We start from the raw sequence: 417,663 nt of genomic DNA, 5'->3' as shown, positions 1-417,663 counted from the left end.
CCTGGCATCCAGCCAGGGTCAACCCACCACAACAAATTAGAAATTTTTTTATTGACATTTGCATTGAGTGATTCATAAATAGCATATAGTATGTTGATACTGGCAACTCTGACAGCTATCAGAAATGAATAACTCAAGTCAGAGGATAGACTATAGTCTTTCTAGGGCTTGTGTGTATCTGCAATGGAAGAAACTGGCATTTGGAAAGACCAGTATGCTCTCCAGGCTCTTTCCTGAGAATTTGACAGGCACAAAGCCACAGGTGCCTTGGTACAGCTAGCTGTGGAAATAATTGTGGAATCTGAGAAAATAGTTCTGCTCACCATTAATACCTGTTGTTTACTTTCCATCTGCTGCAACAAAAGCACAAAGTAAAGGACATGACATGGGATTTCTGCTTTTCCTCTGAAGTAAGAAGTAGGAGGACTCCTAGCATCTGTGATGTGCTTTGAATATCTAACATATAACTGCACAGATAGAAAAAGTTCTAAACGTTTGTTACAGAATCTTGTGTAACACGATCAGTTTACGCATATAAATAATGTGTAGTTTTGTCTTTGAATATCAGTCATCTACGAAGCTATTACTTCAACAGTATCCATACCAGTTCTTTCTTTCTCTTTAACACAAGCAGGTAAGATTGGCAGTGAAATTGGCTGTGATAATTAGTTGATAAATTTTTTTTGTCATCTAGAGGATAGGATGATGGAATTTAAGTGCAATGTGTTACAGTATGTGGGTCTTATTCACCTCTTAGCAGACAGTGACACCATTGTCAGGTCTCATGGAAAATTCTCAAGCTACTTAAATTTTCTAGAAACTTTTGTCAGGAGTCTGAACTTTTTTATAAAGGAAAAGAAAAAGGTATAAGGGTCAAGCAAGAATATGCAAGATGGTTGAGGACTGAAATTAAAGTTGAATATGATTATGCCTACTGAGTTTTCTTATTTCTTGCACTGTGTAAGGAGCATCTGTGTCACCTGAAATGTTCATATTTGTCTTACTGGCAAATCATCTGCTATGGAGGAGTAGTTACGGTCTGCTGCTGCTGTGATCAGAAATAAGTGGAGATGCTTAGGTGCCTGTCCACTTACATTATCAATTTTATTTTGGTTACTTATGACAAGTGATTTTGAAGATAGAAGACAAACCAGTCAATTTTCTTCAAAGCTTCTACAGAAGTGATCCCATGTACTGTCAGTTTATTAATTGTTTCATATATTCTAATGATTGCTGTATATCCCTGTATATATGTGCCAGAGCTGTCTTTTTAGATTGCATGCCTAGTCTGTGCCATACATTTTCATCAGGTGCTACACCTCCCCTCCCCTGAAAAATTAGAAATGCCACAGATCTAGTTGCCATTCCTATCTTCAGGGGGCATGAGAAGGAGGATCTAGGAAATTACAGGCTGCTGAGTCTCACCTTGATCTCTGGCAAAGTGATGGATAAACCACTTCCCATCCTGGAAGCCATTTCCAAACATGTAAAGGACAAGAAGGTCATTGGGAGCCGTCAGCATGGATTTGTGAAGGAGAAATCATGCTTAACTAACCTGATAGCCTGCTACAATCAGATGACTGGCTTAGTGGATGAAGGGAAAGCAGCTGATATTGCTTATCTTGACTTCAGCAAGGCTTTTTTCAATGTCTCTCCTAACATCCTCTTTTGCAAACTGATGAAATACAGACTACTTAAGTGGACAGTGAGGTGGACTGAAAACAGGTTGAACTACTGGTCTCAAAGGACAGCTGTAGGGAAGTCACAAGTGAAGGGTCAGTACTGGGGCCAATACTGTTTAACCTCTTTGCTAATGACCTGGATGATGGGGAAGAGCGTACCCTCACCCAGTTTGCAGACAATACAAAATTGGACAGAGTGGATGATACAACAGGTAGTTGTGCAGCCATTCAGAAGAACAGGCTGACCTTGACAGGCTGGAGAAATAGGCTGACAAGAACCTCGCAGAGTTCAACAGAGGGAGTCCTGATGCACGACAAGTTGCAACTGAGCCAGCAAAGTGCCCTTGTGAGAAAGAAGGTCAATCCTGGGCTGTGTTAGTGAGAGCATGGCCAGCAGGTCAAAAGAAGTGATCCTTCTCCTCTATTCAGCAGTGGAGTACTGTGTCCAGTTGTGGGTTCCCCAGTACAAGAGACATGGACATACTGGAGTGAATCTGGAGAAGATTAACTAATGACTTGAAGCATCTGACATACAAGGAGAGGCAGAGAGAGATAAGATTGTTTAGCCTTGAGAAGGGGAGGTTCTGGGAGCATTTTGTCAATGTGTATAAAATACCCGATGGGAGGCAGTAACAAAGGCAAAGTCAAACTTTTCTCAGCGGTGCTTAGTAAAAGGACAAGAAGCCATGTATACAAATGGCAATGCAAGAAATTCCATTTAAACATAAGAAAACCCGTTTTTACCGGGAGCGTGATCAAGCACCGGAACAGGTTACCTAGAGAGCTTTTGGATTCTTGACTGGACACAGCCCTAAAAAACCTGTTGTGGTTGACCCTGCTCTGTGTAGGGTCCTTCCCACCTTAAAGATTCAGTCATTCTGTGATTGATTTACCTTCAACAAAACCTTTGCCTGTCTGAATCTTGAGCAAATATTTCTTCAGCAAATATTCAGTTTCTTTTTTTTTAGATTAGATAAATAATTAGTTGTTTCACAACAATTCTCATGTTCTTGCTCAAAAATTACTTATTTTGAGCGGCTTTATTGTCATCCTCTTTTGTTTCCATATATCATCTTCCTTCCCAGCCATCAAACTAATCCCTACAGTAAATGTTCCATTAGTTCTGTATAACTGTATCCTGTTTGTTTATTATTTTGTAGTTGATGAATTTTGACCATCTTTCATCCCAAATGACAAAATTGTTTCCTACATGCAGTTTTTCATTAAGAAGCATATTATATATTTAATTTCATAGTCATGAAAGAGATTCCATTGCAGTATGATATAATGCCAGTTTATATGTTGAAGTTCTACTTTACCTTGCAACTTCAGGTACACTGCCCACCTAATCCCAGAATTTTTTCGAAGTGAATCACACTTAGCTAGTCTTCTGGAAGTTCTTGGACATCTGGAAGTCGTTTAATATTTAAAATAAACATTCAAGCAACATTGGATATAGACTGCTTTGGTGTGTTGCAGTTTCAGCAACTGTGACTTTATTAGCATTAGCCATACATGTGTAATACCGTGAGGTTGGTTTGTGCAATTACTGTAAAATCCCAGAAGAGAGGATTCTCCCGTATGTATTTTGGTAGTATTTTTCTCATCTAACTCTGGCAAGAATTAGGCATCTCCATAGTACAGTTCAGCCTGCTTGTATTAGCTACTTAGGAGGTGTGTCTTGAGGAGCTGTCGTGGTTTAACCCCAGCCAGCAACTAAGCACCATGCAGCCACTCACTAACTTCCCCCCCCACCCAGTGGGATGGGGGAGAAAATCGGGAAAAGAAGTAAAACTCGTGGGTTGAGATAAGAATGGTTTAATAGAACAGAAAAGAAGAAGCTAATAATGATAATGATAACACTAATAAAATTACAACAGTAATAATAAAAGGATTGGAATGTACAAATGATGCGCAGGGCAATTGCTCACCACCTGCCAATTGATGCCCAGTTAGTCCCCGAGTGGCAATCCCCTGCCCCCACTCCCCCCAGTTCCTATACTAGATGTGACGTCACATGGTATGGAATACCCCGTTGGCCAGTTTGGGTCAGCTGCCCTGGCTGTGTCCCCTCCCAACTTCTTGTGCCCCTCCAGCTTTCTCGCTGGCTGGGCTTGAGAAGCTGAAAAATCCTTGACTTTAGACTAAACACTACTTAGCAACAACTGAAAACATCAGTGTATTATCAACATTCTTCGCATACTCAACTCATAGCACTGTACCAGCTACTAGGAAGACAATTAACTCTATCCCAGCTGAAACCAGGACAGAAGCATAATTTAATTCTGCCTCTTGATGGAGCTTAACCAAAAAATACCAAATGTTTGTACAGATAAAGCTACCTCTTTGTCTTCTTCCTTGCAAATTTAGTTTTGAAAAGTTGATTTATGCACAAAACGAATGAAAATTTGAAAACTGTGTCCTCTTAGATCACTCTCCATCTGGAGACAGGATATTTTAATTAGATTTAATTGGACACAGATCACTTGAAAAATGGATATCTATCTATGATAATTATGCTAGAGCTGAGTAATATAAAAATATTTATATACTTTGCTTTTTGAATGTTTGGGAAGGTCCCTTCTGTGTTACTTTTTCAGTTGCACAACTGTTTTTGTGTCTTGGAAAGTATCCATAGCTTGCATATTGTTCTGTAGGGTATATCCAAAATTACACTGATTGACAAGTAGTATTTGGGGCTGTTGGAATACTGAAACAGTTGTAAGGTAAATATATATTTGATTATGTGGTTCTTAAAGAATCTTCTGCACATGAGAAAATGAGCAGAAAAATAAATAAACCATTGTTAATAGTTAATTGAAGAAAGTTAGAATGCACTGTTGACTTTGTCTTATAAAAAAATGGGATTAACAAATGAAGCTCCCTCGGAGGAGGAGGTGGTTTGGATATGGCAAACGATGACATTCTTGCAGTTGAGTGGCCAGGTCTGCTGCTGCATCCGCCAAGGAAATGGACAGCGAGACAAGGTAGATTCTATCAGTTGGAGAGATTGGTTTCTAGTCTCCTTGGACAATGCCTTTCATCAAAATAATGCTAGAGCTTTAAGGAAAAAAAAAAAAGTGAAAATTTGTGTGGGTTATTAGTTTGTTTAGATTTACATATTTATAGTGCAGTCTTGACTGACTGGTTTCTGGGTCCCCACAGAGTCCAAGACTGACAAGCTGAACAATAAAGTCTGTTTGCTAACAAGGTTGAAGGCCTTTGAGAGAATGCCTAGCTACGAGGCTGTTTAACATCCCTTAATGACTCTGACCACATAACGTATTGTAAATTAGCAGTACAAATTTTGGTCATTCCATGAAAATCTTTAGGATTTTAGAAAAGGTTTTCTATTATTCGTAATATTTTATTGTCAGGAATATAACAATTGCTATTTTAATGTGTTTTATTTGCAAGATCAAAGCACCAGTTAAATAAATTAAGAGTTGCATGCTTCTGACTTCAGTTTCAGGAGAATACGTAACTTTAAGAAATCAATTTTTTTCTCTCTTCTTTTATGGAGATTACATATACCAGGTACCGTAACAGGGTTCAACTCTAGGTTTCCACATAAGCCGAAAGGTAGGTTCCTTTATGAAAGCACTTTTTATTAATAGTGCTACAGCTCACGCTGGGTACTTCCAAATAGGGACCCTGAACAAAGAAATCTCTGGGTAATTACACCCTTACAATCTAAGTTCCCCACCCCTCACATGGTAATTCGGACCAATATTAATATTAAGGTTTGGGGTCTTCTTGCTTTTTCTTGGTTTGATTTGTTTGCTGTTCTGTTGGTAAGCGGTTGCTAAGTGGTCATCTTCTTATACAATACCACATCCTCCCAGGTTTGTTTTGGCTGATTCTGTAGTTAGCTATTCGTCATGTTGCAATATGGTTGTTACAGTTCATATACCATGATCTATAGGCTTTGTCTACTCTCACTATTAACGTTTAAGCTGCTAGCTTTGGCTACTCTAGCTCTTATTAATGTTTAAACTGCTGCTCCAAGTTTTGACTACGTTTTTCTGCAACACTTCTTACTGAGTTAGAATAACTAGAACAATTTTAAAGTGAAGTTCAGCAAAGATAAGTTTAACTACATCAGTCTTGCATTATTAGATATTTAGTATTGTGAACAATGGTTTTGTTAGACACAGAATCATTGCTTACATGGACTTTCATTTCTCAGTGTCTGTCATTGCGGTTCAAGGAAAGCCTTGAAGCACAAAGAGTTAACTTAGGAAAAAGTAATTTTGATCGTAAGATAAAACTCATTTGTAGCTGGCTTCAGATTGCAAGAGAACATGCTCTAGAACTTAATGAAACTCAAGACACCATTTTCAAGAACATTTTGTATGTTTTGTGTTCATCTCGCAGCCTATCAGTTGTATTCAGCCTTCAGCGGAAGACATTTGCTGTAGCTTCCCTACAAATCTCATAAAATGTGTAGCTCTAGCAACTGTAATTATGGTAGGAAGTGCTTTCTTGATTATACAGCAAGGATTTGTCTCCCATCTATGTTTCTGCAGGATATTAAAAGTAATATTAAAAATGCTGCAGTTGTTTTGCTTTCTGATTGTAATGGTGAAGGAGACAAAATTGATTCCAGTTTGTGGCACTGTGTTTCAGTGTTACTCAGCAGCACCTGTTGGCTGACAACTGTTCAGGATTATTACAGGTTTATTAGTCATGAACAGGATAGCAACAGCAGTAAATAAGATTTAAACTAGCTACTGAGGAAGTTTGTCTAAAAGATATGTCTCTTTATAGCTGGATAATTTTTAATGTTAAATTAGAAACAGCATACACCCATGGACTAAGCTATCTAGGTAAATACATGCAGTCTTCATACGTATATCAAAATCCGTAAAATTCTTCTAGGCTGTATTACATGGGCGTGAGGAAAAATGAGAATTCACCAAGGCCAACTAACACAAGAAGTATTTTTTTGACCTTTAAGTTCTCAGCTCAGATTAAGTGAAAACGTTTTGCTTTATGTAATTCCTTACCATATGTTTGCCTTGAATATGTAAGGATTTTATGTAATCAAATAATTTCTCTATCAGAGTTACTCTTTCTGATGAAATTGCAGAGATTTTTCAGAATCTTGGAGAGTAACTAAGGACCATATCTGTCTTTTCTATCTTGAATTTGAGGGTTATTGCTAGAAGGTCACAAACGAAGTCGAAACATTAATGGAGTCTTTGTATGTTTGCAGGAACTGAGAAAGAAATGTTGTTGAGTAAGAGCTTGTTATGCTACTTTGTTTAAAGAAACAAAACCAAACCCCTTTGGCTTGAGGAAACCTCCAAAGACCGATCTCATGTTGTGCTTTTTGGAGAAGCTAATAGTCATATGTTCATAAAGTGTAGAAAAAGTCCCACATCTCATGACTCCAGATAAAATTGTACGAGGTTTTCTTTTTTATTAATTTTGTTTGGTAGGGAGGTGATACTTTGTACTAATATAGGTTCAGAAGTGCCGTATTTAGTTTTCTGTGAGACCACTTCTGTTCTTGCTAATGTTACATCCTTCTTGAATAGCTATTGTTCTGCCACTTAATTGTTTTCTTATTAGCCAAGCCTATAAATCCTAAGGCATAAAAAGACTCTTCCTTAAGAATAACTAACTAATTACATTCATCATTTTGGTGACAAGCTACTCACTAAATCTCTGTTACTTATTTAAAGGTCTTCACCCTTACCACTTGCCTGTGGAAATGTTTGAAAAGACCTCTGATGTGGAAAATAATCTTCGAATTTTTATATTTCAGTTGCCTTCCATTCCCACGCCCCTTTCGTATGTCTCCAAAGTAATTTTATCTTTTTAGTCCCATGACTTAACCAGCTCTTATACGATTAGTCTTTATCTGGTAGCTATTCTATATGTAAATGAGCAGAAATTCTTTTGTGCTATGTCCAGTTCACTATTCAGTCTCTTAAAGCATTTTGCTTTATCGTCTTCGAGCAAGCAAAAAGTCTCACTAGGAATCAAGATAATGTTCTTCAGCTTTTAGAGCTCCAGTTTTAAGTGAATTCCTATTTATGTGGTTGGATATTAAGATTACCAGAGAACTGGGGAAGCTAGAGATGGAGGTATTCGGGTAGAGGTGTTACGGACAATCTGTAGAGAGTACACTCTGTTTGGAACCAGCAACTCTGTGTCAAACTGAAATTGCATCTTAATTTTAAGGCTGGTCTTTTCTTTCTCAATTTTTTTTTTTCAAGCCTTCATAGATTAAATACTGAGGGCCATAGTCAGAGCAAGGAAAAGGGAAGAGTGCAAGCCTACACTACTTAGGTGGTAGTGTCAACCACCCACCTGAGGTAAATGAGATGCCATTCCTGCTGCTAGAAGTGTTCATCTGTAAACTATAAGCCTTCTGGCATGGATGAATTTCTGAAAAGAGTGTGCTTAAGCATAGATGAGAGTGTGCCAGTGCTGAATCGGCAGACAGGCAGTTGAACTGTTGTCCTGGTGGAACTGTGCCTGAGTATAGCCTAACTGAATTCAGTAGTTTTTCAAGTTTTGGGCTCAAACCATCTAGAGATCTGGTGGTTGCATTTTTTGACAGAAATTTGGTGAGTGACCAACAGTGGGTCTGTGACTAGATGTATTCACAACTATATAAATAAATAAATAGGGGGGAAAACACGTGTGGCTCCACAGTTGGCCTAACTTGGCCTATAACAGTGTGCAGTTATAGAAAGGGGAGAACCTGCCCATTCCCATGGCCTTCCCACAAGAGTTTGTCCCCATCTCTTTTGTGTGGTTGTTTCAAGTTATATGGTCGTATCGTGAGTTAGGTCACTGTCCTATCAGATACTCATTTTTTCCTCAGGTGCACGTGTAATTCCAACTTACTGTGCAGCCAAACAATTTCCACAGTTGACAAAAACATGATAAAAAATGTGTGGAAGTGGGCAGAAGGGGAATCTGGTGTTTTCAGTGGCAGGACATGCTCAAGATTGATTTAAGGCAGCTGGGAAACTATGTGCTAACTTGAGTAGAAACATGAAGCATGCAAAGTAAAAGATCGCTAAGAAAGAAGGCTCCCACTTTGCTTTTCCTCAGTTAAGTAAAACATAACTGATCTTGACATAAAGCTGAACATTTTGTTCATGATGGATATAGCTGCATAATGAGGGAGAATCTTGGAAACCACAGAATAAAACAGTAATCCTAAAATAAAGTCTTGCCAAGCAAGGAAATACATTATTTGAAACAAGATATTTTGAAAAATCACTTCAACTTCAGTCAGTAATTACTCAAGCTGAATTTTGAAACATTCCGAGAAGAAAGAGAAAGAAAAGTTTGCCTTCTTATTCTGTATCCTTTCTGATGACAACAGAAGAACATCTGCTTAGGAGATACACTGGTGATTTCTCAAAAACACAAAAAAACAAAAAAAAAAAAAAAAGGGGGGGATTGTAATTCCAAATGTATGATCTGGATAAAAGAGGTATGAATTGACAGTTCCTCATGCAATCAGTCATTTGTTTTATATCATGTTTATAAAAAGTATGCCATTAAAATTTGCCATAAGCTAAAAAATTGTAGGTGAATCTGGAAGGGGTTTTTTGTTGTTTCGGTGTTTTGTTTTTTTTTTTTTAAAATCTATGCCTTTTTGAATATTTCCTCGTTGTATTCTTTATTTTTCTGTGTTCTCTCCCAATTGTTAATCATAAAAATATTGGTGGGAAGGGACCACTGGAATCTAACCTTCTGAGGTTCAAAGCCTTAATATGACCTTTACAGAATTAGTTTATTAGAATAGAATATTATTAGAATATTACAGTTTTAGCTGTGGCTTTGTCTAGCCAAGTCTTAAAAACAGCCTAGGACAGAGATTTCACAGCCTCTCTAGAAAGTTGTTCCAGTGCTATACTACTCCTCAAGAGGAATTTTTCTTGGTGTCCAATTTGAACATCTGAAGCTGAATTCTCTAAGATCCCTTCTAATCCAAACCATTCTATTATTCTATGATCTGTGGCCACTGCCCCTTCCTATGTTCTTGCAACTTAGCATATTCACGACTCCTTGTTTACCTCAGACTCTTGTTTTCCAGATGTGCTCTGCTAAAGACTTCTTTCTTTTTTCTTACCAAGGAAGGATCCAACTCTTCCAGCTTTAATGCAAATGTCTGTCTTTCACATCATTCAAATTGTAAGGAGTTCACATTTGCTACAAGTAAATACCACAGATGCTAATAATCTGTCATTTTAGGCTGGGTTTGCATCTGGAGTGTTTACCAGATATGCTGGTCTGCGCTGTTATTAACAACCCTGTTTTCAAATGAATACTATCATTTATAATTAACTATATTTTAATATATCTAAATTAACTACTGTCTATATAACTATATTAACTATATAAGTATTAACTGTATTTTTTATATAACTAATTTATAATAGAAATACTATGTTGTTATCCATAAATGGACATGACGTAGTATTCTGATTACATATTGTGAAGCCTTTGTAATTCTCACTTAGCTTGTCTGAAGTTCATTTTGAGGGGCTTCTGTGTAGGTTCTGAAACCATTTACATCACAGTTGGTTTTCGGTGCCTTTCTGTAACTCATTATCTAATATCAATTTAATATATCATCCATGATTTGGCATTGTTTTGGATTTTATTTCCATTCTTTATGTGTCCATATACAGGACATAAAGCAGCATCAGAGAATGTCTTTAAGTTAGAAGATGGTGGGATTTACCACTTTGCTGAAAAAAATTACCTCATTAGGAGGAAAAAAATTACTTCTTTAGTCAGATAACATCCCAGCATTTTTCTACCTCAGCTGCACAAATGCTTATGTCAGCAAAATATACAGAGCCATATAATAAGAGTATAAATTACTTATACTAGCCAAGGCCATTACAAGAAGGTTGACTAATTATGCCCTCAGTGTGTGTATTGCATAAGCAGAGAAAACTTGCAGAAGTAAACTGTAACAAGAATGAGGGTAGTAGTTAGACTAGGTAGTTCTGATCAAATGAAGAAACATTTGTCTCTCACATGAGTCTCTGACTTTGGCTGACGTTGGCTGACTTCTGGTAGCTGGCACCATAAGATTTTTGACACCAAGATGCAAAGAATTCAGACCCTGCCTTGGAATGTTACCAATTTTAAACAAGGCCCAGTTAAGACATAGCACCTAAAATCTGACTCATAGCACCTAAATTTTGACCCATTCTTCCAATTTAAACATACCCTTCATGAGACTGTATCAAAATGAAAAATTGTCAAAATGCATTACTTTCTCCACATTTCTGGTTTAGCTGAATTCTGTTTCAGTTGCATGTGTTTCAGGTTCCTGGAGCAACTGCATGTCCATATATACACAATTTGAATTCCATGTGGTACTCGTGATTAAAGTGATTTACACAAAGGTGTTTACATATTTTAAGGTAGCTCCTCACAGAGCTCATTGTTTCTCTGTCATGTAAGAGATGTTTAGGAATGGACACCAGCACCTACACATTCTTAATGGATTTAAGTTAGAATGTAGAATTAAATAAAAATCTGATACACAGTATTGCTCCTTAACTGTGATGAGTAAATGTGGAGTCATCAGCATTGTGTTGTGTTGGTCTATCAGTACTTTGCTTCTGTTATCTGCTACTTGGAGTTACTAAATTTATTTGACTGACTGTTGTAAGTAGCTGATGCTTTCCCCAGCGCACACAGAGCATAAATTATATCAAAATATATTGTGGAATTATGTATATAGATTTAACTTGGTTCTGTGCTGGGTGGTGAAAAGAGACATTATGTCCCTGGTACTTAACAGAGAAGAGGTGTGAAAGATTGCAGAACTATGTAAGAGCCTCCTATTGGTTTTCTTGCTGTCTTAAATTTAGCACAGTTTTTACTGAAATTTTCTAGTCATTTTTTCTGCACTCAGCACCAAGATACCTAAGTGTCTATTAAATATTAACAGCTGGTGTGGCAATATCCCTACAAAGAGAATTCAAGGAAATTGTAAAATACCTAGTGAATCAATCTGTAGATCTCAAAGTTCTTTTACAGAGGGAATTGGAGTCAGTATTATTTTTTTCCAGTGATAATGCTGGGGACACAGAGAGAGGATTTCCTATGCTTAAAAAGAAAATGAAGGACCTTGTCAGATTGCCATCATTAGGTTTAAAAGAATGCTGCATGAGAAATGTCTTGGGGTGGTCTACCCTCATTTACTTATGTGTGTATGTACATGTGTGCTTGCTCTCCTCTAACCAGATATGTAGTGTTTTTCCAGAATAAAACATGCCCTTTGACCTACCTATATCTCCTGCATCAAAAAAAGAAAGGTACATTTTTGCTCTGTTTATTGGAAGTAGTAAGAGATACATTTAGATATTGCCACATCAGGGAAAAAGTACATATGTAAATATATTTAATTTTTTTTACCTCTAGACTTTTTCTTCCAACATAATTTCCATATTTTTTATAAAGCAGGTATTATCTCCATTTTACAGATGTGGAAATAGAGGTTTAATGTGGGTCTTGCAATAAACCAGTGATAGAGTTAGAAGTGGAACTTTGATATTTTGCCTTCCAGACATTAATGTGATTGATTCATATGTGTATACTTTGTGGCAGAGGAATTTTTAAAAGCTATTTCCATTTCTTTTAACTTAAACCCCACAAAAGTGACAGAAACTGAGGGAAGCAAACCCCATTCTTTATGGAACACCACATGAAAGTAATTCATGGGTTTTGTTTTGTTTTTGATTAGAAGTACAATGTTCTAATGGAAAGAAATGTTATGCTCTTAAAAGCAGGCTTATAGTAAAAATGAAAATGAAAAAAACAGTAACATGGAAATTGTGTAAGAAAAATGTATATAAAGTTTCTGCAGTTACATTGCCAGCACCTTGTGTTATCTATATAATGTAGATGTGAGTTCCTCCAATTAAAACCAATGGATCTTTTTAATTTGCAGGAACACCCATCAGATTCCCTACCCTCAAAGCCTTTTTGTCCAGGTATTGGCAATTCAAAGGTTTATCTTACAGATTTTTGGTTCACATATATATATTTTGTATCTCTTCATAATTGCATATTCCCATTTTCATAAATTGTTCCGCTTACAAAACTTTCCTTTCTCTTCCTATATGTAAGGACTTTGGTAAATGGATATTTTATTTTACACTTTTATGCCTGTGTTATTTCAGTGCCTTGTCCATGGGAAAGCCTTCTGGTCATTCAGACGTGTTAGTTTTTAGAACCAAGAAGACTGAGAGGATAGTAATTTGTAGCACTAAAAAAAAGAAAAGAGAGAGTGAAATTACAATGTTGAAAAGAATTTCCATATTGGTATATAGTCTGGTAAGAACTGAACAAAAACTTATGGAAATGGTTCTTGAGACCTAGATGGCAGAGGAAATTGTTCTTAAACCAGACTGTTCCAGTTTTACTTCCCATTCTATTGCAGAGTGGTTTTATCACGAGAAGCTGCCCTTGGCCACTGGGAGCCCAGTAGGAATGGCAGCTGCAGGGAGCAGGGAAGAGGGCTTCTATGGCCAGGACCTGAGCCTCATGTGCAGAGCATAGGATGTAGGTACAGTCAGGGACAGATTATAATTCTTGTGTTAAGATTTTCAAAACATACTGCTAAGAACTTGTTGCACAGTTGCCGACTTCTTCAGTAACGCTGTTTTGGATTTTACTCTACCCATAGTCTCATCAATTTAACAATCATCTAAAATCAGAACATTTAAGAGAAATTGTGTGTGTGTACACAATCAATATCATGAATGCGTGTGTATAACATGCGAACTTCAATGCCCTTCCTTGTGTACTCCAAGGAGAATGTAGATAGAAGTAACATGAGAAAACTTACTGGGCCTTTGTCTTATGAGCAAGGAATCTTTTATCTGACAATAATTGCCTGAAACAGCAAACACCTGTTTTGTTTTTTTTTCTTTTGGTTTGGTTTGGTTTCGATTTTGAAGATCTGCCTTTCAGTTGTCTTTGATTGCAGATTTTGTCAGCTGTGAGTTACTACAGGTTTGACTCCAGTGTAGTGAGCTCAGGAGATGGGGAGATATCCAAGTCAGAGACATGAACAGCATGTACCTGTACCTCCATGACAGCAGTTTCCACATGAACCAGTCTGTCTTGAACATACTTGCTTGCTGCCTGCATTACCCAGATCTCTCCTTAAAGTTGATAATGCCAGTGACAAAATAATACTGCCTCCATTCAGGAGGGAGTGCATCCAGCAGGAGCACTTGCCTCTTCAATCCTATGAAGATGGAAGCATTCACAAAACCACCAACTGAGCAGGTTCAAGGGTGGTACCGAGTGTATGATCCAGGAGAGGCAGTGTGAAAGTTGCAGTCTTTTGAAAGTGAGGACAAATAATTTTTCATGGAATAGTTACAACGTACATTACTTCTCTTGCAATTAAAAGCAAATATTTTTACAAATATTTAGTGTTCCCTTCCCCCACACCTAAAAAACCAGAACCAATATACTGGTGTAATAGCATGTGATCACCTTGTGCTTGAACAAAGTGAACTTCTGTTTGTATAGCATCAGGAAATGGTCAACTGTGATGCTTGAATGCAAAACTGGCTAGAGGAAAAAGGAGGGGAATGAGAACAAGATTAAAGCTAAACATTTAAGTGTTCTAATAAAAGCTTGCAGGAGTGCCTGAGGAGATGGAGCCATGCTTTTAGCATTGGCTTTTTAATACCAAGTCACCCTGAAATGAGAGCTTCAGGTTCTTGTAGGACTGTCTTGGGAGTTTTGTCACTCTGTGGGAGCTACACTATTTATCCTGCAGATTACTCTCTTAGCTTTCTTTCAGATGAGAGCATAAGAACTCAAATCTAGTCTGTATATAGAGATTATAATCCCATGCGGGACAGTAAAAGATTGCTCTCTCTCTCCCACTCACTTGAGATCAACTGTGTGATAAAAATAGGCGGTAGAATCCAATTAAAGTAGGGAAGAAGGGTTAAAACACAGATAGACTAAAAGAACAGAAAACTCTAAGATGATGAAATATTAATATATTACATGTTTTAGTCAAGCTGTGGAGCAAGATGGATCAAGTATGAGCACCCTGTGAAAATGGGGTGAACAGAACATGAAATTCTGCTACATGACAGCAGGGGTACTTTTCTTTGATCTCAACCGCATTGACAGCACAATTGAACCATTATTTAAGAAAGGATAAAGCCCAGCAATATCATTTGACAGAGAGCAACTACTACCACAGAAACCCTGTCTACCAACCCATGTACACTATATCACTCAAATATTGAATATGTGACAAGTGGGCATGCAGGTGAGCAGAAATCTGTGAGGAATATTTGCAAGTAGTTCTAATTTGAGTTGAGTAGTTGGCTGAAGATGACCCAAGGGGTTCTTTTATAATATGAAGAATTAATTGAAATGTGTATTTCTGTTATCTTTCCAATAACTGGATAGCTTCTCTGTTTCTAATGAAAGGAAATTTCCTGTTACAGGATATTAAACTGATCTCCACTGTCTTACGAATTTAATAATTGTCTGGCATATAACTTTAATTTTTTTCAATGAATGGATAAAAACTCATAATATAAGGACACTTTCAGGCAGGGCTGTAAGATTCATAGGGTAGACAATATGGTGCTGCTCCCTACTGTGATACAAAGTCCCCATGGTCCCTGCTGGTGTGCTGATAGCTGCCTGAGAATTGTAGCAAATTTCAAGTGGCTTTGCCTTGGTCCTAGTCTAGGAACAGCTGAATGCAGTGCCAAGATGCCAAATTAACTGTTAATACATACAGAGTAGAAAACCAGTTATATTCTATGTTAGTTAACGCTGAGAGGAATTGTCTGCAGCACTGAAGTAATCATAGTTATATGAAAAAGACACTAGGCAGATTTAAGGATCGGCATTTGAAGTTTACAAACAAAGTTAAGACATAGACTACATTAAAATGGCTACTTTATACCCAACTTTTAACAGGTTCCCTAGGAAACCCATATTTAAGTATAGATTAAAGTAAGTATATACTTACAGTATTCTCCCCTTTAACAACACCTTCTAATAGTAATGTCATTGTTAAAAAGGTCCCATATTGAAAAGATTTTCAGACATGAATCTTTCAGAGAGAATTAATTTGTATATTCTTTGCAGAATCTTCTTTCAACTCCTCTGTGTAACACCTCAAAGAAAGCAAAGACTAATTAATAATTATGTTTAGTGGTAGATTGCATGAAAGTTCAAAGACAGTATTTGTATTATTAGGTTATCCTAGAAGAAGGAAGAGACTTGGTACTGATCGCTAACTTTTTTTAGGAATTTCAATCTGGGGATTTATGATAGCAATGTCAAAGAAGTTCTCTTAGACTCAGAACTAGGTGCGGGAATTTAAGGAGAGGATACACTGTATTCGTGCATAATAAAAGCGAGATGTGTTTGTAGATACAATTCTGCACCTTACCTTCAAAATGATAGTTTTGAGGAAAATAGTTAGGGAAGTAACTAGGGAAGGATGGATGTTTCTTTCTCTAATAGAATATACAAACAAAATTTTAAAATTAAAACTTTCCAGTGGAGAGATGTGGCTTCAGGCTTTTTGTTCATTGCTGATTCTACAAGGGCCATTGCACAATTGGAAGCCTTTTCCCGTACCCTGAAGAAAATTCTGTCTATCCCACTGTCCCTGTAGAAATTACACTAGGTCTGCCTTGCAGTTTGTTTTTTGGCATTAGAGTGATGGCTTCTGTCGTTCTTCATAGAAGGAGACTTTTTTTTTTCCCTGGATGTAAGGAGAAGATTACAGTGTTTGTAATTCTTAGTAACCAGAGCTTATTATGTGTTCCCCCCAAATTTATTGTGTAAAACTTTCCCCTCATCTTTCCTCACTTTGGGAACAGTCTGTGACTTGTTTCTTAGGGGTGTTCTTTGTTACCCAACTTTTTGCCTCTTGTTGCTAAATGTGCATACCACTATTCTGTTTTCAGCCCCTGAGATCCCTCTGTGCTCTACTGCTACCGCTTCACCTATTGCCTTTCTTACCCTGTGCCCTGATGCGAGCAATAACAGTGCATCTCCAGGTGTCACCGCCCCACACACTTGGATTGTCTTGTGCTCTCCTTACCTTTCTGCTTTCCCACATCAGGTGTTTTGGGTTTCAAAAGCAGAAGGGCCACCATGACTGGTGTTCTCTTTATCACCCTTTCTGCTGCATTTAGGCTTCACCAAACCTCTAAATGTGATACATCTGCTGAGTATTTTTTTTATCCTTTTCCCTTATAAAAGGGTCTCTCTTTTCTTCCTTGCAGGAATTTCCTGTTTTTACCCTTTCTCTCTTGACAAAGACTGTGTCTACTCCCTTGTTCTCTTTATCCTTAAAAGGAGCTCCTCCTGCCCCACCACCTGCCCCATCTCATGTATCAAAATCCCCCCAATTCTGCATAAAAAGAGTGCTGCATTTCATTGCTGCCTATTCTAAATTCCTCTCTTCTTCCAATTTTTCACTGATCAAGAAATCAGTCTCTTCAGTTCTATGTCTCTTAGTAACTAGACTCCATGGAATGGATAATCAAGTGTATCACTGTTACCTGGAAAGCATTAATAGGTGTCTTTATCAGCCAGCTCTGTTGGGTGTTATAGTTACAGGCAGTTAAACCTGTCACTCTTCTAACCCATCTAGCTGTGGGGGTTTTTTTGTGCCCCTCCTTCCCTTCCTCTTTCCTGGGCCAGTAAATGATTCAGAGAACACTAAAGAATTAGAATTAGTTTTAAGTATTACAGCCAATTGTTATAGTACTTACAGGTATGCCCGTAAGTGTTATCAACTTGGTAAGTCTACAAAGACCTTATATTTAAAATATTTTTTTGTATGGATGCCAATCAGCTATGTCTTGTCAATACTGTTGCTGAAAGTCTCATTGTATAATGTGGAATTGCGTGCTTCAGTGGACAGTTCATGTAGAATTAAAAAGTATAAAAGTTAAGGTCTCCGTGAACTGAGCAGTCTGTCACCTAGAATGACTGCAAGCAACTTCTGTTAATCAAAAAAAGCTGCATAAAAAGCTGTTGCTATACACCCATGTGGGGGACCCGAAAACCTTTCTTTTTTGGCATTTTCCTAACTTTCAGAACAGTGAGGCCAGCCAAAGGAAAACCCAAGAGATGTATATTTGCTTCAGATTTCTGAGAAACAAACCATTTGTTCTCCAGCTGAGAGTCCATTGCTAAAACCTTTAATCATGCGAATAAATGTCATACTAGTGACAGTAGTACCACTGAAGCTCATTAAAATGCTATTGGAAGACCTGAAGGATTCCTTTCCTTGATGTGTCATCCCATGCATTTTTAAAGCAACATGCAGGGATTCATCTGTATGCAGTTCTGACTGATTTTAATGGAATGTAAAGATGTGACATCTGTGACAGCTCTGAGTCCACTTTTATAAAGAAGAAAATGAGGGTTTCCACTAATACAGATAGGCACAGCTTTACCAGAGAAGTATTAAGAGATACTGATATAATTTAATTTTCATGAATGATAAAGTAAATATGTGTAGGGATGTTCAAGCTGGCTTATATTGTAAGCCAGATGTCTCTGGCAGTTACAAGCACAAACTGTATACCAGGTTGCACATTTTGTCTCTAATTCTAAACCATGGTACGTTGTCACTGGTTTGCTGACAGCCATCTGCTCAGACCTCGTTTGATCTTCCCATTCAGTCACAGTTCAAGATAGGGGACAAAATGTATGTAAGGGAGGGAAATTATTGAGCTGTTTTTCTCATGGAGAAAATAAATATTATTAAATATTATTTAAATATTCTTTCTCACAAGATATATCTTAAAAAGATACTGAAATCATGCACTTGTTCTATTCTCTTTATGAAATAGGAAGAATTTTAGACACTCATACTACTGTGACTACAGATACAGATGCACTACTATATTTGTGTATCTGTATATCTTACTATATATATGATTTATAAATATATAAATACACTATTACAGCACTTATAAATATATGTATTTAGTAGCCCTTTTGTAGCAAAGTCTATGGTGAACATGCATGTAACATACAACAACTGTTTCAATGTACCAGAACATAAGGGTACATTAAAATTGATGCAGAATGTTCAAAATATTCTTCCATGGTCTTATAAGTCACTGAAGAGTTTCTTGACTCAATGTATAGCAAACAGCAATCTGCAATTTTTGCAGTTTATTAAGCACTTGTTTTGCAACATTTCTCAGTTTTTCAGCTAATTTGTGCCTCACAATACTGACTGTATGGAAGTGAAATAGAGATAACCTGTTCTGTTCTATGGAAAGCTAGGAGTCTGTTTGAGTTGTGAAAAAATATGTTTTGCATTCTGCCTTCAATGCTGTAATCAGAGAGGGCCTTGATCTTGTTAATTGTGCTTTACATGCATTGAAACTGAACAGATTAAAGGTGTAAGGCCTTACAGTATTATCCAAGGAGAGCAACTTAGCTCTCATTTTAATAGGGTGTTATATAGCTTGGGTTTAAGTAACACATACACGTAAAATGGTAAGTGTAAATGGTGTGCGTAGCTAAAATGTTGGTTTTAAGACCAGCATGGATTTGTGGAGGGGAAATTGTGCTTAGCCAACCTGATGGCCTTCTACGATGAGGTGGCTTGGTGGATGAGGGGAGAAGAGTGGATGCTATTTATCTTAGCTTTGTTAAGGCTTTTGATGCTGTCTCCATGACATCCTCATAGAAAAGCCGATGAAATATGGGTTAGATAAATGGACAGCAAGGTAGATTGAAAACTGAATGGATAGGCCCAGATGGTTGTGATCAGTGGCACAAAGTCCATCTGGAGGCAGGTCACTAGTGATGTACCCCAGGCGTCAATACTGGGGCCAACACTATATAACATCTTTGTTAATGACCTGGATGATGGGGCAGAGTGCACCCTCGACAAGTTTGCAGGCAATACAAAATTGGACAGAGTGGCTGATGTGCCAGAGGGCTGTGCTGCCATCCAGAGGGACCTTGGCAGGCTGGAGAAGTGGAATAACAAGAACCTCATGAAGGTCAACAAAGGGAAGTGCAAAGTCCCGCACCTGGGGAGGAACAGCCCCATGCACCAATACAGACCAGAGGCAAATGACTGGAAAGCAGGTTTGCAGAGAAGGATCTGGGTGTCCTGGTGGACAACAAGTTGAGCATGAGCCAGCGATGTGGCAAAAAAGGCAAATGGGCTGCATTAGTTAGAGTGTCACCAGCAGGCTGAGGGAGGCGATCATTCCCTGTCTATTCAGCAGTGATGAGAGCACACCTGGAGAGCTGTGTCCCGTTCTGGGTTCCTCAGTACAAGAGAGATGTGGACATGTCGGAGCAAATCCAGGAAATGGCTGGCAAGATGATTAAGGACTTGGAGCATCTGCCCTACAAGTAGAGGCTGAGAGGGTTGGGATTGCTTAGCCTTGAGAAGTCTCAGGGAGATTTTATCAATGCGAAGAAATGTGTGTGTGTTGGGGGGGTAATACAGAAGATACAGCCAAACTTTTCTCAGTAGTATCCAGCGACAGGACAAGAGGTAATGGGCACAAATCGCTATACAGAAAATTCCATTTAAAGATAAGAAAACACTTTTTTTACTGTGAGGGTGGTAAAAGAGCGGAATATGTTGCCCAGAGAGGCTGTGGAGTCTGCATCCTTAGAGATATTGAAAATTCAGCTGCACAGTCCTAGGCAACCTGCTCTAGTGATTCTACTTGAGCAGGGGTTTGGGCTAGGTAAGAGGTCCCTTCCAGCCTCAATGATTCTTTAATTCTCTGAAGACAATGTTAAGAACTCCGCATTGAAATTGCTAATTGGTGGTCTCACATTTTACCACAATATGTTAAAACTTTTAGAATCCTTACCAGTATGTGTTTGTGAAGCATTATAGCAGAATAGCAAGAAATAAATAAGTTCAAAGAATGAGAATTGAACTTAATGTTTATTCAAGCTCATCAGTTGAGAGAAACGTACTTTAAACTATTTTCATCTGAATCCTCAGGGTAAAAGTAAGTGCACTGAATCTCTTCCATACCGTAAGATCAGTTTTTCCATTTGCTCTTTAGTTTCATAATGTCAAACTCAGTTTGAATTTTTTTTGTCAGTGTAGATGGTGATGAATAGGTGGATGACTTTTATTAGCCTCCGTAACATGTCTTTTGTTGCCTCTTGTAAAAGAACACAGCAAACATCTCAGTCTTTCTGTTTAAGTTGACAGTGTTGAAGACTCAAGGGCACAGTAACTAATTCTGATTCTGCAGTGTGGTTTCAATGGACATTCATTCGGAAGTTATTGCAAAAATAGTAATAAGCTTCATATTCTTTAGTGTCCAAGACAATGTATAACAGGGTTTTTCTGCATAAAACAATAGCTTTGTCAAGACCAAAATCAGCAGTAAATTGCATCTGGAGGCTCCAGTTTTCCCAGGCTTTTTTCTAACTTTGAGAAATTCTGATTTCATTTGTTTACACTTTTATTCAGTGTCATAATCCTTTTTTTTTTTTCCCCTCCTTCAGTGGGATGGAACTGGGATAGACAAATACAGGTGTCTCTCTCACCCTCTCTTTGCAACTGAGGGAAGTGCATTAGTGTGGGGAACCAAACCTACAGTGTCTTCTGAGTATGGAGACACGGATATTCAGACGTGGGAACTGCACAAAAATGGACCTTTTTAGCTATATCATGCAATTTGGGAAAGTTGTAAATTGATGTGTGCTATTGAAGAACAGAAGATACACGATTTGGGAGAATTCCTGTTTGCAGTAGATCAGTGTTGTCTCCCAGAGGTCCTTTTACTTTTTCTTGTTAGGCCTGCTTGGCTGACCAGGACCATACTACTGCATTGCAAAGGTTTTAATGAAGGTCATGTGGCTAATAAATACAAGGAAATAACTGTAAAGAGTGCTGCTTGCTTCTTCATGCATAGTGCACTCTTTCTATGGATAAGGTATTTGTACAACTAGGATTTTGCACTTTAAAATTGGTGCCAGAATACAGATGTATATTTGAAAATCAGTGGGTGCCTGACTCATGTCAGAGGCATGTAAATACCTCTGAAAATGAGATGTCCATTAAATCTTTGTGCTTTGCATTTTTAATTCAGTGGGAGTTCTGCCATGGGTGTTAAGGAGACAGGATTTCATCTTCACCTATATTTTTCCTCTTCTGCTTTGCAAAACAACCTTCTGTGACAGCTCTAGAAAAAGGAAATTGATTACAAAGCTAGGCAAATGCTTATATATTTTATACAATATAATATTGGGGTAAGCCAATAGCAATTTTTTCACTCAGTCTCCCAATCTGTAAAACCGATCATGTTTTGCTATTAAAATCAGCAAATTCCCTATAGATTTTGTGTGCTGTAAGCTGTGGAGACGCAAGGTAATATTACTAGATAATCAATACACCCTTTTTCAGATGCATCTGTTACTTGGTAAGGATTATAGTTCGCTTTGCTATCAAGGTTCTTCAGGTTAGGTTTTTATACTATGTCTTTTGTGTTGAAGTTAAATATGCAGGAGGATGTATGTATCGTTACTCAGTACGAAGAGAGAAAACTACCTGAAGGTAAAAGTAAGCTACCTTTACCACCAAACATTGAAAACCACCTTCCCACTTCCTTTGGAAGGAAAAAAGGATGACTACCGAACAGTACTATAATGCACAGTGGTTTAGGGCAACTGACATAAAAAGGGACTGAAATACTTGTTTTCCGATTTTGTTTTCCTCTTGACAAATGGGCTTAGTGTCAATTTTTTTTCAGTCTGCAAGCTCTGTTGTGTCTGGACGGCTATTTCTTCAAATTGGGCTTATTTTCTAGTTGTATAAAACTCTTCATCTACATTGTGGATAGAGTGCATTAAGTTATTCCCTGTGGTGCACAGCTGGAAGCTATTCTGTGCTGCAACATTTTGTTTTGTTTTGTCCCAGTTTTTTCTCCCCACTGTGTTCCCACAGCCTAGCATAGCTCTGTGCTGCAGCAGACAAGTCTCTCTTTTTCCAGTGACACTTCTTAGAACATCTGAAATTGACATATTCTCTTTTGTCTTTTTAGTACGAATTCAGTGGCAAACAGCTCTGCTTGACTGCACGAACATTTCAAAGTACTCTGTAGACTAGGAAGATTGGCTTGAAAAGTTAGACATATTTAGGCAGGCTGTTTTATTTGCTTCTTTGAAGAGACTAGGGGTATTTAAGAAGATTGAAGGAAATATACCATGTCAAATACTGGTCTGTTTAGAAGAGAGAAAGGGAATATGCAGGTCTTAACAGAGCTCTCTTTGAAGGAGGAAAACATCTTCTTAGTTCTAATGCTTTAGTAAGACACAAAGAATCCCAGAGTTGGTAACCCAAAGTTTATCTTCTATCTTAGAAGTATTTTAAAAATACTATTAAAAAACAATAATGATTTTTTTTTTTTTTAGTTAAAATTTTGCTTATATGTGCAGGGACTGCAATTATTTATATTAATTTTACCCTCAGTAAAATGGGGCGCTGATCTTATTCCTCTGTAATGACAATCTAGATATTAAATAATAGCAAATGCAAAATTTCATCTGCCAACCATTATCTGTCAAGAAGAAAGGTCACAGAGCCTTCTGTTAGTATCTTTGCAGTGGTCTTTCTCCTTCCAATTTTCTTCTCTATTTCCCAGTCTCCCCCACTCAGTTAGACAGTTCCTTCCTTCATTTCCATGCAAAGATCTCTGCTGCTGTCTTCCATCTCCTATCGCTAATTGGTGGTTCCTTGTTTCTCACTCTAGGTGGCTGCTGCTTCCTCCATGCTGTATCAGAAGCCTAACAGAGGTTATAATCTTGGTCTTTGTTCTTTGCTTGTGATTCCTGCTTCCATTATAATGCTGGAGTGCCCTTCTAGCGAGACGTATCCCACCAGTTGCTTTGTAGATGCAGGATGCTGATGTGGTTGAAACAGTATTTGCAGTTCTCCATGGGTTATGTGAAGGGAAGGAAAGAAAAAGACCTGGTAAATGGTAGGAAGACTAATGTACAAGGTAATTATCTTGTTTACATTCATATCTATTTTCAGCACCCCTCCTTTGCTGTAGCTGCTCCTTGACATACTTCCAAAATAGGTTATCCCAGTGACTATCCCCACTTCATAATGAACCTGTAATCACCATTTGACAGCTGGAAATATAGTTAATATATTTGATTTCTAACTAGAATCCCTCCATCCTCTCTCAGCTAGGGAAATCAACTAGGTCTTGCAGTGTGCTCTGAAGGTCAATCAAATAGCGCTATTTGGGAGGAGAGTGAGAGTGAGAATGAGATTGAATTCAACAGCTGGCAGGCTTTATGAAAATATCTTGTACCTGCTACTTGTGTAGCTCGTGCTTCTGCTGATCTCAACTATTGCAATAAAGCATGTGGAAAATCTGTCAGTTTGGCAGAGAAGTAAGTAATAGGGCATGACAAAATAGGGCAGGGTGCCAGGCATCAGATTGGTGGGTTTTATTCCACTGATACTTACTGAGCTTATATGAGCTGGAGGTTGGTGAGGAAATGTGAAAAGTACATAACAGAAAACATGTGAAGCTGGCTGTTATTTTCTTTATGCCATGAGATGAGAAAAACATAAAATGAATTAGGTAATACTGCTTTGGAGAAAACTGCAAGGAAATCACCAATCTCAGAGGACGTTCTGAGGATCTACAGAATAAGTAGCCATTAATGAGACCTCTATGGATGCAAGGTAATGATGGGAAGTAGTACAGAGGACAATGGTTGGTGGAAAAAATGAATGTTGGCAAAAATATTATGGTTTCATTAGTAACACCCACACAAAATTAAGGTTACAGTTTCTATTCTATTTTGGCTGGATCTTGTTGTTGGGTTATATGTGCTACTAGCCTTACTAAGAAACAACTACAGGTATGTATTAGAGGCAATAACAAGGAAAAATGTGAAAGAAGAGAAAGAGTACAGTGATGCCTCCCTGGACAAAACCCTGCAACAGCCAGTGATTTAGGGATATTCTGAACTGACAATTGAACACCAAGCCTTTCATGTTTAACAGCTCCAGATGAACCCTTGTTCTATGTATTAATCTAGTTGGTTTTTAATCTATTCCTGCTTTTGGAATGAAAACATTTTATTATAGAATTTATTAATGTATTCTAGAATTTAATTTCTATCATACTGAAAAGCAGTTCCATTTATAAACAGACAAAAAATCCCAATCAGTGAAGAAAACTTGTGTGGTAAGTTGACTCAGCACCCCCCAATTTGTGGTAGAAGGGTAACTAAACTTACCACGTTCATTTCCAAATGTTCACTTACTAAACCCAGTTATGACTTCATATACAGTTATTTTATTTTATACATCTCCCAATCAGTTCTTTTCCCAGTAGCCTGTTAATGTCCACATTCAGAAGTTGTTCCACAGCTGTGATCTGGTCACACTTTTCTTTATCTTTTTTAGTTCTACCATGTCTTTTTAGAGATGAGGGATAAGGAATATTGTACAGTATTTGAGTTGTCATTATGGATGGATTTATGTGATAATGACATTTTGTTTCTATTCCTTGAGCTAATATTTTCATTGAAATATCCATAATAACTCTTTCAGCGGTGATAATAGTTCATGCAGAGCCTATCGTATTTTTCCCCTGTGTATTAATTTCCATTCCTCAATTTCATCTGCCATTCTATTGCCTAGACACACCATACTGTAAAATTTTTCAACCACTCTTTGTGGTCTTATTCTGATTATCCTGAATAATTTATATCATCAATAAACTGTCACCTTACTTTTTATCCTCTTTTCTAAGTTACTTATGTAACTGTTGAACAAAACAGCAAAGATTGCTGTCGTTTTCCTGGGTTATTCCCCATTTTTGGGTTTTTTTGTTGTTATCTCATAAGAGGTCATTCCCTCATATGTCATGATAGTGTAGTTCCTTTAATGGCCTTTGTGGAATCTTGTCAAAATCTCTTTGTTAATCTAAATATGTTGAACTCAGTGAATCACTTATACCTATATGCTTGCCAATGTCTGCAAAGAACGTTAGTATTGATAAGGGATGACTTGTAAGGCCTCTGTAAAAAAACACTGATCCCAAGCATCCACTATTTTTGTCTTTAAGATATTCAGATCTGCTTTGATGCAGGAACCATTTAAAAAAAAATGATAATTTAGTTAGGACTTTGGTACAACACCCTACTTTTAACTAGAACAGTGGCAGTGTAAAACTTGAGTACCTTGGCGTTTGTAGGCAAAAATCAGCTATTCCTGCTGATTCTCTGCTTTTCATTTTTACCAATTTTTTTCTAAAACTTTTTTTGTTGACAATATGTGCTAAACTTTCATCACTAATTCTGTAGAGGGTTGAGCATCTTGCTTGATTACCCTTGCATGGTACACCGCTTTAAAGAATTTGATTAGTTTCTGTGTTACTTTCCTTTCATAGTTTAATCGCCTGTCAACAGTAAACTGTCTATCGGCCTTCCATACTCTAAAAGCTCCATGGAATATGTTCCATGCTTAAAAAGCAAAATGGAAAGCAGAAAGATGACCATGCCCATTTCATAGGTGAGAATCTGAGACTGTTTTTTTTTCACGCAACAGAAATCTGTTGAAAACCAGAAATTGAACTCAAGCTGCTAAAACCACTGCCTAATTATAAGCCAATCTTTTCTATCTATTTCCTCCAGGCAATTGCTAGAATTTTGGTGGTTTTTACAGGTAGAAATGAATGCTAATCTGTTTTTTGCTAGTGACACAAAGGAGGGAAAAGATTGATGTAGCTGGCAGTTGAAGGGAGTAGAATTTCTCTGCTTGCACTTGAGCTACACAAAATAGAGATAATGCGTTTCTGACTCAGAGGCATTTTACCAATTCTTTGCACTGGAGCAAATGATTACTAAAGGTATTTGGCAATAATGAGAGAAGAACTCTCTGTAATTATAGCAGATTATGTTTTTGGAAGTATTTGATAGGAGGATGCCCATAGAATTCAAGGTGGGATTGATAACTAAATAAACTATACAATTTAGTGAGAAATTGAATTTTAAGATGCACAAAACTAGTACACCAATTTTTAAATATTCCTTCTGTATGATTATCATAATGAAAAATAAGGCAAAATTCTCTAAAAAAATGAATTGTGGTGTATTGAGCTTTCTTGTCTTTTTCCTGGGGATTTATGATTGGATAGATGTGAATGTTAGAAAGGATAAACAGTGTACACTAGCATCATGAACATTGACATTTTTATTTCATATTCAAAGGGCCTAACTAAAGGATTCAAGACAATGGTTTCATCTTCTGTATTGCTAGAATCTTGTGCCTATGTTGTGAAAGTATTATATATATATTAATTGCTAGAAAGCAGTATGAATAGTACTGCTTCCTCTGTTCCATGGAGCTTGCATGTCAAATGTTCTTAAAAAGCAAAGCCTTATTTTGGGCTGTACAAAGCAGTAGCATAGAATTGTAGAGTATCTCAAGTTGGAACTTGGACCCGTAAGGACCATTAAGCCCAACTGCCTGCTCCTCGCAAACAAAGGTTATTCAAAAGAAGTTCAAATATGTTGTTAATTGTAATTTTTAACTTGTTAAAATACCAGGACTGGGAAGTTCATCAATACCAAACTTGAAGTGCTGGGTGCAGTGTAGGAGCAGTTTGTGCGTCTTTTGCTCTCTGCCTGTCAGAACCACTCCTGTGAGCCTGCAGGGAGTGCAGTGTGATGCACTTCTCTGTGAGGTGCTGGGATCTTGACATGGTCTCTTGACAGTGGAACACCCAATACTTGTTTTGGTGCCTGTGTTTGTACTGATTATGGGCAAGGCTGTTTTGGTAGTTTAGTCCTAAGCTGCTCTGTACATAAAAGAGGTTACCTGAGAGTGAAATTGTGTTCTAATTGATGAGTTCCTTAAATACTCTTCATTTACTTATGTCTCTTACATTTAAAATTTGAGTTAAAACTTAGAACAATGGTATGATTTGTGTATAGACATGTAACGTGTTATTTTTATAGCTATGTGAATCTGGGGGCTTTTGGGCTATTCTTTTTCAGCTGTTCCACTGTTTTTTAAAGGATTTATTCTCCTGATGCCATGTGCTGCAATTGCTTGCATGTAGGATTATTCAGTCCTTTCTATGAGGTTCACTTTTGAGGGAATAAAATACTTAACTCCAAACCAAATGCCAGACTATGTGTTAAGACTAAATGATTACTGGCTTTTACACTATTAACTTCATACAGCTTAAAAAGAGAATAATGAGGCTATAAGTCAACCTAGGAAGTTCCAGAACTATTAATTCATCTACTCTGCTAATGCTTACACAGATTTTTACCATGTGCCCCCATTGTAGAAGGCAGCAAATATCATTGAATAAAAATACAAGAACAACTGTTATCGATTTTAAGACGTGATGAAAATGAGTTGTAATCTATACAGAAGAAGCAAGCTACACGATCAATAAAATCTCAACTATTTATTGACTATACAAATGGGACAGGTTAGTAACTAATTGGTTCCCTTGCTCAAGCAGTATGTTTAACATGGTTTTAAAGTGAGCATGAGAGTCACTAACCCACAATGTCAGAGGACAGCTGTACCATGTCCAGCCAAGCTTGGTAATTAAATGGCATACAGGTTAATTGCAGAGACAAGCAGGAGACTGGAGTTAAAGGACTGAAAGGAGTCAGTTGAATAGTGTTGTCCATCTGTGGAGGAGGAAAAGGAATGTCATTATAAAGGCAGCTTTACGAGTCTACAATCATCGCAAATTCAGTTTTGATTAAAGCCTTATTTTAAGGCTATAATAGTACAATAGGGTTAGAAGCTGAATGAATTGCAGAAGAGTGGGTTTTAGGCCCAGTAGAAATTGGCGTCAAATAAATCTGAAGATGATCCCAATCCATACTGCAGATTTTTTTGGTGTTGTTTTGTTTTAATCTGCAGCCATGGCAAATTACGCGTTTGAAGATGTAGAAGTGATTGATTTAATGTGAGGGGGTAATGTATACATTCAGCATGCCATATCAGTTTGTCTCCGTGGATCAATTTTATCACGGCTCAAAGGTTTTGATCAGTATTTAGTGGGAAGGAGCGTAACCCACCTTAATGATTGTTCTTCATATGGTTTATAATCTTTATAGTTTACTGCTACATAGAACTCAGTTCAGCAGAGCACTCAGACATGTGCTTAAGTGCTGTGCTGAATGAGAATTATAATACATCACTCAGCATGTGCACCTGAAAAAAACAACGATACTGCCATAAAAGATATAATGTTGTATATATTATCCTCTTCTTGAGGAAAGGGAAACCACACCTGGCAGATGCTGTTCGTGTTGCTGCATGAATTACTCAGCTTCTCTGATGACAAGGGTGACTATGAGGTCCTAAGCAGAACAGTAATATAGTATAATACAAGTCATGCAGTCTGTGAAGGAAAAGTTTTCCCATGGAGATGTAAGCAGAAAAGAAGAATAAGAGAATTTTCATAGGTAATTTGTGTACAGTGTTTCAATGTCCAATTGGGTAGGAACACAAGGTTTGATGATGAAAAAAAAATATTTTACGGTGCTTTGTATGTTTCTATACTATACTTTCTCCTTTGGTGTCCTGCTGTTGTTCAAGATACAACCAGAAGGTACCAAATTGAGTTTTAGAAGGGAATGAGGAGGAAACCATCAGTATAATGGCTTTATTCTGATGTCTAAATTCTGGATTCAAAACCAAAGTTGTTGGTGCTTTTCTGTGCTTCATTACTTCCATAGTTGTTGAAAACTAAGCCTTTTGCTTTAATGCTGTAGCAGGTGTTATGTTCATTTATGATTGTCCTGCTAAATTCACCTTGCTTTTGCCTCTGTTGCTTTTGTTTATGATTTGATTTTATTTTGTTTGCAGGGTTGTTTCCCGCAGTCTTGAACCTGGCTACTAATGCTCTCATCACAACCAATGCTACCTGTGGAGAAAAGGGTCGGGAAATGTACTGCAAACTTGTTGAACATGTACCTGGACAGCCTGCAAGGAACCCTCAGTGCCGTATTTGTGATCAAAGGAGCAGGGTTCCGCATCGTACGTATGCCATTTTCATTTTGTTCCTTTAAAAATATTTTTTTCTAAAGGTTGTAGACACTCAGCAAACAAAACTGTAGGTCACTGGCCTGATTACTGTGAAATGTCTGTCTCTTTCTTCTTAAATGAGGTTACCCATCTCTTGCATTGGTATTTCAAAATCTGTATCTGTTATGTATACTCCTCAGACTGAACTTTCTAATTCAGATACTTAAAAGCAGAGCACCTAAATTCAGATTTAGGAAAATTAAGTATCTACAGCTGTTGTTGAATTCTCTTAATATATACTAAATGTGAATGAAAACCAGATGACTTTTACCTGCATACTTACCTGTGGAATTGGAAAATTTTGGCCAATCTAAGCAACATCTGAAATTTCAGGTTAGGGCCAACTCCGGTTTTATTTTATTGTGTTCTGGGATATTTTTCTTCTTTGTTTGATGTTAATTCAGTTTCATTGAGCCAGCAAAAAGAAGATAAGATAATGGAGCATTGCTTGGTTTAATTGCTTAGTTTTTCATATTAACATTGATCTTTGCTAACACCGCTTTCTTAAAGACTACCCGGAAGCAAAATCAGTTTTCCAGTATAAATTTGTTATCATCTGCTTCAGAGATGCATATTTCTAATAGTTGGGAGGATTAGGACTAAGAAAATTTCTTAGTCAAGTCATACAAGTTCAATTTCATGTGACCTTGCAGTGAAAGTCATAAATAGCTTTAATGTTATATTTCTGTGAGTATATTGGCACTGTAGATGGTAGAGGGTGTAGGGTGTAGAAACACTTAAGACAGCTTTTAATGGAATAGATAAAATGTTTGAAGAAGCACAGCCACAGAAGCATGGAGACAATTTTTCTTTTTTTCCAGTTGTTTCCTTCTGAAAACTAGCTCTGATATATTTTCACCTCATGACAAAGCACATACTTAAAACCACAGGAAAAAAAAAATAAATAGATGACATTTAATCTGTCTGCTAGTTCTAGACAGGATGAGCTATCTATAGCTTGTTTAGCTTCTCCTTAGAAACTTCCTTCCAGGGCCACCCTTCCTAGAGTTATTTTACTCATTGCAAAGTCTTTTCCTAATAGCTAATCTGCATCTTCTTGCAGAAATTCGTGTCACCTTTTTGCTAACTTCAGTCAATACAAGGAATGGATTATTCCCTTTTACTTTACAGAAATATTTTAATTGAGAGTTGATGGTATTGCTCTATCTAGTTTCTACACTAAGCTATGTCTTTTATTTAATTCTCCTCATAGGTTGTATTTTCTAGGACTCTAACTGTGCAAATTGCAGTTCTCTGAATTCTCTCTAGAGGTTTTCATCTTTATTAAAATTCACCTGAGCTCTTACCAGCATTGCATAGAGATGCAGGTTTGCTTCAGAATGAACAGAACGTTTACATGTTTTACTTAGATATTTCCCCATTTTAATGGTGTGACACCACTGAGAGATATATAGCTAGTTGTCCATTGTAATCCTCAGATGCTTTACTGCTAAATAGCTACCTCTCCATTTGCTCCCCATCTTGCATTTGCGAAGCTAATTATAATTGCCCCAGTATAGACTACTTCATTTGTCTGAACACAGTTACAACCTTTTTCTTTCCCCATGGTAGTTTTCCAAGTTTCGACATCTTCTTTAATTGTAGTAAATGCTGCCTTCTGAGGAAAGGTCATATGATTTTGTAGCAATATAGCATTCAAATATGTTATACTATAGTAGTAGTGTGTCTCACTCACAGAAGATTTCAGGGGGTTTTGGAACCATTCCAACAGGCAGAAACACTGTGCAATAAATTCTTTCCCTTCTTTATAGATGGATATTTAGAGATGCATGCATATCATAAAAGTTTTTTTCCTATATAATTTGTTTAATTAAAAAACCAAACCTAAACCAAAGCTGGACTGCTTTGTTCCCATGTCCCGCCTGATATCAGACAGTGTACACTAATATACATGTATATACACAGACATACATATGTGTGTATATACATATAAACCCCATCTGAATGATTTATATCAGTGTTTCCCCTCACTCCTACCCTCTTGAAAACTTGAATCTGCCCAGCTTCATAATGTCTGGTCTTTTGTTGCCAACCAGAACTCATTTTAAGGTTTTTAAATGTTCATTTGGCAGAAGGAAGTGCCTTATTTAAACAGAGATGGCTCATTAATAGGAGAACCATGTAATGTAACCAGACTTTAAATGATCCCCCTGGAATGTGTGAGTCTGGAGTGCCTCCCCTTAATTACTGTAGTAGGAAATGAACACAAATTCCCTGGTTAATCACATGTAAGCCCAAATTAAAGAGCACAGTTTGATGGGCTCACTCTGTAAGTTGTCCCCCTTGACATCCATCAGGGAGCTTGGTCCTTGAACTACATTTGCAATCCAGTCCTTTTTACAAATATTATATTATTGTCCCTTACCTTTTAAATAGGAAAACATGCCAGCAATTAATCAGTGTTTTCAAATTAATTGTGATTAAACTTTCATAATGGTGATTACACTTAATTGTTGATTCATCTCCCAACCCTCCTTCTCATGATTTACCTTTATGTCAATTTCACCTGAAGAGACTTACATCAAAATTTCCAATTAGACAGCTTCTGTCACAATCACTGAGGAGCTCTGAGTTTGATGTACGGGTGATTTTTGCTAGCACTCATTTAAAGCCAAAGTTTGTGCAAATGATCAGAGCTGTGGGAACTGACAACATGTAAATATAGGTGTGTTTTGCTTTTCTCTTTAATATAAAGCTACTAATAACATCACTTGTAGCACTGCTATTCTAACTTGCAAATGCTGGTGCCCATTAATGCCACTGAATAATGTGATATTTAAATAAAATTTTTGGCATTTTCAATTTTGCGGGCTTATGCCTTCCTTCACTCCCACAAAGCACTTTAATTGTATCTTTAAATATGTTCAGACATTCTGGCTTTCCTTAATGAGCTAGGACTCCTGTCCTCCACAGGTGGTTGACGTAGCAAAAAAACAGAGACACAAAGACAATCAATCTGGCTGCTTGATTTAAGTAATAATTAAAATAACAGTAAATTAATCAGTTCCTGAATTAATTATTTGCAATTCTAGGACTAGCTAGTAATGAAGCATATTCCAGTTTTATATCAAGAAAACCTGTCAGTTTAGAAAGCCATCCTTAATCAGCGGGGTAGGATTTCTCCTGTCTTGTTATGTTCTTGCAGACAGAACTTGCATAGAGGAAAACCGCTGTATTTGAATTTCCTTTGGGCTATTTTCCCCATAATGTACAGACTTGCTGTAGGCAATCAGGGACTTCAAAATAGAGATCTTTGTACCTTTTTAAAATTGAGTTTTTGTTATTCTCCATTTTGCACAGGAGAGAAACACAAATTGAGTGCAAAAAGTAACCTGGAAATGTTGAGTGCAATTTTTCTCAGTCTAAATAACATTAAAATACTGTGTAAGCAAATTTCAATAACTTAGAATATCTTGAAATCTAGGAAGAATGCAATTCTGTAAATAAATTCTTATCCCTATTATTTGGGATTCATTTGGGACACTGCAGCAGAGTAAATGTAGACGTGGAAAGTAATGCATCCTGGACTTTGATATGTATTATAACCAAGCAAACCATCTTTATATGCATGTATGTGAGTCAGACAATCTTCCAGTTGAGAAATAAATTCTGTAATGATTTCTGAATTATTTCCATGTGTGCTTAGAAATGTCTTAGAAATGCAAATACCAGTATTACTTTAATTCTGCTTTCCTTGCACAGGATATCTCAGGTTCCTGATTTGTTGTTTCTGTTGCAACATTTAGTGATTTTATAGTACTTGAAACTTTGGAAGACTGCAAGAAGTGTTCACTTGATTTAGATGTCTACATTTTCTGTAGAATCAGGAGAGCCTCTAAGTGCATTTAAGTGTTCTGAATCATCTTGTGATTCTAACCAAAATTAAACAACTAATATTAGATGAGCATTCCAGTAATAATAAGCATGACTGTGCCCCAAGAGTAAAAGAAAAATTAATTTCCTGTTTTTAAGTGCTGCCTCATTAGTTCTGTAATTGTATTAAAATCTAGATTTTAGATCTAAAAACATTTAAATCTCCTAATAATTTTGATATATATTTATGTATTTCTGCTGTTCTAACAGAACGACATCCGATAACAAATGCAATTGATGGCAAGAACACTTGGTGGCAAAGCCCTAGTATCCAGAATGGAATTGAATATCATTATGTGACCATTACATTGGACCTTCAGCAGGTAGACTTCTGCTTGTTTGTTTCTGCAAAGGCTTTCTTTCTTGCACAATAGATCACCTGGATTATTTTCCTCTTTGCTCTGTATTGCTTTTATATTATGAAGACACATTCAGCTTCTCCTATAGCTTTGTTATTTATACAGATAATTCTGACTGACCATTCATTGTAACATAATGTACCAAATTAAAAATAATTATTTCATATATATTTTTATGAAGTCATGTTTAAAATTATTTTAGATATAACATTTTCAGTATTTTTTTCATAATAACTTCTGGTTTGGCTCTTTAAAGAAAATTAAAAGATAGCTTCAGGGAAAATTAATATGAATAAAAGTTTATGTTCAGAATACTGTTCTTTCTTGTTTCAGTAACATAGTACTATACACTTAAATACACAAAAAATACTAAAAATACTTAAATGCACTAAAAATAGTTAATCTGTGCTAGGCATTAATGTGCATTTGATGGGTTATTTCGACGGACAGCCTGCGTAAAGAGAGGAGTTTGGCTAACAATGTCCTTAAATAAATTGCTTCTTGTTAGTGGAATCTTGCTTGACAGATGTAGCTATACAGAATGCAGTTATTTGATGCTTACGAAAATGCTACATAAATTCCAGGTATGTAAGCAAGAGGATTTGAGGGTAGATGGAAAATAATTTTATTTTTATTATGCCAAGATAAATACAGAACGATTATCTGCTACCAAATTTATTCATCATTTTATTAAACTTGACCATTTTGGTATTCAATTAAGTAGGTTACAAATTATTCCTCTCCCCCCACCCCCCTCCCCTTAAAATTTTCTCTGGTCTGTGGCTGGCCTGTATTTGTCTGCAACTTGAATCAGACCAGAAATCATAGAATCAGAATCATTTAGGTTGGAAAAGACCTTTAAGATCATCAAGTCCAACCATAAACCTGACGCTGCCAAGTCCACCGCTAAACCATGTCCGTAGTGCCACATCTACATGTATTTTAAATACCTCCAGGGATGGTGACTCAACCACTTCCCTGGGCAGCCTGTTCCAATGCCTGACAACCCCTTCAGTAAAGAAATTTTTTCCAATATCCAATCTAAACTTCCCCTGGTGCAACTTGAGGCCATTTCCCCTTGTCCTGTCACTTGTTACTTGGGAGAAGAGACTGACCCCCACCTCACTACAACCTCCTTTCAGGTAGTTGTAGAGAGCGATAATGTCTCCCCTCAGCCTCCTTTTCTCCAGACTAAACAGCCCCAGTTCCCTCAGCCGCTCCTCATAAGACTTGTGCTCTAGACCCTTCACCAGCTTGGTTGCCCTTCTCTGGACACGCTCCAGCACCTCAATGTCTTTCCTGTAGTGAGGGGCCCAAAACTGAACACAGTACTCGAGGTGCGGCCTCACCATTGCTGAGTACAGGGGGACAATCACTTCCCTAGTCCTGCTGGCCACACTATTTCTGATGCAGGCCAGGATGCTGTTGGCCTTCTTGGCCACCTGGGCACACTGCTGGATCATATTCAGCCGGCTGTCAACCAGCACCCGCAGGTCCTTTTCCATCAGACAACTTTCCAGCCACTCTTCCCCAAGCCTGTAGCGCTGCATGGGGTTGTTGTGACCCAAGTGCAGGAGCCAACACTTAACCTTGTTGAACTTCATACAATTGGCCTCGGCCCAGCCATCGAGCCAGCCTGTCCAGATCTCTTTGTAGAGCCTTCCTACCCTCAAGCAGATCAACACTCCTGTCCAACTTCGTGTCATCCGCAAACTTACTGAGGGTGCACTGGATTCCCTCGTCCAGATCCTTGATAAAGATATTAAACAGAACTGGCCCCAATATTGAGCCCTGGGTAACACCACTTGTGACTGGCCGCCAGCTGGATTTAACTCCATTCACCACAACTCTTTGGGCCCGGTCATCCAGCCAGTTTTTTTGCCCAGTGAAGAATATACCTGTCCAAGCCATGAGCAGCAAGTTTCTCTAGGAGAATGCTGGGGGAAATGGTGTCATAATGTGTCTTCCAGGTGTTAAGAAAAAAGAGAAGGCCCTTTCTCTGGCTCACTGGAGAGATATTCCCCTTCCCAGCTCCCCTTTCCTCTGTGATCTCTTCACTGAGATCAGTTTTCTATTTCAGTTTATTATTATTGGTTTATCAGTTTCACTTGGAACCTGCCTGTCCTTATTTCCTTTCTTTCTCATTTAGCTGTACTTAAAGAGGACAATAGCTAATTATCAACTAAAGAGGCTTCAATAAAGCATAGTTTGTCAGAAAATAAAATTAAATGAAAGGCAGGGCATTGACACATCTGTGTGCATTCATACATACAATTTTGTTTTAAGAGATCAAACTTAGTCTTAACTTAGTCTAGAACTCAGAACTTCAGTAACGTTTAATGAAGAGTAATACTTGGATTTCTAGGCTTTTATCCTTTATTTCTTGTAAAAAACCTGTCATCCAAATGATCTGATGGTAAAAATTCTTGTAAGTACCTTGTATCTGTGACACTGAAGTACTTGGAGAGCAGTAGTCTTTATACCTGGAAGAGCCCTTGAATCCTGGAAGAATTATTAGCATTCTGGCTTTAGAGCCCTCATTGTTACTGGCAGAAACAATCCTACATCTGTGTCTTTCTCCTTACATATGCAAAAGTATTCAGTGTGCATTTCTTTTTCAATTGGCAAACCTTTTTACTGAAGTTTGAGTTTAAGCTCCTGTGCGTTAAAAAGTTTTGGGTTTTTTTAAATGTCTTTTAAACTTTCAGAGTTATTAACTGGTTTGCCTTTACAGCAAGGAATTGTGCCTCTTGTTGGCTATGATCTGTTAATATGTGAGTAGCTCTCAGGCATTAGAACTAAATTACCATCCTTGTTTTTCATCCCCCAAGTGATTTTACTGGTGTAACTGTTTAGGTCAGTTCTGCTAAACTACGGGTTTACAACTTCTGTTTTCTTCTGCTATGTCAGTATCTAGATTGTCATAAGAAATAAGCAAATTTGTGCACTTCTGACAGTTTTTGGTTTTCTAATGTACTAAAAGCTAGCAACTACGGGGTCAGTGATTATATTGAAGAAAAAGTATGGGTTATTCTAATGTATATAAAAGGCTTCTTTGTGTGCCAGTTGACAGTGGTCTGAGAATACTGCACTGTGTGTTGTGTGGGTTTGGGGTATTTTTTTGTCCTTTTTTTAAAAATGAGACAAGGCTCAAGTATGAGCCTGTTTCTTTCCCATGTTCTCTGGCATATTGTTCAAAGAAAACTTGGCAGTCCTTTTGCAGTACTAAAGCTGATACCTTCTTTTAAGCCTATTCAGTTGTATTGGCTGGAATAGGAGCAGTGCTGAGGTTTCCGTGGATGTCAGAGAGGTGGGATAAGACCCTGTGTCACTAATGCTGTCTGGCACACTCTTTATGATTTGAGTAACTCATGTAGTTAGGAATGCATGCTGTTTACTCACCACCTTACATGAAGAGAACAACAGTTTTGTTCTTCAAAATGCAGTAAGAAGTCTGTTGCCATTTGCACGGCTTTTAGAGTGCTCAGTAAGAAATACAAGTTGTTTGGATTTTGAGGAGTATTAGGAGTTTGTGTTTGCTTATTCAGTAGACACAGCATTGTAAGCTTTATTAAAGCAGTTGGTAAAACATGAAATTTCTCTTCCAGATAGTGTCATGTGTAGTAGTCACTATGAATGATGAAGGTCACCAGATAATCTTTGAGAGGTCACTTAAAAGAAATACCATTCTTTAACTTTGGCTTATAGGAGATTCAGTAATTGCTATATTTGCGTTGATAAATTCTTGCTTTAACTGTAAAAATGCTCAACTTCTTTTTGTGAGATAGAAATAACAAGTGACAAATCTACAAGTAATGGACTGAAAATTGCAGGAATGCATTAGTTTGTATGTTATTACTGGCAATTATGATAGTACATGGAAAGCTTTTAGCAATCCTAATTTCATGAAAAAATCAGGAAAATAATTACAATTTCTTCATTTATATAATGCTTGGCCTTTTTGGGCAGCTACATTTTTTATTTTACTTTAGAGTGCAGTGTAGCCATATAAAAATGGGGTGCACTAGTTAGCAATAACTAATAAACTGAAGAAGTAAAATTTATTTAACTTTAGAAGGATCCAAAATATTATCAGTCAGGTTGGGAAAAATCCAGTATTTTTTTTCTTTTCTCCCAACAGTTGAGGTTTACCATAATGCTTATAAAGAGCTTTTATCTATAATGCAGGCTAGGTTTCTAATTCATTAAAGTATGTTTGAAATTTGTACCCCACCTATTATACAAATATGAGTTGAAAACAGGAATTATTTTGTTCTGAGCGTCTTTGCTAATTTGCTCTTAACTCATTACTTCTCTAGACTTTTTAGCCATTTTGACAATCACCATCTTTTCTAATTCATAAGAATATTATGGAACACCATTTGTAGCTGTACATGTGAACTTATTTTTTATAGTTCTTTTCATCCAGTAAGTGCATAGAAGGTCAAAATATGAATGTAGATTTATTTAGGAGTTGCTCACATGAATTTAAATGGAGGTTAAAATGAGAGGTTGAGCTACCCTACCTGGTTACTGAAAGTGAAACTGCAGATCCGAGTTTGGCAGGGTAGGTTCATTGGTGTGCTAGGTTGTTGCATCTTTGAAGCACTCGCAAATTACTAAGAGAAGCTGTCTGCAGTTCCGCATCTCTTACTCCTGCTGGTTGTGTAGGGTCTGTGGTTTTTGCCTTAAGAGTGATGGGCAGTTCAAGTGCAACAAAAGTCATTCAAGTCCAGTGAGTGCAATGTTTAGCAGGACAGAAAATAAGCCTTCTCTTCAAGAAGTACAGAGAAGGGAGTTGGCAAAACAGAAATGCTTAGAAATGTTCCAGGCAGAACATATTCCCTGTACTCATGCTATCCCAAATCCTCAATTGGTTTAATTTCACAGTGATGTGGAAGACTAGTAGGGTATCTTTAAAGAAAATTGGCAAATACACACGAAAACCAGTTGGCAGTTTGAGGTGAGGTGGTCAGCCCATCTGTTTCCGATTTCTGCACACATCAGGACACTTTTATTAACAAATTCCCTGCTGTTGTGCGGAACAAGGACATACCCTTGATATTGCTAAGATACTTGTGCCAGGAGCATATTTATGTGGGTTTGGATTTTTTTACTATACACTTCATATTTTTGTTTAAATGGTGCTGGAATATTTTACATGACTTGTAGATGTGTGGAACTCGCATGGACCCAGAGTTAAAGTTCTAGAAGAAAATTCTGGACTTAATAAGTATATCTTAATTGACTGAGACTGTGGAGGATCAGTTCAGTGTCCAGGTAATCCTTTCCAGGCATATATTTCTGAAGAAAAAGAAAGTAGTTGACACTCCTCAGAGCCTTGTAAGATCTCATAAGGTGCACAAGCAAGACTAACTGATTAAGCTATGTAGCTGATTTCTCTATAAAGCAATTGCAGTTCATCAGTTTTAAGTTTCTTAAGCTCTGATGGTGTCCAACTCTTTCACATTGTCTTTTCATCCTCTCCTCTGCCCTCCTTCTGTAGGAAGGGAGGAAGGAGTCTAAAAAATCGTGTTCTGACTCCATGTAGGAATCACTGCAGTCCCACTTCTCCTGAAGTGTATTTCAGTACTTTTTAGAAGGTAAGTTTTTGGACTCATGGACTTTACTATTTGAGTGGCACATATTCTACTTTAGGAAGTGGCATTTCTGAAACTATATATAGAACTGAATAACTGGAAGTAGGAGAAGAATGCTTGACTTGCTCAGAAACATTTTGAAAAGCATTTACGAAAAGCAGACAGCAATATTCTGCTAATGGTAAATTCATTATTTTGTAATTTTGTGTTGTCCAAATATAATTTTAATGGAGGATTTTGATCTGGTTTTGAATGATTCCTTTGTTATTTGATTCACTTTAATACCCATGAGCAGAAATACACACACAAGTGTGCGTGTTCACAGTCACAAACATATATCACGTATCCTCAATAGGGATAGTGCTAGGAAGAGGAAGAGAATTGCAAAACTGAGTGATTGCTTTTGCTTTCTCTATACAAGACTGTACAACTAAGTGGCTCTGTGGCAAAAGACAGACACGAGAGAACTAAGAAACTGTGACAAGATGAATGGGAGAGATTCAGGCTGGGACAGGAAAATAGCAAGATAGGACTCAGACTCATCTTATAAAAGCTCAGCGTGGTAGTCTGTGGGAAGAGCTTAAAAGGGAGGGGAAAAAATCCTCGTATCAATGAAGGAAAACAAAATCTGTGCACAGTTGCCACCAAATTGAAAAAAAGATCATTAGGAAGGAAGAGTCCCATGGAAAGTACATCTTCACTCTTTGCTATTATAGGTAAGACAGCTACAGCCATCAGAAATAGCATATAATAAATTTCTGTGTAATATTTCACAGCTGAGTCATGGATACCACATGCACAATATGGACTGTGATTGATTATTTCATTACTGTGCTTTATAATTCATGATTTTTTTTAATTATTATTTTTAAAGCTTGAATTTTGGGTTGCACAATGTGTTTATATATCTGCTGCTGTACTGAGGACTACTATACATAATGTGAAATGTGACCTATAATTTGAAGACTTGGGTAAACTTTGAAAACAACTGACTAAAAAATCTGGATATTGATACTTCAATTTTGCCTGCATTAGCAAAGAGCGTGTCACAGAGAGAGAGGGGGGACAGACTTGCAAGAGGACTTGTGTTTATTTGGTGCTGAGGACCCAGTTCACTTGTCAGGAAATTTACTTCAGACTAGCTCTATTCTGGACCATGGGCTGAATGTCCATTAACAGCTAAAATGAATCACATATGTCTAAACATGTTCTCCTGGCTTAGTTCTTATCTGAAGGGAATCCAGTCTGTGAACTCCATGATCTATTCGTGATGTGAACCAAAGCAAGCTAAATTGGGACATTTGGGAGATTCATGTCAAAAGCATGCTCCTTACCTGAGCTAAAAAGCTGATGTGGATGTCAGGCAAAAACACCAGGAGGCCTGTGTGGATGAACAAGAGGCTTCTGGACAAACTCAAACACAAAAAGGAAGCCTACAGATGGTGGAAGCAAGGACAGGTGGGCTGGGAGGAGTACAGAGAAATTGTCTGAGCAGCCAGGGATCAGCTTAGGAGAGCTAAAGTTAAATTTGGTTTTCATGTTATATTTTCTCTGCTCTGGAATATCAAATACATTTTCCAGTGGAAAAAAAAAAATACAACTAGCTTTCTATTGAATAACTTCTGATATCAAATTGTCAGAATAGCTAAAGGAATAAAGAGAAGGTTAATGACACTGTTTAGTCTTGGGATACAAGAACTAGATTAGTAAATTTAAGTGCCAGTTGGTCCTCATATGTTAAATTTGTGTATATGTGAAAACATTTAGCTTAGGTATTCAGTTAATATTTTCTTTTTCTCCTTTACTAACAATTATGTGCTTCAAATGTCTAAGAGACTTTCAAAACAGTTTCTGTAAAGCTAAAGCGTAAAGCTTCTCTTCATCCCCAAACCAAAAAGTAATTTAACAGAAATGAAAATTAATCCAAACTGAGACTTTTCACCAACAAATGCCAGTCTGTTTTGTCCATCTTCAAAAATGTTTGTCTAAAGAGAGAAATGTGAACAGAAGCAAAGTCTGTTTAGACTGAAATGCTGCAGTTCCATGATTGTTGTTCCCCCCCGTCACATGCCCTCCCCAGACTGGCTGAAGGGAGACATTCCTGTCTCCCTTGTTCTAGCACTAGCACTTGTGCTGCCATGCAGCGAACCAGATCAGTACCTTGATACTGAAAACTATATGTGTCTTGTTTTGGGGGCTTAGGTTTCTGCTGGATCAATTTTCTAATTTGGCTTGCTGTGTGAGGTTTTAATGCCAGCATGGGGGAGGTGGCAGGAACATGTTTCTGGAGGTGGTGGGGAAAGCAGTTCCCCCCTCTCCAGAGCCCCCGGCACTCTGTGTTGGCTTTAACTGATTGTGAAACTTTGAAATATAAAATACTGATCTATGATTGTAAAACTTTAAAGTATAATATACTAATTATGAGCATGCCTGCAACATAGAGCTGTCATCCTGGATATTTGTTTTTAGTGTTTCTTGCACATGAATCATTCTGTTTTGAAGTAATGTAAACATCTCAGAATTCAAAGCATTAAATGCCTCTCTTTCTCAAAAAAAAAAAAATAAAATCCTAAGTCCAGTTCACTGGCTCAGTGATGCCTAAGTGGTAACGAACTGTTAAAAAAGATGCAACTAAAACCATGAAAATGAGACTGTGGAATTAATATAAATAAAGAATGAGATCTGTTCTCTTTTATTAAAGGCCCAAGCCAATTTTTACACATGTAACTGGATGTTAGTTATAATACTGTTTTTTTTTTTTTTAATTTCTTTTTTTTGTTCTCTTCATAGACTTGAATCTGAACATTTTCATAATTCCTTTCATTTCTTTAGTTTCACAATTTGCTGGTAATGCAATAATCAGATATCTATAGAATGAAACAAAGCGTACTTTGTCCTTCTGGTATTCTTTTTAACCAAAGCAATACTATTGGATTTGAAGTTAGTTTATAAAGAAATGATTTAAAAACAGCAGAAAGAAAAACCAGAAAACAAACAACACATAAACATACCAGTGAGGATTTATAGCAAACATACCTAGAAAACATAATTATTAATAATAGTGAAAACAAACAAACAGAACTGTAGTAAATATTTTGACATCACAGTGAACATTTTTAAGAACCACTTTGTTTATATAGTATTGGCAAGTATACTGAATATTATGTAGCTTTCCACCTGGCTTTCTCCTTGCTGGTAGGAGTGACTATACGCGCACTGGTAACATGTCATCCAGGGCTCAGTTCTTGTCTTAGAATAAAGTTTTCCACATTGATGTCACTCAGACAAAAGCCTAAAGACAAATGAATGACCTTTTTCCTTAGCTAAGGGTTGAGAGTGCACATCTATGCCAGGCATAACTCCCGTAGAGCTTGCTGCATTAAGCTTTTAGATGTTCTAACAAACAAGTGTTAGTGAAGTTACTCAAGCTGACTTTCCCACAGCATTAAAAAAGAAAGTTTTTCATGAGTGGTGCAATAGTACATGGAGGGAGCACTCTTCAATGCATTCTGAAATGCTAAGAGGCCATTATTGTCCTGAAAGGTCAGTTATAATACCTACCATATAAAGTGCTGCTAGCTAGGTTGAGTAGTTGTATTAATAATAAATGTCCACAGGATTATTTTGCCCAATTTTTTTTATGCTCCCCACTAAATCAAACCATAACTTTATTGCTTTGTAGTTAGTCAGAAAGATTTCTAAGTAAGCAAATCCTTTCAGCTTTAGTTCATAATACACACTGACAGAGATTAAAATAAGATTTGAGAATTTATAGTTTTTCTTTCTGAGGTTATTTGCCTTACATTTTCCATGGATGACTACAATAAATACACATAGCACTTTTCCTTTTCAAATTTTGGCTTTAACCAAAAGAACTATTCACCTTTCCATCCATCAGGCAAATAGTTTCAATATATAGGTCCTAAATACTCTATTATAACCTTTGAATCCAAAGTGACACATACATTCTGACAAGAATATGAGGTTTTCTACTGATTTTGTACTACTGGTAATTCTGGTTCTAAAGAAAGTCACAGAGCCTGGGAGAATGGTGGCATGACAAATAATGGGACCATAGGATTCTCAGTCTTGAACAGATTTTGCTCCCCTTGCTGAGGAAATATGTTGTCATTGAGTAGTTTATGATGAATAAAAAGCTAAATTGAAAAAATGAGTTTTGCAGCTGACAGTGATGGTCATAAAATAGTGCTTGTGTTGTGCTAGCTGTTTATCACAAAATTATTATTGAAATGTAGGATCTATGCTACAAGATGGGCAACAAGATTCTGTAGTACACATGATGAAAACTGTTGTAACAGAAGGACAGCTGAATTTGTGTTAAGAGGTAGGTTATTAATTGACTAATTTGTGTTTTGTAAGGTTTTGTGTGTAAGTTAAGATTTATGGGAGTAGGAGCAACTCCTAATAGCAAGACAGTACCTTGTCATACGAATGTCATGTAGTGCTTCCCAGCATTATGCCATTATTTATACAATGATTTGATGAAATATGCTTAAGGTTGTTTTTAATTGCCTTTTGTTTAAGCTAGCAGGATGTAAAAGTGTTCAAATGGCAGTATTTGGCACAGGGTTAAATGCTGCTACTCTTATTAATGTGCGCATTAGGTCAGAGCTTGGTCAAGAGCATTGAATTTGACTTGCCAAGGGTTTTTCCTCATCTGTACAATGGTCTTGATTTGTTGGTGGATCTAAAACCACTCTAGGAAAAAGTACTAATGGGAATAAAGTAAATGTTTAAATAGGCCTTGGGGCTGCATAAAATCATCCCTTGTTCTGAACAATGGAGAATGAATATATATGTATACACTCCTTTCAGCAAATGTATTGATGACAAATTATTCTCTCTCTCTCTCTGTGCTCCATGAAGTCCATGAGCAGCTGGTCACGTGCTCTGTGGAAGCACTTAGAGACTCATTTATCAATGATGCAGTTTAGACAGCCAGTAAAAACAGTCATTAATGTAGCTCTTTTTGTTTGATTGGGACTAATGTGGACTAAGTGACTGAATAAGCTTTGAGAAGGGAGTGTATTGGATCTCTCCAGCTACAAAACATGGAAAAACAGACTTGGTCTGTTCTTAAACAGAACATACAACTTCCTGGTGAAGATAAACCTTTCCTTTGTTTGTGAGTCCTAGTGTGTTATGTCTTCTAATTATTCATAAGTAAATTCTGATTATAAAAGGGGGCTGTGAGATGGAAATATATAAAATTATTCATCTCATAATTCGCTTTTTATATTCCATATATCCCCTGCTATGCCATACAGCAACATATCCACATCTAAAGCAGTTCTCACAATAATTTAAAAAGTATTAAGAACTAAAAGCAAAAGTGAAAACCGAACATGCATACACTTTTTTGACCTGGAAATCAGATTTAGAATCTCATTTCTTTCCCATTTTCTTCTTTCCTTGTGTATGTTTTTGAAATTTCCAAAGTTTAGTGACATGAGACATCTTAGAAGCACTGCCAGAATATATTTTTAAGCCTTTTTAACCACTGTCATGTTTAGCTAAAGAAATGAACCATGGTGTATATGAAGAGAAAGTGAAGAAAAGAAAGAAGCAAACAAGAGGCTAAAAATATTTTGGATTAAAGTCTCTAATTTTTTTATTTGAAGGCTCAAATTACTACTTTATTCATGTTTTCATTGTTTAAGTTGTTCATATTGCACAGTATTTCCAGACTGAGATGGAGAGAATATTGTGTCATGTTCAGGGAATGGGTATAAATTAGTACATGCCTATTTCATATTCAGATCAATGATCTTAACCTCAAAGAGTTTACAATCAAAATCAAATAAAAATCCCAGTTCCTCAAGATGATGTCTCTTATCATACATTATATGTGGTGAATAACATGTCCTTTTCTAAAGAGCTGAAAGTAAAAGCTTGTGAAGGTTTCAGCAGGGAAATGTTAAAGGTTTAAATGTTGATAGTGCAGAAGATGCTCTATGCTAACAGTACAACAGTTTCAGATGTTTGTTTGTATCCCTCTCTACAAGGTGGGTGACAGATAGATGATGCTTTGCTAAATAACAAGTATTTATGTATATACTTTTTAGCACTCTGCAGAAAAGTCAGAAACCATAACATTGAAAGAGATCTTTAATTTCACATAGATAAAATTAGCAAGAACTTGCTCTCTGTTGTACAAAAAGGAAATCTGAATAACTCTGACGAGATACATTGCAAGGTCCTGAGGGAATTGGTTGATGTAGTTGCTAAGCTACTCTCCATCATATTTGAAAAGCTATGGCAGTCAGGTGAAGTCCCCAGTGACTTGAGAAAAGGGAATATAATACCTATTTTTAAAAAGGGTAATAAAGAGGACCCTGGGAAGTACCAAGCAGTCAGCCTCTAGTGCAAGATGCCCCTGCTTAAGGCAGGAAGGTTTGACTAGGCCTTCAAAGGTCCCTTCCAACCCAAACCATTCTATGATTCTATAAGAAAAGTAAGCGTTCTCTAGGAAAAGCAGATTTTTATGTGCTATTCCCGTGTCTGACCAAATAGTTTTATCTATGTTAAAATTAATATTCTCGTTATGGAATTAAAATGTAAAGACTTGGTATGAGGCTGTAACAGGTGAGGAGATTGCGAATAGTTTTTAAATGTTTAGGTTTCAAGGTGTGTGCATTGTAGAACTTTTAAATGGAGCCTAAAAAAATGGCTGTGATAGTTCTTGGTTCCTCAAGCTAGAGGAACAGACTGATCACTCTGAAATGCAGCTGATGAGAGGATACTGCATGAAAACCTCACTGAAGGAAATGAGAACACTTTACCCTGGGTACTTTCAACTACTGGACCCAGGCTGAGCATCAGTTCTTGGATCAAGCAAAAAAAAAAATTAATTTTTATTGGTGTTTTAGCACCAAAACAGAAGAACCACCTTTTCTGGTCTTCTCTTCTATTGTCTAGGTTTGGAGAAGAAAGATTTGAATATTGTCATTTCCATCAATTTTCCTTTCCTCACCATCTTCTCTCTCCATGGAAAGAAGTGATTAGCCTTAGGAAACAAAGAGAAAAGAAATTGCTTTCTGCTATTATTTGAAAGCACTGGGAGAAGAAATTACTAACTTCAGCCCTTAAATGTGGCCAATGATGAGCAGCAAAAATGGTCAACAGAAAGCAGCTATTCTTTTGAGGCCTTCACAAACAACTGAACAGTAGGTAATGGAGAAAACCAACAGAGAAAATTACAAAGAACAAAGTTGATATTACCAGAAACTTTACAGGTACTGACTCCCTCCATTTGCTTAATGTATCTTAGATATTCAACAGCTGGACAACTTGAGAGCTTTGCAGTTTGACATTTTATAAAGAAGTGCACTGTTTTAATAGACTTTGCTTTTAATTTCTTTTTTAAATGACACAAGTTATAATCATCTTTTACTTATAACATGAGCAAAAGTTGAGAGGTATTAATAAAGGATCTATTTTTCTCAAGGAGAAGAAAATGTTCTTAAAGGAACCTGAGCCTCTGTAGCTGTTACATACAGGGGAGGGAGAAAGCTGAGCTTGTTATAAGTTGAAGTATATTTAAATTGGTTTGTTTTTTTTTTTTTAAATGCACATTCTGCAGGTATTAACTGAATGGGACTGAGCGTTGCACATGAATCAATTTTTTGTCTAATTAGAAAAGATGGAAGATTTCTAACTGAAACTTAGCTTGATTTGAAGACACCCATCTTAGAGCTTTTGAAGGTTTGCTATGGTAAAATCTTTCTCAGTTTTTCCCACAAAGTGCTGTGGACATCTTATTTTGCATGACTTTCGTAGCTACAATTTTTCTGAGGCAGATGATGCCCTGCTAGCTAGTACTCAGAATTGTTTGCAACACTATGGAAAAAAAAAACCTGTGTTGGAATCAAGTGTGTGCATCTTTCAGCCCAAATTGCCCATCTGGTAACAGTATTTCAGTTGGAAGCAGCTCACATGAACAGGAGAGGCATTGTCATTAGAAGGCAAACTGCAGCATGGTGGGGAGCTGTTCAGCTCTCTAAACTGGTATTAGCTGAATCCTGCTAAGCATGTTTTTTTTTTTCTTTTTTTTTTTTTTCCCATGCCAACATTTTCAATTACAGAATTTCTAACTGTGAACAGAATATTTGAAACCATGGCCACTGTCTCTCAGGACAGCAATAGAAAAAGATACGTGCTAGATGGTGGTTTGAGGAATCTGGAGAGCCACTCACTCCATTTCTACATTAGGGTTTTTCTCTGAGTTGGGTGTGAGACTAAAATGAGAAGGTTAGTTGTTCTTAAATTAGCAATTATTTGAAAATTCTTGCATCAAAACTGTCTACTCTCTTTCATACATAATAGACACAAACAATAATCCGTAACAGCATATGTGAATTGAAATGTGACTGACCACATAGAATCATAAGGAATTAATATCAGCCTCTGAGGACATGAGGAGCTGTTTCTCAAACTCACAAAACCTCTGCTTCAGCTCATTAGCAGAAGTAGTTGGATTTGGTCTGTTTCATGTCTTAAGCCTGTAGGAGAGCCTTGTCCAAAATGAAAAATAGTGCAAATGTAATATTTAATTTGAGATGCATGATGTCCTGCATATATAACAGTCGTTTTTATCCATGAGTGTAAAGACAGAAGTTAATGATCAAGGAACACTGTTTTGCATTGAGAATTTGTTTAGATCTGGGATTCTTGATTGTTGGTCATCCTAGGTACTAGAAGTTACTGAATCCAGTAGCCTGGTAGGTGCAAGGCTGCTGTGGCTCTCGTCTTCATGCAGCAAGTCCGTAGCAAGGCAGAGGTCCTGTTTCGGAGACAGTGAAAGACACACTCACATGGGTTCACAGAGCAACATAAATAGACCACAGTGCCCTATCAGTGCCCACATGAACACAAACACAGCACAAGCTGCCTCACCCTGTTCTTCCTCTCCAGCTGATTAGGATTAAATTCTGCTAAGGGCACATGTGTTTGTGTACATCTGTGGATGCATACACAACATGCAACGCTGCATTAGCTGGCCTTAGATAACCTGTCCACTAGCTGGCCCCAGATCTCACTGGTGTCCCCGGTTGCTGGCGCCCAAACATAAGAGCCTTGGAGATTTGCAGCCCTACTCTAATTGCTGGTACTCAGGCCTGTTCTACTTGCTGGCTAGTCGAGTTTGAAGTTAACTCTTGTTCACACATACCCACTCAGAAGAGGGAGCACACCTAAACGGAAGATACTTAGAATGAGAAAATAGGACAGACTTCAGTGATAGAGGTCAGGACAAGCATGATGACCAGCTAGCTATTTACAAGTCAACTGGTTCCTTTTATCTCCGTTTTCCTCTATCTTACACTTGTTGCTCCCTGATCCACCTTGAACCCTCCCTTTCCCTGCCTTTATTCCCTCCCCTAAATGTTCCATAGTAAACCTCATCCATTTGCACAGTCCCCTTAACACATCCCATAATGAATTTTATACCATCAAAAATGTTCTTTCCCCTGCTTCTCTTAATGAGTTGTACCCCCCTGTAGGCAATAACCCCTGTTAGCCTGCAGGGCGTTCTGAGGTAGCTTTCTCAGCTGACTCATCCAGATGGATTTCGCACTGGGACAAGGGGTATCTGCATTGCTTTGCTGTCCTGTCCCTAACAGCACTTTTAAATGACTGGTTAAATAAATCTATGGGATGTTTAAGGCCAGAAGTTTTAACAGTATTTATGCCAGCCTGTAAGGAAACAAACCCTTGCCCAAAATGTGCACTCTTCTCAATAAAAGAATACAATGTTTACTTGACTACTGAACTGGAATAATAATCAACAACATAATATAATTATGGTAAATAAATAGACACACAGTTTACACCAGATTGCTGATGGAAGCCTCCATTAGAGCTATTACATTCTTCTGTTGAGAAAATGAAATGGAAATACTTCTATAGAATTGTGTGGTACTGTATTTTTTCTCTGATGATATTCTGACTTACATGAACGGTTTCTAACTGAAGGATTTATTTTTTAAATAGAAGTGCAGGTGGGAGTCAGGCACAATGAGATTTCCTGCTTCACTAGCTAACCCTATGCAGATTAACGATTCACTTCAGCTCTATCTGAATAATATTAGTGTAGCAAATTATCCTGTGTAGTAGGATGCACTTTTCTATGTCTTATGAGGCATTCATAAGAAGATACAGTGCTATAACTTATGGAACCGTTCCTCACGGTATGTGCTTTGCAGATCTCACCGCTGAGACAATTACCAGTGAAAATGAGACCCAAGACTCATTTTGTTTCTCATCTTGAGGATTATGTTGTCTATAATTTGGGAAAGGCTTAAAGGACTATTTAGACTATTTCCCTCCCACTCCCATAATTACACCTTGGTCACATGAGCCGAGCAAGTAGAAAAAAGCACCAGCTGCACTTTGGCAGCTGTGTTAATGGTCTGTTACATGCTACTAGGCAGCTTGGTCTTGCTCCGTTGCCACATTTATATCAGCAAACTTTGGTCTCCAGGTTACTTTCTATCGGACTTGTACAAAACCAGACGTGCTCTAAGATTCTACAATTATTACATCAATTGACATGTGTCAGCCTATTGATGCTATTTGAAAAGTCAACCAGGCATGCTCCATCAATCACCCTGTAGGAACAGAAGCTCAGTGTTAAAATTTACTGGGAAACTTGGCTCCAGAAGGCTGAGCAGGTTCCCTTTTTTTGATTGTGGAAACAAATACAGCAAAACTCAGTGATACATTAGACTTCATTAGTATTAGTATTCTTACGCCACGAAGCTCTAGCTGGTTGTATTATAGTAACCAGAACGCCATTTGCTAAGCAACTCCACAATAAAAGAAGGGTTACTCTTGTACCTGGAGAAGGACAGATTTCTAATTGGTTTGAAAGTCAGTGTTGCTTCCATGACATTGACTTGCTTTGAGAATCATCATACAAGTGCCATTAATTTTAGTCCATTTTGTCTGCACTTGTTGTTATTGTCAACTTGTTTAGAAAGTGCATCAAAGCGTGGAATACACTATGTTCGTTGTCTGTGTCATAGCACTGTGATGAGCTGGTGGTGAGTAGTGTAGCTTTCTAAGCTGGGACAACCGTCTTCTTGATTCATGCTAAAGCTCTACAAGTCTAGTTGTTCCCCAAAGAAAAGGTGTTTCTAAGAAGCATGGTTTAGCATACCATACTCTCTTCAGCCTAGCCTTAGTGAGAAAGATCAGGGATAATATTAACCAGAGCACGTTTTTGATGTATGTGCTCACTCATCTTCCTTTGACTGCCATTAGCATTAACAGCCTATCAACATTTAAAAATTCTGGTCTTTAGTTCCAGCTTTATTTCTCTGCCCAGGAAATAATTTTGTTTTATACAAAACAGTATTTCAGTTCCGCTCCTGAATAGAGATGTGAAGGAGAAAAGACAAATGTTTCACATGTCAGTGGGTTGCAGATAGCTTGGTGCTGTTGCAGAAGCCACTACAGGAACTCTCAGAGGCTGGGACAGCAGTAATAGACTGGATCAGGCCAAAACCTGTAATTGAGTAATAGTTAAAAACAACCCTTCATGTGTACTTTTTTATTTATGTTAACAAACTTTTTTCATTGTCAAGTTTAGATTAAGAGAAATAATGTTCACCCCACTATGACCTGCAATATGCTGTTTCCTCTCCACTGCCTTTTTTTATAAAATTTTGTTGCAGTTTCATCTACAAAGTATGCTAAAAATAATCAAAGCCAAAGGTATGTAATAAATTGCAGTCAAACTGTACGCTATCCCAGAAGGTAAGAAACGAGACTTCAAACAAATCTTCAGCAGAATGTGCAGGAAATGTTATTGAAATAGGGCTTTAATTTGAAAAGTAACTGTAGATTTCACTCTCCCACACAGCCTAGTGTTTCAAAGCAAGCAGACAAAAAAAAGACTTCCTGTTGATTACAGTCTTGGCCCCACAAAGCCAATGCATCCAAGATGTTTGCAGAGCTAAATGTTTTTTTGGCTAAAGGCAGTATTCAACATTGAATCTTCTGTGACGTTTTGCAAATTTTAGGACTTCCACAGAGGAAACTATATATGCACACCTAAGATTATGAATTTATTGTCAGCTATGTCCTAAACCACAGATCTTCCATGGTAGAAGCCCTAGCAATGTGTTTAACCTTAGTTGTTATCCATTCAACATATAAAGAATAGTCTTATGAGAACTTGGGGTAAAACACTTATTTAAAAACTTTTTAAAAGGTATTTAGAAGTACTCTAGAATGAAACCTCTATTCTGAATGGCTGGAGCTGAAAGAGTTTATGTAGTTTGACTAGATCATGCTGGTGTAAAAACAATTTACAGTGTATGTTGGATTCTTTACTCATGCAAAGGACAATGTACAAAATAACTCTTGATAAACTAGTTCCTTAAAATATAGCTGTTGCTTATTACCTCCCTTAGGAAATAGTAAATAATTAAACACTCCAGCTATTTTCTTTCTTTTCAAAGAGCTTAACTTGGGGGGGAACAGTTTGGAGAGGTATGTTAATATTGCCGTTTTCTCTGTTTATTGTAAACAGTATTGGTGACACTGATCCAGTATAGTTACAGTTATAGTTACTCATGGCCACAATGGAATGTATCTATTAGGGAGTTTAAGAGAGGAAAGGGCATTTGTGAAACAGGGGCAAGTGGTTGTATGATACCCTTTGGAACAATGGAATGAAACACAGGTTTCTCCTTGTCTCTGGAGATTTTCTTTTATGCTGTTGAAGAAAAATGTTGATAACTTGAGATAATCCTCCACGAATGCACAGTTATACATATGTTTTTCAGGTCAAAATAAATACAGCCTCACCCGCTTTTCTGAAAAACTTTGGTTGTTAGTGATTTGACTTCCTGACTGAAGCTATTCTAGATCTTACCATGTTCTCAGCATCTACACAGAAGGTGGGAATGATAACTGGAGATAAACATTTGCTTTGTCTCCATCATCAAATGTACTGTAGTATTTGCAGTACTCTGCTACTTAACATAATTTCTATTTTATAATCATACTAGTGGTTATTAAAGAAACTAATTTGAGACCTCTTACTTTTTCTTTCATCAATTACTGTAGGATCTGCTTTCACCAACGTTACTGATTGTCTAAGTATTCACAACAGATTTTATGTGGACTAAGTCTGAATCATACAGCTACTTTACAATGGCTATCTGATATAGAAAACATTAAGTATTAAATCAACACTCTTCTCTCCATGATACCCTCTGGCACCCTCGTGTTCAGACCCACAGCACTGCATCTTAAAAATATTAACTTGCTATGTGTTCTGCTTTTCTAATGGAAATAGCTGTTTCTTTTCCTTAGCTTCAGTTCTACCTCTGTAGCATCTAGATGTTACTAGGTTAAAAAAACCAAACCAAACCCAAACTGCGTCACTAAGGTATGTCATTCTGCAGTTGCAAATGTATTGTTTGTGGCTTGCATTCCAGCAAGCCTGCAAACAGAAATAAAAGTTTATAAATCAATTGAATAGGCAGTTGAAATGGACCATAATGAGCATTGATTACATGCTTACATTCTGTTTATAGTGATATTTGACGTGTCTCTGTCCTATAAAGCTTATTTACGGCCGCAGTGCTGAGTCATGTGATTGAAACAAGAGTGTTTTATAGAATGATTTCAAAATGATTACCTTTCAGTAGCTTAAACCTGTGTTTTTTCTTAACAGCGATAAAAGTGTAACAGAGTTTGGCAAGTCTTAAACATTGCAGAAAGTGTATGTCTATAAATGTATATCTACACATACAGAAACAAACCCACTCCTGCAAATTGAAAATACTTGAAAACAAACTTTGCAAACATTTGGCTGAAACTGCAGCTTAGCAATGTGGAATTTGGAGTGCTTTTCAATTCTGTTTTCAAAGTCTCTATTGGCCTAATGCAACTAATCTCTTTTCAGAAATGTTAATGGAGAATTTATTTCTGTAGTTAGAGTTTCAATGGAATCTGAGGCCATATTGCATTTTTAGGGGAAACAAAATCAAACATTATCATATTTACTGTTCTTAGTTTGGTAGCTATTAAGAAATCAGAATAAATTTATAATTAGGTATTTGCAGATATTTTAACATTTCATCTGTTTTTCAGATTTTCCAGATCGCGTATGTTATTGTGAAAGCAGCTAATTCGCCTCGACCTGGGAATTGGATATTAGAGCGTTCGCTGGATGGTGTAGACTATCAACCATGGCAGTATTATGCTATCACAGACAGCGAGTGCCTGACACGCTACAACATTCATCCCCGTCCTGGAACTCCATCCTATATAAAAGATGATGAAGTCATATGCACTTCTTATTATTCCAAAATCCATCCTCTGGAGAATGGAGAGGTAAGATCAGATGTTGTTCCATGCACCATAACCTGGCAGCAAAAAATACCCTTTGCTTAACTGGCAAATATCTGCCTTGAGTAGGCAGAGTGTTTTGGTATGCTTGAAAAATGGGGAGGTAGTCTATTTGCAATTTTAAAAAACTCATCTTACATGGTCCTATATAAATGCATACAAGGTACACTCTAATAATCATATTCTACAAAGTAAACCAAGAGGTAGAAGAATTATTAGGTAGAAGTAGGGACTAGTACTTTCAGACGACTTTAGGTGCTTGAAATATGTTCCCGTGTCACTTGTGAACAAAGGTGAGAATACTGGGAAAAATGATAGACCTAGTGAAGTTGTTAAAAGACTTTTCAAGTCGCATTTTCAGTCCCTGTGTATAAGCTGGGATGCTAAATGGTAATGATTTTACTCAGGGTTTAATTTATTGCATTTAAGAGCTTGTAACTGACCCTTTGCCCCTGCATATACCTATTCATTCTCCTTCTGTCAGAGGCCTCTGCTATTTCATCGTGAGTCCAGGCACATGAATCATGGACCAGTCATTTGTTTTAACTGAGGGCGTAGAAAAGATGTGATGGAGATGAGAATGAGGATCTGTGGTTGAAAGAACAAGGGAAACGTAACAACTGTAGCTGAAAATACAGTATTTTCAGCCACTTAAGAGAGGGAAAGCCATGTGTACCAAATTCCAATAATTGTATATTTTTTTCAATTTTTTTTCCAACAATTGCTTTGCACACAACTTGGTAATTCAAGGAAATAATGTGACTTGAATGTGCGTGACATCTGAAGTATTTATTTATTTACAGATTCTTTGATGTCTAATGATGTTCTGTGAAATTTTAGCTTCAGTATTCATCCTTCTGTTAATTTTTTCTGTTCCACTTTTTGAATGGCTTATCTCCATAGAAAGAGGTACAAACTTATTCTCTTTTGTTCTTCTACGTGCAAAGCAACATTCACATACAAAATTGTTAATACAATTATTTTTGAGTACTGGATATAGATATGTGTAGTCTGTTTATGTTCACAGGAAATATCCAATGCCAGCTGCAAAAATAGAAAAGAATATCTTTTAATGAAAATACCCTGCTGATACACTTTAAAAAGATGCAAGCTTGCAGTCTCAAATGAGTTACCAGATATGAAATCAGTTGCACATCTAGGAAAAATCATCGCAAATACTTTGTGTTTGTAGTTGTATCATTTGAATGCGTATTTTTCTTGTAAAATCTAGTGGGAGCAGGTAAAGTGATATTAAAAGAAATAGTGCATACCTATGTGCTGTGTTTTCAAAATGTTTCCAACTGGGTGCTTTTTGAGGGGCGAATGGAACATGAGTTAGCAGTTTATCACTAGCAAAGAAATTTTATACAGTTTCTTTGGGAGAACATGCCTGCACTGAAAATATAATGCCAAGTAATTATTCTAATAATTAATTTAATTTACATTGTTCAATTTCTTTGATTATCTAATTCTCTTGCAGACAGATATTGATTCCAGCAGTCTGCTGTCCTCTTGGTTAAATCAGTGTCTCCTTGTGCTCTTCATTGGCTGAGTTAAACAGCAAAAGGCTTTTATTTAGCATGCCAGTATATATCCACGACCGAAACATTGGGTTAAGGCCTGCTGAATTGAGTGGAACTTAATTCCAATCTTACGTGTGCAATTAATAATTTGTAACTTGGCCTGATGTGCTGTAATTGGTGTTCTGTCCTGAGCCTAGTAAATGGCCAGCATCTGATAAACCATTTCTTTAAACGGGAAGAAGACTTTGAAGGGATGAATGCATCTGTTCCATTCCACTTGGAAAAGGGGAATTATTAGATACAGGCATACTATACAAAAGGCATATGAGTTAAGCCACCCTAAGTTAATGTTACCTCACACAGGTAGTTATTAATCTGAGATATGGCCCTGAGAGAGAACATCTTGAAATGAAAAGCCTAAAGCTTAACTTTTATAGTGACTGGAAGACTATCATTCCACATAAATTAATCAGCTTACATTTTTAACAACATTCTTTCCATAAATTAAACACTAGTTTCATCTGTCTGAGTAGCTATAGACTGCATTATGAAATATTTAGCATTAACACAGAGTTAACACAGGTTGATTCTTTTTCATAGTTCATCAAACATGTAACATGAAAAATAATACAATTCATACCAATATCAGATTTACTTGCAATTTTGTTGTAGGTGGTATTTGCCTGGCTCCTGGTCTTTCATGGAACTATATCTGCATGTCATTTATTTTTGTTCCAGGGCAGGACTTCTGTTGTATGTATCAGATATTACAGACATTTTGTAAGACTGACAGAGTTAGGAAATGTACATTAAGTACCTTTGCTTTGCTTCAAAATCCATGAGGTATTTAGACACACCATTCTGGTGTACACTCAGGAAACCTGATGAAGTGAGGAAGGAGCATAGGTTGGCAAGCCAGTTCCAAAGCCAAATCTACATCTACAGTAGCATCTTAAGTTAAAACTTGTCACCTTAGAAAAAGCAAAATATGTTCTTTTCATGTATACTGTCAACAAAGATTTTAGTTAGTGACTTGATTGAATAGAGTATTTCCAGAAATGTTAATGCTAAGCAAAATATTTTGGGCATTTAATAGTGTCACTATCTGCATGAGTAATATTCTCTTGGCCAATCACAGAATTAAAACCAACAACAACTAGAACAACAGCAACAAAAAGACAACAAATAAACAAATACCCCATGTGATTTATCTTCAGGTCAATGTAACTAGCACAAATTTAAGTTCACTCAGTCAAATGTGAATAAACTGTAGACCGAGAATTATTTGCATAAAATAATTTTACTGAGTATTTTCATGAATTAATGGAAACTGCATAAAGACAGCTTCTGAATGAACAAAACTGATAAATTCTCAAATAAGGAAATTTCTCTAAAAGTGTAGACTTGAATGCAGAAAGATTGTTAGCACTCCAGTTTCTGTACTGTCTAAGATCAGTGATACCTGAAAAAATCATAGGGAGACCAGAGTGTCTCTATATCACACTGGCAAAGGTAGACTTTTAGTATTTATGTTTCTGATATGCCATCAAAAAATGTAAATACTAAAGTTTCCCAGAACAGTGTTTCAAAATTCAAAAGCAAGTTCCACTGTCTCAGTGTACGCAAGCCAGAGAAAGAACTGAAAGAGATCAGTTATATTAATGAGTTACTCATTAACTTTTACTTAATTGATGTTTTTTGCTTACATGGTAATTTTTTTTGGCACTATCTGAGAAAGAGTTGTTTACGTAAGGGTTAATAACTGGCGGGATGAGGCTGCTATTTTCGGGTAAAGAAGAATGTCCATTTTGTTACATTTTCATCTTTACTTAAACACCATATCAGAATGGTATTTCTTTTTTTCTTTATTTCCTCAGATGATCATTAGGTTGAGAACTAAAAATTAGTGGGTTACCATAGTGATTTTTGCTTCCTTTCCCTGACACAGGAGCCTCTGTACCTTTTTTATCGAAATCGTTCTTCTACTAGACTACAATGTGTGTCACAGCTTATTTACCTTGATGACTAGGTGGATGTAAGGCTCTGAAGATAAACTTTCAATGTCATAATTTTTTTTTTTTTTGAGATGTACGAAGATTTCTTTTAGTAAATGCTTGTTTGAACTAGCACGTATAGTATTTGTACTTTGATACATGGGAATCTTCCCTCTTGCTTGCAATTGTTTCAAAGCTGGACCCTCTGAAGACTTCAGGTGCATCAGTTGATCACTATAACATGTTAGGAAAATGTATATCTTTTCACAGAAAATTACATGTTTTACCTGACCTGTAGTTTGATAGGAAATAAAATAGGAGGTTACACTTAGAAAAAACATTCTTCAAACATACATAGGTTTAGAGTATTTTGTATAGGCTAGAAAAAAATACTTAGGTCAAAAATAATTGTTTTGTTGTTTCTTTAATATAAACTAATTCTCTGTGCAACCAAAGATTGAAAGTCAAATCCAGTGAAGACAGTGGGAGAAAGGTTTAATTAATCTGATAGGTAAGCACTTGCTTTTTCTAAGAAGTCAAGAATTAAAAAAACTCCTATTCTGGGAAACATTGAGTTTCTCTACAGTGAGGCTTTCTGAAAGTATAAAAACTAAGAGGAAGGGTATGAATTTAATTCCCACCTTGTTAAATCTTAATTGGAATAGCCAGTTGATTCTCTGGTCCATATTAGTGTCACCACACAGAGGAGTTCTGACAGAAAGTTGTTTTTCAAAAATCATAATCATTATTGTTGTGCAGAAGGTATGTAAACAGGAGAAGAAATCCCTCCCTCTTTGTGGGCAGAATCTGTCTCAGAAGATGCTGCCTTGAAGAATATTTCTAAAGTTGAGCAGAGTTTAGGTTACATAGAAATTACAAATGCTGAGCATTATTTGTCAGTTTGGTAGGCATTTTTAATATGAAAAGAATGGATTAAGAGAGCAGAAGCTGAAGCGGCTGTAGATGAGGAATACTTTTCCTTCAAAAGTGTCTGTCTGTGTTAAGTGTGTGGGTGTAGCCAATGGAAAAATCTCTTAGCGGGACACAGAGATAACACTGGTCTCTTTTTCAATCCCAGTTGCCCTTTGCCAGAATTATCAGGTGCAAGGTGTTCTCCTCAAGTTCTTGCTCAGGGTAGTATCGCTATCCAATTTCTACTCCCTGGTTATGTAGTCTGCACTTGCCCTTAACCTTGTTGTAGAGACTAGATGAACAGGCCAACAACATTGAAACCCTTCCTAGATGTTTTTGACTTCTACTCAAGACAGAGATAGGTTAGAGATCTGTCTTATACTGTCTGGCTCTTTCTTCAAGAACACATTCAGCCTACCTTTTTTGTATTCAAGGAAGAAGTGAGTTGAAAATATTAACAATGTCAGTACTAATGTAGAGTTAGGGGTGGGGGGGGTGTGGGAAAGATGAGTTAGACATTCATTTATCCCAATCCTTAATGGAAGTTTTTAAATTTATAATTATTTTTGTTGTATCTCGTACCTCCCGATCACCAAATACATTTGTGCAATTGTGAGCTTTTTGGCTTTCCATCACATTGTTAGTTGTTTTGTTCTATGTCATATTTCATGGAAGAATGAAACTGAGATGTAGATTAGCTGTATCAGGATGCTGTGAACATCACTCCCTGCTAATTGCTGCAATACTAATTTGGTATCATGAGAAGAAATTCGTGAATGTATCTTTGCCACAAATTGTAACTGATGAAGAAAGCCATGTATTTGTAATCATCCTAACGAGGCAATGGAGAGGTGAAATTTCAGGATTCAGTAAATATTCAGGACGTGGTTTAGTGGGCATGGTTAATGGTTGGACTCGATGATCTTGAAGGTCTTTTCCAACCTAAATGATTCTATGATTCTACTGAATCAGAGAAACAATCTCTGATCCTCCTGTGTTGAGATCCTTTTCATATGTTATTTTCAGTTGCTGAGAATGATCTACCTTGACATTTAAAGATCAAAAAATTGAAAGGTATTAGCCTGATATTTGAAGGAAAGTAATCTGATTCTAGAAATGAGAATGCCACCTAATTGCAATATGCCAAGTGTACCAAATTGCCCAAATGGTTGTCTAGACACTTCAGCTCAAACACAGCCCTGGGTGTTGCTTGTTTCTTTCCAGCAAGTGGCATTTGTGAAGCAATCAATGTGACTATCAGATAGTTGATATAACTATATTGATAATGAATATCAGACTGTTATTAAGGAGGTAATATTCTTGCACATTTGTTACTTACACGTTTTTGACTAGCACAGCCCAAATGCACCTTTTAAATGACTAATCAGTGCTAAAGCACTGGGTCATTTACTTCAACAATGTCAACCTACTTTTCAGGATTACATTTACTATGTAGCCTTAACCAAGTTAAAAAAAAAGTTATACCAACAGAGGAATATGCAGTATTTTTGTAATATTGTTTTTTAATAAGTAACGCAGTGCATGAAAATGGATTTAAAAATAACTTAGATATTAGAGCTGTATTATATATCCAACACTTTTTCAGCTCATGCTTTTTCCTCATTCTGATGTGTTTTGCACTTTTCATACTGTTGATGAATCCATATTCCAAATACTTTCCCAGCCTTACCTCAGACCCCTCTGGAGTTCTTGCATTCCTGACATCCTTTGGCAATCAGTTCCATATATCTGGTACCTGTTTTACAAAGAATCACCTCCTTTTGTTTCATTTTACTTGGCTACCACTGGTTTCATTTGATGAACCACAATTCTTGTACTGGAAGTTTTGGTGAGCAGTCAATCTGTAACCACTTTCCTCATGTCACTTATCATTTTATAGATTTCCGTCATATTTTTACTGCAGTCATCTATTTTCCAGGCTGAAGAGTCCTACCCTATTCTGTTGGGTTTTTTATACGGAAGATACTCATTCATTTCATCATCTTCTTGACCTTCTCTGAACTTTTTCCAGTATGTATATGCTCATTTTAAGATGAGGTGACAGTGGTATTCAATGTGTGGGTGAACCATGGATTTATAGTGGTCTAATTATGTTTTCTACTTGTCATTCCCTAAAAGTTTGCTTCCAACTTGCTATTTTGGATTGCTGCTGAGCATTGTTGCTCGTTGAAGTCTAATGTTTTCTCTAGGAAAAAAAAATAACAGTATCACTTAAAAATATGAATAGCTTACCCCTAAGTTCTGTACCACTTCTGCCTTACTGGCTTCCTTTGCAACTTCAGGTGTTAAAATTCCCACTTAGTTTCTTTTTCTTACTGATCTTTTAATCCTTTTTCACCTCTTAATGATGTCTACCTACCAGATTGTATGTACTTCGTCTCTAATTTTTTTAAGATAATTTTTGCTTCAAATTTACTTATTCACCTTGTATAATTCTTCAAAGTTCACTTTTCTCACCTATCCTACATGCCAAAGCAGTGAATGAAGTGCAGGTATTTGAATAGAGGGACAGATAGGAGTATTTTGTGCTGGCTAAACCATTGGAATGGACCGTGTCATACCTCACATGTCTGTATAAATATCATTAGTGTGATTCTACTGCCAGAGTGATGCCAGGTATTAAATTGAACTTCTATATGTCTTCTCTATTTCTTCTGAAAGCATATGGTGCTCATGTAGTATTTGTGCAGGCCTTTACGAGAGTTTGTTAAGACTTCCTCACCATGAAAGCTTAACCATGTTCTGTCTAAGAATTCAGCACAGAGAAAGGTCTTGTCTTTACAGTGGGAGGGGTAGTACTAACAGATCATCTTAGCAAATTTCCTGAGGGGCAATTTCAGACATTGATTCCTGAGCAAGAGAGAATACTAGGCAGTAGATTCAATTGGTGCGGCCTCACCTTGAAAACTGCGTGCAGTTCTGGGCCCCACAATTTAGGAAGGATGTGAAGGTCCTTGAATGTGTCCAGAGGAGGGCAACAAAGCTGGTGAAAGGGCTGGAAGGAATGTCCTATGAGGAGTGGCTGAGGTCTCCGGGTTTGTCTAGTTTGGAGAAAAGAGGCTGAGGGGTGACCTCATTGCTCTCTACAGCTTCCTGAGGAGGGGACGTGGAGGGGGAGTGCTGATCTCTTCTCCTTGGGATCCCCAGATAGGACATGTGGGAATGGTTCACAGCTGCACCAGGGGAAGTTCCGACTGGACATTAGGAAGCATTTCTTTACAGAGAGGGTGGTCAAACACTGGAACAGGCTTCCTAGAGAGGTGGTCGATGCCCCAGGCCTGTCAGTGTTTAAGAGGCATTTGGACAATGCCCTTAATAACATGCTCTAACTTTTGGCCAGCCCTGAATTGGTCAGGCAGTTGGACTAGATGATCATTGTAGGTCCCTTCCAACTGAAAAATAGTCTGTTCTAGTCTATTCTAGTCTAATTCAGCTTCCTCATTTCTTTCCTTTTTTTTTTTTTAAACCATATCTAGTGTTGAATGAATAGTACTTGGCAATATTTCCAGAAAGACATTAACACTAATACACCGTGCTTTGAAGGATTTCTGAGATGACTAAGTGTTTATCAGTAAACTGCATAGTATTATTTCCATGTTCTCAAAGGTAAAAATTAAAGACCAAAAGATTTTGGCAAGAGCTGTCTGTGTGAACAACAGAGCCTAGGGTTCTCTGAGTCCCCATGCTAGCCTTTAACGAGAAAATTCTTCCTGCCTACAGTATGGCCGTAGCCAGCACTAAGGCTGAAGCACAGGGAGGGGAGTTATGGTGGGAATTAAGTAACCTGTCTCCTTCTCCTTCCTTTTCTGCAAATGAGTTTTCCTGTCACTGTTATAGTGGTGAGAATGATACTGCAATGAAGGTGATACTTCAGTGCTGCTCCTTCAAACGTTTAACCTCTTACTCCTCCTGTGATGGTAGCAATGTAAGTGTGAGGTCAAAAAAATAAAATATTGTTTCTGTGGTAATAAAGGCTAGTCTGTATGAGCACATTCATTAGTTTTTATTTTTGTCAGTCAAGTGGAAGTCCAAAGTGTGTACTAAACATGTAAAGAAGAAAAATAAACAGAAACAAGTTCCTTGATAGTAATGTTTCGTTATTTTGTTCATTTGCCCTACTACTTGAATGCTAGTACTCTGCCCCTTTTTAAAAATGTCTCTGTGCTACATATCTCAGCTCATTTTGAACCTCCCCCAACTCCCAGTAATTTGCTGTTTGCTGAGCTAGTCTCAGACCAGTGATGCCAGAAACATTGAACTTGGCTATTTCCCAATGTTTTCTTGCTAGTTTTCTCCCCTTCATGCCATAGTGCTCGTCCTGTTCACTGTAGTCTCATTGGTTCACAGAGAAGAAAGGGAAGAAAAAGAGACTTACAAATAGACTCTTAAGTCCGTTCTCCCCATAGCCAGATTTAATCCTTTTTCACTAGAAGTCTGAGACTGTCACTAGTAAGAGGACAGAGGGTCAGAATTTTCAAAAGTACTCAAAAATGAAATGTATTCAGTTGCAGACTGAAAACTTTGTGATGGCTTTTTTCCTAATAATAAATGATACAGATGCTACAGTGTTTCTAAAAAAATTGCCTAAGAGTTTGCGGATTGCGGTACTGATACTGTCTTTACAATTCCTATTTTTAGATAGATCCTCTCAGCTCCTCACATGCAGTCAGTATCTTGTCTTTGTTGTGAAATCATTTTCTAGAGTCTGAACTGTCAGTTCCCCTTGAGTAACAATGATAAGTTTCTTTTCAATAGCATAAGATGTAGAAAAGGCATCTGTACAGTAAAAAGTAATGCCAATAACATCTCTCTCCATGCCCTTAGCTGCAATCACCCTAGGCATTTCTCATGAGTATGCTATATTTCCATATATTTGATGTGTGTATCTGTGCATTTCTTAGAGTATTTGTGGTTATGGCATATGTTGTCTTGTACCAGTGTTTTGTTGATAAATTGTCATTGCAAAATATGGATGATACAAAAAACTAGGTAACAATCTATTCTTAATGGATGAAACCGTTCAGAAATTTAAGCTGGTTCTACTTCCAGCATCACAGTTTAGACAAAGACTTTACACAGAGACTAATGAATGCAGTCTGAGTCAGAAATTCCAAAATAGGGTTCTGTGAACAACTTTTTTCAGCTTGATGTCTGATCAGGGAGAGTAACAATTTTAAATTATTCCGATTTTTTTTCAAAACCATGAAGGGGAAATTTTTATTTTGACTGACATGAGTTGTTCAATGTGATGTAAAATGAAAATATTTTATTTGGTCATTTTAATTTTTTTAAAAAATGCAAAGACAATGAAAACAAATTTCACAAAACTGTGAATGGAGGACATGTGCCAGTCTTCTGCCTAGAAAGCAAAAGAAAGCTTCAGCTGGTAGAGATATTATCAGATACAGTCCTTGCATCCAAGAACATGTCCTGCTTCCCGGGTTTTTAGCGTACTCTTAGTCAGGCTATCTAGGCAGGTGGCATAGCTTCGTTTTGTAAAAAATAATGAATCAGCTTTTCTCTGGACTGAAATCCAACTGTCCCATCAGCTTAGGATGATTCTAATCTTCTTGCTTTTCTGTCAGATGCACAGTTAGTACTTTGTAGTGATTAGTAATGGGGACAGCCAACAGGATTGTTAGATAAATGGTGCCTCTTACTGAAGATCTTTCCACTGAAGTCAATAACCTTTGGATCAGGTCTTCTGTGAAGACTGTTTATCTCATTTAATTCAGTGTTCCACCACTTCAGTGGTTAAACAGTCACTGCTTACCACCCCGGATTACATCATACTTTGTTCTCCCTATTGGTCTTGGTTTATATTTTGTTTGCTTCCCCTCCCGCTCCCACCTTCTGGCTATAGCAGCTTCAGGAAGTCTTATGCTCAAACCATGGTTTTGGATATCATCTTTTTGTGTATGATTGGTCTCTGTGAAATGACTGTGATAACTTCTACTTAGGAGTCTCCTTCTCAGAGTCTTTTGAAAGCATATCGTAGCCTAAGAAGTTACTCGTGTCTACCAAGAAGGGATAGAATATTGATTTTCTTCAAGAATTTTGGTGCATAAGCTTGCAGCTGGTCCAAAATTTCTGGTTAGAACAACCATGAAAGAAGCAGTTTACAAAAATATTTGAGGTTTGGACAAAGATCTAGGTCTAGTTCATTTTGTTGCTTTTTGGTTTTTGGCTTTTTTTAATTTGACTTAGTAAAACTAAACTTGAGTAGCTAATCTGAGGAAAAAAAAAAAGGACATTTAACAAATGACTGCCAAATAAATGGTTAGATATTGTATATATTCCATGTACACAATGCTATATTGCCTCACTAATATAAAATTATTAATATTTCCTGGCTTCCTAATAGACATTCATAGACATGTAAAAGGAAAAAACCTAAAAGTAAGCATTTGACATATGTGCTCAATATCACAGGAGAATTTTGAAAACATCTAGAATTTAATTGAAGGCAACTTTAAACAATTTTATTATGCATGATGAGAATAGTCTTCACAATAAATTATTCAAATCTTGTACAACTAATCTTGCAAGTCAGTAATTTTATAATTGCATTATAGCGATATTCACTGTTAATTTTTGCCTGAGAAAAGGAAAACTTACAGTAATATTTTTAAGTTGATAGTTCATACTGAACTTGAGTTTCTGATGTTTAATATTATAGAAAAAAGAGTGGATATAAAATGTATAATGTACTTCTAAATCATGCACCAAAGAGGAAACAACTGTGGAAAACTATGTATAAGTAGTATAGCAGTCTCCCATTATTGTAAAAACAAGAGGAAGGATATTTACTGGTACATCTGTGTGGGCTAAGTTGGAATGAAGGTTTCTTTTGTGTAGTTAGTCAGACAGTCCACTTTTCTATCTTGGCATGTCTTCTGTCCCTGAGCAGAAACTCATGTTGTAATTTCTACCATTTCTGAAAAAAAAAGAAAAGCTGATTAATCATATGAATCATAAGACTTAAAAAGTCATAAGGTTGCAATATACAAAGTAAGTACTATACAGAGGAGTCTTTCAGTTTGAAATTGAAGAGTCAAATTGATTAATGATCTCCCTTTTTTCTTTAAGCATCCATCTTTTATTGATCACAATGCTTACTGAAAAGAGATGGGTATTGCATATCTTTATATAGATCTGTGGTAGTTTTTCCAAATCGTAATAGGAGGACTCATGCCTGTAAATGTAGTTTATAACTCAACATACTCTTTTAGTGTTGTGAAAGGAAATGGTACGCTTAAGTCTTGGTATTTACTTGTCCCAAGTAAACCTGACCCAAACCTGTCTTCTTGTTGGGTCTGGTAGCTGATTTTTGGACAGTGGTAGATTTCATTCCAGCAGTGCAACAAGAACACCGAGTACTTGGTAACTTGGTGAGGTTTTTTTTTCTCTTATGCTTGATTAGGGGAACTGAAGATCCCCAGTGGGTCATTGTTTTGGGCGTGGGGGAACAGATACTTGAAGACCTTACCCACACAACTGAAATAATACCTAATAGAAAATTTTGCTTAAATGAAATACTACTTGTAAACACTTTCCACTAAGAGGTAAAACCACAAACATTTATTTACTTTCGCTATCTATCTACTGCATTTTGTGTAAGGTTATTGTTCTGAGATGAGAAAATTACAACACAACTTTCTAAGGGTTTTTTTTTGTCTTTTTTTTTTTTGTCTTTTTTTTTTTTTTTTTTTAAGTAGTTGTTAACAGTAATGGATAATTACTGGGAGAAAGAATAGCTTAATTCTTGTTTTTAATGAGTCTGGTGGCCAAAGGCATAGAAGGGTTTACAGACTTGGCAGGGATGATGAGCAGCTGAGAGATGCAGAGATGAGAGAGGAAAAAGCAGTAAAGGTTACAAGGTAATTCAAAACCGGCGGCTGGGAGAAATCTAGTGAGTGCCTAGTTCAAGATGAATCATACTTTCATGTTTAAATAATAAAACTCTGTATTGTCAAAAAATGAATAATTTTTTTAGAGGTAGAATTTGTTAAAATCCAGGTGGGCTACATGGAGGAGTAATTTTGATCCATAAAATCTCACTGAAACAGGGACATACAAATAGGTCAGCCTGAGGCCAAACGTAGTTCTGCTTTCATGTCAGTGCAAAGGAATTTTATGTAAAAGAAAATCAAAACCAAACAGCATAGTTTACCTGGAGTTTTCAGTTTAAATGGTAAGTGTCACAGAAAATCAATAGAAGGAAAGTTAGTCAATGAGACATTGTAATACCAGTGGAGAAATTCTTTGATTGAGGTCTAGACTCTAGAACACATGAATGAAGAAAGCATAGAGCCAAGTTGTGTAAATAAACAAATTGTATCAGCAAATAGCACTGTGTTTGAGAAAATTGATATTTCATGCCTAAGTAAGGGTAGAAAAAGTTAGGACTGATGTACTACTTAATCAAGGTGGTAAAACTAACTAAGGAGGCTGTGAAGGCAAAAATGAAGGCAAAAATAAACACCAGAGTGAAAAAGTAAATTACAGTTAGCTTCCCATAGGCTGTCTGACTGTCATGATGGAGTAGAGGCTGATTTTTGAGTGCCCTTAAATGTTCTTCCAAGAAGCAGTCTAATTGGAGAACTTAGAATAAGGGAAGCAACTCAATGTTGTGAGAAGAGTGCAAGACAGACTAGTTCAAAATACTGTTATTTAAAGACTTTTCTATAAAGTGGCAATAATATTCTCACTATTTGATGTGCTCCTAAGAAAATTTGGAATGACAATCAAAAGGCTAAAGCTATCTCTAAAGGTGGAAATATATTTTTATATGTTTTCTTCTTAAATATGTAGGAGCTTATGCATGCTACTTAGAACAAATTTTGAAGTATCCAAAAAGGTAGCAGGATAAAATACCTGAATCTGTAATAGACGTTAGAAACCAAAAGACATCACATAAAAACATCTTGTCCCAGTAGGGGAAGTAGGAATTTTGCATATTAACATAAAATCACAGTAAGGCAAAAGAAAGAGCAAGAACCAAAATACTGCCCTTCCACACAAAGAACATGACCGCACTGAAGGCCTAAGAAACTTTGAGAAGCTTTTTCAAGCACATCAGAATAATAAAGCTGATAGGCAACGGAGATAAAATAGGAGTGCCAAGGATGGTGAGTCCATAGCAGGTGAATTCTGTGGCTTGAGCTCCCTACGGAGGGACAGAAAGAAGTAGCTACAGTAGAGCTTTTCTTTGTTTCAGAAGTTGGAGGAACTTTTTAAAGAACAGTTTAAAAGCCCTGGCAAACTTGCTCCCCAGCTTCTATTGCTGAGCACTATGTCATATGGTATGGAATATCCCTTTGGTCAGTTGGGGTCAGCTGTCCCAGCTGTGCACCCTCCAAACCCTTTGTGCACCCCCAGCTGACTCGCTGGGGGGAGCAGCGTGAGAAGCAGAAAAGGCCTTGATGCTGTGCAATGCTGCTCAGCAGTAGCTAAAACATCCCTGTGTTATCAACACTGTTATCACCACAGATCCAAAACAATAGCCCCACACAAGATACTATGAAGAAAATTAAATCTATCCCAGCCAAAACCAGTACACTACTTCAGTATACATGTCATATTATTTTATATCATGTATCGTAAGTGAAATCTGAAAATCCCAAACAGTTGAGAGTTTGACAAAACCCTGCCAAATTTAGTTTTTATAGCCAAAGTAAGCACTACTATTTTTATAACTTTACAATTAATGATAGGAGCAAAGAACAAAAACATTGCTTTTATCCACATGATTCTTTAATCTCCTGTGTTTTACAGAAGATTTATTATACCATTCCTGGGCTGTTCATTCTGTGCTACTTAGAAATGGATTTTTTTCCCCTGACTTTTCTTATATTAGCCCCTGTAAATTATCTCCAAGTCTGAAAAGATAAGGTTCAGAGTGGAAGAGGGATCAAAGTTTCTTGTATTCTGCAGCTGAGTGTCCTATTTATTTGTTCTTTTTAAACATTATAAATGGTTTTAAAGGCATTGAATGCTTACCATTCAAAGGGATCCCATCTGGTTTTCAAAAGCATTCATCAGTGTGTGTTCCAAATGATATGACACAGGTTTTGCTAGAACTTAGACTCCAACACTGTACAGTAATTGTAATGGGCTTTTCCACATATGGGTCTGCAATGCAAAAAAACCCAAAAGTTTTGTTGACATTTCCCCAATTCAAAACTCTTCAGAGTTGTAGTTCAAAACAAGAATGCTGCAGTAATGTAAAGCATATTACTGCAGTTTATTTAATGATAACATTCAGGAGCAGATGTACTCGTTTACACATTCTCCCTCTTTTACATCAGCAGTTGTGTTTGGCAGCCCTTTGCAACTGCTTGCAGCTGGACAAGTTCCTGTGCATTTTCTTTCTACTGGTCACCACTCTGTTCTGGCAGTAATTTGTCTGTAATTCCACAATGTGCTCCACAGCGCATCTCATTCAGGAAAAAATCTGGTGGAAAGTGCCATGAGTTTTTAGGACAAACATGTAACAAATAAGGGAAATCATAATATCTTGGTAGGAAAGAGGTGGTGGGTGTTTTGGTTTTTTTTTAATATTGTTTGGTTTGGCATAGAAGCCCTTTAGTTAAATCTGAGGATCAGAATGCTTTTTATTATAATCTGCAAGAAAACATAACTTTTCTGTTTTAGTCATTCATTTGGAATTACTTGTCCCATTCATGATCATTGTCCAAAAAGAAACATACTACTTTCAGAAGTAGTAATGAAAAAATATCCTCTTAAGATAATGTGCTATCTCACTTCAGTGCTTTTTTGAAAACCAGCATAATTTAGATTTTTATTTTGCGCTTTTTGAGTACTTGTGAAGAATGTGTTTGACAGACCACTATATTTCATCCTTTAAGCAGATAAGCAGTAGTGTTTAACTCAGTAATGCCAGCGTGTTTCACCTCTGCTTGATCAGAACCCAGACTAACATAATTTTCAAAATTACCTTGCACCTAGAGTTGCCATTGACATCAGCCATTGAGTTAATGTGGCTTCTTTTCTTATTCTAATCTGCTTGCTTAAGGGCCACTAGGTTAGGCAGCAGCTGTATGACACTGACAAAACATAAACCAGAATGACAGTGGTCATACTCATTTTCAGACATCAGAGGTCAGACCACTGTTGTGTACAGTGAAATTTAAAACAGCTATCATTTGACGATTTAAAATCACAATTCACCTGTGGTATTATTTGTTAGAACCTATAGCACATTACCAATCTACCTGCTTGTAGATAAGTCTTAAAAATACTGGTTCAGTGTGTTTCATCTTTGAGAATGTTCCTGTAAAAGCCAAGCCTTTAACTTTTTCTCCTGCTATCTTGTTAGTTATTACTAAGCACAAAATACCTTTCACTATGTTAAGAGATGGCGTCCCACTTGCAAGTACACTTTGAAGAGCCAGTAGAACACAAACCACCATTGTTATCTTAAAGTGCAGTATTCCAGGCCTTGAATCTTGTCTGAATCCCTTATGGACTGTGGTATGCATAACTGTTGCTGAAACTACAGCATGGTGTAGTGTTTCCACTTAGTTAAGACAGTAACAAAAAGAAAATAAAAACTTGAAATGACAAATATACTTTCAAGATAATAAAATTCCTTATTATTCTGTGATTTATTAATAACTATTGCTCTGATAATGAGCAGTCTGTTTAAAAGTATGCAAGATGATGTCTTTGGCAAATTGTTTCTTGTCCGAAAATGAAAAGCATGAGAATTACAGGAACCATAGAAAAGCAGTGCCTAGAATAAGCAATTTAAGTTTCAAGTGAAATTGGAAAGAGAAAAATGACAAAAGCAAGTTAATCAGAACTGGAGATGAAGCCTTATTTAGCTTAAGCTGTAGGGTATAGTTGTCAATGACACAATAGTATTTGCTAAACAGTTCGTTAAGCTGACATTTGCCTGTATTCTTAGGGGGAATGAGTTAGTTGAGATAGAGTTTGACATGCATAGCCCTTGACTTTTTAATGCAAGTTTAAGCACTGCATTTCAAGCAGCTCTTGTACTCATTAGCAAGGCGCAGAAGGGAGTTGTGCTTTCACTTACTAAACCATTAATTTATTAAGATAGCGAGATATTTATTAGAAATACAGCAAACCTTGCCAAATACACTTTCTTATATACAATTATCATAAATATGTATTTATGCTGAAAAATTGGATGCTGAGTTCTGGCATATGCTTCCATCTACTAATCTAGTTTTGAAACCAAGTCTAACAATAGATTAGGGCTTGCACTAAGAAAACTCAGAGAAGTTTTGTCTTTAGGGATTACATGTAAGATGCCAAGAGATTAATTACTCAACAGTAATTTTACATCTACTGCAAATGAGCTATTTGCAACAGATAATTAAAGCTGGTGTTGGGTAGGAGAATTATGAGACCTACTGAATCACCTGTGGAAAAATTGATGTTCACTATTGTCCATCTTCGTATTGATGTGCTTGCATAACTTGAGAATGTAAATTGTGGAGTAAAATGATTTCTAATTAAATCATTTTAAGACTGACATATCTGTCTTCTCTACTGCTGATTATCAAGTAGCAAGTCTTTTGTGCAGGACAGAAGCTTTTCTCTCCTTTATGCTGCTGTCTGAGATTAAATTTTAGTGAGAAATTGACCTTTCTTGACAATATTTTAGGTTCAGACCACTGCCTTACACAGAGAGTCAGGCTTGAAGCCCACAGTCTTGATATGATGTCCAAAATAAACTACTGACTACTTGAACAACGCGAGTTCTTTACCACTACTAGCCAAAAATTGTAGAGTGATGTTCCTGCTCCATCCTTGTGACATGTGACACTAAGTAACATTCACTTTTTATGAAAGAATTAAGTCTTCCAGTTTATCTAACATGTAGTATATAGATATGCATCAGTGACAAGCATACTGGTTAGCAATGCTGTTTTCCTGAAAGGAAAGTTTTAACATAAAAACTCCATGCCACATAGCCAAACAGCTGGGTTTTTTATATCCTACAAACAGCTTGAGATTGCACTCAAATTGCTTGGCAAAGTAACTAACTTCAAATACCAAAGCTCTAAGCAGAAAAATACACCACTTGGATTCATACATGGATATTTTAAATTTGAATGAGAACATTGTGCATACTTGAAATTCTTAAAAACTTTGTTGAAGTGTGTTAATTTTAAGTAGCTTAGCAGTTGATAATATACTTTCATGCAGAGCAGCAGCATTTTTACTGTTGCATTAAGTAAAACAACAGAGACAGCTAACATGCTGCATGTTTGCACATCAGTTCATGCAGAAACACTCACAGAAGGAGGGGTGGAAAAAGTGGTTTTGTGCTCAAGAATGGTGGTGAAGCACAGTCTGGGCACAGTCCCCAGCACTGACTGGAGCCACTACCCCAGTACAGCAGAGCCCTCAGCTCAGGCTGAGTTACAGAGGGAAGATGCAGCTTTTCACCTCTGAGGCTGCAAGAACTGTCTGCGACTTTGCTGAAGTTGAGGCAGAAAGAGATGATGTCCTTGCCTGCAGAATGTTTGCTGTGGTTGGGGATTTGTGTCACCAAGTAAAGAACTGCAGGAGGATGTTAGCAGACTGCACAACGTCAGAGGTGACAGGAAAGACGTTAACTGACTTTTCTCTGGGACTCTGCAGCCTGTACCAAAATAGAGGCAGGCAGAGTCACTGCCTGTTGGTTAAGAAATAGCAACTCCCATGATGGTGAAGACTGCAAACTGGTGACTTCCTTCAGCAGGAGGAAGGCTCCTTCTCTACCTGCAGATGGGCAGCTACATGATAGTTCAGTGCCTGGTAGCAGATAATGGGCTGGGAGCTCTGTTAAATGAGACATGAGCCAGCTGTGCCTAAATCATCCCCAGGAGCATCAGAAGGAAACAGTGAGTGACAGCAGCGGTGTAGACCAAGTTGAACATAAGCCAGCAATGTGCCCTTGCAGCAAAGAAAGCCAACAGTATCCTGGGCTGCATTAGTTAGAGTGTCACCAGCAGGCTGAGAGAGGTGATCCTTCCCATCTGCTCAGCAGTGATGAGAGCACACCTGGAGAGCTGTGTCCAGTTCCGGGCTCCTCAGTACAAGAGAGATGTGGACATGTTGGAGAAAATCCAGGAAATGGCTGGGAAGATGATTAAGGACTTGGAGCATCTGTCCTACAGGTGGAGGCTGAGAGAGCTGGGATTGCTTAGCCTTGAGAAGTCTCAGGGAGATTTTATCAATGTGTACAAAAATGTGGCGGGGTGCGAGGTGATACTTTTCTCTGTTCTGACAACCCATTACAAGTACAGTCTAAATAAGTCCATATTCATCAGTATATATGAGACTTGTCTAATGCCAAAAACGGTAGAAGGTTTCTTAGGCTACATCTGTTACTTCTCAGTGGCAGAAACCCAATGAAATGCGTTGTGAAATTCTGGTCATATGGCTGGATGGTCTGATGGTCATCTGGCTGGAGCACATTGCAAGACCTCTTGGGTGTCTTTGTTACAGAAGCTAGGATTGGATGCATCCAAGGATTGCCCCAGTATCTGCAAAAGTATCCATACCCAGCAGCTGAGAAAGGTTACTTGGCTAATTAATACCTACCCTTAAAGGGTGTTGGAAGGAAGTGACACAATAGGTATGTCAGAAACAAGAAGTTGTTTAGGAATGACTGAGTGACTAGTGGAAGAAAGGCAGTGTTGATTTAAGAATAACATAAAATAAAATAAGAAAGTCAGCAGAAATAAAATGGTGTGTGAGATCTCTATGAAATGAAATGCAGCACCTAAATGGGGACAGCATAGGTTTAATGTGATATCAGCAACTGCCCAAACAGAAGTGTGGAAGTGAGTGGGTCTTGCCAAGGGAAGGCTGAGAATATAACAACAGCCTTCTGTAACCCTTTGGCAGACTGTGTAGGTGTCAGAATAGAATGTAGTGCAAAAGAGTATTTCTTAAACACCTGAATGTTCTTGGTGCAGCTAGTGAAGGAACCCATGATTTAGTCCAAAACTGCACAGAACCTAGTCAGGAGTATTAACTGTTGAACAATTGTTATGTAAAAATAACCAGAAAATACTCAAAATGCAACATCCCAGGGGAATAAAATCTGCCAAAGTACAATTTAAAAATAGAAAAGATGATCAAACAGCTAAAAAAATTTCAGACAGCCTAGAGTTCATTTAAAGATAGCATGACACATCCATGCTACATTTAAGAATGGTTCCAAAAATCCTACAACATGTTTAAACCATAAACTAAGGAAAGATAATAGATACTAAAAGTAAACTAACATTGTTTATTAATGGAATTCATGTCTTTTCCTCCAAGTGAGGAAAAGAAGTAGGAAAATAAGCTCCAGCAAATGAAATGTTAAACCGCAATAAAGATGTGAAAAAGATTCAGAGTGACTGAGTATGAAGTTGAAATAAACCTTTTTTCAAACACATCAGATTCAAGAAGTCTGCCAGAAAATTGGTGGGCTGAGAGATGATCAAAGAGCATTCAAGAAAGATAAGGTCATTGCTGAAAAACTAAATTAATGATTTGAATCAGTTTTTGCTATAGAGACTGTCAGGAGGGTTTCTGCACTGGAAACATTATTTACAGGAGAGGAGCTGGAGAAGCAGTGACAAACTAGGTTGTTAACTGAAGAGGTGCAGGAATAATTGATAAATTGGATAGTGAAAAGGAACTCAAGGCTAAAATAGGTAAATTACAACAGTTATTATTTAACCCCTCACTTAAAAATATTCTCAGTAACTGGGGAGTGTGGGGTGTCAAATGAAATACCAGTTTTTTAGAAACATTCTTTAGGAATCTAAGGAAACTACAGATATGGAAGCCTGATACCTGTGTCAAGCTAATTAGCAGTAAAGAAATGTAATGCAGAATAGAGCTGGTAGAAAGACATATTTCTTTGTTCCAATTTAAGAACTAGGAAGTATAAGTGAATTTAGTAGGAGGCAGGTTTAAAACAAGCACAAGAAGGTTCTTTTTCCTTACAACATGTAAATGAGGTGAGAAAATCCTTATTACGTGATGGGTGTAGATTTTAAAAGGTGACCTGGATTTAAGGTGAGACCAAGTAAGTTTGTAGAAATCCTCTGAGGCTTACCAAATGTATAAAAACTACCTATAGCTTAGGAAATCCCTGAGGAAGTATTATGTATGCTTGCCTTCATCTTATTGTTAACATGCTGTTTTGGCTACTGTATGAGGCAGGCTACTATCCTAGATAGGTCTTTTGATTCTGACATGGTCCAGACTTTCTAATGCACTGAGATGTCCTTTGTATATCTTTAGTAGTGTCTGTGTTGTTCAACATACTTGTAGGAAATCTGTAAAATCAGAAAACTCTGTAATAGCAGAGTTGGTAATGCAAAATTTAAGATAATTTGTTCTATTAGCAGCTTATGATACTAAATGAAAAATACTATATGAAAATTAATGTTGCTAAAAGCAAAGTAATACATGTAAGAAAAAAAAGAATTATGCATGAATGCTGATGGACTAGTGTTGGACTTAATTCTCTTCAGAGTAGAGAACTTGTAGCATTCTCAACAGTTCTCTGAAAAAAAGTTGATTTAACATCATACTGAAGTTCAAAAATGAAAAGGTGTTGACAACTCACAATTTGCTCAAATAAAAAACTAGAACACTGTCACTGAAATAATTCATGACCTGAGTTCCAGGTTTAGAAGGAAAAAACCCCAACCAACCCCACCAGAACCAGTGGGTTTTATTCTTTTTTTTTAAAAGGAACAAATTTCCTCCCATTAGGACAAGTGTCTGTAGTGATGAAAAACGTAATGGTGGGAAAAGGGAGTAGGCTAATAATAGCAAAAAGGGCAGTTGTTAGACATTAAACACTATGACTAAGATTCACTCTGTAGCTCTGGAAGCATTTAGACTGTTCAGTCAGAGGAAGTGATGATACTGTATCAGAGGGATCACTCTGTAAATGTGCTGTTTCTTGTATTCGTTCCTGATGATTTCCTACTGGGCTCTATTGGAGACAGGACATTGAATTAGGTAGATATTTGGTGTTACAAAATGGCTTTTCTGTTTTCCATCTAACTAGGGTATGCATTTTTTCAATACCTGTTAGAAGTTTTGGTTCCAAACCAAATACAGAAGATAGATAACTTGGTAACTAATCTAACTTGAATATGTACTACTGGGTCCAATCCTGTTTACCATCTTCATTTATGGTTTGGATGTTGGGGCAGAGTTTACCCTCAGCAAGTTTGCTGATGGCACCAAACTGGGAGGAGTGGCTGATAATGCTATAGGATCGTGCCACCATCCAGCGGGACTCTACAGACTGAAGAAATGGGCTGACAGGAACCTCATGAAGTTCAAGGAGAAGTGCAAAATCCTGCACCTGCAAAGGAATAACCCCATGCACCAGCATATGCTGGGGGCCACCCAGCTGGAAAGCAGCTTGGCAGAAAATGAGTCAATGGTCCTGGTGGACTCCAAGTTGAACAGGAGCCAGCAATGTGCCCCTGTGGCAAAGGTTAATGGTACCCTGGGCAGCTTTAGACAAAGTATTGCCAGCAGGTCAAGGGAGGGGATCCTTCCCCTCTATTCAGCACTGATGAGGCCATACTTGGAGTGCTGGGTCCAGTTCTGGGCTCCTCAGTACAAGACAGACATGGACATACTGGAGAGAACCCAATGATGCCACAAAGGTGATGAAGGGACTGGAGCATCTTTTCTATGCAGAAAGGCTGAGAGAGCTGGGACTGGTCAGCCTGGAGAAGAGGAAGCTCAGGGGGGAACTCATCAATATATATAAATTCTTGAAAGGAGGGTGCAAATAAGATTCAGCTAGGCTCTTTTCAGTGGTGTCTAGTGACAGGACAAGAGACAATGGGAACAAACTGAAACACAGGAGGTTTCCATCAGGAAACATTTTTTCACAGGTTGCCCAGGCAGGTTGCAGAGTCTCCATCCTTGAAGATATTCAAAAGCTGTCTGGACATGGTCCAGGGCAACTGGCTCTAGGTGGCCCTGCTTGAGCAGGGGAGTTGGATCAGATGACCTCTGGAGGTCTCTTCCAACCTCAACCTTTCTGTGATTCTGTGATAAAATCTTTTTGAACATACAGCTACTAAGGCAGCTACTGGAAAAGGTCATCATACACTTTTGCTTGAATAGTTCTGACTATTGAACTGGTTGACAAATCAGATACCATTCAAAATTATTTTACAAAATGAGAATTTGGTTTTCTTAATGGTAACATTTAGATGTTTTGTAAGGGAATGCTTATTTCCCCCAAAGATCCCATTTGTTGTAATATAATCCTGGAAAAATTCCTTGTTAAGGAAAAATTTTCTAGGGTTGAAATCTACACAGCTTTCGTTTAGAATCCAAAATGGTGATTACCTCAATCTTGGAATTGGTAAATAAAAGTTGTCCATAAAACCTGAGCAAAATTTGAGATTGCTCCCTCATGGGAACTTGGATTATCCAAACTGTAGCAGCCCAATGGGTGGATTAAAGTATTAATATTTTACTGGTGGACTCAGCTTTGGATCTTAGCTCTGCTGTAGAACTCCAGTGTGGCTCATACTGCAGTACGCGTACAACTAGTGCAGGACATCAGTGCCTTAGTTGCCTGTGTGAAGATGGGCCTAGTCTTTGCAGGACTCAGAGCTATATATGAAGTACTATGATGATCTTGGATGGCATAATGGTAGACAGATATTGAGGAGTGTATTCAGTGGATCAGATTTCAGATTTGATTCAAAAATATTTGGATGGTAGGGCCCATGTTTATGTCTGGACTGAAAACATGCTGTCATGTGAACAGTGTCTTACAAGTAGGTGCAAGATTGTGGAGGAAGACGAAAAGAGAAAGCGTGCTCTGGAAAAACACAGTGATGTCTCATTGTGAGAGTCATATTGAAAATAAACTTCTTTTAAAAAAGTTATTTAAAATTCTTAGTGTTTATTACTGATTAATGACAGATGTTCCCAAAGAACTCTTAGTTTCTCCCTTATTTTCTTTTCAAGGAATAGGAACAACTTACTTGGATGCTCTTCAAGTTGATTCTAAATGTTTCTAAGGAGAAATGAATGATTTCATCACAGATGTTGAGAGGAGGAGAAATAATTTAGAGTAATTAATTTTGCCTGTGTAAAATTTTCCCTTCAGATTCATTTTGATAAAAATACCTAGTGTTAATTTCCTAATCTCAGTGTCATTTTGGTATATGTTTGAACAGGTACCACTTTTCACGCAGGACATAGCTGCATTTCAGTAATTATGGGAAATTATTTGTTTGTTGTTTTAAAATGAAATTGTGAAACATTTAAACAGAAGCAGGAGAGACAATATAAATGGAAGTCATCATATCTACTGGTTTAGCCTTGCCAAAGAGATATGCTGCTGGCAGATAGATCCATGAAACCTTTTAAAAAGGGGGTCTATTCTGAAAAGGATGCCTCTTGTTGTATTTTGTTAATTTACATTTTAATTCTGTAAAACTAGCACTCCAAGGTGGTGGTTTTTTTCCCATTGGTGTCTTAAGACTAAATTTGTTGTGGTTTTTTTTTTTTTAAATATAAATCAAAAGATATGACTGCTATTTGTCAGCTGTGTCATTTGGGGTCAAGCTGTGTCTGTGATTCATGCTTCTAACTCTCTGTGGGCACTTGCTTATTCTGATACATGGGCTTTTACCTGCGTCTTTCTCCCCTCACCCCCAAAAGCTGAAGTTTTTTGTCTTTTTGATGACTTAGAATGCCATGCTGCTTATAGCCATGGTGCTGTTGCTGTTTCAGGGTGAGCTGGGGGATGTTTTCAGCACTACTTTAGATATATTTCTGCTTTATCTCTGGAATACCAAGGTTCAGTCTTTAGTATTCTACTGCTTTAAACCATAACCTATCCATGTTTGATGCCTGTAAGAAAGAAATTTCTTGGATCCTGTTTAAAGGAAGGAGGTGATGACATGAGAAAATACTCAAATTTATTTCCTTGCTCACAGGTAAATATTATGCAAAGAAGTCTTTAGGTGTGCGTTCTTCCTAAAATCTTGATTCTTTTGGAAAGATCTATCAATTTCCATTGGACCTATTACCACCATCTCCAGGCTTTTTTTGAAGTTTACTCTCCACACATGTTCTCCTCTCTCTCTTTTCACCAGGGACTTGAGCAGTTTGCTCTCTCTGGTCATGTGGTTTTGTCCTGCTTGTAGCCAGATGTTTCTCATTCAGGAGCTCCTCCTTGCTTCCTCTGGGGTTTTATCTTATAATCTTTTGTTTGTACCCTGTCTTTTTCATAGCATTTGATTCTGTTCGTTTCCAGCCAGCTGTCTCCTTTAATTTAATTACTTGTAGTCAGGAGCAAAATTGAGTCTGAGATTGAAGTGAGAGTGTTGTTATGATCTCAGGAGGATGTAGCAATATCATCTGTTCCTGGAGATAACATGGCAGAAGCCTAGAGGTGCTGATCCATACTTAGGCAAGATATGACTGATAGTTGCTCCTGGCAGAGTGGCTCCCAGTGATTTTGTGTACCTGTGGATACAGTGGAGCAGGATGCTGGATGTGATGAGGTTTAGGGTTTCCCTGTTGGTAGTGAAAATAAGTAAGTTAATAGTATCACATAGCCAGTGCAAGGCAGCAGTTGTTCAATAAGCCTTATAACCAGCACCTGCAAAAACTCTAGGAAAGGAAGACCTACTGCTTTGCTGGGAGCAGTAGATTTGCTGTCTCTTTCCTCAGTGTGAGGCAGCCACTGCTAAGTGAGTGCCAGCTGGCATTCCAAGTGCAGCTGTTTGCCTAAAACAGTGGTAATATGATCATGTTAGATGACAGAAAATGGCTGCATGGCCAGACCTCTCACTCAGAGCACTGAGGTAAGGTGCACAACGTGTTCATTGCAAAGAACAAATAATTCTCTTATTCGTTCTAATCTTCTGCACATTTAGCTTAGCATCTGAACATTCTTTCAGTGTACCAGCCTGTAATAAAAATGCCCCAATTAAAATTTAACACTTCAGAATACAGGATAATTAATGGTGTCTTTCCTCCCTCCCCCTAGGTGCTCATTAACAATATTTTGCTATACCTGACATTCTTCTTCTTGTAGGCCTTTTCCAAGAACAATTGTGTAGCAACCCATCTGGTTTATTTTGTTGATTCACACCTAATGTATGCTGTGATCAGCTAAAAAGATAGGAGGGGAAGAAGATTCCTTATTTTTGTTGCATTGCCCTTGATGCTGCAATTGGGGTCAGAGTTTCTTTATGAAACAGCCACAGAGCACACTTACCTAGATTTCTAGGCTTTAGAATAGGGCAGGCAGAGAAAGAGGGGCAATCTTTACAGAAACTACAGTGTAAGCTGAGATTGGTAGCATCTCTGGAAAAACAAATGCTGAACAGAGTTCTCAGAAGTGATAAAGACTGTCTTGAGGGACCAGGTGAAAACAGTTGCAACCCAGGAGATTGCTTCAACTTGCTGAGAACAAGATTCAAAGGAAATGATGTATTGTGTAAAGAGACAGTGAGAAAGGGGAGATGCTTATGAATGCTTATTTTGTCTCATCTAGCTGTCGTAGTTTTCAGTATTTCAAAAGTTACCTTATCTTGGCTTTAGAAAACACCTAGTTCAAAAGTCTTTTGATGATGACTGCTCTAAGAGGTACACACTGACCCCTGTTGAATTCTGAGTCCCATTCCAAGTATCCATTCCTTTAAGTGAAAATTTCTGAGCCCTTTGGTTGTTTGTTAACTTGAAAATACCTATCTTAGACTAGAGGAAGAGAAAAGAGTTGCCTGTGGCACAGACACTGTTGTGGGGCCTTGGTACACATATGCAGTTTGTGCTACAGTCTTTGTGTAGCTGATTACTTCCCTTTGCTCAAAACATTTTTACTATAAAGCCTCTCCATAACTGGGGTCTGTGGGTACATAGAGTATTTTGGGGGGAAATCTGCTTTCTAAAGAAACAAGGTATTTTACATTTACAAAGGCATTCACACAGTGCCTGTAATATTTGTTGGCATAATCATGGCAGCATTGCTGTCATCTAATTCCTTATTGCTTTAATAATTCTCTCTTCAGATTCACACTTCTCTCATTAATGGACGGCCTAGTGCTGATGATCCTTCACGCGTATTAATAGAATTCACCTCTGCTCGCTTTATTCGCCTGAGATTTCAGAGGATACGGACACTAAATGCTGATTTAATGATGTTCGCACACAAAGATCCAAATGAAATTGATCCCATTGTTACGAGGAGGGTAAGTTCTGGCAAGACAGTAGAAATATATGTGTAGAAGTTCTCTTACACTTGTAAATGCTGTACCTGCCTTCGTTTGCCATAGGAAATTTTGGGAGATGATGACTACCTGTTGATATCTGCCAAAATCCTGGTGTAGAGAATTCCCTCTTCACAGTATTTTGTTAACTTGTCTGTAGCAGAAGTAACAATTTTATCTTTTCTGCTTAATGATGTTATTAACATACATAGCATGTTTATTTACATAGGCACACAGCTCCTTTGGCTACAAACACTTGGATGCAGTAATTGGCAAGTGGTTGCTGTTAGATAATGTCCTCTTGCCTCTTCTGCTGCTCAGTCCTCTGCTCCTTGAACATTCCTTGAACACTTACTTTGAGTAGAATTTCTACTAGTGGTACTATAAGTAGTAGTAGGGCCTGAATGCAACACTTTTAGCATTATTATATGATTGTTGCTAACAGTAAAAATTTTACATTGTGCTTTAGATTAAAAGAATGGATGCACCACTCAAACTCATACCATACCCTGGTCTTGTCCACTGTTCCTTGTGTGTGCACACTCCTATCTCTTTTTTGTGCAATCTGTACTTTCTTCCCATGCCACATCTCCCTGTTTTCCTGCTGCTCAAATGTTGTGTGTTATTCTATTTTTCCTCTGATTTCTCTACTAAGCATTCTTAAAAGCTGTTTTGGGGGATGTATACCTTTCCACGTTTTTTTCTTTCTGCTGACTTCCTCTTTCTGTTGGTCATCTTATTTTTCTTTTGGAAAGTTTAGGGTACCACTATAGTAAGTCCTGTTATGAAGGGGGAGTATTGTTATTCTTGGCTTTAGTTAATATCATTTGTGGATAACTGCAAAGAAAATTTGGTTCTTCTGTTCCCCATTTCTGTTTTCCATTTGTTCCTCTGAATCCACAGAGTGCTGGCTATTTCTGAAAGTTTGGAATATGCCATCCTGTTTTGTATTAAAAACCCAGAAACCCTTCCAGTTGAGTGCAGTTATTGCAGCTTCACTAATCATGGAAACTGTATGTTTACATAAGAGTGTACATTTAATAATCTGATTCTAGGTGAACAGAAACACAAAATTGAATTAGCACTTTAAAAATCACTGTATACTCATGAAAACCTAGTGCAGGATGATCCACAGATTTCTCAAACCAACAAAGAACAATAGCTTCTGTATGGCATCTCTCCATGAGGCTGTCCTCAAAGGAACAAGGAGCAAATGAAACTTGCCATCCTTGTCTGGCTTTCGCTATAGAAAACATTAGACAAGCCACTATTCCACAAAACAGTGTAGCCACAAATGATACATTTTCTATGTGGTAGAAGGTTTACTGAGTTATATGAGTTCCCGTTTTGTTTGATGTATTTGTTAATGATCTGAAAAAGAGGTTGAACACAGAAACAGCAGAATTTGCAAATAGCATATTTGTTTTGATTAGCCAATTATTAGGATGTTACAGGACCGTTATCAAAACAGATGAAAATGGGCAGGATGGCATGTGAGATTCACTTTTCACAGATGTCATAACATGGTTATAAGTACCTTTCCATCCTTCTTTCTGGTTAGGTCTATTAATCCCCACCATAGAAAAATTAGAAATGGTCAAATGGCAGAGCAACAGGTCAAAAATTATTTACATCCCAGTCATGAAGACTGTTCCATAGTCATTCAAAAAGCCAATAGCGAAAAACAGATCTTTCTACAGTCCAGTGAATGCCCAAGTAAGACCCAACTGAGGCGAACAAAGATTTTTCTTAGTTTTTCTTCTAGACTTTCTCTTCTCTCCATCATCATGCCTTTTTCATGTTTCCTGAAGGGAAAAAGTTCTGTAGCATTTGGCTTTTCACTATCCAGTGTGCATATAGCCTTTTCCTATTCTTGTGTTTGGTGTATGCTGTGTATAAATTGACATGGCTCTTGTGTCTTCAAACAAATGGAACTGTGCCAATGTATACCCATTCTTTCAGTAAACTTGAATCTGTTGATCAAGATGCAGCTTGGATTATACTGTCTGCTATATTTGTAATAGATCAAAAAAGAAGTAAAACAGGACCTGACAGTTTTGTCACCAGAAATGAATTCTGCAGTTTAGCACCTGCATTTTACAATCCACTTAGCAATTCAATTTCTGTTTTGTCTTACAGTATTACTATTCTATAAAAGATATCTCTGTTGGAGGCATGTGTATATGTTCAGGCCATGCAAAGGCTTGTCCACTGGATCCAGCGACCAATGTATGTATTTTTCTTTTTTTTTTATTTTTAATGTGCCTTATTTGTAGGATGGAACATGAGAAAAAAATCTTGATATTCCTCAGAGTTCTGTGAATTTATGTCTGTTCTTAACCTAGAAGAACAGTCAGAAGCAGTGCCAGGATGAAACAGTGCTGGCAACCAGAATAATAAACGTTCTTACAATGTCAGCGGAGGCTTTCTCTGAAATAAAAAAATACGTTTCAGATAATTCAGTCCATACTGAAAGTTTCCTAGGAACAACAGAAATTTGGGTTATGTTATGTAGCTGTAGAGATAAGCACTAAAAGTCAGTCTTTCTTTTCCTTTTTGATATTAATCAAGGTGTTTCCTAAATGACTGTCAAATATTTCATCGATACTTGTAAACAAATGATGGCTCTAGAGTGGCGCATTTACTATGCAGGAAATATTAATTGAGGGATCGGTCAAGCTAGTCTAGAAAATCATGCGCTGTTTATAATGTCTTCCAACTTGTAGCTTTCTTTTGGTGCCATTAATAAATGCGTAAGCAATATAATTGAAATATAGAAATATAAGGTCCATCATCATTGCAATGATGATCCAACATCATTGATCCAACATCAATGATCCAATATCATTGTTACTGATGGTCCAGATCTATGCACATGTTATCACTAATACAGAATTTCCTATCTACTAGTATTAATAATGTGCCACAACGTGGGATCTCTTCATATACTATTCACTTAAGTAGGAGCTTTGTAGGATTTAACAGAAGATCTTGTTTGTGTATGACATCAAGCCATTGTGTAGGAACTGATTAAAAAAAAACAAACTGGAAGAACTCTTACAGAGAATGCATTTACAGATCTAAGCGGTTTCCATGGTTCCTTGTAAAAATTTTACAAATTCCTTGGTTTAATCCTTCTAAGACTTTTCTGTAATGATGTGTATAGCATGTGTTGAACTATTGTTTCAGGCGGCCTTAGTTATCAAACTGCAGCATTGTTGCAGTGCCATCTGTTAGAATTGGGCCTACCTCAGAAAGTAATGATTAATACAAACTTCAGTTCAGATGGTTTGGCTACTAGATAAAATAAAGGCATTTTGACAAGTGTGGTGTCTTGTTTTGCAGGATGACAAATATGTATTTGTTGTCTGGCCAGTATAAAAAATAGCATAAGGGAACCACTCAAGCCAGAAGAGATTTGGAGTATTTGGTTTACTGTCCAGGGATACTCTTTAGACTGAGTCATACCAAAATAAGTGGGCTTTGGCCATGACTGTAGTTGTTAGCACAATGGATCTTTGCCCTAGCATTACAAAGAACAAACTTGCTTGAATTTAATGCCTTGCTTTTCTGAAGCATTCCTTAATTTAACCTTGGTTTGCAAGATTTATGCTTTGTCCTGTGAGCCACAGAATTTCTCCAGGTTAGCTTGCTGCTTTGACCTTGAGTGGCTTCACAAGGACCACAGAGAATCCCCTCCACTGAATAACTATTGGGGAGGCAGTTTTTGCTCCTCATTTCTCTAAACTACAGTTTCTTTTATCTTTGCCAAGCTGCTTCTGTGGCTCAGAGAGTTTGAGTGTTCCCCACAGCAATATTTTCATGCTAGGTCTAAGCTGGCACTAAGGTGGTCTGCTAAGGAACTGAAAAGTGACTGAAAGGCTGGTCCTGCTCTCATCTCTTATTAGTTTAAAAACTCCTGCTATCTCTCACATAGAATTAGTTAGGCAGTTAGAAGTTTACATGATGAGCTGACTCATCCAGTAGAAAAATAATGCTAAAGTTAAATTAAAGGCAGTTTTTATTGGATCTGCCAACAGAATTGATTTCGCTCTGTAGCTGCAGGATTGGTGCATCTAAGTGAAGGGTGGGGAACAGCTCACTCCTTCTATAGCTCACTCCTGTAAGCTAGCTATATCAGATCAGTTTTCCTATAATGTGTTTCATTCTCCCATCCTCCTTTCTTCAGCCAGTTGGAATTATATTCTCCTATGTTCTTAGATTCTCCTTAGACTCTCTGACCAACTATCTTCCTTTGCCTTGTGGCTGTTTTCTTAAAATAGAGCTATAGAAATTAAACACACTCTTTTGTCTCTCACTTGATGAATGCAGGGCACATAAATGAACAAAAATTAATAAACACAGGAATTACAGAGTATAGCCATTCTTAATGTTTTCATAATTTGAACTGGAATGCAGATTATGTACATGGACAGAGTCTTCAAATCATCACGTTGTGTAAATATTTGTTTTTCTTTTAAATTAGAAATCTGTCTGTCAGTGTGAGCACAACACATGTGGAGAGACATGTGATCGGTGTTGTCCTGGTTTCAATCAAAAGCCTTGGCATGCTGGCACTTTCCTGGTTAAGCATGAATGTGAACGTAAGTTGAAAGCAGTACAGAAGATGTTTATTGCAATTGCTGGTGAAAACTGAAATGAGATCCTACATGATTTTGCAATTAAATTTATTTCTAACCACATTTATTTATGAGTCAGTTGTTGTTCACTTACTTAGGCTGCCTCAAAAAAGTTAGCAGAACAATTACATGTAGGTCAGTGGTTTTATTGAACTCAGAATATTTTAGTGTAACATGCTGATATTGGTGGAATACTGTATAAAAAAAATCATTTTGACTTGTTTAATTTTTATAATTGTGGTGGGTTTGTGTTGATAAAATAACAAGACTGTATCCTGATAAGTAAAAAAATCTTTTTTAGAGATTTTACATTATATTAAACTTTAACAGCATGTTTTTTGTATAAATGACACTTTTGTATATTATAATGTTCAGCCTTGCTGAAACAAAATATTTTTACATGATCAAAATGCAGTTTGAGTTTCTGATTTTTTTAGTGGAAAAATCAATGTATCTAGTTTTCCAACATGGAATGAAAACATACCTTGAAATATCATCTTCCCACAGGGTGGGAATTCCATTTTCAGATTTACTATGGTAAGAATAGTTATAATTGAACTTTAACATCTTACCTCCAAAGGTCACATACCACTTATATTTCTGAACATAATAAAATCTAGTGCTCCATTACATGTACGTTTTTATTCAATTGTAGGATTGCAGCCGTAGTTTTAACATGAGTGGTTAAAAATAAATAAAAAGAAACAGATATCCCCATATTAAAAGCAGTAATTGCTTATTTGTGTCCTGTAAACTTTGATCACAGAGGTGTTTGTTTCAGTAGGAACTGTATCTGCACTGGGAATGCATTCTGGAATGAAATCAGGGTACATTTAATTTTTAAGAGACACTTCTTATGCCCTGTTCAACCCTCAGTGAATTGTACTTTCATAGTGGAAACAGTTCCCTGAGATCTGGTTCAGATGTGAGGAGAATGACTCCCTACTATGTTGACGAGCTTTGAATTTCTCTTAATGTGGAAATGAATGTTTTAATACCATACGGGAAGGGAGAGAGAGAGCTACCTCATTTTCACAGCAACAGATTATTAGATTAGCTCTCCTGCATGTGGACCTGAAGCCTAAGAGTTCAAATTTGAACTTCTAAAGAAGTTTTAAGGTTGGGAATCTCTTTCTTCTGACCCAGTTCTTATATACATATGTGCAAATCAAGTGGTTTTAGGATGTCTTTCAGCTTTCATGGAAATTATTTTAATTTACTTGTACTATTCTGCTGCTTTCCTTATAATTCCTCTTGTATTTTAAATTAGCTGACTCTTTCATGAACCATATGTGTGTGCAACCACCAAAAGGTTTCTGGACTATCAATTTAAACAGAAAAAAGACCCTAAAATAGAAAAGGAAGAACATAATTAGGCTATATCTGTCAAATTCCATACTCCCCCAGACAAAACATTGAGAAAAAAATACAATATGCAGAATTCCAGGCTGCATTTGTGATGGGACAACATCACTTTTCACAGCTGAAGTAGTAAATTAATACTTGAATGTGCTGTTGGTTACAATGTACACAGCACCAATGACAAAATGTTAACGACACTTTTTAATACCTTAGTTACAGTGTGGCATCTCCAGCCAGAAAGTGTTTGCTAAAACATTTCCTTCTCTTTTAGCATGCAACTGTCATGGGAAGACTGAGGAGTGTTACTATGATGAGGATGTTGCAGACAGAAATCAGAGTTTGAATGTCCACGGAGAATACATTGGGGGCGGAGTGTGTGTGAATTGTACAAGCCACACCGGTGGCATAAACTGTGAGACCTGTGTTGACGGTTACTTCAGACCTAAAGGGGTAAACGTGTGTTCTGTTGTCACTTCATGGTAAAGCTCGGTGTTCAAACCATCACTTCAGCATGGGGAGTTAAGTTATTAAAAAGAGATGACACAGTTTGGACTGCCATTTTATGAAGGTTAACTTCTAATTCTGACAGTGTAGCAGTTGCTTTTCACAGCTGGAAATCTGTAAAGTTAACGTTCACAGAAATATGAAAGTGAATTGTGTTGATATGAAGGAATGCACTTGAGGTCAGGGCCTCCAGCTAGTATTTCAATTTAATTTAAAGGAGGACGTGGTCCTGTAAACAGAACTTTTGCCTCAGTAATGAATTCCAAGATTTGTTATCAAAGATCAAAGAAATATTGCTATATTTGATATTGGAGAAAGAGATCCTGTAATTTTTATTTTTTAAATGTTATGTAGAATTAATAACCACTGAAATTCTATAGTATCTCATGAATGCCTTTCATTTTCCATGCAGCAGGAATTGGTTTTTGTGTTTAATTGTATAACGCTGTGTTTTCATCTAAGCTGAAGCTGGCAGAAGATGAATCTTACATTAGGTTGTATTGCCAGTATGGGCTATGGCTGTGCTTTAGACAGCTGCACTATTAATGTGTGCTTAAATTCCTGATATTTGGTCTGTATAGTTTCAGTTGAGTAAATCATGGCCTTTAGTCTGATTGGTTTTCAATCCTCAAGCACAGAAAACATCACCAAATAACAATAATTACATTCTCCCTGATACACTGGCTTTAGCCTTAGAGCTTGAGAAAAGGAATACTGATCTCTTCAACAGCAGGGTGCTTGATCTTTTCCTCTGAATCAGGTTATCATCCAGGTAATAGGGATTTTATATATATGTGTGTATAGTGTATCTATAGTATGTGCACATACCTAATTCATGGAGAACTTCTACTTTATATGACCAGTATGATATTAGGCTAAGGTTTAAGTTTGGTTGAGGTAACCTTTTCAAGAACAAAAGGAAATTGTTCCCTTATCTAATGTTCACTTTTCTTCACTTAACTTTTTTGTTCAGTTACTGACTAACTAACTTCAGTTAGTTTTTTGAGTCATGTTGCCCAGAACAACTGGACTATTTGTTAATATTACTTTAGGTAGTGAATGCTTAAAATCTACTTAATTAGATTAATTGGTTTTAATTATACAAGGTTCGGCTATTATCTCTACTCCTGGTTTTTTAGTTGAAAACATGTTTGTATCTAAATCACTTACAAGTTTCTAAATAAAAATCCAAAAGGTAACTTTAATGCCTAGACTGGGCTAAGTTTGGCAACCATCTCATTTTTGGTAAAGTGCAAGCTACCTACACAAAAGTCGTTCTCTCCTACTTTTTGCTTAAGAAGCAAATAAAAGTTTCCAATTATTAAAGGTAAGATTTCTTTTTGTAATTTCTTTGTTTTTATAGGTATTGCCAGATAGCCCAGATCCATGCCAGCCATGTTCCTGTGATCCAAATGGGTCTTTACATGATACCTGTGTCAAAGACGAGAAACATGCAGAAGGAGGTAAGATCCCTAAAAGATAGTGATAAAGGTTAAGTCCAGCAATGGTCAAAGAAAAGCTGAAACACATTTGTGATATCTCTTAAAAAAAAAAAAAATCACCCTTTTTTTAAGTTTATTCATGCAAAAAATAATCCACCTTCATTCTTATGATACTTTTCTTTGGAAACTGCGATTTTATATTCCCAAATTTGCTGCGGCTTCTTTCAGATTCATGGCTTGCAAACTTGGATATGTTTGGAAGAGTATTCCCCATGGAATACATTGGAGACTTTTGGCTTTAAAGAGCTTTTTTCTTTTACAGGGGAGATTTAAACTAGTACAACTGTAATGTTTTAATCTCTTTTCCTCTCTAAGCATATTTCCATTTGAAATCTAGAAAAAAATCTGTTTGAAAGGTGTCGTATTTATGTGCCATCTATATTATTAATGTAGGGCTGCAAGCTGTTTACCATAGCCCTATAAAAGCTGTCTTCAAATAGAGAATAAAGTGCTTCTTTGTGCTTTGGAAACAATGGATTGCCATATTTTTCTGTTTCTTTTGTTGACAAAATTCTGAAAATTCTGCGGGAAGATAACAACAAAACTCAAGGTCAGTTCTTAAGAGATGTTTTAATTGGGCTAATTACAATCTATTGACAAGAGATGTTGTAGCAATCTTTTTTGAAATAGAGATCAATGGAACATAAAAGCAGCATAGCAAAGCTGCAAATATAGGGCCCAATGGTGTAAAATGTACTGTAACAGCCATGTACTGATTACATAGGTTCAATAAAATTATACTGATTACTGTCACAGTGATATATATGGTGGGTTGATCTTGGCCAGCTGCAACCGCCTACCCAGCTGCTCTTTCACTGCCCTTCTCAGCAGGACAGGGGGAGAAAATAAGATGAAGCAGCTCACGGGTCAAGTTAAAGACCAGGAGATTGCTTACCAGTTACCGTCATGGGCAAAACAGACTTGACTTGGGGGAAATTAATTTAACTTATTGCCAGTTTAAATAGATATGGGTAGTGGGCAACAAAGACAAAAATTAAAAAACCACCTTCCCCCCCTTCCTTTTTTTTTCCCCAGGTGCCTTCATTCCCAACTCCTCTACCTCCTGCCCCCCTACCACAAGTGGTACAGGGGGATGAGGAATGGGAGTTGTGGTCATAACAGTTCCTCTCTGACACTCCCTTCTCCTCATACTTTCTCCTGCTCCAGCATGGGTCCTTCCCACTGGCTGCCATCCTTTAGGAAAAAAATCTGCTCCACCATGGGTGCTCTTTCAGGAATACCCACCTGTTCCTTCGTGGGCTCCTCCATGGTGCGCAGCGTAGATATCTGCTCCACCACGGTCTCCTCCAAGCACTGGAGGGGAATCTCTGCTCTGGCACCTGGAGCACCTCCTCCCCTCCTTGTCCTCTGACCTTCTCTGACCCGTCTGGCTGTGGGGCTCAGCTGTGCCCTGCCGTGGGTCCGCTGGAGCCGGCTGGAACCGGCCCGGGGCAGCCCCGTCCTCTTCTCACAGAGGCCGCCCTACAGCCCCCCCGACCGCCAGCGCCTGAGCATGGACACCCGGTACAGCATATCATGTGGATTGATAGGGGAGACGGTAGAAGAAGAATTGAGGATGAATCCAAAAGCTGGAAAAAGCACAGCAAGATTGTGCAGTGCCTGCACCAAACCTGTGGGTGAGAGTGTACAGGTCACAGATGACAGACTTAATACAACAAAGAAACCTCTCATACTGTTAAACAGGACAACTTTTATTCAAACATTTGCCACTACTGACATTCAGTGCTTTTATAAAATACTGAGACTATGATTTTGAGGTGGAAGAATGATTAATTCAAAGAAATGCAATGTCCCACTTGCGTGTTAAGCAGCTGCTTGGTCTCTCAGTGCCTGTCTGTTACTGCTGCCGTCTTTCTTTTCACACCTTCTGTGCTGGCCACTGGTGTGGGTCATTCTCCAGTGGCCTGGCAGCTGAAAGCCAGTATTAATAGGCTGTCAGCTCTTCTGTCATGGGAAGAAGGAAGCAAAAAGATAAAGACATTTTTCCATCTTGTTTGGTTGTCAGTAGTAGTGTCATTAGGAGCTCTCATAATGTCTTATTCTTGCCTGTGAGCATTCAACAGATCTAAACTATCTCATAGTTGCTTTCTAAATCTGCTTACACTTTCTGAATCTGACTGGGTGGTACAGTGCTTTAACACCTTGCTTCCTGTATCTCCTTCTGCCTTTTTAATCCTCTGATCTTTCTTCTGGTAAATTCTTCTCTTGCCTCTTTTCTGGACCTCTCTAGGAAGAGAATAAAGCTCCTGTTTGGACCCCTCCTTTCATTTCTTGCTTTTTCTCTGTTGTCGCCATCCATCTAATCTGAAGGTTATTAACTTTGTCTTTCTAATCAAGAAATGTGTCATGCCACCATCTTGAAGATAACATATCCAAAATTGCATTATCTCTCTCAGTTTTGCCTCCTTTATTTTTATTGGCAAGCGGCCAGTCCTGCTCATCTAGCCCCAGGCATTCAAACAAGTTTCATATCTCAGCAGTTCCTCCACTCCCGAGAACCAGAGAGTTCTTTTGTTCCCTTCACAGAAGTACAACTCTCATCATTTTCTGGCTTGACTGTAACCAGCTTCTCCTGACCTTCCTGAAACTTAACTCATTTGGCTGCAATTGCTTAGAGGCGTATTGCTTTTGAGCACATTAGAGTATTCTTAATCTCTGTTGAATCTGCTGTTTGTAACACATGAAGTAACTTTTTTCCTTTCCTTTCCTTTCCTTTCCTTTCCTTTCCTTTCCTTTCCTTTCCTTTCCTTTCCTTTCCTTTCCTTTCCTTTCCTTTCCTTTCTTTTCCTTTCCTTTCCTTTGCTTTGCTTTCCTTAAACACATTGATGTCTCCTATTTCCAAATTACTTACTGTAGAGGTTATTCTGTGTGTTTAAACTACTTCTTCTCATATACGACAAGCGCAACAATTGTTGTTTAGGTAACAGCCATCATATACGGAATTCCCTCCCCAAAGTAATCAATGCATTTGTTCCTGAAACCAGTTGTCTGTTTCCTGCCCAGTCTTGGGAGTCCAGTGAGAAGTGGACAGTTTGCACTGTCTAGTCAGTGGCCAGAGGACAATTCTGATATTTAGCTTATTTTATTTACCTATTTTAAGACCACAAGAACAAAACTAAGTCAGCTCTACACATAACCAGGCTTTGTAGCCATTCTGCCTACAATGGTCCGGCTGTCCTGTTCTTTGCCTCTTGTTCTTTCTGTTTATTTGCTTTTCTTTACTTCTTGTGGTACAAAATAAGGTTCCAACACATTAGGAAAACTGTTTACTTCTTGCACCCTGTGTTTGATTATAGTGTTTGGACCAGTGGGCCAGATCTGTGACTGTAACATATTACTCAACAGAAAAGACACAATAATGCTAGTTGAAAGAAAAAGCCTTTTAAATATTTCTTTTAAGGAAAGATTTTTGTGGTAATGAAGGAGTTTGGTTAGAATCAAGAGCAGGTCTGGGTAGAAGTTTTAGCATAAAACTATACTGAAAGAAGATCACTTTTAACCTTTTTTTTTCCTCAAATTTATATTCAACACCCTGATAAAATTCTTTTTACTGTACACTGCTCACCCTGGGCAATAGCTGGGTGTGAAGCACTGGGGAGCCTTCATAAAGGAAAGGCTGGAAAGCATGATCTGTCTGAAGAAATCTATCTATTCACCTGTGAACCAGAATTAATACACACTGGGTAGGTTGAAATACATCTCCGAGTTTGCTGGCTGGTTGTTTAAGGATAAATTGTTTCCTTGGTGTATGATGGGAATATGCTTCTTAAATGTGTGGTAAGCAAATGAGTCAGGAGGATTAAAAACATTAAACTAAAATGGAAATATGTTAATAAGGAAAATCACTGGGGGTATAAAGTCACTGTGAACAGTTCTCAAGAAAAATAAACCTGGAGGCTGTACATTCTCTGTGTGCTTGAATACTGTAGGTAAGCAACAATTAAAATGGAAAATTGTGGCAAATACCATAATAACTGGTACATTGATGAAGTGGAACAAGAGGATTCAAAAGACTGCATCCTGTAGTCATCATAAGGTTTCAGTAGATAAGAGAAGGGCATGAAGGAATGGCTTTATAATTGACCAGGAATTGTTTCGGGAGAAGAAGTAGTATTTTTGTATATTAAGTATGTATAGTTTCCATTTTGATCAGCCTAGTATAACTTTGTCCTCACATGTTTTGCTCAGCATTCTGAAATGAAATATTATTATTATAACTTGTATAGTATATTTTTAGTTTTGAATCTTCAAGAATGCTTTTCAAATATTCTTTCATAGCAACCTTATGTAATATGTTCATGAGCAATATAGAAAAGATAGAGCCAGAAACTTACAATAAATAATAGTATATTTGCAAACTGTGGCATTGATAAAATAAACTGATGAAAATGTCTCTAGGTTTTGTAATTGAAAGGCAATAATTTTAAAATTGAACTTGTCCACCTATGTCCAATCCAGCCTAATAATAGGTAAACTTGACCATCACTGATGTTGTGATCACTTGCAATTGTCCATACAGAAGCAAAGGTGGAACCTATACATTAGAACTACTCTGTACTCCAGTAATTAGGCTTTCTTAGTGAGTCAGTACTCTTGTTTCAAGCTGTAGTGGCTAGATGTTAACAAATAGCTCTTTTACTTGGCTTTTAAGCACCTGCAAGAGCTGTGAGGTTTGGGAAACTGGCTGAGTTTTGTGACTCAGTCTTCACTGCATGCTATCATGCCATGAAGTTTTTTCCCTATTGCCTTTTTATGTGCAATATAATCCCAATGTCAGATGTTTATTTTTGTTGAAAAACTTTCTCAGAAATTATAGGATAAATAAGGTCCAGACATCTTGATCTTTATTCAGGCTTCATAATACTTTGCTCAGCAAGCAGTCCACTGGCTTCCATGAAATAATTTTGGGAATTTATGTACTGTTGAACAGGAGTGAAAATGGCAGAAGCCAGTCCTGGGATTGCAGGTTTTTTCAAGGGTCTGGTGCATGCTTTTGCATGCATTTATTTTTGGGCAATTTTGAAAGACTGGTAGGTTGGGAGAAAACTGATGGATAAAACTCATCTCTCGAGATGACTCATCCTCTAGGATGAACTTTCAAAGCCTCTGTACACTCAAAGATAGGACAGAAACTGATAATATTCAGGTAGAAAACAGGGAATAACAGCTTCCACAAATCATCAAACAAGGCCTCAATTCAAACAAGGCCTATGAAGTAACAGACCAAAAGCAAAAGATGTGCTCCTGCTGAAACGTTAGTTCATTACAACAACAACAAAAGACAGACCTGAAACATCTGCCCTAAATCGAAATGTAATTAATTAGGCTGTTGACTTAATATGCACTGCATATGCACTACAGAAGCCCGGTCAAAGATAACCAGTGGGACACTGACAGGGATTTACATACCGTGTAATACAATGAGAGCCTAGATCTTGCAAGTGCTGTAAATGAAAGAAGGCATTGAGCCAAATGAAATATACAGACTAACCATATCAACAAGCGTAGGAGCTGGAAGAATATATGACAGTTAGTAGTCCCTACACCTTCCTCTAGTGGAGGAGAGACTATAGATTTAAATGAGTATTTGAGAGTTGTTCCATACTGAGACGTTTAATTGAATTTGAGTTTGCTGAGACTTGTGAACCTAAGAATGAGTTCTTGAAACTTTCAAGTAAGATTGGCTCACTTCTAAAGAGTTAGACTTGCCTGTGTCTTTTACTGCTGAACCCTGGTGTACAGCAAGGTATTTTCATCTGGAAGGAACAGAAGTTTCTCTCGTAAGACAAGATTGTCAGGCTAGGATACATTGACCCAGATTACAAAAGAGCCTGAGGCCTGCTGTGCTGTGGGGCCTTGCTGGTGGCTAGTTGAGAGGAGGGTAACTCAGAAATTTGAGAATCAGCTGTGCCACAGGCATCAAAATCCATGGAGCACATGGTTGCGTGATAGTAAGTAACACAGAAATTTCATGCACTGAAGTTCCGTATATAATTAGGACAGATCAAGAAAGTGACAGTCAATATGATGTGCTACAGGAGATCAAAGAGGCTGCAAGTTAGAGAAGACAGATTGAATTTCATCTCTGTATAGATTAACAGATAATATCATTTAAAACTCCTGTAGGTGACTGCTTCTTCAAACAGCTAGTTAGAGGAACCCTAAAAAGAGAAACACCTCTGGATTTATGCATGTGGAACTGGTTTAAAACTCTCCTCTTGAAGGGCCGTCAAATTCAACATTCTTGTAGGAATGAGAAGGCCTCCCTAAAAAACAACTTAATCAAAACAAGGAAACCTTTTAAAAAGAAAATCAAAATGAACAATCCAAGATTGCTAATGGCAAGCATAGAGTTTATAGACTGCATATTAGACATTCAGAGAAGATGCATTCCTCTAGTTCAAAATAATTCAAGCAACACAATTAAGCTAGAAAAAAAATATCTATTTGAACAATAAAAAATAAGCTCCCTGAAAAAAGCAGAAGTTATATCCAATTGAGGATAATAGAAAAGGACATAAATTGTGACAGATTCTGGAAAGTTATACTCCTAATAATACATACATGTATTTTAAGGAATAATTTGCTAAATGCTTAAATGTTGCTAAGAAGTACTTCTTCAGATAAGTCAGAATCAAAAGGACCGCTAGAGATTCAAATTCAGTAGGAGTTAAATATGATTAAGGTGTAATGAAGTTATAACTGGAGATATCAAGGAAGAAAAGGACACAGCAGAAAATCTAGATTTATTGTTTGTATCAGTGAACAGAAGAGCTCAGGGAATTTCCCACTTCGGAGTCTTTGTTCATGGGGACAAGTCAGAAGAACTGTCTTAAACAGAAGTGTCAGGTTTAGAACAAACTAATAAATGAAGAATAAAAATTCATCAGGCATGTATCGTATTTATCCATGGCTTCTGGATGTAGTTAAAAATTGAGTTGCATGAAGCATTAAATATAGTTTATAATGCTTTAAAAAACTTATATTAAGTTGACAGAAATAGAAACCGTTTATCCAATTTGTGAACGAAAGGCAGAGGGTTCCAGGAAACTAAAATCAGAAGGTCTGGTTTCTGTACCAAGCAAATCAGTAGAACTACAATAAATGATTTATACCATTTCTGAACTGTGGCAAAAATGGGAAAAACTCAAGATCAGTTTTTTTTGTAGAGGACAGCGTGTCTTATGAATCTGTTTGAAGGATTCAATGAGCATGTGAACAAAGGCTCATTTGATTAATATTGTATTTTGATTTTCAAAAAGTTTTGACAAGATCCTTCACCAAAGATCATGAAAGAAAGTGTAATAGAATAAGGAGGAAAGGTTCTTTCATGGATTAGTACTTGGTTAAAAGAATAAATGGACCATTTTCACAGTAATGATCAATACAAACTGTTGAAAATATTCATATTTAACCTGGAAAAGGGATGAGTAGGAAGGTGACAAAGTTAGCAAGTACAAAATCTTTCAACATAGAAAAATGAAAGAACTGCAGAATGTTCAGAAAGATCTCTAGACAGTCAGTGGCTGGGGAGTAAAATAACTGATGAATTTCTGTAGCAATTAAAGGAAAAGTAGAACACAGGGAAAAGTGTTACAACGATTTCTGAATTAGGGACTACCAGTTAAACAGCTCCTAGAATTACCTTGCACTGTGCCCTGGATGTATCAGCTCAGTGCTGGCTCAGCAGTAGTCAAAAAGGTCAACAGAGCCTTAGGAAATACTACTGATGTTTAAAAAACAAAACTAAAATATCATCAAACCATTTATAGGTCCACACTATGCGCTCCCTTCCTCTTAAATAATTTATTAGAACTGGAAACAATGCAGGGAAGGACAATAGAGATTTTCAGCCATACAAAGCAGTTTCTGTATAAAGAGATATTAAATAGGCCTATGAGGTTTTGGTGGATGAAATAAAAATGTTATGTGGGTTATGGTAGAGGTATGCTGAAATCACAGATGACATGGAGAAAGTGAGTAGGGAATAGTTACTTGCTGTTTTCTATGACATGAGAATTAAAGGGCAGTAAATACAGATTTAATACACACATCTGTTTTCTTTCACACTACACATGGCTAAATGTGGAACTTACTGCTAGGGAGCTTTATGTATTCTGAAAGTAAAACATGTTCAAAGGTGGTTAGGTGAATTAATGGAAGAGAAGTTTTTCAGGGACTGTTAGATGCAAGGAATAGGGATAAGTTTCAGTTTAGAAGATATCTAATATGTGGATTTCTGGAAGCTTAGAATTGAAATCACTACATGCTTGTTTTATTCTTACATGCTTTATTCTAGCCTTTCTCAAGACAGGATACTGAGTTAAATAGACGTATGGTCTGACCCACAGTAAATGCCCTTATGTTACACCTACCAAAGGTGCACTCTCACACATGTATCTGATAATAATAATAATGATAAATCAAATATGTATCATGTTTTCTCCCTCTTCCCATAGATATGTTGCCTGGTTTCTGTCACTGCAAGACTGGCTATGCAGGAGAGAGCTGCAATAGATGTGCCTTGGGTTATATAGGATATCCTGAGTGCCTGCCCTGCAGCTGCTCACTGAAAGGCAGTGTGAATGTTGACCCTTGCGTAGGTCCCTGCATCTGCAAGGTATGGATGTCAAATTCTTCTGAGCCATAGGAAGATACTAATGATATTGAAAGATTGCAGTTAATGAGTTTCTATCATACAATAGCATTCCACTGTCCTACCTATCTGTGACAGTATCTATGTTAGTCATTTCTCATAGAACACTTATTCTTGGTTCTATAAAGTCTTAGATTGTCTTGTGTCATCTCAGTACTCACTGTAATTAATATAGGTACCTAGGAGCCTGCTGCCAGTCATACAAGTTGTCCTGGTTTCAGCTGGAATAAAGTTAATTTTCTTAGTAGCTTGTATAGTGCTGTGTTTTGGATTTAGGATGAGAATAATGTTGATAACACACTAATGTTTTAGTTGTTGCTAAGCAGTGTTTATACTAAGTCAAGGACTTTTCAGCTTCTCCTACTGCCCTGTCAGCAGAGGCTGGGAGTGCACAAGAAACCAGGAGGGGACACAAGGACAGCTGACCCAAATGAACCAAAAGGGGTATTCCATACCATATTGTGTCATGCCCAGTATATAAACTGGGGGAAGTTGGCCAGGGGCCACCGCAGCTCAGGGATTGGCTGGGCATCAGTCAGCGGGTGGTGAGCAATTGTATTGTGCATCACTTGTTTTGTATATTCTACTAGTAGTAGTATTTTCCCTTCCTTTTCTGTCCTATTAAACTGTCTTTATCTCAACCCACGAGTTTTACTTTTTTCTTTCCCGATTCTCTCCCCCATTCCACTGCGGGGGGGAGGGGGTGAGTGAGCAGTTGCCAGCTGGGGTTAAACCACGACACGAGTCCTTAGAAATCTGTAATGAAGGGATACTTACGAAGCATGTGAATAATTTGTTTCAAACTCACTTCCTCATCTACTCAGAAATGATGTTTAAAGTATTGTGGGCCCTAAAACTAACCTGTAATATGACTTCAAGAGAGAAAATGAGGTGAACTTATGATGTATTAAAACAAAAAAGTTGCCTTTTAGGAGTTGTCATTAGGGATATAATCCTCTTTTCTTGCTAAGTTCCAAACCAAGAGCATTCTTTCCTGCCTTGGGATGGTTGTATAGAAATCTCTAACGTATTTTAAAAAATAATAATCCATCCTTATCTTAATTGCTAGGAAGAAAATTTAAGAATCATTTTCTCTGCATGTACCTCTAGCAAATTATACATTGATATTATATTGAAAAAAACCACTTCTAAAACCACATGCATTCACTTCTTATAAATTACCTAGTTACCAGAGATGCTTTAGAAATGGTGGTGCTCTGTAAGTCACAGTTTAGAAGTGACCATGCATAGGCCCAGAGGTCAGTATACTGTACTGCGGGTCAGTTTTTCTGTGTTGTACTTGTGGGAGTTTCCTTCCAGCATTTAATTAACAGAATTAGTCACAAATGTGGATTTAAAACTACTTACAGTATGTCCTTAAATACAAGAATGTACAAAAAATACTTCAATCTATCAGCTCATGCTGCATACACACACAAAGCTCTGGTGTGACAGCTGAATAGCACTGAAATCTACTCAGAGAATTAACCTTATCCTTGCTTTATGTAACAGTCACATGCTCTCTGTCAGAAATAAAATCCATCCATATCACAGTTCTAATTCCTTAGCTATCAAGTCTAGAAGGTCAGAAAAGGGGTGCTTTTGCTATATTCTTTCTTGAAAGGGAGCTTTAATGAAGGTGTCATATGCCAAATACAAGATAACCACTGCTGAATGATTCTTATTATTATGACAGTATTTGTGTAATGCCAAACTGCCCTGTTAGTACAAACACACACAAATATGGAATAGAGTTGACTGTTCCTATCCCAGAGAGTCCACTCTATATACACTTTTCCCTCGCTGTTAATCCTTTGTTTCCTTTCTGCTCCTCTAATCCCTTTTTAAGTGCTTGTGGGAGAAAAATGATACCCTTTGCAGATAGCTGGGATACAGATACATACACATTTATTTTCACTAGCAATCTTCAAATTCAAATCAAAGCAGATTATGGTCAAAGGGACACTGAAATCATCAGATTAGTTATGCTCCATATGAAGAATAAAGTGGTATGTCTGGACAAGTTAATAGCAAGTCTTAGGAAAAATGCTTCCCTTCTTTTAATCACATCTTTCAATTACATATGATGAGCTCTAAATTTACTAAAGATAGTTTTCTTGTAAAGGAAATTGACTGCTGAAAAACAGTTCTAACTGTCAGCAGCAAAATGCAACAAAGTAGGCATTAGATTGTTATCTTTACCACATTAGCCAGAGTAAACTAAAGTACAGAGAGGTGAGGGACAAGTGTAAATGCTGTTTTATCACTAATTATCTCAGAGAGCTTTCTGAAGGTATATGGTCAAATTCTCATTTTTGCATAATTTAAAACTGAACTGAACACAGTATTGAGAAATAAATGAGGCTGTAGAAACATTGCTTCATTGGCTGAAGGATAGGTTAGATCTCCTTTCCAACTTTGAGTTTTATATGTCTATTATCCACTGAATTTGCTGCCTACTCAAACCTACAGGTTTTACTCACTGATGACATGCTTGTGACTGCAGAGTAGGACAACTTTTCATTTAAACACATACTTCTGCTTTTCAGCTCTCTTTTTTTATTTTACCCTTCCCACTCTGCACACACTAAGCATCTTAGCAATGTCTGAAACTTTTGGGACCAGTGTTCATAGGTCTAGTTAGTAGAATGTGTGTGAGAGCATTTGGGTGCCTGTGAGTTCCCACTTGTTACCCACATTATTTTTCACATGAAGCATGAGTAGCTGGGTGATTTCAGCATACCTATGGCAATAATATGCATTGATTAATCCTGAGATTGCTGCTGAAAATGTAAAAATATCATTTTTTAAATTAATGAGATGTTAAAGTTAAAAGTAATTGACTGATAGCCTTGAGTTCTATTAAGGAGATTTTTGGTTTGTTGAACAGAGACTGTATGATGTTGTTGAAGGGGAGCATAGATACAGCACAGCAATAGAGATAGAGCAAAGATATTTTGCTACACCTGTTTTTACTGTATAATTAGTTGTGAAAACCTATTTACATTTTCATTTTAACTCCTTCTTTACCTGTCCTTACCCTTTCCCCCTCATTGTTCCTATTTCCTCTTAATCATGTGCATTATCCTTTCCCCCCATACCTCCACATGCTTTGCCCTGCTTTTTCCATCTTTGCTAGATCCTAACCAGGAGGCCATCAAATGGCTTTTGGTGAACTTAACTTACTTCAGAGCTGTGTATTTCAAGCAATCATAGACTACACAGCATGGGCAGGCTTTTTATAATGTGTTCATTCTCTGCTGATGTGCAGCCAACAATTTGGTCCTGTGTGCATACTATAGAGCACTGTCTCCAGGATTAAAGAGACCATATAGAACATTTTTGAAAGGGAAAGAATTTTCTGGTCTATCTTGGGAAAAATACTGAATTACTAAGCCAGCACCATAGCGTAAACCTTTTGCAACATATTCCTTGCAGAAAAGCTAGCTTTATCTTTACCTGTAGGAGAAATTGATTTATTGTGTAAGGTAGCAGGACTTAATGCACAACATAAGCTTTCCCTGAAAAATTTAATTACCAAATGCTAAGTTTAGAACTCTTTGGGTGTGTTTAGTGCCTGGCTTTCTGCAGGGGAAGAGTTTGCAGAGCTGGCTGCATGGCTGGCAAACACACGTAGTTATGGAGAGAAGAAATGCAGCCCTTTTAATACTTGGATTTAGCCTGAATTCAGCCACTAATGATAGACCACTGAAAAACTGATATGCTGAATGATTGGTACAACTAATACTATGTACCTGTAGTTTGCATCAGTTGGGCATGCACAGATTTTATCAGCTATACCTACAAACCACAGTTCTTGAGGCTGCAACATTGTGTCCTGTACTTCATCCCCCTCTGACACACTTCAGTGTAAAGGAGATAAATTAGATTAAGTCCCTGAAATCAGGTATGTCCACTCATGTAGAAGAAAAATTAAAAATCTTGTAATGTCCAAATTCTGTGCCCTGTTATTTACATGCAGCCATAGTAACTTTTATTGTGTAGAGGATTTACTACTAATATTCACAAATTACAATAGTCTTTCCTACAAATGTCTTTATAGTCCCGCATTTATACTTTCCTGCAGAGCATAAAGCTGGTGATGTTGAGTTTTAATCTATAACTACCAAAGTAATATTCTAATGTGCATTTCCAGGAACACGTTGAAGGAGAAAACTGCGATCGTTGCAAACCAGGTTTCTTCAATCTGCAGCAAAATAATCCCAAAGGCTGCGAGGAATGTTTCTGCTCTGGGAAAACAAATGTCTGCACGCACTCTCACCTTACCTACAGAAGTGTAAGAAAAATCATACCATATCAAGTGCATATCATTGGTTTTCTGTTTCTCTGTGTTGTCACTGTCTATTGTCACCAAAGCGCATCTTATCATAAAATCATGCATGTTCTTTTATGCCCCGTATATTTTTCATTTATCCAGAAGAAAATGCTTATAAGCTTTGTTTTTCTTCATTGTGAGAAAGTTCTGAAAAAGTGCAGTTAAGCGGTGAGAAGTGCAAAAGAAGTTACAACAGTCAAATATGAAGCCATGTGCATAAACACAGTCCTGGAATGTGCATACATAATCAGTCCTGAGTTAAATGCAACATATCCATAGGGCAACCTCTCTTCCAGGTCATTATTAAATTTCTAGACCTGAAATAATTAAGAATTTTGAAACATTAAATGTACAACACACAGCTTGTGTAAGAAAAAGTGATGCCCTATAGGGGGCACTTTGAGTGAATTTCTTTTGCATACTGTATTCCTGGGAAAGGACATGAAAGGGAGATAAACCTACTGTTCTTATTTGTGCTGTAGAAAAATGCCTTTAGCCTGCAAATATACTCTAAACTTTAAATTAGTTCTCAAAGCTCAGACACTGATTCCACTTATGGATGTATGCTACATATTCATGTCTGCAGATTGAGTTTGGGAAATGTAATCCGGGTCTACTAGCTCCTGGTTTTGGCCATATTGGTATGCTGGAAGTTTGCGAGTAAAATCATATATGCTTAGTACGCTCATTTACATGCCAGCATCTGGAAAATTTTCCATCCCAAGGCTGAGTTAATTTATTGTTCTGCTTGTATCCAGGCTCCAGAAGCCATCCTTGTATGAACAGTGTGCTCTTTTCTGATGATTCATTTCTAGTTATGGGATTTCAGAAATTCAAGTTCTGGTGCTTTCCAGCTTTGCTTTGGCTTTCTAAAAAAGTATATTTGAACTTTTAAGGCTTTAGAATGATAAATTATTATAAATTATGCTGTCTACAACAATCAGAAAATGTATATCCATTTGTCAGCTCATCTTCTGTACCCTCTGTGACCGATATTATTTATTGAAAACTTGTATAATATTTGGAAATATTCTTACGCATATGTTTGTACGATAGAATTTCCTCCTCGATCTGGACCATATGAAGAAGAGAAAGCAAATACTTCCAGTTACTTCAAACTACTCAGAAGTTATAACTCCCAGTCACATGCAATAAGAGAAATTTTTGTGGCTATTACTTTGTTCCTAAACAGCTATTAATCATATAAACCTAATCAGTTTTTTAGAAATGGAAGAATGAGAGGCTGTGACTATTGAAATGACTGATGTCCTGATTCTCATTGTAATGTGTTTTGTTCTGTTTTTTTTCTTCTGTCGTTATAGATAGAAGACATGAATGGCTGGTATCTGACTGGCTTACCGGGTCTCATCAGAGTTGCACCCAAGCAAAAGAGATTTGATGGGCATCAGCAGTTTAGCATCAGCAACGTGGCTGCGCGAAAAGTACTGCCACAGACTTATTATTGGAGTGCACCCAGTTCTTATTTGGGCAACAAAGTAAGTGCAGATGGTACTTGCCTAAACGCTAATTTGATTTATTGAGAAAAAAACTTAAGGCTTTGAAGGGGGGTGGAACTGCAGGAAGATTAAGTTGGATAGCTATTTGACCAGCAAAATTGCAAGCAGAAAGAAATCAGGCATATGGAGTATTCTTGTGAAGGCAAAAGGTTAATTAGAGAAAATTAACTAAGTATCTTTAAACTTGAGCCCTTTTTGGGCATCTGCTGTCAGGTATTAGAGAAGTCTGTACAGTTTGCAGCATTGTTTTTTGAACAAATTAGCTGGTGTGTGGTTCAGCTTGTCCTGTTCTCTTCCCACCTTGTCCTCAGCTTTAAAAACCAGTTCCCTCGTCTGCTTTTCAGAGATGCAAGTTGTGTATCAGATGTTGTGGGGGTGTGTTACAAAACTTTAATGTTTGGCAAGAAACTTGTGTGTGGGGAGCTCTCTGCCCTAGAACTCAGAAAATGCTGTTGTGAGCTCTGTGCCAGTTCTAATGCATGTATTTATCCAAGTCTGCATGTGTCCATGTGTGCACATACACACATATTCATGCCCTGCAGGTTAATACCAAATATTTGCTTTCTAAAGTCTTGGATGCTTTAGTGGTCTATCAGGCTTCTCACCACTAGACTTTCTGCTACCTTCATGAAAATCTCTTTTTTTTCCAGAGAGTAGAATTGAGGACTGAATGAGTCCTAAATGTGAGGAAAGCTAAACAGCTTTCCCTTTACCCTAACTCCAATCATGCTAAAACTTACCAGAAATGCTAACACTAATACATTTGAGCACATTTTCCTCTGTAGTCTCTTCAGGCTAGTCAACCTCTTATTTATTTATTTTCTTCCTGCTGGCTGAAAATCAACATGACAGAAGGTAAGTGAGCATGTTGAAACTAAATAGCATCATTGCAAAGAATTGGGCATCCTGTTCATGGCTATAAATTGTTAAAGATAGTCAGGCTCATTTCGCTGGGCAAGGGAGAGTTTCTTCTATAATCTTCCATGTCTGGTGAACTTACCCTGAGATATGACCTGATACTTTTCCAGACAGAATTTCATTCTGCTTCTATTCAGTGAGCAAAATAATGGTAAGAATGTGCACAAATTATTTGAACACGGAAGATATTTTTTCAGTGTAATTTGGAGGTCCTTTGTGGTTACTGTCAGATATCTCTGTATGAATGAAGCAATTTGCCTTAATAACCTAACCATATAAATTTTTGATAGTACAATAATACTGAAAGCACTCACAAATTACCACAGTACATCTTAACTGTCATGTTGCATCATGTAAATTATAGTCATAATGACATGCTTAGGCCATATGATTTATGCTATGGAAAAGGAAATGGAAATAGAACATTGAGAGTCCTTATTTGTAAACTCAATAAAACATTTCTCCAAATAGCTGAAACTGGATAAAACCAAATAGGTGAAACTAGATAAAAACATCCTTTCTTGAGAGTGATTGCTAGCTGTGTTACAGTAGAATAATTGGTGTCTCAGAGCAGGCAAGCTTCTTTAAGAATTTTTGTCTTAGGAAATGATTTAGAGAATGCTTTAGGAAATCTTATATCAAAATGTACACTTCTACTGTAATATATAAACCTTGTGTCACAGAAAACTGCCCTTCCTTTTTATTGTTAAAATTATGCTCTTAAATACTATTCCCCAAAATAAAATTGAGTAACAAAAGGTTGTAACCATCCTGCATTTCCTAGTTTTCAAATATAGCTTGAAAACCTTATTTAAAATAAATCTTTTAATATAAAGTAGGCATGTTGTGCATATGCCTCCACAATGTTGATTGCCATATGTTTGCTATCTGCTTGTTTTACATCCATCTCCAAATGCTTCTTTTGGATGAAAAAAGCATTATAAATAGGATGCTCCTGAGTGTGCAGCCTTCAGCTTTTTCTTTTTCATCTAAATCTGGGTGACACTAGGCTATGTGATACTGGTCTTTGACTGTGTCTCTAAGGAGACATTATAAATAACAAGAGGCTATAGATGGTACAGGATTCTTCTTTATGTCAGAGTGGGACAAGAACATGAGCAAATTACTTTAACAACATCACCATATCCTTTCAGTCTTCTAAATGTATATGCTGCTCTCAAAACCTAAATTTTGTTGTACAAATACAGATAATTTTTTAAAAAGCCAGATATTTTAACTGACTATATAATATGTGTGTGAACCGAAAAATTGAACATTGTTTTTGATGCAGAATAAGTTTGGGAGTAATCTGGAGAAATTTAATTTCTAGAAATAAAATATCTAGTGGATAACTTGGGAGAATAGATTTAAATTGGCTAGTATTAAGGTTTTAGTAGGTATCATAAAATAGTTTATCACCTTGCCTGCCTAGCTTGTCATAGCCTTTTGAACTAAGGAATGCAGCAATCATGAGGACTTGCGGTCTGTTAGAGCTTCTAGTTACTGAAAAATTGTCTTATTCTATCAACTCTAATTGCATTTTAATTTGAAATGTATTTGAAAACCCCATTTGGTTTTTGTTAGCAGTTTCTTAAATTGTTCTGACAATGGATCTATAAGGTTGTTTTAAACTTGTGTCCATGCTAAAATATTTTATAAATTTGCCTGAAAGTGTTATGGGTTACATTCTAATAATGTTTGATCAGAGCACTGAAAGGAAAGTGGAAAATTAATTAAAAATTAGATACCAAACTCAGGATGACATGAAACGCTTGTTTCTTTAAAGTCAGTGTGGAAGGATTAAGGTGTCTGCAGCGTTTCAGAAGTCTGACATGATGTATATACTCTGCCTCTTTTCCTTTGACACCTCAGCAAAAAGCAATTTGATCATTCGTATGCTGAGCAGAAGCCATTTACGATTAGCAAAAAGAAAACATGATATGGAGCATATCTAAATAAACATATGACCCCCCCATGACACACACACACACACACACAAGGGGCAGCTGAGGCCACTTGAGATTCCATGAGGAAACATCCGTCTTTGGTTAGAGGAAGTCTCTCTGCTTTATTTTGTCACTGCTGCTGCAAATTTTGTGTTCTGTTTCTCTGCTAAGGGCCAGCTTTAACCATGAAGGTGGAGATTTACTCGTTCTCTTTCAGATGGTTAGGGCACTGCCCTTGGTCAGCAGACACAGGTTAGTTCAGCCTTTAGGTGGAGGCTGTCCTAGAATCCAAGTCTCTGAACATTCTTAGGTCTCAACATCCAGCAGTCCCACAGAAAACAGATAATATATCCCCTCTAACTCCTCTGTCTGGGTTTTGAGCAGATATTAATGCTGCCATTACTCAGACTGCAAGCAATGTGACAGAAGCCCTAAACCACCTCTGCTCAAAACCACTGTTTGCTTACTGACAGATTTTACTCTGACTGAGAAGTTTCTTGCATCAAATGTTGTTTTACAGGAGTCATTTGAACTAGTTGTACGGCATGATCCCATTCACTGTAAGTAAAGTTAATGTAATTTGGTCCTTCATGAAGTCAGAGTATGGTGAAAATTAAAGCAAAAGATGCTTGAATAAAAGGCTTTGTTACCTCTTGGAAAAATTCTAGTACATCATGTTTGTCAACTCCATAAACTTAAGTAGCCGTATGGTGGATACATTGTTCTTTCCCTGACCTCTAGTTAGAACCAAGACAACAGCTGAAAGTTTTGTGTAGAGTCTGTGCATACAGAACAGAAAGGGGTCTTGTTTGACTTAACGCTGTCACTTCATTTATTTTACCTGTTCTTTTACAATTAGCTGTGTAACCTATTTGCTGACTGACAGAAGTCAATGTTTCTTTGAGTCCAGAAATGAAGACACTATAATAAGCCTGTAGTCAATACGTACAAACTTTAAAAATCTATCAGCCCTTTAAAAGTACTCTACCACGGAAAGCTAAAGATTGGGATGGAGTGAGCAGTTTGTTTTGTGACATATTATCTATTGCACACTGCCCAGAATACCTCATAGGATTAAATATTGAATTATAAAATAATCATAAGCTAGGTCCTTGTGGCTTTTATGTTTATTTCCTTCCATTTGTTTTCATTTCTTAGGCAATTCTGATGCAAAAGGCAGAATAATGCAAAGCAAATTGCAGTCTACAGCTCCCAGAGGGGAGGGAGGGAGTTGAAACCCAAAACATAAAGAAGCGTAAATAATACAATAATCAGCTGGAACAGAACTCGCAGGATCAATTGTCCTAAATTATTAATGCATCTAAACCCAGAAAGCTTCATCTAGTATTGTCATGGTTTCCGATCTTGAGACTTTCTTGTTCATAGGACATGATAGAGTTAGATAGATCTACAGCTCTCTTTGTTGCTTTTACTGCCTGTCTCAAAAAGGAGAACAAGCTAACCTAACACCTTTTAGTATAAATGGATGAGATGCAAAATTGTTGTTGGAAGCTACTTTTTTCTACCATCAGTTTGTTTTGAAATTCATTGGCCTCATGAAAAGCAGTGAGTGACCTAGCCTACCTAATTCCAACACTCAGCTGTGTCTTCAGTTTAGCCAGCAGACTGATTTTTTTGAGCATGTGTCTGTATTGCTTTTATTGTCAGGGAAGCGAAGTAGTGAAACTTAGGTGGGCCGATGCAATCTCCCTTTTTCCGCCTTTATAAGATACTTCTTTCTTTCAGCTGGTTATATGGACAGTTTAGACCCTCATGTAGAATATTTGGTTCCCTTGTGCAGATGGGTTGTCCAAGTCTAAGCAGGCCACCCCACCATTTAGTAACATGATGGCAGTGCTTGAAGTATCTGCTAACTGTTTGAAGGATTTTTCTGCAGTGATGGTAAGTCCGGTACTTCGTGATGAATTTGCCTTTTTTTCATACCCTCTGCACAGAAGTGAGTTTCAGCCCGAGATTTGAATGAAGATTTGATGAACAAAGAACATCTGCAAGCTTGCAAAAGTAAACTGGGGATGGAGTAGGGAATGTGATCCTCAAGTATAAGGCATAACATATCAAAAACAATTTTGTATGGACATTTATTGATTCTTAATGTCTTGTAAATTTGAGTGGGATGAAATAGTTAAGTTATATGAACATTATCCATATTTGTAAAAGAAACAGTAACAGGCATGAGCAGCACATAGTATGCAAGAAATCTCCATTCAGTGTAACACCCCTGAAGTTATTCACAGTTGCTGCAGATCCTCAGATTTTTTTAAGTAGTGTCAACAGCCAACACATAGCAGAAAATTAAAATGATTCATTTGATCCTAAAGAAAAATATCTTTTGTAAAGACAGCTACTTCAGTATCTTTTGCCTTTCATATTTGAATGCATTCTTCTGATAAAAAGCTGGTTTAGTTTATTGATATGTTTTCATTTTTAACAAGTAAACCTTAAACTAATATAAATAATGTAATTGTATTTTAAATCACAATGTAAATTGCCTTGACTGGAATTAAGTCACCATGGTAATCAGACTCAGTCAACATGTATGAAGATGTTTTCAACTTATGCCAAATGTGCTGTTTATTTTATTAGCACTTACTTCACTATAGCTTCTAGAAATTGAGATAATAGGCAAATTCAGATACTGGAAGGATGAGACAAACACAGCAGGAATACAAGTGAAGAGCAAAACATTTTAAAGATCTGAACCACAGCTGACTGATGCTTCCATTGAGTTTACTTGATTTGTATTACATGATTGGCTTTAGATTCTTTGTCTTTGCTGATATATTGTCTCAGCATGACACTGTGAAATGAGGCAGGGGTAGGTCTCTGATTATTCTTTCACAGCTCTGGCTAGCGAAATGTTGCTTGATCCCCAGTACAAATTGAAACAATATCAGGACTCCTATTTGGGGTTCAGCTGTCCATGACTGTAAAGAACTACCGAGACATAAGTAAATTTTGAACACTTTGTTCCTCGTTAATGCTTTTAATGATGTTTGGATAGCCTGTTGGGACAGTTCAAGTACAGCCATTATTGTGATTGCAAGCAAAGCTAACGATGCCCAGTAGATTGTTATGGCCTCTTTGCGCCTTGGAAATGAGTTGAAACAGGGCTCAGAATCTGGCTAGCTGAGTCCACTGACTGCAGTATTTCATGCATCCCATGATACATTTAATTTCTTTATGCTAAAATCATCTTATATAACTGTAGAGAAGAGAGGAAATTTATTGTTGGTGAAATTATTTCATAAATCTCAAGTGTTCTTTGTGTTACCTGCTTACCCAAGTCTGCCTTGAAGGCAAGGGTTTTAATCAATAGTGGCAGTTGACAAATGGAGAAACAGGCAGGAAATAAAGTAGTTTCACAAAAGAAGGGATGTGAATGCTAGAGAGAGAATACCAAGTGGTGTTAGGAAATAATGAAGAAGAAAGTAAATTGGGGAATATGCTTGCTGGTTTGAAAAGTCTTACTCTTCTTATCTCTGATTCCAAATACTAAAATACTGAAGGATCCAATAAAGCAGAAGAAAAAGAAAAAAAGTCTTTGACTTGGAAAGAATTAATATATTTGGTGATCTGTATTGAGGGCTAATCAACATGCAAAGAAGCATGGTGATGGTGATTCCTAAGCTAGAGATAGCTAAATTGAACAGTGGTTACTTAAGACTGCAAAGGAAAACTGAAGTTTATGAAAGGGAGGTTACATGGGGGGTTTGTTCCTCTTGTATGCCTTTGCATACCAAGTACTTCTTCAGCAAATAAGCATTTGCTTTGAAAATTATATTTGGAGTTCCTTGCTGATCACAGGTTACCTGGAAGTAAAGGGTTTAATGGAGCTTTACTCAACTTGTCCACTTACATTAATCAGGCAGCATTTATAGTCCAGACATCTAGTTGATACTGGGTTACACAGGGGTGTGATGAAGGAATCTATGCCCATCACTGAAAGGGTATACATAAGAGCTACTGAAAGGTCATTCTCAAAATATGAGATCCACAAAGAGGTAGTGTTCAGTTCAGTTTCCAGATTTCCCTTTAAGAATAACTGAGTTCCTATTTCAGATTTACCTGCCTCCCCCCCAATTTACTTTAAATTTAAATAGATTTAAATAGATTACAAAAACTTGAAGTAGAATGTAATTGAATTTGTTGAGTTTAGAACTCATTAGTAGAACCACATGATGCCACTGAGCTTTAGGTTTGTAATTATGTGGTATTCAACTTTTGCTTTCCACATCAAAAAGGCAGTATGCAGAAGGGCAAAAGTACTGAGAATTTCTGATGGTGCACAAGGGAAACAGCCTTTTCTGCAAACCATTTGCAGAACTTTCAATCTGTGCTATATTGTTTTTGAAGTCTGGCATGCTCAGTAGCACCTGACAGTCTCAAAATGTTCTTGACAAGCAGCTTCTCTACAAGATGGATATATTCCATTATTTCCATTTTACATATAGGAATTAGCATTGCTTTTCTTCTTGTCTGTCTTCAGAAACTAAGTTTTGGGGCCTAAACTTGATTGACTAACTTTACCTTGTGTCATTAAGAAGTTTTAAGACCAAACCAGTGTAGCACAGGTGCCCAAATCCAAGCGCTAGTCACCTGTGTACAAATGCAATTAAGAGGTATATGCACATGAATTTGTGTGACGCATATTTCACTGTATGGGTGTCATGTGAATTTTTAATTAGTTCATAGGTCTGAGACACCTAATCCAATGAACTTTGTTAGTGGCTTTTTACATCCATTATCAGTAACAGAAAGGTTGAATATTTGTACAACAAAATATTGGCAGGAGTCACTCATTTTTAACACACAAAGCACCATTACTAAGTAGAGTATAGAAGGAGGGAGAGTGGTTTATCAATGGTTGAAAATGGTAAAATTCAATTAAGATGTCATTAGTGAAAGAAGGCTCAAACTGACACTCGAAGTGCACAGAAAGAGCTGCTTTTTATTTTATTTTATTTTATGTTTGTTTATGGGGAGAAGCAACCAGTTTCATGAGTAATGATAATAAAAATTAAATGAGTAATTTTGTGAATTCTATATATTCTTGACTTTTTCATAAATGTTTGGTGAGTGGTAGGGCCATTGTGCTGTGAGCACCTTACAAACTCTGATTTGCAGAGGGTGATATTCCATACTTACTAAATTTCCAGTCAGTCATCCAAAAAGTATCAAAATTATCACTTTTGTATGTTTCAGTTTAGTAAGAAAAAGACAGAGAAAGGCAGACCATCTAATAGTCTGATACGAACATAATATTTTAACATCTATACTGGGTCTGTTTGGGCTGTAGTTAACTTTCTTCATAGTGGTATGTGTGGTGCTGTGCTTTGCATTTGTGGCTAAAACAGTGTTGGTAACACACCAGTCTTTTAGCTCTTGCTGAACAGAGCTTGCACAGCATCAAGGCTTTCTCTCCAACCCTTGCCACTGATCTTTTAAGTCTTTTCACCTTCCTTCTATTTTCTCCCCATCCCATGGGAGACAGGAGTAAGTGAGAAGCAGGTGGGGGTTTGGCTGCTGGCCAGGATCAACACACCACACCACCATTGAAAGTGATAGAAGAAATATAAACTTAAAGCCTTTGACAATGCAGCAGTTGCAAAGGAAGTTTTCAGTATGGCTGCAATATACTGACAAAGAATTGAACAATGAAATGGTAAGTGGAACTGACAAGAAAGTAGCACAATAGTGATCAGAAGCTTGAATTATTGGTTTAGTTTTAACTTGTCTTTTCATAGAGTCATTATTCTAAACACTGTAATATTGTGAGTGACTCACGCTTTGATCTAACATCTGAACAGGATATGAAGCATCCTTTAAATCCTGTAGGTCATGTGTCTCATGTACACTATTGCCTCTGTTTCATCTACCCTATCATTCATTACCTGATGGCTAAAGATTTCTGAATGGACCCATACTGTTTCATTATGTCTCTAGAAGGCAAAAGGAGCTCCATTACTTGACGTTCCTATTAAATTTACATACTGTAAGCTGATCTTTAGCAGGAGAGAATGATGGGGCAAAGATTTTATTTTCCAGAGAGAGGATTTAGCTCATTACAACAAATTTCTTTAGAAAGCAAGCCTCAGTGGAAATTTTAAATATTCAGTAAGTTTCTAGAAGTAAGAGTTACCCTAACTATGGAACGACTTTGCCCTTGCCTTCCTGGACCCAAGAGACAAAAGGGTTAAGACCAGATATTTGGCATATTGAAGGGATAATCATGTGCTAAAACCCCAATCTGAACTGTGATGAATTATTAAACAAGTGGTTTGTTGGGTGATTGAATATTACCTGCAAAGCACTGCTCGTCTCCTTGAGGCACATCCAGAGCTAACTGAATTGAGCCAATTAGACTGACTGTCTCTTCAATGAGTTGTGACCTATCAATGGTAATAGCTTATTATGATGATAAATGAACCCATCTCTCAAACTGAAGCCTGAGTACACACTTCAGCAGTTTCCCTGAATCATAGGGCCATTACCTATCAACTTCAGATTGACAGAAGCGACAGCAATGAGAGCAGATACCATGCATGGGTAGACACAGATGATTGTTTTACCCTAATGAATATATTTGCACTTATTTTTTGTGAGGTTGTTTTGTGGTTTTGTGGGTTTTTTTAATGGGCCTGCCTGAACATTCCATATTTTGTTAGAAGTACCTAACATTTCTCACAATATGTGCAGTACCACCCCTGTCTCCTGAAATGGCTGGATGAATTTCTGATTGGTATCTACATGCCTTTTCAGTCTCAGGGGCACTCTGTATTATGATACAGGTGAATCCTTTTTTCTAACTGAAGAGTTTCTTTTATTTGTTTGGCCCTCTTAGCCCTATCAATTTATTTTCCAGAGGTAATTTCCTCAGAAAAATAAGTAAGATAGAGGAACTGTAACATTACCAATATTTTTCATTATTTTATTACAAGCTTTTGAAACCTTTAAATATCAAATATCATGAAATACTTAGACACTTCTGGACCAGTTCCTTGGCTAGTTTAACACTTTTTGGTGACAGGAAAATTTTTCACAGTGAAGGCAGTGGTTTTAACAACTTTCTGTGTCAGTTTTCTTCTGGGCTTTTCAGGTCATTCCCCCTCTGCCCCCCAGTTAAGGATTTCAAGTGTATTTTATTATTCAAAAATAACAGTGCCAGAGATACATACCTTCAATTTACTGTCCTGAAAGAAGATTTTGGTTATGACTCAATTTTTAAAATAAAATTGCGTAAGCTAAATGGCTTTATCTATTCCTAAACCATATCTCAATTATCCATAAGATAGCTAGAGGCTGCTCTAAAAGTGTGGCCTGGAGTGAGTACTCCCTTGAATGAAAGGCTTTAACCTATGCGACTAGCCAGTCAGTGCAGCAATCCTACCTGTATCCATGCCTCTTTTACATAGTATGCTTTGTTCCAGGTTTCCTGCAGTGTGTCCTGGTGAGCTGTGCCTCACTGCAGTGCATACTTTACTGTGCAGTTAATAAGGCAAAGCTTACAAAATTTTAAGTTTGCTTTGCCGTGAACTGGGTAGCAGGTTTCCAGCAATATTAATGGATATAAATACAGTGAATAGTAATCCATAGTTTTCCATCAATATCGTATCTTCCATGCTCCAGAAAACCGTAGTGCAATATTTCATTTACTTTGAAGTTTAGATGATCAAAGTATGTCATATTATAAAGGAACTCTTTCTTCTTACATATTTTGAATTAAATGCAACAGTACAGAGCTATACATACATCCAGTCATTTAAAATGTTTGCCAAGTTTAAAAAAAGAGATGGAAAAGTAAAAAAAGTAAAATGAAAAAGAAAACTAATGGATTGTATTCTGTTGTCATTAGCTATGGAAACAAAATTTCCTAACTTAATAAACCTAGGCAGTCTAAGCTAATAAAACTGGTGGACTGAAACTTCATTTTTTAACTTATGAAGTAGATTTGTAACAGGAGATGTCTTTAAAGCTAATCAAATAAATTTGACATTGTTTGGTCAGCTGTGTCTTATTACTTAAGTGTGTAAGCTAATTCTGTTTAGTCTGCTGTGATGAAAAGTCCTTTTGAGAAAGAACTTTCTAAATTTTGTTGCTGAGATTCATCTTAAGTGATGTGCAGTCCAGTAAATTACTTCTCTCTTTCATAGATGATGTATTAGTTCAGTTTATGTAGATGCACAAAGCCCCAGTTTTGTCACTGTCCTATGTCTTCTGTTTTATGTCAAATATATGATACATATACATATATGTTTGAATACAAATAGCTTTATACATTTTTCTCATCTGCTGAACAAAAATATGAATGTGTGACACAAAGGATGCAAAAGAATAAAACTAGTCAGATGAGATTAAAAAAACTTAGAAACTTAAATATAGGAATGATCAAGGCAACCTTTCTTAAACAAACCTAGCTTTTATATTAGAGCTAGCTAACAATTCTTCATTAAAATACTGGTTTGGCTTTTTCCACCAAGCATTTTCAAATTTTCTATTAGAAAATTTGTTTCAGATACTTTGTTTCAGATTTTGAACAGTGTCTGAGCCTGTCTGGCATTAATGGAGATTTTCTGAGCTACTGCAGCCTGCCTTTGTGGATCTGTCACTCCTATTTTTTCCTTTGTTACTGAAAGGGGGCTAGCAGTAGTCGAAGAGTTTTAACAATTGGTAACAAATACAGCAACTCAAAATCTCTTATTCCCACCATGAATGTGATGAAGTAGATGACCTTATCAGTAAATCATCAGACTCATTACCAAGCCTTCCCCGAGCTCCATGATACAAAACATCCCTCTGCCTGCAATATTCAAGGAGATAAATGATAGCTGAAAGATTTGGGAGAGTCAAAAGAGCTCTCCAAATCTTGGAGTATCTCCTGACTGTCTCTGCACTGAATCTCAGTTTCAAATTAAGTAGAAATGCATTCACTGTTCAGTGGTGGTCTCATCAAACTGTGAAACCTGTATGAAAATCTGTGCCAAAATATGGTTAATACAATTTACAGAGTTGCAAATCTAATGTTTTTCTGAAAGCTACAGACAAAGGTAAAATGAAATAAGAAAAAAGCTTCCAAATATTCAATGCAAATTTTTGTGAGGAAAAAAAAAAAATTAAAAAAATTGATGAAGCTCATATGCTTTTGAAATAATGAAAGCAGCAGCTTTTCCCTTAAGTTATACTTGTTTATAAATATTTTTACTGATTCTAGTGTACTTTCAGTCCACCATCTATATACTTGGCTCATAGCCATTGAGAGTATTACTCTAGGCAAATATGAAAAACTAAGCCTTAACTACTTTTCCTGTAAATCATTATTTAGTTTCTCTGTCTACTTTCTTTCCGGTATTGTGAAGTGTTTTCTGTATTTGCTTTTGAGAAGTAAGATAATTCTGGGCTATCGTCTGTAGATGCATTGTACAGAGTATTAACTTTGTTTTGATCACGTATTGTATGTTCCAAAAGGTAAGTGCTTTTGCTTCCCTCTCAAGGTTTTTACATGAAAGTTCTTTCAAGCTGTCTTTCAGTATTTTGGATGGCTAAATGCTGCAGGTGCTGTTTAGAAAATGGTTGTTCTATAGATCTATGAAATGTTTAAAACGAGCAAGTCTCATTTTTTAATGGATTCAGCTAACATCCATGTAAAAATTTACAGTAAATCTATAAAAAAGTATTTTTGTGTTTTCTTCCAAAGATTCTTAGTGTTTTTAACACAGGAAAGCTTATTTAAATTGTTATGTAGGTTTCTTGTATGTATTTTGCATGTTTTATTTTTTATTTCCATTTAAAATTCAACATTTTATGTCCGTTCCTGCATAAAAGATATGCAGAATGTGTAGTTATGTTCTGCTCTGTAACAAAGCAAAAGTCTGTATTTTTCAAATACAGAATTTTTGGCTAGTTTGAATATATCCAGGGCTTTTTGAGTTGAAGATGACAAATTATTTACTTAGTAACATTATGAAATTTTTCTTATGTTTAGAGAGAGGGCACTAGTCTAAACAGATTTTGATCTGACCTACTAAAGTCCTTCTGACATTTTTACAACACAAATTTAGTTTCATATTCAAATACCAAAATCATCAGAGAGCTGAAAATCCATCTATCAGTTTCTCTATTTAGGTACCTGAGATTTTTCTGTGATGCTCAGAGGTGTAGAGGAGAACTGCAGCAGAAATAAGTGTAAAGTGACTGTAGTAAACCATGTCTTTGACAATGGTGTTTCAGAGTTTCTTGCCTGTTAGAAGTGTGCTGTTTTCTAGTTTGGGAAGGACCAATATTCATAGATACTACAGCATGTATACTAGTCCTGCAGCATTTCATAAAGCACTGAAAACACTGGTTAGTTATTGAAATATGTTCACTTTGCCTGAAGAATATGGTGAATTTAAACTTCTATTACAAAGCAGGATTTATTTTGCTCTAGGCAGGTAGTGACTACCACTTTAAAATAAGTGGATGTTAATTAATGCTTGAATACAGCAGATATTATATTGGATAATGTGGCTACAAATCCACGTTATTAATGAAAAGATCCATCATAATGAGTATATTACCGTCTATGCTGAATTATGATGGAATTCTTATGGTAGGATAAATGACATCCATTGTAAAACCTAATGGATATCATTATGGTCAGTGTTAAAACAATGAATACCAAATGAATGAGTAATAGGAGGGACACTAAAACTAGATTTTAATTCATTAGTTGTGTTGCTCAAAATGTATAATCTGTATCACAGATTTATGTACACATCTTAGTTAACTGTGTGTGTGCTTTGGACAATCTGGGACCATCAGGAAAATTTGACCATTGCAGCAAAAAGTTCTTAACCATTGCACTCGAAGTACCCATATATGTTTTATGTAAAATATTGAAAGTGCAAAGAAAATCGTCTGAATACTGCCCAAAAGGCCATAACTCTTTTCTTCTTTTCTTTTGTATACAAAGGAACTTAAATAGCAATCCCAGCAGTATGACAATGGCAATTAAGCAAACATTTTGTAATTGGTGTGCTTTATTATCCTGACTCTACAAATAAAATCATGAATACTTAGTGACTTGAGCTGCCCTAATAAATACATCTGCTTGGGATACCATTCAGCATCCCATTAAGAGCAAAGATAAAAGCACCCCGTAAGGTAGCTCCAACTACGAGTACATGGTAGGTTTATTGAGCTCGTCAAACTTCCCAAAGTTCTTACAGTTGTCCATAGGCCTTCTTTGTCATTGTAAGCTCTGTGAGGGCTTCTAAGAGGTTCTCTTTATTAATTAATTAGTTAACTTATTGATTTATTCCTAGTTAGTTTTTGTGCCAGCTCTCCACAGGGAAATGCAAATTGCTACAGCTTTAGAGACAGTTATGTTTTTAACAACTGGTCTAAAAATATCACATGATCCCACTGAGTTCTTCTTTTTAGGGAGGGGAAAGGGAAAAAGTGGAGTTCATAAGGGAATTGTGTCTAGAAAGAGAGTGGATGCATGCTTGCATGTGGCCTAATTCTCATCTGGACGATCAGGAAGAAAATGAAGTATAATTTTACCAGAGAAGTACGGGTCATTTTTATGAGGGATTTTTTGTATCTTAAAATAAGGAAGGCAAAAATTCTCCGATTTGTTCTCAGTCTGTATTGGGTATACAAACATGTATTAGCTATTCTATTACAGAGCTTTGATCTGGATCTATATATTAGGTGTTCTGTTCTGTGGATCTGTATCAGTTATTCTACAGTGGCTCTGAGGAAGAACTTTCACCTGCAATACTGAGAGAAGTGGAAGCACAATGTGTAATAAAGCAGTAAACGGCAAACAAGATTCACACTGCAGATCTGAGAAGAGGAATTTGTCCTGAGAGGGAGATCATAGATTCAGGTTTAGAACTACTCTTGCCAAGTAGTTTTATTTGGCTCTTCAGGGAGAACAGAGAGATGTGGTAATACATTATCTTCTGAGTATGTTGCTATTATTATGATCATAAGGCACTGAAAGAAAGGTTTATACTTCCAGTTCTTGACATAGACTCATAAACCATTAGTGTCTGTCAGAGGAAAAGACAAAGTTTGAGAATATAAAAATATCTAAACTGTACAAGAGGAAAGTCCATCCAGCCCAGTAGTCTATTTAATCACAGTGATCAACAGCAAATGCTAAGGGAAGAGTGTAAGAAGTAGGCAAGGGCATAGTGATACTTCATCGCATACTTCCCTAACCTCAACCAACCTGTAGCCTGAGTACCTCTAAACTGATGGAGGTGTCTTTGTATTTAATGATCTTCATTCATCCTAACTGCACATTAAAACCTTTATCACACGAAGATCTAACAATAAATGAGGGTCTTGTTTGGGACAGCAAGTCTGGTTCTGTGGCAGGCCACTCCATGTCCTGCCTTTTGCCATTGTTATTTGATTTTGAATTGTCCCTGAAAAATGGTTTGTATGGGAAAATCCAGGAGATCAAAATGTTTTCTGTCTAGCCTCAGTTGCAATATTAAATGCTCTTTATTTTTTTTAAGCAAAACCATAATGGTTTTGGAATAGGTCTTAGTGCTGCTTTACTCTGTCCATTTATACTGGCAAGTCAGATAAGTGGTCTGGAGGCAAAATTACCTGTACTTTGTAAAGAAATGCAGGTATTTGCCATGACGTCAAAGCACAAACTAATATATTTTCTTCTTATCCATCTCTTTATGCTGTAAATTGCTCTCTATTACGTTTGACACTGATCAGAAAGAAGGAAAATATTTTGAGATTATATTGTAGGAAAATACTTTTAAATGTCTCTTTTTCAGGGATGAATTATTTCTGTCTTCACATTAAAATCTTCTGCTAATTAGTTAAGAGTTAGGTTAGCAGTGATTAGAATCTGTATGTCCTTGGTGTTAATGCATTAAGAATTTTTAAACCTCTGATCCAGGTTAGTATCAAAATAAATGAAGGAACCACATATTGTTATTACTCTTCTAATCAATGTGATTGTATCACACACTACATTTTTGTACTGGAGTATATAAAAAGCAGTGAGCCCTGCAAAGTGAACTGAGCCAGTACTAAAATAGCTAAATAAGGTCGAAGAAGGGAAAGCAATAAATCAGATCAAGTAGAATCCTAGGAGGATACAGAAAAGAATAATTAGTGTAACTGCTTTTCAAGGCACATTCTGGCTTTTCTTGAGTGGGCCCATGCAAGAGTAGTGGTCAAAACAATATCTTTCCCAGCTTATGTTGTCTCACTTCTATTGCAGAAATGAGGTCAATACTGCATTCTCCAAAACCTGCTTTTTCCTGACCAAGAACTTGAATTTTGTGGGACAGTTAGTTGTATAAAAGTATATGTGATCATGCCATCATCCTTTTTACTTATCAGCTCCTCAGCTGTGGTAGTGCTCTCTGTACTCCTTTAAAGATAAACCAATTCATGATATTTTGCACACTATCAACGTTGGTTATGAGGCAGAGAAGATGTACTTAATTTCCTAATGTGTTGTCTTAAACCTTAAACCTCTTTCTGGGGGCCATAAGAGTGACAGTGTGTGTCCTCAAAATGGAGTTGAGATTTTTGTTCTTAACTGCATACTAGTTCAGTAGCTACTCTGCATTGGTACTGTCTTCTCTATTCCTGTAGGCACCACAAATTGCAGATGGCCGGTTTTCAGTCAATGAACATAGTTCCACTGAGGCTACTGTTGCTGTTTGTTGTATAGCGGTATCCAGGCTAAAGCATATAAATGTCTAACCATTAATGTAATGTTGAAATGTTGTTAGTCATATCTTGTTTCACATGTGTGTTAAGTCATTAATTAAGCCTTTTAGATATTAAAACACCATGAACTTGAAAACAAAACTCCATAGTAGAAATTACTGCTAGAGCACTATGACTAGAAACAAAGTTCTTATAAAAATGTTCAAAGGGAATTGCGGAGTTAAAGCACTTTGTGTTATGACTTTGGGAAGCAAGTAAGCAAATAATGGTGCAAAAATACGTGGCACAGGCACCATAGCAAGTTAATCTCTTCAGAGTTCCTCCTCCTTCCCAAAAGTGAGCTGCATTAGGCAATTAGAGCTATAAAAACAATCTGACCTGAGAGATTCTCGTGCTGTAGGGACTAAGGATTAGGTACTGCTCCAACAGTCAATTCACTTAATAACTTCTCATGACTGAAGTTACATTAGCCACTTTTCTATCTTTTATAGAATCCAGCTAAGCTAGATCAATATCCTGAGGAAATGTGGCTTTCTATTTTAGGATGACATTTTCCGACTTGGCGAGATACTATCTTCATACAACATGTGTACAATATGGTACTAATTTATGTCTGTATGTTAGTCTGGGAAAAGTTGTCTTGTGCTGTGTATTAGGACTTACAACTATTACTTTAGGGATTTCTAAATGCTCTTAAAGTTTCATACACTTCCTCATTTTACTGTAAAATGATACTGTATTGAGCAGAGTCTAGAGTTGTAACTGTACTGAAATGGAGGCCTAATAATTTAATAATAATTTTCATCATTAACTTCTCATTCCAGTAGGCTGAAACTGGGGTAATGAAGTACTGCTTGGGCCAGAACTCAGCGCATAAACTTCTGTATTCAACCATAAGATGGCACTTGGATGGAATGAGTTTTAAATAAATAATTAAATAATCACCAAAAATGAAAACAAAAGTTTGCAAAGTAGTTTTTGAGCTACACTGTCGGAGGTATTGTTCACATGGGTACTTTAAGAACACATCTATATTGATTAACTAAGAATTGCTGGGACCTATTCTGTAGTTTTGAGGCCACTGGTATGGGCATACTGTTGAAACACTATGCTGTTGAAGTAGTAGCAACTATTTTAAAAAGTAACAGTATAGTGTAACTAATAAAATTATTGCATTACTTTACACTGCTTAAATTTCTCATCCTCCAAAAGAGAATCGTCCCATCCAAACTATAATTTGAGAATGGCTCCTAGCCCATACTGCCTCCCAGACTATTCCCAGGAGAATTTAGGAAAGACTCCTAGAGACTCTTTTTGTTATTATTTTCTCTTCCCTCTGTGCTCATATTTTGAACTTCTCCAGAGTTAAGCAGAACTACAGTGTAGTTGAGCGTAGAAAAACTTCAAACCACATTAATTGCCTGGCAAGATGAAAATCACTAGAGAAAACAGTTTTAAGCAGTTTAAACAGTTGTGATTTGCTGACTCACCATGCAGTTTATCAAATGAAATTCCTAAATGGGAAATGCAGAAACCTTGCCAATAATTAGTTCTATTCTGGTGTGTTAAGTTCACAAGCCAGTCTTGATGACTCCCTATGTAACTGGAGGAGAGAGACAAGTTCCCCCAAAAGGCAATTCATAGCATTAACTTATACTCTACATGAATTTAGGGATACCCTCTCCTTCTCCACTGATGGTGGAGAGAGACTAGGAATATAATCTCCAAAACTAAATGAGGTATTAAACTGTAACTGGGGTTAGGGTCCCTGCAGTTCCCACTTAAACTTGAAAGTATTCTGTTTTGAAAAATATTTTAAAATGCTGACAAAAAGTAGGTAAAAGGGACTGAACCCCTGTCCCATTCATAAGAAGTTTGTAATTTCTGTTGAAAATTTCTTTGACGATTGGCACTGGACACTACCTATAAAGTAAGCTTAAATACAGAAAGTCTCATTGTGCCATTAGTATTAGATTTGTGATAGAAACCTGTACAGACAGGTCAGATATCCTGTGTAATAACACCCAGATCTCCCAATCAGGTGAGACATTTCACAAAAATAATTGCTTGTCATTTTTCTCAATTTACATGTGAAACTAAGATACAGCATCCTGTGTGTAGCACAGCTATAAGGAAACCACAGTCAATATAATTTGTAAGTAATGATTTACATTACAGAAATGTTTATATCTACATTAGTGAAGTGTTTATGTGTGGCAGATGATAAAACATTAGCTTTCTAAACTATAATCTTTAATGCAAAACACGAAATGTGTTTACATTGCTAGAATCATCTCATGATTGCAAAGGTCATTTCTCCATCCAGTCATGGCTGCATATTGTCCCAGTGGCAAATATAATTAATGTTTGTATGGAAAAAGTACTATTAATAAATATTTATGTATTTTTGCTTTCTGCGTAAGATGAAGCTACTGGAGACCAGACAACAGCACATGGCCAGTCAGTTGTTTGTAGATTCTCAGTGGTCAAAAGTGGTATTTATTAAATAATTGCCCTGGCTATACTGCTATCAGCAGGGTGGTATAAATGTTCTGAGCTAACTTTAAATGATCTAGGTTAGTTATTACTAATTGAATTCCCAGTCTCTGTAGTCTAGACTGCTTCCAGTCCTCAAGTTACCTCAAGCACCTCTGCATACAATAATCCATTAATTTTTGTACAATTTTGCACCAACTTGATGTCATGCATCAATAAAAAACATTCTGACTAAAGTAATTTATATACTAGACAATATATAGTCAGTGTATATCAATAGGGAGATAACTCAAAAGAGAAAGTGAGCTGAGAAGTAGTTTTAATTGCATGGAGACACATGAGAAGAACCCCGAGTAAAAACAAGGTCATCCTGTGCCTAGATAGATTTCCAGGAAAACACAGTTACTTAACTTCTGTGGGAATGAATTTAAATTACATGTGCTGTAAGCTGCATAAATATTTGTGCCACCCAAGAGAGTGTAAATGTAACAGCAGTTCATGCCCTGATGGATAGTCGGTGCTTTCATACCCTGCTTTGAACTTTAGCAGAAACTCTACGATGACCTGGGGGCCTGCCCTTCTGGAGCAGAAAGTCCTGTTTTCTTAGAAAACAGCAAATAATACTGCACCATGGAGACACCTGTGGTTTATGGTAAGTAGCCAAACTAACAGTCAGTTGTAGACCCACTTAAATTATCTAGCTCAAATATTTGTTCCACATGTTGATGTTTTCACAGTCTCTTCTTCCCTGCAGCAGCTAGATTTTTAACCTGAAAAAAGATAGTCATAATTTGCACTGCAAGTAATTCATGTGCACGCGAATTAGGCAGCATTAATTTTAAGGGTGCAAAGATATAACCATGAAAGAAGACCATGGATTCTAGCAGGATGGGAGTCATTCTCAAGTGTGTCTGAGTGAATAATCCATCTTTCATTGGGCCATGAAATAAAAAAGTTGGGGCAAAGGGTAGTGGGAATTTGCTTGGATCAACTCATGATAAAACCATTTTTTTTGCCCAGCTAAGATGAAAAACTGAAGGATTTCTTTCTTCTCCCAGCTAAAGTGAGAAACTGAAGGATTTCATCACAGGTCAAAGGTTTCATTTGACCTGGAGCAGATTTTTTTGGTTTGCAGGCGTTTATTAAAATGAAGAGAATTAACAGCACAACTGTGGAAGACTGGTAAATTCTGTTTTGTCAGGTTAGCTTCTGAAATATTTTTCAGATGAAATTGTCAGGCAAAATTCCTCACATTTTCTGAATAGTTGCAGGACAAATAAAATAGCTTTTTAAAAGTGAAATTACTTCATTATTAAAATGTAATAAAACCCCTCAGATCAATTTAACTCTTATTCCAAGTAATTTCATGGTATCAATATTACATTCTTTATGCACTCCTTCTCCATCCTTCTTTTGAGGAATAATGGAGACAACAGGGATTTTTTTAAAACCTCCTTTAATCACCTAATGATATTGGCATCTTTTTCTCTTTTCTTTTGCATTCCCACAAAGAGAAGTTAGAAGTTCTTTGCTATTGCAGAGGTTGCTAAACTCTTCAAGAGCGGAGTGGTCAGAATGGTATAATACAACACTGTTTCTAGGCCTTACATACTAGCAGTCTGACTCCTCCTTTCCAGACAAGGCTAAGCCCAATTAAATACATACCTCAATTTAAAAAAATGTTCACATAAAGTTTTGTTTGGATTTAGGAGTTGGACTAGATGATCTCCAGACGTCCCTTCCAACGTCAACCATTTTATAATTCTGTTGTTCTATGATTAGGTACAGACCCACAAGCAGTTAAGTACTAGCAATTACTTAAGATTCAAATTATTAAAATTAAAATTGTAGAAATTAAATGTTTTTACAAGTTACTGTGTATCACAGAGATACAGTTGACTATTTGAAAATCACTTTATTGTAAATTATTGCATTCTGCTGTTGTTTTTGTCAGACACTCCTGTTACTCTCTGGTGAAGTACAGTACCATGACTTGTTCCAGAGATTGAGAATCATACTAGAAATGCTAAATGCCAGTAAGTCTCATCAGTCCCTGAGTTCACAGCAGTTAAATGGCAGTAGAGAGATCCACAGGGACTAAAATACAATGAGAAACAGTATGTGTCACATCTTGCGTAGGGACTTTGGCTAAGTCTAGTTTTTCTTTGAAGGGTTGAGTGGCCGACATGCTAGAAGTTAAGAGCTCTTTTAGTTGCAGCACCTTAAACTTACTGTTCATTTTAATTGATTCAGTCAGTAGGTAAATAAACTGAGATTGATCTAACTGGTTCGATGTAAAGCAATGTGTTAATATGGGCAAACTGATCGTGAGTCTGATCATGCCATACTGAGTTTTACAGTAAAAGCAAAACTTATATTGAAAACAGTTGAACAAATACTGTCAAATAGAATTTACCATTTGCTGTTCACCACATTGAGAGATCAATCCTCCAGAATACTTGCCTATTTGTTCAAGTCTTCATTTCTAATGAATATTTTGTGATGTAATATATTTTGGTCTTTTCTAATTATATTTTTCGTGGTACATCCGTGAAGTGCTAGGCAACCTTAGACACCATAGCTTCAATTCAGATTATTGAAATTCAGCTCCCTGCATTGACTTCAGGGGCACCTTAGATTTCTTGGATTTTAAAAGGTTTGTATTCCTTGCCTTCAGGTACTTCTCAGACACTTCTTATAAAAAGATCTAGTGTTTTCCACAGGCTGTAACCAAAAATATCATTGAGACATTTTCTTCTGCCTCTAGTAAGCATATTTTGATGTTTGCAAACTTTAATGATAATCTCAAATCAACTGTTCCAGAATGAAAACTAGATGGAATGGTGGGTTAACCTTGGCTAAGGGCCATATTCCCACCCAGCCTCTTCCTCACTCCCCCTTCTCAGCAGGACAGGGCGAGAAAATAGGATGAGAAAGTTTGTGGGCTGAGATTAAGACGGGGAGATTGCTTACCAGTTACTGTCATGGGCAAAACAGACTCAACTTGGGGAAAATTAATTTAATTTATTGCCAACTAAAATATATTCGGGTAGTGAGAAACAAAGACAAAAATTTTAAAAATACCTTTCCTTCGTCCTTTCCTAGACTTAACTTCACTCCTTCACTCCTGATTCCTCTACCCCATATGAGTGCTGCAGGGGAAGTTGGAGGGTGTGATCAGTAAATAACAGTTCGTCTCTGCCACTCCTTCCCTCTCACACTTTTTCCCTGCTCTGGCATGTCCTTCAGGAAAAATCCGCTCCAGTGTGGGCTCTCCACGGGCTGTAGTTCTTGTCAGGAAAATCTGCTCCAGCATGGGCTCTTTCACAGGCTGCAGGGATATCTGCTGTGCCATGGAACACCTCCTCCTCCTCCCTTTCTGACCTAGATCTTCCCTCTGATGTTTCTCACTATTTTTTGTTCCCTCCTCCTCTCTCTATCCCATATGTTTTTTTTCCCTTTCTTAAATATGTTTCCACAGAGGCACTATCAACTTGGCTGATGGGCTGGTGGGCCTGTGGTGGGTCCACTGCAGAGCCAGCTGGACCATGCTGTGCCTGGCACAGGGCAGCCCCTGACCACTTCCCAGAGAGATCACTCCTGCAGTCCCCCTGCTACCAAAATCTCACCACTTACACCCAATATGCTAAAATACACTGTATTACAGAAAACATTGAGGAATAAATCATTAAGTCAATAGTCAGGCAGAAATCCCTATGTTAATGTTTTGAGTGCATGAGGATTGAATTAGGCCTTGAGGACTTGACTTCCTCAAAATGCAACTGATGTATTATATGCCTTCCACGCATACCAGTAAAATGCTTTCTTTATGACCCTATTTTATTAAATTCTTAGTTGCAGAAATGTAATAGATTTTGCATCTCAAGTGTTAATGGTTTTGTGTGTTGCTCTTGGTTCCATGACTTCCCACCAGATACCTGGCAGAAATGATTTGGGTGTGAAAGGTATTATGGGATATCACTATTAGTCATCCAATGACCTAGTATTTTGATGGTTTTCAGCACAATAATCCTGAAGTAACTGATATTATACTTAATGCCATTTATCCTGAAGCATCTTTAAAGGGAAGCGTATATATAGTTTGACCTTCAGGTTGAAACACATTTCAAATTCTCTACAGAAAGATCTGAAGTGTGCATAACTGAGACTTATGATGATTCAGGTTGCAGTCCAAGTAAACTAAAAGTTTTATGAAGATCACTTCTTGGTAATTGATTATGAAGATCACTTCTTGGTGGCTAGAATGCTGAAGGAATTAGTGGATCTGAAATTTTTATTACAAGCTAAATGCAGGATTTAAAAAACTTCTTACCATTTTACCATTTACAGTTTTGCCAGTTCACTGAAGACAGAATTAGACCAACCCTGCTCACATTCGAATGTTTCAAAATAGAACTCCTACATATAGCAAATGACAGGCCCCGATACTTCTTTCTGAGCACCATAATTTGTACAGATAGCTATGCACCTGATGTTACACTTCACTATGGAAAAGCATTTTGAAAAAAAAAATTCTTCATCTAAGCTAAAATCTTTTAGAGTCATGTTGAGAATGCACGGGAATTCTACACACATTGTCCAGGACTGTGAAATTTTACCATCTTCCCAAATATGCATAAATATATATATTTTCGTATTAATAACTTTATTAATGGTATACAAGGAGGTGCACAGAGTTTTATGTACAAAGTTTATTACCAGACCATGACAGTGACAAAGACAATGAAGTAGGCAGATGTGTGAGTACACAGGTTGTTATGCATGTCACACAGGGGCTGCATGCTTTTCTAAGTTTGTTGCCCAAGCACAGCACACTTAACATTTTAAAAACAAAACCTGATGGCCTGCTTGTGTGGATTTGTGCAGGTTTAGTATATAGGAATTTACTCCCTGTTGTTTCACTTTCAGCTCTTTCTTTTACCTAATATAAGATGTTTAAATGTTTTGGTTTGAACTTTAGCTACCTGCTTTCTGTTCTACGTTCAGAAATTAATTAATGAAACATAATGACTACAAAATTCTTAACAGACTTAAGTGGATACAACACAGTACACATCTGTGAAATTTAGTGGAAAGAGCCATTTTTTCAAGTGTTAAGCAATAGTAATTCTTTCTAGCTGGCCTTGGACAGTCATTCACTCCCCAGAGTTTGTTAGCATTATCTTTCGCTCTTCAGAAGTGAGATATCAACACCCTAGTTGGCACTTGGTGCTACAGGAAAATACAGATCCCCTGTCTGCAGAAATTTTCAGAAATCAATTAAGTTCATGGAGCTACAGCAGTTTCTATCAGCAGGAGACCAGTTCTGACACATCTATGAGAAAGTAAGAGCAGCTGTAGTTAGTCAGAGGAAAGGTCTGTCTAGCCTAGGAAGTGGTCTCCAGCAGTGACCAACAGTGTATGCATATGGAATAGTATAAGCAAGCAAGCACACATCAATGCTGTCTTGCACACCAACCCAGAATACAGCAATTTGCACGCATTTCCTGAGCTAGAGAATAGCTCTGTTACAGTCTGAGGTAAGAGAATGAAATGCTGAATGGATTAGAAAATACACAGCATTAGATAAAAAGTGATTTACTTAAATTCTTAAACCATAATTAGTAGTTTATGCAAGAGATTATGAAATAATAGCAAATGGGCCAGTACAAGTAGGGGAAGGGTGGGAAGAGACAGAGGAAGAAACAGAATTCATACATTAATAGTGGAGATCATGGCAGCGGAGGACTGAAAGACAGTGTTGGATCTAATCTCTGTCCATTCTAAATTTCGAACAACCGTAGATCTAAGAAATTTTACTGTCAACAGTGGGGAGGGGAATTTGTCCTATGACCAAGTGAAGTGCAGAGGGTCTGGAACACACCGCTGAGTCAAAACAATGACTTCCAACCTGTAGATAGATGCTATAGCAAAAAAACCACAAAACACTCCCTGATATCTGTGATTAACTTAATACATGAGTATCATTTAAATATAGATTAACATTTGTAAAAGAGTTTATGCTGTTTTCTTACTGTGTCTGGAAACTTGTATAACTTTGTGTAGGCCACAGTCCTCATCTAACACATATTTTTAAACAGCACTAAGTTAAGCTCAACATTTTTAATCATTTTTTCTCCTAATGCTATTGTGAAGTAATAGCTCTTTTATCCACATTTTATCTTCCAGCTATAAAAAGTTAATCGTTGCTTCAGACTAGACCATTTGCATTAAATCTAAGGCGGCATGAAACCCTGCTAAATATTAAAGAGTTTGAGATTGAAGCAGAAAATTTACATTGTTAGTCAAAAATTGTTTTATTAGGACTTAGCAGTCTGGCTTACATTAGAACTGAGCAGAAAATATACATTGCTAACAGAAACAAGAAGGAAGGAACACATTCAATTAAAGGAAATTTATGTAGGTATATAAATCACATTAATCACACTCAGAAGACCTTGTATTTATGTATTATATATGAACTACATACAAGGTTGTTGATTCTTTGTGAGTTTTATAGCTATTTGTTACACCAAGAATTCAAAAGATATTGAAGGGAAGTTAAAAGTTGGTATCCTGGCTAAAATATAAAATGAAGCTGAGGTTTTCCAACCTATCTGTTGAAATTGAGGATAACTTTTTGAAAAGCTATTGAAAAAGACTGAGTATAATGAATAATAAAAATTCCCAGATTTTATTAGATTCAAGATTCATATGCTGTTATTTAGCTTCAAAGATCCTGGAGCATGTGATGAAATTCTATACTAAGGCTTTACTATTTCATGTTGCAAAATCAGTTATTCTTCAAACAGTTGTTTATAACATCAAAACTCAGATTGATTTCATCATTCTTTTTCTGGTCTCTGATGCACATAGGTACTGTCGTTCTCCATTCTCCAAGGATAGAAATGAGGAAACATGAATCAATCGGTTGCTAGAAACTGAACTTACGTTGAGAGAAATAGATAGCTAACGTAAACTCTTATTCTCCTCCCTCCTCCTGCTGAGGAGGGGCAGTGAGATAGTGGCTTGGTGGGCACCTGACAGCCAGCCAATTTCAACCCACCACAAAATCTCACAAATTTAGAGAGTACCTTCAGTCTCAATATTCCAATTGGTAGCTTTAACAGCACCGAGCTTTTGAGATCAAACATCATATCCAGACTAATTTTGGTGGGATTACTTCATCCTTCCTTATTAACACCTCATTTGATTGCCTTTAGCTACACTTTTCTAGCTGAACATCATTAAATAAGCTATGGAAAAAGTGTTCTTGCTTTTAGGTAGAGTCAAGAAAAGAACTGCAGTCCATCACTTAACTTTTGGTTTTTGATCAGTGGTCTGTTGAAACATCAGTATCTTCCTCCTTTAACCTGGCTGGTCTTTGAGGATCTCTGTGTATATCTTTTTTCTTTTAATTATGCCAATGGCCTTTTCTGCATCGTAATAATTTTTCAGTCCAAGCAGATCTGAATTTGAGTCAGGAAGTTGTCTGAAAGATGATGGATCTATCCTTCCTTCTTTCATACTCAGAAAGAGTGAAGTTTGAAATATATCTTTTGAAGAAGGCACTGTCCCAGAAGGAAGCTGCCAATCATTGAAGGTGAGAAGTATCCACACCTATATACACAGCAACCAAATATAATATACCCAGTGCCCATGTACTGTAAGGGAAGGAATTTCTTTATAAAAAGTCTCCGTAAAATTGAAAAGTGTCGGCATTCATAGAGAAAGCAAATTGAAGGGATCTCTTTTAGCTAGTAAGGTCAAGTATATCTTCTGGAAAGGTACAAAAGATACAGTGTTGAGTTGGATGACTAATGTCGATGTGCAGAAGATAATTTTTCAGTAGAAATATTTTTTTTGCATTATTTTTTTTCATTGCTGTGTGCGGATACTTACTCTATATTCATCCTATACATTCATTATGATCATATTGGATATAATTTTAGATAACTAGACTTTGTGTATTTATTCTCCTCTAAGCTTGTGAGGGTTGTATTGCTTTTTAGGTGCTTCTGATATTTTCAGAAGATTAAAATAAGGTGTATATAGGACAATACTGTCACATAGTTTTCATGCTCACTTTGTTGTGCAGTATATTCTGTAGCCAAAGGTAAAGGTATTTCTGATATTTTGTGAGGTGAATTTGTGAAGAGAATAGGAGGCTTTCTTTGAAATATGTGACTCTTACTTAAATCCACATAGCACTTCCTGTAAAAAAATTTGCAAAATATCCACATGATTAAGTGTATGAAGTCGACAGGCCTGAGAACATTTAATCTCAGTAGAACTTTTCCCTACCTGTGTGAATTCAAATTCATGTTATATTAATCACACTCTCTATGTTAACATACCTCATGGAACTACAATGTTTTTTGATGATTAATCCTTCAAATGGGACTCAGTATATGACTTTCATAGAGCTTATTATGCCAGTGTAAGATTGAAGTTGATTCTTTCAGCACATTTAACCCTTGGGCAGTATACTTGCCCTTTTTCTGGACAATTATTAATTACTCCAAAGCAAATTTTCTCCATCATTCTGTCTTCAAAGCAGAGGTAACTCATGAATATAAGGGTCCTTTTTTTCCCAATAAAAGATACAGTACGTAAATTAAAATTGATAGAAAGCATTGCGTCAAGTCTGTAAATGGAAGGCACTGCACCTGTAGGAACAAATGGTAGGAAGAAGTGGCAACCTGTATTGTCTTGCTGTAAAATAATGCAATTTTTCTAATCATGATAGTTTATGGAGAACAGATACTTGTTATGTTATTCCTTTAAGGAAAGAAAAAAAATTAACGTTAAAAATAACACGCACAAATGCAGAAACCACAAAGTTCATAGAGTTAGATTATCCTCACAATAACTCAAGGATTATTTTTTTTGTGTCAGCTCCTATTAAGGCAAATTGGAGTTGAAAGAATAAATTATCTTATGGAGGTCTTATAAAGCTATGCTATTTCTCCTTTCTTACACTTGGGCATCAGTTCACTTGTCTTCTCTTTCTTTTTGCTGTCCAATCTCATTAGCTTGATTGCTCACCCTTCCTCCAGCCTTCTAAGAAGAAATGTAGTTTTTTCATAGAATATCATATCTAAGAAAGATAAAGACTTCGAACTTTAAGAAAAAAATAAATTTCACCTGCAAAGATTTTCAGAAAGGACCTTTTCTTTATTTTGAAACAAACTTGTTTATTCTTACCTTTTTAAACAGCAGCAGTTTTGTAAGTTTTGTAGTTTTCAAAGATGAGGGCATATCAAGTTTTGTTTTCACTGTGTGTGCATATGCATATATATATAGTGTGTGTGTATCTGTGCACGTGCAGTGTTTGTATATATGAGTGCGTTGCCTCAAGTAAGAATCATCTGTGGATTACCATGATGGTGATAACAAGTGCAGAATTGCTTTCTTGGGTGCAATAAAGAATGGAATGACAGGTTCTATCTACACTGATATATTTTTTAAATTCTGTCTTAAAGCATATTTATCAGATTTTGCATAATATATACATATATTTAGTTACTATTAACTAGCATGCATTTCAACTAACATCAAACACAATTTTCTTTCTCTAAAAGAAAACATGGGTATTTTTCAAAACTATGTTAGCTTGTCATGAATAAGGTTAGTGGAAGAAAGGCTACAAAACTAACAAACCAGGAAAGTGGCCATGAATTTAATAATGAAAAAGCATTGGCTCCAGAGGCAAAGCAATCAAAACATGGTTTATGCTGACTGAAAATAGAGGAAAAATCACAGGAGTTCTGATTCACTGCTTTGTTTTCCCCTGCCCTGAAAAATAAAATCAAAATGCAAGGAGTTTTGGGGGTGTTTTTTTATGATTAGTGTCAGTGAATTATAGTACACAGACCTATGTTTATACAGATCTATATCTTTGTTTAATACTCAAATGTTTATTTTTACTGTTTTTATTTTGATATGTGATCCTTAGAGGTCTCCATGATATGCAGTAAAATACTAAATAAGAATGTATTATTGTTGTGTTTATTATGTCGAATGATGAGCCACCTCTGAAAAGCAGAGATTTGGGCTTTGCATATCCTTGCATTTTTGTTAGAAAAGAAGGAATTTTCTTCAAAATATTGATGTATTTACATGCTATTTCATTCAAAATCTCCCACTTTAAAAGTTAAAAATGCTGACAGATATTAAAAACAGTATATCCTTTCTGTCAGAATAATTTTGCACAACAGATACTGCCGTTACACAACTCTTTCATGCTTGAAACATTATGATATGTTTCAATTTCCTAAAGGATCCCAAAGTGCTAGTTATGTCATACTTTGCTTTGAATTACTTGTGCAGCCATCATTGTGGTACAATATTGTCCATAGTAATATTGTAAAACAGTTAAGTAGAAGGATGTAGGAAAATCACTTTTGGCTGGATAGAAGTTAAGGGTTTTTTTTCATTTTCAGTTGTGGCAAAGTTTAGAAATAACATTCCTGAGCTATTGTGCTTGGTGCTTTACAAACACAGAAACAAAAGAAAGCCTAAGATCAAGAATACTTACAGTCTAACTTGGTGAACTGTACTAACAAAGAATTAGAATTTTAACTATTTCTTGTGGCTGCTTACACTGTTTAAGCTTTTTCAGTAGCAGGTCAACACTTCAGAAGTATTCATGGATTTTGATTTTAAGATCATTACACAGTGGGATGTCCTCAACATCAGATGCAAATATTGATTACCCCTAAATGCAATAGCAAGGCTGAGGGAAATATTTTTACTAAGAACAGCTTTTAATTTGGACTTGAACAGTTGCTCTTGTTTTATAGTTCTGCTTTTTTGTTTTTAATAATCATTGCATGCTGGGGTTTTGTTGCCATAGAAATATGAGCTTTTTTAGTTTTGCAAAATTATGCAAATTCTTTTTCTTTTTAAAATATTCATGAAGGAGTACAGCCAGAGATGGGAGGGTAAGGGTCGGTTCTTGTGTCTTAATGGAATTGAACATTGACATAAATGTTCTAGTTAGTATTTCATTCTAATATTACAGGAAGGCATTTATTGATATGTCTACAGTAATTATGGTTTGTCCCTTTGGAACCAAAGACCATGGAACTGGGAGATGAACATTTAATCAGGAAAATTAAGAATTACTTTCAAGTATGAGGTGTTGACAGCTCCAAGACCAGCAGTAAACAGTTTTTATTTAGAAACGTTTGATGAGGATATGTTATTTAGAAACATGTCTCAGAGCTGATGCGCAAATAGTGAGTTTGATGTCAATATCTGAAACATGTTCACGGTTAAAGAAAAAGTGGTATTTTTTATCCAGACCTACACCCTTCAGCCACTCTGGTCCTGCTAAATTGATGCTTATAAAGATCAGAGCAGCTGTTGCAAAAAACTAGTCAGCAGCTGGTGAGTTTGTATTAGCTTTTTTTTTTTCTCCTCTGCAGTTTAACTGTATTCAGTCAGGGAAAAATGTCTGCAATTTTGATGACATACAAGCTTAATTTTTTTTAAATAACCCTCTATGATGAGTGCCTGACATATTATGCTACAGTGTCACAGTTTCTGGCATATTTTTGCCAGACTGGGAGACTTGCAAAGACCGAGATTTACTTGCTACCACAGTAATAGGCATGGGCAGTAACTGGTTACCACATCACTACTGGAAGAATATACACCCTACTTTATATTTTTTAATCCTTGATCTAGTTACAGCATCTGGGGGAACAGTGATTGGGAAGGCACAGTCACAGAAGGACTTTGATCATATGGAAAGCAAAGGAGGAGGAAGAAAGTGAGTAACCATGCTAAGGTTATGTGCTATGGTTACTATGGTTAAGTAATTGTAACAAAATAATCATATATTCTAAATTTTGTGAAGGCTTATCCTTAGCAAAGTGGATTTTAGACTTCAGGAGTGGTTGGCCAGACAGTTCTGTTTCTCTTATCCAGTGAGAGGAAATGACAGCTGGGAAAGATGGTAGAGATTTGAGAATTTGTAGAGTAAATGTCTACATTCATAATTACATTTCAAGAAACAGCATATAATCTTATTGTGCAAATTTTTTAGTTAGTCACTGATTCCATTAATTTTTTCAGTGCTAAATTCAGAAAGAGCGACTACTCAACATAAGTACGAGTGGTAGCACAAGGCTCACAGGAGAGCTGAGGTCCTTCAGTTCCCATCTTCCTTAGGAGCTGAGATTTATTCCATTTTTCCTTTTAGAGTTTCATGATATAATTGAATGTTTTGATATTATGTATTAAACACAATGAGTTATTGCATTTTATTTAGACACCTAATTCTTCTTTGCTTCTAAAAAATGCAGTCTAGTTCATCCAAGGAGGAAGAGAACCAGTGTTATGAAATGGTAATGTTAATACAGTATCTCAGTAACAGTGAGACTGAGCTGAGTTTATGGGTATAATTTAGAAGATCCACAAATAAGAAGGTTATTGAATTCTTTAATATTTTCCATTTAAATGTTTCTTATTATAGCTGATACATTGAATTAAAAGAATTGTGTAAGATTTTATTTGGTCTACATTTCATGTGACAAACTATCTTAAATACGAAGGGCCTGGAAATAAGCATCAGATTGTCATGCTTAAGATGGCAAGAGTTATCAATCACTTTACAAACATTATGCCTTGCATCTTCTGGAGCAAGAAGGAAAAGGCAGTAGGACCAAAAATCAAAAAGCTTTAGACTGTCTGATTACACTTGATTTACTGATTTTGTAGCAAAACCAAGGGATACTTGCAAAGGATGATTAAGGAGATACTCACTAGAATATAATGCCTTCCCCTTTTGATGTTCTTCCTTCACTCATGTTTCTATTGTGTTTGAATCTGAATGCATGGTATTTCTCTGATAGGTGCCAGGGTACTCTTTTCTACGGCCTAGTGATCAGGTGCAGTGTACAGAAAGACTTTGCTATCACTGAGACTAATAGGTGTTCTGGAAGGTATCCCATTGCTCAAATATTGTTATAAAATATATGAAAGAGACATGGTCAAGGTACATGTGAAGTACAATTTGGCAGAGTTTTGGTTGCTACTTATCAGTTGTGCTTGCTCTGTGGACAGGTGTTATTTGTCTCTTAATCAGAAAACCTTCACTTAGGGGAAAAAAATTAAAACCACGTATTTGATGGTTCTTTTCATTGCTGGGAAACTTTAAAATTTTCAGAGTTATTGTGAGTGTGTTGTTCCATTATCCAATATATGAAGGAAGAAGGTCTTACACAATGAGTTTTTAAGGATTTTTTTTTCAGTTTTCCATAAAGGTTGTTTGAGGTGGAGCAAATAAATGTTTTCTCACTGGTATGCTTTATATCTTGCCCTTTGATTTCTTAGCATATAGCTTAGACATTGGAGAACATTCTGTGATCAAATGAGTACCTACATTGAATAAAACTCCTTTGTCTTTGACTCAACTCCACTTTTACATAGTATCAGCAGAGGAAATAATACTAAAAATTAAGGAGGCTGTATCCTAACAGTCTCAATAAAATTCCAGAAAAGAATGACTTGGAAATTTTCTTGGTTATCAGAGTGGTCTGTTTCAAGAAACTGGAGGTGACAGTGAATGGTTTGAAATGCTGTTTGCCCTTTGAGTGTTTCAGTACTGTAGAAAAACACTCATGGAAAGCAACTGAACCAAACAATATAGTAGTCAAGCTACTTTATATAAGCTTATTTCCTTCTTGTTCTGTTAACTTCACTAGAAGCGGTGTTCTGAGTAATTTAATTTAAGTACAATGTAGCATCAATTTGTATAATTTATATAGAAGAATTTTGACTGTAATTAAACAGGGAAACTGTAGGATTCTGAACTAGCTGGGATAAAGTTGGTGGAAGTCTAGGTGGTAGAGAGTTGGGGGAAAGAGCCCATTCTTTCAGGGAAAAAAATTAACTTCCCTGTGAAGAAATTGGCATTTTTTTAAAGCTAGCCAGAACTATACTGTCATTCAAATGGAACATGATTATTCTGCTCCCTGCTTTATCTGAAATATTACTATAATGCCTCAGAAGAGTTTTTATACCCTATCTAAATTCAAGTCTGTCTAGGAGAGGAGAGTCTATTTAATCTCTAATTGGATCTTGAGTAGAACTAAAACATGCAGTCTTTACTGAGAGCTATTGCTAAATGAATAAAAGTTTGATGTTTTCTTGGTGATGCTTCTATCAAATTCTTTTCTAGTCCCTGCCTTCCCTCACGCTACAACCAGCATGAAGACTGGATCAGCAAAACCCAATTAAATATCATAAATTTACAGCCAGTACTTTTTCATAAAGAAGATAATAATCCAGATGAGAGCTGGATTAACAATAGAATATTTCCTTAAACGTAAGTAAATTAAGTTAGGAAAAGCAGCCCTTTGTCCATTCCCTTCTGCATTGGGTGGGCTGGCTAGAAGAACACATATACATTTAGCTATCAGTTAAGATGGTACATTGTCTGTTCAGTGCCTTGTCAAATCATATCACAACTGCATAGGTGCCAATCAATTACAGACTAAATTGGTCACCACTAATAAACGAGGAGCAATCTTACTTTTTTAAAAGGATTTCCTTCACATAGTTAGTGCTTATGTTCTGGTGGCAGATATCTCTATATTTGCTGAAATCTGTGTCATAAAATAAATGTGTGCCTAGAGAGTTTCTGAAGGTGAAAGAGTCCAAATAAACTTCAACATTTTATTGCACCTCTATTTCATGGAAATTCAAGAATGCTAGCAGGCAATGTTAAACTGTATATAATATGATTTCATTACCTTCAAACACTGTATCTAGTGGTAGATATTGCCACCAGGAATATGATAGAGCCACTGGAAGACTGAGAGATCATCTGTGTCATTTCTCATAATCATGACAGCAAGCGGAAGAACATTCACAGGTATATCAGGAAACAAATGGGGTTTTTGTTTGCTTTGGGGATGTCTTCTCGAATAAGAGAACGTTATTAACTCTTAGAACGTTGAGTTACTATGAGCAGCTTGCTGTGAGACTCCTCCTTGGTTTTGTATTCAGTGGTATGTGTATTAGCTTTCTCCACTGAAATGTTCTCTCTGTTCATGTTTGTAAGCCTTTTTCTTTTTTTTCTTTTCTTTTTCTCATAGCATTTGTTCACTTGTTATAGTTCTAATTGTATGTCTATGTATACAATAATGTAATAGCAAACAGGGTTCATGCTTCCCAAAGCATGTCACCTTTCTATAGCTGTACTGCAGCTATAGTGGTCTAATAAAAATATGAACTCTTTCCATAATGCTTGTCTCTGTAATACAATGTGTCAGTGACTATATTTCTGCTAGAACCACTAACAGTGAAGAGGGAAAATATTGTCCAACTTCTTTATATTTGTTGATGCCTTTTATTTTGCTCATTTCTAAAGTCTGGTGTTGTATGAGTATTGGTCTAAATCTAGTTTAATGCAGTAATATATTTTTGCTTTTGAAGGTGTCATGTTCTATTGTGTTAGGCCTGAGATCAAAGCCTTTCTGAGCTAAATCCATTCTGATGCAGATTTTACTACTAAATGTATGAGCAAGGTGCATGTGTTTTATTTCAATAATACACTTACTGTGTAACACTTTATTAATTTGTGAAATGTATTTTATGTCTTCCAAGTTGTTTTCTAAATATAAATACAAAGTGAAGTGATTTGAAAGTCATCCATCAGTGGGGAAACCATAGACCAGCCACTTTCTAGATTCCTTTTACTATACAAAGGACTTCTTTCAGTTATCTACACATAGCCACATAGTGACACATCAGATGCCCTGGTATCTTCCATCTAGCTTCCACTCAAGAGGGTCATGGTCATGTAATTCACAAATCGGCAACAATATTAAGATGCTTTAATCACGAACTGAGTGTCTTCCTAGCTGGCAGAAGAGCATTTTACTGTTTAATGAGATAAGGGATTGTAAACAGCACCCTGTTTAGTGGAGGTAGCTCCTGATCTTCTGAACTTATATTTGGCAGATGTTGTTCAGAAGAAATGAGGCAGCCTCTAGTATAGTGCAGTAAGTGCTAAAACTTTACAGGCAGAGTTACAAGAGGCATTGGAGAGGGAAAGTGTGAATCACCAAATGATTCAAGAATAAGATGGGTTATAAAAGCTGTATAAGAAAGAGGTACTCTCCAATGACATTTGCTGGAGAGATCCTGACAGCAGACTGACGAAGTGGAGGAAGAGAAAGACTTCTAGAATTTGATTTCCATATGAAGAGATGCAAGCTTTCCTCATCTATAGCTTTGCAAGTATTTGTAGCAATGCTGTTTGTTTTCAATGCTGTAAATATTTGTGGTTTACTATCACTTGTCTTGATTTAAAAGTGATTTTAGTGTGGCAGGCATAACATCAAAGCATGCTTTACACAAGGTAGTACTAAGTGCTTCCTCCTACCCTCCAGCTTTCTTCCTGTTGAGCTTGGGCATTTGTTCACAAGAAAGGAGCCATATCTCCTGCTTCAAATAGTTTTGGCTGACCCAGAATGCAACTGTCAGGATGTCATAACCAGTCTTTTCTGCTCTCTGGTTATATCCTTTAACAACATGTAACATAATAGTAGAAGTACAGTTAACCATGAACAACCAAAAAAAATTAACTATCATCTGCCAGAAACTTGGTGGATTAGAATTAAGATAGCTGTGATTTCTCTCTCCTATACTTGTATTTCTTGGGGAGTCTGTGACTTTTCTTGAACATGTAGATTCTGCCTCTTGAGCTGGGAAGAAATATTTGATGTATTAATCTAAAAACAGATGGGAGAGACAAAGAAAATTCTGTGGAACTTCCTTGACGTTTTTAGTCAGCTATTCTTATCCCAACAATACATGCCTTTGTCACCAGCAAGGCAAACTTTTATGCTCTGTTCTCTTTGGTGTTGATATGGCCTTGGATGACAATCCTTGAGGCAGAAATCTGAATCTTCGGGTGACACAGAGAACAATGTCAAAATGAAGGGATCTCACAGGTGCCCAACTTCTGTATTGCCCTTGTATTCAAAATTCAGTGAAAAGTATTTTTTGCACTAGATGAGACATAATTGTTCATGCAGCACGTGGATTGACCTCTGAATTCTTTTGCCTGTGAGTGAACTTGTACTTTAATGTACAAAGGAAGGAAATTACCTTTATAAACAATGGCAAAAGGAAGTAGTACTTTCTGTTTTATATAAGTTTGGGGGTTTTTTCTAATCTACATTGGTATTATACAGCACATAAGGTAAATACATATTCTGAACTACCAGGTACTCTCTCCGATAAGTGCCATTTTGGGACCTTGAATTCAATGTGCAATCCTGTTTGTGATATGCAAATCTTGCCAGTTGCAGCTGTGAAACTCAGACTGCTGTGGCTAGCAGAGACCTCAAGAGACTTCTTAGTCATATTCCAACTCTTAGGCATCATACCTCGAGTATTTCTGACATGTTGGAACTTCTGTTAAACATTTAATGAAGGAATTCAGCAGCATTTTCAAGTAGCTTGACACTGTTTTGACCATCCTTACCGTCAGAAAGCTTTCTGTATATTCAAGCTGAATCTTCTCCATGCTTCCCTGCAGTTGCCACAGGAAAATAAAAATGGCCATTTCATTTTTCCAGTCTTTTATGTTTTGGTAAACTGTTTTCCTATTCCTTCTTAGCGTTCTCCTTTCTGGACTAGTCAAACCCACCCCTTTCCTCTAGTGTTTCCTGTTGGTTATGTTTTAGAAGTCCCTAATCCGTTCTGGTTGCTTTCTCTAAACTATTATCTGTTTGTCTACTCCTTTCTAACAGATTTTTGGTCAAAGTTTGCGTTGTTAAGTGCTTTTCTATTTGCATTTATTTTAAATCAGAACCTTTTCTTTTTTTCTTTTTTTTTCCTGTATAACCTATCAATTCCCCATGTTGGATTTTCATTTACTAAGGTAAAAGTTATGTAGTTGGGAAAAACTAAAACCTGTCTTGGTACATATTTTTTATAGGTTGCCTGAAACCACACAATCTTTGTTTTCCCATTATTTTCACTTTCTTGAATACTTGTAGTTTGAACTTGAAACGGAAATGATAAAATTCTGAAAAAGTTACTCTTTTAAAATGTTTGTCTAAAGCTGAAAGCAATTCCTGGTACTTCTTGCAGCATTTCAGGTATCTAAATTTGCTATATTCCTCTTACAGTTATAAACCAGTGTTTAGCCTTGACCACAGGCAAAACAAAAATGCTGTACAAGGTGTGTCTAACGAAAAAAAGTGTTTTCATGTTGTTACGGTCAAGGCTGAATGTAGTTGCATTGGTCCTAACAGGTTTGCATACTATGCAGATAAACATCGGACGCTGATGTTTGCCGATGATACTACACTAGGAGGAGCTATGGACTCCCTCGAGGGTAGAGAGGTCTTACAGAGAGATCTGGATAGACTACAGAGCTGGGCAATCACCAACCCTTTGAAATTTAACAAGAGCATGTGTGGATTCTGCACCTGGGATGGGGTAATCCTGCTTATACATGCAAATTGGGGGATGAGAGGCTGGAGAGCAGCCCTGCAGAAAGACATCTGGAGGTTTGGGTTGATGGCAAGTTGAATATGAGTCAGTAGTGTGGTCTGTCAGCCAAAAGGGCCAACCATGTCCTGGGGTGCATCTATCAGAGCATAGCTAGTCGGTTGAGGGAGGTGATTGTCCCACTCTACAATGCACTGGTGCAGCCCCACTTCGAGTACTGCATGAAGTTTTGGGCGCCTCAATATAAGGACATCAAGCTATTAAGAGTATGTCCAGAGGAGAGTGACCAAGATAGTGAAAGGTCTCAAGGGCACAACTTCCAAGGATCATCTGAGGTCACTTGGTTTGTTTAGCTTGGAGAAGAGAAGGCTAAGGGGTGACCTTATCGCAGTCTACAACTTACTCAAGGGAGGCAGCGGAGGAGGAGGGGCTGATCTCCTCTGTCTGGTGACGAGCCATAGGACACGAGGAAATGGAATGAAGCTGTATCAGGGGAAGTTCAGACTGGACATTAGGAAAAGGTTCTTCACTGAGAGGGTGGTTGGTCACTGGAACAGGCTCCCCAGGGAAGTGGTCATAGCACCAAGCCTGTCAGAGTTCAAGGAGCATCTGGATCACGCTCTTAGTCATATGGTTTAGTTTTAGGTAGTCCTGCAAGGAATGGGGGTGTTGGACTCAATGATCCTTATGGGTCCCGTCCAACTTGAGATATTCTATGATCCTATGATTGTGTGATCCAAGCTTTGGGTTACCAATTGGAGTACATTTTCTGTCTTTGACTTAGCAATTAGCTGTACAGCCTCAGATGCAGTTTATGGATTTTTATACCTTTATGGATAATTCAAAATTAGTTGATTTCCATGCCTTAAATACTGGGACTTTTTTTCTCCCCTTAAATTAGATGCATCATAAAATAATGAAATTGATGATTTTCACTCCTTTCTGTTACTGTGTGAAAAAACATCTAGTATGATGGCCAGAGACAGCACATTATGTCCTTGAGAATAACCAGATTATTCTCTTTGTAGAAGACTCATGAGCTTGCTCTGTGGTCAGCAGTATGCACTGGAAGGGCAAAAGGATCCCTATGACTTCAGTTGTCTCTGAGAGGAGGCTCATGTTGCACTGAAGTATGAGGCAGATGCATTTAAAAACCAAAATGCAGCTCTTGCAACTTCTGATTTACCTATGCTGCTTCCAAACAATTAACAAAAAGCACTGTTTTTATACTGAACTCTGTCATTCAAGTCTGCAGCTTTTGATTTGCATCCTAAAACTGATCTACTTTTTCCGTTTTTTCATGGAAAAGCTAGTGTCAGTGCCATGGTTTTGGTTGCTGAAAGAGCATAGAAAAAAATATATTGGCATGACATGAGAGCCTGGTTATTGACTTCTTACACTGAAGGCTGAGTCAAACTGAGAGAAAGGGCTGGAGCATTCTTTTAAAGTAAATTTGTTTGACTCCATGAGGGAAAATTCTTACTTTATTTTAGGTTAGAGTTCATTCTAAGAAAAACATCACTGGGCTTTTTTCTTTTTTTGGTCATTTGCCCCATCAACAAAACTGAAGTTATTGAATCTTCTAAAGGTTGCTGAGGCTGCTGATGTAGAGGCCCAGCCTAAATGAGGACCACATAACTGAAATACACTGAAAACCTAATGTCAGTATCAAGTGGAAATTTGCATAGATTTCAAATCTGTTTCTGATTACTTTGTTAGTCCTTGTGTTTAAGGAATTTGCAGCCTTCGACAGGCATAGGAGAAAAATGACTGGGCATGATTTCTAGATCGTTGAGCAAGAAGGGAACGGTCCATAGAACTGTAATCCTCAGGTGTCTGCATATGGTTTTGCAACACTAGAAGTCTATTTCTGGGAAATACTGACACTGGAGAAAACTGCCCCCAAATGGTTAAAGCCTGTTTTCTTTCATTTAATTACAAAAAAAATTTGTCTTTTTCTCCACAGGTAGCAGCTGCTGGAGGACATCTGAAATTTACAGTCTCCTATGACTTCACAGAGGAAGAAGAGACAGTTCAAATGATGGTTCAATCTGATGTCATCATAGAGGTAAAGTGATAGTATTTTCAGCCACCAAAAAAAAAAAAAGAAAGAAAATTTCCTACTGCTTCAGATGTGCAGTGTGAAGCCTGGTGGTTGAGGACACAAAACAGCAGGGTACACGTAACTCAGCTAATTTATAGTATCAGAAAATGGACTCACGTTAGAGAACTAAAATGTTCATCATCTCAAGGAACCTCTGGCAATATTGCAGTAGCTTACAAAACTATATTCTTCCTGTTCATCAGGAAGAATGAAGAAATAAAATAATTGGTTGTTTGAGGTAACACTTTCACATTCTTTCAGCAGACCTGTTCTTGTGCATCTTGGCATTGTATGAATTTGCTTTTGCTGAGGCAAAACCATGACACTAGGTTTTAGCTGAATAAGCTAAACTTTCTTTTGCACTGACTTTCAACTTTATCATGCAAGCCCATTTCAGGGTTATGAAAGGTGAACGTTATTCCTGATATTTATTATTCTTGTAAAATATATTATTCAGTAAATCCTGTACCCCAACTGGCTACAGATAGAGCTTTTTTCCCTGACATTTTTCATATTTAAATGTCTCTCTCTCATGGCTCTATCTAGGGAGGTGACTTGAGAATCAGCACTCCAAAAGGGGGGATTCACCTGCAGCCTTCTGAAGAGCACGCTGAAGAAATTGTGCTGAAACCAGAATCTTTCTCTGTGCATGGCACTGACGTTCCAGTCAGCAGGAGGGAGTTCATGACTATCCTTGCAAATGTGAAGAGGATCCTTATAAGAGCCACATACAGCTATGGGATGAATGCCATCTACAGGTGAATGTGGGAAACGTGTCTGTTTGCTACAGGCAGTTTCTCAAAATACTTGTTTTCTCTCTTCAGAGAGCTAATGTGGAGAGCTAAGCTGATGTAATTTAAAACACACTAATTTATTATCATTAAATCCATGGCATTCCTTTACACTTTCAAACAGTTGTTAGTATTTTTTTCATTTTTGGGTAGGCAGGATGAGGAGAGGCAACAGAAAGAAGCAGCCTTGTAAGAAAATGAAATCACATGGACTATTAAGGCATGAATGACAGTTCTATAAATAAGTTTATTTTGTGAACACTGTAATTCCCATGTATATGGTAAATCATGGAGTACAGTAATGACATGTTGAAGTAAGAGATGATATATTGCTTATATATTGTTTTCACCATTTAATGAGCATACAGGGAGGGCCACATTAACAGTGGACCAGAGAATAATATCCTAAGTCTCTAAGCTGGAAAAGTGGCTCGAGGGGAGTTTTCTATGTTTTTAATCAGTACCACACAGACAACTGTCTAATCCCAAAGCCTTTCCCTTGATTTATGTCTGCTGCCTGGACTGCTTAAAACCACTGATTTCATGTGAACTCTTCTGAGTCTTCTGATAAAATGAAAGACATGTTATATGGGACAACACAGTTGTTCTGTCTCAGTGGCTGCAGTGTGGTTGAACCTGTAAAGCTCATCTTGCATTTAAAATTTTCATGAGTGCATGAACAAATACTCCAGGTGGGCTAGAAGACAGCCTCTTTCCTGATACTGTATGACTGCACACTGTCTATACATTAATAGTTAGGTGGCATAAATAATATTATTTAAATTTGCAATGGAATTAATTGCATAGTAGTTTTCTACTCACAAGCCATGAAACCTGAAACATTCTTTAACCTACACATCACTTGATTCAGCAGCATAAGCCAATTTGGAATGGAGGGAGCTGATAGCACATTAGTGATTATTTGCTGAGAGCGTAGATACAGTTTTTGTTACTGTGAAATTTCTTAAGCAATCCAAACATCATTTGAATGCTTAGGTAATTAAAATACATCCTAAATTGAAAGGCAGGTTGTGTCAACAGCATGCAGTTTTCTGATTTGAGCTTTGGCAGTGTACATTTTTTCCCTGCAAAAAGAATTCGTGTTTCTTCAATTTCTTTCTGTGGTTAATTAGTATGTATTACCTCCCTGTAAATCAGTTGGTGAATCACAGCTAGCTTGAGTTTGAGCCAAACTGTTTCCGAATTTGCTCATTTGGCCATCAATCTTGCATCTCCTTGCATCCAGTTTGAAAACCTTTCACGGCCCATCACCTTCCCACCCTGGTGTTAGAGGAGAGTCAAACCACCAGGCCAGAGCTCATCACTTATGCACTATGAGCAGACCATGAGGAGCCGTTAATCCACAGCTTACAGCTGAGACCAGTGGGAGCTCAGTGAGTGCTGTTTCTCCACTCTGTTCTCATTCAAATAAAATAAAATAAAATAAAATGTCAGAATTTTCCAAACTAAGGGGGTGCAGGAGCAGTTTTGGGGTGAACAATAGGGGCTTTTATGCTATGCTGTTTTAAAGGAGATATGTATGATTGTTTGGGGCAAAGATCTTTACTAAGTATTATGGGAAATGTAAACTTCAGCCATCAGTGGTTTACATATATTTGTGTACTGACATTTGCACTAGAATGAGAAGGGGAGCTTTCCTACAAAACCCACTTTGGCTAGGCAGTTAAAATCTGTGAACAAAGTGCATTGCTGGACATGCACTGGCTCCATCTTGCTTCTACTGTGGGACAGTGCGGGTGGGACAGATCAGATCCCCTCTGAGCAACAACATAGAGCTCAGGTCAACACACACATGTAGAACTGGCACAGTCTATAGTTCATGCCTGTAAGTTAAAAGTGGCAGACCTCTCAGTGGCACATTTGGAAGACTAGGCATCACCACCTGCATCCCAGATTACTGCTTTAGCCATTTGGCCGTGTGTGGTGCCTCACTGTTTTGTAGTCTTGTTCATATTCAGCCTTTGGAACATTTTAGTGGTATGTTACAGATAACTTTCCAAAAACATGTCTTGGAAATATTCTTCAAGAAGAGCTCTGGGGCAAACATATAATTTATGGTTTGCAGGTTAGCAGCCACCATCTTCTACACGTAGTGACATTACAGTTAGGAAGGTTAGTCCCTTAAAGGCAATGATTTAAAAGGGGGTTAGGGGAAGGGACTGAAGTAATTTTGAAGAGTACCTTTTCTGCTTGAAATGGTACCTCTCTAGCTGTCCCTGTGGTGTCTCTTACCAGAGGAGAATGCAATGTTTACTGTGTTACTGTGATTACCATCAGCACGTCCAGAAGTCTCTGCAAATAGTTTGCTCTCAAGTAAACTATTTTATTTTATTGAGTGCTGTCAGGGTGCTCATTGCAGTTTAGTGTGACAGAAGAGAGGGTATGAAATTCCAGTCACAATTAAATTAATTTAATTTTTTATCTTTCATTTAACTGGTGGAATCGTAGTTTCACCCATCAGGGTGGGATTTACTGGGTGGAGTTAAGTCTTCTCAGAACAGTGCATGCTCCCAGTCCCAATCACACTAGGACCTCCACATACACATGAGGTAGCAGCAACAGCATCTACTGTCATCCAGCCCAGCTTATGATCTGTTTTAGACATATTGCTGATTTTCAGGGTATGCCTCAGTACTGACTTTTTTATATTCTTTTTGACTTTCACTCATGCTAAAACATACTAGGTGCAAAGCTGTGCTCATAACTCTAAGATCATGCAAAACAACTCTTTTCTCCATATTCTGCCCATTTAGAAATGCAGGAAAAATGTCCAGACCCAATGAAGAGGATATTCTTTGTGAAATCTTGGGCTGATTAAGGACTACTGTTGATGGGCTCCAAAGGAAGACATTTTTGCCAAAGAAGTAGTGTAGAGCTAAGCCTTAGTAGATAAGTAGATCTGAGTTTTTTAAAGTAAAGTTTTTTATTGTGTTTTAAACAGGTATGTGTGGTGGACAGATGGATATTCCTCTGAGAGAGTAAAGAGAGTCTGGCAGAGAGACAGAAATATTACAGGGTTGTTAGATCCTGCCTCAAAGCATCAGGAGAATTATGCAACATACTAATTAGAGATTGCTGTATTAAGCAACCTGTTCATTTAAATACTGAAAGTTTTCAAAATGGCTAATGACTCCGCATGTGTAAGGATTTTCAAGGGTGCTATTATAATCTGTGCTTGAGAAGAGGCCAGAATGGAGACATTGTAAGATTAAGCAACTTTCTTGCAGTCATGTAGAGAGAGGCTTAAAAATTCAATGGAGGTGTCTCCAGGTAGTGAGAGCTTTAACTTAAAGATTCTATTGTTCACCCTTGCTTAGTTTAACCTACTAGAAACATTAGTTAATCAGTAGCACTTGCAAGTAGTTACTAAACAATATTAATGCAGTAATGGTGAATTTCACTCAAGCATGTTTTTGAGAACATCTTTGGGGTCATTTTAAGCTTAGAATGTTGTTATTGCTCTATGGCATAATTAGGAAGCTTCCTCAAATGAGTGGGCTTTCATTTAGATGATCAAGTAGGATAAAAAATGAGAACACAGAAATGCAGCAATCAATTTGAAAGTGATTACAGCTTCTGGGTTTAAACTGAGATCCTGCTCTAACTTGTCAAATCTTCCAAACTGCTGCAGTTAAGTCCATCTGTGCCGGAAGCCACAGGCCAGGAAGAGACGGCTCTCTCTTTTATCATTTTGTTTAATCTAGTATTGTTAGCTTGTGCTTCAAAGAAAGTTCAGTAGCACTGTTTCTTCAGTTTTAATATTCTGAGTGGCCACTGATGGTAAATGTTGTAGACACTCAGACGGGCATTGGAAATTGTGTTACCAAAGATAATGGATTGTTTGCAACCACATATAGAATCAGTGCTAGATGCAAGGAGAGAGAAGGAGGGAAAGGCTGAGGGTTTTCTTCCATATGCAGAATTGGCTTCAAGACAAATGAGCAATGATTGGGTCAGTACTTCATGTGCCTTATGTAGCTGATGTGATTCAGATGCCTGGCATAGCAGACAGTAAACTATGCTGATACTGCCTGAAACGTCCCCTTCCCTTTTAATCTTGTTTGTTTTTAGAAGTCAACAGTTGCCTGCTGACAGTAACAGTCAGCTTAAATATTTGGTCTCGATGTTGAATTTCAAATTGTTCATGCATCTCTAGGATCCAGTACCCCATTACTGCCAGCATTATGTATTTTAATGAATGCAGAATGGCATCAAGGAATCAAAATTGCAACATCAAAATGGGAGAAAAAAAAATCACTGCAGCTTTCTTCACTGAGTAACTGTTAATGCTAAAAACTGTTAAACACATTAAAATCCTATTTAGCAAATAGCAGAACGTAATGAAAATTGGAACAATTCAGTGAATACAAATGTGGGATAATACTGGGTGGATTGTTTCTGTGTGTGTAAGTGCTTCTCTTTGTTCCAAGGTCTGTGCTGAGAGGGAACTAGCTGTAGTTCAAAGGATAAATAAAACTTGGCCTTTTACTAGTAATTTGTTTCTTCATTTACAGATTTTTCTTCTTCAATTGTTAGATTTTTTACTGTTAAAGTCATGACTACTTGATATCTAATATCTTAGAAATTGGTTATTTTATTGTAAGGAAAACTCAAAAGGATGATTGCAAAATAAGCATGCAGCAATGGAGCGAAGGGGAAATACTGAAAAGTGAGAGAGATCTTACTGAAGATCTGGACTGGAACATGCATCCTTCTCTTAAAATAGTTTCAAGAACCTTTTACAGATGTTCTAGGACCACCAAATTAGGTTCAAGTTTGTAACTGCATAATCCACAATGGTAATCCCTCCAAAGTTCAGTCATATCCCTAGTGATGGTAAAATTTCTGCTTTTCTGAAGCTTCCATCCCAATTTCAGAAATCTTCCCTTTTTTCCCCTTACCTTTCATGTCTGTCTTATTGAGAGTAGCCATAAAATTGAGTGGGAAAATGTCCTGTCTTAATCTTTCCTCCACCTGCTGCAGTAACAACAAACTATTTTTCTTGGATGTTTTCTTATCCAAGGTCATCCAAATAATTTTCAGGATTTTTTGGCAGCCAAAAGATAAATGCCTTAGTATGGAGGAAAAAAAAGTTTGGTTTACATTTTCCAAAGAAAACTGATTATTAACAAAATGCATGTCATGATAGAAAGTTATTTTTTGCTGAAAAAGACTTCAGAAGAAGCTTTTCGGGTAGCTCTAGTAATCACTCTGTTAAGATTGCTGGGTGAAAATAGAAGTCATTGAGCCTCTATAATGCCTTAATGTTTCTTCTGAAATCTCATAAGAATTGAATCCCCAAATCCCAATTTCTTTCCCCAAATGGATACTGTTGAGGTAAAATACATCTGTTTCGCATATTACCTGTGAGATTATCAAAAGACTTTTGTTGTCTCTCTCATCGTACTTCCATGCTTTTTTAAATAAAAATCATGTTCAGTGTTTGGCTAAACAATGGCTGTTTAGCCAATGTCTAGCATTTATTTTTAAAGGGCAGTTGTGCATGGAACAGAAAATTCTCTAACTCTGTCTTCTCTGTCATTGGGGACACCAAGGTATGTGGTAGAAGATTTCCATCTTCTTTCATACACATAATACTTAGGTCCTCTTAGACAGAGCTGAAATCTTTTTCGGAGGTCAAATCTCCAGAATAAAAATACCCTATTACCAAAACTTAGTAATGTAATATTTTAGAAAGCTGGAGTAGTGGTTTATCAATTTTGAGGGCACTGCTTAGTGTCAAATTTACTATATATACAGCTTCAATGCAAGTTGGCACATGTGGCTTGCAGGCCAGGAATAGCCTTCCGTCTACTGGTACAGTGCTGTGAGACTTTTAAAATCTATTTTTATCAATGTGTGTCTGACCGTAGTCTCCCTCACATGGTGGACAAAAATAGTAACAAGCCTACAGATGTGTCATTTAGGAAGAAATAGGTGACTATGAAAACCTCCTTATTTTTAAACAGGAAAACATAAACAGGCCACTGAATGTCTCTATATACTATTTGTTGCATCCAGCTGCACATATGCTTCCATCTAATTTGCTATTGTAACTGTTTCATTTCTGTTACGTCCAGACTAAGAAGCGTTAGCATTGAAGCTGCTGACCACACTTCAACTGGGAGAGAGGTGGCATCTGCAGTGGAGTTATGTGACTGTCCCCCGGGGTATGATGGTACCTCGTGTGAGGTAAGTATCACGATGCAGTCTAAATCAATTGTGCTAAGACTGTCATAGTTGTAAGCAACCAGTGGCCCTGTGTTGGTAGAAAATGGTAAGAGACCTGTCCATTCCTGTTAGGAATTTGGTATACCTTGTCTAGTTACCTTTATTTCTAGGTGGTGGTTCATTATATTTGATAATATTTGAAATCTGAAGTTTTACACCTCTGTAGTGATTTCTAAGTTATGAAAAGACATTTCTCTTAACAGAAAGAAGTTGAAAGCAGTATTTGTACTCTTCAGCCAATTGATATTATAAATGCATGAAACTATCACAATTAGAAGGAAAATGGCAGTTATTTGACCTGTGCACAACAAAGCCAGATAAAATTGTCTGAGTTAATGTGGTACAGTTTCCTCTTTTCTTTTCCCAGGGCTTTGCCATTTGCCTTGGAGTCTTTGTGGATTGCATGTGTGTTCTTGTGAGAATTGTTTCACTTCAGTTTGGTCCTGTTACAGATAATAACATACACACATGCTCAGAAAATGCCCACTCTCCTAACAAATTCATTAGTTCACACAGAATGTATTCATTCAAATATACATATGATTAACTAGCTCACGTGGGCATAGCTTGGGGTAAATAGAAGCCAAAAAAAAAATTCTTCAAAAGCTTTGCCTTTAAGGAAATTGTTTCAAACACCAACATGCTCTGCTTCACAAAACTACAAACCATATGCCATTTACACAGGCACTCTAGGCATTTGCTTGTCAACTCCCTTTTTCTTTAAAATCTTCCATGCTTATATGTGATATTTAGGGCTTAGAGTCCAGTTTCATGCCAAATGTGTTGCTTGGGCTAGATAAACTAATGTAGAAAGAAGGCCTGAAGAAATTAATGGGTATTCCTATCACTTCCAAAATGGTACAGACAGAAAAAAAAAAACCAACTGGAGAAGAGTATTGCCTACCTTGGCTGAGAATTAATTTTGAAGTATGACCATTGTCTGTCTGTTCAATTACTTGAAGAAAAAAGCTGGATGAAGTGTCATTATGCTTCACAGGTTTTTTTTTAATTGTCCATTTTTCCTCTCAGTTCAGATTTAGGTGTGATTTCCCAGAAAGCAGTTGGAAAGGCCCTGATTGCAGATGTTAACAACACCTACTTTTGTAGTAGAAGCTGAAGGACTTGGGTAGAATTCCTGCCTTGATGTTGCTGAAATTCTCACTCCAACGTTCTGTCCTTCAATGCTAAACCTTCTCTGCAATTCAAAACAGTCCCTGAAATTTGATATATACTTAAGATCATATTCCACAACAGAGAGTACATATATAGAGAGCTGCAAATTTAAAGTCTCTTTGCACACTAGTGGGCATGGACATGATTTGATTCCTGCCCTGGATGAGTGCTAACCACAGACGTATTGAACTAAACCGTATTGCAGCCCCTACCTGTATGTTGGTTTTCCTCCCAAGACTGAAGCCAAGAAGATATGATAGACTTCTGCATGAGCACACTTTGCCTGTGTCCCCTCACTGAATTTCAGAGCATTTTGGACAGCTCAGAAATGCCATTTGACAAAGCTGGCCTATCTTGCGATAACAATGGTACAGTTAAAAGTTTTAGTTTCCATGCCTTTATAAACTGAATTCATTTCTCGTGAGACTTTTGTAGCAGAGGTTTGACACATGGTATGCATTGAACAGTTGTGCTTGACAGAAAAAAATGGGGAAATATTTTGGTGTTTTGAGTAGATGGTTGTGCTTTTTATAACAAGGACAAGCAAGAAAAAAAAGAACAGTGAAGTTCTAGATTTCCAGGCAAACTAGCAGTTGAGAAAGTATGGAAAGATAAATTGAAAATGTGGATTTTTTTAGAATACCATATCTGGTTTCTTCTGAATACTTTTGGCATTGTCCAACACTTTGCTGCTTCCAGTTTCAACCTGGCAGAGTTTCATTTTTATTGATTTTGTGCAGGTTTTCAGTTTCATTTTCTCTTCTTCATTTATTTTAATGTATGTGTTTGTTTCCTGCATAGTGATGTTATGGTTCCTGGCATAGATGCTGCAGCAATAAAACCAACCCTTATTTACTTCTTTTCTTCTGTAAATGTTTCGGCAGGATCAGTCTTCAGAAGACAACCAATCCCATTTAAAATATGTTGTCTCTTGTGAGATTGTTCCATTACACAAATTTTAAATTAATTTTCTTCAAGATTCTAGTCAAAGAAAATAGTTATGTTTTTGCTAGTATGTCTGAGAAATGAACACAGAATTGCATGAGCATAGGTAAAGCAGATAAAATTTTAAATTTCAAATACCAATTGGGCTCATTTGTGATAGTTACCTTGCTCTACTCATGTGAATCTCCTGGCCTTTATTTGTCAACATCTTCACATCTAATTGCTCTTCTCCAGCAGATTTGTTCCCTTTCTATCCTCTCTTTTACTTCTACTGTGGAAGAAGTTGTGTTTAACTTGCATCACTGTGATGGTCAAGAACTTTCCTGACTTTTTAATGTTACATAATTTCTTTTGTTAAGATCGCAATCTATAATCTTTTATTATAGATCTGTTCTAAGCCTTGCTGTTGGTATTCCATGTCTAAGCCCTTAGAATTAGTGACTTTTGGAGCCTTATCTTGTGCAATATCATGTATATCTGTGCATGAGATCATTCTTTTCAGAATCACCAAGAGAGGAAAAAGATCTGTAGTGTTATACAGAAACAGCCTAGGCATTTGCATCTGATGCCACAGAAAAAAAATAGGGCAATTTCTTTTAACCTATTTTTCTTTTTTTGGATTTTTGTAACTCTGAATTTTAATTTTTAGTATTTATGGATTTTGTTAGGAATGCGTAACCAACAATGAAAAGAAGGAAAAATAAGGATAATGTCTCAGGTTTTGGAATGATATTTTAAAAGCATCATTTCAATTCATCCTCCAATTACTTTCACGTTTTGCAGGAGTAAGACAAAAAGGAGACTCTTCTTGTTACCTTTTTGGAGAGTGTATGTGAAGGGGAAAGGATTTTCTTTATTAAATGATACTTTTAGTAGTCTATCACTACAAAACTTTCTCTTTGTGTTAGCCAGGTGCTTTTGAAGGTCAACACTCTGTCATGCACTTTTTTATATTATGCAAAATCCTTGGATCACATGAGCAGTCTCATTGAAGAAAGATAGTTTGCAAAAACTATAAAGCCATTTGTGAGATATATAGTAAGGAAGACTGCTGCTTGACATCCTATTATGAAGAAATGGAATAGCTGAATTTTCGCTGATGAATCACAGTTGTACGATGTCACCTTTCCTAAGAAAAAACTGGCCATGCATTTAATACTGATCTGAACTTAACATTTAAAAAAATAAAAAATCAGAGCATTTCCTTAAAGGGAAATGAATACTTTATATTTAATAAGTACAATTTGTAAATAAAAGGATGGCTTTGTTTTCAAGCCTGTATTTATTTCAGTGTAGCCTTCTGTTAGACTCCAAACAAGAAAGACTAAATGGTATTTTAATTGCTCTTTGCAGCTGAACTTCTCAGAAAAGATTTTTGTTGTTTTGGGCTTTTCTTCCCTCCTTCTCTCTCCTTCAGTACTTTGCCTTCTGTCTATTTTTCAATCTGTACCTCTTTTTTTGATGCTGTCATATTTCAGTTCTTCATTTTTCTGCTTCATTTTACCATTTCAGAAGAATGATCAAGTTACGGCTTTCTCTAATCTCACCCCTGCCAATAAGGCTAAGGTCAGTGCAAATCCATAGCACCAGGAAGAACAACTTTCTAGAGAAATGTTGGTATTTTTATTAATATGACAAGTATGTTTTTGTGTGTGCAACTATGAAATTCAACAATATTTTAAAAATCCCGTTCCTTTCTCTGTTCAAGCAAGAATTTAACTTTTTATCTAATTCAACTTGCAGTCTTGCTGGCCTCGATACAGGCGTGTGAATGGCACAATTTTTGATGGAGTCTGTGCACCATGTACATGCTTTGGTCATGCAGAATTGTGTGATGATATCACAGGAGAATGCCTGGTAAGTGTCACTGCAGGAAACTTGATGGACATGGCCAACATGAATTCAATATACCTGTGCAATTGAACCAATGACCTGTGAGACCTGAAATACTGAAGGAAAAAAAGCTAACAATTAACAGAACAGGTCTTTATGTTGAACTGTTGCTGAAGTTAAGGATCCTTTCATACCAAGATATGGTAACTTGTGCAGTTAAACAAAAGGAATTTTTTATTCACATAGGATTTATGTTTTGAAATAGAATCTATAGTATAAGGTATGGCATGCAGAAAGCAGCAAATATATCAATATTCTTCCATGCAAGATTTATCTCCCCCTCCCATCTGTCTTCTGCAGTGTATTCAATTTATAGTATGTAGCTGGTAACTTTGTAAATTCTGTGTTAGTATGACAAGAAAATACTGTTAATGGCTTACTTAATCTGAATTCCTACTAAACCTTGAAGAAACACTTAGTAAATTGTACTTTAGAAAAATAATGAAAGCATATGATTTGGGCTAGATAAACTTTTTTTTCTTGTAGGCTATGGAGATTTTATGCAGTTACCTACTAATTCAGCAGTTAAATCTGTGATATTATCCATAGCAAGCCTACCAGCACACCACTATTTCCAGCCCGTTCAGTAGCCTTTTGGAATGGGTGAATTATGCTGAATAGAGTGTTCTGATTAACTCAAGGGCATTTTTAGTTTTATATTGTCTGACATGGCATGAAGCTTGAAACAACATGTCTCATTTCATTAGTCTTGCAGAAACACAATTTGAGCCAGTGCCAGTTTAGTGGGATATCATACTCTCATTTCCCTGCAGAATTTCAAGCAGACTCTCTATTGTGCATGTTTCTAAATGTTCCCTTTTATTTCCTTAAGAAAAAGCTGCTGGGAAAAATCCAAAATGAAAATTCAAGCTTTTTTCAATATAATTTGGCACTTAGAATTATCACTGTTCTTCCTGTTTTGCCCATACAAGATGTTTAATTGCATTGCAGTGCAAAACAAGATATCCTTAATGTGTGGATCAGTGATTTTTCAAATTGCTTTTTCTTGAATAGAAGCTTAAAATGATTCTCAATTTAATTATACTGTAAGCCTTAAAGAAGTACCTAGGATGAAAAATATGTATGACATGACAGTCATGTTTTGAATCCTTCACTTATATGCAATAAAAATGTTTATCACTAGTGTTTCTCGACAAAGATAAAATTTATTGCATTAATGACCATGGCCTCCAGCTATGATGTCTATAACATTAGTGTGGGATAAAATCAATTAACAGAAAAGAAAGGGAAGGGAGAATCCTGTTTAAGGTATATCATAACTATTGACTATTTTGCTTAGGGGTGCATAGCCAGATGCGAGTTCTGAAGTTGCTTCCTTCTGTGTCCAAGTTTTAGCCCTTGCACAAGTTCCCTCTTTATTATTGTCTGTAGCACCAGCCTACATATGAGAGAAGGCCATATAGTTGCATTCTGTAGTGCTTTGGGGCTTTTCAGCTGATGTGAACTATTGACGGAGACAGTAGAGCTCCCCCTTCTGATGTTTCAGGGGTGCTAGTGTAAAGATAACAGCTCTGGCAAGGAAGTGGGAAATAACCAGTTGAAAATGTACTTTAATCTATATATGTTATCAAGCATTCTGTATTCTGTGTTCTGTCTGAGCATATACTAGATCATGCTATAAAGAAGAGGCGCACAGGGAGTTTAAAATCAGTTCTGGATTTTCTTGCAGCTTACTTTGAAAACACTGTAAGTAAAGTTAGATTGGTTAGTATCCATGCAGTCTGTTAAATGCTGCTATTCAATTTGGATCATAAGCCTTTTGAAGTGAAAGAGAGAGAAGTCTGAATGCTGAAAAGAGAAATGTTTCACATCAAAGGCATTCCTTCTATTGAGGTTTACAGAGGCTTTTGGCCTCCTTATTATTATTCATGGTGTTTTTTCAGTAATACAACAGACAATTTAGGCACCTAATTTATTGATATGATACTTCTTTTTGCTCTTCCTTAGCTTTGTAGTTGAAAAGCAGCTGAAATATGTTTTTGACTCATGATAAAAGCTCAAGTCATCTGCTTCAACATAGGCCTGTTATAAAAAGCTCATTTTAACGCCTATCTAGCAGTAACCTGCAAAGCCCTTTGATCCCCACAGCAACCATATAGAAAGCTGCATGATACATCATTCTCATTACCATTGTGATATACATAACTGCCTTGGTACACAGGGCAATTTCTAACATTCAGAAATACTCTTTTGTAGTGTTACATACACACTTTTATGGTAGCTTTAGGAGGTTGGTTAAACCTAAGCATTGTGAAAAGCAAACACATTTCAAGGTGTTTCATTCATTGCAGGGTACTACGTTCCTATTAGTAAGCCCAGAGAAAGCAGATCTTTCTCCCCTAAGATACGCTCAGATTGCTAAGTTGGCAGTCCCCAGTCGCATACATTTTGTATTTTATTCCTTTGTGTGGAAATGGCATATACCATGTAGATTGAGGCCAGTGTCAGAGCTAGTGGACATGTGCTTTAGACAGTGTTCATCACAAGATCGACAAAATGTCTTCACCCATCTTCATATACACAGTGACAAAGTGATACATCCTAAGCTAAATGTAGTATAGGCTATACCACAAGTGAAAATTATGTAAAGACTCTGCAGCACCCTGACTGCATTTTTAACAGCAGGAAAGGGAATTGTCCTTGCAATCTTGATATTACGGTAGATTGAAAATGCCATAAGAGCATATTCATGCTTCTGAAGATATAATATCACTGTCTGGTCTAGATGGCTAGGGAATATACTAAAATAGGCACCCAGGCTTACTCTTTTGCTTTCTTTAACTAGCTTAAACTAGCAGCTTCCCTGGTTGTCTCTGTGACAGATATCATGAGGAAGGGCAGCAGCATGCCAAAGGCACTATCTTGGACTTAGACATACTCCCTGATGAAAGTTTTATTTTCATCGCTAGCCTTCTATTCAGACTGTTTCTTTCCATATTCATATACATTCAGCTGCACATGCAGCTAAGCAGGAGTGGTTTTCAGTGTGAATTTAGGGTTCCCTGATGCTGGGCATAAAGCATTTATGGGTTAATTTGGTTTCTTCTGAGGGGAAGAGAGCTGGTTTGGTAGGAGATGGTGGGAAACACATTCCAGGACATAAGCAATAAAGTCTTTGGGCAACAAGGTCTGAGTTGTTCATAAAATTTTGGACAAAAATAAATTTCACAGTCTTACTTAGTCAGAGGTTGTCTAAGTGAAGTTTAATGGTGTTTAGAGATCAAAGATGTCCAGAAAATTCATGCATTCAAAATAGTTTGAGATCCAGTACCTGGAATTTGGAAGCATAAAGATTTGGGCATAAAATTGTTCCTGGCCACAAAGTTTATGGATCTGTGGAACAAGGCATTGATTTTAACAAAAGCACTAGATCAATGTGTTGGAACAAACTATATTTCCAAGGGAGAAAAAGAAAGTGTATGTAATATACTGAGCAGGTTAGGGACAGTTGATCATGACCTTCTTTATACCCAGTCTTGTGACACAAAAAAAATGATTAAATGTTCCTACGAACATGAAATTAAGACTTCGCAGGCTTAAGCATGTTTTAAGGAAATAATCTCAGTATAACTAGTCATTGCTCAAACTAGATGTTGCTCAAAATCATTGCTGTACATTTGGCAAGTTTCAAACTGAGGTTCAACCAGTTGATATCAAGAAAACACAAATTTTTCATTCATATTGACAATGTCTTTAGAAGGGCTAATAACTCGCATACTTCAGAACCTAAACTGATCTGTAAATTTGGCAAATTACTATGAAGTTTAATGCATCACTCAAGAGAACAGGCAGATTATGTCACATCTACATACTACATAATCCTTTTCATTGTCCTGCAAAATCCGGACTGGCTCAGGGAGAATATTATAGGACCACACAAGATCGTTATTTCTCAGCTAAACTAACGTAAACACAGTGCAGTGTATGCTCAGATTTTGGTACTATATGTGTGGGGTTCTTTTCTTTTTTGTTTTTAAATTTATTGATTCTTGGTGACGAAGTAAGCAGATACAGAGATCTGGATTGAGGAGAATTAGACACAGTAGGTGGAAATGACTGATGTTAGAGTTTCAGAAAGTAATTCATCAAAGAGAAGAAGGTCAGCACTTTGTAACATGAATTGTTTTCCTACAAAATGGAAGGTTTCTGGTCTTTTACTTAAAAGAAGCAGAAGCTGCAAATACCATTCTGTAAGAGATGCATAGCTTTAAAATAGTATGTTAGCTCTTCTCACTTTAATAACATCCTTGACATATAAGCCGTTCATATTCTTCAGAAACATGTCTGAGGATATTTAAAGCTAAACTTAACACAAAAGAAGAATCCATTATTTTTCAGAAAAAATACAAATAATTTGACATGATGCCTTAAAAAAGTTGAATTGCAAAGGATTTTTCTTTTGAAACACTTAAATTATTTTTGTCACATCTTCTTTTAAAAGCATATCTTAATGTTCCCAGCTACTTTTTCGGTATGGCCGGTAGATTCTTTTTAAATGACAGCACTTGAAGTAACAATCAAATGGACTTAAATTACCTAATGAAGTAGAATTTAACCCAGCTGACGGTTCTAAAGCCATAATTTTATTTGACTAAGTGTCTCAATAGTTGGTATTAGCTCACAATCTACAAAATATGTGAAAATATAATATTGTGACTAATGCTTTCATTTCAAAGATATGCTGCTTGTATACACAAGCAATAAGAAAGCACCCATTAAAACAGCAAACAGTATTTCTGGAGACAGATGCTTTTGACTCCAGTGCGCTCTTGACTGAAATGGGTATTGTGCTTTTTCAGCTGCCCAAATGTATGGTACTGGCTATGCAGAGCACAATGCAAACAAACTTTGTTCAAATCATTGCAATCCTGGAAAGTCATGAAGAAGAAATCAGTGTTCCTTAGAATAGTGCCATTTTCTTTATCCTTCATTGAGGATACATTATGTCTTTCAGACAGTAAGGCTGTTAAATATCAGTCAGTGCCATATGCATGCCTTATTAAAATGAGAAAACAATTTTAAAGTGTTCTTAAAAATATTTTTAAATTAAATCATAAGTTTGGAAATACCTGCACCTTTAAAAAAACACCAAACAAACCCTCAAGAGTTCTTAAGCAGCAGCTTGGGTGTAACAGATTCTAGATTTGATCTGGCCCATTATCTAAATCAGATCAGAACACACCCCATTAAATAAAATCTCTCTTATGGCTTTCATTTTGGCCTTTTCAAGTTACTATATGCTTTTTCAGTCTATACCCAAGCATATTAAGATGGCATTTAAGAGCCAAAAACATTTCTGCTGCTTTCTCTGTTTTTAACCCTGTGAAAGGGCTACACTTGAGTATCTCATAGCAAATAGCCGTGAAAGGAAGAGTGTGGTGTGCTAAAAATGTAGCAAAAAAGGGAAAGAGTTTAAGCCAGAAAACTTATTTGCTGAGCCTATCATGGATCCTGCCAAATTACTTAGAATTTCTAAATCCTATATGGTGAGGGGGAAGAAGAGTAGAAGGGGTAATTACTCTTTAAAACTTGGTTCTTACCAGTCATCATGGGAAGCCTGTTCTCGGAGGACCAATTCCCATTCTAACAAAAGATCATTTACTTTGAGATCAGGCCAAAGGTTATATACAAAAATGCAGATCTAGTGCTGCCATTTTTATGTTGGATGTTTCATGTGCTCCGATAAACTGTCTCTTGTATTATGAAAGCCAGTCATATAGAACACAAACTGTTGGTTAGGGCCCTATATACAGTATAGTCATCTTTGTTTCTACTCATAAAATACAGTCTGGATGCTATTCTAGCAAACAAGTATTAATTAAGTAATTCAGGCTTTGCTACTGTTCACAAGTACATTTAGTATACTGCTAGCCATATACCTTGTAAAATGAGGTTATTTAGATGTGAAATGTAATAATTCAGTTTTATAAATTATATGATCTAGGCTGTATTTCTGGGATCAACATCTGAAAACTGTCACAAAATATGGCCTGTTGCAAGACTGCAATACTAAACCTGTTTTGTGGTGCTTTCAAGGTTGGTTTTCTTTAAGCAAGCTGAAACAATAATGCAGCTGTGGCATGGTGGAAAGATAAAGGTCTGCAGTTAAATATCCTTTTTGTTTTACACAGACAAAAATTATCCAAAAGAACACAAATACCTGACACATGTGAAGCACTGATTGTGACAGCTAACCTCTAGAACTGTTTCTCAACCAGCAGCAGAAAACTAGAATATATTTTGCAGACGTCATACAATCCTGTTGAGAGGATGGGCTAGGTGAATGACCTTCAAGGACTTTCCATATATAAGTTCTCTAATTGTGAATTTGTACTTCTCATCTTCTGTTTAGGACTGCAAACACAACACAGGTGGTTCATATTGTGATAAATGTCTTCCTGGCTTCTATGGTGATCCTACTAAAGGAACAGCTGAAGACTGTCAGTTGTGTGCTTGCCCCCTAAATCTACCTTCTAATAAGTAAGATGTGTATTTATTGCATATTATACTTTTCACTTTTGCATAACTTTTTAATTTATACTTTTGCATGTACAGTTGAGATTTTTTGTGTTTTAATCAAATAATATATTCTGCAGTATAAACTTACTCTCTTTTTACAATTGTACAGAGTGTTTAGCTTCACAGAGAGGCAAAGATCAAAACAAAAGCTGGAAGAGACTAGGCTAGAAAGAACAACACAGAATTTGGATGACTGCTCTTTGAATCAGTAACTAGTGTTTGCTTTTCTGTCCTCCTTAAGAGTAGTTGTTTCTAATTTTAAAGCTGAATTTACAAATTTGGCATGTGGGGTTTTTTAATAATTGAATTTAAAATAATTTTATGTTGATCAGATAAAAGAGTGATTTCTTCTGCTTTTAATTTTCCTTTTCTTTCTGTCAACATTCAGTGATAGTGTTGATTTGTTTGGAGTCTAAATTCAGCCTTAGATCTTGCAAGTGAAAATATTTGTCAGCATATCTCAGAACAATCACTATAAGCTTGGTTTAAGTAAAAATAATAGTGAAAAGTTAATCAAAACTCTGATCTAAGAACAACTGTTTCCTTCATTACAAAAGCTTGTCTGTGCTACTTGCTACCTATATTTAATAGACCAAGTGGCTTGAACATTTTTTCATTGGTTCATTGGTCCCAGTCAGTTCCTGGAAAATAACAATACCAAAATCATTTGACATGATGTAGTTGAAGAAAACTGTTCTGAATCTTGTTTGGTTAGCTTTTCTTGTGCATATAAAAAAAATGGAAATTGTGTAGCAGTTTGAATTAGCGCATTTGGTTTATGCTATTCAGTATGGCTTCAGAGAAAAGGAGCCCTGGTGCAAGTAGCACATGTCCACATTACACAGAAGAGCTGCTGTGGTGCAACACATACAGTAATTGTTCAGGAAGATCAGGAACTGTTGAGTATGTGCCTGACGTTTGCAGTGGTAACTAATGCTTGCCCAAATTCCAGCCACAAATTGGATGTGGTTCCCTTCTGAAAAGAATCACTGTTAGTCCATATAAGAATTTCAGAAGGATGGTAGGATTGTACTGAAGATTGTAAACTATGCACAGAGGCTGCCCCATCCCAAGCTCTTCACTTAAAAGTTTTAAGTGGCTATAGGAGCTGATAAATCCACTGGAGTAATTTTTTTTTTCCTCCCTTCAGCCCTGCATCTTCTATTTCACCCCGTTTTTCCCAAAATAGAAGTCAGATTCTGTCAATGAAATGCACTTTACTATTTAAGAGTATAAAGAGTACTTCTTCAGGTTTTACAGGGCCAAATGCACGGCTACCACCCACACAGAGAGGGAGCTCTGCAAGATGCAAGTAAAGAAGAGAACATCATCTGAATGGCAGTGGAGGCTACATAAGGCACAGATGAACCAGATTTTGCTCTTAAGTACTTCAGGCTAATGCTGTTGCCTACAGTGGCATTGTTTCCTATTAAAATTGCACTGATCAGGGCACGAATAATCTAAGCACTTAGCAGAAATTCCAGGGGACTGTAGAATGGGAGCCTGCTTTCCTGTTAGCACAGCTCTTCAGTTGGTTTTATTAGCTATATGTGCATTTATTATGTCTGCTGCTCAGGCATGGTTCCTCTGACGTCCTCATTGCTTTCACATACTTAGTATTTCCATGCATAGTTAATTAATTCTCTTTCTCTTGTTTGAGAACACTGTACTGACAGCAGGAAAAACACTATCACATTTATATCTTGTGCAGATGTGCAACAAACCAAGTCAAATAGATTGAATTTAGGTTTTTATTGGCAAAAAGCCTGGAGACCTCTATTACGTATTCATCAGAATTCTGGCTGCTTAACTTTCCTTTGTTGAAATTGCATAAGAGAGTCCCCTTTTTAATACCTAGTTTTCTTGAAAAATACAGGTACAAAACAAACACAGAATATAAATGTTCTTGGGCTGTGAAACTGTGGGAGTCCTGAACCCTACAAAGTTTAGCCCTGCATTAGAATTGTGCAATACATTCCTATTTCTAAAATGGACAAAAGCAAAACTCTGAAAGCTTTATAGAATTCATTGTAATGTTCAAGCTCTCATGTCTTTACAGTTCTAGACCAATCATTAAATTTGTTTATGAGGAAAAAAAAGAGGTTGTTAGAGATTTAGTGTGTTACCTGAAGGCTGTTAAAATACTCATTTTTCTTTCTTACTTAGTTGGCAATGAGTTTGGTATGCTAGGGATAATATATGTAAACATTTCAGATTCCTTCACACATTCTTCACGTGAAAAATAAAGAAATTACTACCAAGCTCATGTCACTGTACAGATATAGTATATGTCAAGTTATTTCTGAATAACCTAACAAGTGACTAATTTATGTACAAATGATTACAAATAACTGTCTATAGATTTTAATTCCTGTAGTATTTAATTCCTAACGTGGCATGACCTACAGAGCAGAGCATCTGTAGGTCTGTAAGCTTATTACTAAGTTCCTGGTGCATAGAGAATATTGTCCATGCAATGAACCTCTGAGATATATTTCTATTTCGAAATTAGTTTTGTCTTTTATAGCAGCATCTTATTTCTTTATGATGTTTCTAATGGTTCCCATCACCATTTTCACAGCTCCTGAGTCTTTTTCTTTTCAATGCCACATAAGGTGGAGGAGAACTGTTCTATCCATTTTAGAAATGTGGTGATGATGGTGGTGTTCTATAGTTAACTTAAGCTGATTTAACTGCTGCTCATTCCGTCTTCTGTTTCCTAATAGCAGCAGTTTCCATATGCAATCATTGAAGCCAATCATAAAACTGCCATCTGAAGCACAACAGTGGTAAATGACTTGCCATATGTTAGAAAAGAACACTTGGCCAAATCAGGAAACTAAATTTAAGTTGTCTAACCTTGTTTTCTAGATCCTGGGCTATATTTTCCTCTTTTTGCATATATCTCCATATTTGTACTTATATGATGCAAATGAGATCAATACCTGTATTATAAATGGCATATGTAATGCATGCTTGACTTCTTCATCTTATCTCTTCTCATTAATGCATCACTCTTACAAACTGTTTTAACATTCTTAGTCTTTAAGGACCTTCAAATAAACTAATTTTTTTTCCATGGAAATTATCAGACATACTACTACATAGTTTTTTCTAGATAATTACTGCTTTTCTCTTGAAGTAGCAATAAATTTAATATGGGTAATGATGACCCTGACAGGAATATTTTATCACTGGAAATGGGGGATAGAAGGTATCTCACTCAGCCTAGGAAGGTAACAAGTAAACTCATAGCATATGAACTAGGAATTCGGGTTGGTCTCAGAATTTTAAGATTTTCTTGGAGAATTAAATAAACACTTAGTCCCAAGAGGTGTTTTCTATAACATACTTGTAAACTTTTAGGAAGCCCTGTCTCCTGACATAGACCTATCACATATATACCCATATTGTGTATTTGTACTTGTCCCATGTCCTGATTGGTATTAATGTTGTTAACCTTATGTAAAAACTGAAAAGAGTGATGATGAATGAAGAGGGACTAAGAAGCTTGTTTTGACAGATCAATACACACTGTTCATCAGTATTTATCACTAGTGAGTAATAAGATTCTAAATAATCAGGATAATAAACTCCTCTTTTCTCACCCTGCTATCACATATTTCCTTTATGGTATGCAGATGGGAATTTCTGAATATATTATGTTTAATGTGGAGATGGGGACTGACTGTTAAGTCAGAGAAAGAATCAAAGGGTGCTAGGTCTGAGCATAACCCATAAAACATGGGAATTCTACTATTTATTATTATTGCTTAGTAATAATAAGTACTTAATTATTATTATTATCTTTAAAATTTATGCAGTTGAATACAGAGGTCTTGGTGGAACTGTGGTACAGTCAATCTTGTGCAATGCTATAATGAACTGTGATAGCATCTCCACAAAGTTTCCCATATAGCTCTTAGAGTAAGGTTGGGACTGACAAGCAGGATCTTATTTGAAGTAAGTCAGGTGCTGCCGATTAGGTTCAATGATAACGTGTGCCTCCATTGAAAATTGCTTTCATTGCTATTTAAAAATAGAATGCACAATTATTGTTTCTTCAACTGGGTCCTCATGCATTCGTGAATATATTCTTAATTGAATGACATTGCAAAATAACACAAATATAATCCTTATGGGAAAGAGGAAAATCCCAATACCTGTCTATGTTTACTGGACCTGACCTTCCCACATTTTTCTTATTGATCTCTTATGTCTGTGGGATAACTTGCCCTATGACAGACAGGGTATTTATAAATGGAAATAATCTATAACAGAATAAAGAGGTCAGATCATAGGATGGATGACTCCTGAGAAGTGAGGTCCAGTCACCAGCAGGTAGTCATGTCTTCCCTGTGCCTATTATTTTCCAGAAATTTTCATTGTATATCCTGCTTTAATTTATCCAAGGTCAGATTATATCTATTTGTTATTATCGTACCATGAACTTTTACCTTGAATATACCTTCCTTCTGATGTCTTTGTTACAGCAACTGTATTCCTTGTCAACTTCTATTTTCCTAGGTTACAAAAGATAAGTCTAGTGTCTTCTTGTTAGATAGGTGATTTGTTTTCCTGTTGTGAATAGTCACTCCACTATTCACCTGCTGCCATTCTTTTCTTTTTTTTTCCCTTTCTCTATTTTACTATTTGGCTGACCAGAATTGATTATCATTATTTATATAAGGCCCTGTAAAGGTGCTCATATGTCTCTGTCTCTAATAATCATTCCAGAATGATAAAAGTACAGCTTGCCTTTTCTTCTGTGCGGTGTCATTTAGAGTGTCAGGAGGTTTCTTCTCAAAAGTGTGTTAAGGGAGAAAGACTACAGAAAGCAAAATACTAAACAGTGAAGGAGCAGAGTTCAAAGTTAAAGACAGACATTGAAAGGTGGAGCTTGCAAATGCCTACGGTAGCCTTATTTATTTAAAAAAAAAAGAGAGAAGGCTAAAAATAAGTACAGCATAGCAAAGAGGTAAAGCTTTCTACTCTGCAAACTATTAAACTTCAGTGTGCCTCTCTGGCCTGTTGCTTGAAGTCATTGGCACCCGTTTTACTCAAATGTGTTCTCTGGGAAGCTGCACCAGATATTTCCCTTTTTGCCCCTCCCCTTTCTTGTTCACTGGGTTCCTTTCACAGCTGATTTTACACAAAGTTAACTGAGCTTTCAAATCAGTTGTCCTTCAGAAAGATTTATATAGGGGCCACATTATGGCATAGATTGTTTGCCAGGCCCTCAGGGGCACAAACAAACAGCTGTACATTCCTGCCTTTTTAATGGTATCCAGACCACTTGGTGGCAGGCTCAAGTCCCGTAATAACAGGCTATTGGGATGCTGCCATCCACTACTCTATATTCAGTGTCGCAGAAATAGCAGGGTCATTCCAAATTCAATTTGCTGGAGTCAAACTTAAGCCTTATGTCCTAGGCTAGAGTCACTTTTCCTGTGCACTATTTTGCAAATTAACGATCTCTGAAGTGGGAAGAGAGCTATGCTGCTAACCATCTTTTCTTTATGTTTCTTCCTTGTCCCTCTTCTTACCCAATATCAACAACACAGCTTTAGCCCAACATGCCATTTTGACCGAAGTCGTGGATTAATATGCGATGAATGCCCAGCTGGGTACGTGGGACCACGCTGTGAAAGGTAAGCAAGCACCATGCTTTTAACCGTATGTGATCTGAAACAAAAGTACTGATCACATGGAACTGTTCTACCTTTTTATTACTTCCCCTTCTCATCCCCCTTCCTGTGTTCTGAAACTCACTGAAGAAATTCCTGTGCATCTTCCTCTGATATTGTGTCCATGCATTTGTATATTTCTAGTGCTTGTTTTATTACTTTATGGTAAAGTGCAAAGCTTCCAAGAAGCATTTGCTGAGAAGTAAAAGTCTTTTTTTAAAAAGTTTCTTCCAGCTTTTCTGTCTGTCACTCTTCTGAAATTTTTATATTTTCAGTCTTTTGTCATTTGAATGTTTAGAGTATGGTGAATCAAATATGCAATAAATTACTGACGCCTCTTTTAGAGAAGTTAATATGCAGTGAAAATACAGCTCTTCTAATAAGTTGTTTGCTGATTGGAATTATTTTTAAAAAGAATATTTTACATTTTTGTTGCTTCTAGTTTCCTGTTGCAGTCTTTATTTAGTAAGTAGAAGAAGCTAGGTTTTAATGACAAAAAAGATAATTCTTCTTGGTCAAATACATAGAAAAGCTCAATATATATTTCCTACAGTTATTACTACCCATACAAAAGACAAATTAAAAAAATACATCTAGTCTGTCTTTGGCTATGACAGGTCTGAGTGACATGTTAGTACTGAGAGAGAAAGTTCTCTCCCCTTCTTATATGCTGTTACACTGAAAGGATCACATGGAGAATTTAAATGAATCAGAAGGCTAGTGTGAGTGCTGGTGCTAAGCTCCCAGGAACCCCTTTCCACAGGAGACAAGACTGCATAGACGAGGGATATCATCACTGTGTCTGCACGCCTTTGGTCCTGTGGGATTTCATGTGGCTGGAACAGCTTTCAAGAGCAGTTAGTGTACCAGGGGACCTCTGCTAGTTGTTTGGAGGTTGTGATGAATCAGCATTGGCTTTGGTTCCATGATCCCAGCTCCCTGTGACCCTGCAAATGACACCTTTTTAAGAGGGGCTGGGGAAGGCAGATAACTGTCTAACACCTGGCTAGACAGTTACGGGGCATGAAAACATGGCACTTCTGTTTCTTAGTAGGCTTTTACCGTTTGGCACTTCCATGAGCTGCTTGCAGCATTTTCCAACGTAAACCCTAAAAAAACGTAAAGCTTCTGAATGAAGACTTACCACATTCAGGCTGGGATGAGGAAAAGTAGGAATGAACCAAGAGGAAGAGCCAACCAGAAAAGCAGGAACCTGACCATACGCTGTGAATCGCCCTCTAGTCCTGTCTTTTCAATTTACAACTCCTTCCTTTTAAATCCCCTGTTGTGCTATATCTGTCCTGAAGTGAGAGTGCAGGCTGTCACCTGTTTCCACCCATCATCACTGAGTCTGCTCCTACTGCGTGCTATTTCTGCCTGTCTTTTCCTGTCTGTCTTGGAAGTCATCACCTTCTTTCAGCTAGTGGGCTGTGAAGTTAATGACAGCAGGAATAAATCACATCGCGAGCACTTCGGTGGCAGTTTGTCAATGCAGGGTCATTGACAGCTTCCATTAGCAACAAGTGCTATTTCTGAGTGGAGCACAGGCTGTAGATGCAGTAGGACAGAATCTGAATAAGTGGCAAGCTTGGATTTTAGCCTGATTTCCTAAGGAAATGAGGCTAGTGTGATCTTTTTGTGCATTTCTGTCTGGCTGCCTGCAAAGACATTTGAACTTGTAGGTCAATTTCAACCAAATTTGACAGAAGGGTAGGAGGTCTCAATAATTGTTCCTGAAGATTTCGTGAAAAGAAGTGGCTGAATAGAGGTTAATAGATCAGGACATGTCATAGCTAAGGGGGAGAACACTGTGTGAACTCACACCTGATTAAACAGCAGAGAATACATGAGAGAGAGAGAACAAGAGAGACAGAGAGAGATTATTAGATGTTCTGCCCATAAGAAAACTTTCACAGGGCAAGGAAAAAGCACTGCTGTAGCCTGAGGGATTACTCCCTGCTGGATAGCAACATCCTGCAGCAAATAATCAGCCCTTAGCCTTGTACCCATGAGATAAAAATCCATTGGAAATTAGGCCATTAATTCCAATGCTCATAGAACTATTTACTTTTAATTGTAACAAGTTGCTTGGAAATGCCTGCAGCTGTCAATAATAATGAACAGGAGAAAGTGTGTTGCCTTTTGCTATTAATAGTGATTGTATAATTCTAGAAGAGTTTACATGAAATTCTCTTTCATTTTAGCAACTGCAAAGTGACGAGTGTTCTGAGCCACGTGATTTATTAACTGAACAGTCCTAAATTATCATGAAGTACCAAGTATCATGAAGTGAGCATATGCAGTACAGTACTTGGCCTCCAAAATCATCCTCTACCCTCTAGGGAGATAAGATCTTTTATTTATTTATACATACATTTTTAAACCTGAGTTGTAAACTGTCAAAAAAAAAAAATTGCTAATTGTCTCACTTGAACTCTTCAGGAAAATGTTGCCAAAATTGGTCAATGTTCTGAGGGGTCCAGCTCATAACACCATCAAAATAATTGCAGATATTAGCTGTGTTGGAAGCTACCACATATCTATAACTGTAGAGAAAGCCCAGCTTCCCCATTTATTCCTTTTCCCCAGCAAATTAGATTTATGTTCTTCCTTTGCTCACTACTTACTTTCCCAAGGTGTATGAGGTAGGATGGGCACTGTCCTAACTCCATAGAAAGGAATGTCAAAAAGCTGTCCTTTGAGCCCAGCACGTTTACAGGATGATGATATGCATTTTCCAGCTACACAGTCTTGATATAGACAAGAGCACACAGGTTTAGGGAAAAGAAGCAAAATGGGTGAGAGTCTAGCTTCTCCTGTAGCATTCCTTCATTTATGAATATTGTTCCAGTGACCTTTTCTCCCTAGAAAGAGAGATGAGAGGTCAATGTAACTTAAGTGGGAAGAGAAGGATCAGTTGAGTTGTGTCCTTCCTCCCCCCCCAGCCCCCATTCTTCAGGTCTAGCACAGAGTGCCACCAGCCACAGTCCCTTGTGAATCCCTTGGCTTCAATTTGCTGCTCCTTCTAGCTAATATAATTCTTCCACTAGTGCCAGAAGTACAAGTCTGTATTGCAGTGCTGATGGGAAAAGGGTCAAATATTCAGGAGATTTGATACAACAAATGTGTTATGCAAGATTGTTTACAGCTTGCAAAGGTAGGCACTCTGCCATTAGAAAATGTAAGATTTGTAGTTGGTCATACAACAATAACATCTGTGTTGTGCACCTGAATTAAGATTTTTAACTGTGTGCTCACAGGCCATTTTTCCACAGGGCTTTTGCCCGATTTTGTACACAGGTTGAATGCACATAAGTTTCAAAGCAACTGTAAAAACAGTATTTCCAGACTTTAAAGTGTTTGGATTTGCAGCCTAAATTCACTCTGTCTCAAGGGGTTTTTTTCCAGTAAATACAAAGAAATGTATAAAATAGGCCTGTGTTTGTGTGCATGTATTTGTATATACACAGCACCATACAGGCTGCTATGAAGAAAATTAACTCCATCCCAGCCAGACACAGTACACATACATGCACATATATTTATATAGTAGCCCTCTATTTGGCACCAGTTATGCCAAATAAAAAGAAACAGTGTCAGTCACAGACACACCTGCATTTGAGGGTAAAGGTGAGTATAGAGGAAGAAAGAAAAATGTGAAAACAATTGTTCTTCACTGCTTTTACTCCTATTTTTGTTTATTTTTTAATCTCAGAGGTGTTCTGTTGTACTTAGCAGTCATTTATTTAGATATGTATTTTATGTAATGCATAAATGTAATTTTCCATGCCACATACATTATTGGGTTTCTTTAATATGAACCTTACCAAACATGTAATGCCTTGAATCTGAGAAGTGTAGCTGAAGTAGCAATGTCCTTAAGGGAATAAAGATGGAATCAGTGAAAGTGGATTTTTTAATCTTCCCCTGCAACTTCAGAAGAAGTGGGAGAAAAAGTGGAAGAATTTACACATGGATACATGCACACTGTTTTCTTCTAAGCTTAACTGGTTTAGCCCTACTTTCAGGATCATCTTCAGTCTGGATGCAAGATTATGTATGTGTATAAGGAGAACATAGCTATGTGCTGGTAGTGGGTTTTGCTAATTTTAATTAGCAAAGTCTGAACTGATGAGAATAGAAAGAGTTATCAAGGTCTCCTGCTATTAATAGAAGGAAATGATTAGCAGTGCATTTCTCACAAATCCCTGGAGTGTTTTTTCTGTGAACTGCTTGTAAGTTTCTGTGAATGCTATCAGATACAGAACTAGCCCCTAAATGAAAGTGAAAGAGGAAAATGAATACGCATTAAGTGAAGTCAAATAGATTAGTAGTACCAAAAGATACAGATTTATGACAAATACGCCAGTAATAAGTGAGAAAGATCTCAGCAAAGCATGGGTGAACTTCAGACATCATCTGTTTTAGGTAAAATAAGATAACTGCATAAATTATCCAGTTATTCTTTGGCTTCAATAAAACATGGCTATTAATTGTTACACGTATTAAGAGACATTCCTGGCCTTTGTAGCTGAGGTATCATCACTGAAAAAAAGCCAATTTGTTTTGGCAAGAGTAAGCTAAAAATCAGTCTTTTGTGGTTGCTGAGATATCCTCCATCCAAGGAAAAAAATGCCCATTTCTTTGCAGGGAATACAGGGGGGTACAATACATGGCTACATTCATGACAGGCTCTGAAAATAAAATGCCTGAATTATTCTAATGACAAGATTTTGATGTATTGTTGCTATGAGGAGGTAATTGTGAGAGAGGGCTATGCTAAAGGAGGAAAGCACAGTGGGATAGATTGTGAAAATTTTACTCATGTTCTTGAGTGCTTACATGCACTCATACCACTGGACTATTTATACATATTATTCATCTATGGTCTGCATTGTGGGTATTTTTAGAGAATGGAATCCTACTGTTGTGTACTACAAAAAACTGTTCAATTAAATCCAACTATAATTTCCTCCCTAGTCTCAATTATCCGTTTTTATAATCTTTGCTAATGTTATTGAATAATACTTAATAAATGTTTAGATGGCTTTGTTTAGCCAACTTCCTGTTGGAAGTTTCATGAGATATTCTGGATGCAAGGAAAAGGATGAACTTGATGAGCATAAAGGAACAAGAGTGATAGCATACTGGAGCTCTGCATTCCCATATTAGGATGGTACACAAAATCCTTGCTCAACCATACCATCCAGTACTATTACAAAGCAGAGAGGATATCTATGTACATTAGAACTGCATTCAAACTGACTTTAAAATAGTAGGAAACGTTCATTTATGCAATGTGTTTTATGTACTTTCTATTTTCTTTACACTAATTGAAGTTCATCTGAGATGCACATGAATAACTTCATTAGCTGGCACTGGGCAATTTTTCTTCTTTTTCTTCACTATCTGCAAGTTGCTCTTACTGTGAAGTGTGAGCAAATGTAATGGAAAGGGAAAGCAGACCAGAATATAAATAGGAAATAGGCTGTGAGATGAGTAGAAATTTGCTTTAAATACACACTCATGTTAGGTCAGATTCACTAACCTGTTTTAAATGGTACTCACAGGAAATTGCTGGTGGGCAAGGTAGAAAAGAAGGTGATATTTTTAAACATCTCTGTTAAAATATGAAAGGTATAGTACACACCAACATAGTTCCTGTGATAGTGAGCAATCTTTTTGTTACCTGCCTGTACACAGAGATTAGCAATCCATTAATTAAACAAATCTGACCATACAGTAGATCAGGGGAAGGCTAAATCAGGGGAGGATCTTGTTAAGTAAACAAATTTATGTCTGTATTACTTTCTAAACCTGTTTTTCTAAACTAAACAAGTTTTTAAGGTAAAGGGAAAAAATCCTCAAGCTTGCTGGTAAATAAGTACAGAACTTCTAGACATGATGTGCTGAAACACAAAGCCAATCTCACATGGATCTGAATTCCTCTAGTGTGCCAATAGACAGATTTCTTACTATGCTTTGTCTCGTCTTCGGTGCCAGTGACAAGATTTTTCTCCCACTGAAATCTAATTACTAGCAGAACTGGCAGGATTTCAGTGGATACTGTATCTACAGTGTTGTTAAAAAGGAGAAGGAGGGAGAGAGAAAGACTTAGGAAATTCTTGAAAGAAGATCAGATCATTTTTGGTGGTTAGTGAGGCAACAAAATTAAAAGTTTCTAGTAAGAGGTTTATTTAAGGGTCCTAACTGGTGATGTTTTTTACCTTAGGTGTGCAGAAGGCTATTTTGGACAACCTCTAATACCAGGGGGATCGTGCCAGCCATGCCAGTGTAATGACAACCTTGACTTCTCCATTCCTGGCAGCTGTGACAGCTTGTCTGGTGCTTGCCTGATATGTAAGCCAGGTACAACAGGCCAATATTGTGAGAGGTGTGCTGATGGATATTTTGGTGATGCTCTTGATGCAAGGAACTGTCAACGTAAGTCATGAACTTTTACTGCTCCTGGCAGTATTGTTCTAACCTATAACCATGTTCCTGAGAGGAAGACTGTGCCTTTGTATGTGTGAGCAGGAGAGTGATACGGTGTACTTCCACCTCTAATAATAGTAGTGTTTAATTGCATCTGCATCTGGAAAGGGAGGCTTCAAAGTAAATAGAAAGAAGAACCTATTAAAAAGCTTCCTGCTGTAGTTGAAGCAGTAATGAAGCAGACATGGAAAAAACCTGGGAGACCGGAGCATTGCATGGGTGCAAAAAGCTATACTAAATGTCAGGTCTACAGAAATAAATACAAATAAATGAAAACCATGGACTAAAACCACTATAAGCCATCCAGGGAAATCCCATTAACTACTGAGATTAGTGCTGAAAGGAGGGAGTGATATTTCAGTTACTGTAGGGTCCAACTCTGGCAGCACTCGTGACCTCCTTCCCACCTACATGACCTCAGTAAGAGTTGGGAGCTGCTGCCTCTTACAGGGCAAGATTCTCCTGCCTCCTGCAAAGCAGAGACTAAAATCTCCTGACAAATTTTCTAAGGTGCTCTGGAGGAAGATACCTGGCACTGCAGCAAGCTACCACTTCTTAGCTGAGTGGTGGCATGTTGTTTAAGTATTGGCCCCAGCTCATACTTCCCCGTAGTGATTGCAAAAAATTATTGAGAGCAGATGGAAGATTTGGTAGGAACAGGAGCTTTTGCTTCTGTAGGAGGCTGTGGCTCTCTGAGCCATTGCTGGCACAATTCAGAATGCAGCTATTAAGCAGAATAAATGCTTTTAACTTAAAAACATTCTTCACACCCTTCCACGCCATTTTGAAGAATGGAATAAAACAGATTATAAACTGTCCTGAAAGAACAGAGCAGTTTATTTCACTGTCACAAGGATTTAATCCTTTTTGATTCATTGGAATAAACTCGGAGCAACTCCATTGAGTACAAAGGTGTTTTATTAGGATAAAATTATGCAAGTAAAAGAGCTGGGCCATTGTCTTATTGCTCTGTGTGTGTGAACACAGGGACCACTTCTGCAGTATGTGTTGCAAGCACAGAAATCTGAGCCACTGGCATCCATTTCCAGGATTTGCTGTTAGTGGCTTGTAGTTTGACAGGGAGAATACTAAGCTGTGTTGGACCACCTGCATGGTGCTCCTGCATGGCAGCCAGCGAGATGCAGAACATCACCAGGTTTCTGAGCTAAGGCTAATATTAGCTAAGGCTAATAAACTCTGATATATGTAAAGTCACAGATAACCATGAAGACATATACTTGTGTAAATGCTTTCTGTACCTGTTTTATACAATGCTGGATAAAAGTTGGACAATCACATGTATTCTCTGCACGAGTTAACAGTTCATGATGAATGTTGTCATATAAGTTAGGGTGTTAAGTGGGTAACGTGATTTCAGAAGTAGTGTATTTCAAAAACCATAGCTTCCAGTAGCTTGTCACCATTTCTGAGGCATCGGTAGGACTGTTGCTTTGAACATTTCTACAGTAGTGGCAACTGCATGAGAAAGAGATGTAATATGAGGAGAGTTCAGAAAACATACAATTAAAAAAAAAAAGTATTAAAAATAAATACATATTTAATGTAGAATTACAAGCTTTGCTTTTTTTGTTAGTATCACTGACAAGGAGAGCCCCCTACCATATTCATAGACTTGTGCTCGCAGTTACCTTGTACTTGTCTACTCTCGGTCTTTCATGTGGGTTTTCTTTTTTGCATATGATTTTTTATTTCCTTTGCAGACTTCCATGAAGTTGCCCTGCAGCTACAATATCAGAGGGACTGTGCCTTTACTTTGTTGTTTTCAATTTCTTTCCTTATTAAAAAGCCAAATCCAAGAGTATTGCAAAGCATGAATTTTGCTTTCAAATTATTGTTTGAAATGTTTCTTGCTCTTTCTCAGTACAGTGCTGTTGTCATGTGCATTAACCATTTCAGTCGGCAGTACAACTTTATATCACTATAGCACCTCTGAATTTCTTGGTGTTTTTGTATAAAATCATAAATCTAACAACAATGAGCAAATGTCCTAGGTTGATTTGATTTGATTCTAGTAGGTTGGTTTTTGGTGTGAAGCAGCACGGTGTGCTGAAGCAAATACCTGAAGGTTGTGCTGATGGTAATAGAGCTAAGTGACATGAGATGAATTAAAGCAAATATTCAAGTGTGCCTATGTGCCAGTGCATAGGTACTACAGTTGGAGGAGAATAAGTGTGTAGGTTGATTATAAATACACACTCATAAATATTTATACAAATCTAGAGAGAATGTAGGGTCTTGACTGGTGTCATTTTGGGAGAAAGTAAGACAAATTTCTCTGACAGGCTGTCTTGTATTATAGCAACCATTTGGAGGTTTGGACAATAGCTAATTTTCCCAGTAGAGGTGAATGAATGGGAAGGCTTTAGATGAGAAAAATGCAATTTATCAGATTGAGTAACAGTTTATTAGATGAATAGCCCTGACGATATGTTTCTTCTGTATGTACATACTGCCAGAGCCAAGAAAAATAATCAAAGTCTTGAATTCCAAATTCTGCCTTACCACTGCATTGCACTCAGTCATCTGTGGCTGAGTTAAGAATACATGGTATGCTGTTTGTGGTAATATATAATATAAATAGGACAAACTCATCTGTTTATAAAATCAGTGTAAATTTTCTTTTTTATTCTTGTGGTGTCATATGCCTGATAACAAAACAATTCAAATAAGACTGACCGGTTTTTGCGGTACAAAAGGGTTGGTGAAATACTGTTAATTTGAGTTGAGAACTGTGGTTTGTTAAGTCTGAGCTTTTGCATCATCTTTCACTGCTGACCATTTTAATGAGAAAGATACTCAAAACATATATATGTGGTATTCATCACTGTGTACAGTTTGGAGTGTTGGTGGTTTTAAAACATTAATATTATGGTACAGAAGATGGCTGTATACAGGATGAAAGAGGTAAGTTATGGATTCAGTTAGTGTTGAAAAATGAAATTAAAAGGAAAAGACAAGTGATATTAATTACAGCAGAAGTGTTTTTAAATGTTTACATTTTTAAAATATATTGCAAAACAGAAAGAGATCAAAACCTCTGAAGGTGTTACCAGACTGATATAAGAGCCCAACATTTTTTTGTTACTGATTCCAGAATATGAGACTTCTTTGCAAACATTTGAGAAATAATGGCATGAACAGACTGGCAAGGCATAAAGTCAGTTTCATTTGAAAGAAGGAACTTTTGCAGAATACCTCAAGTGTTTTTGGTTTTCTCCCCACATCCTTCCAATTTGCAACTGAAAATTGTAAATTAGCAAGTCCAATAAAGTAATGAGGAAGCTCCTGTTGTAATAGTTTAAATATAGAAAAAATATAACTGCTCTGTCTCAAATAGCACCTTGTGACATGCAAGTATGTGACCAACATGTGTTCACTGTTGGGACTCTGAAGTGTTTCTTAAAATGAAGTTGTCAGGTTGAAAAAAAAACATCACATGTAATCAAGGCACTGCAGGAAGGCAAAACATGGATTGGAGCCCTGGTTTACAGAGTAGATTGATAATCAGTACAGAGAGGTGGATTCATTCCCCTCTGGGGAAAAAAAGGGATGTGCAGGAACCAGCTCCTGCTGATGGAATTGGTGACTGCACGGTTATAGTCCCTTTGACACCAATCACATCCCTCTTCTCTACTGTGAGTGCTAAAGGGATTTTTTTCCTCATCTCTGCATGCCAAAAAAACTGTGGTTGAAGAACATAAAGGGTGATAGAAAGCATGCCCAAAATTTCTCTTCTCCTAAAATATAAGAATTTAGAAGGCAGAAGCATTGTTACTTTCCTCAAGAAACAGCAGCTCCTTTTCATTGCCATTTTAAATCCTTAAAAGAACGTTATGATGAGTTAGGCTGGTCAGTTGGGTTATGTTTCCTCTGGGAACTGTGATGCTGTTGCTGAGACAGAGGTCCCAGAGAGTCACGGTAGCAGATAATCCTTGGTCTCTTTTTCAGCTGTACTCCAGGGTGCTGCCTGTGAGGAGGAGCTCTTGGGGGGCTGAGGAGGTTACTGTCCCTGTAGCGAGGCGCCTGGAGAGGTAGCCTTGTTCTGGGTCCTCAGCCTGCCCACATTTCCTGCCTTCTACATCAACATGGACTGGTCTTTAGGGCAGCAGGACCAGTACGTGGAGCAGTAACACTCCCACCTGCCATAGCTACATCCCATACACACCCTGTGTAAGCGTCTGTACCCCTTTTTTTTATCTCTCAGTGCCGCCCTGCCCACTCCCAGGTTTTGGGACATGTACTCAGTAATGTGACCTAAACATCCTGGTTTGATCTGAAAGGAGCATATAAAACAAGTTGTTTATGAACTTGAGGCAAAATTTCTCACTGCAATAATTTGGAGCAAAATTCCACATTAATGTGAGTAGGTTAATGTGTGTTGTCACCGTATGGGAGCAGGACACCTTCCTGCTTTACTCAGGCCTACCTTCCTGGATTTCTCAGGGTGGCAAAAGCTGCACTGTAAACATTTGGCTATTAAATTTAGCTTCAGGAAACACATTAACAGCTCCTTCTTCTTCTCTGCAGCCTGTCACTGTCACATCAATGGCTCTGTCTCAGAGATCTGTGACTCTCGGACAGGCCAGTGCAAATGTAAAGCCAACGTGATCGGGCGCCGGTGTGACGTCTGCAAGGTGAGTGACAAGAAACTGTGTTTCCTTTCAGCTTTCTTCCCTGTTTGCCATAACTAAGAATCGTTTGGGTTTGGATAGTCTTCCTTTTTTGTTCGTGTTTCACTTAAAGAATATATATGGGTTGTTCTTATGTACAGAAAGGTAAAATGGCTGGTTTTTAAATGTTTTTCCAGAACAAAACACAGAACATTGCATTTGCGTGCAATGAATATATTTTAAACCTTACTGTGCATATAAGTACATTTTTATATATGGCATATACACTTTATATTCTGAATGTTTGATATAAATAAATCAATTAAAAAATATTGCAGCTCTGGGGGATAATCCCTCTATGAAGAAAGTTGCAAAATGTCTGATAGCATCTGATTTTCAAAAAAAGCAGGATGCTAGTTTACTTCTCCTGTGAATGTTCTGCTTTTATGTTTTTTTCTTAGGGTTTCTTCTTACATTGTCCAAATAATGTATTCTTTTTTGGTGAAAGTGTCTTTTGCCTTGACATTGTTTTGCTGTCTCATAAACCACTGCAAAAACCAGTGTTTCATAAACTTTCAGAGAGTTGTCTGCAGGCTGCTAAGGAATATGTTATAGCTGGCTGCACGTTTCTCTATTTCAGCGTGAGGACTTGCGGGTTAGGCCTGTGTCCTCAGAACACCTCCATGTGTGTGTAACTTAAAGCACATAAATAATTCTGCAGAAATCAGAAGGATCATTTTCACCCTTTAAAACTGCATAATTTCTGAAGTGGTTTGCTCGCGCTCTAATTTCAACAGTTATTTAAAGAGTCCGTTCAAAGAAAAATCATTGGTATCAATGGAGTTTGCACAGATTGCATAACATACACAGCAAATATCTCAAGCTTGTTAATACGGTATTGGTGGTTGATTGGAATCTTTGTTTACTACTGTGTTTACTACTATCTTTATTCCTGTACTCTTTTATGTGGTGTAGTTTCATTATCTTTACTTTCTAACAGTGTTTACTTTTCATTCTTAAAGCCCAGCTACTTCTGGGCCCCAGAAAAGCTGTTTTGTATACCCTGTGGCTGCAGTGCTTTAGGATCCATGTCACTGCAATGTGATATGTCAGGAAGATGTATCTGCAAATCAGGATTCATGGGCAGACACTGTGAAATCAGCAGACAGGTGCCTAAATTGAAAGAAAATGCACGAAGCAGTCAGCAGATCCGAGTCCCCCCTCGGAGATGGAGCATCAGCAGCGGCAGTGGGTGCCCACGGGGTGCTTATCGGCCTGCTGCTCCGGTAATCAGAAACTGTGTGCATTGCATGGGCTGAAATCTCATATTCGCTTGTGTTTGGAGCTCCCACAGGCTTGGTTTTTTTAATTGTATTTTAAATACCTGTGCTACAATGTACGAAATTATCAAGAAACAGACAGGCTCAGAAGACAAGCAGCCTTTTAGGATACTTCCCTACTCCTAGTGCTTCTCATAGTGCAAATGAAAACATAGGCCAGAAGTCAAATACCAGAATAAGTCCAAAAGCAGCACCATCAACAGCGGTATGCACAAAATGTATGGGTGGTGTACATATATCATTGGAATCAGTGGGATTGTCATGGCCTTCAGCAGGATAAGACTTCCTCTTCTAACAATTCAAGAACCAAAAGCTTAAGGAGTTTGTGGGAAGGATCAACCCCACAGGCAAAGCGTTAAGATCTAATCTTAAAATATCAAACATAACTGGTGTTAAGAGTTCTCATTAGTGAATATGGCCAGTTATCTGAGCCATTTTTAACCGGGTGAAGTGCCCATTATTTGAATGTAATGCCCAGAATGACAGAAGTGTTTGTTGTTTATCACATACCAACAAAGCAACTTATTTCCTAAAATGAAGTAAGTATGATGCAACTGCTTCTAATAGAGCAGTGTTTTAGGGATGTTGTTTTTTTCCCTGCAACTCAAGACCTCCACACTTATCACACCCTGTTTGAAAAATACCTGGCAGTGTTTTTCCTCCTCAGCTAGCTGCCAGGACTCATGCCATATTTGCTCCTGTGGATTCCCTTGGAGAACATGAGCTTTTACCCATTTAACGTGTATTACATCACTGCGTTGCCCACACAAACACTTGACATACATACACTGATACAGGGACACAATAACATATTCAGAAAATTCATCCTATTTCCTCATTGTCATCCACGATCTTACCTCTTATTCAGTAAATATGGTTCTTAGAATTTCTACGTGTAAACAAGCTTTGCTGAGGGCTTAACTTGGGGGTTCATCTTGGGGGTTTGCATGACTGATCAAAATGTCTTTGTGCAGAGCTCTTCACAAAATACAACCCAGCATGCTAGTGATCTTTTCTTCCTTCATGCAGTGTGGAGTGCTAGCATATCAGACTTTTTCTGGCTTTCACCCTTATAAACAGAATTTATTAGATCCTATCAAACTTTCTACTGAGAACTGAGATGCATGCTGCGCAATGGTTACTTCACTGCATTAATCTGAATGTCTGTCCTGAGATTTTTCCATATGCACATTTCTGTGTGTTTCTTCCTGTGGAAAAGAAACCTTTAGAGATAGCTGGTATATTTAATTGAACCTTGGAGTTTAGTTATATGAGTTTGAGTATTTCTTTCTTTCTGATATACCATGTTTTGTCATACAGAAGTATGTAATTGGCAAAACATTTCAATATAGAACTTGTAAATGAAAATCAGGGTAATTCTTTATTATATGTATAATCAAGCTTTTGCTTAGGTACATATGATTCTTCAGGCCAAATTCTGACTGTCGATGTAGTCCTGTATTCTGACACCTATCAGCAGATTCTCTGTGGAAATGTGGAACTTCAATATTAACCTCAGAGATCAGATTTCAGGACTTTTACATGGAAACCTGTTGAAGTCTCTGGGAATTCACCTACACAGGACGTTAGAGGTTCCACTGTGGAACAAATCCATGTAAAATGTAAGTCAGTGCAGCTCCACTGACTTGAAAAATCTGTACTGATGTATACTAGGTAAAAATCTAACACCACATGCTTGGGTCACACAGTAGTACATTGTAAAAGTAAATACTTTCCCCTTTGTTCCATTTATATTCATTAGCAGTGATCTTTTTAATATCTCATTTTTAACATTTTGCTTTCCTAGTGAAGTCTTTGATAGATTTTTACTATTAAATGTTGTAATATCAATTTCAAGTGAAGTTAGTAGTATGTTTTGGATTTCAATATTCTCTGAAAATCATCATACGTGATAAAAGGTAGAAGAGGACTCCCATTTTAAATCACTCTAGCTCGAGATTGAGTTCAGAATTTGATTATCAAGTATAGTTTGCTCCTAGTTTGCTCCTCTGTTAGCTGGTGCAGTGAAACCCATGCAGAACTCCCTATTACAGTATACAAATGAGCATGTCTTCCCCTCTTTACAAATATACTTTTTGCTCTCCACTAGTGGAGTTAAGGAGGAAATTTATTACTATGGTTGATAACATCTATTCTGGTTCTGTAGGAACTTTACAGTACTCAGTGCAAAAAAGAAAGTGAAAACAAGAGAAACAGAGGCTTATTGATTACTTCTATCTTAGTCTTAGACCTAACCCAAAGAGAGAGTTTTTATCTTAAAAATAGGTAATTCCCATTATTTGCTTGTAATGTACACAAATACATTATATCTATGTTCTTCTAAAGTTATTCTTAAATATCATTCAAAAGAAATGCCCTTGAGTTACAGAACACTGTATACAGACATTGCCTCTGGTCAGAGGAGGTGAAATCTAGTTGTTCAGAGACTTTCTGGTTGAATCGAACTCCATTCGTATCTAAGAATTTGAATTCACTCTCTTAGCATCAAAGTCTGCCTGACATAATCTTACATCCCAGACATGGGATATGTATATGGCGCTGACATACATTCAATTTCTTGTGGGAATTGTGCTTATGGAAACAACCTCATAGGAAATGTGTTACATTGGAGAACATTAATTATAACATCAGGTAACATTCTGAAATCTTTACTCCTTTTTGGCTGTGTAGGGTAATTCTTGCCCTTGCCCCAGTGTTTTACCACTACAGTTCAAAGTGTTAAGAGTAGTATTTCAGTGATGAAGAGTTAAGAACCACCCTGATCTCCCTACACTTTCAGCTTTTCCTCTTTTCTCCTGGTAATCATTCCATGTACTAACTGCTCTTCCTCTCTCTGTGGCAGCCTGAAACATTTGGCTTACAGTCTTCAAGAGGGTGTGTTCCCTGCAACTGCAACTCTTTTGGTTCCAAGTCCTTCGACTGCAATGGAGATGGACAGTGTTATTGCCAGCCTGGAGTGACAGGAAAGAAGTGTGACCGCTGTGCTCATGGATTTTACAACTTTGAAGAAGGAGGCTGTACACGTATGTGAATTCTTAGCAGCCAATTGCAGATTTATTTATTTGTTTGTTTATTTATTTATTACTAAGATTCTAGTTTGGCTGGTTTTGGATTGCCTAACAAATTTTCCTGACAGGTAGCTGTTTTCATAGACAGCCCTGTAAATCAGTCAATTGGCAAGGCTGGTGATTGGCAAGAACAAAAGACCCAAGCAATTCCTGCTATTTTAAGGTCAGTTTATGGCTAATCTCCCAAGTTTAGAAGGAATGGGAATGTCCTTTTCTCCAAGTACTTTCTGCCAAAAAAGTTTCTATGAAGTTCCTATAATTTGGTTATGGTAAGAGTATCATAGAAGGCTGATTAAGGTCCTTGCCAAAGCACATCAGCTTGAAGGGATGTGAATGGAGAAAAAAAAAAAAAAAATCCATTTGCTTCTAGTTTTATCCCAAACCTTTTCACTGTCCTTACATGGTTGGTCCTTTTTTATTAAATTTCTATACAGTAATTTTTAGGGTCTTGCTTGTATACTTTTTGTGTACAACAAGGTCTTCAGATAAAATTCTCGACTATGTCCCTTGTGTAAACACATGAAGAGTATGCTTTTCCAGATGCTGAAACTCTAGCATCAGACATAAATATATCCAGCCACTTCTTTACATTTATATTTGTCCTTTTGGACATTAGGTCAGACACTGAAATGAATGTTTCCTGTCTTTAAAGCAGTACAGACTGCTACATGGAAGAGAAACTAACCGATAGGTCTCTTCACAAGGAAATATCCATCTTTGCTAATAGAACTGTATTTTTAAAGTCTCATAGACTCATTTAGATGTGATCACACGAGACATAGTTGTCTAGTGTGGCTGGCTGCTGGGACACCAGAACGGCAATGGCTCTGCAGCATTCTTTACTGATGGCAGAGTGCTATAAAGCCAAGGGTATTGCTGCTATTATTCTTCAGGCATAAACTGTATTCTTTCCAGAAGCAGAAATCACCATGCCCAGTATCCTATACTTCCTCCTTTTCATCCGGAATGGCAGCAGAATCAGCAAACCTAGCTCTCTGCCTTTTTTTGCTCCCTTTTTTAATGGAAGGAGCATCAAGGCCTCAAGACCCACATCTGTGCAGCAAAATTCAATTTCACCTGTAGTGTTGATAAACCTTGAGCCAAGCTGGATTATAGATATATTTGAAAACATTACTCTATGCTATTGTCTCCCATGGGAAGGAAGGGCTCAGAAAACGTTTACTGCCTTGAAAAGTGCAAACACGTTGGTACTTTGGAAAAGGGAAAGATTGGTTCACAGGCTCACTGATGAGAGAGCTTGAAATAAACCATAGTCCTAAAGCCCTTAACACGTATATGGAGGGGAAAAAAACACTGTAGTTTATCTTCATGATTAGTCTCTTATTCTAACATTTCACAGTTTAAAAGCACATCATTATTGTGAAATACTACAAAATGTTGTTAATTTCATACAGTTGGGGAAGGAAAATAAGAGGGTTAACTGCTGTCTTGGCAAACTCAAAATGACAGTTTAAGGAACAGTGTTGAAATGGGAAAGTAGTGCAAATCTAAACAATATTTTAAATAGAAATTCATCTGCCTGTGGTCATCAAATATTTTATATAACTGCAACAGCTAAAGATGTTCAGAAAATTCAGATTTTTAGAAGTTCCAAAGTTAATACAACAGATGGCGAGGAATGCTGTTTTCAAAATGCTGGGTTTTCCCCCTTTACTTTTAGTACGCTTTTCATGTATTCCTTCAAATGACAAAAAAGGGGAATTGAATTATGAATCACAGAGAAAATGAGAAATTTAATAAAAGTGTATTAAATTGTGCTACGAAGAAAGTGCACAAAAATGAATTCCATAGTGACAGTTAAGTATCAAATAAAATATTGGATCTCTTTTATCTAGCATTTATCCAAAAGGAATATAATTTGATATTTTTTTCTTGTGCAATAAAAACCATAAAGCCTAAAAAAAAAAAGCCCTAAAGCACTATCAGTTAGCGTTGACATTCTAGCAGCAAAGATAGAAAAGAGATTTCTATTTCACTACTGCTTGCAACAAATGTGTTATATTTTTTCGATACTCTTTTTTATGATGGTAAAAGTAAAAATGCAAAAAATATTGGTGTATCACTTTCTTCCTTTCCATGCCTTTGAACCAATTTTGTGTAAGAACTGGAAGCCCACAGAAGAGCCATCACATCCGAAAGCCTCAGTCTCCCAATGAGAGATGTATTCTGAAACATCTTCAAGCCACAGTGTGTCAAAAGATTTTGTCACATGCAAAAAGTCTTGTTCCTGGCATGGTGGAGGCAAAACTTACTATCTTCTTTGCATCAGTAACCTTATTTTGAAAGCATTGACAGGGAAAAATAAAGGTCACTTCTTATTTGAACTATATATATATATATAAAAGAGTTCTATCCTTTCACATCTCTTATTTTCTAGTTGTACTCTGCATTGAAGTATTTCCTACAGTAATGAACATAAATACAGCCCTCGGTAATGAACATTATGTTACACTGCCCTATAAACACTCCAAGGAACAGATTATCACTCAGAGGGTCGTAGTTTGCTTAGGATGCTTTTGCTCTGACCTCAGGGGTGATGTTGACGGTGGGTATGAAAATAACTATGCACCAGTTCTGCTTCTCCAAGCAATTAGGTGTCTTGTGCCCCATAACTACTTACCACTTACATACCTTGAATCTGCATTTGCCACCAATGAGTTGTTCACTTAATAATTCTTTAAGGATAAAGACCACTTTTAGAACCACTTCCAAAACCAAAGTATTTTTAGTTGAATAAAGTCTGCAAAGAATCCCGGTTTCCTGTGAAGAGGCACATTATTGATGTCCTCCCAAGGCAGAATACACGTAATCTGGAAAAAAAAAGGAGTAGAATGGGAAAAAGAAACTGAAACACCCTTTTTTGTGCTTTAAGAAAAGTCTGTTTACAGCAGCAGAAATTCAAGGATGTTGGCTCAGATTGGTAGAAGAGGTTAAATGCACTGCAGGTTCCCTGCATAGAGGGCTCAGAGGCAGTCAGGTGGCTTCTTGCAGGAGACAGCATGGGCCCAGAAATTGTACAGCGATACTCCCACACCTATGTCACGTGAGTGCACCATCTCAGAAATCTCTGCGCTTCTGCAGTCGGTGCCTTTATTTTTCCCATTCTGTCCTCATTGCAGTTACTTCAACCTCAGTTAACCTGTGTTGCATTCGCTTTGGTTTCTCTGTGTTTACCCTACCTTTCCTGCTCTACTGTGTCCGCAGATAACTGAGAGTTCACTGTGCGGTAAAGGTTTTGGTGGAATGATCTTAAAACCCTGTTAGGGTCTGCTCTCCAAGTGTCACATATAGGGGTAACTTTTCCTCTGCTTTATTTTTTTCTGTCTCCCATGAAGCCTGTGAGTGTTCACATTTTGGTGATAACTGCGATCCCATCAGTGGCCACTGTATCTGCCCTCCCAATACTGTTGGAGAGATGTGTGACAAATGTGCACCCAACTACTGGGGCCATGACATTGTCAGTGGCTGCAAGGTGAGTGGATCTCTGTTTTCTCTCTGTGTGTTGCCTCTTTCCCATGGGGTAAATACAGGAATTTGTAGCTGGAACACAATTTTAGGTTTGTAAATCATGGTTTGTCTCTGCATTGTGAGTTTTGGTGTCACTGTGGTCTAAGTGTTGGCAATCTGTTACTGAGCACTACAGACCCTCTGTCTCAGGTATGCAGCCTGTAACACCAAACACCCTGTTTATATGGCTGTCATGCTGAGGCAGTGTCCCACTTGAGCCTGGTTTCTTTTATTATAGCTGTGTTTAACATGATTGAGATTACCACAGTATTGTACAATCTATATAGATGTATAGTTACAGGTAATTGACAGTGCCTTTGCAGAACAAATTTACTTTGGCCTTAATTGTGATACCACTGAACATGGTCATACACCATTAATACTCTTTCTTAAAAGGGTGTTTGTCATGTGGCTCACGCTGCAAACTAATTATCGAGAATGATTTCTTTTTTGTATGTATGGAAAACTCCTCTTGTGAAACCTCTGCTGTGCTGCTGTGATATAGACTCTTGGCTTCTGAAACCAGCCTAATGAGGTTGAAGACCTCTGTTTGAGCTCTGGAGTATATTCTCTGATTGTCTTTTATGTCAATGCATTAGTATGACAGTTCCATGGCTCCATCTAAATTAATAATGATCTATCAGCCCACATCTCTTTCAGTATGTTGCAGCTAATTTCTGCAAAGTGAGATGTGAATCTCCGGCTCACACTCTTTGTAGTAGATTTTCAGGGCTGTCGTAACTCAGGGGGATAGAGAGCATTGCATAAAACTGCTTGCTCACAAAACAAACATAACATCTGATTGTAATTTAGGTTTTGATATTGCAGTCCAAGCTATTTCTGTGTATGGTGAACAATTTGCTTTCTAAGCTTTATTTCAAATGTATCTTGTAGAATAAGGTTCTTTCTGTCAGAAGGTTTTATTTCTTAGGTTAGGTAGTAGTCTAGCAGTCTAACGTTTAACCAGTAGTTAAATAGTTTCTCTGGCATTCAGTCAAGACTGAATTTGAATGTTTCCTGCATATAATCGCCTTCTATATAAATGGTCTTTTCAGATCAGAAGAAAGGTGCTGTAAGTATTGATGTAACCAACAGTTTTGCTTAGAAACTGAATCCACATTTTCCTCCTCCCTTTTTCAGCTTTGTGTCCTTAATTTTAGCAAGTCTATCCATGTCAGTTACTGTGGTAACCTGAACTACTGGCACCGAGTTTGCTTCTGCAAGCTGAACTTCTCCATATGAGATTCTGGTCACACCAGTGATCACAGCAAATGTCCTGTGCTAACTTTTGCAGTACAGTCACAGTAATAGCACTGAGCGATTCTTCTGTTCTTTGGAAGCCTGCAGCTTTCCCTGCTACTTACTTCTGTATTCAATATCTGGACCCCCTGGCAAATCATCTATTTCTATCCTTACCTGCCTGTGCAAGTCTCATTCTATGAGCAAGTTTACTTCCCAGTACACCACATGACTAAATCTCTATCCCTTACCATGTAAATTACTGTCATCTAAGAGTCCTGTTTGTACAAAGAAGATAGTTACCTGTCTGATGAATGAGTAATAAACATTGAACTAGATTCCACTGGGACCACTGCCCCTGAGCAATTCCAGTTTTAGCAAAGTGGTCTGAACACGCCCTGCAGAGGATTTACACAGAAAGTACTTTTTAGAGGGCACTTAGAGTTTTCAAGTTAATTTTGTCCACAAAGTATCCCAGTGTCCTTGACCTTTTAGATTTATTTGATTTCACTGCCTAACTTATCAGTGATAAGTAATATCTGTTCAAAAAGAAAACATTGTTGTAAATGTATTTAGTGTAATTGCTTGATGCTTGTTGAATAAAGATAAATGCCTAGCCTTATAATTCAGGTATCTTACCTTCAGACCTTGGAAATTCACTGCTGCACTTTATTTATAGATACTTGAAAGAGGTGTGTTGCTTTTTTGTTGGGAGTTTGTTTGTTTTGGGTTTGGTTTTTTTTTCAGAAACACAATTGCAATTTTCTCCTTGTTTCTCTCCTTTTTAGCCCTGTGACTGCAGCCTCGTTGGAGCCCTAAGTTCTCAGTGTGACTTAAATACAGGCTGTTGCTTCTGCCGCCCTGAATTCTCTGGGGATAAATGTGCCGAGTGCAGGTTGGGTTACTGGAATTATCCACAGTGTGTTGCTTGTCAGTGCTTCCTGGCAGGGACTGATCCACAGAGCTGTGATACAGAGTTGGCGAAGTGCTCATGCATTGATCATACTGGCCAATGCAGCTGCAAGGTAGGACAGTGAAGGTTGTAAGCTGATTTTATAGCTTCTGAGAAGTTTATTCCAAAATTCATTGATATTTGTACTTGCCTGTTCCAACAATACATGCAGACAAATCTCGTTGGTTTTCATGGTGCACTTGCTAACTGCTGTGGGAGGAGCCTAACATAAAGAAAGACTTAAGTGTTTATCAGTTGCTTTTTCACACACTAACAGTTGCCAGGATAGCATCCTCTTAGGCTCTCTTCTCACTTTGTATTTCTTCCTGGTTTTACGCAGCTGTTGAAATTTTAACCCCATTCAAAACAATTCTTGTTCAGATACTCGGCAAATTAAAAGCAAACACATCAGTAATAACAGTATGCCACAGTGCTAGTTCTTTATAATACATTGACTTAGAGGGATTCAATACTGATTACTTTATGAGTAGAATTCACTGCAGTAGTATCTGTTCTTCTAAGTAGAATGCATCCAATTCAGGATCACTAAAGCAAAGGCTTTTGGCATCATCACTCACAGCATTCTTATTTGGAATTGTTCTTGGAAGAACAGCACACTTACATGGTTTGAAAATCGGTGGTTTGACATGCAGTTGGTAGCTAGCAAGCAGAGTACCCCAGAGCCAATACTTCATCAGTGACACAGATGACAGAATTCACCATCAGCAGATTTGAGAATATTGCTGATTTGGAGGAGGTAGAGGTTGACGTGCTGAACAGTAGAACTACAGTCTAGAGGATCCTTGAAAAACTTGATGATTGGGAAAATAGAAAGGTCATGAACTGGAGTGGAGTAACCTCACGAATCAGCACAGTTTGGGAGGAAAAAGGTTGAGTGGTAATCCTGCTGAAAAGCACATACGGGCTCTGGGTAATGGCAAACTGAATATAAGCCAACCACATACTCTCATTGTAAGTAAGTCAAACTGCCTACTGAGCTGGATGTGTTGATTGTACTGGCCAATGTAGCTGCAAAGTAGGACATCACGAAGAGCATGACCAGCAGAGGAAAATCTTTATCCCCCTCTACTCAGTGCTGGTAAGACTGCACTTGGAAGTGGTGTCCAGTTTTAGGACCTGATTCAAGAGTGTTGTTGAGAAACTGGAGAAGATCCGGAGAAAGGCTACAAAGAGACTTAGAGCAGATGATCTGTAAGGATATACTGAGAGAGTTGGACTCTTCTAGTCTGCAAAAAACAGAGGCTAAGAGAAAATGCAGTTGCAGCCTATAGCCACTTCGAAGAGTAGTTGATGGAGTCGAGTCCTTTCTGATAGTAGCAAAAGATGTGACAAAGGACAACAGCTGTAAATGGCAGCTTGGAATTTGGGGTTGGACATTAGGTAAATAAAACACTAGGAGGATTATGCAGCACTGGAACAGATTATCCAGAAAGGTTGTGAAATCCCTATTCTTGGAGGTTTTCAAGAATTGGCTAGAAAGAGGCGTTGGGTAACCTGATCTAGTATTGGTGATAGTCGTGCTTCAAGGAAGAGGTTTTTAGAAGTGACCTCTAGAGATTCCTTCTGTGATTTTTGATTCATTCTTCTTCTTTAGAGACTGTATTGACAGAAAGAGCTAGTAAATGAAAGGATGAATTTAAATGATTGAATTGCCAGATAATTCTTTTGATAAATGGGCACCAGTAATTTCATTCTGCCTTTAAAGAATAGACTCAATGGAGGAACTGTAAAACAAATTAGATTGGAAGGGACCTATGGAGGTCAATCTACTCCAGTGCCTTGTTTGAAAGACATTGCTGAGGCAGTACTTCCAAGGATAAGGATTTCACAACCTCTTTATGCAAACTGCTTGACCATGCTCCCATTTTTCTGGTGTATTTGAACAGAAAACATCATGTTCTATTTCACAAATACTGATTCATTTGATGGTGAGACCGTAAGAAAACTGGAGCGAGTTGATCGCATGGACCATCTGAGTAAAACTCAGCATTATTTGTCCTATGTCATACTCTGAAATGGAAAAATAGAAGTATCTCAATTCTTTCAGCCTCTCCTGATACATGATGTGCTCAAACCCCTGTAACCATCTTGGTGCCCCTTTTCTGGATTAGGTCCAGTATGTCAGTGTCTTTCTTGTAGCTCTTGTAAGCACTAAGCAGAAAGAATGGGGGTTTATGGTGTTTTTAAATAGAAATGTTTCTTTGTTGATTCTTTAAGGCTGATATAGTTACTTCTGTGTTTCTGTGAGTGCAAATTAACAGTATATATTTAGCTGATGATTAATGATAAGAAACTGCAACTGACATGAAACGAAATGCAAAGCAAGTAAAAGTCACAATTTATGACAGAAAATGAACAAATACTACTGAATTAAGTCAGCAGATTTTTTTTTTTTTTCCAGAATTTAAATCTACGGTTGAATTTAAACCTAGGGTTGGTTAACCTTTCGTGTAACTTTTTTGAAAGAGTTATATATTTAAGAAGCTAGATTTTTATAAAATGGTAATTGTTCCCATTTAAACCTGCTGGTATAGCTGCAGAAATGAGCTTTCAAAGGCTCAGGAGCCCCTTTGTCAGCCCTGACAAAAAGCAGCAAAATCTAAGCTAAATACAGTGTAAGAGTTACATGTGGAAATGAGGGTTAAAAATGGCAAATCCTCAGGGATAATGTTGGTTTCCTGTGTAAGCTTTGGAAAGTTGAATTTGTTTTTTAGATTGGCTTCTTCACATTATTCTCAAGAGGAAAAAAAAAGGGGGGACAACCAGTGCTTTCATATTGTTGTTTTTTTTTAAAAAAATACCTTTGTCTTAGTATGAAAATGGTTTTAAAAGGCTATGCATAAATTATTGTGTATCTGGCCCTATCTGGTATAGCTTTTTATTTGGACTAATTGAAAAATGAAAATAAAAGCATTGACATTACAACAGTGAAACATTTCAGCTTTGTTAATACTGTTCAATGATGTGGAAAACAATCACAAAGAGGGGAAAGCTTTTCTCTACAATATTTCCATTAAAATATGTTTCTCAGCAAGAACATGTACTGTACTTTAAACATTCTAACTTGTCAAAGCTAATTCCTATTAAACAAAAGGCTTGATTAACCCTGGCAATTTCAGAAGGACATATTTTTTCTTATCTTATCAATCAGTTATTGAGCATGTCATGCCCAAAGTGCCGTTTGATTTTTCTGTGCTTACAACTGTCAGTCTGAAGCCAGCATCCATTGCTCAGAGCTACTCAGTGGATACAAATGCAAATGCCTCCATTACACTAATTGTATATGTTTGCATACATATGTGATAAGAAGCTCGAAAGTTCCTTGAATATTTCCTTACACTTATTATTATTTCTTTCTGTACCCTGTTATTATAATTACTGTATGATTTTCCTTTTCTTATTACTACCTCAAAATAAAGCTTGACTTCTTTTTTTTTTTTTTTTTAATGTTCTCTCTCTTCCAGGTTAATGTGGAAGGTGTCCACTGTGACAGGTGCAAATCTGGTACATTTGGTCTCTCTGCCAGAAACCTACTTGGCTGCAGCAGTTGCTATTGCTTTGGCCTGACTACACAGTGCAGTGAGGCAAGGGGGCTGATTCGCATGTGGGTAAGTAGGAAACTGCTGAGCCATGTAATGCGATAATGTTGTTTCCTGCTGGCATCTTTTAGTCAGGTACTGAGAGGTAGCTAGAAAATGGCCAAACATTTAAGCAATCATTTTCCTCTCTATACTTCAAGAAGCGGAGAGAGCGGTATGTTCCATTAGACAATCAGAGTCAAGGCATTAAAAGTAAATAAGCAGGTAAGAAAACCAGTGATAGGATAGCTGATGTCAAGCCAAAGTAAAGCTATTAAAACCCAGGAAAGGGCAAGCTAGTCATGTGGGGAAATTATACAGTTCAGTACATTGTAATATAATCTCTGGTATATAATACACAGTTTACCCAGGTGTATTCATGGGTCACAGATGCTTGTTGTCCAGCATAGATTTCCCATGGTTCAATTAATCTGTTTATTTTAATTGGTGGTTAAAAAGGGCTTGTTGAAGCTCCATTTTAATCTAAGAATGGGAAGGTATAATCCATCAGAGCAAATAAAGAGCTCTCCACCTTTTTGTGGAAGAGGGCCTTGAGACCTATGCTGGACTGACAAATAAGGCAGACTGGATGTCTCCATTTATTTGTACAATGAGCGCAAAACACACGTTGAGACCACTGCTGTCCATTGCTGTTGTGCCAGCTCCTCAGTTACATTCTGGAGGAGCTATTTCTAATGGAAAATGACTAGTTCAGTGCCCGTGTATGGTCAGTCGTATCTCTGCTAGAAAGTATGTCAACCATAGAGGGAACGTCTGCCTAATGCAAATCATCCAAAGCCCCTGCCTTGTCATGCACAAGCATCAATTGGTTAAGGATACCTGAGGCTTATCACTTCAAGGTGTGATCTCTTACTAAAGAGTTCATACCTCTCAGTTAAAATAATACGAATAGCACCCGATCTCTCCTTCATTGTTCAGTCCAATAGCACCTCTTTCCCTTCCCAGTGGATAAAGTGATTTATCATGATGTGACCCAGTTTTTGTCATTATTTCAGTTTTGCCCATCATATGCTGGTAGGCTGGAGATGAAAGGCTCTAAAAGGCTAACAAGTTATAAAATTTAATCAAGTTCCATGACAGCAACAATTCTGGAAAATTGTGCTTTGACCTTTGTGGCAGCACAAAGCAGAAACGTAGTTTAAAACTCCTGATTATTTTGTGTCTCTTAATTAATTTCCTTTCATATTTATGCTTATATCTAAACAAGTGTACGTCCACATCTCATCTAGTTTTTGGTACTCTGATCTACTTCAGAATTGATTCAGAGTTGTAAACTGAGTGAGACTGGGTTCTGCCAGCTGCTGGTGGCTATTTCAGATACTCTCAGGTGCTGCAAATGGCATTAGACATGTTTAAGCAAGCAAATTCTGTCTTATATGACAATAAAGCAAGGCTGATCTGAAATTCAAATGTGTTGACCACTTTCTTGATGTCTAAAGTAGTAAACAGTAAAATATGATTATGATAAGAACTCAGGAAATCTCACTTAGGGCTGGCAATGTTAGGAATGCTTCCATGTCTGATCAGTCCATAGACGCTGCTGTAAATGGAAATACCAAGATGCTTAAAGTACAGTACAGGGCTTGGTTTGATTCCTCATTACCTGATCCCTATCTCGTGAACAGCCTGTTGCTCTATGGTATGACTCTGCATTTGTTTTCTTTGTTTTCGTCACTCTTTGGGAGAAGGCAATTTTGATACCAGCCCTTTGCATTTGTTCACACACTTCCTGTGATGCTTTCATCTTCATGGAATTACTAAGACTCTTACTACAGTTTTTGATCAAAATAATGATTTCTATATAATGCTGTTGAGACTCTTTCAACAAGTCTAAGAAAATTACAAGTATCTAAGTGGCATCCTTATATTTTTCATTAAATCTGAATTTAGAGTTACAGAAACGCTGAGCCCTCACTCTTTGCATATTACCTGGAGAACACTTAGCTTGAATATTGTATAAAAGTACCAGGAGATTAGGCATTGTGTTCCACAGCCCCAGTGATGCATAATAAGTGTTGGTGAGAAGTATGCTTCTTTTTAAGGTACACGTCTCACAATCCGAACAGAAGAGGCCCGAGACTGAAATAGCACTGTGAAAATCGCTTCAATAAAATTAATGGGATCACCTGCTGATGAAACTATTTTAACAAGTGCTAGTACGTTCTTTGTTAACATGAGGACAAGGTGCAAAAGGCTTGGGGGGGAAGTCATTATTATCACTGTTTATACCTAAAGTAGTAGTAAGACTGTTTTGTGACAAATTGCTCATGATGTGAAATGAAATTACCTAGAAATAATTTTTTTAAAGAGTTAGAATTTAAAGACCTAACACTTCATGGGGGAAAAATAGACTTGATTTTCTTCTCGACTTTTTTTTTGGAATATGCATAGGTGACCTTGAAGCCAGAGCAAATGATTCTGCCACTGGTGGATGAAAAGCTTCAGCGCAGCACACTTTCAGGGATTGCATTCCAGCCTCCTGAAATAGTAGCAAATATAGAACAGGTGATGCAGGATCTTCGGTCAGAACCTGTTTACTGGAGACTTCCAGAACAGTTTGAGGGACGAAAGGTAAACATAAAATTCCACTGAATTCTGACATAGATTTATATATATATATATATAAAATTTTTTTTTAATCTTATATTTGTATTTTGGAATGTTTATTTTCCCTTCCAATAAGCATGTCATCACACAGTGGAAGGTACTTCAAAAGAAAATAAATGCCATTCCATTATTAAAAATTATTCGCTCTGTTATCATGGAAATTCATAAGTCTCTTCCATAAAAACTATTTTAAAATAGATATTTACAGACAGTAACATGTAATATTTTTCCACAGGATAGATTCTCTCATGAAAGTGTTATTTGAAAAATTAAGCCTCATTAATTTAATATAACTCTCTTGTAACTTTTTGTTTCTCTCCATTTTAAACAAAAAATGCCTGATCTTTATAAGTTACATACGAGAAAATGATTGAAGTAACCCTCCTTTTGGATATTGTTACGCGCCTCTGGGACAATTTGTTTTGCACTTTTGATATTTCTTTGATTGGCTTGGGAAAGTTTAGATATTTCTCTCTCTAAACATGAGCTTAGGGGAGCACCAAGGCACATATAAAGAAATAGATAACATTTTGTTTTTAGTGTAGTACAATAACAAATTGCTGATGGGTATTTTTGAACACAGCCCTTGTCCCCAGATAGTTCCACAAGCATGTATTGCTATTTTCTACTACATGCACATTCATCAGACAGCACACAGGTGCAGAATGCATCTAGCTCCTACATATGCCCAGGAATTTATTTTTGTCTAACTGAAAGTGAGATTTCTTTTTGTACTTTGTGTTTTGCTTTGTTAGCTGACCACTTACGGAGGGAAGCTGAAATATGCAATCTACTTTGAAGCACGAGAAGAGACGGGTTTTACTACTTACTACCCGCAAGTCATCATAAGAGGTGGGCCTCCCACTCATACAAGAATTATTGTCCGGCATATGGCTGCTCCTCTGATTGGGCAGCTGACAAGGCATGAGATAGAGATGACAGAGGTAACGTTTCCATCTGCTTTTTTTCCCCAGAACTTAAGCACCTGGTTCTTTTTAGTACTGTTAATAATCTGGCTTTGTATTACTGTCTTTCAGCATGAATGGGAATATTATGGTGATGACCAAAGAGTCAGAAACACTGTGCCCTGGGAATATTACCATGATGACCCAGGTATCAACAGGACGGTATCCCAGGCAGATTTCACCTGGAAACATTACAGAGATGACTCAAGACCAAGTAGAGCTGTATCCCGGGAAGACTTCCTGAATGTGTTGTATGATGTTCATTACATTCTTATTAAGGCTACTCATGGCAATATCATGAGGCAGAGCAGGTAACTGTTTCATGCAGTGGTTTAAAATAGTGCAGTAGTCACAGATAACCTGACAGAGCTCCCAGCTATTCCCAGCAGAATTTTTATTCATAACATAAGCTATAAGCAGTTGCTGAGAAGACAGAAGGAGTTAGCATTCAGCATAGCAGAAGGTGCAGGAGAGGGAAATTTTATCCAATAGAAAATTTAAATCACAATAGGCAAATGAAATCTTTATTTTCAGGATCCTAGAACAGAAAACACGTCTAGGCACACGCTTCCTGAAACAAACCCAAAGTATTATCTACTTTATGAAAACATGGTGCTGTAATGAAATATAAATGTTAGCCTATGAAGGAATTTTCTCTTGCAAGTGGGAAAGGGGGTAAGAAGTCAAAGATGAAAGAGTACTCCTTTAATGAAATGCTACTTAATCCAATATATTAGGGGCAGATATATTCAACATTTTCTCTTCAGTTTATTCATTAATCAGTTAGATGATGAAATTAAGGTAATGCTTACTAAATTTGAAGTGGACATCGGACAGCAAGATGAAAGGAATAATACAAAAATCTGTTGGAATCTAAAGGTCAACTATAAGATTTTACACTTTGAAAGGAGTAGTCAATTGAACAAACAACGAACAATGCTGAGTTACCTATTCTTCAAATAGGGTTCTGTTGTTTACGATGTATCACCAGGTGACCATGATTCAGTAATAATATTCTTGTGGAGAAATGCTAATATTCTAGCTGCAAGTATAAATAGATACGGCCTGCAAAGTGCAAAAAATTAATCTTTTACTTCCACCCAACACTAATAAAGCCTAAGCATCAAGTTTTGGATACTAGAGTTCAAGAAAAAATTATTAAAGTGTTCAGAGGATAACAGTGAATGTCATCATAAAAGTGATAGGCTAAAATTATTTCTAGATTTCTAGGTTACAAATAGGTCTATGAGAACATGACCTTTGGAGTTTGAGGGTGAATAGTAGGGGCAGATACCATGCAACTTTGCAGCATTGTGTGACAGAAAACATAGTCATTGTTGCTGCTACTGTCTCTGTTTAAAATATATCATCTACAGAAAAATATTCATCTAGCTTGCAGTGGCTAGGTGCTAAATATTAACAACAGATGCCATAAATGTTTTACATTGGTTTCATTTATTTTTTGCATAGCCCATTTAGGATATTGGATTACAAGCACAAAAAATTCCCATGGAAGGAGTTATGAAAGTAACTCCAATGTGACATGGGAAGTTTGAGCAGCATATCCATGTTTTGTGTCTGTTTCTCCCTTCCCTTCCCTTTATGCACTACAGATTCTAGTTCAGCTGTGGAAGCAAAAATTGAATACTATCTCAGCACAAGCATCATGAGCAAAGTTATGAAAACTAACATCCTTTTTCATGATTTTGTTCTGAGGTGCATATGGCCATTGTGACTGAACTAGACCGGCATTGTAATACGCCACCATTTTATCAAGGCTACCTAGTAATGAGGCATGTAACAGAACAGAGGAGGACTTTTCAGTTTCAGGGCAGGTTTGCAAGGTGGCATGTACAGAACCAAAATGTATTTTTACAGCATCACATTTCAGAATGTGACATTTTATATGACAGCAGGACTTAGGAAAGAGTTCATCTGGTCTTTCTGGTAACTCTCCCTCTGAAGTCATAACCTTGCATATAATACTGTATTTGATTTTGGAGGTGGTTATGTTAGAATAGATTTTTTTATGATCCGTCTAGTTGCATAGGTAGCATTCATCACATGGCATCTAAGACTTTAAGTAGAAAATAAACAGCAGAAATACGTTATTATTTTTTTCAAGTTAGCACCTTGAATGATTTCAGAGGAAGTTTTGCTTAAGATCACAGAATAAATCCCCAAAAATGTTTTTAAAGGTTAGTGAAATATTAGCCTGCGTAAGAATTGAAGGCTTTTATTAAAAATAGGCTGAGACCCTTTAAAGGACAATATTCATGCTCAACTTTAAACATACATTTGAATTAAGTGTCTTATAATAAAGTATTTGTTTAAATAGAGTGTGTTGTGCTTTCTAAATAAGGGCCCTGTTCTAAACTGGTAAATCATCTCTTTCTACCTGACTGTGCATAGTAGAAAAGTATAAAGCAAAAGAAATTGTGGATGGAAGGAGGAAAATATTATATATTAAGTCTTTTTAATTTTTTTAAGGTTTTTAATAGTGCTTTAATTTCAGTTGCAGAGTTTAAAGCTGCAGATAAGTAATAAACTACAGGAAAAGCATATTAAAATAAAGTCAAAGCAGCAGCAGCAGTTGGAAACATAAAAATCGCCTAGTTCTAGCGTTAGCGCTGTATTAGCTATATAGTTTAGCAGCGATGCTAATGTTGTTTCTGCTTCAAAGCTGCAGCATTACTAGTGATTTAGAGATTTCTGCTCAGAATCCAAAGCCAAACATTTTTCTCCTATATTGTTCATTTTGTTGCCCTCATTTTCACATTCACTGCTCTAAATTGAAACATTTCTTTTATTAGATTTTGTTTTGCTTTTCAGGCAACTAGGCTGTGATAATAAATTAGTTTGCATTGGAAGTATACTTTCAATTTGACTGTGAATTATTTCAATATCCCTGACACTGATCAGGTAGCAGTTGTTGGACTGCTGCCTATTAGACATGTTCCAAGAATCAACCAAGCCTGACCTTCCTTAAGTAACATTTTCACACAAACAACAGGTAGCTTTGTGGTCCCAGAGTTTATTATTATGTAAATACAGCTTTCTGACAGTAAATAGTTTTTTTGCAGCACACAGACTGTTGCCTTAGCCTTGAAGGTGATGGGGAGGCAGATTTCATCTTGTTTTTCCATTAAATGTACAGACATTGCAACGCAAGCTTACATTTACATACGAGATCTGAATAGTTTTGCCCTCTTTATTTTCAGTCTTCTGTTTTGACCTGGCTTTATTTGCTTTGAGTTTTTTTGTTCAGTTTCCCTGCTCCACTGAACCCGTTTCTTCAGGTAGTAAGAAGAGAGCACAGGGTTTAGGATATTAGATGATTTGGGGATTTTGCATTGACACAAGATATCAAGAGGTATGGGTCTGATCACCTAAACTCAATCACAAAACTCTCATCTAATTCAGCAGTAGGCGTTTGCTTTTCCTACAGTCATCCTGACATTGGTGCCTGTAAGCCAATGTGCAGAAGAGGAGCGTTGCTCAGTAATCAAGGTTTGGGAACAGAGGAATGGACTATGAGCATGAGGAGATGAGCAGTTCCGTGAGCTCCTCTGCATTAGGCCTATGCACAGACACTTAATGAATAGACTCTAGCAGCATTATCAACATTTATTCAGCTAGTTACTCACACGTTCTTTGACATTTTCTCTTAGGTTGGCATTGTATTTGAAGCTTTAAAATTTACACTCTTCTACCCTTTTTTGTTTCTCAGAGACAGTAAGGGGTTCCAGATCATAGCATTCATTTAAATAAACTAACAAACCCCCAAAATGAAGAAGTAAGCTAAAAGAACAGCATTGCAGTACATTAGGATTAAGCGTACGTCATTAGATATTATGTTTGCTGTCCATGATGTACTCAACCCTACTTGGCAGGTCAGCATGCATGTTGGAAAGACAGGGAGTGGTTGGGAGGCAAGGTTATTATTATTAATGCAATCAAACGAATGTTTGGAAAGTTAAAATGTCAGAAGCTCTACCATAAAGCATATTGCTTTTTGATACTAGCAGATTCTTCTGTGGTAGGATTTCTTGTTTGCTTTAAACTGTTTATGTGTCTAAATGGTCCTAAGGAAAAAAAAAAGGTATCTGGCTACAGATCTTAAAATTCCTGCTAAAAAGGCAAATGTCCAATATCTTTGGAGTCTGCTCTAGAGCTTGTTACGTTGCTTTAGTTGCTGAGGATAGATTTTATTTTAGTTTTTTAAATAGTTGCCTCATTAAAAACTCATTTAGTGAACAGTTTTATTGCCTTACCTCTGAGAATCATGAACTGCAACTGCATTTAGCATGTGACTTCATTTTCTTAATGAGTCCCTCCAAATGAAGAATCAGCTATGAGCTTTTGTTAATAGTTTGGCTGAAAAGAGATTAAAGAAGAGATAGAATCAAGCAGGAGAGAAAAGTTATACTATTGCCTAGAAATGGAAAATGAGACTGGAGGTCGTTGTAGCTTTGTTATTTCCTTAGGACAGGCAAAAATAGTGCTGTTTGCCTCCTGTAGATCAAGAACCCTACAAACAGCCAAATAAGACCATTTTCTCCCATGCCAGCTAGACTATGAACTAACTGGGTTTGAGTTAGTGCTTGACTAATCTCATTAGATATGTTTGCTCCTTTTTTTCAGGATTTCTGAGATCTCAATGGAAGTTGCTGAAGGTGGCCCTGTGTCTGGGATGACTCCTCAGGCTTACTTGATTGAGAAGTGTGACTGCCCGTTGGGTTATTCTGGTTTGTCTTGTGAGGTACAGTACTAACCTGACTTCCAGTAAAAGTCTTTATACCTTCTTCGATCCATTCATTAGTAAGGTGTGATAAGTAATTAGAGTGTGAATTCATTTCACTAGCAACAACTCACCTTTAATTACTTATATTCTTTCTTGTTCAGCTATCTCTCTCACAGGAATTTTAAGCACTTTTTTTTTGCTTTAGGCAAATATGCCACTGAAACCATGGTGATGACTCAAATACTTAGAATACAGGAAAGTGAGCTTCACTGGGTCAGCATCTCTGAGGCTGAATTGTGCGACTGATGCTGACTGATCAAGCCTTTTTGGACAGATAAGGGTATAATACTATTGTAATAGTATTACAGTTTGTAATTACAACAGATTGTGCTATGTTATGGTGAAGTCATAATACACAATACAGTTACGATATATCTTCCAAAAGGCTGAACTATAGGCATCATTTAATCATGATGACAATTCACAGAATCTGGGGAGAAAAACACAGGAAACCTCTATGCCAAATTAAAAAAAACCAAACAAACAATTGATTCTATGAATTATTGATAGTTGTAAGTAAACTACAAATTAACATTTGTAATAATGAATAATTAAAGGTTACATACTACTTATTCCTGAAAAGTTAAATATCTGTCAGTTTGAAATCCACCAAATAAAGTATAAAACCAAATTCAAAACAAAAGAAGTTAAAAGAACGTTATTAAAATTGTAGCACCAAGCACTCTAAACAGAGCCATGGAGAATGTTAAAATTCTGTTCTGTAAAGGCTTTCCATATTTTTTAGTTTGCCTTGTTTGACATTTAAATTCCCATATAAAGCTGTATGATTGATTGAAATATTTTGTTTTGAAAAAAAAGCTAAACAACATTTCAATTTTGATTTCTTAGATGTTTGTATTATAATGAATAACTCAACAACAAAATTTAAGAAGAGAAGTCATTGCAAAAGCAATACTTGAAATAGTGCATTCTGAACAGTTGGTCAAAAAGGCAGCTCGTAGTTGAGAACCTGTAGATTCCTCACATTGCTCTTTCCTCTTGAAAGTCTTCCGGTAGCATGCCTTTGTGGACAAACACTAATAGGATGAAAGTTGTCTGTTTTGCTTTCATTTTACATGCTTGACTGCCCAAAATAGCACTGCAAATGCATTAAAAATGTAGATGAGAACCATTCTGTAGCATGTCTGTGCTTCATGAAAGAAGCTTTGTGGAAGATGTTTTCAAAGCTTGAGGAAATGTCTACTGTGCATATTCAGTCAGTTTTCTGAATGCTTATAATTTATCCAATTGGCTAAGTGGACCTATGAATATACATTGAAAAGGGCCACTGAGTTCTGGCAGATATCCTTCCATTTTACTCTCCCACAATTATTCTTCCACTGCTGGTGTAGGACTCACATAAGAAGATCTTGCTCAGTCCATACACAAAAGCTTGCCTCCTATCAAATTTCAGTACCCCTTATATAAGCGATGGAGCTGCTTGTAAAGAGGAGCAGAAATTCTGGAATGTGGTCCAAATAGCATATTTTACTTTATTCTTAGAAGCAGTTGAATCACTGTGTCTTAAAATAAAACAAAATAGATCTGATACTAATGGAAACTTTTGTCCTGAACCATTGAAGTCTCGTAAATTTCTAACTCATTGAACACTGGGAGAAACTGGGAGAAAACTAGTCACTGGTCAACTAAGTGAGCTTGGTGCTCCTTATACATGCAGTATATTACTTATGTAATTGTTTTCATGCTGAAGATTGCATATTTCGAAAGTACCAAGTTTTACAGAGAACCAGCTGACTTGTGTGCTTTTGTAAAATGGATCTTATGATAGATGCCAGAGAAGACGTAATACATTAACTGCCGTATAGAAGTTAATATTTTTGACTGTCTGTGCTCTTGATGGTGAGACTGGCAGTCTTTCTATGTGCAAAACACCATGTTTTCATTTTTAAGCAGCACTGGCAATTCCAAATGCCTTTATTGCAATTGCTAGGTGGAGGTAGCAGGGAACAGCACTGCGAGTATTCTGCAAATCCCTCAGACATCCTGACTAAAAGTGGAATCTTGTAAAGGGTTCCCCCAAGCTAGCAGTGGGAGAAAATTTGGAGTAAGTAAATGAAGGGAAAGATTCCTTGTTATCTGCAAGAACTCTGCTCCCTTCAGATGTTATACAGGATTGTGTACGCAGCAAATGAGGCAACAGGAACAGTGAGTTTGTAGGAAATGTGTGCAAGGAAGTGAATGAAGTAATTTTCTTTGCACACTGTTTTGGTAAGAGCATACACCCGAATGTGTGTAAATACACATATGAGAAATTAACAGGCTCCAGCATTTGCTCAGAAGTAGAGATTATTTTTTTAAATTACTGTAACAAATTGCATTTTCAAAGGAAAATATATGATAATGTAATTAGAACTTTATTTTAATTCACACCCACCAGGGGCTGGAATAAATGTCTCAGTTGCAACCTTCATACTTCGCGCTTAATTGTGCGATCTTCACATGCTCATAACTTAGTTTATTTTTAGTGTGCTCAGTGAAGGTTATGGTGTGTTCTGTGAAGGTTTATTTAGTTTTAGCAGGAGAAAAAAGCATCTGATACCCAGGCATTTTTTAAGCAAATGCTAACAGGGTATATATAGCTATTTCATGATTTATGTTGTAATTGCATTGTGAGGACTATGTGCACAGCAGTTTTTACTAGAAGTGACATTTACTTATTTATTTATTTATTTATTTTAAATCCAGTAGCAGGCTGAAAAAGCAGTGGTAAGAGTTTCCCTAATGGTTACTTTTGAAAAACTTCCAAACTAGTAATGAAAAATGTAGTCTGCTTCATCTTTTGTCTGTGTCCTGTTTCATCTCAGAAATGCTTAGATCGAAATAGATGAGAAGGGTGTCAGTAGCATATCAGAAAAAACAGAGATGAGGATGTACCATGTATTTATACTCTGATCCTAAAGTCACTCAGAACTTGTAAAGCTGTGCTTTGTACCATATTTGGACAAGGACTCTTGTGGGGATGGAGAGGGAGGAGAAAATTAGGAAATTGTAGTAAGAAACAAAATTACTTTCATTTGAGATTATTTATCTAAATTGGAATTCTTCACAAACCATGAAAAAGCAGATAGACTGTTTCTATGCTTCAGGGAACTTAATGTAGTCTAAGTCAAAATAAAAGGGGAAAAGCAGAAGTGAGTTAGATTACTTTCTTTGTGATTCTAAAGAAAATAATTGTGTTTATGCTTTTTCCATAACTTAGACTCCTGGAGGTTTTGGCAGTGATTATAAAACTGTCAGAGTGGTGTCATATGAATAGAATGTAGCATGTCAGTCAGCTAGTGCTTGACTGAAGAATCCTGCTTTTGATCATGAAAAGTTACTTACTCCAGATTCTCTTTTGTTTTATTTTGCATCCATTTTATTACTGTGTGGAAAGTGTACTATTCCCCTTCTTTCCAAAAAAAGCAGAAATTGTGGTCAACAGTAGGAAATGACCTCATCAGAGAGCTTTCATAGGCTCCTAGCACCACTAGGTGGTGGGATTTATATGTGGGACAAGTGACTCCTCTGTATGCATGTACCTCTTATGGTCTGAACTACCAAAATGGTCCTCTGTATTTTTATGCTGCCATAGCTGTGTGCTTTCTGGGAGCTATGGAGACACTTTAATAGATTTGTATAATAAGCCTTAAATAAAGATCAAGTGCTTGATTTTGCATGTGTCAGCTTTGCTAGTAATTTTTGGGTTGCTGCTCTCAGAATTTTACTGCCCAGATGGGGTAGAGGAGACTTAGTGATAGATAAACTTCATTCAGGGCTGATAGTCTGAAGACATGGAAAACCTTTAATATTCTGAATTCTGTACTTCGGTGGTCTTTAAATTATATAGCTATAAATAATGCAGCCATGCAGCCATTTTCTTGACTATTATCATTTGGCTTTTGCTTGTTATCCATTAGACAGTGTGTAGGCAGATATTAGCTTGTCAAACCTGAAAAACTCACCAAGGGCGAAGGAAACAGAATCATCGTGCTTGCTCTCCACAGTCCATGCAAAAAATTTATTTCAAAAACAAACCTTATTCTTAAGAAATGAAAGGAATGATGCTTGATGCACAGTGAGAACAGTGAGGTGTTCTGCATCTGAATGAAAGGTCTCTCAAGCTGTAATATGAAAAGCCTGGTGCCAGTGGAGTGCTCCAGGGATTTTTCAGCAGTTTCCAATTAGGGCTGGCTCTTGTTATCTGTAAAGTACTCTATATTGTTTGTAACACAGCTGGAAGCCTGTCAGGTTCTTTTCACAACTTGTAAAAACTGATGATTGGAAAGATGAGCTTGCAATGCTCCCTGTACCCAGTCCACTCTGTAATGATCTGTTTTCTTCTGCATCTTTTTTATTGCAGTCATGCTCTCCGGGATTTTATAGGCTTCCATCTCCACCTGCGGGAAGGACACCTGCTCAGTCCTTAGGTGCCTGTGTTGTATGTCAGTGTCATGGACACAGTACTATGTGTGACTCTGAAACATCAATTTGTCAGGTATTACATTTCTGAACCTATGCACTAGGTTAATCTTAATGTAAAATTCGTAAGTTGTGTAACTGATGTATAAAAAATAGAGGACAATATTTTAATCCAGTTTTGCTTAAATAGCTTAAGTGTCAAAGTTCAAGGGGGTCATAAAAGCAAACCATCTACCTTTAAAGTTTTCCATTCTGATTTTCTAGAGTTTAGATTATGCAGTGTTTTTTTCCTCTGAATTACTATTTGTGTAAAAAGAAAAACTAGATACCTGCAAACTAAAGAGGCAATGTACCCTGTGTTGTGCAAGAAACACAACACTGCTCTTACAGGTGACCTCATACAGTAAGATTGAATTTTAATTGATTATTTCTCCTGCTTCAACAGCTGGAACAAAAGAGGGAAGGAAGGATGAATGGGATAAGAAATTCCATAGGATACATCTGTCTAGCTACAGGCCTCTGTTCTTTCTCTTTGTAAACCCATATATAACTCAGCAGGCATTTGATAGATGCTTAAAGCAAGCAGTCCCACTGTGAATCATATCAGGGAGAGAGAAATTATGAATTGAAATAAGTTTGAATCCCTGAGGCTGGGAACAAAATATTGTCTGCTTTCTCGAAATTATCAAATACAGCTTTCATTCTGTCTCCTTCCTCTGCAGAATTGTCAGCACAATACTGCCGGTCACCACTGTGAGAGATGTGCGCTGGGATTTTATGGTGTTGTCCAAGGCTCTCCGGGTGACTGTCAGCCTTGTGCTTGTCCCCTATCCATTTCCAGTAACAAGTAAGTAAGCAAATTCTTGATGCAGAATTACCTTTCCAGCAAGCAAAACTTTGTCTTGGGTTCGTTGTGTCCTTTTTCAGATGGCTACAGGAGAACTGCATCATGAAGCCATACTAAAAAGTTTCCTATCTGCTTTTGCTAATTGATCTTCCTTTAAAAGTCAGAAATTGCTCCCTTGCTAATTTGTGATGAATAAATTAATAAGTGCTAGAAAATGCAATACTCAACAGGTAATGAATGTGTGTTATAAAGGTATTCTCACAAATGAAGCTAGAGCAGAACTCAAGTACAATATAGCCATAAGGGAGCTGTAAAAAGTCTTATGCTCATATATTATGTTGGTATAAATGTGTTACAGTGCCTTTCTTGCTCCACTGTGGAATTTATTGATTCCTTATTTAATGTTACATGAGTTTTAGGCAATTTGTGAAAGACAATAATTTAAAAGCAATATAGTTATTGCAGCATATATTTTATTGGTTGCTTTATGCTAATGAGCCTTGCCACGATGTCTCTGCATGTGTTCCCAACAGATGATACTTTAGCACTTGAGATTTGTTTGTTGTTTTGCTGAGAAGCTCTTAATGATATTTGTCATCATACCATAGTACTGCTCTGAAAAGGTTTGTGTTTCATGATTGTTCTCTTGAAAGATGGGAAGTGTTCTTTAAAACCATTTTTCTGTGCTTTGTCTGACCTTTAGGACGTTTTAGTGAGTATTCCAGCCAGTATATCTCAGAGGTTTGGGATTTTTTTTCTTCTTTCTTCTTCATTTTATCATTTTTGGGTGGTCTGAGGTTTATTTTGAAGGAAGGCATCCCTTTCTCAAACATCAGGAGCTAAACACATCATGGTCTTTCATCCACAGCAAGTGTTTTTAAGAAGACATCCAAACCTCATAAATACCAAACTGAGGATAACCAGAACAATTACAGAAGGGGCTTAAAGAAATACCCTTTATCTCAGAAAGTTATAATGTGGTCTTAACTGCGAGTTTTTCTGAGTTGTACCCTTTTTCATTAATGTTTTCTGTAATGACTTGATTATGTGTTCTACCTACGTATCAAGAAAGGACATTCACGTTGCAAAGAACAAGATCAACCAAGCTTCTCAGTTTTGCACATCAGCAAATACACTGGAAAAAACTTCGTTACTAACTGGAAGTAGGAAGTGCTGAAAAATATCATTCAATCCTATTTATTTTTTTCTGGGGCTTAAAAACCTTTGGTTGCGCAGAAATACAGGTGTCAGATGAGAAAATGAGCAGGAGTCTTCACCTGGGTGGTTATGGCACCCTGCTACAAGAATTTAGACATATTCTCCACACTGTGCTCCAGAAATCACTTGAGTATCTTGTCTAAAAGCAAACCTAAAGCACAGGAAGTAGGTGTTGCTGAAGCGCTGTACAGTTGAGAAATGTGTGGACTCCAGGTAGTATGACCGTCCTGGGTGCTTGCTCAGATTACTGAGCTGCCTGAGGAAGTGAGAGTAAGCAAAGTGCCCATAGCTCATGCAGCCACACAGCCTGCATGGCTGTGGATGTTGTAAGGGCCTTTTGTGTGATGCTCACATAAAAGTGATCATGAGGCTTTTTGTTTTTCAAAAACCTTCATAGGAGATAAGTGAATAACACCTAGTCTGAAATTAGTAAATACAATTAATCATGAGATAGTCATTCAATTTCTTAGTGCTGTCAAGAGAGGAGTCAGATCTGAGCACATCCAGAAACAGAACTGCTTGGGTTTTATAGAGCTTTACTTAGATGTTTCTAGGTGTCATGGACAGGATTTCTACTTCTGTTAGCTGTAGCCATCAACAATTTTGGTAGCTGTATAGTAAATTCAGGGACAGACAACTATACATCTCAACCATGTTAAAACTGAAGGAAACCACCGCTGGAGAGAGCATGGGGGAGGAGATGCTTCAAATGTGTGTATACACCTGTCTGTGCATGTCCATTTTCCACTGCTGATAGAGGATGCCTGAACAGTTGACTACATGCCTAACTTTTAGATGTATAGGCCTAGGTGGGATACATCCATTCCATAAACTACAGAATTAGGTGGAAAATGAGGTATCACGCCTTGGATTTGTGTGTGTTGTACAGCTCAGTGAAAGCTCTTCAAGATACTATTAAAGAAAAAAATCTAACTACCTGCAGCTATTGTATGGTAATCATAATCTGCATGACATGCAGATAGCTAATGAGCTATCTCATTACCTTATTGTGTCATGGCTAATGTGGTATTTGTGAATAAGTATAGTGTAATTATTTTTATTTATGAAATTTTACAAAACTCCACTAAGGTTTTAAATACTGGTTTTATACTCCTGTACAATCAGCAGTCAGCTTTGAACATGATGAGCTGAAAAAAAAAAAACAGAGAGAATGAGTTTTTCCTAGGGGTGTGGATCTATTTTTATAGAGTTGAAAATGTATTGGATAATGAGTTTGTGAGTAATAGATCAATTTCTTTAAATTTTTTTGCAAAGGTGTGATTTTATATACTCATTCAAGCACTATAGATTTAATGCATTATAAGCAAATTAGAGTAGGATGCTGACTGTACTGTACCAAGAAGGAGCTCTAGGCTCACTGCTAGCCACCTCTGTGCTTTTCTGGCTCTTCTTCCACAAAGAGCTGAGAAATTTTTACGGTATTGCACCATTTTAATATTTACCTGTGTTTCTTTTCCCCTACCTACCCTTTTTGTTTGTTTTAACTGTCTGTGCAGGCACTTACTGCGCTAATATTCCAGCAACATGCTACTTTGCACAGTTCCCGTAGGTACACACTACAGTCACTAGTTATTCATCTATGTCATGGCTTAGTAAAAATAATCTAGTATCTCCTATGATTGAAATATGACCCCTCCCTGATGATGAAGGAGGTAGCTTTTAGGGTTTTTCCCTCTGTAAGCCAGTCTTTTCTCCTCAGTACATCCTTGAGAAGGTCATCTGACGCTGCCTTTTTGGAAGATTCCACATGGCTATGACTTTGGTACCTTTCTCCCTCTTTATGTCTTACCTTTGCGTAAACTCTTTCCAGCTTATCTCCTTTTATTCAAACTAAAATTAAATCAGACTGGAAAGGCTGGATGTTTGTTAGCTCAGTTTCTTAATCTTTTGTTTCACATCTTTCCCATTACTTCCTTTCCTTGACCTCTATGAGTTGACAGCACCATTCAATCACACAAACCTACAGCAGGACCATTTGTAGACTCCATCCCCTCTGATACAACCCTTGTTGATTGTGCCCTTCCAGCATTTCTCTGAATTGCGCCAGTATCACAGCAAGGCATTCACAAAATTCTTAATAGGAAGGAGGGATCTCCCACAGGTGTTTATAAACAGATAAGAAAATGCTGCCATTTACATTAAAAGTGGAGCTTACCATGGGCCCTTCTGCACAGCTGACTAGAGTGAAATGATGCAACAGAGTGGAAAAGTTTTTTATTTGCTTTTGTTTTAGTTTTAGCCCTTCTTGTGTTGTGGAAGGACCTAGTGATTACCGGTGTACTGCATGCCCGCCTGGATATGAAGGCCGGTACTGTGAAAGGTAAGATGAATGGAAGAAGAAGAAGAAAGAGGGACAATGAAAGGCAGGCAAGACATGAAGGAGAGCAATGTCCTTCGATACTATAAACATAGATGTACTAATGTTTAAATACGTGCCTTTGGATAAGTTATTTCCTCTTTATATATTGTTAAAATTCAGCCACAATAGGCAATTTTTATGTACACCCACTGTAAATTGGTAATCAGTGTTATTTATATCACAGATATTGTCCTAGTCTTAACTTTCTGATTTGTGTGGGGTTTTTTCCCCTGGGCCTCAGAAGTTAAACTGAAAAATACAAAATTTATCTAAAATTAGATACCATGCTTAGAGTGTGCCTTGATGCCACTCATATGCTTTGTTCTAGTGACTATTGTGTCCTCATGGGCACTGACTGAGAAAGACACTTAGATAAAACATATTAATGACCAAATTGCAAATTAATAACCTAAACAGCAGCTGTTGTCCCATCCATAGGAGCGCTGTGGGATTAAGACGATCAAAATTAGCAAGTGTCTACTATGAGATTTCACTTCTAGCACAAAACACAAGTGGCTGATGGGGAAAAAAAGGTCTATAGACCAAACATTGCTAAAGTAGAAACTTTTTTGGTAGTTTAACTGAATACTGTTATAAAGTATTTACTGTTATAGAAGTACTGTTATAGAAGTACTGTTATAGAAGCATAGAAGTATTATTTACAATCTTGCCAAGTATTCATTGTAGTACACTATGTATCTCAGCCAAACCTGGTTTTGTATTTGCAATGCGTAGGTGTTCTTCTGGCTACACGGGAAACCCACAAACTCCAGGAGGCTCCTGCCAGGAATGTGAGTGTGATCGATACGGTTCCCTGCCTGTCCCCTGTGACCCTGTCACTGGACAGTGCACTTGCAAGCCTGGATTCACAGGGTGGAAGTGTGTTGGCTGTGAACATCGGCATGCGCGTGATGGCATGAAATGCATTTGTACGTATACTAATGTAATTTTGGAGAATTTTTGATTGTGTTTCTCATATTTCAGAAATTCAACCCTGCTTGTGCATCAGTCAGTTGTGTGGGTTTCTTTGAAAATGGTTGCCAGGTTTCTTCCTACTTTGGCATTCTGGTCCATTTTTTTCTCAAGCCTTGACATGTTAGGAAAACTCGCAATACTTTTCAATGTGCTCACTGAAAACTGACAACAAAGCTTTGAAGGATTTCTTTTTGTGGGTTTTTGAGGTCTGTAGTTTTGCTAAAGGTTGTCACTGCTGTTGTGACAATATTTGCTCCTAGTGAATTTTTTAGTGTTGTCCTAAATGTTTAACCAGCAATTGCAATGCTTTATGCCGTGAGTCACACAGAAAGTTTTTACCAAGGTTTGCTTGGTCATGTTGGTTCAACAACCACCCATTGGAATTTAAAAGTCATAAGGAATGACAGTACAATATATCCAGGAACAAAGAACTTCCTTTGTTTAAAATAGAAAACTAATAGCCTAAACCACTAAGTTACATTTTACAGTACTGGTATCTTTGCCCTTCCTTCAGTTTTCATATGTACCAAGTGTCTTGTCTTTTATTATTGTTTGGAATTTTTTTCCATGAAATTGGATAGTGTTTGTTTTGAGCCCACAATCTTATTTCCCGTGATATAGTATGCTTGCGTCTTATCAAAAAAATTCAGGTAGCAAAACCTTTCTAGAACACGTAGTCAATCCTGACTGAAATAAGGCATTTTCCTCTCCTCCATCTCCCCCAGCTGAGTAGGAACTGATTTTATTGTGATCTGTTTTGTTGGTTTTTTTTCCACTTGAGGCCATCATTGTTCATTTCAAAGTAGAATACAGGTAGGGATGCAGTAAGTCCACGTATAAAATATTTCTTAATCTGTGCATCTTTGAATATATTGGCAAGGCACAATGAACTTGTTTTAATATTTTACATGATTTTTATCTGTTATAGGACTTTAATTGGAGCTTTTTCATTTCGGGGAGGGGTTTTGCCTATGTGAGGGACATGTTACATCAAGGCAAGTAGATACCAAAAAAAAGGCTCTTCCCCCCCGCCCCGAGAATGCAGTCTTTACCTCAATACCTAGAGGTATACAGCTCTCTAATATTAAAGTCATGTAGTACAGCTCAAAGAAATTCCAAACATTTTTAAAGCAAATTGGAAAAATAAAGAAACCAAAGTACTAAAAATGGCTGAAGGTATCACATCAGTTAAGAATGAAATGTGTGGCTTCTTTGAGTGGTTAAAGAGGAAGACATTAGGCACCTAGGGTCGGGGACTACACAATATAGAATATTGTTTCACTCAACTTAATGGTTGTGATCAACTCTCAGAGAATGATCAGGACTTAGCAGAACTAAGCTTCTAAATGTCGCTGTTGAGTTCATTGCTTTTGCCTTAGTCCTGACTCCCAGGTACAACGCTTCTTTGCAAATGAATAGAAAGATTACTGGGAATATAGGCATAAATACTTCTATTTCTGTATTATTAATAATATGGCATTAGTTCATTGATTAAAAGCTTAGTGTACTTAAGGGAAATAAAGTTCTAATGTCCTGCAGTGTTATGTAATGTAGGACTTATTTCTGAACTATTGTATATCTTAAGCTGTATTTTAAACTACAGCAAAATGAATGCAAATAGAGTAAGTAGCTACTTTGCTGAAATAACTATGCTTTGGATCCCATTTTGTGGCCTACAAGTCAAGGAGAATTGTAATCATGAGTTAAGTCTAAGTGTTACAGCTACAAAATTTTAAAATAAGGACCATGTTTTGCAGAGTGGCATCTAAACAAAAATGACTTAGTTTTTCAACATCCTGAATACCTGTTACATTATTTCCAGTATGAGCCAATGTTTTCAATCTCAGGCACCGCTTAGTATGTTTTTTACTGGTCATTTACCTTATCAGTATTCTGATACTGATACTTGGATATCCAGGATGGCAGAATTCCCTTGTAGAAAACAGCTTAAATGCAAGTTATCATTTGTAATGGTTTTCCAATTTGTTAATCGGACTCTTTCATTGTGTGGATAATAAGGTTAAAAATGCTCACTGTGAATAGGAAAAACTGTGTGCAGGCAAATCAAATTTTCCACCTTTTTCCTTTGAAGGATGTGGTTCACTATAATCTCTGATTTAACTGCAACGTATTCATGTGCCAGTGTTGAAATGTATCTACACTACCTGTAGCAGCATTTTTACCTTAATTAGATAATCAGTTTTCACCATAAAAAGTCCTTTGCATGTGCATATGGACATTTCATGTCATTGCTAGAGGTGAGGAATCAAATTAAAAGATGTCTTTCCTTTAGTCATAAAAATAGGAACCACCTATAGACACAGATGGGAGGTACTTTAAATCTCTGGTATCGCAGGAACTAGTTCATTACTATTGACACCACATCAATAACATCCATGTAATGAATTGCAAAAACTGCAATTAAATATTTCAGTAAACACTTTATGACTATTTGCTCTCATATGATCTTCCCTTTGTTTAAAGGTTCCTCGACCCCCATATTACTCCAAACCCACTTTTGCTACTGCTGGGCAATACCCCAACATGGTAGAAAACCAGCCTGATCAATAAACCATTTACCTTTGTAGCCTGTAGTAGACAGAGGGGCTGTGGTAGACAAAGGGAGCGTGGCAAGCATAGACTTGGTGGGAATTTGCCCGTGGTTAACACTGTCACAGGCTTCTGAGTACAGCTGTTTTCTTCTGATAGGGATTCATTGCTGCAGCCGCTAATGTGCTTTAATAGTCATTGTGCTGTCAAAGAACCATTAGAAACACCTTTTGGGGAAACCCTGAAGCTTTTCATCCTTACTCCCAGAACATTTATCTGTTCCGATGTGAGTTTAATGCAGCTGAGAATTTGGTCATGTATATAATATATTTTTACTGTCATGTATCAACCACTTCCAAAATACTCAGTAAATTCCCTTCTGATTAGCTTCAGTTGTAATGAAACCTTAATAGTAATAATAATAATAGTGATTAAGTACTGTTAATGTACAGAAAATGAATGCCATACACAGAATCCTGTTTGCATTCAATATTTCAAATGAGCTGTATGCATCTACATTTGCTCATTTGCAGAGTTCCATTGCAAATACTGCAGTTGCATTGTACCTGTCAGAAGTCTGAAGAACCCCTAGTTAGGTGGTAAAATGGTCTAGCTTAAAGAAAATACATGCAAATACAATGACCTGTTTGAAAAAATGTAAGTAATACAAAACATAGTGTGATTAAGCTGTCCAATGTTAGTATGTTATAGTTAATATATAGGAAAGTGAAAATTGATTTTGAATATTTAGCAAAGAATAACCATCTAAATAATGAATTTTTGGCAAATTCTATAAAAGGTCACCACACGGTATGACATGAAAACTAAATAATGCATATTTAAATCCAATTAGAGATGTATTTTAGCCATAATATTATAATGTATTATTGTTTAAATATAACATTTATATTTTAACATATCCCTTATCATAAGTATTCTAAAGATTTTAGAGTGAAAATTTGCAGTGAAAAGACAGGGAAAAAAAATGGAGGAACGTGCATGTTCATTAAAGTGATCTATTTCTGATATAGCTGAAAATCTGCTTTACCGGATTCTTACTGGTTTTTTCGTAACATGTCATTTTTCAGTTACTTAGTGCATGCCACTTTTCAGTGCTGTGTTATAACAGTTGTATTTTAGAAAGCTACAGGTGGAATGGGAAGAGAATATATTTTTTAAAAGCCACTGTACAAAGGGGAAAAATTTGTTTATTGCTAAATAACAATGGAAAGATAATGACAAGTGAATTGCACAGACAGAATTCACTTCCCATTATATTCTTAGAACAGAACAATGTTGTTTTCTCTAGCATGCCATTAGGGAATGGAAAATGGTATCCAAAAAGTAGATTTTTTTTTTTTAAAAAGTAATACAAGAGTCTGAATGGTCTACTACATATCATAAAAATTCTAAATTTTTTTGCATGATGATGGTTAATAACTGGATTATTTCCCCAGCTAAAGTGACCATCTATAGTGCCATGTACAGATACTCGTAATACTCTGCTGATGAAGACTTCCTTGTAATTTTGGTCTCAAGTAATCCACTCCTTAGGCTCACCTTCCCTTCTCTTTTGAAACTGTCAGTAGCCAATAAGAAAACTAGTGATGATTGCAAACTAATTTTAATAATGCTGCCAACATCCTATATACTGTCAAATATGACAAAAGTTCTCTCAAATCTTCTCTAATGCTTACAGATTTTTATTTTTATTTGTAACTGCAAATGAATTGTCCTCTAGATGTTTGATGCCCCCTTAGGCATCACTCATTTTTACTGTAATAAATATATCTCAATGTTTATTCTGCTGAAAGTTGTCAGGTGGCAATTGCTGACTGGTGTATAATCACTACAGTATTGAAGATACATAGGTATATTTTCTGTTTTCTTGGTTAAACCCCACCGTTCCAATCCAGAAAATGACTGAGTTGTATGATGAACTCAGTTCATCTGTACCCAGCATGCCCAGGCAGACTCTCATAATTAGTATTTGCTTGATTCATATTTTACACACACATACCAGAAATAGATAAACAAGCCAAAGCATGTATTGCTCCCTCCTCATCCTTCCCAAAGAGCTTTGACCTTAGGAAGCTGAAGTGGACAGAAGGAGCTACAAGGGGGTTGGATCAAGCCTGTAGCAATCGTGCATTTTCTTAGATTAGTAACTTTCTTGTGTATTTTTTGTTATACCTTGTGACATTACACTTCACTTCAGTTGTAGAGTTTGCGTATGTTAAATTAAGAACCTTAGATTACAGTGTTGTTGGAACAGTGACTGTGCTTGCCACTGTGCAGCGTTTAGGGGAAAAAACGATCCTAGTGAGAACATCAAGGCTCTATTGTTAGACATATGGCAAGTCAGAACTCACCTTCTGAATGCTTTCAGGGCACCACTCATAACTACAATGGGGACTTCAAAAAAAATTGGCCTCAATATTTTGAGCTCTGTTTTAACACAAACTGCAAAACCTTTCCTCGGATGTATGCTCCTGTCACAAATGTTCCTTGGGGTCAAGCAAAAAACCTAAATGTAAAGCAGTCAATGTACTTCTGCTGTGCAAGATTAGCAGCAAATAGGAAGTAATAATGGCATAGAGAGATCAAACAGATATCGCATAGTTAGGAATTTTTCTGTAACTTGGTTTGGGGGGAGGACGGGGGACCTTCAGCCGTGCTGCAGTCAACAAACACATCTTTACGGATTTAAATATTCAATATTGGTAGAGGGAGAAAATTATATAATCAGATTCTTTTAATACCAGGTCTTGGACATGCAAATATTGTACTCTAAGCAGACTGGTGCTTGCAGTGAGAGGGAATTTTTCCCAGCTGTCACTCAGTTCTGCACCCAGGAGAAGAAGAGAGCTCCTAGCCACTGGTCCTGGCAGAATCAAGATTTTCACTCTAAAATAGGAGTAGCTCCATGATCTCAGCCCTTACAAATTCAGAACTAAGCAGAGATGCTGTCTTTGTCAGAGGCAGATCTTGAAGAATCTGTGAAAAGAAGTATCTCATAGCTCCTACACAGTCCTTAATTCAGCAGGAGCTGGGAGCATCTTATCACAAGCCTTCACAGAGTGAGCTGACAAGAGAGATACTGTGTGTAACGCCAGATCTCTGAAGCCTTGGACTAGCTTCTGCTATGTTCTGAGTTGAACAGAAGTTGTGAGACCTTATGGCACAACCATAAGAGTTAAACTTAGCCCCGTGCTGGACAACTGCTTCTCTGTCTGCATGAGCTCCATATGGGACGGGCACCCCTGCTTGGCCTAAAAGATGATAAGCGATCAGTTGTTCTCCCTTTTTTTGATGCATGAGCTCCTGTTGAGTTTAGACCCACACTCCAATGTCTTTCACCCAATTCAAGCACTATATAAACCTAACTAGTACTGGTAAGTATCAGAACCAGCAAAGGAGGCTTTCTACATAACAAAATTCAGAAATAAACCTGAGTCGGTACTTTAGATCCTGATCTGGATCTGAATTTTCCCAGATTTTGGAGAGAGATTGATCATGCAAACTCCCTGAAACCAGCAGCAATGGCAAGGAAGCTAAAGCTTTCAGCTCTCTACTCGGGTTCTGTTTTGGGGGGCAGAGGAGGGCTTGTTTATTATTTGGTGTGAGACCACTGCCAAAATAGGAAAAACGGGGTAACAGCAAACAGATTAATGAGCCTAACAGTAGTTCAACACTTTATTGTGAAGCAACAGGAAACTAATACTGAAGAGTTACTAACTATCATAGGATACCACCTCATGTCAGAGATTGCATGGTTGCCCTTAGACCTAAGATTACCTAGTCATAACACAGTCTTCTGAATCTTAACAGCAATGAATGTATTAAAGCACAACTGTGTTAGATAATCACTCAAATGGAGGAACACATTGTAGCTCAGACATGTGATTCTTTTATTGTACATTATCTTCTCTTTGTAAGATGGGATAAGTGGTTAGATGTCCATAAACTTATAGTGTCTTTTATTATTTGAGCAATTATTAAAAAAAAAAATTCTTTGCCATGCGTACTTTGGAGATGCTTCTCACAAGAGGTAGGTCAAAATACTTACAGGACTTACTGTGCATGTGAAACTATGAAAATGGAAAATGAAATAATTTGCATTAATTGCTTGCTGGACTATTGTAATATTGACTGCATGATTTGCCTCTTACATGCTCGCACTGCTGTAATGATCTGAATTTAGTGCTGCATTTGTTAATATTAGACACAAATTTATGCTGACAGTTTTATAGATAGACACAGAAGTATTTAGTCTTGCAAAATATAATCATGCTCTTGAAATATTTCCCTTAGCTACAGTACATTTCAGACTGCATATTGGAGTAGCTTAGTCCTATGTCATCTACTCAACTGTAGTCCTCACTTGATGTAGTTCCTCTTCTCAACCTGATTATCATGCAAGAAGTGTTAATGCTCACTTACCAATTGTTTACTCATTGAGAATACTTCATCTCTTCATAAGCTGTTCATTTTTTTCTTATTGGTGTGAATTGAGTTTGTCTTTAACAGATAGAAAATTTTTAGCATTTTGTTACCAACCACTCTGACAATTTCGAGGGTGAATAGATTTAGCTTGTTTTGTAAGTGAAATAATGTACCAAAAAAACCCCAACCCAACAACAAACAACAAACCCCAACTCTTTCCAGGTCCGAGATCACTTACTTGCATCCTGCAAAATGATTATCATGTCTACTTACCTTCTTGACCAGCTACAGAACAGGTGTTTGTTATATAAAGCATTCAGTTGGCTGTAAAACTTGCTTTCCCCTTAATTCTCTCAGACTTCTAAAAGCAAGCACACAGATGACAAGAGCTGGGATGGTAATAACCTTTTTTTTTTTTTTCTTTTTTATTTCATGTAGAAACATAAATCAGAGTGTATCATGTCCACAGTTAATAAGTGCAGAGAAGTTCCAGTGCAGTTCAGCTTATGTAACAGAATACTGTGAAATAGGAGGAAGAAGTCTGCAAATGGAAGCAATGAAAATGCAAAAGGAAGTCTTAAAATAACAGTATCTAGCTTTCTGCACCCACTTCTTACTGCACTAATCCAGCACCTATCTTGCCTCCTTTTCAATCATCACATGAGTTTCATGGTTTATTGAACTAGTATTCATTATTCTTCTTTTCTCTGTATTTGACTCACCTCCTTGCTATATTGAACAGCCAACCTACAGAATAAGAACAACATTTAGATAATGGTGAAAACTTTAAAGAACAGAAAAGGTTTAATCTATATGAAGAATAGGTTTCAGGAAAAAAAAAAGTAATTCTCTGTTGAAAATTACTTCTCTTTTTCTACAGAAACATACATGTTGTTTAGTGCTTTATTAGCCATAGAGCTGCCTAGAGGTGTTGCTGAAATAAATATTTACATGCTTGTAAAACTTTAGGTACAACCCTCCGTGTCTCTTAACATCACCAGTGAACTCATTGTTTCAGAGTTTGCTCCATCTCCTGAGATGTTGTTTAGGTTTGCCACTTCTGGGTAGCATCTTTATGCAGGGAAACAGAAAGGCATTCCTACAACTCTGTTTTAAAGGATGAAGAATTTTCCTGTCTGCAGCATAAATGATACAAGACTTTAAGGTTATGAGAATTTCTTGTGATAATTAATAGAAAGCAAGGGGTGGGGAAATGCAAACTCCTTTCAGTATATGCAGTACACACCAGTATTTTTCATGCTAAAGAAAGGAAGCATAATGAAAAACTTATAAGCTGCTTAGTGAAAGGAGGTAGGGAAAAGCATTTCTTAAAACTATCAGTATTTTTACCTGGACTCTTTCTACTCTCTGCATTACAAGTTTGGCATGCTTGGCCATGCTATTATATGACTATAAAGGATGTAAATTGTAAGATTTCTTTAGTTTTTTCTTACTTTCAAATCCACAACCATACTATACTTCTTAAAGTGCTCCTTAGATTTTCCAAATTACCTGTCCACTTTTCTCCAGCTTCATCCAAATTGCTCATCTAATTTAGGATTTTATATTGTCTAGTCCATGATGGACAATGATAATTATTTCCTCTTTTTGCGAGGTAAGCCTACCAATTTTGCTCTTCATGTTTTATATTAAACTGTCCCATACCAAGTCCTAAGCAATAAGGTCTTTCCTGTGTTCTAGTTATTGTTTCCATTTTTTCTCAAACTATGCTTTTGAGGTAAATTGTCTGAAATTAGTGTTACCTCTCACAGAATTGTATGTGTGCCATAAAATTTCTAATTCAAACATGTGTCCTAAATATTTAGCAGGAATAAATAAGATTTGCTGTTCTTCCCCCCAGCTTGTGATGATGAATGCACAGGACTCCTTCTCAGTGACCTGGATCAGCTAAACCAGATGATCCTGAGTGTTAACCTTAGTGGTCCACTGCCTGCTCCATATAAAATGTTGCATGGTTTTGAGAACATGACACAGGAATTAAAGGTATGTTCACAGTATTCACATACATAAATAACAAGGCTTCAGTACAACTGCGTTTGAATCTGTTCAAACATACACCCTTGAGTAGGTTCAGGGAAGAAGAAAAATTCAAGATTTAATTACTTCAGGCTTGCTTTGGTTGATAAATAGTTATTACATTTTTGACTTATTTTAATAAATAAATCTTGCAGCAGTAATTTGTGTACATATATGCAAGGAATTTTACTGCAGACACAGAAAAAGTGATGTCGCATACAAGTAAAATGGTGTTTGTGCTAGTGGTCCATAAAGTGGTTATGTATTTTATATGCTGTGTCTTCCCTACCATACTTACAGGTTCTCCACTAAACTATGTAAAGCTGTCAAGATTCCTGAGAAAAATTTGTTGGATAGATGTGACACAAGAGTCAATGACAAAAGGGAGTTGCATACTGTAATGAAAAGGAAATTTTTGATGCTGCTTCTCTACAATATTTGGAAGCACTGAGATCCATTAAATACAGATTTTCACTCTCCCTCGTCTCTTCCCCAACAGCATTTGCTTTCACCTCAGCGAGCACCAGAGAGACTTCTTCAACTAGCACAAGAAAATCTGGATACCCTGGTGACAGAAATGGATGAACTACTGACAAGAGTAAGTCTATGATCATGTTGGGGTCTATGGGTTCGGTTAAGGCAGCATAATGACAGAAATCTTCTGAATATGAATTAAACATGAATGAATAGATGAATTATAAGACACTTCTCGGTCTCAGTGTTTGAAATGGCAGCACATCCTCTAACAACCTCTTTTTGTGGGCCAATACATTGAGATGTATTTTCTGCAAAACTTTATAATAATGTAAGAAAACTTTGTAATGCTCATACAGAGCATCCAAGAATGAACTTATTTAGAAAAGCTGACACTGAAGGAAAGGGAGTTCTTGATACAGCATTTGTGGGCTTTCCCATCACTTCAGCTACAGGTTATGTTACAAACCTAATGGCAACAAAACCACTGGATTACCACACAGTTTCTTACATGTCTGGAGTTTTTCTTTCACTGGCTGAGGCTTTTGGAAACCAAACTGCCTGGTTTCCTTCCTTTTCTTCTGAACATTAGTATTGTCTGTAGTAAGGTTATCTGCTTTCTGCATCAGCAACATCTTCTCATCATATTCCCTTTCAAATCTCCTGAGCCTGAATGTCTCAAGATAGTTCTCAGCCTGTTTCTCTTTCAAGATTGCCTGTTGCAATACAAGTAGCCAGACTTCACTCAGAGTTACTTAGTGGTTAAAAAAAAAGTTTTACTGTTTTGCAGTTTCATTTTCCATTTTGGTTTATCTCTTGTGTTGGCTTGTTTCTATCTCTTGTGTTGGCTTGTTTCTCGAGGAGCTGTGGAGCAAATGGTAAGCTAGCCTGATTCACTTATTTCAGAGAATTTTTATAGCAAGGCAATGGACGTCCTGGTTTAACAAATAACAAGTTGTCATTAAGAGTCAATGAATGAAGTAATTCAAATGGGGACAATATTTAAGGGGAGAATTCAAATATATGCACAAGGTGTGTGAGTTTAGTTAAATATATGCCTCCTATATTTCATTTATGAGGGTAGTGAAAGTCTTCTGGATTTCAATTGACGTGCTATTTACTCTTTTAGTTAGGAAATTTTATTTCAGTATAGACCTTATTTTGGTCAGGAAAAGACAATGTCTAAGAAAATAATATAAATTCTGCCACCTAGTGGAGAAAAAAATAGGGAAATGGACTAGCCACCATAAAAATACAGCTGTCCAAAATATATTAATATGCAGGACTAGCAAAAATCATGTTCATGAGTTGTGCTTCCCTGCATTGAAATAGCCAAATAAGAAAGACATGGGTTACTGTACTGATGAATATACACCTGAGAGAATTTACCTAAATCCCATACAGTTTTGGCATCCTGTCTTAAAATTGTTCATGGCTTAACAGAACTAAAATTCTCAGAGAAACTCGTTTGTTTGTGTGGATTATATTCAATTTTGAAAAAAACTATGAAATCATGGGTAGTTGGCAAGAAAGCACCTGTAGTGTGTTTGCATATGTATGCATGTGTGTGTCTATACACCCACCCTACATGAACACACAGGTATCTCTCTGTCCATACTCTCATTGTGAGTGTGAAAAAGCTTGTTTATTCACTTCTGTTTGATCCTTTTATCTTTCTGCCAGAAAAAACTATGGTAGTTTTAAGTCTAGGTGGATTTTTAACTCATGACAGCCCTACAAGCACAGATTATATTTCTTATATTAAGATCTCTCAGTCTTAGGCTAAGACAATTTTTCTTTTCCCTTTGCATAGTTGCTCTTCTAAGTATCCTTTTCCAATTGCCCTGCCCCCGGGAAAAAAAAAAATTAATAAATTTTAATCCCCCATGGAGGTGACCTAAAATAATGTTGCAAATTCTGACCTTCTGTAGACTAGTCTTGGAAGGAAAAATATTGAAGGTCTGATCTTAGGGGAGTCAGTGTGGTGGCAAGATTATCACCGCTTCCATTCCTGCAGTTTTCCGTTGTTGCAATAAGTAAGTAGCCTTATGTGTTCCGGTTATCTTTACAGAGAGTTGTTAACTGGATTGCAGTTGTTTTTTTTTTAATTTGGGGACTCGCAACTGGTGGCAAGTCCTACCCTTCTCTTTTGATGTTTGTAAATAGCAGTAATCTCCCAAAAAAAAGAGTGAGTCCTGATGTAGTGTGTTCAAGTCTCATTTCCACATGAAGATATAGCTGATTACCCCATAATGGCTAACACTTGGAGCATGGTATAACCATAGATAGCAAAGTTTTTCCCCGTATCTGATTTGCAGGCTCACCAAACTTTCAAAGTGAAACCAGTAGTGATGAAGAAAAAAGTTGATGAGGATTGGTGAGGAGTTATTTCCATGAAAAAAAAAAAAAAAATCTGTCCATTTTAAGATAAAATGTGGAAGACAATAGTATTTAGTCACTACAGAACCTTTGGGGTTTTTGCTTCCTTGTGGTCTCTTTTCTATCAGTGATTTCTTACATCAGTGCAGCACTCCTTTTTCTGTTTTCCCATCATATTCTTTCCTTCATTCACTCTGCCATACAGAAGATCCTCACGTCTTTCTCGCACTAATTATGTTCTTACATGCTTGCATGCACATTCCCACAGCTACCACCAAAGGCAGACCTCAGACTCTCCACTTCCTTTCAGTTTGCTACTTTTAGTCAAAACCCCCTTTTCCATTCTAATTAGGTACCTTCAGAGCCTTCAAGAAAGACAGGGATCAGAATCACTCCTCTGATTGAAATGCTTCTTTTGACTTTGTAAACTTTTTCGTTTCTCCCATACCACTGAGTTTCACAAGCTCAAAAATATCTGGAAGTAGTAGCAGAGGCAACCTAGTTTGCAATAGTTGGAAGCATTTGGAGGGACAGCCAAGAACTTCCATCTGAACAGTGAGGTCTGTATTTACTCCTCCTTCTGTGGTCTGCAGCTCACTAGCTGTAGAAATTCCTGTAGGGCTCCCCTCCAGATGCCATCCAGAGGAATTTCTTGTGGCTTGACGAAGACCTCACACTAAACACACAAACAAAACCAAAACAAAAATGTGTGTATATTTGCTAATACTTGCTGACAGTCTGAGTTGCTAATAGTCTTCAGACTGGGACAAGGCCTTCCATGGAACCTTCATGACTAAGTACAAGCTGTGAACATCACCAAAGCAGGTTCACTGGTCTCAGATACTTTCTTTACTAGATTTCCATGGTAGGGAAAATTCTTGAAGATTCATTCCAAACGCTTGCTCTGGGTCCAGTCTGCCTGACCCTGATTGCTCCCCCAGAAAGTTTGTTGTGCCTGTTTAAACTGTTAGGAGATGCTGAAGACTGACCTTATAGAAATGGTGAACTGTAGTAAACTGAATATATAGAAAATGAGTAGGACTTTATTAACAAACGGAAACATTTAATTAGCCATGGAATGGTAGATACAGTATGAAGGACGTTTGCCATTTAATTTGGTTTATGGAGTTAAAGCTAGACAAGATAATGAAGCAAAAGGTTATTTTTCAGCAAAGCAAATTATGGCAGAATACAGGAAGCCTTCAGTGGAGCTGAATGGGATTTAAGTACTAAAGAGAACTGTCACCAAGAGGAAATGAAAACTGTTTGATGACAGATTAATGTGGACAAAAATGTAGTACATGCCATTCAGTCATAAATATTGAGAGGTTAAAGTGTCCAATTGGAATTAACATGAATGTGGAAAAAGTAATCAAAACTAAGAAAAGTATATGTAAGTTATAAAACACCATTTGTAGTAAAGGGCTTAGAAATATTATAGAATATAATAAAAGTGAATGTGAAAATTCCAAGCAAATAAAACCTGAAGAATAAAAGGCTGATTGCAGAGGATTTGACGATAAATAATAAGGTAGTTCTCAATTACATAAAGAATGAAATGCCTTCAGAAATGCCAAGCTGGGTTAGAGTAGTGGTCCATCAAGACCATTCTGTATTTTTGCCTTTTTCCTATCCCGATTGCCTCTTAGAGCTCACTGTGACAATATTTCAGTTCTGTATCCAGGCAGGTAAAGGGGTTTTGTAAATCTTAGAGGAAGTAACCAATAGCATGATTAAAGCTGTATAAATGTGAAAAGCCATGTTCTTCTACTGGTGCAGGGATGAAATAGAACAAGCTCCCCCCAGTCACTATGGGTTCTTAATTCTTCCTGTATAATTCTATTTACCTAAACCATTTTCATATAAATTACTTCCAGAGTAACTACTCTGAAGTAGGCCAAAACTGCAAGTGGTATGATAATGCCAGGGATTTCATTTCAGAAGCTCAGCTGTCCTGATGTATCTTGAGGGCTTCCATCTAGAAGCTAATCAGGCAAAAATAAATATGTTAAAGTGATACTATTTCTCTTTGACTATTATTGAAATGGGGGGGGGGGGGTTGTAACTGAGAAAACAGTTTGAACAGCTTAAGTCATGGAAGACCTAAGCTCATTTTGAATTACTGATCTTCTAGCCATTCCCCAGTGACTGGAAAGATCATAATGCCCTGCTTCAAGACATTTCTTGGGAATGCAATCCCCAAAGAAAAAAACTGGGGGTTTTTTGCTTTACAGTACAGTTTGACAAGCTTTGTTCCTTGAAATGGTCAGCTGCTTTGTAATAAAAATGAGTCAATTTTGTAAATAGGGACCTTGAGAGCTAAGTAGAATGCTTAAGATGATTCCTTTCCTCAGCATATTTTTCAGGTCTGCAGCGGATGTCTGTCTTCATCCTGCCACTGCTGCTGTGATTCAATAAAATTATAAATCATTTAGTTACACAAAGCTAAAATTCTACTGGGCACCCCAATATGTTATAAATAAACAACATCAAGCATTAGAGCTGAAAAAACCAACTTTTTTTTTTCTCTCCTTCTTGGTTTAATTAATGTATTGATTTAAAATTCTTCTTGCTTGTTGGCATGAACTGTCTCTTTGAGAACACCTCTGGGGAGGAAGCAAAGAGGTCATGGTATCTGCTGCACGTTGTCAATTGAAAAGTGCACAATTGTGAAACTATGGAAAGTATTCCCTGAAGAATCTATTAAAAGGTTCCAAACAACGTTTCTTTAAGCAAATTCAGTGAATAATTTCATCCTGTCTCCCTTTGTGTACTGTTGCACACAACTAGTGTTTCTAAGAACCTAAAATAAAACCTTCCAATTTTCATTTAAAGAGAAAGGTAATAAAATTTAATTGTGTACTTGAACAGAGCATGTCATTTCCCATGCATCTGATCAATAATTCATTGATTGCCTTTTGCCTGAGGAAAGTTTTGTACATAGATTCATCCAGTAGGAATATCGCATAGTGCAGCCTTGTCCTGTTTATTAATTATACTTTTCCTGAATTTGAATCACTAGGCTACCAAGGTGACAGCAGATGGTGAGCAAACCAGGCAGGATGCTGAGAGGACTAATGACAGAGCGAAATCTCTTGGACAGTTCGTCAAAGGCATTCTCCAAGCTGCTGAAGGTATTGGAAAAAGAAAAATATGCCAGTTGTTTCTCAAGAAAACTGAAGGATGGTGGGGAAGAGGGTCTGAGAGACAATGAAGAAGAGTTTATTCACTGAGAAATGTCATGTGCTTTAAATGTTGAGTGAAGAAACTACAGTTAACTATCTGCAGACTTTTTCCAATCTACAGATGCAGTTTATTTAAACAATGTATGAACAAAGACTAGCAGAATATTGAGTATGTTCCTTCAGGATTTTTGCAGATATTTGAAGAAAAACTATTATGATGAAGTAACTAACAGGGCTTAGCTTTTCTTTATTTTCAAAGCAGTTAAAAACATGTATTGATAAAAAAGCTTGATGTAATTTTAGCACTTGGTACATTAACGTTTCATCTTAATTCCCCAAAATTACTTCAAAAATACATTACTACTTGCTGTTAATGAACATCTGCTGCTTGGAATTTGCAAGTGACTCTTAACCCTACCTAAGTAGTGGCATGGAGCCAACTCTTTCTTCCACAAGCTGATTCACTGCACTTACAATGCAGTAAAGACTTATGAGCAAAATTATTGTAGATGGCTTTGAGAAGCAAGACCTATATATTGCATGAAGCTGTTAAATGAGATAATGGCTGAAAAATATGAAAACGATTGGCAATCACAGGCAGGTTTTTTTACTTGAAAAATAGTGATCTGTTCTTTCTTACTCAAAACTCCCACTATAGTACTGATTTCAGTAGTTATGCTTCTGAAGGCCCATTTCATTGAAAGGGAAAGCTTCCACTTTTGTCCAAGTGCTATAAAATACATTTTATATTGCCTTTCATGTAACACATCCCTGTACATGCCCTGTAGCTGAACTGAACAGCAGTTTAGGATATCTATAGGATGTGCAACTTTGACATGAAATAAATGTGGGAAAAGCAACAAGAAAAAGAAAGCAAGTTTTCAAGAATTTCTTTAAACAAAAGACCAGGTTCCTCATATTTCAAGATGAGTTTGGGATGACAAGGGCTAAACCAATTTTTTGCTCCACAGTTTATGCCCAGTGTTTGTAACCCAAGCAAAGGTTTCCTCAAGCAGGTTTGGCAATAGGAAGTACAGAGTTAGAAGACATTGAGGGGGTGAAATAAATTTATGCGGTATCTTAGAAGTTGACAAAGACTCTAAAATCAATGTGTTTGCCTAGTGGCCAAGTTAATGTTTTAAGAATAGATGAAATACAGGAGCACAGGACTGAAAGATACCTCCTGGGTAGCTGCATCCACTCCCCTGCTATCATAAACTTTCTAACCCTCATCTTCAAAGTAGTTTCCACAAATACACACAATCTGAATAGGAGGCAGTTTCAGAACTCTTCATTACTACAAACCTTCTCATTTCTAGCTAAAAATATTCATGTTTGGTTTATCGTCATGTATTCTTTTGCCAACCTTGTTCTTCAGTTCAAATAGGTTTTTTTCCTCTCCCAAGTGCTTCTCCTCCCTCTCCCACCCCCAACTATGTTCACAGAGAGGAATCGTATTCCCCTTCAGCCCCTTTTTTCCTAGACTAAAACACCTTAAAGCATAGTCTCCCAAATGTCCCGGCTCACTTTCATATAATTTCCCTTCCCCTGTTAAAAATTAGGTTCATCTTTCCAGGGCACAGGTAACAAGCATTGAAATGAGGTTGCTTCAGTGACTTGCACTTCAGTAGCACTAAATCCTGCCTATGTCAGCTCTCCTAATACATTCTGGGATAGCATTTCCTTTTTTTCACAGCTGGGTGCCATTGGAGATTCATAATATAACTATGTTCTTCTCAGTCGTACCTTGTATCTAACTGGTGAAGCCATAGTTTACAGCTGAAATTTCTGTTGTTATTTAGTTCACAACCTTATATTTTCTACTATTGAAATCTCATTCCAGTTTGATTACTTCAGTTTTGAAGGTCACCCAGTTCTTTCTGCATAGCATTCCAATCCTTCTCTGCTAAGACTGTCTTACAACTTTTCCTCATGAGCATATATTATCAGTAGACTTTGGGGTTTTGGTTTGGTTTTTTTTTTTTTCCCAGAATCATTAATGAAAATACTCAACTGGATTTGCTACATGATTGTAGATCTGACTGATGCCTTTCTAAACATCAGAGGATCAAGGAATTCTTCAAACCATAAAAACTCCTTCTTACAAGTGAGAAGTTTTTAGTGATTTGTTGTAATGACCATACTCTGACCACTGATCCATTTCTGCTGAACTGATTGCTGACTTTCTGAACTCTGAGTACCTGTAACTAGTTTTCCCTCTTAACTATGGAATTTCCCCAGCTTTGCCCTTCCTTGTGTTCGTCTATGTCAGTGCATCCAAATCTTTTACCACCACTGGACTCTGATAGTTTGCAGTATACTAAGACTAGAAAGTAAACATTGTTATGAGAAGAAGAAGATGGAGGAGAAAGATAAAGCTAGGTATAAATTTTCCTGAACCTAATAAAAGCTGAGATAACATATCCATTTTCTCTTTTAAGGTAAATATTCAGGGAGGCTAAATTATTATTTATTTATTCATTCCAGATTTTTAAAAAAATTAATATATGCCCATTCCTGGCCTGAGGTAAATTGGTAATGATACATAACATAATGCACAGAAGTGATTCATGATCCATTTAAGCAAAGTGTAGTCTTTTTCCAGTCCTCACTACCCCACGCATAACCACTCTTGATTAAAGATCCAAATCTCAGTTCTTACCAGCAAATCAAAGACATCATTGGATTAGAATTTTCTTCATAATTTGCTTTAAACCTATACAATGTGTAGATTAAATAGTAATTTATTTGAATTTTGGAAGACAGATTTTAATTTAAAATATTTAGAAGTACCCATGTGACCAGGAACTGTGCTATTTGGAGAAATCAGTTACTTGAGAGCCTGTGCCTATGAAAAGGCAGCAGTACTTTTTAAAATTGAAGATGGAACTGATTGTCGTAAATTACCTAGTTGCTTCTGAAAGTGTATATTCTAAATGTTGTGGTGTGTTATGGCAGAAAGAATTTAGTCAGTCCTTGAATATGATACCATGTGTACAGCTTTATCAGTTAGCAATAATTCAGCTATGATACCATGTGTACAGCTTTATCAGTTAGCAATAATTCAGCTATTCCAGATACATAATATATTTACAGTGTACCATCATATATTCCAACCTTCATACCCTTTTCCATTTCTGGATATCTGCTTCTAAACACATGGGCAGGTTTAGACATTTGTGGGTGTGTTTCACTCCCTTCTCTCTCCTTTTTCTGAAATTTCCCAATCATTTATTCTTCCTAGCACTGTTAAGTCTGAATGCTAAAAATGACATATTTTGAAGTTCTCTAAAAGTAATTTAAATCTAATTTTCATTGCTTGTACTGCCTGCTCCTTAATTCTATGAGCAATATACCAGATTATCTTCCACTGTTTCAGAGTTTCAGTGCAAATTCTTTCTTGCAGGGGGAGGAGGAGGGGAGCAATATATTTCTTAAACTGGATATAAAGACTTCTTCACTTTAATTATTGTGCTTAAAAGTGAGCTATAATGAAAGGTTTGATGAAACATTTAACATTTTCTCATTTGTTACTGAACATTGGATTAACCATCCTTTATATTTCACAGCAGGAGTAACGAGTGCAAGTTGCATTCCACTTGCTGGTAGAGATGATGGGCAGATGCTTAAAGCCCCTCTATTGTTTTTATTTACTAACTCCCTACATAAATATTTTTTGGCCCCCTGCAGCTGCAAACGAAGATGCTATAAAACTGAACAAGACACTCAGAACCCAAGATGAGACCTTGGAGAAGAGTATTCCAGAACTGCAGAGTGAAGCTGACAGAATGATTGCAGAGCTGAGAAGTAGAGAGCTGAATATGCAAGAAAGAATAGCTCAAGATGAGTTAAAGTAAGTAGAGACACCTCAGTCTTCAACCTCCCAGTGGTAATATATGACTCTTGTAAATGTGATTGTCATCTTTTCCAACCAAGTTTTCAAGCTGGGGTTTACAGAAATGTGAAGGAAAGCAAAGTCTAATGCTTCATATCTGTTAATGTAGCATTTGCATTTTTGGAAATGCTTACATATGTGGAAAGCAATTCCTAGGAAATTACTTCTCTGCTCTACAGGTACCAGCAACATTTCTACTCAAATTCTAAGCCATTTTTCTCAGTTTGTTTTTAGCTTCTGCTTCAGACCTGATGAATGGCTTTTGTACCAAAAAGCTTGTCTAGAAGCTTGAGCTTTTTTCTGGAAAACTAATTGGTCTAATAAAAACATTATCTGTCTGCAAAGTTTGTCCAGTGGCATAGCCATTCGAAAGGATGTATTTTGCCATATATAGAATAGCATAGATCAGAATATTCCAGCTCTGTGGCACAGTTCAGAAGCCCAGGCTTTGGTTATTTAGTTATCTGTAAAAATAAAAGCTGTATATGTATATATAATTATATTGGCAGCTCTTTATAAAGCATTTTGCAAAATGCTGAAAACTTACCTGGCCCAGAAAAATACTTGGCTTGAAGGTAAAATCTGGTATTCTGTTACTTCTGTATCAGTCAGACTAGGCATATTTTTAGAGCTAGGCTTTGCTTAGCACTTCCTGAGAGCAAACACCTAGCAGGTAATCCAGCTGAGCAGCTATGTGGTCCATTGAAGTTGTTATGGCTCAGAACACTCTCTGGGATAGAGGCCTGAAAACATCAGTTGTCAAGTGTGTGCATAGTGTAAGGAGATGTAAATAGAATACAAGATTAGCTAAGATTTCCAAGCAATATAGAATCAAGTTTGCACTGCCTATCTTACACTTTATAAACCAAATCATCTTCTGAAAATCCTACCAGTACAGTATTTCTTCCCATAATTCTGATGATTCTAACTTTCTGTTCTCTTGAAAAAGGATATGTTGCAAACTTATTTTTCAGCAATGTTTTATTGCTTTTTCTTCTGATTCTACTGATCCTCTTCTATCCCTTCTCCACTCACACATAGAAAGAAACCAGGAAAAAGTAGGGATGAGAAAAATTTATCCAAACCTTTGAAAGTGCTGCCTGCAATTTTAGGACAAACTGGAGGGAGGCCTTTCAAACAAGGTGTTCTTAGTCCTCAGATGCTACAGCCAACATGAAACTGTCAGACTAGCATGAAATCATGCTCTTATATGTGCAGCTTTTCCCCTCATTTATTTTCCTTCAAACTTTTCAAATCAAGTTTGTAATCTAATTGTCTTAGTGTACTGAAATGGCACATTAGTCAATAATTTCTCTCTAAAAATACACCAGTTTCTGCTCTAAACTGCCCTGATTTTCATACTTATGAAATAAATCTTTCAATATTTTATAAGATTCCTACACATTTTCTCAGATGCCACCAAGTTGCTATGAAGGGATGCTGTGAGCCAGAATTCTATCTTTCTATTTAGTGTGCTAAATAGCTTTATTTTTGTGTGACTTTTTCTTCCATAAATTTGTCTGATGGCTTTTGAGCTGTTGTGAACTTCTATCATCCAGTTTCCTGTAAGAATGAATTGCATAACTCAGCCACACAGTGTTTGAAGAGATGCCTCCTGTGTTTTGACATTGCATCCTAATATTCATTTTTGCATTTGGAGAGACATTGGACAGTTGGTCACCTTATCCGTGCTGCACATGATGTTGTAGTCCTCATTTCTTCTCCTGATAGGATAATTCTAACGTATTTAGACTCTCATATATATATATATATATATATATATATCCTTGAGGGGCTTTTTAATCATTTTGTCATCAGTTTCTAATCTTTCTTTTGTTCCCTTGTACTCATTTTGAGGATCCAGACCATACAGCATTCCAGCTGTTAGGCCAGACCTGTGATTGTTTCTTCTAACACTTCAAGCATTTTGTATAGTTTTGTTCTTTTATCCAGTGAAAGTAGCACAGCCTAAATGTACAAGATAGTATTTCCAGAAATGTGGTGCAGCCCAGTCACACAGAAATTCTGATACATAAAGCAAGGGATTACATGGAGCAGATTTTTTGCCTTGTACTTCATTAGAAAGAGCAGAGGGAAAAATGCATAACAGGTCAATACAGAAGTATCATCTTTAGAGCACCAGTGAGGAGTTTTGAGGTAGACTACTGGACAGATAGGTAGTTTGGACTGTGCTATGATGCAAGGGCATAAAAAGGAAATCCATCTGTCTTGTACTGTTCCTCCAGTACTGCAGAGTGATAAGGGTGTAAAAATTTGCCAGAAGTGCAGAAGACAGTAGCTGCTTGTAAAAAGAACAATGGAGAAGGTATGGGAGAAATTCTGAATTCATTTGGATGCTTCTTCTGTGTCAGGATGTCAATACTGGGATTTAATTTTTGATTAAATATTTTGTCCTCAGAAGTTGCAAATTTACAACATGAACAATTTTGTTCATCAAAACCAAAGGCAGGGCAGATGGGGGGAAAAAAAAATATCCATGTCAGAAAATCCCAAAGCTAAGGTAACAATTTGGCTTTCCTTGGCTCCAGTTCAGATCCTTCATCTAAATTATGCCCAGTGGCAGCATATCTTTTCCACCTCTCAGATATTTTTTGTGTGTGTGCATTTATTTATGTGTTTATTTTTAGAAGGTTTCTAGTGGAACTGACTATAGGCAGGCCAAACTGCAGTGTTTTTCAGAAAATACAGCTCTTGTTTTCCTCACAGCTTCTTCAGACACTTTGCCATAATGAGATAAGAAGAAAAACTTAATCTATTCTACGTGCAAGTGTGATAGATTTCTTCTGTGGGTATTATCTATCCTACAGATTCCTGTTTACTTAGGATTTTTCTTTACCACTAAAGCATCATTTTGGAAGTGCCTCTTTTTTTATCTCTCCCTTTTTTTTTTTTTTTTTCCTGTTCTTGTTGTATCATTGCATTAACACAGTGGTGTTGCATTACATTAAACTGATTCAATGGCCTGGTATCATGAGGCAGGCAAATGACAGGGCATAAAGACTCCAATACTCCAGTCCTTTAAAACTGGGTGCAGCAGCTCTCTGATGATCAAGAAATATTGCATCCCCTGCCAAAAGCAGGCACTTGTGAACTTTCTATTTCTGTGTAACCAAAGTCTGTTAAAAATATCCCAGAATGTATTTTAGATAAACAAAATTCTTTGGCTACTGGAAGTCATAAATCCAAGGATCCTGGCGGTTGTTTATTTCACAGGAAAGTATTTATGATTTTTGACTGTCTAAAGCAGTTTGTCTGCTCCAAGACAGCTTGAAATCAGGCATATCTACATATCCCCCTCAGTTCAAGGTAGGAAACCACTTTGTGTCACATTAATGTGGATGAAGGAAATCTTTCTGACAAGTTGAAATGTTTCAGAAAACTTCACTTTCCTAGTCAGATCTCAATGGCAACTTACAAAAAAAAAAAAAAAGACAAAACGGTCTTCAGTGGAGAATATTTGAATATTTTCTACTTCATAAGTAGAACCTTAGTGGCATTTAAAAAACTCTTTAAGAAAAGGCTTAAGAACAACTGTCATTTCACTTTATTAAGCATGTGTTCTCTTGAAAGTTACTTTAAGATTAAATTTAGAAGTCTATTTCATTTGCATGTTATTAAGAATATTCAAATTATTTGGTGTAGGGAATATGAACTCAGTGCCTTCATGGGTGATGATGTGTTGCAGGAATGCAGAAGATGTTTTGGACAAGGTGAAGAAATTATTTGGTGAGCCCAGTGAGAAAAATGAGGATCTCAAAAATGAGGTCCGGGACAAGCTAGCAAACTACCACACCAAAGTTGATGATGCTCAAGACCTGCTAAGAGAAGCTACAAGTAAAATCAGGGATGCTGATCGTTTATCTGCAGTCAACCAAAAAAATATGACCATGGTAGAGGTGAGTGCTGACAAGTTGTATCCTTGATTACTTGGAGTCTGATCAAAGTTTGAAACTTTGCATGATTAAATCTTGAAACAAAAATAAAAGCAAACCAAAAAATATTATTAAAATATAACTATATCTGATGTAATTAAAAGGAAACATGTTCCTCAGAATGAGGAAATGCGTTGGCTTTTAAAAGTAGAATTACTCTGCAGCTTTATCAAAATAATATCATCTGCTTTTAAACACTGAGTGGAGGGTGCATTGGATTTATTAATCTGAGGGAGATTAAATTCATCCCAGTATAAATAGTCACATAAAGTTCAAATCCTGTGCTCAAGATTTAAATAGGAGTTCACTTAAAATCTGTGCTGTCATATATTTGCTCCTAGAAAACTTACACTTTCATCTCCCTCTCCAGCCCCTGGGAAGAAGACTGAAGGGGGTATGTGGATATTACAGAGTAATAAATCAAACTCTATCCTCTGTAGTTAGTAGCTGTTATGAATTATCTCCCTCATAGCAGAGGGGTATGCTTGTGATTTAATTTAAATTGCAGAGACTTAAAGAGCATATTATAGTGTACATTAACAAGCATTTAACCAAGACATAAAGAGCAGAGTCAACCTAATGAAGATAAATGTTTCAACGCTGTTTGTATCTAGATGAGCTTTCACCTCATGTACAATGATGAGGTTAGAGTTCCGAGACCTCAATTCTCAGCAGAGATTTGTGGGCTTGATTGAATTAAGGAAATACAGTGCTGTAAAGAAGATAGGTGTTCTCTGTTCTGTGCATTTTCTTCCCAAAGGTGGGTGGATAAAGGTTGGAGAAATTACCTGCTGTGTCAGTTTTTAAAATATTCTCTGCATCACAATATCAGAGTGCCTGAAGGCATCCTTTCCAGCAGTCCTGTTCACCTGGTTGTTTTGAGGAGTTTTTTGCTTTATTTTGACCCTGTTTTGACCAATAAGCCATCACAGCACTCTTAACACTAGAATGTCAGGATCTCCTGTCAAACTAATTTGTGATCTGTGACTAATGGATCTTGCACAGGAAATTGCCAGTTCCTTATTCAGAAGACCATCCTTATTACACAATATGCAGTATTTTTACTAGTTGGAAAACCAAGAATCCTAAGGTTGCTCCAAACCGTCATCTTTTATTTTACATTCAGTAGGTAGTGAAATACCAGTGGCCGTAAATAGGAAAGCAGCAGAATATTTTGATAAATTTTGCCTTGATAGCCAGAGAAGGTAGTTGCCAAAATGAGGAACTTGCACAGCTGGGTAAAGATTATGATTTCTAACTTCTTTCTGATTCATTTTGCAATAGTCAGTTACCTCTGTTATAGAGCAAAAAAAATGTACTGTGTGGGAGGGGGATACAAAGCTGGGGACAGGAAGAGAAGAAGAAGATACCTTACATTATATGTGCTTTATTGTTGTCACTGTCTTTGGTCTGAAAGATCAGAGAATTCCAGAAGTGGCATTGTGGCATGGTGGCAAAAAAGCAGTCTTGTATTGGGATGCTGGTATTTGAACTGGCATCCCCATTCTAGTAAACAACTCGTATTTTTCTTTGTGTGAACACATCCTATAGAAGAAGAAGCAAGCTGTAGAAGATGGCAGACAAGATGTTGAGAAGAGCCTGCAGGAAGGGAAACATGTCCTTAGTGAAGCCAACAAACTTGCAAATGAAATCAGCTTAGCTGTAGAGGTGAGTGTTTTATCATCCTTATCTGAGAATTAGTACAATGAAACATCATTATGGAAGCAAAGTAGATAATTAAAGTAACACCTGATTTTTCTTTTTATTTACCAACGTTGGAATATTTGAATTGGAAGAAATCATTTTTCCATTGCTGTATGGCAGAAAAGCTTATCTGGTATATTAAAATGATTAACTTTGAGATTTAAGTGATTCACTGGACTACATAAAGAGCTAGCTCATAATTTTTCATGGACTCTGCCTTATAAATATGGTATCCTGATTGCAGTACTGACATTAGCTTTAGAATTGTAGATGCAGCAGACCCATTCACAATCTCACGGTGACTCTGTGATCTAGATGTAAATTTATCTGCAAAAAACTGTGTGTGCATATCAGAAGGAAACTTCAAAAATAATTTGTTGCCTGTGGCAACAATTTTAGGTCTAGATAGATTAAGGAGAGGAGAGGATTGCACTCTCATTTTACATAATGTTTTTGAAAATTCTGCCTTAAAAGTTTTATCAACAGAGTTTGAGATAAGTGCCTTAGCTACCAAAAAAAAAAAATATCTGGAAATATCATTTGTTCTGGAAATATTTCTATCTTGCATTGAAAATTGTTATAATGAATGGAAAAATGCCTTTTGGAGAAATGGGAAAGGAAACACTTTGAGACAGTTTGTTGGAACAGGAATGGCAGGTCTTCAAAAAGTATGGTTCTTGCTAAGATACTTTAATAAACAAAAATACATTGGAGTCACTCAAAGGGTCATGAAACATGAAGCCTCTGTCATTAGTTAGTTGTTATTGTGGAGCATAACAGTTTAGTATAACTATGTATGCATCTGCATTTAGGAAAGAAATCCAAATTAGAGTTTATTAGCTTTTAAACTGTGCAGTTCCTTAATTGTAAAATAAAAACTTCTACTAAGCTCAAGAGAGGCAAGCAGCTCTTGGAATATTGTTTTGTCTCCTCTCTGCTCTCCAGTCCAGCCATTCCTTTATTCTTTCCATATTAGTTCCCTGAAGTCTTAATGCATGGGTAAGTTAAGAAATAATATCTCACAAGGAAAATATATCTATATGTATATATAAAGGGCTACAGAGTGCTTGTATTCAGCTGCTTAAAGGCCTTTCATTTGTCATTTTCAGTATGTAGAAGGTGTTGCAGATAAGATACAGCCAATGTCAGATCAGCTGAAGGATAAAATAGATGACTTATCACAAGAAATTCATGACAGGATGCTTCCAGAAAAGGTGTTGCAAGCTGAGAACCACGCAGCCCAGCTGAATGAATCATCTGCAATACTGGATGGGTAAGGCAGCGATTCACTGGTAATGATAAAATCATGAAGCAAGTTTGTAAAATTGCTTGACAGAAGTTGAATGGCATTCTTAGACTTTTACACCTGTCACTGGGAGTATACAAATAACCAGTGTTCTATATGAGCATACAACTATCCAGTTGGTTAATTTGTGTGTGTACCTCTTGTAAACCCTTTCATACATCTTGCGGTGCTTATAGGCTGCATTAACTGTGAACAGTGCCCTCAGATGCACTTATAACACACTTTAACTTACCGTATGCTTACTGCTACGTTGATGTCTCACAGAGCCCACTAAGTATTTTCATAAACATTTGTTAAAAACAAACACTATTTTTATTTTTAAGATGACCATTTTGCTAGGAGACCCTTATCATGGTGCTCATTTGTTTACTGTCAGAAATCCCTCCATGGACAGTAATCTCTCTAGTGGTTTTAAAACACTCCCAAAACAAATAGACGTCATGGGCCAAAATGCTTAAACCTAATTACAGAAACTTCAGTTTCTGTTTACCACTATCACATTTCTAAATATAAGTGAGAATTGCAATGCCCTTGGTTTATATGACCACAGCCCTTTCAGAAGAATGGTACTTTATAACTCACCATTAATACAGTTTCCTGGAAAGAATAGAAGGTAAGGGTTGTGGGTTTTTTGTTTTGTTTGGGGTTTGCTGGGGGTTTGGGGGGGGGAAGAGAGAGGGTGTTTTTTGTTTTATTGTATTTTTTGCATTTAAGAAAGCAAGCTATAAATAGTAATTGTAATTTGCAACAGTAATACTCAGAAATAGATCATGGATATTCTGCCTCTTGGACATGTCCCCAGCATAGCTTCAGAGTTTTATTTTCTCAAAAGCACAGTGTGAATAAAAAAGAGTTGAGGGTTTTTTTAACATCAACAATATGCTCCTTTTTTGCGGCTTACATCTTTTAGATCTACCTGATGACTGTAATATCCCAAAGACTTGTGAGCAGACGCTTAACACATTTTTCTTGCCAGCATCTGTAATTTTGAGGGAAAGGCACAGAATTATCTCTGATAAAGTGTTTGATACTTGTAAAATTACTGGCTTCATATGCAGTGTAGTCACACTACTCTAGATATTCAGTCTTGTGTTTTGAGGAGTACATAAAATAATGATAGCTGTGGTTTCCTGAGTAAGAAGGATTTGAAGGGTACTCTTTCTAGAAAAATGTGGCTTTTGTAAATGGTATGTGCACTGTCTGATTGGGACACATCAGTTTTGTGGTGCACCTCTGGGCCTAAAGTAGGTGACTAGTGTCATATCCAACCACAGTACTGGAACATGGAAAGTTGGCATGGGGGAACTAAGAAGTAGAGAAAATGTAGATAGAAAAGAATATTTTGCCTCCTTAATGAAATGTTGGCAAGAAATATTTTGAGATAGAGGTTTTTAACTATGCTGAATAGACTTTTTTTGTGGGTGCATGCACGTGGCTGTCTTATCACAGATTGACAGCTTGGCCATAAGGAGCTTAGGGTAGTTTTTGAAGTTGCATTCATTGTGGTATAACTGTACCATTTATACTTCTATCTGATCCAGACATCAACCTCAGTTTCTCAAGATATACAATAAAAAATACAGAAACAAGGACCTTAAAAATTACGCCTAAAAGCAAATTGTTCAAAATTAAAATTTCTAATGTGGTCAGATAGATACATAATTTCAAAGGACAAATAAATACCAAGGTTCTATGTAAGCCTGCATCAGGATAAAGCTGTTTACTTCATGCACTGACATTAAACAGTCATACTTTACAGGAATATGCAGTCTCTATCTGTCTTAAGAACTCAAAAATATATCTATCTTTGCAACTGGCACTTGAGTGTCTGTCAGTTAATACTAAGTTTGCTGAAAAATACCATTTCATCTTACAGGAGAAATTGAGGGAGAGCCATTTCTGTCCAATCACCCCCTAAGGCTTCAAATAGTATATTGATTGATGGTGAGGATGTTCTCTTGAGAGTTTGAACATGGAACAGTTCATGAATTTAACATAGAAAAAAAATGTTCTTTTTCCTGTATACAAGGACATATAGTATAGGCTTCTCCCTTACGGCTAATCGCCTGCTCATGAGTAAACGTCACTGGTAATTGGCAAATTCAGTTCAGTTCCCTCCTAACCAGAAGGGACTTGAACCATATTTCTAAGCAGTACTTGAGCTACTAGCTAGATAGCTGTTCTGGGCTGCACATTTCTCTAACAGAGCATCACAAAAACTTACTATAGCCTAGTGAGCTCCATCTGCAGTTGAGGAAGGAGATACACTTTTCCAGGAGTGATGCAGAGGCAGCTCAGTCATGCTGTTTCTGCAGTAGCCTCAAGGGAATCTCTCTCCCTCTATTAACTACATGTGGAGTCCAGGGAGTATACATTCCGTCCCCTTTGTCCTTCCTGTTGCATTTTGTAGAATTCATTAAATACTCACTGAAGTGAGGATTGGAGCCCAGCTGTCCCAGTTCCCCAGAGAATAGTTTAATTACTAGGTTAGAGAATTAATTTCTCTTTCTTCCACACACACACTGTCTCAATGACTAAGTATTTTATACAAGCTGGAACAAGTCCAGCAGGAGTAATCCCTGCCTCCCTTATATGGCCATATACCTTGATGGCTAGAGCATTTCCCAGAGAGGCAAAAATCCAAGTTCAAATCCATTCTTGTCCAGTTCAAGTGGGTATTTTAGCCCATTTAGACTTTATTCAGGAAAAGCATCATAGGCATCAGGCATAATGTATACTGAGATAGACATTTTCAAGTTAATTATGTCGGTGCAGTACTTCTTCGTAGAAAATATTTGAATATATCATACAGAGAGAGTGCAAGAAAAGTGATTTTTCCAGCCTGCTGGCTAGAAATTCCCCTGGAAGGGGGTTAGCTGAGCTCCAGTCCCTGCACCAGGAAATATTGTTTGTTTATAATTAACTTTTAATCTAATTATAGTTATTAGAAAGGAGTATTTCATGTAAATGGAATATCCCTTTCAATATGAAGCATTATTGCTTACTTTTTTCATTTTGGTCAGCAATATTAACATTTAGGATTTGTTTTAGACAGTGAGATCTCCTCCAAACCTGGCATTTCTGTGTTTGGCAGCCAGACCAAGAAATCAGTTGTTCAGAGAGTCTACTTTAAGACATGCCTGTGATTATCCCCCATGTTCATACAGCGCAAAATTCATTGAGTTGCCTGGCTCAACGCTCAACCTATAAACGCACATTAGGAATATATGTTATCTGGATTGTAATGTTAAGCACTGCACTATCTTTTCTCAGTGTCTGATCAATTTTTATCTCACAGAAGTTCCTCTTTTAGTGAACATTGTTTTTTATGTCTTTCTGCACAGATAAAATGTGAATTCCATTAAACACATGATGCCAGAACTCCTGAAATCTCAAGTATAGCACTGCTCTCAAAAGAAATGCCTTAGAAATAGCCTTAGAAATACAGGCTGTTGGGTTTGAAAAAGTAGGATACTACATTCTGTTGAGTTCTGATAGCAGGTTTAACTGGTGTGTTTACTTTTCCCATCCCAACAGAATTCTTGCTGAAGCCAAAAACCTCTCTTTCAATGCCACACTTGCTTTCAATGCTTATACCAACATCAAGGATTACACAGATGAAGCTGAAAAAGTTGCCAAAGAAGCCAAGGCTCTTGCAAATGAAGCTATGCAAGCGGTAAGAAAAATAAGTAAATTGGGAATAAGGCTTAGATTTTCTGTGGAACTGTGCTACACCTTATCTCAGATCCATGTTTTGCCATTTTATGACTTTATTTAGAGACCCCTGCCACCATAGCTTCTTGTGTTGAGATCAGAAAGCTATGCCCCTGTCAGAGCTACATGTACCTTCAGACTACATCCCCATTTGTTCCTAACTCCTGTTCCTTATTTTTCTGTCCCTTTTTGTTTACTATTCTTTCTCCCTCTGTCTTCTGCCTTTCAGTCTCTGTCTATGGCTCAAGCCAATAGCTTTGAGTCAGCAGTGCAGGTCATTTGATACTCAGTAAAGCTAGTTTATATTTAACAAATGTTTTGCACTCATCTAAAGAACTCCATACATTAATTAACTCTTCACCTTCTAGTTCCATGAAGATGCTCAGAGGCACTTCTCTGCACATAGGATGAACCGTGTGCACCTGGCAGAATTCTAGAAATGAAGAATTGTAGGAGGAGAGCAGAAAGTTTTATTCATAGAAACCATACAGCTTCTTTTGTGACCTCTGCTGGTTTTCACAGAGAAATCTTATTCTCACTGTGAGGTACTGCATGTCAATTTTCAGAGGAAACGGAGAGAACTTTTAAAAATAGGATTGTAAGGTAAAGCCAGCTCTCCAGCCTGAGTCATAATGAGGAACTTGGCTCCTTAATGCATATACTGTGAGCAGAAAATGTTCTGAGTGTAACCAGAATTGGTTTTTATGTCAAATATCAAAGGAGTTAATGGCTAATTTTTCAAAGTCAGTCAGAGAGCAACTGACGTGCACTTCACAGCCACAGAGAAACAGGAGGAAATGACAGTATAACATGAAATTGCCAGGCCCTATATTTGATACAGAAACATATAGATGAACAGAAGCAGCTTGTAGTTACAGCACTTGTACATGAATGAAGGTAGCTTGCAGAGAGCTACTTCAGTCAAATGGATTATGAGAATAGCAGAAGCAATCACATGCTGTAAAGGTCTGTATTTAGGAGGGAGATAAAGTGATCTAGCCACTGCACAAAAATTTTAATATTTTTTGGCTGTTTACATTGTCAACTTCTATTTCAAATAATACTTATTACTATATTTCTCTCTTGATGAAAAAATGTCACCTCACGCATTAGTATGTGCCAGTTCTCTGTAAATAGTTATTTGTTTCACCTAACTATAGCTATTTGTTTCACCTATTTGTTTCACTCCTAATTACGCTGCAGAAATAAATAAGGAGCTGTGGATTTTTTTTTCTTCTCATTACGATTTAATACAGGTAGCTTACTTTTGCTCCTTTGATGACTTGCAATGAGTGAGGCAGGCAGCTGTTTCAAGGATTGAATAGGAAAAAAAGACACCTAGAGCAGTCAAAAAACAAAGCAAGCAATTACAGTATGGCTACAAAAGAGTATATATCAGACAGTGAACCAGGTGATTACAACATGGAGAGAAAATGGATAGATAATTTGAAAGGGATGGAGCTGAAGGTGAACAATATAATGTAGAGGCAAGTGAGTAGCAGGGAAAGAGACTAAGATATTATTAAGGTGAGGTTTTAAGCATCTCCATTTCATGTATTCATTAGAGGGAGCTTGGCTTTTGTTATGAGTTGTATATGTGTAACAGGGATCTAGTTGATAAAAAAGAAAATGGAGGGAGCTGCTGCCCTTTGAACATTATTGACTTGATATAGAGGTAATCAGTGGTTTACCATCAAATTTCTGCAGAGCAAGGTAGACGTTAACCATTATTTGGTACATGATCATGTGAGGATTTCAGCTCAGATTTAAAAAAAATGTTAATTATGAAGTTTAGTCATCATTTCGCTATTCTATTTTTTGTTTTTATGCAAAGACTGTTGGATGTTTGCTCGTCCTAAGTGAAGGGCTTAACTGCTAACCAGGTAAATCAGGCTCCCTCTTTCTGCAGGCCCCAAGGAAATTTTACTTTTAGCTGAGCTTCAGCATGGGAGCGGGAGTGCACGCTCACTCAGGGCTGTCTGGAGCACCATGGTTCAAGCACTCACCTAGAAGGCAGCATTTGTGGATTTGAGAAGCCCCTAGAAACCTTTCCTTTCTGAGAAGGTGCTCTGTGGGACCCTGTGTAGAAAACAGAGATCATATCTTTCCCCTCCTTTTGAAAGATGGAGCCGTTCTCTTCTATATGAGCAGAGTCTTGTGTAAAAGACTCTGATCTCCAGGTGCTAGCAGATAATGGAGAAAAGCGCGTAAGCTCACATGCATCCCTGAGCCTAGCCTATCCCATTGACCAGTTATAATGTTGGGGCAGGGGGAGGAAGGTTTTCCAACAGCAGCAAGCTGGTGCATGAGCTATAGACGGTAGGGACAGAACTGAGTTTTAGATTCCACCCCGTACATCACCAGAGTGAATAATTTACAAGAACCTTAGTGGTATCTCAGGAGGGGGTTGTGTTTTGGTTTGTAATGGGAAAATTATTTTGTTTTCAAATTAAGGTAATGTTGCTAAAAGCAAGAACGAAAAGATGCTTAAAATCCATTGTGATTACAGGAAGCCTGATAAATGACTGGGAAAAAACGTATTAAAAATATGACAGAAAAATTCCTCATGAGCTTTTTATGATGGATTTGCTCTTCCCTTTAAAAGCAAAATAAATTTATCACAGATGAGAAATCTCTAGCATTCAAGCAGCTCCAACTGACTGAAGAGAGGAGTCATGTTAACAGATCCAGCTTGTGTCTCACAGATCAGAATCATAGTTTTACAATACGTCTTGAAAAAGTGTGATTATTCTTGGGCTTTTTAGAGAGGGCATATAGGCTAGTAACTGGAACCACAGGGGACATGTTAGGTGTTTAGGGTCCTAATTCCTTCCTTGCTTTTGACTTTCTTTGTAGTGGTACCCCAACAGTTGGTTGTCTAGGTTTCCTTATGTGGCAATGGCATAAAGCTGCCTCGCCATCCTCCTCATGAGGATGTCTTGAGGTGCAAGTAATTCATAACATTTTGGTGCTTCAGAATGCTCACCTATCTTGAGGACTGGTAAAAATGAGAGTAACCCTAATTCTTGCATAGGTGAAAACTTCGCAGGATATAAGTGTATGTGAAAAGAAAATAATTTAATTTAAGAATAAGGTAGAACTATTTTTAACTGATATGAATTAGCACTTAGGTCTATAAAATACCTTGTACATGTGTAAGTTCAAGTATGTGAACCTCAAAACTGTCCCAGTGCATTTACATCCATGCTTGGAGCTGTACCTCTGCATGTGACCAAAACCACCAACATGTCAGCAGATTGGGCAACATGGTACCTACTTCATGTTTACATCCATTCAAGAAACCTCAGAAAAAATTCCTTTCTGCAAAGTCCACAGCAATTCTCAGTCTGATGCACTGTCAGGGGAGTCTTCACAGTGCTGTAACTATGGCTGATCTTATTCAAACTTGGAGCATGTAGCACATTTCCCTGTTAATGTGATAAATCAGTGATTCACACAATCATCCCTGGGAGATCTGGAGGGGTCTCCTCCATCCTAGAAGAGTGCCATAACCCAGTAGGCTATGGGCTGAACTGAAATCTTTCTGCCACTCCTGTAGGAGCTAGGCTGTTTGACAAAAACAGAGTTCAAGATTCATTGAAATACCAGAAAAAGGAAGACAGAGGGGATATTCTTCCTAAATTCTTTCCTTACCCAGAATTGTATGCTAATTATCAATTCATAGACTTTTTCTTTAATTTGATAGATGTTTTTCTTTTGCTGTTAAACTTTGTTAAAATTTTTTGCTAACCCATGGCTAGGAAAAAAACCAGACCATTAAGGGTGATGTATAGTTTCAGTGTCAGCATTTTGCATTATATTCTTATAACAGCACTTATGCCTCTAAACCACGATTGAGATTGCATTGTTTGGATACATAATGAAATCCCACTTCTGCCACAAGATGCTACAAGCAGTCAAGCTACACAGAGTTTGCATGGGGAGGGTAGGGGGTGTGAAGGAAAGCACAGGGAGAGGAAGGTACTACCCCCAGGTTATGGACACTCTAGAAGAGGCAGAATTAGAACAAATTAGATTCCTGAGACCCTGTGATTTTTCCAATTTATCTTGAATCACAGTCTTTTTTTTACTTTTTTACAGCAGGTATCCCAATTCAGAAAATAATATCCAAGACCCTTGGCTGTCAATTATATTGAATGATAAAGGGGTTCATCATGACCCAGGCTTGCCACAAGCACACAGACTCACCTCACACAAGGCCAGAGAATGTTTGTTTTTTTCATTATTGACTTCATCATAACTTGATATCTCATGAGCCACAAGAAAAGCTAGCAAAAAAAAGTATGTTTTCCATCAGATGTCTTGATTAATCCTTCCTTTCAGAACTACTTTAAAATAAATATAAAATAAAGCTTTTAATCAGTACAAGTGTATTTGTCTCTGAATGGGCTTTTCTAGTATTAACTTTATGCTGAAATCTGTTTCTGATTAATTGTCAGCACATGCCCAATTACTGTCCCTGATTTGATGAACTTCTTGGTTTTGCATTGTAAATCTGGCCTTCCAACTTCATTTTATTGAATATAAACTGCTTTAACAGCCAGTCAACCATGCCTTTTCACTTCATAATAATAACAATCTTTATTTTTGAAGTCCATGGTCACAGAGTGATCATACCCTGGGTTCTGTTGCTAATGGGAAAAGAAATATAAAAGTATTATCTGATTTGACAGGTGCATCTGCCACAAAATCTGGCCAAACATTATTCCTTCAGGAGAGGTTTTTTGCTTAATTGGACAGACTTTTTTTTTTCTTCTCCTGGGTTTATATGTATTTTTCAATTACCAATGCTTCTTGTATTACGTGATAAAGAAAACCTGTAAGAAACTAATTTTGTTCATCTTTCGAATGTATAGTTTCTGTTGTTGTTGAAAGAAATTTGTGTACAAATATTAATATTTCAGGTGAGCTTGGAAATATGGCAGTCATATGGGCCTTACTTCTTAAAAATCACTTAGCCTATGATGAAAGCTAAGCATACATTTACATCCTGTATGAATACAAGGAATCTTTAATAGCTATATCCTTGTGACATGGGAACATATACCATGAGATATCCCGTAACAAAAAACTTGTTTCTGAATTTTGAAAGTATCCAAAGCATTCCCTAAGACTTTTAAAAGAAAAAGAAATGGGCAAGTCCAATATATGTTTTTTACAGCATCATTGAAAAACAACAAAGATTCAGTAGTATGCGAAATATCACCTCTGGGCTTGCTCATTATATAAATAATGAATAGCAATAATAACTGTGTCATTTAATTGACACACAGTTAATTTCTGAGTATATGTATCTGCCCTGGAAAATGAAAAGTAGCTGCTTCTTAATTACATACTAGTTACAAGGCTATGACCCACGACTAATACAGAATGTTATCTGGCTGTCAGGAGTATTTTCAAAGATATGTATTCAGTATGATGTGTGACCTGAGTTCAGTCTTACAAACTGAACAGTAAGTGGTTCAGAACCTAGAGCACTTCCTACCAACTGAAAATACTAATCTAATTTAGAAAATCATTCTATCTATTGATCAATCTCTGCACTGAAGATAGAGATGGAAGTTTTTCAAAAGAAAGTAGCATGATATGGTGAAAGATGGTTATTTAGTAATAAAAGTCTTTCAGTTTAACTGCAGTTTGCCCTTCTTTTTAAACTATATTTCTTTTATATCATATTTTCTTTACTGACCTAGCAATTACAATTCTTGAATTCAACCACAAAGGAATCTCTGTTGTCGGTATTAGAATTTGGATCATCAGATCCAGTCTGGCTTCTAAAGGTACTGTAGCCTCTGTTAGGGAGAAATACTGTATTGCATGGTATTGTGTCTGTAGCTGGAGGGAGAAATCCATGTTTGATTTGAAATATCTTTTTGTTTGTTTGTTTTGGACAAAGTTTTGCTCCTAGAGTCAAACCTCTTTCTTTAACACTACAAACATTTTCTCTTTTTATTAAAGTCATCACTGGTATTCCAAAGGAGATCTGGCTTCCCATAAAAACAAAAGGAAATTAATTAGAGATTTTTTTTTTTTCTCTTGTAGACCAGTATAACAATGGGATATAATTCAGGGTACACTGACATTCACTTAAAATTTAGATGACTGTTCATTTAGATCATCTTCATATACCTTTTATGACTTCAGACTTTCTTGTATGTATGACACTGCTTGTTTGTCTACAGACATCTGGTCCTCAAGGATCATTGAAGGATGGCGCCAAGAGCTCTCTTCAGAAAAGCTTCAGGGTTCTTAATGAAGCCAAGATGTTAGAAAATGATGTTAAAGGTATGTGCAGTGTATGGCATTCAGGCCCATTAAATACAAGAAAAACATTGTGAGACTGCTGTGCTTCCAGTATGAAGAAGCCATATCAGTAGGAAAAAAGTATAATTGATTATCTGATTTGAAATTGAACAATGTACCAATGAAAAAGATTCTCCTATTTTGGGTCCAGGCATTATGCAGGGATGCTTGTCCCCTCCGTCTGTTTCTTGGACAGGAAGGCTGAGGAGGATGGAGCCTTGGTCTTCCCTTGCTAACTACAGTAAGGGCAAGCGTAAGTGGGGAGGAGGGAGTGATGGAAATACTGGTTCTGATTTACTAAATGCTGTAGCAGAAAATTAGTACAAACACCAGCCCAGCATTAAATTTTTATTCTTGTCAATACAGAAACAAGGTTTGCAGTGCCGATCAGAGATACCACATCTCTTCAGGATGCTTATGGGACTGTGCCAGAAGGGGGAAGCATGGGGAAGTAGAATGAAGATGTTTGCCAAACAGAGAGTAATGGGAGGGAATTGCTAAGCATTTTCTTAAAAAAATGAAACTAACAATATGTCTCTAGAGAAAAATTATTTTCACACACATACACAAAAATATTTCTTTGTTCCTAAAGCATAAATACATGTCTAAATGCAGCTCAAATAATAAAGTTTGTAGATTGCAAACCAAATACTTTGGTTTCCCAGTGCAAATTAAAACATCTTTAATTTCTATTCAGTATTTTCCACTGGGAAAAAAAAAAAATTATTTTGAACTATGCTGCTTGGTGAGATGTAAAAGCTGGTAATTCAAGTCAGACTGTGCTTATAATGACCTTAATATTTTCTCATCAATAAATGAGAGTATTATTGGTGAATGCTGTAGTGTGAGAAGGTAGGACAGTAGTCAGTATGGACACATATGAGGTGTTTCATGTACATGTGAATAATCAGCTGCAGAAATGCAGGATGAGGAGCAATTGTCTGAGTAGCACTTCTCTAGAACGAGACTAAAGAGAAGCATGGATCATGTGCTGTGTAGAGGTAGAAAAGGCAGATGTCACAAAGTAATGCATGAATAGGAGCATGGCTTTCCAAACCACCTGAAACAACCCTTCCACTTTGTTCAAGGTTCCTAGTGCTTTAGCTAAGTTACTGGCCACAGTCCTGGCACTGAACTTCATGAGGGCTGAGGTGGTTTGCAGAGTCCTGAAGACATCATGAAGACTAAATGGAGATCTAGTGGCGGAGAGATAAGGAGAAAGATGGAAATAATTTAAAATTTTAGACTGAAAAATTGAGTAGGGACTTAATATTCTTTAGTTATGTCAAGGTTTCTCCAAAGACAATGGGACTAACATATCTCAAATACACTGATACAGATCACATATTAGGAAAATCTTTCTTGTAATTAAAATACAGAAGTACTGGAACTGAACTGATTGCTGAGGAGATTAGGGAGATGTGACCTTTGAAAATCTTCAAAAACACCTTAGACAAACATCAGTGAGGAATGACTGTTGGTCAGACGGAGAAAAATGATCTTTGGACAAGCATCTGTTCTGAGTCTATGATTCAATGATCTTCTGATCATTGCAACCAAAAGCAGTTTATTTCTTGCGTCTTTATCCAGACAGATTGTTTTATAGGTCCTCTAAGAAAATACTTACTGCAGCACTAATGAAGCATCTGTTTAACAGTACTCAACACTTCTTTCTCCACAACAGTCTTAGAAAGGAATTGAAAAAATAATTAATTTAAACTAAACCTGAGGGGAAATAAGCATGATACAATTATCCACTTTCAAGTAGGCCAACATTGAGTTTCACACATCTGTCTTTGTGAAAAATGTTAAACGTTACTGATTTAATTGCTTTGGTTTTACATATAATAAAGCAAGCAACTTAGGAGCATACAGTGTGTGTGCCCCTAGTATAGTAAAGTCTGAGAGGAGGATCAATTAACTGAGTCCTCTGTACAATTATTTTGAAAGTCTTTTATCTGAATACTGAGTAATATTTTGATTAGTCTAGACAGAATAAGTTCAAGTTGATAACTTTGTGGTTTATTTCAAATTAGTGCACTGTAATCCCCTCTCTTTTGTAATTTGAAATTTTGTTGTGTATGTTTTGAGAAGCTTGTGTTCATCACTGTAGTTTCTGAAAAATTCTTTCATTCTAGATACATTATAGTTTAATCTGATTCAATTGACTGAAGCTATAATAGGGTTAACCTGCAATTAACCACAAGGCTGGGAGAAGCATAATACTTGAAAACCTATGTGAGAAAACAGATATAGGACTTGGAAGAAATAAAGACGAGGAGAGGAAAACAGCTATGATATGATATGTTTTGCTCATCGTAGGATCTGAAAATCACGCTGGGTTTTTGTTTGTTTCATGCATCAGAACTAGAAAAATCACACACAATAAATACTTGAGGTTGAGATTTAAACTGCTTGTCACAGAGGTGATGCCTGAAGCTTCCCTGTCATGCTGGAGCAGTTAAAATACTTTTTGTTAGAAACAAGACAGATTTTTATAATAGACACCAGTCTTTCACATTTTAACATACAAAATTTTCATTGGCCTCCTGGGAGATGCATTGTGAAAAGCATACAGCATGAAGGATGAGATTCATAAAACTTAGAATCATCTTTTGGATATTACTACACTTTCATTTAGTTTTGGCAGCTCTAGGCTTTCCAGCTGCAGAAGTAGTTAACAAGTAAACATAATGTTTAATAAGGTCATAAAGCGTAATGTTTCATAAAGTCATTAATTACATTTCACTGTCATACACTGTTTGAAAGTTAAAAACATAATTATTTTCTTCTAGCAGCTCTGAGAAAAAAATGTGTCTTCATTTACTAGTAACTCTTGGATGTATATTTAGGGTGTTCTTTATTGCGACTCTTTACTGTCAGATTCAGTACAGATTTAGGGCTGGAGGAGTGTGTTTCAGTAAATAAGTTACAGAAAATCACAAAACTATGAGGGGAAGCCACTTTGCAATGTAAGTAATGTGGCTGAAGTAGAACAAATAGGAATGCTGTTAGTGCCCTTTTCTGGAATGCAAACTGCTGCAGTTTGCCATGGCTGGTGTATAGGAAACACTAAAACCGCAGCACTGCCTCTGCCCTGCCGCAGCGTTCCTCTAAGCAAACTAGACACCATAGAGTGGAGTCCATAGCTTTGTGTTCTCCCCAGGCAGTTATAATGGAGTAATCATGTGCTTCGCATAGCACAGTGCCCTGTTTTCAAGGACAAAATAAAATATTGTCCGTGCTTGGCTATATGTGAATTCCATGTGCTTACAAGACTGCCCAGTTTAACCCTGAGAAAAGATGTATTACAACTTCAGTAAGACATTACTTCAGAGATTTTTGAAAAAAGTATGTTATTCTCCCATTTTATACCAGTGAGAATTTAAGTTGATAACAGTTTCATAATTCAGAAGCAAAGGTCTAAACAGTCTAAAGATTCATAAGGCAATCCTACTGCAAGCAGGGAATAGTGCTTAAAATGCATGTGTTAGATCTTTGTATATGTTCTTGCCCCATACTGAAGGATTATGAGATGGAGCTTTCCTAATGCTCTCTGGTATGTCTTAGATTTAAAGTGCTTCATACAGACAAACATTCTGAACTTTTCACAGTATGCCTTTTTGCATCTAATAAAACATGGCCAGTCTACCTGGACTTGTCCAAAGCATTTGACACTGTCCCACACAACAACCTTGTCTCTAAATGGGAGAGACATGGTTTTTATGGATGGACCACTCGGTTGATAAGGAATTGGCTGGATGGTTGCACTCAAAGAGTTGCTGTCAACAGCTGGATGTCTGAGTGGAGAGCAGTGTTGAGTGGTGTTTCTCAGGGGTCGGTATAGGGACTGGCACTGTTTAACATCTTTGTCGGCGACATGGACAGTGGGATTGAGTGCACCCTCAGCAAGTTTGCCGATGACGCCAAGCTGTGTGGTGTGGTTGACACACTGGAGGGAAGGGATGCCAGCCAGAGGGACCTTGACAGGCTTGAGAGATGGGGCTGTGGGAACCTCATGAAGTTCAACAAGGCCAAGTGCAAGGTCCTGCATATGGGTTGGGGCAATCCCAAGGACAAATACAGGCTGGGTGATGAGTGGATTGAGAGCAGCCCTGCGGAGAAGGACTTGGGGGTGTTGGTTGACAAGAAGCTCAACATGACCTGGCAATGTGCATCTGCAGCCCAGAAAGCCAACTGTATCCTGGGCTGCATCAAGAGAATTGTGACCAGCAGGTCGAGGGAGGTGATTCTGCCCCTCTACTCTCGTGAGACCCCCACCTTGGAGTATTGCATTCAGCTCTGGGGCCCCCAACATAAGAAGGACATGGACCTGTTGGAGCAAGTCCACAGGGGGGGCCACAAAGATATCAGCAGGCTGGAGCACCTCTCCTATGGAGACAGGCTGAGAGAGTTGGGATTGTTCAGCCTGGAGAAGGGAAGGCTCTGGGGAGACCTTATAGCAGCCTTCCAGTACCTAAAGGGGGCCTACAGGAAAGCTGGAGAGGGACTTTTTGCAAGGGCATGTAGTGATAAGACAAGGGGTAATGGCTTTAAACTGAAGAGGGTGGATTTAGATTAGATGGAAGGAAGAAGTTCTTCACTGTGAGGGTGGTTGAGGCACTGGAAGACGTTGCCCAGAGAGGCTGTGGATGCCCCATCCCTGGCAGTGTTCAAGGCCAGGTTGGGTGGGGCTTTGAACAACCTGGTGTAGTGGAAGGTGTCCCTGCCCATGGCAGGGGGATTGGAACTAGGTGGTCTTTAAGGTCTCTTCCAACCCAAACCATTCTATGATTCTATGCTCCACAGCTTGACCCACAGAGATCAGTTAACATTATGCCCAGAATGTAGATGTATAAGAAAAAATGCAATGACAGATTTCTTACATTTCTTCTTTTCCCCATCCCACTTTTGCTCCAAAGTGGTAATGTTGTTAGTATTATGAACATAATCCCTTCTGGATGTCTTGATGTTTCCACAACAGAAAGTGAGAGTGTCAATCTAACAGAAAGATATTTTCTTATGATTCTTATGAAGCCACCCAGTTCAAAGTCTCGACTGGAAGTGCAGGATGGATGATAGGCACTCTATAAAGAGCTGGTAGACAGAAGTAATAATTAGTTTAAAATTTCTCTGTCTGCACTACAGGTAGTACATTAGTTAAAGTAATGAAGACCCATATATGTTCCAAAAGACCCATAATATATGCTCCAAAAATCCAGGCTGGGCTGTGATGGAGGTGGGAGTGTTTTCTTGCTACATTATGACATTCCCCTGATTTGTGGCCAATTACCCAAGTTATAAAATGGCTGTTAATCACGGAAATGTTTTATACTACCACCAAAAACTGCTGAAACAGCCCTTACAAAGCAAAGCTTCTGACAGAAGCTATTAAAATGGAGATTTAGTCATTTCTCTCTGTGTGGGGCTAGGAGTTAGAAGGAATAACCCTGGTGGGAGAAGCAAAATCTGTATGTAGTGCTCTGGCTAAGAAGGAGTTTTGAAATTTTGGCTATAAATGAGTGAATGCTGCTGCCTGCCAGCTTCATTTTCTCTGTGCCTTGAGGGATTTTCAGTTTGCCAGGAGCAATTTTTCTTCCCTATAATTTTGAATTTACTGTTTTAAAAATATACTTGCCCCAGTGCAGATTTGAGACTATATACAGACTTTGTCAAAACTGATCAATGGAAAGTGAAAATAAGATGTATAAACTCCTCTTCAGCCGGAGACTGCTGTCAGGTGGCTACTGAAATTCAGCTCGTCATTTGCTTAAGAATTGACAATGTGAGGAGGGCTTGTCTTGTCTGATAACACATGAATATTTTTAGCTAAAATATTTTCCAGCTGATAGGCACAGCTAAATCCTTTGTTTGTGTGTTCTTCTCTGTTTTGTATTTTTGCTGACCTGGCATATTGCACTTACCAAATTATTGCATTAGTTTGATGACCAACATAATATTCATACAAAAACTGCAGTCAGTGCTGAAAGTAGTCTTTTTAAAAAGTTAACCATCATTAGCTGCATTTCTGTAGTTACATCTCTTTCTCCTGTTGGTTCCTAATGCCAGTTTCTAATTCTTGCTTGTTTTAGGGGAAAAAGATTTAGCTTGTGACCCATCTCTTCCTCTTTATAGGATGAGACTGTGGGGAGCAAGAATGCTATTTGGAAGAAGCAAAACAAAGATAACAGGAAGGGATGTGTGTAACTGCCAATTCATTCATGCAGTATCCAATCCATAAAAACAGCTTCATATGTTGCTCCTTGACAGACTTCCACTTTTATTCTGATTTTGGGGTACCTGCATTGGGTAGCATAGCCTTATGATATTTTCTTGGACAGATTCACAAGGAAAACTGCATTTGGTCATACTATCACAAGACATCTGTTTCCAGATTCCTAGCATTGCAATGGTGGCACATCATCAGTAATTAACCACTGCCACCTCTGTGTGTGATCTGCAGAGACTTGTAAAAACTTGTGTCCTGTAAAAATAGATCACTGCTTATAAATGGTAACTAACTAAGTTCTTAAGTTCATCTTAAGATGAAATATTTGAGTGCAGGGATTTATTTTTTTTTCCATTTCACTTCAATTTATTCACTCAGAGGAAAAAGGGATGATGCTTTATTCTGTAATGCTGTGTTTAACTATGGAAATATAAATTGAAAATCTTTGCTCCTGTTAACCAAGCCAGAAAACCTAAAGGCCCCTACCTGCAAAGGCCTTCAGGATCCTGCTTACTCTTTAGGGTTTAGTTTCACTGATGCATGAACAATGCAGTGTTGATTTGAACAATAAACAGTGCACTGATTGGCATCCTGTGCCATCTCCATGCAGAGCTAATCAAGCAGAAACAGGATTGACATAAATTTCTCGGGATACTCCTCAACCTACATTTTCATGTGAATTGACAGTGCCTGGCATCTTTCAGTGCAGACCCACTAACCCCTTCCAAGTCAGATAAGCTATGTAGTTTGGAAAAACTTAGATTGTAGCTGCCTGTATTTTGTCTAGCCTCTATGATTAACTAGAGGATCTCAGGCCTTCAAATCATAGCTCCAGCATTTTTCATAAATGCTAATAATTAAAGGATGGGGAAAAGCCGACATGAAGTCAGTTTAGTTCATGATTCATACACAAGATTATCTCACTGCTTAGTGAAGAGGCCATCTGGATTACAGTACGGGAAGTTACTTCAAAATATAACAATATCACTGTGCAAAATGAAGAATTTCCTTGAAAAGATGACACAGGCCTTAGTATCTCCTCACATCTCTTTGTGTAAGAGCCTCCCTCAGGGCACTTATTTATGGCTTTAATATTGTAATTTTTAAAAAAATACAGGTTAAATGTATTTGAGGAATTAAAAGAAAAAATATTAAACAGGTGGAGTCTCAGTATTCAATTTCAGGAGTTGTAGGGAAACTTCCCTTATTAAAATCCATAAAAAATTAATTTGCTGCTATGGTTACAAAGCTGAAAACAGAAGTCTGGAAACATAATTCTTCAGAAATATAACTGGGGGATAATTAGCATAATGTTGGATCTGGCAGAGTAAAGAGGAGAAAAAAGAGATAATTTAAGAGTATGCAACAAAGTTAGTACACCACCACCAGAAATGAATCAAATATCTCAGAAATATTAACACATTTTATAAACACTAACATCCCAAAAGGCACCAGAGACACCAAGGAAATATCAGGCAGACCATCATTTCAGAATTGAATGGAGGAAATTAAAACAGTTCTGTCAGTATTATTACTTAACAAGAAATGAACTCAGATAAAGTCTCAGAGCATTTAAGACCAGAATCTCATGAGTTCATTGTGGTTTAACAACATCATGTTACTGGTAGCCTCATTCAGCAGTGGAGACAAACCCTCTCATTTAAAAATAAAGGTGTTTTTGAGAAGAGTGATCTTATAAATGATATGATTCTTCCCGAATTTATTCTAGTGTTAACTGTGCCTCTTACAGGACATTTCGCAGGAATGAAGGCTTACCTCCAGGCACTCCTGCAGTTCTGTTTGTTGCTCTAATTTAAATAAAGCAAGCAGATTTCTTCCTGAATGACATTTCAAAGGGTCTAACAACAAAAGTATGATTCTCATTTAAATTCCATCCGCTATTTCAGCCTTGCTATAGTCTTGGAAAAATTAATGACTTTTTGTAGGTAGTATACATTTTGTTGGATTTTTCACTTTACAAATTGCTTCTTGCACATCTAGTTTTAAGAAACCTTACTTTTTTAGGATTTGTGGAACTTGAACCACAATCCCTCATTTTAATCTATTACTCTTTTTATTCTCTCACAAAGGGCTTACAGCCCTGGTGCTGTTGGAGATGTTGGAGTACCAATGACATATCTAATTATTGTCCCTTAGTAAAAAGAGATACTTTTTGTTTTTGACAAGTATGTGACTGTAATTCACCAAGAAACCCCATCTCTGTTATGGTTTCCTATCCCAGTATCTACTTGGATAAGTATCCAAAAACTAGGTGTTTATTTTCAATAACCTGTCACATTTCTGAAGGTCACAGTCATACGTTGTGTCCTGAACTCTTTTTCTACAAATTATTCTCCTCTTCCTGCTGAATCACAGTGATGTTGAATTAGTTTCCCAGTTGGGCATGTCTGTAAGATAAGAAGTTACCAGTTGACTGTTCCAAAGAGTTCCATATTGATACAAAGAAATTATGAAAAATGCCCCCTAAGATAGTAGTTTAAGCATTAACTACTGTTTTCTGTACCAAACTTTACTTCCAAATTTTGAAATAATGTCCATTTAAATAGCCGTAAAGCTTAGTTGGAATCTCACTTTTAGAGTTTGAAAAATTATTGCTATGCTGGATACTGTTCCAAAAAAATCCATAATTTTTATTCAAAGCAACTGCTGAAGAATAGGAACTTACCTGTAAAGGACAACATCAGTTTCATCTGTAATGTACCGAATATGACACACTTGTGCCTTTGATTTGTACTAGTTCTTCGATTTGAACAAATCCTTAGCTTTGAGTTTTGTTTACTAAATGGGCTTTTTCCAAAAAAATTTAGTATGTTTATTTCATAATAACCTGTTGTTAGTGTATTCTCCTCATATTGATGATCAGTGCTAGGGTGATATCATGTGTTTTTCTCAAATGTTATGTCAACATCAGTTATCTTCAAGAAAATCCAAGAGAACTGGGCTCTGGCCAGTCTAATTGCAACAGTAAGCTGACCTAATCAATCTTGCCTCTTTCACACTATGTTCAACTCATTCAACCCAGACAACCACCTTAAGAGGAAAATTTCAGTAGTAGCTTAATCTAGGAATCAAAGCTATGACTAAACATCACACTTGTTGAATCTATCAGTGGGTCATTGTGTGAATTTGCATAAATCATACCATCTGTGATTGTCTTTTTTCTTTCCTCTGTACACCCTAGGAAAACCCTTGATAAATATACAACAGTACAAGGAACTCAAGCAGTTAGATACCATGGAAATAGGGAACTTAAAGAAACAGAAGAAGATTATCAGTGAACCCTACAACCAGTTTTACTGGACTTCCTTATTTACACAGTATAATATCTTAATGATAAATGGCTTGTTGGTTATTAGGCATTTTAAATTATGTTCAAAGAAAGGATAGTGGAAACAAAGAGTTAAAGCTTCTGTACTATGTGCATTTTTTATAGAAAAGGGGGATAATCTGGACAACATGCAGAACAGGCTGAAAGATGCTGATGAGAAGAATTCCATTCTCCTGAGAGCTTTGAATGAAACCTTAGGAAAGCTGTCAGCCATTCCTAACGGTAAGCTGGAAAAGTGCCACAATACTTGACTCATCCCTGCTCTTTTGTTTCATTTTCCATCACTTAACATCTGTCTGATTAATCTTTGCCTGTGTCCACTTTGACTGTTGGCCACTGTAATAAGACAAAGATGAGCAATGTGAGAGAGAGAACTGAACTGAAAACAGTTACATGGTATGTTGCTATTTTGGCAGGGTAAAAGGTACCATGTTTCTGCAGTTTGCAAAAGGTCTCAGAAAGAAAAGGACTATGATATCAGGAATTATGGTATAATCTGAGACAAATAGTCTTTTCTTTAGGCATGAAAAGTCTTTCTATGAACTGTTCAATCAACCATTATAATTTAACCAGTATAATTTAAGCCAAGAAGAATAAAGACTTACTGACTTTTCAGAAAAAGCAGGATGAAACTTGCTGGGTTTTGTCTTACCTTTCTGCCACATTCTCATTGATTTATTTTGCAGTATCATTTCCAGTCACCGTTTGGTGTTGTATATCTTTTTTAGACTGTAAATTGCTTAGAACTGGAACAGGCCTTCCTCAAAGAACTCTGAAGTGCTGTGCACATTTTGAATTCTATATGGCGAAAAAAAATTTTAATTCTGTAATACTCATTAAAACCACGAAGTCCTAGGATGTTAACTACTTTGTGTTGTGATAGCAAGAGGCAGGGAGCTACAACATAGTTTCATTATAATGGACAGTGATAAACTGAATGTTTGTTTTAGAAAATAAAAAGGTTTTTATCAATGTAATCTGCTACGACTTTTGTTCCAAGGAGCACTTTATAAACTGAAGATATGCTGTAAGAAAAGTCTCTAAAGAAAATCCATATTCTATCTGATTTGTGATGGTCTGGAAGGTTCAGACTGCATGTAAAAACTTGGCATGAAAAACAATTTACTATTCATCTTGCACGTTTTTGTTGCTCTAAGATTCCAGATAACCAAAAAGTTTTGGTTTAGATTTAGTGATCCTTGAAATCAGGCATTCACAAAAATTTGTTTTAATATGTCATGCTCATCTTATGCCACTTCCTGGGTTTTGGCCACAGGTATTGACATGACTGTTTCTCTTCTTGTGCACAGATAGATGTCTCAGTCAAACAAAATGGACCTCTAAGGCCAGTTGACCTTACGACACAGACTGCTAAATATGAAACAAGTAAAAGAAATATGAAATATGCAACCATTAGCAATGTAATAAACTCTTGTCAGATTAGAGTTACAGGGTGCTTGCTCTTGGGACAAGGACACTCATAAAAACAAGCGGATGTCTATTAAGAATGAAATTCAGAGCAAATAAATGGCATGACTAAGAAAATGCAGTAAATTAGTTGTCCAACAGGGAAATAAAGAGTGAGGATGGGGGAGGAAATGACCCAGTCATATATCTTGTTCTTCAAGGGTTCGAGAAAGCAGAGAATAGCCTAAACTAATAATTCTTGTGTCCATGCTATACTAATAGCCAGATAAAAGCAGAAGGATTCAAAATGGGATAGACAGGTAGACCACCTTAGGAGAAGAACCTACATGTGCATGGATGGCATAATTTAAAGTGTGGCTGAAAATACATATAATTTGTATGACCAATAGAGGGAAGGAACACAGTAACTCCAACTTTCACTCTGCCAGAAGAGTACGTGACCACTAATAATGGCCTCAAAAAGAGATGCTTAGATATGATGAAAAAAAAGAAAAGTGAAAAAAGGCAATCAGAGCTCTCTATTCTTTCACTTGTCAGTACTGATGATGATAAAGGTTTATTAAAGGTTCAGTTGTATTTTTAAGGTGCTATTGTATTTTGGGGCTTTTCAGAGCCAAAACTTCAGAAATAGGGGTGGAGTTGTTTGGAGCACAGGTATAATACATCTTTACTCAAGAAAGTAAAAAGGGCCATGTAACTCTCCAGTGTGCAGGACAAACCCACCAATTCTCTATGGCTTTAGGAAGCATCATGTGCTCCCCAGGCCACAGGCTTGATCACATCGGATGTTCCAGAGAAGGAGAAGGACCTGCCTAGGAGACTATTTGGAAAACTGTGCTGTTGATCCCTTGAAATGGAGAAAATGTCCGTATTTCCTGTGTCTTCACACAGTCATAGAATCAGGAATGTACAATCTGCTTCAAGCAGATGTTGGTATAAACTACCTCATATCAACTGTCTCTTAGTCAGAAATTTAAAGAAAACACAACTACCTGTGCCTTCCCCACTACTGCAATGCAGTCTGTTAACTTCAGGGACTACCACAAGAAGCCCCATTCAGTATGACAAGTGGTACTATCTACATGGTTGTTTCAGAGATGTCCAAACTTCTTAGCTGCACTCTAAAATTCTCATATGACTGAGGGATGCGAGGATACCTTGGATAACACAAGGGGAAAGCAATTCCAAGAACAGTTTCACAGGAGGCAGATGGCAAAACAGGTTCCTGCGGGTCCCACGACTCCACTGTGATGTGGCAGTAGAGTGGGAGTTCACATGGGTTCCCTCGCAAGCTGGAGTGTCCACTGCGACATTTTCTGCTTGCTCACTTCCTCCCACCTGTGAGAATTCAGAAAATTTGGCAGCTCCCTAGCCCAGCACAACCTGTGCTGATGGCTCATCATGTGTTGTAATCCCAGCATGGCAACACCACCTGAGCTGCATGATAAATTTTAAAGCAATCCGATTTACTAACACAGGAATTGAATAAATACCTACTAGAATACCTAGCTGCCTGTTTATCATTTATCAATAGCAGAATCAAAAACATTCCAGACTTGAATGTTTTCACCCCAAAGATAGAACATTCATTTCCATTTTGCAGGCAGAAAGGCGGGGCAGCATTAGGCTAATTGTTTTGCTCAAGGTCACCAAGGATGTCTATGAATGTATGTGATTAACTCAGTCAATGGACCCTTGGTCTCCTGATTCACAAGATTATTTGTCACAATTTCAACTGAAACACATGGAGCTAGGTTTCTGTACTCCATACATCAGAACATTGAAAGTCCTATTTCTATTGTAAATATCAAATATTATATCTCACACTTGATCTGAGGTTAACCAATAAGTCAATAGCAACTTTCAGTACACAAGAAAATTGCACAAAAATTTACCTAATAAAAATGATTTGTCCTTTACCTACAAACAGGGCTGGAGCATTTTTTCTTCCTCAGGTGCGCTTGATGTCTCAAAAAAGACATAAAGCGCCAGATTCTGCAATCCACACTTACAACTAGTAATGTCTTACTACATGTGAAGTAGGAGCTCCCAAAGAACTACACAACACAATTTAAGATGGTACAATTTTGACCCAACTTTATTCTTAAGGTGCATGAAGGAAACTTCAGTACTCTGGGCAATCATTTCCTTATCCTTTTCTACCTACAGATACAGCTATAAAGGTACAGGCAGCCAAAGACAAAGCAAGACAAGCCAACGACACTGCAAATGATGTCCTGGCCCAGATTAAAGACCTCAACCAGAATCTCCTGGGCTTGAGAAACAACTACAGCAAACTTGCAGATGACGTGGCAAAAACAAATGCTGTTGTGAAGGATCCTATCAAGAACAGTAAGATCTTTTTGGGATTGTTTGGTGGTGGGTTTTTTCAGTTTGTTGCTTTCATTTCACATCTCAAAATGAAACAGAGACACTCCAGAATTTTGCTCACATAGCATTACTACAGCATGTTAGGATAAAAGGAACCTCTATCACTTCTATTTTCTGGACTTTAGGTATAAAAAGAATTTTAAATCCTAAGGACTGCTGCTAGTAGTTGGGAAAAAAAGCTAATGACAACAGGATGAACATGTAGTGGATAGATTTGTTCCATGGACTGCTTTTTAAAGTATTTAGGAGGGGAATAATCAAAGATTCTGACTGGCAATTCACCCCTTGATTCAAGCAAAATTCCACACACTAACCCTGTCTTCAGTCAGTCAGATAATCAGTTCTGGGAGAAATGCATTACTTCTTTCATATACATTACTGGTTTTGGTAGAACGCTGAAGACACTTAAGAAGAAAGAGAAAAAGGAGATTCTGGGAATGCTTTTTATATGTTTTGGGTTTGGTTTTTTCGTGGTTTTTTACAGTGAATTCTGTTATCAAATGTGACAATTTCTTTAGCATTTTCACTTTGTTTATGATGGATAAAATGGAATTCTGAATTACAACACATTTTATGGGAGATTACTAGAACATATCATATCAGTGTATACATCCAGGGCTGACCACAAAACCAGAGTGTCTTTATAAAATTACTGAAGGACTAATTTCTCAGCTAACCTGGCCTCCCCAGATTGTGTCAGCTTGATGAAGCTGGGCACTTAGAAATATCCAGTTTAGGAGGCTGTCATTCTCATTCTATGGACAAATATCCTCTTCAAATTGTAGCTGTACCAGTGAAAGAGGTTAATCCCAATGGCTGTTTGTCACTGCCTGCCTATTGCAAGTTCCTGATCCCTCATCAACTGAGATACGTGTGAGCCCCAGGTATAATCCCCATCAGGCAGACTGATCCATACTAGTTTAGACAATATGAAAAGTAGTTATTGATTGAAATAGTGTGGTTAGGTTACGGCAGGTTATGGAACAAGCAGATCTATGAGGTAATGACCTCTGGCAGGGTAGCGATAAACAAATGAGAAGTGGCCTAAAAGCAGTAATTTCTTGGCACTGCTGGATCTAGACTAGGCCATCTGTCCCAGCCCAAGTATTCTAAGACTGTGTATACCTTAGCATTTTAGTTGAGATTAGGAGTGATAATTTAGAAGTGATTCTCTTAATTGTCCCCAGTGACCATTATTTTGTTCACATCGAGGAGTGGTCTTAACACCTGCAAACTCTTTCATGTCAGATAAAGCATAACTGGAAGATGTTCTGCAGAAGTACACTTTTACTGCTCTCCAACTGCTAATGGATATTTAGATTACAGGATGAGATTGAAGTAAATGGAGAGTAAACCAGTCCAAATGTATATAGTGAGTGTGTTGGCACTCATGACTACATGCTAAAGTAGACATAGGCTCTCTTGTATGTCAAAATTCAGGGCCTGAATTCTCATTATGTAGATGTGCAATATATAAAAGGTAATAAGTTTTTTCTAGACTAATCCTGTCCCTTAATTTACTTTACATTTATGTTTAGATCTTCAAAACATTTTCTTACGTTATCTTCTGTTTTTTGTCTTTTGTCTCCATATCTTGCCTACAGAAATCAGTACGTATGTTTTCTTTCTTGCTGCTTTTATTGTGCCTTTTCCAGTAAATGATGATTCACTGCTTCCCACCAAAGCTTCTGCATGGTGCTCTACATTTCACATTCATTGAAATAGTTAAATAGTTACTTTTTGAAGGCTCTGAGATAAAGTGAATTGGTAACTAGTTTCACTTATATCAAACCTGAAGAAGCATCTTGAAGGTTTGGTATCAGTGTCTGGGTGACTATTCAAAAACTAGCTATGCAGACTTTCATGATTTATCTAGGTATTATTATTATTATTATTATTATTACAATTATTATTACGTATAAATTCTTCTGGTAAATGCAGGTTTGTCCCTTTCAGTCTCATCCACACAAACCCATACTCTCATGCTAGCCAAGTGTTGCAATCCTTAGATCTGCTGATGAACTGTCAGAGGGCATTGTTTACTGATTGTATGTTAAGAGGCAACAAAGTAATTTGAAACGTAAAGAAAAAGAAAGAAAAAATGTCCTTGTGAAATTATTAAGTTCACCTGAGAAAAAGAAAATATTTGCAGTTTACTGCCACTGGTTTTTAATCTGCTTTCAGTACACATCCAGAATTTTAAACTTGTGACCAGAATAAAGCTTTTTTTCTAATTGTGGCCATTATAGTTAATTCAAGAACTAACTTCAAGTTAATTCTAACCCCGTTTCAGAAATTACTAATGGAAACTAACCTGTTTTCATTAATCTAGAAGTTTTCTTCAAAATTGGAATTTAAAAAAAAAAAAGAAAGTAAATATTTCATTCATAAGTGTATTTTGCTACAGGAAGTGTTTTCCATTAGTATTATCCCGACCTGAAGCATAGTTACTGCTTCAAAATCCTGCTTTAACATGTGCGTTTGCTACTATTGCTACTTTAACTTGATTCTAAATATTCTTAAATTATCTTATTTCTGTTCAGGTAGCTTTCTGGTCTGTGTGTACCTCCTAGTAGCATATACAATCACCTCAGTATTGTGTATGCAGAATTTTCTTGGATTTTATTATTGCAATGTACAATTACTCTCTGACACTATTCTCTAAAACTCTGCCTTGTTCTTTCTTATGAAGTTGCTGATGCAGATTCCAGTATTAAAACCCTAGAAAAGGAAGCAGATCGCCTGCTAGATAAAATCAAGCCAATCAAAGAACTTCAGGATAACTTAGGGAAAAACATTTCTCAGATAAAAGAGCTGATAAACCAAGCTCGGAAGCAAGCCAATTCGGTAAGCCTTCTTTCTCAGTAAGATGACCTTTTGAGTATTGATGGGATTTTATTTTCTACTTTTCTATTTCTTTTCCACAGGGTGAATCCTTTCTAATTCTAAACACATGCAAGGAGAGCAAATAATGGAGTATAATTTCTCAGATAAAAAGAAAATGTTCTGATGATTTTCATCCTGTTTCTTGTTTCTTCATTTAAAACATGCCCTTGTTAAACTGATAACATCTGTAGGAATATATCTGGAAAGGTTATTATTTAAGAAGTATTGTGGATGATAATACAGCAGAAGAGTCCAAGATCATTGATTTTTTTGTGAAAATGAAAGTGTGGGGTTTTGCCTCAGCACTGATACTAAGCCCCTGATTTCATTTCATAGAACTTACATTACCTGAGAATGGCACCATCTCGAACTCACTGAAATTACTGAGTCTATTTGCTTTTCCCATATTCCCAACTTTCTTTGTCCAGTAGCAGTTCTGAGGACTCAAAGTTGAGTTAAGAATATATTTCTAGTCCATTTAAAGAGTTTGGAGTCCATTCCCTGACTGAGTAATACTCTTAACTTGAGGATCAGCTGCTTAATAGTAAGGTTATTCAGCTTGTGACCTAATGTAGCAAAGGAAAAAAAAACTCTTGAAGATTGTACTTAAGAAAACTTCCTGACAAATGGTTGAAAAAAAAAAACCAAAACCAACCAAGAATACACAGTAATAGGATCCTGGGAAAGGAGTGTATTCCATACACTCGATGAAATTTACACACAAGAGAAAGACAGGCTACAGTGATGATATGGTTTTGTTACATTCATCTTCTGTCTGAAGGTTTTGAAGTACTTAACTGTTCAGCATTTCTGAGATAGGGAAATTGTGAGTTTGGTCATATGATGGGTCTCCTTTTTGACAAGGTTTGCCCTAAACATAAGGTGATACCATTATGTACATCTACTCTAACACATAAACATCTCTAGCTGGAATTGAAATACCATTGTACTGTCATTATGTCTATGCTGGCATCATGAAAGCAAACAGTATACTGTTTTTATCTGTGCTCAGAGCCTGAAGAAACTAGCACACATATCCAAATGCACATGTCACTTGGCTATGAAAATGAAACTTACTTAGAAGTACCAAGTCCGTTAGGGGCTATGTAAAAGCAGTGATAGACACAACTGTTGCTTTAAAAATAATTGTTAAAAGGTGTCTTAAATTGGCATAATCGAAGATATTACAAAGGAAAAATAGATCATCCTGTTTACCCAATAGCAATGTGCTGTGATCCCTCCAGGAGTGCTGCTTATTTTCCTGGCTGCACATTCTACTGCTAGAATTCCACTGCTGTTTGCGTTAGACCAGTATATCTTCTAGCTATTTTTAATCCATACAGTTCATCCTTTCAAATGTGAATGCCAGAAAGAGCTTTTATTTCCTTTCAATAAACAATCCAAGAAAGAAAATTCCATTTCTACCTCCTGTGCATATCCAAGCAACTCCCTGGTACATGTAACACAGAAATGGGAAGGAAGAAAAAAAGAGTATAATATTCTTATAATTATTTGGAAGCATCTAAAGTTATTTCTGGAATAATAAGCAGTAAACGGAATTCTTTCTGCTATGCTTTTTTTTTTTTTTTTTTGAAGATCAAAGTGTCCGTGTCCTCTGGAGGCAATTGTATACGCACATACAGACCAGAAATAAAGAAGGGAACATACAACACCGTCATTGTCAATGTGAAGACTGTAGTTGCTGACAATCTGCTTTTTTACCTTGGAAGTGCCAAGTTTGTAAGTCTGTCTCCTGCTTTTCATGTCAGGGTTGCTCGAGCAAATCAGACTACTGACAAATGCAGAAAATGAAAAAAGTTTTTTTTCTCTCCTAGGTGCTTCAAAGCAGTAGTAGAGGGCCTAAGATAATCTAGACATTTACTGTCTTTGTTATTAATATAGGGACTTCTAAAATATGACCAGCAAATATTTTTTATATTTTTTTTATTTTAACTAGATATGAAATGGGAGACTTGTACATGGACTACATAAGAGCTTTAAAATGCGCAGTGCAACCAGGGTAATTCTGGGGTTGGTTGTGGGTTTTCCCTTGAGAATGAAATAGCTAATCATCTTGCATCTGTCAAAGCTCCTAATTATTGTAATTTTAAGTCAAGACTACAATTCCAAGCATAATAATGATGAATGATTCCATTTTGCATGAGCCCTATAGCAGACAGACTTCTAGAATAATCAATAATAATTCAGTAAATGGGAAAAGTATTCTATTTCTAGCATTTTGAACTATATTTCTTATTTACCTAATACAAAATTAAGAGGCCAGATTGCATCATGTATTAGTCTAGAATCCTGATATCTTTCTGCCATCCAATGGATGTTTTACAAACAATGTTACTCTGAGTTAAATTCTTCTCTTGATGGCTGTAATATTAACATTTCTGTCAGTCTAGCAGCCACTTACTGCGTATCACTGACAGAAGTAATTTGCCATCTTTGGCTTAAGATTCCTTGTTTGAACCAACAAAGGCAGGAAAAAAAGCATCTTATTTTAGATCACTGTGAGAAATTATATTCATACTTTACTGTCTATATATGGTTTTCTGATGCCTCATCAGACCTTCTGAAATGTGAAGTGTTCTGGAAAACTTCCTTTAATTAAAGTATGAGACTGTTTCTATTTTCATATTTTACATGTAGACTGACTTTTTGGCCATAGAGATGCGCAAAGGCAAGGTGAGCTTCCTGTGGGATGTGGGATCTGGTGTTGGACGGGTAGAGTATCCAGATCTGACCATTGACGATGGGTTTTGGTACCGGATTGAAGCCTCTAGGCAAGTATATATTTCACTTCCAAGATTTGGTTCTTAAAGAAAAAATGACTAAATTTAACAAGTTCTGCTTCTAATCTACTGTCCTCAAGTTGGCATACCTCAGGTTTACATGGTTTGCTATGTTTGAAACATCAACTTTTTTAAAAAGAGATAACGTCATAAATATGAGAAATTCTAGTCTGGTTTAACGAAAGCTTTTGAACCTACATCCAATAGCACCAAAAATGTATACGCTACAATTACTATTGAAATGTGAATTGTTCTGTGTCACAAATTTATTTTCATCACATATTTCCCCTCTAGCATCAACAATCTATGACTGCTTATATTCCCTTCTGTTTACCTATCACTCTATCGATTCTCTTCTTCAACTAGCTTCCTTTTAAAATCAGTTACAGGTTTTGGCACTCAAACAGATAACTACTATTCTTTTCTCCTTGAATTTCAAAGAGGAGCAGCTTTTCTGAATTTCTGGTCTTGATACAGTACTGCAAATGAATGGTCTGTCATACAACAGTATCTTGATTCTTACTCAAAATGCCATTACCATAGGCAGAATGTCTCTTCAAACTGGAAATACAGTTTATGAAACCTCAAGGATGAAATATTCTGGAACGTTAAACTATACTTCGTAATTTGAGATCAGCTGTTGAATGCTTCGAAACTTTAGAAATATAGATACCTTAATATTCAAATTTCACATTTGTTAGTTGAAGCTTATATTTCTATTCAAATAGCAAACACGTGACACAGTAATTACCGCGTAAGGATTACATACCTTTATATCCTTTATCTTCTACTTCTGAACACATCTTAGTAATTTAGGTAATATTGCAAGTTGATATGAAGCTAAGTAATTCCTCCTGGATCATTACAGTTAATTTCACATAATATTAAACATAGAACCAATAACATAGTCAGAAAATGAGAGAAAGAAGGAGAAAGAAAACAAAGCATTCTAATTCTGGTTACATCCATAGCTCTCAGAGGAGGAAACGGCATCCAGTTTAAATAATTTAGTGAAATCACAGAAATCAGCCATTCAGAACAGAGAATTAAATAAAATTATGGCACCATCTCCAGAAGATGGCTTAATGAAACCTTATTGCTAGGAAGAAACAAACTGGGGTACCATACAAATTGTTGAAATCTTCACCAGTTCATATTATGCATACTAAAACAGCTTCATGACACAGTAATGCCAGACTTTCATTTACAAGAAAGCTGCTTCAGCAGAATATGGAGCCAGGACATGGTATAAAAATTCACACATTCTACAAAAGCACATTGCCTATTAAGCTGGTTGTTCTGGATATATAGGGTGTGCATGCCATTAGTTTTGAACAAACTGCTGGATCAGCAATTTAGAACAATTACAGCTGCAGAAATCTGAAGTACAGAGCAGTGTTTGGGAGAATTAGATTGCACAGACACTAGTTGGATTTGTGGGATTAAGATGAAGAGCTCGGGACTGATTTTGCATTCTTAACGGAGACTTCATAAATCACGTACCCTACTGAAGATTCTTCAACTTTGAACATTTTAGTCCATTTGATAACTCTCCCCTGACTCCCTTCATAAGCTGTTGGAGAATTTTACTCATTTCATTCCCTCACCTTTTTTCTCCAAATTTCTGCTCAGTTCCAGCCACAGATTTTTTTCAGCAACCTGACAGAGCTGCCTGAACGTCTGGAGCAGGGCATCCATTTAGAATGGGGACATAAGATGAAATTCTGGCCTTGCTGAATTTTGCCATCGATTTCAGTGGTGAGAGGCATTGACACACAATAATAATGATGTGGTCAGTTTAAAGGTTGATAGCAGTTCTTTATCAAGGATCCCAAAAGGCCTTAAAAAGAGGAGATGCGATGGCACAGAGGTTGTGAATTCTCAAGGTCACTCAGCATACTGAATGAATATGAAAAAGCTGACTGTTGAGTAGTGATCAGAGATGTTCAGTTCAGTTAATGTTTGCACCAAATTTTCCAGTTTGTTAAGACTAAATTGATAATTACTGCATCTGTTTCCAGGGACACTTTTAATTTTCATCACCTTTTTATTTAAAGCATACTAATACTTTGCATTTTATTGTATATGCAGAGGTTATAATGGAATTATTTTTTTTTAATGGAACTGAAGTAAAATTTGTTTATTCCTATAGGAATTCCTAAGGGAATTCCCTATATTCTGATTGTACTGGAATTTAACAAATGTCACTTACAGAGTTACTTACCTGCTTACAGAGGCAAATCTGATTGGCATCAAGAGCTGCAATCAAAGTATCAGTTAACAAAGGAAAGCCTGGCATAACAGTATGTGACAAAATGATTCAAAGCAGATTTGCAACATGCAAACAATGTCAATTTTGTGAAGCAGCCAAAGAGATGACAGAATATTTTTGAGACTCCCTAGATCAGTGAAACAATGTCACTTGACTTCAGCAGGCCCAGTTAGGAGCAGGACCTGATTAGCTGTGATTTTAATAAAATGTTATTTAAGTATTACCATTGTTTTAATTGTTAATGACAGAGTTTAAGCAGCATCCTTCCTTTGAGGACAAAGAACGCTTGAATCACAAGTTCACTTTAGATACATCCAGCCCAGCCCAGCAAGAATTCAGTCTTAAACTACTGTGGGAAATCTAAGCCATACTTTCCAATGAAGATTTTCTGTGCTCTGAAGGGGTCGAGGAGCAGAGGTTTCTAAATGATATTTTGTAATCTAATGTTGATGACTTGCAAAAGTAATCTCATTTACATAATGCATCCCCTAAAGAGCAAACCCTGCATGCATGGCATTATGTGAATTTTTCAGATGATCAGCCAGACAGCGCTGGTACATCTTGTGTAATCCTCCAGTTTTGCAGAACTGACTATCACTAGAACAATATCTTCTAACCTGATGACTTGTCACGCACAGGATAGCAATGTCTTTTTGCTGTCAAGTTAGCCAAGTTCTTTCTTCAAGCTCAGTTGTCCTCCCTAAATAAGAGAGAATTATTTATGGAAGGGGCTCCATTGTTAGCATTTCAGTCTGTTTGAAGATGAAAGAAATCTGTGCTATTTGTGACATATTAGGCACCCTAAAAAGTGTCAGTCTGTTCGGTGACTTATGCATTATTGCACTTGGACGTTTTTAAACTGGAATCTTGATTGCACCACAATATAGATTGAAAGTGCCAATGACTTTCGGAGAGCATCAAACTTAAGCAGTTTAAAAGAAAGCCTTTAGCAACTGTTAGTGTTTTGACAATTACTACATTGAGAACTTTTATCCTTTAAAGGGCTTCACATCAATAAACCTGAAAAAAAGTAAAGTGAAAACTTGGAATTTCTGCTGCTTAGAAAGCTATCTACTTATCATTCAGTTGATTTTGGAATAAAAGGTAAAATATTGTCATTAAAAGGAAATTTAAAAAAAAAAATCTTTAGAATAATGTGGATGGCTTTAGCCCACTTCTTTAAAATGATTTGGACGTCATGTTCGTATACCCCAGATGTCACTAGGAAACCGAATCCCATCCATGTGTTTTCCAGAGCTGCCAAATCAAGGTATGGGTGGGTAATTGAAGAGCTCCAGTGGTTTTTTTGCAAATATGTATTTTTCACATTGAAAGCCTTGAGATCCCTGACTACAAAGGAGGCAAGATAGCATAGATCTACAAAGGTATTCCCCATTGATGGGAAACCCTCAAAATTACTTTGTAACTCTGCTTCATAGTTCAGGAGAAATTTATCAAAACTGAAATGTCTCAAGTAATTTTTTTTTTTTTAAATTTTTTTTTTTAATTTAAGTGGCTTTTTTCCAGTTCTGTGTTATTTCATAAGAAAACTCTCAGCTAATTCTGGTTTTTGGGTAATAGGTTCTAAGCCAAAGAATGAAAAATTTTTTTAGACATAAAATGCATAGTCTTATAGGATTTTTCCACCCTCTAGAGCCCTGGTCCAGTAAACTTTCTAGATCCAGGGATTCTGTAAATACAGGATAGCAATGTCTTCATTTAGCTTATTCAGTAGCCTAAGTTATGCAGTCTTCCTTGCTGTGCTCTAAATGTATGTTCTTCAAGTAAAGCTTTATTCAACATAAATGACAGTTCTTCCTGAAAGGTATGCTTTTAACTTTTAGTTTGCTTGTTATTTCAATACTCCAAGCCCATCTTTTTTTTCTAGTTAGACAAAAAGGAATTTTGCATCTTTCCATGCAGCATAGTTCAGAATTTTAGAAAAAAAAATGCAACTTCTTTGTTTTAGTCAATGAAAGTTCCACTTCATCTGTAGAGTGAATTTTCTTCAAAAAGGACATTGAGGTGAGAAAAAACACTGGTTCTGTGATCATGTCTTTAACTTACGCAGGCATAAGAGTATTCATTTGTATCAAAATGGAACATAATCAAATCAGTAATACATGCCTCTATTAAAAGATGCCATCTAAAATAGACTTTTCCTATGTTTGGTTTAACTACTGACTCTGTATGCTTAAATTATTTTGTTAAAATCTCCAGGACTGGGAAAAATGGCACAATATCAGTGCGAGCTCTGGATGGTCCTAAAGCCAGCATTGTGCCAGCCACATTCAGTGCTGTCTCCCCACCTGGATATACCATTCTGGATGTAGATGCTAATGCCGTGCTGTTTGTCGGTGGTTTAACTGAAAAAATAAAGGTAACGTCTTGTCCGGTGCTAGTGTATTAACTGGCTGCTTTTGTGAAAAATTTTCGTTATTGCTTACAGCAGAAATAGTAAACTTTAATATGCTGGCATCATTCTAGTAGGTGCTTTAGTAGCAAATAGTACACCTGCACTCTCGGAAGATTATTGGGATTTGCCTAGACACATAGGTGCACAGACCTGAAGTTTCTCTGCCCACGCTGTTAACTTCTAATCAGAAGCCTGGTGGCTGGCTGTATTGATGCAGCATTTAGCCCAAACAACTAATTCCTGCTGGATAGCTGGGTGCTTTACCTTGGACATACTGCTACCCCAACAGGCTTTCAGTATCATTGTGACAGGAGCTCATTTCTGTTTCCATACATTCCTGGTCTCTTAACAATGTATATAACAATATATATTCCTTTGCATTCATTTTTTTTCTTTGTCATGGGCCTGCAGTATCACTTCCTCCTTTGCAGTCTACTTTTGGTGTTTTTTGCTTTACTTTCTTCATTTTTATTCCTGTTTTCGCCCCTGTACTACCCTTCTTTTTAACTGCTACCTGCATCAGATCCCTGATCTAATTTCTCTTCTTTTTGCCTGTTTATTTTTCTGGTAACTGCTTCTACACTGCTTAGCTTAATGGGAATGAACAGAAGATTTATGCCAAATAGAACAGATGGAGATCTTTCAGCAAAAAATGTTCTCCACTAAGTAGTAATTAGCATATATTTTCCAGTGGCATTCATTACAAAACAATTTAAATGAACTATTTTGTTCCTGATCAATATTTTGATTTTTAATATTAACATTACAAAAAAATCCTCATTTGGCATTAAAAAACCCCTAACATTTAGACTTTCCCAAACAGTGAACTCAAAGAACTTTTTTTTACACTAAAGCTTGTATACATCCTCAAGCGCTGAAATAGCACAACATTTTATGGTCCAGCTTTCTAGTTTTTAGAAAGTTCAACTTTCTAGATGGTTCTGATTTGGGAATATGTGGATAGACGTATTCCTTATATTCCTTTCTTATGGAGAATAGGGTGTGTGCATATTTCTAGAGAGACAAAGACAAAATCAGAGGATACAAGAGGAATAGAGAATGTAGATCCCACTTGCTTGAAATTGGTGTCTTGAAGTCCAGCTTTAGCTTCAAAGATATCCATGTGTTTTGGAGCACCATCAGGTAACTTCATTTTAGAACTTGATCATGGCTTCTGCACACACAAAAAAAAGCAATTCTGAGCAGACTTGCACAATTACCAGCTAACTTAACTGAGATATAGCTGACTTTGACAAGCATTCAGAGGAACAGGAAAAAAATTCATAAGATTTTTGGCTAGGAAATTGCAAGTCAGTCCATATTAGTAGAGCTCAGATCTACTCTCTCTATCTGAAATGGATCCACAAAAAATCATGAACATTTTCAAGTTCTAAAGATGCAGATGCAATGAATCTTGACATTTCTTGTTGAACTTCAAGAGTGTAAATAACTGCCATGCATTTTCTTTTACGTAATTTGACTTCATATGGGAAATAGGCAAAGAAGTCAATTGAAGAATTTCTTGGAGAATTACATATTAGAAAAAACAGCCTTTCTGTCACCTTTTTCTATGTTCTCCTTACAGCCTTAAACAGAGGTTCTTGTTAGCTCTCTACCTTCCAGCTTTCTATCTAGAGGCAACTAAAGGTGTTTGCTTTCTTCTGTTAGCCCTAAACAAGAACCTTCAAAACATATTTCTAAGATTAATAAATCATCAGTTGCTGAAAGTGGCTCTGTGCTGCAGATTAGTGACCCTTACAAAACCAGAATGGCCTCACTGGCTTTCTGTATTCTGTCCCTTTGATCTGCTTTTTCAAAGGGAATGGAATTAAACTGGGGAGAGGTGCTTTATCTCCCACACCTAACTTACTTCTCAGCTTTCTTTCATTCATGGTTTTTGCTATGTCAGATAAATTTTAATTTCTACTGTTGTTTACACCAGTAACAAATATTAATTGCATTGGCATTACGTCCCGTTTTTTACTTGCCATAATAACGCAGTGGAATAGACAGTCCCCTCGGCTGAATCAGGACTAGTCAGTGCTTGCAGTGCTGCGTAGCTACAATGACCAAATGCCGTAACACATGAGTCCATAGAGGCTGCAGGGCATCTATGTGTCTGCCCGCCTCACTAAAATGCTTAACTGTCAGAGTCTGACTGCAGGCTCGGGAAGACAGGCTGGCTCAGGTGACAATCGTAAGTGCCAGAACTATGATTAAATGAATAATTTAATTGCTCTGCATTTAGAAAAGCACTCAAGAGTCTGGTTTATACAACATTTAAATTTCGTTGACTCAGTTGAGACCCTAGAAAATGTGCAGTCAGGTGGTTTTTTGCTTGTTGCCTTTGGGTGATCCCCTGAAGGGGTCATGAAACTTCAACCTCAAGTGCCAGCCTAAACCCAAACCTTATTTTAATTTTATTTTAGATTTCACTTTTGACTTATCAGAAGACAAGTGGGTCAAGTACTGAAACACAGTAATACCATTTATAATTGTACAGCTCTAGAGCATCAAACCTCCCAGACCAGAGCTTTCACGTGAATTCTACTTCGAAAAAAAATATTGTTTACATTAAGAATCCAGAGAATCAAAGATGAAACAAAAAATCAGCAACAGCTGTTCTGTGCCACAGCATAAAGTAGTCTTGTGCCTAGTCCTAATTTGCACAGCAAAGCTGTCATATTAGACTAATAAAAATGTATGTTTTACTTGATGCCACCTCTAGGTTTAAGTGTTATAAATATTTTATTGTTAAATAAAGAGCTCTCAGTATTATAGTTTGATGGTAGAAAAAGTGAGGCAAAGGTGTAAGGAGAGATCATATGTACTATTTGAGTAACCAGGCCTCAAAGCTGGTACCTACTGCTCCAATAAAAAATGTCACCACTCCTAACAAAGGTCATCTCACTTATGTTGTACTGTCAGGGGAAAAATTAGTTTGAATTTTAAAATATTTAGTATTATATCCACTGCTTTTACTTGGTGTTTATTGGTAGTAGTATTTATTTGGGGTATTTCTTTAGTATTTAAATACTAACAGTATTTGAATAATATTTAGTCAAGAAGAATTACTTAACAATGAAGCTTCATGAAGTGTGTATTTACAAAAAAGTTAGAGATTTAGCAGAATCTCTAGAGGGAAAAGGGTTCAAGGACTCTTGACGTTTCAGGGTAAACAAAAGGACCTGGAACACAGTAACGTTTAAATCTGAATCCTTTCCTGGATATTTTTCTTTTTTCCTTTAGTTAGATACAGTGAGGCAGAGGTGGGTAGTGAGCACAATTCAGCACGTAAGACAGTTGTAGGGTCAAGTATGAGGTGCGATGCTGAACCAGAACAGGAATTGTGGATGCTGCAAAAGTCTGATGCCAGAACAGCCATTTTCAACCACAGTAAGATTTCTCCATAAATTTTCTGGACAATTCTCCATATTTTAATCTTAGTCAGGAAAACCTTCCTGAATTAATTTTTTTTTTTCTCCAGGTAAAGAAAGACAAGGGCAGAGGTAGGAAGACAGTGTATTGTAAGTTTGGTATGACTGGTATATTTGCAATTCAGGGTTTTAAACACTATCAGATTTGCTCTGTTCAGACACAGTCTGTAAATTAAAAGATAAATGATAACTTTACTTTTTGGGGAATTTTTGTCATCATGTGGTACAGTTGTCAGGCTCACAAAATTAAGACCTTAACTGAGACTCTTTCCTAAAACTATGAAGCTCTTTGGGTATTTATCAAGGTCACTGATATTTTTAAAATCTTTGTCTCAGAAAAGTGCTTTTTCATATTATTGGGTTTTGGAGTGCTTTAGATTTGTCCTGGGATTTTGCCCACATCCCTTTACGCATGCATCTTTGCAGTGTATTCAAAAAGAAGGCTCATTTTCAGTTTTTAAAAACATCTTTCATCTGACTTGAGTAGAAGACTGTGATACTTAGATGTCATGAATTTCTCCGAAGTGACATTAAGTTCATACTTGTTGCTAATTAAAACCTTCCCAATTACCCTGGGAAACATCACTAGCACATTAAGTCTTTTGAGTCATACTTTTCCTTTAATATTTTCAAGTTGCACTTCTCCATATTCTCTTGCAAGATCTTAATATTTGTAATTGCTGTATGGAAAACAGCAGGTGCTTGTCTATCTCAAATAGCTAAGTATATAGATTTTCAATCAGCTCATATTGATGAAGTGAAATTTAAATGAAACTAGGTATTTTTAGAACGATAATTTTGAGCTGAGTACTCTGTGTACTGTCAAGTATTACTACCTTGATCATGTTACCATTTATGATCTAATGAGCGTTACCCCATGTGCGTGACCCTAGCTTAATGAGTTTTGATGGGATATGAGTTTTAATTGCTTTGCCATCTGCACTTTTTTCTGCATCCGAAAGTCAGCATGAACTTTACAGGTGTAGCCAGTTGAGTTCACAGTTGGTCTTTCAGCTTGGACGATCTGTTCAATTTCCAGGCTTTTGAGCATTAAGTACAGTAGAAACACTTTGCATATTGGATTGTAGGGGATTCCTCATAGTCCTTTCTATGAAGTCTTAAACAAAAACCCAGATAGTCCTTGAACAAGTGGGAGCGGGCAGCTCTCTGAATAGCCAGGACGGTGACATGGAAGCCAGGGCAGCTCCTTGTTCTTCAGGAAACATTCTGCTTAGGCCTTCCCCAGAGTCTCAAATATAAATGCGCTTTTCCATTCTGACTGTTACAAAGTTTAGCTCACATTTTTGCAGATCAGTTGTTCGATAGGAGGGCTTCTCAGATTAAATATTACTCTTGATATTTAAAGTAATAAGAAGCATCTTCTGGTATTTGTGATTTTCATATGAGTTATGCTTTCAGACACAGTAGATCAAATTGAATTCTAATGAAGTTTGTGTTTTCTGTTGCAGAAGTCAGATGCTGTAAGAGTCACCACTTTCACTGGCTGCATGGGTGAAACCTTTCTAGACAGCAAGCCCATAGGACTGTGGAATTTCAGGGATATTGAAGGTGACTGCAAAGGATGTGCTGTCAGGTAAGTAAAGCACTGAGTGTTTCTCTTGCTCCTTTGGGAACCTGACACTGTGTTCTGTGGTAAGCAGCAGGAATTTCCACAGCAGCCATCAAGTTCCAGTAGACAGCTGTGGTCTGTATGCAGCGCTGAGAGTTGTAGGAAATACGAAGTTAGGTTGCAATGACACCAAGAAGGGAACCACCCAATCTGGGTCATAAATGTGGTCAGTGTAACAGTGCTGTGATGGAAAGACTCCTGCTAACCAGTAACCAGGATTAGTCAAAACGTGAGAGAGGGTGAGATCCACAGTGGGACTGAGTCTGGCTCATGGACAGCTGTGGTGTGGGTGCCTGCACCTCTTACGCAGCATGGGGCAGAGTGAGGTCCTTCAAGGTGGCTTTCACAGCCACCAGTGTAGTGAGCAGAGACCCCCACAAGAGAAAGGTGTTTCCATTCTTGAAAGAGAATGGGAAATCCTGTCCCTGTCAGTGACCTGTGGTTCCAGGTAAAGTAAATGGCCCATCCAGGCAGGACCAGGATTTGTCTATGTAGGCTCAGAAATCTCTTCAGGAATTTTAAAACAACGTAAGTTATTTCCTGTCCAGATGTGTCCTTGTCCTTCGAGAGCTGTGATCTTCATTCCTCTTTCCCACCAAACTAATCTTAAACACTTTCCTGTGCCATGTCTCAGCTTCAAAAGCTGAGGGCCCTTATACAGAGGCACCACCTGATACTACAGCCCAGTCCTGGGAATTATCATGTAAAGAAGACAGACTCTAGGTCTCTCACATCCTTGTTTATGGCTTTCACAGTGACCCACTGCATGAAAGCAGCACGGTTGTCTTAGATGCTCCTTTTTTTAAGTAAATTTGGCAGTATCAGTATATGGTATAGAGCTCACATTGCATTAGGTAAAATAATTGTAGACCCAGTCAGGGAAGTTAAGAGTAGGCAAGTTTTCAAACTTTTTTTCACTTGTCAGAACAGAGGTTTGATATGAAATCAAACCAAGTTCAGGAAGACTGCCAAGAAGTGTCCCCTCACTCCCCTAGCCCTTCACTTCTTTTTCTTTTAAACACACGCGGCAAAGGAAAATGGTTGGCATTGCCCCTTTTCAGCCCACAGGTGGCAGACGGTGAAGGGACGGTCCAGTTCGATGGTGACAGCTACGCCATGGTGAGCCGCCCGATCCGCTGGAACCCCAATATTTCCACAGTCATGTTCAAATTCAGGACCTTTGCATCAAACGCCCTGCTGATGTATCTTGCTACTGATGACTTGGTAAGAACAACCAGCTAACCTCCATGCTCCTTACAGATTTCATGGCATCTTTGCAGTGGCTGAATTCTTCATACTATGAAAACAAATAGTAGTTTGATGTAGCACTGTCCTGGTATGACATTTATTGCTTGGTTCAGTGCTGGCCAAGCGAAGATAATGTTATAGTGTGGAAGCTGACTGCCTAGTGTTTACTGACTGGGGAGCATTATGTTAGACTGAGGGGAACTCCAGCTTTTCCGAAATTTTTGATTAATTTTCATTTATCCCAAATGTTTACCTGTGCAAACATTGTCAGCTGTGGTTGTACATTCATAGTTTAAAATATCGTAGTGTGAGGGCAGGGAGAATATGGGAAGAGACAAGTCTTAGAAGTCCTACTGTTACGAAGAAAAAGGTTGTGTTTAATGTGAGTGGCATTAAAGGGAAACTGAATGGTGCAGTAAACAGGGTGCAATGGTGATGATGTTTCTACAGGGTCTACAAATGGTGCCTTTTACAGCTAAAACAGAGAATAGAAACATTAGTTATAAAGCTGTTCAAGGTTTTTATTCACACACACTATTAAATGTGTGTGGATAACAGGGAGAAGTTATTTATAAAGACATCTGGCCAGATCCTCACATGAATCAGGACTAACTCAAATTCAGCATCTCTGATCCAGATTGATTTGCACGCCTGACTGGGAACAGTCCTTTCCTTAGCCTTTTCATATGGGCCAGAAATTATGTACAGCAGCTCTCACCGATGTCTTAAAGAATTACTGAGCACTCACTATTTTACAAAAACTGTGTTTGTGTAAATCAGTCTTATTTCAGATTCCTATATTTTGGGAAAAATTATCAGAATTGCTGAAATTATCAAGGAGGGGGGTGCTCCTTCTGACTGACTATAGTAAAAGATAACATTTTATTATGATAATGAAGTAGTTTTCCTAATTAATTTTTATAATTGAATATTGAAAGTATAATTAATGTAATTATTTTAGATGGGTTTGTATAATTATTATTCATTTATGTAGTTTTCTAGAAAGAACTTATTAACTAAAAACTTGAACTTCTGAAAAACACTAGGAACTGGAAGGCAACAGGTCCGTGATACAATTTGTCTCTTAAGATATTGTCCCACTGTATAAAAACTTTGAGGATGCTTTTTCTAGTGACGCATGGATAGACATGCATAAGCATTTAAAATACTGAATTTGTTAAATTTTACTCTTTTCTTCTTAACATAAATTTATGTTCATATACATAACATTATTATCACCGTTTTGCATAAGTATTCAGCACATGGTAAAGTATTTTCATTCTCCCTAGGTCTGAGCACAGGTGGACCTGGCCATGAGCAAAATGATAATTAAACTTAAAATTTCTCCGGTACATTCATGTTCTGGGTCATAGTTCCACCATTACTTACTTAATGCTGTTCATGCTGTCCAGTTACCTGGGTATTTGTTTTGCTCTTTGTATCCTGCCAGCTCTTTTTCTGTAGATAGTGCAGCATATACCATTGCTCCAGTCAGCCATCCTCAGTTACTGCTTAGATATTGGTGCCAGTGGTTGATGAGAATAACAGCTCTCTGTTGCTCCATCAGTACAGATTATTCTCTGAAAACCCTGGTAAAACAAGCCCATTTTACCATCTTTACTACTCTCGTTTTCTACCTTGCAAGTTTAAATCTAGCTGAGGTATGTAGTAAATGCACTAACTGTATTTACAGACGTACACTTAAAGCTGAGCATTAGTTTCAGGTAATTATAATGTGTATTTCTGTCTTCAGTCTAAGAAAATAAAAGTACAGACAAGCCATCGAAAGTCCAGCTAAGTTGTTAGCAAAATTCCAACTAAGTTAGCAATCCAAAGGAGAAGAAAAGTGGAAAAAAGAACTTGTTGGCAGCAGACTTTTGTACATTACAGTCCTGGGCAGTAAATGCCTAAGTAGATTTTTTAAAAAGCTTGGAAAAAAATTGTCTGTTGCCATCCAGGAAAAGAAAGTGTTTATTTAAAGTCATATGCCTCTTACCAAAGTGAACAAGAATCATAATTTGTGTATCTATCGTTTTCATTAACAGAAGGATTTCATGAGTGTAGAACTCAGTGGTGGGCGTATAAAAGTCAGCTATGATCTGGGTTCAGGTACAGCTTCTGTTGTCAGCAACCAAAATCATAATGATGGCAAATGGAAATCTTTCACCCTGTCAAGAATTCAAAAGCAAGGTGAGTTCCTGTGGTGTCAACACCATGACTTTCCCAGTTACCTGTGCAGTACAGCTAACCATCTAATCATGGGTAAGATGATATGCAAAATGCTGGAATTATAAAGCTCTAGTGACTTAGCAACTTCTTTTGCTTAGATTACAGGTGTGTTGACTTGCATGTGAGTGATTGCACTGTCAAACAGGCCTTTTAGGAACAGGTACCTTAATTTTCAGGCATATGTCTGCTCTACAGTTATGTCAGTTACGTTCTAAAATGCTTCTGAGTGGGGAAAAAAAGAAGCTTTTTCATCAGTTCCCTGATGCTGTTCAAAATCATAAAACAAACCTGCGTGATCTTTGTTAGGACAGCAATAGCTTTCATGCTGTACAGTCCTGTCATGCTCAGCATATATCCCAAAGTGCTTAAAAAAGCAATGACTTCAGTATTGACAGTACAGTATCTCAGCAGACAAACACAACAACTATTTTATATTCCCTAATGATATGCAGTGTGCCATGATCTGAATCTACATGGAAACAACTGGGAACATCTTCAAAAGTGCTACTAATTCTTTAACCTGTTACAAGTGCAAAATATGAAATGGTGGCATTTGATAAGATCGCAAAGAATGCTGACTACCATGCTGGCAAAACCCCTTTTTTGTTGTTTTTAATCTAGGTATAGGACTGATAGAATCTTACCTGAGCCAAATTGACTTTTTTATGGCATCTTTGACATTCTCTGTGCCTTTATATCCTGAAGTCTTACTGCATTCTCAATCTTCAGGGTCACCACAAGCCTCTGAACACACTCTTCCTCCTCTGCCCACTGCAGTGCCAGCTCTCTACCTGACCTTCCCATCTCAAACACAGACCCGCTCTCTTGTCATTTGGCTGAAGTAGACTCAAAGCTCTCACTTGTACATTTGCTGCACCTTTAGAGGAGTAATGCCTTCTTGCTAGCCAGTTATCTTAGTTCATACTTAATTCAGGAGGTATTAAGATAAAATACAATGTCACATAATTGTAATTTATTAATACCATTCAAACATATTCTGTGTTTATAAAGAAGACATAGGTATAGAAATGAAAGAAAAATTAATCTGTTTACAGTAAGGTACAGCAGGAAAGTCTATCCTCCATTCAATTCTCTTTAACTCCTGAAAACGGTAGTTTGGTTTCAGGTTTTGCACATTTCTTCTCTCTTTTAAGGCATTTATTTAGTCAGCTGCTGCTACAAGAGACTCACCTGTGGGGAGAGATTCTGTCAGATCAGAGGAGACTTCCTCCCATCCTCCCATCGCTCCTTCCTCTCCATGGATTATACATTACCTCTTCTAGCCAGTCCTCCCTTTGAAATCTCCTAAGAGGTTGACAGGTCTTTCATCTCCAAACTCACTCTATTTCATCTTTAACCAGAAATCAGGCTGGTCACTTTTTTAGTTAAAATAAAGGCTAATTGCATTTCTTAGGTATGTAGATGGTGGGGAAGGGGGGGGGGGGGGGGGAGATTATAAGATATCTCTTGGATTTAACTATCTGAAGAAAAAAAAAAGGGAAGGAAAGAAGAAGAGAAGAACTCTTTCTTTGCATCACTATGGTAAAATATCCCTTTCTTCCTTGGGGGCTTCTCAGCATTTTTCACTGTGTCTTGTCTCTCTCACTGAACTTTATATTCTGTATTAATCCATACATTAAAAAATATACATGGAACGAGCATTTAAATAGGATGGTTGTATGTAGTGCATCTCTGACTCCAGACTGAGATTAGCCATGACAGCATCTGACTGCTTTGGGTTTGAAAATGGTTTAGAGTGACTGATCACCAATCTTGAAGGCACATAATGACAATGCTTAACAAACTTTTACACTAAAAAATCCTGCTCAAGTGACAACCTTTGGACTGAAATCACAAATTAAATGTAAAATGATCTCTTCTGTCTTGACTTCATCCTGAAGTGTTAGTTCCAAATTATGTTGACACAAAGAACATACCAAATTGAAACAGGTTTAGAGAATATATAAAAATAAAGCATACAGAATTGCTATAGCTTTTCAGGTTGTTATGGAAACAGAGGACAGTGCAGGTCTCTTCCCCTGCCCATAATTGACAGTTTGGAAATCCAGTATCTGAATTGCAAAATACAACCCTCCTTGCCTCTCCCCTCACCTGGTAACCCTCCAAATATTTCTCTGGTTTTTTTCTTACATTAAGACATCATTGTTCATGTCTGATATTTTGAAACCAATCTCAAATCTCTTCCAGCCAACATATCAATTGTAGACATAGACACCAATGAAGAAGAGACCATAGCAACAACTTCGACCGGCAGCCACTTTGGGCTCAACTTAAAAGGGCATGAGAAAATATATTTTGGGGGATTGCCAACCCTGAGAAATCTAAGGTAACATGGCTCAAACCGATTTCTTTCTTTAGCTTTGTTAAGGGGATGTAAATGCAGCGTAATCTTATTCTCTGTATTTATTTCTCAAGTTCATTTGCAGTAAGTGAATGGTGAGTTCCCAGTGTACCATATATTGCCACAGGAGACCAACGCTTTATTTGTACATGTTGTGGGTTTCAATGTATTTCACGCAGCTCACATTAAACAAATGCAGTGGAAGTAGCAGTAACGGTGCAGTGCATCTTTCTGATGCTGTGCAAGAACCATGATGTAGCTGACTTTTTAAGTATTTTTTTTTATTTGATGAATAGAATTCGTGACTTCAAACTTACAGAAATGGCTCCATATCAGCGCAAAATTAAGCACAAGTGTTTACCTTGTGCATGAGTAGAAAAATTGAACTACAAACTACTCCTCATGGGATTACTCTTAAATGGGTATGCATGTTTTTACATAATCAGGGTCAGTATACTTTCAATATGTATAAAAATATTGTGTTAGATACCATTTAAAGTTATTTGTAGACATAAGTTTCTCTTTAGATTAAATTCCTCCTGTATTCAGGAATTAAAGTATATGATACAATACTCTTAATATATTTAATGTAAGTAGATTGCAATATGGCAACCTTTTCCCTTCACAAGCCTGATTCTGATTTTCTTATGCAAATAAAATTCCCAATATTTATTTTTAAAATATTGCATAATATTATTGATAAACTTTAACTTAAGCTTTAATAAACTAAAGAAATGGGATAACAGATACTTTAATTTAGTGACTGTATTACATAGTTTTAAATAGACCAAAAAACTTACTTAAGGTTTAAATGAATATTCAGCAGTTTTGCTATGACAAGAACAAGAGAATTCTGTGCTACAATGAACAGATGAGCAGCAGAGAAATAAGCCCATTAATCTACGTCAGCTTTAACTACGTGGCATAATGACAGCCTTGAAGTGGTCTTGTGCACAAGGAGCTGTTGTGATAAATCCACAGGCTGTTACACAACTAAAAGAGTGGACATATTTGTTAATTTATTAGGTTAATAACTGACCTCTGATGTCAAATCACCCAGCAATAAAAAGATCTAAGATCTGTTTTACTCATGAAATATAACACTACATTATGTAATCGTGAAATCACACCAGTGCATAACAAAATGTCTGAAGCAATTATCTTCCAGCATATCCTTTGTGGTTGCTTAGAAAATCAGTGTACCACAGCTACTTGGCCCTATGGCAACCATTCTGCCTTCAGCTATGATTCATCAGTCACTGGGGCAAGATGAACGTTATGGTAAATTAGAATAAAAAATAGTGAAAGGGGGATTAGGGCAAAGCTGAGCTACTGCAAACAATAGATGCTGAGGTACCCATGACTTTGTAATTATCAGGTTGTGTCAGTTCTACGGAATTCTTTTACATGGTTTGGTTTTAGTCATGACCAAGTATAGCAAAAAATTATAAAAGCTCTCATATATATTATATTTTAAGGTAACTGTTTGCAGAGTAACCCTGTTAATCATTATATCCTGATAGTGTATATAGAATCTCACTATCTATTTTGTGTTGTTTGTAAATGATGTATATCTGCTTCATTGTGAAATATTTAAACCGTGCTAATAAGTATAATTTGCTACAATTAATGTAACTTTTTTGGGTTTTTTTTTCCCCTTTCTCCCTCATCCTAGTATGAAAGCAAGGTAAAAATAATCAGATTACTTGCATGACTTGCATGTGTCTAGTAAGTGCAGCTTCAAAGCACAGGCGGCAACGCAGAAGCAGCGTGTGGGCAGTATTTATACCAGCTGTTATGCTAAGGCTGTTAATTCAGCGAGTTGCTCCTGCTGCAACAAGCAAAGCTGCTCCCAAGTGCTTAACACTGTCATCTTACACGCTGTGCACACACCTACACAAACAACTTTTCTTTTCTTCACACAGCTGCTTACTTCAGCTGTGTTTGTTTCTGACACTGGAATGCCGCGGAAGCAAAGCTGCGGCAAGCGGTATTGCCGAGGTTGGTTCTGATCTCCAGGCTGTAAGAGCAATGTAGTCCCGGGTCAGGTGAGGAGCGCTGCCCTCCGAGGCAGGGAAGTAGTTACTGGGGAAGGTACGAAAGTGAGGGGCAGATTTTTGTGAATTTTGCCATTTCTGAGTTTAAGAACAGGAGGATGAGAGAGGGATAGGGCAGATCACCTGTTTCTGACTGTGTTTTCAGTTTGCAACTATTTGTGTCCATTACTTTTGCTTTGATACACTCAGATGTGAACTGAACTTCACTATGTTTTGCAGCTTAATTCTTGGCTTGAATTAGAAAAAATGCAACTTCACCTCCCCCAACCCCTGATCCTGAGAAAAATTTCTGGAGCTTGGGAGGAAATAATCTTTGCTTGTGTTCCCTTGAAACTGATCCTAGTTTGGCAAAAAAAAAAAAAGGCCAAGAATTTATGCAAGATCTGAATGAACTTGGACATTGTTTTGTATGTTTTGGAAGGAAACAAGGGAAAAAGGAAGTCTTAAGAAAACATCAATGTTTGCAAGGATGTAGAGTTCATATGGGTTGGGAATTATAAGATAACAGCCACTGCTTGTAATGGGGCAGCATGAGGGCAGTCTGTAGCTGGCCAGGGCAGGAAGGGTGTAAGAACATGAATGGTATCTGGATGGCAAAGACAGGAGACTGTGGGCACTGCTGACAATGATATGGCAAAACTGTTCTGTTGCTGGGAAGATGAGTCTATAAAGGAACTGGGGAAGAGCTAGGAAACAAAAAATCAAAAATCAAAGGTGACCATAACTACATGACTGTAAATAAAGCAGAATATGGATTATTTCAGTAAACCAGATGCTTGCATTAACTTATGCAGAGGATGCTAATTTGCCAGCCAGCAAATACACCACGCTTGCTAGGATGGCTATAATGCAAAGAATGGCTTTCAGTACCAAAACACGCAGCTGAATAGTACATGTGCAAAATGGTTTTATTTTGTAATTAATATTCTTTATATTCTTTTCTTTCCTTCCAGGGAGCTGAAGTGTTAGGGTTTTTTATCTCCTCATGTTTTAACTCCTTATTTATTTTCCATATTCATTTTTCTTTCTTTGAGCTGTTCATATTATTCAGATATTCTAGTAAACACTCATGGGTGATATTGTGAGTGCATTAACTAATGCTTTTTTTCTTTTTGGATTTACTCTCCATGGTATGAATGGCAACTTTTCTCTGAAGTGACTTTATAAGACTTTTCTTCTTGCAAGCCTGGTTCAGATGTGCTAGCAGTTATGGTCTCACTCTGGTGTTCCCAGGCCTGGGAAATCATACTTTTGCATTCAAGCATGCTAGCTTTGGTGTTACTTTCAGGGCTTTTCTCATTTCTTCTGTCAACTAGCTGATGAGCCAAACCATGGAACTTTAAAATTCTAGTACAATATTTTCCTGTCTTGGATGGATAATTAGGTTCTGTAACAAAACTAAGTCTTTTGTTTTCTTTAACTGCCTGAGAAAGTCAAATGTATTGCTGTGTCATAAGAAAATACACAGCAGTTTTCAAAGGAAAGATACTGGGAATATAAAATACATAGAAAACAAATGTCAGTCTACCTGAACATAAAGAATTCCTAAAGCATAAAAAAAATCAAATGAAAATTTTTTTCAGACCTTGGCAAAGACTTTACCCAAAGTGTTTGTATGCTGCTGAAGTTCCTCTTTCATTAGGATCTAACATGCAAAAAGATGAATGAAACATCTGTCTTCTAGTTAAGCTCTCTCTTTATTGTTATGATTTCCTAGCTTGCATCTTTCTGCTTTGCCTAAGGAACAACTACTTACTTATTTCATAGCTCACTGCATTTAAACATCAAAGGTGACAGCAATCCTTTACCAAAACAAAAAAAAAAAAAAACCCCCCCCAAAAAAAAAAAACAAAAAAAAAACCAAAGAAAGAAAAAAAAGAAAGAAAAAATGGCAAAGAGGACTGTTGTCAATTGGAGATGAGATGAATCTCCTGTTATACCTTTGAGTGATGCAAGGCAGAATGCAATATGTGCTCATAGGTGGTAGAAAACAAGATGTATTCATTTGAGTGTATGTGTGTATTTATGAAAAAAAATCAAGCATCTGTGCATCTGAAAGTGCACGTGTGTGTGTCTGGCTGACTGTGTTCTCCCTAAACATTATTTTTGAAAACCCATGTTTTTTTAGGCCTGAAGTGAACTTAAAGAAATATACAGGTTGCCTCAAAGAGATTGAAATTTCAAGGACACCATATAATATATTGAGTAGTCCTGATTTTGTTGGTCTAACCAAAGGATGCACGCTAGAGGTTAGTCTGACTTCCATGTATTTTGGGTTTAATGGGTATAAACGTTTTCTGGCTTCTAATTTTATGGCATAACATATTAATTGTATAAGGCATATTCAGACACACATAGGGATCTAACCTGAAAATCAGAACAGTTATATTTAAGAGAAAGAAAGATGAATGAGTCTGATCAGCAAGTAGACCAGTTTTCCAGATCCTAACTTCTTGGACGGGATCCCTGGCCAATTGTGATATCCCTATCCCTAAAGGGTAGGATTTTCTAAAATGCTTAGCAATGGTCTAGCTTTGTTTCAGCTGACTAAAATGGGAATTATTGACATTAATGAGGATAGAATTAGGCAGCGATAATATTGCAAAAACCTTAAAAATTTTGATGCACATAAAATCCAAGGATTTAAGTGATTTTTTTTTTTAAATTGTTATTATAAAATCATTCACTACAGAACACCTAAGGTACTTTGAAAATCACCATATATTTGGGGGTAACTGAAACAAAGTCACCTTTAGGACAGAAACGTAAAGCACTTACTGTTATGAGCTATCACTGAGCTGGAAGGCACATTTCTTACTGATCACTAAGAATGTGCAAAATTGGTGTCGTTATTTTAACTTTAAATACAACTCAAGTCTATTTATTTTCAATTATTGCTGCTTCTAATTAAGAGGCCTTCAATGTATATAAAATCGAAGGAATCTGATCCTAAGTTTGGGAGAGACTATAGTAATTTTCCATGGAAAAGAAGAGTCTTCGTATATAAAAAAATATTTCCAGTGACATTTGTCTCCCCGTAAGTAGTTTGTATTTCTTCCCTGGAAATGTATACTATTGGAGATAGTTTTGCCAGCAGATGTATGATCTAGAGTTCCATATCAGCTACCACTACAGTAAATCCAAGTGAGTTGTTGTTAACCTGATGCTCTCCAAACATTTTTCTACAAAACATTAAAAATTTCCTTTGAACAGGGACTGGATCTTGGCCAGGCCAAAATAAAGACGAGGACCCTCTTTTGCTGTGTTTATCAGTTGTACCTCTGGCCTTCATCAGAGCAAAAAGCACACAACAATAGGACTCTCAGAGAGGATATTAGACTAGATGGATCTGTCATGAGATGGCCATTTTTAAGTTTTCAAGTTTGTGATAAAGCTAAACTGCAAACGGCCAGATTGCTCAAATGCTTTTAAATCTTACAAGTTTGGTTTCAGCAGAATTTTTTTACAGAAGTTCCTATTTGTTTTCCTTTATTTTAGATTCTTTCCTGAATAGGAAAGAAGGATATTTGTTCATTTGTTCATTTTCTTCTGTTGCTATGAATCTTAGGAAGTACTTTGTTTTTCACATTATTTTGTAACACTTGAGATTTTAGAGTATGAAATCTAATTGGATTAACCATTTTGTTGGGGAATTAAATAAAATACTCTAATTGTACAGAACAGGATATGTAGGATAATTAAGAAATGAAGTAAAAGCAGAAGATAAAGACTGGATATATGCTCAATTATTTAAATGCTCTCAGGTTTCAGAGAAAGGTGAACATTATCAGCAGTGATTTTATCTGGCATAATCTATTATCTCTAAACCTGAAAACAGTTCTACTGTACTGAAAAAATGGTGAGTTACTTTAGAAAAAGTCACTGTTTCTATAGACTGGTCTTCCGCAGCTGGAAGAATACATGAATTGGCAGTGATGACAGAAAATCTTCAGGAGTATGTACCGATTTATTATTTGATGACATATTCTGCTCTTTAAATTATGTTAACAGCTACCAATGTCCAAAGAGTTGGGCCATACACAACGAGTGCTTTGTTTATGAGCCCGAGTCATCAAGAAAGCAGTGGTGCTTAGTGAAGCAATAATGATGAAACAATAATGACTGATTAATGAAAAGTATTTTCTGGGCATGCCTGACAAATAATAGAATCTAGTTTGTGTTCATATTGGCTGTTGTTATCTATTGTATTGATTTAAAAGCAAAATCCCACTGTATTAACTCAGTGGAAAACATTCATATAAAAAACCACCTGTGAGCAGTTGTTTTTAATCCAAGAGGATATACCAAAATAAGACGGGAACTTTGCCTTCCTGTAAGACAGGATTCCAGAAATACTCTACTGATGTCAGATGTATAAATGTAAGTTAGTATTTGCACAACACTTTGAGAAGTAAATGGCTTAGTGTTTATTGTTACTTTCCATCTTTTCACACTAGTTATATTACATAGTTTGTTATTTTAGTTAAGAAATCTTTATGCATGTGCATACTCTTGCTTTTAATCCTACTAATGCAATTTCTTGTCGTCTTCTTCCTACAGAACATTTATACTGTTAGCTTCCCCAAGCCAGGTTTTGTGGAACTGCAGCCTGTCTCCTTTGACATGGGCACAGAAATCAACCTCTCCTTCAGCACCAAGAATGAGTCTGGGATCATCTTGTTTGGCACGAGTGGCACAGTTGTCCCCCCCAGGAGAAAGCGCAGGTACACTGGAAGGAAAGCTGCCCCTCTGAGGAGAAAGCGCAGACAGACAGGGCAGGTACGAGGAATCTAGCAAAAGATAAAGAAAACCCACAATTTTACTGAACTTCTTCCACTTGGGTGGATTCAAAGCACTGTCAGATGTTTATACTTCAGTTAAAATTCAGTGCTTGGGAATGAATTATTTCCAATGTTATCCTTTATCTGATGGAGAATCTGATAGAGGCTCAGATTTGGGTTTTTTGCATCGGAGTAACTGTTTCTTTTAAAGATTTATAGTAAGGCATCCATTGCTTGTTGATAAACAACAACAGATTTGTTCTTCTATCATATAGATTCTTCCATGTTGTTTTTTTAATCAAACCTAAATATTAGAGGATACTGTTCTTCACTCATTCTGAGGACTACTTATACACTACTAATGCTTGGAAACATCTCTCATTCTTGTTCACACAGACATAAATGAGGATCATTCTGTTTCCCTTGAGACCAAAAAAAAAAAAAGGGGGGGGGGGCTGCTAAAAGCAGTGCAAGATAAGCCCCTTGTTTGGGATAACTGCTGTAGGGTACAGGACTTAAGAGTACGCCAACCTCTCCTTCTCTCCCATAAAATACAAATTTACAAATTTGCAGTATAAATCCTTTCCGAAGAAGGGGATAGAGTCAGTCGTTTCAGAGGAGGTACCTACAGAGTCCAAGTGACTAACTGGTAAAAGTGTAATTGCTGTTAGAAATTATTAAAATCTTGGTTAATTAAAAACCTCACAGACAGACATACTACAACAGAGATAAACAGAATAGTTTGGTGCTTTCTTTGTTCAGGACTTCTGGGAAATGATATTTCATTATTCTCCTTCCTGCCTGTTTTGGAAGAGAGCTCTCAGTGACCTGGAGGAAGATGCTCCAGGGAGAGCACATTATAATGGCTCACCCGCATGACATTAACTTCAGGGTAGGGGCTCCTTTATAATTTCCCAGCTCTTCAGGTCACAGAAGTGAGCATGGCACTCATTGCTATAGTAACTGCAGGTTAGATCCTGAAATCTGCTACAACATGACATTGGTTGCTAGAGTAACTACTAGCATGATTTGCCAGCCCTCCAAAGGCAGAACTCACACTGAGATCAATGCTATTCAGGACTTGTGTGTTTAAGACCAGGCCTTGTAACAGCAAAAATCAGAAGAACTGTAGCTTAGAAGTCTCCATCCTTCCCTGCAAATAGGTATGCAGAGAGTTAAATCTTTTGATGAGGCTTTGCAGCATGACCTCGTTTTACCCATTCCTCATTACAAAGATGCAAGAGAGTCTGAATGTAGCAGCAGCAGAACTGAAACTACAGTATCTTGTCTATGGTGAGCAAATTAAAAACTGGTGTAAAAAAATAAAACGTACACAATGATGTAAAACTAAGTGAAATAATTTCTTTCCAAATATCACTTAGATTCTCATACCAACATATACATTGCAGGCCTACTATGCAGTGTTCCTGAACAGAGGTCGACTAGAAGTGCATATCTCCACTGGGATACGGGATCCCCACAGAATCACCATCAGACCAGAAGTTGGCGAGTTTCACGATGGCAGAGCACACTCCATCCGGATAGAACGAGCTAAAGGGTAACAAACACCTCTAAGTGCTACAGACCGCACAGCACAGCTAATTCAACAAAGCGAATGTACCAATGTCTTTAGCAATCCATGTAAATGCTTCTGCTGAGGCAAAGAATTTAGTGTAATTCCATCCTTATCCAAAAACTTTTAGAAGTTAGTTTCTGACAGTGCCTATTATTTTGCAGAGCTGGGTTTACATGCTTTCCTAGGCTATCAGCCTGTTTCCCCAGAGACCTGCATTTGTCTGAATTGGCATCTTTAACCTTCTGGTTCTTGGCAAATATTTTTATTAATCAAATCCGTGGATGCAAAATACTGCTGTGGTACAGCAAATCACCTTTTCAAGACATGTAGAAAATTATTGTTTTCAAAGTATATGAACAGCAACAGCACAGCACACTGTAGGCTTTTTGAGATGCCATGTGCCGGTGTACACGAGGTGGTGTATACGATGGTGCCCAGCTAAATATAGTAAAACAATGGAGACACACAGTCCCAGATAAATGGCAGTCATTCTTATTGCTGGAAAGCCATTGCAGACCTTCTCAGACGATGTTCTTTTAAACAGAACTTCACTTAAATTACTTTGCCCTTTCTCAGACATTGTAAAAAAATGCTAATTACAATTCACCATTCAGAAAGTGATCAGAAAGAGCACTACTGTAGTGTGTAGGAGTCAGGCAGTCAGTATTATTTATGGCCTGGAATAGCCCTTGTTCCAAGCAGGGTTTGTTGTGGACATTTGGACATACAAATGTGTACATTCAGTAGATTAGTGCTCTATGCACAACGTTGTTCTGCTTTGTTTAAAAAAAAAAAAATCAGAAACAAGATGTGACATGCAGCATGTTACAAAATGCGCTCATCCAAGCACACTGAACACTAGTTCACTGTCTTACCCCCACAACACTGCAGCCTTCTTGAGCAACAATTCCTGTCTGTCTAGTCCTGAGATGCCCTTCTGTCCTCTCTATAATTTGCTTTGCTTTGCTTTGTCCTTTGTCAGTATAATTTTCTGACTGAATTTCTATTGTATCATTAAAAAAAAAATCTTGTAAATAAAGCCTTCAGACAATATCTCTCCCCAGCTTCCATGACTAGTTTGAGGTAATACTGTAGATTCTTTGAGAGAAAAAGTGATGTTGGAAATGGATGACTGCATTTTGCGAAATATTTTGTCTGTCACTGTGACAGAACACAAATATGCAGATGGTAATAAGAAGCGCTAAACAGCAAAGAAAGTTCTTTTGTGCAGTACAGTAACTTGACCTGTGAGAGTAGATCAAGACACAATTGCTGTACAATGTCATCCAGTGACGATGCTTGTTCGGATGAAACCTCTGTGTTTTCAAAGTAGCTCTGTTACAAAACAAGTTGTCTGAACTCTGCAGTTTCTGTAACCTGAAATAGATGTGAAAAGATACAAATTAAGATTAACCCCTCCTCTGCTCATCACAAGCTCAAGCTTTATTTGATTCAATACGAGGAACACCCTTTGAAAACTCTTCAGAGAGATAATTATCCATATAGTTATGAAGTATTTGCTTTCTCTTCCAAGGTAATTATAGGATACTGTTGAAGACTAATGCACATCATTGTATGGTTCTGCTTGGAGCCAAAATGTTTGCTATGGTAATGGCTGAAGATGAGACAAAAGATGAACTATTGCATGCTGATGAAAATACTGACAATCAGTAGCCATGGCTAACATGCAGCAGCACAAAAGATAACTCATGTCTTGACAGCCTGATTTCCCTACACTTCCTCTGAAGGCGGTGGAGAGAAGTGTCCTCTCTGGGACACTTCACAGAACCTAAATTAGTCTGTTGCTCTGAATTGCCCCCAGAGAAATCTCTCTCCTATTTCCACTGCTGAAGGATCTGGGGGAAATCCTAGAGACTGTCCCGAAAGATAAGTCTTTAAATACCCCCTTCCTCCAATCCTCTGAAAAATGAGTTACTTTCTTACTCTACAGCTTTCTAGGCCAAATGAATCCCTCCAAAACTATGAGGAAACGACAATTTGCATGTAGTACAACAGTTATCTAATTCAGGTGCTTAAGTCACTATCCAGTTCTGTCTAGGACTTGTGTAAATAACAAACCAAACATTTTACATATGAAAACTGGCCTCTTTTCAATAAACATTTTCAATATTCAGGTGCTAACATTTGTAATTATTGTTAAGGAAGAATATTGGAGTTCAATATAATTTTGCAGCTGAAAAAAGTGAGGTTATGTGCCAGAAACTGATTATTTCTGATATGTCATAAGGATGCTCAGTAATTCTGAAAAATCAAGCTACTTACTTATAGATGCCCAGTTTGGGTTTAGATAACTAATTGTAGTCAAAGATGCTTGAATAGTTAGGTCCTGATGCTTAGCATGACTGTAACATATTTGAAATAAAAACTGCACTTCATAAATCATATCAGAGTTTAGCAGAGACACATACAGCTTTTTTTTGAAGTCCTGATTCTCTCCTACCTAAATTCTATTAAATACAGTCTAACAACATAAAGAAATTATGCCAACTAGCGTTCTACATTCACCTTCAAAAATACTGAAGTTCTTATCCAGCCTTTGCAACTCAGCTCACCTTGAGCTGGATTTGTTCAGAAGTTGGAGATTTTCTATGTTTCATCAATGGTAAATTGTCCCAAAGACGGCAGTTAAATTTTTTACTCTTGTTGCTATACCTTGTTATATATATTACCCATCAAAATAATCCACTGTCTCTCAATTCCATAGCCCTTACATTAATGCTGCTTTCTCAGTATACACAATGTATGGCTTGGCAAACTACTTTTTCACTTTCTGTCCCCTTTACCATGTTTCCTTGTAAATGTGGTACAAACCCGCAACATTTGCATCGCAGTAGCTTTGACAGGCAAGAGCATCCAGCTTTTCTCTCACATCTGGATTCTTGTTTTTACCAGAATAATGCTCTTCGCCGTATTCACCCCTTTCCTCTTTGCTCTTTTTTCCATTCCTTGACTTGGCTTGGTCAGCCAGTGGTGCTGTGCTTCAGAAGCTTCCACCTTCCTCTGTTCAACCTTAACAGTATCTTCCATGGGACTGCTTTGTCTTTAACTTGTAGCATCTGCATTACCCACGAGAATGAATTACAGCACTTGCATCAGTACATGGTGACAATCTGTAATTTTCCTACTCTGCCATCTCCCCCAGAAAAAAGCTACCAGATCTTTTAAAAGGTGTACAGTATGTATCTGCGGTTGATTTTGTAATCAGAGCAGTCTGTAGCAGTGTTTGTACCCCAGCAAGGAGATAACAACCTGTACAAACCAGGAAATAGGGAGCCAAAAAAAATGTGACCCCAGGCAGTTCCCATCCTGCTGAGCACTATATTGTATCTACCATCACCCTACAGCAGGCTTGGCCCTAACCATGTCAGTGTTGCCACACTACAAACCACTAATTCCTGTTCAACCAGTGACTGATATTATCGCCTTCCGCAGCACAGCTTTGCCAAGCTCTGTCAGAGAACTACCAAGGAAGCATAGCAGTAGCTGAAAACCTTCTAGTGGTTAATATGCATTTAATGTGAGCTGCTAATTACATAATTTGAGTTGCTCAGCGTTATAGCTGGTGTAGGAGTAAATGGGGCCTGCAAAGTGGTGATTTTAGTACAAGCAAAAACCAGAGTAAAATATGTCTTTCTTTGCTTTCAAATCTTTTTCACAGGATGTTCACTGTTCAAGTAGATGAAGACAAAGGCCAGACTCAGAGATTGCCAACAGACCAGCCCATCTCTGTTAAGAAACTCTTTGTGGGGGGTACTTCTTCTCAGTTTCAGACTGCACCTCTCAGAAACATACCACCATTTGAGGGCTGCATATGGAATCTTGTCATTAATGCCACGTAAGTCTCACTGATGCCCACAAATGTCCAGTTAATGAGGCCTGGTTAACTACCTTGGCTGCCAAAAGAAACTTCAGTGTTGCAAGGAATCACACTAACAGCAAAACCTATAACATGATCTGTTTTCTTAATATGCCCTTCCTTTTTTTGTCTACAATATACGCTCCATAAGCTATGCAATTAATGAACTATTTTACAGACAAGCCAACAGCTGTCTATTTATCCATAAAATCAGAGAAATTCAACAGTAATGCTGCAGTAAGTCTTGCCTCAGTGATAGGTATTTATGTCGTACTATAACACTTTATTTAAATAAGGTTGATCTCCAAGAGTATACAAATTCTGAGAACCACCATGAAAATTAATTTGCTTTGTGGAAAGTGCATGCTGCAGTAATCTGGAAGGAACATTTAAGTAAAAAGAAAGGGAACGGTGAATAAAGTAAAATGTCTTCAGAAAGTTCTCATCTAAATCTTTCTTTCACATAACTGAAATACCTAAATTAGGATCTCATGACCCCACACTCCAGCAATGTATATCAGAGAGAAGGACATCTCCGCAATGTGATTCAGCCTACCTAGGCTGGTAAAATTTGCTAAAGAGGATGCCTGTCTCTCTGCACTGGCTGTAGGAAGGAAAGCCAGTGGTGACTATCACCCCTAATTTAAGTGTCCCACCTTTGTACCTAAAACAGAGGGGATGAATCCTGGCTCTTGTGTCCTGTGAAGTGGAATTACACTGCAGCATATAGCCATTCTTTATAAATGGGTGATAAAAAGGCAGAAAAACTAATAACAGACATCGATTTCTTTGTGTGTTCTCAGCCCCATGGACTTTGCTCAACCCGTGTCCTTTGAAAATGCAGATATTGGCCGATGTCCCTCTCTAGAACCAGAAGTTAGGCCACCTGAGGATGAAGATAAACCAATCCGCACAACAGTCCTGATCCAACCTGAACCAGACACTAATGGGGAGAAAGAAAGACCAAGGACGACTCCTGCTTCCCCTCCTCCTCCAACACCATCTCTATCTTCAGCACTTGTAAGTGTAGATTACTTCACTCAGGTAAAGTTTGAAAAGTTTCTTTTTCTAGGCAAAACTGAAAAGCTAGCCATTAAGAATAATGAAGTAATTTGCCACAAAAGTAGTAACGATTCAGCATGCTATTGTAAAGGGAACACCCTGTTGCAGGTCAGTAAAACCTGAGGATAATGGAAAACTGGTTGATGTCATTTGCTTGGATTATCACAACAGTAATTTAAAAAACAATATAGCAGTAGAATTCCCTTTGGCTTGCATGCTTAGTCCTAAATCCTTGCACTTCAGGATGTAAGCCAAGCAATATCTGATTGGAGTTGGAAGGGAAATTTTCCTATGGAAACTCCATGTCATTATGATATTTCTTGTGCTGTTCTCTGAAGCCACGTCAGTGACAGGATGAAGAAACAGGTAACCCAGAGAGGTTTGTTTGATATGGCAATTCCTCCACTGCTATTTTATAACTTTAGTCAGGAGACTTACAAACTTAAGAACTGAAACCCCAGTCACTGCTAAATTGAGCTCAACTGTTGCCAGAAATCTTAAATAGCTAGATAGTGGCAAGCAGTCTACTGTCCAGAAAAGATAAGTTTAGATAATCTGAATATTAAACTGAGTAATTTATCCACTGGAAGATATCCTTGGGGGGGAAATCATTTGCATTTTATTACACCTCCATACAACCGACAGGTTTAGGCAGGATATAATTCAGTATGGGTGAGGTTTCCAAACAATGTGAAAAGGCTGCACATTTCCTAGTTAGGAGCCTATTTACACTACCATAATAAGACAGTTTTGAGAAGTTAACAACCAGAATATTTAACTTCTCTTTTTATATATATCAAGTACAAAAGAGTCAGTAATTTTGACAGTTGCTCCCAGACTGGCTTCATAAGATCTTTTAACCATTTTGGGAGGCACTCCCACGCTGGGTCAGGTTTAATCTTCATTCCCATTTCACACGTCTTCACTGAGACATTATAGAACACTGAGTTTGTTGGTATTGGATTTTTCTGTGTGACCCAGAGATTAAGTTTATCAATTAATTGCATGAAGACCACCAAAAAAAAAAAAAAGTTGTGATTTTTCAGTGAGTCAGTTGGCTATAAGTCTGTCAGTTAGAGACAAAGGAACCTGAATTCATTGTCCCAGTCACTCCCTGTTTCCTGACTCATTTTCAGAATTCATATCTGGTTTTTCGTGGACATAGGTAGGATTTCTAACTATGTTTTCCTACAAGAAATGGTACAAAAATTAGGCCAAAACCCCTAACTCATTAAGGTTTATTTTATATTTGAGTTTCATGGCCACCTTCATTGGCCAGGTACATATGGCACAGCTTTATCTAGAAGGACTTGTCAAGCACAGCTGAAGTCTCCACAGCACATGCAGCCATCTGTGTACCTGGAAGTGGGAGCCTGGGGTTCAAGATTGGCAACCTCCGTCTTAGTCATTACCCTGCCCCGAGCCCCGAAGTTATATTTATCGGCCTTTTAATGCTCTAGGGCAGCATTTTTTATTCGTTCCCACAAGGTGGAGTAGTTGTAACACAAGGGCTCCGATGCATCTTTCTGTTTGCAGTTGAAAGTAAGCAAACTTGCAGTATAAGGCGGCTACCACAGAAAGATAAGGAACCAGGCAACAACAAGGTAAAAAGGGTTATCCGGTTTAATGCTCACTGTTGTGAAAGAGTGCAATCATATTATCCCTTGATCAAGCATTATAAACAAAACAACACAGAAGCGTGTGAGAGAGCAAGTCCACGCTTTCTAAGACTCTAAGCACTAACTTTTAAATAGCAAAATTGAGAGGAATAGATCTACTCATTAATACCAGAAACTACTTCCATTGTAACTAGGTGAGTTTTGTATATCACGTATCTAGAGCCATGATAAACGTGAAATAGGAGTTCAAAATAAAAATCTAAATGAAACACCATTACTCCACTTTCTCTCTTGGAAAAAATGAAACCGTTTTAGTATTCTGAAGACTTGAAACTATTTTAAATAAGGCAAGCTTTTGGATAGTTTTTATGTTCATCTAAGTAAATTCTCCAAAGTATTTTTCTGGGGAATGTTGCAACAAAATAAGTAACTACAGTCTAATAATGAGATAGCACTCATATGACAGTTAATTATACAGAATTTCAGTGTAGAAGGGCTGTATATGGAAAATATACAGCAGAAAAAAATTATTTCCACATAGTTGGCTTTAAAAAGGTACCTGTTCTACTTAAGTCCTTTCAGGACCTTTTTTATCTCTTATTATCCATCTGCATGTAAAAGAGGAGGGGAGTTCAATCCCAAATGAAAAAGAAAAAAACAACTACCCTCTACTATAGGCCAGACAAGATCTAGAAATAGGATAGCTGGGAGATACACTGGTCACCAGTCTGCTGCTGCTTGCTACAGATGCTAAAATGTTTCTCAACATTGGATAACTGCTGCTTCTGCCTCATGTTATTCACTGCTTCTCAGGATTTGCTTGCCACTGAAATGAAGAGTGCCAGCATTACTTCTGCATTTGACTCCATGACGGTATCTTCCACTATTTCTCCATGCACTACTTCATTGTTTTAGTAACACTATTCAGTGAACTGTGGGGACTGCTTCAGTGGTGGTCCCTTTTTCCCCTAACTACTTTCTTTGTAATTGCTAATACAGCATTGTTTGTAGAGAATGTGTGACAGTCCACCAGTGGGCTTTTCTGTTCTTCATTTCCACTGTGTGATAGACACCTAGCTTCTTGACTTACCAGTCAAGTCCCTGACATCTGACAAGACTGGACTAAAGTGCAGCTGAAGACTTCAGTCTTGAGGCTCTCAGGTAATATGGGAGATTATTAAGCAGCCAGGTTTAAACCCAGGACACCTGAAGGCCATTACTGAAAAAACAAAGCTGGGCTATTTTAATATAGGCTGATGATCCATGCTTAGTTCACAGTCTTGTGAAGGCTGTAAAGCTGGCTGTCCTTAGATAAAGTCAAAGCAGACATGGGGCTGTGAATAAAACCTGGAAGTTTTTTAAGCATGCCCTACTGATTTTTTTATCTTTTACTGACATTTCCACATCAACCTAATGAATGTTCACTATTAGCAATCAGTATTTATCAGTAAATAATCGGTGTATGCTTGGTATGATTCCAACCATAACAGTGTGTTTGGCACTCTCCCCCACTCCTTGCCCTTCCTTACAGTCCTCTGGCTGGGATGAAGAAAAGCTGCAGTGTTTGCTGACGCTGGGGAGCAGCTAAAGTGTCAGAGACAGACCCTTTACTGACATATACCAGCCTAGGACTGAATTTACTGTCAGAATATGTCCTTTTACCATGTAATATGTAAAAACGTGCCACAGGAAAGTGTGTGTTAGTGTATCTTCCAATTCTTTCCAGTACCAGTAGTTAGTCCCTACTGAAAGTATTATATACACAGTATTTTTATTAACATAGTTGTTAAACTTCTAGATAAACCTATAAAGCTTAAAATAATTAGAAACTTTACCCAGCATTATGGGAATATGATTTTTTTTCTATTTGATGATCACTGGAAGACTGCTATCACACATTCATAACTTTGTTTGGTCCTGCTGAATTCTCCCCGTTTTTCCCCTCCATTGCACACTGATGTGTACTTGTCGTAATGCATGGTGTTCTACTCTGTCATATTCAACCCAAAGCATTCATTGTGGACAACTAATTTTTAGAAGTGCTCTACACTGTTGTGAAGGTTTTTGTGACGTGTGAAAGCAAAAAATATAACACTACTGAAAAACTGAGTGAGGGGGGAAAGAAATTTCCTCTTTGTGTATGAAATCTCAGTGTCTGATGAGTCACTCATGACATTTTCAAAATTTTTCACAGAAAGAGCTCTTTGCCAGCAAAACACTGCACCTTGTGCTTTGCAGGTCCCCGCTGAGTCAGGGCTCAAATAAGAGACGGTCGCCAATCCAAAATGATATCAACCACAGTGCTTAAAAACAGAGCTCGCAGCTATCAAAGTTTGGTTTTTTCCCATCGATGTTGTCCTGATACTGTGTTGTGTTAGATCCTTTGAGTAGTTTCTTCACAATACTCCCAGTGGGAGGCAAAAGCTAGACATGAGTAGGAGCTGGTAATTACCATGGTCTCACATTGCCCCAGGCACCCCTATACAAGAGCTTTAGGGCCAGAGATTAAAAGACCTGGTGAAATTAAAAAGAGAAAATTATACTGGGCAGAAGATATTTCACCTTCCATTGTTGCACCACTTTAAGATTAATAGAAGTGGAACAGATAGGGAGGGGTTTCTTTCTTTACCCCCTGGGTAATGTGTCTACATTAGACAGCTCAGGGAGTTTAACAGTTGTTACTTCTATCCATCAGTTATTTGGATTCCCTTATTGTTTGTGGGGGCCTTTCAACAGCACTAGGGGAAACAACAGCACATTAAACAAAGAATGCAATTGTAAAACAATATAAAGAAGTAAAATGGAGGACTCTGACAGGTGCAGGATCTGAAACTACTTTTAACTCATTATTTTTAAGGTGACTAGATTTCAAGTCAACAGCAAAGCATCCCTTTAAAACTTAAGTCTTGCTTCATTTCTGTAAGAGAGCATCCTACTGTGTAAAACTCAGTTATGTGAGCTAAGAGTACACTGAGCTGCCTGGAAATTACTTAAGACTCTTGTAAATGTCCACTGGTGGCATGAAAGCAGCAATGTTCATATATTACTTTTATTTGCTTTTACAGCCAGCTTAATGAGCTCTGCTTTTACACCAAGTTCCTGTCATACTGGTTTATAACTTTAGCTGGTGTGATGAGACATCAACACACTGGAAAACTGCAGGGCAGTGTCTAGACTAGGTGGAATATTCTCAGGCTGAGCAGTTGGAAGACTTCTAGCATGGGCACAGCTGAGACAGACACAAAATATGAAGTTTGTATGATCGCTGTATATTTTGCAGGATTCCTGTGCTGCTGATACAGAACCAGCCATTTTGGAAGGTGGCAAGCAATTTGGTCTTTCAAGGAACAGCCACATTGCAGTTGCATTTGATGACACCAAGGTGAAAAACAGGTATATTGTTTATTTCAGCAATAAATTTTGATGGAATAATGTCAAAATAAAATGCCCCTCCTAATATTCCCAAGAGCATCTCCCAAAATTATGGGCATAACATGAAAAAGATCACATCCCATGGCTAATTAATTTCATTAAGCAAACATAAAAAGCATTAAAGCATGAAATCTAGGCCATGAAGTGCCCACCTAAGTAGCTCTCACAAAAACAGTTTACCTCTTTGTTTCTAAAGGTCTGGGCGTACACAGATCCCAGACTGATTTACAGAAAAACAGACAGAAGAATGGAGCCAGGTCATACAACTGAGTCAGAGATTTCTTTTTCAGAAGAAAGTTTCTTGGTTCAGTAACTTGGTAATTTCTTGTAATAAGCAAACTTTTTTTCCCCTTCTCTCCCATAGTTAAGATGAATCTTGCACAGTAAACAGGCAAAATGACATTACCCTTCCAAAGTATAACAATATATACATATACATGTTGATATGCAAAGAGCTACTTATAAAAATACAGCTGTTTTTAATGGATTGTGAAGCTGTAACTTGTTAATTGTTCATTTTTGCTCTGAAGGCACACGATCATTAACAAATGTGCCATGTCACACCACTAAGCATTTTTGCTGCCTTATAGTTTACAAGTCCATCAGCCTCACACTTATTTTTACCTATAAAGATGATGTACTGCATATTTTCACATATGCTAATTTTAGAAAACTGGGAATATAATTAAAAGAAATATGTAATCCTAAAGTGCTTGCCTGTCTTCTTTTCAAATAAGAATCCTGGCCTGATCATTTTCATGCAGTGGTTTTTCACATTTATATTATTAGCTGCTTTCACGTACTGACTTTACAGCTCAGCTTGGCCTAGGTTAGTGACATGCTGCCAGTACAACCTTAGCATTTAGATAATCTAAATAATTTCTTTCCAGGTTCTTTGCCATAGGGGAGGTTTTTGGCATTACCATTCTGTCCAAGGGGTCGGCAGACTTCTTCAAGACGCACCCTCATTTTCTGTTGGAAGAAATCAGAATAAGTGTTTTATATCCTGATTGTAAACTCTTCTCTCTGCATCCTTAAAAGTTTTGCAACCTGTCTTCAGGCAATACAACTCATTAGAAACTCAACATTTGCCAGCTGTCACTACAGCTCGCTCCTCTTTGCAAGCATTATGTGTGTGGATGACGGATAACACCGCTGGAATTTTACAAGGGCTGGGATTTTCCAGCAACTACAGCTGCAGCTGAGAATTATATCTTGAAATTCTATGCCAAGGTTACACTTTTTTATTTCCACAGCAAAGGGACTAATGAACACTCATATGTCAGGGATCAGATATGTGTGAAATGCAATTCGCGTATAACCAAATTATTTTTCTTAAACTCTGACAGACAGTAAAATGGGCCACTAACTGAAATTTTTTTAGAGGAACAGAAAAGGGTAAAGCAGATAAATTTGTCTACTGTCTGACGCCGAATATCTTTTCCTCCGTTGCTGTTTTCCTGTTTGTTTGATTTCCAGACTTACAATTGAATTTGAAGTCCGAACAACAGCTGATTCTGGCTTGCTGTTTTATATGGCCCGCATCAACCATGCTGATTTTGCAACAGTTCAGATAAAGAATGGACTGCCTTACTTCAGCTATGATCTGGGGAGTGGAGACACCAACACAATGATTTCCAACAAAATAAATGATGGCCAGTGGCACAAGGTATAATAGTCTCTAACGCTAAATTATTTTTTTTAAAGCTATGAGCGAGCTTTGTTTTGCCTTAAGATATTTGCAAAATGTAGTCTCTACAAGCTAAACTTTACAACTAGGATTTTCTGTAGTCTGCAAAATTTGTGCTTTCAGATTCACTGTTACGTAGACAGTACATATTCCACTAACAAAAAAGTTAGTGCTGATCTTTGAATTTGTCCTTCAGGAAACACATATTTCTGGACATACTTAGAATATATCCCATGTATGGTGTCGTGGTTTCAGCCCAGCTGGTAACAAAGGACCACGCAGCTGCTGGCTCACTCCTCCCCGCCCCGCTCCAGTGGGATGGGGAGGAGAATCAGAAAGGAGAAAAGAAAAAAAAACCCCAGAACCTCGTGGGCTGAGATAAGGACAATTTACTGGGACAACACAAAAAGAGAAGTTACAACAACAACAACGATAGTAATAAAAGAATATACAAAACGAGTGATGTACAGTGCAACTGCTCACCACCCGCAACCTGGCGCTTTGCCACTTCCCCAACCGAAAACCCAGAGGCCCCCCCCAGCCCGCTCCCCATTTATATACTGAGCATGATGTCACATGGTATGGAATAGCTCCTTGGCTAGTTCAGGTCAGCTGCCCCCGCTGTGCTCCCTCCCAGGTTCCTGTGAAAATTAACTCTATCCCAGCTGAACCCAGGACATATGGTAAGGAACTGCAGAAAATGTTCCTTCCTGCCTAATAGGGCTCAGGTGAGTATCAGTTCATGATGATGGAATACATCATTAAAGCCAGTTGTTTCTATGTTAATAATGTCATTGTTCAGCCATAATGCTAAGAACAAAGGAAAAAGAAGTAACATTTAAGTACATCTTCCCTGCATTATTAATTTAATTCATTAGGGAATAAATATGACATTCACAGATGTATTTGGCGGCCCCTTCTGTGACTTTATGAGAGGAAGCATTAATATACAATGCCTGTGGCATTCAGATGGTAAGGGAAGGAGTAATATCACAGCCATGAAGTTTAGTATTTACTGGGCCAAGGACAACAGACACATGGTATATTCATTAGGTAACATGCCTGAAGGCACCAATAAAGACAGAGAAGAAAAGAATACATGAGCTGTGTATTCAGGCTGCATTCTATAAGAGACATTAAATTTTGGATGGATATTTGGAAAGTCACCATCCACATCTCTATCACCAAATGAGAAAAAATCTCATTGTGTTTTCTGGCACACTTGAGTTGTTCTTATGAAACCCTCTTTGCAGTCCTCCTTAGTCCCTCTCTGCTTCATTCCCACCCTGTTCTGCAGGAGTTTTATTTTCACTGGATTTTTATTCATGAACTTTTTGATGATAGCAAATGCTGTATACCAAGGTATTTCATGAGGGGAAAAAATAAAAGTTGTATTCATTATTTATCTGGTTTATATAATGCCTAGGAGCACTGGCAGTAGACCAGGGCTCCTTTCTGCTAGACCCTCTATGAATACAGAAGAGATGTGTTTTGCTCTGTAGCCATTGTAGCCAAATAACCATACCCCAAATGTAGGCACTTTATCTATATTCTAAGAGAACTAACTGGAGCATATATTTCTTAATTGAAGACTATACTCTTTGGGTGTGCAGCTTGGCACTCTGCGATGGAGGGACCCTTGTTGTAGATCCCATTTTTGTAGGACACAATGGAGACACAATCCAAAGTTACAGTTCCCAAAAGCACAAAAAAGTCCATTTGCATGGGGGGTTGTTGGGGCAGAATTTGCTCAACTCTTCAGCAATTGCACTTCCTCCATGCAATTCACAGCCCATTTGTCTGAACAGAAGCCATCATACCAACAGAACATAGTTGGTATTATATTTACTCTAGCATGAACTATGATCTGGGGCACATCCAAACCAGTGGAATCATAAAATCAATATTGTCTGCAAATATGTGCTGCAATAAAGTTTTGCAACCAGTGCCATTAACATTCAGCATTTACTATTGCCAGTACTTAAAATTGCTGTCTGATTCCAGGAAAAACAATATTGTGCCATGCCTATGACAGTAACAATGAAGCTTTTAAAAGGAACCCCAAGTCCTTTCAGTAATTCTAATATAGAATAGTCATCATGCCTCCTGACCCAGATGTAATTAAAAGGCAGTCATATGTTTGCACAAAACCTTGCGCAGGAGCTCTGTTCCATGAATATTACCCATAGTTGCTGCCATGATACTTCTCCTAACCACTCCTACTACTTTCTCCTGTATTGTTATATATTTTGGACTGTAAGGCTAGCTACAATCTGGAAATGCTTTGTTGACAGAAAACTCTGTAGTTGTATTGCATTTGTGTGTCTTTTTAGATAAAAGTAATTCGAACGAAGCAAGAAGGAAACCTTATAGTAGATGACGTTTCAAACAGGACTGTTAGCCCCAAGAAGGCTGATATATTGGATGTTGTAGGAATGCTGTATGTTGGAGGATTGCCCATTAACTACACAACTAGAAGAATTGGTCCGGTAAGCAAGTTTAAGTTATCTTACACTTCTTAAACTGTCTTGATTGGTACCAATGTCTTCCCAGTTTTGTTTTGTTTTGCTTTTCCCTCAGACTGCTCAAGAATATGGATAAAATGGACCTTACTGGCAGTACACTATTTTCTTTCGATAGAATGATCTGACTCAGAATCCAGTTAATGCAAAGAACTAGAAATAGTAGAATTAGTTACTGTTATGGAAAAGTAGAAAGATTCATGTATGTGTATCCACTTGGATCACTGCGCAGCTAGAGTATAAAGTCCTGAATACTACTTGCTCTTTCTCTTGATCGTAATTCATCTGACAATAAATGATAATAAACAGTGAAAGCATCTCCCAAGAGAAGCAGCAGAAGCCAAAATTACCCTGGACAAAGTACCTAGTAGTACTGCTGCTTACTGTAGTAATTGGGTTTGTGTTGTTACTACTAAACTAGGAGAGAATGTATTTTGAAGTAAGGCCATGAAAACTCTGTTGTCCTCTTTCTGTTTCCAGATCAAATGTGCATATATCAATTTATCGCTGTTTTGGTCTAAATGCCCAGCTTCCATACTGACACAGAACATACCTTGGCAAACAGCGTAGAGGGGTGAATATCATTTTGGCCTAAACTTTGTAGAATCAACTAGGAACACTGTATTCCCTCACCCAGGCCAATTACTGCATCTATCTGCATGACTCCATGTCAGTCATCTCACTTTCCTGCTGCCCTCCACCCCCCAAGATATGCCAGTATCAGAATCAGAGAAAAAATTCTTCCCTGCATTATTTTTTTCTCTACACAGAGGGGTCTTTCGAAGTAGAAGCCAGAACTTGAGTGAAATTAATTATAGCAAACAACAAATTAGGCACAGAGTGCAGCACAATTCAAACAAAAAAAATGGAATGTCAGTAGCAGCTATGTCTAGGCTTGTTCTGGGTGGTTATAAAGAAACAGAAAAGAGGAGGCAAAAGTACAAATCCTGGTAAGGAAACAAATCAGACTCTCAAAGAAGCATGTGAGAAAATACTACTGTAGTAAGATGGTTATGGAATGGCAAATACTAGCCTATAGATAGGCAAGAGTACACCAGTTCGGGCAGACAAAAGAAATACAGAAAAGGAATTCCTAGATCCTGCTTAAATAAGTCCCCATAATAACTTGTGGATGGGGAATGAAGGGGAAGAGTAACCACTCTAAATCTAAGACTTGTATTCCATAAAGAAAACTGACCTGCAAGATCATATTTCTCAGCAAATTATGGGTTTTGCAGAAAGCCAGAATTGAGGCAAATCTACTGATCATTTGCATTTACCAAACCAGATCTGAGACACTGAAAAACAAAAGCAATACTTAACTACCCACAAAATGCAATTCCTAATACTATCAAATTATGCTCTTTGAAATACATCTGCAATTTACAAATACTAATCTAAGGATAAAGGTAACACTAAATCCTTACCTATTGCTTCTTGTCAGAAGTAGTGGAGGGAACCTGTGCAGATAAATGGCTCAGTCTGGCAATATCATGTCAGATCCTGACAGTTTTAAGTGCTTCAGGATTTAAATGAAGCTGTGACTTCAAGTGTCATTCACAGAAGGTAAAAAACAGTGCTTGCCTTTCAATCATTCTCAGTAAAATACACCGCATGATGTATTAATGGAATGTTGTGTTGTAGGCTTCGTGTAAAGCCTCTGAAGCAAAGAAAGTTGAAAGGATATATTATCTTAGTTAGGGCTTTCTTCTAAACACACATCAGCCTTTTTAGACACCAATCCAGTACATAACCATAGCTGGGCTGGCTTCTTATTCAGTGCAGAAGACCGATACCTGCTTGTTTGGCTTCAGCAGATGTCACATTTTAAACACTCAAAACTCCGCTTTCAGCAAAAGAGGTTATGTTGCCTGTTACCATGCTAAAGTATAACCGGATTTGCTTTTCCATAGGGAAAGTGAAATTTTAAAGTTAGAGAACGTTTTCAAGTTGTCTACAAATCTTACATTTCTGTGATTTATTCTCACAGTGAAGATGGCAAGGTTTGCTTTCCTTTGTGGCATTTTTCTTTTTTGATAACAAAACCTGTTGATCTGGAGATGACTTTCACTTAGAAATTAGAAAAAGGTCTGTTTATGAAGAATCTGACAGAAAGGATTTCTCAGCTCAGAACTAAATTTATTCACTGATACTGCTCAAATTCTCATGAAAATTTTGTACAGGTGTATTTAGCAGTAATAAGCTGTATAATTCCACAGTACATTCAGCTTTGATTTACAAGGAAAGAAATTCTTTCAAATTACTAGTCAGGATATTGTTCAAGGAGGTAGTGTGCAGAGTCAAGACTTCTCTCTGCAGGTATGCCTTTCTCCTTTCTGTATTTGTACATACTTCTATGCTGTATTTCCTAAGCTTGTTTTTATTTTCTTCCTTCCTAATGCCTTGCTTATGAATATGTCTTCCTTTTCTTCTTCAAAGTACATGTTTAGCTTTTTCATTTCCCCCACTGATATCAAGGATAAATTTTCCTGACTCTGAGTCAAAGATCAAAGCCTTTGTCTGTAGCTGAGAACCAAAATGCAGCTTCTGCACACCTCAGAGAGAAAAGGGAGAAGATGTCAATGGCTTTCAGAGGTCCCACTGGGACGCACTGATCACACCCAGGGCAACCCGGGGTGAGCCTGGGCAGCGCCTCACTCCTGCCCCAGGCAGGATCTCACTTACTTACACCACCAGCTTAAGTGTGCACGTACCACCTGCTCAGAGTCACCATGATGTGCTCCCAGTGCAGAAGCTAAACTGGAGCTGCAGTTTGCTACCCTGCATGGGAGCCTCCATACACCCGAGCACACCTCACGCCTCCACCTGCCTCTCTGGCCAACAGTGGCCCTTGTCACTGTGGGCACCAGACCTATATATGGTTATTACATGAAGAACTATGTACAGTCAACAACTTTTACGTAGGGACTTTGTTAATTTTAGTAGCTGTGTACCTGCATTAGCTCTGTCTTACCGTGCAACATTAGGCCCATAGTAAAGTGATTAAAGGGAAAAAAAAAATACCAAAAGCCCTAGCAAAATTACCAGCAGCCCAGAGAACTATATCCAATACCTTCATCTACTTGCAAACGCCATAACCTAGTCAATTAAAAAGGTAAAGTATAGGCCATTAAATTCCTACATTACTGATGTAATTTGCTATGTTTCATTATGCAGTGTATTATTTTATGTCCCCTCCATTAAGCCAAATAAATGTGACTCAGATCACATCCCTGAAAAGTAATGTAATTCATCCTCAGTATGACTGAGATTAGATTCCAATTACAATCAGATATTAAGGATTAGCCATGTAAAATTCAAGTTTTATTCAGCTCCATAAATCCAGCAGAGAAGCAGAGGAAAGGTACTTTTTGATGACATACTTTAGGCCTTTATTGTGAGCATTTCATCTTGCTTTGCACAGTTATACATTTTGTTTGAAATATTACCTGCAGGTCACCTATAGCATCGACGGCTGCATCAGGAGTTTTAAAATGACAGAATCACCTGTTGACCTGGATAATCCAACTTCCAGCTTCAATGTTGGAAAATGCTTTGTCACTGCACAGAAAGGAACGTACTTCGATGGAACAGGCTTTGCCAAAACAGGTAATGAACAACAATTCTGCTGATAGGCAAAGAACAGAGAAAGAGGAGATGCTGCTTTCAAAAACTTTGAGTGCTACCCAACTCCTGTTATGACTCCTATATGACTTTCTAGCAAAGTCTCAAACTAAGCACAGCTGCCTAACAGTTACTTACATGATTTCACATGAAATGGAGTGCATTAATAATGCTGACTTAGTTACCTTGCATTACTGGCAAGACACTTTGTGTGATTATTAGGAATAACATATTAAATGCTTTTCTTAATTTTATTATGCTTCCCCTTTTCTCTCCAAGTTGGTGCATACAAAGTGGGAACGGACCTGCTCGTGGAATTTGAATTCCGTACAACACGAATCAATGGTGTTCTCCTAGGAGTCAGCAGCCAGAAAATGGATGGGCTTGGCATTGAATTAGTAGATGGAAAAGTGAGTAGCAAAGCATTTTTGGCTCTTTATAGAGGCTGGTTTTAGAAAGCATGGGTAGTTTAAATGCAAGCTTACTACCCCAATCTCAAGGCATCTCAGTCAACATCAGGGCTCTCCTTTATGCAGCACTTGCCACTTCCCATACATAAAGAGGCTCTTACACTTTTACAAAGATATTTTAAAACATCCTGTAACACTTGAGTTTCCTAAAACTGCAACATCAGGACTTAAATTAGTGAGAATGTGAAAAGTTTTGAGGAAAGGCTTTGCCATTAATAATACTAGTTTCTCGTGTATATTTATTTTACAGTCTGGAAAACCAGTCAGTAATCTATCACTATAAAGAGCGGGGCGGGGCGGGTGGTGAAACGCATCAAAACTAAGACAAAAAAATGGAAAAATGGCAACTTATGCAACAATTTTGCATATTTCCACTCATGTTTATCTGTGAAATAACCCAGATCCCAGAGGGACAGCAATCCCCATAGTCTGGTATTCAATTAGAGCTTTAGTATGTGCAGTCAGAGCATGTTGCCTTTAAATAAACAAAACAAAGCAAACAAAAAAAAGAGCCGTAGAACTGTTTTGAGGACTAGCTGATTTCCATGTCACACTTTTCAGGTGATGTTTCACGTTGACAATGGTGCAGGCCGATTCTCTGCCATCTATGAGCCCGATGCACCAGGCAGGTTGTGTGATGGACAGTGGCACAAGGTTCTTGCAAACAAGATCAAACACCGTTTAGAGCTGACTGTGGATGACAGACAGGTGGATGGTAACAGCCCACACAGGGCCTCGACCTCAGCAGACACCAACGACCCTGTCTTTGTCGGAGGATATCCTGGTGAGTATTTAACACACAAATGATGTTTTACTTATGCTCTAGCAACATTGCCTTGGAAATGTCTTAAATGGCATTAGGACTAGTATGCTAAAGATGATGGCAAGACTCTTCAAGTTTGTATCAGTTGGCAGGGATGCTCATTTCTGCATCCAGCTACATTTTGGAACAAGAAGTTCTGCAGCACCAAGGGACTCTCAGGATCCCCCTGCCCTGTTTCAAATGTAGGCACTGTCAGAGGAGCGGACAGACTTTCTGCCTTCTGCTGCCCACACACACACACAGCCTCCCTCTTAAAACTTTCTGTTTAGTAACCATAATAGTTATGTTTCAATAGTAACAGCATTTGGCAAATTTAATTTTAACTTAAGAATGGAGAATTTAAATTTAACTAAAGAATGCATATATGCTCTTGTGGGGGCAGGGGACTGTGTGTGTAAATCAGCCTGTAAAACCTGAGGAACGTGAACAACAGCTTGCACAGAGAGGTGAGAGGACACCATCTCTTTCTGATCAATGTCTTTGCTTGTGGTCTGGTGGTTTTTAAAGGAAAAAAATAATCAACATTTGCTACTCGGTATTCTGGAAGCCCTCGAGAGAACCTGCTTCATGCAGAGGTAATTGAACAGGATCCAGAACTGGGCTGAGCTCTGTAGCTAGCTTCATCTTCCACTAAGCTGATAATGAATGTTAGTATTCATCTGTTCATAGGCAATCAGTAAGTTTATCTAATAGCAGTTTACCTTCTGAAAACACAGTTAAGATGTTTGCAAAGTGCCAATTTTGTTGCATTTATAATAAAGTTTCCCTCTGGTTTGCAAACAAAAAAGCTAAGTATGTTTGCAGTATGTGTCTGCTCTAATGCATACTGAGGTGGTTGTCCCACAAGTGGGGTCGTTTACCTGGTGTGCGAAATGCCAATATACACACAGAGCAGAGGTATTTTATTCCAATTCATGTTTGCACAAAGATGGGGGCTAGGTGGTAATCCACAAAGCTAGCACACCTCATGCCTAAACAGGCGAGCAATTTATACAGTTCAGTTATACATATTCAATTTCCAAAGTTCTTCCCCAAAACTATTACTGGTAGTCACTTATCTAGCACAGTTTCTATTGGGTTAAAGTTTCCCCGCTTCAAATTAAAGGTACAGTGTTCTTTTATTCTACAGTGTGGGGGTTAAGTCTTTTGGTCTTGAATTGAGTCGGTGGTCGTGATCTCCCCCTGCCGCCTTTACCTTTCCTCCAGTTATCAAAGATTTTTGCTGACTTCATGCCTATTAGCAATTATTCAACTTTTTGTCACCTCCTGGGGTAGGATGTTACCTTCTTATCAGTCTTTTATTTCTTCTTCAGGGGCACAGTCGTTAGCAAGGCATGCCTTTTGTATACAAAGGGTACCTTATTCCACAAGACCTTTGTGGTCTTCTTAAGTACATCAAGGTCAATAGCAAGACCCCTCTTGGGTTAATTCCTAAATTATTTTCTGGAAGTTGTTTTTCCCCCTATTCTAATATGTGATATGGTGCATCCTAAAAGCCTTCTCAAGCTTCAGAACGTTTAAAAAAATGTTCTTCATACTGAGATATGAGAGTTGTACTTCAGTTAGTTACAGTGACTATTGATAAGGACCAACATCTTTGTGCCAGAAGAAAACAGCTTTGTGGCAGCCTTTTTATAACAAAACAGGATTCTAGCATAGGAGTTAGCACTAAAGAAACACTGCAGATGGAGTTACTATCCATTCTAGACTGTACATCAAGAGGACCACAGCAAGAGAAACAAATGGAAATAACACTGCAATCTGTACAAAACAAGCCTAAGCTTACATCATGCTGAAGTGAAATTCCCGAGTTCAGCCACGTGGCAAGTTATGAAATGATTTAATAAACCTACATGCACATTTAAACACCTCACACTTCTCTTGCTGTCTAGTCTAGCTCATCCAAGATTTGTTTTAACATTCCCAGTACCCAGCAGCCTCATCACAAATTTAAAACACAGTATCATGGGATTTTGTAAAATTAGTAAGCATTTGTATTTTCTAGTCCTCTTGAGCTATGCAGCCTCCTGGCTGCATAAACAGTGCAAAATAGTTGTAAACCAGCTAGAAGTAGCTGGTGGAGAATTTCTTGTGCAGAGAAACTTTTTGCCACAAGAGTGTGGGTGATATAAATTCTTGGCTACCCATAAAAGCCATTACTCATCCTACTATGTTCTTCCCCGTGCAAGGAGGGACAGATGGATTCAGCCATCTCATCCTCTGTAATGCTATGGCCAGTCAGTCCTCTACAGGTGTAAATTTATTTCTGCACCCCTTACTTTATCAGTCACATAGATTTGTATCGGAGTGCATCCCTGTAGCCACTTTTTCACTTGGAGGAACACTGCGAAAAAAGTTGGGCCATGAATTTCAAGCAGTTGAGAGAAATATTTCCAGCTTCCCAGTCAAACCAACCCTCACTGCTATCCCCTCCTTTAGTGGAAGAGATGTAGTCAAATCCCTGGCTTTACTATCAGCAAGAAAAAAAAAGTCAGAATGCTTGAAAACTCTCAAAAACCCCATTGCTTAAATGACACCTGAAGTCCATACTGAGGAACTGGCTTTCTCATGATGTTAGGGCTGAGAATTGTATCCATTTTGGCAGGTTTTTTGCTCTGTTATTCTATGGATAAATAGCTTGAGAAGTTGGAGATCTGCAGGACTAGAATGTATGCATCATATACCATCCATAGGTAGCAAGCTGCCATTTGGCCTTTCGCCTTAATTTCCTCTATGTCACATAACCAAGTTACATGGTTTACAATGGCAGTTTAAATGTGTTCAGATTCTGCCACTGTCGTGCTAGGAGAGAAACAGGAAGGAAGACTGCATTGTTACTACTAACATAAGCATTTATCACATTCACTCATAATGTGTCATTTCTTTAATAAAGAATATATATAGCAAATAAAACATGTTAATATATTGCTGAGGACACCTATTCTCCTGCAGGACTCTCAAAGAACAAGTGTAAGTATCAACTAACACTAACATAATTCTTCTTGCCTTTTTTTCCCCTCCTTCAGATGGTGTGACCCAGTTTGGGCTGACTACTAATATCCGCTTTAAAGGATGTATTCGATTTCTGAAGTTCACCAAGGGTGCTGCTAAACCTCAAGAGATTAACTTCAGCAAAGCTTTGGAGCTGAAGGGTGTTCAACCGCTGTCATGTCCTGCAAATTAACTGCCATTCAGCTGACATGGGTCTGTTTATATAAGCACCTCAGATTAAAAAAGAAAAAAAATCTATATAGACATTGCATTCATAATAAAATGTCTTTATGCAAGTATCTGAGTAGTGTTTGTGGTATATTCAAATGGCTATTTCAGGGTACCTCCCAAGAATGCAAGAACTAATTCTTTCCCACCCAGTCCCTTCATTAAGGGAGTAGAGCAATAATTTTTATTTATCTCTTTCCTTATAGCTTGAAATGGAAATGTTTCATCATTCTTTTGATGAGTGAGACCACATATTATGCAGGGTGTTCCTTTACTATGGAACTTAGAATCACAGAATATATCAAGTTGGAAGGGACCCATAAGGATCGAGTCCAACTCCATATAATGCTCCCTAAATGCTTTTCATGAAGTAGATCTGTAAATTTGGGGTCCTTTACCATTCTAAATAGAGTGCACTTGTGTGCATGCACATCTCTGTCATGAATGAGATTTTGTTGCACAGCTTTGGTTTAGCAGCAGTTTAGGATTTACTAATATTTTTGAGATGGATCACAACATTAGGTTGTATAATTTTAACAGTACTTAATCATCAGCCAATTGAACAGAGTGATTCGATGGAATTTGTTACAATCAAATTTGTGACTTTTAGTTAAAGATTTTAAAATGGCAAGGATCACCCAAAACTTACAGCAGGGTTGCACACACAGATGGAGGTTAAATCAAATCACACACACAAGCACAAACAGATAAAACAGTTCTGAACCACACAGACAGACAGGATAGTTCTGAACCAAACCACACAGGGGCAGACAGGCAAAGAGTTCTGAACCAAACTCCAAATGCACATGCACAAATACAAGTTCTGAACCAAATTTTACCACACCCCCCCACACACAGAGGTTAACCCATGATTAAAATTTCCCTTTTGTGAGTTTCGTGAATTACTCACTATTATGTGCTGGCATTCATCAACGGACAGCCAGTGAACTTAGCGAAATAAGGTCTTTAAGTCCTCGCGAAATTGCCAACAGACGATCTTTAAATCCTCGCGAAATCTACCCCGAGAGGCATCCATCCCATCTCAGGGGGGAGACACGGGACCACACAGCTGCTGCAGTCCTGAGCACTCCACAGGTCTCTCCTTGGATCGCTCTTTATAGGGTCTCCAGATGATCGGCTTTGGTCATTGTTTTACATTCTGGCCACAGTTCGTGCTGAGTCATTCTGGTATACAATTCAGGCAGCAGATGGCCGGGGGGGCCTGGCCAGCCCAGCCCCAGGCTACTGCGCCTGCAACCAAGATATGGGAGGTTTTCCCAAAGCATGCATGGCTTCTCCTGAGATCTCAGAGTGGCCTGGGGGTGACCACCACATTCCACACCATGACCAAAGTCAATCTATCTCTCCACTAAGTGGTGGTGTGGTCACCTCTTGCCTCTATGCGTATAAATAGACAACGCCACATTCCAATTATAATTTGAGGGAAAATTTTTTCATGTTTGGTCAACTTCCATAATTATTAAAGCTTCGTTAAATGTAGTTAGACGATGTTATATATGCAGGATCCTTGCGATAGTGTAACTTGTTTAGCTACTCTGATGTATAAAACAATGTTTAACAATAAGCATAATATAGCAGGAGTCAGTAAAATCAGAATGGGGTGCAGCATCAGGTTCGGCTGCTCCAGCTGCCGCTTGAGACCATCCAAACACGATTTCCCACCACTGATGTTCTCCATACCTTTAAACTCCTTCCAATACTCGATGTATTTCTTCCCCATCATGGACTGTAAGAAGAGCTTTTTGTCCCATTTTCTGTGCTTGTTGCAGGAGGTTTATCAAATCAGGTTCATGGAGGAGTCACTTGACTGAAGTCAGATTCATTCCCATAGGTGTTGGTTGCAGCTCGCGATATAGCATGTAATCAAAAAGCAAATTTTTGTGAGTAGTTATGGGTACAGAAAAATTGAAATCACAATCCATGACCACAGAAAAGTTAAACATGCAGATTGAAGTGGTTGGTTATGTTGTGAACAAAATCATTTTTTAACAAGGATTCACACAATAGTCTCATACATACACATCCCTTTCCAATATATGTAACTAGTTTTAGGAACCTCCTTGGGATGTATTTCAAAATATTTTGTTCTGTGTCCAAACAGATATCTTGAGCTATAAGCATATTACTTCCTCAAATAAAACCTTGTGGTTCCCATACAATGCATGTGCATACATCAATTGTTTGCCACCTTCCCTCCTTTTGATGGGCCCTATGTTCTAAAGGATAGAGTATGATTCCATTTTGATTTAATCCTAGCGTAATGATTTGGTATATGCTGTATGCCAAAGCATTGCTTATAGTGAGGACAAAGGCAACAATCTTGTAACCTTCTGAATGATAAGTAAAATTGACTAATTGCCCCCATGACTGAAACTCTTTTTCAAATTCTGAGGTGTTGTCCCAAACCCCTTTATTAATTTCAGTAGGTATGGTTCCCCCTTCTCCTTCTCTAATAATAGCTGCTACTACAGACTGTATCCATAATTGTGCTTGGATACAGCTCAAGGCAAGAGAGGTATTACCTTGAGTTGCTCTGAGGGTGTTTACAATTAATTGATGGTAATTTTCATCTATTCGTTCCCAATAAGGCAGAATGTCTGATGGGAGCCATTGACTTGCTCCTAATGCCAATAAAGATGATTTTAGTGGGTGTTCTAATTTCTTTAGGTCATCGGTAGCAGCAGTTAATTTGTTCATTAGGATTTCAGCATCTATGCTGTTCGATACTCCCAGTCCTGTTCCTTAAGATACCAGTCACACCTCTTTTTGATCATTTTGGAGAGGTGAGAGTTCAACCATGTAACCATGCTAGCCAGCCAGTGTAAGCTACTCCCCAAAAGGCAGAACAATCTGATCTAACTGCTGACACATTAATGTGCAGTGCAAGTTCCACCCTGTTTAGGGACCAACTAGGGTTAAAGAAAACTCACTGTTGTCCTATGTTTTTGATTATATAAGAGCCGGTGTTATAAATGTAAGGAGATAACTTAATAGGAGGCTGAGTTGGTGAGGATGGATACTTGATATCAATTTTGAATTGGAGACTTAAGTTGGAATGAAATTTGGAGTCTGCCCAAAGACACATACGTGTTGAGCGGAATATAGTAAAATTATACCAACATTCATGCCCAAAAGGACAGGTATGTGTGTTACCAGGACCGTGTCCTTGTTTTCCTTCAGCATATCCACAGTAATGCTTAAAACTGTTGTACTCTTAGTGTGATTTTCAATGCAGCATCCTACTGAAATTGTCTCCTATTGTTCCCTTTAAAGATAGAATCTGTCAATCCTCATCTTCATTTTCTCTAATCCACTCTCATCTATGAAATGCAATGTCACTATGTAGTACTACTGCAGATAAATTTAGAGATTTAGCAGGATAAGTGCCAGGTGCAAATCCATTAGAGCCTATATAAGCGTTAACCCGTGGCCACCCCATCATACACAAATTCCATATATTGCACATCTCAATCTTAAATTTAATCATCAGTTGTACTCTACGGTGGGCCCATCCGCACATCACAAAGCCAGGTTGTACTAAGGTGAAATTATACCAAAAATCTAGGTTGTCATAATTGCAAAATTTCATGTCTTTTCTAGTCCAAGTGGAATCAGCATTCTAAACAGTCTTTTCTGTTGCTTTCCAGTGGGTAGATTCACTGATTACTTGGCACCCTACTTTAATTTCTTCTCTTGGTATGCCTCAGAGCAGGGGAACAAAATTTTTCCTGTCCCACCTCCATTCATTTCTTAAGTATATCCCATTTCTGTGCATAACTAAAGTAGAAAAGTTCAAGCCTGTCCTTTCCCTCGATGTTCCCATACTTCCAGTATACCTTACCAGTGCGTGGTCCCATGGGCTTGGTGTGTGAGCAGTGGCAATTATACCTACTCCAATTAACAGGAAAAGAGAAGTTAGGGTAGGGGCACACATTCGTTGTTGTTGCCATTGATATTGATCCCAATAGGTTAATGCGAAGAGAGGGCAAAGGAGAATACACAATGAGGTAAAGATGCCGCTGTCTAGTATAATAGTTGTTCCCATGGTGTCATTAGTGGGATTCATTGTTTCCTGTAAAAGAAAGAAAGGAAGAGTCTCAGTGGGAAAGGCGGAACAGGTTACCCCTTTTATGATACAGGTTAAATCCATCTAGCACTGATTCTGTGCTCTGCTCCACTATTGTCAATGGCTTCCCACACCATTGTTCCTTGTGATTTAGTAAGAGTCATTGGTACTGTTCCAATACATGGTAGTTTTACCATGATGGATTGCCCTGGTTTCACTGAAGGCCAGATATGCCTGTTATCTAGGCAGTTTATCGAAAGGAGCCATCAAGAAAGCTCGAGTAACTGGGCTTCCATAGGGACCATATCTGTTATTCAGTTGGTGTAGGGTTTTGAGTGGCGGGGATCCCATTGTCCTTCATGTGGCTTAAGATATCTTTTCAGTACCTCATTGGCCTGTTCAACCATACCATTACATTGTGGATAGTATGGAGCATGGAACACCCATTTTATTCCCTCTTGTTTTGCCTATTCTTTTACTCCCTTATTAGTAAAATGTGAGCCATTATCACTCTGAATAGTCAGGAACAGGCAGAATTGAGAACCATGAGGAAAGGCCTCAGATGGTGTTTTGCCCATCAGCCCTTCAGTACTTTGTGGCCATTAAAGGTCCAGACACCACTTCTGTGCCTGTCAGAATATACCTGTATCCAGTGGATGGTTTTAAAGGACCAATATAATTGATTTGCCAGGTAGACCATAATGTTTTCCCTTCTTTAATGTGCAGAGGTGGTACTTCATCAGGATGATCAGTTTGCAACCATCTGAGTCGGCACCGAGGGCACTCAGTATATGGTTTCGCATGGTTTTCTGTTAAGAGGCCAGCCTTGGCTTTGTGCTGCAAAGTAAAGGGCATCCTTTCCACTATGTCCTAACTTAAGATGTAACCATTCTCCTAACCAGTACCATTCAGGGTCTATAGTGACTTTCCTAATTTTAGTTAGCTCATCCACCTTTTGATTCCACTTTGTAGCTGGTTGGTCATCCTTAGCATGAGCTTTCACCCTTCCCATCTTGAAAGGTGCTTTCCTGGCTATCTCTAGCAACAACTGCCAATCTTTGCTTCTCCACACTGGGGATCTGTTTACTTCCCATTTTAGGGCTTCCCATTGACAGAGCCACTGTGTCACACCTGCCCACACAGCATAAAAGTCCATGTATATAGCTTTTGCTCCATTTTGGGCAGTAAGTACAAGAGCTCTGAGTCCTTCTACCTACACGCTACCTTCTCCATCTTCCACTACCTGCTTGCCAGTGGTGTCAAAGGGCCACAGCTCTGTATTGCCATTTCCCTTTTATTCTTGGGGCTGCGTCACCTGTGAACCAAATACCCTTCGGTCAGCATATTCTCAGTTAAGGGCGCAGAATCTAGAATTGGTGAAGGTTTGAAAGGTTGTTGCAAAGCTAAAGGGTCAGTATTTTACAGGTATCTGTAATTCAGAAACTTTGATGTGTCCTTCAGTTAATTGCATACTCTTGGCAACTCCTGTTAGGTAGGCATACCATTTTCTCATTGTGGGTTTTTGGGCAATTCCTTCCAAAGAAGCAGTTCCCTTTAAGATTGCCTCTAGTAAATTAAACAGTCCTCTAGTCTGTACAGGCTGTCCCTGGTGTATTTTTTCAATCTGTTTCACAGCTCTAACTAAAGACAAAAGCCCTTTCTCCCATTCAGAGTATCATTGTTCTGCCTCTTTGCATGCAGTTGAACTAAACAGTAGAGGTCGTTTCGGGCCATTAGGGCTAATCTGAAACAGGTTACAATAAGTCGCATGTTCGGCAAGTCCCCATTCTACAACAATAGGATCAGAAGGGTGTACAGGTCCAAGGGATTGGTATGTTCGCAATTCATTTCATTAAGGTTTTCATAGCTTCGTTATGTTCTTCAGTCCATTCCCATACCTTTTGTTTCTATAGGAGGGAGTAGAGGGGTCTGGCTATAATTGAGATTCCAGGTATGTGTTTCCTCCAATATCCTAATGTTCCCAACGTTTGTTGGAGTTCCCTTTTGGATCGGGGAGGCTGTAAATCTTCTCTATCTTTTCCAAGGTATCATGCGGAACTGAAGCACTACCAGCGATCCACCAAGTCCCTCGAAATTTCAGTTCTTGGACAGGTCCCTGACACTTGTACAGTGGTATGGCTACTCCAGCATTATTTAAGGTTTCCCATACAGAGGCGGCTGCTGTTCTTACTGCCTCTGGGGAATCGCCCCCAATACAATGACACCTATGTATTGATACAGACGTGTTTCTGCTGGAATTTCTGGTTTCTTGCTGTAAAAGTTCCGCTAGTGCTCCATGAGCAATAGTAGGGGATCGTTTGTAACCTTGGGGAAGCCTGTTAAAGGTATACTGTACTCCTTCCCAAGTAAATGCAAAATGGGGTTTATCCTGTTCTTGCAAGGGGACCATAAAGATCATATCCTTGGTATTTAAAACAGCCATCCATTTATGGGCAGCTGCTTGTAGAGTGGCAGTTAAGTTTGCAATAATAGGAACTGCTGCTGTTAAGGTTGCAGTGTTGGCATTAAGACACCGATAATCAATCATAAGGCGCCATCTACCATCAGATTTGCGAACAGGCCATAGGGGAGAATTATATGGAGAATACTTCCAAAAAACAATTTGCTGAGACTCCAAGTCCGCAATAATGGCTGAAATTCCATCTCTGGTGGCAGCTGACACTGGATACTAGGGAATATTAGTGAGACTGGAGTCAGGGAGTGCAGGTGCTGCTTGCGAAAGATGGATGTCAGAAGTTTTAGATTCTACCCCTAGACTTCCAGATCTGAATGACCATATACGACCATTTGGTAGCTGCCAGGCTTGTCCCATTAAAACATCAAACCCCAAATGTTTTCATAGTGGTCTTTTACTGCAAAGGGAACTGAGGTTACTTATTTTTAGGCGGGAAGCCAAAGTTTTACTTTTAACCGTGGGGCATAGTTTGCTGCCACCGTTAATGCCAGTTGATTTAACTTTAGGTTGGCCTGGTTGTAATCCTAACGTTTGGGTTAAGTACAGATATTTGTGCTCCTGTAACTATTAGAAATGTAGTTGGGTTTTGGTGAGGACCTACGGGAAGCATAATATAAGGGCCATCATTGCTTATCCATTGATGAATATTGATTTTCCAGACAGGCAGGCCCAATAACTCAGGAAGTTACCCATTTTTTGTTTCCTGTTTCTGTGATTCCTTCAACTCCCTTCCCAGGGAGGAGAAAGGAGGGATTAGGAGGTCCCACAGAAGCTGGTTGGGGGTGGGCAGTAGCAGATGACAGTGCTGCGTCTCGCTTTTGAAAAGCTTCTGTCAAGCTTAGAATAACTCTAGCTGGTTGTCTATGAATAGCAACTTTGGGAATACCCATTGCCAGGGCTTGTTTCCATAATTTATTTCTCTCTTCCCAGACCCTCAGTTGTTGATTAATGGGTCCTGGTTCTCAAGAGTCAGCCTGAGATGTTTGCTTAACCTGTCTAATCTTCCAACCTGTATTTTTTGTTCCACTGGACACATCATCCCATCCCATTTCTAGTCCATGATTTATGATGTCATGCATTAATCCTGCCCAAGCGGGGAGACTTCTTTGAAGTAAGGTTGCTTCCTGGTCATCTTCATCACTGACAACATCCCTTATTGCTAACATTATTAAAATGTATCCTTCTTGATCTGGTCTCGTTTTGCAACAAGATAAGGTTTAAGCATGGCAGGGGCTCCCTTTATTAATGGCTTCAGCATAGCATAGTCTATAGTTGCCGAGATGGGAACATCAAAGGAACCACACTTGTGCATGGCCTGAATACAGACAGCTTTTGTAATAGCTGTGGAGAGCTCATCCAAAGATCTAATGGGTATTAACAAAGGCTCTCCTCTCTCCAATATATCTATTCCACCAGCCCAGTATGCCACCCTACTTGTTATTGAATGGGGATCATTCAGGGGGTCGGGACCAGCATTCAAAAAGACAGCCAGGACCCCAATAGCCATTAGCCTCATCAGCGCTCGGGAAAATTCTATCCCCTCCAGTAAGACACACTCTCCGTAGGTATTAAGTTTCAGTTTCTCCTGGTTTACAGCTGTACAGTCCTTGCAAATTAGCCATCTGAATCCGGTCGAATGGGATCGTGTTGCGAGTACTTGGACCTCGCCCTCCCTGTGGACAGGTTTGCAGTTCCGTTTTTATATTGGGTCTGGCCATAAATTGAAGTGTTTCAGGAGGATGTAGGGGGTCAGCCTTGCCCGAGTTGTTATTGTCAGAGTTATTCCAGATATTACCATCCCAGTCCTTAGGGGACAATATCAGCTTTCTGATCTGAACTATGTGAGGAGGTTTGGGGGCTTGCATTAACATCATTTCAACATGTTCACCTAACTTTTGTTCTTTCAGTTGAGCTTCCTCAAGTTGCTTTTGCAGTTTTTCTATTTTTACTGATAGTAGCTGTTCAGTAGTTTTACATCTCGCTATCATCCTGCAGATCTTGCATTTTATGGGTTGTTTCCCGTCTTTCTTTACATGTAGCTTCTAGGCATGTTCCCAACATTTTAGAGATCATACCTTTACCTTCTCCATCTTTAGTCGAACCCCTCACAGCATTTAGCTGCTTCTCTGTTGCTTCCCAATTATAGCAATTATCAGAGGTCCATTCTCTGGAGAAGCCAGGGTTCGGATTAGTACCGTGCTTTTGTAAGTAACTGATGACACTACTTGCCATCCTGCCGACTATGCCAATTTCTCATGAAAGAGCTTTGGTTTAGCAGCAGTTTAGGATTTACTAATATTTTTGAGATGGATCACAACATTAGGTTGTATAATTTTAACAGTACTTAATCATCAGCCAATTGAACAGAGTGATTCGATGGAATTTGTTACAATCAAATTTGTGACTTTGTTAAAGATTTTAAAATGGCAAGGATCACCCAAAACTTACAGCAGGGTTGCACACACAGATGGAGGTTAAATCAAATCAGACACACATGCACAGACAGATAAAACAGTTCTGAACCACACAGACAAGATAGATAGTTCCAAACCAAACCACACAGAGGCAGACAGGCAAAGAGTTCTGAACCAAACCCCAAATGCACATGCACAAATACAAGTTCTGAACCAAATTTTATCACGCACACCCTGCCCACCCCCAGAGGTTAACCCATGATTAAAATTTCCCTTTTGTGAGTTTCAGGAATTACTTTATTACGTGCTGGCATTCATCAACGGACAGCCAGTGAACTTAGCGAAATAAGGTCTTTAAGTCCTCGCGAAATTGCCAACAGACGATCTTTAAATCCTCGCGAAATCTACCCCGAGAGGCATCCATCCCATCTCAGGGGGGAGACACGGGACCACACAGCTGCTGCAGTCCTGAGCACTCCACAGGTCTCTCCTTGGATCGCTCTTTATAGGGTCTCCAGATGATCGGCTTTGGTCATTGTTTTACATTCTGGCCACAGTTCGTGCTGAGTCATTCTGGTATACAATTCAGGCAGCAGATGGCCGGGGGGGCCTGGCCAGCCCAGCCCCAGGCTACTGCGCCTGCAACCAAGATATGGGAGTTCTTCCCAAAGCATGCATGGCTTCTCCTGAAATAGCAGGGTGGTCCTGATCCACCATTCAGGCAGCAGAAGGCCCAGGTGTGGCCAGAGAGTGTCTGATGCCCAAAAGTGGTTGCACTTGTAATCAAGATGATAAGAGCACAATGGGAGGTTTTCCCAAAGCATGCATGGCTTCTCCTGAGATCTCAGAGTGGCCTGGGGGTGGAGTGACCGCACCACCGCAACCTCTGTCCTCCATTAGAAACAGACATATTACCTTGCTTCCAAAAAATTTGCTTTGATCACTCCCAAGATCTTGTATAGAAAATTCTTCTGACCATAATGTTTCCTATGAAAATTTCACTGAGAAATTAAAAATGTTATGTAGTCTACATGGCTGCTGTCATGCTATAGCCATGGAACCAAGTGCAGGGAAGGAAAACGTTGCTGCTTGCTCAACTTCTTTGGAATTATTGAAGAAAATAAGTTGCACCTAAAGTCCCTGCTATATCATTTGAACAGCACTGGATTTTGACAGAGGTTATGTTGTTTGATGTTGGGAGATGTAGTCTCTAAAGCAAGGAATGGAACCACATTCTATCACTTACCTGGAAATACAGTTTTAAGTGATCCTTAATAAATAAAGTTTGATACTGCCCCTCTCTCCAACCACACGATATTGAAGTTACGAATAGCAAAATTCACAAGCCCAATTCTTCTTCTAAATTCTTCAATTCTTCTTCTAAAGGAAGATGAAATCTGACACTACTGCAGTGGAGCAGAATGGAGTTGAAGCAGGAGAATCCCAGAGATTATTAGCATGGCACATGTTGCTAATCTCTACTGTCATCTATTTAATTAAATCCTTAACATAAAAGCAGCTTCCAAAGTTAGACTCTACTGCTTCTGCTTGATGCTGTCAGTTTGTGAAGAATTCTGAATGCAGAAGCCACCCCAGATCGTCCTTAAATAAAATTTATAGAGTGCTCTGCAGATAGCAGTTTAAACATAGATGGGGACAGGAAAGTTGCTTCCTAGATTCTCAGTGAAATGCCAGATCCCAGTGATTTTCCTCAGTGTTTGTATGTTTTAGAGGACTATGAAATCATCACAGATGTGTGGATTATACTTGCTATGGTTTATTTCAAATTGTTAAACTCTAGTTTTGCAAAGGTTGTGCTTGGACATGCAGAACATCTACTGTACAAATGTAAAAACAACTACCTACACAAAAGAGAAAAACAACAGAAAAAAACTAACAGTAAGGTAGCACAACCACACAATTAAAAGAAAACGGTTTTTTAAATTATTTTTCTCTGCCCACAGTGAGTCTTGAATACACTTTTTCAGAATTTCTGACATTACCAAAAAAAGTCTATCTGCAAAATTTGTGCTGCCAGAGGGCACTCCTGCAGGAGTGCTTCATATTTTACAAGAGCCCTCTTTGGCATACAATGTTTCTCTGAACTGCCATGGAAAAAAACACCTTTACACTGGAAAACTGCATTAAAGAGATGATAATAAATACGTATATTGTGGCTGTAACGATATGGGGAGTCTGACATTGATCACATACACCTGAAGAAAAACCATCTAACTCCTGTGAAGCCATGAAGTGACTTCAGCAAGTATTCTAGTTTTCAGTTGCAGCTGGCCCTTTAACGTTAACAGTTAATGGCTGTGCAATGTTACACACATTCAAAGTACCAAGAATTAGTAAAGCATGCATTTGCCTCTGAAAAAGCCTAATTATGGGACATATACTGTCCTACTGTTGCCTCAAGCCTCCAAAAGACTGATTAACAACTAAGAAGGAGGTGATAGCTTAAAGATAAAAAACTAAAACATGAGAAGTGTGGTATGCTTGCTATTCAAGGACTGTTGAGATTATGTGTACTCAAGGTAAAGCTTATCTAGTTTAAGATTCTGCTTACAATAGAGGATGCTGAAGGAGTCAGACTTGCTAATTAAGGACATACATCCTCCCTCGTAGGGGTATCCTTCCCCAAAGGAACCCCGAAGACCACCAGAGACTCCCGCCCAGGCATAGAAGACTCTGGGATGATTGCTCAAGAGAACAACACGTCATGCTTGCTCAACATAATGAATATGCAATAGTTAGGTGGAACATAGGTATTAGATAGGCGTGGTGCTTTAACTGTAGTGTGTATGGACTGGAAAACCTCAGTAGGTGTGCTCGGTTTGTGGAAATCTTCCATCTTGCACCCTGCGCAGAAAAAAGCAATGTCTCCTCTCTAATACTTTGGCTGTTTCGGGAGCTACTTTCTGATCAGGTAACATTACTGTAACTTCTACAGTCTAGTTCTACTAACAAACACACTGTAAAATATTCATGTGTTTCTATTTTATTCTTTTTATGTCCCTTGTATTTACCTACTCTCATCCCTATAATATTTCAGGACAGTTTGAGCAGCTCCAGAAAAATAGGCCATAACACTTCAAATACAGTTGAGTATTTCCAAAATTCTTGAAAAATATGAAAAAATGGAGCTCCAAGACATCTGCAGAGGGACGTATGTTATCGTCATGAATTTCTCAGAACACAGCCAAGGCGCTTGGCCCATTACACCCACAGGCATTACCTAGTTTAGAGACGTAATTGCTAGCCTCTAGGTTCTATTCAGCATGTTGGATTCTTTTTTAACCCAAACTTGCTTGCAAAATTTTACTTTTTTTTTAACTTGACGACACAAGGGAAATTCAAACAACTGAGACTAGAGTGCCATGAGTTAATACCACACCCTGCCTCAGAGGCAGGAAATTGCCATTTCTCTGCTCAGTGCTGCATCAGCAATGGTCTTTCACATAAAGATGTCTTTGCCTTCAAAACAAATACTAGAGTTTCTGCATAAAATAAATGGAAAGAAAAAAAAAAAAGAGAGGCCTTTATGTTCTTTTCTCTGTTGAATTATTTCTCCCTTGCATAGCCTTCCAGGAATGCGTGGGACAGAGCAAAAACAATGAAACAATGCACATTTTTACATTTCTTGAACTTTTGCGTGGAAAGAATCAACCAGCTGCTATCCTCTGCTAAAGTAAATTCAGTAAGCCGAAACAACAGCTACTTCAGCAAATAGCCAAGCTAAAAGGAAACAGAAAAACCTGCCTAATTTGTTTTCATAGATCAGTGAGTGGATGCACCAAGTACTGTTAGTAAAGCTTTCTGCCTTTGAAGATTCAGCAGAGCATCTGGGAATGATCCCAGCTCGCTATTATTCCCTTTTGCCATACAACAGATTCACAGATTGGTAGACTCCAGATAAAAGACTAAAATTGCCTGAAACTAGCAGGTTGTGAGCCTCAGAGCCATATGCAAACTGCTAGAGATTACATCACTGCTGACTGTGCCAGGAGCAATGTAGTATCTTCCCAGTTCAAGATTGCAAACTAATATGCATCTACAGAACACAAGTATTTAAACCCTTATTTTGGTGGATTTTTTGCATACTGAAGTTTTTACTGCTTTTTTTTTTGCGTGCATACACATATTAAATACTCTTTGCTGCTAAACTTCAAAACTAAAAACTTCACATCCAGATGTTTTTAAAATTGTATTTAAGATTGACCCTGTTGACTGAGGTCATTTTTAGGCATTTATGAAGAACATTTACTCTGAATGGGACGAATCCCTCTTCATCTCTAACTTTAGGCAAACTGCTACGTATGAAAAAAGTTGTGGTTTTGATTTTAAATACAACCAGTTTTCAACTTAGACTCTTTGAAAAGAGTAATTTACTTGTTTTTTTCTATCAAATCATACTTTAAGCTCTTTACAGAAGCTTATAAAGGGAAAAACATTTTGCTGGCTTAGTATTTTTCTTTAGAATGCACAAGAAAAACTTAAAGTGCTTAAAAATCAAAATCATTTTTCCTGTCTCTCTCTTAACATAGAAACTACCAGGAATGCCAATTCCAGCTTTCCCTTGCTCAGCTATGGGGCTTCTGGGAGGTCTCAGATGTCTGCTGAGGGGTTTCTCAGTACATGCAAGTAAAATTTTTCACTGACCTGTTTCTGACCAACAAGAAAAGTGTATGCCATACCTTTCATGAGAACATGTCTACTGCAGGATATACAAAAGATCCCTATCCCCACATACACACCAGTTTTTAAACCTTTAAAGAAGACCTTGCAGTTTTCAGCTACAATTTTATGAAAGCCTATAAAACTCTTCTGAAAATATCCTATGCAATAAAAAATGTTATTTTCAGAGCAATTTAATGAGATACCATAGCTAGACCACTGAATTTTTCAGCTTTTTTTTTTTGTTTATATCATCTGCATTTCCTAATGACAAAACCCTGCCAGTTCTTCAGTCATCCATCAAGTCTTACAGTGTACATATAAGATGAACTTCTGGTGTAAATATGTAGGAAGAAACATCAATTTCACTGTTTCGTGCTTCATAAATAGACACAAAATCATCCAGACTTTTCTTCAAAATAATTCCTTAAATATATTGCTGATGTGTCATGCAATGGAATTGAAACAAAACCCCAAATTATTCAGTCTATATTTTTCTATGCTGTTATTCTTTATACTCAAGAGTACAAATAATTTCTTCAGGTACCTGAAGTCCCAGATAATTCCTGATACGATGCATCTATTCCAATTCCAAACCCCAAACCTTTCCATTTCAAGTTTAGTGGACAACATAGCATAAAATGACAGCACCTCAGAAACTAAAATATCTAGTTTAAGCAAAGAAAGAAAATCCTAGGAAAAAATATCCAACAGTCAGTGCTCTTGTACACTTTTCATGCTCCCACTGGGACCAACATCAGAACCTTTAGCCCAAATCTAACACAGTTTCACAATTTTCACTTGGCTGCGGAGTTACTTATTTTGAAGAGAACTGCACAAAACTTTCCTAATGCTAGTCACCTCCTTTTTCCCTTCTTTTTCAAAAGTATGCTTGAGTACAAAATTAAACTTTCTGCTTGCCCCATCTTTATCTAACACTCTGTAATAACAATAATGAAAGCAGATGTCTAGAGTTTCAAAGACTAACTTTTATGATATATAGTATTATGAAATATTCTGCAAAGAAACTGAATAATCTGCTGTGACAACTCCCCTTTTAATCATCATTTATTTTGACAACTTCGGTACTTCTAGTTGGCATGAGCAAGGAAGCATGACTAGCAGTTGAAGCCCTAGAGTAGCTAAATTTCCTGTGGTTTTCTTCATTTTGATTCTGTACTGCAGTATAACATGAATTTGATTTAAACAGCCAAAGGCCTCAGTCTTTCACTGAGTTTCATGTCAACAGAGTGGCTCCCTGGGAGGGGAAGAACTGCCTGCGTGTGCGCCCATCCCTCTACATTGAAGGAACGCAGCATGTAGAGTGATGTAGGCTCCTACCTCCCTCAGGGGCACAAAGCTAGGTGGAATAAATCAGGGCCCTTTCCTCCACAACTTCCAATGACTTGAAGTTAGAGTCTTCTTAAGCACCAAGATGCCTGGAGGTATAGACAGGCCTAAGACAGCGCAGACTGATACCTCTACAGTTTGCACCAGTTTACCCCACCTGAAGATTCAGGAAAGATGCAAATACTACAAGTTATTCTAGTATTTCTTATTTAGCACCTGTTCAAGAACCACCTCTATTTCATTCCTCTTTTAAAAATGATATTTTTATGTTAAATTGGCTTGAGGGAAAGTCATTGCTTCTCTTGGTTTTTGGGGTTTTTTTGGCTTTTTCTTTCTCTGCCTTGTGGACAGCTATGACCTACAACAGAGGGGGGAGTAAATCTTCAGCTGAAAAGAAATATTGCTGCTTGGAAACAAACGATGACATGTCAATCCGTTATTGATATACCCATCAGACTAGACTTTTTACTTCAAATGACCACAGGAAACAACAGGCTCTCCTTCACCATATCTGCGAATGCCACCTCCAGAGCTCTTCTGGCTCCTACTGCCCCAGAATCCAAATTACAAGTCTGATCCATTAACTGAGACAGCAGGGCTGCATGCCCTGACCGTGCCGGTGACCAACAAAAAGCAAACTTTGGTCACTCCAGAAGCTGCTGACAGGCCTGCTATCACCCTGGGCGTTCTGTTTCATTTCATGTCACTGGTAAAATCTTTCTTCCCAATTGGACTTGGTAGCTTTGCTGCAATTCACTACGGCACCCAGCATTAGGGTTACTCTTGACTGAATACAGCAGAACCGCAGCTTAGGGAAAAGCTTCCAGATCTGGGTAATATCAAACATTACTAGCTAGTTTCTTTTCCACAAAAAAAACCCAAAATTAACTCCCCACTAAACCTGAGATGCAAGCACAACCACTTAGATCTCTGTCACAGAGCAGAAGGATTCTAAGGAATTAACCTTATATACGTATTCCCTCAAGCCCATTTCTTTCTGTTAATGGCTGCATTATTGCTACTATTCAGTCCATTTTGACAATCCGAACAAATCTCCCCATTAAGTAATAGAAGGCTTAACAAAGGGCGTGAATTTGGCTGGAACAGCCGATCAAATTGGTTGAGAAGTCCTGACTAGTGTTACAAAACCGCTGCCTTGTGCAAAGTCTCAAGATCAAAAGGCCAGGGTACTGCTATTACTGTACTGCATCTCCTCCAGGCCACGGACAGCTGGACAGATGAGCAAGCTCCCCAGACAAAAACTACCTGAAACAGTGGGTTGCCCTAAATTAGAAAACCCAGCTTTCATCTGATGCTGCACACAGCTGGTGCACACTGAAGGAAAAGGTTACAACAAGTAAAACACTGAAATCACATCTACACATTCATACAGCCAAGCGGGCAGCTCTGAGAAGAAAATAAGCAGGTCAGGAATGCCATCATAGCAGGGCAGAGAAAAGGGTTGCTACAGATGGGAGTACTTGATCTGCAAATCTGCACTAGGGCCAGATGCAAAATGGCTCACAGTGGTTTGTTTCTGGCTTTTCTCATGTAAATGAAAGAATGAAAAAAAAGTAATATAAAATTCTACTCAATGTGTCTGTGTACTTTCAACTGTTTACTCTCCTGAAGATTACAACTATTCAACAAGCAGGCACTGGTTATAGGTATAGGTAGGTTTTTCAACAGTGTTCTGGAGTTGTTTTGTTTTGCTTTTTTCTAAATTATTATGGGCCAGAAAATTCAACACTGCTTCTCACACTACTAAGCTGCTTAGCATTCATCCTATAAAGGGATAACAGAGAGGGAAAAAACCCTGTATCCAGACATTACACTTGAAAATACAAACTAAAGACAGCACTGGTGCATTCCAGTTATATTAAAGAAGGATTAAGCAGTCGTCATTGACCAAAATCCAACATAGCCACTTTAAACCTGGTATGGTAAGGTTTAAAGAGGTACAGTAAGCTCAGTGTTCATCCATATCATAGCTCTAAGGCCAAATTGCAAGATGCTAATACATTCAGTGCTAGACTAAGGCAAGTATGGCCATGCACAGCCACACCTTTGTTTACATTGTCTATAAGGCATATGCTACTTTAAGCCTCCGAGTGGTTTTATATACCTAACTGCAGTAGCAGTGTGCTCTCAAACACCAGTTGGCAGTGGCACATTGGGTTGTGAAGTCTCTAAAATGTGATTCCATAAAAGACATTGGATGTTGCTGCTACTTAGGAACTGTTAAAAGTATTAGAACACATGGAGAATTAAGTTTACCATTTAGCTGCCTAGTTCATGGACCATTTTCCATTCCCCCTGCCAAACATTTTTGAAATTAAAATTTTTTTTCATTTTACTGGCATTTCTCTTTTCCATAGTGGTTTTAGTAAACCATTTCTTCTTTCACTTTGTGGTGTGACATCTTTGTAATATCCTGCTTTGTGGTATATAAGAACTGACAGTTTTGACTGATAGTATTTTGCACTGATAAGCTATAATTAGTCAGCTTAGTAACAACAACAGGTTTCTTTCTTCAAGAGAGACTATATTTTCTCATTTTTTAAAATTCTTAATTACAAAACCCAAACCTGTTTGGCTATCTGACTTTTTCTACCACTTCTTATGTGGCTGATTTGGGGCAATCGAGAAAGCAAAATTAGTCTTTTCCTGTACCGTGGGGGATACTCTTGAAAGAGGTGTGGATAGACCTAGCTCTAGAGGCAACAGTCTTGCAGCAAAGAAAACCCCACACAACCAAAAACCCCCACCAAGTAGAAAGGGCTTGAACAGGCCACCTAGTTTATCCTCTCCTATTTGCAGCGTGATGGCCTCGCCAGTAATTCCCCATTTGTGTTCATGCATGAAGTTTCTTCAGTTATAATGCCTTTCCCTAACAGGCATGAGCACTCCATACCCGTAGTTGGCAAGTGTCCTGGTGGAGGGAAGACCAATGAGCAGAGGAAGAAGAGCTGGGTAGCTTCTGTACTTGCAAAGATTCTTCAACTTGTCCTTTTTAAATTTAATAATTCCAACTGCGGAGAGATTTCTCTCTCCTGAGCCAGTTCAAGACAGCAGACATAACACACTTCAGCTCTGTAGCTGGCCAAATGCAAGCACACTTCAAGATAAGGGCAATTTTACAGTCCTGCTTCATTTATCAAACCTGACATGTACTGCACATTATGATTTCCATGTAATGGTTTGACTGTAAATTTACCCTCAGCAAGATCCTTTTATATGCATTCAAACTAATTTACCTCTCACTGATCGAGTCCTAACTTGTAATTTGCTTAAATGCAGAGCCTAAATTGACTAAATCAAATGCATTTGCACAAACTCAATAAACAGAACCATTACCCACTGAAATAAGCAAGTCTCTTAAGAGCATCAAATGCTTCCTTACAGTGGAAGAGTTAGCTCAGGAGCCAACCACCACTCCAGCTAATGACCGTGTTTCTCCCTCTATTTCATTAGCCAGTCTGAGGACTCTTTTTTTTCCCCCCCTCTAAACGGAAGTGCAAGAAGCGTACATAGCTTTATCAAGTACTGCAATCAAAGCAACTAAAGCTCATTTTCCAGTGTAATGAAAAGGAACCAGTGGAGAAAGATACATTTGAATATCCTTGTTAATGCATACATTAGCTAAGCCATAGACATCCTTAAAGATCTCAACCACCTAGCACACTATCCATTTGTGGAGAAGGTAATAAAATTATTGGAGCACTGTGTCAGTACATGTTTTTTATAGCAGTGCAAATATGGTTGAGTAATACTGATCTGTCTCCGACTCAGTGCTTAGAAAGGGACATTGATTTGCAATTGCAAAGTAACCATTTAAAAACTAACACACTGCCATCAGTCAAGAATGCATTCAGCCTCTTAATGAAGGATGCCCAAACCAGGATCCACCAAAAAAGCATGGAAGACTCTTACCAACTACACCGCATCCTACCCCAAGTATTTCACTAGTGTAAATTTATTTCAGTGGCTTTGTAATTTCAATATAATGGTGGCATTAGCAATGGAAGCCAGCATCTAGTACTTTACACTGGCTTAAGAAAACCTGCATTGCATCAAAAGTATTTAAAACTTCATGCTTATTGAAAATAATATCTGAATAGCATGTGGTACATCACACATACCAACAGTTGTTCTAATACGGAGAATTATTGCTGCAGGGCGGTACTGCTACACTGAGTGTTCTCACAAGAAGTTACAACTATGGATACACCTTCAAGCTGTGATGCAAGGGGTTTAAGCACACAAGTTCATCCTCAGTTAAAGTCTCAAACTGTACTTCAAGTATCTAGCTGCCAGGAAGGAAAAAAAAAAAGCATCACCAAAATTAGTAAGACAATACAAACATTTCTTGCTGATATGTATAAAATAAATATATAACCAGAACTGAAAGTCTTAACTAGCAGACTAATTTTGGGAACAACTGCCAAGTTTTTAATACGAACAATTAATAAAATGTAGCATTTATGAAATACTTATCTTTAAGGTGCTTTAAGAGCATTAACTCATCCATTTTTCTATTAATAGTCAAAAGTCATAATTTGGGCTTCCTACAAATAACATGCCCATGGCAAACCCATAAACCCCAGGAAATTGTTATCCAATGCAATAACTACACCATTCTATTTTATCTGTTTCTCCTTTGAAACTTCTGCCTTCAGTTCCCTGTATGCTAATTTCCATCAAAATTCAGTAAGATTCTGTTGTGGTTTCCAAGATAACACGTTAAAGACTTATGTACAGATCTACCAAAGATGGATTTTCTTCAGACACACCTGAGCAGCTCCGGTGCAGCTTCATATAGATGGGCCCTGAACAGCAATAGCAATGATAAAGAAAGGGTGTCTAGTGATTGAGAAATGATTCTGTACTGCATGGGGTCTTGACCCTCCCTAGTGCAGGTGACAAGAACGCGAAGGGTCTAGGAATTACCAGTGCGCTGCAACCTGCAACAACTATTACTTTTTTAATATTTCTGTTAAGGATTAATGGCGGTTGACGCTAAACGTAGGGAACTGCAGGCTTGTAGGATGACTGCCAGCGGAGAACACGGTATAGCATGCACTTAGCCACATCATAAGCAATCCAGTGCACATTCTTCCTTCGGAGTAGAAAAAGTTGCCAAAAGGCAACACTTATACAGATTTCTGTATGTAGCCAATGTTTTGTGTCACAGGTCCTCACTCAACAACTGAAATTAAAAAAAAAAGGGAAAAGGGACACTGAAAAGGCAGTCAGGCAAGGGAACAGGAGGTAAGGTGGGAGGCAACATTGACTGACAGCAGAAAAAACTTTAAGAAAGCATTTCTTCAAACAGCAGCCACTGAGGGAATTCTGTCTGCTGGACAGAAACTGTAGATATCTAAAACACTAAAATTAGGACCTTTGAACACATCTTCTTGTTTACTTTGCTTGCTAAGTTTGCAGTTAAGATTTGCTATGTCTTCCCTGCCTAAAATTGGCACATAAATCCAGATGCAACAGCTCAGGCTACTCAGCAAGGTTCTTCCCTGGTAAACAAGGGAGAACAGGGTTTCCAAATACTGCAAATAGAATTAAGTTCCTGGATCTGAGTCTTGGTATTTTTACTTTTTTAGGACTTTTTAGAAAATATACTACTTTTTTATACTGAGCATTCCCTATATTTTTGATTGTCTTTATATAGAAATTATAGTCCAGTAAGTAGTATACTAGAATATACCCACTGGAATAGGTCCAGGATTAATCACATCTTTCACAACCCCCAGTCTAGAAGACTTTCAATTCTGGGTTTATTCCAGTTAAAATTAGGTTAGCTTGGGCACTAATGAAAATTCATGTATTAATTTGCTGTATCCTGAGGAAATAAGTGATGTAAAGAACCAGCAAAGCCATAAAGAAAGCTACAGTGGTGTTACTGCTTTAATTCCAGTGCAGGCAGACGTTTATCAAAACCCATCAGCACTTGTTCCATCCTTTATGGAAAACCAATTACCACTCTCAGAAGTCCCCTGTCCAAAACCAACTCACCTGGAGCGCAAGGGCTGACACAGATCTAGAGAATAAAAATGAGCTGTAGTGGTCTAATCACTTTCTTTTCTCCACAAGAGTATATTCCACTGGCATTACCTTGCCTATTAGATGCTAGAGAAAGTGCTGTGTGATCTACAACTACACTGCCAAGCTGAAAATTGCTAACAGCGCATATGCTGTGGCCGTGATGCATCTACCAGAGAAGATGCAGCCCAGGTACATCTCCAAAAATTGCAGGCTTATCAAAGAGATGATGTAGCCAGAGATTTTCAGGGGGTTGTTAAGGGGGGGGGGATGCTGTGTACCGTTTCTTCCTTCTGGACTGCTGCCAACACTGCAATTAGTGTGCTGTCATCAGCTGCACAGGCTCTTCAACAAGGCTGCACGTACATCTCCTAACAATCTAATCTTATATTACATAAAAATTAAGTATAATCTCACATTCCCCTCTCCAATTATGGGAAGACAGCTGCCAACCAAGTGTCTCTAACGGCCTACATACACTACAAACCCTCTTATGCTTGCACAGTACAGAGTGATGTCAGCTTAAGAACCAATATGAATTAAATCCAATTCAACCCCTCTCTTTCCCCACGCACCTTCCCTGAAAACCAGACGTTCTCGTCTACAGCAATGAACAAGAACTTACTTAGCAAAGGTGCGTGTTCTTCATTTTTCACAGCAGTTAGACACACACATATTGTCAGTCTGTCTCTTGCAGATCTACATATAGTGTGTGCTCTTTCAAACTAACAGAATAAATATTCATCACTCACTCCCTTGCCTTGAGGGCCATTTAATGCAACTGGAGAGACAAGGGCATGGAAGAGTCAACCATTGTAGCAATATAGCTCAAATCATTCTGTCCATGGATAACGAGCAACTGCATTAAGGAACTGGTGTTTTTTCTAGTTGGCTTCTTTCACTGTAAGGGAGACAACATTTTGTCATGTTGTCTCCAGACCTAATTTGAACAAGCTGATGAAGAACTACTGTCCCTCCAGGGCAACAATATAATTGGAGGAAACACTGTAGAATCAGAAGAGGCAAATGTTTTCGAGGTTATTCACGGTGAGCAAGGCTCCAGTCAGTAGCAACCATTTTATTGCTGCGTTTCTAAATAGCCTTCTTGCAGTTCACTATCAGATACTCTCTTTGATCCCTCTATTTTGTTCCAAGAGCCTGTTTAAAGCAATGCCAGATGACAAAGGGGTGATTACTGCATGTACAGCACATGTTAAGCTTGTCTCGGTGCTTCTTTCTCAGGAAGCATCAGAAGCTGGATTAGGACCGAACTGTGCAGCCGGGCACTGCGCGGGGGAGCCTCTTGCCCACCTCCAAGCAGTGCAGTCTGGTTTCTTTCTTCCCTGACAGCTGTTGCTAGACCACTCTCCCCTTCCTAATTATTTAAAAAAGTCAGACACTGTTTAACCCTTTCAGGACAAGAAGGTAATTTATCTCATGTCTGATACACAGAATATAAGCATTATCAATCCGTGTGTCTGAACTTGCTCGAGCTTGGAGCAAGGGAGCAGGCACAACACGGGCACTTCTACAAGCACAGTGCCACAAAACTGAGGCCATAACAAACAAGACATAACCAGAACTTCATTTCCTCCCTTCCTTCCCTTACACAGATGCTCAGGACCAGCTGTTTGCTTCTTGTTTGTAACTGGGTGGTACCAGTGTTAGGGGAAGAAGGGCAACAGGTCCTTCCATTGACCTGCCCTCTAGAAAGGCTCTACTGGTGCCACCACTGGCATGCTCCTGCCCTTCCCTGCGGCCTGGGAGCCTTCTCATTACCCTACTCTGGTTGATTGGTAATAAATTCAGTTAATTTTCCCCAAGTTGAGTCCGTTTTGCCCGTGACGGTAATTGGTGGGTGATCTCTCCTGGCCTTATCTCAACCCATGAGCCCTTTGTTATACTTTCTCTCCCCTGTGCAGCTGACGGGGGGGTGGTGGGGGTGATAGAACAGCTTTGGTGGGCACCTAGCATCCAGCCAGGGCCAGCCCACCACATGATCACAGCAAGTGCCAATTAACAAAGAGCAAACAAATGAGCCACACACACTCTTTTAAGCCCTGCTCTCCTGAAAAGCTAAGTCCTTCTGAGGAGCCCCATTTTGGGAAACAAGTCAGCCAACTGTAATCACCACTCACATTTTGCACATTTTGCCACAGTGCGAAAGATGGATTTGCTTGCTATATAATGCCACAGTAATGTCCTCTGCTTCATTTTTCTGACATAAATTTCTGTGCACGTCAGTTTGCATTAATATCATCATATTAGTTACCTTTCTCCAGTATGTCTGCAAACAGACTACCAAAATATACTCATGGGCCCTGTGGAAGGGCTACTTAGAACCAACTACATAAAAATGGAAAATAACAAACTATTTTCTGGATGATAAACGTGCAGGAGTGGAAGTTTGGAACAATTCATTAGTGCACACATCCAGTTATTTTAGTTTAAAAAGAATTAAATTATTTTCTAAAGAGGAATAAAGTTGTTCTGCTGTAATAGGTAGTAACAAGTAGTGGCATTTTACTGCTGCTGCTGCTGCTAAAAGAAACATAAATGCATTTTCAAAAAAATGTAAGATCCATCTCTTTCAATAGGAGAAAACAAATGAGCAAGTAAGTCTGTAAGCAGTATCTTCTCAATGCTTCTTTATATTTTTTAATATTTTTTGTTCCATAAATGACTTTGAGCAAGTGAAAATAATTTTCTTGTTAATACATTGCACGCTTCATTTGAATGGTGGCCAGAAGACAAAACTTCATGTTGTCTTAAATTGAAAATGTGTAAACTGACTGTGGAGAGAGTTGCATTATAAGTGCCTGCGATAAGACAAGATAAACATTACATAAGAAAAATCATAGTGGGTCAGACATTACTGAAATAACACTCACTTCAGTATACTTTACATTTCTAGCTATAGAAATAGCTATATGACAGGTGAAGGAGGACAGGAACACTTTTGTGGAGCAAAAAAGATTAAATGCTTCAGATGTACAAGTAGTTTGATTATACTCCTCTTCAACTGTCTCTGTACCCAATTTTTGGAAACTGTCAGATGCTACCAGAACTCTTTATATATTTGTACATCACATATTTCATCACTAAAATAGAATTAACACATAGAGCAGCAAATAGGATTATCTGCCTCACTTCAGTGTTGCAGCATAAACATACCAGATTGTCAGCTGGAAGTAAGAGTTATTATGAAGTTCTCTATGGATCCATAACCACAGAAGCTAGCAGGACAGCATCAACTACATCAAGATGAAAAGGCAAGCAATTTGAGTGCTGTAGAGCCTCCTCAATGGCCTTGGTTTACAGTATACTTTTAACTCTAAGGAATTCCACTTAATATCATATGAGATACACCCTTTACTGATACTCCTCTTTTAAGATATTTCATGGTCGATTTTCAGCCTGGTGCTCAGTGGCATCAGCTGAGAACCTCCATATTAACAAAAAAATTGGAACTATATATCCTCTCTGTTCCCTGCTGCAAGTCAGGGCATCTCAGATGCAGAATTAAAGGCTAGCGCAGCTTTCATGTCTTTGAAGAAATGGCAAATCTGTATGTGAATGAGCTCCAAATACTTGAAGAGAATTATTTTTTTTTCTTACCTCCCCACCTTTTTTTTCCTAAGAAGCTGAAAGGACCATGAAAGGTGCAGAGTTGGCAGACATTGGCGAATATTGTATTCACCAGGGAAGATTTAAAAGCCTGAATAAATGTAACTCTCTAACTCTTTTGTATTCATTTCTAAGCAAGCTGATGTCTTGCAGAAGGAAGTTTTGGGTCTCAAACTGCATCTCAGCTCTTTTTCACAACCAGAAAGCTGTAACTCAGCCCACCCTGAAGTGCAATTTCAGCAAGACCACATTACTGGTAGAAAGGACATTATCAATGGCATCCTCTATATTATGGCTACTTGATCCAGTCTAATGAGGAAGATCTGGAAAGTGTTACTGATATGCAACAAAGCACTATGCAGTGCACATTTCATAAATCTCCCTTCTTTCATGCATATAAATGCTATTGACTGTGGAAGTAAGAACAGACTGATTACATTGTTACAAGATATTTTTATTATTGGAGTGCCTGAATGATTTTCCCTTCTGAGACATTCTCATAAATAACACTGCTCCACCACTGGGCTGGGGGGGAGCATAATGTTTTCCCCTATACTGCAAGTCCTACAATGTGCTGAGTAATAGATGCTGTCCCCATCTCTACCATAACCTTGAGAGTTTGGTAGTTCTCAATGCCTGGCCCTCTGCAGCTCCTCTAAGGCACACAGCTCAGAAGCCCTACAAGGACCATGACTGGTCCTAGGTCACATTGCTCCAAAAGGTCTCTGAACTCAGCTTGGCTCTCATCTTTCCCCCGACACCATTGCCAATATAGTTCATAATTTCTACCAACCTCCTCACTTCTTGGACTGGGAGGCTTCAGCAGCCCACAAGGACACGGGAATTGCCACTTTCAGTCGGGCTCCATCTGCTCTAGCAGTGTTCAGAGAGCAACCACAGACTTATCAGTGTTAGGTTTAAGGACACTGCAAAAGGCTGACAAGGGACTGTCATGGTTTAACCCCAGCCAGCAACTAAGCACCACGCAGCTGCTCACTCACTCCCCCCCATCCAGTGGGATGGGGGAGAATGTCAGGAAAAGAAGTAAAACTCCTGGGTTGAGATAAGAAAGATTTAATAGAACAGAAAAGAAGAAACTAATAATGATAATGTTAACACTAATAAAATGACAACAGTAGTAATAAAAGGATTGAAATGTACAAATGATGCACAGGGCAATTGCTCACCACCCGCCTACCGACACCCAGCCAGTCCCCGAGCGGCGAATCCCTGGCCCCCCACTTCCCAGTTCCTAAACTAGATGGGACGTCCCATGGTATGGAATACACTGTTGGCCAGTTTGGGTCAGGTGCCCTGGCTGGGCATGAGAAGCTGAAAAATCCTTGACTCTAGTCTAAACACTACTGAGCAACAACTGAAAACATCAGTGTTATCAACATTCTTCACATACTGAACTCAAAACATAGCACTGTACCAGCTACTAGGAAGACAGTTAACTCTATCCCAGCTGAAACCAGGACAGGGACTCATGGGCCCCCATGGACGACCCGACTCAGCTCTACCTCTGACGACTGCAGAATGGCTCATACCAACTAAGCAAGCAGCAGGAGCTCTCTTCTGAAGCTTCAACACAGCACACACAGCAGACTCCCCGCCAGACTGGCCTCACCTCCCACTTCTTCCTAAGCTTTGGGAGTTTTGTATAGAGAAGTCTCCCAGAAAAAGAAATATTCCCATCGGGGCATACACATAACCCAAGAGAGTTTATGAAATCAGAAGAAAACCTACCTTTACCCACCTTTCCCAGCTGTCTTCATTAGTCCCAAAGCTTTTATCCCAAGGCAAAACACTTCCTTCTTTGTGGGTTCTGCCAGCCTGGTACACCCTATGTGACTGTGAGGCTCTGAGGGAGCAAGGAGGACCCTTTCCAACAGAACAAACTACACCAGCCTCCAGCTTCTACACGTCTCTCTGAAGGGGAGACCTCGTTCAGCTCGCAGCAAACAGGGTCTGACATCAGGCTGCTGTCACTTCCAGCTGAACAAGGGAACATTCAGTCCAAACCAGGTACCAAGCCAGTTCAAATTTCACTTCATTTGCTGTATCATCAGTGCCTTGTTATTTATATAAATATTCAATTTCAGATGTTGATAGATATTGATTTGACTCTGTTATGGTCATTTCTCCCTGTGTTGTAAAACAAGGAATGGGGATGCTTTATTTTGAATCACATTTCTCAGCATAAATCTTTGTCTAAATCTTTTTCTGCCCTACAGAACTGAGACCTAATCTCATTTTCTACAATGCTGAGCAAAGAAAACTAGAAACTCACTCTGCCATGCAGGCTATTCAAAGTGCACACTTCTGGACTCCAGGGTAGTATTGATATTTGATCAGTACAGGTGGGTGGTTTGTTTTCTGTTTGCTTTTGGTAGATTTTGTTAGAACGCAAAATCCAAACATCAAACTAGCTTTAGAGATAAGGGCACAGACCTTTTAGAAAAAGTAACCATGTAAGAATGTGCTCAAGTGTCTACGTTTAGAAACTGCTTGACTGGTTAGTTCCCTCCAGCTCCCAAAGATGCTCCAATATCATACAAAAAGGAAGTATTTTTCACATGCCAATTATAAAAGCAAATTAATATAAAGTTTAAACTTGTGAAAATTTTTAGCAAATTATGCCAAATAATCGGCTAAATGCAAGAAGAAAAAAATAATAAAGGTGCTATTTGCTCTAAGTTCATTGCTACAAAGAATAATTAATTGACTACTTGCGAACTAGGTATCGTTGTTTAATGAGCATGTGGGATCGTGTACTTGGCGGGGGGAACAAGGACGAACCACACATTCCAAATCAAGTTTCCACTGTAACACATCCAGTATAAGGAAGACAGCACATAATATACTAAGTTCTTAAGAAAATCTGGCCCATAAAAGTTAGAACTAGCCCTTCTGTTCCTTAATAAACTTCAATGAGACACCAGAGACAATTAGGTTGAATAGTTCTGCTTACTTCACAGTTTCTCTTCTTCTGATACAACACTGTTCCAACTTTTTATGTTTTTTTTGGTTTTGGGTTTTGGTTTTGTTTTTTTTTCCCCCCCCCAAAGGCAGCTAGCTACACTCTGAGGACAGAATACAGCTACACTCTGAAGAAGAATAACAAGCTCTTCCTGGGGGAAGGGACACAAGGAAATGCTATATTAGGGTAAATTTGCAGGGACCTCTACTTTAGAAATAGATTTAACAGTTTTCTCTGAACTTTGCATCAAATTGTCCTCAGTCTTCTGAAATTGCCACACATCTCCAGGCAAAACCAGATTTCTACACTAAACGTAAGGGTAAAATTAGGGCTCTAAATTGAAGACCCGGCCATTACCATAATTTCTGAGATTAATATCTGTACTCAACACTAAAAACTACTATTTCTTTGTTCTTACAGCCCCTTGCCAGAGGATAGATAGGAGGTGCATTGATAGGGGACCAATTTAAATGAAGCCAAAACCAGATAAAAGCCACACTGAAACGTGGTGAGCCAAGGCATTCCTGACACCATAAATACTTAGAAGTGATACAAAAGGTCAGAGGAGAAATAAATTAATAGCTCAATGAAAGATAATTTGTACCTATGCTGTTTCATTCTGAAATGAATGGCATTTGTGAGAAGTGTGACACAGATGAAAAAGGATTTAAGAAAGTCTGGGTAATTACAGCAGTTTAACATTTCTAAGCAGGTCTTTGGGTGATCATTTAAGAGAATGAAGAGACAAAGCTAAAGGCACAGGACTGCTGGTGGTCTGCAGTCTCTGTAAGCCTGAATATACTGAGTGCCTGCAGAAGCTTAGCTGCAGAATTACAATGAAGACCTATGCAGAACTGCCCCTCTTCACTTCCACACAGCACAGCTGCCTTCAAGGTCACTGGGACACTGGAACAGCATGGTTGGACTGGAAGATGATGAAGGGGGTGGAAGGAGGAGAAAGAGAGAAAACAGAATCAGTTGGGAAAGAAAATAAACTGTTTCTGAATGGGAGGAACACAAAGAAATATTACATTAGGATTCAAACAGTCCAAGAAGGAAAAATGTTGCTTTCCATCAAGATTATTTTTTTTTTAGTAGTAATTAACAACATTGTCACAAAGCAGAGGACCAGTGTTGGAGCAAAACGTTGACAAGAAAGCCGACAGTCCAATGAGACTCAGCTTCTGAAATGTCGCCCCGTGGTCCCCAATCAAAACATACACGCCCCGCAGGGACAAGATGGGGACAGTACTGACCCTCCAGAGACACTCTCCACTTACAAAGCAGCCAGAAAACAGGTGCCCACTTCACTCTTGCTCATTTGGGTGCTAAGCAGGAGCCCTTGGGGCAAGCTCTTGGTAAGGGGAGGGATGGTGGCAAGGTTTTCTGCAGTTTCAAAGGTGACCTGGAGCCCTGAATGTGAGCTGGTCCAGAGGAGAGGTGAGCCCTGGAAGTGAAAGGAGTCTGTAGTTCAAGACTTCCACTGGGCTTCTGGTACAGCCTGTATGGACAGGAAAACCTCCACCGCCAGAGGCACCATAACTGCACAACTGCGTGGAGAGGAAGAAAAAATATAAAGTACTTTGCTAACCATTAAGCACAGGAATTATAATGCTATCTAGAGACCACAGTTCCTCCTGCTTTGGTTTACCAAAGCACACCTTGACATAAACTGTCAGGTTGCTATGGTGTCAGAGCCCCAGACACTTTTTCTTTACCTGAATTCCATATGAGAATTGATATGCTTTTGTGAAGGGGGACCTACTCCAGCAAGGAGTCCAACAGAGACTGGCTGCAAAGCTTGAAAGAAAAATTTTAAAAAGGCAAAGAAAAGCCGAGCTGCCCACAGGTGGCAATCATATCCTTTGATTAGTGCGGTACAGGGAAGGTGTTAGAAGAGAATAGAAAGGTCTTAGAGCTGCACTGATGTGGCTGAAGCAAAATTTACATATATATATATTTATCAGTAGAGCATTCAAAGGCAAACTCCACAGGGATTTGGACACTCTAACTCTCTTCACTGTGTGCTACACACTGTAATAGTGCAAACCAGCAGGCCAACACTGCTTACCCTACAAACAATATCCAAAAAGCTAATCATAGCAGAAGCCTCAAAACACATACCCTGTACACTGTGGAAGGGAGAAGACAACCAGTCGAGGCACAGCTCAGAGGCGAGAAATAACAGTGATCCCTCAAGGGCCCCAGGACTCTGCCAGGGCTAGGCTAGACACGAAGCTTGGCTCCAGGGCAATCTGACGGTGTCAGCACCAGCAACTTCCCTGGCTGAACTTGTCCGAGACCAAAAAATTCAGATAAGCAGCAGCTTGCGTGCCACAGCAGCTCTATGCCTATCCACGCGCAAGAAACCAACAGAGTCCACCTGAGGTGCTCAGGAAATATTCTTCAGCTGAACAATAACAACAATACATGAAGTCACCATTACTGCAGCCCCTCCGATCACAAGTAAGTCACGGACACAGCATGGTGGAGGAAAGGAAGAAACTGAATAGATCTCCTGGTATAGATCAGCTGGACACCACATAAAACAAAATGCTGATGAAAGTCGATCCAGAGGTAAGAGGTTTCCCAGACATCTGAACTGCCTACCACTGGACATGAAAGATCATTGTGTTAATAACTATGAAAATGTCAACTCGGTGATTAAAAATAGCCAAAAAACCCAAACAAGTATCAGAAGTCATTAAGGTACAGAGAATAACAAAATTACTGTCCCACTATACAGATCATTGCACATTCACCTCCTGATAAGATGCAAATGCAAGGTACATTTTTGATTTCCCCTAACCTGAGAGACAGACCAGAATAAGAAAAGGTTCAAGAATGGCAACAAAGATGACCAAACTTCTGGAATGGCTTCCACATACAGGACAACAGAAAGAGCTGCAACTCTTTGACCAGAGGAGAAGACAACCAAGATCTACGAAATCATAAGTAGCATGGCAAAAGTAAACTGGTAGTGTTGTTCACTGAGTGAAGAAGTCCCTTCCAAAGGGACAATGCACAGTGACACTGTAAAACTTACTCCCGTAGGATGCAGTGAATGCCATGAGTTTAACAGGGGTTCAAAAGCAATTATGAAAATTAGTGGAAGGGAACCTCATTAATGGCTACCGAACACAAGGACATTACATGCAAGCAACAAGCTCACTGAGAAAGCATACTAGGAAATTACAACTACGTGCTTGCTCTGCGCTTCAGTCCTTCCTTAAGCATCCACTGTTGACCACCATCAGAGATAGGCAGATAATAAAACTCAACAGACCTTCAAGCTGGCCAAATGCAGTTGTTCTTACTGCCTCCACACTTTACTGAAAAACTCCAACTTTGATTCAAAGATCAGTAGTGAGAGGGTGAGATGGCAAGTGAAAGCGCATGCATACACACAAGCTGAGATGGTAGCTAGAAACTCCACCAAAGTTTTCCAAGTCTGAAGACATCATGCTGAAGCAGCCAGTGCTAATTACTCTGCCAATTCTGCTAGTGGCATGGATTAGGTCATTTCATGCCAAAAACGGGCAGTCACTTCACACTCGCTCAACAATGCTCAAGGAGCAGCAGATCATCCTCCAACGCAGCAAATATACACACTTCTAGCAGCAACCATTCCTACTCATCTGCACTGAGAGACTCCCCATGCTCAGGAATGCCCTTTGGAGCACCCCTTGGGAACACCAGCTCCTCTTTAAAACGTATTTGTTGGGAACAGCTATGCTTTCTGAGGTTACATGAATGAATATTATTTCTGGCCTTTTTCTCTGTACATAATGTAGATGAAGCACACTGGCACAGACAAAAACATCATACAGGGTAGAACTTTTTGTCTCTGTCTTACTAACTGCTCGAATATTGCTAAAGGCTTTTTAAAAGGGCAGGAGTGCTAAAATTACCTAAAAGTAAAGCTAGAGACAAATGAAGAACAGCCACTCTAATCAGTATTGCCCACACTCAGCACTTCTTAATGGAATCTTCAGGAAATTATTTTGTAACCTTAAGGACATCTCACCAGTACACAGACTTGTGAGACAGCACCTAATAGACAGACCTGGGATACCAGTCCTGTCATCATCAGCATATCTAATTATGCAGTTTAGTTGTACTGTTTATGCACCGATTATTTTTTCCTAGAACCAAACAAGTGTTTTTAGAATTTACTGTGCCACAGCCACAGGTGTCTTGGCAGAAAAAATAGTTTTTTCCTAGCTTTACCAACAGTGGCTTAGCAAGTACTTCTGTACTAGCTCAATTCCTCTTGTAATGATCCAAGCAGATTTGGTATAAGCAACTTAGAAATTCTTTAAAAAAACAAAGAGCAGAGTATTGTAATCCTGTGTATTCTATATATAACCCCAGAACACCCACATTGTGGTTGTACAGAAAAAATCTTCCAATTATGCCGTTTTCACAATAATTTTCATTATTCCCAACAACAGCATTCAAAGAGAAATAGTAGCCAATTTAAAAAGAAAAAAAGAAGTAAAAAACCCCAAGCCCAGACTATACTCACAGCTGCCTTTGAGCGCTGGCAACAGCACCCACAGGAGAACATCTCCTCATTTGAGTGGCTGGGGACATGGGTATTATCTTCTTTTGACTCTTCCTAGAAGACCTCTGGTGAAACAGTTCCACATGGATGACAGAAACATTTGGTCTACAGACTTGGCTGCCCTGTTTTCTCAGCTTGGAAGGAACCGAGATAAATAAGAATCCTCTTTTGAAGTACTCCATATCATGTTCACACACTGGCCCATCATTGTTATCTTAACAATACTTTTAACAGTAAGCTTTTATTAAAAAAAACCAAACCAGAATAATTCTCTCACATCTTCCTCCACCATCTAGCCAAGGAAAAAATGTAACAAAAATCAGAATACCCTCCCAGCAGAGATCTACAAAAAATAAAAATGTACTATCTTGGTAGAAAAAGTTGAATGACTGAAAAGGTTTTTGCATAGTATGTTTTCTGATCTACTTTTTGCAAAAACATATCTGAACTCCTAATTGTGTCAGAATTGTCTGCTCTCTCATTGCTAAACCCAACGAGAAGGATTTTTTTTTTTTTTTTTGGTTCACAATGGCTCATTAAAAGCACCAGCAGATATTTTTGCCAGAACTCCAAGACCGCATGGTAAGGTTTCACCCTTATCATACCCCACAAAATACTGCTTATATCAAGATCAAGTGTTTTAAACAAAAACAGCAGCACCCCAGATGGATGTCACCTGGCTGCATCCCAAGATTTTACAGTCACAGAAGCAAAATGCTGTACTGAATGAGACCGATGCACAGAAGAACAGGAGGCAGACTGGGATACTGAGGTGGGCACCTCTCAGCTCTCTTTCACAGATATGCCAAAGCCCCACAATGAGAGCCTCAATGCCATTTCACCTACTCAGGCTCTGGTTCCTGCTGAATGAAACTCTCTTTGCACAGGCTGAACGATATTTATGAATAAAGACAGCTTCTGGCAGACTATAGCAGAGGAGGAGGATCCAGAATAAGGGCTTGGGAACTCATTTGCCTTATAACTTACAGAGCACAACATGGGAACATAATAGAATATAATCAAGACAACTAAATAAGGTTAGACACACCAGAAGTTTCAGACTAATCCAAAATCAGAAGGCAAGATTTAAATCAAACCACTCTTCTCAGATTAGAGGAAAAAGTGAATAAGCAAGAAACCAGTTTCCAGTTGCTAATCCAAGGCAGCCCAGGGTTTGGAACCTCAGCCATTTCCAAGCAATTACGTGTTCCCTCATTTATTCTGGGTCATTTGGAGCAAGTCATACATCTGCATGTTGATAACCTGCAAGGGATACTCCAGTAGCTCACACAAGCTTGCAATTTTCTGCTATGCAAAGCTTTCTATCTTCACAGCTTCACTGTGTCCAGACAGCTGGACGCTGAAGTTGTGCCTACCTGATGCACCATCTCAGATAACTGAGTTACGTACTGCATGACTAGCCACAGGTGTGTGAAAAATATCTTAAATTAAATACATGACTTTAGGAAGTTGAAGAGCTTTCAGTGCCGCTGACAGGATGGATGGCATGAAAGTGGACAGGAACACACAAGTGACTGCTAGTATAGATTAGATATACGTAATCAGAGCACTATATGATATTTTGAATTCTCACTTTCTCCCAAAGGTACTGATTTACCATTATTTATTTTGAAGAAAAAAAAAAAAAAAGTCAAGAGTTTATCAGACATAAATACTCCATTTCGCAGCCTCCATGTTCAGCAAGCCTGCATTTTGGGGGAGGCGAGCTTGCCGTGCATACCCAGTGGCATGGAGTTCCGCGGTGGCAGCCGGGGCGGGTGGCGGGAGCGCAGCAGGGCCAGCACCACGTCATGTCACATCACGTCACGTCACATCACATCACTGCCAGCTGCCGCCGCCCTGACAGCCCGCCCCACGGCAGCCCGCCCCACGGCAGCCGCGGGAGTGAGAGAGAAACGAGGAAGCGTAGCTGCGGGAAGTCGTGGTCAAGTTGGGACAGGAAGGTCTGGCTGCCCGTGGCAGCTTACAAGGGTTTTGCACAAAGAGAGCGGCTTTCGCACAAGGAAATGAAGAGGTGCACGCTTCGCCGTTCTGAAGGTGCAAGAAATCCCATGGGAAAGAAGCACAGAACTGACCGATCTACAGGACCTGATCTAGTGATGTAGTGTGTGATCAGACTGTTCACGGGAACCAGGCCAATTAAACCAAAACCGAGGCATTTTCAAGAGTAATGCATTATGGAGGCATAATGGTAACACACAGGGCAAAGCTCATTCGGCAGGTGAAATACGGAGACTTCAGCTCTCAGTGTGAATGAGCATTATTGGTTTTACAGTGCCACAGGAAGAATGAAGGATCCTTTCAATTATCCCAAAAGGGACTAAACAAGGAGTGTAACATCTGCAGGGATTTTGAACCATCACCACCTCCGTATGATTCAGAACAGAGGATCTGAATGGCAAGCTACATTCCCACTACAGTTTAAAACCTGCACGTGAAGGCTGTCCTTTGATACTGCCCAATTTTAGATCTGATCTTTGTCCAGGATGAAGGCAATTCCCAGCAGCCCTACAAGTGGAGAGAGCAGATGCACCGCTACCTGTGTGAACATCGTTAACTGCAGGTAGAGCTCAGGCCGGGAAGGTGCTCAGTTGCTCAGTCCATAGGGAGGGGACGGGGATGAGCCATACTAAGCAGAAGTTGCGGAGAAGCTGCACCACAAAAGCCAGCCCAGGAGAATAACTGCAGCTTCAGCAACAATCACCCACGTGACGTCAGCAAAGAAGATTCAGAAATCAGAAGGCAACACAAGCAAGCGCTTTCACAGGCATCCAAAGGCCTGATGCCAGTTCCCAATGGCTGGGTGGGAGCTCCAAGCACAGCCTCCCTCCATGGCCAGAGCACGCATATGGACTCTCCCGCATCTGTTCTGGTGCCTACATAAAGGTTGAGCTTACGCTGTCATCTTCCCTTTGAACAAAGGCCTCGTTACTGCCTCTGTCTCCCTTCCAGTTGCCTAGTTTTATGAAGCTCGTCGAAATGTATTTTTGAGACATTCCCTCCCCCTACTCCATTTGCCCAAAATGATTGAAGTCTGCCAAAAGAATCACAAGTTATTAGGGGAAGACACACACAGGCAGCAAGATTACCCCAGACACCTTTCCTTTGGAAACCAGGCTAAAAACCACAGTATTGTATTTATTAAAACAGTCCCCTGAAGTCAGATTAGTGATTGCTGTACTTCTGTTATTGGCAATATGGCAGATTTTTAAAACAATTTTTGGAGGATTATATTTGGTTTCCACAAATCAGATTGATTTCACCCCTTCTAGCCGCAGGGCAGACATTTATGAACACTTTTCCCATCTGTTCAATGGGGATGGTAAGTACTTACCTGCCTCAGATATGGTCTGTGTGCAAACACAAACAGTGGTTTAAAGATCTTTAAAGCACTGCTCTATGTAAAAAAATATTATTATAAATATTGCTGCAAGATTAGCACATACACATTTTATTCTTTTTGAATGGCTGCAACCTTTTAAACACAGAAGCACAGTAGAGGTCTAATCCTCAGATGTATTTAAGTGTGGTACAGAGGAAATCATTCATTTAGCAAATCTTTCACCAAGTTAGCTTTCTGTTGCCATTTAACTCAATATTTAGTAAAGGAGGGTATTTTATTGGACTGTTCCATTGCTTTTAAGAAGAATATCTGACAAAGAAATAATGGGCTGGAAAAAGTTTCAAGCAGGCCTTTCTCCAACATTTACTTCTCCATCAGTGCTCACTGGTAAAAATGCATCTCCTTATCCCTTGAATTCATCTCAGCCATGCCACCGCATACTGAAAGGCCTGATGGAAACTCAGCCCATGCTCCCAACACATCCAGACCCATTCGTCTTCGCACTCCCTGCTACCCTGAAACCTCACCAGCATACTCACACCTGCTGCTTGTTGACCTGCAACATGAGAAAAACCTGCCATGCTGCTTCCTACCTCACTGCTGCTCACGCGGGGAGCAGGTGGTTGGGATGACAGCCGCCGCCTTAGCACCCATGGATGTCCAGGGATGACATGTGCACTTCACGCAAGGTGGGGAAGTACAGGAGGTTATGGAAAATGAGTGCAAACTCCTTGGTCTTTGAAGAGGACAGGCAGTGTGAGAAAGGTGTCAACACCTCACGCAAGCATTGTGGACCCTCTCACAACTCCCCCCCTCCCGCCCCAGTATACATTGGAGAATGATTTTTGAGCACAAAACCATCCTTACATGCTCCACAACATCCATGCAGTGGTACGAGGGGCCATTGCCTGCTTCCCCACTCCTTCCTTCCCCCCATCCCAGTCCTGCAATGTGAGCAGAGCACCAGGCATGTGTCCGGCACAGGCTTTGGCTGCACTGGATGCATCCCCGCCGCTCTGCCTGCATGGGGTTGCACGCTAAGTGTTAAGTCAATTAATCTGTCAGCTGGGTGAAAAAAAACCTGCAGGTGGGTTTCCCAAGTGTCAGTGAAACAACGATGGGTTGCCAAATTGCCGCAAATAAGCAACCCAAGCAGCACTGTCTTCTTAATTATAAAAGATTCTTATCAGCTTACCTGAATGTGTTTTGGACTTCCCCCTTGTGCCCTAATTTAACTTTTTAATCATGAAGAATTAAGAGCCAGTATTTTCAATAAGTGCTGAGAGGGTTGCTGTTCCCTCACATATACCCAGTAAGCATTAAATTACAGATTTAGCTAAGGTGTGCTGTGATTGCAGCAAAGTTTTAAACTTCTAGCCAGTATTTCCTTTTCTAGCAGGCATTCATGTTGCAAGACTCTTAACTTATCAATGTCTCTTTTTATACACAAAACTACAAACTACCTACAAAGATATAAAGTGTGAAATTAAAAAATAATCACCACTTAGTGTCAATTGGGTATGTTTTACATACAAACAAAAGAATTCAAACGAGAAAAGAAGTCAGAAAAAACAACATTTAATTATAAAAGAGCGCTTTAAATTAAAAAAGATAATGGCACTAAACCAGAAACAAAGTTATTTAAGAGATCATAGCCACAGGGCAGTTGTAATTTTATACTGAAACTGTACAGCTGTTCCTATCATCTGCACTTTGCTCCTGATTCAAATAACATCTAGAGTTCCAGTAACAAGTAATCTTTTACAGAACTATAATGTATTATGAAAACACACATCATTTTTGTATTACATGGCAAAACCCCCTTATATTTATTACACTGGATTAATAAATATTTACCTAAGCATTGTACTGTTTTTCTACTCTACTCCTTACATTTAAAGAACAGGGAGTTTGGTTTGTTCTATTGACAAAAGTGATTTGTCTTACAGGGTTTACCCATAGTGGCACAGTGCTATACCATGCAGGGGTACCCAACCAGATGGAGCATTGAGGGCAGTACAGTCACATTAGAACAACTTCCTATTTTATCCATCCTGCTTTTGAGAATCCTTCAATGCTTCCTTTCCATATGAAGATAGCCTTTGACTTTAAAAAACACTAAATACTTATGCCCCCAAAATTGTTCATGTGCTGTGGATAACTAATCAGTAGATGTCTAATTTTTCTATGACCTTTCAGAGTTCTCTTTCACTGCTTATATATAAAAGGGAGAGTTTCAGTGGTTACTTTGGGAACAACAGTCAGGGCCTGTATTCAAAGCTCAGCAGAAAGGCCCTTTATTCCTTTAATCAGCTTTGATCACGTAGAAAAATGTAATTCAGTCCTTGATTGTATGTAGAATATTCCCTATGAGGTCAATATAATTCTGTCTGTGCACTGAAAGAAAATATTTCATTCCAAGGATATAATTTCACAGTAGTTATATTTCAGGTAGTCAGCATGTAGGTGTGAGCACTTAAGCATGGCTGAGCTAGTTTACAAATAAATTGTAAAGCAGTACACAAGTTAGTGAGCCCAAAGTGTTGCTGTGGGACTGGGGCTCTGGAGCTACAGTCCACAACTCTTTGTGCTGCAACAAGCCACGTCAGTCTGTAATTCATTATCAGTGAATCCCACAGGTAGCTTTCAGTCCTTCCCTCCAAAGAGAAGGATTTGCGATAGTTCACCATTGGACTATTAATTTTTGAAGGGGTTTACACAGCATCTATCAGCATAAGGGAAACCAGAACTTGATTTCTAGCATCATCCAGGACAGACCAGATATAAAGCTGGTGGTAGATAAAATCCAAAAAGCCTATGTGAACTCCACAGTAGACCTTTACACTGATTTTGAGTGAAAGGTTTCGTGGTTTGCTATCTATGAAATCTAGACAACAGTTTCCCTCCACAGTTATTTTATTCCTCCTGAAAGTTTTTATTGTGCTAGTAATTGGCAGGTTTTGGCAGTTCACAAAATGCAATCTATGAGATGTCCAAAAAACCTGAAACCAGTGTATGTAACGTGGCTGCATGCAATTCAGCATCATTGCTGAAAAACCTAAAGGTCTTTCTAGTGCATGACAATATTCCAGAAAGGACGCTGCCAAGAGTGATGAGCTTTAAAAATTACTCACCTTGTCACACGTTCCTTTCTTTTTTCTTTTTTTTTTTTTTTTAAATAATCTCAAGAATACAATCAACTGGAATAAGAATAAAAAATATTTAAAAGATCTAGCAAAAAAGCTGCATAGAAAGCATTTTCACAGTTGGTTTTAAATAGTTTTCATCAAACTTTACCTAAAAAGTGAACAAAATTAGGACTTCCAAAGACAAAATATATTGCATTGCAGTTTTTTCCTGTGAATTTCACACTTACTTGGGAATTCATGACTGGTTTTAGGTATTTGTAATACTGTACCTTTCAGAAGTGCTTATCAGGATTTGGTTCTTCAGTGTACTAGCACTGTAAAGACCTATATGAACACACAATTCTGCACAAACAGATTGTAGATCTCTAATATAAAGAGGTTAAACATCTGTTTGAAAAATAAATTCTTCTGAAACAAGACCTACCAGATGGGAGGTAATTAGTGCCATTAAAATATTTAAGGTACTTTTTCCCATTTCAAATGTGAGTGGGAAAACTGTGCTATCTCCAAAATTTTGCTGCAGCTAAAACTGAAAATTTACTGGTAAACACTGTTGGGTTCCCATCACTTTCCCCCCCTGCCCCTAACTGGATAAGGTTCTATTAATATATATAACACAGTTGAATGTTGAAAGGACACAGTATCCCTTTGAAACATTCAGCCTTACAGAGCAAGTCCACAGGTTGTTCTTTTGCCATTAGTTGTAAGCTTAGCTCTGCTTAGATTTTATAACCCACTCAGCATTTGGGTTGAGTTGGTATAGGTCCTTCATGTAGGTATTATCATCAAGGCAGCGTTCTCCTAGAAACAGAAGAGATATGTGGTTACATCAGTACCTAAAAAGAAAGGAAACAACGTACAAAGTTCCTGTCAGTGTTTTATTCCATTTAGGTTTTCAAGCCCTTTCTGTGGTATTAAACAAAGGACAATGCAGTGAAAACCTAGAAGTGCTCTTACCCTTCCTATCTGTCCTGGGGAGGAAGGGGGACAGAGGAAGAAGGAAGGAGAATAGGGGCTGTGCCACCTCTGTTAGCATGTTCTAGGTCAAATTCTTCACACAGACCATGCACATGGGAGCTCCCCTCTGCGAAGGTTTAGGAAAAAAGGAGCAATGCCCTGGTCCTCTTGTGGTTAAATCCAAACACTATGTTCACCTTTGCATAGAAGCTCATGAAAATTTCAGGTTATTTTCCCCTTCTTAAATGGAAAGTTTGAGCAAGGTTTGTCCCTGCTAAGAAGGTGTTACTTCCTGTCCTGCTCCTCTTGGTCAGCAGTTCTGGGTAGCACTTCTAATGGTTACTGTCCTAGGGGGGAAAAGTAGTACAGTGTTCTTGGTGCACTACAAGCAACTATTTATGTCTAGTAGCTATGATGAAAATAGCATATGCTGATCCATGAAGATCCACGTACTCTTCCCATTCCCCTGCAGGCAAAGCATTATCTCATGCATTTGCAGCTCTACATCAAAGCCCCTCTCCTACTCCACTGTGCAAGTGATTGGCGTAGATGGCTCGTGTGCCAGCCAGACGTTTCCAGCACATGTGCTCCTGAAGCAGGAGGCAAGCAGAGGTGTGATGCTGCAGGTGGGTTTGTCTACGAGCTCTTTGGACTCCCTGCGCAGAGCAGGCAAGGAGGCAAGACTCCCTGCTCAAGCAAGCTTGGTCTCCATCTGCTACTTCTCAATCTGTTCTCCTTGCCAGGTGGCAGCCTGACTTACCTCCAGGGTTTTTATCCCAACCTACATGACCTGTACTGCCCATGCTGCTGAACTAGGCCCTCTCCCCCACACAGTGCAGCATGTTCAGGCAGTGAGAGAACAGGGACAGTAGTTTGCCATGTCCCTATCCAGTCCCGGTCACAAAGCAGTGGCAGAAGTTCCGTTCAGTGTCTTGAAGCCCAACAGTGTACTGAGTACTCAGGAAATGTCTGGAGACTTCAGCAGCTCCATCTGCTAGGGGACAGGATCGCAGCACTGTGCATGTTACAGTAATGAGCGTAAGTGTAAGCATATGAGTATATCACGAGCCTGTCAAGTATTCTCCCTTTTGGGCTCCCTCTACATGAGTCAGTCATGTCGGGCATAGAGAGAGAAATGGCAAAGATCAGACAGCTGGTTTACTTAAACCTGTACAGCAGGTTAAAGTCAGGGAGTTTCTCTTATCTCAACTGAGAGTATCAATAAGGACTAGTATTTGTAAGGGCTGATTAAAATTGAAATTGTCTGGAAGTAAACTGTTAGAGAGAGGAAACATCTAAGCTTTCTATCTCATTTCATAACAAAACAAAACAGATCTGCAACTAGCCATGTCTTTTCTCTGAGATATACAGTTTCTGTCACGTGTTTAAAGTGATAGTAGGTTGTTCCAGTTTCACTGGAATCCTGTTACAAAAACTTTTTTCTACAATGATTACACCTCTGTACAGCAAACAAGATACTCCTCTCCTTTAAAAGAGTCTTACATCTGGGATCACAACCTGCTTTAACAGGCATAGCAAATGTACGTACATACTGCATAGGCAAGAGAGCGTATAATACATTAATCTAGCATCCACCTATCTTAGTCACTTCTTTTTTGCCATCAGACTTAGTAAAAACACTAAAATGTATCTGTTGTAGGGAACATAGGAGAGTGTTATTTTTAATTTCCTTCAAGTCTTTTGGTTTAGACACAAACACACAAAAATCGGTTTAAAATAGTGATTAGGTAAAAAGGAAAAATGCTAGAAGTAGCAATTTATGTACAGGATTTAAACTTGCAGAGTACAGAATTACCAGGTGTTCATGGAATTTTATAACTTCAAATAAATTTTAACGGGTCACGGTTAATAAGAAAAAAGTAAATGTAAGTCCAATACTGTTTTCTAGTTCTCTTTTTTTTTTCTGAGCATATGAAAAATACTGTGATTAGAAACTGATTCCCAATGCAAGAATATTTTTGCATTCATTGAAGAAAATTTCAGAACTGTGTTCAAAATTATCCTTTGGCATTAACCTTGCTGATCTGCTATTTGCTTTAATCAAGAGGGTCTGGAAGACAGAGCAGGAAAGACTAACCACTGGAAAATTTTATCACTAGGTCATCCTTCTGGTTGAGCTTTTTTTTTCCCCAAAAGAACCTGCAAGCAGAGCATGAAGGACTGTAAGTTCACTTATTATGCCTCAATACAAAGAGATGAATAAGATGAACTTCAAGCACCTTCCTATCCAACCTTTCTGTGCTTCTTCACTGTACATACATATCAGGAACACCTGTTACAGCTGCTGTCTTCCTCTGGGAGAGATAATAAGATACTACTAATATGATGGTCACATCAACATCTCTGCTTCCTTCTCCCCAAGGTTAACTGTCTCCCTTAGTGTCAGGGAGAACTAGGGACATGAATAAAAATGCAGCCACAGTGAAGCCCATGGACAACGTGCCAAGGAATCTTATTCTAGCAAAAGAAGTTGTTCAGAAGCCATTCTTACCAATATTTCCTCCTATTTCATAAAGAAAGACCTCTTCTTTCTTGAGTGTTTGGACATTTCCACTGTTGGGAACAAAACACAATGAATACCTATATTGCGAAAGAGCTTGAACATCAGCCACTTAGACGTGTCCGGGAGAAATTCTGCTAATTAAGATCAGCAGTGTACCTGTCATAAACCCTTCTTGTTATACTCATTTACTGATACAGTAAGTGAACAAGAATACCCTTGCATGCTAGTGCAAATGAATAGTCCTGCAAGTGAGCAATACGCTACAGAAAAGGTAAAATAAGATAGATGTGGGGTTTAGAAAAGAATTCCATTGTTATTAGCAAGTAGCCTGATATTTCTTTCTGATTTTTCTTTCACTGCTGCTGCAAAAATAAGTATTACCCTCAAACACTTCATATTTCTGAAAAAGCCTTATGGTTGGGTGGGAGAAACCACACTCTTGCTGGTTTTAATTTTGCTGCAACTAAAAGAAGTAAAAAACAGACAGTAGAAGAATAAAGGCCCTGTATTACAAAGGGATTCTATTATTCTCACTGCTTAATTGTAATAATATATGCTAAGGAACAGATAGAAAATAACATTCTGTCAAGTGTAAACCTCTAAAAACAGCATTTAGGAAAAAGCAGCTTCTTAATCTCAACTAGTGTACCATAATATTGCTTTAGTACGAATAGTTCTATATGATGCACACGTGTTAAATATTGGTTTTTTGCTAAGTCTATTCTGATTTCTTACTTTGCTCATATATATATATAAAAAACAGATGTAAAAGCTTAATTAAAACTTCTCCCTTTCTAAATGGATTTGGGTGACTCAAATGTAGGTTTCCTTTTAAATCACTGCACATGCATGACATTTGCACATATTTATATCCCAACACCTATACTGTTGCTATATATAAATGCATTTTTTTTACAAAATATTTTCTCTATTCCTCATTCCTTTGTTTCTTAGGCTTATTTTCCTGAAGTTCCCTTCTGTCTTGTCCTCAGAAAGTTACAAAACTATTCCTGACCCATCAGATTAAATAGCAGTTAATTTTTTTACTAATGGCACTCATGTATTCCTGAAGGCTTTGTAAGCTTTAATGACATTAGGAGCATTAAGTTAATTCCTCAAGCATGTATTCTAATGGCTAAATTTGTGCAAAAAATTCATGAACTCACCTGGACTTAAAGTATTTTAAAACTTTCTTCTTGATATAATATATGAAAAGCCACTTCTCTGAAATGATAACAGAACAAAAATGTGTTTGTACCTTTTCTGGCTGAGAAACCTGGCTACTATATCACCGGCTTTCAGTTCTTCTGTCAGCTGTATTGCCATGGAAACTTTTGAAAGATGAGGTGCTTGCACCCGTATCACTCCCTGAGGAACATCAGCCTGCAAAGCAATAAGGGTGTTAGAGCAAAGCTGCTAGCAGCTGGCTTTGATGAGCTTCTCAAAATACAGTATGGAATAAGTAACTTAGTACAGTGCTCTGTACTTAACTACTATCTACTACACTTCACTGCAGAAATATGGTAACTACATAGTAATTCAGTAAATTACATCAGACCTTCAAATCTCTTTTTAACAGCAGGGCGAACTTTAGAACAAAAGAACAGCCATGTTTAATTATTTTTCAAAGATGTTAAGAATAACAATAACAATTACTGCTATATTAAGAACACACTTTGGTATGATAAGAAGCAGATGAGATTGATATGGAAAAGACTTGCTGCAGGCATGAAAGGCAGGCAACCCTCCCCCCCCCTCACCCCAAACTTCTAGAAGAAACCTTTCCAGTTTCATTTAATCTGAATTTCATGCCAAAAGAAGAAATCACAAAGTATTCACAGGTGAAAGTGATTCCTCTTTTCAAATATCATTTCCTTTTAAAACAGATTTTCACTACTGCAGCTTTTTCTCCCTATTTTTTATTCTCCAGAATACATTCAGCTAGTCAACCTGCGGGTCTGACTACATAATGGATTTGTATTTTATTTCAACCCAAAAATCCTTGATGATGAATATCAATCATATTAGTTACAGAGAAGGAGGGCTCCAAAGGACAGTTTTTCTGTTCAACTTGCAGTACATGACATTTGAAGTTACAAAAGGCGTAATTTATTTGTGAATAAGGTCCTAATTTCTGTTCCTGGAAATCTTGAGGTAATTTTTCTATTCGTATTACATTACCATTTACCCAAATGTACTCATTTTGATAGGAAAAGAAATGTAAGAGTCTCAGTAGTCAAGGTTGATTATGACAGTTCATTCTCTTCCCCCCCCCCCCCCCATTTACTTCAATTGTAAGGCTGAACATTTCTTCTTCCATAATCAATGAACAAATCTGGGCACCTGTGAATCTAGAATAGCTTCTCTGAAACCATCAGAGTTAAACGAATATAGAACAAGTATAAACGTGAGCAGAATCAGAAGCACAGCTCACTGAGAAAGCTAAAGGCTCGTTACTATACAAGTGATGAGCTATCGTAAGTAATTTTAACCAAACAATCCTTCTATATCCAGTCTTATTATTTATTGATTTTAAAAAACTAGCATAATAACTAATTATGTCTAAAGCATTAAGAATCACCAAATTGAGAATTTGGTTCGTAGTAATTGTAGAATCAAAGATTTGTAAAATTGCAATGGATCTCGAAGAGCAACTCCCTACACTTATCCCTAAATCTGTGAAATATCTTCTTTAAGGCCTCCACCTATGGAAACAGTGGCTGTAGCCATCTGCTAGGAAGTTAACTCCTGCTTAAAAATCTTTTGCCTCTTTCCAAACTGTTGGGACCTTGGCAAAAGGAAAGGAAACTTTTAAGGATGAAATGGTTATTTACAGATGTCCCTTGCTGGTCTTTCATCAAATTCAGCATGGTAAATTTAAATTGGTTTTCATTTTTGTATACAATTGTGTATCATTTTCTCTCAGTTGATTTTAATGGATTTTTTCCAACTTTGAGCTGGATAACAGGGTTAGTTTTTTGTCTATACAGCAGGCATATGATAAATGATTTAAAAACCTGCCTGCTTTGAGTATATGAGAGAAAGAACAAGAAACGTCCACAGAGCTGTAACATTACGGTCACAGATCAAACAGAATAATTACTTTGTTTATTCAGACAGAATCATTATTAGCTCAGCTAACGAATGCATTTTGCCAGTTTCACCACCTGCATTTACAGAGCTCATGCTCAGGTGCACAATGTGTTCATGGTGCCGAACTATAGAGAGAACAGATACTGAGCATCCTCTAGCCCATGCACTGTGCAAGTTGGTAGGAAAGAAAACGTGGCCATAAAACATCTAGGAATAGAGTCACAGAAGGATCTGTTCTCTGCACAGGACAGTTCAAAACATCCAGGTTAGGAGTCCACATCACAACATATAAGCCAAGTACCTATAAGGTGATTGACAATATGCTGAAGGGTGGGTCACCTATACTATTTCGTTTGTGAGTCCCCTCTCCTGCCTCACAGGCTCTCTCAGGACGAGGTTTACAACACTGAAACCTCTGGCTGAGTTAGGTACTTGCACACTTTAAAAACCTGAAGAAAGATACATCTGTAGTTGATGGAAAATACACTGGCCTACAACAGTTAATCTGTAGCAGGCACAGCAGTCACCTGTGAGGTACTCATCTTCTTTCAAACCCTTTCTTTTCAGAGGCACGTGAATCTATAAATCACAAAAGAACTGCAGCTGCTTGGCTATAGGATCTGGGGTGGGTCTCTTCCAGATTCTCCTGTTCCATTTCACATGACACACATAAATATTCCTTGGGCTAGATGAAGAGAGGAATGAAGTGACTATGCAGCATTTTCACTAACGACTCGATGATGGAATATAATATATACTTATTAAATGTGCAAATGATATCAAGCAGGAATGGGACACGAGCATTATGAAGAACAAAACTAGAATTCAGAAGGATCTTGCTACATGGGAGACAAAGTCCGAAAAGAAATGCGATGCAGTTGTTCTCTCTGAACTGCAAAGTGTTGCACCTGGTTTGGGACAAAAGTCTGTAAAACTATATAAAGAGGAATGATTTAGCAGGTAGCAATTTTTTTTAGTAAATAAGCTGGTACTGCAGTGGATGACAAATTCAGCAAGAGTCAGTAACATTACACTGTGAAAATTCAAACAGGGTATGCAAACGGAATGGCTATGGGATACAATGGTTATTCTAACCTGTATTAGATAAGCCCAGTCGCATTGTGCTGCTAACTTGACTGCTCCTTTTTTTGGAACAATTGCAACATATAGAGGAATACAATGACAGATGGTATAAATCTGGCTAATGCTAGTAGGTAAATTTCCGATCCTGAGGGCATCCTCCTTTGCCTGGCTAGAGCATCATGCACCAGAACAGCAATATAAAGACTTAATCCCTAACACTGACTTGGGGCCATAGGTATGCATAGGTATCCTGAAAAGCAATTAACACTCATGAGCCCTCTAATAGTAACCACTCTTGATTAACCCTCATGAGCCCTCTAATATTAACCATTCTCACCACTGTACAGAGATCTTGCCCCAAATTAGCAGTAAATGCTATTTAACCTCTGTCTTAAAAGGGAAAATGTGATTGACAGTGAGGCCTCATCAGAGATAAGATGAAGTTTTATCCAAATGAGCTGACTGCCATTAAGAATGCAGATAGTGAGGTATTTCTGGAAAGTATGGAAGTGACTCAAGCTCCTGTCCATTTATGTTTAATCATGTGGGGTGCCACAGTATGTGGTAGAAAATGGCAACTTTTACTAAGTTTTTATTCAGCTGCACGCAAAATAATTAGCTCTCAAAAGTCTCAAACAGTTTTCACTGGAGTGGGGATTCACCATGAGCCTGGGTACCTCACTTGCCATCTATTAGTGAAATGCAGTTCAGGAACTGCACAGGAAAATCACCTCAATTTCAAATTAAGGTAGTATAAATTGAAAATTGGGGGAAAAAAACCACAACAAATTTTCCTTAAAGAATGAGACAATGTTTTACTTGGAAAAATGTATAAAATTGTAATACACAATGAAGCCATATCAATTTGTGAATATGATTTTAAGAATAATATGTTCTCAGGCACACAGATTACTGAATGCTCCAAATAAGCATGAAGGATTTGTGAAAAACTGTACCATTTAATTTTGAAGAAAATCCCCACAGAATTCTAGGGCTTAAAAAAAAATTATTAAATAGTAATTTTACATTTACATTTGAGTAAGAATGTATTACATGAGACTTCAGCCCTAACTCCCCAGTGGATTAAAAGGCATATTTTACTCTAAAAGACGAACAGCACTGAATTACAAAAAAATCCCATACTTGAAGTTGCAACAGCATTTGCCTATTTCAGTGTATTTGCTGTTATTTCTGTGTTGAACAGGGGATGGCAGTATTAAGTGTGATCTCATCGTAACTCAACTGAATTGTATTCAAAGAATTCTTTTCTTATTATACAGCATAAACCAAATGTCAGTGTTTAATTAGCTTTATTTTAAAACTGTAATTAAGTCCTCATTCTGTGTACAGATTCCTTCATAGAGATAGATATCAAAGTAAGGCAAAGTGATGCCGGGGAATTAATTAATTTTGGACATTAAGAGATGTGTCAAATATTGCATAAAAAATTAGGTAGGAACACTGAAATGTAAGTCTCCAGCAGATATTGGATGCAGTTGTCCAAAGGATCCAGCTATTTCCACATTCAAAAAAAAGGCATACTTGCAAGATCAAACCAGGCAGATTTGAGGGATATTATAGCATATTAATTTGCCATATTCTATTTTTTGGCTTAATAGCTTAAAAAAAATGCCTTTATTAGAATATGACAAACCTTTTTTGTAACAGTTTGCCATACATATACTTGATAAGAAAAACAGACCATTCGGACCAATGCATTTTTACAAGCTACCACAAGATGTCTCTAATTCACCAGAATCTTCAATATGACTTCAACCCACAAGGTGGTATTTTCATACCACCTAAATCTGATACACATTCATTATGTTATCAGGATACACACATTTGGTGTTACGTGTTTACGTATTTAAAATACCTTTGGAATCATGTATTTCAAATGCATTACAATTAACATACCATACTGTACAGGCTAATGAGCTTCAAAAAATTGTAATTACTAACTTCATTGAAATCGTAAATAATAAGCAATTTCAAGGTACATGAGATATATTTTTGAAAAGTTTCAGTTTTCCAACTTTCAGCTGGATAACAGGGTTAGTTTTTTGTCTATACAGCAGGCATATGACAAATGATTTAAAAACCTGCCTGCTTTGAGTATATGAGAGAAAGAACAAGAGATGTCCACAGAGCTGTAACATTACGGTCACAGATCAAACAGAATAATTGCGGGAACAGTGCAATTAAAGTATTTCTAAAGTACAGGAAAAATTAACACTACAATGCAACAGGATTTTTTTTTCATTGTAAAGAATGTGTGAAGAGTGTTACACTGAAACTTATGCCTTGACATCACTGATGGGGCTGGCAGAAGTCAATTACCTAATGGAGAGATACTGAATTGTAGATTATATCTAGAGGGGTAAATTGGGAGTAGACACTTGGACAACAGCTGCATAAGAAGCAGTTTACCAGTTATTTACATTTGTTTCATCCTTCGGGCTTTCTTGGAGTGGGCAGGTTGTGCATGCTCTAGCATGCTCCACTTTACAAGGAATAAAGATTCACTGAGGCAAAGATTTCAGTGGTTTGGGAACTCCTGTAGAAGGAAGGAGGATTAAATGCTAGCTTTGTTTCCAAACACTCTTAAATATCCAATAGTGAAATCTAGATACTTGTTTTTTAAGTAAACACATGGTCTGCTATGACTTCCATTGGGCACCAATGCATCTAAACGTGGGTACAGTAATACTGAGTGTTGCCACAACACTTGCTCCCACTACAGATACAGACCTAATGTACTTTTGTTTCAGATGCCCAAGTTGAAACAACCTGTGGGATGTAATTTTTTAGAATATAAATATTTTGAAAAATCTGGGAAAACAAACAAACAAACAGCCCAACCCTCTAAATGTCATATTGGTAACCCATAAACTATGAAACCCATATTAACTTGCTAAATATTGAAATTCTCAGTTAAATAAATGTAGATAACCCCTCTGCTATAGCCACTTTTTCACTAGCGATGATAGTCTTATTAATAAAGTATTTCAGCCATATATTTCCTTACATCATTAGGGGTCTTCTCCTGTTTCTCATGCTTTTCACGGTCATATGCCATCTTTTTCAGAAGCTTCTTCATAGCTTTGTCCTTCTTCTCCTTCTTCTGGCTTTCAGTGTTTTGTTTTCTCACTTGGTTAACAATAAACTTAGGAATCTAGATGAATATAGATAGCAAGTATGAATATCTACATAATTTCCTTAAACAACTAACTTATCAAAACTTTGTAAATTGACAGATAGAACTCGAAAAAATAGTATTTATTTCCAGTAATAATTAAAGATTCAAATAATATAAAGCTGTGAAGCAATTTAAAAACCACTCCAATTGTGATGTTACACTCCATTCAGTAAGCTCTCAGGGGAACAGAGGTGGAATCATGCAGTGTTTTTACTTTCCTCAGTCAAAGCAATTCACTCAACACTTAGTCTGTACAACAGTGATAACTTTTCCTCACATGCAGCAAAGGTCAAAACTGCTTAAAAGTGGCTGATGAACAACAAAGCCTGAACTTCTCCAGTCTGTCTAAGTTAGAGCTTTGCTTGAGACCATGACACAACTTCATGCTTTACCAAAACACATTTTATATAATACGAAGTTTGGCCCAAAAGGGAAATGAACTAAACCACTGTGTTTCCTGCTAATATCTCTAAGCAGAAAAGAACAAATTCCTCAAAACAATGTATACAGATATACCAGATATAAAGATCTCCCAAGGACTTATTTTTGAGTTCACATGTGGTATATACAATATAAAAACTCTGACCATTAGAGCTTAACTCTACCATAAGATGTAATGATTCTGTTTCGCTCCCAGAAGAGTTACCTATGATCAAGAACCCAGCTGGATGGGGCTGATCTTTCTCTAAAATCATGGAAATAAGTTCATATTACTTCTTTGTTCAGATGCCTTGTTTGCAAAATGTATGATTCCCCCGCCCCTTAAGAATACACTTACTGTCCAGAGAAGTTTTTGGTACTGAATCATAAAGCGCATGACATTTGCTGTTCCAGCTGCCATAACAAACTCGCTTTGTTCAATAGTCTTCGAGCCAAACCCATGAAACGTGAAAAGGTTTGGGGCCATCACCATTGCAACATTCTTTAACGTCATTTTATTTTTGTCTCGATGATCAATTACCCTTTGGAGGAATTCAAGCAGTACCTGAAATAACAGCAGAACTTACAGCTCAACTCTGCACATGAAAAAGTTACGAGTGAAACATGATGTTACGTATTTTTGGAAAAAGCTCTTAATTCCTAATAAAACCACATTAAAAGCAATCAATAATAGGAAGCATAGATATAAATGTTCAAAAGACTATAATGCAAGTTTTGCTTCCTTGAAGTAATGAAGTAAACCATTCTCGTTATTTTTGCAGATAACTTTATCAAAAGCATTCAGGTGACTTCAAAGCCCTGCATAGTAAGATTTTTTTCAAATCCCTCGTGTAGGTGCATAAGTAGCATCCCACAGATGCTTGTGAAAAATTACTGTTAGCTTTTCTTAAACTGAAAGTGAACACAGTAGTGCCAGCTGTCATGGTTATGGAAACATGGAGTGGCTAGTTCTGTAAGGTAAGCAATTAATGAGTAAACCACTGCATTGTGAATGACAGGTAGCTAGTTAGAAACTGACAATCTTCAGTTAATCCAGTTCCAGATATTTGTAACTCAACTCAGGAGCCCTCCTGAATGCCTCCACATAGTAAATAAACTAAAAAAAAAAAAAGTCATGTTTGAACAATAAGACCTAATGGGATTTTTTGCTTGTAATAGAAGATGTTCTGCATCCTACACAAATCCTGCAAATTCATTTTTGATTGTAGCAATTTTAATAGCAAGCATATTCTGAAAAAGATGAATAGCTTTGCTACAAAAGCACAAGCCCAAATTGGAAAACTCCATGTAACGTGCTGCAAATACCAATAGGAAGTGTAAATTCCTAGCTTATGGAGAGTAGAAACAAACAGCACAGAGAAAAGTGGGGAATAAAAATGAAGAGCTAAACCCATTGAATAAAAGCAAACTCTTATCCATAGTATTCTAACACTGTTTAATTTTTACATTGGAAACAATGACTGCTGCTGCAAAAAAAGGAATGAAACTTGTAAGAAAAAAGGTCGCTCACTGAGAAATTATTATTGCAATCTCCTGGAAAAAATTCAAGTCACATTCTTAGAAGTCATTTGGGAGGAATTAGGGTCCTAAGGGGTTTTTTTCTGAAGTTCTGTGAAATATGAAAAAAGAAAGAATCACTAGTTTCAGCATTAACTTTGAACTGAAAAAAAGAATGTTAAAAGACAACAGCATTCATTACAGTGGATTCACAGAAATAGACAAAATATTTGTATAGGAAAAAAGTATTAGCAATTCTAACCTTCAGAGTGTCTCTGTTTGCTTCAGGTAGAAGGAGAACCAAAAGATTCAAAGCTTGCAGTTGCTGCTTCTTCGTTGGAAGATCTGCCAGTGAAGCACACGAACCTCAGTATTTTAAAATTGTCATTTGTCCTCTTCAAAAAACACAATTTCAAAGTAGAAACCTCAAAATGCTGAATGCATACACAGGGCTAATTGTCATAGTATGACAAAGGACTGGCAGATCCCTGTTTTCTGATACTCATTTCCAAATGTTCTTTTAGGATTTAGTTGCTGTATGACTCAGCAGTCTTCTGGCAATGTTTTCTAGATGCCTTCTGATTCTTTATTTTGCAATGTTACAAGAAGAAATAGTCAGCTAACAGTTCCTCCCTCTTTAAGCCTGTGCCCCAACATATGAAAGGGTATATTCAAAACTGCTTTCACAGTTTCTCTGATTGCCTTAACAGTTGCATGTTCTCCCAAGCCACCCACACAGAATGAATACCACGTGTTGCTGAATAAGGCAGGTCTCCAGCAACATAAGCAGCAGCAGCTGCAATGGCAAACCAGTGGGGATAAAGCCAAGAGCAGAGAAGCTTAACACATATCTACAGCAGTGAGTGCCGTACCAAATATGGCAAGCTATAATTAAAGAAAAGTGATGTTGGGTCTGCCTTTTACCCAACTGCTCAGTGGTGTGTCATTCACCCAAGATGCAGTATGAGTGCATCCCTACACTCCTCCACCTCCTAGAAGACCTCCTACGTTCTGGCACTGTTGAGCAGCAGAAAGCCCCAACTCTCGCACGTTTGTCACTTGTGATAAGCTTCCTCCTGTCATGCTTTAGAGGACATGCTCTGGCAAGTCTTCTCAGCAGATTCCTAATGAATCAGGCCATACATAAAACAAGTGAAGAAGGAGGTACCTGCACTTGACATAGTTTTATCACACTATTTCAAAATTCAGCAGGGCTGTTCGCATGCATCCTGCTGGGATTCCAACTGAACTGCTGTTTCAAATACATTTCATTCAAATCAGTTTGGGAGATAGCACCAAAAAAAAAAATGTTCACCAATGAAATAAAAAAAAGCCCTTGCTGACCACTTTCTACCATAATAAAAATTAAGGATCTGAATAAATGAGTGACAAATTATGTAGCCATTTAAAACATGCAAGTAGTAATAATAGTGTATCTACTTGCTCTAGAAAGCCATACATTAAAAGTAAGGTTTAAATTTACTTCCAAAACACCATGTCACAATGCTCAAAACGCAATGAGAATCAACATTTTCCTAGGAAACTAAGCAAATATACAACCACAAAACAATTAAAATTAGTTACTTAAATCAAGGTGTTCTGTCTGTTCACCTGCATAATGACTGAATTTTAGTCATTTAAATTACTTATATTAACATATTAAATTGTTTAAATTGTTTAAATATTTAATTCTAACCACACGACTTAGTCACAGTATCATGAAAAACACTGATTACTGTCACAGAGATGGCCCTTTTTCCTCTACCACCTAATCTTATTACATGTAACCAACAAGACAGGCAGACAATTTAAACAATGGGAGGCTATGAAGTGCTATGTCTGCTTTGCATCAAATCTTTTGGCTCAATGTAGAAAGTGTTTTGAATCCTAGCACCTGAGTATTTTCTGGGTAAGTAAAACCACATAAGCCTTCAGACAGCTCAGGAGTAGCAAGCAGAAACCTTCCTGGCTCCAGTCAAGATCTGGTAAGTGGAACAACCTTGAGGAGCTGTTTGCTGCCAACATCATTTGAAAGCATTCTGGCCAGCTTTAACTTGCTGCTCAGTACTGCAAAATCATAGAATGGTTTGGGTTGGAAGGGGCCTTAAAGATCATCTAGTTCCAACCCCCCTGCCATGGGCAGGGACACCTTCCATTAAACCAGGTTGCTCAAAGCCCGATCCAGCCCGGCCTTGAACACCTCTAGGGATGGGGCATCCACAACTTCTCTGGGCAACCTCTTCCAGTGCCTTACCACCTACATCATAAAGAATTTCTTCTTTATGTCCAATCTAAGTCTACCCTCTTTCAGTTTAAAACCGTTACCCCATATCCTATCACTACACTCCCCGTTACAGAGTCCCTCCCCATCTTTCCTGTAGGCCCCCTTTAAGTACTGGAAGACCGCTATAAGGTCTCCCCAGAGCCTTCTCTTCTCCAGGCTGAACAACCCCAACTTTCTCAGCCTATTCTCAAAGGGGAGGTGCTCCAGCTCCCTGATCATCTTTGTGGACCTCTGGACTCACTCCAACAGGTCCATGTCTTTATGTTGGGGGCCCCAGAGCTGAACACAACTCCAGGTGGGGTCTCACGAGAGCAGAGTAGAGGGGTAGAATCACCTCCCTCGACCTGCTAGTCACGCTTCTTTTGATGCAGCCCAGGTTATGGTTGGCTTTCTGGGCTGCAAACACACATTCCTGGCTCATATTCAGTCTTTCATCCACTAATACCCCCAAGTCCTTCTTCACAGGGCTGCTCTCAATCCACTCATCACCCAGCCTGTATTTGCGCTTGGGATTGCCCCAACCCATGTGCAGGACCTTTCACTTGGCCTTGTTGAATTTCATGAGGTTTGCAAGGGCCCACCACTTAAGCTTGTCAAGGTCCTCTGGCTGGCATCCCTTCCCTCCAGCACGTTGACCAGACCACACAGCTTGGTGTTGTCCGCAAACTTGCTGAGGGTGCACTCAATCCCACTGTCCATGACACTGACAAAGATGTTAAACAGCACCGGTCCCAATACCAACCCCTGAGGAACACCACTCGTCACTGCTCTCCACTCAGACATCAAGCTGTTGACTGCAACTCTTCGAGTGCAACCATCCAGCCAATTCCTTATCCACCGAGTGGTCCATCCATAAAATTCATGTCTCTCCAATTTAGAGACAAGGATGTCGTGCGGGAATCGACAACACTATGCAGCAGGCCTGAGCACCAGTCCCCTGCTCCCACCAACTTAATGGCCTTGAAAGGCAGCTCACAACCCAGAGACTGACACAGCCCAGTTTTTAAGAATATTTGTCTGCCTGCCTGTCCATGGGAATTCCCTGAAAGCGTTCCTTAGAAATGAGCCATCGTTCTGCCTGCAGACAAGGGGAATAGACTTGCACTCCTGTGTTGGCTGGGGAGTTAATGTATGTGGGTTCTCACTCCTGATTCGTTATCATCAAGCCATTCTCTTTCAATTACAGCTGGTACATTTGCTGTCTTGGTGACCAGTTGGCAAGGAGGACATTTTCACAGGAGCTTGCTGATCTCAAGGGACCAGGCACGATCAGCAGCTCTGACTATTCTGCTCTAACTTTTCCTGTTTTAAATGAATAAAATACCCTGAACAGTATAAATTACCATTTGTTAGATTTTCTGCAGAACTACTATACCTTTTCTTCTGAAGCAAACATTGTTTATAAACTGATACCATTAGACACAATTTCCTTATAACCCTTCTATACCTCCTAATGACTGTCAGAAACATCTTATCAGAAAGTGGCAGTGTGTTTTCATTTTACATGTAAACTATCAAAATATATATTACATGAAAAATGTTATTTGTACATTAGCAAAAATATGCCCAGTCATTTCTCAGGAGAAGTCATATTGTTGTTATTCAATTTGTTTCTCAGTTTCACATATTATCAGCGAAAATACTGCTATGGCAAAGAGGCATTTCTCTGCACTGGTATCAATTCTTCACAGCTGAGACAGAAAGGACACTACTCACTCTGTACATCTTGAAAAGCTTTGAGATATTCTACAGTGAGGAGTGGCTGAGGCAGTTCACGGATGAAGAGTTTTAAAAGACTTGCTGCATCATGCTGCTTTACATTTTCCCAGTTGAAAGTCCCTTCATAAAATTTTGCTTCAAGTTCTTGGCAAAGACTCTGAAAGGCAGTAGATACAGAGAGCACCAATAACACTTGGCTGCTGGAAGTCATGCATTATACACACAGCAATACTTTCCATACTTTGAAAGGGAGGAAAAAAGGGATATCTGAAATATCACTTAACTCTAGCTGCCACTGATCTTTAGCTACAAAAGGATAAACTGGGGATCAGAAGCACTGCAAGCAAACTTGTAGTAACAGGCAGCAGACTGCCAAATCATATAGGAAGAAATCCCGTGGGCCTGCCTCAGGGCCATACAGAATATACTATAAAAAGCAGATATCATACTCATTCACGTAAGGGTTATGACTTCCCCTGCCCCAAAATATTAAGACATGACTGATATACATAGCAATTCTGAAACTACTACCAAAGGGTGTTGCTGTAATGCATGCATGGTCATTTTCATAAACAAATATGGCAATTATGCATGTTGACACACAGTTTCCTATCAAAACATACACTAAGAAGAGGCTGGTTCTCCTTTTAAAACACAGGGAAAAGATTTGTGTGACTGGATAGCTGGATGTCTTGCCATCTACAGGGAACTCCATGCCGCTGGGCACATACAGCTTTGCCCAGCACTGGATGTCAAACATGCCCTCTACGGTAGGGGACTGTACTGCAAAACATGAGGTTATGCAACAGAATAAACAGCACTGAAAATCTGTGGTATCTCATAACTCTGGGGTTGGGAAAGGGCAGGATACTGTTGGCAGTGGACATTACCATATACCTGCCCTGTTCCCACGGCAGTGCTATTACTGGGCTTTGAGAGATGTACGAATGGGAACATGCTGTAAAGACTGAGTCCTTCTTAGTCTCCTGTTAAGCATCAGTCCCGGCCTTGCATCCACTTCATTTATTTCCCAGTCCAGCAGAGTGGGAAATGGCCTCAGTATAGGGCCAGTGGCATCTCACAAGTCCCTCCCTTCTTGCTTCAGTTCTTCCAGACAGAAAAGGAGGACAGAGACAGAGACACTGGCTTGTTTTGTCAAGTATGTGAGATGAAGAGAGGGACAGTGCTACAGAAAAATATGGCCTTCATTATTATCTGGACAAGAAGGGCACATTGGATAGAGGATACTAATACATTTTTAAGATACTGTTCTCATTAAATTTAACTTTGTCCAAATGGAAAATGGATCTATTTCCAAAGAAAATGTGGAGACTTAGGTTGCTATAGAAGTTGGATGTTCTCAACTGCCCTCCAGAGAGATCTTCTGTCTTCACTGATTACTTAGGGCGTTCAAAGGTGCAAAGATCTTAACTCAGATGTCTAAAGTCAAGTGGGTAGGATTTCCTGCTCATCAACAAAAGCAAGCTTTAGAAATAAAGATGAAAATTCTCCCCGAGTCTCATCACCTCCTCCATCCACATTCAGACCAAATCACTGTGGCAAATACAGTATTAAACATCTAGATAAAATGAATTGTTTTATCTGACAGGCAAGGGCAGAAATGTCAACTGTGTGTCCTAATGCACCAGTGCTTAGATGTTAAAGTAAATGTATTTAACTATGGGGTATATGCAATGCATTTTTTTTAATAACTCTAAAATCTATAGAATAAGATAGCGATATATTTTTTCTTGATATTATCTCTGCCTTTCTGTAAAACTGCATGAGGAAAATATTTTCTTTTTCTATAGGAGAAAAAAAGTTTAAGAAAATTAAGAGAAAACATCAGCCCTTTAGTATGCTAAGTTCTTTGTTTTTCTATAAAATTTCCTATTTGAATAAGTAAAGGAACTTAACGTCTTTGCTAACAAAACAATCGCTTAATTCAAAGAAGCAGCTCCTGCAAATAAAGAGGTAAAAAATTAATGAAAATCAAATAGTGAATGATCCCCTGCCTGGGAAATCATATTAAACTGATAAAATCAAAGAATAAACAAATAAACAAAACCACTCCAAAATCATTCCAGTTTGCAGAACTGATGAAATGTGGAAAATAAAGAATGGAGGAAAACGGTAATAAAAAAAAAAAAAAAAAATCTTAGTTACTGGTAAGTAAACAAAACCAATTTCCATAATATTTCCTTCCTTCAGTTGTTTCTAATGAACCAGCTGCTGGACCAAGTTCTACGCTACAGAAGCTGGCAGACTTCTTCGGACAGCTGAATCCACTTAAATGGTCCTTTCTGTTTAGAATTTAAGGCCAGTTCAGACCGTCTTTTTAACACATTGACTCTTGGCATGAATCATACTGTGTATTTAGTTTCCTGCGTTAAGGCAAATACTGAGGAAGAGTCTGCATGTAATTGGTACTCACTCTGCAAAGTGTCGGTGTGCACGGACGTGCCTAACAAGATTACACTTAGTGAGATAAGTAGTTATATTGCTGTTCATAAAAATAAATGTGAGAGGTTCTTCAGTGCATGCTGGCTGCCTTGCCCTATAACGCAGGTTAAGTCTAGCTATTAAAATAGGCTCACAATGCCAGAGAAAAGCTTCCTCCTGGGGTAGAAAGACTGTGTGCGAACTGTTCAGATGATTAAGCTGGTTCAGGGAAAAAGCAAAAGGCTGGAAAGCTCGTGCCAAGAATTAATGAGATCTTGGTACAACTGAATTTGAAACGTAGCTTTGATTCTCCTTCAAACGTGAACTCTAGTCTTCTCCCCAGAACTACACTGGATGAAACCATCAGCTTTCTGGCTAATAAAACTCAGTTTCCTTTGTAAAGAGATTTTGCTTTCTGTTTTTGAAGATTTTCATAACAACCTGGTGTTAAAATATATTTGTATGGCAAAATAAAATGAGCAAACACAGGTAAGTTTGGGATGATTTTGAGAATCTGTGCAATGTTTTACCTTTACTCTTGTTGCAACTCCTGGTATTCTAAGAAGTCCTTCTGTTTCCAGAGTTGCCTCTTCTATCTGGGCAATCAGCTGTCAAACACAAATCAAACTGCATGAACAAAGATGCCAGTTAAAAATTACTGGTAAATAGTTCTGCTATATTGGACCCTTTATGTATGTATCTGTGTGTATGTATGTCCCAGTTTCAGCTGGGATAGAGTTAACTGTCTTCCTAGTAGCTGGTATGGTGCTGTTTTGAGTTCAGTATGTGAAGAATGTTGATAACACTGATGTTTTCAGTTGTTGCTAAGTAGTGTTTAGACTAATGTCAAGGATTTTTCAGCTTCTTATGCCCAGCCAGTGAGAAAGCTAGAGGGGCACAAGAAGCTGGCACAGGACACAGCCAGGGCGGCTGACCCAAACTGGCCAACAGTGTATTCCATAACATGGGACATCACATCTGGTATAGGAACTGGGAAGTGGGCACGGGGAATCGCCGCTCGGGGACTGGCTGCGTGTCGGTCGGCGGGTGGTGAGCAATTGCCCTGCGCATCATTTGTACATTTCAATCCTTTTATTACTACTATTGTCATTTTATTAGTGTTATCATTATCATTATTAGTTTCTTCTTTTCTGTTCTATTAAACCGTTCTTATCTCAACCCAGGAGTTTAACTTCTTTTCCCGATTTTCTCCCCCATCCCACTGGATGGGGGGGAGTGAGTGAGCGGCTGCGTGGTGCTTAGTTGCTGGCTGGGGTTAAACCACGACAATGTATATGCATGCATTTGAGCATACACATATGTAACGAGCAGACACACAAACACACAGTTTACAAATGGATTACAGTTGTTGTAGATGTAGAACAAAACCTTTAATACTGCTCTTACCTGTTTTATGAACAATATCAAAGAAGAGTTTGTCTATTTTATTAAAAAAGAAAACTGTATTTTTTAGACCTCCTTCAAATCTCCTCCAAAGACTGAAGCATTTTTTTCCCCAAATTACTCTGGCTTCAAAAATAAATCCCAATTACTACCCTTCTTAAAATGTCTACAAATCAAAACAATTAAGGTAACATTAGAGATAAAGCACTAACTTTCTCACAAATACTCTTCTTTATGACTTTACCAGAGAAGAACTAAGTACTTTTAGGCTTTAAAGAAGTCTCAGTTTTGCAAATACTGGCATTCTCCTAGCAAACTCAACAGTTTGCAATCCCACACATGGCTTAGATAAACTAGTAGGAATTCTGTAAAAGTACGTAAAACATGTATCATAAATTCTGTTTCTTTAGAAGATATGCCTATAAGTATTCACTGAAGGATGGATCTAAGAGTACTCAAAAGAAATTTGTAAACGTCAAAAGCTGATGACATCACAAATGGGTCTCACAACGTTCAACTAGAGCAGTGCCTTTGTTACATACCTTCCTGTGCCAGCTCTTGAGTAAGAAAAATTATGCAACACAGTTTTGTTTTCTCCAGTTACAGAAATTAAAGGAGTTTTGCCTACCACGGTATTTATGTAACTGATAAATGCCATAAAAAGATCAGACAGAAAAAGCCACAAAGTTAGAAAACAGCACTAAAGGTGTCACCCTAGTGTATTTTCCTTGGTTAAAAAAAAATAAAAAGTGCTAACTAGCCACATCCAATTCTCCCTGTACCCAGCTTACACCAGAGCAGTGGCTGCTACTCTCATCTGTCGGACACAAAGACGCTGTGAGCATGTTGTGTGATTTGCCACCATCACCACATCTAGGGGGAGGCAAGGTCTGGTTGCACTGCTGGCAGCCACCACTCCTTGCACACACTCACTCACAAGTGCCCCCGTGGCAGGCAGCAAGAGGTGGCCACTGGCCACCACCAGCCTCCTGCCTACAGGAAATCCCCTCTTCATCTCTATCAGGGCTGCTTGGCATGGCTTCTTTAGCAGGTCAGGGACCTGAATTAATATCAGCAGAAACTTCCGGTGGATATACATGGATCGGTATGACCCTCAGATTTTCCAGTCAGAAAAATCCTAGGCTAAATTATGTCATTATTTTTAACCATAATTCCTCAATGAAATAAAACGTAGGTGTATTTTTTATTAAAAGATTTTTTTTTAATTAAGCAGCCTTCCTGTTAGCTTGGTTTGTTTCATTTCAGTGATAAGCAAGGCACATTTAAAAAGCAGTATGCACAAAAATGTTCTTTCTCGCAATTTATATAAATCCCCTAATTCTTGGAAAGCACGTGCTGTAGAGAACAGGCAGAAGAAATGGGACACTTCTTATTTTCATATTCTCATTTTAAGAAAAACTGTATTCCAAATGATGTATGCACCTTGCAAAACAAATCACATCTGTAAGCTAGAAATGTTTATGCAGAATTTTCTTCATGAAGGACTATGCTTACTATGTTGCTAGGATAGGAGAGTGATCAATCACTTTTTGTCATTTGATTTCTTTTTTTCTCAAGAGCATCCTTCCCAGAAATGTATTTTTATGATCCTGAGGAAGTAATTTCTGGCATGAATGACACCACAATAGTTTTGAGAGAGTGATGCAAAACTACTTTTGAGTTTTCTGTTTCTTGAAAAATAACTTAGCAAACAGGTCCCCAAACCTACTGAAATGGTGATGACACAGCACTGAGTTTCAGTCAGTGTTAGGACAGGTCCACACACTGTGGTCTTCCCCTTCTCGTGCAATGAGACCTGCTATGCACGGGCAGTAAATCCAGGGTCTCCATCATCTTTCCCATTATCTTCCCCATTACCATGACACGATACAGGCCAAAGCATCCCCCCACGTACTAAAGCAACAAATCTTCTGGAAAAGGGCTGCTGCCACCACCACAGGCAGTTATCTAGCCTGATTCTCACCCCCTAGCCACCTGCCTTGTGGCCCAAATCACTTCTGAAAGGAGAAAACCACATCCTAGAAAGGTAGGTTCAGCCTGTGGGCCAGGGACTGAGAATTTCTATGGAATTTCAAGTGTTTGCTCTGAAAGAAAATAAAGGGCAGCCCTAGTAATAATGGAAGTTACACCACCTTTATGAAATGGAATTTGGCTGCAGTGGGTTCTTATACTGATTTTCAATTTTCACAGGCTTATTAGTAAACTTGCCTAAATCATGGAGACCAGTTGTAACAAAACCCGAACTCTATCCCTTTAACTCAAAACGTCTGATACAAAGCAAAGTATCACATTTACTGAATTAATAAGTAAAGCGGCAAAGAAAAGTTACAATAACTTTGATTAGAGTAATATACTGAAAACTGGGCTATAGAGAGCAAATACATCCAGGACAAAATGTTATTTGTTTGTCATTTGCAAGTATGTAACAAGTTGACTTGTTTGTGCCTATTTACCTTTTGAAAAATCAGTGGGATCTTGGTTCCTGGCACCTTCTTCTGATCCTGTTCCAGTAAAACTGAGAGTGGGACACCAAACAAGCCAGAGTCTGAAGAATAACACAAAAGAAACTGAGATATTATCCACATCTGTTCCAGTACATGTGATAATGGCAGAAAACCACATTTTTGAAGCGATAAGCCTATTCAATACATTCAGAGCTATTGACCTTTTGTTCGAAGTGTTTGAATGTCTTTGTCAATCAAGTTATTACACAAAGCATTCTGGCTAAAAGGATTCATTCATCTCTTCCTTCAACCATAAATCAGGAGTCTTCTGTTTTGACTTCAAATTGCCATCCACATATTCTGCAGTACAGTGAAGCAAACTGCATAAATGAACCATCTGCGTGGTTCTGGTTTGCAGAATGGATGTGATGAAGACCCTGCAATGCAGATCTTCATCACTCAAAGCAAGTTATTATAGGTAAGATGCAAATGGCATAAGTAAAATATCCAGAAATTTGGCTACTAAAATGAGACAGATGTAATTACCACCCAGATTTACTCTGAACACTTCTCTCTAGGAGGGCTTTGAAGGAAGAGCTGTTCAACCCCTGTGCTTTTGCATTATACAGCACTGGCAGGATAGCAAGATCACCATCTCACCAAAGGTGTTTTGCCTTTTTTTTATTTTTAAATGAAAGCAAAAGTACAGTTAAGTCTCGGTTAGAAAATTGCCTTTACAATAGTGCTAAGGCAATGCAAATTAAAAAAATGGCACCTAGTCTCAATTAATCTACCCCTGATGCAAAACTAGCCTTAGCCTTCAAGTAAAAGGGACTCCCATGTGTTTATAGCCCAGTTGAATAGAAGTGAATGACCATTAAGAGAGAGCTATACTAGTAATGACTAACCCAAAGTTTGCTGACATAGAACTCCTCTGTCAGAAGTACTGATAATTGCTGTACGTGCAATTTTTCTGCAACAGCATATAACGCTACATGTAGCTAAAAACTCCTGCTTGGTATGATGCCATGCCAACAGAGCATAGAACAGCTGTAATTACTAAAAAGATGTCAGCCCTTGAGGGAACGTGATATATGTCAAAGAAACATCAGTTTCAGTGCCAAATCAGGGAGTTCTTGTATCTCTTCAGCATAAAAAGTCTACCTATGAAATATGTAGGGACTCGTACATACAGTCAATATCCATACCCCATAGTTTTATCATCCTGAAGATCTTGTCAATAATAAAAGTTTCTGCTGAGATGAAGTTGGAGAAATAAAGTGTAGGAGATCAATAGAAAGGCAGGGCTGGGCACAGCACAGCATTCCCCAGAACTATGTTTTCATCTTCTTTACATACACAAAGGGGAACAGCCAATAGATCCACCGTTGTACGAATTAATTGGCCAAACAACACTTCAGTAGTGAAGAGGTGAGGGTCAGGTAGAGCAACAAGCCACTGAATGCATTACATTGTAAAAGCAGATTTGTTTGGCAGAAAGGGTGACACTGTCTATTTCCTACACATTTCCATGCATCTAGCCTATCTTTTTTAACTTTTAAAAAAGTTTTTAATAAATTCAATGTTTTTCATGACTGCCTGTCATTCACATAATAATGCTATGACAGAAATTAAATTAACAATAAATTTGGTAAGAAGAATCAATTAAAAGTAAGACCCAAAATACAAGAGAAGAAAGTGTTTTGTCTCTGTTTATTAGTGAAAGCACAAGCACTTCTGCAAGAAAAAAATGCATTTAAGGGATCAAGGTCTTGCAGATGTTTCTGTGTATGCCTTTTGCATTTAAAAAGTTATTTTCTACTACTGTAAAGTGAAAAGCATATTCTGAATAATCTGTTGTACCTTGTATATCTCTCAAGCCTCTCTGTTGCCTTCAATTATTTCAAGTGAGCTATTGCACTGTCACATTCACTGAACCTTGACAAGAAGGTTTTGGCCAAAGCAGGCTTGTGATCAACTGGTAACACATTTCAAGCTCTTGTAAAGCATTTAGCAAAAGCCAGAAATACAGAAAACAAACAAAGCACTGAAAACCTCTAGCATCTTGAAATTGATTTCCATGTGTCCTTGTTCCCAAGAAAAGCACTGTGATTATATGTACGCTCCAACGGCTTGCAGAGCAAAATGACGTGTTGCAGCTATCTTGACACCCTCTGCAACAGCCCAAATCTTCCACTTAATATGATGCCATTCAGCATAAAAACTGCATTATGGCCTGAGTAAATACTGGATGGGAAAGGCCTATGTGACACAGGAAACTTTGTACCAGACAGAAGAGGAAAGCGGGCCACAAAGGCTCCCAGCATCTCCAGCCAAGGGCAACGAAAGCAAAAAAGTCAGGTAGCATCACAGAATCATAGACTTATTTAGGTTGGAAAAGACCTTTAAGATTAAGTCCAAATGTAAAAGTAGCACAGTACCACCCTTCAGGAAAGCAGGAAAATACCCACAAAGTGCTCATACACATGCCCTCCCAGGGAATGTATCAGCACCTACAAACTTCTGTGAAGCAATTCTTCCTGCACAGCACGCTACTAAGGTAGTTCCCCTTCTTCAGTTCTTGGTTTACCTGCTCAGTGACTGACCTGAGTTTTAACTTTATCTAAAGAGCACTATCCCATAGCTGGAGTGACTATATGCATGAACTTCCTTAAAGTGTGCCTTGAGTTAAGGCATATAATTAAATGCTGCTCAGGACCTATGTTACTATTTATATATTAAAATAAATTTTCTGCTGGAAAGTCAAAAAGAACCCGATGCATTTGTTTTATTGGATTAAAACAGACCCATTTGGCTCAGAATATGAAACACCAACTCACCTTTGGTTTTGATTTTTACAGCTTTTTGCTGCTTGAATTCTGTCCCAAGTATGTCATAGAGAGCAGTTAATTCAATCAGTGCTAAAGAATAGACTTTCTTCATGTCCTGAGGGGCCAGGTCACCAATTTTTGTGGTACCTGTTTTGTCCTTCGGCAGCCTGAAATTCTAAAAGCAGAGATTTGCAGCACAGTGAACAATCTAAGTCATAACAAATTACTTAGCTTGAAGGCTGTGCTTCCTTCAGGTCACAACCTTCCATCACGAAGCCTGCTGTTACTAAATCACAGGAGATTCCCCAAAATAGCTTGAAAAACAGATGATCGTAAAATCATAGGAGGATTTAGGTTCCCAGTGATTTCTGGAGGTCATCTAATTCAACTGCCTGCTTAAAGCAAGGCCAAATTCGAAGTCTGATAGGGTTGCTTTTTGTGTTGACCAAATAGATTTTGAAAACTCCCAGCAACCTCTGCAGGCACCCGTTCCAGTGCTTAATACTCTCATGGGGACTTTTTTTTACTTTGCAAAACAGAATTTCCCCTGTAGTCACTTGTGTTCATTTCCTCTTGTCCTTTTGCTGTGCACCTCCAAGAAGAATCTGGCTTTGTCCTCCTTGTAACCACCTTCCACCCCTCCACACCACGACCTGCTGCATCGTTTTGCAATTTACAGTGGTGGAAATGGCTGTCCATGAGCAATCCTATGCGTGTACAATTGCAATAGAATCCCTCTGCACTTATGCACACAAAGTAACATATTTGGCTGCCATATAAATAATAATAAAAGGATTCCCTTCTTAATTATGGCTCATTCCTACTGCAGTAAATGTTCAGAAGCTGTAACTGGAGACCAGTATAAGGAATTGAGCTGAGAGGGTGAGGGACTTCCCAGCTCATAGACCTTTTTAACGCCATCTCTCACCTGCAGGATTCTAAGTAAGACTCTTGCCTGTGCCTGACATTAGCAGTATGCATGACTCAAAGCAGGTAGGTTGACAAGACTTTCTTCCATTTGGAAAGATATATTATACTCCAGAATTATTTTCTCATCCTGTACAAACCCGGCAATAGCACAGATGAATTGGTGTTATGGTACATGACTAGAAAGGCACATACCAAAACATAAATATAATTTATAAATTGTAGATACATAATCAGTCTCCCACCATGATGTTTCACTGGCTTGCAAAAACATGTATGTTTAAAAATAGCTGCGAATGAGGAAGGTGCAACAAATATAAATTGTAGATTTAAATAGGTAACTCCTTTCCCTTTCCTATCATTTTGCCACTCCTTTCATCACTGAAGGAGAAATCCCATAGCCATGTCTTTGAGCAATCCTTCATAAGCCTAGCTAAAAATACAGCTAGTGTATGTATTATGCATATATATGTGCATATATACAGAAGTAAGTTAGCGTATAGCAATCGTTTCTTTGTTATAGGCTGCATTAGAGAAACATGACTCAAACACTTTAGAATCCATTTTTAAATATCCATTAGTGTCTGGTTTATAATGTTTAAAATAGGATACACAGGGTAATTACTATTTGAAGAACTGCACATATCCTTATCTAAATTAAGTGTTTGAAGAACTGTGAAACATTATTACTTCAGACTCTATGTTTACTCAGACATGTTTGCATAGACCGTTAGAAAAAAAAAAAAAAGACATTTTTCACACCAGTCATTAGTTTACTGGTCATACGTAACTGCATGTTCATGAACTGTTAGGTAGAGGGAGATCCTCAAAGAGATGCCTGAGCATCAACAACAAATGCCTTGGAGGGTCTTATTTTGTATTTATTTGGATTCATTCAGAATGAGCCTTTTTTTGTTAAGAGTTGGAAAGAAAAACTGAGCACAAACTAATGCTTAATTTCCTGCCATTTGACTTTAGACTTCTATAGACCATTCCGTTCTTCATTCTCATCCCTCACCCATCTGCATTGGATAACTGCACAATGTTTCTACAGGCATCCACCAACTCTTTTTAAATGACAACAGAGCTTTTTATTACAGAGGTAAAGCATCTCACCTCAGATAACAGGAAAACAGGCTGTAAACAAATGAAGTAAGGACACAGTTTGTGTACAACTAAGCCACTACTCCAGCTTAATATTACCAGCCCATTATTGCTTACACAGAGTGCATTTTGCCAGACAGACAGTGACACAAATAGGCATAAAAGTAGCTACTTCCATATTACCGAGAATACCATTCCCAAAAATGAGTTCTCTTCAGATGGTCTGTCTCAATGAAGTTGGATCCAACAACACTCCTCTAAATCTAATTCAGCCACTATCAGATAAATATCATCCAAACAGTAGCACTAGTGAAAACAAAGAATGAGAGCAATAAATAGGAAATACCTACCGGGAGAAGAGTGTCACCCCCTCCACCCTTGCACATTTTGCCTACTGAACTGTCTTTGAGATTAGCTGCCTGTTCTGCAAATGATATCTCCAAATTGATGTCAGTGTCTGAAAACGGCATGTCTTCAAGTGGGCTCTTCTGCTCATCCGTTCCAAGACTGAACTTTGGACCTGAAAACAGAGTAAAAAAAAAGCTAATAATCAACAGCAGCATAACGGAGCACCGCTTGCTGCATGACAGTAAATTCAAAACCAAGTAGAAGTTAATGCTGTGGAAGGGATGGACTTTCTGGTTGCAAATTCACTGATTTCTGCATTTTTTATGTCTGTTGAAAATTTAGCTTCTTACAAGGGTCCATCTGTTGTAGTTTTTCTTGAATAATTCTGCCAAGTCATGGGGTTTTCTCTTATTATTATGAAAAGAGAAAGCAATCCACCTCAAATGAGCAGCAGACTCCCAGAATCTTCCAGAGCCAAACAGCTTTGGCATCAGAAGTTTCTTGCCATCAAAAACTTTCCAGCCTCAAAGACTATATCATCCTGCAACCAAATCAGTAATTCTTTCTGTTGTTAAAATTTCAAAAGCAAAAGAGAATGTTTCCTCTATGATCCAAAGCATTAATATCTGGGAATAACAGGGAGTACACAGATCATGTCTTTGTCCCAACATTCCTGTCCTCACCTCGGTCTGAAGAGTCTAGATTCCTCAAAACTGTTTGGACATGTTTCCATGATACAGGGAAAGACTAAATATACAGCAGTGGCCTTACTTCTCTTTCTTTGTTCCCCAAAAAAACCCCAGGAGAAAAAGGGAGAGGCAGTTCTGCTTTTAGAAGAAGTAGTCTAATTTCATAGTCAATCAACCATTCCTTTTAAGTCTGAAGTTAAAATATATCATGAAAGAAGCAAGAGCAAAATAATATTGTAAATAACACTATTTAATGCAAAGCACCAAAGACAACTTAGCCAGAGAAAGATTCTGATCTCTCTACCATCTCTCTTGTGATGTGGTACTTCTTAAAGGATACATCCAGGACTAGGGTCCTTGTACAAGACATTGCAAATACTGCGCAAGTATTTGTGATGCAATTCAGACTTTCTTAAAACCAGGGCAAATATAAACGAATCAACCCTGCTCATTTCAGTGGAACCATGATTCTGTCACTGGACCCTACTCACAGGAGACTACAGCCTGTTCAAAACTAACATACCACAAGTGCAGGAAAAGTGGGATGGAAATGGACGTGAGGTGAGGAGGAGAACCATAAGCAGTGCATATGCTTTGGTGTAAGAATATTGCATAACGTAATAGATTAATTTCCTCACACCGCTGGGGGAAGTTTTTGTATGGCTTGGAATATCTATGCTAAGCCAAGCCAGAAAAAAATTCCCAGAAAATAGTTACAGGTACAGCAAAATTTGACCTTGAAGCAGGGGAAAGGCTGCAGATAGGCTGATTAAGAGAGAAGCTGTCAGGGAAGTGCTGTTCTACACTGATACTTTCAGCAGTCTGCAAAGAGCTGAGCTGCAAGCATGCAACCCAAACAACATATGAAGTATCAAGTTCTAAAAAAAAAAAAAATAATAAAAAAATTACACCAACTCAATTTTTTTTCTGAACCTTATCTGCATCTAATTGAAAGACACAAAACCAAGACTAGTCTCTGATATTCTTTAGAGTGAGTCCTGAAAATTACCTCAGTCTGCCAGGGCCAGGGGACTTGATGGGCAAGTGGCTGCAGCCACCACAACCACTCTCTCGCAGGGCACAGTGCATTACACAACCACTCCCACGTCAGTCCAGTTGATCTGGAGCTGAGACACTTCCAGACAGAGAAGTGGATTTGAGTTAACACTTTGACTCTACTTACAACCAAGCAATGCTATGAGAAGTAGAATAAAACATTTCCAAATTTTGCCTGTTGTGCGTGTCACTCGCCACTTGCTCTTTCCAGAGTGGCTTCTGCTCACTTTCCATAGACCCCGAAAGATGCCTGGGGCATACACTAAAGATTAAGCTGATCCTGAAACTAGAGCTGCTGCTTTTGGTAAAGAGATATGTGAGACCTCAGTAACCAAATGCATCCAAGGTCAAATTCATCCCTGGCTTCGATCTTTGGGCTCCCTGTGTGTTTATCTGTATATATCAATGTAAACTGTTTAACGCATGCGAACTAAAGGAAAACTGTTCCCTGTACCCCCAAGACTTTTGTCATGCTAATGTGGCCTATACGTGACCTACGTACTTCCTACCAGCCTGGGAGGGATCTGATGTTAATAAACAATAAAGCAGTGGCTCCTATTTCAGTCCTCTGGTCATATGAAGGTGCCGTGTAAAGCAGATGTCTTGGTAATGCTGTGCACATTTTAAGCAGCACATGTCTGGAAATGTTGCTGTTGTGGGGAGTTTCTTCTTGGTCGTATAGCCTTGCTCCTATTGTTATGCATTCATTAACTAGGAAGCAGCTGTAAGAGGAAGCAGCTTTGGTGTTCTGCCAACCTGCCAACTACATGCAGTATTTCATGAGAGAAATGCAAGTGTGATACAGAAAAATGTAAATATTGTCTATAAGGATGTGGAAACCGTCTTTTACAGTAGTCCTGTACCCTTTCCTTGTTTCACAGTGCTATTTAAAGATCACATAAAATGATGGGAATTATTCAAGAGTGGGGTGGGGGTTATGTTTTGGTTTCTTTTTAATAGGACATGGAAATAGCTTAAGTGTCAGCTTTGCTATTTCCTAGTTTTGCTAGAGAATCTAGAGTATACCCAGATGGAGCTATGCTGATAGATCTTAATTTATAATTGGAAGTGTAGAATGGCTGATTTTTTTTTTTGACTGACAAAGCATTTCTCTAAAATGCCAATTCATAGATGATTTTAAATAGAAAATAAAAAAAACTTTGTAATCTTTTCACTAACACTCTATCACTGTGGCCATAGATTCCTCATTTATCATGTAAAATGAAAAGCAGAAACAAACTCTTTAATTAACAAATATAACCACGTTTCAGTCTTTTTCCCTATCAGGAAGCAAATATTACAGCTCTTTTCCCTCATGTTACGCATAATACATGCAATTCTTTCATCCATTTGCCAGATCATTACGTTTTGAGACTGCCCTTATACAGAGGTTTTATCTAACATTCTTCCCTTGTAGCTAATCCCACGTGCTTAGGACAACTGCAGTCCCACAGTAAACTGACTTTTGCTGCTCCCCTATTTAAGCTAACGAGTATTTAGCTTTTCATCTGCTTTATTCTTTCCTTTTTATTTCTTGAGATGTCTCAACCAACACGGTTATTTACTCCTTTTCACAGGCTTCCAAAGAGAATTACTTTTTTTCTTTCGTAGCTGTTGAACATATTGCTAGCTTTGCAGGTCTTTAGTGAGTGTTATGGATTGTTAAAATGATAATGTCTTTTGACAGCTTAATACATGGTTCTGAATTTTCTTTTCATTTTCTGTAGACACATTCTGTTCCTACATGAAAAAAAGAGGCACTTAAAGCCAGTAATTGAACGTCCTTCCAAAAAAACTCAAACATGCATCTACCAACAAAAAAATCTCAGGAACTCATTAAACTGTTCTGTTTGAGTAGTATCAGGCAGAAAAGAATAAAAACAATGGTTTTGTATTATTCCCTGAGTTTGCTTACATTGTTTAGGCAAGAAACAAGGTGTGTCAGACTGGCAAGAAAGGAGGAGTGAGCGCAGGTTCACATAGCCCATATATGCTCTAAGGGCAAACCATTATCAACTTCAGTCTGGCAGAAGCATTTGGGAATGCAGCATTCAAATACCAAATTAGGAACAGAGTCATCACCTTTGGAGAAGGGCCAGAGTCATCCACTCTAACAGTTTTAAGACATCTGAATTTAAGCTTTAGATTTTTTTATAATGTCTGAGATGATACTCGTATTTTTCAGGTAAAACGGGTACTACTTCTCTGTCAAAGGGGGTTTCCATTTTAAAATACTGTCTTTGGATTTGGATTTCATAAATATTTAGTATCTCTGAAATATCAGGCATTGTTTACTTTTTGCCTTAAATTCATTCACTGTTTGTATAACACTAATTTGCTCATCATTCTGGAGGAAAGATCACAGCACAGCACAGCACTGAAACAGGTGCAGTGCGTTTGACACCACTGAACTTGCATGGTTTGACTGCAGATTGAACTGATTTTTTCTTCCTGCTCCAATCTTGGGAGCAGAGCCCACTTTTAGCATGTTGACAAGAGCAGAAGTGTATCAGGATATAAGCAGGCTGCATTTGCCATCCACATCACAATCTGTGCTGAGGAGAGCTAGCATATGGGATTTGCCTTTCAGGACTTCCCATTTCTGAAGGGTTCATCAGGGCCACAGGAAAAAAAGAACCAGATGTGATAAAAACTCTGTAATAATTGCTTGGTAATTTTCCAGCTCTGAATCCTACAGTGCAGTTTACTGACACAAGCACCAGGCACCTCTTCCTTCCCTTGTGCTGAACCAGCAGTCTGGCAGTCCTCCCTTCATATTGGAGTGAGGTTTGCTGAAAGGAGGGAGGGAAGGATTAACAGCACTTCTGGAAACACACAGATTTGGCGATATTCAGGGCTGGTTTATATTAATATCTCCCACTTCAATTTCCATGCTCATCCTGTCTTGTCTGTTGCGGTCTTCTAAGTCTAATCCTAAAGTAACAATTCTTCCAAAATACTACTAGTCAGTATTCTAGACCAGGAGCAGAATTTTATTTGGTGGCTTAATTACAGGTAAGGAACTTGCAGTAGGGAACTTGATCTGCCTGCTTGACTATTTAAGTGGCTACAAGGTTCAGTGTAACACCTATATGCTATCCAGTCCCCCAGGAAAAGAAAAAAATCCCAACATACAAACAGTGCAGAATAGCAATGCAGTATCTTAAAGCTTAAATGGCTACCAGTTAATATCCTCATCTCTACAGTGATGGGTATGGTGGTATAACAGACATGGTGCAACCCCTACTTTGAAGAAACCTAAGATGATGCAGGGCAGCCACCCATTTATTATTGGACTTGAAGAACACCAGAAAGCTTTGTCAAAGTCTTTCATCAAAATTCATACTGTCAAAACAGAAACTATGGAATCAGCTAAGGATTTCTGTGATGCTCTGTCCTACCTGGCAGTGAGAAGGAGGTGTCTTTCATGGGTACTGCACCCTTTTTGTCTAATCACGTGCTGTTGAACACAACCCTGTCCTACACACACAGAACACTATTTCCTTTCCGCTTGCCTTAAAAAAGTCAACAACTTTTTTCTTCCTTCCCTGTTTTTCTTTCATTTTGAGCTGCAGATATATAGCCAGTTCTCACTTTTTTTGGATATTTATAGTCCATTTGTTTTTGTTCTCTTGTATGCACTGATGAACTTATGTATAGTGCTTCATTTCCTGTTCTATACAGTAGAGATAAACCAGAAGGGTAACTTAAGGATCAGTAAAGACCTAAACATAAGATATGAGAGACTTCTCCCAGATGATTATAAGATTATCACTGGTAACAAACAAGGTTTCCCAGACGGCTCAAAGAACACTATGTGCAGCCACACTTAAAAATTTTACACCACAGATACACAGGCCAGAACAGGTTTCTCCTAAAATTTGATTTTCTTTTGCTGAAAAGTTTCTTGAAATATGGACCTATGTAGTAGCTTGTGTAGTTGAAAGCCTACAAACAAACAAACAACTGAGTTGTTTAGCATTACCTTTGGTTCCATCTTGTGTTTCATTTTTGTTTTCACTTGTTCTCACAGTTGAGGGTTCACTTCCATCACAGACCTAAGAAAGGAACAATAAATATGCATGCTTATAAACCCCAAATGCATGGTTGTAGAAACTCCTTTGACTCTGTGCAGAATTAAAACACATACTCCTGCAATACAGGGGTAATGCAGAAGCACATCTTTGTGTTTTGGTAGAAAACTCTTTGCCAAAGTCTAAGGGGATCTGAAATCTAGGTAGTTAAAAAAGAAGTTAATTAAGTCTATTCCCCTTCTTCCTAAAAAGCTAAGTGGGTATAAGACTTAATTTTCCAGAGTTGCAAAGAATAAGAAAATGTAGTCTTTGACCTGAAGCCGTAGTTTGCACTGGAAAGGATATGGAAAGGGAATCTGGAGAAGACAATTTGACTGCCTCAGTCCAAATTCCTTCCTCTTGCAAAATCTTACATGGTTGCTTCCCCTACAGAGCAATCCCATCCCTTTTGCAGGGTGGCCTGACAGTAATATCTGTACTTACAGCTTAGATTCCCAACAGCAAAACTAGGACACTTCAAAGAGGCAGCAAAACAGGAAAGGATTTGAACCATCTTCTCCTTTCTACAGTGCTGCACTACCCAGTCTCAAGATGTGTCACATTCTATGAACTGGATGACATTTACTACAGCAAAAAATATTTCAGAACATGTAGACAATCTCTACCCATGTATATATGGGTATACACATACCCATATAGGTTTTTACCCACATATTATTTTTATTATCTTTTTGGCCACTCAAATCAACAATGAATGTTTAGCACTCTGAATTTTTAACTGTATTTTACTCAAGCGCTGCATAACTTCATACTGAGAAAAAAAATTCAAATTTTAAAGATTTCTCCTACCAAGACACATCTGTATATTTACTTTTTTTTAAAATCGGGGACTTCAAGAGGTGGAAGAAGATAGCATGACTGCCCAGAAAATTATTATTGTTTCACAGAGCAGTAGAAGCAGACTGGGAAGCTATCAAGGTACCAAAAGTCTAGCTTCTCTTTGAGAATATAGCAGGAAATGTAGTAGAAACATCAACACAATTGTTGCGTTGATGCAAAACATCAACGCTATTGTTTTACCTTTCCTCCTGCTTTCCTCCAGGTGAAGGGAGGTTACAGGATTTTCAGAGGCTATTATTAAACTGGAATGACTTCATACAGCTGCAGATGGCTTCAGTCCTCTTTTGTTACATAAAAAGCTTTCTAATGATGGAAGAGCAACAAAGCACTGAGGCAAGTTACCTAGGGAGGTTGTAGAAGTTACTTCACTACAGGCTTGCTGTGACAGATTAGATGAATAACCACAAGCAATGATTTCTGAATAATTATGTTGCTTTGGAGAAAGGAATGCAGTATAGGTTTGAGGGCCTACACTTGTATTATTTTATTTCAGTCAAGGAGACAAGTTTAAAAGCATTGGGGTTTTTTTTCAGTTACTTCTATGTTCAATAAATATTCTAACCTTCTGGTTTATACACCTTAAATGGCTACAATCATTTGTCTGTTTGCATTACTTCTCACTGATATCATCAATATCAAAACACATAGTTTAAGAGACACAGAAGTCTACTGAACACTGTGACGTGATTTTCAAACATTACAATGTGTAGCTTAAATACAGGAACATGAGTATTTCTTGTGCTTTACTGAAATAACATACTTGAAAGGGAAATTATACTGCTTTAAGCTATATGATATTTTACCTAAATTGCTCTGGTATTAGATTTTGTTATTTTTAGGTGTAGTCAATTCCAAATCAGATCCCGGAAAGCTTTTATGGAGTTAATATCCTTTCTGCAAACACATGCAAAGTAGAACAGTGAAAGGGAAGTTGCACCTCCAGAACATACATTTGAGCTTACAAACTCCCCCCACTACATTCCACCTCTACTGAATTTGCAAGGAGTTGCCAAAGGAGGGGAAGCTGTTGGAGGAAGGAGGAAGTTGAATCCACTCACAATTCGCCGTGCTTTCCACCACTGCTAGCATTGTGCTGTGTCCCTCTCCTCTCCCCCCACCCCTACATGTCCTTCTCTTCTCTCTGCCAGAGTGAAACAAAATGATGAACAGGAACTTACTTTTCCCTTTGAGTCATTTTGTAGCCTGAAGATATCTCTGACATCAGGAATCTGGTGCTGTTTGTTTTTTTTCCTCATGGTTTGTGTGACAGTCTCTACTCGCTTTTCTACCGCTGCCTTCTGGGTTCGGGTCAGTGTGGACAGAAAAAGCATGCTTTCCAGGGAGTCGCCAGAGCCCTCGCCAAACAGATTTGACAGACCTGCCTCCTTCAGCCATTCTTCTTCCAGTTCTCCCTCTGAGCAAGGTGAAGAGAAAAAGGCATAAACGTTGGCTTCTGAGTACTGTTAAGCACACTGGATGTTAATGGCATGATATAGTTAATGCAGTTCACAGGGGAAGTACTAAGGGGATCCACAGTTATGAACAATTACTTACGCTACCATGACTTGGAAAAAAGCTGTTGTTTCTAAAGAGCTTCAAAAGGGTTAACATGATATCAAAGCTTTTAAAATAGTTACTCTGACACAGATTGCTATGGGGCAATCTTTATAATAACCTACAGCACTTCTATTAAATCATATACCATTTTATAAATGTACCTGGATATAAATGTGTATGGGGAAGTCTGAAAGCCTCTGATGATTGCTGCTTCATTGCTTTTTAGTTCAATCCTCAATCTTCCTAGTTCCCTTACTGACATGGTTCTGCCCACTTTTCTTGATACGTTAATGCTACAGCCCTTCACTAGCTCAATTTAATGAAGGACAAACCAGGCTACAGAAGTCACCTTAATGCTATTTTTTAATCAGTTCTTATGACATGGTCTCCAGCCTGCTGACAGCCCACAAAACAATTGTTGCTTTAGTCTTATAGCTGATAAGGTATCCTTTATTGACAGATGACTGCACATGAAAGAGGAGAAAGCTATTAAATACTGTCACTGATGGCAAAACTGCTTCTGAAATCAGTATCTCTCTAATGATACTTTCTTTGAAACACCAAGTTCTGCCTGTAGCAGCTGAGCTTGTGCTGAATGCCAACAACCCTCTCAAATGTTCAAGCAACATTTCCATTTATCAGATATCTAAAATTACTCCAAAGCTGGCATGTCAACTTCACTATTGACTGCAGTTTCCCACAGTGCCCAGTGCATATCCAAGTGGCACCTGAATATTAACAGTGTTCAGAAAACAGACACAAAAATTTAAGTATGAATTTTGCTATGGCCATGCAGCCAAATCCCAAGCCTCTGACAAAACTCTCTCAGATTTTGTTATTAGGGCTGGAAAGAAGGGCTACACCCATTCTCCAGAGCAGATATGAGCAAGGCATATCTCCTCTCTCCCCTGCCTTGCCTTTGCATGGCCGCATCTCAAGCAAGCCCCTGCCCAGGCAGGCCCATCACCCAGGTGCAGTGTCCCACACATTCAGGAGTACTTGTACCCAAGCGAGGTGCTGCACATTAGGCAAGGTGTGAGGCAGAGCAACATCTGCTCAAGGCGATCAACTCAACTGTGCTGACTCACTTGGGCTTCATGCCAGAGTCAGTGGCTCAAGCTGGAGTAGTAACTAGGGGGAAGAAGGCTATATATAAATAAAAAATGAAATGGTGGCGTTTGGAGTGCAGAGCCTGAAGGCGTAGCAGCATCAGTTAGCTGGGGTGAGAGAAAAAGCTCATGCACTGCAGAATGATGGGCTCTGCTGCTCTGGAGAAAGCCTCGCAGCTCCATCATATGCCCTGTTCCTCAGGCACACAGCCTTGCTGCCTTCTCCAGAGGCCAAGTTGCTACCCCCTTCAGAGCACGTAAATAGCAGTGATGTTTCAAAACACCTAGGGAAGCAGAAGTGCAAATCCCTTTGAAAGCTAAGGAAGCATGTTATTTGCACTCGTGTAGAGGCCATACCAAAATGGGAAACTCACCATTGTAATTTACTGAGACTATGGGCCTCTTGTAAGAATGGGAGAGAGGCAGATACCGCACCATTAAAAAATAATTTTTGAGAGAAGAGTGGAATTAAGGACGTTACTCCTCTTTTGTCTGACAGGACAAGAAAAATAAAGACATTGCCCAACTTCTTCTAAGATCATGCCCTCAGGAATGGCCCATAATCGATGCTTTTGAGAAGGAAAAATAATAAAACTGAACAGTCACAATAGTTACAAGCACAGAAAGTTACTCACTAAACTTAAACCGGTTAATCATTGGCTTGTCTTCTAAAGCATGAGAGGTTTCTATCCACAATAGCTACAATAATGAACAACATACACAAAGAGTGAAAGGGTAAGTTAGTTTAACAGTAAACTGCAAATAAAGCTTCGATTGTTGTGATTTGCAAGTACAGGCAACTTTCTGATGTTCTGCAAATATCATTTAAAGGAAAAACAGCCTTTTACTTATCCCCAATACAATTCTCCTTCAGGGCACTGTCTGCTTCTGGCGATATGCATCAGAGGCAACAGAATTTTCAAAGTACATGTTCAGCAGAGTGACCTCCTTTTTGATTTAAATGTGTTTGGTGGGTGCCATCTCTTGAAATAAGACTTAAAGAAAAATCTGTAAATCAGTAAAGTTACGATCATTCACAAGAACGGATTTCATTACCATCTGGCTCTTTCACTACAAGTGCTACTCGTTCCTCATGATTATCTCCTCTTGTTTCATGGATGTTTTCAAGTTCTTTCCAGTAGTCATCCATAGACAGTTCATCCAAGGAGTCCTGGGATCCTGAGCGGTCAAATGATGCTCCATCGGCGGTCTTCTTGGAATGGTCATGGTTCATTGTATACTGGCCAGACCGACGGCTATAAACATAAACCAAAAAGCAATTCTTGGTTAGCATTTTAAGATACAGGATATATTAATATCTGTGAAAGCAGATAGTGATGAATTGTGTCAAAGCATCAAAACAAACTACTGTCAAGAAGCAAACCAAGATATTAAAAATTACTTTTAATATCTGGAATAATATTTTTAATTTAATATTTCTGCTATACGTATCTCCTAATCTGGAATGGCACAGGAGTCTGTATTAAAGATGAAATAATGAATCCAAGTTCTAGTAATCCTAGTTACACCAAACCTCTAATTCAATTCACAACAGTCAGTTCCAGAAACTTCATGGTACATATCTTCCTAGCATCACTGTTCATAATGAATTTTTCAGAAGTGCCTTTCTGCCTGAGTAAATTCTTATAGCTTGACAGTACCCTTACTTTTTTCCTTTGCTATTCCCCTTTTATTTTTTATTAACGTTTCGTCTGGTATCTACAACCTTAATTACAGCTGGGCAAGGACAAAGTAGAATTACTGAAGTTACAGTTTGGGAAGTAAACTGGTGAGTTTACTAAAAGGCCACTATTTGCTTCTATCTTGATTCCTCTTTGACTGAAAGCTTACCATTTTTATAGTTTGACGTTACTAGGTTTTGGTTCACCCTGCCAAATGTATGTTGCTAAGGCTTTCAAAAGGGATCTTTCATCTTAAGTATAGCTGCAACTAGAAAAAAGAAACCAACAAGCTGAAACCTCTAGGTCTCATCTGGAACTCATTAAGTCACTGGCAAAAATTACCACTGGCCTAGCAAAGAATTCCTCTTAAAAAGTGCAAAGGTTATAATGATGTCATTGAAGTTACAGGTCATCCTCACAGTCAAATATACCAAAACAAAAGCCACAAACTGATTCAGACTATCAGTGGATTACATGAGCAGCAACCTGATCTAACTTCAGAGTTGGCCCTACTTTGAGTGGGGGGCAGATCGTACAAGATGATCTCCAGTGGCCCCTTCTAAACTAAGTTACTGTACTATTATTATGACAGTATATCAAAATTCTTCCTTGTATTAAAAAATAGTAAGTTCTTAACATTTCAGGAACAGCTTCAGATGTCTTTTATGTCTGAACTTGTTTCCATTTTCTAAAAAAGAAGGCATGGTTTGCAGTTAAGTAATAAATATCACCTATTCCAAGAGAAAAACATATCAAAGATCAAGCATTGTGGATTTATCACAATGTAAATGCAGTAAATTAAGTTCTATCTTCCCATTTGGCTGACTTTGCAAGTTTATCTAGAATTAAAACAAAAGCACCTCGTCCTTACGTTTTATCTTGGGACAACTGACGCTTGTTAGCTGCCCCTAAGTAAAAAAGCCATACCTTTCTCTCTGAAGATAAGCCCCTTGTGTGTCCAAGTCACAAATCCTTTCACACCATACATGCTTGATTCTCTGATAAGAAATACTAACTGTATGGACTTTGCCTTTAAAGGTAAAGAGCCTTATGGAAGGACTGTGAGTTTCCACCCGCCCTGCCTCTCTGCTCCAGGTACAAGTTAATAAATGACAATGAATTACCAAGCTAATACGCACCCCAACACCATTCCTTAACCTCCCCTTATTTGAAAGCCCAGGAAAAGAAATATATAAAGGAGTATTTAGCTTCTGCATCAATGGCAATAACATCTTGGTAGTAGTGCATGTTACCCAATAAATACAATTTCTCCATGTAGCTATCTCAGTTCTTAAACTTCTCCTGACAGTCGTGTCCTGTGCATGTGACCTGTGCTGCTTGTGAATCCAACACTAATCACTGCAGAAAGATGTTCATGGTGCTGCATTAGAAGCATCCCCAGTGCTGAGCATGGCCAAGCAGGTTGGGCTTCCCAGACCTTGCCCAGGCTTCCCTCCTCCTGCAGCTGAAGGTGCTTAGAGCAGACTGGGTCCCTCTCACAGACCCTGTGCACTTGAACTGCAGCCTAAGTGAGGTCAGATTTCAGCTTATCGTCCCTCAGTTTAACCCTGCAGACCTGCTCAGCAGCTCTTGAGTGGCCTTTTACCTTTGGAACAACCTGCTCTCAGTGACCCACCTCAGCTGAAATTTAACCACCACAGCACACCATGCAAAAGATAAAACTAACAGATTGAATACGTTAAAAGCATGTACTTTGAGGGGTTCTAGTAGGGCGAGGTGGGGTATGCTGCAGCAGGCCATGGCTCTGTGCCATGCTTCCAGGGCAGTGCTCCTCCTGTCCTTCCAAAAAAGCCAGCTCGTTACCTTCCCCAGACTAAGTCCTGTCTCAAGGAAGAGAAGTCTGTGTCCTGAAATGCACAGCTGATACTCAGCACAGAGGACTCAAGGCCATTTTCAGGGTCCTATGAGCATTTGCTGTACATTAAAAACACGCCATTAACTCTCAGAGACTGCACCCTACCCTTCAATCGCCGGGTACAGGCCTGGTCTACTTGACCAAACATAAGCTGCTTTTCTTGTGGGGCTCTTCCCAGCCTGAGCTTTCCATCTCTCTTTAATGAATCAATACAGCGACTCCCAACTTTGAGTGGGCACTAATGCCACTTCTCGTCATAAAAGCCCTCAGAGAGAGGAGGACATGAATGACAAGGGGAACCTTCCAAGAAATATTGACAAAAAAACCTCGCCGCTCTGCTGCAAATCTCTCCTTCAAAATCCATGTTGCTTAGGCCCATTCACGGCTGGCAGCCCCAACTGCTCCTCAGGAGCCAAGGCTACAGGCCGCTGCCACACTGCTCCCACTCCACTCACCAATTCCTTGTCATCCCTCATGGGACTCGATCAACCCCCAATCCCCAGTTTCTGTTTGAACTGCAAAACCTTTCAAAGCCACATGCATTTGTCCACATCCACAATTCACATTTCTATGGGCTAGGACAGAGAGGGCCTCAGGCTGGGAGAGAACAACAGCTAAAACTTTAGCTGATGGAGCGGGTCAGATCTTATTTTTGCTTCACTTGATTCAACGTTTCTTGCTTTGAATACCCCACCAGAGAAAGACACCAGTGAAGCAGTATTTGGTGCATAATCCACACAGTGGTGGCTCCAGGCATCCTCATCTCTGTCACTCCTACAAACCACTGTGCACGAAGAGGCACAAACGAGAAAGACCCTTTGAGGATAATGAGGACAGTCTTGATACCATAAGGTTGGTGTAGATGAGAAAAGAAGAATAAACTAAAAATAGGGAAAAAATAGTTTGCCAATTAAGATTTTTATTTTTAGATTATCTGTTGACAAGACCAACAACATGGGATTTTTGTTGTGACCTTCCACTAAATTCAGTCCTTCTCCAAACATACGCTTAGTTAGCACTAGTTGCATATCACACAATAAAAATGTATAGGTGGGAACAAGTTAAAGCCAAGGGGGGAAAAAAAAAAAAAGAGAGAAGGGGAAAAGCAATCAGTCTTAGTAATAATATTATAACAAATCTGGAGGAGTCATATGTTTTTAAAAATAATTAATCCCACATTCACAGAAAGAGTCATAAAAAAAAAAAAAATCTTAAAAAAGTATTTCAAATACCCCATACTGTAAGCTTTAAAATTTTGTAGAAGACTGCTTTCCAAAAAAAAACCTAATTGGTAGGAAATAAGCACAGTTCATTACAAAAAAGCTATTACTGTGGTTGCAGAAAATATGTTACTTCTGCAGCACATTCTTAAAAGTTTTTAGGTGTTAATTTTTTCTATTTAAAATTCAAAAAACGCAGCTGCATTTCACAAGTATCTTCAAGGAGATCTCTTTTCCTCCCCCAGAAAATGTAAGCTACTGCTAACAAACAGTCACTTAAAGTAATTTTCAAACAAACACTAGTCATTTAGCATTTCAGATTACTAAATGGTAAGTTTACTCTCCAGCAGTTCCCTCCCCCCCCGAAAACTCATATTTCCATTAACATCTTCACTAACAACACTCTCAAACCCTATTAAAATCTTATTAACATCTATTTCCAATCATTAGTAAATAGTTTACTCTTCAGATAGCTTAAAAGGGAGCACTGCAATACTCTCATTTCCAAATTACACAGTCAGTTCTGACCTCTGATACTCAGACAAGTGCCCTTTGCAGCCAATGAGATTTTTGCCTATTTGTCTCAGTACAAAACTGAGCCCCCAGGTATAAACCCCATTCTTCAATGCAGTTATTGCAGTCTCTTACCACAGTTAATCTTCTTGTTCCACCCACCGGAGATGCATTTATTTATTAGAAACATCAAGGATGCAAAGCGAAGCACTCCAGCTCTTCCAGAGAGGAGCCATTAAAAACAATTCTTTTAATGAATACCATTTGTTACATTTACAAGGAAAGAAACCAGATTTGGGTTATTTCACTAAGCACTGATGAGCTTCATGTTGTGGCAAGTACTTAAGGGAAGAGTACTTCTAGTGGACGGTGTCCCTGCCCATGGCAGGGGGTTTGGAACTAGACGATCTTTAAGGTCCCTTCCAACCCAAACCCTTCTATGACTCTATGATAAGAACTGTGCACAAATATTTTCTTCAGCCTCTCCTTTTGTGACCAACTGTGTCCCTTCTCAGCCTGTAAGAAAATATGACTCATCACATTAATTGCTGTTTTGCACCATAATAATGTAATTTTTTTCAGGTTCTGTCAGCCTGATTTTGATTTCATCAATAGTTACTTTATAGTAGTCCAGTTGTCTTTATTCCTTGTTTTCCTTCCCGTGAAATCTAAATCTCCCTGTCTGTTCCAGTGCCTTTTTAGCAGTTCATAACTGATACTTGTCATGTGTAAACTACAGCAGCTAGAGATTAATCAGTTAGTAAGGTGCACTTTCAGTGGCAGTTCAAATAAATTCAGCATGCAGAAAGCTAGTTTTACCCTTACTTCTATTTTTCTCACTCAAGAATTAAGGACTATGTTGTGTTTTAAACCAGGGAGTGATGAGAAGAAGATAATCTTTGTCATTTCTATAATGCTAGCCACTAATTTTGGATCTGAATATGATCTTTCTACATCGCTGTATAAACATCATACTAAATGCAAGGATATTCATGGTCATAAAAACTACAGAATATAAATACACTGTTGAACCAAACATAATAGATTAACACTGCTGAAAGAGAAGAGGAGTTCCTCTAACAGGATCATTGCAGGAGAGCTCACCGACTCCAGGAAAGGATAAAGTCCAGCTACTAAATACTGTACGAATGTAAAGCAAAAAGATACCAGTCTCTATAATCTGTTATCTTCTTCCTGAAAAACAATGCAACAGTGGATGATACACAGGTGAAAAGGAGGAGCAGGAAACACCTTTTTTGCCTACAAATTAGGAATTTCTGTACAGGGTCCTTTTTTCCACCCACTTTTGCCAAATTTTGGAAATCAATATTCAGGTCTGGGTCTTTCCTGAATAAAAACTGTCACGAGTGGAACAAGGGAAGAGGCCATCTGATTAATTACTGGGTTTAACCTCAATTAGGATTCAACTCTTTGGGGTTAAACAGATATGGTCCTTTTCCACAGCTGCCTAACAAAGCCGATGGGGAGTCTTAAACATTGTCTTTAAACAGGTTCCAAACTGAAAGCCAATTCAATGTTCTACAAGACTAGAAGTTTCACAAACATTTGTTTGTATCAGCCAATTTCCAGCACTGAGAACAGTGCAAAAAAGCACTGCATTATCAAGTGATATAATTACTTGTCAAACTGGACTATTATACCTCCTTAAGCTGTACACTGAAAATACAATCCTCGTATGCTTGGCCTTACAAGCTTCTTTAAGTAATCCTGGCCATTAACCATTGCTATTGGGGTTCTTGTACCCGCAATGTCCTGAGCACTGCAGCCCCTACAGATACACTCTCTGGCACCCCAATAAACTAACACGTTACTTCCAGAGTTATATAAAATGACAAAAACATACCCGACTACAGCTACATTGCAGCAGCAGCTCCTGAAATGCCCGTGCAAAGGGAGTTATCACTCCCAAAGCCAGTGTATGTTTGGCCATTTACATAAAAGCTATTAGTAGTATTATTGCAGCCATACCTCAGCTGATACTGGGGCTCACTGACTCTGAGCATCACACCAACACATGGTTAGGTGTGTTAACAACCTGAGAAACAAGATACACAAAGGCTGTAAGAGGGGACAAAAAAAAAAGGGGGTGGATATTTCCCAGAGAGGTGAAGCATGGCGTCCAAATTCATGGTGCAAATCAGTGGCAGAAACAAGAACAATTCTCAGATGTCTGGAGTCTTTCACCATTGGACCACAGAGCATTAAAGATCGAGATCTGACCCATAGCAACTGCAAGGCAGATAAAAGGAAGCTCTGCTGTTGTGGGTTTGTGACAGACTCCAGCACTGCAGCTATAAATAGAGTAGCACCCTCAAAACAGAATTATCTTCTTGACATAGGAGTTACAAAGTTAAGCAGTAATTCGAGTAAGTAATTTTAAGTTTGTACAACATCTAACTAGATTTAAACAACTAAAAAATGCCTATAGGTACTGCAGCCCATTTTGAAAACTATTTACTATGCAATCACATCCATGAGATGCTGTGCTCTTAAATATAAATACAGGACTTTTCAAATCTAAACAACTAAAAAGATAAGGAGAAAGAAACAATGTGGTCTCCTGTCCCCTTTCTCAACCTGAAGGCTGAGCTACAGAAGTGTGGGAATAAGTAAAGCTCCTAAGCCCAAAGCTCCCCCCATCCCTCCCCCCTCCTTTCAAAAAGCCAAGTAGCACTGCAAGGTGCTAAGACTTCTTAACTGAATTAACCAAGAAAGCTCTAATCTAATGGCTGTAGCAGTTGCCTGGCTTGAGCTCCCTGTTCTCGGCTGGGACACTGGCCTGGGAAGTGATTGCCAGACCTTCCTATAGCCACAGCGCCTACAGAAGGGCATCCTGATCTTTCACAGTTTCTAGGCAAAGCTGCATCCCAAAGATCAGACACGAAGATAATGCAAGGCCTTGATTCCAAGGATGTGTTAAATCAAGAATTTTTATTACTATATCACTTATTCTAATGGTTTCAACCTAATGTTTAAGAAATTTCTTTCTGTCACACTACCCCTTTGCACAGTATCCAGCATTTTGCAGTGCAGCTTTGAGCATCTTTCGAAGTCTTCTGTTAAAAAATATCGAATTGTAATTGATGTGCCCATCAAAGCAGGTTGTCCTAAAGTAACTGGATTTTGCATAAAGCCACAGTGACACTACCTAACTGAAGTTAAATTATTTTTTTTAAATGTGAATGTCTTCATCTTTTTATATGGTTTAACATATTAAGAAGATTCTTTCTATTTCATTGATAGCTAAAACCTCCTGTCAAACAGGAGCCAATATCACTGTCTTTCACAAGCAGCAGGTAACCCCTGAGCAGTACCTACCAAGACCCAAGTCTGGACATTTGGTCTCCAGAAAAATGTAAAAATATTTCTCACCCCTTTCAAAGTGCTTTGTAACTTTTAGAAGGCATTAGAGAAACTTCAGTCTGGGCTTGTACTTCTGCTTTTCATTCTAGCTCCTAAATCTTGTTACTCATTGCAACAACTGCATCCTTTCCTTTCTACCTTTTCTATACTTTATTCTTTCCATGACTGACTGCAAACTCTCCTGCAACTCAGACTTTTCAAGAGTGTCATACAGTACATGCAAAGATAACAGTAATGAATCAACATAATTTCCAGTATTTTTGGTGAACTGACCAAAGTTAGCACCCCTCCCCTCCCAACTTAGAGTTTTATTTTGGCTGCTCTGTGACCTTATGGGACATTTTGAATGTCAGTTGCAATCAAACTTGCCCAAATCCGCCTTAAGCTCCAAAGAAAAGCCAGAGGAGTAGGAACTGAGGCAAAGCTCTGTTCTCCTTCCAAAGACAGAGTACAAAGTGATTGCAGAGAGGATATAAAACAGTACTCACTTTCTAAATGAGCATAAAAAAGGCTGAGCAAAGAGAATCAGGTCTCTTAGGATTTTTTGTAATACCATCAGCCGCTGTTAATACCTGCTCAAAACTGCTCTGGAGATTAAAAAAAAAACAAAAAAACAACCCACAAAAAAACAACCAGAAAAAACAAAACCCAGAAAACCCCACAAACTGGCATTTTAAACCCCTCCATGAATAATAAATGCAAAGCAGGCAAAAGTTAGGGCTGCCGGACTGTAAGTCTAAAAAGTATACATATAAGTGTAAAAAGTGTATATATATATATATATATATACACACACATACACACTGTACTGCTTCCAGCCACATCCTCATTACTATTTGCATAAGATTTTTTTACCTTGGTGAACATGACCCTCCTCCTTTCCCAACCCCAACCTGTAACTGAAGAAAACAGGAAGGAAATTATGGCAATGACACAAACTATTACACTTAATATTCTAATCCACTGCACCAGAAATGGGAGATTACAGATATGATGCCAAAACTTAATCTGCCTGAACTATATGCAGCACTTCTAAGAAGATTAAAATATTTCATGACATTTCCTTTAATAGGACCTCATGTTCCTACACAGCCATTTAGACTCTACCTATTTTCTACTTCCTATTAGATAAATTATAATTATGGTAAACTGATACACATACACACCTTATCTAAAATGATGGTATAGATCATTGGCCTCTGTGTATGATTGATGATGTGAAATGATTTATTATCAAAAAAAGTGTTAGAACCATAACATATATACTATTGAACATTTGCAAAAAGAGTTATTCGATATGCCATCCCAGGCTGTTTCAGAATAAACACGATCTTGTTCCACTCCACACAAACCGAGAAAGAATTCAGGATTGATGATTGCAGCCAGGAAGCCTGTCCCCCACAAAATGACTGCACCAGTTGTGTTTCCTTGGTTTTGGAGGGACTGCTGCATTCCAGCGTCTGAGTTGTTCAACTCAGTGCATGCTTTTATCTTCATTCTCCAACAATAAAATACAGAAGCCTGCTTATTTCTTTTAGAGAAAGGTGAGTCTCATGGACTCAGATTCGGAGCTTTAAATAGAACATCACACATTATCAGACTTGCAATAGAATTATAACAATTAGCTAAACTGAGAAGTATCAGAAGAAATCAGTTTGGGTTTTACTTCTGTATTGACAATATGAAGTATACCTTTTTGTCTCAGGTCCTGCCATTCTGACCCTTTTAATTCTCATACAACTTGAATGAAGACTCTCAAAGGCTTTGAAGACACATTCCTATTTTTTGCCCACACATAGAAATTCCTGGTTCAAAAGCATACATTTTAGAAAGAGAAACAGCTATTCCTGGGAGTGCAAAATCCAACAGAGGGGAGAACGAGGGGACAAGGGAACCCGGGTGACCTGTATAGGTACAATCACACAAGTGGCATCACGTTAAAAGCAGGTTTGCAACTCGTGCAGACTTTCGGAAGAGCTGGAATTGCTTACAGAACCTCAGGTCCCACCGAGCGACAACAGAAGTCAGTCTCCAAACTCAACAGACACCCAGTATATTTTCCTTACATACAACCCTAATTGTGTTTAAAGCTCTAGTTTTAAAGAAAACATATTGCCCACAGCTAGGAAAATAAGGAAAGGAATGGCCTCACTCGAATCTCCTTTGTCACACGTTTGGCTCTGACCCTTGGTCAGTTGATCTGCCTTTCTCACTCCTTCCAAATGCATTCTGTATTACCTGGCTTCATATGGACACAGAGGTTTTCCTCTGCAATTTTGATTTTTTTCATTCCCTACAATTCATATCAATTACAGAAACGTATGCAAAATATGTTCTCTGTAACAACCCTCATGCTGCTTATTGGGAAAATATTTGAACACATCATACACATTTTAAAAGTACACCTTTTCTGTAATCTTCTAAGAGAACCACTGGAACTAATCTTCTCCCAAAGAAGAGAATAAAGCCTGTGTGAGATTACTTCAGGCTCCACAAATATCAAAGAGAATAAACCAGGAAGTGAAATAGATACAGTATTTGTAATTCCATTATTGAGAGGCACAGAGAGGAAAGATTTAAATAATTTATTTTTCTTTTCACAGTGGAAAAAAATAAGCATGGCCACAAAGCCCGATTTAAGCTATCCTGGGAAATACCAGGACCATCTAGTAAAGCACAGTTACAGCCATGAAATTATATTGGAGTCACTTCTGTGCCTCTAAAAGCAATTAGCTCTCTAAGAACATTAGCTCTTACCATGTTAAAGGACCTATTAGGTAGACCTATAACCCTGTTACTTGCAAATATAAGGCCTACAGCACAATTCAGTAATTTTGTTTATGCTTGAAGGAAATTGGCACGCATTCATAGTCAATTTATTACAGTGTAATCCTTACATTCAGAATAAATCGTAAAACAATTTGAGCATTCCCAAACAGCAGGCAAGGAAATCCATGCAGGAGTCTAAAGACGTTTTCATTGTCCAAACAAACCACTAACAAAGACCCAGTAAGACAAAGTAGATAAGGGTGCTTTCGCAGAAGCTGGACGAGGGAGGGCAAGGAAGAAGCAGAAAGGGCTGAGGAGAGCAGCACTGCGCAAGGTGGGCCAGCACTCAAGCATACTGAGGGATACAGGTCTGTTCAGAAGCAAACTGTCAGAGAGGATGCTGTTAAGAAGCATCCTTGAAGGCAAGGGGGTAGGAGAGAGGGAGGCCTCAAGGATACTGCAAGGGACGGACCATCTGGGTTTAGTTCGGGCTCAGCATGAGGAAGGAGGTGTTTGCAACCAGCTTCGAAGGTGGGTGCTGGGATTTCACCTTCTCTCAGAGGAGCTAACGCAATGTCGTTGCATGTGTCTCCGCACGTGAGGCAAACCTGCTTTTGAGGACCTCCTCTAGTAGAAGCCAGGCAGAGTGTGCCATGGCAGAGACGGAGGGCAATGCAGCTCTGCCCTGATCCAGCTGTTTGCTTCACAGGCCCTCCCCACAGACCCACCCCACAAAGAGGGCAGCAGCAAATTCCATTGTCACCTCAGCAAAAGAAAAGAGACTGAAAAGGGCACCCAGTCACAATTCTTACTTTTTATCTTCGAGGGCAACTGCTAAAGCCGTGAGCCTTTGCAACGTCTCCTTTCCTACCAAATTCCTTCTTCTAAGCAAATAGTCCTGGGAAATACCAGTTCCTGGGGCGTAATGACTGAACTGTCTGCAGTCCTCTCTATTACATACGCTAACAAGCACTTCCAAAGGCATGGTGTCCTACGACCCAGCAGGAACCCCACTAAATAAAACAGAATTACATTAATATATTCCCTCCCCTCCTTGTATTTCTGGTAGTTTTTAAATGTCAGTAGACAACCAAGCAAGCAGGAAGCAACTCGGGACCACAGATTCTCTCCTTCCCTCTCTCCCTTCGCTACCACTTCTGTTTTCTGAACATCAGCAGAAAAGAGATAAAAACATGTATTTTTTTCAACAAAGCTCCCTGCAAAGCTTTACTGGTACTTGCACGCATAGGTATGTCCCTTCACTTACAAATTAAGTATACAGATGTACAGCTACCGATCTGAATATACAGATGAGTTCATGTGCAAGTTTGGAAGCTAGCCTACCGTAGTGTTCACTACTGTGCCACCTGTCCACAAGGTCTGAGCATCAGGACTTGAATAAAATAAAAAAAACCAACACAAACTTCAATGGTAAGGATTTAAAAGGGGTTTTGTTTTGTTCCAGGAGAGGGGAAAAACAAAGAGAATATAATACAAACCAAACAATAGGGGGAAAACCAGAAAAAAACCAAACACTGGAAAATAAGAAAAAGTAAACAAAACATGCAAATTAAATACCAATCATTTAATAGGAGCAACTGTTCAAAATTAAAAACAAACCCTAAAAAAACATCCCATATGTATTTTATTATTAGTTGATCACAATTTTATACATGTAATCCTTGTTTCTGATTTCCACTAACAGCATTACATGCTTTTGTTCTTTATTCTTAGACCTCATTCTTTTTTGGCGTAAGCAGTCTCCTTTCCATGTGGGTACATGGGCAGCGAGTTCATCAAAACTTACACAGTCATGGAAGACTGTTCTGATGTTTTAAGCAGGCAAGAGGAAATGTTCAAGACTGGTCAGAAAGGGAAGGCTGACAGTCACCGCTTGCTCTGCAGCTGAAAAAAAATGTGCTGCTAGTAAAGTGAGAAAAAAATTGTTTCCAGAAGTACAGAAACAGAAGACCAAAAGAGCTCTTACCAACTTTAGTTTAAATTACACTCATCAAAAAGAGGATGCAGGCAGGGACTGTGAGAATTCTGGGATTTAAACATTAAATGCTGGTAGTAAGTAAAAAAAACCTGTCACCTTTTAGATGTATAAATGATTTAGATGATAATTCTTAATAGAAATTATTCAGAAAAATCCTCTGTTTTCCTTTCTAACGAACACCCCCTTCTTTACCAGCATGTTAAAAACATGCGAGATACCAGTTTCTAAATCAACATATAGGTGCCACCTATGGTTTTGCAGCTGATAATGTTCTCCATGATTATTGTTCTAAAAAGGTATCAGTCTATTTTGGAAAATGTCAATCAGTTATATAAAGTAACATCAATCTGTCTTTTTAAAATTATTGCATGACTAATATTAGCCATAACTCTTACACTGCATTCCCAAACAAAACACTTCAGTGGAGGGTTAACTGCCAGCAAAAAATGCAAATAAAAATGACATTGTACTCTTTTAACTTTCCCCATGTATCTAGAGGTTAAATTGCTGACTTCAACTTTAGACGTATTCCTTTGTGTAAACAGGGTAAAACCAGCACTTACTCATAACACTAAGTAGCTATGATTACAGACCCCAATAATAATCAAGGAAAACGAAATACAGTGCTTGGCATATAACACATCAAACCTGAAATAAGGCACAATCCATAGGCAGACGCTTTTATAAATAAAAATTCCTATTTTCTTTTGCCATATGTGCACACACCACGTACAGAACAAGAGCAATGTTATGCACTCTGAAGTATTACTATCCATGATTTTTATTTATGGGACCAAGCTCCCCAAGCTAGACATCTGTACCTCCCATTATGAGACCCATCTTCTACAAATTAATACCATATGTTTTTATACAGTATCATATGTACACAGGGGAAAAAAAAAACATTTGCTGCATGCAATATTAAGTCACATACGAAAACTCCATTTTAATTAATTTGAAAACATCACATTATGACAGTGACCTAAGCCTACAATTTGGTGGGAAGGGGAGGGAGGAAAGAATCACAGCCTGAACGGGCCTGACCTGGGTGCACAGAGCAGAGATGTTTCTAGACAGCGAAGGGAACAACGTGTGAGGGACACCAGAGCAGAAGCTGCAGGGCACCCCAGAAGTCCTTCACTCCCAGCTCCCAGGCTGCACTGTCTGACTACTCTGCCCCATCCCCAACCCTCATGTCAACTCGCCACGCCAGGCAGGTCCCTGCTGGCTTTCCAGCTCTGAGGCACTCCCCTAACACACCCTAAAAATTAGGGAACCAGCACATACCAACAGTTTTGGGGAGGCAATGAAGGGACTGAAGATCTCTGGGCCTGAGCCGGGTGACAAATACATCCTTTGAGCTCAGGCAGGGTGACGCAGTTGAGCCCCTTCCTACCAGAGGTATTAAAAGTAAATGCCTTCTTAATATTTTCTGCACTGAAAATGCACACTTGCAATCTTAAGTTTCTTTGGAGACAAGAAATATTTGATTGTATAAGTACCCAATTCTATCTCAGACGATAAAAGAATAATTCCTTTGCCAAAATAAGGCACCTGGGACAAAGTCTTACGTTTACAAAGACTATACAGTGCTGACAGATTGACACAGATATGGAATCATACACTTGTCAGCATCAAAGGGGTTTAAAACCTACAATGTAAGTCAACAGAGCAATGGCAAGGGAAGTAGAAACTAACAGGAAATTTACAACACATTTTAACATAAAGATGAAAAGAAGACCTTCAAAGAAAGACAAATACCCGTATACCCAAATTGTACTATTTTCTCAATTTTCTATATACTTTACAGCTTCTGCCACCCTTGTCAGGTGTTTTCACTGGAGGTGCTCAGATCTCCTCCCTCTTTGAAAGTAAGGAATTTAGGGATATTTTTGTTGACTGTGCCCTCTAGGCAACTGACCTCATTTTCCCTTCTTCGCTGTTTCATGACACCTCACTTGGAAGTAAATCAGTTAGAATTACTTGTACAATGCCCTCTCAGAATAAATATGACTTTTATTACCAAGTATACATGCTATTGTTTTAAACAGTGACGTAATACACTGAAGCCACCTCTTCCCCAAGAGTGCCAACCAAAGTAACGCTCTTTGGCTCCAATTCCTTCTCTGTTCACACAGGCTTCACACCAGCGCAACCTCGGAGCACCGGAGGGGGATGCCCCCAAGGACAACACCTCCAGGCCACCCCACCCTTCACAGTAACTCACAAGAGGCAGACACTGCACTTTGAGCACCCTTCTCGGAGCAGCCTACATCTACACCCCAAAAACAACCCTGTGCCAGACCCTGGGATCTCCAGAGCCATCATCACAGGCAGACCCCTCCAAAGAGAGCACAAGCAGTAAGGCAGCCAGCCTGTTGTACCTGCAGTCCAATTCAGGGGAAAGGGAAAGGTATCTCTGTTTACTAGGACACACTACATGGGAAAACTCCAGCTACCAGGACTGTCAAGAGGACTGTGTGATAACACTGAGCAGAGCCAACTAGATGCACAATTGAAGAATGCCACCAGCCCAGTGCAAATCACCACTCTCTGTGGCCACAGCAGAGAATAATTCTTTGTTCAGAAACAGTGATGGGTCTACATCCATGGAAAGGACATCAGCATCACCTCAGCACTGCACCTCCAGCCAACAGCTAGGCTTTCTTCCACTGGAGGTCACCAGCAGATATCCAAAGTAACACAGTCACCCTTTGAGTAGTTTAGCCACTTCCCACAAAAAAAACCAACGCCACCACTTTTTCCCTTGTATTGCTTGTTCAACTTGACACAGCAGAAGACTTGGATTCCCAGAACTGTACAAAGGACCTGGAAAAGCCCTTGTCATTAGTTTTTCCTTAATCCCATTTAACCCTAGAGGTCATTAGGAAAACACCTGCAAGGCATCCTTTAAGGGAACCAGGGTGTACAGAGTCGCATCTATCCAGCAGTTATCCAAACGTGAGCCTGCCGCAGTGGATATGCCAGCCACCTTGCCTTTCTTCCAAACTATCAAGCCAGAGAAACAGCGGCAGGCAGCCCTTCATGTATCTAGCAGAAGGAACATGCAAGACATCTTGCTCATATCTCCTTAACAATTTCCTCAGTTTTATGGAGAGCTCACTCAGACAGATAAGGAGCCGGCAAACTCCCGCGTGCCTAGCAGCAGCAACTTGCTGATAACCCTGCAAAGCAGATGCTTCTGAGAAAGCAAAATCTGTGGCACGAGGGATCCTTGGTAATGGAAAAAGACAAAGCAATACCCTCTTCTGCTTGTAAGGGTCACAAGCCTTCTCCTTAAGAAACTAAATAGATATAGATGTCCTTTCAGTAGCCTGGCACAGCTGATTGTCTCATGACCCCTCACTGCAAGCAGTACTCTCCCACCCTTCTCAGACAGCAACCAGTTGGAAGCAGACTGGATGGCACATGGACTCATACAGCTTGAAAACCACTAAGGTGATGGTGGACTTCCTGAGGTAAAATTGCCAAGCTCCTGTTTGACAGACCACCCTGGTGAACAACTATCAGTGAGGGATACAACGTACTCTTGGATCAGGAGGAAAGCCTGGGAAACACATGCTCTGCACCTCCAGAGCTGATGAGGCCACACACAAGGCATCTTACATATCAATAAATGAATGTCCTTCTCTTGAAGATGACATGGCACTTCAGGAGTTATTTTAAGTAATTTCCTTGTTTAAAGTACCAGCAACAGCTTCTTGTGACAGTAGCAGCTTGAAATGGGACAAAGGATCATCTCTGGCTAGCTCAGAACAAGCCACAGAACCAGAGTAACAGTTAACAATAAAAATCAAAGCTTTAAAATACTACAGTTCCCTCACTATAAGCTGCATCTTATGCTTTTAGGGTATGTTGCCCTGAATGTTTTTAATTTTCCAACTTAAGTAAAAAAAAAAAAAAAAAATCTAACTTCATACTAATATTTTGACTCACATAACTTTCATCAGTCCTCAGAAGAATCTTGCTATAACTTAGACTACAGGTGAGTAAAAATTCTTAAAATCATACAGAAAATCATACAGTAATGATATAAAGAATATATTGGCATAAACATATCTTTCAATTAAAAAATGGGGAATGCATCTAAAAAAATTAAATTAAGGATAAGTACAAAACATGTTCAGCAATCCCAGAGTCCTACATAAGTAAGATAATGTCAACTTAAACAGAAACAGAGATTAGTTTCTTATGTCGACCGTGTGGTGGTATAATAGAATAACTTACTTGAATAAGTCACCTTCAAAGTTTTGCATGAAAGTGACACATGAACAGCCTTTATAATTATTGGAACAACAGTGTGTAAAATGAGAAATTGTCCAGTTACTTTTCATTTCTAGAATTACAATTTCCCAAATATTCTTAAAAATTTTTTTTTTTTTTTTTTTTACAAAGATCACATAATATTGTGGGACATCTGATGGACACTAGAAAACTTTTACAATTTTTATAGGTTTTAAGCAGTCCTACACTATCCTGAGTGTAAGAATCCCACATTATTTCAGAGATATTCATTAATAGATGATGTTGCATATCATAACAAAAAGCTTCTACCTCCCAATCCTCATTTGCAAGTTGAATAAAACAAAATGAAAGGAAAATAAACAAATCTTAAGGAAGAAGTTAATATGTATACCTAGAATATTACATGTGTGCTCAGATGGGATGAAACCATCACTCCACAGAAAGCAGAAATGAAACCCATAGAATTCCAGATCATCTATTCATATACAACCATATATACTTACATAATATATGTATTATAGAATGGAAGGAAAGAAATCCATACAGACAGAGAAGAACTTCTAGTCTTAATTAAAGGAAATCAGAATTGTAGAAAGAAATTTATAGTAGTGCAATAAAAGGGGGGTTTATATCAAAAATTGTTGCCTAGAGCAACACTGCTAGCCAGAAACTTAAGAGTGTTCCTAGCCAGCAAACTGAATTACAGCTATAGCTGTACACAAAATTACACAAGTCAGTATACATAAAGGTATTTACCAATACACCCACGTAAAAAATGTTTGCATGTACAGGCACTAAGATTATCTACAGCCTTACCTATAAGAAAGGTTGCAAATAAAATGAAGATAAAAACAAAACAGCATATGCAGATGTGACCTTGATTCTTCTTTTTAATAAGAACAGCATCTCTTACTAGTGATTTGTGCAAGATAACCTACTTGGAGAAATAACCCTTTATGCAATTGAAGCTCCCTTGGATCAAAGTTGAGTTACATTTTTATACAAAAATACCCATGTAAGAAGACTTGGAGGGTGAGAAAAAAATAGGGGTACAAAAACCTCCAGGAGATTAACATAACAGAGCACAGTACACAAGGCACCAACCTCATCCAGAATCAGCGGTTGTGCACCTGTGTCAACACTATACCACACACAGGGGAAAAAAAGAAACAGGAAACAGAAGACCAAGCCAGGTTGAACGAAAGATTTCTCAGCCTAGGCTCAAACCCACATGAATGCAGCTACACAGCTACCTGATGGGGTCATGCTGGTGCTGGGCTAAGGTCTGAGCACACTGCAGAGGAGATGTGTGTGCCCCAAGAAAGCTACCACTCCGCACAGCCCAGTAACCTGTTTCCCAGCAGGAATCCTGGCATTCATAGGGAACACTTTGAAAAGACTGTCATATAAGGTTGCTTATGCAGGGTGCTTTGTCATCCTGTCCCCTGCCCCACTTCTCGCTGGCATGGCCCTGTGCAGATGTACTGACTGACAGTCTGGCTCCAGACGCATTTTTCACTCCAGCTAACTGCTAGGTGCTAACTCTCACCTGCTAACTAACTAGATCTCACTTAGCAACTTCTTCAAAAGTATACAACAAAAACTGAATTTATACCGAAGTTGAATGTCAGAGATTAAATATATACATATATTTACAATTAAGAGAAATTATAACAACCTATACTGAGGTCTGAGTTTAGTGAAATCTATCAAATAATTCAGCAAATGGACAGTGAGTGAAAACATGTAAGCAAATGTCTCCCTTACACTCCCTAATACAGGATGATAAAACTTTCTCAAGCAATCACTTCAAAAGTTCAAGCAAGGCCCAAAATACAAAACACTGGGACACATCACACAAATTTTAATACTATACATCTTCATAGGCTGTTTTCTGATTTGAAGTACAAAGTGCCAAATACCAGCTTTTACAGCATGAAGCTCATGAAGTTTCCCATAAACTTTCATAAGCAGCTCCTACTTACTGGGAGAAAAAAAGATCATGTTTTAGTTTGTTCTCATATGTACCATTCACAGTAAGAAGTTCAAACACACACAGTCTTTTTCTTAGCTTTTACCTCAAAGGAGAACAAGTACCTTTCTCTGAAAGGAGAAGGCAGGCAGAATTTGGGTCACTGGACAGATGCTTGGAGATTTTAATTAGTACATAATGTTTTCAATTACTTACATTTGTATAATGTCTTAGGTATTTAATGTCTTAGTCTTTTTTACCCTTAAAACAGAAAATATTACTGCAATGAAAAGTTACGTTGTGTTTCCTATAGGAAATCATACGAGCTATTCTGATTATATTTCTCATTCCTGATACTGTTTTGATGTACTACCTTGGGCACTATGAAACCAAAGCGATCTCTCTGGTGCAAAGGTCAGAGCAAAGAAAGGTGTGTTTAAACAACGCACAAATCAGCAAGATTTTAAGAGCCTATCAATTGATGACCAACCATAATTTAGAAACTGCACTTTAATTTACCTCATTACAGTGTGTGGGAATCCAAGCTGGGCTTTTGTTTCTTTTGGTGAGGCAAGGGGCACAATGCCACACGCAGACAATGAGGGGAAGGCAGGGTATCCACAGGTCCGTAAGAGGAGGGCAGGTGTTCCCCCTGCACAATGTGCCTGCATCCCAAGGATCTCTTCTCACATCGCAGCCTGCCTTTTACCTGCAGGTAGAGGACCTGCACATGGCTGAGTCACTGAACGGTGCGAGACAGGACTAGAAGAGCTGGAGATGAAGCTTACGCTAGCTTTAGGGTGGCTGCTAAAGGACAAGCTGTACCTGTACTGACTAAAGACCTGTCAGTACAAAGTTAAGCCATCAAATATCCTTTTAACAAATCTGAACCAATGCAGTTAAATTATATCAGATGAGCCTCTCACAGCATGTGGCCATAGCCAGTACTAGGCCTCATAAAAATGAGTTATCTTGTCAAATTACAGCCCCATAATGATGACATTAAGCTGGCACAGATGTAGGCTGCTGCCAGAGGGTTCTGTCAAATCCCCCTTTCCTGTAGGTTTCCACCACTTCCCTCGTGCCAGCACCGTCACTCGTGCGGTCACCTGCTGAGCTAGGTGAAGAAACCAATCTGTCTGAAAACAACACTTGCAGAAACTACTGCTTTCAGTTGTTTTGTTTTTTTGGTTTGGGGTTTTTGTTTTTTTGGTTGGGGTTTTTTTTTTAATCCAGCTCAGCTCAGAAACACCAATGCCAGGGCAAGAAAAACATTAGGAAGGTGTAGGTGAGAGATGGAAGGAAACTCTACTTTCAGTGATGTTCCCCACTCTTTTCAGCCTCCACTTATCTCAGCCTAGGATGGCCATGACCTGCACCCACTGTCACTGCACATCAAAACTTCCACTGGTTCAGGACAAGCCTTAAGAGGCACTCTGAGATGAAAATGAAAAGTTTCATGAAATAGCATGGCATCTCTCTCCCAAGATAATACTTTCAAAAGAACAAGAAGATATTCTTGAAGTCTACCTGAAATACAGGCTTCTCAGGAGATAACACAGCCAAGCCACCAGATCGAGTTAGTTTAGTAGGACACGAAAGCCCACCCTCCGAATGGGTTATAACGATGGGGATGCCTATTCCCGCAATGACGACACCATTCCCACAATGATAACATCGTAAGTGTTCCCTTATCTAGCTGTGGCAAAGGCAATCAGGCTGTGAGGCTCCAGAAGCTACACTACAGAGTTGTTACATCTATCATCCTCTTAGCAATTGCCGAGAGAGAAAGCATCTTCCGCTGGCCCACGGTAACCAGGGAGGCTCTGGTCTTCAGCTGTGACTGGCCACTGAGTCACGGCTGCGTGCATGACAGCACTTAACAGGGCTTCCTTGCTGTTCAGCAGCTGAGGCTTCTGGTTACTGCTCCAAGCCCCTTGCTTTGTATCTGGGATCACAGACTCGTAACTACAGCTATAATCACGATTATTACGAGACTCCTTGGGCCACTATGAGCCTACGAGAACTTTCTGCTTTATTTGTACAGCTAAAATCTAACCTTGCACTCTCTTAAACCAGGGGCAAAGCTCCCTGTTACCTCTGGATATAGTATACTCCTGGACCTTGCTGTTGTATTTTATTAAAGGCAGAGAATTTCTGATAAGAGGCAATACTTCATCAGTGGCCTTGCGTCCCACCAGCTATTGTTCTGACAATTACATAGAAATCAGCTAAAAACAATCAACTGATTAAAAATAATAAAAATTAAACAATGTACTTTACTGAGCACATTATCACTAAACATTGAGCAAACAATTCTCACACATCCTCTTAAGGATTTTCCTGGTTTTCAAATAGGGAAGTGAAGTCAAAATATCTGACTTCCCTAAGGCAGAGTGAAAAATGTCTGGGTTGTTTAAGGACTGCTGGACAGGAAGAAGAGGTAGCTGGAGGAGCAGTAAACATAAGATTTGTACTGATACTAAATCAAGCAAAAACATGACAACTGTTCTGCGGCAGTTTGGCACTGAGTATGCATGATAAGGTATTTATTTGCTGAAGACAACATTATTCTTACTTCGTTGCTTTCTCATGTGTGGTGTATCTTCAACCATATTTCTAATGCTAAAAACATTCACATTTGCTCCTCCTCAAATATTTCACCCCAAACCATTTAAAGTCCTCCAACAATACTGTGGGCCCTGCAAAGGAAACATTCTAACACATTTTTATTGTCACCTTTTGGCCTAAGAAGCCTCCCTAGGAAAGAAGGGTGTCATAGGAAGATGACAGATAAAATCTCTGAAATTCTCATGAAAGCATTTCTAGGCTAACAGGATTGGGATGCTGTAGCACGAAGGGCAGGGAACAGAGTCATAGAACGAGGGGGAATATTGAGCAGCTTATCCTCATGGGAAGGTATGACCAGGTAAGTAACTGTTTCTTTGCACACTTTTATTTTGCTGTAATACAAGAGAGTTGGCACAAAATAATGACCAAAGAGTAACTTCAAAGCTTCAGCTTTTTTGGCAGTGCAGAGGGGTAAATTGCTTAGGTGCTCATCCCATATGCTGCTCAGGGTATCATCAAAAATATAGTTCAGAAGATGATGGCTAAAATTGTACTAATGAAATAAATCAAGTCTATTTATTTTTTTTTACACATCCAAACACTAAAAAACAAAAACTCTAATTTTTTCCCCCTATTTATTTGGCTATAAATATTTAAATTCCCTGCCTGCACATTATTATTTTGAGATCAAGACTCCAAGGCAGAGGCAGGTTCATTGCAAACCAGTGGCCCTCACAAAACAGCCCACTGGCACATTGGAAGTACTCAAAACTTACGAGTTTTGAATTTTTCTTCCCCTGGCCAAGTAGATTTACTGAGGAGTCTGGAGTGACAGTGAGCCATGCATAACAGGAATCTGCAATGCCACTCACAGCAGGAACCTTGCCATATCGCTTACTGTAATTACGGCCTCTGTTCAGCCATAGTATTCTGATTCATAGAAGAAAAAAATGAAGGTGCACACCCAGTAACTCTAGTAAAAAAGCACTAACAATAGAGGAGGATGCTGGCATTGCAAATGTTACCTAAACATGTATGAGTAGCCTTTTAAAACCTTACAGCTTTCAGCTCCACCAGTAACAGTTACAAAACAAGAGTAAAATATTGGCCATAACAATAGATTATAACACTTTTTAATTGAGTGCCAGTATCAGCAGACCAAAAATCCATTAGTCTTATTCAAAAGCAAGTTCAACAATTCTGCTCTTCAAAGAAAAAGAACTTCAAGAAACAATTAAAAAAATATTAATTTGATACCACATTTAGAGCAAACATTGGAGTTCAGATTTACGCAGCTCCTCTCACACTTCGCTCATCAGAAGTTCAGTTACATTCCAGTTTTGCATAAAGTCTACATGCTTGTAACGGCACATCTAGTAATACATTGTATTATGCTCTGTATCAGCTAGATTTGTACACAGTCAAGCAAAAAAGGGAAAGCCCGTAATTAAAATGTTCAAAAGGCCTTTATGCTTCACATTCCTTATAGCTAGACAAGCATGACATCTCATTCTCTGCATGTCATTAAAATAAAAGAGAAAGCCTACATACAGAGGGCCCTGATTTTCCTCTTTCCTGCTATGTAGCTCTACCGGTTCAGCACAGTTACTCTCATTTTATATCTGTTTAAGGGCCTGACTCAGAGTAGAACTGAATAGACTGTTTTCACTGATAGTGAAGGGCATTAAATCAAATCTACATCCATGATGTAGAATAATCTAGGTCACCTAGTGAACTGGGCTTGTTGAAATAATGTTGTTTTATCATACTGACAGGTGCTAAATGGATGTCTAAGTGCGCGAAACAGTGGCCATGTCTATGCAATGCAGACTGCGCCAAAAAAGAAGAGCTTGAGCAGACCTAGGGCTCAGAAAGGACATGCAACTCAAAGTGAGTTCCACCAGGATGCTTAGAAAAACAAGACGGCATGACTGCAGTATATACAATTGGCTGAGGTGGTAATTAGCAGCAAGGAAGTGATTTTACCTGTATAGGTGACACTCATGAGACCGACACTGCAGTACTGCATGTAATTCAGGCTGAGGGGTGAATGAGAAGCAAAGTAGCAGTGCAGGTGTAAAGAAGGATGCTGAAAAAGCTGAAGAAAACTGTCACAAAAAGGATTTTCAGACTGAAGAAACAAAGAGACTCACAGAGAATTATTTGCTCTGTCTACCAAGATAAAATTGAGCAGCAACTTGACAATAGGTAACAGGCACTAGGAGGGCTTTTTAATCGATTGGAAAGGCATAGCAAGAACCAAAGGCAGGAGCAAGATAAATTCAAAGAAGAAATATGGTGCAAACTGGGGGAAGGAGGAACCCCATGAAGCAGGAATCCAGAATCAAGGAAGCAGGAAATGTTGGTATACCACGTCTTGCTGTCAGTAGATCAAGTTACTGGGATTAATACACCAGTAACTAAGCAACACATTAACGGCCTCCAGTATACTACATATTTATACATGCATGAAGTACAGAAGACACAAAAGCAATTCTAAATAAAGCAACTTAATGCATTGTTGCCTGTCAGCTCTATCTGAAGATGTTGGTAGGCATCAGACAATAATCACTGTTCAAATTAGTAGGCAAATCCAAGGCAGGAAAGATTTTTCTAATGCATTTAGATAAAGATTGTGCTCATGTAGAATGTGTAAACTTAGCAGATAAAAAGATTGCTATGATTTTGTAAAGTCAGTCATAGCATGACAGACCTTTGCTTTGCAGAAGCGAAGCAACAAATGGAAGGTACTGTGCTGAGCCATCCATACTAGCATCACGAAAGACAGTTACAGGCGTTAGGAACAACAAATGCTGTGATGATATGGAGAACCTGAAATCTGTGCTGTACTAGCAGATTGCAAATGAAATTCCAAAAGGCTCCACCAACTTAAGTCAGTTGTGAGTAATCAGCTTGTGAGCTTGTTGCTTGTACACTGAGCATTACGTGTATCCCTCACAGTGCTTTAGTCCTTCATACTGGATTTCACTGGATTTCAATTCCAAGAGTGAGTCACTGGTGGGAAAAGAGGGGGAAAAGAATGAGAGCTTTTCTCTCTGAAAGAATGGAGATGGAAACTGCCCTTGAAAAAAGGCATGAATTCATGCTTACTACTAGATTTCTTCTTGGATTAAGATGCAAACTATTAAGTCTTCAGATTAAAGTGAGCAAATATTTGAACAATGAGTGAGGCAGATTATTCTGGTAAGGAAAGAATAAACTCCTCTTGTATGTGTGATTTGTAATGTCTATTATGGTCAACATTTGAAAAATCATATATTGTGGGCAATTCATAGCAGAAGTCTTTGTCATTTTTCCAAGCTCAGACGACATCTATCATCTGATTTCTTTCTCAGGGAGATAAAACAGTGAGTGATTGATTTAGACCTCAGCTGTCTGTAGAAAACACCAAGTATTTTATGCCCCTCACTTGTCACTCATCCCCACAATGAACACAGATGCTATGAAGTTAGTAAAGCCCATATTTACAAAGACATATATAAATAAATACTTCGTTTTATGCAGACTTACACAATAACCCACAAAAAAGGGCACTTCTCTACAACAAAACCCACTGACACCCCCTGGTTTCACTGTCACACAGATCCAAGCTTCAGGTGGCACCTCCCAAAGTCACACGGATTCAGTAATGAAGCGGGACAGTGAATCTTGGGGACCACAGGCCCTGGCTAGCAGGTGTCACTTGAAAGGGGAGACCTGAGGCAGCAGCAATCTTCTCTCTTATGATAGGTGAGGGTTACAGCACTCTTTCCAGAACTGGTCCGGCTTTTAGTTCCATCTCAGGGAAACTCAACGCATTGTTCTCATTTTGCAAGTGAATTCCAGCAAATCAAATGCAAGATTTAAATAGGGCAATTAAAACAGGGTGCATATAACTGCATGGCCTCTGAGGAGGAAGAGCTGTGTCCTAGGCTCTACGGAACGTTGGAGTCCTTCTTAACAAGTCATCAGCAATACGAAGATTCACAGGCTCTTCAGGAGCATATGACGTTAAACAGGCACTGGCTTGCAAAGCTTCCAAACTCAAACTGGTCTTCCAATGTAAGTTAAAGAAGTGCACGTGAAATTGCAGCAAAAGTGCATGCACTGGCTGACGGTGAGCAAGCACAGTGACCCACTGGAAACAGATATAGGGAGGCTGTGACTCACAGGACACTCTGGTGCAGCACAGGAGACAATAGAGAACAGCAGCCTCCCAGGCAGGACAAAGGTATGGAGAGAAAAGCAAAGTCAATGTCCACTGGCCAGCACATTTAAAATCATTTATCTATTACTCAGTTTGCATTTTAGGCTTGGCTCTTGAAAATGCTCTGTAGCAGAAGTTTATTTGCCCCATGCACTGGTATGCATGCAGTCAGTTCTGCATGCACTCTGCATGCATTCACTTGTAGTTTTGCTATATCCTATTCCCCATCCATTGAATACTCCAGACTTGGTCTTAGCCTTATAATCGCATTTAAAAAAATATTTTTACATACATATATATACACACATACATATACATACACACATATATGTATGCATACACACACACATTCACTCACTCTACAAGACAAAAATAGGCCTGTAGAGGACTCTCTGGATGGCATTTGATTGCCTGAGGATAAACCCACACAGCCATATGAAAAGACTGTTGTTATCTGAAACGCCTACATGTGGCTGGCAAATATGACACAGGACCTGCAGTCCTTTCTGCCACAGTAGATGGGGTAAAATTCCCCAGCAAAGAACCTAAATGGCACTGGAAGTCTATGCTTAAGGGTGTGGATTTCATGTGCATGAGAGTGTTGTGCCTACAAGCAGTCACTGAAACAGGGTCTTGGACTGAAACCAACACGATTCACTCTTACTTTCCACAGTCCATATAATAAATAACAAATGGTTTAATGGGAAAAACAAGAAGAAATTATTTAAAAGCTTGTGCGTGGACATCATAAAGGAGATGATACCAAAATGCAAGTAGCATGAGAACCAATAAAGCATTAGTGGGTCTAATGGCTTAAAACCGGGAAGTGAGGAAAACTGAAGCCATATGCAAAAGAGAGCTATTAAAATTTAATTTGATACTGGGTAATCTGCTTTTGTGATTTCTGTAACGAAGTTCTTAGATAAATACTTAGGTATACCACAGAAGTCACCCACAATCGGTATCTACACTGTACGAAGATACTTCTTTAACCATTACTATAAAGTAAAATGTAAAATAAACTTCTCTGTGGCAAAGACAACAGCTCTGATGCTATTTTGTGCATCACCACTGCAAGACAATATTCCTAAATGGTCAAACTTGGAAGTAACCACACCAAGGCTGTTCTAGATTTTAGCCGAGTGAACCAATGGTATGGTAAACCTTTCCTAAAGAAAGTATTTCATACGCTCGTTGTGCCTTTAGAGGGCCAAAAAAAGAAAAGTAGCTCAACAATCTATTAGATCAATAAAACTCTTAAGTCTTATGAAGCAGGACTTCTCACATGCCTGAAGGAAAAAATAAATGGCTAGGAAGTGTAGCCCTTTCCTAGGATGCCGCTTTGTTTGGAGCACAGCCAATGCATCGCTTTTTCCAGGATGTATCAGTGCCATGCTTCCCCAACCCTCCAAAGACAAAGAAATCTCTAACGTACACTATTTTATATGCCTATGAAAAAAATAATTCAACACAGTTTCTCTATTAATCTTTCCAAACGGGCTGCTTCATTACAGCTGGTACTGTATTACATTGGCTTCCTAATATTCTGATCCTTGTTAAAAATTACAGAGTTTTCAAATTAGCAGACAGATGCTAACCTAGATACTGAAAGTTGTTCTTATTTTGTTATTTTTAAAAAAAGGCAAAATAAGTTCCAATTTCACATCAGTAATAAAATGCAGAATGTGGACAGCAGAACTGGTACGCTTACAGTGCAGAGCATAATGGAAGAACTTATTCCAGAAAATATTTCAGAATTATACAGGTTTGGGGGTTTGCTCTATTATTATCACACAGCTCTGCAAATCTTGGGAATGTTGATGAAGAAGGAAAGTAGTTAGAGAAATGGGGGAAAAAAAAAAAATCCCACAGGAATGTTACAATGTTTCAGAAAAGTTTTGTTTGTTTTTAAAAAGACCAAAAAATAACAAGTGGTCATTCCCCTCCCTCCCTGCCCCCATGAAAACAATATTCCCAACCTCTCTCCCTTCAGAAGTGGGCAGACACTGGGGTTCCAGGGCAGGAGGAAGCAGATAAATTAGGACCATGGAGTTGAAATCCTGGTTAATGAAAACAGGAGAGAAAGGACTGAGGTCCAAATTTAGAGTAGCACAACAGAAAGGCAGAGAGGTGTCCTTTAGGATCTTAGTTTAATGAGCTAAATGGCAAACGTGCATGGCCTGGAAAGCCGTAACACTGCCGGCATGGAACTCAGGCAAACTAACTGTGGGAATGAATACCCTGTTCTGCGCAGCTTTAAGGTACACATTTATATGCTATAATTAAGGAAATGAGACTGCTTTTCACATTTATTCCCCACCCCACCCCACCCTCCCTTAATCTCACACCAGAGCAATTTGTGAAGGATCACCATTACTTGCATGGCAGTGTCTCAGTTCACCCAGGAGGCTGTCCCCAGAAGCAGCTGCAGAGGACTGGGAACCTGATGAGTCACTGCTCCTAATGGGGTGGCATTAGCACAGGAGACAAATTTCTAGGACACAGAGGGGCCCCCACATCTGTGCTCATGTGTCTGGGGCCTCTGGGGGCTGAGAGTAACTGCAGCCTAGAGCCATGCATCCAGGCAGCCCTGTGTTAAGAGAGGGAACCGATCTTAACAGTCTACAGATACACAAATCCTTATTCACAAGTTATCCCAAGAAACAGAGAAAGTGGTTTTTATCTTGTCCCTCCTGCATGGGAAGTTTGAGGAGGGGTATGAGAAGTAAGAACACCACAAGCAATAATAGAGAAGGTGGTGGATTTTGTGATTTTCTTGCAGAAATGCATGTATTTTGCACTCAATAGTAAACAATTACATCTGGAGTGCCCTTACATACGTAGCTAAGGTGACAGCAGGACTTAGCGCAAGGTTGATAAATAACATTACTTACGGAGAAGGAAGGAGCTCAACTAAAAGAGAAGCATGGCTTTGTGATTCAAACACAGGGTAGGCTGTATTTCTTAGTTCAGTTCTTGCCTTTGCTGTGGCCTCTTGGTGTGACATATGGCGCATCAGTTATCTTTTGTCCAGGGTGACATACTGTACTTCCTTTTATCTTCTTTTAATCAGACTATAACCTCTTTGATCAGACACGCTCTTCCTATGCACACATGGAAACAGCGTGCCACTTTCAATACCTTCCCAGTTTCAGCTGGCTTCTCAGCATTAATAAAAGTCCCATCTTTATCAATGGGACCTTTGTTGACAGTTTCAGCAAGGAAGAGACAAGACTGAATGGGCCATAAAGACAAAATTCTCCTTTCCACACAGCAGTCTCTCCGGTTATTGCTACGGAAAAGCCAGCAGTGCTTCTGCCTGTATACAACACATGCTGTGAGGCACTAGGAGATCCTCAGCCTTCATAAAAGTGAAGCTGGCTTCTTTGCCTGTTATCAGTTTCACCTTTTAAGCAAAATGACAAACGCTTTTAAAAGTTTATTTTGTTGTTACCTGCACCTTCCTTCTGTTTACCTCATGCAAAAAAGTGACAATAACACAAAGAACAAAGCGCAAAGAGGTTATATGGAAAGCTATGCGCTGCATCCCACAAACAGCCTGATCCCACGGACTCTGGGGTCCAGCTCCCCCTGAAGCCACGGGGCAGCACCCACCGCTGCACCCTACAAACCCTACCGCGCCAAGCCCAAAACCGCACCGACCAGAAACAGTTTGGTCTTAACACCGACAACGCACTCGGGCGGCCGCGGGGCTGTTTCCAGCTACAAACACCTTGACAACAGCCGGCGTCTGCTGTTCGCCCTCGACTCTCAGAAGCCCAGCAAAATGCCTGGGGTTTCCGCGCCGTGCGGAGGGTACTGGCGAAAGTGGTGAAGGAACACGGAGCAAGAAAAAAAAACCAAAACCCCACGTTTGGGAGGATGCGGGACAAAGCACAGAAACGGGGAAACCCTACCAGCCCCGGGAGGCCGGAGAAAACACCTTCTCCCCGCGCAACAGCTTCCCGCTGAGCCGGCTCCGCTCCTCCTCCTCCTCCTCCTCCTCCTCCGCGGCGCGGCCCGGCCCGCGGGCCGAGCTGCAGCCGCCCCCGCCCC

General features: G+C 38.0%; 2 protein-coding genes across 2 annotated transcripts; one reads left to right on the top strand and one right to left on the bottom strand.

The window, feature by feature from the left end:
• Nucleotides 1-28,680: 28,680 nt before the first annotated feature.
• LAMA2 (laminin, alpha 2) lies at nucleotides 28,681-310,800 on the top strand. The gene is made up of 67 exons (XM_010575039.1): nucleotides 28,681-28,753; nucleotides 29,575-29,745; nucleotides 33,898-34,010; nucleotides 53,774-54,016; nucleotides 80,546-80,725; nucleotides 82,883-82,972; nucleotides 85,230-85,347; nucleotides 87,017-87,195; nucleotides 88,613-88,712; nucleotides 97,232-97,392; nucleotides 101,585-101,725; nucleotides 103,087-103,260; nucleotides 142,807-142,908; nucleotides 143,491-143,702; nucleotides 149,837-149,948; nucleotides 153,849-153,962; nucleotides 160,372-160,499; nucleotides 166,103-166,189; nucleotides 172,458-172,669; nucleotides 177,269-177,375; nucleotides 181,555-181,735; nucleotides 185,137-185,273; nucleotides 187,336-187,572; nucleotides 190,985-191,128; nucleotides 193,511-193,690; nucleotides 194,482-194,670; nucleotides 194,863-195,002; nucleotides 199,336-199,453; nucleotides 203,859-203,993; nucleotides 204,640-204,764; nucleotides 208,237-208,323; nucleotides 209,098-209,291; nucleotides 218,195-218,337; nucleotides 218,870-218,968; nucleotides 224,246-224,357; nucleotides 228,099-228,261; nucleotides 232,010-232,220; nucleotides 233,808-233,924; nucleotides 235,070-235,233; nucleotides 238,804-238,942; nucleotides 245,184-245,286; nucleotides 254,988-255,104; nucleotides 258,480-258,662; nucleotides 260,306-260,311; nucleotides 261,394-261,548; nucleotides 263,184-263,327; nucleotides 264,246-264,379; nucleotides 268,881-269,040; nucleotides 273,983-274,107; nucleotides 275,205-275,367; nucleotides 277,437-277,581; nucleotides 279,829-279,967; nucleotides 281,658-281,669; nucleotides 284,168-284,288; nucleotides 286,600-286,763; nucleotides 286,806-286,818; nucleotides 288,230-288,378; nucleotides 292,076-292,252; nucleotides 293,077-293,293; nucleotides 295,768-295,827; nucleotides 298,235-298,347; nucleotides 299,866-300,055; nucleotides 302,410-302,565; nucleotides 306,054-306,207; nucleotides 306,502-306,632; nucleotides 307,254-307,476; nucleotides 310,542-310,800. The coding sequence occupies exons 1-67, from the start codon at nucleotides 28,681-28,683 to the stop codon at nucleotides 310,697-310,699; spliced, it is 9,444 nt and encodes a 3,147-aa protein (XP_010573341.1). The 3' UTR covers nucleotides 310,700-310,800.
• Nucleotides 310,801-350,065: 39,265 nt separating this feature from the next.
• ARHGAP18 (Rho GTPase activating protein 18) lies at nucleotides 350,066-407,403 on the bottom strand. Its single transcript, XM_010574710.1, has 15 exons — nucleotides 407,349-407,403; nucleotides 388,205-388,404; nucleotides 385,661-385,896; nucleotides 383,534-383,606; nucleotides 377,806-377,975; nucleotides 375,434-375,599; nucleotides 372,603-372,694; nucleotides 369,255-369,332; nucleotides 366,280-366,439; nucleotides 362,542-362,624; nucleotides 361,120-361,326; nucleotides 360,171-360,317; nucleotides 354,225-354,349; nucleotides 352,955-353,016; nucleotides 350,066-350,286 (listed from the first exon to the last, which is right to left on the bottom strand). Exons 1-15 carry the CDS (start codon nucleotides 407,351-407,353, stop codon nucleotides 350,195-350,197), a joined length of 1,896 nt encoding a protein of 631 aa, XP_010573012.1. The 5' UTR covers nucleotides 407,354-407,403; the 3' UTR covers nucleotides 350,066-350,194.
• Between the last annotated feature and the right edge of the window lie 10,260 nt (nucleotides 407,404-417,663).

This window comes from Haliaeetus leucocephalus, unplaced genomic scaffold (genome assembly GCF_000737465.1).
Source record: "Haliaeetus leucocephalus isolate CR32 unplaced genomic scaffold, Haliaeetus_leucocephalus-4.0 Scaffold450, whole genome shotgun sequence".
In the NCBI taxonomy this organism is placed as follows: domain Eukaryota; kingdom Metazoa; phylum Chordata; class Aves; order Accipitriformes; family Accipitridae; genus Haliaeetus; species Haliaeetus leucocephalus.
The sequence above is the reverse complement of the archived record's forward strand: the minus strand, read 5'-3'. Positions and strand labels throughout refer to the sequence as shown.

Excerpts from the sequence above, each read along its gene's own strand:
- LAMA2 (XM_010575039.1), top strand. The coding sequence starts at position 28,681 with ATGTATACATTCAGCATGCCATATCAGTTTGTCTCCGTGGATCAATTT. Across the intron at positions 85,348-87,016 it reads GGTTAAGCATGAATGTGAAC|CATGCAACTGTCATGGGAAG; the intron begins GTAAGTTGAAAG and ends CTTCTCTTTTAG. Across the intron at positions 194,671-194,862 it reads ATGAGATAGAGATGACAGAG|GCAGATTTCACCTGGAAACA; the intron begins GTAACGTTTCCA and ends ACGGTATCCCAG.
- ARHGAP18 (XM_010574710.1), bottom strand. Across the intron at positions 372,695-375,433 it reads TGTAAAAATCAAAACCAAAG|ACTCTGGCTTGTTTGGTGTC; the intron begins GTGAGTTGGTGT and ends GTTATTCTTCAG. Across the intron at positions 366,440-369,254 it reads GAGTTGCAACAAGAGTAAAG|AGTCTTTGCCAAGAACTTGA; the intron begins GTAAAACATTGC and ends ACTGCCTTTCAG.